Source organism: Phyllobates terribilis, unplaced genomic scaffold, assembly GCF_046119375.1.
Source record: "Phyllobates terribilis strain yellow unplaced genomic scaffold, ASM4611937v1 Scaffold_3__8_contigs__length_932513732, whole genome shotgun sequence".
In the NCBI taxonomy this organism is placed as follows: domain Eukaryota; kingdom Metazoa; phylum Chordata; class Amphibia; order Anura; family Dendrobatidae; genus Phyllobates; species Phyllobates terribilis.
In genome coordinates this window covers 692,769,230-693,345,945 of record NW_027362763.1, presented here as the reverse complement: position 1 = coordinate 693,345,945, position 576,716 = coordinate 692,769,230, and the positions used below count along the sequence as shown (strand labels likewise).

General features: G+C 46.9%; 1 long non-coding RNA gene across 1 annotated transcript; it reads left to right on the top strand.

The window, feature by feature from the left end:
• The first annotated feature begins 191,827 nt into the window (after positions 1-191,827).
• Positions 191,828-449,765, top strand: LOC141258296 (uncharacterized). Its single transcript, XR_012318273.1, has 3 exons — positions 191,828-192,014; positions 349,808-349,921; positions 449,210-449,765. It is a non-coding gene; the product is annotated as an uncharacterized lncRNA (long non-coding RNA).
• Positions 449,766-576,716: the final 126,951 nt, after the last annotated feature.

Below are 576,716 nucleotides of genomic sequence, written 5' to 3'. Positions count from 1 at the left end.
ACTGTCCCTATATTGGCTCTTCACCAATCGCCGCATGCGTGCCTCGCCCTGTCTTTCCCTGGTGTACTGGTGTATGGCTAAGGCTAGGGATGGGAGGAGATGAGCACTAGTTGATCTCCACTAAACACTATAGACAACAGGGGTGGACGAACAGAGGGAAATTGCTTGGCTTTAGACGAACTCCAGACAAATGCACATACATCCTCAAGCTCCAGAGAGGACGAAATACTGCTCTTGCTAAAGCTTTCACAGGTAGTAATGAATATCGCCAGCACCTCCCTCTGAAACACAGCAGATATTTATACACCCAGGCAGGGTGTCAATTAGCCAGAGGGAGGTAGCCGCTGGGTCCTAGAGACAGCCTCTAAGAAGATGTCTGTAATGGCAAACATAGAGATCTCCTGCAACCAACTGCAGGGCGACTTTCCGTAACCTCTGACAAACCCGTGACAACAAGGCTCAGCATTCAGAGAGGTAGATCGGCAGCAGATAAAACCACAGCAAGTAGCCCAGTAAGATACACATCGCTGGAATCAGGATCTCTGTCCCTACATCATTCCCTTTTAGGCTACCATAAATAATTGTTCAGTCACTATTTCTCCTGACTCCCCCATACACATTAGATGGTTGGCCTATCCTGCCGGAATCAAGGGGTTTAGCCCACTTTTATCTAACTTGTATGGGGGCTTTAATGCTTAATAGCTGATGACCAAGTGCTCAATTAACGAAATATCTATTCTGAATACCCCCCATACAATGCATGCTCAGTTTGTTTGAGCATTCAAATGTTTTCAATAGGGAAAGGGAATAAGCCGCTGACAAAGATATTTGACAATAGCTTATTGCCACTATATTTATGCACTTAATTTAGGGTGCAGACCAAGACCACCTGTTGGAAAGTCACCATATAGTACAGGTTGAGCTCATGATGGGAGGCTCCTATTTCTCCCGAAGAAGCTCAACCATCACCAGATCTAATGATCATTTTCTGCTCTCAGTATAAGAAACATTTTGCTGCCGATCCTGTTAATAAAAAGTTGTCATGTGCAGAGATGACAAGGTAGTCCACATTTTTTTTCCATTGGGTTTATTTCCGAAAATATGTATTTCACTCAGATTAAATATGCAAACGCACAATTAGATGCATTTGGAAAATGTCTCATCTTAAGAGGATTAAACTGAAAAGATCATGTTAAGAAATCATTCTCATCACTGGTTGAGTTTCTTCTGTGGAGACTCTTGGGGTTGGTCATGTCTTCATATTACCGAGAGTTCAATAAACGTTATATCTTGCCGTCTTAGGCTAATAACCTCTACAGATCACAATGACTTCAAATTTTCCGACCTAAAAAGGCATTTCTTCTCCAAGGAATACTTATGTGTATGATGCACGGTTTGAAATGCCTCTATGAATACATAATTTCCAGAATATGAACATGAACTATGTCATGTCATGTATCTTAACCTTTTTATTAGTTATCCTTAGAATGTTGCTTCTTTCCAAGGCCAGTCTAGTGTTGGTGAGAAGATCAAGAGCAATTTTACAAATACACAATTATATACTATTTCTTTACCCAACTGGTTATACCCAAATACTGCCATACAATGATAAATAATATACCCACACAACACTGTAATTTATTACCTAATTAATAATGCCATACCATGCCTATACTAGCTCCTACAGTATCCAAATAATTGTTGAAAACACTACGGCCCGCATTATAAGACTCACGGATAGGGGTTGTGGAAAATATACAACTCACACCCCATATTCGTGTAATAGTGCCAACTCGGGAACAGATAAGTGCACACAGGAGGAACACGAGTATAATGGCATAAAGTAGCTTCATTATTTTATAAAATATCCATACATAAATCCAAAATACATTATAAAATGTGCAAACATGCAGAACAAGCGGTCCCATTGTATACTTTATGCCATTATGCCAGTATCCAAATAATGTAACCGTATAGTGCCCACATTACACAGCCACTTTCATCTCATTCTCCAAATAAAGTTGTCATTCAGTGTTCAAATAATATCGCCTTTTGTCACATCGGTGACTCACACGGTTAGTGGGCGCAATCCTACTCAATGCAATTTGCTGCTCTGCTCCTCCCAGTGTCAGGTAGTCTTGCTGAGCTGCCTCTATTCCCAGCTCTGCTGCATCCTCCTGTTGCTGAAGAGTCTCCACCTGGCTACAGGGAGGCACGGCGTGACATTGCAGAGGCATTTAACCCACTGTGTCCAAAGTTTTTCTTCCATTGCCTATCCCTTGCCAGCAGGGGATATATTAGATAGCTCCTCCTCTACATCTTGCCTGAACTTAGGTACTAGTTGCAGTCTGTCTCTAGTTTTCCTGCTAAGGTTCATTATTGTTTAACTCTCTTGTTACTGAATCGGCTTGTTTACTCATTCTGTCTGATCTCTCCACTCTTGACCTTAACTTCCTATGTTGAACTTGTGCTGCCCGCTCCAACCTTGGATTTTCTGACCACATCTCTGTATTCACCCTCCATTCTTCGTCTTGTGCCTTTGACTGGTTAGGTCAGCAGCTTCAGATCCAGGCACTGCCCTGGAGTGGTACCTGGTGACTACCCTAACGGACCAAGCTTAGCCAACCAGCTTCTCCATCCTTCATTGACTGAGCCTGAAATCCCATTCATATGGTGACAAGTTAATTATTAGCTCATTCACAAACTAGGCTTGCTCCTGGAGTTTGTCAACTCCCTACTTTGCGCATGTGCCAATACCGATCCTGTTGGCGCAGACACAGAATTTCAGGACGATGAAGGATAGATGAAGGATGGATGAATTGGGTTGGCAAAAAAAACTAAGTGAAGGTGCAACATGGGCAGGCCAACTCAGCTACTCCATCCTTTAATGATTCGTAGCACTCCCACTTATGCACAAACAGACCCATTTTTGGCTCATTCACAAACCAGACTTAATCCTAAATATTCTTTGCATGTGCCGATGCCAAGCTTGTTGTGTATTTTCTTAATTTATAACCCAACTAACGCAAGTGCTATCAATTAGTGATGAGCGAGCATGCTCGCTACTGCTCGGTGCTCGCCCGAGCATCTCACTGCTTGAGATGCTCGGCGCTCGCCAAGTATTTCCGGGGTTGCTCGGCAGGAGCTCGGGTCCTCTCCCTGCATGTTTGGCGCTCTTTAGAGAGCCAATGAACATGCAGGGATTGCCTGCCACTCACTGTAATGCCGTAGCCATGTTGCTTGTGGCATTACGGTAATTGGCTGGCCGCACAGACCTGGCGCCGCCAGGTTCGTCATAGTCACTCCGGAATCAGACAGTGTAGGGAGAGGTGCATCTGCTTCAGGGAGAGATTTGCTTGTGTATTAGGTAGTGTAGGGAGAAAAAACGTATGTGGCACCCCAGGGGTCTGGTTGCTACAGTGGTAGAAATACCATGTCTGAGAGCAAGCATGGGTTTTCCTGGTCAGGAGCACATTTGCATGCAACGCCTCCTGCCCCAGTCCACGGAGGGGAGTAACCTGCCCTTTATAAACTGGATCTGGGGCTGGATTGTCTAGTCTAGTTCCAGAGGAAGGGACAGAGCAGCAGCAAGGAGCTCTGTAGGAGCCAGGAGCTGAAGACCAGGGACTGGAGCAGCAGAGCTCGTCCTGGCAGACGCAGAGAACCGGACACTGGAGTCCGAGGCTGTGAGGATATCTATATCGAGCAGCAGAAACCACCTGGCAGGGGATTTCAGGTCCTCTGGCCATAGAAAGCCCGGAGGCTCAATCACACGCAAGGGACCGGCACCGCCATCGAGGAGCGGAAGGAACCAAAGGCCCCAAGTCACCAGCCATACGGGTGAGCACCACACGGTACACTCAGGGACGTGGGCTACTACACGACCACAGCAGGGTAGCCAGGAAGAGTGCAGTCAGACGGGAAGGCCTATACCTCCACCTGGCTAGGGGGACTCTTGTTCGCTCACAGACTGACCAGGCCTCTAATGTTAGCCAGTACTCCCGGCAGGGCCTGCTTCATTACCAACAGTAAAGACCCTGAACTGCACTGCACGGACTAATTTCTGCTGCGCCCACGCACCACAACCCTCACCATCTATAGACGCTGCCCTGAGGCTATACTCCTCCCAAGGGGAGTTATACTTCCCTCTGCTGCGCACACAACATCAGCCTCAGCGGTCTGCCCCGCAGCGGCGGTTCTCAGTGACCGCAATCCACGGGTGGCGTAGTCAGACATTTAAACATTGCAAAACCAAATAAACAGGTCCGCCACTGGTTTGACCACCCTGAGCCACGGGACCGGGTCACCGCCACGGAGACTACAACCCCCAGCATTACACAGAGACCCGGCTCCGGGTATTTCCCCACACACGGCCCAGGGGGCGCGTCACGTACATTAAACATATCCATCTTAACAAACAGTCCAGAGATATCAGGCAGGCAGTGTATATAGGCAGACAGGCAGGCAGGGTATATAGCAGACTGCAGTGCATATAGCACAAGAGGCTCCATTCCAATTCTGCCATCTGCTGCTGTTAGATATTTCTATACAAAGGCCCAGGTCTCAGGGGCCAGGAATACTTTTCTTTGGATCTTAATCCTCATTATTTTCTTAAAAAGCACTCCAGAAAACTCAGTTTTTCTGCGCCATTTGCTTGTTGGCACTGCAGAATACAGCCAGGTCCTTTCCATATTAGAGCGCTAGAAATCCAGCTATTTAAAACTGTGTTTTCTCCGTCAAACGGATCACAAATACAGTACAGACCAAAAGTTTGGACACACCTTCTCATTTAGAGATTTTTCTGTATTTTCATGACTTTGAAAATTGTACATTCACACTGAAGGCATCAAAACTATGAATTAACACATGTGGAATTATATACTTAACAAAAAAGTGTGAAACAACTGAAAATATGTCTTATATTCTAGGTTCTTCAAAGTAGCCACCTTTTGCTTTGATGACTGCTTTGCACACTCTTGGCATTCTCTTGATGAGCTTCAAGAGGTAGTCACCGGAAATGGTTTTCACTTCACAGGTGTGCCCTGTCAGGTTTAATAAGTGGGATTTCTTGCCTTATAAATGGGGTTGGGACCATCAGTTGTGTTGTGCAGAAGTCAGGTGGATACACAGCTGATAGTCCTACTGAATAGACTGTTAGAATTTGTATTATGGCAGGAAAAAAGCAGCTAAGTAAAGAAAAACTAGTGGTCATCATTACTTTAAGAAATGAAGGTCAGTCAGTCCAAAAAATTGGGCAAACTTTGAATGTGTCCCCAAGTGCAGTTGCAAAAACCATCAAGCGCTACAAAGAAACTGGCTCACATGAGGACCGCCCCAGGAAAGGAAGACCAAGAGTCACCTCTGCTTCTGAGGATAAGTTTATTCGAGTCACCAGCCTCAGAAATAGCAGGTTAACAGCAGCTCAGATTAGAGTCCAGGTCAATGCCACACAGAGTTCTAGCAGCAGACACATCTCTACAACAACTGTTAAGAGGAGACTTTGTGCAGCAGGCCTTCATGGTAAAATAGCTGCTAGGAAACCACTGCTAAGGACAGGCAACAGGCAGAAGAGACTTGTTTGGGCTAAAGAACACAAGGAATGGACATTAGACCAGTGGAAATCTGTGCTTTGGTCTGATGAGTCCAAATTTGAGATCTTTGGTTCCAACCAACGTGTCTTTGTGCGACGCAGAAAAGGTGAACGGATGGACTCTACATGCCTGGTTCCCACCGTGAAGCATGGAGGAGGAGGTGTGATGGTGTGGGGGTGCTTTGCTGGTGACACTGTTGGGGATTTATTCAAAATTGAAGGCATACTGAACCAGCATGGCTACCACAGCATCTTGCAGCGGCATGCTATTCCATCCGGTTTGCGTTTAGTTGGACCATCATTTATTTTTCAACAGGACAATGACCCCAAACACACCTCCAGGCTGTGTAAGGGCTATTTGACCAAGAAGGAGAGTGATGGGGTGCTACGCCAGACGACCTGGCCTCCATTAACCAGACCTGAACCCAATCGAGATGGTTTGGGGTGAGCTGGACCGCAGAGTGAAGGCAAAAGGGCCAACAAGTGCTAAGCATCTCTGGGAACTCCTTCAAGATTGTTGGAAGACCATTTCCGGTGACTACCACTTGAAGTTCATCAAGAGAATGCCAAGAGTGTGCAAAGCAGTCATCAAAGCAAAAGGTGGCTACTTTGAAGAACCTATAATATAAGATATATTTTCAGTTGTTTGACACTTTTTTGCTAAGTATATAATTCCACATGTGTTAATCCATAGTTTTGATGCCTTCAGTGTGAATGTATAATTTTCAAAGTCATGAAAATACAGAAAAGTCTTTAAATGAGAAGGTGTGTCCAAACTTTTGGTCTGTACTGTACGTTGTCAGAAAATACTGCCATTTCCGGCCTCCATTAAAAATTTCCTTTAGTATGCCAGTGAAGCAATTCACACCAGTTTGCTGTTCAAACTACTTACCTACAGGCCAGGTATTTAAAACTCTGTTTTCTCCGTCACACGGATCACATATAAGTTTGCTCCAAACTCAGTCATTTGTAGTGAGCGTGGAAGATACTGTCCTCCACTTAAAATGGGCAAGGCATGTGGCAAGGGACGGGGAACTGGATGGGATGGTAATGGTGCATGCAGAGGCCGAGGACAAGGCAGTGGGCAAGCTGAAATTGTGCCAGAACAAACACCCACATCTTATCGCCTGACCTTCCTGTCAAAATTTATAGGGGACCGCAGCACACCATTATTGAACCCAGAGCAGTGTCAAAAGGTTGTTGGTTGGATAGCGGATAATGCTTCCAGTCACTTAGCCACCACCACCACCACCACCCTGTCTTTCACACGGTCAAGTCTCAGTAGCCGTGAGTCTGGACCGCATATTCCTTACCCTAATCCTCCTTCCTCCCACCATGCGAGTGCCCAGAGACAACTGATCCCACACTTGGACACTCTGAAGAGCTGTTCACTTTTCCATTTATAGCCTCTTGCCTAGTCCACTTGAAGTGGGGCAAGAGGAGATCACGTGTAGCGATGCCCAAATATTTGAGCAGCCACGGTCACACGAAGGCGACGGTGGGAAAGTGTCACAAGAGGTGGACGATGATAAGACACAATTGCCAGAAAGTCAGGAGAAGGACCAGGGTGCGGAAGTGGAAGACGAGGTGGTGGATGATATAGTAACTGACCCAACCTGGCAGGAGGACATGCAGAGTGAGGACAGAAGCACACAGGGGTAGGGAGGCAGAGCACCGGAAGGAAGAAGCAGTGTGGTGGCCGCAGACAGAAGGCAGGCAACCATTCCCCGTAACACTAACACGAAGGAAGTTGCCAGTACAACTGTTAGGTCTTCCCGAGTCTGGTTGTTTTTTAAAGACTCTGCCGATAACCCCAAAAAGGCCATTTGCACCACCTGCCAGGCCAGCATAAGCAGGGGTGGCAAAACGACCAGCCTGGCCACCACCAGCATGATCAGGCACATGGCAGCAAAGTACCCAACTTTGTGGGCCGAACTCCAGGGTCCAGGAACAGTGTCTGCGGGTGACACCACTGCTTCTTCCGCTGTTATGCATGCAAGCCAATCCCCTGTCCATGGTGCATGCGAAGATGCCTCCTGCCATGCACCTGTCGTTGCGTACTCTCAAGTAGTAGCATCAGGAAGCACGTCCATGTCCTTGTCCCAGTGCAGCGTTCAGTTGTCCATACCCCAGTCCTTGGAAGGCAAGCGCAAATATGCAGCCAGTGCTCCACAGGCGACACTAGTAAATTCTCACATTTCACGACTGCTTGCGCTCGAAATGTTGGCTTTTAGGCTCGTGGAGACGGAAGCATTCCGCAACCTGATGGCGGCGGCCGTCCCTCGGTACTCAGTCCCCAGCCGCCACTATTTCCCCCGGTGTGCCGTCCCCGTGACTCGCCCCCTGGGCCGTGGGGCACGCGGATCCGGGCGATAGGGGAACGATGGGGGTAGTAGTGGCGGCCCGGTCCCGCGGCTCAGAGTGGTCAGACCAATGGTAGTCTGCTACTGTACTTTAGATAATGTCCGACTACGCCACCTGTGGATTGCGGTTATTAGGAACCGCCGCTGCAAGGCAGTCCGCTGGGGCCGATGATGAATGCAGCTGGGATGGTGTGACTCCCCACGGGAAGAGTGCGGCCCCAGGGCAGTGTAGTGGATGGTGGGAGTGATGGTGGTGAGAGTCCCAGTACCGGTAGTTCCGGAGGAGCGAAAAAGCACACAGACAACGTACCAACGTACTGCAGTCCAGGGTCTTTACTCACGGTTAATATCCAAGTCACTTCTGCAGGGAATGACTGCCCGAGCCGTGCTGCGTCCACCAGGTGAGGGGCTCGGTCAACTCCCAGGCAGTTCAGGAGCATGGCACAGGACCCCCTTTAATCCTTTCTCTGGCCTGCCTCACCAGTGACCCACTTTTGTCCAGCTGCCGCGGACTTGTGCGGGTAAACGTGGGCCCCGTCCTCCGCTGTCCTATATGGTGCCTTCCTAGCAGGTTTGATGAGGTGTCGCACCAATAAATGATCACGACGACCGGTCTTTGGCTGAGGGTAGTTTCTCCTCCACCAACTTGGAATCCGGTACCCTTAATCTGCCTGACCCTTCACCCTGGATTCTCGTGGGTTCTTAGGGTCCCTTCCACCTTCTTGTTCCTGAGCCCTTCTGTTTCTCTCTCTCTTCTCCTTCTTTCCTGTTCTGTCTTCTCCTCCTTCCCTTGGCCTCTTCTCCAGGCCCACTTCTCCTTCTCCTCTCAGACTCCGGCCTCTTCTCTAGGCCTGCCTCTGGAGCAGCACTCAGCCTGAGCTGCTGCTCCCTGTCAGCTCTCCTCTCCTCACAGACTGAACACTGTTCTAAGATGGTGCCCACCTTTTATACCTCCCTCTGACCATGAGCCCAGGTGACCAGCAACCAATGAGCTCCTATCTACGCTCAGGAACCAACCCCTATCTGCCCCTACAGCACTGGGTGTTCCACCCCCCCTCCCCACTCCAGGCAGGGACATAGTCGGTCGTGCCTGCACTTCTGTCTAGTGGGAGCACCGTTGAGCTGTCCCTCGGAAATGGGGTGTGTGTGCTGTATGCAGCTAACTGAGCCCTGGTCCATACTCCATCCTTACCCGGGAGTGGAATATCACACCTCTGGTCTGAGGTGCAATACCCCTGTAGCGGCCGAACCCTCGGGGCGCTACACCCGCATTACACAAGTCCCAAAACATTAGCCGCGCCCTCAACAATGCAGTTACCAGGAAAGTCCACCTAACCACGGACACGTGGACAAGTGCTTGTGGCAGGGACGGTACATCTCACTGACGGCACACTGGGTTAACATAGTGGAAGTCGTGACCCAGTCGGAACTTGGGACGGAACACATCCTTCCGACGCCAAGAATTGCGGGCCCTAGGTCAATCAGGGTTGCCCCCATGGTCTGCAGCTCCTGCACCTCATCCTCCTCAGCCTCCTCCTCCTCTTCAGCCTCCATCTCCGAAATGACCTCATCAGTCACAAGCTGGAAGCACTGCAGCACTGCCTCGGCCAAGCGGCAACAGGCTGTGCTGAAGCTAATAAGCTTAGGTGACAAACCACACAATGCTGAAGAGTTGTGGACAGCTCTGAAAGAGCAGGCAGATCTGTGGCTCACACCGCTGAACCGACAGCCAGGCATGGTCGTGTGTGACAATGGCCAGAACCTGGTGGCGGCTCGTAGGCGAGGTGAGCTCACACACGTACCATGCCTGGCCCATGTGCTTAACCTCGTGGTTCAGAGGTTTCTCAAATCCTACCCTGAGCTGCCGGATCTGCTTGTTAAAGTACGTCGCCTGTGTGCCCATTTTAGAAAGTCAGCTACAGCTTCCGCCGCCCTTGCCGTGTTTCAGCAGACTTTGCAGCTTCCCGCTCATAGACTGGTGTGTGATGTCCCCACGCGTTGGATATCTATACTGCAGATGTTGGGAAGGATTTGTGAGCAGAAGAGGGCAGTTCTTGAGTACCAGCATCAACAAGGCCGTCGGTATTCAGTTCAGACTCCAAACATAAGACCTCAGGAGTGGACATGGATGTCAGACATATGTACCATCCTCCAAAACTTTGAGGACTCCACTAAGATGGTGAACGGCGATGACACCATAATTAGCGTCACTATCCCGCTGCCTTTCCCATGACCCTCACATTCTCCAAATTTTGGGTGACAGTCATTACTGGTTGGTGACACTTCTAGACCCATGCTACAAGGAGAGCTTCATATCTCTTATTCCTGAGGTGGACAAGTCTCCAAAAATGGGGCTGTACCAGAAGGCCCTTGTTGTGGAACTATTAAAATAATTGCCATCTGAAAACGCTGGCGGCAGAGGGCACACTTCGTTGGACAACCAAGGAGTACAGGAGAAAGAGCCACAGCTTCAATCCAGCGGACGCAGGGTAACACTGTCAAAGTTCTCGGAGAGTTTTCTCAGACCCTCCCATCGCACAGGCCCTGAGGCGTGGGGTACTCTCACAAGGAGTGCAAAGTTTGGGAAGATGCTGAGGGAGTACCTTGCTGACTGTACCATCATCCTTCGTGATTCCTCTGTGCCTTATAATTATTGGGTATCCAAGCTGGATACGTGGAATAAACTGGCTCTCTATGTCTTGGAGGTCCTGGCCTGCCCTGCCGCCAGCGTTTTATCAGAGCGGGTTTTTAGTGCCGCTGGTGGAATTATAACTGATAAGCGCATCCACCTGTTAACTGAAAATGCTGACAGGCTGACTCTTATAAAAATGAACAAGGGCTGGATTGGGCCAGACTTCTCAACACCACCGAATGATAGCAGCGTCACATAAACTCAAATCCAGTGTCTTTTCTTGGGAGGTGTATTCCCATGCACCTTTTCACACCCACACATGGGTATACGCTTCCTGATTTTGGCTATTTGCTCTTGTCCTCCTCCTTCTCCTCATCCTCCACCACCATATCACCAGCGTGACCGTGGTTCGTGATGCAACACACACATAATTTTTTTTTAGGGTGTTTATGATGCCCGTAAAAATTTTTTTTTATACAGTATGTTCATGTATACCCCCCAGGGGTAAATGTTTGTCAGCCCATACACTTAGTGCATGGGTATTACAAGTATAGGAGGCCCGCTCCTTTCTAATGGGAACATTTTTTTATGAGGCCCTCCTCCACGTCTCTTCCAAGGGGCATTAAAGTGCCTCCAAATTTTTGGCAGCCCTTGCATTCACTGCATAGGCCAACACTATGGGAGACTCTCTCCTTTCTAATGGGAATTTGTGGTTACTGTGGCCCTGCTCAATGTGTCTTTAAATTCTTAGTGGGGATTTTCCTAAAATTGGTCTGCCATTGGACTCACTGTATACCCTATAACTGTATAGCAGACCCTCTCCTTTCTAATAGGAACATGTCGTACTTGTTACTGTGGCCCTGCTGTGTGTGTCTTTAAATTCTTAGTGGGGTTTTTCCTAAAATTGGTCAGCCGTTGAACTCACTGCATACCCTATAACTGTATAGCAGACTCTCTCCTTTCTAAATGGAATTTGTCATTACTCTGGCCCTGCTCAATGTGTCTTTAAATTCTTAGTGCGGTTTTTCCTAAAATTGGTCAGCCGTTGGACTCACTGCATACCGTATAACTGTATAGCAGACTCTCTCCTTTCTAAATGGAATTTGTCATTACTGTGGCCCTGCTCTATGTGTCTTTAAATTCTTAGTGGGGTTTTTCCTAAAATTGGTCAGCCGTTGGACTCACTGTATACTCTATAACTGTATAGCAGACCCTCTCCTTTCTAATGGGAACATGCCGTACTTGTTACTGTGGCCCTGCTCTGTGTGTCTTTAAATTCTTAGTGGGGTTTTTCCTAAAATTGGTCAGCCGTTGAACTCACTGCATACCCTATAACTGTATAGCAGACTCTCTCCTTTCTAAATGGAATTTGTCATTACTGTGGCCCTGCTCTATGTGTCTTTAAATTCATAGTGGGGTTTTTCCTAAAATTGGTCAGCCGTTGGACTCACTGCATACCCTATAACTGTATAGCAGACTCTCTCCTTTCTAATGGGAACATGTCGTACCTTGTTACTGTGGCCCTGCTCTGTGTGTCTTTAAATTCTTAGTGGGGTTTTTCCTAAAATTGGTCAGCCGTTGGACTCACTGCATACCCTATAACTGTATAGCAGACCCTCTCCTTTCTAATGGGAACATGTCGTACTTGTTACTGTGGCCCTGCTCTGTGTGCCTTTAAATTCTTAGTGGGGTTTTTCCTAAAATTGGTCAGCCGTTGAACTCACTGCATACCCTATAACTGTATAGCAGACCCTCTAGTTTCTAATGGAAATTTGCCATTATTGTGGCCCTGCTCTATGTGTCTTTAAATTCTTAGTGGGGTTTTTCCCAAATTTTGGCAGCCCTTGCAGTCACAGCATGGGCATTACCACTATAGGAGACCCGCTCCTTTATAATGGGAACATTTTTTTTACTGAGACCCTCCTCTATGTCTCTTCAAAGGGGTATTAGGTTGCGTCCAAATTTTTGGCAGCCCTTGCAGTCACTGCATACGCAATAACAGTATAGGAGACCCACTCGTTAATAATGGGAACAACAAAGCATAACCGGCTGATGGCTCTCTAACAATAGCGAGGGCCGACTGCTGGCCTTTTAAGAATAGTAAGGGCCGTCTGATGTCCTTATAAAAATAAGCTTTATGACTTTCAGAGTCCTTCCATCATAAATAAAACAGGATGTGTCTGATGATGTGTCACACACCACATTGCCAGATAAGGTTGTAAAATTTTAAAATGACATTTCCCTGTGAATGCATTTGTCTTAAAAAATAACGTAAAAAACCCCCCCAAAAATAGGATCTTTCTTTAGTATAAAAAACAGCATCACCAATTTAACCTCAATGTAATCACATTGTTCAGCTCCTGCACCGTCTCCTCCATCTCCAAAATGACCACATCATTCACAAGCTGACAGCACTGCAGTAACAGGCTGTGCTGAAGATAACATGCTTAATGCTTAATTAACAAACCGCCCAGTGCTGCAGAGTTGTTGAAAGCTGTAACACAGCAGCCTGATCTGTGGCTCTCACCGCTGAACATACAGCCAGGCATGGTCGTGTGTGACAATGGGCGGAACCTGGTGACGGAGAAATGACAGCCAGAGTAGATACGATTTCCCTCTATGCCAGTCCTTTCACCGAGCTAAATACAACCCTCAGCAAAAAAAGCTGTGAACTGGCTCCGTACCATCCCTGGCCACATTCACCTGTCCATGTGTTTGTGGGTAGGCGGTCCTTCCCAGTAAGTGCACTTGGGAGGGCACGGGTAATGTTGTGGGACCCGTGCTTGTGGAAGGCGGAGACGATACCGGGAAAAATAATGGCGGCTGGGGACCGAGTATGGATACCCGGTCTCCGCCATAAGATTGTGGACAGCTTCCGCCTCCACGAGCCTAAAAGGCCATATTTCAATTGCAAGCAGCTGCCCAGAAATCTGGCAGTTTAGTGTTGCGGCCTGTGGGTGGGTGGCTGCATACTTGCGCTTGCATTCCAAGGAATTGGGTAGGGACAACTGAACGCTGCACTCGGACAAGAAAGTGGACGGTGATTGTTGCAAGTCTGCAACGACAGCTGCATGGCGGGAGGCATCTTCGCATGCGCCAAGGATCACTTATGATGGGCACACTTTAAGGCAGTGACCTGGGAGTCAGAGTTGCTTCCAGGGGTTTTTCCCATGCTGTTCCCATGTCTTTTCAGCACTGTATGCATGTGTCTGATGATGTGTCACGCACCGCATGGCCAGATAAGGTTCTAAAATGTTAAAATGACATTTCCCAGTGAATGCATTTGTCTTTGTTGAAAGCAATACAAAAGTGCAAAAACGCATCAAAAACGCTACGTGTGAACATAGCCCAAGGTGTGGAGGAGTATTTTTGGTTTTGGTTATTTATTTTGCCTTATATACAAGTCATTACCCTGGAAAGGATGTTCCTTAATATATTTCCCAGGAAAATCCATTTTGGTTTTGTTTTTGTATGTTTTATTGTGAATTCGTAAAAGTGGCGTAATATTCTGACAATGTTGTTGACAGAAGTGACCTGGGAGTCATAAATGCTTCCAGAGGTCTTCCCCATGCTGTTCCCATGTCATTTGGGCACTGTTCCCATCGATTTGGGCAATTTTTAGGCCCTCTGCAGACCGCCGGGGGGGAGCCGCCTGAAAAATGTTCGAGTTTCCCATAGACTTACATTGGGCTCGTTGCTCGGGTCGAGTACCCCAGTATTCCAATGTGCTCGACCCGAGCAACGAGTACCCAAGCATTTTAGTGCTCGCTCATCACTACTATTAATCAATGAAGGAGGTAGGTGGGCAGAATAACTGAGAGAATGAGCACCGGCCCACACCAAGCATATCAGATAAAAGATCGAATTCTGAGAAAGTGGACCACATATTTTCCCAATACACAAAGGTTCTTCTTATGGCAAGCTGCACAAAATGCTGATGAGCTTGGCTCAGGATGGATTTTAGCCTGATTAATGCCTGTGACATCTAAAGACCCTACTAGATCCAAACTCATAAGTGACACCTAACTAGATCCATAGTCTAGGAAATGTCTTAATGACCATAAATGTTACAGAAATGTTAGAAAAAAAATTGAAAACCTTCAAAAAAACCTTGTACTTCAGTGTTTAATAATTGTCCAAAATGCTGATAATTTCCTTTATTTTATGCAGTGTGTCTCTCATGAGATGTCAACTTTTATTAGCGTTGCTCTCTTTCAAGACTGTCAAATTTGGCAGCCATTTTCCCTTGTAGGAAATAATGAATTGCCTGCCAAATGACTGCTCGAATGTTAAAAGATTTCTAGGGAGAAACTGAAAAAATAAAATAGATGGCGAGGAGAACATTTTAAGAGCCGTGTGATTTCCTAGGAGTTTTGAACATAAATATATCACTTTAGGTCTGATGCACGTTACAGCGTTGCGGGTGCATCAGCTGCGGCTCATGTGTGCCGGCCTCATACAAGGTCACATATAATCATGACACCATATTACTGAACGCTGTTATTATTGGACCGGTCACTTGTGATTATATTGGAAAGTTTCCTTAAGTAAAGTTTAGAAAAAACTTCCATTACATTAGGCAACAGGAAATGTGAACCTTATTTATCCCCTAAGCAGATGATGGAATCCTTGTCCAAATCTTATTTTTTTTATTTGTGACTATCCCACTGATTTTATATGGAATTGGCCTAAAATTTTCATATCTGTGGTTCTAAGTCATAGTCCGGCTAAAGATTGGTGAAGATGGAATATTACGTGGCCATGCCCATTGGATATCAACAGAATCCCGCCATTAGCTAATGGGCATGGGGACAGTGCCATAGTGTCTACCATACGTACCAGCCAGGGAGTGTCCAGAAATGCCAAGAAAGCAACCAGGAATGCTTACTTTTGGACAGGGTTGGCATAAAATGCCACGTGCGCCAGTTTTGGTCTGCATCATTTTTAACAGTATTTGCATTCTCAGGGTGTGGATACTGTTAAAAACTAAGGAAACATAAATCAAACTGGAGAAACTGGAGAGACAAAAAGCGCAAATATGGTCTTATCTGATAACAAAGCGGTATAAAATGTTATAGGGTTGTGACAGTCACAACTCCTATAGGAGCATGTAAAGGCCACCAAGGAAATATGTTGCAATAAATGAGGAATACGTTGGTTCAGAGTCCGCGCTGCCCAAGGTACACAGATACGATCACACATGAAGGTGAAGCATGAATGCGGTTTATTTTGTCAACGCATTTCAAGGTTTTCAAACTTCTTCATCAGGACCAAACCACAATGAAAAAGAAACACATTCATGCTTCACCTTTGTGTGTGATAGTGTCTGAAAACCTTGGGCAGCGCAGACTCTGAACCACCGTATTCCTCATTTATTGCAAAAACTGGAAAAACACAGTACTAGGGTCCTGCAGGGGACGTCTGTTGGCACAATGACATCACTTCTTCTCCCCGCCTGCGCTGGGCTGCAAAATGCAGAGGATAAGAAAGACGACATCATTGCTCATTGTAGGGGGCTTTATTTGTATTTTTTAGTGCCAGGACACAGGAGCATTTAAAAGGGGATTATTATTGTATGGGAGCACATAACGGATGCTTACTCTACCGGCGCTGCTTATGATATATAGAATCTCAGGGAAGGGCACTATTACTATATGGAGGCACAGAGGGGCAATAATACTATATGGATGCACAGAGGGGCAATAATACTATATGTAGGCATAGAGGGGCAATAATACTATATGATGGGACAGTGAGGGCACTATTGCTATATTGAGGAACAATGGGGATTCCCTTTTCTATATGGAGGCACTATTTGTATGTCAAGGAACAAAGGGGACACTTGCACTTGAATGTGGCGGCACTATAGGAGCACTATTACTATATTTAGGCACATTGGGGGCATTAATAGTGTGTGGGGCACTATTACCATGTGGAGGCTCAATATAAGTGATATTACTAAATGGCATATAGGGTGGCACTATTACTATATGGGGCACTATTAATACATGAGGAACAGCAGGGACTGTCATTACTACGTGGAGGCACAGAGGGGCCACTATTACTAGATGGAGGCACAGAGGGGCCACTATTACTATATGGAGGCACAGAGGGGCCACTATTATTATATGAAGGCACAGAGGGGCCACTATTACTGCATAGAAGCACAGAGGGGCCACTATTACTGCATATAGGTATAGAAGGGGCACTATTACTATTTAGAAGCAGAAAAGGGGGCAAAATTATTACATTTTGGTGGTAGTGAAAGAGTCCAGGCTCAAATGTTGCCCTAGAGTGAATATGTCACTAGTTATTCCCCGGTGTACCTTCTAATCTGCACAGCTACTAATCTTATCCCATTCAGTCTTGATCCAATCCTGTGCTCGGCACTTATTATGTCATGCATCATTTTGCTTTTGGAGCAGGTCACCCTGGCATAGCCTTGACCTATAAATCAAGAAAAAAGAGGTCTGGCGTAGATATTGGAATTTCCCCTCTACCAGGTCCTCAGAAGGCCGGGGCAAGGGCAATTTAATTTCTTTTTTTTTAAACCTTATGTTTATTATGCTTTGGGGTCTGAATGCACCTTAATCCGAATAGAATAAATCTGATGCAAATCGAATTTACCATCCGAATTCAAAGAAATTTGGCGAATTTGAATTTTGGCAGATTCACTCAGGTCTAATCTACTAATGGTAGATTTTTAACAGGCCCTGTACTTTGTTCCACTGGAGATACAGCATGAACTACTTTCAAAGAACTTTAGTAAAGTGGAAGACGGAGGCCATCAGTGGTCGCAGCCCCTATGCAATTGCCTTTTTAACTCTTCCTATAATTTGGCTTTGTGTCACACTGGCTGTCTTTCATCCTCTGTTGCTGAGGGAGTCTAGGATGGAAGCTGTCAAGTGAAGAATAGTTCTGCTAACTGTAATTAAAGTCAAGAAGCAAGCTGATTTTGACTCGAACGGATAAAAACCCCAAAAAACTCACCTCTCCTCTGTATCTGTCCATTTTGTTGGATTCAAGTAAATCTCAAATCAACACCAAATTCCAAAAATATTGAATTTGGGCAACTCTAAGTTTTATGAAAAATCAAAATTATTTCAATTCACCTGTCATCCATTTACCCATCTCTAGTGGCCACACAATAGGTCATGTGCGAATGGTCGGGATTAGTGTTCCCTACTTTATAAGACCATGTTCCCACACAGTGTAAATGCAGCATTTTTTCCGTGATTTTCTTTTTTGCTGAAACTCTGCTGCATTTAATAGTTCAAGATAATTGGATGTGATTTCATGAAATCTCCTGTCTACCGTACATTTAAAGACTTTGTTGAACTGTGCGTTTTTTGTTGCATTTTTTTTTCTTAAAAAAATGCACGTAAAAAAATGCAGCTGCATTTCTAATTGCAGAATCAAAGCTTTTTTTGTACTAAAAAAAGCATTAAAAACGCTGCTTCAAATCTGCCCCCAAAAACTGCATCAAAAAAAGGTACAAATGCTTAAAAAAAACTGCAAAAAAAGCAAATCAGAGCAAATTGTGGTGCGGACAACAGCAGAAATCATGCAACTAAAATGCAGCAGAAAAAAAAATACAACATTTATGCTATGTGAACACAGCTTAAAGAAGTTAAAAAAATGTAAAAAAATAAAATGACTATACAGTTAAGCTCCCATACACATTAGAAAAAATCATCTTAAACCCAAAATTTTAGCAAAATAGTCTGACTGCCATATGTTTATTAAAAACTTCCAGATTCTCCAGTGGTGGCAGATGACTAGGTAAAGAAGGATTATGCCTTTAGGATTTCAACATACCCAAGTTTTTTTTTGCCAGGACCCGAAAAGTCACCAGGAGTTTGGCATCACATTTTTCCCATTGAAAAAAAAAAACATGCACGCTTGTTTAAGTCGAGCATGCATGTTTATCTTGGAGTAAAGAGAAAAAGTTATTTCATGCATATAGCCAGCCAAAAACCCAGGAAAAGTTTATAGGGAAAATAATGGGTGTTTGGGGACTTTAAAGAAGTTAACTCATAAAAAAACGAAGAAATGACATCAAAACCGATCTAAAAATTGGCTATTATAAAGAATTACAGAACTAAAAATAGGAATAATTAACAACAGTGTTTCGGGTAAAGGGGGTCTGCAGATGAACACATCTTTCCTCAGTCGTACTTTCATCGTTCTATTCTTTTTCCTCTTTTATACGAGGGTGATGTCATCTTTGTTTTGAGGAAAAGCAGATTTTAGATTTTGGCCCCAGTAACTTTGTGATGCCTAATTACTGTCATGTTATGAGAAGTATAAAAAAGATCCAAATACAACATAAAATAGCTTTGATATAATAAATAATACTATCACTGTTTAAAAATGTTACAACTTTCCCCTTATAGTTTCCGAGAAAGATATTGTCCAGCACCACTGAACGCGCTTTGGTATTCCAATATTCGAGATAAGGAGGAACTGAAATTCTTCAGACTTAACTTGATGTAAATCATTTTAGCACAATGATAGCTTTGTGTTTTACATTTCGCCTGGTGATTACAATCATTATCCTCCTTGCGGGTCTTTAATTTTCTAGTGTAAAATGTCATCGATTATTAAGGGGATAGTAAGGGAAGTCAATGTTTCATAACCTACTGTGATCATTCACGTGGACTGCTTTACATAGATTTTTTTATAAAATATTACCATTCGGCTTCTTTCAGCTTCCTCTAAATTAAAGGAGTTGTTTTTCTTGATCAGTCTCTTTTTTGTTAGAATCTTTGACCAAAAATAAGATGATGACTATCTCGCTCAAGAAACTTGTAGCCATCAACTTGAATCTGTTGGGAAGAGTACTGTACCAGGATGTTCATGCACTTCACCAGGACTGGGCACCGGCGGCCATCCACAGCATGAGCTGGCTGTAATATATGGAAGACCTCCCCGGATATTGCGTGGACCAAAACTGGGTTCCAATTCTCCAGTTGTAGAGAGGTGACAATTTACCTTTGATAGACAATACTTTCTGGATGAGAAGCGCCTGAGTTGTTGGGAGGGTCAATAGCAAAAAATAGATGTCCGAAGCCTCAGATGTTTTCCAAACATTTTCTTTCTTCATATTGCAACATCTTATAATAGGACATACATTGGTAACGTTTAACCATGACACGTCCAGTTACCATGTCCTACTGCCTAAGTTGAAGAATAGCTGTGAGTCAGAAATAATGGATATGGTCCAACCAAGAGATGTAGAAAACAATTTGACTCATGAATGGTTATCAATAGAGATGGTTTAGTCGAGTCATCACAATTGACATTTACATCTGAGTGAACTTCTTTCTTTTGCCAATTCCTCCACTGGTCACCGACTACCAAACTCCAAATTCAGTTTCAAAAACTAAAATGATTTACAAGACTTTCCTTATTTTGTCTTCTCTATACAAATCTAAACTAGCTTCCAGATATCTCCCAAAAAGTAATAACCAGTCCATACCTTACATTCATTCCTAATCCACCGACACCTCCCAACACGTATTCTCACTAGCCCATCCCATCCCTTCCATCCATACATCTCCTAATGTCTAGTTCATAATTTATCTCCTCCTACATTTCTGAGCTAATCTCCCATTACTATCCAACACATAATCTCCAGTCTATAATCTGTTCTCTCCATACATCTCTAAACTAATCTCCCACTACTACCTATCACATAATCTCCAGTCCGTAAGGTGTCTCTTCCATATCTCTGACATATTCATTGCTAATTTCCCACAGGTAGTCTTCAGTCTATCTCCTGTCCCATTCTTACTGTATATCTCTGACATATCTCTTGCTACCTCCTCACACATGATATCTGGTCCAGAACTTGTCCCCTTCATACAACTCTGCCATATTCCCCTGATACTTCATCCTACATGAACTCCAGTCCATAACATGCCCCCTCCATACATCTCTGCCCTAATCTCCCAATATATCCCCACATATAATCTAAAGTCCACAACTTGATCACTCTCTACATCTCTGTCCTAATCTCTCTCTCCCTTCCCACAAATAATCTCTGGCCCGGAATTTACATCTCTGCCATAATCCTCTGATACTTCACGAAACACAAACTCCATTCCATAACTTGTCATCGCCATACATCTCTTTCCTAATCTTCCGATATGTCCCCACATACAATCCTGACAAGACCTCTTTCTTTACCCTTCTCTTATCGGTACCGCACAATACCATTTTCTCCCATGCTTCCCCTGTTCTCTAGAACTCACACCCCCAACTGATCAGACACTTCTCCACCTTCAAAAACTTCAAAAGTAACCAGCAAGCCCATCTATTAGAAAAAGCGGGCAACCTCAAATAACTCCGCTGCCATCACACTTCATCTATGAGCAGGTTCTAGCATCACCTACTGTCTGATCCCCCTTCTTTGTCGATTTTGACCCCTCGTGGGCAGGGTCCTTTGTCCTTTTGAACAAGTCTGTCACTCATTTAGTCATGGATATTATCCTCGCTTTCTAGCTTATGTTATTATTAGAGATGAGCGGATCATTTGGCGCAACATCGGTCCACGGTCCAGGTCATTGTTCTCTGGCCATGGTCAGGACGTGAGTAATTTCCTTACCCTTTGGAATATCAGATTGGTTTATGATTAGCCAGATTGATGTCACACCAGGCCGGCAAATCAAACGCCGTACCGGAAAATCCAGAAGCTCAAGAAATTTGCACATCTGCAGTCCATTGCCAGAGAACACTGACCTGGACAATGGACCAGGGTTGCGATGCGTTCATCTTTTGTTATTATCATGGTATACCTATTATGTTATTTACTATAAACCCTTCTTTTTCATTTTCTTGGATTACAAACACCGGAATTACGATATGGGCACTTTAAAACGAATAACAGTAATAAATAATAATAAAAACATTAACAAGTGGAAATCGTGACATCTTAACAAGCACTGAAACTTTTTTTCTAATGCCTGCAAAGTACATAAAAATACCAGTGAATCAGAAAAAAAATATGCTCTGGTAAATGAGCCCGAGAGGATTTCACATATGACAAACACATTAAACATGAATATGGTCATTTTACTTTCCAGAATTAAGCTCCCATTGTTAGAGATATAATTGAAAATACACAAAAGAAATGCGTAAGTAATAATCACGATGACGTTATTTACTACCGGCAGGAAGGTTACACGGTAATACAAGAGGTAATGCAATTGTATTATATGATGTAAACTCTAAAATATGTAATAGAAATTCCTATTCAATGATATAATGCATTCATACACCAGGAATAGGAATGTAATAGACACATGTAAGGGTTGGAAGCTGAAGAGCATAGACCATGTTGGCAGCTTAGATGGTCCAGTAAAGACCAACTGGACTCGTGTGCCTCCAATTCCCCTAGTGATTTTCCTCTCCGAAGAGGCCATCTGCATGTTACTCTTTCATGGCCACTGTTAAATTATTGTTAATCTTACTATCTACAGGATGTTCGATGTACAAAGGACCCTAGGGTAATGGATGGAAGGGCCGAGATTATAGGAGCTGTTTTTTTTTTATAGTTAGGTGGAGACAAGAGTGAACTTCACTTTTAATATTATTGTGCTATATGACAACCGTAACAATGTCCTTAGAGACTGTATAATGATTTCACTAACGCTGGACCCTTGAACACACATAAATACTGAGATTTCAAAATATGATTATTATAATACTGCATTCAACTACTATAAAACTGCTTGAATAAAAAAAAGCAACTGCTATAATAGTACCCCCTATGTACAAGAATAAAACAGCGATAATATATAAAATATTTATAAAATTGCCCCTACTTACAAGAATATAACTACTATAATACTGCTCCTATGAACAAGAATATAACTACTATAATACTGTCCCCTATGTACAAGAATATAACTACCATAATACTGCCCCCTATGTACAAGAATATATCTACTATAATACTGCCCCTATGTACAAGAATATACCTACTATAATACTGCCCCTATGTACAAGAATATATGTACTATAATACTGCTCCTATGTATGAGAGTATAACTACTATAATAGTGCCCCCTATGTACAAGAATATAACTACTATAATATTGCCTTCGATGTACAAGAATATAACTACTATAATACTGTCTCCTATGTACAAGAATATAACTACTATAATACTGCCCCCCTATGTACAAGAATATAACTACTATAATACTGCCCCTATGTACAAGAATATAACTACTATAAAACTGCCCCGTATGTACAAGAATATAACTACTATAATACTGCTCCTAGGTACAAGAATATAACTACTATAATACTGCCCCTATTTACAAGAATATAACTACTATAATACTGCCCCCTATGTACAAGAATATAACTACTATAATACTTCTCCCTATGTACAAGAATATAACTACTATAATACTGCCCTTATGTACAAGAATATAACTACTATAATACTGCCCCTATGTACAAGAATATAACTACTATAATACTGCCCCCTATGTACAAGAATATAACTACTATAATACTGCCCCGTATGTACAAGAATATAACTACTATAATACTGCTCCTAGGTACAAGAATAGTTTGGAAATTTCAAGACTGCTGCATCCCTCTGCAAGACATCTTACAATTTTGGACTTTTCAGAGCCCGTCAAATCTCTCTTCTGACCAATTTTGCCAAAGGAAAGGAAGTTGCCTAATAATTAAGCACACCTTATATTGAGTGTTGATGTCATTAGTCAACACCCCTCCTCGTTACAGAGATGCACATCACCAAATTTACTTAATTGGTAGTTGGCTCTCAAGCCTATGCAGCTTGGAGTAGGACAATATGTATAAAAAGTATCATGTGATCAAAATACTAATTTACCTAATAATTCTGCACACAGTGTAAAGGTTATTTAGTTAACATAATTTTGATCAAAATAATGTAAAATCCATCCTACCATGTCATAGTAACCCTTATGGGACAGTCCTAACTCTAATATTAAAACCTTACCATTTGTCAAGTGACATACATATGGATAAGGGCAGAGAGACTGAACTCGTAGTAGAAGCATAGACTTTCTTTGCAGTTTAGTGTGCTTTAGTGCATTTAAGGGTGTGGCTGCCCTTTGTCTGAGCTGAAAGGTTCATTTTGCCTCTCAGGTCTTTGCTTCTACTACGGGTTCAGTCTCTCTGCCCTTATCCATATGTATGTCACTTGACAAATGGTAAGGTTTTAATATTAGAGTTAGGACTTCCCATAAGGGTTACCGTGACGTGTTGGGGTGGCTTTTACATTATTTTGATCAAAATTATGTTAACTAAATACCCTTTATTATTTATCATTATTTTTGCACTGTGCGATTTATCCATTTACTTCCAGTTATTTGGGTATTTTGCTTGTTTTTGGTTTTTCTCTGTCTAGTGGCCTTATGTGAACATGCATTTACATTTTGCATGCACATTAATTTACGTTTCATTTCAGACTCCCAGATTTTTTCCTTGCAGTTTAGTGTGCTTTAGTGCATTTAAGGGTGTGGCCACCCTTTGTCTGAGCTAAAAGGTTCATTCTGCCTCTCAGGTCTATGCTTCAACTACGGGTTCAGTCTCTCTGCCCTTATCCATATGTATGTCACTTGACAAATGGTAAGGTTTTAATATTAGAGTTAGGACTGTCCCATAAGGGTTACCGTGACGTGGTGGGATGGCTTTTACATTATTTTGATCAAAATTATGTTAACTAAATACCCTTTATTATTTATTATTATTTTTGAACTGTGCGATTTATCCATTTACTTTCAGTTATTTGGATATTTTGCTTGTTTTTGGTTTTTCTCTGTCTAGTGGCCTTATGTGAACATGCATTTATATTTTGCATGCACATTAATTTATGTTTCAGTTCAGACTCCCAGGTTTTTTCCCCTATGTAGAAGAATATAACTGCTATAATACTGTCCGCTATGTACAAGAATATAACTACTATAATACTGCCCCCTATGTACAAGAATATAACTGCTATAATACTGCCTCTATATATAAGAATATTAGTACTATAATATTGCCCCTATGTACAAGAATATAACTACTATAATACTGCCTCTATGTACAAGAATATAACTGCTATAATACTGCCTCTATATATAAGAATATAACTACTATAATACTGCCTCTATGTACAAGAATATAACTGCTATAATACTGCCTCTATATATAAGAATATAACTACTATAATACTGCTCCTATGTACAAGAATATAACTACTATAATACTGCCCCTATGTATAAGAATATAACTACTATAATACTGCTCCTATGTACAAGAATATAACTACTATAATACTGCTCCTATGTACAAGAATATAACTACTATAATACTGCCCCCATGTACAAGAATATAACTACTATAATACTGACCCTATGTACAAGAATATATGTACTATAATACTGTTCCTATGTACAAGAATATAACTACTATAATACTGTTCCTATGTACAAGAATATAACTACTATAATACTGCCCCTTATGTACAAGAATATACCTACTATAATACTGCCCCCTATGTACAAGAATATATGTACTATAATACTGTTCCTATGTACAGGAATATAACTACTATAATACTGCTCCTATGTACAGGAATATAACTACTATAATACTGCTCCCTATATTAGAACACAGGCTTGTGATATATTATATACTCCCAATACCTAGATGTCCCTGTATCTTATCAATGACCTCACTGACAACCTGCTGCTCTGCTGTGTAACCAGTGAGGCTACCACCCATTGTTTGACTCCATGCCATTGTTTTTATGATACAGAAAACACATGTCTAATGAATCTTTCTCTGAGATAGCTGTAAAAGTCCATACAATAAATAAGTCAGTGAAGCATGTGTTAATTAAGTCCAGGATAACGTCTTATAGACTGTAGATCTTGTAATAACGGCTTGGTGTCCCAACTCTGCCATAAATATTTGGTCAGTTGCCTCTGTTGGTGCTGAAGATTAGCAGCTGTCTGATGGAATGTGGGGACGAAACGAGTGCAATTTCCTATGAGACGTTTAATCTCCCATTTTATGAGCTCTGCTGTGCACACTGCGGCCATATTCAGGGGAAGAAATTCTCTCCTTAGTTGATAATATGCTAAAACTCTACATGATAAAGGTCAATAAATATTCAAAATTCAACATATTTCTATATTTATAAAGAATAGACTCATCTCATTTGATGGAAATCTACATTTTTTTTCCAAACCATCAATAGTTCAGATAGAAGACCAGATTTACACTTTTGTACTCTGGTCTACATTTCAGAACACCCCTTTGTTTCTTGAGAGTTTTCCAGGTTAAAGGGATTGTCTGATTTATAAAACTAATTTTTCAACCCAATTAGGGAATTGTAAATTATTAGAATGATCCCCCTTATTTGGCAGAACAAAGGCTGTAAAATAGCCTCTCAATCTGGAGGACCCGGCAAGTTAGGACATTACACAGACAGCCCATAGATTTCAGTGAATGCATTGCAATACTTTATTTCCCCTGCGGGGGCACTGCAGGGAGTCTGGACTCTTCTTTCAAAGTTTTGTGCACATCTAAATAAGATAGACATTGCCGGGACGGAGGTCAGATGGAGTCCAAAATTACTTCATTGATTAATGGCTCCGTCAGGGCTCTGTCTGGGTTTCTTTCGGAATCCTGTTCTTTGGGGAAACCCCGATGCTCCTTTGCGGCTCGGCTGGGATTTCCAATGAACTCCTGTTTTTTGGGAAATTGCGATTGAAACCACAACGCAGTACTGAATGTGGAGCACTCTATGAGCGTGAACATAGCCTTATCCATCCCAGCTTAGCCACGGAGGCTGTAGACTTTCATAGACAAATGGGAGGCCATTCTCAACAGGGGATAAAGTCATCTTTTAATGGAACACCATGAATATATATAAAATCCCTCTATATATACTGTACAACCCTTTTGAGGTTTTTTTCTGACCCCTTTCTCCCTATTTTCACAGATCTCAGTTCAGATCTGTCTGTCTGTAAGGCAACTATTGGTAGCAGTAGCTCTATCCCACTTATGATTAACTGGTTCTGTAGCATCCAGACTGGACCTTATGTTTCTGCTAGAGAACCTCCTTTTCCTGTGAGTTTATTGAGTCTCAGTATTTTGTTGGCTCCAGAACTTCAACACGTGTTTGTTGGCAAGTAGTTAGTTCGCTGCAGGGGATGTACATAGAAATCAAGAATTTCTAATTGGGCTCCCCCACAAAAAGAAATCTTTCATTGCCTCATAAAGTATGATGCTACTAAAAGTGCCACTAAAAACAGTGAATTCCCCCACAGTACCCTCCACAAGAACAGTAGGATGACCCTACAGTAACCACAACTCCCTCCTCAGCAAAGTATGGTGACCCCAACACAGTATGATGCCCCAATTGTAACCTCAACACAGCCCTCTATTCAGTATAATGGCCCCAACACAATCTTTATACATTATAATGTCCCTCCATACGGTGTAATGGTCCCCACAACCCTCCACACAGTATGCTGGCCCTAACACAACTTTCCGCACAGTATGATGACCCCAACACCCTCCACACTGTATAATGGCCCCCACTAGCCCTCCAAACAGTATAATGCTCCCTCACATAGCCCTCCATATAGTATAATGGCCCCCATATAACTCTCCAAATTGTATAATGGGCCCCACATAGCCCTTCAAACAGTATAATGCCCACCATATAGCCCTCTAAACAGTATAATGACCCCCACATAGCCCTCTAAGCAGTATAATGACCCCCACATAGCCCTTCATATAGTATAATGGGCCCTACAAAGCCCGGCAAACTGTATAATGGGCCACACATTGCCTTCCACATAGTATAATGGGCTCCACATAGAATTACACCACTGTCCTCTCTGCAAAAAACAGACTAGACATTTCTAAGCCCCATCCCATAATGAAGTCCAGCCCCCGCTTAGCCATCTGCTAAACAAAATTAAAGATTTTGAGTGGGAAAATTCAATAACATGAACAAAAATCTAAAACTTTACAGAAATATTGACTTCTTGTTATTTTCACATTCCTGCAGTCAATCCTATACAAAATAGGCTTAAAGCATATCATGGGAAATAATTTCTTTAAGACGCAGGGAAGTGACACATGGTATCTATGTTCTCTTCTGGTACGTGAAGTCCTATTCTCTCACACATAATTGTTCATCAGTCTCGGGGTGAATCTCCGGTTAATATGCACTTTGGAAGCTGGCATGTAACTGAGCCCAGTGCTGAGAATCTGGAGAAATACATAAATATATGCAAAGTAGATAAAGGCGCACATTTTCTGATATTGCAGCCTTCAATAAGAGATCTCTCCATCCATAAAACAAACTTGTCATGGCACGTCAGGACAACGCATGGCCGAACGGTGAAAGCCAAAAAGTATTAAGTTAATGTTATTTTTCTCATAAAAAAGCAAGATAATGAAAATTTCAGAATGCAAAAATGTAATGGCAAAGAAAACATTCAGTAGACTGGCGGGAGTATTAGTTGTTAATAGTTTTATTTATAAGGGACAGTATTATAGAAGTTGTATTTTTGCAAATACAGGGCAGTATTAAACTAGTTTTTGTGGTCAACAATGGGCAGTATTAAAGCAGAACTGTCCCTGATTTTACAAATCGCTTAGATGAGATACATGTACTTATTTCCTAAAGGGAACTTGCTATGTCAGAAAAGCTATTTACCTGCAGATGTAGAGGTAATCTGCAGGGAAATAGCACTGACATACAGGGAGAAAATGAAGTTATATTCTCCCTTCAGCTGCTTACTTCAAGTCGTAGCATTCACTTCTCACTACACAGTCTTCACTCCCCTGCACATTGATGGACAGCCTGCCCTGTACACACACGATGCAGAGCAGGCTGTCAAACATTGTGCCATTGATTGGAAGAGAGTGGCTGCAGGGAGAATATAACTTCATTTTCTCCCTATAGCTGTGACTCCAGTAAACCAGCCAAATATTGTTTACACATTATTTACACACAGATTACCACTATATCTGCAAATAAATAGTGTTTCTGGAGGTTATAGGATCCCTTTAAATCCATAAAAAGGCTGAATAATCCTTTTTGAAGGTTTAAACACAATCGTTACCCACTTAGCCAAAATGATAGCTCCTCAGAGTCCCTCCTCCCTGCTGCTGAACCTCTGTCCACCTAGCCAAATGATAGCTCCTCAGAGCAGTGGCGCAACTAGAGTCCAATGGGACCCGGGGCAAGATTTGAACCTGGCCCCCCTCCCCCACATGATGGTCAGATGTATGGGCCCTTGTAGCGTTTTAAATCCTAAGGACATATGAGTTGCCCTCCCTCCTCCATTATGTAGTAATGTCCCTCCTCCTAGTATATACAGTATGTCCCCCATCCTGGTATATATGTCCCTCATCTTGGCCCCATCCTGGTATATATATGTCCTCCATCCTGGTATATATCTCCTATTCTCGGCCCCATCCTGGTATATATGCCCTTATCCTGGGCCCCATCCTGATATATATATCCCCCATCTGTCATGTTAGGTGTCATAGAAAGATTGAAAATCTCTCTTCTCTCTCCAAAATCCCTCTTCCCTCCTCCCCTATACCATTTGTCAGAGGAGAAAAGCTGACAATCTAAGGCCAATTTCACACGTCCGGATATTTCCGGTACCGGAAAAAATGTTACCGGAGATATCCGTGCTCCGTGTGCCCATGTGTCTCTGTGTGTTTTACGTGTGGCATCTGTGTGCGACATGTGTGCCACATCTGGATCACACGGATGGGCGCCTGGGAATCAGCGCTACAAGTAGCACTGTTCCCAGGCACCAGTGCTGAACGCTGCCCTCATCATGGTTCCCTGCCAGTGCTGTGATCAGCACCAGTAGGGACCATGTTGAGGGCAGTTGTAGTGTACTCGCCATGTCCCCACCTGTAAAAATAAGAATAAAATAATAAAATCCTTATACTCACCTCTCCTAGGTGTCCCCTGCTGTCATCCATGCAACCACTGCTGCAGAGGAGTGTCACATCATCCGTGTGGTACGTTTTTTGGACCGTGTGTCCGCAAAAAAACAGACTTGTTTCTGTGTGGAGCACACGGACACACACGGTCCACAAAAACACACTAAGGTGTCCACAGACCCATTCATTTGAATGGGACTGCGTGTGTCAGTGTCTCCGGTATGTGTGGAAACTGTCACCACTCGTGCGGGAGATACTGACATGTGAAAGAGGCCTAAAGAGCTGTCTGTATGCAAATTAGCACACACAGGAGAAGTGACTTGTAGGCAAATGCTAGCACAAATGGTGCGACTAACACAATCAACATGCGAGTGTGTTTTCCAGTGGCACAGGCTTGTGATAAATTTACACCTTGGTGAGAAAGATTTAGTCCCTGGCTTCAAAAGAATTCAACAGAAATCTGCAGTCTGTCCGGCACTGACACAAAATATGGAATATCTAAAGTTCTATACCTCCGATAATAATGGGGCCCATATTTTTAGTGGCAGGGTCTGCCAAGGAACAATATGCATCATTTTCCGTAGCGGTATGCCCCCCCGTTGAGCGGTAATGCAAAAGTACAAAATAACAGACCGCAGCTATGTCATGTGTGGTCTCTAAAGAAAGCTAAATTCATAATGGAAAATATGGCGTCACTTGCAAGCTTCTGCGATCAATTAGCGATAAGTTATCCCAGACGTTGGGGATTCTAATAAAAATATGAAGGCTGGGGCCCAGCCCAGGTGAGGTCATTACAGGTGGTGTGTGGGCAGGTCTTCCCCTTCAACATAAAAGACCCAGCCGAAGGTGGGTCAGGACTCATGTTGGAAGAACTTATTTATGTGTAACATGGGTCACGTTCGCTGAATGGGCATAGGAGCGCTTCCCTCCAGCTATGCTGAATTGTCTCTGCGGTCTTTATAGTAAGGTTCTTTGGTTAACCCCTTTTTATTTTGTGTAACTGTATATTCTGTACTGTATTGTCTCCATTTGTAAAATCTTTGTATATTTTTCATAAACACTGCCTCCCTTTTGGATTAAATATAAAATTTAATAGTACCGTTTCTTTTGCTCTGTAATCGTTCCCTCCTCCGAAGCCATATGCTACCAGAAAGCAGGCGTCCAATCAGGCCTGTATTGTATTTTAAAAGCTGGTCAGTGGTGGCAGCGAATAATAATAAGTGGGTTATCGTGAAGCTGGCAGTGACCGTACTGGGGCGTATACACATATTCCATGCGTTGGAATCCGGAGGTGTGTACGCCATATGCTCTCTGCTCGCTTGCCGATAGCTACATAGCGAGTAATGGGCATCGTGTGCTCGTGAATCCCTGCTCAATCCTGACAGAGTGACGGCAGCGATGGGATATTGTGTGATCTCCACGGTGTCATCCCTGTGAATCCCTGATACTAGGTATGGAGCGAACCCAGAGTATAATGACACTAAAAGAGGAGGGAGCCCTACAACTAGGGAAAGGGAGAGTGGAGACCCCTAAACAGATCTAATGACAAACCCTGACTCCCCTATAGATCCTAATTAGGTTCTGCACGTATCACCAAGCAGGAAATCTGGCCCTAGCTGCCCCTAAGGCTTGACCCTAGGTAGGGAGCAGGAGAGGTGAGCACAAAGTCAGCCCCACTACAAACTAAAGTACACACAGGGGAAACAAATAGGAATGCACTTAGCTCCAAGATGACACCAGAGAAAGCATGGCAACAATCCACAAAGGGACACCAAGGTAATTCCAGTCGACTACTAGAATCTCAGGCCTGAATAGGTATAACATGCTATCACTAGCAACTCTCTGAGGATCTGAGTGTATTTAAGGACACAGCAAGGAAGTGCTGATTAACAGCAGAAAGGTGAGGATACCTCAGGGTCCTAAAGGGAAAGGTATAATCCGTAAGCAAGGTGAGGATCACAGCTGGGTCCTTGTCAGAAAATATTAAAAATCTCTAAAATCCCTCTCTCTCGCCAAACCCCTCATCCCCCCCTCCCCTATCCCATTTGCAGTAAAGATGGCAAATAGCCATGTAAAAAGCTGTTTCTATGTAAAATGGCAGTGTACACAAGAAGTGACATACTTAATTATCCAGGTTAATTACCATGCAAAAGAGAGCTCCTGGTAGCACAAAGACTAGAAAGATGTACATTGTGCCTATTAATAGAGACATGTGTGATGAATAGACACTGTTTAACATATGGGCCAGGGACTGAATGAGTTGTGTATTTGATTAGAGATAAAGAGTACAAAACCTGAAAGAGATCAGAAACATCTCGTTAAGCAGCAAAGGGAATCTATCACACTCATTGACATTCACACTTCCACATTCCTTTCATCCCTAGACGTCTACCAGACACTGAGGCACCGAAGGAAAATATAGAATAGGGGAATTTCTATAATTCCGATTATGATGAGACATATATTTTTAGCGGCAGGGCTAATTGGGGAACAGTTCGCATATTTTTTCATATCTGTGAGCCCTCCTGGTGAGCTGTAACTCAACAGTGAAAAGGTAACTGACAGCAGCTGGGTCATGTTTAATATCTAAGGAAAGATAAAATCCAAATAAAAAACATGGCATCACTTGCTAACTTCTGCGATCATTCAGAGAGGAGTTATCGCAGAAATTGTGGATTTAATAAAACCGTGAAGTGCAGAGACCAGCCCACAACTCGGCCCACGTGAGTTCATTACAGGGGGAGTGTGTGGACAGGGCCCAATTCGGCATAAAAGATCAAGCCGACTGATGATCAGTGTTTGTGCTGAGAGATACGTATTTTTGTGTAAGCAGGGACCATGTTCCCGTAATGGTCAATCGGAGTGCTCTCCTCTGGCTAAACTGAATCATGTCTGCGATCGGTGTAGTAAGTAGAGATGAGCGGTGTTCGACTTGAACTGTTCGCCTATCTCAAATTCGAACTGTTTTGGGCGGTGTTTGAGCCGTTCGGCGAACCCGAATGATTTGAAAAAAATTCGGCTGTTCGAGGTTATGTTCGATAACTGTTCGTGCACCAAAATCATAACTGGATTTTTTCTCAGTAATATTGAAAATTAATGTTAATACGCAGTTTGAGTGTACAGCGGGGCGGGGGGACGGGCAGGGGATGGATCTCTGCAGAAATAATGAAGATCTCCATTTTTTTTTCTCTTTCCCGCATTTACAGTGGGGAGGTGCAATCTGTCAGCCTATCAGCAGCGCACACACGGAGCGAAGTGCTTTTTTTCACACAAGCAAGGGCATGTGTCATTGGCAGTGTATGTCACATGTCCTTGCCCTATAAGACCCAGCCATTTTCCCCGTCGCCACCATTTTCTCACTGCTGCAGCTGCATGTTAGACGGCACCGCTGTTGCTGTGTGCGCCATACTTTGTTAATTTCAAGCCAATTTTCGCACAAATCTACAGATAGCTTGGGAGTAGGGAATAGTTGTGATTGCAGTCCTTTTAAGGACTAGGTTACATTATTTCCTATGACTTTTATCAGGCAGGTCTGTGCTCTTAAATAGATAGGTTGGGAGTAAAGACTAATTGTAATTGCAGTCCTTTTCAGGGCTAGGTTACATCAGTTCCTATCACTTTTTGCCAGGCAGGTCTGTGGCAGTGCTGTGCAAGTTTTTTTCACAGCATTTGGCTAAATCTAGCAAAGCAAATCCTTTTTGTCCTCTTGCAGTGTGTGTTAGTCAGTGGAGAAGGCTATCTGTGTTGCAAGCTACACCACCTGTGTATAGAATACAATTTTTTTACTGTACCTAGTGAAGTAAAACCTTTTGGGCATAGCATCATTCTATTAGTCCATCTATACTAACCTCCACCAGGTTGCAAATTCACAATAATTTTTATCTGCATATAGCTCTGAAAAAATATTTAGGCTTCGGCTTGTAGCAGTGTGTGGGACTTGTTCTATTAGTCCATCTATGCTAACCTCCAGCAGGTTGCAAATTCAATATCATTTTTTTCTGCATCTAGCTCTGAAAAAATATTTGGGCTTCGGCTTGTAGCAGTGTGAGGGACTTGTTCTATTAGTCCATCTATACTAACCTCCATCAGGTTGCAAATTCAATATAATTTTTTTCTGCATCTAGCTCTGAAAAAATATATCGGCTTGTAGCAGTGTGTGGGACTTGTTCTATTAGTCCATCTATACTAACCTCCAGCAGGTTGCAAATTCAATATAATTTTTATCTGCATCTAGCTCTGAAAAAATATTTCAGCTTGTAGCAGTGTGTGGGACTTGTTCTATTAGTCCATCTATACTAACCTCCATCAGGTTGCAAATTCAATATAATTTTTTTCTGCATCTAACTCTGAAAAAATATTTCGGCTTGTAGCAGTGTATGGGACTTGTTCTATTAGTCCATCTATACTAACCTCCATCAGGTTGCAAATTCAATATAATTTTTTTCTGCATCTAGCTCTGAAAAAATGTTTCGGCAAGTAGCAGTGTGTGGGACTTGTTCTATTAGTCCATCTATACTAACCTCCAGCAGGTTGCAAATTCAATATAATTTTTATCTGCATCTAGTTCTTGAAAAATATTTGGGCTTCGGCTTGTAGCAGTGTGTAGGACTTGTTCTATTAGTCCATCTATACTAACCTCCAGCAGGTTGCAAATTCAATATAATTTTTTTCTGCATCTAGCTCTGAAAAAATATTTCGGCTTGTAGCAGTGTGTGGGACTTGTTCTATTAGTCCATCTATACTAACCTCCAGCAGGTTGCAAATTCAATATAATTTTTATCTGCATCTAACCCAGCCAATACTTTTGGGCTAATACCACAGTTTGGCCACTCAGCTCTGCTCGGTTCCCATCCATTGTTTTTTGTGCAAACAACTCCAGAGTTGTGAATTAGTTAACCACCAAAATGAGTGGAAAAAGGCCTGCTGCTGGTGGAAAGGGGAATAGGCATGTTGGGAAGGGAAAAAATGGTTGTGTCCGTGGGGTAGGTGTTAAAGCAACAGTAACATCTTCAGAAGAAAGACCATCTTCCAGCCAAACTAAGATGTCTACTTCTTTTAGCGGACAATGTGATAAGATCCCTTTCTTACGGCCACGCCAATCGCTACAAATTCCAGATGAGGCACAAAAACAGCAGGTGCTTCAACGGATATCAAGTGCTCCATTAAGTGGGCTTTCCTCCACCTCAACTTCAACATCACAAATACTCCAGTCCTCAGAGGTATCACCCCAATCACACTTGCTTCCTCACAGCTCCCAAGTGTCCAGCTGCCCGTCTGAGTATGGGGTAGAACAGATGGTTGAGTCTGCAGAGCTGTTTACTCATACTATAGCCTGGGAATCAGAGGTCGGCTCCAGAGCTTCTGTGAATCCAGACGAGGAAATGATCTGCACTGATGCCCAGAATCTTTATGAGTCGGATCCAGGACCAGACGCAGAAGGTTCTGACCATAATGTAGACCCTCGTTCCCAAACTGTAACTCCTGTTGGTGGAGACAATGAGGAAGATGATGATGAGACTCAAATACCTGATTGGAGCGACAACTTTAGTTTTTTGTCAGGGCAGGAAGAGGTTGGCTCTGAGGACGACGGGTGTGATAACTCACAGGGTGATGATGACGAGGTTGGAGATCCCACTTACTGTCAACCCACAGTCAGCCAAGAGATGAGGTCAGCAGAGGAGGTGGAGGAGGATGCTAGTGATGACGAGGTCAGGTTGTGCCTTCCTGGACAGAGACGTAGTACTAGAAGCACGTCAACAACAGCATCCTCAAACACAACTCTGCCTCTGACCACAAGTCGTGGTGGCTCTTCAGGTCAAATGGATGCTAAGCCTTGCATAGCCTGGGCATTTTTTCAGATCGATAAAGATGACCCAACTCGTGTTATCTGTAACATTTGTCAGCAAAAGCTAAGTAGAGGCCAAAAAATACATTGTTTGAGTACTTCATGCATGAACCGGCACATGGATATGAAGCATAAGTTGCAGTGGGAAGCTCACTGTGCTACAATGCGGCCTAGCCGGCCGGGCCAACCACCGTCTGCCACATCTTGTGCATCCGCGGCCTCTTCATCCTCTGTGACGGGGGGGACAGCAGTCACACCTGTTTTGGGACGCAGACCTGCCACCTCTTTACCCGCAACAGCCAGCGTGATTGGTAGGTCATCATTTTCTTTGGAGGTGGAAACACCAGCTGGTGTTCAGCGCTGTCCGACATCGATAGCACCACCTTTGGATCAAGGCAGCCTAACATGTCTGCCTGCATCTTCCTCACAGACCGGCAGTTTGCCAGGGACACCCTTCTCAACCCCGTCTAAGCACAACAGCCAGCCCTCGGTCCCTCAGATGTGGGCAAGTAAAAGACCATTTCCTCCTAGCCATGAGAAAGCTAAGAGGTTGAATTTCACCATCTGCAAGCTCTTGGCTACAGAAATGCTTCCTTTCCGCCTGGTGGACACAGAGGATTTTCGAGACCTTATGTCCGTCGCAGTGCCCCAGTACCAGATGCCCAGTCAGCACTACTTCTCAAAGAAAGGTGTGCCTGCGCTCCACCAGCATGTCGCACACATCATCACCGCTTCTTTGAGAAACTCTGTGTGTGACAGGGTGCATTTCACCACAGACACTTGGACGAGTAGGCATGGACAGGGGCGTTACATGTTGCTGACTGGGCACTGGGTAACTATGGTGACAGCAGGACAAGGGGCTGCTGTCCAAGTCTTGCCATCCCCACGAGTTGTGCGGCAATCCTCTATATCTGCAAGTTCCTCCACTGCTTCTGCCTCCTCAACCTCCTCTCGGTCCTCCACCTGCACCCAAAGCCTGTCTGGTCATGCCACAAGCTTTCTAACTGTGCAGAAGGGATCCTGCACACCTCCTTACTATGCTGTCAGCAGGGCTGAACGTCATCAGGCGGTTTTTACTTTGAAATGTCTGGGAAATGTGAGTCACACAGCTGAGGAGTTGTGGTCAGCTCTGGAGAACAAGTTTCATGAATGGTTGTCTCCACTGGACCTGAAACCAGGGAAGGCCGTGTGCGCCAATGCTGCAAACCTGGGTGCGGCCCTTCGCCGGGGCAATGTCACACACGTGCCTTGTATGGCTTACGTGTTGAACCTGGTTGTCCAGCAATTTTTAGCCCACTATCCCGGACTAGATGGCCTTCTGCAGAGGGCAAGGTTGCTGTGTGCTCATTTCCGCCGTTTGCATCCCGCAGCTCAGCGACTTACATCTCTACAGAAGTCGTTGGGCCTGCCACTTCATCGGCTAAAATGCGATGTGCCTCCCCGATGGAATTCAACTCTGCACATGTTGCAGCGACTGTGGCTGCACCGACAAGCCCTGGTGCAATACGTTGTGACGTATAGCCTGGGCCAACGAGATCCAGAGGTGGGGCAAATCACACTGGAGGAGTGGTCTCAGATTAGGGACCTATGCACCCTTCTGCACAGTTTTGAAATGGCGACGAAGATGTTTAGTGCTGACGATGCCATTATCAGCATGACTATTCCGGTGATTTACATGCTGGAGCACATGTTAAACAGAATTCGGAGTCAGGTGGTGGCACAAGAGGAGGTGGAGGAAGTAGAGGAGGAGGAGTTGTATGCGGAAGGGCTAACATCTGCAAGGTCCAGACGGTCGGCAGCACCAAGGCAGCAGGCATGTGAGGGTGGGGGAGATGGTTTTACCAGGGCGCATGGTAGCAGCCAAACTAGTGAGGAAGGTGCAGGAGCCCAGGAAGAAGTGGAGGACGAACTGATGGAAGACTCATCAGATGAGGGAGACCTTGATCACATTTCTGTTGTGCGAGGTTGGGGGGAGTGTGCAGAGGAAGGAAGCATGATTGTTACCTCGCCACCAACACAACAGGGACTTGGTGCTCCTGGATGAGCAAGACACATCAGTGCCTTCTTGCTGCACTACCTGCAACATGACCCTCGAATTGTGAGAATTAGAAATAATCCTGACTACTGGGTTGCCACACTGTTAGATCCCCGGTACAAAAGTAAATTTGCAGAAATTATTCCTGCCATAGAAAGAGATGCACGCATGCAGGAGTATCAGCAGAGACTGTTGCAGAATCTTACATGTGCTTTTCCCCAAAACACTAGTGGTGCACTTAGTGAATCTAACAGTTCCAGCTTGCAAACCGTGGGACCGGTGAGTGTTCAGCACTCAAAACGTAACAGAAACACAGTATCTGCTGGTAACATCAATTTTGCGCAATCATTTCACCACTTTTTTAGCCCATCCTTTGCAAGGCCACAGGAGACAAGAAGTCTGACACATAGTCAACGCCTAGAGACGATGGTACAGGAGTATCTCCAAGTAAACATTGAAGCCATGACTGTGTCACTGGACCCTTGCTCTTTTTGGGTTTCCAATCTGGATAAATGGCCGGAGATCGCCACTTACGCCTTGGAGATCTTGTCGTGCCCCGCAGCCAGTGTTCTCTCTGAACGCGGCTCTCCACTGATAATGTTCATAAAGATGAACAAATCATGGATCCGAAACGACTTTTCTACCCCTGTGTCATCCTGGGGAGAGTAAAAACTTGATGATTTGTTAAAATCACCTCACCAACCGTTTTAAGCTTTCAAATTACTAATCATGTTTATCTGTATCTTGGCTGGAAAATAATTTGGGTCTTGTAGCAGTGTGCAGTACTGATTCTATTAGGCCATCTATACTAAACTCCACCAGATTTAAAATGACTAATCATATTTATCTGCATCTTGCCTGGAAAATAATTTGGGCCTTGTAGCAGTGTGCAGTACTGATTCTATTAGGCCATCTATACTAAACTCCACCAGATTTAAAATTACTAATCATTAGTGTTGAGCCACCCCCGTAGTGTTCGAGTTCGGTTCGGTTCGTCGAACACCCGTGTGTTCGCCGAACTGTTCGTCGAACTGTTCGTCGAACACCTTCGAACACCGTTAAAACCAATGGCAGGCAAACAAAAACACATAGAAACACATAGAAAACACCTTCAAAGGTGTCCAAAAGCTGACAAACTGCTCAGAAGACACAACTAACACATGGAAAAGTGACAAGTACATATAGTCATGCGAAAAGAAAAGAGGTGGAGGAGTAAAAGGAGGGGGAGACACAGATATAGGCATGTCATGCCCTTCTAAAATCCAAAAAGTGAGAAGCCGAGACGGCCAGTCCGCTCCTGCCCGTGCCACCTCCGTGTCGCCGGGTTTGTGCCAGAGCCGCGGTGAACCCTGACGGCCAGCCCCCCTCTCCCAATACTGGTGCCTGTCCGCTGGTGGGTCGAGAGAGCCCCCCTGTGGTGGAGGCAGCTCTAAGCTTTTTAATTTAAATTGTCCCTCTAATTTGAATGAATACACTTTAAATCCATTTACAAGGATCTATTGGAGGGCAAGTCTCATGCCAGCAGCCGCGTAATTCCAGCTCCAGTAGCGTCCACTAAAGCTGCTGCAGTTAAAAAGCTTTTATAAGGATCGAGCTCGGCTGTCCACCGCAAGGCATCCTACTGCCAGTCCCAGCCCCTATGCCTTGGGGTGCCTCCTGATGCTCTTCACTAAGTATCCCGTGGTCCCGAAGCATTTCCTTTGAAAAAATTAAGTGTCCAAACTACAGGTGGTGTAGCTTGCTTAACAGCCGGGATAATCCGCTGACTAGCAGACACTGCTACTAGGCACAAAGTATTTCCTGGGCTAGATGCAGTTAAAAATTTGTAAGTAGATACTCTCGTTGGATGCTGAGAAAGCATTCCATAGAGTCTCCTGGCACGCCATATATGATTCTCTTAAAAAGCTTGGGGTAGGGGTCTAGGGGACCCTTTTATAGCCAAAATCACGGCCCTGTATCACAATACGTCACCTAGGCTGAAGATAAATGGAACTGTAGCACCGAGGGCTCGGTTGCTACAGACGTATTGCACCTCACCCAGAGGTGTGATATCTCACTCTCAGATAAGGATGGAGTGTGGATCAGGACCCGACACCTGCATGCATTACACCACATTGCCGTGGGGCAGGGCGACCAATATGCCCCTGAGATGGGCACGACAGTCCCTGTCCCTGGCTGGAGTGGGGGAAGGGAACACTGAGGAAGGGGAACCCTGCAGTGCAGGAGCAGGGAGGAAGCAGTTCCTGGGTGCATTGAGAAGGGAGTATAAAAGGTGGGCACCATCTTAGTTCAGTGCAGAGAAGTCTGAGCAGAAGTGGCAGGGAGCAGGGGCTCTGCATGAGCTCTGCTCCGGAGGCGGGCCTAGTAACAGAGGCCCAGGCCTGCAAGAGGGAGAAGGAAGGAAGAGGAGCGGAGAAGGCTCCAGGAACGAGGAATGAAGGGATCCCAGGGGTGCGGACGGGCGAGTCGCCACCGCACGCCCGAATCCACCTGCGTGGAGGGGTCAGGCCAAAGGGGGAGACCGGTCCCCGAACTAGTGGAGGCAGGAAACGACCCTCAGCTAGAAACCGGAGGCTCTGACATTTTATGTGGCGCAGCCCCTTGCTCCACCCGCTAGGAAGGCACCACATAGGGTCAGGGAAACTGGCGCCAAGTTTACCAAGAGGAGGCCCGAGGCAGCCGGACAGAAGTGTTGGTAAGAAAGGCCAGACAAAGGACACACAAAGGGGGTCCTGTGAAGCGCTCCAAAGTTATCTGGGAGTTGTCTGAGCCCCTCACCTGGTGAGCACAGTACGACGTGGGCAGCCGTTACCTGCAGACGTGGTCTGGATAATAAGAACTGTGAGTAAAGGCCCTGAACTGCATCACTGACTCCGTGTCGTTACTGCTGCTGCCCTGCACCATCACCCCCATCCTCCGCATACACTGCCCTGAGGCTATACTCCTCCCGTGGGGAGTTATGCTACGCTCTGCTGCACCCACAACACCAGCCTTAGCGGTCTGCCCTGTAGCGGCGGTTCACTCTGACCGCAATCCACGGGTGGCGTAGTCGGACATTTAAACATCAAAACCACATAAATAGTTCCGCCACTGGTTTGACCGCCCTGAGCCACGGAACCGGATCGCCGCCACGAAGACTACAACCACCAGCATCCACCAAAAAGGGTCCGGCTCCGGGTGTCCCAAGGCCCAGGGGGTGCGTCAGAACATTTTCATCACCTTTCACAATCACCAATGGGACAAGGCAGGGATGTCCTCTGTCCCCTCTCTTATACATCCTAGTGACGGAGCACCTGCTCTCATCAATTCGCCATAACCCCAATATTAGGTGGATTGAGGTGGGAGGCACCGAGTACAAGTGCTCTCTATTTGCTGATGATGTCCTAGTATATATCACTCAATCACATATATCCATCCCTGCTGTTATGGCTGAAATAGATCACTTTGTTACATGGTAAAATTTTAAAATCAATGCAGCGAAGTCTGAGGCCCTCGATGTCTCCCTCCCTAAATCCATATAGGATTCCATCCAGTCCAACTTTCCCTTTGCCTGGCCCTCACAGGGTATCAAATACTTAGGAATTCCTATTCATAGAGACCTCTCCCATCTATGTTATCTTAATTTTGGGCCCTTTATTGAACAATTCCATACAGACCACGGTTGGCAAGTTAGAACTGTAAGATTCACTACGTGAACCACTGGTGTTTTGTGGAAAAGCACATGTACACCGCGTTCCAAATTATTATGCAAAAAGTGTTTAGGAGTGATAAGGGAAGAATTTGTTTGTCAGTTAAACTCATTGATGGTGATGTGTGTCAGGGCTCTTTATATCACTGTAAGCAATTGCAGACACCTGTGCTAATTAGTTTGGCAGGTGTGTCCAATGAAAGGCAAGACTACTTAAGAAGGCTCTCTCACATTATTAAGCAGCCTACATTTTCTGCCAAAATGGGAAAGAAAAAGGATGTGTCTGCTGCTGAGAAGAAACAAATTGTGGAGTGTTTAGGTCAAGGCATGACTACAATCAACATTGTGCGATGATCAGGATGAAGTGTCTTGGCAATCAAGAAGTATGTAGCTGATTCACAGTACACACGTGTGCGTGCTGATAAGGGCAAATTGAGGACTCTTTCCTACAGGCAATTACGTCAGGTTGAAAGAGCAGCGGCAAAAAAGCCTTGTCATAGCAGCAGACAAGTTTTTGAAGCTGCTGGTGCCTCCAACGTCCCCCGAACAACAAGATGCAGGGTCCTTCAGAGGTTTGCAGCTGTGCATACGCCATCCTGTCGACCTCCTCTATCCACTTCACACAAGCAGAAACGGCTCCAGTGGGCCAAACATTACATGAAGACTGATTTCAAAACTGTTTTGTTCACGGATGAGTGCCGTGCAGCGCTCGATGGTCCAGATGAATGGAGTGGAGGATGGCTGGTTGATGGACACCCCACGCAAACACGGCTACAGCGCCAACAAGGAGGAGGTGGAGTAATGTTTTGGGCTGGAATCATGGGGAGAGAGATTGTCGGCCCCTTTAGGATCCCTGAAGGCGCTAAAGATGAACTCCATAATGTATGTGGATTTTCTCAAACAGCACTTCCTGCCATGGTTCAAGAAGAAGAACCGTGTATTTCACAGCAAGATCATTTTTCTGCATGATAATGCACCATCTCATGCTGCACATAAAACATCTGCATCTCTGGCTGATATGGGCATAAAAGGGGACAAACTTATGGTGTGACCCCCATGCTCCCCTGACCTCTACCCCATTCAGAACCTTTGGAGCATCATTAAAAGGAGTGTCTATGATGGCGGGAGGCAGTTCACATCTAAGCAACAGCTCTGGGAGGGTATTCTGTCCTCATGCAAAACAATTGAAGCAGAAACCATCCAAAACCTGACAAATTCAATGGACGAGAGAGTTCAGAAGCTCCTTTCGAACAAGGGGTCCTATGTGAAAATGTAACATCACCTAGAATAAAGTTTTGAGTTGAAAACTGTTTGATTTCAGTTTCTAACAACCTGCTAATGCTTATAATTTCAAAAATGACCATTTTTTTGGTCTTTATTAAAATGAAAAGGTTGATCGAAAAGTTTGGGGGATCTAAGAGTGTGGCAACCCAGTAGTCATGATTACTTCGAATTCTGACAATATGAGGGTCATGCTGCAGGTAGTGCAGCAAGAAGGCACTTATGTGTCTTGCGCATCTCGGAGCCCCAAAATTATTTTCCGGGCTAGATGCAGCTAAAAATTATTTTTAATTTTAAATCTGGTGAAGCTTATTATAGATGGCCTAATAGGATCAGTGCTGCACACTGCTACAAAGCCCAAATTATTTTCCAGTCAAGATACAGATAAACATGATTAGTAATTTGAAAGCTTAAAACGGTTGGTAGGGTGATTTTAACCAATCATCAAGCTTTTACTCTCCCCAGGATGACACAGGGGTAGAAAAGTCGTTTCGGATCCATGATTTGTTCATCTTTATGAACGTGAGTCTGTCTACATTATCAGTGGAGAGCCGCGTGCGCTTATCTGTCAGCACACCACCAGCAGCGCTGAACACACGTTCAGACAGAACGCTGGCTGCGGGGCATGACAAGATCTCCAAGGCGTAAGTGGCTAGCTCCGGCCATTTATCCAGATTGGAAGCCCAAAAAGAGCAAGGGTCCAGTGACACAGTCGTGGCTTCAATGTTTACTTGGAGATACTCCTGTACCATCGTCTCTAGGCGTTGACTATGTGTCAGACTTCTTGTCTCCTGTGGCCTTGCAAAGGATGGGCTAAAAAAGTGGTGAAATGATTCCGCAAAATTGATGTTACCAGCAGATACTGTGGTTCTGTTACGGTTTGAGTGCTGAACACTTGACGGTCCCACGGTTGGCAAGTTGGAACTGTGAGATTCACTACGTGCACCACTGGTATTTTGTGGAAAAGCACATGTAAGATTCTGCAACAGTCTCTGCTGATACTCCTGCATGCGTGCATCCCTTTCTATGGCAGGAATAATTTCTGCAAATTTACTTTTGTACCGGGGATCTAACAGTGTGGCAACCCAGTAGTCAGGATTATTTCTAATTCTCACAATTCGAGGGTCATGTTGCAGGTAGTGCAGCAAGAAGGCACTCATGTGTGTTGCGCATCCAGGAGCACCAAGTCCCTGTTGTGTTGGTGGCTAGGTAACAATCATGCTTCCTTCCTCTGTCCTCTCCCCCCAACCTCGCACAACAGAAATGTGATCAAGGTCTCCCTCATCTGATGAGTCTTCCATCAGTTCGTCCTCCACTTCTTCCTGGGCTCCTGCACCTTCCTCACTAGTTTGGCTGCTACCATGCGCCCTGGTAAAATCATCTCCCCCACCCTCACATGCCTGCCGCCCTGGTGCTGCCGACCGTCTGGACCTTGCAGATGTTAGCCCTTCCGCATACAACTCCTCCTCCTCTACTTCCTCCACCTCCTCTTGTGCCACCACCTGACTCCGAATTCTGTTTAACATGTGCTCCAGCATGTAAATCACCGGAATAGTCATGCTGATAATGGCATCGTCAGCACTAAACATCTTCGTCGCCATTTCAAAACTGTGCAGAAGGGTGCATAGGTCCCTGATCTGAGACCACTCCTCCAGCGTGATTTGCCCCACCTCTGAATCTCGTTGGCCCAGGCTATACGTCAGAACGTATTGCACCAGGGCTTGTCGGTGCTGCCACAGTCGCTGCAACATGTGCAGAGTTGAATTCCACCGGGTAGGCACATCGCATTTTAGCCGGTGAAGTGGCAGGCCCAACGACTTCTGTAGAGATGTAAGTCGCTGAGCTGCGGGATGCGAACGGCGGAAGTGAGCACACAGCGACCGTGCCCTCTGCAGAAGGCCATCTAGTCTGGGATAGTGGGCTAAAAATTGCTGGACAACCAGGTTCAACACGTGAGCCATACAAGGCACGTGTGTGACATTGCCCCGGCGAAGGGCCGCACCCAGGTTTGCAGCATTGTCGCACACGGCCTTCCCTGGTTTCAGGTCCAGTGGAGACAACCATTCATGAAATTGGTTCTCCAGAGCTGACCACAACTCCTCAGCTGTGTGACTCACATTTCCCAGACATTTCAATGTAAAAACCGCCTGATGACGTTGAACCCTACTGCCAGCATAGTAAGGAGGTGTGCAGGATCCCTTCTGCGCAGTTAGAAAGCTTGTGGCATGACCAGACAGGCTTTGGGTGCAGGTGGAAGACCGAGAGGAGGTTGAGGAGGCAGAAGCAGTGGAGGAAAAATGACATAAAGAGGATTGACGCACAACTCGTGGGGACGGCAAGACTTGGACAGCAGCCCCTTGTCCTGCTGTCACCATAGTTACCCAGTGCCCAGTCAGCGACATGTAACGCCCCTGTCCATGCCTACTCGTCCAAGTGTCTGTGGTGAAATGCACCCTGTCACACACAGAGTTTCTCAAAGAAGCGGTGATGTTGTGTGCGACATGCTGGTGGAGCGCAGGCACACCTTTCTTTGAGAAGTAGTGCCGACTGGGCATCTGGTACTGGGGCACTGCGACGGACATAAGGTCTCAAAAATCCTCTGTGTCCACCAGGCGGAAAGGCAGCATTTCTGTAGCCAAGAGCTTGCAGATGGTGAAATTCAACCTCTTAGCTTTCTCATGGCTAGGAGGAAATGGTCTTTTACTTGTCCACATCTGAGGGACCGAGGGCTGGCTATTGTGCTTAGACGGGGTTGATAAGGGTGTCCCCGGCAAACTGCCGGTCTGTGAGGAAGATGCAGGCGGACATGTTAGGTTGCCTTGATCCAAAGGTGGTGCTATCGATGTCGGACAGCGCTCAAGACCAGCTGGTGTTACCACCTCCAAAGAAAATGATGACCTGCCAATCACGCTGGCTGTTGCGGGTAAAGAGGTGGCAGGTCTGCGCCCCAAAACAGGTGTGACTGCTGTCCCCCCAGTCACAGAGGATGAAGAGGCCGCGGATGCACAAGATATGGCAGACGGTGGTTGGCCCGGCCGGCTAGACCGCATTGTAGCACACTGAGCTTCCCACTGCAACTTATGCTTCATGTCCATGTGCCGGTTCATGCATGAAGTGCTCAAACTATGTATTTTTTGGCCTCTACTTAGCTTTTGCTGACAAATGTTACAGATAACACGAGTTGGGTCATCTTTATCGATCTGAAAAAATGCCCAGGCTATGCAAGGCTTAGCACCCATGCGACCTGAAGAGCCACCACGACTTGTGGTGAGAGGCAGAGTTGTGTTTGAGGATGCAGTTGTTGACGTGCTTCCAGTACTACGTCTCTGTCCAGGAAGGCGCAACCTGACCTCGTCGTCACTAGCATCTTCCTCCACCTCCTCTGCTGACCTCATCTCTTGGCTGACTGTGGGTTGACAGTAAGTGGGATCTCCGACCTCATCATCATCACCCTGTGCGTTATCACACCCGTCGTCCTCAGAGCCAACCTGTTCCTGCCCTGACAAAAAACTAAAGTTGTCGCTCCAATCAGGTATTTGAGTCTTATCATCGTCTTCCTCATTGTCTCCACCAACAGGAGTTACAGTTTGGGAATGAGGGTCTACATTATGGTCAGAACCTTCTGCGTCTGGTCCTGGATCCGACTCATAAAGATTCTGGGCATCAGTGCAGATCATTTCCTCGTCTGGATGCACAGAAGCGCTAGAGTCGACCTCTGATTCCCAGGCTATAGTATGAGTAAACAGCTCTGCAGACTCAACCATCTGTTCTACCTCATACTCAGACGGGCAGCTGGAGATTTGGGAGCTGTGAGGAAGCAAGTGCGATTTGGGTGACACCTTTGAGGACTGGAGTATTTGTGATGTTGAAGTTGATGTGGAGGAGAGCCCACTTAAAGGAGCACTTGATATCCGTTGAAGCACCTGCTGTTTTTGTGCCTCATCTGGAATTTGTAGCGATTGGCGTGGCCGTAAGAAAGGGATCTTATCACATTGTCCGCTAAAAGAAGTAGACATTTTAGTTTGGCTGGAAGATGGTCTTTCTTCTGCACCTACCCCACGGACACAACCTTTTTTCCCCTTTCCAACACGCCTATTCCCCTTTCCACCAGCAGCAGGCCTTTTTCCACTCATTTTGGTGGTTAACTAATTCACAACTCTGGAGTTGTTTGCACAAAAAAACAATGGATGGTAACCGAGCAGAGCTGAGTGGCCAAACTGTGGTATTAGGCCAAAACTATTGGCTGGGTTAGATGCAGAAAAAAATTATTTTTAATTTGCAACCTGATGGAGGTCAGTATAGATGGACTAATAGACCAAGTCCCACACACCGCTAGAAGCCCAAATATTTTTTCAGAGCTAGATGCAGAAAAAAATTATTTTTAATTTGCAACCTGATGGAGGTCAGTATAGATGGACTAATAGACCAAGTCCCACACACCGCTAGAAGCCCAAATATTTTTTCAGAGCTAGATGCAGAAAAAAATTATATTCAATTTGCAACCTGCTGGACGTCAGTATAGAAGGACTAATAGAACAAGTCCCACACACTGCTAGAAGCCCAAATATTTTTTCAGAGCTAAATGAAGAAAAAAATTATTTTTAATTTGCAACCTGATGGAGGTCAGTATAGATGGACTAATAGACCAAGTTCCACACACTGCTAGAAGCCCAAATATTTTTTCAGAGCTAGATGCAGAAAAAAATTATATTCAGTTTGCAACCTGATGGAGGTCAGTATAGATGGACTAATAGACCAAGTCCCACACACCGCTAGAAGCCCAAATATTTTTTCAGAGCTAGATGCAGAAAATTTTTTTATTCAATTTGCAACCTGATGGAGGTCAGTATAGATGGACTAATAGACCAAGTCCCACACACTGCTAGAAGCCCAAATATTTTTTCAGAGCTAGATGCAGAAAAAAATTATTTTTAATTTGCAACCTGATGGAGGTCAGTATAGATGGACTAATAGACCAAGTCCCACACACTGCTAGAAGCCCAAATATTTTTTCAGAGCTAGATGCAGAAAAAAATTATTTTTAATTTGCAACCTGATGGAGGTCAGTATAGATGGACTAATAGAACAAGTCCCACACGCTGCTAGAAGCCCAAATATTTTTTCAGAGATAAATGAAGAAAAAAATTATTTTTAATTTGCAACCTGATGGAGGTCAGTATAGATGGACTAATAGACCAAGTCCCACACACTGCTAGAAGCCCAAATATTTTTTCAGAGCTAGATGCAGAAAAAAAATATTTTTAATTTGCAACCTGATGGAGGTCAGTATAGATGGACTAATAGACCAAGTCCCACACACTGCTAGAAGCCCAAATATTTTTTCAGAGCTAGATGCAGAAAAAAATTATTTTTAATTTGCAACCTGATGGAGGTCAGTATAGATGGACTAATAGACCAAGTCCCACACACCGCTAGAAGCCCAAATATTTTTTCAGAGCTAGATGCAGAAAATTTTTTTATTCAATTTGCAACCTGATGGAGGTCAGTATAGATGGACTAATAGACCAAGTCCCACACACTGCTAGAAGCCCAAATATTTTTTCAGAGCTAGATGCAGAAAAAAATTATATTCAGTTTGCAACCTGATGGAGGTCAGTATAGATGGACTAATAGAATGATGCTATGCCCAAAAGATTTTACTTCACTAGGTGCAGTAAAAAAATTGGTATTCTATACACAGGTGGTATATCTTGCAACACAGATAGGCTACTCCACTGACTAACACACTCTGCAATAGGCCAAAAAGGATTAGCTTTGCTAGATTCAGCCAAATGCTGTGAAAAAAACTTGCACAGCACTGGCACAGACCTGCCTGGCAAAAACTGATAGGAACTGATGTAACCTAGTCCTGAAAAGGACTCCAATTACAATTAGTCTTTACTCCCACAATCTATCTATTTAAGAGCACAGACCTGCCTGATAAAAGTCGTAGGAAATGCTGTAACCTAGTCCTTAAAAGGACTGCAATCACAACTATTCCCTACTCCCAAGCTATCTGTATATTTGTGCGAAAATTGGCTTGAAATTAACAAGGTATAGCGCACACAGCAACAGCGGTGCCGTCTAACACGCAGCTGCAGCAGTGAGAAAATGGTGGCGACGGGGAAAATGGCTTGGTCTTATAGGGCAAGGACATGTGACATACACTGCCAATCACACATGCCCTTGCTTGTGTGAAAAAAAGCACTCCGCTCCGTGTGTGCGCTGCTGATAGGCTGACAGATTGCACCTCCCCACTGCAAATGCGGGAAAGAGAAAAAAAAATGGAGATCTTCATTGTTCCTGCAGAGATCCATCCCCTGCCCCTCCCCCCGCCCCGCTGTACACTCAAACTGCGTATTAACATTAATTTTCATCATTACTGAGAAAAAATCCAGTTATGATTTTGGTGCACGAACAGTTATCGAACATAACCTCGAACAGCCGAATTTTTCTCAAATTGTTCGTGTTCGCCGACCGGCTCGAACACCGCCCAAAACAGCTCGAATTTGAGATTGGCGAACAGTTCGAGTAGAACAATGCTCATCTCTACTAATCATGTTTATCTGTATCTTGGCTGGAAAATAATTTGGGCTTTTGTAGCAGTTTGCAGTACTGATTCTATTAGGCCATCTATACTAAGCTCCACCAGCTTTCAAATTAATAATAATTTTTAGCTGCATCTAGCCCGGAAAATAATTTTGGGGCTCCTAGATGCGCAAGACACATGAGTGCCTTCTTGCTGCACTACTTGCAACATGACCCTCAGATTGTCAGAATTCGAAGTAATCCTGACTACTGGGTTGCCACACTCTTAGATCCCCCACACTCTTCGATCAACCTTTTCATTTTAATAAAGAACAAAAAAATGGTCATTTTTGAAATTATAAGCATTAGCAGGTTATTAGAAACTGAAATCAAACAGTATTCAACTCAAAACTTTATTCTAGGTGATGTTACATTTGCACATAGGACCCCTTGTTCGAAATGAGCTTCTGAACTGTCTCGTCCATTGAATTTGTCAGGTTTTGGATGGTTTCTGCTTCAATTGTTTTGCATGAGGACAGAATACCCTCCCAGAGCTGTTGCTTAGATGTGAACTGCCTCCCGCCATCATAGACACTCCTTTTGATGATGCTCCAGAGGTTCTCAATGGGGTTGAGGTCAGGGGAGCATGGGGGTCACACCATAAGTATGTCCCCTTTTATGCCCATATCAGCCAGAGATGCAGATGTGTTATGTGCAGCATGAGACTGTGCATTATCATGCATGAAAATGATCTTTCTGCGGAATACACGGTTCTTCTTCTTGAACCATGGCAGGAAGTGCTGTTTGAGAAACTCCACATACATTATGGAGTTCATCTTTACCCCTTCAGGGATCCTAAAGGGGCTGACAATCTCTCTCCCCATGATTCCAGCCCAAAATATTTCTCCACCTCCTCCTTGTTGGCGCCGTAGCCGTTTTTGCATGGGATGTCCATCAACCAGCCATCCTCCACTCCATCCATCTGGACCATCGAGCGTTGCACGGCACTCCTCGGTGAACAAAACAGTTTTTAAGTCAGTCTTCATGTATTGTTTGGCCCACTGGAGCAGTTTCTGCTTGTGTGCAGTGGATAGAGGAGGTCGACAGGATGGCTTACGCACAGCTGCAAACCTCTGAAGGACTCTGCATCTTGTTGTTCGGGGGACATTGGAGGCACCAGCAGCTTCAAAAACTTGTCTGCTGCTATGACAAGGCTTTTTTGCCGCTGCTCTTTTAACCTGACGTAATTGCCTGTAGGAAAGAGTCCTCAATTTTCCCTTATCAGCACGCACACGTGTGTACTGTGAATCAGCTACATACTTCTTGATTGTGCGATGATCAGGATGAAGTGTCTTGGCAATGTTGATTGTAGTCATGCCTTGACCTAAACACTCCACAATTTGTTGCTTCTCAGCAGCCGACACATCCTTTTTCTTTCCCATTTTGGCAGAAAATGTAGGCTGCTTAATAATTTGGGGCAGCCTTCTTAAGTAGTCTTGCCTTTCATTGGACACACCTGCCAAACTAATTAGCACAGGTGTCTGCAATTGCTTACAGTGATATAAAGAGCCCTGACACACATCACCATCAATGAGTTTAACTGACAAACAAAAAAATTCTTCCCTTATCACTCCTAAACACTTTTTGCATAATAATTTGGAACACAGTGTACATGTGCTTTTCCACAAAACACCAGTGGTTCACGTAGTGAATCTTACAGTTCTAACGTGCCAACCGTGGTCTGTATGGAGTTGTTCAATAAAGGGCCCAAAATTAAGATAACATAGACGGGAGAGGTCTCTATGAATACGAATTCCTAAGTATTTGATACCCTGTGAGGGCCAGGCAAAGGGAAAGTTGGACTGGATGGAATCCTGTATGGATTTGGGGAGGGAGACATCGAGGGCCTCAGACTTCGCTGCATTGATTTTAAAATTTGACCATGTAACAAAGTGATCTATTTCAGCCATAACAGCAGGGATGCATATATGTGATTGAGTGATATATACTAGGACATCATAAGCAAATGCAGAGCACTTGTACTCGGTGCCTCCCACCTCAATCCACCTAATATTGGGGTTATGGCGAATTGATGAGAGCAGGTGCTCCGTCACTAGGATGTATAAGAGAGGGGACAGAGGACATCCCTGCCTTGTCCCATTGGTGATTATGAAAGGTGATGAAAATGTTCCATTTATCTTCAGCCTAGGTGACGTATTGCGATACAGGGCCGTGATTTTGGCTATAAAAGGGTCCCCTAGACCCCTACCCCAAGCTTTTTAAGAGAATAATATATGGCATGCCAGGAGACTCTATGGAATGCTTTCTCAGCATCCAACAAGAGTATCTAATTACAAATTTTTAACTGCATCTAGCCCAGGAAATACTTTGTGCCTAGTAGCAGTGTCTGCTAGTCAGCGGATTATCCCAGCTGTTAAGCAAGCTACACTACCTGTAGTTTGGACACTTAATTTTTTCAAAGGAAATGGTTCGGGCCCCCGGGACACTCAGTGAAGAGCATCGGGGAGGCACCCCAAGGCATAGGGGCTGGGACTGGCGGTAGGACGCCTTGCGGTGGACCGCCGAGCTCGATCCTTATAAAAGCTTTTTAACTGCAGCTGCTTTAGTGGACGCTACTGGAGCTGGAATTACGCGGCTGCTGGCATGAGACTTGCCCTCCAATAGATCCTTGTAAAAGGATTTAAAGTGTATTCATTCAAATTAGAGAGACAATTTAAATTAAAAAGCTTAGACCTGCCTCCACCGCAGGGGGGCTCGCTCGACCCACCAGCGGACAGGCACCAGTATTGGGAGAGGGGGGCTGGCCGTCAGGGTCCACCGCGGCTCTGGCACAAACCCGGCGACACGGAGGTGGCACGGGCAGGAGCGGACTGAACGTGTCGGCTTCTCACTTTTTGGATTTTAGAAGGGCATGACATGCCTATATCTGTGTCTCCCCCTCCTTTTACTCCTCCACCTCTTTTCTTTTCGCATGACTATATGTACTTGTCACTTTTCCATGTGTTAGTTGTGTCTTCTGAGCAGTTTGTCAGCTTTTGGACACCTTTGGAGGTGTTTTCTATGTGTTTCTATGTGTTTTTGTTTGCCTGCCATTGGTTTTAATGGTGTTCGAAGGTGTTCGACGAACAGTTCGATGAACAGTTCGGCGAACATACAGGTGTTCGACGAACCGAACCGAACTCGAACACTACGGGGGTGGCTCAACACTAGTAGTAAGTTCTTCTGTTTATCAATTTTATTTTCTGTAACTGTATATGCTGTATTGTTTTGTCCCCTTTGTAAAATCTTTTGTATATTTTTTTATACAAAAGAACAGACTGCAGCCCCCTCAGCAGTTGATCATTGGTCAATCGTGCAATTGTCCGGACGATAGGGGGCAGCAGAGAGCTGTTTGCTCCAGAGATCACAGTGGGCGGTCTCTGTGATTAATCGGGATCGTGTGAATCCCTGACAGTCCTAAAGAGAGAGGAATCATAAAAGGATCAAGGAGATGTTTGTAAGGCCAAACATAGCGACCTTCTACAGCCAGACACCATATGACTGTCTGTCAACCCTGACACACCTGTGACACCATCCTGGTATGTATGTTCCTCACCCTGTTATATACATCCCACATCCTGGTATATATGTCCCCCATCCTGGTATATATGTTTCCCATCGTGGTATATATATCCCCCATCCTGGTATATATGTCCCAAATTCTGTCGCTGTTCTTTAATGCATAGAAAAAAAGGAAATGATTCTACTCATCTTCCTACTGCTCCCCTGCCACATCACGTCCTTTTCTGAAGCCGGCAGCTGACTTTAGCGCGCAAGCGACAAAAGCGCATGACGTCACTGCCATGCGCCCCCAGTCACGTGCACGTCGACGGCAGCTACTGGCCTCTAATTGGCCGGCAGTTCTCTGTGCCACAATACACTTGAGCTGAATGTTCGTCCAAGGATGCACATCCAATTGAAGTTTGCGCTGGTGTCGGCAGGCTCCTCACTCGCACAGGCTCAGTCGTGGTCGCGGTTGCGACTTCTGCAACCAAGATTGTTACACCCCTGCCTTAGAGTCCCTCCTCCCTGCTGCTGAATCTCTGTTCACCAACCCTGACTAACAGCTTTCTAGTTCCATCTTCCCTGCTGTTACTGAATCTCCACCCACCTGGCCTGATTCTATTAAGGAGTCTTTGTGCATTTTATAAAATTATATCAAATATCTTTTAAAAACATTTAAAAAAAAGTGAATGTGGTTCAGATTTTAGATCACTGGTAATATGGTAATATGAAAATACTACACAAAAAAAACATGTAAAAGCCAACATCCATATATGTTATATTTGAATTTTTATTTACATATCATATCCATCAATTATGTTACACATACTGGCTGTGTATGGGGTAATCTTTAACAGGTAGAATGATAATACATACATGCAGGCATGAAAGTAAGTATATACAGTACAGACCAAAAGTTTGGACACACCTTCTCATTTAAAGATTTTTCTGTATTTTCATGACTTTGAAAATTGTACATTCACACTGAAGGCATCAAAACTATGAATTAACACATGTGGAATTATATACTTAACAAAAAAGTGTGAAACAACTGAAAATATGTCTTATATTCTAGGTTCTTCATAGTAGCCACCTTTTGCTTTGATGACCGCTATGCACACTCTTGGCATTCTCTTGATGAGCTTCAAGAGGTAGTCACCGGAAATGGTTTTCACTTCACAGGTGTGCCCTGTCAGGTTTAATAAGTGGGATTTCTTGCCTTATAAATGGGGTTGGGACCATCACTTGTGTTGTGCAGAAGTCTGGTGGATACACAGCTGATAGTCCTACTGAATAGACTGTTAGAATTTGTATTATGGCAAGAAAAAAGCAGCTATGTAAAGAAAAAGGAGTGGCCATCATTACTTTAAGAAATGAAGGTCAGTCAGTCTGAAAAATTGGGCAAACTTTGAAAGTGTCCCCAAGTGCAGTTGCAAAACCATCAAGCGCTACAAAGAAACTGTCTCACATGAGGACCGCCCCAGGAAAGGAAGACCAAGAGTCACCTCTGCTTCTGAGGATAAGTTTATCTGAGTCACCAGCCTCAGAAATCACAGGTTAACAGCAGCTCAGATTAGAGACCAGGTCAATGCCACACAGAGTTCTAGCAGCAGACACATCTCTACAACCACTGTTAAGAGGAGACTTTGCGCAGCAGGCCTTCATGGTAAAATAGCTGCTAGGAAACCACTGCTAAGGACAGGCAACAAGCAGAAGAGACTTGTTTGGGCTAAAGAACACAAGGAATGGATATTAGACCAGTGGAAATCTGTGCTTTGGTCTGATGAGTCCAAATTTGAGATCTTTGGTTCCAACCACCGTGTTTTTGTGCGACGCAGAAAAGGTGAACGGATGGATTCTACATGCCTGGTTCCCACCGTGAAGCATGGAGGAGGAGGTGTGATGGTGTGGGGGTGCTTTACTGGTGACACTGTTGGGGATTTATTCAAAATTGAAGGCATACTGAACCAGCATGGCTACCACAGCATCTTGCAGCGGCATGCTATTCCATCCGGTTTGCGTTTAGTTGGACCATCATTTATTTTTCAACAGGACAATGACCCCAAACACACCTCCAGGCTGTGTAAGGGCTATTTGACCAAGAATGAGAGTGATGGGGTGCTACACCAGATGACCTGGCCTCCACAGTCACCAGACCTGAACCCAATCGAGATGGTTTGGGGTGAGCTGGACCGCAGAGTGAAGGCAAAAGGGCCAACAAGTGCTAAGCATCTCTGGGAGCTCCTTCAAGATTGTTGGAAGACCATTTCCGGTGACTACCTCTTGAAGCTCATCAAGAGAATGCCAAGAGTGTGCAAAGCAGTCATCAAAGCAAAAGGTGGCTACTTTGAAGAACCTTGAATATAAGACATATTTTCAGTTGTTTCACACTTTTTTGTTAAGTATATAATTCCACATGTGTTAATTCATAGTTTTGATGCCTTCAGTGTTAATGTACAATTTTCATAGTCATGAAAATACAGAAAAATCTTTAAATGAGAAGGTGTGTCCAAACTTTTGGTCTGTACTGTATGATCCAATATATCTATAAAAGGTACACTTAAAAAAAATACACTGCTCAAAAAAATAAAAGGAACACTTAAACAACAGAATATAACTCCAAGTAAATCAAACTTCTGTGAAATCAAACTGTCCACTTAGGAAGCAACACTAATTGACAATCAATTTCACATGCTGTTGTGCAAATGGAATAGAAAATAGATGGAAATTATTGGCAATTATCAAGACACCCTCAATAAAGGAGTGGTTCTGCAGGTGGGGACCACAAACCACATCTCAGTACCAATGATTTCTGGCTGATGTTTTGGTCACTTTTGAATGTTGGTTGTGCTTTCACACTCGTGGTAGCATGAGACGGACTCTACAACCCACAGAAGTTGCTCAGGTAGTGCAGCTCATCCAGGATGGAACATCAATGCGAGCTGTGGCAAGAAGGTTTGCTGTGTCTGTCAGCGTAGTGTCCAGAGGCTGGAGGCACTACCAGGAGACAGGCCAATACACCAGGAGACGTGGAGGGGGCCGTAGGAGGGCAACAACCCAGCAGCAGGACCGCGCTACCTCCGCCTTTGTGCAAGGAGGAACAGGAGGAGCACTGACAGAGCCCTGCAAAATGACCTCCAGCGGGCATGTGTCTGCACAAATGGTTAGAAACCGACTCCATGGGGGTGGTATGATAAGTTATATTCTTGTACATACGGCGCAGTATTATAGTAGTTATATTCTTGCACATAGGAGCAGTATTATAGTAGTTATGTTTTTGAACATAGGAGCAGTATTATAGGAGTTATATTCTTGTACATAGGAGCAGTATTATAGTAGTTATATTCTTGTACATAAGGGGCAGTATTATAGTAGTTATATTCTTGTACATATGGAGCAGTATTATAGTAGTTATATTCTTGTACATAGGGGGCAGTATTATAGTAGTTATATTCTTGTACATAGGAGCAGTATTATAGGAGTTATATTCTTGTACATATGGAGCAGTATTATAGTAGTTATATTTCCATACATAGGAGCAGTATTATAGGAGTTATATTCTTGTACATAGGGGCAGTATTATAGTAGTTATATTCTTGTACATAGGAGCAGTATTATAGTAGTTATATTCTTGTACATAGGGAGCAGTATTATAGTAGTTATATTCTTGTACATATGGAGCAGTATTATAGTAGTTATATTCTTGTACATAGGGGGCAGTATTATAGTAGTTATATTCTCGTACATAGGAGCAGTATTATAGTAGTTATATTCTTATACATAGGGAGCAGTATTATAGTAGTTATATACTTATACATAGGGGGCAGTATTATAGTAGTAATATTCTTGTACATAGGAGCAGCATTATAGTAGTTATATTCTTGTACATAGGAGGCAGTATTATAGTAGTTATATTCTTGTACATAGGGGCAGTATTATAGTAGTTATATTCTTGTACATAGGGGCAATATTATAGTTGTTATATTCTTGTACATAGGGGCAATATTATTGTAGTTATATTCTTGTACATAGGGGGCAGTATTATATTAGTTATATTCTTGTACATAGGGGGCAGTATTATAGTAGTTATATTCTTGTACATAGGAGCAGTATTATAGTAGTAATATTCTTGTACATTGGGGTCAGTATTATAGTAGTTATATTCTTGCACATGTGGGACGTATTATAGTAGTTATATTCTTCTACATAGGAGCAGTATTATAGTGGTTGTTTTCTTTTACATTTACATAGGAGCAGTATTATAGTAGTTATATTCTTGTACATAGGGGTCAGTATTATAGTAGTAATATTCTTGTACATAGGGGCAGTATTATAGTAGTTATATTCTTGTACATAGGGAGCAGTATTATAGCAGTTATATTTTTGTACATAGGAGCAGTATTATAGTAGTTATATTATTAACAATAGTGGCAGTATTATAGTAGTTATATTCTTGTACATAGGAGCAGTATTATAGTAGTTATATTCTTATAGCGGGCAGTATTATAGCAGTTTTTTTTTCATTTTCATTGATGGTGCCTCCTATAATCATTTCATGGTATATTACAGTTTAATAAGGGACATACTAAATAAGCCACATTTCTAGTTGTCACCTCCCTCAGCATAAACATAGTGATGAATTCAGACTACAATGACATTTTCCAATAAACTTGGGATTTTTTACGAGCGGGTAGAAGGATTTGTTCATTAGCAGAATTCCAGAAACAGCAGAATTTCTGTCCAGTGACTGTTTTTGTTTTTACATTTCAATCATATTCAAGTAATTGTGAATGATTTTCTGAATCAGTTATAACCAATGGACGAGCATGGAACTGCTTCAATAAAAGATCCTATTACTTGAAGAAAATATCCATGTTATTCCTGGACAACCCCTTTAAAGTGAACTTGAGTAAATGCAAGAAAACACCAAGAAATCAATGATTTACAGAAGGATTTATTTTATCTAAGAACCATCATAAATTTTATAGACCTGAATACAAGATGTTATGTGAACTTTCATGAAAGGAAATTTGTACAGATCCTAAATAAACTGTATAGACATAAAAGTGAAATGAACTTGAAATGTTTGACTTTGGGTTTCCAGTGTCCAGGCTGCAGAAATACAAACTATTTCTTTCATTTTCTTATAAAGGTCAAATAAGAATATAATTTTAACTGTAGGAAAGTAATCTGCCCTTTGGTGGCTATTTTCATATCGATAGTATATTTAAATATATTTTATTTTATGTTTTTTCCTGTTTTCTATGATTTGGAAAAGAAAATGATGAAATATGCAAATTGGCATGCCTATTATTCTGGAAGACTCACTGTGTACATACATTACATTACTGATCCTGTACTGTTCCTGGTTACCTCCTGTATTATACTCCAGAGCTGCACTCACTATTCTGCTGGTGCAGTCACTGTGTACATACATTACATTACTGATCCTGTACTGTTCCTGGTTACCTCCTGTATTATACTCCAGAGCTGCACTCACTATTCTGCTGGTGCAGTCACTGTGTACATACATTACATTACTGATCCTGTACTGTTCCTGGTTACCTCCTGTATTATACTCCAGAGCTGCACTCACTATTCTGCTGGTACAGTCACTGTGTACATACATTACATTACTGATCCTGAGTTACCTCCTGAATTATACTCCAGAGCTGCACTCACTATTCTGCTGGTACAGTCACTGTGTACATACATTACATTACTGATCCTGAGTTACATCCTGTATTATACTCCAGAGCTGCACTCACTATTCTGCTGGTGCAGTCACTGTGTACATACATTACATTACTGATCCTGTACTGATCCTGAGTTACATCCTGTATTATACTCCAGAGCTGCACTCACTATTCTGCTGGTGCAGTCACTGTGTACATACAGTTAGGTCCATATATATTTGGACAGAGACAACATTTTTCTAATTTTGGTTCTAGACATTACCACAATGAATTTTAAACAAAACAATTCAGATGCAGATGAAGTTCAGACTTTCAGCTTTCATTTGAGGGTAGCCACATTAAAATTGGATGAAGGGTTTAGGAGTTTCAGCTCCTTAACATGAGCCACCCTGGTTTTAAAGGGACCAAAAGTAATTGGGCAGATTAAACAATTGTAAATAAAATGTTCATTTCTAGTACTTGGTTGAAAACCCTTTGTAGGCAATGACTGCCTGAAGTCTTGAACTCATGGACATCACCAGACGCTGGGTTTCCTCCTTTTTGATGCTCTGCCAGGCCTTCACTGTGGTGGTTTTCAGTTGCTGTTTGTTGGTGGGCCTTTCTGTCTGAAGTTTAGTCTTTAACAAGTGAAATGCATGCTCAATTGGGTTGAGATCAGGTGACTGACTTGGCCATTCAAGAATATTCCACTTCTTTGCTTTAATAAACTCCTGGGTTGCTTTGGCTTTATGTTTTGGGTCATTGTCCATCTGTAGTATGAAACGACGACCAATCAGTTTGGCTGCATTTGGCTGGATCTGAGCACACAGTATGGCTCTGAATACATCAGAATTCATTCGGCTGCTTCTGTCCTGTGTCACATCATCAATAAACACTAGTGACCCAGTGCCACTGGCAGCCATGCATGCCAAAGCCATCACACTGCCTCCGCCATGTTTTACAGATGATGTGGTATGCTTTGGATCATGAGCTGTACCACGCCTTGGCCATACTTTTCTCTTTCCATCATTCTGGTAGAGGTTGATCTTGGTTTCATCTGTCCAAAGAATGTTCTTCCAGAACTGTGCTGGCTTTTTTAGATGTTTTTTAGCAAAGTCCAGTCTAGCCTTTTTATTCTTGATGCTTATGAGTGGCTTGCACCGTGCAGTGAACCCTCTGTATTTACTTTCATGCAGTCTTCTCTTTATGGTAGATTTGGATATTGATACACCTACCTCCTGGAGAGTGCTGTTCACTTGGTTGGCTGTTGTGAAGGGGTTTCTCTTCACCATGGAGATTATTCTGCGATCATCCACCACTGTTGTCTTCCGAGGGCGCGCAGGTCTTTTTGCATTGATGAGTTCACCATTGCTTTCTTTCTTTCTCAGGATATACCAACCTGTAGATTTTTCCACTCTTAATATTATAGGAATTTCTCGGATGGGTTTTTTCTGTTTTTGCAGCTTAAGGATGGCTTGTTTCACCTGCATGGAGAGCTCCTTTGACCGCATGTTTACTTCACAGCAAAACCTTCCAAATGCAAGCACCACACCTCAAATCAACTCCAGGCCTTTTATCTGCTTAATTGACAATGACATAATGAAGGGATTGCCCACACCTGTCCATGAAATAGCCTTGGAGTCAATTGTCCAATTACTTTTGGTCCCTTTAAAAACAGGGTGGCACATGTTAAGGAGCTGAAACTCCTTAACCCTTCATCCAATTTTAATGTGGATACCCTCAAATGAAAGCTGAAAGTCGGAACTTCAACTGCATCTGAATTGTTTTCTTTAAAATTCATTGTTGTAATGTCTAGAACCAAAATTAGAAAAATGTTGTCTCTGTCCAAATATATATGGACCTAACTGTACATTACATTACTGATCCTGAGTTACATCCTGTATTATACTCCAGAGCTGCACTCACTATTCTGCTGGTGCAGTCACTGTGTACATACATTACTGATCCTGTACTGATCCTGAGTTACATCCTGTATTATACTCCAGAGCTGCACTCACTATTCTGCTGGTGCAGTCACTGTGTACATATATTACATTACTGGTCCTGAGTTACATCCTGTATTATACTCCAGAGCTGCACTCACTATTCTGCTGGTGCAGTCACTGTGTACATACATTACATTACTCATCCTGTACTGATCTGTGGCACCCCAGGGGTCTGGTTACCACAGTAATAGAAATATTATGTCTGAGAGCAAGTGGGAGGTTTCTCTGGTCAGGAGCCCTCAAGCATGCAACACCGCCCGCCCAGACCTGGGAGGGGAGGAATCTGCCCTTATAAACTGGGTCTGGGGCGGGATTAAGGGAGTCAGAGCCTGGAGACAGTTCCAGACACAGGGAAAGTGTCAGCAAGGAGCTCTGTAGGAGCAGGAGCGAGTGCCAGGGGCTGGAAGCTAGATAGCTCGCCCTGGCTGAAGACATTAAGGCCGGACACGGAGTCCGAGGCTGTGGGGACATCCAGGTCCAGCAGCAGAATCCAACCGGCAGGGGATTCCATGTCGTCTGGCCAGAGAAGCCCGGAGGCACGGTCACAAGCAAGGGACCAGCACCGCCATCGTGAAGAGGAGGCTAACAGAAGGCCCCAAGTCGCCGCCCGTACGGGTAAGCACCACACGGTATACTCAGGGACGTGGGCTACTTCTACCCGCACACAGCAAGGTAGCCAGGAAAGAGTACAGATAGACGGGGAGGCCTACAACTCCACCTGGCCAGGGGAGATCCTGCTAGCTCTCAGACTGACCAGACCTCTACTGCTAGCCAGTACTCCCGGGAGGGTCTGCTTTATAACATCAGTAAAGACCCTGAACTGCACTGCACGGACTCTGAGTTACTCCTGCTGCGCTCGTGCACTATCACTCCCATCATCCACACTAACTGCCCTGAGGCTATACTCCTCCCGTGGGGAGTCATCCCGTTCTTAGCTGCACACACAACACCGGCCTCAGCGGTCTGCCTTGCAGCGGCAGTCCCCACTGACCGCAATCCACGGGTGGCGTAGTCGGACTATTATCTCACTAATAAGACTGCCACTGAATTGACCACCCTGGGCACGGACCAGGTCGGCGCCACGGAGACTACAACCCCCAGCGATCCGGCTCCGGGTATTCCCTGCACAGCACAGGCCCAGGGGGCGCGTCAGATCCTGAGTTACATCCTGTATTATACTCCAGAGCTGCACTCACTATTCTGTTTGCCCATGTATGCAGTGCAGTGTGTGAGTCACCCATGTGATAGAACCCTACCTTCACTTGCAGGTTGTTTCCAGGAGAAGATATTAAACATTGTTTCTTTCTCACAAGTCTCTGTCCTGACTGTCCCGTCTCTGAATGAAATCGCAGCTCCATTTTTGCAGGAGACCCATCTGGGTAATCGCGCACCTTCTGCCAGTCAATGTTATGACACTTGGGTGAATTTATGTCGCTATTGCAGAGTTTTCCCTGGGATTATGTCTGTTGCATAAACATAAATTTCTCGTTTGATCTTTGCATCATGTCTAAATGTAACGTGATATTCTGTTTACATAGGACTGAAGCTGAAGCCTAGAGAAGTCTTCAATGTAGTAGGGTGGGGAATGCTGAACATCACTTACCATGCACGGCTTAGAGTTAGGCTGCATTCACCTACCCAAGTCCATATTCACATCCGTCAAAAACGCATCATTTTTCTCTCATGTGACATCTGTTTTGCCTTAAAAACAATACCACACTGTGCCCTAATAACAATACCATAAAGTGCCCAAATAACAGTGCCATACAGTGCCCTAATAACAGTGCCATACCGTGCTCTAATAATTATTAGAGCACTGTATGGCACTGTTATCAGGGCACTGTATGGCATTGTTACAGTACCATACAGTGCCCTAATAACAGTACCATATAGTGCCCTAATAACAGTGCCATACAGTGCCCTAATAACAATACCATACAGTGCCCTAATAAAAGTATCATACAGTGCCCTAATAACAGTACCATATAGTGTCCCAATAACAATCCCATACACTGCCCTAATAACAGTACTATACAATGCCCTAATAGCAGTGCCATTCAGTGCCCCAATAACAGTACCATACACTGCCCTAATAACAGTGCCATACAGTGTCCTAATAACAGTGCCATACAGTGCCCTAATAACAGTACCATATAGTGCCCCAATAACAGTACCATACACTGCCCTAATAACAGTGTCATACAGTGCCCTAATAACAGTACCATACAGTTCCCTAATAAAAGTACCATGGAGTGCCCTAATAATAGTGCCATACAGTGTCCTAATAACAGTACCATGGAGTTCCCTAATAACAGTACCATATAGTGCCCCAATAACAGTACCATACACTGCCCTAATAACAGTGCCATACAGTGCCCTAATAACAGTACCATACAGTTCCCTAAAAACAGTACCATATAGTGCCCTAATAACAGTGCCATACAGTGCCCTAATAACAGTACAATATGGTGCCCTAATAACATGGCCATACAGTGCCCTAATAACAGTGCCATACAGTGCTCTAATAACAGTACAATACAGTGCCCTTATAACAGTACAATACAGTACCCTAATAACAAGGCCATACAATGCCATAATAACAGCGGCATATGACACGCCCACGGGGATGGGGACGACTCGGTACCCGAGCCTTTGCCTGGCCTTTGGGGATGTCGCGGTGGTCGGCTCCCGGGCCCGTACCCTGGGGTCAGCTTTTAAAAGGGGATTGTTTGCTAATTTCATGAAAGTTCGTGACGCCACCTGTGGTTTCTGGTGAGAATCACCAGCGCTGCGGCAGTCCACTGAGGCCGGTGATAAGCCAGCTCGATGGTATAGCTCCCCTCAGGTGGAGCTAGGCATCCCGGCAGCGTACGGAGAGGGGGATGCAGGACAGGCGAGACCCAGCCGGGTCAGAGCAAGAACAGGGGCACACACGAAAGTCACTTCAGTACCTTTTACTGATGGAAATTCAGGCACATCCTGGAGCTCTCTAGGGTGAAGGGTGCATATCAGGATCCTCCCCAATGAGCGAGTGTAGGGCCTCCTGTTTCTTGCCTCTGCGTAGTAAGTTTCTGACCTGCTTGAAGCTAGGCCTAACTTTATCTCTGTCCTGCACTGGCTGACGTTGTGGTAGGGCCTACTCTTGGAGTGCACGCTCCCAGCTTACGGGGCCTAAGTGTCTCCTGGCTCTGTTACGTATCAGCTCTCAAGTGAACCTGGGACCTGTAGTTCTCCAGGGATTCCGGTTATGCCTTACTGGGTCGTAGAGATCCCGGTAAGCTCGGACCCGGTGTCCGGTATATGTTTTGGGGTGAGCTGGGTAAGCTCCTCTGCCCCCACTGCTACTCACTTTCCACTCGCCTTTGGCCACGCTCGGGCCCTCACTAGGCTACTCACACTAACGGCAGCTTGCCGCTCTTCACCGATCTTATGGCGCCGGCACACCTTAAGCTCACTATTCTGAGCTACAACTGAGTCTAGACTGGGCTTACTTCTGCAGACAGACTTCTGCAAGAACCGAACTGAGAACTCTGTCCCTCTCTGACTGTGAGCAGGAACTCTGTTCTGGCTAGACTGAACTAGACTAAACTGCCTGGCTCCACCTTCCCTATTTATATCCCTAACGGGCTCCCTCTGCTGGTCTGAGGTGGAAGGTGGAGATGTGTGAATGTTTATGGGGGCCTCTTGTGGAGGATTCCATCAATGCACTCTTCTAGGATCTGTGGTACCAAGCGCAGCTGGGCGCCACACATACAGTGCCCTTATGACAGTGGCATGCATTGCACATACGATTTTGTACAGAGTGAAAATAATACTATCAGATAGTGTGTAACCAACATAAATAATACTGCTAAATACTTGCTCTGCTTCTATTTGTACTATATATTGTGTATATAAAGTGGGAAAATAACAGTACCACGGAGTGCACTAATCACTGTGTCGTATAGGACACAAACGGTTGTGTAGAGAGTGAAAATAACATTTTCAGAATGTTCAACCAATACGTCCATATAGTGCAGATAACAGTATCATACAGGGTGCACACATTATGCTTATGTAGTGCCCATATAGTGATTGCAGTATGTCTGATCCCAGCCTTCTGTGCAATGTGCATCACAGTAATATAGATTTCTAATAAGCCCATTATAATTTGGGTTTGTTCTCCGGGTCAGTTGTCCTGCTGACATGCACCCTTTACATTCAAATTTGTTTGCCTTTATTGTCAGGACTTTTTTGTATTTGCTGTGTGACTTTTGTTGTGTTTCTAGCGTGTTCCAGATTGTAGTGATAACACCACAATATAAGTCAATAATACTATGACCACTCCTGGCTGAACTCGTCCAAAACCCTCCGATCTGGGGTAAGATGGCGCCCTCTAGGGAGTATTGTCTCGCGGATCTTTCAACCGCTCCCCCACCCAAAATAGATATTTCACTTTGAAACTATGAGAAACTCTTTAAAAATGTAAAAAGATTTTGCGAGAGCGACCTTATCCAAACACAATATTTCACCCTGAGTAGATACATTTACTCAATACAGTATATCACAGAGATAAGTAAAGACCGGAGTCTATTCATCACGACTAATGTTCCTTCTCCGTGTGAGGATTCGGCCCGGCACTAAGCTGTAAAGTAGCCTGATACCAGGGCTGTACTGCTGATATATGGAGGCAGTGTGACATACTGGGCGGAGAGTGCGGCACAGTATATAATAATGAGGCGTGGAGTAAATCACTGCCGCTCTTATCTTTGGGTTTTATATGTCTGGCTAAAGATTGGAAACGATATTATTTAAGACCTTCCTTCGTTCTCATGTCAGGGAGGTGGACTGTATGTTAGTCTAGGGAAGTGTTTCCTAACTCCAGTTCTCAAGAGCCACCAAGAGATCATGTCTTCAGAATTTCCTTAGTATTGCACAGATAATGGGATTATCACCTGGGCAATATACTAAGGAAATCCTGAAAACATGATGTGTTGGTGTCTCTTGAGGACCGGAGTTGGGGAACACTGGTCTAGGACTTCACCGAGAGTCTTGATCATATGACTGTCTTGGAAAAATTAAAAATTTTACCTGTTGACCATTTATTGGGCAACCAAAAATCTCCTTGGAGCTTTACCTAAATTGTTTGAAAGAGCGCTAATTCACACGTGCCAATCCTCTCAACTTGTCCTGGATTCTCGATAAAAATGGGGGGGAGCTTCTGACCCCTCTGCAGGGAAGACGAGTCTCGGCAAAGTCCAATTTTTGGCTTCTACAAACGAAAAACTTTTATAGATATGATCCCTTCAAGAGTCAGCAAAGGGACTTCTTGAAGTATGTTTGGGGTCATTTTTCTGCTGGAAGATCCACGACCTAGGACTAGTGATGGGCGAGCACTAAAATGCTCGGGTGCTCGTTGCTCGGCTCGAGCAAATTGGAATGCTCGAGTGCTAAACCCGAGCAACGAGCCCAGTGTAAGTCTATGGGAAACTCGAGCATTTTTCAGGTGGCTCCCCCCGGCGGTCTGCAGAGGGCCTACAAATTGACCAAATCAATGGGAACAGTGCTCAAACGACATGGGAACAGCATGGGGAAGACCCCTGGAAGCATTTCTGACTCCCAGATCACTGCTGTCAACAACGTTGTCAGAGGTATTACACCACTTTTACGGACTCACAAGAAAACATGCAAAAACGAAACCAAAATGGATTTTCCTGGGAAATATGTTAAGGAACATCCTTTCCAGGGTAATGACTTGTATATAAGGCAAAATAAATAACCAAAAACAAAAATACTCCTCCACACCTTGGGCTATGTTCACATGTAGCGTTTTTGATGTGTTTTTGCACGTTTGCATTGCTTTCAACCAAAACAAATGCATTCACCTGAAAATGTAATTTTAACATTTTACAACCTTATCTGGCCATGTGGTGTGTGACACATCATCAGACACATCCTGTTTCATTTATGATGGAGGGACTCTGAAAGTCACAAAGCCTATTTTTATAGGGCCATCAGGCAGCCCTTACTATTCTTAAAGGGCCAGCAGTCGGCCCTTGCCATTGCTAGAGAGCCATCAGCCGGCTATGCTTTGTTGTTCCCATTTTAAACGAGTGGGTCTCCTATACTGTTATTGCGTATGCAGTGACTACAAGGGCTGCCAAAAATTTGGAGGAGCTCCAATGCGCCTTGGAAGAGACGTAGAGGTCAGAGAGCCTCCTAAAAACAATGTTCCCATTATTAAGAAGTGGGTCTCCTATAGTGTTTACCTATGCAGTGAATTCAAAAGCTGCCAAAAATTTGGAGGCACTCCAATACTCCTTAGGAGAGATGCAGAGGCTGGAAAGCCTCCTAAAAACAATGTTCCCATTATTAGGAAGTGGGTCTCCCATAGTGTTTGCCTATGCAGTGAATGCAAAAGCTGCCAAAAATTTGGAGGCACTCCAATGCCCCTTGGAAGAGACGTAGAGGTTGGAGAGCATCCTAAAAACAATGTTCCCATTATTAGGAAGTGAGTCTCCCATAGTGTTTGCCTATACAGTGAATGCAAAAGCTGGCAAAAATTTGGAGGCACTCCAATGCCCATTGAAAGAGACGTAGAGGTCGGAAAGCCTCCTAAAACAATGTTCCCATTAATAGGAAGTGAGTCTCCCATATTGTTTGCCTCTGCAGTGAGTGCAAAAGCTGCCAAAAATTTGGAGGCACTCCAATGCCCCTTGCAAGACACGTAGAGGAGGTGATATAGTAGATATGGTGGTGAATGATATGGTGATGGAGGATGAGGAGAAGGAGGCGGACAAGAGTAAATAGACAAAATCAGGAAGCGTATACCCATGTCTGGGTGTGAAGACAGAGGTGCATGGGAATAGAATTAGACCTCCCAAAAAAAGACACTCTTTTTGAGCTTAGGTTATGCTGCTATCATTCAGTGGTGTTGAGAAGTCTGGCCCAATCCTGCCCTTGTACAATTTTATAATAGTCAGCCTGTCAGCATTTTCAGTTGACAGGCGGATGCGCCTATCGGTTATAATTCCACCGGCGGCACTAAAAACTCGCTCTGATAAAATGCTAGCGGCAGGGCAGGCCAGGACCTCCAAGGCGTCGAGAGCTAGTTCATTCCACGTGTATAGCTTAGATACCCAATAATTATAAGTCACAGAGGAATCATGAAGGACGTTGGTATGGTCGGCAAGGTACTCCCTCACCATCTTCCCAAACTTTGCACTCCTTGTGAGAGTACCCCGCGCCTCAGGGCCTGTAAGATGGGAGGGTCTGAGCAAACTGTCCCTGAACTTTGACAGTGTTCCCCTGCCTCTGCTGGATTGGAGATGTGTCTCTCTTGCCTTTACCCCTTGGTTGTCCAACGAACTGTGACCTCTGCCGCCAGCGTTTTCAGATGGGAATTTATTTAATAATTTCACAAAAAGGGTCTTCTGGTACTGCCCCATTTTAGTAGACCTGTCTGCTTCGTGAATAAGAGATAGAAAGCTCTCCTTGTAGCGTGGGTCTAGAAGTGTAACCAACTAGTAATGACTGTCACCCAAAATTTGGAGAACGCGAGGGTCACGGGAGAGGCAGTGTAACATAAACTCAGCCATATGTGACAGACTGCTAAAAGGCAAGACTACCGTGTCCTCACCAAGAGGATGACTGACCATGCTCTCCTCCTCCTCCTCCTCCCTCTCCTCAGGCCATCCACACTGAACAGACGGTATGACAGTTGTGCAGGTAGTATAGTCTATAGCGCAAGAAACTAGCTCCTCCTCCTCTTCCTCATTGTCACTCAATCCACGTTGGGATGAGATGAGGCTGGGCTGTGTGTAATCACCCTGTATGGTTCCTTGCTCCATCTCATCATGCTCCCCCTGCAATACATCCTCTTTGATTGTGAGCAGAGAGCATTTAAGAAGACAGAGAAGCGGGATGGTGACGCTAATTATGGCGTCATCGCCGCTCACCGTCTTGGTGGAGTCCTCAAAGTTTTGGAGGATGGTACATATGTCTGACATCTATGTCCACTCCTGAGGTCTTATGTGTGGAGTCTCACCTGAATATCAACGACCATGTTTATGCTGGTAGTCAAAAACTGCCCTCTTCTGCTTACAAATCCTTCCCAACATCTGCAATGTAGAGTTCCAAAGCGTGGGGACATCACACATCAGTCAGTGAGCCAGAAGCTGGAAACTCAGCTGAAACACGGCAAGGGCGGTGGAAGCTGTAGGTGACTTTCTAAAATGGGCACACAGATGGCGTACTTTGACAAGCAGATCCGGCAGCTCTGGGTAGGTTTTGAGAAACCGCTGAACCACGAGGTTAAGCACATGGGCCAGGCATGGTACATTTGTGAGCTCGCCTCGCCTCAGAGCCGCCACCAGGTTCCGGCCATTGTCACACATGACCATGCCTGGCTGTAGGTTCTGCCTTCTCTTTGCTGGTGACACTGTTGGGGATTTTTTCAAAATTGAAAGCATACTGAACCAGCATGGCTACCACAGCATCTTGCTGCAGCATGCTATTCCATCCGGTTTGCGTTTAGTTGGACCATCATTTATTTTTCTACAGGACAATATCCCCAAACACACCTCCACGCTGTGTAAGGGCTATTTGACCAAGAGGGACAGTGATGGGGTGCTACGCCAGATGACCTGGCCTCCACAGTCACCAGACCTGAACCCAATCGAGATGGTTTGGGGTGAGCTGGACCGCAGAGTGAAGGCAAAAGGGCCAACAAGTGCTAAGCATCTCTGGGAACTCCTTCAAGATTGTTGGAAGACCATTTCCGGTGACTACCTCTTGAAGCTCATCAAGAGAATGGCAAGAGTGTGCAAAGCAGTCATCAAAGCAAAAGGTGGCTACTTTGAAGAACCTAGAATATAAGACATATTTTCAGTTGTTTCACACTTTTATGTTAAGTATATAATTCCACATGTGTTAATTCATAGTTTTGATGCCTTCAGTGTGAATGTACAATTTTCATAGTCATGAAAATACAGAAAAATCTTTTAATGAGAAGGTGTGTCCAAACTTTTGGTCTGTACTGTATATGTGATCCATGTGACGGACAAACCACAGTTTTAAATAGATGGATTTTTAGCGCTGTAATATGGAAAATATGGAAAGGATCTGGCTGTATTCTGCAGTGCCAACAAGCAAATGGAGCAGAAAAACGGTGTTCTCTGGATTGCTTTTTAAGCAAATAATCAGGATTAAAATCCCCAAAAAAATTATTCTTGGCCCCTGATACCTGGGGCTATTTCTAGAAATATCTGTAAAAGCACCAGCAGCAGAGAGCAGACAGAACTGGAATGGACCCTCTTGCTATGTTCACTGCAGTTTGCCACAAACACTGCCTGCCTGCTTAGAACTGATATCTATGCAGCTGAATTAGTCCTCAGAAGGACTGTTAGTTGAGATGGATATGTGAATAATATATGCTGGTATACCTACAAGAAAAAAACAAATCTCTCCCTAGTTCAGCAGCATTTCTCCCTACGCTGCCTGATTCCAGAGTAGACTGTGAGGAGCATGGCGGCACCAGGTCGGATATAGACCTGATGATGCTGTGCGGCCAGCCAATCACTCTAATGCCACAACCAACATGGCTACAGCATTACAGTGTGTGGCAGACAATCCCTGTATGTTCATTTGCACTCTAAAGAGCGCTAAACATGCAGGGAGGGGAATCGAGCTCCCGCCGAGCAACCCCGGAAATATTCGGCGAGAGCCGAGCATCTCGAGCAGTGTGATGCTTGGGCGAGCACCGAGCAGTAGCGAGCATACTCGCTCATCACTACCTAGGACGCAAACCCAGCTTTCTGACACTGGGCACTACATTGCGACCTAAAAACCTTTAGTAATCTTCAGATTTCATGATGGCTTGCACACAGTCAAGTCACCCAGTGCCAGAGGCAGCAAAGCAACCGCAAAATATCTTTCTACTGCCACCATATTTGACTGTAGGTACTGTGTTCTTTTTGTTGCAGGCCTCATTCTGTTTTTGGTAAACAGTAGAATGATGTGCTTTACCAAAGAGCTCTATCTTGGACTCATCTGTCCACAAGACTCTTTCCCAGAAGGATTTTGACTTGCGTACATTTTGGCAAACTGCAATTTAGCTATTTTAAGTGTCAGCAGTGGGGTCCTCGTGGGTCTCCTGGCATAACATTTCATTTCATTCAAATGTGGACTGATAGTTTGTGCTGACATTGATGCACCCTGAGCCTGCAGGGAAGCTTGAATTTCTTTGGAACTTGATTGGGGCTGCTTATCCACCATCCAAACTATCCTGCATTGCAACCTTTCATCAATTTTTCTAGGCATCAAGGGAGATTAGCTACAGTGCCATGGGTTGTAAACTTCTTGATTATGTTACGCGCCGTGGACAAAGGAAGATCACGATCTCTGGAGATGGACTTGTAACCTTGAGATTGTTGATATTGTTCAACAATTTTGGTTCTCAAGTCCTCAGGCAGTTCTCTTCTCCTCTTTCTGTTATCCATGCTTAGTGTGGCACACACAGATACACAGTGCAACTTCTCCCCTTTTTATCTGGTTTCAGGTGTGATTTTCATATTGCCCACACCTGTTACTTGCCACAGATGAGTTTGAACGAGCATCACATGCTTGAAACAAAGTTGTTTGCCCACAGTTTTGAAAAGGTGGCAACAATTTTGTCCACTCCATTTTTGGAGTTTTGCATGAAATGATGTCCAATTTGGCTTTTTTTTCTCTATTTTTTTGTGTTGTTCCAATACACACAACGAAAATAAATATGTGTATAAAAAAACATGTGTAATTGCAATAATTCTCTGGGAAAAGAGAAATACTTCATTTTCTGTAAAAAATTTCAAGGGGTGCCAACACTTTTGGCCATGACTGTATGTATCTGTCATGCTTGGATAGGGAGATCTGCTGCCAGTCCGTACACTGTGGGCCATGCTTGGACCGATTTGCACAGACGTCTGCATGAGCCCTTACTGTTGTTATCATGGCGTGATCAGAACTTGAAAAAATTAGCATGTAAATTGCAGTTTCCTAAGGCTACGTGCGCACAATAAGTAACTGCTGGAGACATTTATTCATCAAAAATGTGCATTTTCACATACATTTTTTATAAAAAATTTTCCCAGGTGTTAGGTTTGGTGAAAAATGCTGTAAAATGCTGAAAGAATAGATTTACTGCAGATTAGAAACTGCTTCAATTCTGCAAGGAAAAGAATTTAAATGAAAGAACAGCGGCAATACAGTGAATTATGGCAAGTTAAGAATAATAATAATCTTTTTATTTATATAGCGCTAACATATTCCACAGCACTTCACAATTCAGACAATTTACAGACATTATCAACACTGTGCCCATCGGGGTTCACAATCTACATAGCCCTATCATGGGCTATGGGAATGAATGTTATACATCAGGGGCAGTGGGAGTGAATGTTATACATTGGGGGACAATGGGGCTGGATGTTATTTTATTTATTTATTTTACTCACTTATATAGCGCCATTAATTCCACAGCGCTTTACATACATTATCATCACCATCCCCATTGGGGCTCACAATCTACATTCCCTATTAGTCTTTGGAGTGTGGGAGGAAACCTGAGAACCAGGAGGAAACCCATGCAAACACGGGGAGAACATAAAAACTCCTTGCAGATGTTGTCCTTGGTGGGATTTGAACCCAGGACCCCAGCACTGCAAGGCTGCAGGGCTAACCACTGAGTCACTGTGCTGCCCAGAAAGAAAATGGTAATACGCTAAAACAGGGTATTTGCACATTGTTATTTACACACTGCTGCTCTATTCACAGCCAAGCAATTGTTGTCATCAGCAACATCTCGGTCCTTCTTCTCCAATCTAGGGTGCTTCACCATCACGGATCAGTCGCCGTCGGCAATGCCCAAGCAATATGAAATGCCATACAGGCCCCAACGGGAGTCTACGTTACTCCCTGTTAGGCCTCCATGTCTTGTATAGATGGGTCGCTTGGCACACCCGACACACTGGTCGCCTCCATTACCTGAAGCATGGCCTCAATCCTTCCCTTCCCCCTCTGTACTGTACGTTTGCACCTCAGGTCTTTGCTCAGCTCCGGTCTCTTGGGTCTTCACTTGGGTCTGGTCTCTTGGGTCTTCACTCGAGTCTGGTTTCTCAGCTCTTCACTCGGGTCTGGTTTTTCAGTTCTACATTCAGGTCTGGTCTCTCGGGTGATCACTCGGTCTGGTCTCTCCTAATGGCAGCTATAAGCCAACTCCACTGCTCAGATGGCCGTCCTTCTACAGGTCCAAGCACCTAGTCCTCTCCTTCTCTGCCTTCCCAGGCCATTTATAGTTATTAACTGTGCCACAGCTTTCACCTGACCTGGCATCTCCCCCAATCTCTTCATTCATGGGACATGTACTTTGCTCTTCAGTTCCTTCCTACTAATGTAATTCTAGCTGCCTTCTCCTTTCTTATCATCTTTGTACATGGCGATATTCACTTGCAGACACTCGGTTTAGGCATTACTGTGTGTGCCTTCTCACTCATTCATCCCCTTACATATCAAATTTAATATGAGCTTCTTAGTTAACATTTTGATCAGAATGTATAAGCCCACTGCCACATCATGGTAAATCTCTCAGTGGTAGCGCTCTGCGGCAACCACTGCCACAGTGACATCACACCAGCAGGGTGAGTGACACAGGCTCCCCACCCATGTTGTCCGGTAAAGCCCCAACGGTTCTGGACCACACCACCCCACAGACACAACACTACAGCAACAATGGCAGCCACATAACACCAACATCAAGTGAACTTATCTGAAAAAAAATCACATTGTTGGAAAAAAGTGAAGGATTAAATAAATATAATCACTCTTGCAGTTTCCTGCTAATTGAAAAATACCTCAGCCAAATGGGTAGATAGCTAGTGGCAAGGAAAACAAGAAATGAGGTGACAGACAATGCAATAAACCATAGCAGTAGAAAACCCATTTGAACACTGTTTCACCGTACACTACTGCGCCTAACAGGCTTGGAACCCACTCAGAGGTAAACCAGTGGGCTTATACATTCTGATCAAAATGTTAAGAGTTTTTGAAAATTTTGCTTAGCATCAGTAGATCAGTATGTAATATTTGGATGTGCGGTCCATGGACTTTTTTCTACAGATATGGTGTAATACTGTATACTTGATGGCCAAATTAACTCTATATAGCCAGGGTCCACCCACTTAATTTAAAGGGTCATCCGATTCACTGGTATATTCACTGGCTCTAACCCTTGATAGTCCATCGATAGGTAGTGATGATGTCCTGCTTTTTAAAGGAAATCTGTGCCGATAATGATGCAGCCATAGTGGTAATCTGCAGGTAAATACCATTCCATACATGTGCGTGTGACTAATTGGAATTGAGGTTACATGTACTTGCTTCTAGTCATCGGGACGGTACTGGTGGACTCCATTCATTCTCAATGTGAGTGCCGAAAATAGCTGAGCAAGACAGTGGTCGGACCCTTAGCGGTCAAGAAATGATCTCCTATCCAAAGGAAAGATGAATAACCATATGTTCTTTTAGCTCGACCTGCGCTCCAGCTCCTCTTTGGGATCAGTGGGGTACCCAGAGATGGGATAACAATGATCAGGAAGTTATCACCTACTTGGGACAAACCTTTTAATGATATGTCCAATGTGTCCAATGATAACATTAATTGTGAGCATGCACATGATATGTGTATACATTAAGGATTGACCTCAGAGGGTGGACCATCATCTTCTCTGGTTGGGCCAAGGAATCCCAGTCCAATGTTGTCTGTGTCCTAAGTTCTGAGTAATTAAACAGATTGATCCCATTTGACAGAGCAACATCATCTTTTATTCCAAATCACCTTTTGTCGATCACAACTCAAACTTGGCAAATCAATTAGCCGTAAAGGTATGTCCAAGCCCAGAAGCACAAGACAGTCTGTGTATCTTGACTCATCCTATTTATTTTTCTTAATAGTAGATAAATATGTCAGTCATAACTTTGTTTTAATTATCACTTCATCATTTTTTATGTTTGTTTTTGCTCAACCAAATTGTTTTGAAATTTTTCCAATAGTAGCAAAGAATTTACAAATGATTATAAAAAAAATATTCCTCTCTTATTTCTAGTTATCATATCAGAGCTGTTCCGCAGGGAAAGAAAATAGCTTCAGCTTTTCTAAAAATAAAAAAAAAACAAAATCAGCAAATGCAAATCAGGCTGACAAGAAGACAAAAAAAGAAGTGACATCGTTATAAGTGTTGAGTCGGGTGAAGCATAAATTAAGACTTGAGGGCTAACTCTATAAATGTTTATATTCCACTGTGGAAAGGACTCCAGTCAAACTTCTTCTTTTACTTTCTCACCAAAATGAGATTTTAATAGGTCATGTGTTACACGCACGCTGCTAGGTTCAGATAGGGGCGAGACAGGTTACATGAATTCTTTGGAATCCTGGGGAACCGTTACTCAGGGCGACCATCGACAATGTGCTGCAGCTTCTCTCAGGCACACAGGGGAATTAACCCTCAGGCACAGACACGTAGGTTGTTTCACTTGGTGACCAGACACACTTGACAAGAGTCCTCCTAAGCGGTAGAACAGTAGCATTTAATAAGGAGCCGCACGACCAGTGCAAGTTAAGTCTTATGAGCAACAGGCTCCAGTGACAAACAGTACAGTTTCCTTAGCAGCACAGAAGTTCACAGTCTTCCCAGTAGTACAGGACAGCACAGTTTTAATGCAAATGGCACATTAATAAACACAGCATTCTTTACAGCACAGTGAGATGGAGGAGGGGGGTTTGCTGAGGGAGATGATCCCTGTGACACCATTTCTTCCAGTCCTTATCTTTCTGCCTGACAATACTCTGCACTGCTAGTTCAGGAACTCTACCTGACCTGTGCTTAGCTTCACTCCTGACTTGAATCTTTTTCACTTGCAGGGGCCCTTCTGTCAGATGGAGAACACACACACCACCTTTCTCTTAGGCTCCCCACAATCCCACTGGGGCTCTTCTAAAACACTCCCCTTATCCTGTGACTGCAATAACCCCTCTAGTTGCTGGATGCTTTTAAAGCACCAGCACTACTTCTGAATGTCACACTCTGCAAAAGCACTACTCCTGCATGTCACACATGGTTACCTGTGAAGATCTGAGTTTGTGTGTTGTAATAATCACCTAGGAAGATTAACAATGCAACTATTTGCTATTCCTTACGTCCATGGTTTTACAACAACTCTGGGTAGATGGCCAAAATATATTGCCCCCAGTCCACAAGATCCCCTTCCCGGGGCAGTTGGTTAAATTGTCCCTCAACTTTTTGGTTGGCCCACAGATTTCGTATCTCCTGCCAGTATAGTCAGTAGTCACAATTCACACTCCTCCAGCCGGCAACCGTTCTCCAAAACTCCATAGGCCATCCATCCATGTGCTCCAGGATCTCAGCCTAGATCCTCACCCCTCGATGTCTCTTCACCAACTCTTTTACAAAAAATGTGGCTTCTTGTCCTCCTTCCCTGGGATCAGCCCTCTGAATGTGCAGAAGTGTTCAAATCCTCCCCCTTAAACATTTGCTTTGAGCTCTAAGAGTGAAGAATATTCCAGAGGCCCATCACCTTGGACTACATGTGAGACCCCACATGGTGAGGGCTACGCTGCATCTACAGTCCCCATCCACACAATGGGACTAGTGCCTGGGAGAACAATGGAATGATTGCGTTCTTTGATTACTAATCTTGGGTCTGGCCTTATGTATGCATAAGATCCAGCCTGCACATCTTCCTCTGCTTACTGACACAGAATGGAAACATTGATTCCTGAGGCTAGACTGATGATCAAGAAAATTTGTAATAGAACACAACAAGAAGATTGACGTAACCAGTGCTCCGTGCTGGAAAAAGTCTGCATCCCTTAGAGCCGCGAACTCTACTCTACGTTCATTGGTCCATTAATATTTAGAATAAGGCTAGCTCCTCACCTTTACCTATTTTCTCCAAAATGTTGGAGTTAAAGGTTCTTCACTTTGGATTATACTATTTTGTTAGCATGGCCTCCAACAATAAACTGATCATAATGTGTCTTATATCTGGGACTCCCAGTGATCATCTGCAATCTATGGTGAAATCCAGCAACAAGTATTCAATTTCCCTTCAGCACAGGTTAAATGAAGAACTACACGTTTCTATTTAATATCATGGGCTGTCCTAGTAATGCATGGACACTAAGAGTTCTCCAGGCTGAAGATACTCTTTGCAGCTGCTCTCTGTGGAGTAGAAAGTAGTATGTTCCACTCAAAACTTCATATTGGGATCCATTATTGAGAGTTATCACCTGCTGATGATCAACTTAATTTCTTAATGATACCAAAAATATATGACTTACCCGGCCATAATAGTTGACCTTAAAAAGTTAGTTTGTCATAGAAAAAATAATATTATGGCTGAAAGAAAGAAAGAAAATGAAAACTGTTCAAAATGTTCTTGGTCTTCGAAGTGAACCTCCAGTTAGGAGGTCAATAACTATACGGAATGATTAGCCACTGTTTCCTTCCTCAGATCTCGTTCTTTGGCTGTTTTTTTTAAGCTCAGTTTTAGTAGGCTAGAGCTGAGATTTGTGACTCTAGCTTAGCTACAAGACCTATAGGGAGTCTAAGGTAGTCTGAGACACACCCCTTGTACTAGTATTGGTGCAGGCTACTCGCAAAATTGACTCGGTACTTATGTGGATAAAGATATATTAAGAAAACAATCGGCAGTCGGCACACAATTTTCAACATCTTTGAAATGATGTATTTCACGAATGTAAAACTTTATGGAAAATTAGCACTCTATAGAACTGGCCAAAATCTAAATTGTATTTTTTATGCCTGAGGTTTCTTTTTACAAAAACGTAAATTTATTAACAGAAAATTATCTTCTATGCTCGAATGATCCCAGTTCTTACTGTTATAGCATTAAATTACTATTTATTTTCCGCTCCTTCTCCAATAATCAAAAACTTTCTTTCACCAGACACTTTCCACTGCCAAAAATAAAACAAAAAAAAAAGAACATAAAAAAAAGAACAATAAAATAATAAAACCTGCAAGGCTTATTTTTATGTATTCTGACTCTTAAAATACGTTGTAGGTTTGGCCTCTAGGTCGATGTTTGTGCTTCAGTTCATAAATGTTGGAAAATAATAATATCTGACGGAGGCGCAACGGATTTAATCGCTTTTTCAGTAGCGCTCTGCAGAGCCCACAACCACCAGTATGACCCGTAACCTTGAAGATGATGGAAAATATAAGTGAGATTAATGCCGATTGTTGTCACAAAGGATATCTCAACAAGCCACACAATTTCGCTGTGTTGTACATACCGGGTGTACGGTTACAGATGGATTTTCCAGGATGTCTCTAGTTCCTCTATTATTTTTCTAATAGTGATAAATAAAGTAAGAATTGGGGAAGAACAAATGTGATTTCCTCTTTGAAAATGCTATTTGTCATCTATGCTGCATTGTAGCAATTTTCGGCAGAGACTTTGGCCCGATTTGTCTCGAATTGGTCTAAACAGGATGAGATGGATGCTTAGGACTAAATTAATTGCCGTCATGTGTATCATAGGAAGTTTGGCTTGGTTAATCGCTACAGCCAGTAAAGTAATTAGAAAAAAAGTCAAGCTATTAAAGACGTCTGTATTATTAGTATAAATCAAATTGATGAATTAGAAATTTAAAGGACTTCTCAACTTTTGGATGACCTCCATGGCAATGCTACATTACATGACCCAAATTCTGGGAACAACACTACCTGACTCTTGCTCTACTGGGTGGCATGACCCTCAGGTCTGTTCTCACCTCCCCAACTTAATTTTCTAATGTTTCAGGGCTTTTATGGAGGAGGTCCACTCAGGTCCATAGCACCATGGGGAGATAGGATGGGCCAAAGTAGTCAATAAAAAGAGAGCGTGTAAGAAGCTGCTCGGATGAGAACTGTCTGAGCAAAGATCCTCCTCCACCTCACTAGTGAAGTGTCTGGTGGCCACTGCCATATTATGTCACGCCATAAAGACACAGAATAACAGTCATAATCTTATTATGTACTGGACTTTTAAGAAAATGACCAGTGATTTAGCGAGCCTGTATATTTAAAATAATGAGCCGGCTACCAATGTTATTAATGCTGATGTTGTGTTCTAGGAATCTTTGAAGTGTTTTAATTTTTATTTTTGTACTATGCCTTTATGGCTGTTGTATATGGTTAGTCCTGGGCATGCAAACTGGCACAAGAGGTTAGAGATCAGATTCAGAGGTCATGTCTGGACACTGAGAATTGTGCCGCACAGGATCTGTTCCAGGTGGGAACAGAATATAAGTAGAGGAGCTTGTAGCATCTGGTGGACACACCAGAGATGGCTCATCAGTGAGCCAGTGAGACAGTGAGTATGTATTGGGCAGACAGCAGCTATTCTGCACCTGTCTTGAGTTAGCGCAACAGGAGAATCCAGAATTGCAGATGGGCCAACTATGAGGTAATATCCCTAAGATCATACAGGTTGATTGTGGACCACAGCCTATGCTATCGATCTGCTCTGGACTACTGTATATTTAGAACTGTTGCATTGTACACTCCTGGTTTATAAGTGACCTTGAACTTTGCAAGTGTCATACACTGTGTAGCATAACAATAGACTGTTTCTATTAATGATAGCTACCTCCTGCTCTTATTGCCATAAGTAACCAACGAGCTCTGTAACTCAAGTCTTATGTGTAACCTTGAAGCTCTGTACTTCATCTGTGTTGTGTAACAGCCAAGCTCTGTGCCTTATCTCTGATGTGCAACCTCCAAGCTCTGTGCCTCAACTCTGGTGTATAACCACCAAGCTTTGTGTCTCAACTCTGATGTGTAACCACCAAGCTTTGTGTCTCAACTCTGATTTTTAATTGCCAAACTCCATGCCTCAACTCTGCTGTTTAATTGCAAATCTCTGTGCCTCATCTCTGATGTGCAACTGACAAGCTCTGTGTCTCAACTCTGATGTGTAACTGCCAAGCTCTATGCCTCAACTCTGATGTGTAACTGCCAAACTCTGTGCCTCAACTCTGATGTGTAACTGCCAAGCTCTATGCCTCAACTCTGATGTGTAACGGCCAAGCTATGTGCTTCAACTCTGATGTGTAACGGCCAAGCTCTGTGCCTCAACTCTGATGTGTAACTGATAAGCTCTGTGCCTCAACTCTGATGTGTAACTTCCAAGCTCTATGCCTCAACTCTGATGTGTAACTGCCAAACTCTATGCCTCAACTCTGATGTGTAACTGCCAAGCTCTGTACCTCAACTCTGATGTGCAACTGCCAAGCTCTGTACCTCAACTCAAATGTGTAACTGCCAAGCTCTGTACCTCAAATCTGATGTGTAACTGCCAAGCTCTGTGCCTCAACTCTGATGTGTAACTGCCAAGCTCTGTGCCTCAACCCTGATGTGTTTAAATAAGTAAAACTACCGCACTCCTGGAGTAGTGGGGGTGCCCAGGTAGGGTTACAAGCCCGTGATCATAGGAAAAAGTAACCTGGCACTCAGAAGACTCTTGGGTTCTTTTTATAATTTTTAATAAAGTAGTGCAGAAAATAAATAACAGACGTTTCGGTCACATAGGACCTTCATCGGTGTACTACAAAAAGTAAAAAAATTCAGTAAGTGACATATAGAACTGTATAGATAATACAATCAAAATAGACATGATAATTTGTCATGTATAGATACATATAAGGAGTACAACAGGGGGAAGTGGGATGGGAAAGGAAAGAGGATCAGGGGTAGGTAGGGGATGGTGGCAAATCCCAAAGTATTTTAAAATGACCTACCAGTATTGGGTTAGGGTATATTTAAGCAGAAGCTTATGAGGTTCTGTTAACTGTGGGAATAAAATATAAAATATATAGACATGAGTGCCATAACCATGGCCTATTACCATACATGGAGTAAAGGGACCCTCATTGAAAAATTACCTTGAGAAGTGTGGTAGCCGGACACGGTGTCCACCGTTTGTCAGAAGGTGAGGTGGAGAACTGAGGACCTATGGGTCCTTAAATGTGTAGTGGAGGGGGTTAAAGGTCGCTCACAGAGCTGATCATTGGTGGCAGTGGGGTTTGGGCGCGCATATGGTGTGTGGGGCAGGACCTGAAAAGCGGAAGTAGCGTCATATGACGCTCTTCAGGTCCTGAAATGAGAAAAACCGGTCACGTGACCAGAAATGACGCGCTAGTGCGTTCCACAGTGCATTGTATGCGTTCCACTGCGTGTGGAAAGCGCTGTGGTCAAAATGACAGGATGAAGAATGATTAGGGGAGCAGGATAGGAGTCCAGGAAGGTCGGGGATCAGGAGGGAGGAACACCACTTAGGATGGGATCTAGGAGAAATCAGAAAAACAGTGTAAATAACGTGACCTTAAGAATACATCTTTAGAACAATAAAGAGCAATATGAAAGTAATTATATCAACAAAGCATCGCACATCTTTAGGACATCAGGGGATTAAGGTAGTAGTTACATTAACAGGGTATTCCATAAAGGCAAATATGATCATGTCATCAGTAATAATAGTCCCAATATTAAACGTTGTTTCATATAGAGAGTAATGGTCCCTGATGAGCATCATAATTATTGAATTCATATATCCGTTGGCATAAGGTTCTATAGGCTTAGGAAAAAAATTTCACAAACAGAGATAGTTAAGTGAAAGAGCTAAGATCATATTCTCTATTGAGTCCTTCGGGGGATAAGGATTGTAGCTCATGGATCCAAAAAGACTCCCTGTGTTTCAATAAACGGATGCGGTCTCCTCCCCGTCTAGGAGGGGGGACATGTTCAATCACCTGGAATTTCAATTGTGACACTAGATGACTGAATGCCACAAAATGTGAGGGAACTGGTAAGAGTAAGTTTTTGCAGCGTATTGTGGACTTGTGCTTCGAGATTCTATCCTTGATGCACTGGGTTGTTTCACCCACATAAATCAGACCGCAAGGGCATTTCAAGATATAAACTACGTAGGAGGAGTTGCATGTGAAATAATCTTTAACCTTGTACTGTTTGCCTGATTGTGGGTGATAGATAGTGTCTCCCCGGATGATGTTATTGCATTGATGACATTGTAAACATGGAAATGTCCCATGTTTAGGGGTGGATAGGAATCTCTGTCTAGGTTGAATCTTGGTGGTACCGACGTCCGAGTGGACAAGGCGGTCAAGAAAATTGGTGGGTCTTTTGTAGCATGGTAAGAATGGGACTTTGAATTCTGGGACTGTAGGATAAGCTGTTTGAAGTATGTTCCAGTGCTGTCTGATCTTCTTATACCTTCTTATGTAAAATTGAAACCATAGGATGGTAAGTATGGACAAATGGCATACGTTGATTGGGAGTAAGTCGAGTGCTGGTAGTGGGCTCTAGGGCTCGGGACAATGTGGCTGATGGGTAGCCCCTGTCAAGAAATTTCTCCTTCATCTCAGTGATCCTGATGTCTCGTATGGTGGGGTTACTAACAATGCGTTGAACCCGATGGAGTTGGGACCTGGGTACTGAGGTAAAGGTGGATTTCGGGTGGAGGCTAGTGTGGTGTAGAAGACTATTCCTGTCTGTGGGTTTGACATATAAGTCAGTGGAGAGGAAACCCAGTTTGTCCTTGATGATGGTGGTATCAAGGAAGTGAATAGATTGTTTGCTTGAAGAGATGGTAAAGCCAAGACCATCCCAGGATGAGTTCAAGGTCTCAAAAAATTGTGTCAAGGTTTCCATGGGCCCTGTCCAAATGCAGAAAATGTCGTCTATATAGCGTTTCCATACCCTAGAGTAGGTCTTAAACAAAAGATTTGTGTATACTATCTCTTCCTCAAATGCTGACATGTAGCAATTAGCGTACGGGGGAGCTACATTGGACCCCATTGCGGTACCCTGTTTCTGTAAATAGAAAGTGTCTTGGAAGAGGAAAAAATTCCTAGATAGGACCAAGGTTAACAGGTCTAAGCAGAGATGGCTAATGTCCAGTGGTGTGTGGGAAATTTCCAAAAGATTTTTTACACAGATGATCCCTTTCTCATGTGGGATGGAGGTGTATAAATTATTGACATCAAGTGTGACAAGTAAGGAGTCCGGGTGGATCTGTGTGATCTCTTTGATGGTAGTTAGGAAATCTCCTGTGTCGAGAATGAAAGATGTGGTCTGTTTAACCAAAGGTGTCAGTATTTTCTCCAAGAAAATCGCTAGAAGAGATAAAATGGAATTAGTGGCAGCGACTATCGGGCGGCCCGGAGCGTTCTCGAGATTCTTGTGAATTTTTGGTAGGGTATAAAACACTGGAATAATTGGAAAGGTGTTGGTTAAGAATTCACAGGTTTTATTGTCAATTGCTCCTTTAAGGGAATGATGTATCAGGGTTTCTGAGATATCATTTCTAATTGTAGAGGTGGGGTCATGTGTGAGTCTCTCGTAAATTGAGTTGTCATCTAACTGTCTATGAATCTCACTCAAATAGGCAGTTTTATCCATCACCACTATCACCCCGCCCTTATCTGCTGATTTGATAATTATGGATGAATCAGATTGGAGTGTCTTGAGTGCTTGTCTGTCCAGAGGGGACAGATTCTGTTGATAATGTAATCGGCCCAAGTCAATATCTGAACGTAATTTTTGAAAAGATTGTTTAATGAAGTCTATAAAAGTTTCTGCAGCGTGATAGCTCTGGGGGGGTTGATACGTACTTTTATTCTTTAATCCTAAACTAGCCGCTGTGATGCTAGCTGGATTGATGACAGGTGTAGTGATATTGGTAATGACCTCCTGGGAGAAGTGGGCCTTTAGTCTAATAGATCTAAAAAACCTTTGTAAATCCATCTCTAAACCAAAGCCAAGCTCTGTGCCTCAACTCTGATGTGTAACTGATAAGCTCTGTGCCTCAACTCTGATGTGTAACTGCCAAGCTCTATGCCTCAACTCTGATGTGTAACTGCCAAGCTCTATGCCTCAACACTGATGTATAACTGCCAAGCTCTGTGCCTCAACTCTGATGTGTAACTGCCAAGCTCTGTGCCTCAAATGTTTGTGCGTAACCCCCAAACACAGTCCCTCAAGACTGTGTTTGTACTCTCATTAAAAGGGTAACCGCTATGCTAGTACCATCAGTTTGAACAAACATCTGCTTGCTGTGATGAGCGAGCATGCTCGCTACTGCTCGGTGCTCGCCCGAGCATCTCACTGCTTGAGATGCTTGGCGCTCACCGAGTATTTCCAGGGTTGCTCGGCGGGAGCTCGGGTCTCCTCCCTGCATGTTTGGCGCTCTTTACAGAGCCAATGAACATGCAGGGATTGCCTGCCACTCACTGTAATGCCGTAGTCATGTTGGTTGTGGCATTACAGTGATTCGCTGGCTGCACAGCGTCATCAGGTCTATATCAGACCTGGCTCCGCCATCTTCATCACAGTCACTCCGGAATCAGACAGTGTAGGGAGAGCTGCTGCTTAGCTAGGGAGAGATTTGCTTATTTCTAGTTATAGTTTGTTACACCTAAACTATTAGAGACACATATCCATCTCAACAAACAGTCCTTCTGAGGACCAATCCATCTGCAGAGATACCAGGCAGGCAGTGTATATAGGCAGGCGGGCAGGGTATATAGCAGACTGCAGTGCTTATAGCACAAGAGGCTCCATTCCAGTTTTGTCTGCTGCTAGATATTTCTAGAAATAGGCCCAGGTCTCAGGGGCCAGGAATAATTTTTTTTTGGATCTTAATCCTCATTATTTGCTTAAAAAGCAATCCAGAGAGCACCGTTATTCTGCACCATTTGCTTGTTGGCACTGCAGAATACAGCCAGGTCCTTTCCATATTACAGCGCTAAAAATCCAGCTATTTAAAACTCAGATCACATATAATTGCGTTAAAAATACTGCTATTTCTTGCCTCCATTAAAAATTAGTTTCAGTGTGTCAGTGAAGCAATTGACACCAGTTTGCTGTTCAAAATAGTTACCTACAGGCCAGGTATTTAAAACTGTGGTTCCTCCGTCACACGGATCACATATACGTTTTCAGAAAATACTGCCATTTCTGGCCTCCATTAAAAATTTCTTTCAGTGTGTCAGTGAAGGAATTGACACCAGATTGCTGTTCAAAATAGTTACCTACAGGACAGGTATTTAAAATTGCGTTTTCTCTGTCATACAGATCACATATATGTTTTCAGAAAATACTGCCATTTCTGGCCTCCATTAATTTTTTTTTTCAGTATGTCAGCAAAGTTTTTGACACCGGTTTGCTGTTCAAAATAGTTACCTACAGGCCAGGTATTTAAAACTGTGGTTCCTTCGTCACACGGATCACATATACGTTTTCAGAAAATACTGCCATTTCTGGCCTCCATTAAAAATTTCTTTCAGTGTGTCAGTGAAGGAATTGACACCAGATTGCTGTTCAAAATAGTTACCTACAGGACAGGTATTTAAAATTGCGTTTTCTCTGTCATACAGATCACATATATGTTTTCAGAAAATACTGCCATTTCTGGCCTCCATTAATTTTTTTTTTCAGTATGTCAGCAAAGTTTTTGACACCGGTTTGCTGTTCAAAATAGTTACCTACAGGCCAGATATTTAAAACTGTGGTTTCTCAGTCACATGGATCACATATAACTTCTCTCCAAATTCAACCATTTGTAGTGAGCGTGGAAGATATTGTCCTCCATTTAAAATGGGCAAGGCACGTGGCAAGGGACGGGGAACTGGACGTGATGGTGATGGTGCATGCAGAGGCTGAGGCCGTGGGCAAGCTGAAATTGTGCCACAACAAACACCCACATCTTCGCGCCCGACCTTCCTGTCCCAATTCCTAGAGGACCGCAGCACACCACTATTGAACCCAGAGCAATGTCAAAAGGTTGTTGGTTGGATAGCGGATAATGCTTCCAGTCACTTAGCCACCACCACCACCACCCTGTCTTCTACATAGTCAAGCCTCAGTAGCCGTGAGTCTGGACTGCATATTCCTCACCCTGATCCTCCTTCCTCCCACCATGCCAAGTGCCCGGATACAACTGATTCCACACTTGGACACTCTGAAGAGCTGTTCACTTTTACATTTATAGATTCGGGCCTCTCGCCAGGTCCACTTGAAGCGGGGCAAGAGGAGATCGCATGTAGTGAATATTTGAGCAGCCACGGTCACACGAAGGCGACGGTGGCAAAGTGTCACAAGAGGTGGACGATGATGAGACACAATTGCCAAAAAGTCAGGAGGAGGACCAGGGTGCGGAAGTGGAAGACGAGGTGGTGGATGATATAGTAACTGACCCAACCTGGCAGGAGGACATGCAGAGCGAGGAGAGCAGCACACAGGGGGAGGGAGGCAGAGCACCCCAACAGGTAGGAAGAAGTAGTGTGGTGGCCGAAGACAGAAGGCAGGCAACCGTTCCCCATAACACCAACACGAAGGAAGTTGCCAGTACAACTGTTAGGTCTTCCCAAGTCTGGTTGTTTTTTAAAGACTCTACTGATAACCCCAAAAAGGCCATTTGCACCACCTGCCAGGCCAGCATCAGCAGTGGTGGCAAAACTAGCAGCCTGACCACCATCAGCATGATCAGGCACATGGCAGCAAAGCACCCGACTTTGTGGGCCGAACCCCAGGGTCCAGGAACAGTGTCTGCGGGTGGCACCACCGCTTCTTCTGCTGTTGTGTATGCAAGCCAATCCTCTGTCCATGGTGCATGCAAAGATGCCACCTGCCCTGCACCTGTCGTTTCACACTCTCAAGTAGCAGCATCAGGAAGCACGTCCACGTCCTTGTCCCAGCGCAGCGTTCAGTTGTCCATAATATTGACTAATAGGCCTGATAGAATAACTGAGGTACAGATAGGGGGGCACCTAGGTAATAGCGACCATAATATTATCGACTTCAAAATGCCCTTCAGTAGGGTTATCAATAAGGGAACAACAAAAACATTAAACTTTAGGAGGGCGAAGTTTGATCAGCTGAAAGAAAACCTTCAACTTATTGACTGGGACAAAGTTCTTAATCAAAGGAATATGAATAGTAAATGGGAAACCTTCAAAAGAATTCTGAATACTCAGTGCGAGAGATATATACCGTATGGGAATAAAAGGGCCAGAAATAAGAGGAAACCAATATGGTTGAACAAGAACGTAAAAGGGGCGTTAAATAGCAAAAAAGAGGCATTCAAGAGATTAAAACAGGAAAACAGTAAGGGGGCACTAATGTGTTACAAGGAAAAAACGAGAACCAGCAAAAAACAAATAAAAATAGCGAAGGAGGAAACAGAGAGACGTATTGCTAGGGAAAGTAGATCAAATCCCAAACTGTTCTTTACGTATATAAATAGTAAAAGGATTAAATCGGATAATATTGGACCGATAAAAAGTGAGGAAGGCAAAATCATAGAGAAAGATGAGGATAAAGCTAATCTATTAAATAATTTTTTTTCGACAACTTTCACAAAGGAAATAGAACTAACAGGAGAAATGAGTAGTGACAAGCTTAATCCTCCACTAAGTATGACTAATCTAACCCAAGCTGGGGTACAGAAACGCCTCAGTAACATTAAAATAAACAAATCACCAGGACCTGATGGCATACACCCACGGGTACTAAGGGAACTAAGTAATGTGATAGACAGACCGTTATTTCTTATATTTAAGGACTCTGTTGAGACTGGGTCTGTACCACTCGATTGGCGACAGGCGAATGTAGTGCCAATATTCAAAAAGGGAGCGAAAAGTGACGCCGGAAACTATCGGCCGGTGAGTCTGACGTCCGTTGTGGGAAAAATTTTTGAAAGCTTCATTAAAGAGGCAATTACGGAGCATCTTGATGCTAATAATCTTTTAATCCCGAACCAACATGGATTCATGAGGAATCGCTCCTGCCAAACAAACCTGATTGACTTCTACGAGGAGGTTAGCTCTCAAGTAGATCAGGGGGAACCAGTGGATGTCGTGTATCTCGACTTCTCATAAGCGTTCGATAGCGTGCCACATAATAGGTTGGTATACAAAATGAGAATGATGGGGCTGGGGGAAAATGTCTGCAAGTGGGTAGCAAACTGGCTAAAGGATAGAAGGCAGAGGGTGGTTATAAATGGAATATACTCAGATTGGGTAAGCGTCACTAGTGGGGTACCACAGGGGTCTGTACTAGGCCCAATGTTATTTAATATCTTTATTAATGACATAGTCAACGGGATAAATAGTAAAATATCAATATTTGCAGATGACACAAAGTTATGTAAAACAATTAATACAAAAGAGGACAGTGCAGACCTACAGAGGGATTTGGATAAGCTGGGTAGGTGGAGCATTAAATGGCAAATGAGGTTTAACGAGGAGAAATGTAAGGTCATACATATGGGAAGGAAAAATGGAAGTCACCAGTACTCACTGAATGGGAAATCATTGGGGAATTCAGAGATGGAGAAGGATTTGGGCATCTTGATTGATAGCAAACTAAATTGGAGTGCCCAAAGTCAGGCCGCTGCTGTAAGGGCAAACAGGGTAATGGGATGTATCAGAAGAGGAATAGCTGCAAAGGATGAGAACATTGTTCTTCCACTGTACAAAGCACTGGTCAGACCACACTTGGAATACTGTGCTCAGTTATGGGCCCCAATATATAGAAAGGATATAAACGAGCTTGAAAAGGTACAAAGGAGGGCAACAAAATTAATAAAGGGAATGGAGGGACTGCAATACCCAGAGAGGTTGTCAAAACTAGGACTATTCAGCCTGGAAAAGAGAAGGTTGAGGGGGGACATAATAAATGTGTACAAATATGTTAGGGGACAGTATAGAGATCTTGCCCGGGATTTGTTCAAAAGGAGGGATATTACGGTAACAAGAGGGCATTCACTAAGACTGGAAGAGAAAAGGTTTCAGCACCAGCATAGGAAGGGGTTCTTTACGGTAAGAGCAGTGAGAATATGGAATTCACTGAGTGAGGAGACGGTAATGTCGGATTCACTACACCAGTTCAAGCGGGGACTGGATGCATTTCTAGATACCAGGCAGATTTCAGCATATACTTAAAAATAAAATAAAATAGTAGGTTGATACAGGGATTCATTCTGACTGCTGGTTTCAGAGTCGGGAGGGAATTTTTCCTCAGGTGAAGATTGGCCAAATCATTTGGGGTTTTTGCCCTCCTCTGGATCAACTTTAGCAATTACAGAACTAACAGGTCGAACTTGATGGACGCAAGTCTTTATTCGGCTTTACAAACTATGACGACCATTATACCCCAGTCCTTGGTACGCAAGCACAAATACGCAGCCAACGCCCCACAGGCCACACTACTAAATTCCCATATTTCACGACTGCTTGCGCTCGAAATGTTGCCTTTTAGGCTCGTGGAGACGGAAGCATTCCGCAACTTGAAGCTGGCGGAGACATGGCGATACGCGTGGGACATGGGATTCTGGTCCTTCATCCTTTACACATGACTGGTATAGTTTAGCACTAGCTACACTGACGGGGTACACCTGTCTACATCTCTTTCTGCCGGGTATTACATCCTGTATATGCGGATGTGTTATATCTAGATCAGGGCCGGCTCCAGGTTTTTCTGGGCCCCGGGCGAAAGAGTCTCAGTGGGCCCCTTTAACACATACCACGATTCATGATGCAGAGATACGGCGGAGAAATATATATATATATATAGTACAATGCAAAGATTTCACTTCTTACATTACATGAGTCATATCTATTGTAAATTCCACAATAGCTCAGAAACCGGTGAATCGCTCCACACAGAATATTGGCCCCCATATAAGGCTCCATACGGAATACTGGCCCCCATATAAGGCTCCATGCGGAATACTGACCCCCAAATAAGGCTCCATGCGGAATACTGGCCCCCATATAAGGCTCCATACAGAATACTGGCCCCCATATAAGGCTCCATACGGAATACTGGCCCCCATATAACGCTCCATACAGGATACTGGTCCCCTTATAAAACTCCATACAGGATACTGGCCCCCATATAACGCTCCATACAGGATACCGGTCCCCTTGTAACGCTCCATACAGGATACCGGTCCCCTTATAACGCTCCATACAGGATACTGGCCCCCATATAATGCTGCATGCAGGCTGTTACCCCCCACATAATGCCCCATACAGGCTGTCCCCCCCTTATAATGCTCCATGCAGGCTGTCCCCCCCCACATAATGCCCCATGCAGGCTGCCCCCCCCCCTTATAATGCCCCATGCAGGCTGATCCCCACCTTATAATGCCCCATGCAGGATGTCACCCCCCCTCTTTATAATGCCCCATGCAGGATGCCCACCCTCTTCTCTTTATACTGCCCCATGCCTCCATACATTAAAAAAAAAAAATCAAATACTCACCTCCCTTCTGCTACCCACTGCCCGCTGCCCACTGCTCGGGTCCGAACTCCAGCGTTGTCGGTGTCTTCCCGCTCAGCGCTCCCTGTGACGGCTCAGGGGAGGGCGCGGTGTAAAGACGTCACCGCGCCCTCTGACCTGAGACGTCACAGGGAGCGCAGAGCAGGAAGACAGCTGATCTGCGGAGGCACGGGGAGAGGTAAGTATCCAGCTGCCGGGGCCCTGAGCAAGCGGCGGAGAAGGGCGGGCGCTGACACCGCTCTCCTCCGCCCATAGCCCAGCGGGGTGCGCGACCGCCAGTGGGCCCCTCTGCCTCCTCAGGGCCCCGGCATTTGCCCGGGTGCGCCGGGTGCTGACGCCGGCCCTGATCTAGATATATGCAGATAGTCGGATCAAGTGATATACTTACCTTACGCTGAATATAGGCTATAGATAATATTTATTTCGGACATTTATCCCTATATATTGATAATAAGACCTTTTGCATTATTGGGATTTTAATATAAGAATACCTTGTAAGACTATTGTGCTATTTTGCAGGAGCATTAAGGATTTGATATTACCCGTTTATTTATATTAGACATTGGGCTCCTATATTGCACAAACCTTGATGATTAGGTGGCAAATAAATCACATTGTGGCTATTGCTTTTTCTGGTTTATCCTTTACAGTGTTCATGGTCTCTCTTCTGTAAATTCTATCTGTGTATTTTGATATGTTATATACGCATGTATTTATTGCATGATATACAAAGTATTGTCTATTTATTGCACTATCTGTATTGGTGGCCATCTATTAACTTGAGCAGTCATGAGGGCCAGACCCCTTTGTGTCTATATACTTTTTAAATGTTTTTAAATGGATTAGCACCTTCTTTAATATTATTGGACTCCATATTTGCTGTGCACTCCTGTATCCATATATATATGTGCATACAGGGTGATTACACACAGCCCAGCCTCATCTCATCCCAACGTGGATTGGGTGACAATGAGGAAGAGGAGGAGGAGGAGGAAGAACAGGAGTTAGTTTCATGCGCTATAGATGGTACTACTGACACAACTGTCATACCGTCTGTTCAGCGTGGATGGCCAGAGGACAGAGAGGAGGAGGAGAGCATGGTCTGTCATCCTCTTAGTGAGGACATGGAAGTCTTGCCTGTTAGAAGTCTGGCACGCATGGCTGAGTTTATGTTACGCTGCCTTTCCCATGACCCTCGCGTTCTCAAAATTTTGGGTGACAGTCATTACTGGTTGGTGACACTTCTAGACCCACGCTTCAAGGAGAACTATCTCTTTCTTATTCCTGAGGCGGACAGGTCTACAAAAATAGGGCAGTACCAGAAGGTCCTTGTTGTGGAAGTATTAAAAAAATTCCCATCTGAAAACACTGGCGGCAGAGGTCATACTTTGTTGGACAACCAAGGAGTACAGGCGAGAGAGACACAACTTCAATCCAGCAGAGGCAGGGGAGCACTGTCAAAGTTCTGGGTGAATTTTCTCAGCCACTACCATCGCACAGGCCCTGAGGCACGGGGTACTCTCACAAGGAGTGCAAAGTTTGGGAAGATGCTGAGGGAATACCTTGCTGACCGTACCAATGTCCTCCTTGATTCTTCTGTGCCTTAAAATTATTGGTATCCAAGCTGGATACGTGCAATGAACTGGCTCTCTATGCCTTGGAGGTCCTGGCCTGCCCTGCCGCCAGCATTTTGTCAGAGCGGTTTTTAAGTGCCGCTGGTGGAATTATAACTGATAAGCTCATCCGCCTGTCAACTGAAAATGCTGACAAGGGCTGGATTGGGCCAGACTTCTCAACACCACCGAATGATAGTAGCGTAACATAAACTCAAATCCAGTGTCTTTTTTTGGGAGGTGCATTCCCATACAGCTCTTCACACCCACATTGGGGTATATGCTTCCTGATTTTGGCTATTTGCTCTTGTTCACCTCCTTCTCCTCATCTTCATCCTCCACCACCATATCACTAGGGTGACTGTGGTTCGTGATCCAACACCCACCTAATTTTTTTAAAGGGTGTTTATGATGCCCGTAAAAACATTTTTTTATACAGTATGTTCATGTATACCCCTCAAGGGTAAATGTTTGTCAGCCCATACACTTAGTGCATGGGCATTACAATTATGGGAGACCTGCTCCTTTCTAATGGGAACATTTTTTATGAGGCTCTCCTTCACGTCTCTTCCAAGGGGCATTGGAATGCCTCCCAATTTTTGGCAACCCTTGTATTCACTGCATAGGCAAACACAATGGGAGACCCTCTTCCTAGTAATGGGAACATTATTTTCAGGAGGCCCTCTGACCTCCACGTCTCTTCCAAGGGACATTGGAGTGCCTCCAAATTTTTGGCAACCCTTGCATTCACTACATAGGCAAACACAATGGGAGACCTACTTCCTAATAATTGAAACATTGCTTTCAGGAGGCCCTCCTCTATGTCTCTTCAAAGGGGTATTGGGGTGCGTCCAAATTTTCAAAGTGGTATTGGGTTGCGTCCAAATTTTGGGCAGCCCTGTCACTCACTGCATACGCAATAACAGTATATCAGATCCACTCTTTAGTAATGGGAACAATAAAACAGCCGGCTGATGGCTCTCTAAGAATAGTGAGGGCCGACTGCTGGCCCTTTAAGAAAAGTAAAGGCCGCCTGATGGCCCTATAAAAAATAGGCTTTGTCACTTTAAGAGTCCCTCCTTCATAAATGAAACACAATGTGTCTGATGATGTCTCACACACCACATGGCCAGATAAGGTTGTAAAATGTTAAAATGACATTTCCTGGTGAATGCATTTGTCACGGTTGAAAGCAATGCAAAAGTGCAAAAACACATCAAAAATGCTAAGTGTGAACATAGCTCAAGTGGTGGAGGAGTATTTTTGTTTTTGGCTATTTATTTTGCCTTATATAATAGTCATTACCCTGGAAAGGATGTTCCTTAACATATTTCCCAGGAAAATCCATTTTGGTTTCGTTTTTGCATGTTTTATTGTGAGTTTGTAAAAGTGGCGTAATACCTCTGACAACGTTGTTGACAGAAGTGACCTGGGAGTCAGAAATGCTTCCATGGGTCTTCCCCATGCTGTTCCCATGTCATTTGAGCACTGTTCCCATCTATTTGGGCAATTTTTAGGCCCTCTGCAGACCACCAGGGAGAGCCACCTGAAAAATGCTCGAGTTTCCCATAGACTTACATTGGGCTCGTTGCTCGGGTCGAGCACCCATGTATTACAATGTGCTAGACCCGAGCATCGAGTACCCGAGCATTTTAGGGCTCGCTCATCACTAGTCGTAACCCATACCACCCTAATTGACTCTCTTCTCTTACAAGTAGCAACAAAGTAATTATCTGTCACATATATCCTAAATAGTTACCAATCCAACATGGAATAGGTTAGAGAAGAAAAATAATGTATAGTGTCCTAATCCAATTAATATTATAACATACATTATCTGTATTATCTGTGCCTAAAAATTATTGTTCTTAGGTTTTACAGACTGTAAAGGTGTGTTGGTTCCTTTTATGTTTGGTATTGACCTGATTTATAATTTTGACTATATCTTCATGTCCGCTACTTTTGTTGAGCGAGCATGCTCAACACTGCTCGGTACTCGCCCGAGCATCTCACTACTCAGGATGTTCGGCGAGCACCGAGCATTTTCGGGTTACTCAGCGGGAGCTCGGGTCTCCGCCCTGCATGTTTGGCGCTCTTTACAGAGCCAATGAACATGCAGGGATTGCCAGCCAGTCACTGTAATGCCGCAGCCGTGTTGGTTGTGGGCATCACAGTGATTGGCTGGCCGCACAGCATCACCTCGAGCATTTAAAACCGGGCGCCGCCATCTTGGACACAGTCGCTCCGGATCAGACAGTGTAGGGAGAGTGCTGCTGAGCTAGGGAGAGATTTATACTGCGAAATAGGTAGTGTAGGGTCTCTAAAGCCTGCAAAATCAAACAAACTGTCCTTCTGAGGACTAATATCCATCCCAGATATCAGGCAGGCAGGCAGGCAGGTTGTATAGGAGACGCACAAACACTGCATTACAGTCCTGTGTGCTGCTGCTGCTCAAATTGCTAGACTTAGCCCCAGGTCTCAGGGGCCAGGAAAAACCCTTTTTTTTTTCATCTAAATCCTCTTTTTTTTTTTCCTCAGTCAAACTGTACAAAAACCCGTCTTATTAACCTTTTGGTATTCCCCCCCCAAAAAAAATTGAGTGTGTGTGTGAGTGTTCAGACACAAATATATCTGTTCAAAAGAGTCTGGTTTAAAAGAGTCCGGCCAGATAACTAGAACTGTGGTTTTGCAATTCCACGGATCAAATAACTGTATTATCCACTTTTTTGCCTTTTTTCAATTAAAAAAAACAGTTTGAGTGTCTAGCTAACTGTTCAGACACAAATATATCTATTTAAAAAAGTCTGGTATACGCCAGGAAATTAGAACTGTGGTTTTCCTCTTCCATGGTCCAAATCTGGGTGTAATCCACCTTTTTGCCTTTTTTGCATAAAAAAAACAGTTTGAGTGTCTCGCTGACTGTTCAGACACAAATATATCTGTTTAAAAGATTCTGGTGCAGGCCAGAGAACTAGAACCGTGGTTTTCCTCTTCCACGGTTCAAATCAGGGTGTAATCCACCTTTTTGCCTTTTTTACATGAAAAAAACAGTTTGAGTGACTCGCTGACTGTTCAGACACAAATATATCTGTTTAAAAGATTCTGGTGTAGGCCAGAGAAAAAGAACTGTGGTTTTCCTCTTCCACGGTTCAAATCTGGGTGTAATCCACCTTTTTGCCTTTTTCACATAAAAAAAAAAACAGTTTGAGTGTCTCGCTGACTGTTCAGACACAAATATATCTGTTTAAAAGATTCTGGTATAGGCCAGAGAACTAGAACTGTGGTTTTCCTCTTCCACGGTTCAAATCTGGGTGTAATCCACCTTTTTGTCTTTTTACATAAAAAAAACAGTTTGAACCGAAACAGACACAAATATATCTGTTTAAAAGATTCTGGTGTAGGCCAGAGAAATAGAACTGTGGTTTTCCTCTTCCACGGTTCAAATCTGGGTGTTGTCCACATTTTTGCCTTTTTTCCTTAAAAAAAAACAGTTTGAGTGTCTCGCTGACTGTTCAGACAGAAATATATCTGTTTAAATGATTCTGGTGTAGGCCAGGGAAATAGAACTGTGGTTTTCCTCTTCCACGGTTGAAATCTGGGTGTAATCCACCTTTTTGCCTTTTTTACATAAAAAAAACAGTTTGAGTGTCTCGCTGACTGTTCAGATACAAATATATCTGTTTAAAAGATTCTGGTGTAGGCCAGAGAACTAGAACTGTGGTTTTCCTCTTCCACGGTTCAAATCTGGGTGTAATCCACCTTTTTGCCATTTTTACAGGAGTATCGTGGTGCGGAAGTGGAAGAGGAGGAGGTGGTGGATGATCTAGTAACTGACCCAACGTGGCAGGAGGACACGCAGAGCGAGGCCAGCACACAGGGGGGGGAGGCAGAGTACCCCAACAGGCCGGAAGAAGCAGTGTGGTGGCCACACACAGAAGGCGGGCAACCATTCCCCGTAACACCAACATGAGGGACGTTGCCAGTACAACCGGTAGGTCTTCCAGTGTCTGGAATTTTTTTAAAGACTCTGCTGATAACCCCATAAAGGCCATTTGTACAACCTGCCAGGCCAGCATCAGCAGGGGTGACAAAACTACCAGCCTGACCACCACCAGCATGATCAGGCACATGGCAGCAAAGCACCTGACTTTGTGGGCGGAACCCCAGGGTCCACGACCAGTGTCAGCGGGTATCACCACTGCTTCTTCCGCTGTTGTGCGTGCAATAGAACCCCCTATTGTGCGTGCAAGGCAATCCCCTGTCCATACTGCATGCTAAGATGCCCCCTCCTCTCAGTCTTCACTTTTTATGGCAGTTTCTCAAGAAACAGCATCAACATCCACGTCCATGTCCCACCGCAGCATTCAATTGTCCATATCCCAGACCTTTGAACGAAAGCGCAAATTCGCAGCCAAAGCCCGACAGGCCACAGTCCTAAATTCGCACATTTCACGACTGCTTGCGTTGGAAATGCTGCCTTTTAGGCTGTTGGAGACGGAATCCTTCCGCAACCTTATGGCGGTGGCCGTCCCTCGGTACTCGATCCCCAGTCGACACTATTTTGCCCGGTGTGCCATCGCCGCACTACACAAGCACGTGTCCCAAAACATCTGCCATGCCCTCAACAACGCAGTTACTGGGAGAGTCCACCTGACAACGGACACGTGGACAAGTGCTTGTGGCCAGGGACGATACATCTCCCTGACGGCACACTGGGTAAACATAGTGGAAGCCGGGATCCAGTCGGACCTTGGGACGGAACACATCCTCCCCACACCGAGGATTGCGGGCCCTATGTCAGTCAGAGTGACCCCCACAGTGTACAGCTCCTGCGCATCATCCTCCTCCTCCTCCTCATGTTCAGCCTCCATCTCAGATATCACCACATCAGTTACAAGCTGGAAGCACTGCAGTACTGCCTCAGCCAAGCGCCAACAGACTGTGCTGAAACTCATAAGATTAGGTGATAAACCTCACACTGCTTGTGAGTTGTGGACAGCTGTGAAAGAGCAGGCAGATCTGTGGCTGAGACCGCTGAACCTACATCCAGGCATGGTCGTGTGTGACAATGGCAGTAACCTGGTGGCAGCTCTGAGGCAAGATCACACACGTACCATGCCTGGCTCATGTGCTTAACCTCGTGGTTCAGCGGTTTCTTAAATCGTACCCCGAGTTGCCAGATCTGCTCGTCAAAGTATGCCGCCTGTCAGCTCATTTTCGCAAGTCGGCTACAGCTTTCACCGCCCTTGCTGTGTTACAGCATCGTTTGCAGCTTCCGGCACACCGACTGGTGTGTGATGTCCCCACACATTGGAACTCTACCCTCCACATGTTGCAAAGGATTTGTGAGCAGAAGAGAGCAGTTGTGGAGTACCAGCATCAACAAGGCCATCGGTATTCAGTTCAGACTCCACACATAAGACCTCAGGATTGGACCTGATTGTCTGACATATGTACCATCCTGACAAACTTTGAGAAGTCCACCAAGATGGTGAGTGGCGATGACGCCATCATTAGCGTCAGCATCCCACTTGTCTGTCTTTTGCAACGCTCTCTGCAGAGAATTAAAGAGGAGGCCTTGCAGCCAGAGTATGATGAGATGGATCAAGAAGCCGTAGCGGGTGATTACACACATCCCAGCCTCATCTCATCCCAACGTGCAGTTGGTACAACGGGGTAGAGGAGATGAAGGAGGAGGAAGAACAGGAGCTGGTATCATGTGCTGTAGACGGTAGTACTTGTACAACTGTCATACCGTCGGTTCAGCGTGGGTGGCCTGAGGACAAGGGGGAGGAGGAAGAGGAGGAGGAGAGCATGGTCAGTCGTCATCTTGGTGAGGACACGGAAGTCTTGCCCGTTACCAGTCTGGCACGCATGGCTGACCTTATGTTACGCTGCCTTAACCGTGACCCTCGCGTTGTCAAAATGTTGGGTGACAGTCATTACTGGGGTGCCACTTTTAGACCCCCGCTACAAGGAGAACTTTCACTCTCTTATTCCTGAGATGGAGAGGTCTACAAAAATGGGGAAGTACCAGAAGGCCCTTGCTGCAGAACTGTTAAAAAAATTCCCATCTGAACACGCAAGCGGCAGAGGTCACAGTTCGTTGCCCAACCAAGGCGTACAGGCGAGAGAGACACAACTCCAATCCAGCAGAGGCAGGGGAACGCTGTCAATGTTCTGGGACAGTTTTCTGAGACCCGCCCAGCTTACAGGCCCTGAGGTGCGGGGTACTCTCACAAGGAGTGGAAAGTTTCAAAAGATGGTGAGGGAGTACCTTGCCGACCATACCAGCGTCCTCCGTGATTCCTCTGTGCCTTTTAATTATTGGGTATCCAAGCTGGACACTTGGAATGAACTCGCTCTGTATGCCTTGGAGGTCCTGGCTTGCCCTGCCACTAGCGTGTTATCGGAGCATGTTTTTAGTGCTGCTAGGGGAATTATAACTGATAAGCGCACTCACCTGTCAACTGACAATGCTGACAAGCTGACCCTTATCAAAATGAACAAGGGCTGGATTCGGCCAGACTTCTCATCACCACCAAATGACACCAGAGTAACATAAAGTCAAATCCACTGTGTTATTTCTGGAGGTGTATTCCCATGCACCTTTTCACACCCACACATGGGTATATGCTTCCTCATTTCGGCTGTTTTTTGCTCTTCTCCTTATCCTCAGTCTCCACCACCACTATACCACCAGGGTGACCATGGTCCGTGTTGCCAGCATTGCAAGTTCCTCCGTCCTAATTTTTGGCAGCTTTTACTTGGAAGGCATATGCAAAGACTATGGGACACCCACTCTCCAATAATGGGAATAATGTTTTTAATATGCTGTACTGCATGGCTCTTGTAAGGGGCATTGCAAGTTCCTCCATCCTAATTTTTGGCAGCTTTTGCTTGGAAGGCATAGGCAAAGACTATGGGAGACCCATTCCCCAATAATGGGAATAATGTTTTTAATATGCTGTACTGCATGGCTCTTGTAAGGGGCATTGCAAGTTCCTCCGTCCTAATTTTTGGCAGCTTTTGCTTGGAAGGCATAAGTAAAGACTATGGGAGACCCACTCCCCAATAATGGGAATAATGTTTTTAATAAGCTGTACTGCATGGCTCTTGTAAGGGGCATTAAAATCATCTTGTTAAGCTACTGTGACCTCCACGTCTCTTCCAAGGGTCATTGATATTGTCTTTTTATTCCACTGGGACCTCCACGTCTCTTCCAAGGGTCATTGATATTGTCTTTTTATTCTACTGTGACCTCCACGTCTCTTCCGAGGGGCATTAAAAACGTCTTGTTAAGCTACTGTGACCTACACGTCTCTTCCAAGGGGCATTAAAACCGTCTTGTTAGACCACTCTGACCTCCACGTCTCTTCCAAGGGTCATTGATATTGTCTTTTTATTCCACTGGGACCTCCACCACTCTTCCAAGGGCCATTGATATTGTCTTTTTATTCCACTGCGATCTCCACCACTCTTCCAAGGGGCATTGATATTGTCTTTTTATTCAACTGGAACCTCCACCACTCTTCCAAGGGGCATTGATATTGTCTTTTTATTCCACTGGGACCTCCACCACTCTTCCAAGGGGCATTGATATTGTCTTTTTATTCCACTGGGACCTCCACGTCTCTTCCAAAGGGCATTAAAACCATCTTGTTAAGCTACTGTGACCTCCACGTCTCTTCCAAGGGGTATTAAAACCGTCTTGTTAAACCACTCTGAACTCCACAGCTCTTAAAAGGGGCATTGAAATGTTGTTTTTAATTACCTCTAACCTCCATGACTCTTCCAACGGGCATTGCATTTCCTCCTCATTTTAGTCAGCTTTTGTTTTTCAATGCATAGGTGAACACTAAGGGAGACTCACTCCCCAATAATGGGTAGAAGGTTTTTAGTACGCTGTAATCCACGTCTGTTTCAAGGGGCATTGCAGTTCCTCATAATTTTTGGAAAGCCTTCCATTCACTGCTTAGGCTAACAGTGTACAGGAGACCCAGTTGCTATAAATGGAAATAAAGGTTTCGTTAAGGCCCTCTGACCTCCATGTCACTTCCAAGAGGCATTGGAGTGGCTCAAAATCTTTGTTAGGCATTGCACTCACTGTATGCCCTATAACTGTGTAGCCGAACCGCTCCTTTTGGTACAGAAACATATCCTACAAGACATGTGTGGTTGACTGGCCTGATAATGATGTGAATGGTCCCTGTTCCTCCTGCTCTTTCTCCTTTGCCACCACCTCATCCATCATTCATCACCTGAAGCTTTGTTTTAACGGGAGTCATAGAACTGGGATAGTAGCAGGAAAACATCCAGCAATCCTCGGAGGAGGTAGGATATGCGCCAAAACGCAGACCACCTCAGGCCTAGCCGCTACTACATACATGCGCTTGCATTCCAAGGAACAGAAAGCTAAGGAGATGGATGGCCTCATGATCATGAATAATTTACTCGTTGTGTAGGAGGCCGACCACTGCTGCTGTCTACCTTCTGAACTTTGTGTTGAAGCCTGATTGACCCAGGACCTGCAATGTCTGGAGGATGTGTTGCATCCCAGTGGCCAACTGTGTCCCGGCTTCCATAATATTAACCAAGTGTGAAGGCGTCAGTGAGATGGACCATCCCTGGCCACTTTCACTTGTCCACATGGTTGTGGTTAGGCTGTCCATCCCACTAAATTCAATGGGGAGGGCACAGGTAATGTTTTGGTATGCGCGCTTGTGTATAAGGCGCACCGGGACAAATAGGGGCGGCTGGGGACCGTTTATGGACACCCGGCCACCCCCTGGTGGCTGGGCACCAAGCGTGGACACCCGGCCGCCGGGCAGCTGGGGACTGAGTATGGATACCAGGCCACCGACGCAGCCATGACGTGGTGGCCAGATTTCGCCTCCACATGCCTAAAAGACCCAATTTCAAGTGCAAGCAAGCAAGCAGTATGGTATTGCAGCCTGGGGGTGGGTGGGTGGCAGGCTGCATACTTGCGCTTGCATTGCAAGGAATGGGGGAGGTACAATTGAACACTGCCCTGGGACAAGGACTTTAACAGGGATAGTTGCAAGTCTGCAATGACAGGTGCAGGGCGGGAGGCATCTTTGCATGTGCCATGAACAGGGGGTTGGCGTGCACACACTACAGCGGAAGAGGCTGTCCTCCCCACTAAATGCACTGGGGAGGGCACAGGTAATGTTTTCGTATGCGCGCTTGTGTATAAGGCGCAACGGGACAATTAGGGGCGGCTGGGGACCAAGTATGGACACCCGACCACCCCCTGGCGGCTGGGGACCGAGTGTGGACACCCGGCCGCCGGGCGGCTGGGGACTGAGTATGGATACCGGGCCGCCAACGCAGCCATAACATGGTGGCCGGCATCTGCCTCCACAAGCCTAAAAGGCCTCATTTCAAGTGCAAGCAAGCTAGCAGTATGGTATTGCAGTCTGGGGGTGGGTGGGTGGCGGGCTGCACACTTACGCTTGCATTCCAAGAAAACAAAGCAGATGCTAAATTTTATCATCATCATCATGCTCCTCACCTTGGCACTCTCAACTCCCCTGATGGAGAAGCCAGGGCCCACCGGTAGAGTCTGGTTCTCTGGTGGGCTCGTCCAATGCTGCCCTAAAGCAGGCCAGGCTAAGAAAAGTGTGGGGAAGGTTACCAGGGCAAATAGTGACGCCTGGGGACTGAGTATGGAGACCTCGGCGCCGACGCAGCCATGAGGTAGTGGCCAGCTTAGGCCTCCTCCAAACTAACAGGCCCCATTTCAAGTGCAAGCTAGCAGTATAGTATTGCAGCCTGCGGGTGGGTGGGTGGTTGGGTGCATATTTGCGCTTGCATTGCAAGGAATGAGGGAGGTACAATTGAACACTGCCCTGGGACAAGGACTTGCACGGGGATAGTTGCAAGTCTGCATCTTCTGATGCGGCAAGGATCACTTCTGATGGGCACACTTTTAGGCAGTGACCTGGGTGTCAGAGATGCTTCCAGGGTCTTCCCCATGCTGTTCCCATGTCTTTTCAGCACTGTATGCATGTGTCACGCAGTACATGGCCAGATAAGGTTGTAAAATGTTAAAATTACATTTCCCGGTGAATGCATTTGTCACAGTTGAAAGCAATACAAAAGTGCAAAAACGCATAAAAAATGCTACTTGTGAACATAGCCCAAGATGTGGAGGAGTATTTTTGTTTTCAGTTATTTATTTTACCTTATACACAAGTCTTTACCCTGGAAAGGAAGTTCCTTAACATACAGTATTTCACAGGAAAACCGTTTCAGTTTCGTTTTTGAACGTTTTATTGTGAGCCCTTAAAAGTGGCTTAATACCTCTGACCATGTTGTTGACAGCAGTGACCTGGGTGTCAGAAATGCTTCCTGTTGTGATCCCCATGCTGTCCCCATGTCATTTGAGCGCTGTCACTATCGTTTTGGGCACTTTTTAGGCTTTCTACAGACTGCCGGGGGTGCCGCCCCAAAAATGCTCGCGTCTCTCATAGACTAACATTGGGCTCGTTGCTCGGGTCGAGCACCCGAGTATCACGTTGAGCCCGGCCCGAGCTTTGAGCACCCGAGCATTTTAGTGCTTGCTCAACACTATCCGCTACCCATCTTGACCTTGACTTGTCTATCATTTATGGATCAACTTTGCCTTTCTTGACCCATACACTCTCTGACTATGATTTCTGCCTTGATACTATGACTCGGTGTCTGTATAATAATCATATTATCATTTCGGCTACAGCTGCTCATTTTAATATAAGGTAGGTAAACTTTCTAAAAGCATACAGTCATTCTGGCATAGATTTTTACAGTAAGTATACCAGCCTCATCAGATCTAAGAAATTCATTAACTAATGTGTGCAACTTATATTGTAAAACTGGTGTGATAAAACCTTTTCATGTGACAAGGCTCTTTAAAGGGTCAATATTGACTTTTAGGATTGCTACTTCCAATAGGTGGCGCTAGAGTTCTACTTTTCTTCCTCTCTGAAGAGACAATTTGCATATTTCCCAAAGGAGCATTGCGGCTCGAAAAGTCTCCTCACCTTGACATACTTTGCATGTCGCTCTCCGCAAGGAGAAATGTTACTTCTTAGATACCGGTCTGACGCCTCTCACCCAGCCAAACCGGAACTCACACTTTGCACTGATAATCGGCAGTACCCCGAAATGCATTGCCTGCAAATTGAGTTTCTTGTCTTGGCTTTTATCCTAACTCATGTGATAAGGCTTGTTAAAGGGTCAATATTGACTTTTAAGATTGCTAGTTCCAAAAGGTGGCACTAGAGTTCTAGTTCTCTTCCTCTCTGAAGAGACAATTTGCATATTTTCCAGAGGAGCATTGCGTCTGGAAAAGTCTCTTCACCTTGACGTGCTTAGCATGTCGCTGTCCGCAAGAAGAAACGTTACTTCTTAGATATTGTAAAACCGGGAAACAGATTCCCTTTAAACCCATGCCATTAGTACAGTAATCTCATTATCTTAATTACTGAGCCAGTTATAAACGACAGGTTCATTTTAAATCATTCTAAATTGCAGAAAATGAGATTCTGGTACTGAGAATGAGATTTTTTTTTTAATTCCACATATTCCAACAAATAAATGCCCCTGACAGTTTTTCTTAGGTCCAGCAACTCTGCACAAATTCACAGGTTTTTACAGAAACATTTCTTTTCGTGCCAAACAGGCTATTTTAATGTCGATTGTAGGAAGCCAAACATCTGCAGGTTTATTGGAAGTCAAAGATGCATTTGTGAGGGGTTTGTAACCCGCAGACACAGGTTATATAAAGTGCTCTGCTGTGTACACTCAGCTGGAGAACGTCACTAAGTGCTTAGAAGCTGCGAAGTAAGAGAAAGGGTTTTTTTCTCCTAAAATATTCCAAAATTTATATGCAGGCAAGTTGCTAAAAAGTAATTTCAAACAACCTGTAGTACAAGAAAAAGAGTCCAAACTAACAAGTTGAGCCATGTCCTCCCTGCCTCAAAAATATCTACCACAATGTGCAAGAGGATGTGCACAATAATGTTTATTCGGTAGTCTTACAGTCAAAAATTCCAGAACCCCAACACAATCGATAATGGTTGCCATTAAAAGTCTTGGAGATCCATTAAGATTTGTTGAAACCCTTCAAAACCAGATCCATCATAGCTGCCATGAGACTTTTGTACACAAAAGCCATCACGCTGGTGTTTTACGGACCTAACGATGGTGTTTCAGATGGCCATGCCAATGTGTGGACCCAAAATGTTCACCTGTTTTTCCTCTACATTATCCATATAAATCGCACAGTGCAAAACAACTTATATGATGCATAGATTTATATAAGGTAGATCAAATGTGTTGAGTTACTGTGTATGTCTCATGGCTTGACCCACTAGGGCAGAGGTCCCCAACCTTTTTTGCACCAGGGACCGGCTTTAAGCAAGACCAGTTTTCCATGGCCCGGTGGGGGTGGGGGCGGGGCTTTGGTCATATGGGGGTGGGGTTATGGAGGGGTGGAGCTGTATGGGGAGGATGCTGGTGGGACCGCGGTGTACAGCGCTGCTAAGTAGCAGCATTGTACATTGAGCGTCAGTGTATACAGCGCTGCTGCTTAGCAGCGCTACACACTGAACACCGGTACCGGGAGCCGCGTCACTGAAGCCAGTCTGCTGCCCCAGCACGCCCCACATAACATGTTCTGCCGGGGGCGTGTCAGTGAGGAGAGCCTGCCGCCCCACCCCGTCAGGAACACACCATGCTGTGCAGGAGGGCCGCGTCACTAAGACCCGCCCCGTGACGTACAACAGGTACCATGCTGTGCTGTGGAGGGCTGCGTCACTAAGACCCGCCCGACGCCCCACCCCGTCCTGCATAATGTTCTCTGCCGGGAGCTGCGAGCTGTCACGGCTATGGCAGAAAACATTATAAATCCACACAGAGCGAGCTCTGACCAGGCGCAGGGCCGCGGAGCTAGCTGTCAGCGGCGCCGCGGACCGGCTGAAAAACCCCAACGGCCCGGTCCTGGTCCGCGGACCGGCGGTTAGGGACCTCTGCACTAGGGTAATAATAGGTTTGGCTTATGGGTAAATGAAAGGGTGAAGTCTAAGGTCTAAGTCTGAGTTATCTACACTTCTCAAATAGCTGTTGACTTCCCTCAAGAAAAATCCAGATTTCTTGGACCAGAGTACTCTCATATAGCAATGACTGACATATAGTTGGGCTAAAGACATCAATACCCAGTATCTAGGCAGGTTAGCCAGAAATCAAGGGCATAAAGTCACAGGCTAGGGCAAGAAGTGCCCCTTTAAGCAGTTGGTTGTCAGTGTATGCTTGAGATATTGTGGACCTGAACAGGAGAGTGGAAATGTCGGAAAGTGAGAACCTGATCTTGGCAGGAATAGAACAGGTGGGACACAACCCATGTGAGAAGAAGGACAATGGCAGAGAAGAACAAATCAAGAGCCATGAAGCAAAGTGTGCTGATGGAAGGTGATTCCATGCAAACTCCATGTATAATAATGGAGCTCATGCAATATAGTAAGAAGGCTCAATAATGTAGCGGAAATTGTGTGTTAGATTGATAAGAAAGAACCAAGGGAATATTAATCACTTGTGAAGTAAACCTCTGTAAAGGTGGAGACTTTCTTGAACATTCTGAAAATCTTGTGAATTCTACTTTTTCATTTGTATAATCCAAAATTGTTCAGATTTCATAACCTAATAAACCTTTCTCTCGACACTAAAACTCAACATTTGGTAAATTGATTGTTCTGTTTTGATGTTTTTTGTCTTAGGGATCTATCAAAAAATAAACTCCAGCCGTAAACAGAACGTTGAATTCCAGACAAGTATACTAGCCTAACTCATAAATGAATTCCTCCACGCCGGCTCGTGCCAAAAACATTCAACCTCTCAAAACCACTTGGCAGCGATGATGAGATGAAAATTCGTACAGATTGTTTTATTTAGTTTGCATTTAAAACATTACTGAAAGTCAAAGTCTTTACACATAAGTTTTCTTTGAAATTTTAGGACTCGGGATAGAAGCATCTATGGGCAAATTGTGGGATGATTGGTAAAAGAAACCAAAGGAAACATTCTGGCTTCATGGTTGAATCATTAGTTTCTCCACAGTAGACATTTTCATTTCCAGGTATTTTACAATTTTATCCTGTAGGTCTCAAGATGAGAATTGTATTATTTAAGTTTGTTCAATTTCAATTCTTGGACATAAAATCTACTTACATAGGTTGGAGGAAGAATGTTGAACTTTATGGACCATTGAAAGATTTACAAACTAGCAAGTAGACTTATATCACTATTTTTGTTCCTGGATTAGTGCAAATTCCTCCATAAGACAAATATCAAATTGACAAGTTTGATGAGCCACTTTTAGCTACATGCAAATGTGACATTATCCTCATTCACAAATTTATCTAGCAATGAATTGGGTAGATTGTTAAATAAGGGTGGTGGCCCACTCTTGCACAGTGGCCCACCGGCAAATTCACCTGTTCTCCTGTGGGCCAGTCCGACCCTATCCATGCACATCGCATTGACTACTTAAGATCTAAAATTACTTCCAGTGTCATAAATGATGCAGCTATAACTAAAATGGCCTAGTAGGAGCATATTATCATGATGTACAATATGTGGGTACCTATTGTGCCTACCATAGTTGTTGACTTGGTGGGACGATGCACATGATTGGAATACAAGGCTAGAAGGATACAACTTAATTGCAAGAAACAGACTTAATAAAGGGGGAGGAGGTGTCGCATTGTATGTTAGAGAAGCGTATATCTCCACAGAGATTGAAGCTTCAGAGACTGGGAGTTCTGGTGAAACTTTAGGTAAGAATACAAGGAGAGAACAATGGAAAGGACACCATTGTAGGCGTTTACTATAGGCCACCTGGGCAAGCTGAAGATATGGATGAACTCTTTATGCATCAGATGGCCAAGTGGCCAAGTTATCAAAAAAATATGACGTAGTGATCATGGGAGATTTCAACTAACCAGACATTTGTTGGGAATCTCTCTCAGGCAAAAGTGAGAGGTCCAGCAAATTCTGATCCTCTCTTGCTTATAAGTTTATCTTCCAAAAGGTAGAAGAGAGAACAAGGGGATCTGCAACCTTGGCTCTAATCCTCACAAACAGGGAGGAAATGGTTGAGGAAGTAAAGGTGGCTGGGACCAAAGGAGGCAGCGATCATGCTATCATAGAATTTTGGATAACTAGAGGAGGAAGACCTGTGAAGAGTCAGACTTCAAGGTTGGACTTCAGAAAAGCAGATTTTAAGGGGCTCAGAAAGAGGATAGGAGGGATACAATGGTTCGGTGTCCTTAAGGACAGAAATATCCAGGAAGGATGGGAAATTTTGAAAAATGAGATTCTGAAAGCACAATCGTTAACAATCCCTAAAAGAGGGAAGAATAGGAAGCATTTAAGGAAACCAGGATGGATGAACACAGAACTTCAACACATGCTAAAAAGGAAGAAAGAAATGTTTATCAAATTGAAAGAGGGAGGCATATCTAAAGAAGAATAAAATGCTGTCTGCAGAACCTGTAGGGCACGCATCAGATTACCTAAAGCTGATAATGAATTAAGACTTGCAAGAGATGTTAAAAGCAATAAGAAAGGATTTTGGGGGTATGTCAACAGTAAAAGAAAAGCCAAAGATGCTATAGGATTTTTACAGGATGAAAATGGTAAAGTGGTAAAAAGTAATGCTAAGAAGACCGAATTTTTAAATTCCTATTTTGCTTCTGTGTTTTCTAAGAAAGTAAATGTAACAACTGATCTTCACTGTACTATTGAGGAATAGAAGAATCTACACTATCTACAAACAAAGACATAGTGAGGGAATACTTAGTTAACATAAATGAATTCAAGTCTCCATGTCCAGATGAATTACATACTGAAGGCGACAGCAGAGGAAATTTTTAAACCACTCTCCATAATCTTTGAAAATTCTTGGAGAACAGGAGAAGTCCCAGAAGACTGGAGCCTTAGTGGTACCTAACCCTGTTGCTGTGGTCAGCAGTTGGCTAACCTGGGACTTGTAGTTCTCCAGGGATTCCAGTTGTTCCTACTGGTCATAAAGATCCCTGTAGGCGTGGATCCGGTGTCCGGTATATGGTTCGGGGTGAGCCTGTTATGCTCCTCTGCCCCCTACGCGTTTCTCTTTCTTCTCCTCAGTCTGCAGGCTCTCTCATGCAGACTCCCTGAGCAGACTCTCTGAATTCTGTCCCTGTCTGTGCCTGACAGGAACTCTCACTTGCCTTCTAGCCCGCTCCAGGCTCTCACTGGCCAGACTAGCCCGCAGCTTGGGCCTAGCCTGGCCTTCAGCCACACAGACTTCAGCTTGACTGGAGCTGCAGCATGGTGTCACACTGTCTGCTTCCCACTGACTGCCTTCCTGAACTCCAGCCCCCAGTATTTATATACCTGACAGGGCTCCGTCTAGTGGACTTGGGTGGAGGTGTCTGTATGTATTGAGGCCACTGGGGAGAATTCCATCCATGCACCCCTCTGGGATCTGTGGCACCAGTGCGCAGCAGCGGCGCCACATATCTCATAGCATTCTTGTTGAAAAAATGACCAATTATGGAATGGACAAGGCAACTGTTAGGTGGATTCATAACTGGCTTAGTGATCGGACCCAAAGAGTGGTCATACATGGTTGCATATCCAGTTGGCAGAATTTCTCAAGTGGGGTATCACAAGGTTCTGTCCTGGGCCCTGTGTTGTTGAACATCTTTATCAATCATATAGATGAAGGAATTGAGGGTAAACTGATTCAATTTGCTGATGGCACAAAGCTAACAGGGATAGCTAATACTAGAGAAGAGAGAGAGAGGATACAAACTGGAACTGTGGGCAGCAACTAACAGAATGTGACATGCAAAGTACTACATCTGGGCAAGAAAAATTAAAAAAACATATACAGAATGGGAGGAATAGGGCTAAGCAACAGCACATGAGAAACAGACTTGGTTATACTAATAGAACACAGACTGAACATGAGTCAACAGTGTGATGCAGCAGCAAAAAAGGCAAACACAATTCTGGGATGCATTAACAGAAGCAGCCAGTCTAGATCATGTGAAGTAATTATCCCCTTCTACTCCTCTTTGGTCAGACCTCATCTGGAATACTGTGTCCAGTTCTGGGCACAATATCTTAAAAACGACATGAAGAAACTGGAGCAAGTTCTGAAAAGAGTGACCAGAATAGTGACTGGTCTGCAAACAATGTCCTACGGTTGCAGGATTTGGGAATGTTTAGCTTGCAAAAGAGAAGACTGACAGGAGACTTAATAGCTGTCTACAAATATCTCAAGGGCTGTCACACTATAGAGGGATCAGCTTTATTCTCATTTGCACAAAGAAAGACTAGAAGCAATGGGATGAAACTGTATAGGAGAAGATACAGATTAGATATTAGAAAAAACTTTTTGATGGTGAGGGAGATCAATGAGGGGAACAGGCGGCCACGAGAGGTGGTGAGTTCTCCTTCAATGGACGTCTTCAAACAGAGGCTGGACAGACATCTGTCTGAGATGGTTTAGTGAATCCTGCATGGAGCAGGTGGTTGGACCAGGTGACTCTGGAGGTCCCTTCCAACTCTAATATTCTATGATTCTATGAATTAAAGGTTTCAACTTGCACCTCCAATGAAGTAACTAAAAAGTGCAATTGAGCCATGTGCCTTGGGGCTGGATGCCAAAAAGTAATTATGCCTCTCCAGGATGACTGAACCTTTGCCCTCAGTGAATTATCACCTAGCTAAACCTTTAAATACCTCTTTTACATGAAAAAAGGGGTAAGCACGAAATATAGGAAGGAACTTGTCCACTATGATAAGACTTAGGCTGGGGCTACATGGTAGCTTTGGCTGCCACACAGGTCGCGCGATCAAAGATTGCTATGTGTAGCTGCAATATAACACAAGTGAATGGGGTCGCATTGTGACACTTAGGGAAGTCACAAAAAATCCGACCTGAGTGGATTTTTTGTGACCTGCTTACTGAAGTCACAGAACCCAGGTGTCGCAAAACAATGCAAGTCACTTGTATAGAGCTGCAATGTCCCAACTACACAAAGCAATCCTTGGCTGCACTACCTGTGTCATGGCCAAAGTCATAATGTAGCCCTGGCCTTACTCCAGTACCACCTCCTCTTCAATAATGGACTTTTGGTAATGTAGGCCATGAAGGAGGTCATGATAAGTCAGATGTACTCCTTCCTCCATTTGGAGGTAGTACTTTGTAATGGACCTCCTTTTTAACATTGTTCAAAATTCTCATTCTGTCGCTTGTATAGAGCTGCAATGTCCCAACTACACAAAGCAATCCTTGGCTGCACTACCTGTGTCACGGCCAAAGTCATAATGTAGCCCTGGCCTTACTCCTGTACCACCTCCTCTTCAATAATGGACTTTTGGATCTTTAGGCCATGAAGGAGGTCATGGTAAGGCAGATGTGCTCCTTCCTCCATTTAGAGGTATTACTTTGTAATGGACCTCCTTTTTAACATTGTGCAAAATTCTCATTTTGTAGTTTGTGGAGTCATAATCGGGCACAGATGGCATCCACCAACTGAACTGTGTTTACACATTTGTTCCTCTTGTCCTTGACCTTCTTATTTATAATTTTGCATCGTGATTAAATATTACATTGCTCTTTTAGATTTGTAAAAACATTTTCTTTAACTAAAATTAAAAAAAGGGTTCTCTGTGTGTAAATATTACTTACTTTGCATGACATCCCCCTGTTTTTCTTTTAAGCCCCAGTAAGGACAGGGCATATTGTCACACATGCTCAGACGCACAGTCCCATCAGCAGTGACTAATGGATTTCTTCCTTGTAACCTTGATCTTTCCAATGAGTTTTCTCATCAAGTAGTGATTTCTCATTCTCCAAGCACATCCACTGTGGTTGACGTTCATATAACACTCTTGGGACTGGCACCTACTGTATCTCCAGAACACAAATCCTCCTTTGGATATGCCACACATTTCTGTGATAATGTTTTTTAACTTAAAACCAGAAAATCCCTCTAAGGGCTTTTTTTTCCTCTCCTTTTTTTATTATATGTTCCTCACATACATAAGTGATCACGCCTGGTCATTTTAACATCAAGATATATGAAGATCTTTTAGACATTTTCGACATCTTTATGTTGGTATCACAACACCTAGGAAATGAGCCCGTCCATACGTCCTTGCTAGTGGCTGAATATTGACTTTATTTTTGCATTACTTAAGGGTTTTCTAAAAATTTGATCTTGATGACCTATCGGCAGGATAGCTCATCAATATGAGATCCATGTGGGTTGGACTTCTGGCACATCCACCAATCAGCTATTAGCTTGACCCAAATGTAAACAGTGTCCAGAGTGGACCATCGCAGCTCCGTACACTATCTAGTGGCCATTATCAGGTACTGTGGTTAAGCCCCTTACTGAGCTGCAGTATCGAGAATGGCCACTACACTGTGTTAGGAGCTGCGATATTCCTGGTTTGAACGTTGAGTATATCTAGCTGGTGAAGGACCTGCAAGAAGGTAATCGTGGGGTTGTAAGACCCAAACTGATCTGATATTGATTACCTATCGAAAGGTCATCAATACTTAAGACCTGGAAAACCAATTTAAGATATAATTTTATTAGTCATTCCATAATTATCACCATTGGGTTGGGTTATACATCTTGGAACACAATTCAAAGTATCCAGTTATAATACATTTGACCTCTTGGTATTTCTTGGGATATGAGTAACTCAAAAACCCCAAATGAGACAACGTCTGAGAAGTCTCATAGAGTGAAGAAAAACACAAGAGAGGAACAGATAGCCGTATCCAGTTTCTGTGTTATTACACCAGAGTGACAAGTTCACAAATTAGATTGGGAGAATTTAGCACATGTTGAGAAGTTCCTCTCCATAGAGCTGATACATATCCCGGGGAAGGAATGCAAAATGTTCGCAGCAATTGCACTGAGTGGAGAACAAGTAAATTGTGAAGTCATCTCAGATTAGGAAAGGTCCAACCTGACATAGACATGCACCATAAAATCGATGTATGTCAGGAAATTGGACTGTCAAATGTTAACATTTCTACATTTCCCTACGGTGACGTGAGAAGACAAACATTTATCCAGCGGTTAAAGGGTGATTGTTAGCGAAAACCGATCAGACGTTGTTATATTATGTTCATATGTGTAAGAAGTGGCCGATAATGTGACATTAATGTGACTATGAAGATTCACTTAGCATTAGGTGATGACGGGCAAACCTGGTTCCCATCATGGTGCCCATTATTACACATAAGCAAATATATGTGCCCCAAATAATAATCAGTTCTTGTCCTACTTCTCTTGGATCTACCAAATTATATTGTATTGCATGGGAGACATTATTCTTTTTTTTATTTCAACATTAGTAAGTATTTTGCATGGAAAAACTATACAAATCTTTTAGAGATGAACAAGGAAAACTGAATTTGATCCCAAAAAAAATTCACCCAAATCTCAATATTTTTGTGATTTTCTTGGCAAATGCAGCTAAATTAGCATTTTGCTGGTTATGAAGGACCCCTGAAAGGTTAAAAAATAAGAAAAATTATACGCACCTTCACCTGCCCTGCCGCACTTTTTTAGTCTTCTTCTGTCCTTTCATCAGAGTGGACTCTTCAATGACATCTTCGGCAACTAGCATTTTCTGCTTTTCCAGAGCGGACTAAATCCTGTGATATCATGTTGTCACAGGTTGACACATGTTATGACGCTGCATAACGTCTGGTTACATGGTGAAATCTGATATGAGCCATACCAAAATTGTTCAATTATATAGGTAGGGATTATCTAATATTTTAAATACAATAGCCAAAGGCCAAAAATCCCATCCAAAATAAAATATTACTTTTAAATGTTAAATTACTGTCCATTGGTGACAGCTCCAATATACTCACATTGTATTACTAGTGTAAAGCAAAAGACAGTCATCCATTATCTAACCATCAGGGATTGTATCCTGTTTTGTAATGTCTAATGACCAAAGGAACAAGACACTATTAAAATAGAAAAAGAGCCTCCACAACATGTTTCGCCCTTACGTGCTTCATCAGGCTTCATCAGAATACTGAGAAACATGTGATTGAGCCACCCTCACTCATGGTCTTCGTGCAGCTGAATAGGCTGTGGCATGTCTGCCCCTGGGCTGTGTTAGTCCCTCTTGATTGGCTGTGCTTTACTATGTGATGTCATCGTTGCAAGCAATATGTGAGAAACCCATCTGTCCTCACATGAGATCATGTAAACCTTTTCGGGCTGATGCATTCATCTCCAGTTTGTAAAAAGTCAGCTGGCATTTTAGTCCATTTGCAAGAAGCAAATTGCAAATGGTTCAAATTAGCGAGTTTGGCAAATTCGTAAAAAAATCATCAGGAATCGATTCGCTCATCTCTTGATACTCATCACTTTTTATAAGTTATTGATGAGAGACTCCACCTATAGCTATTGACAAGTATGGTTAAGATGGAAGATAGCATAACTACTGCCATTAGAGTTTGTGCGAATCACTTCGCAAGACAGTCCATCAGCCACATCAGTGATCTGAGAAAAGCCTCAAGAACCACCTCCTACCAACCGGGATCAACAGCTTTTCTTTTGATTAAGTTGCTTGGGGCGACATCACATGACATTGCGCAAGACCATCTAATCAAAAGTGGTGGATGCCAGGTGGTTGCTCCTGTCCAACGGCCACAGATTACTGACGTTGCCAGTCTCGGATGTCAGCGTGATGCCAATCAGGTTTCCTTTGGATATAACCTTTCTGTCCCATTCGTCAGGATGACAAGAGCGCCCATGATTTTTTTTATCTGTAGATCTTTAATTGCCTTGTGATTGGTGAACACAAATGTGAATAAGAAACAGTAAAAAAAGAAAGTAGTCAAAACTGAAAAAATACAAAAATAGCCCACGCTCTACATCTCAACTATTTCAATTTCAATGTGTTTCCTGTTCCATGAAGTTGACTTCCTTTTTCCCCTGTTGCGATGTCCTAGTGTTGTATCTCATTTCTATGAGGTTTTTATTGTGCAAATAGGCAAAAAACACAGAAAGAATTGGGCAGAAAATGTAACTTTGGGGTTACAACAGTCTTATAACATTTCCAAAACCTTCTACCAAAAATTTTTGAGACTCTGGGTCATTGATTGTAATGAAACCAGTAAGACCAGTCCTGGATCTGCGCAACTGGTCACCTCCACCTCCACCACCTCGATCGTTACCTCTACAGCCTGTATGGGGGTGATTGTCTTACGGCCAATAGTATCAGGCAGGTCGAAATGTTTTAATCCCACAAAATTGTAGAATATACCACCATTACTTCTCCAAGCATCTGTGCTTTACAAATCAGTTTAAGTGCTGAGAACCTCCGGAAACAAAATCCTTTCAATAGTTTATTTTGAGTGGGAAATATATATATATATATATATATATATATATATATATATATATTTTAAAGATAAGCAAATTTTTACTAAAACATTTTCATATATTGTTGCTCAACACCAAATGTATAACAAAAAGAAATAGAGAAAAAGGAGAGAAGGCGTGCAATTAAAAATATTTAATCAAGTGATAGTATGTAATTTCACAGCTTATTTCTGAAACAAGACAGATGGGCACAAAAGGGGTCAATGCATAGCTCACACAAATGTACAATCAATTGTATACAGCCATAAGTCCATAAATTATATGTTCAATATAGTAGTTAATTTACAGGACAAATAGCATATTGTAATGAAACATACATGATAGTAAAGAGGATAGTATCAGTCCATATCGATTGTATATAACTATAGTCACAAATAACCATATTTCTCTACAAACCACAAAGATTGTGAATCATCATAACACAAAAGGACCAATAGTAAGTAACCCCAAAATTGAAGCATTATGTTACAGATAGAGGATATGGTTAAAAGATACCATGCCCAACTTAGGCAAAGTGTAGCACAGTGGGGGAATCCCCGGTTTACAAACCCCAATGTACGTTTCCTCATTTAGTTATAGCTTCATCAGGGGGGAATATGATGAGCCCCCAAGCCGCAGCCTCTTTATATACCATGTGGCGTTGTAAAACACCTTATGCCGAACACTCTGCAGCGCTACGTCGCTTCCTGTCCCTCACCTCCGAACCGGAAGTACAATGGCGTCACCGCGGCAGGAAGTGCGCGCACGTCCAGGAGTAGGGACGCGTCACCATGACTCCTGGGCATGCACACTCGCGGTCTAAAAAGCTATGCCTCCCAGAGGAGGGAGGGGGAATAGAGGGAGCGCAAGTGACGGCAGATCAATAGGACAAAGGTGGGTATTAACCCCTTATGGACCAGAGTGGGCATGTAAAATGGCCACAAAAAGAGAACATGCAAAACTCAATAATACAAAAATTCCATATACATCAGCCCTTAGAAATTCAAGAACAATTAGATGAATATGTTAAGGTCCGGTCACAGTTCCAATGATCCAACTATGGTAAAGACCAGCGTTTTCGGCCCATGCCTATTTCATCGGGGAGATAGTGTCCATTCACATGCAGATCAAACCAAGGACAAGGAGAAGGGCATCATCAAAAGAACAATAAAAAACTGTTTGAAAAATGTGAGAAAGAAGTTTTTTTTTAAAAAATGCTTTAAATTAAATAATTAAAAAGTAATGTAGGTAAACAACACAGAAGACACGGGGGGCGACGATCACAAGAAAGGGGCAAAACTAAGGGATTCGTTCAAACCCCCGGGGCTCATTGTCCCCAGGGTTACGATCCAGCGTGTTTCGCGTTGGGCAAGGACCCTTCTAATATTACCCCCGCGGATCCCACCATAAATGACCTCGATCCCCCTGACTTTAAGGGAAGCAGGGTCGCAATCATGGTGGGTCCTGAAGTGGCGGGGCAATGTTTTCAATACAGAAGGATCCTCCACCGTCCGGGCCACAGCATTGTCCCTCACATGCTCCGTCACACGTCTGCGTAACTCTCTTGATGTCAAACCAATGTATATGAGTTGGCAGCCGAAAGTGGCATAATACATCACATTGCAGGTGCCACAATTCACATATTCCTTAATATCATATATTTTAGTGCCATTCGCCGACATGAAGGAGGCAGTGCGAAGGACATTGCTGCAGGCCAGAAAATGTCCACACTGGAAACATCCCCTCAAAGATCTAGTAGATCCGAACAAGGATGGTGTTTGGGACACATAATGACTCCGAACAAGTATGTCACGCAAGTTTCTAGACCTACGAGCTGTCAATAGTGGATAATCTGACAGAGAGTCCCTCAAATGAGGGTCGGTCTGGAGGACAGGCCAATGACGCTTTAAAACGGACCTCATGCTCTCCCACTCATGGTTATAGGTGGTAATAAATCTAACCTTAGACTGGTTAGTAGTCATGCCCCTGGTCACCTTGGTACAAAGCAATTCAGTGTGGGGGTATGCTTCCCCCTAAGGTACCCCTTCTTGATACTCTGGTTGCTGTAGCCTCTCTCTCTGAAAAGAAATGCCAAATCAGCCGCCTGCTCCTTGAATTGTGAGTCCGAGGAGCAGATGCGCCTCATACGTAAGAACTGACCGGTGGGGATGGCGCAAATCGTAGACCTATCATGGGCAAATGATGCATGTAGAAGGGTATTAACAGAGGTGGGTTTACGAAACACGTCAGTTGTGATCAAGCGATCTGGACCCATCTCTATTAAAATGTCCAAAAACTCCACTTTCCTAGTATCAGATTTATATGTTAACTTAATATTAAATGGATTAATGCCCAGTCTGCCCATGAATATACCGAGCTCCTCCGTCGTGCCCTGCCACAAGAAAAGTAAATCATCAATATAACGGAACCAGCACTGCACATGTTCACAGCCCGCCACACCCCCGTCGCCAAAAAGCCACCGTTCCCAGTACCCCAGGAAGAGGTTGGCGTACGAGAATGCACAGGCCGCGCCCATTGCAGTGCCGCATCCCTGTAGATAAAAAAAATCTTTAAATACAAAAAAATTATGAGTCAGAGCAAAACGGAGAAGCTCAAGTATAAGGTCATTCATCGCGCCATCCCGACCGGTAGACGTCAGAAAAAATCTTACGGCCTCCAGGCCATTATCATGGCTGATACACTTGTACAGGGACTCTATGTCAGCAGTGATAATTAACACATCATGCTCCACAAAGATGCCGTCGATCCTCGTCAGGACGTCCGTCGTGTCACGCACATAGGATGGAAGAGTCTCTACGAGTGGTTTTAAATAAAAGTCAATAAATTGACATATTGGTTCACATAACCCCCCAATGCTGGACACGATCGGGCGCCCCGGCAGGACCGCAGCATCCTTGTGGACTTTTGGTAACAAATAAAAGGTCGGGACCTTAGGAAACCTTACCGTTAGTCCGTTGACCACCTGTTTATTAATGATTCCCCGCTCACATGCACCCCCAAGGATGGACTGGAGTTGTTTAGAGAAAGAGGCAACAGGATTAGAATGGAGTCTAACATAGGTGTCACGATTACGTAATTGGCGAAGTGCCTCCCACTCATACATATCAACAGGCCAGATCACGATGTTTCCCCCCTTGTCTGCCTGCTTAATGACGACATCAGCAAGGTGTTCCACTTCAAAGAGTGCCTTCCTCTGCTGATGTGTAAGATTGTCATATCTGCATTTGGTCGATACCTTCAAAAAGTCCTCTATCACCAGTTTGGTGAAAATATCAACCACAGGACAGACAGACAGGGGGGGAAACTTCATTGATCTGGTCCTGGTACAAGGAGGAAACTCACCCTGTGGGTCTGGTGTCACCTCATTCGCCAGATCCTCAAGGTTCTCAAGAGCCTCCATCTTATTTGCTTCGGGGAAGAGAGTTTCTTAGTATATAATTTTTTAAAAACCAATTTGCGGGAGAACAGATAAAGGTCCTTCATGGCTGTAAAAAAAAATGTGCATCATGGGTATGTTCACATGTTGAAGAGTTGATACAAGAGTTTGTCACAGTTTCTACACTGAAAGTAGTGTCAATATGACGACAATCTGCATCAAAGTCAGTTGTCTGGGGTTTTCTGCAATCCCTATCCAATTAGCAGAAAATTTCAGTGAAGATTTTTGGTGTTCTGAGAAAATACATGTTAATGTATTTAATTTGGGTAAATGTGGCAGAAAAGCAAATCCTGGTGGGAATTCGTAGCAAACCATGTGGTTATTTATTAATGATATAGGAGATGGGATTAGTAGTGTTGTGGAGAAATGTAAAGTTATACACATGGACACTAATAATCTCCCTGAATCATATGATCTAGGAGGAGTAAAACTAGGAGAGTCACTTGTATAGAAGGATCTGGGTGCACTTGTAGATCACAGACTAAATAACAGCATGCAGTGTCAATCAGCAGCTTCTAAAGCCAGCAGGATATTGTCAGGTATTTAAAGAGGCATGGATTCATGGGACAGGGACATAATACTACCACTGTAAAAAGTGTTAGTGCGACTTCATCTGGAATACGCAATTCAGTTCTAGGCACCAGTCCACAGAAAGGAGGAGGCTGTGGAGCTAGAAGAGGTTCAAAGATGAACCACAAAGCTGATAAGGGGCATGAAAAGTGTTAGATTGTTAGGGTCAATTTATACTGCAAGTTTATAATTTCTAGGAACGCTGATTTCACGATAATCTTAGGCAAAACGCTCATTCGTTGGGTAAAATGATCTTTTGTGCTGCACAAAAGATCATTGTTCTCAGCAGCGCATCGTCCTGTGTAAACAGAAATTGTGCTGCCGAGGACAATGACAGGCTATGCGAGGTGCACAATCTACTACAAGTCTTTCAGTGTGCATTGTTACCTAGCAATGTAAAGAGGTTATTAAACGACTACCTTCCGGCAAATATTTACCGATCAGCGGTCATTTAATGCCGTGGGTTGGGTGGTGTAAACCTACCTTTAGATATGAGGAAAGATTAAAAGAATTCCTTTTAATTAGTCTTGAGAAGAGACCGCAGCATCTTTAAAAAATACCTCTGTGGCCAAACTTTAAAATTCTCAGCCACTTTGCTGCTACAGTAAAACGTTGCAAATTTTACACCCAAAAATCCAGATTGAAGAATCCACAGCAATTCTAGCATGTATGAACACAGCCCAAGGGCTCATTCATAGCATCAGTCAGTTCTTTAAATGATATTATACTGACTGCGCCCAATCAGGTTTTGTTTTGCCTTTGAAAAAAAATGAAACGTTTTATATCTGTGCTAGATCAGATTTAGCATTCATTTTTCCCGTATGCAAAAATAAAATGTAAACTTTCTTTTACCCATTCAACAGTAAAAAACGGACAACAGTCGGGTGACCCACAGATGGCATCCGTGTGCTCACCGTTTTTTTTTATGGACCTATTGATTTGAATTGACGAGTTTGAGCCGTGACTTAAATCAAAAACGGAAACGTCTTTACTTATTCCCTGCAAAAAGCAAACAAAAAAGCACAAAAAACGAACAAAAAAGCACAAAAAACGAACAAAAAAGCAATCAAAACAAAACTAAAACCAGACAAAAAAAAACAAAAAAACATCAACAAAACAAAAAAGTTGATAACTGATTGGCTTTTAGATAATGTGACACAACAAATCCCAGAAAGTTCTGGCCTCCAAAGTTGAGCCTTACAGTTCATACTTTCTTCAGGTCTTGATGGGGTTAACCAGTTGAAGACCCCCGGTCTGCGAGGGTTTTGAAAAATATGATGTAATTTACGATAGGGCGCAGTCGATTTAATAGCGTTTTAGGAACCGATTGTGAGTTTGTGTTCGCGGTTGATTTATAGGACGACAGTTTGATCCCATAAAATGTATTTAAGACGCAGAAATGAAAATGTAATTTATTAGACGTAGGCTAGAAAGTAAGACGAGAGCGCTCCCTAAATGAATAGACAGATGCTCGCTAAAAATACTCTGTTTGTGAGGCCTTGTTTTCCTAAGGCTCGGAGCTGAGCTAATGCGCTCGCAATGTTTTTAAAAAAACATTTTGCAACAAAAAACCCTTTTGCAAGAACACACACTTAAAACTTCCTTTCGGCCTAACCATATTTATAAATCAAAATTATGTGCCCGTGGGGAAAGGGAAGTTAAAACTATTTTCAAATGTAAAAAAAAAAAAATGTTTAAGTGATTCATTCCAGTTCAAATCATAATTGAAAATGCAGAAACGAGAGAATTATTCACTTCCATCCGAAAGCTGATTTTATTTTTCGTATTTACTTCTGTTACACAGAATATGAGATCGGTTAGGACGATGAAAGCTATAAATTTACTGCTTCAAATCTGTAAAATAAGTGGAAAATAATAAGCTTAAACCAGATTTAAGATCTACACTTCCTCCTCGGCCAGAAACCCCAAGGTTCTGTTTTACTTTAGATGTCACAGATTCACCATGTGCGAAGAAAATGCGGCTTTAAAGGGTCTTAAGGAGCACTTATCAAAACGCCATACATGTCTCACATCGCTGCTCTCGATTGAATGGATACTCGATTTGCATTTTTAGTTTACAAGGTGTTTGTGGGTTGTCATGTGGACATCACTGACACGTCATTACCTATATTCTGATACCAAATTGACGGACATTAAATGGAGTTATCTGAGCTTTATAAAAGTAATGCTTTCACATATTATTGGTATCATTTACCGAAAAAAACCTTCATACTGACCTTCTAATTGTCCTGCACAATATGGAGAAAAGTATTAGGACTCACGTCTTAATCAGTGAAATTTGATTCCTCATTCAATCCCATAGCCCCCGATGTATAAAATTCACCCCTATAGCCCCCAGTGTAAAACATCCACGCGCACTGCCCCAGTGTATAACATCCAACTCCTCGCCCCAGGTGTAAAACATCCACGCCCACTGTCACCGGTGTATAAGGCAGCACGGTGGCTCAGTGGTTAGCACTGCAGCGCTGGGGTCCTGGGTTCAAATCCCACCGAGGATGACATCTGCAAGGAGTTTGTATGTTCTCCCTGTGTTTGTGTGGGTTTCCTCCAGGTTCTCCGGTTTCCCCCCACACTCCAAAGACATACTGATAGGGAACGTAGATTGTGAGCCCCAATGGGGACAGCGCCCATAATGTCTGTAAAGTGCTGTGGAATTAATGGCGCCATATAAGTGAGTAAAATAAATAAATAAAATAACATCCAGCCCCATTGTCCCCCAATGTATAACATTCACTCCCACTGCCCCCGGTGTATAACATCCGTCCCCTCATCCCTGATGTATAACATCCACTCTCACTGCCCCCAGTGTATAACATCCACCCCCCCCCCCCATGGCCTCCGGTGTATAACATCCAGCCACATTCCCCCTGGTGTATAACATCCAGTCCCATTACCCCCAGAGTATAACATCCACCCCCCCCATGGCCCCCAGTGTACAACATCCAGCCTCATTGCCCCCGGTGTATAACATCCACCCCCATGGCCTCCGGTGTATATGACACACCCCCTGGGCCGTGGGGTACTCAGTAGCTGGGCTGGTTGGTGATGGGGATGTCACGGTGGCAGTGACCCGGTCCGTGACCCAGGGCAGTCAATTAAAGGAAAAGGTAAATAAAGTTTTTAGAGATAATGTTCGTGACACCACCTGTGGTATGCGGCTATATGGAGCCGCCGCTGCGGTGCAGATCCTCTGGAGCTGATGGTGATGCAGCAGAGTTGGTTCAGCTCTCCACAGTAGATGTGGAGGTAGATGTTGCTGGTGCGGTGTAGTGCAGGTGATGGTGCAGATAATGACCAGTCCACAACTTAATGGCGGTTTCCTCTTATCTTTACTTGCGGTTGTTAAGCAGACCGGGGCACGGGTACTAGCTGGTAGTAGAGGTCCGGGCGGCCTGGGAGCAAGTTGGGGATCTACCTCTCTAGGTGAAGTTGTAGGCCTTCCCTCTGCGCTAATCTCTTTGGCCCTGCTGCTTATAGCTATGCTGCGGCCCTCGTCCCTGAGTAAAACGTCTTTCCCTCACCCGTATGGCAGGCAGCTCGGGCCTTATGTGTCGCTCCCACCTGGCGGTGCTGGGCCCTATGGTGCTGCTGTGTCGCCGGGCGTCTGATGGGGCCAGGAGACCTGCAGTTTCCTGCCCTCTGGTTTCTGCTGCTGGGCCTTCAGAGTCCCACAAACTCGGACTCCGGTGTCCGGTTCTTCTACGCTCCTCTCCTCTGGGGTGAGCTTGTACACAGCTCCTTTCCCCAGGTCCTTCCTCGTCGCTGTCCTGTCTCCAACTCCACTCAACTCACTCTTACTAACCCCGCCTCCAGATTCCAGTATCAAGGGGAGGAGCTCCCCTTTCTGGTCTGGAGCCAGGAAAGTGTTGTATGCTGGTAAGCCTGATTAGGGGCCCCCTACTTGCTTCCAGGTATGGCATCACCCCCTGTGAGAGAGGCAATGCCACTGTGGCAACCCGACCCCTGAGGTGCCACATATAACATCCACTTCCACTTCCCATGGTGTATAACATCCACCCCCATGGCCCCTGGTGTATAGCATTCAGCCCCATTGCTCCTGGTGTATAACATCCACTCCCGTGGCCCCCGGTGTATAACATCCACTCCCACTGCCTCTGGTGTATAACATCCACCCCCATGGCCCCCAGTATATAACATCCACCCCCATGGCCTCCGGTGTATAACATCCAGCCTCATTGCCCCCCGGTGTATAACATCTACCCCCATGGCCCCCGGTGTATAACATCCAGCCCCATTGCCCCTGGTGTATAACATCCACTCCCATGGCCCCCGGTGTATAACATCCAGCCCCATTGCTCCCAATATATAACATCCACTAACATTGCCCCCAGTGTATAACATCCAGCCCCATTACCCTCGGTGTATAACATCCATCCTTATGGCCCACAGTGTATAATGTACAGCCTCCTTGACCCCAGTGTATAAAATCCACTCCCATTGCCCCCAGTGTATAACATCCTCCCCCTTTTCTCCTGGTGCAGAACATCCGACCCCTCACCCCCAGTGTATAATGTATACTATTATGATGATTATGATATTATTGAGAAGTGGAAGGAATTGCAGCAACTCAGCCACAAAATGGAGACCCCGTAATGTTACAGAGCAGTGGGCTGAGTGCTGAGGAGTAGAGGGCAGAAAAGTCACCATTGCTCTGCTGACCCCATAACTGCAGAGTCCAGACCTCCTCTGGTATTAATATCAGCACAAACACTGCGCCCTGCCGGGAGCTTCATGGCCCAGCAGCTGCATGCAGCCGTACATCACCAAGCACAATGTAGAGCATCAGATGGAATGGTGTAAAGCTGAGCACTGTGAAGCAGTGGAAATGTTTTCTGTGGAGTGACAAATCACACTTCTCTATCTGGCGTTTGATGGACTAGTCTTGTTTCCAAAAAATGCAGGACTGGTAGTAATAGAGACACATGTAGCAGTAAAAACTCATTTTCATGAAGGTAAATGTAGTCATGGATTTTGGTTACTACACTGTAGCTTTCTTTTGCATTTAAAAGAGATTGTTATTCACCTGTCCTGGCTTGGCCGCCGTCTCTTGGTCCCTTTCCCAGGGGAAAGTTCTCTTTGTACAAGTCCATACCGGGTGACTGCTGTGACCAACAAATACCTTTGACATCACGATAAGAGCCTTTTAACGCTATGTGCTGTCTGTGTATTCAGTAAGCTTCGGATTCAGTTCCATGTGTAATTCTGGAGTTTGCCTCACCATCCATCTTTCTCAACTAACTAATCATCTCTTCAGCAAACTTTTTTATCATCTATCTGCATTTACTTCCTGGTTCAGACCTGCAGTTAACCATTTGTGTGCTGTAAGCATAACAAGCGCTTCTAAGAGATACTGGTGCTGTTCACACCAAAAGACAGCAGCAGTACTGTGTTATCTTTTTGTGCAAGCAATTATTCAGTTTGCATGTTCACCACTGCTGGCTGCTGTTAACTATTTGTTTTCTGATTGCCTATGTCTCTTCCATTGACCATCTGTCTGCTAACATTAAACATTTGTTTGCTGGATTTATGGTGCATCTATAGCTCTTGTGTATATCCACACTCCTGACTCTGAGTCTTCTCGTGTTTCCTGCTCCACTTTGCTACCTGCCATCCTGCACACTCTGCTATCCTGATCCTCGCTGATCCATGTGCCGTCCTGCAAGTCCTGCCCACTATGACCTACCCACTGGATGAGCAGCTCTTAAGCAACAAGTTGGTAAAGTCAGGGTGACATACTGTAGAAAATGTAAGTTGTAGAGATGTAGAGAATAATAAGTATAAAATTTAACAAAGAAAAATACTTATACTCTCCTCATTGCTAACCTCTCCAGCCTCTCCGCTCCTCACCGTCCCCTGTCTGGTCCTGGTAACATCTTCTTATCACCGTTCCATGGGCGTGGAGAGGGGTGAATATTCATGCTCTTTAATAGCAGGCACATGCGATCGCCCGGCAGCAGCAGGAGCCGCGCTGCAGCTACACTATGTGGCTGCTATTAGAAAGAATGAATATTCAGTGCTCATCACGCCCATGGGCATGGGGAGCAGTGAATATTCATTTTCTTTAGCAGCGGGCACACTAAGAAGCTGCAGCAGCGCTCCTGTCTCCTGTGCCTCGCTCCTCCGCCGCTGCCGCTCCCCCCACACCAGCCACAGTGTGTGTGTATATATATATATATATATATATATATATATATATACAGTGCCTACAAGTAGTATTCAACCCCCTGCAGATTTAGCTGGTTTGATAAGATGCAAATAAGTTAGAGCCTTCAAACTGCAAACGAGAGTAGATTTTATGAACAGAAGCATAAATCTTACAAACCAAAAAGTTATGTTGCTCAGTTGAATTTTATTAAATTTTAAACATAAAAGTGTGGGTCAATTATTATACAACCCCTATGTTTAATATTTTGTGGAATAACCCTTGTTTGCAATTACAGCTAATAATCGTCTTTTATAAGACCTGATCATATCGGCACAGGTCTGTGGAGTTATCTTGGCCCACTCCTCCATGCAGATCTTCTCCAAGTTATCTAGGTTCTTTGGGTGTCTCATATGGACTTTATTCTTGAGCTCCTTCCACAAGTTTTCAATTGGGTTAAGGTCAGGAGACTGACTAGGCCACTCCAACACCTTGACTTTTTCCCTCTTGAACCAGGCCTTGGTTTTCTTGGCTGTGTGCTTTGGGTCGTTGTCTTGTTGGAAGATGAAATTACGACCCATCTTAAGATCCTTCATGGAGGAGCGGAGGTTCTTGGCCAAAATCTCCAGGTAGGCCGTGCTATCCATCTTCCCATGGATGCGGACCAGATGGCCAGGCCCCTTGGCTGAGAAACAGCCCCACAGCATGATGCTGCCACCACCATGCTTGACTGTAGGGATGGTATTCTTGGGGTCGTATGCAGTGCCATCCAGTCTCCAAACGTCACGTGTGTGGTTGGCACCAAAGATCTCGATCTTGGTCTCATCAGACCATAGAACCTTGAACCAGTCTGTCTCAGAGTCCTCCAAGTGATCATGAGCAAACTGTAGACGAGCCTTGACATGACGCTTTGAAAGTAAAGGTACCTTACGAGCTCGTCTGGAACGGAGACCATTGCGGTGGAGTACGTTACTTATGGTATTGACTGAAACCAATGTCCCCACTGCCATGAGATCTTCCCGGAGCTCCTTCCTTGTTGTCCTTGGGTTAGCCTTGACTCTTCGGACAAGCCTGGCCTCGGCACGGGAGGACACTTTCAAAGGCTGTCCAGGTCGTGGAAGGCTAACAGTAGTTCCATAAGCCTTCCACTTACGGATGATGCTCCCAACAGTGGAGACAGGTAGGCCCAACTCCTTGGAAAGGGTTTTGTACCCCTTGCCAGCCTTGTGACCCTCCACGATCTTGTCTCTGATGGCCTTGGAATGCTCCTTTGTCTTTCCCATGTTGACCATGTCTGAATGCTGTTCACAAGTTTGGGGAGGGTCTTAAATAGTCAGAAAAGGCTGGCAAAAGAGATCTTTAATCCACATATGTGAAGCTCATTATTCTTGGTGCCTGAACTACTTCTTAATACTTTAGGGGGACCAAACAGAATTCTTGTGGTTTGAGGGGTTGAATAATAAATGACACTCTGAATTAACTTTTAACGTTTAAAAAAAAAAAAAAAAAAAATTTGCTGCAGTGCATTTCCCACTTCCAGGCTGATCTACAGTACAAATGTCACAATGCCAAGTTAATTCCGCATGTGTCAACCAGCTAAATCTGCAGGGGGTTGAATACTACTTGTAGGCACTGTATATATATATACACACACACACACACCACATTCGGACTATAAGACACACACCCCACTTTCCTCCAAATGTTTGGAGGAAAAAAGTATGTCTTATAGTCCGAAAAATATGGTATATTCTTCTTTATTTTTCTTTAAGGGAATGTGTCACATACATTTTTTAAAATGACCAATAATATCACATACAAGGGACAAATACCACCACACCATGGCCAAACCACATATTACAACGACATAGTGACCAAATAATACCACATACAGGGGACAAATACCGGCACACCATGACCAGACCACATATTACCACCATATAGTGACTTAATAATACCACATACAAGGAACAAAGATGGCCACACTATGACTAGACCACATATTACCACCTCATAGTGACCGAATAATAACATATCTAGGGAACAAATGCAGAGACACCATGACCAGACCACATATTACTACCACATAGTTACTGAATAATACCACATACAAGGAACAAATATTATCACACTGTGACCAGACCACATATTACTATCACATAGTGACCTAATACTACAATACTGATCATTAATGAAAAAACACGATACTAATATTACCATAAGTGCCATTATACACAGGAGCTCTGTACATAGTATACAGTGTAAGTGTACAGGTAATACAGTGATCATCAGTGACATTATACACAGGAGCTCTGTATATGGTGTCAGTGTACAGGTAATACAGTGATCACCATTGACATTAGGCACATTAATTCTGTATATAGTGTATAGTGTACAAGTAATACAGTGATCACCAGTGACATTATACACGGGAGCTCTGTATATAGTGTGTAGTGTACAGGTAATACAGTGATCAGCAGTGACATTATATACAGGAGTTCTGTATATAGTGTCAGTGTATAGGTAATACAGGGATCACCAGTGACATTACACACAGGAACTCTGTATATAGTGTATAGTGTACAGGCAATACAGGGATCAACAGTGACATTATACACAGGAGCTCTGTGTATAGTGTACAGTTAGTACAGGGATCACCAGTGACATTATACACAGGAGCTCTGTACATAGTATATTGTGTATAGTGTCAGTGTACAGATAACACACTGACTCACTGGTGATGTCTCTAGTTGAAGTCCTTCATCTTCACTTTTCTCCTTCATCCAGCGCAGACCGCCATCACTTCTTCCAGCCAGGACTCGTCTCTGCATAAAATAACAGACAGTTATCTAGAGCACTGCTTCCAGAGCACATTCCCCAACTTCTACACTACCCAGCTGAATACAGATGTGCACCCACCATTAATATATAATTAGTTATGAAGCAACCCACCATTCCAAATATAAATTGTAATCCACCACTGTGCCCCCACTAACTATAAATAGCCACTTTCCCCACCCAATAAATATATAAATGAATTAGTACCTGTACTCTTTCTCCCAATTCATTATCAGTCACACTCTTTCATCCTCAGCACCCCCCACTCTGTACCTCCCGCTCCCCTGATTCATTATATTTACATGTACCCCTCCACCCCAATTCATTATGTCATGTCCTCTCTCTCTCTCACCCTTACCCTCTATCAGACTCGGACTGGCCTGGCGGGGTGCCGGGAAATTTCCCGGTGGGCCCCGGGCCCCCTGCAGAGAAGACAGAGGAGAATTTAAAAAAAAAAAAGGAAAAAAAAAGTGGTCGCGGGCCGTTTAAGGGTGTGCGCACGCACTCTCACCGCCGCGATGCCCAGGACAGTAGCGGGAGGGGCCTGGGAGCAGGAGAGCTGAAGAGCAGAGCAGGGGCTGCACTGCAGCGTCACACTCAGCAGACAGGGCCGCACGTCTGCTAAAAGTGACGTCACAGCGCGCCCTGCACTGCAGTCTCCTGCCTTAGGAGTGCGTCTGTACTGTACAGGTAGTGTAATATTTGTGTGTGTTTGTATGAATTTTTATGTGTATGCTGCCTGCATGTGTGTGTATATGCCTGTGTGTGTGTATATGCCTGTGTGTGTGTATATATGCCTGTGTGTATATGCCTGTGTGTGTGTATATGCCTGTGTATGTTTATGCCTGTGTGTGTATATGCCTGTGTGTGTGTGTGTATATGCCTGTGTGTGTATATGCCTGTATGTGTACAGTGTGTGTGTATATGCCTGTGTGTGTATATATGCCTGTGTGTGTATATGCCTGTGTGTGTGTATGCCTGTGTGTGTATATGCCAGTGGGTGTGTGTATATGCCTGTGTGTGTGTATATGCCTGTGTGTATATGCCTGTGTGTGTATATGCCTGTGTGTGTGTATATGCCTGTGTGTGTGTATGCCTGTGTGTATATGCCTGTGTGTGTGTATATGCCTGTGTGTGTGTATATGCCTGTGTGTGTGTATATGCCTGTGTGTGTATATGCCTGTGTGTGTATATGCCTGTGTGTGTATATATGCCTGTGTGTGTATATGCCTGTGTGTGTATATATGCTTGTGTGTGTATATGCCTGTGTGTGTGTATATGCCTGTGTATGTTTATGCCTGTGTGTGTATATGCCTGTGTGTGTGTGTGTATATGCCTGTGTGTGTATATGCCTGTATGTGTACAGTGTGTGTGTATATGCCTGTGTGTGTATATATGCCTGTGTGTGTATATGCCTGTGTGTGTGTATGCCTGTGTGTGTATATGCCAGTGGGTGTGTGTATATGCCTGTGTGTGTGTATATGCCTGTGTGTATATGCCTGTGTGTGTATATGCCTGTGTGTGTGTATATGCCTGTGTGTGTGTATGCCTGTGTGTATATGCCTGTGTGTGTGTATATGCCTGTGTGTGTGTATATGCCTGTGTGTGTATATGCCTGTGTGTGTATATGCCTGTGTGTGTATATATGCCTGTGTGTGTATATGCCTGTGTGTGTATATATGCTTGTGTGTGTATATGCCTGTGTGTGTATATGCCTGTGTGTGTATATGCTTGTGTGTGTATATGCCTGTGTGTGTATATATGCTTGTGTGTGTATATGCCTGTGTGTGTATATATGCTTGTGTGTGTATATGCCTGTGTGTGTATATATGCCTGTGTGTGTATATGCCTGTGTGTGTATATGCCTGTGTGTGTATATGCCAGTGGGTGTGTGTATATGCCTGTGTGTGTGTATATGCCTGTGTGTGTGTATATATGCCTGTGTGTATATGCCTGTGTGTGTGTATATGCCTGTGTGTGTATATGCCTGTGTGTGTGTATATGCTTGTGTGTGTATATGCCTGTGTGTGTATATATGCCTGTGTGTGTATATGCCTGTGTGTGTATATGCCTGTGTGTGTATATGCCAGTGGGTGTGTGTATATGCCTGTGTGTGTGTATATGCCTGTGTGTGTGTATATGCCTGTGTGTGTGTATATATGCCTGTGTGTATATATATGCCTGTGTGTGTATATGCCTGCTTGCGTGTGTCTGTGTAAATGCCTGCATGTGTGTACAGTGTGTGTGTGTGTACAGTGTGTGTGTATATGCCTGTGTGTGTATATGCCTGTATGTGTGTATATGCCTGTGTGTGTATATGCCTTCATGTGTGTACAGTGTGTGTGTATGCCTGTATGTGTACTGTGTGTGTGTGTATATGCCTGTGTGTGTGTATATGCCTGTGTGTGTATATGCCTTCATGTGTGTACAGTGTGTGCATGTGTCTTCACACGTGTGTGTGTGCTTCCCTGCGTGTCTGCATTTTTCTGTGTGATTGTCTGAGTGTGTCTGTGCATGACTGTGTGTGCTTGCTGTGTGTGTACGTGTCCCCATTTCTGTGAGTATCTGTATCTGCGTGTGTATATTAGGGCTCTTTCACATGTCCTGATATTTACGGGACTGGAGATATCATTGTCCACCTGTGTGTCATCCTTGTGACACATACTGGCACTTGGGAATCAGTTTACCATTGGCTCTGTTCCCAAGAGCCGGGTGCTGAGCTCTACCCTCATCATAGATCCCTGCCGTTGCTGCGATCAGCAGCAGCAGGGTCAATGATGAGAGTAGTAGTCTACTCCCGCTGTGTCCAACTGTAAAAATAGGAATAAAATTAAAAAATCCTTATACTCACCTCTCCGAAGTGTCACCCGCTGTAATCCGTGCGAGCGCTCACGCCGAGGGGAATGACTCCTGCAGCGAGCAGGCCCCGAAGCAGCGCTCAGTGATTGACAGGGTGTAACGCAGGTGCCGGAATGCAACGCACAGAGACACAAGGCGAGAACAGTCAGAAATGTTTGTAAACAGTTTTATACAACAGGTATACTGAAACAAGGGATTAGCAACAAGGGTAATGAACAGTGGTTTGAAATATCAGAAAAATACGAAATTTCTCAAAATAAGGCGCAGTCTCTTAAAATAAGGCACAGTCTCTTAAAGTAAGGCGCAGTCTCTTAAAGTAAGGCGCAGTCTCTTAAAATAAGGTGATGCCCTCAAGCATGAGAAGCACCACACAAGTTCTTTAACCGTGAATTTGGCCCTAGCGGGGGTCACCGGTTATTCCCGCTAGGCCGTGAGTCTCTTTCCGGATGAATTCAATTAAATCATGTTGTGCTACTTTAGCCCCAACCGTCCCCCTCCCAACCTGAGTACTTAAACCCAATTGTCCCCGGTACCGTGGGTGAGCAGTGGAAGTGACGGCCCTGCTCACGTATGCAGCTCCTCTCTGCTTGGCTGTTGGGGGCAGTCTCTCGAGCCTTGGATAGGGGGGTCCAGGCCTCGTCTGTCGGCGGCCGACGTCGGGTTCCGCGAACTCACTCAGCACAGCGATCAGGTTCCTAGTATCCTCAGCAGGCACAGCACTCGAGTCACAACTGTGAGGGATCCGGAGCTCTTTTACCGGTGCCCGGCTGGAGCACCTCTCAGGCCTCTGGATTCGGCCTGTCACACGGGGTTTCTCAGGACGCAGGGAGCACGTCTGCTCCTCTCTGCTGCTTGGCGCCAAAGACCCCTCAGGTTTGGCGCGCTGGCCTCTTATCTCTCTGAACTCCTTCCTGGAAGTCACCTGATCGGGTCCAGCCTCTGAATCTCCCCTGCCTGCAACTTCCTTTGTGTATTTTGGTTCCGCTTGACTGTCTCTGGCCAGTAGATGGCAGTCTCGCTCCATCCTTGAAACGTCATGTTGAAGTTCTGTTACAAGCTTTTTAGCTCGTTCTACAAGGGCACCACTTGTTGAGCGCAGCTCTGGGGTCTGACTACTACTCTCATCATTGACCCTGCTTCTGCTGCTGATCGCAGCACCGGCAGGGATCTATGATGAGAGCAGCGCTCAGCACCCGGTGCTTGGGAAGAGCGCTAACTGTCATCAGTGTGCGGGACGTTTTGCGGGAGGTGCAGCAGGTAAAAACAGACATGTCAGAGTGTTTTGCCCACGGACATCACATGGTCTGTGGAAAGTGGAAATGTGGCACCCCAGGGGTCTGGTTTCCACAGTAATAGCAGTATTACGTCTGTGAGCAGGTGGGAGGTCTCCTGGGCAGGAATCCTAAGCATGCCACACCTCCTGCTCAGTCCTGGGAGGGGAAGAACTTCCCCTACATAAACTGGGGCTGAGGCAGGGTTAGAGAGAGGAGTTCCAGACAGAGACAGAGTCTGGTCTGGACACGCAGAAACAGGGACAGACAGAGATCAGGAGCTCTGTAGGAGCCAAGGAGAAGCGCCAGGGGCTGGAGCTGTGCAGAGCTCGCCCTGGGAGAAAGTACTAAAACCGGACACAGGAGTCCGAGGCTGTGGGGACTAAGATATACCCAGCAGCAGAATCCATCCGGCAGGGGATTCCAGGTCCTCTGGCCATAAAAGCCCGGAGGCTCAGTCACAACGAAGGGACCAGCACCGCCATCCCGGAGCAGAGGCTAACAGGAGGCCCCAGGTCACCAGCCATATGGGTGAGCACCACACGGTATACCCAGGGACGTGGGCTACTTGTAACCGCTGAAAGCAGGGTAGCCAGGAGGGGTACAGACTAACGGGAAGGCCTACAACTCCACCTGGCCAGGGGAACTCCGGCTTACTCGCAGACTAACCAGGCCCCAACTACTAGCCAGTACTCCCGGGGGAATTTGCCTTGTACCATCAGTAAAGGCCCTGAACTGTACCCTCGCGTCTCCGTGCTTCCTTGTCGCACCGTTAGTGCTGGGACATCCACACCATCACTCCCAACATCACCCACATCCGCTGCCCTGAGGCCATACCTCTCCCGTTGGGGGTTATATCAACATTGCTGCACACCTATACCACCGGCCTCAGCGGTCTGCCCTGCAGCGGCGGTTTCATAACCGCATTCAACGGGTGGCGTAGTCGGACACTAATACCATCATACCAATAACTGCCACTTAGTTTGACCACCCTGGGCGCGGACCGGGTCACCGCCACACGAAGACTACTACCCCCATCGGATCCGGCTCCGGGTATCCCCCGCGCGCACGCGCGCCGCACCACAGCACTGGCCCAGGGGGTGAGTCAGAAACACACTGACATGTGCACATTCATTTGAATGGGTCTGAGTGTACCAATGTCTCTGGTACATGTGGAAACAGTCACCGCACGTACTGACGTGTGAAAGAGCCCTTAGTATGTGTCTTTGTGCGCTTGTCTTCGCGCTTCTGCATGTCTGTGTGCTCTTACGAAGATTTATTATATTTGGGAGAGATGGGAGAGAAATTTTAGGAGACAGAAAGCGGAGATGTGTGAAGAAACAGTATGGTGAACTAGAGGAGCGGTGGGAATGAGTGCAGGAACAGAATGGGGAAGGGGGATGTATGAGGAAACAGTATGGAGAGTGGGGGAATAGTGTGAGGAGACAGTATGGAGGGAGAAAAGTGTGAGGTGACACAGCACAGAGACTAGGTAGTGTGGGGGAAGGTATAGAGTTGCGGCAGTATGGGGGAAACAGTGTGAGGGCACAGAATGGAGGGAACAGTATGCTGAGGAGGGGGGAGTGTGATGAAGGGCAGTATAGGGGGGACACAGTGTGAGAGGACAGTGTGAAGAGGGGGCCCAGTATGGTAAGGAGAGGACAGTGTGGAGAGCAGGTACCATAAGAGGGGTAGAGTGTATGTCATATTTTGTGCAGGGAGCATTGTAAGAGTTAGGTTTATTCAGGGGCTCAGTGTAGATATTTTTATTCAGGAGCATTATAATGACACTGCTATCTTTAAGGGCATCGTGTGGGGATGTGCTGCAGAAGACCGGAGAAGAAGGAAGTCTGCAGAGACGGCTGTGGATGAGAAAAGTCATCATGGAGACTGGACAAGAGGAAGAAAAGAAAGAGAACGACTCTAATTAGAGAAGACGTCTCAGGTAAGATACCTGGATGTAAATGTTTATTTGTGATACTGCCTGCGTCTCATCAGTACTGTGGTTCCTGTATGGTCCGCAGTCTGATGATGACTGATAACAACTCCCAGTTAGTGTTGAGCCACCCCCGTAGTGTTCGAGTTCGGTTCGGTTCGTCGAACACCCGTGTGTTCTCCGAACTGTTCGTCGAACTGTTCGTCGAACACCTTCGAACACCGTTAAAACCAATGGCAGGCAAACAAAAACACATAGAAACACATAGAAAACACCTTCAAAGGTGTCCAAAAGCTGACAAACTGCTCAGAAGACACAACTAACACATGGAAAAGTGACAAGTCATGCGAAAAGAAAAGAGGTGGAGGAGTAAAAGGAGGGGGAGACACAGATATAGGCATGTCATGCCCTTCTAAAATCCAAAAAGTGAGAAGCCGAGACGGCCAGTCCGCTCCTGCCCGTGCCACCTCCGTGTCGCCGGGTTTGTGCCAGAGCCGCGGTGAACCCTGACGGCCAGCCCCCCTCTCCCAATACTGGTGCCTGTCCGCTGGTGGGTCGAGAGAGCCCCCCTGTGGTGGAGGCAGCTCTAAGCTTTTTAATTTAAATTGTCCCTCTAATTTGAATGAATACACTTTAAATCCATTTACAAGGATCTATTGGAGGGCAAGTCTCATGCCAGCAGCCGCGTAATTCCAGCTCCAGTAGCGTCCACTAAAGCTGCTGCAGTTAAAAAGCTTTTATAAGGATCGAGCTCGGCTGTCCACCGCAAGGCATCCTAGTGCCAGTCCCAGCCCCTATGCCTTGGGGTGCCTCCTGATGCTCTTCACTAAGTATCCCGTGGTCCCGAAGCATTTCCTTTGAAAAAATTAAGTGTCCAAACTACAGGTGGTGTAGCTTGCTTAACAGCCGGGATAATCCGCTGACTAGCAGACACTGCTACTAGGCACAAAGTATTTCCTGGGCTAGATGCAGTTAAAAATTTGTAAGTAGATACTCTCGTTGGATGCTGAGAAAGCATTCCATAGAGTCTCCTGGCACGCCATATATGATTCTCTTAAAAAGCTTGGGGTAGGGGTCTAGGGGACCCTTTTATAGCCAAAATCACGGCCCTGTATCACAATACGTCACCTAGGCTGAAGGTAAATGGAACTGTAGCACCGAGGGCTCGGTTGCTACAGACGTATTGCACCTCACCCAGAGGTGTGATATCTCACTCTCAGATAAGGATGGAGTGTGGATCAGGACCCGACACCTGCATGCATTACACCACATTGCCGTGGGGCAGGGCGACCAATATGCCCCTGAGATGGGCACGACAGTCCCTGTCCCTGGCTGGAGTGGGGGGAGGGAACACTGAGGAAGGGGAACCCTGCAGTGCAGGAGCAGGGAGGAAGCAGTTCCTGGGTGCATTGAGAAGGGAGTATAAAAGGTGGGCACCATCTTAGTTCAGTGCAGAGAAGTCTGAGCAGAAGTGGCAGGGAGCAGGGGCTCTGCATGAGCTCTGCTCTGGAGGCGGGCCTAGTAACAGAGGCCCAGGCCTGCAAGAGGGAGAAGGAAGGAAGAGGAGCGGAGAAGGCTCCAGGAACGAGGAATGAAGGGATCCCAGGGGTGCGGACGGGCGAGTCGCCACCGCACGCCCGAATCCACCTGCGTGGAGGGGTCAGGCCAAAGGGGGAGACCGGTCCCCGAACTAGTGGAGGCAGGAAACGACCCTCAGCTAGAAACCGGAGGCTCTGACATTTTATGTGGCGCAGCCCCTTGCTCCACCCGCTAGGAAGGCACCACATAGGGTCAGGGAAACTGGCGCCAAGTTTACCAAGAGGAGGCCCGAGGCAGCCGGACAGAAGTGTTGGTAAGAAAGGCAGACAAAGGACACACAAAGGGGGTCCTGTGAAGCGCTCCAAAGTTATCTGGGAGTTGTCTGAGCCCCTCACCTGGTGAGCACAGTACGACGTGGGCAGCCGTTACCTGCAGACGTGGTCTGGATAATAAGAACTGTGAGTAAAGGCCCTGAACTGCATCACTGACTCCGTGTCGTTACTGCTGCTGCCCTGCACCATCACCACCATCCTCCGCATACACTGCCCTGAGGCTATACTCCTCCCGTGGGGAGTTATGCTACGCTCTGCTGCACCCACAACACCAGCCTTAGCGGTCTGCCCTGTAGCGGCGGTTCACTCTGACCGCAATCCACGGGTGGCGTAGTCGGACATTTAAACATCAAAACCACATAAATAGTTCCGCCACTGGTTTGACCGCCCTGAGCCACGGAACCGGATCGCCGCCACGAAGACTACAACCACCAGCATCCACCAAAAAGGGTCCGGCTCCGGGTGTCCCAAGGCCCAGGGGGTGCGTCAGAACATTTTCATCACCTTTCACAATCACCAATGGGACAAGGCAGGGATGTCCTCTGTCCCCTCTCTTATACATCCTAGTGACGGAGCACCTGCTCTCATCAATTCGCCATAACCCCAATATTAGGTGGATTGAGGTGGGAGGCACCGAGTACAAGTGCTCTCTATTTGCTGATGATGTCCTAGTATATATCACTCAATCACATATATCCATCCCTGCTGTTATGGCTGAAATAGATCACTTTGTTACATGGTAAAATTTTAAAATCAATGCAGCGAAGTCTGAGGCCCTCGATGTCTCCCTCCCTAAATCCATATAGGATTCCATCCAGTCCAACTTTCCCTTTGCCTGGCCCTCACAGGGTATCAAATACTTAGGAATTCCTATTCATAGAGACCTCTCCCATCTATGTTATCTTAATTTTGGGCCCTTTATTGAACAATTCCATACAGACCACGGTTGGCAAGTTGGAACTGTGAGATTCACTACGTGCACCACTGGTATTTTGTGGAAAAGCACATGTAAGATTCTGCAACAGTCTCTGCTGATACTCCTGCATGCGTGCATCCCTTTCTATGGCAGGAATAATTTCTGCAAATTTACTTTTGTACCGGGGATCTAACAGTGTGGCAACCCAGTAGTCAGGATTATTTCTAATTCTCACAATTCGAGGGTCATGTTGCAGGTAGTGCAGCAAGAAGGCACTCATGTGTGTTGCGCATCCAGGAGCACCAAGTCCCTGTTGTTTTGGTGGCGAGGTAACAATCATGCTTCCTTCCTCTGTCCTCTCCCCCCAACCTCGCACAACAGAAATGTGATCAAGGTCTCCCTCATCTGATGAGTCTTCCATCAGTTCGTCCTCCACTTCTTCCTGGGCTCCTGCACCTTCCTCACTAGTTTGGCTGCTACCATGCGCCCTGGTAAAATCATCTCCCCCACCCTCACATGCCTGCCGCCCTGGTGCTGCCGACAGTCTGGACCTTGCAGATGTTAGCCCTTCCGCATACAACTCTGAGACCACTCCTCCAGCGTGATTTGCCCCACCTCTGAATCTCGTTGGCCCAGGCTATACGTCAGAACGTATTGCACCAGGGCTTGTCGGTGCTGCCACAGTCGCTGCAACATGTGCAGAGTTGAATTCCACCGGGTAGGCACATCGCATTTTAGCCGGTGAAGTGGCAGGCCCAACGACTTCTGTAGAGATGTAAGTCGCTGAGCTGCGGGATGCGAACGGCGGAAGTGAGCACACAGCGACCGTGCCCTCTGCAGAAGGCCATCTAGTCTGGGATAGTGGGCTAAAAATTGCTGGACAACCAGGTTCAACACGTGAGCCATACAAGGCACGTGTGTGACATTGCCCCGGCGAAGGGCCGCACCCAGGTTTGCAGCATTGTCGCACACGGCCTTCCCTGGTTTCAGGTCCAGTGGAGACAACCATTCATGAAATTGGTTCTCCAGAGCTGACCACAACTCCTCAGCTGTGTGACTCACATTTCCCAGACATTTCAATGTAAAAACCGCCTGATGACGTTGAGCCCTACTGCCAGCATAGTAAGGAGGTGTGCAGGATCCCTTCTGCGCAGTTAGAAAGCTTGTGGCATGACCAGACAGGCTTTGGGTGCAGGTGGAAGACCGAGAGGAGGTTGAGGAGGCAGAAGCAGTGGAGGAAAAATGGCATAAAGAGGATTGACGCACAACTCGTGGGGACGGCAAGACTTGGACAGCAGCCCCTTGTCCTGCTGTCACCATAGTTACCCAGTGCCCAGTCAGCGACATGTAACGCCCCTGTCCATGCCTACTCGTCCAAGTGTCTGTGGTGAAATGCACCCTGTCACACACAGAGTTTCTCAAAGAAGCGGTGATGTTGTGTGCGACATGCTGGTGGAGCGCAGGCACACCTTTCTTTGAGAAGTAGTGCCGACTGGGCATCTGGTACTGGGGCACTGCGACGGACATAAGGTCTCGAAAATCCTCTGTGTCCACCAGGCGGAAAGGCAGCATTTCTGTAGCCAAGAGCTTGCAGATGGTGAAATTCAACCTCTTAGCTTTCTCATGGCTAGGAGGAAATGGTCTTTTACTTGTCCACATCTGAGGGACCGAGGGCTGGCTATTGTGCTTAGACGGGGTTGATAAGGGTGTCCCCGGCCAACTGCCGGTCTGTGAGGAAGATGCAGGCGGACATGTTAGGTTGCCTTGATCCAAAGGTGGTGCTATCGATGTCGGACAGCGCTCAAGACCAGCTGGTGTTACCACCTCCAAAGAAAATGATGACCTGCCAATCACGCTGGCTGTTGCGGGTAAAGAGGTGGCAGGTCTGCGCCCCAAAACAGGTGTGACTGCTGTCCCCCCAGTCACAGAGGATGAAGAGGCCGCGGATGCACAAGATATGGCAGACGGTGGTTGGCCCGGCCGGCTAGACCGCATTGTAGCACACTGAGCTTCCCACTGCAACTTATGCTTCATGTCCATGTGCCGGTTCATGCATGAAGTACTCAAACTATGTATTTTTTGGCCTCTACTTAGCTTTTGCTGACAAATGTTACAGATAACACGAGTTGGGTCATCTTTATCGATCTGAAAAAATGCCCAGGCTATGCAAGGCTTAGCACCCATGCGACCTGAAGAGCCACCACGACTTGTGGTGAGAGGCAGAGTTGTGTTTGAGGATGCAGTTGTTGACGTGCTTCCAGTACTACGTCTCTGTCCAGGAAGGCGCAACCTGACCTCGTCGTCACTAGCATCTTCCTCCACCTCCTCTGCTGACCTCATCTCTTGGCTGACTGTGGGTTGACAGTAAGTGGGATCTCCGACCTCATCATCATCACCCTGTGCGTTATCACACCCGTCGTCCTCAGAGCCAACCTGTTCCTGCCCTGACAAAAAACTAAAGTTGTCGCTCCAATCAGGTATTTGAGTCTCATCATCGTCTTCCTCATTGTCTCCACCAACAGGAGTTACAGTTTGGGAATGAGGGTCTACATTATGGTCAGAACCTTCTGCGTCTGGTCCTGGATCCGACTCATAAAGATTCTGGGCATCAGTGCAGATCATTTCCTCGTCTGGATTCACAGAAGCGCTGGAGTCGACCTCTGATTCCCAGGCTATAGTATGAGTAAACAGCTCTGCAGACTCAACCATCTGTTCTACCTCATACTCAGACGGGCAGCTGGAGATTTGGGAGCTGTGAGGAAGCAAGTGCGATTTGGGTGACACCTTTGAGGACTGGAGTATTTGTGATGTTGAAGTTGATGTGGAGGAGAGCCCACTTAAAGGAGCACTTGATATCCGTTGAAGCACCTGCTGTTTTTGTGCCTCATCTGGAATTTGTAGCGATTGGCGTGGCCGTAAGAAAGGGATCTTATCACATTGTCCGCTAAAAGAAGTAGACATTTTAGTTTGGCTGGAAGATGGTCTTTCTTCTGCACCTACCCCACGGACACAACCTTTTTTCCCCTTCCCAACACGCCTATTCCCCTTTCCACCAGCAGCAGGCCTTTTTCCACTCATTTTGGTGGTTAACTAATTCACAACTCTGGAGTTGTTTGCACAGAAAAACAATGATGGTAACCGAGCAGAGCTGAGTGGCCAAACTGTGGTATTAGGCCAAAACTATTGGCTGGGTTAGATGCAGAAAAAAATTATTTTTAATTTGCAACCTGATGGAGGTCAGTATAGATGGACTAATAGACCAAGTCCCACACACCGCTAGAAGCCCAAATATTTTTTCAGAGCTAGATGCAGAAAATTTTTTTATTCAATTTGCAACCTGATGGAGGTCAGTATAGATGGACTAATAGACCAAGTCCCACACACTGCTAGAAGCCCAAATATTTTTTCAGAGCTAGATGCAGAAAAAAATTATTTTTAATTTGCAACCTGATGGAGGTCAGTATAGATGGACTAATAGACCAAGTCTCACACACCGCTAGAAGCCCAAATGTTTTTTCAGAGCTAGATGCAGAAAAAAATTATTTTTAATTTGCAACCTGATGGAGGTCAGTATAGATGGACTAATAGACCAAGTCCCACACACCGCTAGAAGCCCAAATATTTTTTCAGAGCTAGATGCAGAAAAAAATTATATTCAATTTGCAACCTGCTGGAGGTCAGTATAGAAGGACTAATAGAACAAGTCCCACACACTGCTAGAAGCCCAAATATTTTTTCAGAGCTAAATGAAGAAAAAAATTATTTTTAATTTGCAACCTGATGGAGGTCAGTATAGATGGACTAATAGACCAAGTCCACACACTGCTAGAAGCCCAAATATTTTTTCAGAGCTAGATGCAGAAAAAAATTATTTTAATTTGCAACCTGATGGAGGTCAGTATAGATGGACTAATAGACCAAGTCCCACACACTGCTAGAAGCCCAAATATTTTTTCAGAGCTAGATGCAGAAAAAAATTATTTTTAATTTGCAACCTGATGGAGGTCAGTATAGATGGACTAATAGACCAAGTCCCACACACCGCTAGAAGCCCAAATATTTTTTCAGAGCTAGATGCAGAAAAAAATTATATTCAATTTGCAACCTGCTGGACGTCAGTATAGAAGGACTAATAGAACAAGTCCCACACACTGCTAGAAGCCCAAATATTTTTTCAGAGCTAAATGAAGAAAAAAATTATTTTTAATTTGCAACCTGATGGAGGTCAGTATAGATGGACTAATAGACCAAGTCCCACACACTGCTAGAAGCCCAAATATTTTTTCAGAGCTAGATGCAGAAAAAAATTATTTTTAATTTGCAACCTGATGGAGGTCAGTATAGATGGACTAATAGACCAAGTCCCACACACTGCTAGAAGCCCAAATATTTTTTCAGAGCTAGATGCAGAAAAAAATTATTTTTAATTTGCAACCTGATGGAGGTCAGTATAGATGGACTAATAGACCAAGTCCCACACACCGCTAGAAGCCCAAATATTTTTTCAGAGCTAGATGCAGAAAAAAATTATATTCAATTTGCAACCTGCTGGACGTCAGTATAGAAGGACTAATAGAACAAGTCCCACACACTGCTAGAAGCCCAAATATTTTTTCAGAGCTAAATGAAGAAAAAAATTATTTTTAATTTGCAACCTGATGGAGGTCTGTATAGATGGACTAATAGACCAAGTCCCACACACTGCTAGAAGCCCAAATATTTTTTCAGAGCTAGATGCAGAAAAAAATTATTTTTAATTTGCAACCTGATGGAGGTCAGTATAGATGGACTAATAGACCAAGTCCCACACACTGCTAGAAGCCCAAATATTTTTTCAGAGCTAGATGCAGAAAAAAATTATTTTTAATTTGCAACCTGATGGAGGTCAGTATAGATGGACTAATAGACCAAGTCCCACACACTGCTAGAAGCCCAAATATTTTTTCAGAGCTAGATGCAGAAAAAAATTATTTTTAATTTGCAACCTGATGGAGGTCAGTATAGATGGACTAATAGAACAAGTCCCACACGCTGCTAGAAGCCCAAATATTTTTTCAGAGCTAGATGCAGAAAAAAATTATTTTTAATTTGCAACCTGATGGAGGTCAGTATAGATGGACTAATAGACCAAGTCCCACACACCGCTAGAAGCCCAAATATTTTTTCAGAGCTAGATGCAGAAAAAAATTATATTCAATTTGCAACCTGCTGGACGTCAGTATAGAAGGACTAATAGAACAAGTCCCACACACTGCTAGAAGCCCAAATATTTTTTCAGAGCTAAATGAAGAAAAAAATTATTTTTAATTTGCAACCTGATGGAGGTCAGTATAGATGGACTAATAGACCAAGTCCCACACACTGCTAGAAGCCCAAATATTTTTTCAGAGCTAGATGCAGAAAAAAATTATTTTTAATTTGCAACCTGATGGAGGTCAGTATAGATGGACTAATAGAACAAGTCCCACACGCTGCTAGAAGCCCAAATATTTTTTCAGAGATAAATGAAGAAAAAAATTATTTTTAATTTGCAACCTGATGGAGGTCAGTATAGATGGACTAATAGACCAAGTCCCACACACTGCTAGAAGCCCAAATATTTTTTCAGATCTAGATGCAGAAAAAAATTATTTTTAATTTGCAACCTGATGGAGGTCAGTATAGATGGACTAATAGACCAAGTCCCACACACCGCTAGAAGCCCAAATATTTTTTCAGAGCTAGATGCAGAAAAAAATTATATTCAATTTGCAACCTGCTGGAGGTCAGTATAGAAGGACTAATAGAACAAGTCCCACACACTGCTAGAAGCCCAAATATTTTTTCAGAGCTAAATGAAGAAAAAAATTATTTTTAATTTGCAACCTGATGGAGGTCAGTATAGATGGACTAATAGACCAAGTCCTACACACTGCTAGAAGCCCAAATATTTTTTCAGAGCTAGATGCAGAAAAAAATTATATTCAGTTTGCAACCTGATGGAGGTCAGTATAGATGGACTAATAGAATGATGCTATGCCCAAAAGATTTTACTTCACTAGGTGCAGTAAAAAAATTGGTATTCTATACACAGGTGGTATATCTTGCAACACAGATAGGCTACTCCACTGACTAACACACTCTGCAATAGGCCAAAAAGGATTAGCTTTGCTAGATTCAGCCAAATGCTGTGAAAAAAACTTGCACAGCACTGGCACAGACCTGCCTGGCAAAAACTGATAGGAACTGATGTAACCTAGTCCTGAAAAGGACTCCAATTACAATTAGTCTTTACTCCCACAATCTATCTATTTAAGAGCACAGACCTGCCTGATAAAAGTCGTAGGAAATGCTGTAACCTAGTCCTTAAAAGGACTGCAATCACAACTATTCCCTACTCCCAAGCTATCTGTATATTTGTGCGAAAATTGGCTTGAAATTAACAAGGTATAGCGCACACAGCAACAGCGGTGCCGTCTAACACGCAGCTGCAGCAGTGAGAAAATGGTGGCGACGGGGAAAATGGCTTGGTCTTATAGGGCAAGGACATGTGACATACACTGCCAATCACACATGCCCTTGCTTGTGTGAAAAAAAGCACTTCGCTCCGTGTGTGCGCTGCTGATAGGCTGACAGATTGCACCTCCCCACTGTAAATGCGGGAAAGAGAAAAAAAATGGAGATCTTCATTGTTCCTGCAGAGATCCATCCCCTGCCCCTCCCCCCGCCCCGCTGTACACTCAAACTGCGTATTAACATTAATTTTCATCATTACTGAGAAAAAATCCAGTTATGATTTTGGTGCACGAACAGTTATCGAACATAACCTCGAACAGCCGAATTTTTCTCAAATTGTTCGTGTTCGCCGACCGGCTCGAACACCGCCCAAAACAGCTCGAATTTGAGATTGGCGAACAGTTCGAGTAGAACAACGCTCATCTCTACTCCCAGTATCTCTATTGTTAATTACATCCTGGGAGTTGTAGGTTTATGCGATACAAAGATATATGGGTCTGACCTGACATTACAATTGATGGTGGTTCAGATGATGTATTCATGTACTGATGTGTTTGCGCGCGTCTGCGTGTTTGTGCGCGTCTGTGTGTTTGCTCGCGTCTGCGTGTTTGTGCGCGTCTGTGTCTTTGCGCACGTCTGCGTGTTTGTGCGCGTCTACGTATCTGGAATAATATGTATTTTTGTAAGATGCGTGTATGTAACTGTGCATTGTGGTGTGTAATAACATTCATACGCTTGGGGCACCTTTACTAAATCTTTTAGGTCTCTTTCACATGTGTTAGGGAATTCCATTTGTCTTTCCACATTTAGTGAAATTTGCTAACCTTGTCATAACTGTCACCATTGGGATGTGCTTGTGACTCGCCCCCTGGGCCGTGGGGCACCCGGAACCGGGCTTCAGTGCGATGATGGGGGTAGTAGTGGCAACCCGATCCCGTGGCTCAGGGTGGTCAGACCAAATGGTGGCAGTCTATTTATCAGTGTTTTGAATGTCCGACTACGCCACCCGTGGATTGCGGTCAGGGATGACCGTCGCTGCAAGGCAGACGGCTGAGGCTGGTGTTGGTGTGCAGCACAGGGCTCTCGCTGGGCTCCTTCCAGGACCTTGTGCGGCATCAGTGCGTGGGGCGGGGCTTCGGACTTCGCGCGTTTTTGACGTCCACGCCCCTCTTCTTCCCGCGCGGCGTCCCGAAGATAGCGTCCGATGGCGGGAAAATGGCTGAAGATGGCGGGAAACGGCTCCGAATGGCGGGAAACTTCACTCAGGTAAGTATAAAGTCTTTTTCAGGCACGCAATCCCCGTTTGTGGCGGGTTGGTCATAATCCTGCCGACTACGCCAAAGCTGACTCGCCACCTGGGCCGTGGGGCACCCGGAACCGGGCTTCAGTGCGATGATGGGGGTAGTAGTGGCAACCCAATCCCGTGGCTCAGGGTGGTCAGACCAAATGGCGGCAGTCTATTTATCAGTGTTTTGAATGTCCGACTACGCCACCCGTGGATTGCGGTCAGGGATGACCGCCGCTGCAAGGCAGACCGCTGAGGCTGGTGTTGGTGTGCAGCACAGGGATAGGATAACTTCCCACGGGAAGAGTGTAGCCTCAGGGCAATGTAGGTGGATGCTGGGGGTGATGGTGCAGGCGCAGCATAAATCACAATAAATCACAATGTCCAATGGTGCAGTTCAGGCCTTTTACTCACAGTTGTTATCCAAGTCACTTCCGTCGGCACCAGGTGAGGGGCTCGGTCAACCCCTAGGCAATTCAGGAGTATGGCACAGAACCCCCTTCTATCTTTTCTCTGGCCTCTCGTGCCACACCAGTGACCACGCTTCTGTCCAGCTGCCTCGGGCCTTATCTGGCAAAACTTGGCGCCAGTTTCCCTGACCCTATGTGGTGCCTTCCTAGGGGGTGTAGCAAGGGGTCGCACCAATAAATGATCACGACCTCCGGTCTTTGGCTGAGGGATGATTTACCTCCACCAACTTGGGAATCCGGTACCCTTCCATGACCTGACCCTTCACCCGATATAACGCGGGTTTGCAACGGTTGCTGTCTGTTCTGCTCTCTTAGGGTCCCTTCTGCCTTCTTGTTTCTGGAGCCTTTCTACTCCTCTGTCTCTCCTCTTTTCCTTCCTTCTCTTTCTCCTCTTCTCCTCTCTAGCCCCGGCCTTTTCTCTAGGCCTGCCTTCTGAGCAGAACTCCTACAGAGCCCCTGCTCCCTGTCACTTCTCCACTGTACTGACCACTGAACTAAGATGGCTCCCACCTTTTATCTGCTTCTCTGTGTCTGAGCTCAGGTGACCTGCACCCAATAAGCTCCTTCCTATGCTCCAGAAACCATCCCCTCTGCTCCTACATCACTGGGTTCTCTCCCCCCTCCCCACTCCAGCCAGGGACATGGTCAGTTGTGCTTGCATAAATGGGAGCACCGTCGAGCTGTCCCCCGGAAATGGGGAGTGTGTATGTGTGTGTGCAGCTAACTGAGCCCTGGTCCAGACTCCATCCTTACCTGGGAGTGGAATATCACACCTCTGGTTGAGGTGCAATACCCCTGTGGCAACCGAACCCTCGGGGTGCCACACTTGTATGGAGCGGGTTCAGAAGCTGAGCCTGCTCCATACCGGGCAGATGTCGGCTGTGTTACATAGCCGGCGTCTGCCTGTGTGGCGCCACTGAGGGTTCAGTCGCCACAGAGGTACTGCACCTCACCCAGAGGTGTGGTGTCTCCCTTCTCTCAGGTAAGGAGGGAGTGCTGCACAGAACCCCAAAACACCTGCATCCAACACTACACTGCTCCAGGCCGGCTGGAGGGGCAACATGCAGAGCGCAGCTGCTGACCCTGGCTGGAGTGGGGGGGAACCCAAAGGTAGGGGGAACCAGTAGTGGGTGTGAGTGGAGGAAGTAGTTAGAGGGAGCACTTTGGTAGGAGTATAAATAGGGAAGCCATCTTAGGGTGGCAGGACAGTTGTCAGTTCAGTTCTAAGGAGCAGTTCAGAAGAACAGCTCGGGACAGTTCAGAAGAACAGTCCCGGAGCAGAGTCTCTTTAGGAGATCTGCTCCACAAGTAGGGACAAGTCTGGAGGCCCAGGAGGGGAGCAGGGAGTAGGCTCCGTTCTAAGAAAGGATCCTAGGGGGTACCACGCGTGCAGGACGGCACCCATACGCCCCGCATCTGTCAGAAGACAGAGGGATCGCAGCCGCATTCTAGTCCCCTGAGGGTCAAGCAAGTCTGTGTAACTCCGACGGACAGGAGGGACTTCAGAGTACCCGAACAGGACTGAGAGTGGGCAGCGCAGAGCAGGAAGGAGAAAGACCAGTGTGAAGACGGTCAAAATAGGAACACGAGAAGGTGGGGTTCTGCCAGGTATTCCCAAGCTGTCTGAGGAAGGATTGAACCCCTGCCCGGTGAACGCAGCGCGACGTGGGAGGCCTGCACCTGTACAGTGCACCTGTGGACTGTGAAGAATTGTGAGTAAAATCTCGGATGACTGCACTGTACTGCCTCCGTCCCTTCTTTCATCGGCGCCATTGTTCCCCCTGCACTACAACGCCCAGCGCAACCCACTCTCTACAACTACACTGCCCTGAGGCCTACTCCACCTGTGGGGTGCCGTCCCATCACAAGCTGCCCTAACATCTGCCTCAGAGGACTGTTGCAGCGCTGGTGATCCTCACCAGACACCACAGGTGGCATCACGACAAATCCCCTAATAATTCCCCTTTTCGGTGACCGCCCTGGGCCACTCACTGTGATATCCTCCCCCGGCAACCGGGGTCCCGGTTGCCGAGTACCCCACGGCCCTGGGGGCGCGTCATCTTCTGGCGTCACAAACAGGATACGTGACCAGCCGGTACCGGCGGGTGAAGTGTGCCTAAAGAATTGTATGTTGTTACTGAATGTGGCGCCCGCCCCAGAAGAACAGGCGCCATTATGTGCGTGATCAAAGACAACAGTATGAAACCTCCCATCGTGGGCCGGGTCCCAGAATGGCGCCAAAAGCATACCCTGCCCCTTGCAACATTGACTGTCCGCATAGATGTGTCCGTCAAGGCAGGGAGGCCTGTCACAGCGAGTGACCGACAGCAGATGGCCATGGGACCGCCCCCAAAAGAAGAGAGGAGGCGGAGAAATGGAATGGAGACAGGGTGTGGTCTCGACCCGTCTAGCCAGACCGCACCCGGCAGCCAGAATGGAAGGAAGCTAGAGTCAAGCCTCCGCCTCTGGCCTGCCGCAGCATCAAGTCACCCCCCTCACCATAGAGGGAGAAGTGGAGAAATTGTCCCCGGAGGACGTGGAGTTCCTCCAGAGTGAGGTCCTCGAGCTGGGCCAACAGGTGGAGCAAGCCCAGCAAGTAGCGGTTGCAAGGTGGAGAAGCGAGCTGCTGGAAAAGTTGGCGGCACGGCGGAAAGTGACACCGGATGCCAGCAGCCGCACCCCAGCCCCGGCGGAGCCCGCGGAGAACCAGGAGGCCGTATGGAGTACAGGAGCAGGTAGGAGAGAATCCCCAGTCCAGGGCGCTGCCAGCGCCGACCTGCTCCTGGGCCTCTTCCCCCAGCCCTTGCCGTATGCTGCCGTAGCCTGGCTGGAACAGCTGTGCAGCCCGGAACCCCCACCCCCGGGCGCTGAGCCAGAGGATCCCCCATCTAGCGCCCTCCCGGAACCTCCATTCCCAGGCGCTGAAGTCACTGGCCTGCTACTCGAAGCCCTCCCGCCACCTCCACCTTCGGCACCTGAGTGGGTGTGCGGCGCGCCAGCCTTCGACTGGTGCGCCCGGATGGAGGACCAGCAGCCGTACCTGCTACTCCCGACACCAGCAACCCCGGTCGCCCATGCCAGCGGAGTCGAGTTTTGCTGGGACAACCGGGGGGGGGGGACCTGATGGGGTTCCCGCGGGAGACTGAGGGCGAAGCACTGCAAAGGCAGGAGTTTTGCAGGCGGGAGTTCCGGCAACTAGAGAGGGAGCGACGCGTGCGGGCGGCTCGCAGTGAGCGCCTGGAGGCCCGAGACAAGGCCGCCAAGGCACAAGTCCGCCAGGTGGAGTCAGCCCACCCCAGCCCCCGTGAGGAAGGCCTCATCGTTAAATTCAACCTAAAGGCTGGGTGGGGCTTTATCCGCAGTCCCGATTTTGAGAGGGACATATTTGTCAACCGACGGGATGTGGAGCCCGAGTAGGAGGAAGGCCATCCCGACCGGAACATGCATCCGGGAGACCGTGTTACGTTCACCCGGCACCATGGTGAACGTGGCTGGTACGCCCTGCATGTGTATCGTGTCAGTGAGGACACGCCCCTGCAGGAAGTCCCTCGTGACCCGGCTGGGTCAGGGAAGAATGAAGAGTACCCCAGGCGGGGTCCCCACTATTGAGCCAACAAGTGGGACTGAACGTTGTTTAAATAGTCACCCGGAAGGGTGTAATAGTTAAAGTTGAGAATAATGTTTGGAGTGTAAGTTTCTATCATTACCCGTCAGGGTATACAGGCTGGGGACTGTGAACAGCCGGACATTGACTTTGTAAATAGTTCAGCACTTCTTAAAGTGCACCCTATTGGTTTTATATCAACAACCATGATCACAGAACAAAAACCCGTTTGGCGTGGCGGAAGCCGTGGTCCAACTCCAGGATCACCCATGCCCTGCAGCCATGCCCAGGGCCTACGTTGAGGGTTTGCGGACGGGTCCCTCATGCTGCTACCTGTTGCACTTATTGAAAAAGAAAGATGTTATTTAAGAAAGTTTTATAATATTCTGAAAGATGTGATTTGTAACGTTTAAGGTGATGTGCTTCCCATAAAGGGAAGAAATGGTTTTATAATCTTATATGCGGATGCATCTTCAAAAAATTTGCATGTCATTATATCCCTGTATTGCTTTGTTCCAGCCCACGGACGTGCTGTGTTTTACCGGGGAGGAATGTGGCGCCCCTGAGGTTTCAGTCGCCACAGAGGTACTGCACCTCACCCAGAGGTGTGGTGTCTACCTTCTCTCAGGTAAGGAGGGAGTGCTGCACGGAACCCCAAAACACCTGCATCCAACACTACACTGCTCCAGGCCGGCTGGAGGGGCAACATGCAGAGCGCAGCTGCTGACCCTGGCTGGAGTGAAGGGGGAACCCAAAGGTAGGGGGAACCAGTAGTGGGTGTGAGTGGAGGAAGTAGTTAGAGGGAGCACTTTGGTAGGAGTATAAATAGGGAAGCCATCTTAGGGTGGCAGGACAGTTGTCAGTTCAGTTCTAAGGAGCAGTTCAGAAGAACAGCTCGGGACAGTTCAGAAGAACAGTCCCGGAGCAGAGTCTCTTTAGGAGATCTGCTCCACAAGTAGGGCCAAGTCTGGAGGCCCAGGAGGGGAGCAGGGAGTAGGCTCCGTTCTAAGAAAGGATCCTAGGGGGTACCACGCGTGCAGGACGGCACCCGTACGCCCCGCATCTGTCAGAAGACAGAGGGATCGCAGCCGCATTCTAGTCCCCTGAGGGTCAAGCAAGTCTGTGTAACTCCGACGGACAGGAGGGACTTCAGAGTACCCGAACAGGACTGAGAGTGGGCAGCGCAGAGCAGGAAGGAGAAAGACCAGTGTGAAGACGGTCAAAATAGGAACACGAGAAGGTGGGGTTCTGCCAGGTATTCCCAAGCTGTCTGAGGAAGGATTGAACCCCTGCCCGGTGAACGCAGCGCGACGTGGGAGGCCTGCACCTGTACAGTGCACCTGTGGACTGTCTGAAGAATTGTGAGTAAAATCTCGGATGACTGCACTGTACTGCCTCCGTCCCTTCTTTCATCGGCGCCATTGTTCCCCCTGCACTACAACGCCCAGCGCAACCCACTCTCTACAACTACACTGCCCTGAGGCCTACTCCACCTGTGGGGTGCCGTCCCATCACAAGCTGCCCTAACATCTGCCTCAGAGGACTGTTGCAGCGCTGGTGATCCTCACCAGACACCACAGGTGGTGTCACGACAAATCCCCTAATAATCCCCCTTTTCGGTGACCGCCCTGGGCCACGGACCGGGCCAGCCACCGTGATATCCCCCCCCCCGGCAACCGGGGGCCCGGCTGCCGAGTACCCCACGGCCCTGGGGGCGCGTCAACTGTAACAGCAGTGATCAGAGCTCGCCTTGATTGCTGCTGTTTTCAGTATTTAAGTGCCCTTGTCAATCACTGACAGCAGTATTTAGATAGCACAATGGCCGGTGCATGCAATCACCTGTTCCCTTCAGCCCCCTGAGACGCAGTTGCAGGTTGCTGATGGGTTGCCAATAGTGCTGAGTGAGCGTGGTCGGATAAGAGACATTACAGTCACCGCGAACTACAAAGTGAGCGTGCTGCAATAACGTCCGGCACCTTGATTGTGACACTTCCATGGAGCCCAACCTCAGGCTGAGCTTCATTGAATGACTAACATGGCAGCAGCACCTGGCAACTAGTGCTGAGCGAGCGTGGTCGGATAAGGTGTGATCCCAGCATGCTCGGGTGTTATCTGAGTATCTTGTAGTGCTCTGCTAATATGCTCGAGTCCCCGGGGTAGCATGTTTTGCGGCGGTAGACAGACGCAACACATGCAGGAATTGCCTGTTTGTTAGGTAATCCCTGCATGTGTTGCTTCTGTCTATCGCCGCAAAACATGCTACCCCGGGTACTCGAGCATATTAGCAGAGTACTACAAGATACTCAGATAACACCCGAGCATGCTGGGATCACACCTTATCCGACCACGTTCACTCATCACTAGTTGCCAGGTGCTGTTGCCATGTTAGTCATTCATTGAAGCTCAGCCTGAGGTTGGGCTCCATGGAAGTGTCACAATCAAGGTGCCGGACGTTATTGCAGCACGCTCACTTTGTAGTTCACGGTGACTGTAATGTCTCCCTCCTTGCACCGACCCAATAGCAGGAAGCGAGTGGCAGCAGGGAGAATAAAATTAAATTTTCTCCGTGTAGCCAATGCTTTTCCATTAAGCCATCTAACCAGGCTTTAAACCCTTTTTACCTGCAGATTACCCCTATATCTGCAGATAAATAGCGTTTTTCAAGGTGACAAGTTACCATTAAAGGGACTCTGGCAGTACGGAATGACTGTTCGACCAAAGTCCTGCCGCTTGGTGCTCCACAGCGCGGCCAATCATGTAATTATAGTACATTATAGAAAAGCATAACAAGTAATAAAGCCGTTTATGGTGGGCTGTAGTGTGGGCCCCTAGAGTCAGTTCCCCTGGTGGGCCCTAGGCACCCCAGTCCGACCCTGCCCTCTATTCATCATCATTTACTCTCTCCCACCACCAATTCATCATCATTTGTTATCCCCCACCCTCAATTCATCATCATTTGCTCTCCCCATCACCACATTCAATTCATCATTTGCTTTCCCCATCCCCACTCCCAATTCTTCATTTGCTCCCCCCACTCCCAATTCATCACTTGCTGTCCCCTCAAGCCCTTTTTTTTAAATAGAATTAATTAAAAGTTATATAGTTACCCTTCATACAATCCCCTGCAGCTCCTCTTCTGTACTGGCATCCTGGCAATTATACATGCTGGCATGTATGTGTGTCACCCTACCTGGATGCCACAAGTGTAATTAAAGCTGTGTCTGAGAGCAAGGGGGAGGTTCTCTGGTTAGGGGAACATTAGCATGCAATGCCTCCTGTCTCAGGCCAGTAGGGGGAGCAGGCTGCCCCTATAAAAGCTGGTACTGGGGACAGGGTTAGGGAGAACTGGATTGCCTGTCTCAGCTCTGAGACGTGTCCCAGAGTGGAGCAGGGACAGAAAGTTAATTGCACCTAAGAGGAAGTGTGGCAGTAGGAGAGAGCCACCAGCCAGAGACAAGAGGCGAAGAGAGCCTGTCTTGGCAGAGAAAAGACTTCATTTTACCAGACTTTGGTGTCTGAGGCTGGAAGGATTCCACATCCCCCAGCAGAGAACCAGTCCGCAAGGGACTGTACATTCCTTGGCCTAAGAAGCCTGGAGGCCCTGCCACAACTGAAGGGACCAGTAAAGCCGTACAAGGCTGGGAGCAGAAAGGAACCCACGTCGCAGGCCATACAGGCGAGAATACACGGAAAGCTCGGAAACGTGGGCTGTTACCCTATAACAAGGAGATAGCCAGAAGGAGCGCAGAAAGCACGGTAGGCCTACACCCTCACCCTGACCAGGGCCAATTTCCCCGTTGCTCTCAGACATCCAGGTCCCCTCCTAGCTGGGACTGTTTGTGGGTCAGTTTGCCTGTTTAGTAAAGACCCTGGACTGCAACCTGTTGTCTGTGTGCTCCTTGCTCCTCCAGCACTATCAGCACCGGGACTCTCACTACCATCACTCCCACCATCCACTATACTGCCCTGGGGCCGCACTCTTCCCGTGGGGAGTCACACTACCATAGCTGCACATATCATCAGCCCCAGTGGTCTGCATGCAGCGGCGGTTCCTAATAACCGCAATCCACGGGTGGCGTAGTCGGACATAATCAACAACACATAACGGACTACCACTGGCCTGACCACCCTGAGCCACGGAACCGGGTTGCCACTACTACTCCCATCGTTCCCCCTATTGCCCGGATCCGAGTGCCCCACGGCCCAGGGGGCGAGTCAGCTTTGGCGTAGTCGGCAGGATTTCGTGCCCGCAACCACCGGGTACTGCGTGCCTGAAAAAGACTTTTGTAACTTACCTGTGGCGAAGTTTCCCGCCGTCCGGAGCCGATTCCCGCCATCAGACGCCATCTTGGACCGTTTCCCGCCGTCTTCTGCCGTCTTCCCGCCATCTGCAGCTGTTTCCCGCCATCGGACGCCATCTCCAGGACGCCGCGCGGGAAGAAGAGGGGCGTGGACGTCAAAACTGCGCGAGATCCGAAGCTCCGCCCCACGCACCGACGCTGCGCAAGGTCCTGGAAGGGAGAGAGAGCGACGCTGACGTCATCAGGACGCGACGCCAGGTCCTCGTCCATAGCAGCAGCAGCGGAGCCGCGGCCTACAGAAGAGGATCGTCGGAAGGTAGGCCACGCTTAACTAGGGGGGAGGAAGATGTCGGACACAGAGGCCCCCACTACCACCAACGCAGCTGCAGCAGCGGTGATGCCCTTTTCCCTGCCCTACATCACTGGAGCGGCCTGGCTGCCCAAATACTCAGGGGAGCCCCATGCCCTAACTGACTTCAAGGAAAGGCTATACAGTTTGTTCCACATTTACACCCTGACAGAGGAACAGAAGGTCAGCATATTAACAGGGCAGTTAACTAGCGCAGCCCAGCGGGAGGTAAAATCATGGCCCACTGAGGAGAAAAGGACTGTGAAGGGTATTCTGGCCCGGCTGCGGGGTACCTTTGACACACGAACCTCCGCTGAGATTAAAATGAGGTTCTATGGATGTAAGCAGCGGGCACAGGACAGCATCAGAGACTATGCCCTAAATCTGCAGGAAGCCTTGAGGGCTATTCAACAAACTGACCCTGGCAGTGTGCAGGAAACGGATAAGCTGCTAACAGAACAATTCATAGAAGGTCTGCTGTCTAGCGCCCACAGGGCCCAACTGCGCCTCATGTTCTTTCAGAACCCCGACCTGACCTTTGCCCAATTTAAGGACAGGGCCATAAGGGTGCTCCGTGAATCTGCAACCAGTGGCGCTATAAACCCCCGGCGCCCTGCTATCACCTACCACCAGGAGGCGGCGCCCTCCTCTATGGACTCCGTGGAGGCTGATGCACAGGCCCTGAACCAAGCCCCGTCGAAAGGCCTGCACCACCAAGTCCAGGAGCTGACCAGGAGCGTCGCGGCGTTGACCAGGACCGTCCAGGCGTTGCAAGTGGACCCGTCAAGACCCATCGAGCTGGCTTCAAGTCCGGAGGATGTCCCGTGGCATCGACAGAGGAGGAAACCGTCGTTCCGAGGGAGGCCCACAGACCGCTACGCAGGGGATGGACAGCCCATTTGCCGTCGATGCAACCAGCCCGGACACATTTCCAGGTACTCTAATTTAAACGGGTCCAACCTGGGGCAGAGGGCCGACCCCCAGGCATAAGATCACCAGGCCCTTATAATTGGCGTGATAAGTACGTTGGGGGGCGCCCAGTTTTACCCGTGGTGCTGGACGGTATCCCCATGAGCGCCTTGCTGGATACTGGGTCACAAGTAACCACTATCCCTTATGTACTTTTTAAGCAGTATTGGACTGATGCTGATATCACACGGTATCCAGACAGTAACTTGAGCATCATCGCCAGTAATGGCTTACCCGTGCCGCAGATGGGGTTCAAGGAGATGACCATTAAAATTGGTAAAGTTGAACTGCCGGCACAGGGAGTGATTATTGTGGACATTGACCGTCATGAAAGTCACCCTAAAATAACTGTGGGTACTAACATAATTAAAAATTGTCTTTCAGAGGTAATTGTAATTCTACAACAGGTGGCGGTGAATGCTAGTTCCAGCCAACAGAGAGTCCTCAACAAGGAGATAAAAGCCCTGATGAGACGGCAGCAGGTAGAACTGTCTGGTGGTGAGATCGGTAGCGTAAGACTGAGTGACCCATTCCCAATTTCCCTGCCTCCCAAAAGTGAAATGATGATCTGGTGTCGGACTGCAATCGGGTTGAGAGGTAGAGACTACCAAGCCATGGTAGAACCCGTGTACTCAGACAGCAGGCCCACCATTTTGACAGCCCGGGGGGTGGTTGATGTCCGTCATGGGAGGATGCCCGTCCGCATCCTCAACATTGGGGAGAGGGAAGTACACTTACCCAGGTACGCTACGCTCGCCAAACTGTTTGTCGTCGAACACAAAGCTATCAGGGCCGTGGAACCCTTGCCTCCATCTCCTCAGGCGGAGGGTAATGGCTCCCAGAAACAAAAGGAGGACTGGTGCCAGAAACTCCATGTGGGTGCTGACTCCACTCCCCTGCACCAAAAACAAGGAGTCTACCGGGTGGTGCAGGAGTACGAGAGAGTCTTTAGTAAGCACCCGCTAGACTTCGGCAGAGTAAAAGGGATAGAACACCACATCCCCACAGGGAGCCACCCACCAATAAAAGAGAGGCACAGACCTGTACCCCCTGCACATTATCAGAACGCAAAGGGCATGCTAAGAGAGATGAAAGAAGCTGGGGTCATTAGAGACAGCTGTAGCCCCTGGGCAGCCCCCTTGGTTCTGGTCAAAAAGAAAGACGGCACCATGAGAATGTGCGTAGACTATAGACAAATCAACCGTATCACCCACAAAGACGCATATCCGCTGCCTAGAATAGAGGAGTCTTTAGCCGCACTAAAATCTGCTAACTTCTTTTCTACTTTAGACCTTACTAGCGGGTACTGGCAGGTTCCTGTGGCAGAGGCTGACAAGGAGAAGACCGCCTTCACCACCCCGATGGGACTGAGCGAATTCAACTGTATGCCTTTCGGGCTCTGCAACGCACCAGGGACCTTCCAGCGGCTGATGGAATGCTGTCTAGGGCACCGAAACTTCGAGACGGTCCTCCTTTACCTGGACGACATGATCGTCTATTCGAAGACCTACGAGGACCATCTCAAGCACCTGGCTGAGGTGTTCGAAGCCCTGGCAGGCTATGGCCTGAAGGTGAAACCATCGAAGTGCCACCTGCTGAAACCAAAGGTCCAGTACCTAGGGCACGTGGTAAGCGCGGAAGGAGTGGCCCCCGACCCTGACAAGGTCACGGCAATCAAGAGCTGGCCAAGCCCCTCGAACATCAAAGAGGTGAGACAGTTTCTCGGGTTGGTAGGCTACTACCGAAGGTTCATCCCCGGGTTCACTAAGATGGCAGCTCCTATGCAGGACCTCCTGATCGGACAGTCCAAGTCCAGAAGTCAAAAGCCACCCTTCAAGTGGGATAAACCGGAAGAGGAGTCCTTCCGCCAGCTAAAGATGGCCCTCACGGGGGATGAGATCCTGGCCTACCCTGATTACGGCCAGCCTTTCATTCTCCACACAGATGCCAGTAATGTGGGACTGGGAGCCGTACTGTCCCAAAACCAACAGGGCAGAGAACGGGTGATCGCATACGCCAGTCGGAAGCTGAGGCCCACCGAGAGGAACCCGGAGAATTACAGCTCCTTCAAGATAGAATTCTTGGCGGTGGTGTGGGCCGTGACGGAACGCTTCAAGCATTACCTGGCCTCCGCAAAGTTCACCGTGTACACGGACAACAACCCGTTGACACACCTGGACAATGCAAGACTGGGTGCCCTGGAACAGCGGTGGATGGCCCGTCTCTCCAACTATGACTTCGTGATCAAGTACCGGGCAGGCAAAACCAACGCCAACGCTGACGCCCTATCAAGAATGCCTCACTTACCTGAAGGTGACGAAGACCCAGAAGAGCTGGAAGAGGTAGAACTCCCCGCGTTTCACCGGTATGGAGCCGCTCAACACTCTCACCGCGTGAAGGAGGAGGATCTAACAACTGTGATGATGAATCCCCTACCTCACCACAGCTGGGCCGAGACTCAAGATAGTGACCCTGCAGTCCGCCTGGTGAAAGATCTGCTGACCCGGGAAGATGCCCGCCTAGATCCAGATGCCCCAGAGGAAGCCAAGCAGCTATGGAAGGAGAAGAGCAAGCTGTTCCTCTACGAAGGCAAGTTGTGCAGAAGGATTGTCAACCACCGGACGCACGAGCTGACCTGGCAAGTCGTGGTCCCAAGGCGGGATGCAGCTATGGTCCTGGGGGCTTACCATGACAGAGCGGGACACTTCGGTTGGAAGAAACTGGAGTTCCTACTTAGAGGAAGGTTCTTTTGGGTCGGCATGAGAGGAGCAGTAGAAAAGTGGTGCAGAGACTGTGGCCCTTGTCACCTGAGGAGGAAGGACCGCACCAGCCAGAAGACACCCTTGAGGCCCATCGTCACCACGCAGCCTCTTGAGCTGGTAGCTCTGGACCACGTCAAATTGGCTCCAAGCCGGTCCGGATACATCTATGCCCTGACAATCGTGGACCACTATTCCCGTTTTCTAGTGGTGGTCCCGGTAAAGGACTTGACAGCCCAAACAGCGGCCAGAGCCTTCCAGCAATACTTCTGCCGTCCACACGGGTATCCGGAACAGGTCCTGACAGACCAGGGTCCAGCGTTCGAGGCTGAAATCTTCCAGGAGTTCTGCAACCTCTATGGCTGTAAGAAAATACGGACAATGCCTTACCACCCCCAAACCAACGGGATGTGTGAGAAGATGAACAATATAGTCATTGATCTCCTGAAGACGTTGCCCCTGGAGGAACGCAGCCTGTGGCCAGAAAAATTGCCGGACCTGGTAGACATGTACAACAACATCCCAGTGAAAGCTACAAACTGCACCCCGGCTTACCTGATGCGAGCTAGACCAGGTAAGCTGCCCGTAGACCTGGAGATGGGAGTCCTTATACCTGAGGACACCTCCCCGGATGCGGACTGGGATACGGAAAGGCAACTGCAGTACAAGAAGGTACAGGAGAGTGTGGAGAAGAGCCTGGCCCAGGTGAGAGAGAAGCAAGAAAGACTCTTCAATCAACACGCCCCTGCTGGTCCCCTAGAACCTGGTGAGCAAGTCCTAAAGCGAAAAAGAAGGCTACATAAGTTGGACGACCAGTGGGAAAGGGAACCCTACACCGTACTGCAGTCTGACCACGACAACCCAAAGGTGTGCGTAATCACCAAGGACGGAGGAGAAACCACTAGTGTCGTCTCCAGAGACCACCTCAAAAGGTGCCCCGAGCAACTCCGTAGTGCAGAAGAGGATCAGAGTGACCTTGAACCCGCAGAGGACAAGGAAGAAATGATCAGCACCGTTCTCGGAGAGTTCCCCCAGTCCTGGACTCGGATAAATGATGCCATAGTGGTACCCGTCCTGCATTTCCTGCAACTGGCACAGCAACAACCAACACCAGAGCCGGAAGGTGAAGAGGAGCAAGCGGTTCCAGAGGCAGAAGAACCTGTACCAGCAGCCCAGGAGAGTCAACCCTCTGCTGACAGTGAGCCTGCCATGCCTGTGGTAAGCCAAAGAACCCGCAGACAGCTGCCCGCCTTACCTGTACACCCAGCTGGTAGCTGTACCCCTAACGCTAGTGGGGAAAGCCAGGTCAGTCCACCACCAGACAGTGGGTTAAGGAGGTCAACCAGGAGCACAAAGGGACAGATACCCGCTCGCTGGAGAATATAGAGTGTACTAAAATTGTAAATAACCCTGTTACCAAATGTTAAAATGTTTGCCAAAGTTACCTGCATGTTTATTAATAGTGTGTTTCAGTTTCTTGCAGCTACCATGAGGACTCACAGGTTATGGACTTTTTATAACCGGGACCTTGTATGGACTGCATTCAGAGCCTAACCAAGGAACGGACTAAGACTGTGAAGGACTTGGGGTAGGACAGACCCCCACCTGGTTAAGGCTCCCGTTGTGCTGGTGATATGGACACCCGGTCACAGACCACACTGTGACCTTAAGAACTCAATTTGTGCGTCATCTGTCTATTAATGTTTTATTGTTATGCATATTGTCTTTGTTTACTGTTTAGTCCCGGAGTACTAAATTTCACTAGGGGGGAATGTGTCACCCTACCTGGATGCCACAAGTGTAATTAAAGCTGTGTCTGAGAGCAAGGGGGAGGTTCTCTGGTTAGGGGAACATTAGCATGCAATGCCTCCTGTCTCAGGCCAGTAGGGGGAGCAGGCTGCCCCTATAAAAGCTGGTACTGGGGACAGGGTTAGAGAGAACTGGATTGCCTGTCTCAGCTCTGAGACGTGTCCCAGAGTGGAGCAGGGACAGAAAGTTGATTGCACCTAAGAGGAAGTGTGGCAGTAGGAGAGAGCCACCAGCCAGAGACAAGAGGCGAAGAGAGCCTGTCTTGGCAGAGAAAAGACTTCATTTTACCAGACTTTGGTGTCTGAGGCTGGAAGGATTCCACATCCCCCAGCAGAGAACCAGTCCGCAAGGGACTGTACATTCCTTGGCCTAAGAAGCCTGGAGGCCCTGCCACAACCGAAGGGACCAGTAAAGCCGTACAAGGCTGGGAGCAGAAAGGAACCCACGTCGCAGGCCATACAGGCGAGAATACACGGAAAGCTCGGAAACGTGGGCTGTTACCCTATAACAAGGAGATAGCCAGAAGGAGCGCAGAAAGCACGGTAGGCCTACACCCTCACCCTGACCAGGGCCAATTTCCCCGTTGCTCTCAGACATCCAGGTCCCCTCCTAGCTGGGACTGTTTGTGGGTCAGTTTGCCTGTTTAGTAAAGACCCTGGACTGCAACCTGTTGTCTGTGTGCTCCTTGCTCCTCCAGCACTATCAGCACCGGGACTCTCACTACCATCACTCCCACCATCCACTATACTGCCCTGGGGCCGCACTCTTCCCGTGGGGAGTCACACTACCATAGCTGCACATATCATCAGCCCCAGTGGTCTGCATGCAGCGGCGGTTCCTAATAACCGCAATCCACGGGTGGCGTAGTCGGACATAATCAACAACACATAACGGACTACCACTGGCCTGACCACCCTGAGCCACGGAACCGGGTTGCCACTACTACTCCCATCGTTCCCCCTGTTGCCCGGATCCGAGTGCCCCACGGCCCAGGGGGCGAGTCATATGCGATGATGTCATCGTGTACAAGCCATCACCAGCGCATCACAGAAGAGGCGGAGGGCCTCCCTTGGAGCTGCACAACCTTTCAGTTTTGACGGTCGTGAGAGCTCCAAGGCTCCCTGCGCCGAGGAGATGTACGCCGCTGGTGGCTGCTCGCCGCCACACCATAACCTGGGACCCGGTGAGCAGAAACACAAGAGGGGGGGCTCGGACTGAGTCTGGGCCCCCACTCTTTACATCTGTTCAACGGGCCCCATACAGCAGTAAGGGCAGTAATGCCCTGATGGCGGCCCTCAGAAGGTGAATATTGGATATTTTCCTATTTCATTAGAGAAAAAAAGGAATTTAGAAATTGATGGCAAGAACACATCTCAAAAAAGTTATGGCCAGGCTATGTCCACTATTGTGTAGCATTCCCTCTTCTTCTTACAATAGTCTGTAAACATCTGGGAAGTGAGAAGACAATTTCTGGAGTTTTGGGAGAGGAACATTGTCCCGTTCTTGTCTGATGTAGGATTCTCGCTGCTCCTCAGTTTGGGGTCTTTGCTGGATTTATAATTTTTTAATGCTCTAAATGTTTTCTAATGGTAAAAGGTCTGGACTGCAGGCAGCCAGTTCATCAACAAAACTCTTCTTCTGTGAAGCCGCTGTTGTGATAAACTTAGTATATGGTTTAGCATTGTCTTGCTGAAATATGCAAGGTATTCCCTTAAATAGACATTGTCTGGATAGAGCAGATGTTGCTCTAGCTCCTCCATATACAGCTTCGCATTCATAGTGCCTTTAATGAGTAAACACCGAGGACCAGTTTTAGATAAAGTGGGGCCCAGGGCAAAAGTTTAAAGTGGGGCCCCAAATGCTAACTTATTGCACCACACAGAAACATTAACATTGCACTTACATGAGCTGAGTTCAGACCGTTAAACGAGTGTGATCGACAATATTGTCCTTCGATGCTTGTTTGCGGCCTCTTTACACAGGCTGAGGAAGAATGATGGAGACAGAATGATCACTAATAGATCAATCTTTCCTCATACAGTATTATGTTATCAGCAACACTTCTGCAGTTTACAAAGGGCGACGTGCTCCTGAAAACAATGATTTTGCTGATAAACAATCCAATCACCCGATAAGCAACATTTTGCTTGTGTGCTAGCCGATTGCTGATGTTTACACTTATGGACTCCCATCTGTTCTACCGGTATTTATGAATTTCGATGCTAAACACACACAGTTTGTGACACACACGTATACACAAACTGCATGTTACACACAAATGTATATACACATAGCACACACACATATACATAGAGCACATACATACAGATATATTTACACACAGAGTACATACATACAGGCACGTATGTATATAGAGATACATGTATACAAAGATCCTACCTACAGATGCATGCATACACAGAGCACATATGACGCGCCCCCTGGGCCAGTGTTGTTGGGGATACCCGGAGCCGGATCAGATGGGGGTTGTAGTCTCCGAGTGGCTGTGACCCGGTCCGTGCCCAGGGTGTCAAGCTCAGTGTGTGGCAGTCCTTATGATGTTACTAGATGTTCTTTTGTGTCGACTACGCCACCCGTTGATTTGCGGTCAATACGGCCGCCGCTGCAGCAGGGTCCACTGAGGCTGATGATGTGAGTGCAGCTTAGGTAGTATAACCCCCAACGGGAGGGGTATAGCCTCAGGGGGTCAGCCGTGGAGGATGGTGGTTGTGAAGGTGCAGCAAGGAGACTCAGAGACATAAAATGCAGTTCCAGGGTTTTACTTACTGGTGTTGCTCGGGTCACTGTGTACAGCAGTGACCACCCAAGCCTTGCTGCGTCCACCAGGTCCTGGACTCGGTCAACTCCCAGGCAACTCCGGAGTGTGGTCCTGAGCTCCTTTCTGTCTCTCCCTTCTTCTGGCCGTTCCCACCAGGGATCCACCTAAGTCCGGCTCCCTCGGGCCTCTTGTTGGTCAAGCCTCCTCTGGGCTCCCTGACCCTATTCTTGGTCTGCCTTCCGGGTGGATTTAGTGGGTGATCGTGGCAGATCCTGCCCACGACCTCCGGTTCCTGGCTAAGGTGTGCTGTAGCCTCTGCCAGCTTGGGATCCGGTACCCTGTTGCCGACCCTTCACCCTATTAGCTCTCTTATGGGCTCTTGGGGTCCCCTCTGCGCCTCTGGGTCTCTCTCTCTTCTCCTCTGCTCTGCTTCTCAGGCTCTCAGACAGACTGTCTGACTGACTCACAGGCTGACTGACTGACGTCTCACAGACTGACCCTGATCTAAGATGGTTCCCACCTTATATACTCCCTCTATGTGTGAGCTCAGGTGACCAGCACCCAATGAGCTCCTAACTTTGCCCAGGCTGCTCCCCCTATCTGCCCCTACACTACTGGGATGTTCCACCCCCCTCCCACTCCAGCCAGGAACAGACACTGTCGTACCTGCACATTTCTTTAGTGGGAGTACCATCGGTCTGTTCCCCGGAAATGGGATGTGTGTAGTGCATGCAGCCTACTAGCTCAGTTCCACACTCCATCCTTACCCGGGAGTGGAATATCACACCTCTGGGTTGAGGTGCAATACCCCTGTAGCAGCCGAATCCTCAGGGTGCTACACATACATATCGTCACGTGCATGGACAGAGCACATACATATCGGTACTTGCATGGATGGAGCACATACATATCGGCACATGCATGGACGGAGCACATGCACACCGACACATGCATGGACGGTACACATACATACCGACACATGTATGGACAGAGAACATACATACAGAGACATAGTATAATGAGCCCCACACAGCCATTCAAACAGTATAGTTGACCTTATCATGGCTAACAGCCGAGCGGATCACACAGATCCCACTGTTGCCACCAATATGTCATGAATACACAGCCGGTATGTCATGGGACAGCAGCCTCCAATCATCAAGACAATCATGCAATTGGCTGATGAGCGATGGACGAGATTGCGACTGCTTCCACTATTAGGCTGGTTATTGGGGCCCCATAGTGGCCACGTGGTCTGCCGCTATTAGCAGCATGCCACTAGCTGGGGACCCTTGGAGGAGTGGGGGCCCTGGTCAATTGCCCAATTCACCCTAATGCGGACCCTGACTGCACCTGTCATAGGCACTAATGCAGCCCCAACCATCAGAGATGCAGGAACTGTGCTCTGATAACAAGCTGGATGGTCCCTCTCCTTCTGAGTCTGCAAGACACGGTGTCCGTGATCTCCATAAAGAATTTCACACTTTGATTCACCCGACCACAGAACAGTTTGACATTTTGTCTTAGTCCACTATAAATGAGGTTTGGCCCAGAGAAGACGGCAGCGTTTCTGGATTGTGTTTATATTTGCCTTCTTCTTTGCATTATAGAGATTTCAATTGCATTTGTCGATTGCATAGAAACTGTGTTCACAATGATTTCTGGAAGTATTCCTGAGCCCATGCAGTGATTTGCGCCACTGAATCATGCCTGTTTTTAATGTTGCGCTGCCTGAGGGTCCTTAGATCACGATCATCCAATATTGACCATTGGCAGGCCAAAGCAGATGTGTGCGACATAGGGTAAAAAAAATAAGAGGACAGCAGTACCTGACTGTGTGGTGCAGCAGCGGCAAACAGGTGGGGAATGAGGTGAGTATTAATTTTTCCTATGTTTAATATGCTCTGGAGTTTGGAGAGAGACTTTCAATTTGCATCGAACAACTTGGCAAAAGCGATCATCTCTACAAGTGATTGTTCTCAATTTTTACACTTCTTGTTTAATCAGATTTGGGAAGAGGGGAATAATGGGAATTATTAGTCTCCCCACCTGTCCATCATGTTACAGCTATATTGTGTAGGGACTGCCAGTGCTCACCCTACATAACCGGATAACTCCTTGCCTGTATCATCATATTTTATATTGTATAGTTTCTGCCGCCACCATATCCACAGTCACTGCCAATAAACAACCCCACATCTCCTGCTTGTTCAAACTGTTTTGTAGCTATACTGTGCTTATGCTGGGAACTCTACTCTGTACTGAGTAAATCAACCTGAAAATGCTCAAAAAAAGGGATAATTTTTAGAAAGTTCTTCACTTTCCAAACAGGAAACCAGTTCCTACTCACCAAACAGGGATAATTTTTGGACCACCTCTTGCCAAAAAGCCGAAGTTTTATGCCCCCCCAAAAGGAATAATTTTTGGAAAAGTAAATAAGTTCTAACAGTGCAAAATGTTATTAAACAAGCTGTTGGTTAAGACCAGTTACCATGTGGTGTTTTTCCATAGACATTTACTATATTTTCAGATCACTTGTATTTTGCTAAGGCTACATTTGTGTTAAAAAGCTTGCAAGGAATTGCATACAGTCCTAGGAGACTTCTTCTATTTCAGGCAATTGGAGGCTTTTCAGTATTTACCATTTGGGGCAAATAAAAATATTTGATGACCCTGGGAAATTAACATTTTAAAAGATTCGCTAATTTCTAATTAGAAAGTTTCCAAAGCCCTGACCTTTTTTATCCAGATCACTTCTATAAAAGCCAACGCTGCCTCTAAATTATCACCAAGACTTTCCTACAAGTGACACAGGCACTGAGAAAACCGTTAGCAATGTTTATGTTAGAACTGTCTCTGTGTTGTTAATGGGCTGAGAATATTCGTCGCTGACATCGCTGCGAACCTTTCATCTGTTGCTGTGATGTCACCGACAAAACATTTTAATAGTATCAGAGCATGTAGGAATCGCTGGATGTCTTTACATAAAAGGAAGAACACAGAGCAAAAAATAAACATGTCCTCTTTATGGAATGTCCCTTTATCTGCTCACAGCACTGTAATTACTAGGAAAAATGACTTTCCATGACCTTCACTTTCTAACATACAAGATACAGATGACTGTAAAATAAAGTCCCATATTATTAAGAAAATGGATTAAAGAAGACAAACTCCGCTCATATATATATATATATATATATATATATATATATATATATATCATGGTTATCTATGGGTGGCTGTGTCCTAGACATTATTGGAGGAATGTATCAAGGGTTTTGCAACAGTAATTTTTTAGTAAACAATTTGCAAGTTGTGTTGTGCACGATTTTTACAACATTTTGCAATTTTTGACACTTTTACAAAGTGCTGCAATCGGTGCTGCATTAACTATGCAAGCAAAAAGACATTGCGGCTTTCCAAAAAGTCTTACTCTAAGGATGGGGTGGTAGTAGAGTGGAAAAAGTGGAAAAATAGCTGTAGGCTATGTGCACATAGAGAAACCGAGCAGAAACTCCACAAAGCCTCCAAATCTAAAGACTAATCAAAAACTTAGAAGCCTTAGAAAGAAATGTTTATCAAACATTTTCACATTATTAGTATATAATGCAAAACAGTCACAAGCAAAAGGCATTTAGAAAATGTGTTAATTATAGTTATATTCTTGTACATAGGTGCAGCATTATAGTAGTTATATTCTTGTACATAGGGGCAGTATTATAGTAGTTATATTCTTGTACATAGGGGCAGTATTATAGTAGTTATATTCTTATACATAGGAGCAGTATTATAGTAGTTATATTCTTGTATATAGGGAGCAGTATTATAGTAGTTATATTCTTGTACATAGGGGGCAGTATTATAGCAGTTATATTCTTGTACATAGGTGCAGCATTATAGTAGTTATATTCTTGTACATAGGGGCAGTATTATAGTAGTTATATTCTTGTACATAGGGGCAGTATTATAGTAGTTATATTCTTATACATAGGAGCAGTATTATAGTAGTTATATTCTTGTATATAGGGAGCAGTATTATAGTAGTTATATTCTTGTATATAGGGAGCAGTATTATAGTAGTTATATTCTTGTACATAGGGGGCAGTGTTATAGTAGTTATAGTCTTGTACATAGGGATCAGTATTATAGTAGTTATATTCTTATACATAGGAGCAGTATTATAGTAGTTATATTCTTGTACATAGGGGGCAGTATTATAGTAGTTATATTCTTGTACATAGGGAGCAGTATTATAGTAGTTATATTCTTGTACATAGGGGATAGTATTATAGTAGTAACATTCTTGTACATAAGAGCAGTATTATAGTAGTTATATTCTTGTACATAGGGGATAGTATTATAGTAGTTATATTCTTATATACAGGGCAGTATTATAGTAGTTATATTCTTATACATAGGGGCAGTATTATAGTAGTCATATTCTTCTACATAGGGGGCAGTATTATAGTAGTTATATTCCTGTACATAGGGGGCAGTATTATAGTAGTTATATTCTTGTACATAGGGGCAGTATTATAGTAGTTATATTCTTGTACATAGGGAGCAGTATTATAGTAGTAACATTCTTGTACATAAGAGCAGTATTATAGTAGTTATATTCTTGTACATAGGGGACAGTATTATAGTAGTTATATTCTTATATACAGGGCAGTATTATAGTAGTTATATTCTTATACATAGGGGCAGTATTATAGTAGTTATATTCCTGTACATAGGGGGCAGTATTATAGTAGTTATATTCTTGTACATAGGGGCAGTATTATAGTAGTTATATTCTTGTACATAGGGACAGTATTATAGTATGTTATATTCTTGTACATAGGGGGCAGTATTATAGTAGTTATATACTTGTACATAGGGGGCAGTATTATAGTAGTTATATTCTTGTACATAGGAGCAGTATTAGGCTGTGTGCACACAATGCGCTTTTAATGCGTTTCCGCAGCGTTTTTGCATCTGCGGAAATGCATTAAAAACGCATTAAAAACGCTTGGTAGAAGGGCAGCAATGTTCCCCAATGATAATCCGCATGTGCTGTGCACATGCTGCGGAAATTTCCGCTGCAGATTATCATTGTGGAAAAAAACGCAGCACTACCAATTATTTTGCGGAAGTGGTGCGTCTTCGCCGCCATTGACTTGCATTAGACCGCATGGATTACGCATCACTGTATATGTAGATGCGCAATCCAAGCGTTCTAATGTGCGGATGGTACCCGGGTGTAGATGAGAGGAGACTCTCCTCTGGACCCGAGTACCATTAAAAAATCTGTAAAAAAAGAATAAAATAAAAAATAAATGTATACTTACCTTCTGTCGGCCCGCGGTGCGCTTCTGCTTGGTTCCCGACACTTTGCAGTGAGTTGAAGGACGTGCGCTGACGTCAGAGTCATGTGACGGGTCACGTGACGCTGACGTCGGCAGGTCTTTCAATTCACTGTTGCCGGCAAGGGAGAACGGAGTGATCGGGACACCGGGGGCCATCGGAGGGTAAGTATACAGTACATTTATTTTTTTATTTTTACCACTCTCTCGGGTCACACTATATAAATCCATGCTGTTTGCATGGATTTATATAGTGTGACCTAGTTGTCACAAGCACTTTCCAAGTGATGCTAATCGCTTGGAAAGCGCTTGTCAATCCACATGCAGAAATGTCAGTGGGTAACCGCTTAATTTCCGCATGTCCCTGGCAGGAAAACGCATGTACAATCCGCATGTACAATCCGCATGTACAATCCGCATGTACAATCCGCATGCGTTTTTTTCTGCCAGGGAGATGCAGAAATGCTCAGGAAAAAATCCTGAGCATTTCTGCATCGTGTGCACATAGCCTTATACTAGTTATATTCGTGTACATAGGAGCAGTATTATAGTAATTATATTCTTGTACATAGGAACAGTATTATACTAGTTATATTTTTGTACATGGGAGCAGTAATATAGTAGTTATATTCTTGTACATAGGGGACAGTATTATAGCAGTTATATTCTTGTACAGGAGCAGTATTATAGTTGTTATATTCTTGCACATAGGAACAGTATTATAGTAGTTATATTCTTGTATATAGGGGGCAGTATTATAGTAGTTATATTCTTGTACATAGGAGCAGTATTATAGTAGTTATATTCTTGTACATAGGGGCAGTATTATAGCAGTTATAGTCTTGTACATAGGGGCAGTATTATAGCAGTTATATTCTTGTACATAGGGGGCAGTATTATAGTAGTTATATTCTTGTATATAGGGAGCAGTATTATAGTAGCTATATTCTTGTACATAGGAGCAGTATTATAGTAGTTATATTCTTGTATCTATGGAGCAGTATTATAGTAGTTATATTCTTGTATCTATGGAGCAGTATTATAGTAGTTATATTCTTGTATATAGGGAGCAGTATTATAGTAGCTATATTCTTGTACATAGGAGCAGTATTATAGTAGTTATATTCTTGTATATAGGGAGCAGTATTATAGTAGCTATATTCTTGTACACAGGGGGCAGTATTATATTTGTTAAATTCTTGTACATAGAGAAAAGTATTAAATAGTTATTCTCATATATAGGCGCAGTATTTTTCTAATTATTCTCTTATATACAAAGGAGAGTATTATAGCATGTATGGATTTGTATTATTGGAGCAGTGTTGCAGTAGTCATATTTTTGAACATGGGGGCAGTATTATAGTAGGTAAATACTTATACATATGAGCAGTATTATACGTACCAGTTTTATAGATGTATATGGGACAGTGTATAGTAGTCATATATAATTACTTATAGCTGTAGAGATATAATTAATAAAAACTACAGTAGTTTGTTAAGAAGAAAAGACGCCACAAGTCTTTATATTTCTGGGTATATTTTTAACTTTGGGTATATATGAATGTTTTTACAGTTAATGGTAACATTTTTCTCTTTTAGCTGTTTGCTTTTGTATTCTCCATGGAGAGCGTAACCTGAGCAAACTGCGGCCATACTGCTTTAACCATGTACACGAGAGGTTGATTGATCCACACTGAGGTCTAATTTCTGCCACAAAAGTCGACAAACGGAGCCTTTTACCGTCATTTTCTGTTATACTGATGAATGTTACTGGCAGATGAGACAGAGATTCTGACTTTGCAAACATTTACCTTCCTGTATTCAGAAAAAGAATACTACACGGAGGAGTCTATGTCTATTAAGACGGACAGATCTAGGAACGAGCCCGTCAGCGCTGCTTATTCTGGAGGTATCATTAAAGAACGAATCACACTTTATAAGTCTCATTTTTTCTTTGTGGGAGTGAGGCAGGGAGGAAGCACAGGCTCTCGACATTCGCAGTCACGTGTTCGCCCTCCACACTGGATTTCCAGTCTTTACTTTTAAATATAGCATCCAAAAGTGAATATTGGGTGGGTGACATAAGGAAAAGTTGATTTTTTATATTGGCAGAGGGGAGAAGCTCCTGCTGCAGCCAATGCTATTGTGCTATAAGGCACAATTCTTTGCAGAACTGTTGTGCCTTGTGTCATGAGGAAAAGTTGATTATTTATGCATAGTAAAAAAAAACAACAAAAATGAGCACATACCCTACAGCAAGTAATAAGTAAATAGTAATAGTACATGTAAATAACATGCAGTACTTAGTTAATGCTATTTTGATCAAAAAAGCACAAAAGCCATCCCACCACGTCAAGGTGACCCATTGGTACAGTCCTCACCTGTCTCTAGTATTAAAACCTTACCATGTTTCAAACAACCCATCCATGGGAAGCTATACAGATGGAATACTTAGCTCAAAAAGTGAACAAGCTCTTACAGTTTTCATGTATACCATCTTATACTCCTGCTCAGTTTTTTTTATTTTGTTTTTATGCATAGAAGTTAGTAACTGTCCACTTCATAGTTCCATTATAGGGCAGGATTGTATTTATTAATCCTGCAAAGCACAAAGGGGTTAATCCGCTATTGAACTTTTTCTAGGGGGCATGGCTTAGTTAACTTCTGTCCTACTTGAAATGTGAGACTTGGCAGAGGGGAGAGGCTCCTGCTGCAGCCAGTTGGCTGAACTTGATGCTATTTTTTACATTTAGTGTTTCAGTAAGGCACAATTTAATGGCAGAAGCTTGTATGTAGGCACCTGGAGAACCTTATTTAAAGCCTTTTATGTGACCCATAGACTTCTATAGGTGCAATTTTATAGCTCCATACAGCTGAGAGGTTGAATTGAGCCATAACATGTTCCTTAGTGAACCTTTTCTCACTTTGATAATTCATGATGAGACGGGGTTATGTCCACACTTCTTAAGAACAATACAATTTATATCTTGAAGGAATGGCTCGATTATTTTCACAATATTATTTCATTTTCTAGAAATCGTGAGGGAATCTAAAAAAGAACCTAAGAAATAAAAAAAACAACAACTTTGATTCATCATTTCGATCCTTTATTTATTCCACCGATGTTTTGCCAATCAGCCCATTAGTTCACGGCTGGTGAAGCCATGAGTGATATTTCTGTCTGACCTGCTGTGTTGAAGCATGTATGGATTGTTAACTGCAAAAGAACACATATGACTTTCCGGTTTTCCCAGAACACGTTCCTTTTCTGTTTCACCTCTCAATGGAGTTGTACCAAATGTTTAAGAACTCTCTAGTTTGATTTATGGTTTTCTTCCAAGGTCCTGTCATTTATGGCCACCTCTCTGTATTTGGAGAAGTATAAGGTAACTTATGGATATCTATTTGGTTTATGAGTTCCTTGGTAAAAAGGAAGAAAAATGCACTACGATTATGCACCTGCCGGAACATCCGAGATGATGATGACTGTCTGGGGGTTGCACAGAAGGAAGGGTTTTCATTCATGGTGTTATCAGATGGTTTTAGCATCACATCGATATATCAATGAATAGGACAATTCTAAAAAAAAATTTTGCTTGTAACAATATAAATTCAAAAATATAAAGTGAAGCCCCTTGACATGATTTTAGCTGCCTACCAGCAAAAAGAGAAGTGGAAGGCACTTACCAATAAATAAAATCTGTCGGCATGTGCCTCCCTTAGCCTGTTGACTATTACGTATTTTCTACTGAATAAGCAAGATGGATCCTATTATTGGTGTTTTTATTTTTTTATGGTTTGTATTGACCACTTTGGTAAATCTCAAATATATAATTCAATAGTGTCATATTGGTGACATTAATCCATCTTAGGCTGGTCCATCTAAAGCAACTATTTGGATACTGACAAGTTTAATGATTTATAATAGTTTGACATGGTTTTAGGTGATTTCAAACCCCTCATCCTGGGATAGGAGTAGCTGATGTTTATTTCCGACCTATCCTACCATGGTCCTTGTCAAAGAAGACAGTGTCATGTCTCCTATACTGTTTCCTGTCCTAACATCTCTGGGCTTATGGACGTCATCATATTGGATCTTACTTATGAGGAAAGATTACAATAATTACACTTATTTAGTCTTGAGAAGAGACGTCTAAGGGGAGACATGATTAGCTTGTACAAGTACATAGTTGGCACAGACCAAAAATATGGTCAAAATCTGTTTGATATAAAACCCCCTTAAAAGATAAAGGGGCACTCCCTCCACCTGGAGAAAGAAAGATTAAATCTCCAGAGGAGACAAGGCTTCTGTACCATGAGAATTATTAATACGTCAACCTCAAAAATGGGAACCATTGATAATTTCGAAGAAGGTCTAGATCATTAGAGGAAGATAACAAATACTTGCGTAATTGAATGTGAATGTTGATCCTGCTGACCGACACTCAGGATGAGGATGAAAAAACTTGTTCTTTAGGGCCGACTGGATCAAACATGATTGATGAACCCATACCTTGTTATATTTATTCTTTCCCATTCCTCGGTTGAACCTGATGGACTTTTCTTCACTCATAACACTAACTACGTAACTGAGTATCAATAAATCATCATGGAATGAAGTCAACATGGGTAGAGCATGATGGGGCTTGTAATGTAGATAATCTATCTCTCTGGCATGATTGGGCTTCATGAACGTCTAATGTAAAAAAAAGTGTATCTGCCTTAAAAAAAAGGAAAAAGTAGTCACTGGCTAGAAAATGTTCACCAAGTGAGTAATCCTGATGTGTCAGGGTAAAGCCATTACTAGGCTTTCGCTGCAAAAGTTCAGTTTGCTTCCACTATCTGTTTAGCTAAATATGTTTGTCAAGGCAAAGTGTTGGCACTCAGGTACACTTTATAGGCGAAATGTAGCGTCGGCGTCCCTGCCTCCTGCTAGACAGGGACACTGTTCCCCTCACCTCTCCTCTCCGTGCCCGGCGTCTTCCTCCCGCTCTGCTGGCAGCGCGCGCTGCTTCCCGGCCACTGTGCTTAGGGCGCGCGCGCGCGTGCTCCCCCTCTCTTAAAGGGGCCGCGCGCGTCGTCCTAAGGAGTCCCCGGCCAATGGCCGGAGGACCTCACCATATTTAAGGCACCTCCTCCAAAATGGAGGTGCCCGAGCATGTTGTTGCAAAGCCTATCACTCTGCTTCAGCCCTCAGGTCCCGTTACCAGATACTTGCCAGTTACCTGCCAGTTACCTGCCAGAATCCTGCTTGATACCTGCCTGTTACTTGTCTATCTACTTGCATTCCTGCGGTCCGACAGTCTGCCTACCAGCCCTGCCAGTCTGTCTATGGATCTGATTGCCCGCTCACCTGGGAGCGCTCATCTGCTACCTGCCCGCTAGCCTACCTGGAGGCTCTGCCGTCTCGTGCTGTGACCACCTGCCTGTCCAGAGACTCTTACCCGCTCACCTGGGAGCGCTCGCCTGCTACCTGCCTGCTAGCCTACCTGGAGGCTCTGCCGTCACGTGCTGTGACCACCTGCCTGTCCAGAGACTCTTACCCGCTCACCTGGGAGCGTCCGCCTGCTACCTGCCTGCTAGCCTACCTGGAGGCTCTGCCGTCACCTGCTGTGACCACCTGCCTGTCCAGAGACTCTTGCCTGCTCACCTGGGAGCGTCCACCTGCTACCTGCCTGCTAGTCTACCTGGGGGCTTAGCCATCACTTGCTGTGACCACCTGCCTGTCCAGAGACTCTTGCCCGCTCACCTGGGAGCGTCCACCTGCTACCTGCCTGCTAGTCTACCTGGAGGCTTAGCCATCACTTGCTGTGACCACCTGCCTGTCCAGAGACTCTTGACCGCTCACCTGGGAGCGTCCACCTGCTAGCCTATCTGGAGGCTTAGCCGTCACTTGCCGTGACCACCCGCCTGTCAAGAGACTGTTCCCGTCACTTGCCGTGACCTCCTGCCCTTCTACCCAGAGACTGTCCCCGTCACTTGCCATGACCTCCTGCCCTTCTACCCAGAGACTGTCCCTGTCACTTGCCGTGACCTCCTGCCCTTCTACCCAGAGACTGTCCCCGTCACTTGCCGTGACCTCCTGCCCTTCTACCCAGAGACTGTCCCCGTCACTTGCCGTGACCTCCTGCCCTTCTACCCAGAGACTGTCCCCGTCACTTGCCGTGACTACCTGCCCGCCTACCCTGGGAGCCACCCGCTTCCTTACAAGGACTGCCCCTTTGTATCGTTGCTCAGAGGTTCCACCTCCCAGACCCGTTACACGAAAGAGAGAGAATCTTGCTTACCATAGGAGCTTACACTCTATAGAAGAGAGAGGACCCTGCCAACCATAAGACGTTACACTCTACAGGAGAGAGAAGACCTCGCTGACCATATGAGCTTGCCTCTGCAGGAGAGAGAGGACCCCACTGACTGTAAGAGCTTACACTCTACAGGAGAGCGAGGACCCCACTGACCATAAGAGCTTACACTCTACAGGAGAGCGAGGATCCCACTGACCATAAGAGCTTACAACCTTCAGAAGAGAGAGGACCCCGCCGACCATAAGAGCTTACACTCTACAGGAGAGAGAGGACCTCGCTGACTATAAGAGCTTACACTCTACAGGAGAGAGAGAGGACCCCACTGACCATAAGAACTTACACTCTACAGGAGAGAGAGGACTCTGCTGACCATAAGAGCTTACACTCTACAGGAGAGAGAGGACCCCGCTGATCATAATAGCTTACACTCTATAGGAGAGAGAAGACCTCGCTGACCATATGAGCTTACACTTTGCAGGAGAGAGAGGACCCCACTGACCATAAGAGCTTACAATCTTCAGAAGAGAGAGGACCCAGCCGAACATAAAAGCTTACACTCTACAGGAGAGAAAAAAACCGTGATGACCTGTGATGGCTCCGGTACTGACCACCACTGTACAAGGTATCTCTGCTAGATGTCATAGCTACAGGGCATTATGGGGAGGCCCTCACAGCCACGCTAAATAACATTAGCCCACTCTCTGATGCTTCAGCATTGTGGGAAATGGTGGCGGATACGTTTTTTTTCCTGTGAACTGAAAATTGAATCTCAAAGTGTTTGAATTTGCGTGAAACTACACATTTCAGGAAATTCGACTCAAACTCAATCCTCTATGGACGGATCTGCTCATCTCTAATCCTAAATCACGATACTGTGATTTTAAAAGTACCAGAAGAGAAAAGTCATATAAATTTGTGTAATAAGTAGAAGCAGAAGTTCTCCCGTACTGTTGTGTATGGCTTCTTCGCTGCTCTCCTGTGTTCCACTGGTGCGTACGTCAAGTAACCATCGCATCAAGATAATGTTTATGGCGGGACTTCCAGTTTCCTCCTGGTCCTTGGCTAAGTATTAATTCCTCTTCCTGGACACTGTCCCTTTGTATATTCTTCATTAGAGCATGTGCACATGTTCAATATTTGTAGCAGATTTTCTGCAAATAAAAACTGTGTAAAAAAGCGTGTTTTTGATGCTTTTTCCCCCCATTCATTTGAATGGGTGAAAAATGCTGCAAAAACACTGAAAGAATTAACATGCTTCAGATTTTAAACAGCTTCAAATTTGCAAGGAAAAAATAAGCAGGGTGTGCATCAGTTTTCCAAAATCTGATTTTTTACAAGGGAAAAATGGTGCAAAAACATGTTAACATACCCTTAGTCTGCCTTCAGGGGCATAATGACGCGACCGGAATCGTGGAGTCAGGGGGCCATTCAGCAGAAATGAGTTGCTGGGTCCCAGCACCGCAATAGCTATACCCACCCAGGGTCGGACTGGGGCACCGGGACACCGGAGAATTCTCCGGTGGGCCCGGGACCTCAACAGGCCCCCGAGCAGGACGCACGGGTGCCCCTGGTTAACATGGCCGCTGGTGCGCCGCACTGCAAGGGCCCGGAGGGTCAGGAGGGCCCTTGCAGTGCGGCTGATGAGGGCAATCTGGCCTGCTTCTCAGAGCCCCAGGCTCCCGGGGCCCAGCACGAGCCTGTGTCAGGGAGAAAAATGCCGGGCAGGAAGCAGAGGACGGTGCTGCGGGGGAGCATGCTGAGAGGTACGTTTTTTTTTTTTTGAGGGAGAGCAATGGTGATTGAGGAGGTAGGGGGATATATGGCATGGCAATGGGAGAGGTGGGGGAGATATGAAATGGTGGGGAAAGATATGACATGGCAATGGGGGAAGTGGGGGAGATATGACATGGTGAGGGATATATGGCATGGCAATGGGGGAGGTGGGGGGAGATATGCATGGCATGGCAATGGAGGAGGTGGGGGGAGATATGCATGGCATGGTAATGGAGGAGGTGGGGGGAGATATGCATGGGATGGTGATGGAGGAGGTAGGGGGAGATATGACATGGTGGGGGAAGATATGGCAATGGAGGAGGTGGGGGGAGATGTGACATGGTGGGGGAAGATATGGCAATGGATAAGGTGGGGGGAGATATGACATGGTGGGGGGAGATATGGCATGGCAATGGGGGAGGTGGGGGAAGATATGACATGGTGGGGGATATATAGCATGGCAATGGTGGAGGTGGGGCGAGATATGCATGGCATGGTGATGGAGGAGGTGGGGGAGATATGCATGGTATGGTGATGGAGGAGGTAGGGGGAGATATGCATGGCATGCTGATGGAGGAGGTAGAGGGAGATATGCATGGCATGGTGATGGAGGAGGTAGGGGGAGATATGCATGGCATGGTGATGGAGGAGGTAGGGGGAGATATGCATGGCATGGTGATGGAGGAGGTTAGGGGGAGATATGACTCGCCCCCTGGGCCGTGGGGCACGCGGATCCAGGCGATAGGGGACCGATGGGGGTAGTAGTGGCGGCCCGGTCCCGCAGCTCAGGGTGGTCAGACCAATGGTAGTCTGCTACTGTACTTTAGATAATGTCCGACTACGCCACCCGTGGATTGCGGTTATTAGGAACCGCCGCTGCAAGGCAGTCCGCTGGGGCTGATGACGTGTGCAGCTGGGATGGTGTGACTCCCCACGGGAAGAGTGCGGCCCCAGGGCAGTGTAGTGGATGTTGGGAGTGATGGTAGTGAGAGTCCCGGTGCTGATAGTGCTGGAGGCGGGAAGGAGCACACAGACAAGTCACAGTCCAGGGTCTTTACTCACAGTTCATTTGTTCCGGGTCACTTCTGTACAGGTAGTGACCGCCCGAGCCGTGCTGCGTCCACCAGGTGTGGGGCTCGGTCAACTCCCAAGCAGTCAAGAGCATGGCACAGGACCCCCTTTAATCCTTTCTCTGGCCTGCCTCACCAGTGACCCACTTTTGTCCAGCTGCCGCGGACTTGTGCGGTTAAACGTGGGCCCCGTCCTCCGCTGTCCTATATGGTGCCTTCCTAGCAGGTTTGATGAGGTGTCGCACCAATAGATGATCACGACGACCGGTCTTTGGCTGAGGGTTGTTTCTCCTCCACCAACTTGGGATCCGGTACCCTTAATCTGCCTGACCCTGCACCCTGGATTCTCGTGGGTTCTTAGGGTCCCTTCCACCTTCTTGTTCCTGAGCCCTTCGGTTTCTCTGTCTCTCCTTCTCTTTCTCTGTTCCTTTCTGTTCCTTTCTGTTCCGTTCTCTTGGAGCTGAGAAGAGCCAAAATCCCAGCTCCCCTTCTCCTCCTCCTCGGCCTCTCACTAGGCCCTCCTGGAGTAGAGCTCCTACAGAGCCTCTACTCCCTGTCTTCTCCTCTGGCTGAACTGACTGAACGAACCAACCTAGATCTAAGATGGTGCCCACCTTTTGTACCTCCCTCGGACCATGAGCCCAGGTGACCAGCAACCAATGGGCTCCTACCTACGCTCAGGAGCCAACCCCTATCTGCCCCTACAGCACTGGGTGTTCCACCCCCCTCCCCACTCCAGACAGGGACATAGTCGGTCGTGCCTGCACTTCTGTCTAGTGGGAGCACCGTTGAACTGTCCCTCGGAAACGGGGTGTGTGTGCTGTATGCAGCTAACTGAGCCCTGTTCTATACTCCATCCTTACCCGGGAGTGGAATATCACACCTCTGGTCTGAGGTGCAATACCCCTGTAGCGGCCGAACCCTCGGGGCGCTACATTTCCCCCTGGTAAAGCACAGCACGTCCTCGGGCTGGAAAAGAGCAAAAACAGTTAATTACAGGACATGCAAACTTTTTAAAACTTTTCACATCAGAAAACAGGCAACATGGTTCAATTCCCTTTATGGGAAACGCTTTTCTTTTCTTGTCACACTATTATAAAATGTTTACTAATACTTCTGGAACTCTTTTGACATATAAACACTATAGAAGACATTCACATTACTATCTAGCAGCATATAAAAACTTTTCGTATAAAACATTTGCAGGAAAACATTTTTACAACACATTCTTGGATCCTGGCGGCGGTGCAACTTGCGACCAGGTGTGCACTCTTCTTGCAAGTGCAGGAACTTTGACAAACTTGTAAACACGAGGGACTTGCTGTCCCGAGGTAGACGTAGTAGTCTTTTTATAAAACCAGTAGGGGGCGCTTTAGGAAGCGCAACTATATACAAGGGATTGACCGCTCTCAGTCCTCGGCCAGTATTGGGAAGGGAATGGCTGCTCACAGTCCTCAGCCTGGTAGGGGATGAGGGGCACACAGGTAACAGTTCAATACTTGTCCCAACGGGGACCACACTTTCAAGACGGGAACAGTCCCAAAAACAGTTCTGATACCCTGACGGGTAACTATGTACACAGGTACTTTGCAACTTACTAGTAGCGGTGTCCTCCATATGCTCCTTCTTCCTCCTCATATGGTTCTTCAGACCCGTCCGGGTCCTCTTGGCTCTCCTCATAGCCACGGTATTGTAGTTCCTCCTTAGTGAGCCGATGAACATGTAGGGCATACGGTCCTTTTGCACCTACGTGGCGGGTAAAGGCGACCACATCGCCAGGGTACAAGTCACGGCCACGGTGTCCCTCAGGTAGATGACTCTCAAAGTCCCTGCGGGTCACAAAGACGTCGCCTGCGGTTTCTGGGCCCCTGATGAAGCCCCAGCCATTCTCCATGTGAAATTTGACTATGGTCCCGGTGATTCGGGGACCACGGGCTGCTTGGGGGTCTTGGCGGGCCTTACGCTTTTGTTCAGCACTCTGGGGTTGGAGCCGTTCCTCTCTGACACGCCTCTCTCGTCGCTCCCGCTCAAAGGTCGCCAGTTGCTGATGACAGGCCTCCAGACGACGGACCGCGTCTGCCCGGGTCTCTTGAGAGAACCCCATCAAGTTCTCGCTGGTGGGGTCCCACGCAAATTGGACGTCCTCCAGTGGGGGTAGGGTGACCTCTACGGGTTCAGGAGCCGGTATCAGAGGCTCGCGCGGGGGCTGGGCCTTCCATGGCTGATTGCCGGTCACTTCAGCCGGCCACTCCAGCGGCAGTCCATCCGGACCGGTATGATGTGCCAATAGGTCCACGCCCAGCGATGGTATAGTGGGGGGACCTGATCTGGGAGCAGCGCCCGGGGGCACTCGGGCTTGCGACCAGGCCGGGGGTCTTTTGGCTGCGCTAGGTGGCAGTCCCATCCGGGACAGAGGCGCAGGCTTAGCGATGGCGCCCGGGTCATCCAGGCCTTGCGACCGGGCCGATGATGCTTCTTGCTTTACGGCGCCCAGGGTCAAGGGGCGTGGCGTGGCCGCGGCGCTCGCCGCTTGAGGCCCAGCTGGGAGCAGTGGCGGCGCGGCAACAGGTGCGGTGAGTGGGGCTTCTGGTGCTGCGACGGGAGGCTGGGGCAGGTTTGCGGGTGCTGGGCTTGGGGTGGTGACATCCCCTTCACTTGCCTCAGTCCTCGTGGCTCCCTCCGCGGCGTCGCCTCCGGTCCTCTCTCCTCCTGCGACGTCCTCAGAGGCAGGCAAACTCCGGGGTGCGGTTGAGGCCTGTCGCTGGTGGGTCTCGGCCTGCCGGGCCAGTTCCTCTCTCTACTCAGTGAGTGCACCCCGCTGCGCCCGGACCATCCTCCGCTCCAGGTCCTCCAGTGCAGCTTGCGCACGCTCCGGGTCTCTGGGGAGCTGCGCTAGGACTTCTGCTAGGCTGCAGAGCGGTTCGGCCTGCAGCAGGCTTCGGGCCAGTAGGCTGGTGCTGCTGAGGGCGTCCATCCCCGGGTGCGGTCTGTCTGGACTGATCCAGACCACCCCCTGCCCCGCAGTTTTCTTCTCTTTCCGCCCCCATGGGGGGTGGTCCTGGGGCATTCTGCTGACAATCACTCTCAGGGGCAGCCCCCCCACGTTGACGGACATTTCCACAGCAGTGCTCATGGTTGTTGGGGGCGGGCTTCCTTTTTGGCGCCATTCTGGGACCCGGCCCACGATGGGAGGCGGCCTCCTGTGGTCTTTTGGCGTGCACATTATGGCGCTCGTTCTTCTAGGGCGGGCGCCATCTTTAGTACAACGAAACAGTCTCTTTTCAGGCGCGCAGTACCCGTGGTTAGCGGGCACGAAATCCTGCCGACTACGCCAAAGCTGACTCGCCCCCTGGGCCGTAGGGCACGCGGATCCGGGCGATAGGGGAACGATGGGGGTAGTAGTGGCGGCCCGGTCCCCCGGCTCAGTGTGGTCAGACCAATGGTAGTCTGCTACTGTACTTTAGATACCCTTGTCTACCCTTTTATATGCATTACTTCAACTTTGATATACAGTAAGGTTTTTAATATAGGCAGTATAGGTACCGTCCCAATTTAGGGTCACCTTGCCGCTGGTGGGACGGCTTGTATACCTTTTTTTGATCAAAAATAGTTCACTAAGTACCCTATATTTATTATGCAACTTTGCTTTACATTTATATATAATTATGGTAGGGTATGAGATATATTTTTGTCTTGCTTCTTTTTTGCTAGTGTGAACATGCCTCTGTTTCTTGTATGTCTGCCATCTTAGACCTCAGTTCACATTGTCTGGTTTTTTGACTTGTTTGCATTCTGTGCAATTTAAGGGTGTGGCATGCCCTTTGTTGAGCTGATTGGTATATATGTAGCTTACCACGGGCCTAGGTGGTCTGGAGTTGGGACCTGGTCCTATTTGTCTACCCTTTTATATGCATTACTTCAACTTTGATATACAGTAAGGTTTTTAATATAGGCAGTATAGGTACCGTCCCAATTTAGGGTCACCTTGCCGCTGGTGGGACGGCTTGTATACTTTTTTTGATCAAAAATAGTTCACTAAGTACCCTATATTTATTATGCAACTTTGCTTTACATTTATATATAATTATGGTAGGGTATGAGATATATTTTTGTCTTGCTTCTTTTTTGCTAGTGTGAACATGCCTCTGTTTCTTGTATGTCTGCCATCTTAGACCTCAGTTCACATTGTCTGTTTTTTTGACTTGTTTGCATTCTGTGCAATTTAAGGGTGTGGCATGCCCTTTGTTGAGCTGATTGGTATATATGTAGCTTACCACGGGCCTAGGTGGTCTGGAGTTGGGACCCGGTCCTATTTGTCTACCCTTTTATATGCATTACTTCAACTTTGATATACAGTAAGGTTTTTAATATAGGCAGTATAGGTACCGTCCCAATTTAGGGTCACCTTGCCGCTGGTGGGACGGCTTGTATACTTTTTTTGATCAAAAATAGTTCACTAAGTACCCTATATTTATTATGCAACTTTGCTTTACATTTATATATAATTATGGTAGGGTATGAGATATATTTTTGTCTTGCTTCTTTTTTGCTAGTGTGAACATGCCTCTGTTTCTTGTATGTCTGCCATCTTAGACCTCAGTTCACATTGTCTGGTTTTTTGACTTGTTTGCATTCTGTGCAATTTAAGGGTGTGGCATGCCCTTTGTTGAGCTGATTGGTATATATGTAGCTTACCACGGGCCTAGGTGGTCTGGAGTTGGGACCCGGTCCTATTTGTCTACCCTTTTATATGCATTACTTCAACTTTGATATACAGTAAGGTTTTTAATATAGGCAGTATAGGTACCGTCCCAATTTAGGGTCACCTTGCCGCTGGTGGGACGGCTTGTATACTTTTTTTGATCAAAAATAGTTCACTAAGTACCCTATATTTATTATGCAACTTTGCTTTACATTTATATATAATTATGGTAGGGTATGAGATATATTTTTGTCTTGCTTCTTTTTTGCTAGTGTGAACATGCCTCTGTTTCTTGTATGTCTGCCATCTTAGACCTCAGTTCACATTGTCTGGTTTTTTGACTTGTTTGCATTCTGTGCAATTTAAGGGTGTGGCATGCCCTTTGTTGAGCTGATTGGTATATATGTAGCTTACCACGGGCCTAGGTGGTCTGGAGTTGGGACCCGGTCCTATTTGTCTACCCTTTTATATGCATTACTTCAACTTTGATATACAGTAAGGTTTTTAATATAGGCAGTATAGGTACCGTCCCAATTTAGGGTCACCTTGCCGCTGGTGGGACGGCTTGTATACTTTTTTTGATCAAAAATAGTTCACTAAGTACCCTATATTTATTATGCAACTTTGCTTTACATTTATATATAATTATGGTAGGGTATGAGATATATTTTTGTCTTGCTTCTTTTTTGCTAGTGTGAACATGCCTCTGTTTCTTGTATGTCTGCCATCTTAGACCTCAGTTCACATTGTCTGGTTTTTTGACTTGTTTGCATTCTGTGCAATTTAAGGGTGTGGCATGCCCTTTGTTGAGCTGATTGGTATATATGTAGCTTACCACGGGCCTAGGTGGTCTGGAGTTGGGACCCGGTCCTATTTGTCTACCCTTTTATATGCATTACTTCAACTTTGATATACAGTAAGGTTTTTAATATAGGCAGTATAGGTACCGTCCCAATTTAGGGTCACCTTGCCGCTGGTGGGACGGCTTGTATACTTTTTTTGATCAAAAATAGTTCACTAAGTACCCTATATTTATTATGCAACTTTGCTTTACATTTATATATAATTATGGTAGGGTATGAGATATATTTTTGTCTTGCTTCTTTTTTGCTAGTGTGAACATGCCTCTGTTTCTTGTATGTCTGCCATCTTAGACCTCAGTTCACATTGTCTGGTTTTTTGACTTGTTTGCATTCTGTGCAATTTAAGGGTGTGGCATGCCCTTTGTTGAGCTGATTGGTATATATGTAGCTTACCACGGGCCTAGGTGGTCTGGAGTTGGGACCCGGTCCTATTTGTCTACCCTTTTATATGCATTACTTCAACTTTGATATACAGTAAGGTTTTTAATATAGGCAGTATAGGTACCGTCCCAATTTAGGGTCACCTTGCCGCTGGTGGGACGGCTTGTATACTTTTTTTGATCAAAAATAGTTCACTAAGTACCCTATATTTATTATGCAACTTTGCTTTACATTTATATATAATTATGGTAGGGTATGAGATATATTTTTGTCTTGCTTCTTTTTTGCTAGTGTGAACATGCCTCTGTTTCTTGTATGTCTGCCATCTTAGACCTCAGTTCACATTGTCTGGTTTTTTGACTTGTTTGCATTCTGTGCAATTTAAGGGTGTGGCATGCCCTTTGTTGAGCTGATTGGTATATATGTAGCTTACCACGGGCCTAGGTGGTCTGGAGTTGGGACCCGGTCCTATTTGTCTACCCTTTTATATGCATTACTTCAACTTTGATATACAGTAAGGTTTTTAATATAGGCAGTATAGGTACCGTCCCAATTTAGGGTCACCTTGCCGCTGGTGGGACGGCTTGTATACTTTTTTTGATCAAAAATAGTTCACTAAGTACCCTATATTTATTATGCAACTTTGCTTTACATTTATATATAATTATGGTAGGGTATGAGATATATTTTTGTCTTGCTTCTTTTTTGCTAGTGTGAACATGCCTCTGTTTCTTGTATGTCTGCCATCTTAGACCTCAGTTCACATTGTCTGGTTTTTTGACTTGTTTGCATTCTGTGCAATTTAAGGGTGTGGCATGCCCTTTGTTGAGCTGATTGGTATATATGTAGCTTACCACGGGCCTAGGTGGTCTGGAGTTGGGACCCGGTCCTATTTGTCTACCCTTTTATATGCATTACTTCAACTTTGATATACAGTAAGGTTTTTAATATAGGCAGTATAGGTACCGTCCCAATTTAGGGTCACCTTGCCGCTGGTGGGACGGCTTGTATACTTTTTTTAATCAAAAATAGTTCACTAAGTACCCTATATTTATTATGCAACTTTGCTTTACATTTATATATAATTATGGTAGGGTATGAGATATATTTTTGTCTTGCTTCTTTTTTGCTAGTGTGAACATGCCTCTGTTTCTTGTATGTCTGCCATCTTAGACCTCAGTTCACATTGTCTGTTTTTTTGACTTGTTTGCATTCTGTGCAATTTAAGGGTGTGGCATGCCCTTTGTTGAGCTGATTGGTATATATGTAGCTTACCACGGGCCTAGGTGGTCTGGAGTTGGGACCCGGTCCTATTTGTCTACCGTTTTATATGCATTACTTCAACTTTGATATACAGTAAGGTTTTTAATATAGGCAGTATAGGTACCGTCCCAATTTAGGGTCACCTTGCCGCTGGTGGGACGGCTTGTATACTTTTTTTGATCAAAAATAGTTCACTAAGTACCCTATATTTATTATGCAACTTTGCTTTACATTTATATATAATTATGGTAGGGTATGAGATATATTTTTGTCTTGCTTCCTTTTTGCTAGTGTGAACATGCCTCTGTTTCTTGTATGTCTGCCATCTTAGACCTCAGTTCACATTGTCTGGTTTTTTGACTTGTTTGCATTCTGTGCAATTTAAGGGTGTGGCATGCCCTTTGTTGAGCTGATTGGTATATATGTAGCTTACCACGGGCCTAGGTGGTCTGGAGTTGGGACCCGGTCCTATTTGTCTACCCTTTTATATGCATTACTTCAACTTTGATATACAGTAAGGTTTTTAATATAGGCAGTATAGGTACCGTCCCAATTTAGGGTCACCTTGCCGCTGGTGGGACGGCTTGTATACTTTTTTTGATCAAAAATAGTTCACTAAGTACCCTATATTTATTATGCAACTTTGCTTTACATTTATATATAATTATGGTAGGGTATGAGATATATTTTTGTCTTGCTTCTTTTTTGCTAGTGTGCACATGCCTCTGTTTCTTGTATGTCTGCCATCTTAGACCTCAGTTCACATTGTCTGTTTTTTTGACTTGTTTGCATTCTGTGCAATTTAAGGGTGTGGCATGCCCTTTGTTGAGCTGATTGGTATATATGTAGCTTACCACGGGCCTAGGTGGTCTGGAGTTGGGACCCGGTCCTATTTGTCTACCCTTTTATATGCATTACTTCAACTTTGATATACAGTAAGGTTTTTAATATAGGCAGTATAGGTACCGTCCCAATTTAGGGTCACCTTGCCGCTGGTGGGACGGCTTGTATACTTTTTTTGATCAAAAATAGTTCACTAAGTACCCTATATTTATTATGCAACTTTGCTTTACATTTATATATAATTATGGTAGGGTATGAGATATATTTTTGTCTTGCTTCTTTTTTGCTAGTGTGAACATGCCTCTGTTTCTTGTATGTCTGCCATCTTAGACATCAGTTCACATTGTCTGGTTTTTTGTACTTTAGATAATGTCCGACTACGCCACCCATGGATTGCGGTTATTAGGAACCGCCGCTGCAAGGCAGTCCGCTGGGGCTGATGACGTGTGCAGCTGGGATGGTGTGACTCCCCACGGGAAGAGTGCGGCCCCAGGGCAGTGTAGTGGATGTTGGGAGTGATGGTAGTGAGAGTCCCGGTGCTGATAGTGCTGGAGGCGCGAAGGAGCACACAGACAACAAGTCACAGTCCAGGGCCTTTACTCACAGTTCATTTGTTCCGGGTCACTTCTGTACAGGTAGTGACCGCCCGAGCCGTGCTGCGTCCACCAGGTGTGGGGCTCGGTCAACTCCCAAGCAGTCAAGAGCATGGCACAGGACCCCCTTTAATCCTTTCTCTGGCCTGCCTCACCAGTGACCCACTTTTGTCCAGCTGCCGTGGACTTGTGCGGTTAAACGTGCGCCCCGTCCTCCGCTGTCCTATATGGTGCCTTCCTAGCAGGTTTGATGAGGTGTCGCACCAATAGATGATCACGACGACCGGTCTTTGGCTGAGGGTTGTTTCTCCTCCACCAACTTGGGATCCGGTACCCTTAATCTGCCTGACCCTGCACCCTGGATTCTCGTGGGTTCTTAGGGTCCCTTCCACCTTCTTGTTCCTGAGCCCTTCGGTTTCTCTGTCTCTCCTTCTCTTTCTCTGTTCCTTTCTGTTCCGTTCTCTTGGAGCTGAGAAGAGCCAAAATCCCAGCTCCCCTTCTCCTCCTCCTCGGCCTCTCACTAGGCCCTCCTGGAGTAGAGCTCCTACAGAGCCTCTACTCCCTGTCTTCTCCTCTGGCTGAACTGACTGAACGAACCAACCTAGATCTAAGATGGTGCCCACCTTTTGTACCTCCCTCGGACCATGAGCCCAGGTGACCAGCAACCAATGGGCTCCTACCTACGCTCAGGAGCCAACCCCTATCTGCCCCTACAGCACTGGGTGTTCCACCCCCCTCCCCACTCCAGACAGGGACATAGTCGGTCGTGCCTGCACTTCTGTCTAGTGGGAGCACCGTTGAACTGTCCCTCGGAAACGGGGTGTGTGTGCTGTATGCAGCTAACTGAGCCCTGTTCTATACTCCATCCTTACCCGGGAGTGGAATATCACACCTCTGGTCTGAGGTGCAATACCCCTGTAGCGGCCGAACCCTCGGGGCGCTACATTTCCCCCTGGTAAAGCACAGCACGTCCTCGGGCTGGAATAGAGCAAAAACAGTTAATTACAGGACATGCAAACTTTTTAAAACTTTTCACATCAGAAAACAGGCAACATGGTTCAATTCCCTTTATGGGAAACGCTTTTCTTTTCTTGTCACACTATTATAAAATGTTTACTAATACTTCTGGAACTCTTTTGACATATAAACACTATAGAAGACATTCACATTACTATCTAGCAGCATATAAAAACTTTTCGTATAAAACATTTGCAGGAAAACATTTTTACAACACATTCTTGGATCCTGGCGGCGGTGCAACTTGCGACCAGGTGTGCACTCTTCTTGCAAGTGCAGGAACTTTGACAAACTTGTAAACACGAGGGACTTGCTGTCCCGAGGTAGACGTAGTAGTCTTTTTATAAAACCAGTAGGGGGCGCTTTAGGAAGCGCAACTATATACAAGGGATTGACCGCTCTCAGTCCTCGGCCAGTATTGGGAAGGGAATGGCTGCTCACAGTCCTCAGCCTGGTAGGGGATGAGGGGCACACAGGTAACAGTTCAATACTTGTCCCAACGGGGACCACACTTTCAAGACGGGAACAGTCCCAAAAACAGTTCTGATACCCTGACGGGTAACTATGTACACAGGTACTTTGCAACTTACTAGTAGCGGTGTCCTCCATATGCTCCTTCTTCCTCCTCATATGGTTCTTCAGACCCGTCCGGGTCCTCTTGGCTCTCCTCATAGCCACGGTATTGTAGTTCCTCCTTAGTGAGCCGATGAACATGTAGGGCATACGGTCCTTTTGCACCTACGTGGCGGGTAAAGGCGACCACATCGCCAGGGTACAAGTCACGGCCACGGTGTCCCTCAGGTAGATGACTCTCAAAGTCCCTGCGGGTCACAAAGACGTCGCCTGCGGTTTCTGGGCCCCTGATGAAGCCCCAGCCATTCTCCATGTGAAATTTGACTATGGTCCCGGTGATTCGGGGACCACGGGCTGCTTGGGGGTCTTGGCGGGCCTTACGCTTTTGTTCAGCACTCTGGGCCTGGAGCCGTTCCTCTCTGACACGCCTCTCTCGTCGCTCCCGCTCAAAGGTCGCCAGTTGCTGATGACAGGCCTCCAGACGACGGACCGCGTCTGCCCGGGTCTCTTGAGAGAACCCCATCAAGTTCTCGCTGGTGGGGTCCCACGCAAATTGGACGTCCTCCAGTGGGGGTAGGGTGACCTCTACGGGTTCAGGAGCCGGTATCAGAGGCTCGCGCGGGGGCTGGGCCTTCCATGGCTGATTGCCGGTCACTTCAGCCGGCCACTCCAGCGGCAGTCCATCCGGACCGGTATGATGTGCCAATAGGTCCACGCCCAGCGATGGTATAGTGGGGGGACCTGATCTGGGAGCAGCGCCCGGGGGCACTCGGGCTTGCGACCAGGCCGGGGGTCTTTTGGCTGCGCTAGGTGGCAGTCCCATCCGGGACAGAGGCGCAGGCTTAGCGATGGCGCCCGGGTCATCCAGGCCTTGCGACCGGGCCGATGATGCTTCTTGCTTTACGGCGCCCAGGGTCAAGGGGCGTGGCGTGGCCGCGGCGCTCGCCGCTTGAGGCCCAGCTGGGAGCAGTGGCGGCGCGGCAACAGGTGCGGTGAGTGGGGCTTCTGGTGCTGCGACGGGAGGCTGGGGCAGGTTTGCGGGTGCTGGGCTTGGGGTGGTGACATCCCCTTCACTTGCCTCAGTCCTCGTGGCTCCCTCCGCGGCGTCGCCTCCGGTCCTCTCTCCTCCTGCGACGTCCTCAGAGGCAGGCAAACTCCGGGGTGCGGTTGAGGCCTGTCGCTGGTGGGTCTCGGCCTGCCGGGCCAGTTCCTCTCTCCACTCAGTGAGTGCACCCCGCTGCGCCCGGACCATCCTCCGCTCCAGGTCCTCCAGTGCAGCTTGCGCACGCTCCGGGTCTCTGGGGAGCTGCGCTAGGACTTCTGCTAGGCTGCAGAGCGGTTCGGCCTGCAGCAGGCTTCGGGCCAGTAGGCTGGTGCTGCTGAGGGCGTCCATCCCCGGGTGCGGTCTGTCTGGACTGATCCAGACCACCCCCTGCCCCGCAGTTTTCTTCTCTTTCCGCCCCCATGGGGGGTGGTCCTGGGGCAATCTGCTGACAATCACTCTCAGGGGCAGCCCCCCCACGTTGACGGACATTTCCACAGCAGTGCTCATGGTTGTTGGGGGCGGGCTTCCTTTTTGGCGCCATTCTGGGACCCGGCCCACGATGGGAGGCGGCCTCCTGTGGTCTTTTGGCGTGCACATTATGGCGCTCGTTCTTCTAGGGCGGGCGCCATCTTTAGTACAACGAAACAGTCTCTTTTCAGGCGCGCAGTACCCGTGGTTAGCGGGCACGAAATCCTGCCGACTACGCCAAAGCTGACTCGCCCCCTGGGCCGTAGGGCACGCGGATCCGGGCGATAGGGGAACGATGGGGGTAGTAGTGGCGGCCCGGTCCCCCGGCTCAGTGTGGTCAGACCAATGGTAGTCTGCTACTGTACTTTAGATAATGTCCGACTACGCCACCCATGGATTGCGGTTATTAGGAACCGCCGCTGCAAGGCAGTCCGCTGGGGCTGATGACGTGTGCAGCTGGGATGGTGTGACTCCCCACGGGAAGAGTGCGGCCCCAGGGCAGTGTAGTGGATGTTGGGAGTGATGGTAGTGAGAGTCCCGGTGCTGATAGTGCTGGAGGCGCGAAGGAGCACACAGACAACAAGTCACAGTCCAGGGCCTTTACTCACAGTTCATTTGTTCCGGGTCACTTCTGTATAGGTAGTGACCGCCCGAGCCGTGCTGCGTCCACCAGGTGTGGGGCTCGGTCAACTCCCAAGCAGTCAAGAGCATGGCACAGGACCCCCTTTAATCCTTTCTCTGGCCTGCCTCACCAGTGACCCACTTTTGTCCAGCTGCTGTGGACTTGTGCGGTTAAACGTGGGCCCCGTCCTCCGCTGTCCTATATGGTGCCTTCCTAGCAGGTTTGATGAGGTGTCGCACCAATAGATGATCACGACGACCGGTCTTTGGCTGAGGGTTGTTTCTCCTCCACCAACTTGGGATCCGGTACCCTTAATCTGCCTGACCCTGCACCCTGGATTCTCGTGGGTTCTTAGGGTCCCTTCCACCTTCTTGTTCCTGAGCCCTTCGGTTTCTCTGTCTCTCCTTCTCTTTCTCTGTTCCTTTCTGTTCCTTTCTGTTCCGTTCTCTTGGAGCTGAGAAGAGCCAAAATCCCAGCTCCCCTTCTCCTCCTCCTCGGCCTCTCACTAGGCCCTCCTGGAGTAGAGCTCCTACAGAGCCTCTACTCCCTGTCTTCTCCTCTGGCTGAACTGACTGAACGAACCAACCTAGAGCTAAGATGGTGCCCACCTTTTATACCTCCCTCGGACCATGAGCCCAGGTGACCAGCAACCAATGGGCTCCTACCTACGCTCAGGAGCCAACCCCTATCTGCCCCTACAGCACTGGGTGTTCCACCCCCCTCCCCACTCCAGACAGGGACATAGTCGGTCGTGCCTGCACTTCTGTCTAGTGGGAGCACTGTTAAGCTGTCCCTCGGAAACGGGGTGTGTGTGCTGTATGCAGCTAACTGAGCCCTGGTCCATACTCCATCCTTACCCGGGAGTGGAATATCACACCTCTGGTCTGAGGTGCAATACCCCTGTAGCGGCCGAACCCTGGGGGCGCTACAGATATATATGGCAATGATGACCGAGCAGGTGGGGGGAGATATGGCAATGAAGACGGAGCAGGTGGGGGGAGATATGGCAATGATGGAGGTGGTGGGGGGAGATATGGCAATGATGATGAAGGTGGTGGAAGGAGATATGGCAATGATGGAGGAGATATGACAATGATAGAGGAGGTAGGGGAGATATGACAATGATGGAGAAGGTGGAGGAGATATGACAATGTTGGAGAAGGTCGGGGAGAACAATGATGGGGATGGGAGGGAGCAATGATTGAGGAGGTGGGGGGAGAGCAATGATGGAAATGGGGGAGAGCAATCATGGAGGTGGGAGAGAGAAATGATGGGGAATTATTTGGACGCTATATGCTGTTAATATCTGGTCTGATCATGGTGTGGTGGTATTTCTCCCTTGTATGTGGTATTATACAGTCACTATGTGGTGGTAATATGTGGTCTGGTCAAGGTGTGGTGGTATTTCTCCCTTGTATGTAGTATTATTCGGTCACTATGTGGTGGTAATATGTAGTCCAGTCAGTCATGGTGTGGCAGTATTTCTCCCTTGTATGTGGTACTGTTTGTGTTGGTACAGTGGATTGTGTTGTGTATGGCGGTCATTTGTTCTCTCTGATATTAATTAGGAGAAGATTCTTTATTTCCATTAGTGAATAAATACTTGGAACAAGATGCACTTACAGGGGTTCTCAGGGAAAACAAGTAATCGCCTCTCCACAGGATAAGTGATACATTATTGATCAGTGTGGGTCTGACTGCTGGGACCCGCACCGATTGGTAGAATGTGGAGCTTTTATCCCCATTAGACAGGAGCTCATGTGCGACTTGACCACTGATCCATTCATTCCCTCAGTGGCTGTTCTTGTTTTTTTTCTGGAAACCCCAAAGAGAATGATTGGAGCTGCGGTCAGACGTCCCACCTGCCGCTGCATTTAAAATGGGATAAGTGTCCTGACAGGGATAAAACTTCCCCATTTTTCCGATCGGTGTGGTTTCCAATGTTCGGACCCAAACGATCAGTAAGTTATCACCTATCATGTGGATCCCTTGGATCGGTGATAACTTGTTTTAACCAAAGAACCCCTTTACTGCAAACTACTGTAATTGTACATCCTAGTGTGTGCACAGTAGATGTGCCGGAGCCGCCTGTGATTTACAGCAGACGTTCCACTATAACAGGATATCGGCTATCAGGTATTTGCATATAGCTGTAGGGTGGGCCTCGATGATCAATTCCTCCTGTGGGCCCCAGACACCCCAGTCCGACACTGTACACACCGCACACTAATCAGGTTTCCGACAGCTGATGTCAGCATCCCTGTCGTGGGTGGCACATGACGTCACTGCCATGCACCATCTGCCCCCCTGCACCAGCTGTCGAGGAGGAAGAGGACGCTGCTTGTCATGGAAGTGTGGACAGGTAAGAAAAATAATTTTGTTTTTTTTAAATGTGTCGGAGAAAGGTGCCAGGGGACATTATTACAGGATGGGGTCATTATTACAAGATGGGGGCATTATTACAGGATAGGGGCCAGGATGAGGCACTTTATTACAGGATGGGGGAATTATTACAAGATAGAGGCCAGGATGAAGGACATTATTACAGGATGGGGACACTATTACAGGATAAGGGTCAGGGTGGAGGACATTATTACAGGATGGGGACATTATTACAGGATGGGGGCCAGGATGGAGGACATTATTACAGGATAGGGACATTATTACAGGATGCGGGCACTATTACAGGATAGGGGCCAGGATGGAGGAAATTATTACAGGATAGGGGCCAGGGTGAGGGTCATTATTACAGGATAGGGGCCAGGATTGGGAACATTATTACAGGATGTGGTACATTATTACAGGATGGGGACCTTATTACAGGATGGGGGCATTATTATAGGATAGGGGCCAGGATGGAAGACATTATTACATTATAGGGGCTAGGATGGAGGATATTATTACTGGATAGGGGCATATTATTACAGTATTATTGCAGGATCGGGGCCAGGATGGAGGACATTATTAAAGGATGGGGCATTGTTACAGGATAGGGACCAGGATGAGGAACATTATTACAGGATGGGGGCCAGGATGGAGGACATTATTACAGAATAGGGGCAACGATGGGGCACATTATTACAAGATGGGGGCCAGAATGGGGTAAATTATTACAGAATGGAGACAATATTTCAGGATAGGGGCCAGGATTGGGGACATTATTACAGGATAAGGGCCAGGATGGGGACATTATTACAGGATGGGGGCACATTATTACAGGATGGGGTCATTATTACAGGATTGGGTACATTATTACGGGATGGGGACATTATTACAGGATAGGGGTCAGGATGGGGGACATTATTACAGGATGGGGTCATTATTACAGGATGGGGGCCAGGATGGGGTACATTATTACAGGATGGAGACATTATTACAGGATAGGGGCCAGAATGGGGAACATTATTACAGGATGGGGGCCAGAGGGTGGGGGACATTATTACAGGATGGGAGCCAGGATGGAGGACATAATTACAAGATGGGGGCCAGGATCGAGGACATTATTACAAGATGAGGGCCAGGATGGAGGACATTATTACAGGATGGGGACAAGGATGGGGCACAATATTACACGACGGGGGCAATGATGGGGCACATTATTACAGGGTGGGGACATTATTACAGGATAGGGGCCATGGTGGGGGATGTCAGGTTTTCCACAGCGACGACACCAGGGAGATCACGCAATATCTCACAGTGCCGTCACTGTGTCACGGATTTCGTCCGGAATCGCGAGCACACAATCCAGACTACTCACTTCTTAGGTATCAGCAAGTGACCAGTGAGCGTATGGCATCACACCTCTGGATTCCAATGAATGGAATACGTGTTTACGCCCTCCGTACGGTCACTGTCAGCTTCACGATAGCCTAATTAATATTATTATTCGCTGCCACCACCGTCCAGATATGAAATATAATACAGGCCTGGGCAGATGCGTGTCTCGTCTGTTTATAATTTCTCCGGTTTGTGCCTTACATATCTGACCCTGGCTGGAACTTTTATGTTTTTAATTAATTTTTTGTCTTCTTTATCATTATTCTAATTATTTTTTTCTTTGTTTCCTTAATTTTTTTCTTCCCCCTTTTTTACTTAGTTTGGAAGTGGGACTACATCTTATCCTTTGTGGCAACTTACATCATTGAATACATGGAACAGATCATGTGCACTTTATAACTGTTTTATATGTATCTATCATGCTATAGCTCTGTTGCTACACATTAGTGCTCAATATAAGTTTATCATGCTGCAATGTAAAATGCCTCACTTCCTTTTTCCCTTTTTCCTCTCCCTCCTCTATGCGTTCATTTTTCTATTTTTAGTATATAATTTTTGCTAATTTGCTGTTTTGTGACCTATGATGCGGCGCGCATGCGTACCGGGTGCGTGGCCCTTGGTCCGGGCACGGCTGTCTTTATCCTGGCCGCGCACTTCCGGTTCACGGTCACGTGTTTCCGGGAGTGCGCTGCGAGGTGACGGCCGCTGCCCGCACTGACAGGCCTCAGGACCCGGCGCATGCGCCATAGAACATCGGTCACATATGAGCTTCCGGTCACGTGACCGATAGTGCGATCACGTGATCACGAGGGGAGGCATTTAAAAGGGTCCTTTACTTACCCGACATCATGCCTCTTGAGAAAGCCTATATCAACAGTGGCGAAACGCGCGTCGAGGTCTCTTCTTGGCTAGATGGCGACTTGATCTTGCTTTATTTTCAGTCTACCTGTCCTTCCCTCCTGGCTTCCCTGTGCAACTGGCCGGTAAGCGGAACCCTGAAGTGAATACTATTTCACTTCATCTGCACACAGGTGCGGATAGTAGTGTGTGGTGGCTTGCCGCAAGTGCAATATGTCTATCAGGGCTCACACTCTGTGTTAGTCAGCCGGGATTATGTCACTTATATATAGATTGTACTTCACCATGTTCTGTTTTTAATAATTTATATTGTGACACCACTTTTGTGGATTACATTTTAATTATATTGAATAAAGAAATCTGTTTTATGCCATTTAAGACTCTGTTTCTCCTGTTATACAGATGCCTGCGCTCTGGTAGCATATATGGCTCCAAGGGAAGGAATGATTACAGGACAAAGGAAACAGAGCTATTAAATTTTATATTTAATCCATAAGCGAGGCAGTATTTAGGAAAAATATAAACAAGGATTTTACAAAGGAGGCATTACAATACATAATATGGAGTTACACAAAATAATAAGGATTAAAGAAGAAACTTACTCTATACCATCGCAGGGACAACTTAGCATAGGTGGAGGGGAGATGCTCCAGATTTGATTAGACTGTTATCGAACAGGATCCGTTGCATATATTAAATATGTACTCCCGCAATGAATGAATCTCCAACCTTAGCAAACTATTTTATGCTGAAGGGAGAGACTTGCCCACACCCCGAGGTGCTGACATCGCAGAGGCTGGGCTCCGCCCTTCATGTCTTTATTCAAAAACTCTAACTTCTGGGATAACTTATCGCGCGTTGATCCCAGAAGCCCAAAACTGATACCAAATTTTCTATTATGATTTTACCTTCATTTAGAGATCACACATTGTGCTGTTGCTTTCTGCTATTCTGGTGCTTTTGCGCTACAGCTCCACAGAGGGCTTTATGGTTGCGAAAAAAATTAGCACATCGCTCCTTAGCTGACCCTGCCACTAAAAATATAGGTCCCATTATTATAAGAATTATGGAACTTCAGTTATTCCATATTTTGTATCGGTGCTGGCGAGACTATAGATTTCCTTTTGAAGCTCAGGAAGCAGCTTCAACAGTTACACATAAATTATTGCAAGCCTCCCTCTAATCACCCCTCCATCTGCCAGGGAGAAAGATGCTCGCATTTTAATTAGGTTGTGGCTTTACAAGTCACTTCTACTGTAGGTGATAATTAGCAGAGAGACAGATGCTGGACTGTCAGCTCTCCTGTGACAAATGGGGGATGAGGGAGGGATGAGAGGGCTTCAGGTGAAGAAAGAAAGAATATATTCAATATTTTTCAATATTTCCCTGACAGGGGACATTATTACAGAATAGGGGCCAGAATTAGGAACATTATTACAGGACGGGGACATTATTACAGGATAGGGGCCAGGATGGGGGACATTATTACAGGATGGGGCACATTATTACAGGATGGGAGACATTATTACAGGATAGGGGCCATGGTAGGGGACATTATTACAGGATGGGGGCCAGGATGGGAGACATTATTAAAGAGGCCATGAATGGGGGACAATATTACAGGACAATATTACAGGTTGGGGCCAGGATAGAGAACCTTATTTCAGGGACAGTACTGAAATTTTACATTGAGGACCATAAGACTCTAGTTACTCCAATGTCCATGTTTGTTTCGGATTTTTCTATTTGGGCTTAATCTCTTGTTTTGCTTCTTGGATTTGCCTCCCTTTGTTTGTCAGAAATTTTTGAATGCTAGCTCATATGGTACCAAAAAACACCCATAAAAATTGCATAAAATACGACATTTATAGTTATACAGTGCCTACAAGTAGTATTCAACCCCCTGCAGATTTAGCTGGTTGACACATGCGGAATTAACTTGGCATTGTGACATTTGTACTGTAGATCAGCCTGGAAGTGGGAAATGCACTGCAGCAAATTTTTTTTTTTTTTTAAACGTAAAAAGTTAATTCAAAGTGTCATTTATTATTCAACCCCTCAAACCACAAGAATTCTGTTTGGTCCCCCTAAAGTATTAAGAAGTAGTTCAGGCACCAAGAATAATGAGCTTCACATGTGTGGATTAAAGATCTCTTTTGCCAGCCTTTTCTGACTATTTAAGACCCTCCCCAAACTTGTGAACAGCACTCAGACATGGTCAACATGGGAAAGACAAAGGAGCATTCCAAGGCCATCAGAGACAAGATCGTGGAGGGTCACAAGGCTGGCAAGGGGTACAAAACCCTTTCCAAGGAGCCCTTACGGGCTCGTCTGGAACGGAGACCATTGCGGTGGAGCACGTTACTTGGTCTCCGTTCCAGTCGAGCCCGTAAGGTACCTTTACTTTCAAAGCGTCATGTCAAGGCTCGTCTACAGTTTGCTCATGATCACTTGGAGGACTCTGAGACAGACTGGTTCAAGGTTCTATGGTCTGATGAGACCAAGATCGAGATCTTTGGTGCCAACCACACACGTGACGTTTGGAGACTGGATGGCACTGCATACGACCCCAAGAATACCATCCCTACAGTCAAGCATGGTGGTGGCAGCATCATGCTGTGGGGCTGTTTCTCTGCCAAGGGGCCTGGCCATCTGGTCCGCATCCATGGGAAGATGGATAGCACGGCCTACCTGGAGATTTTGGCCAAGAACCTCCGCTCCTCCATCAAGGATCTTAAGATGGGTCGTAATTTCATCTTCCAACAAGACAACGACCCAAAGCACACAGCCAAGAAAACCAAGGCCTGGTTCAAGAGGGAAAAAGTCAAGGTGTTGGAGTGGCCTAGTCAGTCTCCTGACCTTAACCCAATTGAAAACTTGTGGAAGGAGCTCAAGAATAAAGTCCACATGAGACACCCAAAGAACCTAGATAACTTGGAGAAGATCTGCATGGAGGAGTGGGCCAAGATAACTCCACAGACCTGTGCCGATATGATCAGGTCTTATAAAAGACGATTATTAGCTGTAATTGCAAACAAGGGTTATTCCACAAAATATTAAACATAGGGGTTGTATAATAATTGACCCACACTTTTATGTTTAAAATTTAATAAAATTCAACTGAGCAACATAACTTTTTGGTTTGTAAGATTTATGCTTCTGTTCATAAAACCTACTCTCGTTTGCAGTTTGAAGGCTCTAACTTATTTGCATCTTATCAAACCAGCTAAATCTGCAGGGGGTTGAATACTACTTGTAGGCACTGTATGTGATGTTGAAGTAGTTTCTTCTGCCATAATAAAACTGAGCCAAAAGTTTGATAACTTGATTGTCTTTTCTCAAAATACTAAAGAAACAATAATAGTAACAATAATTCTCCCAAACAAAAACAAAAAGTTGAATTAAGTTTTAGGAAAAATAAACAAAGAACTCTATTCTTGGTTTAATAAGACTTCGACTCTTGTTTTCGAGAAGTTCTGCCTTTGTATTTCACATTCAATATTCTGGGTCAAGCTCTTACGGTGTCAAAAAAAATAAAAAACCATGGACGAAAAGTATTGTTGTACTGTTCTTTTTGGGTGTCAAACCACTTTCTTTTGCCATAATAATTGGCCACTAGTTTATGATTGGATTGTGCTGCCTTAACATACCAGAGAAATAATAATAATAATAATTGAAAAAAAAAAATCCAAAAAGTTGAAAGTTGTTTCATATTGGATGAGGTACCAGTATCCAGCGCACAACTGTAATCTTGGCTGAATGAGAAGGTGTTGGGTTCTGTTCTCATTTCCAGCCCAAATTCCATTCCCTCTCAGGACAGCGCTTGCTGGAACGTGGTCTCGCACATGATCGTCCATGCCCCGCTCCCTGGCTGAGTTCATGCTGTGATCATATTATTGTTTTCATTAAGGAGCTGATGTCATCATGTCGTAGGGGAGTCGTTGGCTTTGATTTAGAACTGGCCGTATAGCGAACATTTATGGACTCTGATTTATACATCCTCCTAATTAACTTGTAGTAATGCTCATTGGGGATTTCAATAGAAATTGTCTCTTTTTTTAACTTTTCCCATTATTTACGTACTGAAAAGATTCAATGTTACCGTTATGTAATGAGGCCGCCATGATAAACAAAGCGAGCCGAGCAATTACTATAAGTGTAAGATGACAGTAGATGACATTGATCTTATTAAAGGGATTTTCTACCGAAGCCTTTTTATTATCTGTTAGTCGGACATGTCGTAAAGCTTTGATAGGTTGTGGTCCTAAGGTACTTGCCATTTAAACTGACTGCACTGATGGAAACCTACCAGTGATCGCAGACTTGAATTATTATTATTTATTATTACTTTAGTGCCATTTATTTCATGGCGCTTTACATGTGAGAAAGGGGTATACACAGCGAAAACAATTACAATAATCTTGAACAAAACATGACGGCGACTGGTACAGAAGGAGCGAGAACCCTGCCAGCGAGGGCTCACAGTCTACAAGGTATGGGTGAGGATACAGTAGGTGAGGGTAGAGCTGGTCGTGCAGTGGTGGCTACTGCAGGTTGTAGGCTTGTCGGAAGAGGTGGGTCTTCAGGTTCGTTTTGAAGGTTTTCACAGTAGGAGAGAGTCTGGTATGTTGGGGTAGAGGGTTCCAGAGTAGGGGGGATGCACGGGAGAAATCTTGTATGCGATTGTGAGAAGAGGAGATAAGAGGGGAGTAGAGAAGGAGATCTTGTGAGGATCGGAGGTTGCGTGTGGGTATGTACCGGGAGACTAGGTCACAGATGTATGAGGGAGACAGGTTGTGAATGGCTTTGTATGCCATGGTTAGGGTTTTGAACTGGAGTCTCTAGGTAATGGGGAGCCAGTAAAGAGATTGACAGAGAGGAGAGGCCGGGGAATAGCGGGGGGACAGGTGGATTAGTTGGGCAGCGGAGTTTAGGATAGATTAGAGGGGTGCAAGAGTGTTAGAAGAGTGGACACAGAGCAGGAGGTTGCAGTAGTCGAGATGGGAGATGATGGGGGCATGCACTAGTAGTTTTGCAGATTCATGGTTGAGGAATGTGCGGATCAGGGAGATTTTTAAGTTGGAGATGGCAGGAAGTGGAAAGGGCTTGGATATGTGGTTTGAAGGAGAGGTCAGAGTCCAGGGTTACCCCAAGGCAGTGAGCTTGTGGTACTGGGGAGAGTGGACAGCCATTGACGTTGATAGATAGGTCAGTTGGGGGGCTTGAGTGAGATGGCGGAAAGATGATGAATTCTGTTTTGTCCATGTTAAGTTTTAGAAATCTAGCAGAGAAGAAGGATGAGATACCGGACAGACATTGTGGGATTTTGGTTAGCAGGGAGGAGATATCGGGTCCAGAGAGGTAGATCTGTGTGTCATCGGCATAGAGGTGATACTGAAAGCCATGAGACTCTATGAGCTGTCCCAGGCCTAAGGTGTAGGTGGAGAAGAGCAGGGGTCCTAGAACTGAACCTTGGGTAACACCAACAGACAGGGGGCGAGATGAGGAGGTGGTGTGTGAGTGGGAGACACTGAATGTCCGGTCTGTTAGGTATGAGGAGATCCAGAATAGGGCCAAGTCTGTGATGCCGAGAGATGAGAGAGTCTGTAGTAAGAGGGAATGGTCCACTGTGTCAAAAGCAGATGACAGGTCGAGGAGGAGGAGGACAGAGTAGTGTCGCTTGGATTTCGCAGTTAGTAGATCGTTGGTGACTTTAGTCAATGCAGTTTCAGTAGAATGGTGCATTGTAGGCGGTCGAAGAGGGAGCAGGAGGATAGGGGGGAGGACAGTTCAGAATGGACGTGTTGTTCCAGTAGTTTTGAGGCATAGGGGAGAAGTGATATGGGGCGATAGCTAGTCAGAGAGGATGGGTCAAGGGAGGGCTTTTTGAGGATGGGTGTGATTGAGGCATGTTTGAAGCATGAGGTTAAGACGTATGGTTCCTATTGACTTTAAATTCCTGCTACAAAGATTCTATCTTAACATAGAGAACATGTGACTAGCAGCAGCCTATCATGGTCACCACTACAGCCAATGATTGGTTGAGTCATTTCCTGTGTGTCAAGAGGGTCAGGAAGAATAGACCACCAGTGGATCCCAGAAGGAGGAATATGAGTAGCAGCAATGAAATTGTGAATTATTACTATTTTTTATGCCCTTCCGACCATTAGTAAAAAAAAAATTTCCAAAGTGGACAACCCCTTTAACAGCACCCCTTTAACCCTCTTCTCCAAAAGGATGCAACTGCATCACTGTATATGTGATCAAAGGATAGGAAAGTGAAATCCTCTAGCTATTAAGCTAAAAAAAGTAAAAAAAAAACAAACAAAAAGCAAATAAATTAAATGTGTTTAAAGAGTATTAAAAATAAAAGACAAATTAAATCACAAAAAATTCATTTCAACCAATAAAGCTGCTTTAATATGAAAAAATAAATAAAAAAGACACAGAAATGGTATTTAAGCATTCGAATTAAACTAAACAAAAAAGTGTGATCATAATATTTAATCTATAACGTGAATACTAAAGAAAAAAAACACCTAAATTGCTTTTTTTTAAATTCATACCTTCTGTGTAATAAAAAACTGAATAAAAAATAATTCTGTACCCCATAATGGTATTAATAAAATCATTAACTCAACAAACAAAACATTGATGAAAAAAAAGCCAGCTCTCAGAATAGGACGACACAAATTAGGATAATTTAAAAAGAACAATGTTTTTATAGCATAAACATATTAAAAAAAATTAAAGCATTTGGCATCGTCTTAATCATACTCACACACAGTATAACATAAAATATACAATGAATGTCGTCAAAACAAAACCCAAATAATCAAATGCAAAATATTGCAAAATTGATTTATTTATTGATATAAATGTGTCAATACCTGGAAAAAAAAACCTGTCAAGCAAAAAAAAAAAATGATATAAAGTTACATCAGCCGAAGGGGAAAAAAAATGTTATGGGTCACAGAAGGTGGGGATCAACAAGCAAATTTAAGTGTCCATCATGAAAGCAAAAAAAAGAAAATGTCTGCGGCAGCACAGTGTTGAGGTTATTACAAAGTTTTCTTAACTTCTCTCATGGATGATCAGCTTATCGTTGACGGAGGTCGGGCTCAGCATGCAGGAGAAACCAAGCATTGAAAGCCAGTCATACAAATGGACAGACAGTAGTGTTGCACGAACATGCTCAGATAAGGTGTTATCCGAGCATGCTCGGGTGCTAACAGAGTATCTTGCGCGTGTTCGAAAAATATGTTCCCGTCGCTGCCACGGCATGTCTCGCGGCTGTCTGACAGCCGAGAGACATTCAGGGATTGCCTAACAACCAGGCAATCCCTGCATGTGGTGTGACTGTCTAACAGCCGCGAGACATGCAGCCACTGTGATGCAAACATATTTTTCGTGCACGCCAAAGACACTCTGTTAGCACCCTAGCATGCTCGGATAACGTCTTATCTGAACACATTCGCAAAAATATAACTGACAACCATGTGAGGCTTGGATGGATGGGCTAGTTCAGCCAGAGTAGGGGCTACTCTCTATCCTGGCATATAGAGGAGGTCCTATGAGGAGGACGTGCATAAGATGGTCTTGGTAAGAAAACCTCTGTAATGGTTCTGTGGTTGGGATAATAAGATTCTCACTTTTAGTCATCAGTTATAAGGGAAGGGTTAGGAGGGGAGTTAAAACCCCCCCAAAAAAATCAAACTCACCTCACCCTTCACCTGTCTTTGCTGCCTCAGTTCCCCGCTGGTCCTCCGCTACCTTCCTAGGTGCCCTATCCATTCTTGCACCGATCTACATTCTTTACTGGCGCTTCCGGAACTGGCTAGGACTTAAAGGGAACCTGTCACCAGAGAAAATGCTATTAACCTGCAGATATGGGGTTAATCTGAAAGTTAATAGGGGTACTATTCTGCCCGGTGCCTGCACTTTGTCGAATGCTGCGGGGAGATAGTTAACTTTATTCTCCCCAGCATCATTCGGTTTTAGTCATGGAGGCAGGGCCAGCACTAGTTTAGTCACCGCTTTGAATATACAGATCGGCTGCTGTAACCGACCCTGACTGACAGTTAGCCCCAATGCAGAGCCAGTATCAGTCAGGGCCGAGGGCACCGTTACAGCTCTGTATTCTCAGACAGATGATTGAACCAACGCCTGCACTGCCCCCATGACTGAAACGGAATACTACTGGGAAGAATAAAGTTCATTTCTCCCTGCAGCGTTCGGCTAAGTGCAGGCACCGGGCAGGTTAGTAATGCTATTAACATGCAGATTAACCCCCATATTTGCAGGTTAATAGCATTTTTTCTGGTGACAGGTTTCCTTTAATACACATTCTGCATAATGTGCACCCCACACGAGACCGTGTAAAGAGGAGACCGGCATTGTAGGTGGCAACTGCCTCCATCTTTGACTGAACTCCTCCTATCAGCTTAAGGTGGTTTTTAATTAATTCTGATTCCTACCTGCCCTTTATATTTGTAGCTTTTAGCCTGGGAGAGGCATGTCTGATAAATATTAGGTTTAGAGCCCCACTAGAGAATGGTACACTTTGTCGTGGCTGGTGAGCTCTCATGAATTGGCCAACTTGTGTGCTAAGAACCTTCATGTTATAAGTATATTCTATATAGCAGTAATGCAGTCCAAATTCCATATATTCAATGTTTGCAGATATGTTGGTGCTCAGCGGTTGTTGCACTCTTTGTTTTTTATCTGTCTATCTATGAATTTATCTATCTACATTGGTAAGTGAAAATTTGTGAATCCTTCAGAATTTTCCATATTTCTGCATTTATTTGACCTATAACAACATCAGACTTTCTGTCCTAAAAGTAGATAAAGAGAACCAAATCAAATAAATTATTTAAAACTATTAGGCTGCCTGTTTATGTAAAGAACAGTGATTTATCAAAGTCTTATCTTCACAACACGTTTGTGGAAGTTTATCATGACATGAACAAAGGAGATTTGTGAGAATCTTAGAAGAAGAGTTGTTTATGCTCGTCATGCTGGAAAAGGGTGCAAAACCAAGTATAAAGACGTTGAATTGTGTATAAATGTAGGAAATAAGAGACCATTATTACCCTCCCCCGGGGATGATCGATCAACAAAGATGACACCAACAACAAGACATATATTAGTCTGCAAGGTCACAAAGAAACTCAAGGTTTCCTTTAAGCAACTAAAGGCCTTTCTCACATTAGCTAGTGTTAATGTTCATGAGTCCACCATCAGCATACACTGAACAACAATGGTGTACATGGAGAAAGACACTGCTCTCCAAAAAAAAAATTCCTGCTCGTCTGCAGTTTGCTAAACATCATCTAGACAAGTCAGAAAGTTATTGGAACGACGTTTTGTGAATTGATGAGACCAAAATAGCGATAAGCGTTATGCTTGGAGAAAGAAAAAACACTGCAGTACAGTATAAAAATCTCATACCACCTGTGAAACCCAATGGTGCTAGTATCATGGTTTGTGTCTGTTTTACTACATCTGGGCAGGACTTCTGGTCATTGATCGAACAATGAATTCTACATTTTATCAGCAAAAGAAAATATCAGGACATCTGTTCGTGGGCTCAATCTCAAGAGAACGCGGGTCATGCAGCAAAACAACGACCCAAAGCCACAAGTCGTTCTACAAAAAAATGGTTAAAGAAGAATAAAGTTAAAGTTTTGGAATGGTCAAGTCATAATCCTGATCTTAATCCTATAGAAATGTTGTGGAAAAACCTGACGCGAGCCGTTCATGGAAGAAAACCACCAGCATAATAGAGATGAAGCGGTTTTGTAGGGAGGAATGAGCTAGAAATCCTCCAAATCGATGTGAAGGACTAATCAAAAATGACCGGAAATGTGTAGATGATAATATCACTGCTCAAAAGCAAAGGTTCACATACTTTTGCCACTCGCAGACTTAATATTGGATCATCTTCCTTATTAAGAAGATGACAAAGTCTAATATTTTTGACTCATTTGCTTGATATGGTTCTTTATCTACTTTTACGACATGTAAAAGTCAATTGTAGTTTTAAGTAAAATTTTTGCAGAAATAAGGAAAATTCAGAAGAGTTTATAAACTTTCAAGTATCTATCTATATATCTATCTATCTATCTATCTATCTATCTATCTATCTATCTATCTATCTATCATCTATCTATTATCTATCTATCTATCTATTATCTATCTAGGTATCTATTATCTATCTATCTATCCATATCTATGTATCTATCTATCTATCTATTATCTATCTATCTATCTGACGCGCCTCCTGGGCCGCGTGGGGAACCCGGAACCGGGCCTCTGGTGGGATGCTGGGGGTGGTAGTCTCAGTGTGGCGGCGACCCGGTCCGTGGCTCAGGGTGGTCAAACCAGTGGCAGTCTTAGTGTAATAACAAATGTCCGACTACGCCACCCGTGGATTGCGGTCAGTGGGGACCGCCGCTGCGCTGCAGACCGCTGAGGCTGATGTTGTAAGCGCAGCCAAGTATGGGATAACTCCCCACGGGAGAAGTATTGCCTCAGGGCAGCTAGTGTGGATGATGGGAGTGATGGTGTGAGCGTCGCAGTACTAATGGTGCTGGTGCAGCGATGAAACACAGAGACGTGTGGTGCAGTTCAGGGTCTTTACTGATGGTATAAAGCAGACCCTCCCGGGAGTAATGGTTAGCAGTAGAGGCCTGGTTAGTCTGTGAGCAAGCAGGATCTCCCCTGGCCAGGCGGAGTTGTAGGCCTCTCCGTCTATCTGCACTCTTTCCTGGCTACCTTGCTGTAAGCGGTTACAAATAGCCCACGTCCCTGAGTATACCGTGTGGTGCTCACCCGTATGGCTGGTGACTTGGGGCCTTCTGTTAGCCTCCGCTCCTGGATGGCGGCGCTGGTCCCTTCCTTGTGACTGAGCCTCCGGGCTTCTATGGCCAGAGGACCTGGAATTCCCTGCCGGCTGGTTTCTGCTGCTGGGTGTATATCAGCCCCCACAGCTTCGGACTCCGGTGTCCGGTTGTAGTATCTTCAGCCAGGGCGTGCTCTGCTCAGCTCCAGCCCCTGGTCTTCAGCTACTGTTCCTACAGAGCTCCTGCTGTATCTTTCCCTCTCCAAGCTCTAACTCTCTAATCCCGCCCCAGACCCAGTTTATAAGGGCAGATTCCTCCCCTCCCAGGTCTGGGCGGGCAGTGTTGCATGCTTAGGGCTCCTGACCAGAGAAACCTCCCACTTGCTCTCAGACATAATATTTCTATTACTGTGGCAACCAGACCCCTGGGGTGCCACATATCTATCTATCTATCTATTATCTATCTATCTATCTTTCTATCTATCTATCTATCTATCTATCTATCTATTATCTATCATCTATCTATAGCTATCTGTCTATCATCTATCTATCATCTATCTATCATATATCTATTATCTATCATACTGTATATCTTTATATTATCTATCTATCAATCAACTATCTATCTAGCTATCATCTATCTATCATCTATCTATCATCTATCTATTATCTATCTATCTATCTGTCTATCTATTATCTAACTATTTATCTGTCTATCAATCTATCTATTTATCATCTATCTATCTGTCTATCTATCTATTATCTATCTATCTATCTATCTATCTACGTATTTTTCAGACCATAAGACACATTTTTTTCCTCCAAAATTTTGGAGGAAAATGGAGGGTGCGTCTTATAGTCCGTTGGGGGGGGGTGTATATTTATGTGTGGTGTGGGGGAAGCGGTAGCGGTGGAGGAGCGGGGCACAGGAGGCAGCAGCCGCCCACTGCAGCCTACACTGTCCCCGCTGCTAAAGAAAATGAATATTCATGAGCGTGGGGAGCACTGAATATTCATGCTCCTTAATAGCGGTACACAGTGTAGACGTGCTGCGGCTGCTGCTGCTGCCGGCTATCTCCTGTGCCCGCTGTTAAAGGGCATGAATATTCAATCTCTCTCCACACCCATGGGCGTGGCCGGCTATAAAGGAGAGTGAAGTCACTGCTCCCCGCGCACACAGTCCCGGCGTGGGGGGCAGTGACTTCCGGCAGCTGATCTCTCCATGTCAGCCGCACATGGCAGTGACGTCATGCGCGGCTCACATGGAGAGATCAGTGCAGGCAGACCGGACGCAGCGCTGGAGAGAAGAGAGGTGAGTATGAGTGTTTATTTTTTTTTAATGTGCAGCATGATGGGGATTAGGGGGACCATGCATACTAGGATAAGGATGAGGGGGCTATACATACCAGGGTAAGGATGAGGGGTGCCATGCATATCAGGATAGGTATGAGGGGTGCCATGCATACTAGGACAGGGATTAGGGGTGCCATGCATACCAGGACAGGGATGATGGGTGCCATGCATACCAGAATAGGGATGAAGGGTGCCATGCATACCAGGATAGGGATGATGGGTGCCATGCATACCAGGATAGGGATTAGGGGTGCCTGCATACCAGGATAGGGATGAGGGGTGCCATGCATACTAGGACAGGGATTAGGGGTGCCAAGCATACCAGGGCAGGGATGAGGGGTGCCATGCATACCAGGACAGGGATGAGGGGTGCCATGCTTACCAGGACAGGGATTAGGGGTGCCATGCATACCAGGACAGGGATGAGGGGTGCCATGCATACCAGGATAGGGATTAGGGGTGCCATGCATACCAGGACAGGGATGAGGGGTGCCATGCATACCAGGATAGGGATTAGGGGTGCCTGCATACCAGGATAGGGATGAGGGGTGCCATGCATACTAGGACAGGGATTAGGGGTGTCAAGCATACCAGGACAGGGATGAGGGGTGCCATGCATACCAGGACAGGGATGAGGGGTGCCATGCATACCAGGGCAGGGATTAGGGGTGCCATGCATACTAGGACAGGGATTAGGGGTGCCATGCATACCAGGATAGGGATGATGGGTGCCATGCTTTCCAGAACAGGGATGAGGGGTGCCATGCATACTAGGACAGGGATGAGGGGTGCCATGCATACTAGGACAGGGATGAGGGGTGCCATGCATACTAGGACAGGGATGAGGAGTGCCATGCATACCAGGACAGGGATGAGGGGTGCCATGCATACCAGGACAGGGATGATGGGTGCCATGCATACCAGGATAGGGGTTAGGGGTGCCATGCATACCAGGACAGGGATGAGGGGTACCATGCATTCTAGGACAGGGAGGAGGGGTGCCATGCATACCAGGATAAGGATGAGGGGTGCCATGCATACCAAGATGGAAGGATGCCAGGCATACCAGGATGGTGATGGGGACCACGTATAAAAGGAAGGGGGGCTGAATATATACCAGGATGGGGGATATTGTCAGAATTGTGGGACATTACCCCTATACCAGTGTCAGCAGAAGAGTCCCTCCCCCTTAAAAGTGCATCATGACCACATTTTTTGCTTACATTTTTATTTTTTTATTTTCCTCCTCGAAAACCTAGGTGCGTCTTATAGTCCGGTGCGTCTTATAGTCCGAAAAATACGGTATCTATCTATCTATCTATCTATCTATCTATCTATCTATCTATCTATCTATCTATCTATCTATCTATCTATCATTGCAGTCATAGACATATGCTTTAAAATATTCCCTCTCACCTCCAGTCCAATTTCCTCATCCAGAGCAAATTATCGTTTGGTAATTTTATCACACTTGTCCAACATCAGGAATTATTAAGATTTAAGATCCCTCAAGAGCTGCGCTCACCCGAAGATGAGGTTATAGTAGTAGACATAGTCAAGTTATGCAGAACATTATATTAAAAGTTAGGAAAAAAAACCTTGAGTGCGACGTGGTAAAGTATGAAATGTCTATGTTTTTATGACTGTACATATGCCCTTTATTATGTATCTTATTAATTCTGCGCTCTGTAGTCATGTCCCATCATAAAACCCTAAACTAGAACTGATTTCCCTCAATTCTGGAGCCGTTAAAAGTAATTACATAAAATCAAATATTGAACGCGCCATTTCATAGTTTACTTTGTTTCCAAATCCCGCCGTAAAATTTCGCAGATTTATGCTGCCCATTTCATATAATATTATTAGGAGAATTTGTTTTAATTGCGTTTCGTCAGGCAGAAACATTGTAACTATTGTGGTTGTGTCTTCACACTTGTTCGCACTGCTCTTAATGGTCGGGTAATTTACGATGGATTTAAAAATCCCACTTATTGTTTTATTGTGATGTCAGAATTTATGTTCAGGACGGTTGGCTGAGAAAATACAGAATTTAATGCAAGTTACAAAGTGGCAGTCAAAGAATCCCAAGGAACTTTTTGTAATTTGCATCAAATCTATTTTGCTGCTAACATTATTTTGCTACAGTTTCCTATGGTGTGTTATTATGTTTAGTTTCTCATTGATTGTATAGCACCAACGTATTCCGCAGTGCAGTATAGACATCTCTCTTAGGTCCTCCTCATACCTGTCCCACAGCCAACGCTCCTACCTGGCCCTTTGATCGGTTCTTCTTTGATCTTCTCCTTCCTTAGAGTCTCTCGGCAGATACCACCTTATGCTGTCACTTTCCAGGACTTCTATAATCAGAAACATCTATTGTTCAAGCTTTTCTTTAGTTGTCCATGATTATTTGAAAGCGTACATACTGTTATATCTTAATGCCCCCGAGCGGCAGCCGGACCTGGCTTACCATCACCACGTCTGTTGACCACACACCAAACTTCATTGTTGTGCATGCTTGTTGCACAACTATCCAAGATGAACAATTCAGCGGGTGATTTTGGACCATTTTGGGGACCTACTTTATCACTTAAAATCCAGAAGGTGCCATGTTCTGATTTGTTTTTCTTTTCTCTATAGCATTTTGTGTCTCGTTGACTGGTTGTCTGGCCATTCTGGAGATGTTCTGATACAGTCGTCTTGCTGTCATTGTTTGGCTATTGTCACAGTTGTTCAGCCCTTGCGTTTGTCCATTTTTTTTTAGCTTTCATCTCAATAAATGGGTTGTCTCAAGATGTAGCCTCAGGAACAGAACACTCCTGGCTTCCTGCTTTGCCGGAGGGGGTGGTACAATCCTAAAGATTGACAGTTCAGGCTAGTAGCAGGGTTGCACCGCTAGTCCGAACATTGCTCTATCCAGCAGGGGGACTGGGATCTGGCCAACTTCAGAGTGCTGAAAGCAGACTGTAAAGCATGGAGCCTGCTTGTGCCACGCTCTCCTTGCCAAGGTAACCGGCCAGAATAGAACTTGCAGGGTGGCCACTAACCTTGCCGACGAGCTGTACAATATAAAAATAAGAACGGAAAGGATTTTTAATAAGGGACAAATTACAAAGTTTCTTGTTTTTACAAGCACTTTGCAATATTACCAATTTTTGAACTTGAGACAACCCCAGGAACTCATTGTTCACTTGCTGCCTAATATATTCCTACCCCTGTCAGGTACCAATTTAATGCCTGATCCATGTACAAACTCCTTACAGATGATGTCCTTGGTCAGATTTGAACCCCGGGACCCCAGAGCTGCCATAAATATTTATTGCTGAAGAAAATCCCTTTAAACGTTCGAGTAATACAAAAACAATAAAAGCAAAATGTATTCTGTAGAATAAAAAAAAAAAAATACCAACCAATATTGTACATCTCAGACCACACAAATGCCCCAAGTCTTACAAACAGAATATCAGGATGTTTTATGACATAATAATGCTAAGACCTCGCAGCTTGTAAATTCTACACCGGTTTAGAAAAACAGACGAGTTTTACAATTCATTTACCAAAGCTTTGATTTTCTAAACAAAAGAAAAGAAAAACTAAGCAAAATATCTTACAAAAACATTTTTGTAAATATTTATCAAAGTTTAAATTTGAAAATCTCCTTCCAATCAGAATTTTCTTTTACTTTTTAGGAACGTTCTCTTGAATATTATCCCCGGACCAGACCTGACATATTTATGAAGTGGCAAACGCAGTTCATAGACTGTCATGAGAATCTTTGTTTATGAGGTCAGGGTTCTCACGCTTAGGTGACACCTGACTTACAGTCTTTGTTTAAGTGAACGAGCCCCGAAAATTCAATTGAGATGCAATTTTTAGTCATTATGAAAAATAGGCTTACCAAATCCTAAATTCAAGATAAGCTCTTTTTATTGTTTTGTATGGCTTCAGAACACTCCAAGGATTCGAACAGGTGTTCCATATACTTTATGAACTCATCGATATTAAATCTTCCCCCAAAATAAATCAGACATGTTATTTAAGAGAAGTTAAAATATCCCCGGCCTCGATGTCCCAGGCTTTTAATGATGTCTCTATTATGTAGGGATCATTAAATTGGACTTAACTGAATCAGGATGATTGTAGGGTTTGCTATGATTTTATATGGAAGGTTGCATTTTAATAAAAGGCCAGCAAATGATACTTTTCTTTTTGTGTCATCCAAACATTTAAAAAAAAAAAATCTAGAAAAAAATCAATATTATCCAAGGAGGCCTAGCATTTTTTTTTTGGTCCCGAGATAAACACAAGTAACAAATCACTAAAGTAAAAAAAAAAAAGTTGAAGGACAGGAAAAATAAAAGCCATGAATTTTTCGCTTTCCTTAAAATTGTATTATCATTGGACAATGTAATGCAGCACTGATGTATTGTCTGTTTTATGAGAAGCTTTTGCATTAGGGACGGGGGAAAATTTCAGCAATGCTCAATGCTATGGATAAAAAGTTGGCTGTGGCTCATAACCACATTGACCCTTAGGGATAGAAGAGAGCACTTTGAATATATTTACACGTTATTCTGCAGGATCAGGGAAAATCCATTTAGAATTTGAGACCCATAATTTGCTATTACTATGAGGAAAACAGCAGAAGTGGATGGAAAGGGGAAGATGGGATGGAAGGAGTTTTTTTGGGTGTGTGTGCTTTATGGCAGCTGCAATGAATGGGAATCAAGTGATCAAGAAGTGTCATAAAATATTACAGTCACTCCCAGAGATTCCAAAAAGTGATGAGGGAGTAGCACACAATGCTTATCTATGACTTGACTGCCTTATTTCATCCTCTAGCAGCAAAAATAAGCTGTAATTTACTCTATTTATAATGAGATGACTCTGCTCATCTTGTCCTAGTCTATACAGCAAAGCGGATGAACTACAGAAAACAAGACATTTCAGTCAATCGTGTCTGCTCTAATGGCCAGTGTGACAACTGCACTATCTCTAGATTTTTTTTAAGAGGATACATTCCTTTTAACATTTTGATCACCTTTCAAAGTCTTGTTGGTTGCAATATTTGACAAAAGGGGACCACTTTTTACTGAGTTAATTTACTAAAGAATGCTCCTATTCATTGTGATATTTCCCTTGTTTCCAGATATTTTCAGAAGATTATGTTACATTAACTAAATTTAATGCAGCCTTTACTAATGTAATGCCATATTTAAAGAGGTCTCTGCCTCCAACAAAAAATTCACTCAACTCCCCTGCTGCATCACTGACCCAAGAACATTTTTCCACTTGATAACAATTCTAATGATACATGGGGTCACTGTACTTTCCACAAATGTTGCATAAATAAATATATAAAGCAAATAACATATATTACAAATGTTCTTTTATCAGAATACTTCTTTCCTCACTTATGAGCCACTTCTTTCTCTCTCCGTCTGCCTCCTGAACTCACAATAAACTCAGAAAAATCATTTTTTTAGTTTGTAAGGTAGCGCTATTCATCATGCTGGGGGATACTCGCTTCACGGGGTTAATTAAAGCACACCAGCCACGTTTTCTGATAACACGACATCCAGCAGTTTATTACACTTCATAACTGCACATAACATAGTCCATCTCAGTGGCTCACCGGCATGGTTATACGCATAACATCAAGGACACCTTTCCAATGGCAGACATGCCCGCTTGGCTTTAGATACAGACTTCAGCAAGGTACAACATTAATGTCCATATAAAGAACCATTTTTACCTTTGCTGGGTCTTAGCTGCTTCTCTCAGCTCTGTTCTGCCACAGCTGTGGCTTTAAGGCTTCCCAGCCGTGGTCTCCAAGCCACGTGCCTTCCAGGGCTACTGCGTCCCAAACACAGGGATTTAGCCTCTTGCCTCACCAGGCCTCTCCAGGCCTCTCTCTTCCAGCCTCTCCAGGCACTCTGATGTCCCACACACAGGGATCAGGCCTCATGCCTTTCACACCTGTTTCAAAACTACCGGGGTTTATATATCAGTCTGTGCACATAGGACCTGTGATGATGTCACAGTCATGTGATCAGTCACCTGACGGGAGGTACATGGTCAGCTAGAACACACCCCCTGGACATTTTAGCAATGCAGCAAGGCGCTACATTACAAGTTAAATCATGTTATTATTCATGCCTCAAAATGCTCTGACCCTGTCACCTAGAATTCTGTTAATTCATATTATAAAATAGCACTCTGGGCAGCCACTGGGACCCAGAGATTTTTTGCAGCTATACAGAGATTTTGTCAAAAATTACTGAAAAAATCACAACACAACTGCGCATTGACAGCTTGATGGCTGGGGATGTTTGGTCGGCATGCACGGTGATTAGAGCATGCGCTGACGGTCAGATCTCATTGGCTGACTACCAGTCTTGTGACCCGAGTCATTAGGTTTATAAGGTCCTGAAGGGCATCTTTCCTATTCACTTTCTCCTTGAAGACGCAAACATACAATGAGCGAAACGCGCGTTGGGGACTTTTTATAGGTGTACTTGTGACTATTTTATCTGTACTATGGGTAAGAATTTGCAATTTGTGCTCTGATTTTCTGACTGTTTGTTGGATACTACAGTGAGGGGTTAAGAACCATAGTGTCTATTACCCCCTCTATGTATATCCGCCACATTGATGCAGTGTTTTCTCTCTTGTTCTCCTATTTCCTATCTGTCTGTCTTTATATTTTATAACAGTGTTTTTTAACCTCTGATGATATATTAATAATTTTTTTTACCTTTATAAGCTCCAGTGTTTTCTCCTTGTTTTTCTTACAACTGTCAGTGATGTCTGACTTTATTTTCATTATCCCTAATCCCATTCAGCCCTGTCCTCAATAAGAGAACCATATCAATGGACTGGTCACTGCCCTCCACAAGAACAACACACTACTCTCCTGCTGCAATTATTCGTCAGGTTTCTGTCTCTGCCACATCTAAGCAGGGTTCACAACGACTGATGGGAAATTAACTCAGAAGTGGTTTAATCAAACTCATCAAATGCATTTTTATTTAAATACCACGTGTGTTTTTTTGCATATATTATTATAGGGTGTTATTTTATATTATTATTACTATATTTGCAACTATGCTTTTGCTCAAATCTAATGAACGCTTCCAAGTTTTATTTATGGATATATCCATAATGAAAAGGAAAAAAAAAAGTTGGCCGCAGCTCCTCTAATAAGTAATATAACTCCTTCCACCCTCGCTCCTTTCTCCGTCTTCTCCACCCAAACACTTTTTGCATTACCCTCATGTTTTCATATAATCCCAGTGTTGGCTATATTCTTCTATTACTTGAAGTAAGGGGCGACACTTACTTCTACAGTGTTTCTATGAGCTAAGCGTGTTGTCTTCCCTAAGCTGGAAGGTTGAAAATAAAAACTCTCGAGAAGCTGAGCTGTTTCTCCTGCTGTGAGGTTACATATTACATAGTTCTGGATATTTTGGTTCTTTCCCTTGGATACGGCTGAGTTATTATGACCGCTTTTGCTTGTAACTGGTAAATTATAGTAAAGGGCAGCATGGTGGCTCCGGGAATCCAGGGTTCATTCCCCTAGGAGACCATCAGCATTGAGTTTGTATATTCTGTCCATGATTGTTCTAGGCTCCTACTTACAGCCCAAGTCACTTGGATGGTGCCAAGCTGCAAATTTGATGAAATGTCCAAGAGGATCCTGTAAAATGAGGAGATCTTCTGGACTCTCAGGCACTCAACAATGCGATAATAATAGAGGTGAGCAAATCGATTTGCAGGACCATAGACTTTGATTGTCAGATGCAAGACATGAGAACATCTTCTATCTGCGGAATCCCCGGCGCCTGTTTTGATTAGCAAGAACAACATTCGTGCATCATGCCGCAATGTTGACATCATGCCAGTCCTACAAATTAAAAATGCCAGTGATTCTGGCACTTAGGAGGTGGTTCATGTACAGTGGAGAAAATAAGCATTTGATACACTGTCGATTTTGCAAGTTTTCCCTCCTCCAGAGAATGGAGAGGACTGTAATTTTTCTCGTAGGTACACTTCACCTGAGAGAGACAGAATCTTAAAAAAAAATCCAGAAAATCACATTGTATGATTTTTACATAATTTTTTTTTACATTTTATTGCATGAAATAAGTTTTTGATACAATAGAAAACATAACTTAATATTTGGTACAGAAACCTTTGTTTGCAATTACAGAGGTCAGACGTTTCCTGTAGTTTTTGACCAGGTTTGCACACACTGCAGCAGGGATTTTGGCCCACTCCTCCATACAGATCTTCTCCAGATTGTTCAGGTTTCGGGGCAGTCGCTGGGCAACATTGAGTTTCAGCTCCCTCCAAAGATTTTCTATTGGGTTCAGGTCATTCTCATGTTGGAAGACCCAGTCCCAACCCATCTTCAATGCTCTTACTGAGGGAAGAAGTTTGTTGGCCAAAATCTCATGATACATGACCCCATGCATCCTCCCTTCAATACGGTGCATTTGTCCTGTCCCCTTTGCAGAAAAGCACCTCCAAAGTATGTCTTAGGTGTTGGGCGTTTGCTGGATTCAAAATGGGTCCAGAACCTTCTGTTGTCTCCCATTCCAGTCCAGCCAGGGCTGATGCTGCTCAGCATCATCATCAATCCCAACACCTAGCTGGTCCACGAGACGTACAGGTTGCCTATTGGGTCTTTGTGCCTAGCAACATTAAGCATAGGTTGTGGAGGGAGACAGGGCTGCTAAAGCCTAAGTCCAGGTTTCTCTGTACTGAGCATGCCCGTGACATGGCGGACCGTGATTGGTGGTTTGGGAGTCAGCTGATCCGGTGACCTGGCACAGCCTGATTGGTCGCGGGTGACGTCACCAATGGTGTGACGGTGGGCAGGGCTTAATCTTTAAAAAGCCCGCCTGTGCTGTCTAGCTCTTTGTTTGAAAAGACTTTCAGACATTTTGGGCATTACCTAATGTTATATGATTTTTGTATTGTTGTACTTTGCTGCCCTCTACTGGCCGTTGTTTTAATACTGTATGTTATAACATGTATTATTCCTGTGTTTACCCACAACACCCCTTCGGTCTGTAACTCCTCCTATCTCCTTTTCCTCATCTCCTTCTTCTTCATCACATCCATCTTGACTACTCATGCTGCAGGACTGGAGAAAGGATTCTCTTGTTACCACTTTACCTGGCGCTTCTAATACCTACAATTCCTACCCTTTCCTCATCCTTCACTTTCCCTCATCTCACCTCATCAAGAACTGTAAATAAATCTATTGAATTCATCACTGCATCATCATTCCGGATTACCACGTGCAGTTCATGAGGAACAGGAGCGCAGGTCAGTGAGTTGACGCTATATGCCACTGCTTATACAGAGATCCGTGTCACATCCCTCAGACACATCTCGCCCCACGTACATCTGTGGCAGAATACTGCCCACAAACATGGTGGCGCTCTCTGATTATTGAGCAGTGATGGTGTTGTGTGGATGCTTGGTCTTTTGAGCTCCACGTGTACTTTAGTGGAAATAGGCAGGTTTAGAGGAAATAGGCAGGTTTAGTGGAAATAGGCAGGTAGCTTCGTCTGACAGACTGGCTCCGACTAGGAGGTCGCCATACACCCCAAGCAGTCTGCAGACGCCGTATTCCCGGTACCTCCTGTAAGCCACGTGGAGTGATTCTCCTCAGTCCAGTAGCACGCCAGCTGAGAGCACTTACACGCCGGCGTGAGTCACACACGCATCCTAGCGCCAACTGTGTAGTCCCTGTGCTGCAACAGGACTACAGATACAGTACTTTATTTATCACACATCTCTCGTGCAGTTAACGGAGATAGTGCAAATTCCTATTCCCGCTCCAGTGTGCTGTAACACGGAGGGGATTGTTATTTAAGTTGGTTGTTTTACCTTCTCACCCGGAAGGTGTTCGGCAGCAGTCCACCAGGCTGCATCGCGGACCCCGGGGTCGGTTGCGTTCCATTATGATAAAGTTGTTTGCAACCGTCCCCTTAACAGTATGATGTTTCCCCCAACATGCTTCACAGTTGAGACGGTCTTCTTGGGGTTGTACTCATCCTTCCGCTTCCTCCAAACATGGCGAGTGGAGTTGATACCAAAAAGTTCTATTTTTGTCTCATCTGACCACATGACCTTCTCCCATGCCTCCTCTGGATCATCCAGGTGGTCAATGGCAAACTTCAAACGGACCTGGACATGTGCTGGTGTGAGCAAAGGGACCTTGCGTGCACTGCAGGATTTTTTAATCCATGACGGCATAGTGTATTACTAATGGTAATGTTTGAGACTGTGGTGTCAGCTCGCTTCAGGTCATTGACGAGGTCCTCCTGTGTAGTTCTGGGCTGATTCCTGACCTTTCTCAGAATCATCCTTACCCCATGATGTGAGATCTTGCATGGAGCCCCAGACAGAGGAAGACTGACAGTCATCTTGTGTTTCTTCCATTTTCCAATAGTTGTGCCAACAATTGTTGCCTTCTCACCAAGCTGATTGCCTATTGTCCTATAGCCTATCCTAGCCTTGTGCAGGTCTACAATTTTGTCCCTGGTGTACTTAGACAGCTCTGTGGTCTTGACCATGGTGGAGAGGTTGGAGTGTGATTGATTGAATGTGTGGACAGGTGTCTTTTATACAGGTAACGAGTTCAAACAGGTGCAATTAATACAGGTAATGAGTGCAGAGTAGGAGGGCTTAAAGAAAAACTTACTTTTTCTATAGGCTGTATCTGGTATTGGAGCTCATCTCCCATAAGTGACACATACACTGTATATACCAAAACTATGAGAGCTAGAATTCTTGCTGGTTGGTAGGTGATCAAATACTTATTTCATGTAATAAAATGCAATTTAATTATGTAAAAATCATAAAATATTATTTTCGTTTTTTTATTTTTAGATTCTGTCTCTCACAGGTGAAGTGTACCTACGATAAAAATTGCAGACCTCTCCATTCTTTGTAGGTGGGAAAACTTGCAAAATTGTCAGCGTATCAAATACATATTTTCCCACTGTAGTTCCTGTGACTAAGGACTATGACGTGGCCACTGGACCAGGGATCCGCTTATCTCTCTATTTGGTGTTTTTTACTTACATGCTTCATACTCCATTCAATTTAGTATATTGCAGGAAAGAGTTGAGTTGCAACAGCCCTTTACTTTCTCCCTGCTAAGAGATGACTAAAGAGGTGAAACATGATAAAAGCCATCTAGGCGGTTTGTATGGATGAAGAGGATCATAAAAAACATCACCTGTTAGTCACTTAATGTTATTACTGTATTTTAGAGTGCTAGTAAGCTTTCAGTGTATTTTCTGTGTAGGAAAGGGCTGTTGTAACTCAGTGTCAAGTTACAACAGCCCTTTACTTTCTCAAGGCTGAGATCTGACTCAATAGGTGAAATATTAAAGCGGTACATGTAAAATAGTCTAAATGTCCTAATGATACAAGGAGTTGAAAGCTGTCAGTGTATCTGCTGAGCAAATTTGCTCCCTAATGAAGTCCTGTGATTACTGCAGCCTCAGCACTAATTGTTTGTGAGAGAATGAGTATAATATGAGCTAGCAGGCTTTGAGACACCGTGATTGCTAACCAGCAGCAGCATCTTTATGTCTGTAACATTAAAGACAATGATATCTTCATGAAATTGAATTAGGAAAAAGGAAGGGCCAGGAGTAGAGATGAGAAGATCGGGCAAAATTCAAATTCTCCAGTTCACACGGATTTTCCCAGGAAATTATTGTCCAGAAATGTAATGAAGATGTAGAAAATAAAAAGACACTTAGACAATGCTCACAACCACCTGTTCGTTTGTCATCGCATCCTCACACTGAGTCACACTAGGCCAGCACATCCGTTTCTGATGAGGACCAGGAAGGCTTTGCCTAGTGTGATGAGGTCCTGGATTTCAGCGCGAGTGGTGTTGATAAGAGGATGCAACAACGGTGATGGTGAGGAGCTGACGGGCCTGAGAGGTGAACGATAAGGTGATTATAAGTGTTATTCATGTCTTTTAACCTCTTAATGGCCCTTTATGCTTTAGCAAAATGGCGACCAGCGGCGCAGAAGCGCATTACAAATAATCAGCAGTTGGACAAAGATGGATTTTTTGTAATATTCGAGTAAAATTCAATTCCATTTTAATATATTTGCTCATCTCTAGTCAGCAGTTCAAACTGTTGAGCATTAAAGGGAAAGAAAAGATATTGCACGTAAGGATCTAAGAGGATTGTGAAGTTTTTATTTTCTACTTATGGTATGCTTTAAAAGAGGAAGTCTGGGATTAGAAAAGTTTCCCCCCCAAAAAATAGCTCCCCTCTTTTCTATAGGCTGTATCTGGTATTGCAGCTAATCTCCCATAAGTGACACATACACTGTATAAACCAAAACTGTCAGGAGGAAGCTTTTTAATATAACACCTGTGTGTAAGGTGCCCCAGCGAGGTAGTCATGGGCGAGCTGTGGCTCCTGCTCACCATGACACCCTACAGACAAAGTGTATCCTCCCTCTGATGTGCAGCTGTGTATGTGGTACTCTCCACTTACTTCTGACCATCCGGTCGCGGCTGTCTCCAGGCATTTCTCTTCTGGGACCAGGGCAGCAATAAATTCAGAGGACATGAGGTTCTTAACCATAACTGGGACTTCACTTGGGGAAGATAAATATGTACAATATTTACAGACAGATATAATGGATAAGGCCCAACGGGTTGTCATCTCTCTCACACGTACTGGAAACAACTTGAGCCCTGGTTCCCTCTTTAAGTGAAGCATCTCTGTGGCTCTGTTCTCTAGCCCTAGAGAATCTTCCTCACCAGTGACAGTATATCCGGATCCTATTTCTCCCCACGTCCTAGCCTTGAGTCCTAGCTTCTTCTGCAGCCTGCAGACAGAATGTGTCCCCGGGTCCTCAATACCTCTGTTGAGTTTCTCCGGCTGGCTAAGGGGACTCTTACATAGAGAATCTTCACTCTTATGATCCTACTGTCTGGGGTACGGGGCTCCCGTCTGCCCTAGCAGCCACTATACTTAGGTATGGTTCTCTGTCCAAACTCTAACTGACTCATCACTTCCTGCTTCTGGAAACTAAGCAGAAGTTTTCCTAATGTGCCCACCCTCTGTGGGCTGTCATCGCACACCATTAACCCCTTCATTGTCTGCAATACTGCTGGTAGACTCAACCTGGCATTTGCACCCGGGACAGTGGCATCTTGGGGCTAGTTACCAATACTACAGCCCACAAGGAAATAAATCAGAAACAAAGCTTTATACACATTCTATGCTCGATCATGGCACTAGGTTTCCCTCTACTCTACTGGCGGGATTATCACAGCTAACCCCTTAACTGGACCTAATGGCAGCTCAGAGAGATCTAACTACTGGGAACATTCTATTTTAACTCTTTCAGTGCCACAGGGAAGCTACATCCTTCCCCACTACTACATGTGCATGCAACATTTTGTACTCGAAATTATCCCCAAAACCCCGGCCGAAATGCTCTTATGTTTATGAGCCGTTACTGCAGATTATTCTTAATTGTGCAGCTTTAGTTTGGTTGTATACAAAGGAACAATAACAATTTTTGGAAAATGTGATATCAGATTTTGCACCGATGAATGTCCGGCTGAAGAGAAGTGACTCAGAGGTCTTGTAGGTAACAATAGTGCATGATCCGCTCTTACTGGAAGTTATGAAGGGGGCATCCCAGTAATGGCTCATTTCCACGTTCCACGTAGATCATCAGTGTGCGTCACTGTCAGATAATACATGACTGGGGAGTGACTAGGAATGGATAGCAAATATCTATGGTCTATAATAACCATACGACTTCCTGAATATCCACTGATCCACAAAAACGGGGCCCCACCTTCCCTGTGTGTATGCCGCAGTGTGTGACCATTCAATCAGAGCAGGACAGTGCACAGTATACGACTGCAGCAGATGAAGAGCCTCTTCACTAAACATCGATGAAGCAGAAGACAATCCGAGGTTACATTACATTACATAAAGGATGTAATTCAGGCTCAGTTTATGATAAGTAATGTAATGTATGTACACAGTGACTGCACCAGCAGAATAGTGAGTGCAGCTCTGGAGTATAATACAGGAAGTAACTCAGGATCAGTACAGGATCAGTAATGTAGTGTGTGTACACAGTGACTGCACCAGGAGAATAGTGAGTGCAGCTCTGGAGTATAATACAGGAGGTAACTCAGGATCAGTAATGTAATGTATGTACACAGTGACTGGACCAGGAGAATAGTGAGTGCAGCTCTGGAGTATAATACAGGAGGTAACTCAGGATCAGTAATGTAATGTATGTACATAGTGACTGCACCAGCAGATTAGTGAGTGCAGCTCTGGAGTATAATACAGGATGTAACTCAGGATCAGTACAGGATAAGTAATGTAATGTATGTACACACTGACTGCACCAGCAGAATAGTGAGTGCAGCTCTGGAGTATAATACAGGAGGTAGCTCAGGATAAGTAATGTAATGTATGTACACAGTGACTCCACCAGCACAATAGTGAGTGAAGCTCTGGGGTATAATACAGGATGTAACTCAGGATCAGTAATGTAATGTACGTACACAGTGACTGCACCAGCAGAATAGTGAGTGCAGCTCTGGGGTATAATACAGGATGTAACTCAGGATCAGTACAGGATCAGTAATGTAAGGTATGTATACAGTGACCGCACCAGCAGAATAGTGAGTGCAGCTCTGGGGTATAATACAGGATGTAACTCAGGATCAGTACAGGATCAGTAATGTAATGTATGTACACAGTGACTGCACCAGCAGAATAGTGAGTGCAGCTCTGGAGCATAATACAGGATGTAACTCAGGATCAGTAATGTAATGTATGTACACAGTGACTGCACCAGCAGAATAGTGAGTGCAGCTCTGGAGTATAATACAGGATGTAACTCAGGATCAGTAATGTAATGTATTTACATAGTGACTGCACCAGCAGAATAGTGAGTGCAGCTCTGGAGTATAATACAGGATGTAACTCAGGATCAGTACAGGATAAGTAATGTAATGTATGTACACAGTGACTGCACCAGCAGAATAGTGAGTGCAGCTCTGGAGTATAATACAGGATGTAACTCAGGATCAGTACAGGATAAGTAATGTAATGTATGTACACAGTGACTGCACCAGCAGAATATTGAGTGCAGCTCTAGAGTATAATACTGGATGTAACTCAGGATCAGTACAGGATAAGTAATGTAATGTATGTACACATTGACTGCACCAGCAGAATAGTGAGTGCAGCTCTGGGGTATAATACAGGATGTAACTCAGGATCAGTACAGGATAAGTAATGTAATGTATGTACACAGTGGCTGCACCAGCAGAATATTGAGTGCAGCTCTGGAGTATAATACAGGATGTAACTCAGGATCAGTACAGGATAAGAAATGTAATGTATGCACACAGTGACTCCACCAGCAGCATACTGGGTGCAGCTCTGATCAGCTGCTAGTCAGTGTGCTGATTACGGGTGTGGTGGCTGCAGATCCTGCTGTGAGCTCCTGATCTCTGAGAAACCAACACCTCTCCACCTGGGGACCTGCTCTCTCTCTTTCCCAGAGAGAGAGCGGGTTTCTGGGATGAGTGAAGGAGCCAAGTCCCAGGCTTCTGCTTCCCGAACCAGGTCGGCGGGGGGCAGAAGAAACCAGCAACCGGCCTGCACATCAGAGGACTCGGGGGTGAGACGCTGAACCAGGAGTCGCAGCAATGTGGCTCCTACTCCCCCCGGGATTGTGGAGACCCCTAGAAGCTGCAAGGCTTCCAGCATGGAGGAAAAGCCTGACAGCGGCGTGCATGATGGCGCTCCTTCCGGAGGAAAGCTGAGTGCTCATGGAGGTGAGGCCGACCTCCCTGAGGGGGGTTGGACGCTGCTGGGACCCCGGGATTCTGTGTCCACCTATGCCTCCTGGGTCATGATCCACCTCCGTGAGTATGAAGATGCCAGTAAGCTCATCAGGAGGCTCAGGGAGGAGCTGCGCTGAACAAGCGCAAAAGCTGCAGGGGCCTCCAAACCAAGGAAGGCCAAGCTCCAGGCTGAAGTAAAGAGGCTGACCAGTGAGATTCACCTGCTGGAAATAAGGAAAGCCACCATCAGAGAGCAGAGTGGTCCATTCAAAGAAAAACTAATAAATGATGACCGCTACAGAGAAATGGCTGATACCAGAGAGCAAAGGCAGATGGGGCTGCAGCCTGAAAGCCAGGTGGATGATGAGAGTGATGATGACCAGCAGGAAGCCCCACCTGCCAGCCTGCAAAGTCACCCGCAGGCCACGTGCAGCGAGCTCCCTGCAGCACAGGCGACAGTGACATCCGGTCGCAGTTCTGCTGGCTCTGGGGAGGACAGTGACAGCAGCGGCCAGGGAGGGGCGCTAATGGCGGAGATTAAGCTCCTGGAGTCCCCAGTGTGCCTCCAAAACTTCCATCTTGGTGACGATCTACCAGAAGAGGCACCTGGGGGCCTCAAAAGGGCAAAGAAGACCAAGCCAAAGCTGCAGGAAGCGGTAAGATACGTATATGCCCCCCTCCCTGTACCCCCTGAGTCGGCGGCAGGCTCAGCTCGCTGTATAAGCCCCGTTGCCCAGCCCAGCCCGGGTTCTGCTGTGGATCCGGTGCAAAGGCGCGGGGAGATTACAGAGCACGGTAGTGAGGCGCAGAGCTCCGTCTCTGCTTGTAGTAGTGGGGACGCAGCAGGAGGTGCATCAGCCGAGAGGCTGGACAGTGAGGGCGGCCCGGCGGCAGGCGTTCCATCAGGCCACGATGCTGTGGTGCGCTCCTCAGTGGGAGGGGGAGCAGCCCGGTGTCGGGGGGCAGCTCCGGTAGCCTCGGCACCTCTGAATGCTGTTGCCGCTGATCACTTAGTTGAGAAGCGGCGGCAGTGTGAGGGGGCTGTCGGGGCTGAGCGTTCCGGTCCTCCCACCAAAGTGCTATTTTGTGTTGGAGTCGCTGGTCCGGAAGATCCTGATGCTAAAGATCAGCGGCGCCTAACAGCAGCTAAAGATCAGCGGCACATTATACCGAATGCCAAACAGCGGAAATTACTGACCAATGATGTGGAGGGCACACATAAGACCGGAGGTGAGGTCGTCTCCTGTTCTATGGAGGTGACTGAGCCCCTTGTGCCTGATGCGGAGGTCAAAATGTCATCCGCCATTGTTACTGGTCCAGCAGGAATGAATGTGGTGGTGGGGGTGAATGAGGCTAATTCATTGTCTAGTGGTGTGGTTGCTGGTTTGGTGGAGGGTGAGATGAAGGTGGGTAATGGTGATGCTGTTGGGGCTGATGTGGTCACTGGTCCGGTTGCCCCCCCGGGGGTGGCAACACCTGTCCAGAGTTATGCCAGTGTCACCTCCGGGGCAAATAGGGCATCCTCCTCGTCTCCGGGCTTTGGGGATGGCATGTTGCAATGGCGCCTTCTGGAGGCTCTAAAGAAGGGGGAGAGATCACTAATGGTAGAGGGTCGAGAGGTTGATCTATCCTTCTGGATAGAGAGGCATGGCCTCAGGGCCTTCCGAGAGCAAAAAGGGGGGGATACAGTGTGGTCCCTCCCAACAGCCGGGCCAGGCAGTGTGCATAGGAATGTGGTCCGTCTTCGGTGGAGGGGCAGTGATGCATGTCCGCCAAGGTCTAAAGTTGTGGAGCTCCTGCTGAGGATGGGCTTCAAGGCGATTGACATCTACGCCTTGATACATCCCTATTCCACGCCTGAGTTTGATGTCAGCTTTGTTCGGCCGGAGGGGCTTGAGCTCTTCTGGGCGAATTATGAGTTGGCAAAAAATGAGCCCGGCTGGCGAGACTTTGCCGTTCAGGCAGTGTCTCGCCAAAACCAGATCAAGAAAGTGACTGTGATGACTCGTAACGAGTCGCTTTCTTGCTATGACATCATGACGTGGCTTGGTCGGTATGGAGAGGTGGTGGAGATGCCAAAGAAAAACCACGACGAGTTTGGTATCTGGTCAGGGGCCTGGACGTTTATGGTAAAACTTAGGCGTTCAGGTGGTACGGTTGCCCTCATTCCATCGTCTGCCTTCCTGGGTAGGGATCGTATCCTGGTCTTCTACCAGGGGCAACCGAAGCTCTGTCACAGGTGCGGCGACCTCACACACTTCAGTGCAAACTGCACTGTGCAGAAATGCGCGTTGTGTGGGGGTGTCGGCCATCTTGCTGCCTCTTGTGTGGAGATTAGGTGCAACCTGTGTGGTGAGTTAGGTCACCCATTCAGCCTTTGTCCTCGCTCCTTCGCTAATGCAGTCGAGACCCCGGTGGGAGAAAGCCGTGAGGCCGATTCTGCTGGGGAGGGGACTAGCAGGGGTGGGGGAGCTGAGGGGCCAGGGAAGAAAAGCAATAAAAAGACGCCTGCCCAGCTGAGGCGTCTAGACAAGCGCAGACAGGAGAGGGAGCGGGGCGAGCCCCAGACTACCGGGGCAGCCCCTGTCCTGGATGCCAGTCTTGCTGCTGAGGCCCCGAGGGATGATAAGTTGGATGAGGAGGTCAGGAGGATCCACAGGGAGGAAACTGCCTCTGCCTCAGAATCCTCCCATTATGAAAGTATGGATGAGGATAATAAGCGGTGGCTAGAGAACAAGCGTAAGCTCGGCACCAAAAAGAAGAAAAAGAAGGGAGATAAAACATCTTCTCCCGCTCTGACCAAGGTACCTAAGGAAGGTAAAACCGACTCCCCTTTGGTTGGTCTTTCTAACCGGTTCCAAGCCCTTGATAACATCTCTTCCTCTGAGGAGGAGGCTGAGGGTGAGGTTCCGGCTTCAGCGAGGCTTACAGGGGGCGCCGAGTCTCCTTCTCCTGGGGATGCAAGGTCCTTGGGGGGAGGGACTGGCCCAGAGTCCGGAGACGAGGACGAGAAAAGAAGGAAAAATGCTGAAATGGACACCTCTATGTCATTAAAGAGGGGGAAGGATTCCTCGTCTGAGGCAGAGGATAAGGGGAGTGGGAAGAGGAAAGCCGTCTAACTTAATCACCAATGATGGCGGTACCCACTCCGTTGACGCTGGCGTCCATTAATGTCGCCAGCATTAAGTCAAATATGGCTAGATTTGCCGCCTTTGATTTTCTCAGCCGGGTTGAAGCTGACATTTTCTTTTTGCAAGAGACCAGGCTGCCAAATATGGCAGAGGTGTTTATAGCTAAGAGGGAGTGGAGACTCGGGCCCTCCTATTGGTCTCTTGCGGCCGAGCCGTATAGCGGAGTGGCGGTCCTTTTTACCGCACCGGTAGAATGCCGACGGGTTATTGAGTTAGAAATGGGGAGGTGCCTGATATTAGATGTCCTCATGAAGGGACAAGAGCTCCGGCTCATTAACATCTATGGTCCCCAATCTAAGTGGGACCGGAAGTGTCTCTTTACGAGGATCAAGCCCTACCTTTTTACGAGTCGGCAGGTCGTCTTTGGAGGGGACTTTAACACTGTCACGAGGCCCCGGGATAGAGGAGGTTCCAGAGACAAGCTGACTTATGATAGCGTCGCCCTTAATAGTATAGCTAGTGAGGCTCGCCTGGTGGATGTCCACATCCGGCACACCGCAGGCCACGAGGGGTTCACCTATCATAGAGGTAACTGTAGGTCCAGGATAGACAGGTTTTATTTAAAGGAGGAAGCCGTCTCTTCAGCAGTATCTGTTGTTGAGGTGGAGTTCTCCGATCACTGTATGATTTTGTTTTCCCTGAATGTTACAGAGACCCCCCGGATGGGAAGAGGCTTTTGGAGGCTCAATTCGTCTCTCTTGGAAGAAGCGGAGATAAGACAGTCCTTTGAGGATTTTCTTCAGAGCCAGGTACCCTTACTGGATCTTTGTAGTAGTAAGTCAGAGTGGTGGGAGATGTTCAAGAAAAGGGTGGCGAGATTCTTCCGCCAGCTCTCGAGCCTCAGGTGCCTGGACAGGTACCGCCTGTATCAGGGCCTGAGGAGGAAACTCGAGCATCTTGTCTCAACTGGAGGTAGCCGCGAGGAGATCTCCAGAGTGAAATCTTTTCTAATGAGGTGTCAGTATGATAGACACGCATCTTTGGTTTTTGAGAGGGATTACGGGAAGTACCGCTCGCCCGACCCTTACAGAAACTGCAAGATGTCAGTGAATAGTAAAGTTGTTACAGGACTGGTTGACACTGCGGGGTCCCTGAAAAGATCCAGATCAGGGATCCTGGAGGTCGTCAGATCCTTCTACTCGCACCTCTTGGGGAAGAGGGATCTGGATTGGGATGAGATGTCGGCTTTTCTGGCTGAAGCCGTCCCCGAAACAGGGGTAGATCCCTCTCTTGGCGTTTTGACAGAGATGATCAGGGAAGAGCAAGTTAAGTTGGTGATTGAAGGGCTTGCCCTAAAGAAATCTCCCAGTCCAGATGGCTTAACATCTGAATTCTATAAGACCTTTAAGGACGCCTTGGTTCCCCTCTTGACTGAGGTATTCAATGAGTGTCTTTCCTCGGGCACTCAGCCAAAGTCAATGAGGAGGTCTGCCCTGATCATCTTGTCAAAGGGTAAGGACCCATCTTGCATTGAGAACTGGCGTCCCATAGCGCTTCTCAATGCAGACAGGAAGGTTTTGGCAAGGTGCTGTTTAATCGGCTGGTGAAACTTGCACCCCAACTCCTTTCGGGGGCCCAGCATTGCTGTGTTGCGGGCCGCAGTACAATTAGTGCTGTACTCTGTGTCCGAGAGGCGGTGGAGCAGGGTAGGGCTGGTCACTGGAAGGGGTACATGCTGTCATTGGACCAGGCAAAAGCGTTTGATCGGGTTAATCATGAGTACCTCTGGTCTGTCCTTGTGAGGTATGGCCTGCCAGGGGGGGTTCGTTGATTGGCTTAAGACCTTGTACGCTGGGACAGAGAGTTTCCCGCTTGTGAACGGTTGGATTGGCAGCTCTTTTGAGGTTGGGTGTGGTGTTCGCCAGGGTTGTCCCTTGAGCCCGCTACTGTACGTGTTTGCGATTGACCCACTTCTTATGAGGGTGGAGCGTGGACCGTTGGCTGGGATCGGGATGGACCGGGCAGCACCGGAAGCGACTCTGAGAGTGGTGGCGTATGCCGATGACGTCACCGTTTTTGTTTCCTCTGATGGGGAGGCAGAATGGCTGATGTCAGAGGTAAATCGCTACTCGGAGGCATCCGGGTCTAAGATCAACCGGGATAAGTGTGAGAGTCTCTGGCTGGGAGGAGGAGATCCTGGTTTTGATCTCCCGGACACCCTTCCAGAACCCAAAGTCTCTGCAAAAGTTCTTGGCATCGAATTTGGCCAGGGGGATTACCCCAAACAAAATTGGGACTGCAGGCTAGAGATCGCCACTCAGAAGGTGAACCAATGGAAGGGTTGGTCTTTGACCCTAAGGGAAAGGGTAAACCTGATCAAAACTTACCTGCTACCTTTGCTGATCTATCTGGGCAGTGTGTGCATCTTGCCGGAGCCTCTCTGGACTCGGGTCTACAGTTTGTTCTTCCAACTGTTATGGGGGAATAGACTGAACCTGGTCAAGAGGGAGGTTACTTACCGTACGAGGAGACTAGGAGGGTTGGGTATGGTCAACCCTGTGGTATTCCTTGTGAATACCTTCATTAAGATCAATATTGCAGACCTCTGGAAAGAGAGGGCTCCTCCGTGGGTATTCTCCTGTAAGGGATGGTTTCAGCCTTTCTTCCAGGAATGGGAGACAGGAGGGCAAGTGAAGGATCTCCGCACACCGCATGGACATCTCCCGGCTTACGCTACCGTGGTTCTGAAGGTAATTCGCCGGCGGGGTCTGGGAAGGTGGGAGGTCAGGACTCTGCCAAGGAAGCTCCTTGACAAAAGGGTTCTGTTGACCCATTTTCAGAGGCCTCTGGCGCTCAGAGATTGCCCAAGTCGGGATCTTGGGGTGGGTCTGCATCTTTTGAATTCTATCAGGATCCCCTCGAAGATTTGGGACTTGGCTTGGCGCTGCTTCCATGGGAAACTGTGTGTGAGGGACAATCTGAAGTGTAGGAGCTCTGAGGACAGGAACTGTCCTCGGGAGCATTGTGGTACCATGCTTGAAAGCATGGACCACTTCCTGCTTCGTTGTCCCTTTAACACAGAGGTGTACAACAGGGTGGGCACCTCCATTGGCTGGCCCCGGCTGGTCGGTCTCTCTTATGCTGAATGGGCCTATGGAGCATTCGGGGACCTGGGTGGTCGGGACCGCTGCACCTTATTTCTAGTTAGCGCAGTGGTTAGGTATCACAAGTGGAACGCACGGTGCTTAGTATCGACGCAGCGGAAAATCCTCCCAGTGGACGATGTGTTTAGGACCATACTCGGTGACCTGGTGAAGGTGCGTTCTCTGGAGTATGAGAGACTGGGTACACGGAGGGCCGCTCTCCTCTGGAGGGACTTTTCTTTTAGTGTGCCCTAGTCTGGTCATCTCCTCTTCTGGTGGTGGGCTGCTGCTGACACCATAGATTTTTGTTTTGATCAGTAGACAGTGATGTAGGGCTGCAGGCACCGAGCTTGGGCGTTTTCAGTTGTGGTTATTGTATTGTTTGTTATTGTATTGTTTGTTTCTGTATATATTGTATATATGGGTTTGGGTGTAGGTGTTAGGTTGGGTGGAGGGAAAAGGGGGGAGGTGGGTTCATCTTGTGGGACACTGGTTATTTGGGTGAATAACTGGCACTGCCTGATCTGTCCTATGGACGTTGGACATGGACTGAGGCATGAGGCGCAGGACCAGCTCTCAGGTCAGTGCCGGGGAGGGACTGGTGGGCTCCAGTGTGGGGGGTTTTGTTTTGTCTTGTATATATTTGTATAGTTAGTATTTATTTTATTTAAAAAAAAAAAAAAAAAAGAATGTATATATTAGTTTGTATATAATTTGTCGGTTATTATTTATTATATTATTATTTGTTTGGTAACCGGAGCAGATGTCATGGTGTAGGTAGTTATTATTGTGTATATATGTATAATATGTGTGTGAGGAGAGAGAGAGCGGCTGGACCAATTTCATTACATTGTTTATTTTCTGGTTATTAATTTTGTTATGTTTCTGTTATTATTATTGTTATGTTTTTCATTTTTATAATAAAAGATCTACAGGATGTAACTCAGGATCAGTACACGATAAGTAATGTAATGTATGTACACAGTGACTGCACCAGCAGAATAGTGAGTGCAGCTCTGGAGTATAATACAGGATGTAACTCAGGATCAGTACAGGATAAGTAATATAATGTATGTACACAGTGACTGCACCAGCAGAATAGTGAGTGGAGCTCCAGAGTATAATACAGGATGTAACTCAGGATCAGTACAGGATCAGTAATGTAATGTATGTACACAGTGACTCCACCAGGAGAATAGTGAGTGCAGCTCTGGAGTATAATACAGGATGTAACTCAGGATCAGTACAGGATCAGTAATGTAATGTATGCACACAGTGACTCCACCAGCAGAATAGTGAGTGCAGCTCTGGAGTATAATACAGGATGTAACTCAGGATCAGTAATGTAATGTATGTACACAGTGACTGTACCTGCAGAATAGTGAGTGCAGCTCTGGAGTATAATACAGGATGTAACTCAGGATCAGTACAGGATCAGTAATGTAATGTATGTACACAGTGACTGCACCAGCAGAATAGTGAGTGCAGCTCTGGAGTATAATACAGGATGTAACTCAGGATCAGTACAGGATCAGTAATGTAATGTATGTACACAGTGACTGCACCAGCAGAATAGTGAGTGCAGCTCTGGAGTATAATACAGGATGTAACTCAGGATCAGTACAGGGTCAGTAATGTAATGTATGTACACAGTGACTGCACCAGCAGAATAGTGAGTGCAGCTCTGGAGTATAATACAGGGTGTAACTCAGGATCAGTACTGGATCAGTAATGTAATGTATGTACACAGTCACTGCACAAGCAGAATAGTGAGTGCAGCTCTGGAGTATAATACAGGATGTAACTCAGGATCAGTACAGGATCAGTAATGTAATGTATGTACACAGTGACTGCACCAGCAGAATAGTGAGAGCAGCTCTTGAGTATAATATAGGATGTAACTCAGGATTAGTGTTGAGCCACCCCCGTAGTGTTCGAGTTCGGTTCGGTTCGTCGAACTGTTCGTCGAACACCTTCGAACACCATTAAAACCAATGGCAGGCAAACAAAAACACATAGAAACACATAGAAAACACCTTCAAAGGTGTCCAAAAGCTGACAAACTGCTCAGAAGACATAACTAACACATGGAAAAGTGACAAGTACATATAGTCATGCGAAAAGAAAAGAGGTGGAGGAGTAAAAGGAGGGGGAGACACAGATATAGGCATGTCATGCCCTTCTAAAATCCAAAAAGTGAGAAGCCGACACGTTCAGTCCGCTCCTGCCCGTGCCACCTCTGCGTCGCCGGGTTTGTGCCAGAGCCGCGGTGAACCCTGACGGCCAGCCCCCCTCTCCCAATACTGGTGCCTGTCCGCTGGTGGGTCGAGCGAGCCCCCCTGTGGTGGAGGCAGCTCTAAGCTTTTTAATTTAAATTGTCTCTCTAATTTGAATGAATACACTTTAAATCCATTTACAAGGATCTATTGGAGGGCAAGTCTCATGCCAGCAGCCGCGTATTTCCAGCTCCAGTAGCGTCCACTAAAGCTGCTGCAGTTAAAAAGCTTTTATAAGGATCGAGCTCGGCTGTCCACCGCAAGGCATCCTACTGCCAGTCCCAGCCCCTATGCCTTGGGGTGCCTCCTGATGCTCTTCACTGAGTATCCCGTGGTCCCGAAGCATTTCCTTTGAAAAAATTAAGTGTCCAAACTACAGGTGGTGTAGCTTGCTTAACAGCCGGGATAATCCGCTGACTAGCAGACATTGCTACTAGGCACAAAGTATTTCCTGGGCTAGATGCAGTTAAAAATTTGTAATTAGATACTCTCGTTGGATGCTGAGAAAGCATTCCATAGAGTCTCCTGGCACGCCATATATGATTCTCTTAAAAAGCTTGGGGTAGGGGTCTAGGGGACCCTTTTATAGCCAAAATCACGGCCCTGTATCGCAATACGTCACCTAGGCTGAAGATAAATGGAACTGTGGCACCCTGAGGGCTCGGTTGCTACAGAGGTATTGCACCTCACCCAGAGGTGTGATATCTCACTCTCAGGTAAGGATGTAGTGTGGATCAGGACCCGACACCTGCATGCATTACACCACATTGCCGTGGGGCAGGGCGACCAATATGCCCCTGAGATGGGCACGACAGTCCCTGTCCCTGGCTGGAGTGGGGGGAGGGAACACTGAGGAAGGGGAACCCTGTAGTGCAGGAGCAGGGAGGAAGCAGTTCCTGGATGCATTGAGAAGGGAGTATAAAAGGTGGGCACCATCTTAGTTCAGTGCACAGAAGTCTGAGCAGAAGTGGCAGGGAGCAGGGGCTCTGCATGAGCTCTGCTCCGGAGGCGGGCCTAGTAACAGAGGCCCAGGCCTGGAAGAGGGAGAAGGAAGGAAGAGGAGCGGAGAAGGCTCCAGGAACGAGGAACGAAGGGATCCCAGGGGTGCGGACGGGCGAGTCGCCACCGCACGCCCGAATCCACCTGCGTGGAGGGGTCAGGCCAAAGGGGGAGACCGGTCCCCGAAACTAGTGGAGGCAGGAAACGACCCTCAGCTAGAAACAGGAGGCTGTGACATTTTATGTGGCGCTGCCCCTCGCTACACCCGCTAGGAAGGCACCACATAGGGTCAGGGAAACTGGCGCCAAGTTTACCAAGAGGAGGCCCGAGGCAGCCGGACAGAAGGGTTGGTAAGAAAGGCCAGACAAAGGACACACAAAGGGGGTCCTGTGAAGCGCTCCAAAGTTATCTGGGAGTTGTCTGAGTCCCTCACCTGGTGAGCACAGTACGACGTGGGCAGCCGTTACCTGCAGACGTGGTCTGGATAATAAGAACTGTGAGTAAAGGCCCTGGACTGCATCACTGACTCCGTGTCGTTACTGCTGCTGCCCTGCACCATCACCCCCATCCTCCGCATACACTGCCCTGAGGCTATACTCCTCCCGTGGGGAGTTATGCTACGCTCTGCTGCACCCACAACACCAGCCTCAGCGGTCTGCCCTGCAGCGGCGGTTCACTCTGACCGCAATCCACGGGTGGCGTAGTCGGACATTTAAACATCAAAACCACATAAATAGTTCCGCCACTGGTTTGACTGCCCTGAGCCACGGAACCGGGTCGCCGCCACGGAGACTACAACCACCAGCATCCACCAAAAAGGGTCCGGCTCCGGGTGTCCCAAGGCCCAGGGGGCGCGTCAGAACATTTTCATCACCTTTCACAATCACCAATGGGACAAGGCAGGGATGTTCTCTGTCCCCTCTCTTATACATCCTAGTGACGGAGCACCTGCTCTCATCAATTCGCCATAACCCCAATATTAGGTGGATTGAGGTGGGAGGCATCGAGTACAAGTGCTCTCTATTTGCTGATGATGTCCTAGTATATATCACTCAATCACATATATCCATCCATGCTGTTATGGCTGAAATAGATCACTTTGTTACATGGTCAAATTTTAAAATCAATGCAGCGAAGTCTGAGGCCCTCGATGTCTCCCTCCCCAAATCCATATAGGATTCCATCCAGTCCAACTTTCCCTTTGCCTGGCCCTCACAGGGTATCAAATACTTAGGAATTCCTATTCATAGAGACCTCTCCCGTCTATGTTATCTTAATTTTGGGCCCTTTATTGAACAACTCCATACAGACCACGGTTGGCAAGTTAGAACTGTAAGATTCACTACGTGAACCACTGGTGTTTTGTGGAAAAGCACATGTACACTGTGTTCCAAATTATTATGCAAAAAGTGTTTAGGAGTGATAAGGGAAGAATTTGTTTGTTTGTCAGTTAAACTCATTGATGGTGATGTGTGTCAGGGCTCTTTATATCACTGTAAGCAATTGCAGACACCTGTGCTAATTAGTTTGGCAGGTGTGTCCAATGAAAGGCAAGACTACTTAAGAAGGCTGTCTCACATTATTAAGCAGCCTACATTTTCTGCCAAAATGGGAAAGAAAAAGGATGTGTCGGCTGCTGAGAAGCAACAAATTGTGGAGTGTTTAGGTCAAGGCATGACTACAATCAACATTGTGCGATGATCAGGATGAAGTGTCTTGGCAATCAAGAAGTATGTAGCTGATTCACAGTACACACGTGTGCGTGCTGATAAGGGCAAATTGACGACTCTTTCCTACAGGCAATTACGTCAGGTTGAAAGAGCAGCGGCAAAAAAGCCTTGTCATAGCAGCAGACAAGTTTTTGAAGTTGCTGGTGCCTCCAACGTCCCCCGAACAACAAGATGCAGGGTCCTTCAGAGGTTTGCAGCTGTGCATATGCCATCCTGACGACCTCCTCTATCCACTTCACACAAGCAGAAACGGCTCCAGTGGGCCAAACATTACATGAAGACTGATTTCAAAACTGTTTTGTTCACAGATGAGTGCCGTGCAGCGCTCGATGGTCCAGATGGATGGAGTGGAGGATGGCTGGTTGATGGACACCCCACGCAAACACGGCTACAGTGCCAACAAGGAGGAGGTGGAGTAATGTTTTGGGCTGGAATCATGGGGAGAGAGATTGTCGGCCCCTTTAGGATCCCTGAAGGCGCTAAAGATGAACTCCATAATGTATGTGGATTTTCTCAAACAGCACTTCCTGCCATGGTTCAAGAAGAAGAACCGTGTATTTCACAGCAAGATCATTTTTTTGCATGATAATGCACCATCTCATGCTGCACATAAAACATCTGCATCTCTGGCTGATATGGGCATAAAAGGGGACAAACTTATGGTGTGACCCCCATGCTCCCCTGACCTCTACCCCATTCAGAACCTTTGGAGCATCATTAAAAGGAGTGTCTATGATGGCGAGAGGCAGTTCACATCTAAGCAAAAGCTCTGGGAGGGTATTCTGTCCTCATGCAAAACAATTGAAGCAGAAACCATCCAAAACCTGACAAATTCAATGGACGAGAGAGTTCAGAAGCTAGTTTCGAACAAGGGGTCCTATGTGAAAATGTAACATCACCTAGAATAAAGTTTTGAGTTGAAAACTGTTTGATTTCAGTTTCTAACAACCTGCTAATGCTTATAATTTCAAAAATGACCATTTTTTTGGTCTTTATTAAAATGAAAAGGTTGATCGAAAAGTTTGGGGGATCTAAGAGTGTGGCAACCCAGTAGTCATGATTACTTCGAATTCTGACAATATGAGGGTCATGCTGCAGGTAGTGCAGCAAGAAGGCACTTATGTGTCTTGCGCATCTCGGAGCCCCAAAATTATTTTCCGGGCTAGATGCAGCTAAAAATTATTATTAATTTTAAATCTGGTGAAGCTTTAGTATAGATGGCCTAATAGGATCAGTGCTGCACACTGCTACAAAGCCCAAATTATTTTCCAGTCAAGATACAGATAAACATGATTAGTAATTTTAAATCTGGTGGAGCTTATTATAGATGGCCTAATAGAATCAGTGCTGCACACTGCTACAAAGCCCAAATTATTTTCGAGCCAAGATACAGATAAACATGATTAGTAATTTGAAAGCTTAAAACGGTTGGTAGGGTGATTTTAACCAATCATCAAGCTTTTACTCTCCCCAGGATGACACAGGGGTAGAAAAGTCGTTTCGGATCCATGATTTGTTCATCTTTATGAACGTGAGTCTGTCTACATTATCAGTGGAGAGCCGCGTGCGCTTATCTGTCAGCACACCACCAGCAGCGCTGAACACACGTTCAGACAGAACGCTGGCTGCGGGGCATGACAAGATCTCCAAGGCGTAAGTGGCTAGCTCCGGCCATTTATCCAGATTGGAAGCCCAAAAAGAGCAAGGGTCCAGTGACACAGTCATGGCTTCAATGTTTACTTGGAGATACTCCTGTACCATCGTCTCTAGGCGTTGACTATGTGTCAGACTTCTTGTCTCCTGTGGCCTTGCAAAGGATGGGCTAAAAAAGTGGTGAAATGATTCCTCAAAATTGATGTTACCAGCAGATACTGTGGTTCTGTTATGGTTTGAGTGCTGAACACTTGAAGGTCCCACGGTTGGCAAGTTGGAACTGTGAGATTCACTACGTGCACCACTGGTATTTTGTGGAAAAGCACATGTAAGATTCTGCAACAGTCTCTGCTGATACTCCTGCATGCGTGCATCCCTTTCTATGGCAGGAATAATTTCTGCAAATTTACTTTTGTACTGGGGATCTAACAGTGTGGCAACCCAGTAGTCAGGATTATTTCTAATTCTCACAATTCGAGGGTTATGTTGCAGGTAGTGCAGCAAGAAGGCACTCATGTGTGTTGCGCATCCAGGAGCACCAAGTCCCTGTTGTGTTGGTGGCGAGGTAACAATCATGCTTCCTTCCTCTGTCCTCTCCCCCCAACCTCGCACAACAGAAATGTGATCAAGGTCTCCGTCATCTGATGAGTCTTCCATCAGTTCGTCCTCCACTTCTTCCTGGGCTCCTGCACCTTCCTCACTAGTTTGGCTGCTACCATGCGCCCTGGTAAAACCATCTCCCCCACCCTCACATGCCTGCCGCCTTGGTGCTGCTGACCGTCTGGACCTTGCAGATGTTAGCCCTTCCGCATACAACTCCTCCTCCTCTACTTCCTCCACCTCCTCTTGTGCCACCACCTGACTCCGAATTCTGTTTAACATGTGCTCCAGCATGTAAATCACCGGAATAGTCATGCTGATAATGGCATCGTCAGCACTAAACATCTTCGTCGCCATTTCAAAACTGTGCAGAAGGGTGCATAGGTCCCTGATCTGAGACCACTCCTCCAGCGTGATTTGCCCCACCTCTGGATCTCGTTGTCCCAGGCTATACGTCAGAACGTATTGCACCAGGGCTTGTCGGTGCTGCCACAGTCGCTGCAACATGTGCAGAGTTGAATTCCACCGGGTAGGCACATCGCATTTTAGCCGGTGAAGTGGCAGGCCCAACGACTTCTGTAGAGATGTAAGTCGCTGAGCTGCGGGATGCGAACGGCGGAAGTGAGCACACAGCGACCGTGCCCTCTGCAGAAGGCCATCTAGTCTGGGATAGTGGGCTAAAAATTGCTGGACAACCAGGTTCAACACGTGAGCCATACAAGGCACGTGTGTGACATTGCCCCGGCGAAGGGCCGCACCCAGGTTTGCAGCATTGTCGCACACGGCCTTCCCTGGTTTCAGGTCCAGTGGAGACAACCATTCATGAAATTGGTTCTCCAGAGCTGACCACAACTCCTCAGCTGTGTGACTCACATTTCCCAGACATTTCAATGTAAAAACCGCCTGATGACGTTGAGCCCTACTGCCTGCATAGTAAGGAGGTGTGCAGGATCCCTTCTGCGCAGTTAGAAAGCTTGTGGCATGACCAGACAGGCTTTGGGTGCAGGTGGAAGACCGAGAGGAGGTTGAGGAGGCAGAAGCAGTGGAGGAACTTTGACATAAAGAGGATTGGCGCACAACTCGTGGGGACGGCAAGACTTGGACAGCAGCCCCTTGTCCTGCTGTCACCATAGTTACCCAGTGCCGAATCAGCGACATGTAACTCCCCTGTCCATGCCTACTCGTCCAAGTGTCTGTGGTGAAATGCACCCTGTCACACACAGAGTTTCTCAAAGAAGCGGTGATGTTGTGTGCGACATGCTGGTGGAGCGCAGGCACACCTTTCTTTGAGAAGTAGTGCCGACTGGGCATCTGGTACTGGGGCACTGCGACGGACATAAGGTCTCGAAAATCCTCTGTGTCCACCAGGCGGAAAGGCAGCATTTCTGTAGCCAAGAGCTTGCAGATGGTGAAATTCAACCTCTTAGCTTTCTCATGGCTAGGAGGAAATGGTCTTTTACTTGGCCACATCTGAGGGACCGAGGGCTGGCTATTGTGCTTAGACGGGGTTGATAAGGGTGTCCCCGGCAAACTGCCGGTCTGTGAGGAAGATGCAGGCGGACATGTTAGGTTGCATTGATCCAAAGGTGGTGCTATCGATGTCGGACAGCGCTCAACACCAGCTGGTGTTACCACCTCCAAAGAAAATGATGACCTGCCAATCACGCTGGCTGTTGCGGGTAAAGAGGTGGGAGGTCTGCGCCCCAAAACAGGTGTGACTGCTGTCCCCCCAGTCACAGAGGATGAAGAGGCCGCGGATGCACAAGATATGGCAGACGGTGGTTGGCCCGGCCGGCTAGGCCGCATTGTAGCACACTGAGCTTCCCACTGCAACTTATGCTTCATGTCCATGTGCCGGTTCATGCATGAAGTACTCAAACTATGTATTTTTTGGCCTCTACTTAGCTTTTGCTGACAAATGTTACAGATAACACGAGTTGGGTCATCTTTATCGATCTGAAAAAATGCCCAGGCTATGCAAGGTTTAGCACCCATGCGACCTGAAGAGCCACCACGACTTGTGGTGAGAGGCAGAGTTGTGTTTGAGGATGCAGTTGTTGACGTGCTTCCAGTACTACGTCTCTGTCCAGGAAGGCGCAACCTGACCTCGTCGTCACTAGCATCTTCCTCCACCTCCTCTGCTGACCTCATCTCTTGGCTGACTGTGGGTTGACAGTAAGTGGGATCTCCAACCTCATCATCATCACCCTGTGCGTTATCATACCCGTCGTCCTCAGAGCCAACCTGTTCCTGCCCTGACAAAAAACTAAAGTTGTCGCTCCAATCAGGTATTTGAGTCTCATCATCGTCTTCCTCATTGTCTCCACCAACAGGAGTTACAGTTTGGGAATGAGGGTCTACATTATGGTCAGAACCTTCTGCGTCTGGTCCTGGATCCGACTCATAAAGATTCTGGGCATCAGTGCAGATCATTTCCTCGTCTGGATTCACAGAAGCGCTGGAGTCGACCTCTGATTCCCAGGCTATAGTATGAGTAAACAGCTCTGCAGACTCAACCATCTGTTCTACCTCATACTCAGACGGGCAGCTGGAGATTTGCGAGCTGTGAGGAAGCAAGTGCGATTGGGGTGACACCTTTGAGGACTGGAGTATTTGTGATGTTGAAGTTGATGTGGAGGAGAGCCCACTTAAAGGAGCACTTGATATCCGTTGAAGCACCTGCTGTTTTTGTGCCTCATCTGGAATTTGTAGCGATTGGCGTGGCCGTAAGAAAGGGATCTTATCACATTGTCCGCTAAAAGAAGTAGACATTTTAGTTTGGCTGGAAGATGGTCTTTCTTCTGCAGATGTTACTGTTGCTTTAACACCTACCCCACGGACACAACTTTTTTCCCCCTTCCCAACACGCCTATTCCCCTTTCCACCAGCAGCAGGCCTTTTTCCACTCATTTTGGTGGTTAACTAATTCACAACTCTGGAGTTGTTTGCACAAAAAAACAATGGATGGGAACCGAGCAGAGCTGAGTGGCCAAACTGTGGTATTAGGCAAAAACTATTGGCTGGGTTAGATGCAGAAAAAAATTATATTCAATTTGCAACCTGATGGAGGTCAGTATAGATGGACTAATAGAACAAGTCCCACACACAGCTAGAAGCCCAAATATTTTTTCAGAGGTAGATGCAGAAATTTTTTTTATTCAGTTTGCAACCTGATGGAGGTCTGTATAGATGGATTAATAGAACAAGTCCCACACACAGCTACAAGCCCAATATTTTTTCAGAGGTAGATGCAGAAAAAAAATATATTCAGTTTGCAACCTGATGGAGGTCAGTATAGATGGACTAATAGAGAAAGTCCCACACACTACTAGAAGGCCAAATATTTTTTCAGAGCTAGATGCAGACAAAAATTATTTTGAATTTGCATCCTGATGGAGGTCAGTATAGGTGGACTAATAGAACAAGTCCCACACACTGCTAGAAGGCCAAATATTTTTTCAGAGCTAGATGCAGAAAAAAATTATATTCAGTTTGCAACCTGATGGAGGTCTGTATAGATGGATTAATAGAACATGTCCCACACACAGCTAGAAGCCCAAATATTTTTTCAGAGGTAGATGCAGATAAAAATTATTTTTAATTTGCAACCTGATGGAGGTCAGTATAGATGGACTAATAGAGAAAGTCCCACACACTGCTAGAAGGCCAAATATTTTTTCAGAGCTAGATGCAGATAAAAATTATTTTTAATTTGCAACCTGATGGAGGTCAGTATAGATGGACTAATAGAGAAAGTCCCACACACTGCTAGAAGGCCAAATATTTTTTCAGAGCTAGATGCAGATAAAAATTATATTCAATTTGCAACCTGATGGAGGTCAGTATAGATGGACTAATAGAACAAGTCCCACACACAGCTAGAAGCCCAAATATTTTTTCAGAGGTACTGTAGATGCAGATAAAAATTATTTTTAATTTGCAACCTGATGGAGGTCAGTATAGATGGACTAATACAACAAGTCCCACACACAGCTAGAAGCCCAATATTTTTTCAGAGGTAGATGCAGAAAAAAATATATTCAGTTTGCAACCTGATGGAGGTCAGTATAGATGGAGTAATAGAACAAGTCCCACACACAGCTAGAAGCCCAAATATTTTTTCAGAGGTAGATGCAGATAAAAATTATTTTTAATTTGCAACCTGATGGAGGTCAGTATAGATGGACTAATAGAGAAAGTCCCACACACTGCTAGAAGGCCAAATATTTTTTCAGAGCTAGATGCAGATAAAAATTATATTCAATTTGCAACCTGATGGAGGTCAGTATAGATGGACTAATAGAGAAAGTCCCACACACTGCTAGAAGGCCAAATATTTTTTCAGAGCTAGATGCAGATAAAAATTATATTCAATTTGCAACCTGATGGAGGTCAGTATAGATGGACTAATAGAACAAGTCCCACACACACAGCTAGAAGCCCAAATATTTTTTCAGAGGTACTGTAGATGCAGATAAAATTTATTTTTAATTTGCAACCTGATGGAGGTCAGTATAGATGGACTAATAGAGAAAGTCCCACACACTGCTAGAAGGCCAAATATTTTTTCAGAGCTAGATGCAGATAAAAATTATTTTTAATTTGCAACCTGATGGAGGTCAGTATATATGGACTAATAGAGAAAGTCCCACACACTGCTAGAAGGCCAAATATTTTTTCAGAGCTAGATGCAGATAAAAATTATATTCAATTTGCAACCTGATGGAGGTCAGTATAGATGGACTAATAGAACAAGTCCCACACACAGCTAGAAGCCCAAATATTTTTTCAGAGGTACTGTAGATGCAGATAAAAATTATTTTTAATTTGCAACCTGATGGAGGTCAGTATAGATGGACTAATACAACAAGTCCCACACACAGCTAGAAGCCCAATATTTTTTCAGAGGTAGATGCAGAAAAAAATATATTCAGTTTGCAACCTGATGGAGGTCAGTATAGATGGAGTAATAGAACAAGTCCCACACACAGCTAGAAGCCCAAATATTTTTTCAGAGGTAGATGCAGATAAAAATTATTTTTAATTTGCAACCTGATGGAGGTCAGTATAGATGGACTAATAGAGAAAGTCCCACACACTGCTAGAAGGCCAAATATTTTTTCAGGGCTAGATGCAGATAAAAATTATATTCAATTTGCAACCTGATGGAGGTCAGTATAGATGGACTAATAGAGAAAGTCCCACACACTGCTAGAAGGCCAAATATTTTTTCAGAGCTAGATGCAGATAAAAATTATATTCAATTTGCAACCTGATGGAGGTCAGTATAGATGGACTAATAGAACAAGTCCCACACACAGCTAGAAGCCCAAATATTTTTTCAGAGGTACTGTAGATGCAGATAAAAATTATTTTTAATTTGCAACCTGATGGAGGTCAGTATAGATCGACTAATAGAGAAAGTCCCACACACTGCTAGAAGGCCAAATATTTTTTCAGAGCTAGATGCAGAAAAAAATTATATTCAGTTTGCAACCTGATGGAGGTCTGTATAGATGGATTAATAGAACAAGTCCCACACACAGCTAGAAGCCCAATATTTTTTCAGAGGTAGATGCAGAAAAAAATATATTCAGTTTGCAACCTGATAGAGGTCTGTATAGATGGATTAATAGAACAAGTCCCACACACAGCTAGAAGCCCAATATTTTTTCAGAGGTAGATGCAGAAAAATATATATTCAGTTTGCAACCTGATGGAGGTCAGTATAGATGGACTAATACAACAAGTCCCACACACAGCTAGAAGCCCAATATTTTTTTCAGAGGTAGATGCAGAAAAAAATATATTCAGTTTGCAACCTGATGGAGGTCTGTATAGATGGATTAATAGAACAAGTCCCACACACAGCTAGAAGCCCAATATTTTTTCAGAGGTAGATGCAGAAAAAAATATATTCAGTTTGCAACCTGATGGAGGTCTGTATAGATGGATTAATAGAACAAGTCCCACACACAGCTAGAAGCCCAATATTTTTTCAGAGGTAGATGCAGAAAAAAATATATTCAGTTTGCAACCTGATGGAGGTCAGTATAGATGGATAAATAGAACAAGTCCCACACACAGCTAGAAGCCCAATATTTTTTCAGAGGTAGATGCAGAAAAAAATATATTCAGTTTGCAACCTGATGGAGGTCAGTATAGATGGACTAATACAACAAGTCCCACACACAGCTAGAAGCCCAATATTTTTTTCAGAGTTAGATGCAGAAAAAAATTATATTCAATTTGCAACCTGATGGATTTCAGTATAGATGGACTAATAGAATGATGCTATGCCCAAAAGATTTTACTTCACTAGGTGCAGTAAAAAAATTGGTATTCTATACACAGGTGGTATATCTTGCAACACAGATAGGCTACTCCACTGACTAACACACTCTGCAATAGGCCAAAAAGGATTAGCTTTGCTAGATTCAGCCAAATGCTGTGAAAAAAACTTGCACAGCACTGGCACAGACCTGCCTGGCAAAAACTGATAGGAACTGATGTAACCTAGTCCTGAAAAGGACTCCAATTACAATTAGTCTTTACTCCCACAATCTATCTATTTAAGAGCACAGACCTGCCTGATAAAAGTCGTAGGAAATGCTGTAACCTAGTCCTTAAAAGGACTGCAATCACAACTATTCCCTACTCCCAAGCTATCTGTAGATTTGTGCGAAAATTGGCTTGAAATTAACAAGGTATAGCGCACACAGCAACAGCGGTGCCGTCTAACACGCAGCTGCAGCAGTGAGAAAATGGTGGCGACGGGGAAAATGGCTTGGTCTTATAGGGCAAGGACATGTGACATACACTGCCAATCACACATGCCCTTGCTTGTGTGAAAAAAAGCACTTCGCTCCGTGTGTGCGCTGCTGATAGGCTGACAGATTGCACCTCCCCACTGTAAATGCGGGAAAGAGAAAAAAAAATGGAGATCTTCATTGTTCCTGCAGAGATCCATCCCCTGCCCCTCCCCCCGCCCCGCTGTACACTCAAACTGCGTATTAACATTAATTTTCATCATTACTGAGAAAAAATCCAGTTATGATTTTGGTGCACGAACAGTTATCGAACATAACCTCGAACAGCCGAATTTTTATCAAATTGTTCGTGTTCGCCGAACGGCTCAAACACCGCCCAAAACAGCTCGAATTTGAGATTGGCGAACAGTTCGAGTAGAACAACGCTCATCTCTACTCAGGATCAGTAATGTATGTACACAGTGACTGCACCAGCAGAATAGTGAGTGCAGCTCTGGAGTATAATACAGGATGTAACTCAGGATCAGTAATGTAATGTATGTACACAGTGACTGCACCAGCAGAATAGTGAGTGCAGCTCTGGAGTATAATACAGGATGTAACTCAGGATCAGTACAGGATAATTAATGTAATTTATTTAACTAAAGTGACTGCACCAGCAGAATAGTGAGTGCAGCTCTGGAGTATAATACAGGATGTAAGTCAGGATCAGTACAGGATCAGTAATGTAATGTATGTACACAGTGACTGCACCAGCAGAATAGTGAGTGCAGCTCTGGAGTATAATACAGGATGTAACTCAGGATCAGCACAGGATAAGTAATGTAATTTATTTAACTAAAGTGACTGTTCTTTTACATAAGTATAAACCATTCATAGCTTTTCACTCCATGAGCTTCGCATTAGCGCACTTGCTGTCTGTTACCAGCTGCCATGTGTAGTAAGGAGCTCGGCCTGCAAAATGTCTGGTTGTAAACATCAGATCATAGAAAGGTCAGTGCTTCAGATGGATAAATCACTATTGTTAGCAGCTTCCTGTTTTTTTGTGAAACGATTCTGCTCATTTGTATCTGAGACAACAAAACATAAGGATTGTTTTATCTTCGTCACAATGTGCAATCGGAGATTGGTTGCTGATCTCGCTTTATCGCTTGTTTTCCTTGTAATGCACATATTTTTTGTTTGCGGGGTGCGGACCGTACATTACAGGACGTACTTGAGATAAACTGATACAATAAATGTTATTTTTAGCACAAACACATTTGTACTTTCATTGTTGCCATTCATCATTAAAAATATATTTATTTCTATGTTAAACTAACGGTACAGATTTTTAAAGTACCTCAAATGTCTCTCAGAGCTACATAATTTACTACACATAGTCAAAAACAATGTATTTATTAGTCTACAATATTCTTTTTTTCCAGACGGATTTATTTAAATGACTGAATAATTATAAAAAAAGGTTACACTTTCATATTCACCATTCCAGGTTTAGTTTGCTTTATTTGTTTATATTTAACAAAGAAACCACCTTTTTTGTTTTCACCAGATAATGTACTCTCTCTGCCCCCATAGAGTGGCTGGATTTCCACAGCGCTTGTGACATGCATGCTGCTGCACAGGGCCATCTGTAGCCTCTCCTGTGCCTTGGAGCTGTGTCTGTATCTCTCCAGTGTTCTGCTTCTAATTTGGAAGGATTTATATTAGAGTTGAGCAGATCAGTCAAAGTTCAAATTCGACTTTTCTCGTGGATTTTCCTGGGAAATTTAATTCGCAGGGAAGTTATTCTCCGCAAATTGAATGTCAAGTATTTTATGCTCTGGGATCTTTCCAGACCCCAGAGCAAAATAAACGAAACGTATAAAAAAAAACAAAAAAAACCTTATACTTACCTTACAGTTCTCCTCTCCCGACCCTCACGCTTACCTGTCTAGTCCTCGCTCCAGCTTTTTATTACCACCTCTCGCGAATAGCCGAGCCTCTTCACGTTGGGCTTTGACTTACGGCTCTGTTGAGGTCTGGGACATTTCTGTGAAAGAGCACGTAAGGTCACGACATCATGGCGTCACAACAGGCGCCATGAGATTGCACACGCATGCGCAGAACCTTGGATCAGAAGAAGAGATGAGTTCCGGACAGGTGACGGTGAGGAGTGGAGGAGCCGGAGAGGGGGGTGGTAAGGAGAGGATAAGTGTAACGTCAATGCCGGGGTCCCTGCGTAGTCACCATCCTTCCTCCCGGCAGGGACGCAGACATACGCACTGCCCCGGCCGCGCGGCGGTGTCCCCGTTACCGGCTGTGGCTTCCTGCTTTGCTGGGCCAGAACACACCACGCAGGTCTCCCGGACACTATCACAGATTCTTAAACGGGGAGTGCGCACTTGTGAAATACCTCCAGCCAATAGCTCGGAGGCGTCTGGCATATAAGGCACCTTCCCCAGTAGGGAGGTGCCCGAGCAACCCCTGATGTTTCCCTACTTAGTATGTGTGAAATTAGTATGTTGCCAGGCCCTGTCCTTGAGTCCCGTGTTGTCGGAACTAGAACCTGTTCCTGAGCCCTGTATTGTCTGAACCAGAACCTGTTCCTAAAACCTGTGTTGTCTGAACCAGAACCTGTTCCTGAACCCTGTGTTGTCTGAGCCAGAACATGTTCCTGAAACCCGTGTTGTCTGAACTAGGACCAGTGTCTGTCCTGTCTGGTGATCCAGAATCTGTACTGTCTGTACCGACTCCGATATCTGTTATACCAGAATCCGAATCCTGTCCTACCAGTGACTCCAAATCTGTGTCCTTGACTTCAATCCTGACCTTTAGGGTCAGCTGCTGCAGTATTGGTGACTGCTCAGAAGCGTTACCTGGGGGCTACCTGCAGCAGAAACCTAACTCCACCATCAGGAGCTCTAGCGAATACCAGGTAGCCGCTTAGCTAAGGCCCTCCTAGGTAAGCCCAGCTATTGTCACAGTGGGTCCATGATCCATGTGTGTGACAATAAGTATATATTTTTTAGTTTTAGTTATTTTAGTTTTAATGCACGGGGGTCTCATGGCCCTTCTACGATAGTTGATGTTGGAGGAGAGAAGAACTGAGCAGTTCGAATTAAAAAATCCTTTTGAAATTTCAGGAGATATGACAAGCTAACATAAGTTTTTGGCAATGGTTACTCCACTCTCCCTATAGCTTGGCCAAGCTAAGTGTTTATGTGTATGGGGGAGTTGGCCTACAGTTAACCAAAGTGCATGGACATCTTTAGAATGGCACTGATGGGCTAGGTTAGTGAATAATGAGTTTGACTTCATGTGTCTGATGGAATTCTGTAACGGGTCTGGGAGGTGGAACCTCTGAGCTACTATACAAAGGGGCAGTCCTTGTAAGGAAGCGGGTGGCTCCCAGGGAAAGCAGGCAGGCAGTCACGGCAAGTGACGGGGACAGTCTCTTGACAGGCGGGGGGTCACGGCAAGTGACAGCAGGATAAGAGTCTCTAGACAGGCGGGTGGTCACGGCAAGTGACAGCAGGGTAAGAGTCTCTCGACAGGCAGGTGGTCACGGCAAGTGACAGCAGGATAAGAGTCTCTGGACAGGCAGGTGGTCACAGCAAGTGACGGATAAGCCTCCAGGTAGGCTAGCAGGCGGGTAGCAGGTGAGCGCTCCCAGGTGAGCGGGTAAGAGTCTCTGGACAGGCTGGCAGGCAGGCAGGTATCAGGCAGGTATCAGGCAGGTATCTGGCAGGTGCTTCCTGGTCCGCGGGCGGACTGATCCATAGACAGACTGGCAGATGCTGGTAGGCAGACTGTCGGACCGCAGGATTGCAAGCAGGTAGACAGCACTGGAAAACAAGCTGGCAACGGGACCTGAGGGCTGAAGCAGAGTTGAAAGGCTTTGCAACAACATTGCTCGGGCACCTCCATTTTGGAGGAGGTGCCTTATATATGGTGAGATCCTCTGGCCATTGGCCGGGGACTCCTTAGGACGGCGCGCGCGGCCCCTTTAAGAGAGAGGGAGCGCGCGCGCCCTAAGCACAGTGACCGGGAAGCAGCGCGCTGCCAGCAGAGCGGGAGGATGACGCCGGGCATGGAGCGGAGAGGTGAGGGGAACGGCGTCCCTACCTAGCAGGAGGCAGGGACACCGACGCTACAGTACCCCCCCCTTTAGGCCCCCCCTTTTTTAGGCCAGAGAGAAATTTATCAAGGATGAGAGGGGCATGGATGTTCTCCCGGGGCTCCCACGTTCTCTCCTCAGAACCAAACCCCTTCCAATCCACTCGAAAAAAGGTCTTTCCTCTTACCCTTTTGGTGGCCAGAATGTTCTCTACCTCAAACTCATTTTCAGCGGAAACCGGAGCAGGAGGCGTACCTGTAGACTTGGAAAAAGAGTTAAGTACAACGGGTTTGAGTAGAGATACATGGAAGGAGTTAGGGATCCGCAAATTGGCCGGGAGTTTCAATTTATAGGCCACCGGGTTGATTTGTTTGATAACTTCCAGTGGGCCGATGAACCGAGGCCCTAACTTGTAGGAAGGAATCTTGAGCCGGACATATTTGGACGAGAGCTAGACTTTATCTCCAGGATGGAATTGTGGCGGATCCAGACGTCTTTTGTCAGCCTGTTTTTTCATCCGCTCGGATGACTGAAGAAGTGCGGATCTGGTACTTTCCCAAATGGAGGAAAATTCGCTAACAAGAGATTCCGCAGCCGGATTGTCCACCGAGGTGGAGACGGGAAACGGGATCCGAGGATGCTGACCGGGGATTTGGAGGAAGATTCGCTCTCGTGATTATTGTAGGAAAATTCGGCCCACGGTAAAAGATCCACCCAGTCGGAATGGTGAGCATTAACAAAGTGCCGGAGGTAACTGGTTAAAATTTGGTTGATCCGCTCTACTTGACCATTGGACTGTGGGTGATAAGCAGAAGAGAAGTCCAAGGTGACCCCCAGCAATTTACACATGGCTCGCCAGAAGCGAGAGGTGAACTGAACTCCTCGATCGGATACAATGTGAAGAGGAAGACCATGAAGACGGAAAATATGATGGATAAAGTCTTTAGCCAACTCAGATGCAGACGGGAGGCCCGGCAGGGGAATGAAGTGAGCCATCTTATAAAAGCGGTCAGCGACCACCCAAATGACCATACAACCGGCAGAGACAGGGAGGTCCGTTATAAAGTCCATGGCCATATGCTGCCACGGGGCAGCAGGTACAGGAAGAGGCAGGAGGCGGCCGGCTGGCAGGTGTCTAAGAACCTTGTTGCGGGCGCAGGACGCACAGGCTGAAACAAAGTCTATTACGTCCTTGTGCAGGGTAGGCCACCAGTAATGCCGGGTAATAAGCAGGAGGGTCTTTTTCTGACCAGCATGGCCAGCTAGCTTAGACGAATGTCCCCAGTTTAGGACCTTCTCACGATCAGGTACTGTCACGAACGTCTTACCGGGTGGAAGACGATTTAGATTCACGGGGGCCACCTGCATTACTTTGGTGGGGTCGATGATGTGCTTAGGCTCCTCCTCTAGATCGGAGACCAAAAAGGATCAGGACAAGGCATCAGCTTTGATGTTTTTGTCTGCCGGGCGAAAATGAAGAATGAAATCAAAGCGGGCGAAGAACAAGGACCACCGGGCTTGGCGCTGGTTAAGTCTCTGGGCACTCTGGAGGTAATCCAAGTTCTTGTGGTCTGTGTAAATTATTACCGGGTGAAGAGACCCTCGAGTTGGTAACGCCACTCCTCCAGTGCCAGCTTAATGGCTAATAATTCTCGGTCTCCTATAGAATAATTGCGCTCAGAACAGGAGAAGAGTTTGGAGAAGAAGCCGCAGGTTACCATTCTTCCGGATGACGACTTTTGGGTGAGTACCGCTCCGGCTCCGGAGGAGGAAGCGTCTACTTCTAGGAAGAATTGTTTGTTGCCGTCCGGACGATGCAGCACAGGGGCGGAGGAGAAAGCTTGTTTCAAGGAAAGGAAGGCCTCCTCTGCTTCGGGCGGCCATTCTTTGGGATTAGCACCCTTACAGGTGAGCGCAGAGATAAGGGCAGTCCAGGAAAAGAAGTGCGGAATGAAGAGGTGGTAGTAGTTGGCGAAGCCCAGGAACCGCTGAATAGCCTTCAACCACTCCAGTCGGGGCCACTTCTGGATGGCAGACAGTTTCTCAGGATCCATTCGCAGGCCGGTCTGAGAGATTATGTAGCCCAGAAATGGAAGCGAGGTCTGCTCAAAGAGGCACTTCTCATATTTTGCGTAGAGGTGGTTCTGCCTGAGCCTGAGCAGGACCTGACGAACGTCCCTCCGGTGTGTGGGAAGATCCGGAGAGAAGACCAAGATGTCGTCCAGGTACACCACCACGCAGGAGTAGAGAAGGTCACGGAAGATGTCATTGACCAACTCTTGAAAGACGGCGGGAGCATTACAGAGACCGAAGGGCATTACGAGGTATTCATAGTGGCCGTCCCGGGTGTTGAATGCCGTCTTCCATTCATCCCCCTGACGGATACGGACCAGGTTATACGCCCCACGGAGATCCAGCTTGGTGAAGATCCTAGCACCCCTCAGACGGTCAAATAATTCAGAAATGAGCGGAAGGGGGTATTTATTTTTCACCGTGATCTGGTTAAGGCCTCTATAGTCTATACAGGGACGGAGTGAGCCGTCTTTCTTTTTGACGAAGAAGAAGCCTGCTCCCGCCGGGGAGGTAGATTTCCGGATAAATCCCCGGGCCAGATTCTCCTCGATATATTCAGACATGGACCGGGTTTCAGCAGTGGACAAAGCGTAAATACGCCCACGGGGAGGAGTAACGCCGGGTATCAGGTCGATTGGGCAATCGTATGGTCTATGAGGGGGTAATGTCTCTGCTTCTCTTTTGTTAAATACGTCCGCATAAGACCAATAGGGAACCGGTAGGCCGGGTAGATTGGCTGGGGTAGGAGAAGGACGGGCAGGACGAACGGGAACTAAACAAGTCTTATGGCAGTCCTGCCCCCAGCGAAGGACTTCTCTGGTCTGCCAATCAAGCACGGGTGCATGTCTCTGGAGCCAAGGTAGGCCTAGCAAGAGGGCGTGAGAGAGTCCAGGCAGAACATGGAAGAAGATCCTCTCAGATTGCAGCATTCCCACCTGCAGAGTTATGGATTCGGTGATGAGTTGGATGGGATGCGGTAAGAGACCCCCATCCACGGAGGCGACAGATAAGGGTACAGCCAGAGGTTTGGTGGGAATGCGGTATTTCTCTACCAGGGACTGAGAAATGAGATTTCCGGCAGCTCCAGAATCAAGTTGAGCAAGTTCAAAGTAACAGTTCTCCCCGCAGATGATAGAGACCGACAGCATCAGAGAAGGAGAGGATTTATTTTTGAATGCCGTCTTCCATTCATCACCCTGACGGATACGGACCAGGTTATACGCCCCACGGAGATCCAGCTTGGTGAAGATTCTAGCACCCCTCAGACGGTCAAATAATTCAGGAATGAGCGGAAGGGGGTATTTATTTTTCACCGTGATCTGGTTAAGGCCTCTATAGTCTATACAGGGATGGAGTGAGCCGTCTTTCTTTTTGACGAAGAAGAAGCCTGCTCCCGCTGGGGAGGTAGATTTCCGGATAAATCCCCGGGCCAGATTCTCCTCGATATATTCAGACATGGACCGGGTTTCAGCAGCGGACAAAGGGTAAATACGCTCACGGGGAGGAGTAACGCCAGGTATCCGGTCGATTGGGCAATCGTATGGTCTATGAGGGGGTAATGTCTCTGGTTCTCTTTTGTTAAAGTCGTCCGCATAAGACCAATAGGGAATCGGTAGGCCGGGTAGATTGGCTGGGGTAGGAGAAGGACGGGCAGGACGAACGGGAACTAAACAAGTCTTATGGCAGTCCTGCCCCCAGCGAAGGACTTCTCCGGTCTGCCAATCAAGCACGGGTGCATGTCTCTGGAGCCAAGGTAGGCCTAGCAAGAGGGCGTGAGAGAGTCCAGGCAGAACATGGAAGAAGATGCTCTCAGATTGCAGCATTCCCACCTTCAGAGTTATGGATTCGGTGATGAGTTGGATGGGATGCGGTAAGAGACCCCCATCCACGGAGGCGACAGATAAGGGTACAGCCAGAGGTTTGGTGGGAATGCGGTATTTCTCTACCAGGGACTAGTGTTGAGCCACCCCCGTAGTGTTCGAGTTCGGTTCGGTTTGTCGAACACCCGTGTGTCGCCGAACTGTTCGTCGAACTGTTCGTCGAACACCTTCGAACACCGTTAAAACCAATGGCAGGCAAACAAAAACACATAGAAACACATAGAAAACACCTTCAAAGGTGTCCAAAAGCTGACAAACTGCTCAGAAGACATAACTAACACATGGAAAAGTGACAAGTACATATAGTCATGCGAAAATAAAAGAGGTGGAGGAGTAAAAGGAGGGGGAGACACAGATATAGGCATGTCATACCCTTCTAAAATCCAAAAAGTGAGAAGCCGACACGGCCAGTCCGTTCCTGCCCGTGCCACCTCCGTGTCGCCGGGTTTGTGCCAGAGCCGCGGTGAACCCTGACGGCCAGCCCCCCTCTCCCAATACTGGTGCCTGTCCGCTGGTGGGTCGAGCGAGCCCCCCTGTGGTGGAGGCAGCTCTAAGCTTTTTAATTTAAATTGTCTCTCTAATTTGAATGAATACACTTTAAATCCATTTACAAGGATCTATTGGAGGGCAAGTCTCATGCCAGCAGCCGCGGTAATTCCAGCTCCAGTAGCGTCCACTAAAGCTGCTGCAGTTAAAAAGCTTTTATAAGGATCGAGCTCGGCTGTCCACCGCAAGGCATCCTACTGCCAGTCCCAGCCCCTATGCCTTGGGGTGCCTCCTGATGCTCTTCACTAAGTATCCCATGGTCCCGAAGCATTTCCTTTGAAAAAATTAAGTGTCTAAACTACAGGTGGTGCAGCTTGCTTAACAGCCGGGATAATCCGCTCACTAGCAGACACTGCTACTAGGCACAAAGTATTTCCTGGGCTAGATGCAGTTAAAAATTTGTAATTAGATACTCTCGTTGGATGCTGAGAAAGCATTCCATAGAGTCTCCTGGCACGCCATATATGATTCTCTTAAAAAGCTTGGGGTAGGGGTCTAGGGGACCCTTTTATAGCCAAAATCACGGCCCTGTATCGCAATACGTCACCTAGGCTGAAGATAAATGGAACTGTAGCACCCTGAGGGCTCGGTTGCTACAGACGTATTGCACCTCACCCAGAGGTGTGATATCTCACTCTCAGGTAAGGATGGAGTGTGGATCAGGACCCGACACCTGCATGCATTACACCACATTGCCGTGGGGCAGGGCGACCAATATGCCCCTGAGATGGGCACGACAGTCCCTGTCCCTGGCTGGAGTGGGGGGAGGGAACACTGAGGAAGGGGAACCCTGTAGTGCAGGAGCAGGGAGGAAGCAGTTCCTGGGTGCATTGAGAAGGGAGTATAAAAGGTGGGCACCATCTTAGTTCAGTGCAGAGAAGTCTGAGCAGAAGTGGCAGGGAGCAGGGGCTCTGCATGAGCTCTGCTCTGGAGGCGGGCCTAGTAACAGAGGCCCAGGCCTGCAAGAGGGAGAAGGAAGGAAGAGGAGCGGAGAAGGCTCCAGGAACGAGGAATGAAGGGATCCCAGGGGTGCGGACGGGCGAGTCGCCACCGCACGCCCGAATCCACCTGCGTGGAGGGGTCAGGCCAAAGGGGGAGACCGGTCCCCGAACTAGTGGAGGCAGGAAACGACCCTCAGCTAGAAACCGGAGGCTCTGACATTTTATGTGGCGCAGCCCCTCGCTACACCCGCTAGGAAGGCACCACATAGGGTCAGGGAAACTGGCGCCAAGTTTACCAAGAGGAGGCCCGAGGCAGCCGGACAGAAGTGTTGGTAAGAAAGGCCAGACAAAGGACACACAAAGGGGGTCCTGTGAAGTGCTCCAAAGTTATCTGGGAGTTGTTTGAGCCCCTCACCTGGTGAGCACAGTACGACGTGGGCAGCCGTTACCTGCAGACGTGGTCTGGATAATAAGAACTGTGAGTAAAGGCCCTGAACTGCATCACTGACTCCGTGTCGTTACTGCTGCTGCCCTGTACCATCACCCCCATCCTCCGCATACACTGCCCTGAGGCTATACTCCTCCCGTGGGGAGTTATGCTACGCTCTGCTGCACCCACAACACCAGCCTCAGTGGTCTGCCCTGTAGCGGCGGTTCACTCTGACCGCAATCCACGGGTGGCGTAGTCGGACATTTAAACATGAAAACCACATAAATAGTTCCGCCACTGGTTTGACCGCCCTGAGCCACGGAACTGGGTCGCTGCCACGAAGACTACAACCACCAGCATCCACCAAAAAGGGTCCGGCTCCGGGTGTCCCAAGGCCCAGGGGGTGCGTCAGAACATTTTCATCACCTTTCACAATCACCAATGGGACAAGGCAGTGATGTCCTCTGTCCCCTCTCTTATACATCCTAGTGACGGAGCACCTGCTCTCATCAATTCGCCATAACCCCAATATTAGGTTGATTGAGGTGGGAGGCACCGAGTACAAGTGCTCTCTATTTGCTGATGATGTCCTAGTATATATCACTCAATCACATATATCCATCCATGCTGTTATGGCTGAAATAGATCACTTTGTTACATGGTAAAATTTTAAAATCAATGCATCGAAGTCTGAGGCCCTCGATGTCTCCCTCCCCAAATCCATATAGGATTCCATCCAGCCCAACTTTCCCTTTGCCTGGCCCTCACAGGGTATCAAATACTTAGGAATTCCTATTCATAGAGACCTCTCCCATCTATGTTATCTTAATTTTGGGCCCTTTATTGAACAACTCCATACAGACCACGGTTGGCAAGTTAGAACTGTAAGATTCACTACGTGAACCACTGGTGTTTTGTGGAAAAGCACATGTACACTGCGTTCCAAATTATTATACAAAAAGTGTTTAGGAGTGATAAGGGAAGAATTTGTTTGTTTGTCAGTTAAACTCATTGATGGTGATGTGTGTCAGGGCTCTTTATATCACTGTAAGCAATTGCAGACACCTGTGCTAATTAGTTTGGCAGGTGTGTCCAATGAAAGGCAAGACTACTTAAGAAGGCTCTCTCACATTATTAAGCAGCCTACATTTTCTGCCAAAATGGGAAAGAAAAAGGATGTGTCGGCTGCTGAGAAGCAACAAATTGTGGAGTGTTTAGGTCAAGGCATGACTACAATCAACATTGTGCGATGATCAGGATGAAGTGTCTTGGCAATCAAGAAGTATGTAGCTGATTCACAGTACACACGTGTGCGTGCTGATAAGGGCAAATTGAGGACTCTTTCCTACAGGCAATTACGTCAGGTTGAAAGAGCAGCGGCAAAAAAGCCTTGTCATAGCAGCAGACAAGTTTTTGAAGCTGCTGTTGCCTCCAACGTCCCCCGAACAACAAGATGCAGGGTCCTTCAGAGGTTTGCAGCTGTGCATGCGCCATCCTGTCGACCTCCTCTATCCACTTCACACAAGCAGAAACGGCTCCAGTGGGCCAAACATTACATGAAGACTGATTTCAAAACTGTTTTGTTCACGGATGAGTGCCGTGCAGCGCTCGATGGTCCAGATGGATGGAGTGGAGGATGGCTGGTTGATGGACACCCCACGCAAACACGGCTACAGCGCCAACAAGGAGGAGGTGGAGTAATGTTTTGGGCTGGAATCATGGGGAGAGAGATTGTCGGCCCCTTTAGGATCCCTGAAGGCGCTAAAGATGAACTCCATAATGTATGTGGATTTTCTCAAACAGCACTTCCTGCCATGGTTCAAGAAGAAGAACCGTGTATTTCACAGCAAGATCATTTTTCTGCATGATAATGCACCATCTCATGCTGCACATAAAACATCTGCATCTCTGGCTGATATGGGCATAAAAGGGGACAAACTTATGGTGTGACCCCCATGCTCCCCTGACCTCTACCCCATTCAGAACCTTTGGAGCATCATTAAAAGGAGTGTCTATGATGGCGGGAGGCAGTTCACATCTAAGCAACAGCTCTGGGAGGGTATTCTGTCCTCATGCAAAACAATTGAAGCAGAAACCATCCAAAACCTGACAAATTCAATGGACGAGAGAGTTCAGAAGCTCCTTTCGAACAAGGGGTCCTATGTGAAAATGTAACATCACCTAGAATAAAGTTTTGAGTTGAAAACTGTTTGATTTCAGTTTCTAACAACCTGCTAATGCTTATAATTTCAAAAATGACCATTTTTTTGGTCTTTATTAAAATGAAAAGGTTGATCGAAAAGTTTGGGGGATCTAAGAGTGTGGCAACCCAGTAGTCATGATTACTTCGAATTCTGACAATATGAGGGTCATGCTGCAGGTAGTGCAGCAAGAAGGCACTTATGTGCCTTGCGCATCTCGGAGCCCCAAAATTATTTTCCGGGCTAGATGCAGGTAAAAATTATTTTTAATTTTAAATCTGGTGAAGCTTTAGTATAGATGGCCTAATAGGATCAGTGCTGCACACTGCTACAAAGCCCAAATTATTTTCCAGTCAAGATACAGATAAACATGATTAGTAATTTGAAAGCTTAAAACGGTTGGTAGGGTGATTTTAACCAATCATCAAGCTTTTACTCTCCCCAGGATGACACAGGGGTAGAAAAGTCGTTTCGGATCCATGATTTGTTCATCTTTATGAACGTGAGTCTGTCTACATTATCAGTGGAGAGCCGCGTGCGCTTATCTGTCAGCACACCACCAGCAGCGCTGAACACACGTTCAGACAGAACGCTGGCTGCGGGGCATGACAAGATCTCCAAGGTGTAAGTGGCTAGCTCCGGCCATTTATCCAGATTGGAAGCCCAAAAAGAGCAAGGGTCCAGTGACACAGTCGTGGCTTCAATGTTTACTTGGAGATACTCCTGTACCATCGTCTCTAGGCGTTGACTATGTGTCAGACTTCTTGTCTCCTGTGGCCTTGCAAAGGATGGGCTAAAAAAGTGGTGAAATGATTCCGCAAAATTGATGTTACCAGCAGATACTGTGGTTCTGTTACGGTTTGAGTGCTGAACACTTGACGGTCCCACGGTTGGCAAGTTGGAACTGTGAGATTCACTACGTGCACCACTGGTATTTTGTGGAAAAGCACATGTAAGATTCTGCAACAGTCTCTGCTGATACTCCTGCATGCGTGCATCCCTTTCTATGGCAGGAATAATTTCTGCAAATTTACTTTTGTACCGGGGATCTAACAGTGTGGCAACCCAGTAGTCAGGATTATTTCTAATTCTCACAATTCGAGGGTCATGTTGCAGGTAGTGCAGCAAGAAGGCACTCATGTGTGTTGCGCATCCAGGAGCACCAAGTCCCTGTTGTGTTGGTGGCGAGGTAACAATCATGCTTCCTTCCTCTGTCCTCTCCCCCCAACCTCGCACAACAGAAATGTGATCAAGGTCTCCCTCATCTGATGAGTCTTCCATCAGTTCGTCCTCCACTTCTTCCTGGGCTCCTGCACCTTCCTCACTAGTTTGGCTGCTACCATGCGCCCTGGTAAAACCATCTCCCCCACCCTCACATGCCTGCCACCTTGGTGCTGCCGACCGTCTGGACCTTGCAGATGTTAGCCCTTCCGCATACAACTCCTCCTCCTCTACTTCCTCCACCTCCTCTTGTGCCACCACCTGACTCCGAATTCTGTTAAACATGTGCTCCAGCATGTAAATCACCGGAATAGTCATGCTGATAATGGCATCGTCAGCACTAAACATCTTCGTCGCCATTTCAAAACTGTGCAGAAGGGTGCATAGGTCCCTGATCTGAGACCACTCCTCCAGCGTGATTTGCCCCACCTCTGAATCTCGTTGGCCCAGGCTATAAGTCAGAACGTATTGCACCAGGGCTTGTCGGTGCTGCCACAGTCGCTGCAACATGTGCAGAGTTGAATTCCACCGGGTAGGCACATCGCATTTTAGCCGGTGAAGTGGCAGGCCCAACGACTTCTGTAGAGATGTAAGTCGCTGAGCTGCGGGATGCGAACGGCGGAAGTGAGCACACAGCGACCGTGCCCTCTGCAGAAGGCCATCTAGTCTGGGATAGTGGGCTAAAAATTGCTGGACAACCAGGTTCAACACGTGAGCCATACAAGGCACGTGTGTGACATTGCCCCGGCGAAGGGCCGCACCCAGGTTTGCAGCATTGTCGCACACGGCCTTCCCTGGTTTCAGGTCCAGTGGAGACAACCATTCATGAAATTGGTTCTCCAGAGCTGACCACAACTCCTCAGCTGTGTGACTCACATTTCCCAGACATTTCAATGTAAAAACCGCCTGATGACGTTGAGCCCTACTGCCAGCATAGTAAGGAGGTGTGCAGGATCCCTTCTGCGCAGTTAGAAAGCTTGTGGCATGACCAGACAGGCTTTGGGTGCAGGTGGAAGACCGAGAGGAGGTTGAGGAGGCAGAAGCAGTGGAGGAACTTTGACATAAAGAGGATTGACGCACAACTCGTGGGGACGGCAAGACTTGGACAGCAGCCCCTTGTCCTGCTGTCACCATAGTTACCCAGTGCCCAGTCAGCGACATGTAACGCCCCTGTCCATGCCTACTCGTCCAAGTGTCTGTGGTGAAATGCACCCTGTCACACACAGAGTTTCTCAAAGAAGCGGTGATGTTGTGTGCGACATGCTGGTGGAGCGCAGGCACACCTTTCTTTGAGAAGTAGTGCCGACTGGGCATCTGGTACTGGGGCACTGCGACGGACATAAGGTCTCGAAAATCCTCTGTGTCCACCAGGCGGAAAGGCAGCATTTCTGTAGCCAAGAGCTTGCAGATGGTGAAATTCAACCTCTTAGCTTTCTCATGGCTAGGAGGAAATGGTCTTTTACTTGTCCACATCTGAGGGACCGAGGGCTGGCTATTGTGCTTAGACGGGGTTGATAAGGGTGTCCCCGGCAAACTGCCGGTCTGTGAGGAAGATGCAGGCGGACATGTTAGGTTGCCTTGATCCAAAGGTGGTGCTATCGATGTCGGACAGCGCTCAACACCAGCTGGTGTTACCACCTCCAAAGAAAATGATGACCTGCCAATCACGCTGGCTGTTGCGGGTAAAGAGGTGGCAGGTCTGCGCCCCAAAACAGGTGTGACTGCTGTCCCCCCAGTCACAGAGGATGAAGAGGCCGCGGATGCACAAGATATGGCAGACGGTGATTGGCCCGGCCGGCTAGGCCGCATTGTAGCACACTGAGCTTCCCACTGCAACTTATGCTTCATGTCCATGTGCCGGTTCATGCATGAAGTACTCAAACTATGTATTTTTTGGCCTCTACTTAGCTTTTGCTGACAAATGTTACAGATAACACGAGTTGGGTCATCTTTATCGATCTGAAAAAATGCCCAGGCTATGCAAGGCTTAGCACCCATGCGACCTGAAGAGCCACCACGACTTGTGGTGAGAGGCAGAGTTGTGTTTGAGGATGCAGTTGTTGACGTGCTTCCAGTACTACGTCTCTGTCCAGGAAGGCGCAACCTGACCTCGTCGTCACTAGCATCTTCCTCCACCTCCTCTGCTGACCTCATCTCTTGGCTGACTGTGGGTTGACAGTAAGTGGGATCTCCGACCTCATCATCATCACCCTGTGCGTTATCACACCCGTCGTCCTCAGAGCCAACCTGTACCTGCCCTGACAAAAAACTAAAGTTGTCGCTCCAATCAGGTATTTGAGTCTTATCATCGTCTTCCTCATTGTCTCCACCAACAGGAGTTACAGTTTGGGAATGGGGGTCTACATTATGGTCAGAACCTTCTGCGTCTGATCCTGGATCCGACTCATAAAGATTCTGGGCATCAGTGCAGATCATTTCCTCGTCTGGATTCACAGAAGCGCTGGAGTCGACCTCTGATTCCCAGGCTATAGTATGAGTAAACAGCTCTGCAGACTCAACCATCTGTTCTACCTCATACTCAGACGGGCAGCTGGAGATTTGGGAGCTGTGAGGAAGCAAGTGCGATTTGGGTGACACCTTTGAGGACTGGAGTATTTGTGATGTTGAAGTTGATGTGGAGGAGAGCCCACTTAAAGGAGCACTTGATATCCGTTGAAGCACCTGCTGTTTTTGTGCCTCATCTGGAATTTGTAGCGATTGGCGTGGCCGTAAGAAAGGGATCTTATCACATTGTCCGCTAAAAGAAGTAGACATTTTAGTTTGGCTGGAAGATGGTCTTTCTTCTGCAGATGTTACTGTTGCTTTAACACCTACCCCACGGACACAACCTTTTTTCCCCTTCACAACACGCCTATTCCCCTTTCCACCAGCAGCAGGCCTTTTTCCACTCATTTTGGTGGTTAACTAATTCACAACTCTGGAGTTGTTTGCACAAAAAAACAATGGATGGTAACCGAGCAGAGCTGAGTGGCCAAACTGTGGTATTAGGCCAAAAGTATTGGCTGGGTTAGATGCAGAAAAAAATTATTTTTAATTTGCAACCTGATGGAGGTCAGTATAGATGGACTAATAGACCAAGTCCCACACACCGCTAGAAGCCCAACTATTTTTTCAGAGCTAGATGCAGAAAAAAATTATATTCAATTTGCAACCTGCTGGAGGTCAGTATAGAAGGACTAATAGAACAAGTCCCACACACTGCTAGAAGCCCAAATATTTTTTCAGAGCTAGATGTGTAGCACCCTGAGGATTCGGCTGCTACAGGGGTATTACACCTCAAGCCAGAGGTGTGGTATTCCACTCCCGGGTAAGGATGGAGTGTGGAACTGAGCTCAGTAGGCTGCATGCACTACATACATCCCATTTCCGGGGGACAGACCAATGGTACTCCCACTAGAGAAATGTGCAGGTACGACAGTGTCTGTCCCTGGCTGGAGTGGGAGGGGGGTGGAACATCCCAGTAGTGTAGGGGCAGATAGGGGGAGCAGTCTGGGTAAAGCTAGGAGCTCATTGGGTGCTGGTCTCCTGAGCTCACACATAGAGGGAGTATATAAGGTGGGAACCATCTTAGAACAGGGTCTTTGTAGAGGTTTGGTCAGTCAGTCAGAGGAAGAGAGCAGAGGAGAAGAGCAGCTCCAAGGCCCAGAGAGAGAGAGGAGAAAGAAAGACCCAGAGGGGGAGAAGAGAGAACTCCAAGATCCCAAGATTAGATCAGAGGGTGAAGAGTTGGCACAAGGGTACCGGATCCCAAGCTGGTGGAGGGCATTAATCCTTAGCCAGAGACCGGAGGTCGTGGGCAGGATCTGCCACGACCACCCACTAAATCCACCCGGAAGGCAAACCAAGAATAGGGTCAGGGAACCCAGAGACAAGGGTTTACCAACAAGAGGCCCGAGGGAGCCGGACTTAGGTGGATCCCTGGTGGGGAAGGCCAGAGAGAAGGACAAGTCAGAAAGGGAGCTCAGGATCACGCTCCAGAATTACTTGGGAGTTGGCCGAGTCCAGGACCTGGTGGACGCAGCACGGCTCGGGCGGTCACTCAAGGCCGGAGTGACCAGAACAACAGCAGTAAGTAAAGACCCTGAACTGCACAGCCCGACTCTGAGTCTCATTACCATCCTCACTGCACCTCCACAACCACCATCCTCTACACCTGACCCCCTGAGGCTATACCCCTCCCGTTGGGGGTTATACTACCTAAGCTGCACACACATCACCAGCCTCAGTGGACCCTGCTGCAGCGGCGGCCGTATTGACCGCAATTCAACGGGTGGCGTAGTCGACATAAAAGAACATCTAGTAACATCTATAAGGACTGCCACACACTGAGCTTGACACCCTGGGCACGGACCGGGTCACCGCCACTCGGAGACTACAACCCCCATCTGATCCGGCTCCGGGTATCCCCCAAACAACACTGGCCCAGGGGGCGCGTCAACTTTGGCGTAGTCGGCAGGATAACGTGCCCGCAACAACCGGGTACTGCGTGCCTGAAGAAAAGTTCACCGTTACCTTAAAAAGAAGTCTCCCGCCGGTTCCGGAGGGTCCCCGCCAACGGACCCCATCACAGGTCGTTTCCCGCCGGTTGTCCGCCATTTGCAGCTTTTTCCCGCCATCCATGGAGTTTCCCGCCACTGGGAGACGATTCCCGCCATTTCCAAAGATTTCCCGCCTTGGAAGAGCGGACGCCATTATGGGCGTGCCAGAGGGTGGCAAGAGGCCACCTCCCATCGTGGGCCAGGTCGAAGAATGGCGCCAAAAGCGGAAACCGCGCCCACCAACAGAGACTGTGATGCTGGAAGTGTCCATCAGCGTAAGAGAACTGCCCCTGGAACTGACAATCACAAAGTTGCCCCGGGACCACCCTAAATGTGGGCGGAGACAGAACAAGAGAGCAAAGATGGGTGTCGCCTGGAGCAGTCTGGAGAGAGCGCACCCGGAGACAAGAAGTCTGGAGAGGAGTCCAGAAAAAGCCTACCCGGAGATGGAGGGAGAGTCAGGCAGCACCGACCCAGTGGTCAGGAGCCTGCTGCAAGCAACGACCCCACTAGGCTTAGTGGAGGTCCTAGCACAGCTCCCCCGAGACCGGGAGTGTGCACAGACTGCGCTGGAGGGCCTCGCACGGAGGATGGCCCGGGTGCAGCGAGAGACGTTGGCGGAGTGGAGCCGAGAGATGGCCCAGCATACCGAAACCCGTCAGCGGAGCACGCCACCCGAGACGAGGAGACAGACCGCCTCTGAGGATGGTGCAGGAGGACTCAAGGCCGGAGACGGCGCCGAGAAGGGAGCTGAACGGATGGAGGCAGGTAAAGGGGACGTCTCTACCCCGAGCCGGGAAACCGCGTGCCTGCCCCAGCTCCCCGTCGCAGAGCCCGAAGTTCCCCCTGCCGTGCCCGTCGCTGCATCGTCACCGCCGCCGACTAGGCCTCAACCGGAAACCGTGGCCGCGACCCCTGTGACGTCACACGCCTCGACCTCGAGCGTGGCCAAGCAGGAAATACCACCGGCCTGGTCGCAAGGCCTAGTACACCCGGGCGCCGCAATTCCAACAGCGCCCCCTACCTCCGCGGAGCCACCGGCCTGGTCGCAGGGCCGAATAACCCAGGGCGCCGCCGTTCTTACGGTGCCCTTTGCCTTTAAGGTGCCCCAGGCCTGGTCGCAAGGCCTGGTTAACCCGGGCGCCGCTACCATCAACGCGCCCTCAACATCTAGAGTGCCGCACCTGGGTGAAAATCTATTTGCCCAGCATACGTGCCCGGATGGGCAGCCCTTCATATGGCCCCAGGAGTACATTCAGCTGGAACTCCAAAGAGCAAGGCCCATGTGCGAGCCCCTGATTCCGGCTCCGAAGCCCGTAAAGAGGACCTCGCCCCCGCTGGAGGAGGCACAGTTTGAGTGGGACCCCACCGGAGGAGACCTCATGGGGTTCACTCAGGAGACTCGGGCGGCCGCAGCGGAGCGTGCAGAGTGCTGCCGCCAGCAGCTCAAGGTCTTCGAGAAGGAGCGGAGAGAGAGGCGGGTCCGGGAACAGCAGATGCAGATAAGAAGCGCGGAGCAGAAGAGCCGGACCAGGAGGAATCCCCGTGCAGCTCATGGTCCCCCTTCCACCGGGACTGTGATAAAATTCAACATGCAGCATGGGTGGGGCTTCATTAGAGACCATCATACCCCCGGCGACGTCTTTGTGACCCGCAGAGACGTAGAAAGCCATCTGCCGGAGGGACACAGAGGTCGTGACCTGTATGTAGGGGACGAGGTCACCTTCACCCGGCACAAGTGTGCCAAAGGACCCTACGCCCTCCATGTGCATCGCCTGACGGAGGAGGAGCTGCGGTGTGAGGAGGAGCAAGAGGACCCGGACGGGTCTGAAACTGAAACCAACCAACAAGAAAGAGCAGGAGGACGCCGTCGTTGAAGTACGGTAGAGAGAGACTGTATAAAGTTGCCCGTCGGGGTACCAAGAACTGTTACTTATTTAAAATATGTTCCCCGTTGGGACAAAGTGTGAACTGATGCCCGTGTGTCCCTAGTTTCTAATACCTGGCCGAGGACTGAGAGCGGCCATACCTCCCCTTGTACATAGTTGCGCTTCTTAAAGCGCCCCCTACTGGTTTTATAGGAAACCATTTTTTTTAAGAGACTGTCGCACTTTACCCGGTCACAAGTTGCACCGTGACCGGAGGAACCAGAGACAGGAATGTTTACAGGAATGTTATTTATGAAAACGTTTTATTGCTGATATATCTATGATGTTTTATATGTTTATGTTTATGAAAAAAAATTGTATGTTTTGGATGTTTTTATATCTTACAGCCCGAGGACGTGCTGTGGTTTACCAGGGGGGAATGTAGCACCCTGAGGATTCGGCTGCTACAGGGGTATTACACCTCAAGCCAGAGGTGTGGTATTCCACTCCCGGGTAAGGATGGAGTGTGGAACTGAGCTCAGTAGGCTGCATGCACTACATACATCCCATTTCCGGGGGACAGACCAATGGTACTCCCACTAGAGAAATGTGCAGGTACGACAGTGTCTGTCCCTGGCTGGAGTGGGAGGGGGGTGGAACATCCCAGTAGTGTAGGGGCAGATAGGTGGAGCAGTCTGGGTAAAGCTAGGAGCTCATTGGGTGCTGGTCACCTGAGCTCACACATAGAGGGAGTATATAAGGTGGGAACCATCTTAGAACAGGGTCTTTGTAGAGGTTTGGTCAGTCAGTCAGAGGAAGAGAGCAGAGGAGAAGAGCAGCTCCAAGGCCCAGAGAGAGAGAGGAGAAAGAAAGACCCAGAGGGGGAGAAGAGAGAACTCCAAGATCCCAAGATTAGATCAGAGGGTGAAGAGTTGGCACAAGGGTACCGGATCCCAAGCTGGTGGAGGGCATTAATCCTTAGCCAGAGACCGGAGGTCGTGGGCAGGATCTGCCACGACCACCCACTAAATCCACCCGGAAGGCAAACCAAGAATAGGGTCAGGGAACCCAGAGACAAGGGTTTACCAACAAGAGGCCCGAGGGAGCCGGACTTAGGTGGATCCCTGGTGGGGAAGGCCAGAGAGAAGGACAAGTCAGAAAGGGAGCTCAGGATCACGCTCCAGAATTACTTGGGAGTTGGCCGAGTCCAGGACCTGGTGGACGCAGCACGGCTCGGGCGGTCACTCAAGGCCGGAGTGACCAGAACAACAGCAGTAAGTAAAGACCCTGAACTGCACAGCCCGACTCTGAGTCTCATTACCATCCTCACTGCACCTCCACAACCACCATCCTCTACACCTGACCCCCTGAGGCTATACCCCTCCCGTTGGGGGTTATACTACCTAAGCTGCACACACATCACCAGCCTCAGTGGACCCTGCTGCAGCGGCGGCCGTATTGACCGCAATTCAACGGGTGGCGTAGTCGACATAAAAGAACATCTAGTAACATCTATAAGGACTGCCACACACTGAGCTTGACACCCTGGGCACGGACCGGGTCACCGCCACTCGGAGACTACAACCCCCATCTGATCCGGCTCCGGGTATCCCCCAAACAACACTGGCCCAGGGGGCGCGTCAGATGCAGAAAAAAATTATTTTTAATTTGCGACCTGATGGAGGTCAGTATAGATGGACTAATAGACCAAGTCCCACACACCGCTAGAAGCCCAACTATTTTTTCAGAGCTAGATGCAGAAAAAAATTATATTCAATTTGCAACCTGCTGGAGGTCAGTATAGAAGGACTAATAGAACAAGTCCCACACACTGCTAGAAGCCCAAATATTTTTTCAGAGCTAAATGAAGAAAAAAATTATTTTTAATTTGCAACCTGATGGAGGTCAGTATAGATGGACTAATAGACCAAGTCCCACACACTGCTAGAAGCCCAAATATTTTTTCAGAGCTAGATGCAGAAAAAAATTATTTTTAATTTGCAACCTGATGGAGGTCAGTATAGATGGACTAATAGACCAAGTCCCACACACTGCTAGAAGCCCAAATATTTTTTCAGAGCTAGATGCAGAAAAAAATTATTTTTAATTTGCAACCTGATGGAGGTCAGTATAGATGGACTAATAGACCAAGTCCCACACACTGCTAGAAGCCCAAATATTTTTTCAGAGCTAGATGCAGAAAAAAATTATTTTTAATTTGCAACCTGATGGAGGTCAGTATAGATGGACTAATAGACCAAGTCCCACACACCGCTAGAAGCCCAACTATTTTTTCAGAGCTAGATGCAGAAAAAAATTATATTCAATTTGCAACCTGCTGGAGGTCAGTATAGAAGGACTAATAGAACAAGTCCCACACACTGCTAGAAGCCCAAATATTTTTTCAGAGCTAAATGAAGAAAAAAATTATTTTTAATTTGCAACCTGATGGAGGTCGGTATAGATGGACTAATAGACCAAGTCCCACACACTGCTAGAAGCCCAAATATTTTTTCAGAGCTAGATGCAGAAAAAAATTATATTCAGTTTGCAACCTGATGGAGGTCAGTATAGATGGACTAATAGAATGATGCTATGCCCAAAAGATTTTACTTCACTAGGTGCAGTAAAAAAATTGGTATTCTATACACAGGTGTTATATCTTGCAACACAGATAGGCTACTCCACTGACTAACACACTCTGCAATAGGCCAAAAAGGATTAGCTTTGCTAGATTCAGCCAAATGCTGTGAAAAAAACTTGCACAGCACTGGCACAGACCTGCCTGGCAAAAACTGATAGGAACTCATGTAACCTAGTCCTGAAAAGGAATCCAATTACAATTAGTCTTTACTCCCACAACCTATCTATTTAAGAGCACAGACCTCCCTGATAAAAGTCGTAGGAAATGCTGTAACCTAGTCCTTAAAAGGACTGCAATCACAACTATTCCCTACTCCCAAGCTATCTGTATATTTGTGCGAAAATTGGCTTGAAATTAACAAGGTATAGCGCACACAGCAACAGCGGTGCCGTCTAACACGCAGCTGCAGCAGTGAGAAAATGGTGGCGACGGGGAAAATGGCTTGGTCTTATAGGGCAAGGACATGTGACATACACTGCCAATGACACATGCCCTTGCTTGTGTGAAAAAAAGCACTTCGCTCCGTGTGTGCGCTGCTGATAGGCTGACAGATTGCACCTCCCCACTGCAAATGCGGGAAAGAGAAAAAAAAATGGAGATCTTCATTGTTCCTGCAGAGATCCATCCCCTGCCCCTCCCCCCACCCCGCTGTACACTCAAAGTGCGTATTAACATTAATTTTCATCATTACTGAGAAAAAATCCAGTTATGATTTTGGTGCACGAACAGTTATCGAACATAACCTCGAACAGCCGAATTTTTCTCAAATTGTTCGTGTTCGCCGAACGTCTCGAACACCGCCCAAAACAGCTCGAATTTGAGATTGGCGAACAGTTCGAGTAGAACAACGCTCATCTCTACCAGGGACTGAGAAATGAGATTTCCGGCAGCTCCAGAATCAAGTTGAGCAAGTTCAAAGTAACGGTTCTTCCCGCAGATGATAGAGACCGACAGCATCAGAGAAGGAGAGGATTTATTTTTGTCTAGGACGACCTCTCTAAGCGATCCTAGACACAGGCGTTTCCCAACCTCTCCGGGCAGGAACGGATCCGGTGCTCCTTACTACCGCAGTAGAAACAGCTCCCCTCGGCACGGCGAGACTCTTGACGGGTTTTGACCATCTTGGTTTGGTCGACCTGCATGGGCTCTGGCGAGTGCGCCCGGGGAGTTACAGAGGAAGAGACGGGATTCAGAAAAGTAGGAGCAAGGCGTGGAAACCTCCTCTCACGGGTGACCTCTTTGGTGCGCTCCTGGAACCGGATGTCAATCCGGGTGGCAAGTGTCACTAAGTCATCGAGAGTGGTAGGAATGTCCCGACTGGCAAGTTCATCTTTTATCAGGCCGGACAGGCCCTCCCAGAAGACGGAAACCAGTGACTCATTATCCCAGGCAAGCTCGGAAGCAAGGGTACGGAACCGTATGACATATTGGACCACGGTGAGACTCCCTTGACGGAGGCGTAGCAGAGATGAGGCGGATGAGGTCTTTCGTCCTGGGTCGTCGAAGACTTTCCGGAAAGCCGTGAGAAAGGCTCGCAGGTTGGATACCAAGGGGTCTCCTCTCTCCCATAGAGGATTTAGCCAAGCCAGTGCCTCCCCAGTGAGATGGGACATGATGAAGGCCACCTTGGCTCGGTCAGTGGTGAACTGGTATGCCAAAAGTTTGAAGTGCAGGGTGCACTGGTTAATAAAGCCCCGTGCCTGACCGGGATCTCCACTAAAACGAGGCGGGGCGGAAAGGCGGGGATCGGGAAGGGATGCCATGGTATTGATGGACAGCGACGCTGCCGGGATAGGAGTCGTGCGACTGGAAGCAGGTCCCGAAGAGGTAGTCAGTGTGTCGAGGTGGGAGTTAACACTACGCAGGTGGCTCAGGATGGACTCCTGTTGGGACCTCTGACGGGACAGTTCATGGCATAGGTCCGAGAGCGAGGGAGTTTGGGTGCCACCGGGTTCCATGGCCCGAGCAAACTGTAACGGGTCTGGGAGGTGGAACCTCTGAGCTACTATACAAAGGGGCAGTCCTTGTAAGGAAGCGGGTGGCTCCCAGGGAAAGCAGGCAGGCAGTCACGGCAAGTGACGGGGACAGTCTCTTGACAGGCGGGGGGTCACGGCAAGTGACAGCAGGATAAGAGTCTCTGGACAGGCAGGTGATCACAGCAAGTGACAGCAGAGTAAAAGTCTCTGGACAGGCAGGTGGTCACAGCAAGTGACGGCTAAGCCTCCAGGTAGGCTAGCAGGCGGGTAGCAGGTGAGCGCTCCCAGGTGAGCGTGTAAGAGTCTCTGGACAGGCTGGCAGGCAGGCAGGTATCAGGCAGGTATCAGGCAGGTATCTGGCAGGTGCTTCCTGGTCCGCGGGCGGACTGATCCATAGACAGACTGGCAGATGCTGGTAGGCAGACTGTCGGACCGCAGGATTGCAAGCAGGTAGACAGGTATCAGGCAGGTATCAGGCAGGTATCTGGCAGGTACTTCCTGGTCCGCAGGTGGACTGATCCATAGACAGACTGGCAGATGCTGGTAGGCAGACTATCGGACCGCAGGATTGCAAGCAGGTAGACAGCACTGGAAAACAAGCTGGCAACGGGACCTGAGGGCTGAAGCAGAGTTGAAAGGCTTTGCAACAACATTGCTCGGGGACCTCCATTTTGGAGGAGGTGCCTTATATATGGTGAGATCCTCCGGCCATTGGCCCGGGACTCCTTAGGACGGCGCGCGCGGCCCCTCTAAGAGAGAGGGAGCGCGCGCGCCCTAAGCACAGTGACCGGGAAGTAGCGCGCTGCCATCAGAGCAGGAGGAGGACGCCGGGCACGGAGCGGAGAGGTGCGGGGAACGGCGTCCCTACCTAGCAGGAGGCAGGGATGCCGACGCTACAGTACCCCCCCCCCTTTAGGCCCCCCCTTTTTTAGGCCAGAGAGAAATTTATCAAGGATGAGAGGGGCATGGATGTTCTCCCGGGGCTCCCACGTTCTCTCCTCAGGACCAAACCCCTTCCAATCCACTCGAAAAAAGGTCTTTCCTCTTACCCTTTTGGTGGCCAGAATGTTCTCTACCTCAAACTTGTTTTCAGCGGAAACCGGAGCAGGAGGCATACCTGTAGACTTGGAAAAAGAGTTAAGTACAACGGGTTTGAGTAGAGATACATGGAAGGAGTTAGGGATCCGCAAATTGGCCGGGAGTTTCAATTTATAGGCCACCGGGTTGATTTGTTTGATAACTTCCAGTGGGCCGATGAACCGAGGCCCTAACTTGTAGGAAGGAATCTTGAGCCGGACATATTTGGACGAGAGCTAGACTTTATCTCCAGGATGGAATTGTGGCGGATCCAGACGTCTTTTGTCAGCCTGTTTTTTCATCCGCTCGGATGACTGAAGAAGTGCGGATCTGGTACTTTCCCAAATGGAGGAAAATTCGCTAACAAGAGATTCCGCAGCCAGATTGTCCACCGAGGTGGAGACAGGAAATGGGATCCGAGGATGCTGACCGTAGACTTTAAAAAACGGGGATTTGGAGGAAAATTCGCTCTCGTGATTATTGTAGGAAAATTCGGCCCACGGTAAAAGATCCACCCAGTCGGAATGGTGAGCATTAACAAAGTGCCGGAGGTAACTGGTTAAAATTTGGTTGATCCGCTCTACTTGACCATTGGACTGTGGGTGATAAGCAGAAGAGAAGTCCAAGGTGACCCCCAGCAATTTACACATGGCTCGCCAGAAGCGAGAGATGAACTGATCTCCTCGATCGAATACAATGTGGAGAGGAAGACCATGAAGACGGAAAATATGATGAATAAAGTCTTTAGCCAACTCAGATGCAGACGGGAGGCCCGGCAGGGGAATGAAGTGAGCCATCTTAGAAAAGCGGTCAGCGACCACCCAAATGACCGTACAACCGGCAGAGACAGGGAGGTCCGTTATAAAGTCCATGGCCATATGCTGCCACGGGGCAGCAGGTACAGGAAGAGGCAGGAGGCGGCCTGCTGGCAGGTGTCTAGGAACCTTGTTGCGGGCGCAGGACGCACAGGCTGAAACAAAGTCAATTACGTCCTTGTGCAGGGTAGGCCACCAGTAATGCCGGGTAATAAGCAGGAGGGTCTTTTTCTGACCAGCATGGCCAGCTAGCTTAGACGAATGTCCCCAGTGTAGGACCTTCTCACGATCAGGTACTGTCACGAACGTCTTACCGGGTGGAAGACGATTTAGATTCACGGGGGCCACCTGCATTACTTTGGCGGGGTCGATGATGTGCTTAGGCTCCTCGTCTAGATCGGAGACCAAAAATGATCGGGACAAGGCATCAGCTTTGATGTTTTTGTCTGCCGGGCGAAAATGAAGAATGAAATCAAAGCGGGCGAAGAACAAGGACCACCGGGCTTGGCGCGGGTTAAGTCTCTGGGCACTCTGGAGGTAAGCCAAGTTCTTGTGGTCTGTGTAAATTATTACCGGGTGAAGAGCCCCCTCGAGCAGGTAACGCCACTCCTCCAGTACCAGCTTAATGGCTAATAATTCTCGGTCTCCTATAGAATAATTGCGCTCAGAACAGGAGAAGAGTTTGGAGAAGAAGCCGCAGGTTACCATTCTTCCGGAAGACGACTTTTGGGTGAGTACCGCTCCGGCTCCGGAGGAGGAAGCGTCTACTTTTAGGAAGAATTGTTTGTTGCCGTCCGGACGATGCAGCACAGGGGCGGAGGAGAAAGCTTGTTTCAAGGAAAGGAAGGCCTCCTCTGCTTCGGGCGGCCATTCTTTGGGATTAGCGCCCTTACAGGTGAGCGCAGAGATAGGGGCAGTCCAGGAAAAGAAGTGCGGAATGAAGAGGTGGTAGTAGTTGGCGAAGCCCAGGAACCGCTGAATAGCCTTCAACCACTCCGGTCGGGGCCACTTCTGGATGGCAGACAGTTTCTCAGGATCCATTCGTAGGCCGGTCTGAGAGATTATGTAGCCCAGAAATGGAAGCGAGGTCTGCTCAAAGAGGCACTTCTCATATTTTGCGTAGAGGTGGTTCTGCCTGAGCCTGAGCAGGACCTGACGAACGTCCCTCCGGTGTGTGGGAAGATCCGGAGAGAAGACCAAGATGTCGTCCAGGTACACCACCACGCAGGAGTAGAGAAAGTCACGGAAGATGTCATTGACCAACTCTTGAAAGACGGCGGGAGCATTACAGAGACCGAAGGGCATTGCGAGGTATTCATAGTGGCCGACCCGGGTGTTGAATGCCGTCTTCCATTCATCCCCCTGACGGATACAGACCAGGTTATACGCACCACGGAGATCCAGCTTGGTGAGGATTCTAGCACCCCTCAGACGGTCAAATAATTCAGGAATGAGCGGAAGGGGGTATTTATTTTTCACCGTGATCTGTTTAAGGCCTCTATAGTCTATATAGGGACGGAGTGAGCCGTCTTTCTTTTTGACGAAGAAGAAGCCTGCTCCCGCCGGGGAGGTAGATTTCCGGATAAATCCCCGGGCCAGATTCTCCTCGATATATTCAGACATGGACCGGGTTTCAGCAGCAGACAAAGGGTAAATACGCCCACGGGGAGGAGTAACGCCGGGTATCAGGTCGATTGGGCAATCATATGGTCTATGACGGGGTAATGTCTCTGCTTCTTTTTTGTTAAAGACATCCTCATAAGACCAATAGGGAACCGGTAGGCCGGGTAGATTGGCTGGGGTTGGAGAAGGACGGGCAGGACGAACGGGAACTAAACAAGTCTTATGGCAGTCCTGCCCCCAGCGAAGGACTTCTCCGGTCTGCCAATCAAGCACGGGTGCATGTCTCTGGAGCCAAGGTAGGCCTAGCAAGAGGGCGTGAGAGAGTCCAGGCAGAACATGGAAGAAGATGCTCTCAGATTGCAGCATTCCCACCTGCAGAGTTATGGATTCGGTGATGAGTTGGATGGGATGCGGTAAGAGACCCCCATCCACGGAGGCGACAGATAAGGGTACAGCCAGAGGTTTGGTGGGAATGCGGTATTTCTCTACCAGGGACTGAGAAATGAGATTTCCGGCAGCTCCAGAATCAAGTTGAGCAAGTTCAAAGTAACGGTTCTCCCCGCAGATGATAGAGACCGACAGCATCAGAGAAGGAGAGGATTTATTTTTGTCTAGGACGACCTCTCTGAGTGAACCTAGACACAGGCGTTTCCCGACCTCTCCGGGCAGGAACGGATCCGGTGCTCCTTACTACCGCAGTAGAAACAGCTCCCCTCGGCACGGCGAGACTCTTGACGGGTTTTGACCATCTTGGTTTGGTCGACCTGCATGGGCTCTGGCGAGTGCGCCCGGAGAGTTACAGAGGAAGAGACGGGATTCAGAAAAGTAGGAGCAAGGCGTGGAAACCTCCTCTCACGGGTAACCTCTTTGGTGTGCTCCTGGAACCGGATGTCAATCCGGGTGGCAAGTGTCACTAAGTCATCGAGAGTCGTAGGAATGTCCCGACCGGCAAGTTCATCTTTAATCCGGCCAGACAGGCCCTCCCAGAAGACGGAAACCAGTGCCTCATTATCCCAGGCAAGCTCGGAAGCAAGGGTATGGAACCGTATGACATATTGGCCCACGGTGAGACTCCCTTGACGGAGGCGTAGCAGAGATGAGGCGGATGAGGTCTTTCATCCTGGGTCGTCGAAGACTTTCCGGAAAGCCGTGAGAAAGGCTGGCAGGTTGGATACCAGGGGGTCTCCTCTCTCCCATAGAGGATTTAGCCAAGCCAGTGCCTCCCCAGTGAGATGGGACATGATGAAGGCCACCTTGGCTCGGTCAATGGTGAACTGGTATGCCAAAAGTTTGAAGTGCAGGGTGCACTGGTTAATGAAGCCCCGTGCCTGACCGGGATCTCCACTAAAACGAGGCGGGGCGGAAAGGCGGGGACCGGGAAGGGATGCCATGGTATTGATGGACAGCGACGCTGCCGGGGTTGGAGTCGTGCGACTGGAAGCAGGTCCCGAAGAGGTAGTCAGTGTGTCCAGGTGGGAGTTAACACTACGCAGGTGGCTCAGGATGGACTCCTGTTGGGACCTCTGACGGGACAGTTCATGGCATAGGTCCGAGAGCGAGGGAGTTTGGGTGCCACCGGGTTCCATGGCCCGAGCAAACTGTAACGGGTCTGGGAGGTGGAACCTCTGAGCTACTATACAAAGGGGCAGTCCTTGTAAGGAAGCCGGTGGCTCCCAGGGAAAGCAGGCAGGCAGTCACGGCAAGAGACGGGGACAGTCTCTTGACAGGCGGGGGGTCACGGCAAGTGACAGCTGGATAAGAGTCTCTAGACAGGCGGGTGGTCACGGCAAGTGACAGCAGGGTAAGAGTCTCTCGACAGGCAGGTGGTCACAGCAAGTGACAGCAGGATAAGAGTCTCTGGACAGGCAGGTGGTCACAGCAAGTGACAGCAGAGTAAGAGTCTCTGGACAGGCAGGTGGTCACAGCAAGTGACGGCTAAGCCTCCAGGTAGGCTAGCAGGCGGGTAGCAGGTGAGCGCTCCCAGGTGAACGGGTAAGAGTCTCTGGACAGGCTGGCAGGCAGGCAGGTATCAGGCAGGTATCTGGCAGGTGCTTCCTGGTCCGCGGGCGGACTGATCCATAGACAGACTGGCAGATGCTGGTAGGCAGACTGTCGGACCGCAGGATTGCAAGCAGGTAGACAGGTATCAGGCAGGTATCAGGCAGGTATCTGGCAGGTACTTCCTGGTCCGCAGGCGGACTGATCCATAGACAGACTGGCAGATGCTGGTAGGCAGACTGTCGGACCGCAGGATTGCAAGCAGGTAGACAGCACTGGAAAACAAGCTGGCAACGGGACCTGAGGGCTGAAGCAGAGTTGAAAGGCTTTGCAACAACATTGCTCGGGCACCTCCATTTTGGAGGAGGTGCCTTATATATGGTGAGATCCTCCGGCCATTGGCCCAGGACTCCTTAGGACGGCACGCGTGGCCCCTTTAAGAGAGAGGGAGCGCGCGCGCCCTAAGCACAGTGACCGGGAAGCAGCGCGCGCTGCCAGCAGAGCGGGTGGAGGACGCCGGGCACGGAGCAGAGAGGTGAGGGGAACGGCGTCCCTGCCTAGCAGGAGGCAGGGACGCCGACGCTACAAATTCCTAAGTGGAACTTTGAACTTTTGAATTTTGATTTAGGCTGAGTTCACACGATGCGTATTTAATGCATTTCCGCGGCGTTTTTGCAGTTGCGTAAACGCCGCGGAAATGCATTAAAAACGCATGGTAGAAGGTCAGCAATGATCCCCAATTGAAATCCGCATGTGCTGTGCCCATGATGCGGATTTTTCCGCAGCGTAAACGCTGCGCTCAAAAATCCGCAGCATGTCAATTAATTTTGCGTAAACGTGGCGTTTTCGCCGCCATTGACTTGCATTAGAACGCGCCAATTCCGCAAGACTGCATTTGTACTTGCGTTATTCTAATGTGTGGATGGTACCCGGGTGTGGAGGAGAGGAGAGTCTCATCCACACCCAGGTACCATTAAAAAAGCTGTAAAACAAGAATAAAATAAAAAATATATATATACTTACCATCTGTCGGCCCGCGCACCGCTCCTGCTTGGTTCCCGGCACTTGCAGTGAGTTGTAAGACCTGCGTTGACGTCAGAGTCATGTGACGGGTTACGTGACGCTGACGTCGGCAGGTCTTTCAATTCAAAGTTGCCGGCGAGGGAGAATGGATTGAGCAGGACAGCGCGGTCCATCGGAGGTAAGTATATACACTCTCTCGGGTCACACTATATAAATCCATGCTGTTTGCATGGATTTATATAGTGTGACCTAGTTGTCAAGCACTTTCGAAGTGATGCTAAAATCGCCTGGAAAGCGCTTGTCAATCCACATGCGGAAACGCATGTGGAAACGCATGTGAATCCGCATGTATTCCGCAGGAAAAACGCATGCACAATCTGCATGCGTTTTTTCTGCCAGGGAGATGCAGAAATGATGCAGAAATTTTCTGCTTCATTTCTGCATCGTGTGCACATGCCCTTACTGTACTCGACCAATTTTGCCAAAATTATTTTTTTTGTTTGGTTGAAAAAAAATCCCTAGTATTTATTTTGTTTTTAAAGGGGTCTTCAGAAATATTCATTTATGGTCTATCCTTATATGATCAATGTGATTGATCGGGATGCAACCCATGGGACCCCGTCTGATTAGAAAAACAAAAAGGCACCATTACTCCTTTGCTGCTGTACCACATAAAGTAGTGCATATACCATAATGGCATTAGGGCTGTATGACCTAAGCATCATTTTTCACTGTTGGAGAAACAGTGGTCCTGATGGCTTGGATACCATAAGCATGCATCACTGACCCCACATCTCGGATAACTTGAGCTTGCACCACTGACCACACAAAACTTTGGGAAAGCAGCTGCACAGGATTTAGTTACTGTACCTAATCAATTGGTTTGAAGGCCATCTCAGACTGCTGTGTGCAGTCTGAGTATTCATTAACCATTACATTCAGCTTCAACTTGTACTTCTGGAATTTTCCATACCATCTACTTCACTTGGTTGGCTAATAATTTCATTTGCTCATTTGTATTTACTTCCTGGTTCAGACCAACAGTTAGCCATTTGTCTGCTGTAAGCAATACAAACATTATGAATGTTGCTGTTCACACTATCATTCTGCTGAAACAGTTATTTTCTCTGCAATTAATTATCCAGTTTGCCTGTTTATCACTGCTACTGCTGCTTGACCATGTTTCTGCCATTGACCATCTACTTGCTGATCGCATACAACTGTGCCATTAACCATTTGATGCTGATAGCCTTGTACTGACTATACATCTTCAGTTCCTGTGTATTTCCACACTCCTGTCTCTGTGTATTTTGGTGTTTCCTTCTCCACTTGTCTGCCTGCTGTTCTGCATTCCCCACTGCTATGATTCTCATTGACCCATGTGCCGTCCGCTACACTGTGCTATCGTCTTTAGTCCATATTGCTCATCCTGTCCTATGGCTTAGAGAATCCACCTTACCAGGTGAGCCCATAACATATTCTTTATTAATGACAATGGGGGAAAAAACAGTCATGTAGATAATGAATGGTGTGAAGAAGCACATGCTTGACCTCTACTCAATTCAGAGCTCCATTCTTGTGATTGGTTGGGGTCACAGGGTTTGAACTCCTAGCAATTAATAAGATATCTCCTTACTACCAATGTAAAAGTCCTTTAAAGTTGGCCCTGTACATATGTACATGTGACTGTACCTGGTAATACAGCCTCACATGAGGATAGGCATGGGTGTATATTCCTCTAAAAAAACGTAAAATAAGGGAAATTCATAAATCTTTTTAGCAATTTAATTTCTCAACTCTTCATAAAATATTTCAGACATTTTTTTTCAATATTCTAGAACTAATTTAGCGATTTTTCACATTTTCCGTTTAGCAACCTGAATAAATGACATTCATCTTTTCATATGTGAGTTTTTTGGAAAAATCCTCTCAAAGTGCGGATGTGCTGAGACTTTAGTACAGATTTAGCATTTATGTCTTACATCTCACTTCATCTACTCGGAGGTGTAAAAAAGTTTCAACAAAGTCAATGGCTTTGGAAAAACAAGGCACACGGCCTTCATCTAATCCCGCACATGTGTTCATCAAAGTACAAAGGGGTAATAATTCATTACTTAAACAGGTCCGCTATACAAGACAATCACTGCCGCTTCCTCTGCACTTCCACCTTCAAGGCGGCCGTTTGCGTAAAAACAATAAGTTAAATGGAAGCCTCCACTTTACTAGAGAGCCCTTAATGACATGGGACTTCCTTCATCGGCTGCCATGAAACATGGTTCCTTATAATGGCCTGTGATAATAATATCAGGTTTGGGAAAGTCAAGTATTAGATCCACAGGGAAGGAAGTGGCCTGATCAAGTTCTGAGGAATGTTGAGTATTCGACAAGGACACGTAGGCCGGGGATGTTTTTGTTCCTTCTAACACTTCTCTTATTATACTGTGGTGTCACTAGAAATTTTGTAAAAGGGCAACCAAACCCCAAAAAAAAATTTAGAGACGGTCGGTATCACATTTTTATTTTAATCCTTGGAATTATTGATAACCTCTGGAAAAAAATATAAAAAGGTTCTGAAACACTAAAAAAAATCAATACAGTTTACATATGATGATTTTTTTTTTCATTGATCCAATCAGTCAACGAGCCAGCACTTTTCTCACCTGTCTTATGATCAGTGGCATGTTTACTCATGTGGATAATTGGAAAAGTGATCATGAGCCCATGTAAAAGGGCCTTAAGGGTATATGGATGCCACAGCATGGTAGCGCCTTGTTCAAGACACCCTTCTATGAGCCAAAATGGAAAGCCACCATGGCGGAATTGCCATTTCTATAATACATGACGTTTGCAGTGGATTTGACCAGTTCCTTGGGGGTGTGTCTCCCAGATTAAAGGGTTGTCTATGCAGAGAAAATTAATTTAACAGTGTCTTCAGTGTGCCCACTTTATCAGTGACATCCACCTTAATATCAATGAGAATAATTAGTTATGGGACCTCAATTTTTAATGATGGCGATATGACTCCCTAATACCAGTATCAGCAACAGAGCTCTCATAGGGCCTCCCAAAATAGTGATAAAAAATATCAAAAATAGCCCCTGGCCACGGACTAAAGACTATTGGACCAATGGACGTAGAGCAGAGCCCACGGCTCTAAGAGATGCAGACTTTTTCCAGCACGAAGCACTGGTTATGTCGATCTTATTGTTGTGTTTTATTGGAGATTTGCTTGCTCGTCAGATTGGGGTGGGGTCTCTCCTGGAGAGTGTTCAGCTGCGGGAATCAATGTTTCCATTCAGTGATAGTAAGCAGAGGAAGACTTGCAGGCTGGATCTTATGTATGATATCCTGTTAGTAGATAGAAGGCGGCACTCCAGCAAGCGATTAAATATGAAGATCCTTTATTCTTTACACAGAATTTTAAAACATGGAGCCGGGGAAGCGGGGGTCCTTCAGGACGACGGCTGTTTCGCACCAAGCTGGTGCTTCAACGGGTCCTAAATGGTATATACTAACAGGATATCAAAGGAAAAATCTTTCTTCGGGCAGAGCACCTGTTGATTAGCAATCCCTGGCTATTTGTGACTGACGCTCATTGGACTGCAAAAAGGTTTGCGATTGGAATAAGTGCCGATTTTTCATTTTCTATTTATTTGCATTGGATCTTATGTACAGTGGGTACGGAAAGTATTCAGACCCCTTTAAATTTTGCACTCTTTGTTTCATTGCAGCCATTTGGTAAATTCTAAAAAGTTCATTTTTTTCCTCATTAAAGTACACTCTGCACCCCATCTTGACTGAAAAAAAACAGAAATGTAGAAATTATTAAAAAAGAAAAACTGAAATATCACATGGTCATAAGTATTCAGACCCTTTGCTCAGACACTCATATTTAAGTCACATGCTGTCCATTTCCTTGTGATCCTCCTTGAGATGGTTGTACTCCTTCATTGGAGTCCAGCTGTGTTTAATTAAACTGATAGGACTTGATTTGGAAAGACACACACCTGTCTATATAAGACTTCACAGCTCACAGTGCATGTCAGACCAAATGAGAATCATGAGCTCAAAGGAACTGCCAAGGAGCTCAGAGCAGAATTGTGGCAAGGCACAGATCTGGCCAAGGTTACAAAAGAATTTCAGCATTACTCAAGGTTCCTAAGAGCACAGTTGCCTCCATAATCCTTAAATGGAAGAAGTCTGGGACCACCAGAAGTCTTCCTAGTCCTGGCTGTCCAGCCAAACTGAGCAATCGTGGGAGAAGAGCCTTGGGTGAGAGGTAAAGAAGAACCCCAAAATAACTGTGGCTGAGCTCCAGAGATGCAGTAGGGAGATGGGAGAATGTTCCACAAAGTCAACTATCACTGCAGCCCTCCACCTGTCGGGTCTTTATGGCAGAGTGGCCCAATGGAAGCCTCTCCTCAGTGCAAGACATATGAAAGCCCACATAGAGTTTGCTCAAAAACACATGAAAGACTCTGAAAGACTATGAGAAATAAGATTCTCTGGTCTGATGAGGTGAAGATAGAACTTTTTGGGGATAATTCTAAGCGGTATGTGTGGAGAAAACCAGGCACTGCTCATCACCTGCCCAATGCAATCCCAACAATGAAACATGGTGGTGGCAGCATCATGCTATGGGGGTGTTTTTCAGCTGCAGGGACAGGACGACTGGTTGCAACTGAAGGAAACATGAACGTGGCCAAGTACAGAGATATCCTGGATGAAAACCTCTTCCAGAGTGCTCTGGACCTCAGACTTGGCCGAAGGTTCACCTTCCAACAAGACAATGACCCCAAGCACACAGTTAAAATAACAAAGAAGTGGCTTCAGAACAACTCTGTGACCATTCTTGACTGGCCCAGCCAAAGACCTGACCTGAACCCAATTGAACATCTCTGGAGAAACCTGAAAATGGCTTTCCACCAACGTTCACCATCCAACCTGACGGAACTGGAGAGGATCTGCAAGGAAGAATGGCAGAGGATCCCCAAATCCAGGTGTGAAAAACTTGTTGCATCATTCCCAAGAAGACTCATGGCAGTTCCAGCTCAAAAGGATGTTCTACTCAATACTGAGCAATGGATGTGAATACTTATGACCATGTGATATTTCAGTTTTTCTTTTTTAATAAATTTGCAAAAATTTCTACATTTCTGTTTTTTTTTCAGTCAAGATGGGGTGCAGTGTACTTTAATGAGAAAAAAAGAATGAACTTTTTAGAATTTATCAAATGGCTGCAATGAAAAATTTAAAGGGGTCTGAATACTTTCCATACCCACTGTATACCTAAGGCCAGAGTGACTCTACATGAACAGTCCAATGAATGATGGCTCCATCTGGTGGAATACAGATCTGCTCCACTGCCCATCACTGAACCCAGAAAGACGTTTGGAGAACCCAGGTTGGGACTGTACTATATGTTGTTGTTGGCTGGAGCTGGATACATGCGCAACGGTAGTGGTATCCATCGTCTGGATGTGAGGAACTATTTTAAGAACTGTTGTTGTCATCTGGATACATGTGCTACGGTCGTGGTACCAATCATCTGGAGGAATGTGGACTGTGAGTACAGATTATACTGGTGGGAGATACAAAAACTGTTGGCCAACAAAAAGTTGAGAGACAGTGGGTATCATCTGGTACGGGGGCAGTGAAACTACCGGCCTCTGGCTGGGATCTTGTAAACTGGGGATGACTCGCCCAGGGGGATATATGGGGGAGGCTCGGTACCCGGGCCTTTACCTTCTCTTTAGGATGTCACGGCAGTCAGCTCCCCGTCCCGTCCTCTGGGTCACTCTTTAAAAGGAGTTTTAGTGATTTTGTTAACAGTTTGTCTCGTGACGCCACCTGTGGTTTCTGGTAATGGTTACTAGTGCTGCTGCAGACCTCCGAGGGGTGATGGGATGGCAGCTGGGATGTTTCTGCTCCCCACAGGTGGAGCGGGCCCCCCGGGGCAGGGTTGATGGAAGGGATGCAGGTGAGAGATTGCCCGGTCGGGTCAGGGGGAATGACGGACACACACAGAGGAATCGCTTCAGTACCTTTTCTGGTGTAACGGCAGGTAGGGTCCAGGGTACTTAATAGGAAGGGTGCAGTTCGGGACTCTCCCCAGTCAGCAGGTTGTAGGCCTCCTGGTCCATGTCTTCCTCTCTCTAAGCTTCTGGCCAGCCTGGAACTTGGCCTAGCTTCTATGTTGTGTTGTTCTCTCACCTGACTGCTTGGTAGTAGGACTTTTCTTTGGCAACCACTATCCCTGGATGCCGGGGCCTTCGTGGTTCCTAGTCCTGTATTTGATGGTAGCTTCAGGATGACCAAGGGTCTGGAAGCCTCCTGGTATGCCGGTTGTCCCTACTGGGCGTAGAGAACCCTGTAGGTGTGGACCCGGTGTCCGGCTTGTGTCTTGGGGTGAGCCTGAGATGCTCCTCTGCCCCCACAACTCCTCTCTCTTCTCTCCTTGCCTCGGCCACACTCGGGGCCCTCAGTACAGCAGCAGACGTACTGCTCCCAGACTGCTCTCTGACTGAACAACTCACTAACTACTCACTGACTGACTAACTCTGCCTGACTCCACCCTCCATATATATATCCCTAACAGGGCTCCCTCTGGTGGTATGAGGTGGAAGGGTGGAGGGGTCTGTTTGTAGTGAGGGGCTCTTGTGGAGAAGTCCGTCCATGCACCCTTTTGGGTCCTGTGGTACCTGTAGTAGCAGGGTGCCACATTCCCCCCGAGTACAATTCAGTACTCCTGGACTGAAGCATTTTAAACAGGTAACAAAAAGTAACAATAGTAATAACAATAACAATGTTACAGTAAGTCCCGTCACCAGGTGTCCATTTCACTGATGAAGGTGTAACAAGAGGAGCATGAGGGACCCATCTGAAAACCCTCAACGTAGGCCCTGGGCGTGGCTACAGGGCATAAGCGATCCAGGTGTTGGACCACGTCTTCGACCACGCCAAACGGGTTTTTGTTCTGTGGTCTTTTTTTTTTATATGAAACAGATAAGGAGGCACTTTGATAAGTGCAACTATTTACAAAGGAAAGTTTTTGGCTGCTCACAGTCCTCAGCCTACAAGTCTTTATACCCTTACGGGTAACAAAATGAACACATTATTTTCAGTTCACACAATAAATAACAGTAGGCAATACCCAACTGGGTAACTATTTACAATGTAGGCACTTTGTACTTATTCCCTATACCTGTCAGGGATTTGGCCTTGTGTGCTGCGTGTGGACCTTCGTAGCACTGGGGTGATACTGGTGTCTGTGCATGCACTCTCTGTTAATCTATCAGATCTACGTGCGGGTAGATTATAAAACTGCCTCAATCTCTCTATGGGACTGGCAAGTGCACTGATTACTGGGCCTTCATGCTCTGCCTCAACGGGTGATCCTCCTCTTACTGGGGACTCTTCCTGTTCCTGAGCAGGTTCTTCTAGGGCACTCACAGGTTCTTCTTGTGGTGGAGGCTCTTTTGGTGGTTGACAGAAGTGTATTACTGTTATAATAACTGCTCCATCAAGTTGAGGCCAGTCCGCAGGGAAGTCTCCTAGAACTGTATGAAGTACATCTTCCTTGGGTTTCTCCGGTATTACAAGAGGTGCTTCTTCCTCCGGTGTCTTCAGTAGCCTGGGCACAATTTCAAGTGGTCTCTTGAGACTGTTGCGGTTGTCCTACCTCCATCCTTGCTGATCAGGCATGTTTTGGAGTTGTCAAATCTGGAATTTAACACTGTGCAGGGCTCTCTTTCCCACTGATCATCGAGCTTGTGACCTCTTCTTTTCCGCTTGAGTACTATTTCTCCTGGTGCCAAGGGTTCTGCTGGTGCATGTTTGTTATACTTCTCTTCTTGTCTTTCCCTCACCTTGTTTAGACTGTCTTCGACACAGGCCTGTACTTTCCTGTACTGCTCTTGCCGACTTGTGTCCCAGTCTTCAGTGGACGTATCTGCAGCAGGTTCTACCACTCCGAGCTCCAAATCCATGGGCAGTTTTCCAGGTCTTGCTCTCATGAGGTACGCTGGGGTACAATTAGTAGAACTCACGGGTATGTGGTTATACAGGTCCACTAGGTCAGGTAGCTTTTCTGGCCACTGGTTCCTCTCTTCCAAAGGTAGGGTTTTTAACAGGTCTATAACGATGTTATTCATTTTCTTGCACATACCGTTGGTTTGCTTATGATATGGCGTAGTCCGGATCTTCTTGCATCCATACAGGTGACAGAATTCCTTGAATAGCTCAGCATCTAAAGCAGGGCCTTAATCTGTTAGCACCTTGTCCGGATATCCATGGGTTCTGCAGAAGTAGGCTTGGAACGTTCTTGCTGCAGTTTCTGCTGTCAGATCCTTGACAGGGGCTACCACCAGGAACCGGGAATAGTGATCCACCATGGTCAGGGCATAGGAATAGCCTGATCTGCTCAGTGACAGTTTGACGTGATCCAGAGTGACAATCTCCAGGAGTTGTGTAGTTTTGATGGATTGCAAAGGTGCTTTCTGGCTGCCGTAGTCTTTCCTTCTGAGGCTACAGGGCCCACAATTCCGGCACCACCTTCCAACCCAATAGAATCGGTCCTTCAGCAGGGTTTCCAGATTCTTCCAGTCAAAGTGACCTGCTTGGTCGTGGTAGGCCTCTATCACCATCTGGATATCTGTCCTGGGTACAACAATCTGCCACACCATTTCATGGATTCTGGGGTTGACATACCTTCTGCACAGCTTTTCTCTGTAGATGAACAGCCGGCTTCTCTCATTCCACAGGTATTTGGCTTATGGAGGAGCATCCTTCTCCAGGTGAGAACCTTCTTGGGTTATCAGTCCTTTGATGAGGCTGATAACCGGGTCACTGTCCTGGGTCTCCTTCCAACTCTGATGAGGTAAAGGATTCAGCGTCCTACCCTGACGTCTTCTGGAGGAATGTTGCTCGTGGACAATTCCGCTTCTGTGGAAAGCAGGTAATTCAATTTCATCTAGGTCATTCACTTCATCCTCAGTGTCCGACTGGTGGGGCATTCGTGACAGGGCATCAGCATTGGTGTTCTTGTGACCTGCCCGGTACTTGATTGTGAAGTGATAATTCGACAACCTGGCCACCCGACGCTGTTCCATGGCTCGCAACCTGGCTGTCTCTAGGTGTGTCAAGGGATTATTGTCGGTAAAGGCTGTGAACTTAGTTGAGGCTAGGTAATGCTTGAATCTTTCAGTGATAGCCCAGACCAAGGCCAGGAACTCCAGCTTGAAGGAACTGTAATTCTCTGGGTTCCTCTCAGTAGGGCGAAGCTTCCTACTGGCATAGGCAATTACCTTTTCTCTGCCGTTTTGCTTCTGGGACAACACAGCTCCCAGTCCCTCGTTGCTGGCGTCGGTGTACAACAGGAAAGGTTGGCTGTAGTCAGGGTAAGCCAGGATTTCCTCACCGGTTAGGGCTTCCTTCATTAATGCAAAGGACTCGGTCTGCTCTTTGCCCCACTGGCATGGGGGACTTTTTCCTCTTTTGGACTGTCCTACCAGGAGATCTTGTAGAGGTGCTGCCTTTTTGGTATAGTCCTTAATGAACCTCCTGTAGTACCCGACCAGTCCCAGAAATTGACGTACCTCTTTGATGTTCCTTGGTTCAGGCCATTTCTGGGTGGCAGTGACATTTTCCGGGTCTGGTGCTACTCCCTCTGAGCTGACTACGTGTCCCAGGTACTGAACCTTCTGTTTGATCAGGTGGCACTTAGAAGGTTTTAGTTTCATCCCATACCGGGACAACGCCTCAAATACCTCCGCCAGGTGCTTTAGATGGTTTTCATACGTCCTCGAGTACACGATAACGTCATCCAGGTATAGCAGCACTGTCTCAAAGTTCCGGTGTCCCAAGCACCACTCCATCAACCTCTGGAACGTTCCGGGTGCGTTGCAGAGTCCAAACGGCATGCTGTTGAACTCGCATAATCCCATCGGGGTGGTGAAGGCTGTCTTCTCCCGGTCTTCCTCAGCAACATAGACTTGACAGTACTCACTAGTGAGATCCAATGTGGAGAAGTAATTGGCAGACTTTAGGGCAGCCAGAGATTCCTCTATACGGGGCAAAGGGTATGCATCTTTATGTGTTATTCGATTAATTTGTCTGTAATCTACACACATCCTCATGCTACCGTCCTTCTTTCTGACCAGGACCAGGGGAGCTGCCCAGGTGCTACAGCTTTCCCTTACTACCCCTGCCTTTTTCATGTCATGCAACATTTCTTTGGCTTTTTGGTAATGTGCTGGTGGTATGGGTCTGTAACGCTCCTTAATGGGTGGATGGTTACCGGTGGGTATGTGGTGTTGTACCCCTTTAACTCTTCCAAAATCAAGTGGGTGTTTACTAAACACCTGTTCATATTCCTGAACCACTCTGTAAACACCATGTTTCTGATGGACAGGAGTGGCGCCAGTCCCAACATGGAGCTGTTGACATCATTCCTCCAGCTGAGCTTCGGAGTCATTGTCCTCCACTGTATCCGGTGGGGTCAAGGATTCCACTGTGTGTATGGCATCATTATTCACAGTATACAGTCTGGCAACAGTGGTGTATCGTAGCAATTTAACTTCCTCCTCTCCACAATTTAGGAGACGTACGGGTACCCTCCCATTGCACACATCAACTACCCCTCTAGCAGTTAGGAGTGTAGGTCTGTGTTCTGAATTGATGGGCTCTACTACCGCCTGGTAGTTCTGTCCCTTGAGACCGATTGCTGCCCTACACCAAATCAGAATTTCACTCATTGGGGGAATCACAATGGGTATCGGGTCTGTCACCCGTACATTACCAATCTCACCACCTGTTAGTTTTATCTGTTGCTGGTACAGGAGGGCGCGAATTTCCTTCTGGAGCACCTTCCTCTGCCCTGGTTTGGCAGTGTCAGCAATCTGTTGGAGTAAGAACAACACCTCTCCCAAACAGTTACCAACAACATTTGTACCAAGTATCATATGGATTTGTATCACCAGGGTTAGACTCTATAACAATCAGTCCTTGATCCTGTAGTTCCACTCTCCCCACCTTCACTGTCACGTCCTTAACCCCTACTAGGTTAAGAGGAAGGCCATTAGAGGCATACACAGGGAGATTTGGGGCTGATGGGTGGAGTTCATCTATGGACCAGTACCTTTTGTAGAGGACATCAGGTATGATGGTTACCTGTGAGCCTGTGTCCAGTAGTGCAGGTGTTGCTATGCCGTCCAGCACGATGGACAGGAAAGGCCTTCCTCCTACAAACCGGTCGTACCAGCTTGATGGGCCTGGTTGATCTACTCCTGGGTGTCGGCCCTCGGCCCCAGGGTTTTCTCGTTTAAAGGACAGATACGTGCGGTGTGGCCTGCCTTGTAGAAACGGTAGCAGATGAGTTCTCCTGGAGGGCGACATTGGTCATTGGTCACCCACGGGGTGGCGTTGTCCTCCTTCTTCTCCTCATCCAGGGGACATCCTCCGGACTGTCGGCGAGTAGGATCCTTCCATCCAGCTCGGGCTCCGCCTGTAGCTGCAGGGCACTCAGGACAGTGGTCAGGGTTTTACTTAGCTGACTTCAGAGCGCAGGCTGTCCAGCTCGCTAGGGGGCGCTGTTTGCACTTTTTTCTCAGCCGCTAATGAAGGGGCAGTGAGTGCTGTGGCCATTGGGGTGGCCCCACCCTGGTAACGCTGAATAGCAGTGCCTGATGTTTCCAGGGGCTGAAGGTCCTTAATAGCCATGTCCTTCAGAGTGTCAAAGGTGGCATTTGGATGATCTAAGGATCACCACCGTACAGTTCTGCTCTCCTCCTGGGACCTTAACCCCCTTATGAATTGTTCTGTCAGCATTTTGTTCTCATCATGTATCCTGGCTGGACTAACCTGTTTCAGGGCCCGCAGTGCCTCTTGTAGACGCCAGGCATAGTCCCGGATACTGTCCTCAGGTTTCTGGGTACAGTGGTAGAACCTCATCCGAAGATCTGTCTCAGTGCGGTTTTCAAAGACAGTTTTCAGTCTCTTAAATATGATAGATACTGATTCCTGGTCTGCGGCTGGCCAGGTCTCAACTTCCCTCTCTGCTGCACCAGTCAATTATCCCAACACAACAGCGGATCTCTGTTTACCAGTCATTAAGTACATGTCCAGTACACCGCATATTTTCCTTTTGAATCCAGACAGGGTGTATGGTTTGCCGTCATACTGGGGAAGCCATTTCGCTCCGGGGATATACGGCAGGGCCATGGGTATCAATGGAGTCATGACCCCTGCTGGTGGGGCAGCCGCTCCGGCCTGAACAGCGCCGGGCGCAAGTTGAGCATCGAGAGCGTTATCCGGTGCTCCGGCGTCTTGCTGGTCGTCGGCCATGATTGCGCCCCCCTAGTAAACCGCATCCTACCTTCTCTTTCTTTTTCGGGTAGGCCGCAGCTCCGCAGATGACTGTCTCCTTCCAGGACCTGACGCTTTCTGGTGCTGCGTCAGAGCGCAAGGTGGGGCTTGAGCTTCGAGCGCTACTAACCGTCACGCCTCTCTGGTTCCCGCAGTTACGCCCCTCTTCTTCCCACGTGGCGACGCGGTAATGGCGGCGATGTTCAGCACAGTACAAACACAGTTCAATTACGGCACACAGTACCCGGTGGCAACGGGCACGAAATCCTGTGACAGAGTGTGACACGCCCAGGGGAATATATGGGGGAGACTTGGTACCCGGGCCTTTACCTTCTCTGTAGGATGTCACGGCAGTTGGCTCCCGGGCCCGTCCTCTGGGTCATTCTTTAAAAGGGGTTTTAGTGTTTTTTGTTAACAGTTTGTCTCGTGACGCCACCTGTGGTTTCTGGTAATGGTTACCAGCGCTGCTGCAGACCTCCGGGGGGTGATGGGATGGCAGCTGGGATGTTTCTACTCCCCACAGGCGGAGCGGGCCCCCCGGGGCAGGGTTGATGGAAGGGATGCAGGTGAGAGATGGCCCAGTTGGGTCAGGGGGAATGACGGACACACACAGAGGAATCGTTTCAGTACCTTTACTGGTGTAACGGCAGGTAGGGTCCAGGGTACTTAATAGGAAGGGTGTAGTTCGGGACTCTCCCCAGTCAGCAGGTTGTAGGCCTCCTGGTCCGTATCTTCCTCTCTCTAAGCTTCTGGCCAGCCTGGAACTTGGCCTAGCTTCTATGTTGTGTTGTTCTCTCATCTGACTGCTTGGTAGTAGGACTTTTCTTTGGCAACCACTATCCCTGGATGCCGGGGCCTTCGTGGTTCCTAGTCCTGTATTTGATGGTAGCTTCAGGATGACCAAGGGTCTGGAAGCCTCCTGGTATGCCGGTTGTCCCTACTGGGTGTAGAGAACCCTGTAGGTGTGGACCCGGTGTCCGGCTTGTGTCTTGGGGTGAGCCTGAGATGCTCCTCTACCCCCTCAACTCCTCTCTCTTCTCTCCTTGCCTCGGCCACACTGGGGGCCCTCAGTACAGCAGCAGACATGCTGCTCTCAGACTGCTCTCTGACTGAACAACTCACTAACTACTCACTGACTGACTAACTCTGCCTGACTCCACCCTCCATATATATATCCCTAACAGGGCTCCCTCTGGTGGTATGAGGTGGAAGGGTGGAGGTGTCTGTTTGTAGTGAGGGCCTCTTGTGGAGAAGTCCGTCCATGCACCCTTTTGGGTCCTGTGGTACCTGTAGTAGCAGGGTGCCACAGGGACATTGTATTTTGGCCACCTACCCAGTGTTGCTGTAAGACCATGAACATAAGGAATAAAAAATAGTTGCATCGTTAACCTACCTAGCTTATTACAACCCACAACCTCAGATCTTCACAGCTCCCATCACAATGGTAGCCAAATTGCCCCTAGGAGAGATAACATGTTAAGGGGTGAAAATCTCTGATAATTCAAGATGGCTGCAATAGTCTTGTACTATGGTATATGTGCGATGTAACATTAGTGTGTACTGTGGGAAATCTCTGGATGCAGATGCTAAATGTGTCCACAACAGCGTACAAAAACCTCCGTCTGGTGTACATCAGTAAATCCACCCTTAAAATGTTTCCATCCAGAATTTATTATTTACATTTGTGAGTGCCTCTTTACTGCCATCATTGAATACAGGACATCAGCGGTATTACAGAGATATTTTTTCTTCCAGAAATTTTAGCTTTCCCAATGTAATGCTTTGTCATATTGGCAAAGATGGGTCCTATAAAATATACATTTGGTAAAATTAAAGTAAGTGAAGTCTCATACAGACCTATATATATGGAAATTGCATGACAATTTCAAATTTTTCCTTTCTCTTGTATTAAAAAATAATTTAATAAGTGGGTTCTAGTTCTCTGAATTCACCTCTTTGAGTGATACATATACGGCCCATACTTAAACCTTTCCAGGTGCTCTAGTAGGACAATAACACCAGATACACTGTAGTAAAGCTATGTAAACCCTTTTCAGCTGGTTCAGCTGGGAGACATTGTTTGATATTTTTAATAGTATAAAATTTTGAATGGGCCGGTAATCTGCTGTGAAATATACAGGATTCAGGAAATCTGGCTGCTCGCTTTTTTTTTTTCTTGTTCATTAGTATGAAGAACGGCTGCAAAAAAAAACAAAAAAAACGAATGTATTCCTTTCCTAAATATTTTATTTTTGTAATTAATAGGTAAAACAGTGTAAAGAACGGCATTCTCCGATATTATTATTATAATTATTATTCTTCGCTAGAAAAAAAAAAAAACTTTTAAAAATTTTTCAAATTTTGAAAAATTTGCATTGAATAGGATGATGTACAATACAAAGTTATATTGTGGTACCGTGTTAGCCAGAAAAATCGATGTAAATACTTTTATGTCCAAATATGACAAAAGTATTCTCGGAGTGTTACCTTTATTGGCTAACCCAAAAAAAAATATATATATGCAAGCTTTCAGAGCGCAGAGGCTCCTTCTTCAGGCATTTGTAATAATAGCCTGAAGAAGGCGCCTCTGTGTTCCGAAAGCTTGCATATATATATTTTTTTTCTGGTTAACTAGTAAAGGTATCACTCCGAGAATACTTTTGTCATTTTTGGACATAAAAGTATTTACATCATTGAATAGGATGGAATCCAAGTTTAATCTGCAACTAAATCTACATCTAATTTTTCCATCTATACTGAGCGATTATAGCTTTACGTCAATCTCAATCCCAATGGTTCCCTTTGAGAAAAAAATTACAGAGACACTTACAATGATCTCAAAAATTCCAGCAGAGAATTTTTGGGAAATTTTGGAAAACAAAGAGGTTCTGTGCGAATTGCAGTCATTTCTCATTTTCTCTGGTACTCAAGGGGTGGCAAAAGGGTCTAGAGCTGTCGCCTGATCAAGAAAAATAAAAGTCTCAAAAGACTTTTATAACAAAACACCCCGTTTTCAAAATACGAGTTTCCGTCAAGCTAGAAGTCTAATTTTGGAAGGGAACATTTCCAATACAATGCTGTGTGATTAAACAGAACGGTAGCACATTCATCATAGAATGTCAACGCAACTTTTCGTAATTTTTTTGACCATTAGAACAAAATTGCATCCCAGAGAAAAAAAGGGATCTAACCCTAGATTTAAAGTTATTCTGAATAGGCTCAGGGTGGGGTAATAAAAAGAAAAATCCAATACTCACCTAGCATACTGGCACCACTACTGTGGACTCACTACTGTATCCCCAGTAATATCAAGACCAAGTGTAACAACCCAGCTGCAGTCAATCAGTTGATTGGCTGCAGCCTTCACATTTCATCTGAGCAGAAAAACCAGTGTGTTTTTTTGATCAGATGACATGTGAAGGCTGCAGTGGTCAAGTGATGCCCCTTCCAGATGTTGATGCCCTGAGACCTTCGGGGGACCAAGTAGCAAATTCGGAGGAACTGACCCAGCCTTTTAGGGAAGTATAATTTTGCATTTTATCATCCCACCAAGTATGTAAAAAACATCAAGGTCGTATTTTGCAAAAATGTCCAAACTAAGCCCAAAGGTCCCCCTGCCACGTTAGATTTCCAATGACACATGGCAGGCTAGACGCACTGATTTGCAATTACTTCTTATGGCCAAAAATTGGCCAAAACTTCCATCGACACCTTGTTTTACTGGTTATAGTAAATAGTAATGGAGATACACAGATTTGCATAAGAACTGTATACACTAAACGGTAGGAAATCTTTTACTTAAGATTATTTTTGGATGCATTGCAGCTAGATCACCCAGGTTGGTTCCATCCCATCACCAGTGAAGGATCGTTGTAAACCCATTGTTAACAAATAAGGGGTCATTCAATTGACCCAATGATCATGGAAAGTGTGGTGGGGATAAAAAGAAAATCAAAATTAGTCTGCTTGGGTTACACAATCTGGGGACCATATTTGGGGGCCCAATTTTATCTTTGCTATGGGGCAAACATTTAGGTGCCCTCTAAACTGCTTCTACATCCCACTAGATATGATTCTACGGGGGTTATGATGGGGCCGCAACACCAACTGTCTTCCAATCAATGAGACAGAATAGTGCTCAAAGAAAGCAGTATGTCACGGGTGTGTCAGATGTGACAGACAGTTGCCATGCAGTTGGTTGCAGGAGATCTCTTTGCTTGGTATTGCAGACACCTTCTTAGATTTGTCTCACTCTAGGACTCAGCTGCTACCTCTCTCTTGATGATTAACACCCTGGCCGGGGTGTTTAAATACTTTCCGTCTGCAATAGGGAGGTTCCGGTGATATTCCCATGTGACCTTGTGAAAGCATGGAGTGAGTGCAGTCTGTTTACTCCCTCTCTGGTGCTAAGAAGATGTGTGTGTTATCTCTCTGAAGTCGGCTCAAGCTAAGTTATAATTCCCCCGTGTCTGTCTACCTAGTTGTCTTTAGTTATTTTGTGGGGACTGACTAGTGCTCATCTCCTTCTTCCCTAGCCAGGACCAAGTGCTAGGGAAATACAAGGGTAGGTTCCTGTGCAGCGATTGGTGAAGAACCAATATAGGGACGATAGGGGAGACAGGGTGATATCAGATCAGCCTAGGCGGTCTCCGCTCCCCCCTTTCCCTAGAGTCTGGGCTCACTTCCCCTCTTCCGTTTGAGTTGCGTGAAACAGTACCTCCAGTATACTTATAATTCTCAACTGGTACATATTAAATGTTAAATGAGACAAGATAACTCACACCTGAGGATGCTAGTAAGGGTAAATCGCCACCTATAAAGACTCATAGAAGAAAAAAGCGATCAAGATCACCCAAAAGAATGTTTCTTAATATAAAAGACAAATTTTATTGTATGAATATAGAATGCAAAATGCAATACACATGCTTGACAAAAATTGTGCAAATACATACACTATAAAACATCCATCGTAATGTAGGATCGACGGGGTCCATTCTGTGAGAATCACAACAGCTCAGTGGCCATGTGCACTGTCATTAAGTGACCCACCTAGCCATACTAGAGTCCAAGTAAATGTACAAGTATTTAAAGATGTCCAGGAAAATAATACTGGTCTATAGTAAACAGTTCATTGAATAGTCACCAAATAGTTAAGCATCAAACTATCCACAAGAGATAGATGTATGGACAATTAATTCATACCTGGACATAGGACCATATGGTGTGGGGGCTCACAGAGCGGCCACGCGTCCACCCCAACACGAGTTTCGGCGCTGCCTTCTTCAGGAGGCATAAACCATCTCAGAAGGTGTGTCTCTTTAAATGATAGCCCAGCCAATGGGTGAAGAAGGGAGGACCATGAGTGACGCATGTAGCGTCGCGGTTGCCGGGTCGACCCGTGATTTCGGTGTCATGTGGCGGATCACGCGGAAGTCACGTGGGCCCATGTGACTCCGCAGGTCCTTGCAGGTAGATGCCGAAGACCACAGGGCGCTGTGCCAGCCTGCGAAGCGCATGCGTGCAGGTCCTAACGGCCCCAAAACTATCCCAGTGCTCAAAGAATGCAGTACATAAACGGCATACCCCCCAATGTTACATGTCACCTTTATCATAACTCATACAATGCGATCAGAAGGTCAGTTTAGCGATACATTTAAATCTGGATAATAATACATTATCATATAAAACGCAATATATCAGATATGTTATAATTAATAGAAAAGTTTCATACATTAACCAACCCAAAGACAACATGTACATACTTTATAATGTCTTCATTCACATGAATATAGATAGTTAACATATCAGTGTACGGACAATAGCTCACATATAATAAAAATGACATACTTCACAACCACTACAGTCCTCACACCTAAACTATCCACACATGTGAACCAGTCATTATAGGGTCCAAAACGTATATATAGACATGCACTGCATCCCCCAAGAATGTAAGTGTCCCTGTAGGGGAATGTGTGCGCACCCACAAATATAGACAAAATATCATGGACAGGAGGTGTCCACGCCGGGCACGACAAAAACCCAAAAGGAGTCCGTACATGACCCGACGTGGACGCCCCCTGCACTGCATGAGACACATGGCCAAACTGCAATGGATAAGCTCTCATACAATGGGTACAAAAAGATCACAGTATCAACGGGTCAGGAAACCAATCGATGCTCAGTAAGGCACTTGTCATTCCCAGACCAAGTGAATTTTCCTCTCCACCCATGGTCGAAAATAAACGGCATCAGAAGAGATGTAACTAGGCCACATCCATCCCAAGAAGATTTAGCAACAAATATAGATGGATACAGAGTGTGAAATATAAAATCAAAATGAAAAACAATTTAAAAACAATATAGATGTCTATTGCAGGCAGAGAGCGATCAGAGAAAAGGGACAAAACTGAGGTTCTCGTTCAATCCATTTGGATGTACCGTACCTAAATTCCAAATCCATCGTGACTCTAGTTGAGCTAGACGCTGACTATGTTTTCCTCCACGAATTCCATACTTAAGCGAATCAATCCCTCTAATCTTTAATAGGGACTATCACAGCCATGACATAGCTTGAAGTGTCTTGGTATTGTCCTGAGTGTAGAAGTGTCCACGCAGTCGGTGGCTGCCAAAATACCCAACACATGTTCCCTTACTCTCACTTTCAATTGGCGCGTAGTTAGGCCAATATAGATTAGTCCACAAGGACAAGTGGCATAATAGATGACATAGCGTGAGGTACAGGTGATGCGGCTCCTGATTTCATATAGCTTAGTGCCAGCTGCATTAGTGAAGGTATTCACTCTTTCCACATTAGGGCAGGCGACACATCGACCGCAAGGAAAACTTCCACACACAGGACTTGAGGCACCCAAAATTGTAGTCACGGATTCAGTCTGGTAATGACTGTGTATGAATTGGTCCCGTAGATTTTTGGAGCGATGTACAGTGATAGATGGACGATCAGGAAGAATTTTTGACAGCGTGGGATCTGTAAATAAAATTGGCCACGCCTTAGTCAAGTGACGCGCCCCCTGGGCCATATTCTTTAGGGGGAATATCCGGAGCCGGATCAGATGGGAGTTGTAGTCTTCCGAGTGGCGGTGACCCGGTCCGTGCCCAGGGTGTCAAACTCAGTTGTATGTGGCAGTCCTACAGATGTTATAAGTTCTTTATTGTCGACTACGCCACCCGTTGTATTGCGGTCACTATGGCCGCCGCTGCAGCAGGGTCCGCTGAGGCTGATGGTGTAGGTGCAGCTTTTGGTGGTATAACCCCCAATGGGTGGGGTATAGCCTCAGGGGGTCAGGTGCAGAGGATGGGGGTTGTGGTGGTGCAGCATAGATGTTAAAGGAAGACAGAGTCGGGTTGTGCAGTTTAGGGTATTTACTCACTGCTGATGTTCCGGTCACTCCAGCTTCAAGTGACCTCCCGAGCCGTGCTGCATCCACCAGGTCCTGGATCCAGCCAACCCCCAAACAAGTCCGGAGCGTGACCCTGAGCTCTCCTTCTGTCCTTTTCTCTGGCCGTCCCCACTAGTGATCCACCTAGGTCCAGCTCCCTCGGGCCTTCTGTTGGGAGACCCTTGGCCTTGGGTTCCCTGACCCTCCACGTGGTATGCCTTCGGGGTGGATGTGGTGGGTGGCCGTGGCAGACACTGCCCACGGCCTCCGGTCTCTGGCTGGGGTGTGTTTTTGCCCCCACCAGCTTGGGTTCCGGTACCCTAATGCCGACTCTTCACCCGGGGATTGAATTTGGGTTCTTAGAGTCCTCTCTTTGTCCCCTCTCTGGGTCTTTCCTCTCTGCTCCACTCTCTCTCTTTGGATCTGCTCTGCTCCTCTTCCTCCTCTGACTTCTCTCTGCAAAAGGCTGACAGACTGACCCTGATCTAAGATGGTGCCCACCTTATATACTCCCTCTATGTGTGAGCTCAGGTGACCAGCACCCAATGAGCTCCAATCTTTACCCAGGCTGCTCCCCTTATCTGCCCCTACACTACTTGGGATGTACCACCCCCCTCCCACTCCAGCCAGGAACAGACTCGGTCGTACCTGCACATTTCTAAGTGGGAGTACCGTCGGCCTGTTCCTCGGAAATGGGATGTATGTAGTGCATGCAGCCTACCGAGCTCAGTTCCACACTCCATCCTTACCCGGGAGTGGAATATCACACCTCTGGGTTGAGGTGCAATACCCCTGTAGCAGCCGAATCCTCAGGGTGCTACATTCCCCCCTGGTAAATCACAGCACGTCCTCGGGCTGTAAGATAAAAACAACACCAAACATACATTTTTTTTTCATAAACATATAAAACATATTAAACAACATATCTTAGCAGATAAAACATTCTCGTCGCCTCAGGCTCCTCCTCCGGTCACTGTGCAACGTGTGACCGGGTAAAGTGCGACAGTCTCTCTGGAAAACTGGTTTTCCCTATAAAACCGGTAGGGGGCGCTTTAGGACGCGCAACTATATACAGGGGAAGTGGCCGCTCTCAGTCCTCGGCCAGGTATTGGGGAGGAATGACCGCTCTCAGTCCTCGGTCAGTGGGATTTAGGGAAATACGGGTAACAGTTCACACTTGCTGGTCCCAACGGGGACTATATTTAGCAACAGTTACTGTTTCAGTTTCAGTTTACTGTGCCCCGACGGGCAACTATATACAGCTCCTGCTTCGCTGTACTTAACGACGGCGTCCTCCTGCTCTTTCTTTATTGTTACCTTTGGCTCTAGTTTCAGACCCGTCCGGGTCCTCTTGTTCTTCCTCCTCACACCGCAGCTCTTCCTCCGTCAGACGATGCACATGGAGGGCGTAGGGTCCTTTGGCACACTTGTGCCGGGTGAAGGTGACCTCGTCCCCGATGTAAAGGTCACGACCTCTGTGTCCCTCCGGTAGGTGGGACTCAACGTCTCTCCTCGTCACGAAGACGTCGCCTAGGGTGCGGTGGTCTCGGATGAAGCCCCACCCATGCTGCATATTAAACTTTATCACAGTCCCGGTGGTGCGGGGACTATGCGCTGCACGGGGGTCTCTCCTGGCCCGGCTCTTCTGCTCCGCGCTCCTTACTTGAGCTTGCTGTTCCCGGACCCGCCTCTCTCTCCGCTCCCTCTCAAAGTCCTCGAGCTGTTGGCGGCAGCACTCAGCACGCTCCGCTGCAGCTGCCCGAGTCTCTTGAGTGAACCCCATGAGATCTTCTCCGGTGGGATCCCACTCGAACTGCGCTTCTGCTAGCGGGGGCGAGATCCTCTTTACGGGCTTTGGAGCCGGGATCAGGGGTTCATCCAGGGGTCTCTCTCTCCGGAGTCGGGGATGGTGGAACTCCGGTGGCCATATAAATGGCTGCCCATCCGGGCACGTATGCTGGGCGTACAGGTCCTCTCCCAGATGCGGCACTCTTGGTCTTATGGGCGCGGTGGTGTTAGCGCCCGGGTTGCCCGGGCCTTGCGGCCAGGCCTGGGGTATCTGGAAAGTGAAGGGCACCGTAAGGACGGCGGCGCCCTGGGCTACTTGGCCCTGCGACCAGGCCGGGGGCTCCGCGGAGGTAGGGGGCGCTGTTGGTATTGCGGCGCCCGGGGGTACTAGGCCTTGCGACCAGGCTGGTGGTACTTCCTGCTTGGTCACGCCCGGGGTCGAGGCGTGTGACGTCACAGGGGTCGCGGCTCCCGTTTGAGGCCTAGTCTGCGGCGGTGACGTTGCAGCGACGGGCACGACAGGATAGACTTCGGGCTCTGCGACGGGGAGCTGGGGCAGGTACGCGGTTTCCCGGTTTGGGGTATAGACGTCCCCTTTACCTGCCTCCACTCGTTCGGCTCCCTTCTCGGCGCCGTCTCCGGCCTTCAGTCCTCCCGCGCCATCCTCAGAGGCGGTCGGTCTCCTCGTCTTGGGTGGCGTGCTCCGCTGACGGGTCTCGGTCTGCTGGGCCATCTCTCGGCTCCACTCCGCCAACGTCTCTCGCTGCACCCGGGCCATCCTCCTTGCGAGGCCCTCCAGAGCGGTCTGCGCACACTCCCGGTCTCGGGGGAGCTGTGCTAGGACCTCCACTAGGCCTAGTGGGGTCGTTGTTTCCAGCAGGCTCCTGACCAACGGGTCGGTGCTGCTCTGCTCTCCTTCTGTTGTTTCCAGCAGGCTCCTGGCCAACGGGCCGGTGCTGCTCTGCTTTCTCGCCATCTCCGGGTAAGCTCCTCCGATATTCTTCTCCCGGCTTCTTGCCTCCGGGTGCGCTCGCTCTAGACTGCTCCAGGCGGCACCCATCTTTGTTCTCTCCTTTCGTCTCCTCCCCCTTCGAGGGCGGTCCCGGGGCCACTTGGTGATTGTCAGCTCCAGGGGCTGTTCTTTCACGCTGACAGACACCTCTAGCATCACAGTCTCTGTTGGTGGGGGCGGTTTCCACTTTTGGCGCCATTTTCGGTCCTGGCCCACGATGGGAGGTGGCTTCCTGCCACCCTCTGGCACGCCCATAATGGCGTCCGCTCTTCCAAGGCGGGAAACCTTTGGAAATGGCGGGAATCGCTTCCCAGTGGCGGGAAACTCTGCAGATGGCGGGAAAACGCTGTTAATGGCGGACAACCGGCGGGAATCGACTGGTGATGGGGTCCGATGGCGGGGACCCTCCGGAACCGGCAGGAGACTTTTTTTTGAGGTAACTTGTTCTTTTCTTCAGGCACGCAGTACCCGGTTGTTGCGGGCACGTAATCCTGCCGACTACGCCAAAGTTGACGCGCCCCCTGGGCCATATTCTTTAGGGGGAATATCCGGAGCCGGATCAGATGGGAGTTGTAGTCTTCCGAGTGGCGGTGACCCGGTCCGTGCCCAGGGTGTCAAACTCAGTTGTATGTGGCAGTCCTACAGATGTTATAAGTTCTTTATTGTCGACTACGCCACCCGTTGTATTGCGGTCACTATGGCCGCCGCTGCAGCAGGGTCCGCTGAGGCTGATGGTGTAGGTGCAGCTTTTGGTGGTATAACCCCCAACGGGTGGGGTATAGCCTCAGGGGGTCAGGTGCAGAGGATGGGGGTTGTGGTGGTGCAGCATAGATGTTAAAGGAAGACAGAGTCGGGTTGTGCAGTTTAGGGTATTTACTCACTGCTGATGTTCCGGTCACTCCAGCTTCAAGTGACCTCCCGAGCCGTGCTGCATCCACCAGGTCCTGGATCCAGCCAACCCCCAAACAAGTCCGGAGCGTGACCCTGAGCTCTCCTTCTGTCCTTTTCTCTGGCCGTCCCCACTAGTGATCCACCTAGGTCCAGCTCCCTCGGGCCTTCTGTTGGGAGACCCTTGGCCTTGGGTTCCCTGACCCTCCATGTGGTATGCCTTCGGGGTGGATGTGGTGGGTGGCCGTGGCAGACACTGCCCACGGCCTCCGGTCTCTGGCTGGGGTGTGTTTTTGCCCCCACCAGCTTGGGTTCCGGTACCCTAATGCCGACTCTTCACCCGGGGATTGAATTTGGGTTCTTAGAGTCCTCTCTTTGTCCCCTCTCTGGGTCTTTCCTCTCTGCTCCACTCTCTCTCTTTGGATCTGCTCTGCTCCTCTTCCTCCTCTGACTTCTCTCTGCAAAAGGCTGACAGACTGACCCTGATCTAAGATGGTGCCCACCTTATATACTCCCTCTATGTGTGAGCTCAGGTGACCAGCACCCAATGAGCTCCTATCTTTACCCAGGCTGCTCCCCCTATCTGCCCCTACACTACTTGGGATGTACCACCCCCCTCCCACTCCAGCCAGGAACAGACTCGGTCGTACCTGCACATTTCTAAGTGGGAGTACCGTCGGCCTGTTCCTCGGAAATGGGATGTATGTAGTGCATGCAGCCTACCGAGCTCAGTTCCACACTCCATCCTTACCCGGGAGTGGAATATCACACCTCTGGGTTGAGGTGCAATACCCCTGTAGCAGCCGAATCCTCAGGGTGCTACACAAGCATTCCCTCATACGTCCAAACTGCCCATGGTAATTTGTTATGAATCTCACTTTGTCCTCCATCTTGGGGCTCTTTTTTGCATATAATAATTCATGTCGACAAGAGTATTTGGCACGATGATATGCTCTTTTTACCATGCGCCTGCTGTAGCCCCTTTCGTAGAATCTATTGAATTAATTGTCCATACATCTCTCTCTTGTGGATAGTTTGATGCTTAACTATTTGGTGACTATTCAATGAACTGTTTACTATAGACCAGTATTATTTTCCTGGACATCTTTAAATTCTTGTACATTTACTTGGACTCTAGTATGGCTAGGTGGATCACTTAATGACAGTGCACATGACCACTGAGCTGTTGTGATTCTCACAGAACGGACCCCGTCGGTCCTACATTGCGATGGATTTTTTATAGTGTATGTATTTGCACCATTTTTGTCAAGCATGTGTATTACATTTTGCATTTTATATTCATACAATAAAATTTGTCTTTTATATTAAGAAACATTCTTTTGGGTGATCTTGATCGCTTTTTTCTTCTATGAGACAGTACCTCCAGTGTAGAAATTTTTAATATGGGGGTGTACAATTTTACCAATTAAGATTTACTCGATATAAACTGGTTTCACGCTAATACATATTGTGTAGAACTCAACATTTACATTATGTCCAGATTTATTAAGGTAAAAGTCATTTTCCGCTTCTGAATTCTGCAAATCATATCATGTTAATAGATTTTTCTGTATTGCAGTTTTTTTTTTTAGTTCTATACTCCGATTGCGTATAAAATTTCCACCATAAATTGTACAGCGAGGGTGAAATAAATGTTTTTCTCCATATGAAACCCAAATCCTAAATCGACCATATAGATTTCACATTCATACTAACTAAACACCGTCTCTCTTTCTAAGACGTTCTCTATGGGGATCCATTACTACCAAGAGTCTATCTGAAGTTTCCAAATTTTTGTGCTCTTCTACAAAAGCCTCAGGATGAGGGTTTAAATGGATGAAGTGGAGAAATTTACACTTCCTTAGGAAAACATATAGCATTTCCTTCCATGTGTCAAATGCAACAACACAAAATAAAATAAATTAAAGCGCAGTGTCATTATATTTCCTATTAGAAGTCTCGGGAGCCTAATTTCCCAGCTAATGAGTACCATGTTGTAACTTTAAGCTCCTCGTGCATTACTTTCAACAGCTTTAACAGCCATGACTGGTCATTTTTATTTTTACATGTTTTATGCATTTGTTACATGGTATTTTATATGCTTGCAGTCATTTTTTTTTTTTATTATTATCGCTCACTGGTGTGAAACTACTTAACTCCCTCAAATGACATTTTTCCTTCCGTTACTGTGTTAAATTTAATGATTCTATATTTTTTTCTTTTATTGACTTTTTTTTATTTACAATATGTTTTTACATTCATTTTTTTCTATTCTTTTTTTTTTATGTGTTTCTTCTCTTTTGTAAATGCTACATTTTAATTTTCAGTTACAATAAGGTTATATTCACACATCATGGTTTTTTTTGGCGTCAAGTTTTCTGCAGAATAACCTGATCTCCAAGGGCATTTTGTCCAGGATTTTTCTTGCAGTTTTGATGCTTTTTTATGTGTTTTTGGTGCATTTTTTAGTGTTGTTTTCACTGTCCTTCTGTCTCTTTTTATGCATGTACATAAAGGTCTATGAAAAAAAAGAACCCCATTCTATTACGCTGTAAGATGTGACATGCTCTATTTTCCAAAAAAACATGCAAGACACAAAATCATGAACAAAAAAAAAAAAGATGATGTGTGAACAGAAAATTCTGTTTTCTCATAGACTTTGCTGGTTTTGCAAAACGCAGTTGAAAATTTGCATAAAAACTGCATCAAAAAACGCTGAAAAAAACATGATGTGTGAATGACGCGCCCCCTGGGCCGAGTGTGCGCGTGTGTGGGATACCCGGAGCCGGGTCTCTGGGGGTTGTAGTCTCTGTGGCGGCGACCCGGTCCCGTGGCTCAGGGTGGTCAAACCAGTGGCAGTCTATATAGGGTTTTTGTAGCTTAATGCTCGACTACGCCACCCGTGGATTGCAGTCAAGGTGTACCGCCGCTGCGAGGCAGACCGCTGAGGCTGGTGTGGTGTGCGCAGCAAAGGATGGGATAACTCCCCACGGGAAGAGTATAGCCTCAGGGCAGGGAACGTGGATGATGGGAGTGATGGTGCACGGGCATCCCAGTACTAGTAGTGCTGTATGTGGTGAGAAAGCAGGAACGACTCAGAGTCTTTGCAGTGCAGTTCAGGGCCTTTACTGGTGATATTAAGGCAGACCCTCCTGGGAGTACTGGCTAGCATAAGGGGCCTGGTCAGTCTGCGAGCAAGCAGGAGTTCCCCTGGCCAGGTGGAGTTGTAGGCCTCCCCGTCTATCTGCACTCTTCCTGGCTACCTTGCTGTAAGCGAGTGGAAGTAGCCCACGTCCCTGAGTATACCGTGTGGTGCTCACCCGTATGGCTGGTGACTTGGGGCCTTCTGATAGCCTCCGTCCTCAATGGCGGTGCTGGTCCCTTCCTTGTGACTGAGCCTCCAGGCTTCTATGGCCAGAGGACCTGGAATCCCCTGCCGGCTGGGTTCTGCTACTGGACTTAGAGGTTCCCATAGCCGCGGACTCCGTTGTCCGGTAGTAGTCTCTTCAGCCAGGACGAGCAATATATCTGCTTCCAGTCCCTGGCACTCAGCTCCTGCTCCTACAGAGCTCCTAGCTGTCTCTTGCCCTGTGTCTGGAACTTCACTCCAGGCTCTGACTGTCTAACCCCGCCCCAGACCCAGTTTTTATAGGGCAGATTCCTCCCCTCCCAGGTCTGGGCAGGAGGTGTTGCATGCTTAAGGGCTCCTGACCAGGAAACCTCCCACTTGCTCTCAGACGTAATATTTCTATTACTGTGGTAACCAGACCCCTGGGGTGCCACATTCCCCCCTAGTAAATTTTAGTACTCCGGGACAAAACACATTTTTAAGAAAACACAAATACAGGGTATAAACAATAATACAGCAACATATGTACAAGAAGCTTTAGTCTTTAGAGGTCACGGCGTGTCCGTAACCGGGTGTCCATGTCACCCAACAAGGTTGAGTCTTGGAACCGAGTAGTGGACCTGTCCAAAGCAAACCCCAAACGTTGGCCCTGGGCGTGGCTGCAAGGCTGAGGCAAGCTACTTTGGGCCACAAGGAGGCCACGCCAGACAGGTTTTTCTCTTCCGCGGCCATCTTCGCAAGAGGCACCAAGGTGCAACTATCTACAATGTAGTTCCTGTTACTCAGCGTCCATAACCTGTCAGTCCAAATAAACCTGCAGGGTAACTAGAGAAACATAATCAATGAACAGGCAACAAAAACATAAACCTTTTTCAGCATTTACAGTACGTATGTACAGGTAAATATATACTTGGCATTAGACTCTCCAGCGAGCGGGCATCTGTCCTCTAGTGCTCCTGGTGGAACTACGTAACCCACTATCTGGTTCTGCACTACAGGGTGTAGAAGGTGTTGCGGGTAGGCCTGGCAGTTTTCTGCATACTCTTTGGCTTACTAGGGGCACGGCAGGCTCACTACTAGCAGAGGGTTGATTCTCCTGGGCTGCTGGTATGGATTCTTCTGCCTCCTGGGCCGGCTGCTCTTATGACACTACCTGTTCTTCTGTAGGCCCTTGAGGGGCTGGCTGGAGAAAGGTGAGGACGGGTACCACGACTGCGTTGTTGATTTGAGTCCAGGACCGGGGAAAGTCTCAGAGTACGGAACTGATCATTTCTTCCCTTTCCTCTGCGGGTTGAGGTTTCTCTTGATCTTCGTCAAGACTTTGCAGCTGCTCGGGACACTTTTTCAGGTGGTCTCTGGAGACAATGGCTGTGGTTTCTCCTCCATCCTTACTGATTATACAGACTTTTGGATTATCATGGCTTGAGGGCAGTACTGTGTACGGGTCCTTCTCCCACTGGTCGTCCAACTTGTGGAGCCGCCTCTTTCTCTTCAAGACCTGCTCTCCAGGTACCAGGGGAACAGCGGGAGCATGCTGGTTATAAGTCTTCTGTTGCCTTTCTTGAGACAGACTCCGCTCGACGCTCTCCTGTACTTTCTGATACTGCTGCTGCCATTCTGTATCCCAGTCTGCCTTTGGCGAGGTGTCCTCAGGTGTCAGGACTCCCATATCCAGATCAATAGGCAGCTTACCAGGTCTTGCTCTCATTAGGTAAGCCAGGGTACAGTTGGTGGAACCTACAGGGATGTGATTATATAAGTCCACCAGATCAGGCAGTTTTTCAGGCCAGAGACTGCGTTCTTCCAGGGGCAACGTTTTTAGCAAGTCTATCACCACCTGGTTCATTTTCTCACATAGTCCGTTGGTCTAAGGGTGATAGGGCGTTGTTCTTATCTTCCTGCAGCCATACAGATTGCAGAACTCTTGGAAGACCTCAACTTCGAAGGCTGGTCCTTGGCCCGTCAGCACTTGCTCCGGATACCCGTGTGGATGGCAGAAGTGCTGCTAGAAGGCTCTAGCTGCTGTTTTAGCCGTTAAGTCCTTGACAGGGACCACCACCAGGAACCGGGAGTAGTGATCTACGATGGTGAGGGCGTAGACGTACCCAGATTTGCTTGGAGCCAGCTTCACATGGTCCAGGGCTACCAGTTCCAGTGGCTGTCTGGTGATGATGGGCTGCAGGGGAGTCTTCTGGCTGGCGCGGTCCTTCCTTCTTAGGTTGCACGGGCCACAGTATCTACACCACCTCTCGATGGCTCCTCTCATGCCTACCCAGTAGAACCGTCCACGCAACAGGAACTCCAGCTTCTTCCATCCAAAGTGTCCTGCTCCGTCATAGTATGCCCCCAGAACCATAGCCGCGTCTCGTCTTGGGACCACTACCTGCCAGGTCAGCTCATGTGTTCTAGAGTTGACCATTCTCCAGCACAGCTTCTCCTGTGTCAGCATTTCCTTCACCAGACGGACTGCGGGATCACTGTCTTGTGTCTCCGCCCAGCTGTAGTGGGGTAAGGGATTGAACGTGGCAGAGCGTCTGTCCCTTACACGGTGGGAATACAGGGCAATCCCATGATGGTGGAACGCAGGGAGTTCGACTTCTTCCAGTTCTTCTGGATCTTCCCCTACGTCCGGTAAGTTTGGCATTCTGGATAGGGCATCCGCGTTGGCATTTGAGCGTCCCGCCCGGTATTTGATGGTGAATTCATAGTTGGACAGGCGGGCCATCCATCTCTGCTCCAGGGCACCAAGTCTTGCAGTGTCCAGGTGTGTCAACGGGTTGTTATCTGTGTACACGGTGAACTTGGAAGAGGCAAGGTAATGCTTGAAACGTTCGGTCACTGCCCACACCACTGCCAGAAACTCTTAAATGAGCTATAATTCTCAGGGTTCCTCTCCGTGGGCCGTAGTTTTCGGCTGGCGTAAGCGATTACCCGTTCTTTCCCCTGCTGGATCTGGGACAGTACGGCTCCTAGCCCGATGTTGCTCGCGTCCGTGTGGAGGATAAAGGGCTGGCTGTAGTCAGGGTACGCCAGGATTTCATCCTCCGTGAGGGCCATCTTCAGCTGGCGGAAGGACTCCTCTTCCAGCTTTTCCTACCTGAAGGGCGGCTTCTGGTTTTTGGCCTTCCTGGATTGACCTATCAGGAGGTCCTGCATAGGAGCTGCCATTTTGGTGAAACCGGGAATGAATCTTTGGTAGTAGCCTACCAACCCGAGAAACTGACGCACTTCCTTTATGCTGGAGGGTGTTGGCCAGTCTTTAATCACGGTGATCTTATCGGGGTCGGGAGCCACTCCGTCAGCACTCACCCCGTGTCCCAGGTACTGCACCTTTGGTTTCAGCAGGTGACACTTGGAGGGTTTCACCTTTAGGCCGTAGCTTGCCAGGGCGTCAAACACTTCTGCCAGGTGTTTCAAATGGTCCTCGTAGGTTTTGGAATAAATGATGACATCGTCCAGGTATAACAGGACCGTCTCGAAATTCTGGTGTCCCAGACAGCATTCCATCAACTGCTGGAAGGTTCCTGGTGCATTGCAGAGCCCGAACGGCATACAGTTGAATTCGCTGAGACCCATCGGGGTGGTGAATGCAGTCTTCTCCTTGTCTGCCTCCGCTACAGGAACCTGCCAGTACCCGCTAGTAAGATCCAAAGTGGAGAAGAAGTTAGCAGATTTTAATGCAGGTAAAGATTCTTCTATTCTAGGTAAAGGGTACGCATCTTTGTGTGTGATACGGTTGAACTTTCTGTAGTCTACACACATTCTCATTGTGTTGTCCTTCTTTTTCACTAGAACTAGTGGAGCTGCCCAGGGGCTACAGCTGTCCCTGATTACCCCAGCCTCCTTCATGTCCCGCAACATCCCCTTTGCATGCTGATAGTGTGCAGGGGGTACAGGTCGGTATCTTTCCTTTATGGGTGGATGGTCTCCTGTGGGGATGTGATGCTCTACCCCCTTTACTCGCCCCAAGTCTAGCGGGTGTTTACTAAAGACTCTTTCATACTCCTGAACCACCTGGTAGACTCCCTGTTTTTGGTGTGAGGGAGTGGAGTGAGTACCCAAATGCAGTTGCTGACACCAGTCCTCCATTTGTTTCTTAGAGCCGTTACCTTCCTCTGGTTGAGATGGAGGCAAGGGTTCTACGGCCTTTACAGAATTTTGGTTTATGGTGAACAATTTGGCTAGCGTGGCATACCGGGGCAGGTGTACTTCTCTCTCCCCGATATTTACGATGCGGACAGGTACCCTCCCATGGCGTACATCGACCACTCCCCGTGCTGTCAAAATGGTGGGCCTACTGTCTGAGTAGATGGGCTCTACCATTGCTTGGTAGTCTCTACCTCTTAGACCAATGGCTGCCCGGCAACATATCATCATCTCACTTTTCGGGGGCATGGCAATAGGGAACGGGTCACACATTCTCACGCTACCAATCTCACCACCAGATAATTCCACCTGTTGCCGTTTCATCAGTGCCCGGATCTCTTTTTGGAGGACACGCTGCTGGCTGGAACTGGCGTTCTTGGCAACCTGCTGTAAAATGAGAATCACCTCTGCAAGACAATTTTCAATCACGTTAGTTCCCAAGGTTATTCTAGGGTGACTCTCATGACGGTCAATGTCCACAATAATCAGTCCTTGTGCCACCAGTTCGACTTTACCGATTTTAATGGTCACCTCTTTGAATCCCACCTGCGGCACGGGCTGACCATTGCTGGCGATGATACTCAGGTCGTCATCTGGGTAGCAGGTTATGTCCGAGTCATTCCAGTACCGCTTAAAGAGCACGTACGGGATGGTAGTCACCTGTGACCCAGTGTCTAGTAGGGCACTCATTGGAATGCCATCCAGTACCACAGGCAAGACTGGACGTCCCCCTACATATTTATCACGCCAGTTCGAGGGGTCTGATGATCTTATGCCTGGGGGTTGGCCCTCTGCCCCAGGTTGTGCCCGTTTAAATGACAGTACCTTGCCATATGTCCGGGTTGATTGCAGCGGCGGCAGATGGGTTGTCCGTCCTCGTTGTATCTGTCGCTGGGTCTTCCTCTGGACGATGGGATCCTCCTCTGTCGGTGCCACGGGACGTCCTCCGGTCCGGATGCCAGCTGGATCTTTCCTGGAGGAGAGACCTGTAAAGACTGCACAGTTCGGGTTAGCGCGGCTACGCTTTTAGTTAGCTCTTGGACCTGATGGTGTAGGTCTGTAGCCGGGTTGTTGTCCAAAGCCTGCGCACCAGCTCCTATAGGCTCTGCAGACAAGGACGCCGCCTTTGATGATAGGTAATAGCAGGGCGCCGGTGGGTTACAGCGCTACCCGGTGCCGGTTCTCAGAGCACCCGGATGGCCCTGTCCTTGAACTTTGCAAAGTCTAAACCAGGGTTCTGCAAGGCCATTGCACGCTACTGGATTCGGTGGGCGTTGGACAGCAGACCCTCAATGAATTGCTCAGTTAACAGTTCATCTGCGTTCCGCACACTGTCAGGGTCTGCCTGTTTAATGGCTCCCAGGGCCTCTTGCAAACTCAAAGCATAGTCTCTTATACTGTCTTGGGCCCGCTGCTTGCAGCCAAAAAAATCTTATTTTGATCTCGGCTGATTTGCGGGTATCAAAAGTGTCCTTCAGACGGGCTAAGATCTCCTTTACGGTCTCCTTGTCCCGGACTGACCAGGACTTTACTTCACGCTGGGCTGCGCCGGTTAGCTGGCCTATCAATATGCTCACTCTCTGGCTCTCCGTCAGGGGGTATACCTTAAATAGGCTGTACAGTCTCTCTTTAAAGTCGCTTAGGGTATGCGACTCCCCTGAGTATTGGGGCAGCCAGGCCGCTCCGGGGATGTAAGGCATTGTAAATGGCATTACTGCGGCAGTGGCCGCGCTGGTGGTAGAGGGTCCCTCCGTGTCCGTCATCTTCCTCCCCCCTAGTTAAGTGTGGCCTACCTTCCGATGATCCTCTTCTGTAGGCCGCCGGCTCCGCTGGTGCTGCTCCGGACGAGGACCTTGCGTCGCGTCCTGGTGACGTCAGCGTCGCTCTCTCTCCCTTCAAGGACCTTGCGCAGCGTCGGTGCATGGGGCGGAGCTTCAGGTCTCGCGCGCTTTCGGCGTCCACGCCCCTCTTCTTCCCGCGAGGCGTCCCGAAGATGGTGTCCGATGGCGGGAAAACGACTGCGGATGGCGGGAAAACAGCTGCGGATGGCGTGAAACTTCTGAAGATGGCGGGAAACGGCTCCGGATAGCGGGAACCTTCACCACGGCAGGTATGACAGTCTTTTGAAGGCACGCAGTACCCGGTTGTTGCGGGCCTGAAATCCTGCCGACTACGCCAAAGTTTATGCGTCCCCTGGGCCGAGTGTGCGCGTGTGTAGGATACCCGGAGCCGGGTCTCTGGGGGTTGTAGTCTCCGTGGCGGCGACCCGGTCCCGTGGCTCAGGGTGGTCAAACCAGTGGCAGTCTTTATAGGGTTTTTGTGGTTTAATGTCCGACTACGCCACCCGTGGATTGCGGTCAGGGTGTACCGCCGCTGCGAGGCAGACCGCTGAGGCTGGTGTGGTGTGCGCAGCAAAGGATGGGATAACTCCCCACGGGAAGAGTATAGCCTCAGGGCAGGGAACGTGGATGATGGGAGTGATGGTGCGTGGGCATCCCAGTACTAGTAGTGCTGTATGCGGTGAGAAAGCAGGAACGACTCAGAGTCTTTGCACTGTTGTTCAGGGCCTTTACTGGTGATATTAAGGCAGACCCTCCCGGGAGTACTGGCTAGCATAAGGGGCCTGGTCAGTCTGCGAGCAAGCAGGAGTTCCCCTGGCCAGGTGGAGTTGTAGGCCTCCCCATCTATCTGCACTCTTCCTGGCTACCTTGCTGTAAGCGAGTGGAAGTAGCCCATGTCCCTGAGTATACTGTGGGGTGCTCACCCGTATGGCTGGTGACTTGGGGCCTTCTGATAGCCTTTTCTCCTCGATGGCGGTGCTGGTCCCTTCCTTGTGACTGAGCCTCCAGGCTTCTATGGCCAGAGGACCTGGAATCCCGTGCCGGCTGGGTTCTGCTGCTGGACTTAGAGATTCCCACAGCCTCGGACTCCGTTGTCCGGTAGTAGTCTCTTCAGCCAGGACGAGCAATATATCTGCTTCCAGTCCCTGGCACTCAGCTCCTGCTCCTACAGAGCTCCTAGCTGTCTCTTGCCCTGTGTCTGGAACTTCACTCCAGGCTCTGACTGTCTAACCCCGCCCCAGACCCAGTTTTTATAGGGCAGATTCCTCCCCTCCCAGGTCTGGGCAGGAAGTGTTGCATGGTTAAGGGCTCCTGACCAGGAAACCTCCCACCTGCTCTCAGACGCAATATTTCTATTACTGTGGTAACCAGACCCCTGGGGTGCCACATGAACATATCCTAAAGCTTTTTACAATTCTTTTCATCTATTTTCTTAACTATGCATTATTTTTATGTCTCATTTTTTTTTTTTTTACTTTTTTTTTCCCATTTATGTCTTCTTTGTTTAATTACAATGTATGCATCATGTGCAATAGAAATAGCATGTCTAAGTTTCATAAACTTTTTTAGTCTATTATAATTTTAACTACCAAAAAATACTACTGGTGGCTTTGTTTTGAGAATTAGCTTACAATCTTTTTTTTTTTTTTTAATTGTACAATATGTAATTTTTTTAAATTGAAAAGTTAGCAAAATTGGTTGCTATAACACCAACAATTTTTCTTCTTTTTCATTGCATAATAATAAATTAATATTTTCTGAAATTCTTTCCGATGAATTACGTACGTGGAGTAAAATATCATCTTCTCTAATTCTGATCTAAAGTAAAGAAAAAAAAAGAAAAAGTATTTGTTCTAATTTAATATAAATATATTTATTTTTTATTTCTACATTTACATTTTATCATACTGGGGACAATTTGAGATGAAAAAGTTACAGTTCAAAGACATACAGAACTTGCAAAAACAGTTATTTTTAGGTGAATAACAGATATTTTAAGCATAAAAAAATATTTTTTAGATATATTTTATAGGACAATTGTGTGGATTATTCAGAAACTGAGAACATAGAGGAATAGATACTGTAGAAAGATATAAGATAAATACCAAAAAGTTCAGCAACATATATGCAAACACTGAAGATTTGAATTGTTAACTACATTACTGCCATATACTGTAGACTATAGTTATAAAATTGAGGAACTTAGTGCACAAATGAACTGTTAAATTAAATTTTGTGTGTGCCCACCAGCCATGACAAGGCGACCTTTCTTTGTTTGTTGACTTATATCAGTCTAAGGTTGTTAAAAATTAGAGATGGATCCTACCTGTCTTTTCAATTTGTAGGTTTTTGGCTTGAAAGAAACAACATTTTTCAACTCCTCCTACATACTGCCCCCTATGTACAAGAATATAACTACTATAAACTACTATAATATTGCCCCTATGAACAAGAATATGACTACTATAATACTGCCCCCTATGTACAAGAATATAACTACTATAATACTGCTCCCTATGTAAAAGAATATAACTACTATAATACTGTGTCACAGGTGTGTCAGATGTGACAGACAGTCGCCCTGCAGTTGGTTACAGCAGATCTCTTCGTTTGGCATCACAGACACCTTCTTAGATCTGTCTCACTCTAGGACCCTGCGGCTACCTTCCTCTTGCTAATTAACACTCTGGCCTGGGTGTATAAATATCATCACTTTGCAATAGGGAGGCGCCGGTGATATTCACATGACCTCTTGTCAAGGTTTGGAGCAAGTGCAGTTCTTACTTCCTCTCTGGTGCTAAGAGGATGTGTGTGGAATCTCTCTGAAGTCGACTCAAGCTAAGCTACTCCCCCCGTGTCTGTTTCCCCTTGCTGTCTTTAGCGTTAGTGGGGATTGACTAGCTCTCATCCCCCCCGTTCCCTAGCCAGACCCTAGCTCTAGGGAGAGACAGGGTTTTAGGTTCCTGCTCGGCGATTGGTGAGCAACTAATATAGGGACGGTAGGGAGGGACAGGGTGTTATCAGATCAGCCTGGGAGGTCTCCATCCCCTCTGTCTTAGTGTCTGGGCTCCCTTCCAATCATCCCTTCGTGTTGCACTTTGTCTTTCCTACACTGTGGGTGACATTATCACCGGCCGTAAACACTTACAGAAAAAAACCCCAAAAACTGACACTTGGGTTTAATTGTGTGTTGTTGTTTTTTGGGCGTGTTTTTTTTTCCTTTCTCCCTTTGTATGGGTTCAGTTGCAAAGCAGCTGCGCAGTCTGTCTCTGGAGGTGAATGACCTCCGCTGTGAGGTTCAGCAACAGCATCAGCAGCTAGAGGTTGCTAATGTGGGGGTCTTTGCAGTTAGGCCTGTCCAGCCTGAACCCAAGATTGCCCTATCGGACAGGTTTTCAGGAGGTAGGGACAAGTTTTTTGTATTTAAGGAGTAGAGATGAGCAGTGTTCGACTCGAACTGTTCGCCAATCTTAAATTCGAGCTGTTTTGGGCGGTGTTCGAGCCGTTGAAAAAAATTCGGCTGTTCGAGGTTATGTTCGATAACTCTTCGTGCACCAAAATCATAACTGGATTTTTTCTCAGTAATTCTGAAAATTAATGTTAATACGCAGTTTGAGTGTACAGCGGGGCGGGAGGAGGGGCAGGGGATGGATCTCTGCAGAAATAATGAAGATCTCCATTTTTTTTTTCGCTTTCCCGCATTTACAGTGGGGAGGTGCAATCTGTCAGCATATCAGCAGCGCACACACGGAGCGAACTGCTTTTTTTCACGAAAGCAAGGGCATGTGTCATTGGCAGTGTATGTCACATGTCCTTGCCCTATAAGACCCAGCCATTTTCCCCGTTGCCACCATTTTCTCACTGCTGCAGCTGCGTGTTAGACAGCACCGCTGTTGCTGAGTGCGCTATACTTTGTTAATTTCAAGCCAATTTTCGCACAAATCTACAGATAGCTTGGGAGTAGGGAATATTTGTGATTGCAGTCCTTTTAAGGACTAGGTTACATCATTTCCTACGACTTTTATCAGGTAGGTCTGTGCTCTTAAATAGATAGTTTGGGAGTAAAGACTAATTGTAATTGCAGTCCTTTTCAGGGCTAGGTTACATCAGTTCCTATCACTTTTATCAGGCAGGTCTGTGCTCTTAAATAGATAGGTTGGGAGTAAAGACTAATTGTAATTGCAGTCCTTTTGAGGGCTAGGTTACATCAGTTCCTACCACTTTTTGCCAGGCAGGTCTGTGCCAGTGCTGTGCAAGTTTTTTTCATTTCATTTGGCTAAATCTAGCAAAGCAAATCCTTTTTGGCCTATTGCAGTGTGTGTTAGTCAGTGGAGAAGCCTATCTGTGTTGCAAGCTACACCACCTGTATATAGAATACAATTTTTTTTACTGCACCTAGTGAAGGAAAACCTTTTGGGCATAGCATCATTCTATTAGTCCATCTATACTAACCTCCACCAGGTTGCAAATTCAATATAATTTTTTTCTGCATCTAGCTCTGAAAAAATATTTTGGCTTGAAGCAGTGTGTGGGACTTTTTCTATTAGTCCATCTATACTAACCTCCACCAGGTTGCAAATTTAATATAATTTTTATCTGCATCTAGCTCTGAAAAAATATTTCGGCTTGTAGCAGTGTGTGGAACTTGTTCTATTAGTCCATCTATACTAACCTCCACCAGGTTGCAAATTCAATATAATTTTTTTCTGCATCTAGCTCTGAAAAAATATTTCGGCTTGTAGCAGTGTGTGGGACTTGTTCTATTAGTCCATCTATACTAACCTCCACCAGGTTGCAAATTCAATATAATTTTTTTCAGCATCTAGCTCTGAAAAAATATTTTGGCTTGTAGCAATGTGTGGGACTTGTTCTATTAGTCCATCTATACTAACCTCCACCAGGTTGCAAATTCAATATAATTTTTATCTGCATCTAGCTCTGAAAAAATATTTCAGCTTGTAGCAGTGTGTGGGACTTGTTCTATTAGTCCATCTATACTAACCTCCACCAGGATGCAAATTCAATATAATTTTTATCTGCATCTTACCCAGCCAATACTTTTGGGCTAATACCACAGTTTGGCCATTCAGCTCTGCTCGGGTCCCATCCATTGTTTTTCGTGCAAACAACTCCAGAGTTGTGAATTAGTTAACCACCAAAATGAGTGGAAAAAGGCCTGCTGCTGGTGGAAAGGGGAATAGGCGTGTTAGGAAGGGAAAAAAAGGTTGTGTCCGTGGGGTAGGTGTTAAATCAACAGTAACATCTGCAGAAGAAAGACCATCTTCCAACCAAACTAAGATGTCTACTTATTTTAGCGGACAATGTGATAAGATCCTTTTCTTACGGCCACGCCAATCGCTGCAAATTCTAGATGAGGCACAAAAACAGCAGGTGCTTCAACGGATATCAAGTGCTCCTTTAAGTGGGCTCTCCTCCACCTCAACTTCAACATCACAAATACTCCAGTCCTCAGAGGTGTCACCCCAATCGCACTTGCTTCCTCACAGCTCCTAAGTCTCCAGCTGCCCGTCTGAGTATGGGGTAGAACAGATGGTTGAGTCTGCAGAGCTGTTTACTCATACTATAGCCTGGGAATCAGAGGTCGGCTCCAGAGCTTCTGTGAATCCAGACGAGGAAATGATCTGCACTGATGCCCAGAATCTTTATGAGTCGGATCCAGGACCAGAAGCAGAAGGTTCTGACCATAATGTAGACCCTCATTCCCAAACTGTAACTCCTGTTGGTGGAGACAATGAGGAAGACGATGATGAGACTCAAATACCTGATTGGAGCGACAACTTTAGTTTTTTGTCAGGGCAGGAAGAGGTTGGCTCTGAGGACGACGGGTGTGATAACACACAGGGTGATGATGACGAGGTTGGAGATCCCACTTACTGTCAACCCACAGTTAGCCAGTCGATGAGGTCAGCAGAGGAGGTGGAGGAGGATGCTAGTGACGACGAGGTCAGGTTGCGCCTTCCTGGACAGAGACGTAGTACTGGAAGAACGTCAACAACTGCATCCTCAAACACAACTCTGCCTCTGACCACAAGTCGTGGTGGCTATTCAGGTCGCATGGGTGCTAAGCCTTGCATAGCCTGGGCATTTTTTCAGATCGATAAAGATGACCCAACTCGTGTTATCTGTAACATTTGTCAGCAAAAGCTAAGTAGAGGCCAAAAAATACATAGTTTGAGTACTTCATGCATGAACCATCACATGGATATGAAGCATAAGTTGCAGTGGGAAGCTCACTGTGCTACAATGCGGACTAGCCGGCCGGGCCAACCACCGTCTGCCACATCTTGTGCATCCGCAGCCTCTTCATCCTCTGTGACTGGGGGGATAGCAGTCACACCTGTTTTGGGACGCAGACCTGCCACCTCTTTACCCGCAACAGCCAGCGTGATTGGCAGGTCATCATTTTCTTTGGAGGTGGAAACACCAGCTGGTGTTCAGCGCTGTCCGACATCAATAGCACCACCTTTGGATCAAGGCAACCTAGCATCTTCCTCACAGACCGGCAGTTTGCCGGGGACACCCTTCTCAACCCCGTCTAAGCACAACAGCCAGCCCTCGGTCCCTCAGATGTGGACAAGTAAAAGAACATTTCCTCCTAGCCATGAGAAAGCTAAGAGGTTGAATTTCACCATCTGCAAGCTCTTGGCTACAGAAATGCTGCCTTTCCGCCTGGTGGACACAGAGGATTTTCGAGACCTTATGTCCGTCGCAGTGCCCCAGTACCAGATGCCCAGTCGGCACTACTTCTCAAAGAAAGGTGTGCCTGCGCTCCACCAGCATGTCGCACACAACATCTCCGCTTCTTTGAGAAACTCTGTGTGTGACAGGGTGCATTTCACCACAGACACTTGGACGAGTAGGCATGGACAGGGGCGTTACATATCGCTGACTGGGCACTGGGTAACTATGGTGACAGCAGGACAAGAGGCTGCTGTCCAAGTCTTGCCGTCCCCACGAGTTGTGCGTCAATCCTCTTTATCTCAAAGTTCGTCCACTGCTTCTGCCTCCTCAACCTCCTCTCGGTCCTCCACCTGCACCCAAAGCCTGTCTGGTCATGCCACAAGCTTTCTAACTGCGCAGAAGGGATCCTGCACACCTCCTTACTATGCTGGCAGCAGGGCTCAACGGCATCAGGCGGTTTTTACTTTGAAATGTCTGGGAAATGTGAGTCACACAGCTGAGGAGTTGTGGTCAGCTCTGGAGAACCAGTTTCATGAATGGTTGTCTCCACTGGACCTGAAACCAGGGAAGGCCGTGTGCGACAATGCTGCAAACCTGGGTGCGGCCCTTCGCCGGGGCAATGTCACACACATGCCTTGTATGGCTCATGTGTTGAACCTGGTTGTCCAGCAATTTTTAGCCCACTATCCCGGACTAGATGGCCTTCTGCAGAGGGCACGGTCGCTGTGTGCTCACTTCCGCCGTTCGCATCCCGCAGCTCAGCGACTTACATCTCTACAGAAGTCGTTGGGCCTGCCACTTCACCGGCTAAAATGCGATGTGCCTACCCGGTGGAATTCAACTCTGCACATGTTGCAGCGACTGTGGCTGCACCGACAAGCCCTGGTGCAATACGCTCTGACGTATAGCCTGGGCCAATGAGATCCAGAGGTGGGGCAAATCACGCTGGAGGAGTGGTCTCAGATCAGAGACCTATGCACCCTTCTGCACAGTTTTGAAATGGCGACGAAGATGTTTAGTGCTGACGATGCCATTATCAGCATGACTATTCCGGTGATTGACATGCTGGAGCACATGTTAAACAGAATTCGGAGTCAGGTGGTGGCACAAGAGGAGGTGGAGGAAGTAGAGGAGGAGGAGTTGTATGCGGAAGGGCTAACATCTGCAAGGTCCAGACGGTCGGCAGCACCAAGGCGGCAGGCATGTGAGGGTGGGGGAGATGGTTTTACCAGGGCGCTTGGTAGCAGCCAAACTAGTGAGGAAGGTGCTGGAGCCCAGGAAGAAGTGGAGGACAAACTGATGGAAGACTCATCAGATGAGGGAGACCTTGATCACATTTCTGTTGTGCGAGGTTGGGGGGAGAGGGCAGAGGAAGGAAGCATGATTGTTACCTCGCCACCAACACAACAGGGACTTGGTGCTCCTGGATGCGCAAGACACATGAGTGCCTTCTTGCTGCACTACCTGCAACATGACCCTCGAATTGTGAGAATTAGAAATAATCCTGACTACTGGGTTGCCACACTGTTAGATCCCCGGTACAAAAGTAAATTTGCAGAAATTATTCCTGCCATAGAAAGAGATGCACGCATGCAGGAGTATCAGCAGAGACTGTTGCAGAATCTTACATGTGCTTTTCCCCAAAACACTAGTGGTGCACGTAGTGAATCTCACAGTTCCAACTTACCAACCGTGGGACCGTCGAGTGTTCAGCACTCAAAACGTAACAGAAACACAGTATCTGCTGGTAACATCAATTTTGCGGAATCATTTCACCACTTTTTTAACCCATCCTTTGCAAGGCCACAGGAGACAAGAAGTCTGACACATAGTCAACGCCTAGAGACGATGGTACAGGAGTATCTCCAAGTAAACATTGAAGCCATGACTGTGTCACTGGACCCTTGCTCTTTTTAGGCTTCCAATCTGGATAAATGGCCGGAGCTCGCCACTTACACCTTGGAGATTTTGTCATGCCCCGCAGCCAGCGTTCTGTCTGAACGTGTGTTCAGCGCTGCTGGTGGTGTGCTGACAGATAAGCGCACGCGGCTCTCCACTGATAATGTAGACAGACTCACGTTCATAAAGATGAACAAATCATGGATCCGAAACGACTTTTCTACCCGTGTCATCCTGGGGAGAGTAAAAGCTTGATGATTTGTTAAAATCATCTCACCAACCGTTTTAAGCTGTCAAATTACTAATCATGTTTATCTGTATCTTGGCTGGAAAATAATTTGGGCCTTGTAGCAGTGTGCAGTACTGATTCTATTAGGCCATCTATACTAAGCTCCACCAGCTTTCAAATTAATAATAGTTTTTAGCTGCATCTAGCTCGGAAAATAATTTTGGGGCTACTAGATGCGCAAGACACATGAGTGCCTTCTTGCTGCACTACCTGCAACATGACCCTCAGATTGTCAGAATTTGAAATAATCCTGACTACTGGGTTGCCACACTCTTAGAACCCCCACACTCTTCAATCAACCTTTTCATTTTAATAAAGAACAAAAAATAGTCATTTTTGGAATTATAAGCATTAGCAGGTTATTAGAAACTGAAATCAAACAGTTTTCAACTCAAAACTTTATTCTAGGTGATGTTACATTTGCACATAGGACCCCTTGTTCGAAAGGAGCTTCTGAATTCTCTCGTCCATTGAATTTTTCAGATTTTGGATGGTTTCTGCTTCAATTGTTTTGCATGAGGACAGAATACCCTCCCAGAGCTGTTGCTTAGATGTGAACTGCCTCCCGCCATCATAGACACTCCTTTTGATGATGCTCCAGAGGTTCTCAATGGGGTTGAGGTCAGGGGAGCATGGGGGTCACACCATAAGTTTGTCCCCTTTTATGCCCATATCAGCCAGAGATGCAGATGTGTTATGTGCAGCATGAGAAGGTGCATTATCATGCATGAAAATGATCTTTCTGCGGAATACACGGTTCTTCTTCTTGAACCATGGCAGGAAGTGCTGTTTGAGAAACTCCACATACATTATGGAGTTCATCTTTACCCCTTCAGGGATCCTAAAGGGACCGACAATCTCTCTCCCCATGATTCCAGCCCAAACCATTACTCCACCTCCTCCTTGTTGGCGCCATAGCCATGTTTGCATGGGGTGTCCATCAACCAGCCATCCTCCACTCCATCCATCTGGACCATCGAGCGTTGCATGGCACGCATCGGTGAACAAAACAGTTTTGAAGTCAGTCTTCATGTATTGTTTGGCCTACTCGAGCCGTTTCTGCTTGTGTACAGTGGATAGAGGAGGTCGACAGGATGGCTTACGCACAGCTGCAAACCTCTGAAGGACCCTGCATCTTGTTGTTCGGGGGACGTTGGAGGCACCAGCAGCTTCAATAACTTGTCTGCTGCTATGACAAGGCTTTTTTGCCGCTGCTCTTTTAACCTGACGTAATTGCCTGTAGGAAAGAGTCCTCAATTTTCCCTTATCAGCACGCACACATGTGTACTGTGAATCAGCTACATATTTCTTGATTGTGCGATGATCAGGATGAAGTGTCTTGGCAATGTTGATTGTAGTCATGCCTTGACCTAAACACTCCACAATTTGTTGCTTCTCAGCAGCCGACACATCCTTTTTCTTTCCCATTTTGGCAGAAAATGTAGGCTGCTTAATAATGTGGGACAGACTTCTTAAGTAGTCTTGCCTTTCATTGGACACACCTGCCAAACTAATTAGCACAGGTGTCTGCAATTGCTTACAGTGATATAAAGAGCCCTGACACACATCACCATCAATGAGTTTAACTGACAAACAAAAAAATTCTTACCTTATCACTCATAAACACTTTTTGCATAATAATTTGGAACACAGTGTACATGTGCTTTTCCACAAAACACCAGTGGTTCACGTAGTGAATCTTACAATTCTAACTTGCCAACCGTGGTCTGTAGGGAGTTGTTCAATAAAGGGCCCAAAATTAAGATAACATAGACAGGAGAGGTCTCTATGAATACGAATTCCTAAGTATTTGATACCCTGTGAGGGCCAGGCAAAGGGAAAGTTGGACTGGATGGAATCCTTTATGGATTTGGGGAGGGAGACATCGAGGGCCTCAGACTTCGCTGCATTGATTTTAAAATTTGACCATGTAGCAAAGTGATCTATTTCAGCCATAACAGATGGGATGGATATATGTGATTGAGTGATATATACAAGGACATCATCAGCAAATAGAGAGCACTTGTACTCAGTGCCTCCCATCTCAATCCACCTAATATTGGGGTTATGGCGAATTGATGAGAGCAGGTGCTCTGTCACTAGGATGTATACGAGAGGGGACAGAGGACATCCCTGCCTTGTCCCATTGGTGATTATGAAAGGTGATGAAAATGTTCCATTTATCTTCAGCCTAGGTGACGTATTGCGATACAGGGCCGTGATTTTGGCTATAAAAGGGTCCCCTAGACCCCCTACCCCAAGCTTTTTAAGAGAATAATATATGGCGTGCCAGGAGACTCTATGGAATGCTTTCTCAGCATCCAACGAGAGTATCTAATTACAAATTTTTAACTGCATATAGCCCAGGAAATACTTTGTGCCTAGTAGCAGTGTCTGCTAGTCAGCGGATTATCCCAGCTGTTAAGAAAGCTACACCACCTGTAGTTTGGACACTTAATTTTTTCAAAGGAAATGGTTCGGGCCCCCGGGACACTCAGTGAAGAGCATCGGGGAGGCACCCCAAGGCATAGGGGCTGGGACTGGCGGTAGGACGCCTTGCGGTGGACCGCCAAACTCGATCCTTATAAAAGCTTTTTAACTGCAGCTGCTTTAGTGGACGCTACTGGAGCTGGAATTACCGCGGCTGCTGGCATGAGACTTGCCCTTCAATAGATCCTTGTAAAAGGATTTAAAGTGTACTCATTCAAATTAGAGAGACAATTTAAATTAAAAAGATTAGACCTGCCTCCACCGCAGGGGGGCTCGCTCGACCCACCAGCGGACAGGCATCAGTATTGAGAGAGGGTGGCTAGCCGTCAGGGTCCACCGCAGCTCTGGCACAAACCCGGCGACACGGAGGTCGCACGGGCAGAAACGGACTGGCCGTGTCGGCTTCACACTTTTTTGGTTTTAGAAGGGCATGACATGCCTATATCTGTGTCTCCCCCTCCTTTTACTCCTCCACCTCTTTTCTTTTCGCATGAATATATGTACTTGTCACTTTTCCATGTGTTAGTTGTGTCTTCTGAGCAGTTTGTCAGCTTTTGGACACCTTTGAAGGTGTTTTCTATGTGTTTCTATGTGTTTTTGTTTGCCTGCCATTGGTTTTAACGGTGTTCGAAGGTGTTCGACGAACAGTTCGGCGAACATACGGGTGTTCGATGAACTGAACCGAACTCGAACACTACGGGGGTGGCTCAACACTATTAAGGAGGCTTGCAAATTGCATTTAAAACTTCGTCCTTATGACGCGCCCCCTGGGCCAGTGCTGTTAGGGATACCCGGAGCCGGATCAGATGGGGGTTGTAGTCTCCGAGTGGCAAGCTCAGTGTGTGGCAGTCCTTACTGATGTTACTAAAGTTCTTTATGTCGACTACGCCACCCGTTGAATTGCGGTCACTACGGCCGCCGCTGCAGCAGGGTCCGCTGAGGCTGATGGTGTTTGTGCAGCCCAGGTAGAATAACCCCCAACGGGAGGGGTATAGCCTCAGGGGGTCAGGTGCAGAGGATGGTGGTTGTGGAGGTGCAGTGAGGATGGTAATGAGAGTCAGAGTCGGGTTGTGCAGTTCAGGGTTCTTTACTTACTGCTGTTCTTGTACCGGTCACTCCGGCCTTGAGTGACCACCCGAGCCGTGCTGCGTCCACCAGGTCCTGGACTCGGCCAACCCCCAAGTAGTTCTGGAGCGTGGTTCTGAGCTCCCTTTCTGTCCTGTCCTCGTCTCTGGCCTTCCCCACCAGGGATCCACCTAAGTCCGGCTCCCTCGGGCCTCTTGTTGGTGAACCCTTGTCTCTGGGTTCCCTGACCCTATTCGTGGTCTGCCTTCCGGGTGGATTTAGTGGGTGATCGTGGCAGATCAGTCCTGCCCACGACCTCCGGTTCCTGGCTAAGGTGTGCTGTAGCCTCTGCCAGCTTGGGATCCGGTACCCTGTTGCCAACTCTTCACCCTTAGATTTAGTTTGGGCTCTCAGAGTTCCTTCTTTCTCCCCCTCTGGGTCTTTCTTTCTCCTCTCTCTCTCTGGGCCTTGGGGTTGCTCTGCTCCTCTTCTTTCCTCCACTGCTCTGCAAAAGACTGATGTCTCACTGACTGACCAGCCTTCTGCAAAAGACTCCTCTGCAAAGACCCTGTCCTAAGATGGTGCCCACCTTATATACTCCCTCTATGTGTGAGCTCAGGTGACCAGCACCCAATGAGCTCCTAGCTTTACCCAGGCTGCTCCCCCTATCTGCCCCTACACTACTGGGATGTACCACCCCCCTCCCACTCCAGCCAAGGACAGACTCGATCGTACCTGCACATTTCTAAGTGGGAGTACCGTTGGTCTGCCCTCCGGAAATGGGATGTGTGTAGTGCATGCAGCCTTCTGAGCTCAGTCCCACACTCCATCCTTACCCGGGAGTGGAATATCACACCTCTGGGTTGAGGTGCAATACCCCTGTAGCAGCCGAATCCTCAGGGTGCTACATTCCCCCCTGGTAAATCACAGCACGTCCTCGGGCTGTAAGATATAAACAACATCCAAAACATACAATTTTTGCATAAACAACATAATAAAACATCATATATATCAGCATAAACTTTTCATATAAACTTTTCATAAAAACATTCTTGTCTTCTGGTACCTCCGGTCACGGTGCAACTTGTGACCGGGTAAAGTGCGACAGTCTCTCTTGAAGAACTCGGCTTTCCTATAAAACCAGTAAGGGGCGCTTTAGGAAGCGCAACTATTTACAAGGGAATTATGGCCGCTCTCAGTCCTCGGCCAGGTATTAGGGAGGATTGACCGTTCTCAGTCCTCGGTCAGTGGGAATAGGGACACACGGGTTAACAGTTCAGTTCTCTGGTCCCAACGGGGACTATATTAGCAGCAACGGTTCACTGTGCCCCGACGGGCAACTATATACAGTCTCTATACTACCGTACTCAACGACGGCGTCCTCCTGCTCTTTCTTTGTGATCGGTTCCAGGTTCTGGTTCAGACCCGTCCGGGTCCTCTTGCTCCTCCTCACACCGCAGCTCCTCCTCCGTCAGGCGATGCACATGGAGAGCGTAGGGTCCTTTGGCACACTTGTGCCGGGTGAAGGTGACCTCGTCCCCTAAATACAGGTCACGACCTCTGTGTCCCTCCGGTAGGTGGGACTCAACGTCTCTTCTTGTCACGAAGACGTCGCCTGGGGTGCGGTGATCCCTGATGAAACCCCACCCATGCTGCAGATTAAACTTTATCACAGTCCCGATGGTACGGGGACCATGCGCTGCACGGGGGTTTCTCCTGGTCCGGCTCTTCTGCTCCGCGCTCCTTATTTGGGCTTGTTGTTCCCGGACCCGCCTCTCTCTCCGCTCCCTCTCAAAGACCTCGAGCTGCTGGCGGCAGCACTCTGCACGCTCCGCTGCGGCTGCCCGAGTCTCCTGAGTGAACCCCATGAGGTCTTCTCCGGTGGGATCCCACTCAAACTGGGTCTCTTCTAGCGGGGGCGAGATCCTCTTCATGGGCTTTGGAGCCGGGATCAGGGGTTCGCACATGGCCCTTGCTTTTTGCAGCTCCAGCTGGATGTATTCCTGGGGCCATACGAAGGGCTGCCCATCCGGGCACGTATGCTGGGCGAACAGGTCCTCACCCAGGTGCGGTACTCTTGATGTTATGGGCGCCGTGGTGGTAGCGGCGCCCGGGTTGCCCAAGCCTTGCGACCAGGCTTGGGGCACTTTGAAAGTAAAGGGCACCGTAAGGACGGCGGCGCCCTGTGTTACTTGGCCCTGCGACCAGGCCGGTGGCTCCGCGGAGGTAGGGGGCGCTGTTGGTATTGCGTCGCCCGGGGGTACTAGGCCTTGCGACCAGGCCGATGGTACTTCCTGCTTGGCCACGCTCGGGGTCGAGGCGTGTGACGTCACAGGGGTCGCGGCTTCCGTTTGAGGCCTAGTCTGCGGCGGTGACGTTGCAGCGACAGGCACGGCAGGGGGTACTTCGGGCTCTGCGACGGGGAGCTGGGGCAGGCGCGCGGTTTCCCGGCTCGGGGTAGAGACGTCCCCTTTACCTGCCTCCTTTCGTTCGGCTCCCTTCTCGGCGCCGTCTCCGGCCTTCAGTCCTCCTGCGCCATCCTCAGAGGCGGTCGGTCTCCTCGTCTCGGGTGGCGTGCTCCGCTGACGGGTTCTTGTCTGCTGGGCCATCTCACGGCTCCATTCTGCTAACGTCTCTCGCTGCACCCGGGCCATCCTCCGTGCGAGGCCCTCCAGCGCGGTCTGTGCACACTCCCGATCTCGGGGGAGCTGTGCCAAGACCTCCACTAAGCCTAGTGGGGTCGTTGCTTCTAGCAGGCTCCTGACCAACGGGTCGGTGCTGCTCTGCTCTCCTCCCGTTGTCTCCAGCCGGCCTTCTGGAATGGCGACCGGCAACAGGCTCCTGACCACTGGGTCGGTGCTGCCTGGAGTGGCGGCCCGCATCAGGCTCCTGACCACTGGGTCGGTGCTGCCTGGCTCTCCCTCCATCTCCGGGTATGCTCTTTCTGGACTCTTCTCCAGGCTTCTCGTCTCCGGGTGCGCTCTCTCCAGACTCCTTCAGGCGACACCCATCTTTGTTCTCTTCTTCTGTCTCCGCCCACATCGAGGGTGGTCCCGGGGCAACTTCAGTTCCAGGGGCAGTTCTCTTACGCTGATGGACACTTCCAGCATCACAGTCTCTGTTGGTGGGCGCGGTTTCCGCTTTTGGCGCCATTCTTCGACCTGGCCCACGATGGGAGGTGGCCTCTTGCCACCCTCTGGCACGCCCATAATGGCGTCCGCTCTTCCAAGGCGGGAAATCTTTGGAAATGGCGGGAATCGTCTCCCAGTGGCGGGAAACTCCATGGATGGCGGGAAAAAGCTGTTAATGGCGGACAACCGGCGGGAATCGATCTGTGATGGAGTCCGATGGCGGGGACCCTCCGGAACCGGCAGGAGACTTCTTTTTAAGGTAACGGTGTACTTTTCTTCAGGCACGCAGTACCCGGTTGTTGCGGGCACGTTATCCTGCCGACTACGCCAAAGTTGACGCGCCCCCTGGGCCAGTGCTGTTAGGGATACCCGGAGCCGGATCAGATGGGGGTTGTAGTCTCCGAGTGGCTGTGACCCGGTCCGTGCCCAGGGTGTCAAGCTCAGTGTGTGGCAGTCCTTACTGATGTTACTAAAGTTCTTTATGTCGACTACGCCACCCGTTGAATTGCGGTCACTACGGCCGCCGCTGCAGCAGGGTCCTCTGAGGCTGATGGTGTTTGTGCAGCCCAGGTAGAATAACCCCCAACGGGAGGGGTATAGCCTCAGGGGGTCAGGTGCAGAGGATGGTGGTTGTGGAGGTGCAGTGAGGATGGTAATGAGAGTCAGAGTCGGGTTGTGCAGTTCAGGGTTCTTTACTTACTGCTGTTCTTGTACCGGTCACTCCGGCCTTGAGTGACCACCCGAGCCGTGCTGCGTCCACCAGGTCCTGGACTCGGCCAACCCCCAAGTAGTTCTGGAGCGTGGTTCTGAGCTCCCTTTCTGTCCTGTCCTCGTCTCTGGCCTTCCCCACCAGGGATCCACCTAAGTCCGGCTCCCTCGGGCCTCTTGTTGGTGAACCCTTGTCTCTGGGTTCCCTGACCCTATTCGTGGTCTGCCTTCCGGGTGGATTTAGTGGGTGATCGTGGCAGATCAGTCCTGCCCACGACCTCCGGTTCCTGGCTAAGGTGTGCTGTAGCCTCTGCCAGCTTGGGATCCGGTACCCTGTTGCCAACTCTTCACCCTTAGATTTAGTTTGGGCTCTCAGAGTTCCTTCTTTCTCCCCCTCTGGGTCTTTCTTTCTCCTCTCTCTCTCTGGGCCTTGGGGTTGCTCTGCTCCTCTGCTTTCCTCCACTGCTCTGCAAAAGACTGATGTCTCACTGACTGACCAGCCTTCTGCAAAAGACTCCTCTGCAAAGACCCTGTCCTAAGATGGTGCCCACCTTATATACTCCCTCTATGTGTGAGCTCAGGTGACCAGCACCCAATGAGCTCCTAGCTTTACCCAGGCTGCTCCCCCTATCTGCCCCTACACTACTGGGATGTACCACCCCCCTCCCACTCCAGCCAAGGACAGACTCGATCGTACCTGCACATTTCTAAGTGGGAGTACCGTTGGTCTGCCCTCCGGAAATGGGATGTGTGTAGTGCATGCAGCCTTCTGAGCTCAGTCCCACACTCCATCCTTACCCGGGAGTGGAATATCACACCTCTGGGTTGAGGTGCAATACCCCTGTAGCAGCCGAATCCTCAGGGTGCTACACTTACTCCTCCAGAAATGAGGAGCAACGGGTTGGAATTGTCATCATTCTACTGCAGGGCGATCCTCAATCGTGGGCACTTTCTTTACCGCAGGATTCGGTTTGTCTCCAGTCTGTGAAGGGGTTTTTCGGGGCTCTGGTCCTCATCTATGATGACCCTGACCGAGTCTCCTTGGCTGAGTCTATGCTACGTCGCCTTCAGCAGGGAAATCGGTCAGTGGAAACGTACAGTTCGGAATTCCGTAGATGCGCAATGGATTCCAAATGGAATGACTCAGCCCTTAGAAGTCAATTTTGTGAGGGTCTTACTGAAAGCTTGAAAGATGCCTTAGCAGTATATGAAACCCCTCAGTCCTTGGAGGCTTCCATGTCCTTGGCCATACGTTTTGATAGACGCCTTCGGGATAGACGGGTGAGACCACCTATTCCGGGGCCTTCTTGTCAGGATTATGTACCTCTGTCTCTGCGGGGGAGCGGTCTGGCGGTGAACCAGTAATGGGGTAGGTGGAGGAACCCATGTAGTTAGGGGTGCCTTGACATCATACATTTCTCCGGAGGTTCGCAAGAAAAAAGGTGTGTTTTTTTTGTGGGAAAAAGGGACATTTTATTGGGACCTGTCGTTCAATTCCTAAACAAAAGGAGACTCGATTAACTCTTGGTTGTCTGGAGTTGGATAAACAAGGGGTGCATTTGCTGCCAACCTGCAGTTCCCAGTTTGTCCTGACAGCAGAGGTGGTGCTAAAGAGCAAAACAGAGAAAATGCCTGTGTTTGTCAGCATGGTGGATGCTGAGTTTGTGAAAACTCATGGTCTTGTTTGCTGTACTTTAGATAAACCTATTTCCATCTTTGCCATTGACTCGGCGCCACTTGCACGGAAAGCATTTACTCAGATTGTTCAAAATGTAAAACTGAGGGTGGGGTCGGTTCATTGTGAAATAATCCCTTGCTATGTTCTGGACAGTCTTCCCACAACTATTGATTTGGGTCTTCCCTGGGTGGTGAAACATAATCCGTTGGTAGATTGGCAAACCGGAGAGATTATTGAATAGGGAGATTACTGCCATGAGAACTGTTTACATATTTCCCTTGCTACTGTCTCTACGGAAATGTTACCTGCTTTTCTGTTTGGTTTTGAGGACGTTTTTTCTGAGAGGGGGTGTCGGGATTTGCCTCCTCATCGTGCTTATGACTGTCCTATTAACCTGACCCCCGCAGCTAAATTACCGAAGTCCAGACTGTATAATCTTAATGGCCCTGAGAGACAAGCCATGAAGGATTTCATTGTGGAAACTCTGGAGAAGGGACTTATTAGACCTTAATCTTCGCCCGTGGCAGCAGGGTTCTTCTTTGTGAACAAAAGAGATGGCGGTCTACGTCCTTGTTTAGATTTCTAGGAATTAAATCAAATTACCATCCATGATCCATACCCTCTTCCTCTGATTCCTGATTTGTTCAGCCAGGTTGTAGGAGCTAAGGTATTCTCCAAGTTGGATTTCAGGGGAGCCTAAAATCTGGTTAGAATCAGAGAGGGGGACGAACGGAAAACAGCGTTCAATACCCCGGAAGGTCATTTCGAGGGTCTGGTTATGCATTTCGGTTTGACCAATGCACCTGCAGTATTCCAGCGTTTCATAAATGATATTTTCCATCATTTGGTGGGGAGGTTTATGGTAGTCTACCTGGACGATATTTTGGTTTACTCACCTGATTTTGAGACACATCGGGGGCATGTTAAAAAGGTGCTCCATATATTAAGGGATAACAAACTTTATGCCAAACTGGAGAAATGTGTTTTCGCTGTTCAGGAGGTGCAGTTTTTGGGGTACTTGTTGTCATCTTCAGGCTTTCGGATGGATCCGGAGAAGATCCGTTCAGTCCTTGATTAGGACCATCCCGAGAACTTGAAGGCTCTACAACGTTTTCTGGGCTTTACTAATTTTTACCGGGAATTCATCCAAAATTACTCAGTAATTGTAAAACCCCTTACTGACATGACTAAGAAGGGGTCTGATTTTTCCAAATGGTCGGATGCTTCCCTCCAGGCTTTTTCTTCCTTTAAAGAATCATTTTGACACTGAACCTATACCCAGTCAACCCGATGTTTCCCAATCTTTTATTGTGGAAGTTGATGCGTTGGATGTCAGGGTTGGGGTGGTGTTGTCTCAGGGTCCGTCCCCTGGTAAATGGCGTCCATGCACCTTCTTTTCTAAAAAATTGTCTTCGGCTGAGAGAAATTATGACGTGGGTAATAGGGAACTTTTGGCAATCAAATTGGCATTCGAAGAATGGTGACATTAGGCTATCCATCCTATTACTCTTATTACTGACCATGAGAACCTGCCATATCGCCAGTCAGCTAAACGTCTCAACCCTCGGCAAGCCAGATGGTCCCTGTTTTTACTAGCTCCAATTTTGTTGTAACTTTTCGTCCAGGGGTCAAAAATGTCAAGTCTGACGCTTTGTCCTGAAGCTTCCCTGGTGGTGGTGACCATGAGAACCCTGCCTCGATATTACAGAAAGGGGTAGTCATTTCGGCATTGCATCCTGAACTAGAGGGTGAGGTGTTGGAGGCTCAGGAGGACGCCACTGCCTCCTGCCCTTCAGGAAGGTTATTTGTACCATCTAATCTGCACCGCAATTTAATTAAGGAACATCATAACTCTGTGCTTGCTGGGCATCCAGGTGGCAAGGCAACCCCGGACCTTCTATCTCGTCGTTTTTGGTAGCCGGGATTGCATCGGGATGTGATTGAACACGTATCTGCTTGTAGTATTTGTGCGCATTCTAAGGTTTTGCATACCCGTCTGTCTGGTACTCTTCTTCCACTACCTATCCCTAGTAGACCATGGGCACACTTCTCCATGGATTTTATTACTGACCCACCGGTTTTTGCAGGCAAAACTGTGCTTTTGGTGGTTGTAGATAGGTTCAGTAAAATGGTTCACTTGGTCGCATTACCTGCCCTTCCCAATGCTAAGACACTTGCTCAGGTGTTCATAAATGAGATTGTGATGCTTCATGGGTTCCCTCCGATGTGGTGCCAGATCGAGGGACCCAGTTTGTTTCCAAGTTCTGGAAGGCATTCTGTTCTTGACTGGGGGTGCAGCTGTCCTTTTCCTCTGCCTTCCACCCTCTGTCGAATGGACAGACCGAGCGTGTCAATCCAAATTTGGAGACCTACCTTAGGTGTTTTGTCCCTGAAAATCAGAAGGATTGGGCATCCTACTTACCGCTGGCAGAATCTGTCATTAATAATCATCGTCAAGAATCCACTTGCGGGTCACCGTTCTTTGGTGCATACGGTTACCATCCACAATTTGGTACCTTTAGTGGGGTAGGAGTGTGGCGTATGAATTGACACATTTGCATGGTGCAATATCTGGCGCCATTTTAGTGAAGACACATTTGCAGTGTGTCTTCAACAAAATGGCTCAGGACATTGCGGTATGCGCATGCGCGCACTCAGGCGCCATTTTGTTGAATACACTCTGCACATTTGTCTTCAATAAAATGGCGCTGGATATCATATGTAGGCGCCGATTCCAGAGCCATTTTAGTAAAATAACCCAGGCGATGCGGTGTAGGGGAGCGATGGAAAGGTGAGTAGGTGTGTTTTTTTATATAATTTATGGATGGATGTGGGAGCATATACCAGGATGAGGGAGCATATACCAGGATGGGGGAGCACATACCAGGATGGGGGCACAAATACCAGGGTGAGGGAGCATATACCAGGATGGGGGAGCATTTACCAGGATGGGGAGCATATACCAAGATGGGGACACAAATACCAGAATGGCGGAGCATATACCAGGATGGTGGACCAGGATGGGGGAGCATATACCACGAAGGGAGAGAATATACCAGGATGGGAGAGAATATACCAGGGTGGGGCACAAATACCAGGATGGGGGAGCATATACCAGGATGGGGGCACAAATATTAGGATGGGGGACCATGATGGGGGAGCATATACCAGGATGGGGGACCATGATGGGGGAGCATATACCAGGATTGGGGAGCATATACCAGGATGGGGGAGCATATACCAAGATCGGGGACCATGATGGGGGAGCATATACCAGGATGGGGGACCAGGATTGGGGAGCATATACCAGGATAGGGGGAGCATATACCAGGATGGGGGACCAGGATGTTGGAGTATATACCAGGATGGTGGCCCAGGATTAGGGAGCATATACCAGGATGGGGGAGCATATTCCAGGATGGGTTACCAGGATTGGGGAGCATATACCAGAATGGGGGAGCATATATCAGGATGGGGGATCATGGACCCGGATGGGGGAGCATGGACTAGGATTGGTGACCAGGATTGTGGAGCATATACCAGGATAGAGGACCAGACACCAATAAAAATGCTTGCGACCCGGGCGTAGAACGGGTTCAGTAGCTAGTAACTGCCCCTATGTATAAGAATATAACTACTATAATACTGCCCTGTATATAAGAATATAACTACTATAATACTGTCCCCTATGTACAAGAATATAACTACTATAATACTGCCCCCTATGTACAAGAATATAACTACTATAATACTGCCCCCTATGTACAAGAATATAACATACTATAATACTGCTCCTATGTACAAGAATATAACTGCTATAATACTGCCCCCTATGTACAAGAATATAACTACTATAATACTGCTCCTATGTACAAGAATATAACTACTATAATACTGCCCCTATGTACAAGAATATAACTACTATAATACTGCCCCTATGTACAAGAATATAACTACTATAATACTGCTCCTATGTACAAGAATATAACTACTATAATACTGTCTCCTATGTACAAGAATATAACTACTATAATACTGTCTCCTATGTACAAGAATATAAATACTATAATACTGTCTCCTATGTACAAGAATATAACTACTATAATACTGCTCCTATGTACAAGAATATAACTACTATAATACTGCCCCTATGTACAAGAATATAACTACTATAATACTGCTCCTATGTACAAGAATATAACTACTATAATACTGCCCCTATGTACAAGAATATAACTACTATAATACTGTCTCCTATGTACAAGAATATAAATACTATAATACTGCCCCATATGTACAAGAATATAACTACTATAATACTGTCTCCTATGTACAAGAATATAACTACTATAATACTGCCCCTATGTACAGGAATATAACTACTATAATACTGTCTCCTATGTACAAGAATATAAATACTATAATACTGCCTCTATGTACAAGAATATAACTACTATAATACTGGTCCTATGTACAAGAATATAACTACTATAATACTGCCCCCTATGTACAAGAATATAACTACTATAATACTGCTCCTATGTACAAGAATATAACTACTATAATACTGCCCCTATGTACAAGAATATAACTACTTTAATACTGTCTCCTATGTACAAGAATATAACTACTATAATACTGACCCTATGTACATGAATATAACTACTATAATACTGCCCCCTATGTACAAGAATACAACTACTATAATACTGCCCCTATGTACAAGAATATAACTACTATAATACTATCCCCTATGTACAAGAATATAACTACTATAATACTGCCCCTATGTACAAGAATATAACTGCTATAATACTGCTGCCTATATACAAGAATATAACTACTATAATACTGCTCCTATGTACAAGAATATAACTACTATAATACTCCCCCCTATATACAGGAATATAACTACTATAATACTGCCCCCTATATACAAGAATATAACTACTATAATACTGTCCCTATGTACAAGAATATAACTACTATAATACTGCTCCTATGTACAAGAATATAACTACTATAATACTCCCCCCTATATACAGGAATATAACTACTATAATACTGCCCCCTATATACAAGAATATAACTACTGTAATACTGCCCCTATGTACAAGAATATAACTACTATAATACTGCTCCTATGTACAAGAATATAACTACTATAATACTGTCTCCTATGTACAAGAATATAACTACTATAATACTGTCTCCTATGTACAAGAATATAAATACTATAATACTGTCTCCTATGTACAAGAATATAACTACTATAATACTGCTCCTATGTACAAGAATAAAACTACTATAATACTGCCCCTATGTACAAGAATATAACTACTATAATACTGCTCCTATGTACAAGAATATAACTACTATAATACTGCCCCTATGTACAAGAATATAACTACTATAATACTGTCTCCTATGTACAAGAATATAAATACTATAATACTGCCCCATATGTACAAGAATATAACTACTATAATACTGTCTCCTATGTACAAGAATATAACTACTATAATACTGCCCCTATGTACAAGAATATAACTACTATAATACTGGCTCCTATGTACAAGAATATAACTACTATAATACTGCCCCTATGTACAAGAATATAACTACTATAATACTGGTCCTATGTACAAGAATATAACTACTATAATACTGCTCCTATGTACAAGAATATAACTACTATAATACTGTCCCTATGTACAAGAATATAACTACTATAATACTGCTCCTATGTACAAGAATATAACTACTATAATACTGCCCCTATGTACAAGAATATAGCTACTATAATACTGTCTCCTATGTACAAGAATATAAATACTATAATACTGCCCCATATGTACAAGAATATAACTACTATAATACTGTCTCCTATGTACAAGAATATAACTACTATAATACTGCCCCTATGTACAAGAATATAACTACTATAATACTGGCTCCTATGTACAAGAATATAAATACTATAATACTGCCCCTATGTACAAGAATATAACTACTATAATACTGGTCCTATGTACAAGAATATAACTACTATAATACTGCCCCCTATGTACAAGAATATAACTACTATAATACTGCTCCTATGTACAAGAATATAACTACTATAATACTGCCCCTATGTACAAGAATATAACTACTTTAATACTGTCTCCTATGTACAAGAATATAACTACTATAATACTGACCCCTATTTACATGAATATAACTACTATAATACTGCCCCCTATGTACAAGAATACAACTACTATAATACTGCCCCTATGTACAAGAATATAACTACTATAATACTATCCGCTATGTACAAGAATATAACTACTATAATACTGCCCCTATGTACAAGAATATAACTGCTATAATACTGCTGCCTATATACAAGAATATAACTACTATAATACTGCTCCTATGTACAAGAATATAACTACTATAATACTCCCCCCTATATACAGGAATATAACTACTATAATACTGCCCCCTATATACAAGAATATAACTACTATAATACTGCCCCTATGAACAAGAATATAACTACTATAATACTGCTCCTATGTACAAGAATATAACTACTATAATACTCTCCCCTATATACAGGAATATAACTACTATAATACTGCCCCCTATATACAAGAATATAACTACTATAATACTGCCCCTATGTACAAGAATATAACTACTATAATACTGCTCCCTATATACAAGAACATAACTACTATAATACTGTTCCTATGCACAAGAATATAACTACTATAATACTGCCCCCTATATACAAGAATATAACTACTATAATACTGCCCCCTATATACAAGTATATAACTGCTATAATACTGTTCCTATATAAAAGAATATAACTGCTAAAATACTGCCTCCATGTACTAAAATGCAACTACTATATTACTGATTTCTTTCTTTATTTTCTTGTTCTCTCTGCTCAGTTACTGAATAATTTGAACAAATAACTTGCCAAGGTTTTTTTTTGCCTCTTACCCTCTGATTACATAACAGGTCTGCGGCAAAAGGTAAATTAACTTTATAAGTAAGTGCTCTCCTTATTATGCAAATGCTCCTCAGTAATATGAAATCCCCTGCAGTCAGGTATAACATAAACTGACTGTATTTTCCATCCACACTATAAGCTCGTTTCACATTGTTAGAGAGTCATTATTATATAATGGGTCCTGATAAATCCATCTACATGAAAATCCCCCCAGAGGTCGACATTTCAATCACTAGCAGTGGTCAGATTATGGGAAACACAAATCTTGTGTACAGAAGGGAGCAGCGGTAGTCCAGATGCTAAGCCTCGTCTTCTTGGAGGGATAAAGCCTCACATGTGCAGGCCCTATTATTTTTAATGGACACAAGCATAAAGTACATGATTCTTGTAGTGCACGATGGTCGGCGTACAGATGGCTTACATATGTAAGTGTTATATTAGGAGTACAAGCACCGGCTGTAACTGTAGCGCCATGCGGGTATTTATTGCACTAAAGTCAGTGTTATATCTGTCGTTTGTGCTTTACGACTGTAATACAATCTCCACATAATGAATACCGACAGTGAACAGGAGAAAATAAGCCGTCAGGGCACGTTCACATGTTCACGACCATTTTACAAGGGAACAAGGGAGATGCATCACTACCGAATCACTCCTGCATCACTAATGTATGTACAACTGTATCACTACTATTGAATCACTTCTGCATCATTAATGTACCACTGCTTCACCACTACTGAATCACTTCTGCATCACTAATGTGCAACTGCTTCACCACTACCAAATTACTTCTGCATCACTAATGTACAACTGCTTCACCACTACTGATTCACTCCTGCATCAATAAAGTACCACTGCTTCACCACTGCCAAATCACTCCTGCATCAATAATGTACTACTGCTTCACCACTACCGAATCACTCCTACATCAATAATGTACCACTGCTTCACCACTACTGAATCACTTCTGCATCACTAATGTGCAACTGCTTCACCACTACCGAATTACTTCTGCATCACTAATGTACAACTGCTTCACCACTACCGAATCACTCCTGCATCAATAAAGTACCACTGCTTCACCACTGCCAAATCACTCCTGCATCAATAATGTACTACTGCTTCATCACTACCGAATCACTCCTACATCAATAATGTACCACTGCTTCACCACTACCAAATCACTCCTGCATCAATAATGTACCACTGCTTCACCACTGCCAAATCACTCCTGCATCAATAATGTACTACTGCTTCATCACTACCGAATCACTCCTACATCAATAATGTACCACTGCTTCACCACTGCCAAATCACTCCTGCATCAATAATGTACTACTGCTTCATCACTACCGAATCACTCCTACATCAATAATGTACCACTGCTTCACCACTACCAAATCACTCCTGCATCAATATTGTACCACTGCTTCACCACTACCAAATCACTCCTACATCAATAATGTACCACTGCTTCACCACTACCAAATCACTCCTGCATCAATAATGTACTACTGCTTCACCACTACCGAATCACTCCTACATCAATAATGTACCACTGCTTCACCACTACCAAATCACTCCTGCATCAATAATGTACCACTGCTTCACCACTACCAAATCACTCCTGCATCAATAATGTACCACTGCTTCACCACTACCAAATCACTCCTGCATCAATAATGTACCACTGCTTCACCACTACCAAATCACTCCTGCATCACTAAAGCACAACTGCTTCACAACCAAATCACTCCTGCATCAATATTGTACCACTGCTTCACCACTACCAAATCACTCCTGCATCAATAATGTACCACTGCTTCACCACTATCGAATCACTCCTGCATCACTAATGTACAACTGCTTCACCACTACCGAATCACTCCTACATTAATAATGTATGTGCAACTGTTTCACCACTACCCAATCACTTCTGCATCATTAATGTTCAACTGCTTCACCACTATTGAATCACTTCTGCATCACTAATGTACAACTACTTCACCACTACCGAATCACCCCTGCATCAATAATGTACCACTGCTTCACCACTACCGAATCACTCCTGCATCAATAATGTACCACTGCTTCATCACTACCAAATCACTCTTGCATCAATAATGTACCACTGCTTCACCACTACCAAATCACTCTTGTATCAATAATGTACCACTGCTTCACCACTACCGAATCACTCCTGCATCAATAATGTACCACTGCTTCACCACTACCAAATCACTCCTGCATCAATAATGTACCACTGCTTCACCACTATCGAATCACTCCTGCATCAATAATGTACCACTGCTTCACCACTACCAAATCACTCTTGTATCAATAATGTACCACTGCTTCACCACTACCGAATCACTCCTGCATCAATAATGTACAACTGCTTCAACACTACTGAATCACTCCTGCATCACTAAAGCACAACTGCTTCACAACCAAATCACTTCTGCATCACTAATTTAACACTGCTTCACCACTATCAAATAACTCCAGCATCATTAATGTACAACTGCTTCACCACTACAAAACCACTCTTGCATAAATAATGTACCACTGATTCACCACTATTGAATCACTACTGCAGCAGTAATGTACCACTACGAAATCACTCCTGTATCACTAATGTACCACTGCTTCACCACTACTGAATCACTCTTGCATCACTAATGTACAAATGCTTCACCACTACTGAATCACTCCTGCATCACTAATGTACAACTGCTTCACCATTTATAGAATCACTCCTGCATCACTAATCTACCACTGCTTAACCACTACAGAATCACTCCTGGATCATTAATGTACTACTTCTTAACCCCTATCAAATCACTACTGCGTCACTAATGTACCACTGCTTCACCACTATTGAATCACTCCTGCATCAATAATGCACCACTGCTTCACCACTACCTAATCACTTCTGCATTACTAAAATACCACTGCTTCACCACTACCAACTCACCCAGCAACAATAGTGCACCATTGCTTCAACACTATCGAATCAATATATATATTCTTGTATATAGGGACAGTATTACAGTAGTATTAGTATTATTAGTATTATATTATTGTACATAGGGGGCAGTATTATAGTAGTTATATTCTTGTACATAGGAACAGTATTATAGTAGTTATATTCTTGTACATAGGAACAGTATTATAGTAGTTATATTCTTGTACATAGGGGGCAGTATTACAGTAGTTATATTCTTGTACATAGGGGCATTATTATAGTAGTTCTATTCTTGTACATAGGGGCAGTATTATAGTAGTTATATTCTTGCACATAGGGGGCAGTCTTATAGCAGTTATATTCTTGTACATAGAGGGCAGTATTATAGTAGTTATATTCTTGTACATAGGGGGCAGTATTATAGTAGTTATATTCTTGTACATAGGAGCAGTATTATAGTAGTTATATTCCTGTACATAGGGGGCAGTATTATAGTAGTTATATTCTTGTACATAGGGGGCAGTATTATAGTAGTTATATTCTTGTACATAGGAGCAGTATTATAGTAGTTATATTCCTGTACATAGGGGGCAGTATTATAGTAGTTATATTCTTGTACATAGGGGGAAGTATTATAGTAGTTATATTCTTGCACATAGGGGGCAGTATTATAGTAGTTATATTCTTGTACATAGGGGGAAGTATTATAGTAGTTATATTCTTGTACATAGGGGGAAGTATTATAGTAGTTATATTCTTGTACATAGGGGCAGTATTATAGTAGTTATATTCTTGTACATAGGGGTCAGTATTATAGTAGTTATATTCTTGTACATAGGGGGCAGTATTATAGTAGTTATATTCTTGTACATAAGAGCAGTATTATAGCAGTTATATTCTTGTACATAGGGGGCAGTATTATAGTAGTTATATTCTTGTACATAGGAGCAGTATTATAGTAGTTATATTCCTGTACATAGGGGGCAGTATTATAGTAGTTATATTCTTGTACTTAGGGGGCAGTATTATAGTAGTTATATTCTTGTACATAGGGGGCAGTATTATAGTAGTTATATTTTTGTACATAGGGGGAAGTATTATAGTAGTTATATTCTTGTACATAGGGGGAAGTATTATAGTAGTTATATTCTTGTACATAGGGGCAGTATTATAGTAGTTATATTCTTGTACATAGGGGGCAGTATTATAGTAGTTATATTCTTGTACATAGGGGGAAGTATTATAGTAGTTATATTCTTGTACATAGGGGGCAGTATTATAGTAGTTATATTCTTGTACATAGGGGGAAGTATTATAGTAGTTATATTCTTGTACATAGGGGGAAGTATTATAGTAGTTATATTCTTGTACATAAGAGCAGTATTATAGTAGTTATATTCTTGTACATAGGGGGAAGTATTATAGTAGTTATATTCTTGTACATAAGAGCAGTATTATAGCAGTTATATTCTTGTACATAGGGGGCAGTAGTATTATAGTAGTCATGTTCTTGTACATAGGAGCAGTATTATAGTAGTTATATTCCTGTACATAGGGGGCAGTATTATAGCAGTTATATTCTTGTTCATAGGGGGTGGTATAATAGTTGTTATATACTTGTTCGTTGCCATTTGAAAATTAATAGTGAACTGTATGCATTGCAGATGGAATACATGACTGCACTCCATCTCACTTCTGTGTGACTTTACATATCCTGGAGCTATTGCTGCAATGACTGCATGTAATTTAGGGAAGTTGCATAACTTTTACGAGAGTAATAATGTTCTTATTAACTTTGCACGTATTGTGCAGCTATTTAAAAGCTTAGTAACCGTCTGCGGCCTGAAATCACACTTATGAAAGGAGAATTTCTTAAACCACATTAGGCAAATTTTTCTTTTTATTCTTTTTTTTTTCTTTTGCTGTGTCGACAGATTTATCGTATCTACATGTATCTTTTATGAGACTATTCCTGGACTAGATGGCAAGGTATCTGATGTTTGGCTGGTCCATAAGATCAAGGTGACATGAGGATTATAAAGGAAAGGTGCCACAGTCCTGGATGATCCCATCCAATTTGTAGTTGTGTGGTGGGAACCTGTACCAGGATCCACATTAGGATAAACTGCATTTATAGCAGCAAAAGCTTGGGAAATGTGTGAAAAATGAAGAATAAAGGGCCTGAAGCAGGACTCACAGGCTTTCTTGATTAGTTGACGGTGAAAGCAGTACCAACTTTTTTAACTTTCCTACCTGTCAAGGAAATTAAGACTTATCGACTTACTTTTTTAATAGTCAGGTAAGCAGGACTCTCAGGCTTTCTCTATGAGCGGGCGGAGGAAGCAGGACTCACAGGCTTTATGAGTGGGTGAGTGAACAAGACTCATAGGCTGTTTCTATGAGGGGGGGTGTTTTCTATCAAAGGGTAGAGAAAGTAAGACTGGGCAAGGGAAGCAGGACTCTGTTTTTTTCTATCAATGATTTGAGAATCAGAATTCACAGGACTTCTCTATGAGTAAGAGGAGGAAGTTGAACTCCCAGACTTTGAGTGGGTCTTGAACAGTACTCGTGTGTTCTCTATGAATGGGTGAGGAAGGCTGGACTCAGGTTTTCTCTATGTGTAGCCGAAAGAAGCAAAACTTACGGGCTTTCTTTATGAGTGGGTGGAGTAAGCAAGCTGGCGCTATACATAACAAGAGAGGATTCTATGTCATAAGGGATGATGCTATACATAACAAGAGAGGATATTTTATAATAAGGGATGACATTATAGATAACAAGAGAGGACGCTATGTAATAAGGGATAGCACTATATAAAACAAGAGAAAACACTATGTAATAATGGATGACACTATATATAATGAGAGGACGCTGTGTAATACTGTAATACGGGATGGCATTATATATAACAAGAGAGGATGCTATGTAATAAGGCATGGCACTAAATATAACAAGAGAAGACGCTATGTAATAAGGGATGGCACTATATATAACAAGAGAGCATGCTATGTAATAGGGGATGGCACTATATAAAACAAGAAAGGACACTGTAATAAGGGATGTTGCTATATAAAACAAGAGAAGACACTATGTAATAAGGGATAGCACTATATATAACAAGAGAGGACGGTGTGTAATAAGGGATGGCATTATATACAGTATAACAAGAGAGGACTCTGTAATACGGGATGATACTATATATAACAAGAGAGGACACTATGTAATATGGAATGGTGCTCTGTATAACAAGAGAAGATGTTATGTGATAAGGGATAGCGTTATATATAACAAGAGAGGATGCTGTGTAATACAGGATGGCACTTTATATAACAAAGAGAGGACGATGTGTAATAAGGGATGGCATTATATATAACAAGAGTGGATGTTGTTTATTAAGGGATGGAACTACATATAACAAGAGTGGATGCTTTGTAATAAGGGATGGCACTATGTATAACAAAAGAGGATGCTATTTTGGCGCCCCTGTGGGTCCAGTTGCCACAGAGGTACTGCATCTCATCCAGAGGTGTGGTACCCCACTCTCAGGTAAGGAGGGAGCACTACCCGGGTCCCAAACACTCACATCCAACACTACACCATTCCTTAGGGAGGGTCTAGATAGCTCCTGAGGGAGAGCACAGACCCGGTCCCTGTTTGGAAGGTCATAGAATCATAGAATCATAGAATGGTAGAGTTGGAAGGGACCTCCTGGGTCATCTGGTCCAACCCCCTGCTCAAAGCAGGATTCACTAGATCATCTCAGACAGATGTCTGTCCAGCCTCTGTTTGAAGACGTCCATTGAAGGGGAACTCACCACCTCTCGTGGCAGCCTGTTCCACTCATTAATCACCCTAACTGTCAAAAAGTTTTTTCTAATATCTAATCTGTGTCTCCTCCCATTTAGTTTCATCCCATTGCTTCTAGTCTTTCCTTGTGCAAATGAGAATAAAGATGATCCTTCTACAATGTGACAGCCCTTGACATATTTGTAGACAGCTATTAAGTCTCCTCTCAGTCTTCTTTTTTGCAAGCTAAACATTCCCAAATCCTGCAACCGTTCCTCATAGGACATGGTTTGCAGACCAGTCACCATTCTGGTCGCTCTTCTCTGAACTTGCTCCAGTTTGTCGATGTCTTTTTTAAAATGTGGTGCCCAAAACTGTACACAGTATTCCAGATGAGGTCTGACCAAAGAGGAGTAAAGACCGATAATGACTTCACGTGATCTAGACTGTATGCTTCTGTTAATACATCCCAGAATTGTATTTGCCTTTTTTGCTGCTGCATCACACTGTTGACTCATGTTCAGTCTATGATCTATTAGTATACCTAAGTCTTTTTCACATGTACTGTTGCTCAGCTCTATTCCTCCCATTCTGTATATGCTTTTTTCATTTTTATTGCCCAGATGTAGTACTTTGCATTTTTCCCTGTTAAAAACCATTCTGTTGGTTGCTGCCCACTGCTCCAGTTTATTTAGGTCTTTTTGAATCCTCTCTCTCTCTTCTCTAGTATTAGCTATCCCTCCTAGCTTTGTGTCATCAGCAAATTTAATCAGTTTACCCTCAATTCCTTCATCTAAATCATTGATAAAGATGTTGAACAATACAGGTCCCAGGACGGAGCCCTGTGGTACCCCACTTGAGACATTCATCCAGCTGGATGTGAAGCCATTTACAACCACTCTTTGAGTCCGATCACTAAGCCAGTTATGAATCCACCTAACAGTTGCCTGGTCCATTGCATACTTGGTCATTTTTTCAATAAGGATGATGTGAGATACTTTGTCAAATGCTTTGCTGAAGTCAAGATATACTATATCTACAGCATTTCCCTGATCCACCCAGTCAGTGATTCTGTCATAGAAGGAAATTAAGTTAGTCTGACATGACTTGTTAGTTACAAACCCATGCTGACTCTGGTTAATCACTTCATTCTTATCCATGTACTTACATACATGTTGTTTAATAATTTGTTCAAAGATCTTTCCTGGTATAGAAGTCAGACTCACCGGCCTATAGTTCCCTGGGTCCACCTTCTTCCCCTTTTTGAAGATAGGAACAACATTTGCTCTTCTCCAGTCTTCTGGGACTTCTCCTGTTCTCCAAGAATTTTCAAAGATTATGGAGAGTGGTTCTAAAATTTCTTCTACAATCTCCTTCAGTACTCTGGGGTGTAATTCATCTGGACCTGGAGACTTGAACTCATTTAAGTTAGCTAAATATTCCCTCACAATCTTTCTGTTTACTGATAACTTGGATTCCTCTATTCCTTTAAAAGGACAGTGAAGATCAGTTGATGTTACATTTTCTTTCTGAGAGAAAACAGATGCAAAATAGGAATTAAAAAGTTCGGCCTTCTCAACATCCTCTCTTACCATTTCTCCATTTTCATCCTGTAAAAATCCTATAGCATCTTTGACTTTTCTTTTACTTTTGACATACCCCCAAAATCCTTTTTTATTGCTTTTGACATCTCTTGCAAGCCTTAATTCATTGTCAGCTTTAGCTAACCTGATACGTGCCCTGCAGGATCTGCAGACTGCATTATAATCTTCTTTAGATATGCCTCCCTCTTTCCATTTAATAAACATTTCTTTCTTTCTTTTTAGCATGTGTTTAAGTTCTGTGTTCATCCATCCTGGTTTCCTTAAATGCTTCCCATTCTTCCTACTTTTCGGGATTGTTAACGATTGTGCTTTGAGAATCTCATTTTTAAAAATTTCCCATCCTTCCTGGACATTTTTGTCCTTAAGGACATCCAGCCATTGGATCCCTCCTATTCTCTTTCTGAGTCTCTTAAAATCTGCCTTTCTAAAATCTAACCTTGAAGTTTGAGTCTTCACATGTCTTCCTCCTCTAGTTATCCAAAATTCTATAATAGCATGATCGCTGCCTCCTAGGGTCCCAGCCACCTTTACCTCCTCAACCATTTCCTCCCTGTTTATAAGGATTAGATCCAAAGTAGCAGATCCCCTTGTTTTCTCCCCTACCTTTTGGAAGATAAAGTTGTCAGCAAGAGAGGTTAAGAATTTGCTTGACCTGTTAGTTTTACTTGAGAGAGATTCCCAACAAATGTCTGTATAGTTGAAATCTCCCATGACCACTACGTCATATTTTTTGGAGAACTTGGTCATTTGATACATAAAGAGTTCATCCATATCTTCAGCTTGCCCAGGTGGCCTGTAGTAAATGCCTACAATGGTGTCCTTTCCGTTGTTCTCTCCTTGTATTCTTACCCAAACAGTTTCCACAGAACTCCCAGTCTCTGAAGCTTCAATCTCTGTGCAGATATACGCTTTTCTAACATACAATGCAACACCTCCTCCTCGTTTATCAAGTCTGTTTCTTGCAAATAAGTTGTATCCTTTTAGCCTTTTATTCCAATCATGTGTATCGTCCCACCAAGTTTCAGTGATTCCAATGACATCATATTCCTTTTCCTGCATTAGTAGTTCCAATTCTCCTTGTTTGTTGCCCATGCTTTGTGCATTTGTATAAAAACATTTTAGTTTGTGATTGGTTTCTCTTCCTCCCATATTTTTATTATTTAGATTTTTTTGTCTTTGTTCTTCTTTTCCACTTCCAGTAGCAGAGATCTCAATAGTATTTGTCAGCTGTATGGCTTTTTCTGGCCTTTTGCTTCCCTTCCCACATTGTTCTAGTTTAAAGCTCTTCTGATGAGTGTAGCAAGGCGACTTCCAAATACACGTTTTCCAGTCTTCGTAAGGTGCACCCCATCTCTAGCAAGTAGTCCATCGTATAGGTAATTCATTCCGTGATCCAGAAATCCAAATCCTTGTTGACGGCACCATCGACGTAGCCAGTTGTTCACCTGTAGAATCTTATTCCACCTCATTGTTCCATGGCCATCCACTGGGAAGATGGATGAGAAGACCACCTGCACTCCCAATTCTTTCACTTTCTTGCCTAAGTCTTCAAAGTCACTGCAGATGGTTTCCAGGTCCTTTCTTGCGGTGTCATTTGTCCCCACATGTATTAGCAGGAATGGGTAGTGATCTGTAGGTCTGAAGAGTCTTGATATCCTGTCAGACACATCTTTAATTTTTGCTCCTGGAAGACAGCACATTTCTCTTGAGGTTATGTCTGGTCTGCAGATAGCGGCCTCTGTTCCTCTTAACAGGGAATCCCCCATGACCACCACTCTCCGTTTTTTCTTCACAACATTCTTCTTTCTCCATCCAGGAGGATTCTGAGGGCTTACAAGGTTATTCATTGCTGGCAAAGTCTTATCTTGCTGTATTTCTTCATGGTTCTCCTGTGTGAGAGCCTGGTACTGGTTCCTGAGCAGTATGGGTGCTGACTGCCTCTCGATCCTCCTGCTTCTGTGGGTCACATGCTTCCATTCCTCTGTTTCGTCAGGTGCAGTTCGAATTTCTTCTCTTTCTGAATCATGAAGAGATAATTCTGCTCTGTCTAAGAACTCTTCACCTTCCTTAATGATTTTCAAGGTAGTTAACCTCTCTTCTAGATTTCGCAACTTTTCCTCCAACAGGGACACAAGCTTGCATTTCTGGCATGTGAAGTCTGGCTTTTCCACTGGCAAGTCTGTGAACATATAGCAGGATATGCAGCTCACCAAATGGCTCCTGGACTCTTCCATGTTCTTATTGTTAATGTTCTGAAAACAGTGAAAAAAGCTTAAAAAAAAGCTTCAAAATGCGGCGCGCGGTTTACCGATGTCCTCTTTTCAGCTCCAACAGCCAAAATCCAGTGTTCTTTGAGCTTGCGGAGACTCTTCACTTACCCCAAAATGCAGTGGGAATATGCAAATTATCTCCTCAGGACTCCTCCCCTGGTTTACCGATGTCCTCTTTTCAGCTCCAACAGCCAAAATCCAGTGTTCTTTGAGCTCGCGGAGACTCTTCACTTACCCCAAAATGCAGTGGGAATATGCAAATTATCTCCTCAGTACTCCTCCCCTGGTTTACCGATGTCCTCTTTTCAGCTCCAACAGCCAAAATCCAGTGTTCTTTGAGCTCGCGGAGACTCTTCACTTACCCCAAAATGCAGTGGGAATATGCAAATTATCTCCTCAGGACTCCTCCCCTGGTTAGGTGGAGCTAAGTAGAGGAGGTGGGTGGAGGAAGAGTATAAAAGAAGGGTAGAAACATCTAGAAGGGGCCATTCCTGGTTCCAGTCCTTAGAGCAGGAGTTCAGTAAGTGAGGACCGTGGAGGAGTAGGGCCCAGTCAGGGAGGCCCAGTAGGAGAGTGAGGAGAGCAGACCTGAGCAGTGAGAAGGGCTCCAGAGAGAGAGAGGATCCTAGGGGCATGGGAAGTGCGGAGTCCATCCGTGCGCCCGAGTTCACACTGACCGTGAAGGGATCAGGCCACGGTAGGGGACCGGCCCCAGACTAGTGGAGGACTGCAAGACTCAGCTAGCAAACTGGAGGTTGCGGTATCTTCACGTGCCATAGCCAAACACCACACACATTCGCTGAAAAGGTGGCCATATAGGACAAAGGGGGCAGAAAGGACGTCGCCCAACAAGGCCCGTGGCCACTGGCTCGGGGCACTGTGTGTGAGGCGCAGGGCAGGAGGGCGAGAGCCAGCGCAGAGAGACGACCTGGGAAGGTACACAAGAAGGGGGTCCCGATCAAGTGCACCCAAGTTATCTGAGAGGTGGCTGGATCACTTCCCCAGAGGACACAGGACTCATCGGGTGGTTATAATCTGGCAGTTGTAACCTGGAGCATCTTAATAACTGTGAGTAAATACTTGAAGACTGCACCCCGCTGTGTCCTTGACTTAATTGCTGCGTCACCTGCCTTGCACAACACCAACATCCTAAGCCACCCATATTTAACTGCCCTGGGGCCTAGCTCTACCCGTGGAGAGCGGAACCTTCTCTGCTGCATCACCAACAGCCCCAGTGGATCTGAACAGCAGTGGCGGCCACCTATAGCCGCATACCACGGGTGTCTTCACGAACTTTATCCCCAAAACTTTATTCCCCTTTTCTTTAATTATTGACCGCCCTGGCCCACGGACCGGGTCACTGCAGCTGTGACTACCCCAAAATAACCGACCGGCCCGGCTTCTGATTACCCCACGGCGCCAGGTGGCGCTTCAATATGTAATAACGAATGGCACTATATATACTATATTTAAAAGAGAAGATGCTGTGCAATATGAGATAGCACTATATATAGCAAGAGAGGGCGCTATGTATAAAAGGATAGCACTATATATAACAAGAGAGAACATTATGTAATAAGGGATGACACTATATATAATGAGAGGATGCTGTGTAATACTGTAATATGAGATGGCACTATATATAACAAGAGAGGATGCTGTTTAATAAGGGATGACACTATAATGAGAGGATGCTATGTAATAAGGGATGGCACTATATATAACAAGAGAGGACACTATGTAATATGGCATGGCACTATATATAACGACAGGACGCTATGTAATAACACTCATACATTGGGTGAAATGATCCTTTGCACAGCGGTGCATCATTCTGCGTAAACAGGACTTGCACTGTCAAGAACTATAGCAGTCTATTATAGATCACTCAGTGAGCATCATTTACCTTGGTCTGCCTTTGTAAACAGGCTATTAAAGGACTGCCATCAGTAAAGGTTTACCAATAGTTGGTTGTATTGTGCTGCCGGTTAGTCCGTAATCCCCCACACTGCGCCGCTGAAGACAGACATGCACCACACTGTTAATATAATTAATAATAATAATAATCATAATATATTATTTAGCCATTGTGCAACCCATAATTCAAAATATAAATTGATAAGCCAGCATTGTGCCCCCCCATTAACTATAATTAAATAATTATCCCCTGCCAAATATAAATATAAATTAATTAGCCATTGTAATCTTTCTCCCATTACCAGTCACTCTCCTGTGTCCTCAACCCCCCAAACCTGTGCTCCTTCTACTCCCCCCAATTCATTATAATTACATGTCGCCCCCCATTCATTGTACTTCCTGCCTTTTATTTTCCCACTCATTCCTCTCAAAAAGTAAATGTAAATCTATATTCAGAGTAATTATAATCTCCTCTCTCTTCTCCTACCGAATTGCCCGTACATCAGTCTTCACTGGTGGTCTCGGAGATGACATTATAATAAAGAAACATCCAAACCTGGACATCCGTTGACTTTTTATACTTCCAGATACAAAGCAAAGTTTTCCACTCTGGTTCTCACTAACCTAAGTTGGCAGAAGACACAAAAATTATGTCTAGAAGATTTAATTCATTGGTCCACCTAACCACACGCCATTGATCATGTGGAAATGAGACCGGGAAGTTCTGTGGAGTCGGCCAACAAGGATTTTCTGTAATAGGCAGTTCTGCTGATGGTTGGTGGTCCGCAGTTCTTGGGAGACATTTCCGCAGTTTTCAATTAGAATGTGTATGCAAAATAAAATTAAAAAAAAAAAATTTGATCTTCATAAATCACTTAGAAATTTCTCGGAGGAATGAGATGTATGGATGGAGGAATTATTTTCTTTTCTTAATGTTTCCAAATGTGAAGTTCCATCTTTGATTAACATCATAAAATCCACTATCTTTGTGATATATTTTCTTTATGAATTTTGCCATTTACACTTCTTTTTGAGACATTTTTTCCGTGCAATGTAGAAAAAAATGTGTGTTATTTGGAAACAGTCAGTAAGCAGGCTAGTGGCTGAATGTTATTATAGTTTTATTTTAAACTATGGCTTCTATAAATACCAAGTGGAGCTCAATAGCTTAACATATGAACACCCACATTTTCCAGTTGTTCCAAATTTGCTGCAGCTGTCCCAAATTTTCATATACAGTCTCAGCAAACCAATGTGCAATCCCAGGTCAAAAGGTAACAGTGAGTTGTGTGCAAACCCTGGGCAGTGCGACGTCATCTGTGCGTCCATACAGTACGGGCCTCATATATTGCTCCATTCAGTACAGGCCCCATATATTGCTCCATACAGTACGGGCCCCATATATAACTCATACAGTATAATGGGCCCCATATATAGCTCATACAGTATAATGGGTCCCATATATAGCTCATACAGTATAATGGGCCCCATATATAGCTCATACAGTATAATGGGCCCCATATATAGCTCATACAGTATAATGAGTCCCATATATTGCTCCATACAGTACGGGCCCCATATATAGCTCATACAGTATAATGGGCCCCATATATAGCTCATACATTATAATGGGTCCCATATATTGCTCCATGCAGTACGGGCCCCATATATTGCTCCATACAGTACGGGCTCCATATAGAGCTCATGCAGTATAATGGGCCCCATTTATAGCTCATACAGTATAATGGGTCCCATATATTGCTCCATGCAGTACGGGTCCCATATATTGCTCCATACAGTACGGGCCCCATATATAGCTCATACAGTATAATGGGTCCCATATATTGCTCCATACAGTACGGGCCCCATATATTGCTCCATACAGTACGGGCCTCATATATTGCTCCATACAGTACGGTCCCCATATATTGCTCCATTCAGTACAGGCCCCATATATAGCTCCATTCAGTATGGAGCAGGGTACAGTGCTTCTGAGCGTAAAGCAGGGTGCAGTGCCTAGTGTGGAGCAGGGTGCAGTGCTTCTGAGTGTGGACCAGGGTGCAGTGCTTCTGAGTGTGGAGCAGGGTGCAGTGCTTCTGAATGTGGAGCCGGGTGTAGTGCCTAGTGTGGAGCAGGGTGTAGTGCTTCTGAGTGTGGAGCAGGGTGCAGTGCTTCTGAGTGTAGAGCAGGGTGCAGTGCTTCTGAGCGTGAAGCAGGGTGCAGTGCTTCTGAGTGTGGAGCAGGGTGCAGTGCTTCTGAGTGTGGAGCAGGGTGCAGTGCCTGGTGTGGAGCAGGGTGCAGTGCTTCTGAGTGTGGAGCAGGGTGCAGTGCTTCTGAGTGTGGAGCAGGGTGCAGTGCTTCTGAGTGTGGAGCAGGGTGCAGTGCTTCTGAGCGTGAAGCAGGGTGCAGTGCTTCTGAGTGTGGAGCAGGGTGCAGTGCTTCTGAGTGTGGAGCAGGGTGCAGTGCCTGGTGTGGAGCAGGGTGCAGTGCTTCTGAGTGTGGAGCAGGGTGCAGTGCTTCTGAGTGTGGAGCAGGGTGCAGTGCTTCTGAGCGTGAAGCAGGGTGCAGTGCTTCTGAGTGTGGAGCAGGGTGCAGTGCTTCTGAGTGTGGAGCAGGGTGCAGTGCCTGGTGTGGAGCAGGGTGCAGTGCTTCTGAGTGTGGAGCAGGGTGCAGTGCTTCTGAGTGTGGAGCAGGGTGCAGTGCTTCTGAGTGTGGAGCAGGGTGCAGTGCTTCTGAGTGTGGAGCAGGGTGCAGTGCTTCTGAGCGTGAAGCAGGGTGCAGTGCTTCTGAGTGTGGAGCAGGGTGCAGTGCTTCTGAGTGTGGAGCAGGGTGCAGTGCCTGGTGTGGAGCAGGGTGCAGTGCTTCTGAGTGTGGAGCAGGGTGCAGTGCTTCTGAGTGTGGAGCAGGGTGCAGTGCTTCTGAGTGTGGAGCAGGGTGCAGTGCTTCTGAGTGTGGAGCAGGGCGTATTGCTTCTGGGCGTGGAGCAGGGTGCAGTGCTTCTGAGTGTGGAGCAGGGTGCATTGCTTCTGAGCGTGGAGCAGGGTTCAGTGCTTCTGAGTGTGGAGCAGGGTGCAGTGCTTCTGAGCGTGGAGCAGGGTGCAGTGCTGAGCATGGAGCAGGGTGCAGTGCTTCTGAGCGTGGAGCAGGGTGCATTGCTTCTGAGTGTGGAGCAGGGTGCGGTGCTTCTGAGTGTGGAGCAGGGTGCAGTGCTTCTGAGTGTGGAGCAGGGTGCAGTGCTTCTGAATGTGGAGCCGGGTGTAGTGCCTAGTGTGGAGCAGGGTGTAGTGCTTCTGAGTGTGGAGCAGGGTGCAGTGCTTCTGAGTGTAGAGCAGGGTGCAGTGCTTCTGAGCGTGAAGCAGGGTGCAGTGCTTCTGAGTGTGGAGCAGGGTGCAGTGCTTCTGAGTGTGGAGCAGGGTGCAGTGCCTGGTGTGGAGCAGGGTGCAGTGCTTCTGAGTGTGGAGCAGGGTGCAGTGCTTCTGAGTGTGGAGCAGGGTGCAGTGCTTCTGAGTGTGGAGCAGGGTGCAGTGCTTCTGAGCGTGAAGCAGGGTGCAGTGCTTCTGAGTGTGGAGCAGGGTGCAGTGCTTCTGAGTGTGGAGCAGGGTGCAGTGCCTGGTGTGGAGCAGGGTGCAGTGCTTCTGAGTGTGGAGCAGGGTGCAGTGCTTCTGAGTGTGGAGCAGGGTGCAGTGCTTCTGAGCGTGAAGCAGGGTGCAGTGCTTCTGAGTGTGGAGCAGGGTGCAGTGCTTCTGAGTGTGGAGCAGGGTGCAGTGCCTGGTGTGGAGCAGGGTGCAGTGCTTCTGAGTGTGGAGCAGGGTGCAGTGCTTCTGAGTGTGGAGCAGGGTGCAGTGCTTCTGAGTGTGGAGCAGGGTGCAGTGCTTCTGAGTGTGGAGCAGGGTGCAGTGCTTCTGAGTGTGGAGCAGGGTGCAGTGCTTCTGAGCGTGAAGCAGGGTGCAGTGCTTCTGAGTGTGGAGCAGGGTGCAGTGCTTCTGAGTGTGGAGCAGGGTGCAGTGCCTGGTGTGGAGCAGGGTGCAGTGCTTCTGAGTGTGGAGCAGGGTGCAGTGCTTCTGAGTGTGGAGCAGGGTGCAGTGCTTCTGAGTGTGGAGCAGGGTGCAGTGCTTCTGAGTGTGGAGCAGGGCGTATTGCTTCTGGGCGTGGAGCAGGGTGCAGTGCTTCTGAGTGTGGAGCAGGGTGCATTGCTTCTGAGCGTGGAGCAGGGTTCAGTGCTTCTGAGTGTGGAGCAGGGTGCAGTGCTTCTGAGCGTGGAGCAGGGTGCAGTGCTGAGCATGGAGCAGGGTGCAGTGCTTCTGAGCGTGGAGCAGGGTGCATTGCTTCTGAGTGTGGAGCAGGGTGCGGTGCTTCTGAGTGTGGAGCAGGGTGCAGTGCTTCTGAGTGTGGAGCAGGGCGCATTGTTTCTGCGCGTGGAGCAGGGTGCAGTGCTTCTGAGTGTGGAGCAGGGTGGATTGCTTCTGAGCGTGGAGCGGGGTACAGTGCTTCTGAGCATGGAGCAGGGTGCAGTGCTTATGGGTGTGGAGCAGGGTGCAGTGCTTCTGAGTGTGGAGCAGGGTGCAGTGCTTCTGAGTGTGGAGCAGGGTGCAGTGCTTCTGAGTGTGGAGCAGGGTGCAGTGCTTCTGAGTGTGGAGCAGGGTGCAGTGCTTCTGAGTGTGGAGCAGGGTGCAGTGCTCCTGAGTGTGGAGCAGGGTGCAGTGCTCCTGAGTGTGGAGCAGGGTGCAGTGCTTCTGAGTGTGGAGCAGGGTGCAGTGCTTCTGTGGCACCCCAGGAGTCCGGTTGCCACAGTGGCATTGCTTCCCTCACAAGGGGTGATGCCATGCCTGGAAGCAAGCAGGGGTCCCCTAGTCAGGTATACTAGCATGCAAGACTTTCCTGGCTCCAGACCAGCAAGGGGAGCTCCTCCCCTTAGCAACTGGGATCTGGAGGTGGGGTTAGTTAGAGTTAGTGAGGAGTTGAATACAGGACAGCGATGAGGAAAGACCTGGGGAGTGGAGCTGCACAGCAGCTCACCACAGAGAGGAGTGTGGCACCCCTGAGGGTTCATTCGCCACAGAGGTACTGCACCTCATCCAGAGGTGTGGTGTCTCCTTCTCTCAGGTAAGGAGGGAGTGCTGCCCGGAACCCCAACACCCGCATTCAACACTACACTGTTCCAGGCCGTCTGGAAGGGCTAGATGCACTGTGTTTCTGCTGAGCCCTGTCCCTGGCTGGAATGGGGGTAACCAAAGAGAGGGGGAACCAGTAGTGGGTGAGGGTGGAGGATGTAGAGTAGGGGAGCACCATAATAGGTCTATATAAAGGGAAGCCATCTTAGGGTGGCAGGAGAGAAGCTCAGAGAGTGAGTAGCAAGGAGAGGAGGGGAGCAGAGTCTCTTTAGGAGCTCTGCTCCAGAAAGGGGCCTAGTAATAGAGGCCCAGGAGGGGAGCAGAGGAGAAAGGCTCCGTCAACAGAAGGGATACCAAGGGGTACGGTGAGTGCAGGACGGCACCCGTACGCCCGAGTCTGCCAAGTGTCAGAGGGATCAGGCCGCAAGAAGGGAACCGGTCCCTGGACCAGCCGTGTTACTCCAGGTCTCGGCTGGAAAACCGGAGGCTTCTGCACTTCCATGGTTCAGTTGCCACAGTCTCACCCTAGTCTCCGTGAAGGGCATCAAGCAGGTCCGGGAACTCCAGGTTGCCCAGAGGGACTTCAGAGCACCCGAACGGGACTGTGTGTGGGAAAGCACAGGGCAGGAGGGAGAAGACCAGGTGCGAGAAGTCGGTCTAGTAAGCGCTCCTGATCTACTTGAGAAAGTGCTGGACCCCTTATCTGGTAGACGCAGTGCGACGCGGGAGGCTGACACCCGTACAGTGTACCTGAGGAACTTGAACAGAACTGTGAGTAAACTCGGGTGACTGCACTCCACTGCCTCCGTCAGTTATTTCCGCTGCGCCATCTCTCCTGCAGCACAAGCCCCAGCATCACCATCATCAACACTACACTGCCCTGGGGCCCGCTCCACCTGTGGGGAGCCGTTCCAACTCAGCTGCCCTACCAACCGCCCCAGAGGTCTGAAGCAGCGCTAGTATCTATTACCAGAAACCACAGGTGGCGTCACGAAACAAACTATACTCTAAAAACCCCTTTTTCAAGAGAGACCCCAGAGTACGGGCCCGGGAGCCGACTGCCGTGACATCCTAAGCAAGGTAAAAGGCCTGGTACCGAGTCCCCTATATCCCCCTGGGTGACACACATCTCTCTTCCTGGCGTCACGAACAGGATTTCGTGCCCGTTACCACCGGGTACTGTGTGCCTTATTTTAACTGTATATTTTCACTGGATGTGGTGCCCGCCCCAGAAGAACGGGCGCCATTATGTGCGTGATCAAAGACAACAATATGGAACCTCCCATCGTGGGCCGGGTCCCAGAATGGCGCCAAAAGCACAACCCGCCCCTTGCAACTGTGACGGTCCGCATAGATGTGTCCGTCAAGGCGGGGAGGACGTCCCAGGGAGTGACCGACAGCAGGCTGCCATGGAACCGCCCCCGAAAAGGGAGGGGAGGAGGAGAGAAGGAATGGAGACAGGGTGTGGTCTTGACCAGTCTAGAAAGACCGCACCCGGCAGCCAGAATGGAAGGAGGTCAGGAACAAACCTCTGCCTCTGGCCTGCAGGAGCTGGCGACCCCTCTCACTCTGGAGGAGGCAATAGTGAAGCTGTCCCCGGAGGAGACCGAATTCCTCCAGGGCGAAGTAATGGAGCTGAGCCAGCAGCTGGAAAAAGCCCAGCAAGCAACGATCGCCAGCTGGAAGATGGAGCTGCTGGCGAAAATCACTGCCCGCCGGTAGTCAGTGCTGCATGCCACCTGCAGCACTCCAGCCCCAGCGGAGCATGACGAGCGCCAGGAGGCCGCGTCCAGCACAGGAGCAGGTAGGAGAAGTTCCCCTGTCCCAGGCGCTGCAAGTGCCGACCTGCTCCTGGGCCTCCTACAGCACCCTCTGTCCCCAGCCACGTACACCCTGGAGCAGCTGCTAAGCCCGGAACCTCCACGGGCACTGACTCCGTGGACCTCCTGCTCGGCTCCCTCCCGGAACCGCCAGCCCCGGCACCCGAGTGGGTGTACGGAGCGCCCTCGTTCGACTGGTCCGCCAAGTTCGAGGACCAGCAGCAGCCCTCTACTCCCAGTACCAGCGCCCCCGGCTACCCGCCATGAAGGAGAGGAGTATAGGTGGGACAACCGGGGGGGCGACCTGATGGGGTTTCCGCAAGAGACCCAGGCCCAAGCCCTGCAGAGGGAGGAGTTCTGCAGGCGGGAGCTCCAACAACTGTCAAAAAAGCGGCGCACCAGACGGGTGCGCTCGGAGCAATTGGAGGCCAGAAACAAGGCCGCCAAGGCACAGGTACGTCAAAACGAGACCCTTCGGCCTAGTCCCCGGCAGGAGGGACTAATAGTCAAATTCAACCAGGAAGCTGGATGGGGCTTCATACGTGTTCAAGAATTTGACCGGGACATCTTTGTGAACAGGCGGGATGTCGAGTCCCACCTAGAGCAAGGACACCCTGACCGGAACTTATATCCTGGTGACTATGTCTCCTACACCAGGCACCATGGGGAACGCGGGTGGTACGCCCTCCAAGTCCATCGCGTGTTTAAAGAGGACGAGGACATGCCCCTGCAGCCTGAGGCTGATGACCCGGCCGGGTCAGTCGGCGACCACCAGGAACATCCCCAGTGGGGATACCACTACTAGTGTAAAAGTAGATGGGACTAAGAACTGTAAATAGTCACCCATAAGGGTACAAACAGAAAAGTTGTTTTTGTGTGCATTTGGTTACCCATGAGGGTATACAGACTTCAGGCTGAGGACTGTGAGCAGCCAAGACCTGATCTTGTATATAGTTTGCACTTATTAAAGTGCCCTCTTTTGGTTTTATATTTACAACCACAGACCTCAGAACAAAAACTCGTTTGGCGTGGCCGAAGACGAGGTCCAGGACCTGGATCGACTATGTCCTGCAGCCACTCCCAGGGCCTACGTGGAGGGTTTTCGGACGAGTCCCTCATGCTGCTAAAAATGTTGAAAATGTTGTACATGAGAAAATATGTATATGCAAGTGAAAAGTTTTATATTGTTCTTGATAATGTTAACCTGTAACGTTCAAGTAATGTGCCTCCCATAAAGGGAAGAAAAAGTTTTATAATCTTCTAAGTGATGCACCTAAAAATTTTGTATGTCTAAAATACCGTGTTTTTGCTCAGTTCCAGCCCGTGGACGTGCTGTGTTTTTCCAGGGAGGAGTGTGTCGCCCCTGAGGGTTCAGTCGCCACAGAGGTACTGCACCTCATCCAGAGGTGTGGTGTCTCCTTCTCTCAGGTAAGGAGGGAGTGCTGCCCGGAACCCCAACACCCGCATTCAACACTACACTGCTCCAGGCCGTCTGGAAGGGCTAGATGCACTGTGTTTCTGCTGAGCCCTGTCCCTGGCTGGAGTGGGGGGAACCAAAGAGAGGGGGAACCAGTAGTGGGTGAGGGTGGAGGATGTAGAGTAGGGGAGCACCATAATAGGTCTATATAAAGGGAAGCCATCTTAGGGTGGCAGGAGAGAAGCTCAGAGAGTGAGTAGCAAGGAGAGGAGGGGAGCAGAGTCTCTTCATAGAATCATAGAATCATAGAATCATAGAATGGTAGAGTTGGAAGGGACCTCCTGGGTCATCTGGTCCAGCCCCCTGCTCAAAGCAGGATTCACTAAATCATCTCAGACAGATGTCTGTCCAGCCTCTGTTTGAAGACGTCCATTGAAGGGGAACTCACCACCTCTCGTGGCAGCCTGTTCCACTCATTAATCACCCTAACTGTCAAAAAGTTTTTTCTAATATCTAATCTGTGTCTCCTCCCATTTAGTTTCATCCCATTGCTTCTAGTCTTTCCTTGTGAAAATGAGAATAAAGATGATCCTTCTACAATGTGACAGCCCTTGACATATTTGTAGACAGCTATTAAGTCTCCTCTCAGTCTTCTTTTTTGCAAGCTAAACATTCCCAAATCCTGCAACCGTTCCTCATAGGACATGGTTTGCAGACCAGTCACCATTCTGGTCGCTCTTCTCTGAACTTGCTCCAGTTTGTCGATGTCTTTTTTAAAATGTGGTGCCCAAAACTGTACACAGTATTCCAGATGAGGTCTGACCAAAGAGGAGTAAAGACCGATAATGACTTCACGTGATCTAGACTGTATGCTTCTGTTAATACATCCCAGAATTGTATTTGCCTTTTTTGCTGCTGCATCACACTGTTGACTCATGTTCAGTCTATGATCTATTAGTATACCTAAGTCTTTTTCACATGTACTGTTGCTTAGCTCTATTCCTCCCATTCTGTATATGCTTTTTTCATTTTTATTGCCCAGATGTAGTACTTTGCATTTTTCCCTGTTAAAAAACATTCTGTTGGTTGCTGCCCACTGCTCCAGTTTATTTAGGTCTTTTTGAATCCTCTCTCTCTCTTCTCTAGTATTAGCTATCCCTCCTAGCTTTGTGTCATCAGCAAATTTAATCAGTTTACCCTCAATTCCTTCATCTAAATCATTGATGAAGATGTTGAACAATACAGGTCCCAGGACAGAGCCCTGTGGTACCCCACTTGAGACATTCATCCAGCTGGATGTGAAGCCATTTACAACCACCCTTTGAGTCCGATCACTAAGCCAGTTATGAATCCACCTAACAGTTGCCTGGTCCATTGCATACTTGGTCATTTTTTCAATAAGGATGGTGTGAGATACTTTGTCAAATGCTTTGCTGAAGTCAAGATATACTATATCTACAGCATTTCCCTGATCCACCCAGTCAGTGATTCTGTCATAGAAGGAAATTAAGTTAGTCTGACATGACTTGTTAGTTACAAACCCATGCTGACTCTGGTTAATCACTTCATTCTTATCCAGGTACTTACATACATGTTGTTTAATAATTTGTTCAAAGATCTTTCCTGGTATAGAAGTCAAACTCACCGGCCTATAGTTCCCTGGGTCCACCTTCTTCCCCTTTTTGAAGATAGGAACAACATTTGCTCTTCTCCAGTCTTCTGGGACTTCTCCTGTTCTCCAAGAATTTTCAAAGATTATGGAGAGTGGTTCTAAAATTTCTTCTACGATCTCCTTCAGTACTCTGGGGTGTAATTCATCTGGACCTGGAGACTTGAACTCATTTATGTTAGCTAAATATTCCTTCACAATCTTTCTGTTTACAGATAACTTGGATTCTTCTATTCCTTTAAAAGGACAGTGAAGATCAGTTGATGTTACATTTTCTTTCTGAGAGAAAACAGATGCAAAATAGGAATTAAAAAGTTCGGCCTTCTCAACATCCTCTCTTACCATTTCTCCATTTTCATCCTGTAAAAATCCTATAGCATCTTTGACTTTTCTTTTACTTTTGACATACCCCCAAAATCCTTTTTTATTGCTTTTGACATCTCTTGCAAGCCTTAATTCATTGTCAGCTTTAGCTAACCTGATACGTGCCCTGCAGGATCTGCAGACTGCATTATAATCCTCTTTAGATATGCCTCCCTCTTTCCATTTAATAAACATTTCTTTCTTTCTTTTTAGCATGTGTTTAAGTTCTGTGTTCATCCATCCTGGTTTCCTTAAATGCTTCCCATTCTTCCTACTTTTCGGGATTGTTAACGATTGTGCTTTGAGAATCTCATTTTTAAAAATTTCCCATCCTTCCTGGACATTTTTGTCCTTAAGGACATCCAGCCATTGGATCCCTACTATTCTCTTTCTGAGTCTCTTAAAATCTGCCTTTCTAAAATCTAACCTTGAAGTTTGAGTCTTCACATGTCTTCCTCCTCTAGTTATCCAAAATTCTATAATAACATGATCGCTGCCTCCTAGGGTCCCAGCCACCTTTACCTCCTCAACCATTTCCTCCCTGTTTATAAGGATTAGATCCAAAGTAGCAGATCCCCTTGTTTTCTCCCCTACCTTTTGGAAGATAAAGTTGTCAGCAATAGAGGATAAGAATTTGCTTGACCTGTTAGTTTTACTTGAGAGAGATTCCCAACAAATGTCTGGATAGTTGAAATCTCCCATGACCACTACGTCATATTTTTTGGAGAACTTGGTCATTTGATACATAAAGAGTTCATCCATATCTTCAGCTTGCCCAGGTGGCCTTTAGTAAATGCCTACAATGGTGTCCTTTCCGTTGTTCTCTCCTTGTATTCTTACCCAAACAGTTTCCACAGAACTCCCAGTCTCTGAAGCTTCAATCTCTGTGCAGATATACGCTTTTCTAACATACAATGCGACACCTCCTGCTCCAGAAAGGGGCCTAGTAATAGAGGCCCTGGAGGGGAGCAGAGGAGAAAGGCTCCGTCAACAGAAGGGATACCAAGGGGTACGGTGAGTGCAGGACGGCACCCGTACGCCCGAGTCTGCCAAGTGTCAGAGGGATCAGGCCGCAAGAAGGGAACCGGTCCCTGGACCAGCCGTGTTACTCCAGGTCTCGGCTGGAAAACCGGAGGCTTCTGCACTTCCATGGTTCAGTTGCCACAGTCTCACCCTAGTCACCGTGAAGGGCATCAAGCAGGTCCGGGAACTCCAGGTTGACCAGAGGGACTTCAGAGCACCCGAACGGGACTGTGTGTGGGAAAGCACAGGGCAGGAGGGAGAAGACCAGGTGCGAGAAGTCGGTCTAGTAAGGAACATACAAAAGCGGGGTTCCGTCAAGCGCTCCTGATCTACTTGAGAAAGTGCTGGACCCCTTATCTGGTAGATGCAGTGCGACGCGGGAGGCTGACACCCGTACAGTGTACCTGAGGAACTTGAACAGAACTGTGAGTAAACTCGGGTGACTGCACTCCACTGCCTCCGTCAGTTATTTCCGCTGCGCCATCTCTCCTGCAGCACAAGCCCCAGCATCACCATCATCAACACTACACTGCCCTGGGGCCCGCTCCACCTGTGGGGAGCCGTTCCAACTCAGCTGCCCTACCAACCGCCCCAGAGGTCTGAAGCAGCGCTGGTATCTATTACCAGAAACAAACTATACACTAAAAACCCCTTTTTCAAGAGAGACCCCAGAGTACGGGCTCAGGAGCCGACTGCCGTGACATCCTAAGCAAGGTAAAAGGCCCGGGTACCGAGTCCCCTATATCCCCCTGGGTGACACAGGAGCGTAGAAGAACCGGACACCGGAGTCTGAGGTTGTGGGGCACTGAAGGCCCAGCAGCAGAAACCGGAGGGTAGAAGACTGCAGGTCTCCTGGCCCCATCAGATGCCTGGAGGCTCAGCAGCGCATAGGGCCCAGCACCGCCACGTGGGAGTGACACTTCAGGAAGGCCCGAGCTGCCTGCCATACGGGTGAGCACAAAGACGTTTTACTCAGGGACGAGGGCCACAGCACAGCTATAAGCAGCAGGGCCAAAGAGATTAGCGCAAAGGGAAGGCCTCCAACTTCACCTGGTGAGGTGGATTCCCAACTTGCTTCCAGGCCGCCCGGACCTCTACTACCAGCTAGTACCCGTGCCCCGGTCCGCCTAACCACCGCAAGTAAAGATAAGGAGGAAACCGCCATTAAATTGTGGACTGATTATTAACTGCGCCATCCCCTGCACTACACTGCACAGCAACATCTATAACGTCACCATTTCCTGCCCTGGAGCTAAGCTCTGCCTGTGGAGAGCTGAACCAACTCTGCTGCGTCATCATCAGCTCCAGAGGATCTACACCGCAGCAGCGGCTCCATATAGCCGCATACCACAGGTGGCGTCACGAACATTATATAAAAATTATATTCCCTTTTCTTTAAAACCCCTTTTATTGACCACCCTGGGTCACAAACCGGGTCACCGCCACTGTGACATCCCTCAGCATGGACCGACCTGGCTACAGAGTACCCCACGGCCCAGGGGGCGCGTCAACTTGGCGTCACGAACAGGATTCATGAAGCCCAGTATAACCGGGTACTGTGTGCCATAGACTTTACTGAACGGTGTGATCACGTCATTTGCCGTCCGCTGATGGGAAACAAGAGGCCCCAATCCAGAACCACCGGGTAAGAGATCCCTCCCGCCTGCAGAGCAGCATACTGGTACGTCATCAGAAACCCAGGACTTGGCTGAGGTTCACTAGGGGGGAGGAAGATGCCCAACCTGGGAGAGGATTCAGCCGCAGGCACGGCCACCGCCACTGTAATGCCGTTATCAATGCCATATATACCAGGGGTGGCGTGGTTGCCCCAGTACTCAGGGGAGTCGCACACCCTGACCGACTTTGAGGAGAGTCTGCGCAGTTTGTTCCAGGTGTACCCCCTGTCTGAGGAGCAAAAAGTCAGCATCCTCATAGGCCAGCTAATTGGTGCAGCCCAGAGAGAGGTGAAGTCCTGGCCGGGCAGAGACAAAGGCACTGTTAAGGAAATACTGGTCCGGTTGAAAGATACCTTTGACACCCGCACTGCAGCAGAGATTAAAATGAAGTTCTACGGTTGTTAACAAAGGGTGCAGGACAGTGTGCGGGACTATGCTCTAAACCTGCAGGAGGCGCTGTGGGCCATTAAACAGGTAGATCCCGACAGTGTGCAAGACAAGGACAGATTGCTAACTGAGCAGTTTATTGAGGGGCTCCTGTCTAACGCTCACCGGACACAGCTGCGCATTATGGCTCTGCAAAACCCTGATCTGGACTTTGCGCAATTTAAAGACCGAGCCATCCGGGTGCTACGAGAACCAACCCCAGGTGGCACTGCATCCCTCCGTCACCCAGCTATCACCTACCACCAGGAGGTGGCGTCCTTTTCCCCAGCACCTGTAGAGGCTGACGCGCAGACCCTAGATAATGACCCCTCTGCAGACCTACGCCTTCAGGTCCAGGAGCTGACCAAAAGTGTGGCTACACTAACCAAAACTGTGCAGGCCATGCAAGTGTCTCCAAAGGAAAGGATACAGCTGGCTTCCAGTCCATATGACGTCCAGTGGCGACGGCAGAAAAGGATTCCACCGACCAGAGGGAGGAACAGCGATCGCTACGACCAGGACTGACAACCCATCTGCCGCCACTGTCAAAGGGCGGGGCACTGCGCAAGATTCTGTAATTTAAACGAGCAACCCCTGGGGCAGAGGGCCAAACCACCAGGAGTAAGACGACCAGGCCCACAAAGCTGGCGAGACAAGTACGTGGGACAAGGACCGCTCCTACCTGTCGTGCTTGATGGCATCCCGATGAACGCACTGCTGGACACTGGGTCCCAGGTGACAATGATGCCATATATCCTTTATAAACAATATTGGACTGATTCAGACATTACCCGCCATCCAGATGAACATCTTAGCAGCATCTATGCCAGCAATGGTCAGCCCTTGCCTCAGGTGGGGTATAAAGAGGTGACCATAAAAGTTGGCCGAGTAGAATTGCCATCACAAGGAATGATTATTGCTGATATTGATCGTCGAGAAAGTCATCCTATGATAACTATAGGCACCAATGTGATAGAGAATTGTCTTGGAGAAATTATTGTTTTGTTGCAACAGGTCGCAGAGACTGCCAGTTCCAGTCAGCAGCGAGTTCTGCAGAAGGAAATCAGAGCCCTGATGAAAATACAACAGGAGGAGAAGTTGGCAGTGTCAGAATGAGTGATCCATTCCCCATTGCAATGCCCCCTAGGATTGAAATGTTAATATGGTATCGGGCAGCAATCGATCTCAGGGGTCAAGATTATCAGGCCCTGGTAGAACTCGTGTACTCTGATAGTAGGCCCACCATCTTGACAGCCATGGGGGTAGTCGATGTCCGCAAGAGGAGAGTACCGATACGCATCCTGAATTGTGGGGAGAAAGAGGTCCATTTACCCTGGTATGCTACCCTTGCTAAGCTATTCACTGTCAGTAACAACGCAATAAAGACAGAGGAACCCTTGCCTCCATCCAAACCGGCGGAGGATAATGGCTCCAAGGGGCAGATGGAGGATTAGTGTCAGAAGCTACAAGTGGGCACTGACTCCACTAGACTTTGGGCAGGTAAAAGGGGTCCAACATCATAGTCCCACGGGAGATCATCCACCCATTAAAGAGAGTTATCGGCCTGTACCCCCAGCTCACTATCAATGTGCCAAAGGAATGTTACGGGAGATGAAGGAGGCTGGGGTGATCAGAGATCGTTGTAGCCCCTGGGCAGCTCCATTAGTTCTCGTGAGAAAGAAGGATGGTACAATGAGGATATGTGTTGACTACAAGCAGATTAACCGCATTACACATAAGGATGCCTACCCATTACCCTGAATTGAGGAGTCACTAGCTGCATTAAGATCTGCTAATTATTTCTCCACTTTGGATCTCACCAGTGGGTATTGGCAGGTTCCTGTGGCAGAGGCGGACAGAGAAAAGACCGCGTTTACAACACCAATGGGCCTCAGCGAGCTCAACTGCATGCTATTCGGGCTCTGCAACGCCCCAGGAACCTTCGAGCAGTTAATGGAGTGTTGCCGAGGACACAAAAACTTTGAAACCGTCCTGCTGTACCTAGACGACGTAATCGTCTACTCAAAGACATATGAAGACCACCTGGAGCACCTGGCCGAGGTGTTCGAAGCCCTATCTGGTTATGGCCTGAAGGTAAAGCCGTCCAAGTGCCACCTGTTGAAGCCCGAGGTGCAGTACCTAGGTCATGTGGTAAGCGCCGAAGGTGTAGCACCAGATCCTGAAAAAGTCACTGTGATCAAGGACTGGCCAAGACCCTCCACTATCAAGGAAGTGCGGCTGTTCCTCGGGCTGGTAGGCTACTACAGGAGATTCATCAAGGGTTTCACCAAGATAGCGGCACCCATGCAGGACCTCTTAGTGGGCCAGTCCAAGAATGCCAAGAACCCGAAACCTCCGTTCAAATGGGGTGAACCAGAAGACAAATCTTTCACTCGACTTACTGGAGAAGAAGTCCTGGCCTACCCCGACTATGGCCAACCCTTTGTACTCCATACAGATGCCAGCAACGTGGGATTGGGAGCGGTGCTGTCCCAGGTACAGCAGGGCAGAGAGAGAGTGATTGCCTACGCCAGCAGGAAACTCCGTCCTACGGAAAGGAACCCTGACAACTATAGTTCCTTTAAGTTGGAGTTTTTAGCCATAGTCTGGGCTGTAACGGAGCGCTTCAAACACTACCTCGCCTCCTGCAGATTTACAGTCTTCACAGACAACAACCTGCTGACGCACCTGGAGACTGCGAAGCTTGGTTCCCTAGAGCAGGGTTCCCCAACTCCAGTCCTCAAGGCCCACCAACAGGTCATGTTTTCAGGATTTCCTTAGTATTGCACAGGTGATGGAATTATTGCCTGTGCAGGTGATGCAATTATCACCTGTGTAATACTAAGGAAATCCTGAAAACATGACCTGTTGGTGGGCCTTGAGGACTGGAGTTGGGGAACCCTGCCCTAGAGCAACGATGGATGGCCCGACAGTCTAACTACTTGTTTACCATCAAGTATCGGGCGGGGCATAAAAACACCAATGCAGGTCACCCCAGAGAGGAGCGTAGAAGAACCAGACACCGGAGTCCGAGGTTGTGGGGCACCGAAGGCCCAGCAGCAGAAACCGGAGGGCAGAAGACTGCAGGTCTCCTGGCCCCATCAGACGCCCGGAGGCTCAGCAGCACATAGAGCCCAGCACCGCCACGTGGGAGCAACACTAAAGGAAGGCCCAAGCTGCCTGCCGTACGGGTGAGCACAAAGACGTTTTACTCAGGGACGAGGGCCACAGCACAGCTATTATCAGCAGGGCCAAAGAGATTAGCGCAAAGGGAAGGCCTGCAACTTTACCTGGCGAGGTGGATTCCCAACTTGCTTCCAGGCCGCCCTGACCTCTACTACCAGCTAGTACCCGTGCCCCGGTCCGCCTAACCACCGCAAGTAAAGATAAGAGGAAACCGCCATTAAGTTGTGGACTGATTATTAACTGCGCCATCCCCTGCACTACACTGCACAGCAACATCTATAACGTCACCATTTCCTGCCCTGGGGCTTAGCTCTGCCTGTGGAGAGCTGAACCAACTCTGCTGCGTCATCATCAGCTCCAGGGGATCTGCACCGCAGCGGCGGCTCCATATAGCCGCATACCACAGGTGGCGTCACGAACATTATATAAAAACTATATTCCCTTTTCTTTAAAACCCCTTTTATTGACCGCCCTGGTCACGGACCGGGTAACTGCCACTGTGACATCCCTCAGCATCGACCAACCCGGCTACCGAGTACCCTACGGCCCAGGGGGCGCATCACTTCTGAGCGTTGAGCAGGGTGCAGTGCTTCTGAGTGTGGAGCAGGGTGCAGTGCTTCTGAGTGTGGAGCAGGGTGCAGTGCTTCTGAGTGTGGAGCAGGGTGCAGTGCTTCTGAATGTGCAGCAGGGTGCAGTGCTTCTGAGTGTAGAGCAGGGTGCAGTGCTTTTGAGTGTAGAGCAGGGTGCAGTGCTTCTGAGTGGAGCAGGGTGCAGTGCTTCTGAGTGTGGAGCAGGGTACAGTGTTTATGGGTGTGGAGTAGGGTGCAGTGCTTCTGAGTGTGGAGCAGGGTGCAGAGCTTCTGAGTGTGGAGCAGGGTGCAGTGCTTCTGAGTGTGGAGCAGGGTGCAGTTCTTCTGAGTGTGGAGCAGGGTGCAGTGCTTCTGAGTGTGGAGCAGGGTGCAGAGCTTCTGAGTGTGGAGCAGGGTGCAGTGCTTCTGAGTGTGGAGCAGGGTGCAGTGTTTATGGGTGTGGAGTAGGGTGCAGTGCTTCTGAGTGTGGAGCAGGGTGCAGTGCGTCTGAGTGTGGAGCAAGGTGCGGTGTTTCTGAGCGTGGAGCAGGGTGCAGTGTTTCTGAGTGTGGAGCAGGGTGCAGTGCTTCTGAGTGTGGAGCAGGGTGCAGTGCTTCTGAGTGTGGAGCAGGGTGCAGAGCTTCTGAGTGTGTAGCTGGGTGCAGTGCTTCTGAGTGTGGAGCAGGGTGCAGTGCTTCTGAGTGTGGAGCAGGGTGCAGAGCTTCTGAGTGTGGAGCAGGGTGCAGTGCTTCTGAGTGTGGAGCAGGGTGCGGTGTTTCTGAGTGTGGAGCAGGGTGCAGTGCTTCTGAGTGTGGAGCAGGGTGCAGTGCTTCTGAGTGTGGAGCAGGGTGCAGTGCTTCTGAGTGTGGAGCAGGGTGCAGCGCTTCTGAGTGTGGAGCAGGGTGCAGTGCTTCTGAGTGTGGAGCAGGGTGCAGCGCTTCTGAGTGTGGAGCAGGGTGCAGTGCTTCTGAGTGTGGAGCAGGGTGTGGTGTTTCTGAGTGTGGAGCAGGGTGCAGTGCTTCTGAGTGTGGAGCAGGGTGCAGTGCTTCTGAGTGTGGAGCAGGGTGCAGTGCTTCTGAGTGTGGAGCAGGGTGCGGTGTTTCTGAGTGTGGAGCAGGGTGCGGTGTTTCTGAGTGTGGAGCAGGGTGCGGTGTTTCTGAGTGTGGAGCAGGGTGCGGTGTTTCTGAGTGTGGAGCAGGGTGCAGAGCTTCTGAGTGTGGAGCAGGGTGCAGAGCTTCTGAGTATGGAGCAGGGTGCGGTGTTTCTGAGTGTGGAGCAGGGTGCAGTGCTTCTGAGTGTGGAGCAGGGTGCAGTGCTTCTGAGTGTGGAGCAGGGTGCGGTGTTTCTGAGTGTGGAGCAGGGTGCAGTGCTTCTGAGTGTGGAGCAGGGTGCAGTGCTTCTGAGTGTGGAGCAGGGTGCGGTGTTTCTGAGTGTGGAGCAGGGTGCGGTGTTTCTGAGTGTGGAGCAGGGTGCGGTGTTTCTGAGTGTGGAGCAGGGTGCAGAGCTTCTGAGTGTGGAGCAGGGTGCAGAGCTTCTGAGTGTGGAGCAGGGTGCGGTGTTTCTGAGTGTGGAGCAGGGTGCAGTGCTTCTGAGTGTGGAGCAGGGTGCAGTGCTTCTGAGTGTGGAGCAGGGTGCGGTGTTTCTGAGTGTGGAGCAGGGTGCGGTGTTTCTGAGTGTGGAGCAGGGTGCAGTGCTTCTGAGTGTGGAGCAGGGTGCGGTGTTTCTGAGTGTGGAGCAGGGTGCGGTGTTTCTGAGTGTGGAGCAGGGTGCGGTGCTTCTGAGTGTGGAGCAGGGTGCGGTGTTTCTGAGTGTGGAGCAGGGTGCAGTGCTTCTGAGTGTGGAGCAGGGTGCAGAGCTTCTGAGTGTGGAGCAGGGTGCAGAGCTTCTGAGTGTGGAGCAGGGTGCAGTGCTTCTGAGTGTGGAGCAGGGTGCAGAGCTTCTGAGTGTGGAGCAGGGTGCAGTGCTTCTGAGTGTGGAGCAGGGTGCAGAGCTTCTGAGTGTGGAGCAGGGTGCGGTGCTTCTGAGTGTGGAGCAGGGTGCGGTGTTTCTGAGTGTGGAGCAGGGTGCGGTGTTTCTGAGTGTGGAGCAGGGTGCAGTGCTTCTGAGTGTGGAGCAGGGTGCAGTGTTTCTGTGGCACCCCAGGGATCTGGTTTCCACAGTAACAGCAATGTTATGTCTGAGAGCAGGTGGGAGGTCTCTTGGTCAGGGATCCTGTGCATGCCACACCTCCTGCCCAGTCCTGGGAGGGGAAGAACTTCCCCTATATAAACCTAGGGCTGAGGCAGGGTGAGTGAGTAGAGAAGAAGCAGAGAAAAGAAGCAAATATAGGAAGAAACAACAGGAGCTCTGTGGGAGCAGTGTTACAAGGAGTCAGGGGCTGGCAGCTACAGAGCTCGCCCTGACTGAGAAGTTATCACCAGACCCGGAGTCCGAGGCTGTGAGGACTAACTCCTATCCAGCAGCAGAAACCGACCGGCAGGGGATTGCAGGTCCTCTGGCCCAGAAACCCGAAGGCCCCGAGTCACCGGCCATACGGGTGAGCACCACACGGTACACTCAGGGACGTGGGCTACTTATACCCGCCTCTAGCAAGGTAGCCAGAAGAGTATCGTTAGTTTGGGAGGCCTACAACTCCGCCTGGCCAGGGGAGATCCCATCTGCTCAAGGACTGACCAGGCCCCAATCGCTAGCCAGTACTCCGGGAGGGTCTATCTTTGTCACCAGTAAAGACCCTGAACTACACAGTACCGTCTCCGAGTGGTTCCTGCTACCCCCATCATCCACGTCGGCTGCCCTGAGGCCATACCCCTCCCGTTGGGGGTTATACTTTCACGCTGCACAATCCTACCACCGGCCTCAGCGGTCTGCCCTGCAGCAGCAGCTCCCTGGCTGCACTCAACGGGTGGCGTAGTCGTCCAACATCTACCGCTAAAACAGCGCCACTTAGTCTGACTCCCTGGGCACGGACCGGATCACCGCCACGAGACTACAACCCTCAACAGATCCGGCTCCGGGTAAGCTCCCGCGTGCGCAACGCAGCGCGACACAGGCCCAGGGGCGCGTCATTTCTGAGTGTGGAGCAGGGTGCAGTGCTTCTGAGTGTGGAGCAGGGTGCGGTGTTTCTGAGTGTGGAGCAGGGTGCGGTGTTTCTGAGTGTGGAGCAGGGTGCGGTGTTTCTGAGTGTGGAGCAGGGTGCGGTGTTTCTGAGTGTGGAGCAGGGTGCGGTGTTTCTGAGTGTGGAGCAGGGTGCAGAGCTTCTGAGTGTGGAGCAGGGTGCGGTGTTTCTGAGTGTGGAGCAGGGTGCAGGGCTTCTGAGTGTGGAGCAGGGTGCGGTGTTTCTGAGTGTGGAGCAGGGTGCAGGGCTTCTGAGTGTAGGAGAAATACGGGAAGCTAGTGACCTCCCCTTCTGAAGCAGATGACATCAAACCTAAAAAAAACAGATTCCCAAAAAGAAGATTGTTGATGGTTTCCAGGTAGAAAGATACTACTGAAACTCATGCTTTTTCTTTGTATACGATGGTGCATGCACTGCATTACTAGTCAATCCATGGAATCCGTCCCTGCTCCAGCACTGCGCTCCATCTCTGTTGGTCTTGAAGTGATGACATCATCACCACCAGTGACCCAACCATCTGATGTCACTGATTGGTTGCAAGGTAGGTGATCGATGATTGGGATTTCACTGCTTCAGTCCAGCAACCACCATCAGATATGCAGTGCTGGAGTGGTGGGCCAATTCTGGTGGTAAGTATGGCTTCTCTTTGTCCTGGATTGTTTGCAAACTCTGATTTTACTTTACTATACTTTTAGTACATTTCATATATATACTGTATAAATATGACAGTCCATTGGCTCCGGTGCCAAAAAATTCCTCATTAAACCCCCTTTAAAAGATCTTCTCTCCCCTCACACCTGTTGAAGGATTTGCTATACACATAAGTTACAGCAATCCATTTTTTTTTTCTTCCAAGCCCAGAGGAACTCGCAATTAAACCGCGGAGAGGAGAGAAAGCCTCCCCTCCTCTGCGCCGCGCTTATGTCAAATCCATCTCCATCTTCCTGCCGTCGTCCCCCCCTCCAGCCACCGCTCCCCGGGGGCCGCAGAACATTCTAATCCATTCACTTTATATGAATGGGCACATACAGATTTTTTCACTATTTCAATATGTCTACATTTACAGGCATATCCTGTAGGCCGACTGACACAGCCTTATTTTCAATTTAGCGTATCCCAGAGGAACGTGCCATTCTTCTGAATGTGGAAAATTCTACAAGCCTTCGTTTTCCAACTTAACATCTCAACTGGAAGCAGAAGAAAAAAAGAAGAACGGAAGATGAATGAACCGAGGTTCTGATGTTTATAGCAGGTCATCGGCTTTAGAAGCGGTCCATCGGGGACCCGGTGGGATGGGACATCTACTGTGATGGCGGCTCGGAGACATCAGAGTGTATCCTATTCTCAAATGCCTAATCCGCTGAATTTAGGATGGATTTTCCAGGGTGGTCATTGGTTTTTGTCACTAATATTTGAAGAGTCGTGCTAAAAATATTCGATAAAATTAAATATGTAGCTGGAAGAATAAAAATACTATCTGCATTTATAGGTTGTATTTTTTTTTTATCTACATTAGATCCAATTCTACCATTTTTGTCCAAATTGGAGGCCGATACAAAACACGGCGGTTACTAACCATTTACAATTTTTGTGTTCTCATTTATTTCTTCTCTTTTTAAAAGAAAATAACTTTTATAGTTATCCTTGTTTTGTTTTTTGTTTTTTTCCGGGATGAATTGTAGGTTTGAAAGAAACAATTAATGTATGGAAAAATAATGAAAGAAATTGTCAAAAATTACAAGTGCGATTTAATGGTGAAAAAAAAAAACTTCTGGGTTGCGGCGCATAAATGCCGCTGTCAGTGGTTAACAGCGGTATTTAAGGAAAGACAGTAGTGATTACCACCATCATCGTTCTCTGCTGTTAGAGGTACATGCCGGCTATATAATGCAGATGGCATCTGCCCTTTGGGGAGCGGGCTCAGGTCTTGATCCCGCTTCAAATACACTGCATGACATGACAACCAACGAGAGGTTGGACACCCACTAATCACAAAGTAAAGGCAAACCCGAACAATCTGCCATCAATTGGGAACACCCCTTTAAAATATTTAAAGGGTTGTCTTCTTTATATTTATTTTAAACTGCAAATTGCCTCTTCAGAGAGAAAGGGGACTTGAAGTCTAGCGCCACCTATTGGAAGCAGCGATCCTACAAGTCACTATTGACCCTTTAACAAGCCTTGCCACATGACTTAGCATAAAAGCCAAACCAGAATCTTAATTTGCAGACACGGTGTTTCGGGGTGTTGCCCCTCATCAGTGCAAAGTATGAGAACTGATATGGCTAGGTGAGAGACTCTGGACTATGGTCCAAGGGGTGTCGTTTCTCCATGTGGAGAGGTACATACCAGCTCTGGCATGCCAAGGTAAGGAGGCTTTTTCGCCGTGCAATGCTCCTCTGGGAAATTAAATATGCAAATTGCCTCTTCAGAGAGGAAGAGGACTAGAATTCTATAGCGCCACCTGTTGGAAGCAGCGATCCTAACAAGGGGCAATACCCAGAAACACCGTGTCTGCAAATTGAGATTCTGATTTGGCTTTTATCCTAAGTCATATTGCACGACTCGTTTAAGGGGCAATAGTGACTTGTAGGATTGCAGCTTCCAATAGGTGGTGCTATAGAGTTCAAGTCCTCTTCCTCTCTGAAGAGGCAATTTGCATATTTAATTTCCCAGAGGAGCATTGAACGGTGACTAAGCCTCCGTACATTGGCATGCCAGGGCAGGTCTGTCACTCTCCACATGGAGAAACGATACCCCTATTTATTTTAACAAAAGTGTTGGTAAGATGATTTTGTAACACAAATATATAATTATTACAAGTTATTCTCCCCTTCCTCACAGACGGCTCCGCTCTCCTTTTCTCACCACAATGTCTGCTGATGGAGGAGCATGTGACCAGATCTGTCCATCAGCCTCCTCCAATAGGAAAACAGCTTTCCCATGTGCAGGGTTTTTCATTGGAGGAGCCTGATGAGAGGCCTGGTCACATGACATTTTGAGATCAGTTGCGCTGTGCAGTTTGTGAGGAAAGCTGCCCAAACCAGGAGGAAAACCTGTGATCAGTGAGTGTCACAAAATCAGGTGTCCAACAAACTTGTTAAAAAGAAGATAAAGTAACCAACCCCTTTTAAGGCTTTGTTGACTTTTGAAAAAAGTTTATTGTTTTTATTTGCATCCTCAAAGATTACAGTAAAATATTGCACGGTATATAACGTTTCTGTGGTTTCTAGTATCCTCCCTTATTTTTATGTTAAAATTATTTTTTAAAATGTTGACATCACCTATTGTGAATGGTGGATCCTGTGTTATCTGCTGTATATAGAGGTTTTATCAGTCATTGTACAGGAGGAGGAGGTGAGCTGTGACATCAGCTATTGTGAATGGTGGATCCTGTGTTATCAGTCATTGTACAGGAGGAGGAGGTGAGCTGTGACATCGCCTATTGTGAATGATGGATCCTGTGTTATCTACTGTATATAGAGGTGTGCTCAGTCATTGTACAGGAGGAGGAGGGGGTGAGCTGTGACATCACCTATTGTTAATGGTGGATCCTGTGTTATCTGCTGTATATAGAGGTGTTATCAGTCATTGTACAGGAGGAGGAGGAGGTGAGCTGTGATATCACCTATTGTGAATGGTGGATCCTGTGTTATCTGCTGTATATAGAGGTGTTATCAGTCATTGTACAGGAGGAGGAGGTGAGCTGTGACATCAGCTATTGTGAATGGTGGATCCTGTGTTATCAGTCATTGTACAGGAGGAGGAGGAGGTGAGCTGTGACATCGCCTATTGTGAATGATGGATCCTGTGTTATCTACTGTATATAGAGGTGTGCTCAGTCATTGTACAAGAGGAGGAGGGGGTGAGCTGTGACATCACCTATTGTTAATGGTGGATCCTGTTTAATCTGCTATATATAGAGGTGTTATCAGCAATTGTACAGGAGGAGGAGGAGGGGAGCTGTGACATCGCCTATTGTGAATGATGGATCCTGTGTTATCTACTGTATATAGAGGTGTGCTCAGTCATTGTACAGGAGGGGGAGGGGGTGAGCTGTGACATCACCTATTGTGAATGATGGATCCTGTGTTATCTGCTGTATATAGAGGTGTTATCAGTCATTGAACAGGAGGAGGAGATGAGCTGTGACATCACCTATTGTGAATGGTGGATCCTGTGTTATCTACTGTATATAGAGGTGTTATCAGTCATTGTACAGGAGGAGGAGATGAGCTGTGACATCACCTATTGTGAATGGTGGATCCTGTGTTATCTACTGTATATAGAGGTGTTATCAGTCATTGTACAGGAGGAGGAGGTGAGCTGTGACATCACCTATTGTGAATGGTGGATCCTGTGTTATCTACTGTATATAGAGGTGTTATCAGTCATTGAACAGGAGGAGGAGGTGAGCTGTGATATCACCTATTGTGAATGATGGATCATGTGTTATCTACTGTATATAGAGGTGTTATCAGTCATTGTACAGGAGGAGGAGGTGAGCTGTGACATCACCTATTGTGAATGGTGGATCCTGTGTTACCTGCTGTATATAGAGGTGTTATCAGTCATTGAACAGGAGGAGGAGGTGAGCTGTGATATCACCTATTGTGAATGATGGATCATGTGTTATCTACTGTATATAGAGGTGTTATCAGTCATTGTACAGGAGGAGGAGGTGAGCTGTGACATGACCTTTTGTGAATGGTGGATCTTGTGTTACCTGCTGTATATAGAGGTGTTATCAGTCATTGTACAGGAGGAGGTGAGCTGTGACATCACCTATTGTGAATGATGGATCCTGTGTTATCTACTGTATATAGAGGTGTTATCAGTCATTGTACAGGAGGAGGAGGAGGTGAGCTGTGACATCACCTATTGGGAATGATGGATCCTGTGTTATCTACTGAATATAGAGGTGTTATCAGTCATTGTACAGGAGGAAGAGGAGGTGAGCTGTGACATCACCTATTGTGAATGGTGGATCCTGTGTTATCCACTGTATATAGAGGTGTTATCAGTCATTGTACAAGAGGAGGAGGTGAGCTGTGACATCAGCAATTGTGAATGGTGGATCCTGTGTTATCAGTCATTGTACAGGAGGAGGAGGAGGTGAGCTGTGACATCGCCTATTGTGAATGATGGATCCTGTGTTATCTACTGTATATAGAGGTGTGCTCAGTCATTGTACAGGAGGAGGAGGGGGTGAGCTGTGACATCACCTATTGTTAATGGTGGATCCTGTGTTATCTGCTGTATATAGAGGTGTTATCAATCATTGTACAGGAGGAGGAGGAGGTGAGCTGTGATATCACCTATTGTGAATGGTGGATCCTGTGTTATCTGCTGTATATAGAGGTGTTATGAGTCATTGTACAGGAGGAGGAGGTGAGCTGTGACATCAGCTATTGTGAATGGTGGATCCTGTGTTATCAGTCATTGTACAGGAGGAGGAGGAGGTGAGCTGTGACATCGCCTATTGTGAATGATGGATCCTGTGTTATCTACTGTATATAGAGGTGTGCTCAGTCATTGTACAGGAGGAGGAGGGGGTGAGCTGTGACATCACCTATTGTTAATGGTGGATCCTGTGTTATCTGCTGTATATAGAGGTGTTATCAATCATTGTACAGGAGGAGGAGGAGGTGAGCTGTGATATCACCTATTGTGAATGGTGGATCCTGTGTTATCTGCTGTATATAGAGGTGTTATGAGTCATTGTACAGGAGGAGGAGGTGAGCTGTGACATCAGCTATTGTGAATGGTGGATCCTGTGTTATCAGTCATTGTACAGGAGGAGGAGGAGGTGAGCTGTGACATCGCCTATTGTGAATGATGGATCCTGTGTTATCTACTGTATATAGAGGTGTGCTCAGTCATTGTACAGGAGGAGGGGGTGAGCTGTGACATCACCTATTGTTAATGGTTAATCCTGTGTTATCTGCTGTATATAGAGGTGTTATCAGTCATTGTACAGGAGGAGGAGGAGGTGAGCTGTGATATCACCTATTGTGAATGGTGGATCCTGTGTTATCTGCTGTATATAGAGGTTTTATCAGTCATTGTACAGGAGGAGGAGGTGAGCTGTGACATCAGCTATTGTGAATGGTGGATCCTGTGTTATCAGTCATTGTACAGGAGGAGGAGGAGGTGAGCTGTGACATCGCCTATTGTGAATGATGGATCCTGTGTTATCTACTGTATATAGAGGTGTGCTCAGTCATTGTACAGGAGGAGGAGGGGGTGAGCTGTGACATCACCTATTGTTAATGGTGGATCCTGTGTTATCTGCTGTATATAGAGGTGTTATCAGCACTTGTACAGGAGGAGGAGGAGGGGAGCTGTGACATCGTCTATTGTGAATGATGGATCCTGTGTTATCTACTGTATATAGAGGTGTGCTCAGTCATTGTACAGGAGGGGGAGGGGGTGAGCTGTGACATCACCTATTGTGAATGATGGATCCTGTGTTATCTGCTGTATATAGAGGTGTTATCAGTAATTGTACAGGAGGAGGAGATGAGCTGTGACATCACCTATTGTGAATGGTGGATCCTGTGTTATCTACTGTATATAGAGGTGTTATCAGTCATTGTACAGGAGGAGGAGGTGAGCTGTGACATTAGCTATTGTGAATGGTGGATCCTGTGTTATCTACTGTATATAGAGGTGTTATCAGTCTTTGAACGGGAGGAGGAGGTGAGCTGTGATATCACCTATTGTGAATGATGGATCATGTGTTATCTACTGTATATAGAGGTGTTATCAGTCATTGTACAGGAGGAGGAGGTGAGCTGTGACATCACCTATTGTGAATGGTGGATCCTGTGTTACCTGCTGTATATAGAGGTGTTATCAGTCATTGAACAGGAGGAGGAGGTGAGCTGTGATATCACCTATTGTGAATGATGGATCATGTGTTATCTACTGTATATAGAGGTGTTATCAGTCATTGTACAGGAGGAGGAGGTGAGCTGTGACATGACCTTTTGTGAATGATGGATCTTGTGTTACCTGCTGTATATAGAGGTGTTATCAGTCATTGTACAGGAGGAGGTGAGCTGTGACATCACCTATTGTGAATGATGGATCCTGTGTTATCTACTCTATATAGAGGTGTTATCAGTCATTGTACAGGAGGAGGAGGAGGTGAGCTGTGACATCACCTATTGGGAATGTTGGATCCTGTGTTATCTACTGAATATAGAGGTGTTATCAGTCATTGTACAGGAGGAAGAGGAGGTGAGCTGTGACATCACCTATTGTGAATGGTGGATCCTGTGTTATCCACTGTATATAGAGGTGTTATCAGTCATTGTACAAGAGGAGGAGGTGAGCTGTGACATCAGCAATTGTGAATGGTGGATCCTGTGTTATCAGTCATTGTACAGGAGGAGGAGGAGGTGAGCTGTGACATCGCCTATTGTGAATGATGGATCCTGTGTTATCTACTGTATATAGAGATGTGCTCAGTCATTGTACAGGAGGAGGAGGGGGTGAGCTGTGACATCACCTATTGTTAATGGTGGATCCTGTGTTATCTGCTGTATATAGAGGTGTTATCAATCATTGTACAGGAGGAGGAGGAGGTGAGCTGTGATATCACCTATTGTGAATGGTGGATCCTGTGTTATCTGCTGTATATAGAGGTGTTATGAGTCATTGTACAGGAGGAGGAGGTGAGCTGTGACATCAGCTATTGTGAATGGTGGATCCTGTGTTATCAGTCATTGTACAGGAGGAGGAGGAGGTGAGCTGTGACATCGCCTATTGTGAATGATGGATCCTGTGTTATCTACTGTATATAGAGGTGTGCTCAGTCATTGTACAGGAGGAGGAGGGGGTGAGCTGTGACATCACCAATTGTTAATGGTGGATCCTGTGTTATCTGCTGTATATAGAGGTGTTATCAATCATTGTACAGGAGGAGGAGGAGGTGAGCTGTGATATCACCTATTGTGAATGGTGGATCCTGTGTTATCTGCTGTATATAGAGGTGTTATGAGTCATTGTACAGGAGGAGGAGGTGAGCTGTGACATCAGCTATTGTGAATGGTGGATCCTGTGTTATCAGTCATTGTACAGGAGGAGGAGGAGGTGAGCTGTGACATGGCCTATTGTGAATGATGGATCCTGTGTTATCTACTGTATATAGAGGGGTGCTCAGTCATTGTACAGGAGGAGGAGGGGGTGAGCTGTGACATCACCTATTGTTAATGGTGGATCCTGTGTTATCTGCTGTATATAGAGGTGTTATCAGTCATTGTACAGGAGGAGGAGGAGGTGAGCTGTGATATCACCTATTGTGAATGGTGGATCCTGTGTTATCTGCTGTATATAGAAGTTTTATCAGTCATTGTACAGGAGGAGGAGGTGAGCTGTGACATCAGCTATTGTGAATGGTGGATCCTGTGTTATCAGTCATTGTACAGGAGGAGGAGGAGGTGAGCTGTGACATCGCCTATTGTGAATGATGGATCCTGTGTTATCTACTGTATATAGAGGTGTGCTCAGTCATTGTACAGGAGGAGGAGGGGGTGAGCTGTGACATCACCTATTGTTAATGGTGGATCCTGTGTTATCTGCTGTATATAGAGGTGTTATCAGCACTTGTACAAGAGGAGGAGGAGGGGAGCTGTGACATCGTCTATTGTGAATGATGGATCCTGTGTTATCTACTGTATATAGAGGTGTGCTCAGTCATTGTACAGGAGGGGGAGGGGGTGAGCTGTGACATCACCTATTGTGAATGATGGATCCTGTGTTATCTGCTGTATATAGAGGTGTTATCAGTAATTGTACAGGAGGAGGAGATGAGCTGTGACATCACCTATTGTGAATGGTGGATCCTGTGTTATCTACTGTATATAGAGGTGTTATCAGTCATTGTACAGGAGGAGGAGGTGAGCTGTGACATCACCTATTGTGAATGGTGGATCCTGTGTTATCTACTGTATATAGAGGTGTTATCAGTCTTTGAACGGGAGGAGGAGGCGAGCTGTGATATCACCTATTGTGAATGATGGATCATGTGTTATCTACTGTATATAGAGGTGTTATCAGTCATTGTACAGGAGGAGGAGGTGAGCTGTGACATCACCTATTGTGAATGGTGGATCCTGTGTTACCTGCTGTATATAGAGGTTTTATCAGTCATTGAACAGGAGGAGGAGGTGAGCTGTGATATCACCTATTGTGAATGATGGATCATGTGTTATCTACTGTATATAGAGGTGTTATCAGTCATTGTACAGGAGGAGGAGGTGAGCTGTGACATGACCTTTTGTGAATGGTGGATCTTGTGTTACCTGCTGTATATAGAGGTGTTATCAGTCATTGTACAGGAGGAGGTGAGCTGTGACATCACCTATTGTGAATGATGGATCCTGTGTTATCTACTCTATATAGAGGTGTTATCAGTCATTGTACAGGAGGAGGAGGAGGTGAGCTGTGACATCACCTATTGGGAATGATGGATCCTGTGTTATCTACTGAATATAGAGGTGTTATCAGTCATTGTACAGGAGGAAGAGGAGGTGAGCTGTGACATCACCTATTGTGAATGGTGGATCCTGTGTTATCCACTGTATATAGAGGTGTTATCAGTCATTGTACAAGAGGAGGAGGTGAGCTGTGACATCAGCAATTGTGAATGGTGGATCCTGTGTTATCAGTCATTGTACAGGAGGAGGAGGAGGTGAGCTGTGACATCGCCTATTGTGAATGATGGATCCTGTGTTATCTACTGTATATAGAGGTGTGCTCAGTCATTGTACAGGAGGAGGAGGGGGTGAGCTGTGACATCACCTATTGTTAATGGTGGATCCTGTGTTATCTGCTGTATATAGAGGTGTTATCAATCATTGTACAGGAGGAGGAGGAGGTGAGCTGTGATATCACCTATTGTGAATGGTGGATCCTGTGTTATCTGCTGTATATAGAGGTGTTATGAGTCATTGTACAGGAGGAGGAGGTGAGCTGTGACATCAGCTATTGTGAATGGTGGATCCTGTGTTATCAGTCATTGTACAGGAGGAGGAGGAGGTGAGCTGTGACATCGCCTATTGTGAATGATGGATCCTGTGTTATCTACTGTATATAGAGGTGTGCTCAGTCATTGTACAGGAGGAGGAGGGGGTGAGCTGTGACATCACCTATTGTTAATGGTGGATCCTGTGTTATCTGCTGTATATAGAGGTGTTATCAATCATTGTACAGGAGGAGGAGGAGGTGAGCTGTGATATCACCTATTGTGAATGGTGGATCCTGTGTTATCTGCTGTATATAGAGGTGTTATGAGTCATTGTACAGGAGGAGGAGGTGAGCTGTGACATCAGCTATTGTGAATGGTGGATCCTGTGTTATCAGTCATTGTACAGGAGGAGGAGGAGGTGAGCTGTGACATCGCCTATTGTGAATGATGGATCCTGTGTTATCTACTGTATATAGAGGTGTGCTCAGTCATTGTACAGGAGGAGGAGGGGGTGAGCTGTGACATCACCTATTGTTAATGGTGGATCCTGTGTTATCTGCTGTATATAGAGGTGTTATCAGTCATTGTACAGGAGGAGGAGGAGGTGAGCTGTGATATCACCTATTGTGAATGGTGGATCCTGTGTTATCTCCTGTATATAGAGGTTTTATCAGTCATTGTACAGGAGGAGGAGGTGAGCTGTGACATCAGCTATTGTGAATGGTGGATCCTGTGTTATCAGTCATTGTACAGGAGGAGGAGGAGGTGAGCTGCGACATCGCCTATTGTGAATGATGGATCCTGTGTTATCTACTGTATATAGAGGTGTGCTCAGTCATTGTACAGGAGGAGGAGGGGGTGAGCTGTGACATCACCTATTGTTAATGGTGGATCCTGTGTTATCTGCTGTATATAGAGGTGTTATCAGCACTTGTACAGGAGGAGGAGGAGGGGAGCTGTGACATCGTCTATTGTGAATGATGGATCCTGTGTTATCTACTGTATATAGAGGTGTGCTCAGTCATTGTACAGGAGGGGGAGGGGGTGAGCTGTGACATCACCTATTGTGAATGATGGATCCTGTGTTATCTGCTGTATATAGAGGTGTTATCAGTAATTGTACAGGAGGAGGAGATGAGCTGTGACATCACCTATTGTGAATGATGGATCCTGTGTTATCTACTGTATATAGAGGTGTTATCAGTCATTGTACAGGAGGAGGAGGTGAGCTGTGACATCACCTATTGTGAATGGTGGATCCTGTGTTATCTACTGTATATAGAGGTGTTATCAGTCTTTGAACGGGAGGAGGAGGTGAGCTGTGATATCACCTATTGTGAATGATGGATCATGTGTTATCTACTGTATATAGAGGTGTTATCAGTCATTGTACAGGAGGAGGAGGTGAGCTGTGACATCACCTATTGTGAATGGTGGATCCTGTGTTACCTGCTGTATATAGAGGTGTTATCAGTCATTGAACAGGAGGAGGAGGTGAGCTGTGATATCACCTATTGTGAATGATGGATCATGTGTTATCTACTGTATATAGAGGTGTTATCAGTCATTGTACAGGAGGAGGAGGTGAGCTGTGACATGACCTTTTGTGAATGGTGGATCTTGTGTTACCTGCTGTATATAGAGGTGTTATCAGTCATTGTACAGGAGGAGGAGGAGGTGAGCTGTGATATCACCTATTGTGAATGGTGGATCCTGTATTACCTGCTGTATATAGAGGTGTTATCAGTCATTGTACAGGAGGAGGTGAGCTGTGACATCACCTATTGTGAATGATGGATCCTGTGTTATCTACTGTATATAGAGGTGTTATCAGTCATTGTACAGGAGGAGGAGGAGGTGAGCTGTGACATCACCTATTGGGAATGATGGATCCTGTGTTATCTACTGAATATAGAGGTGTTATCAGTCATTGTACAGGAGGAGGAGGTGAGCTGTGACATCACCTATTGTGAATGGTGGATCCTGTGTTATCCACTGTATATAGAGGTGTTATCAGTCATTGTACAGGAGGAGGAGGTGAGCTGTGACATCGCCTATTGTGAATGATGGATCCTGTGTTATCTACTGTATATAGAGGTGTGCTCAGTCATTGTACAGGAGGAGGAGGGGGTGAGCTGTGACATCACCGATTGTTAATGGTGGATCCTGTGTTATCTGCTGTATATAGAGGTGTTATCAGTCATTGTACAGGAGGAGGAGGAGGTGAGCTGTGATATCACCTATTGTGAATGGTGGATCCTGTGTTATCTGCTGTATATAGAGGTTTTATCAGTCATTGTACAGGAGGAGGAGGTGAGCTGTGACATCAGCTATTGTGAATGGTGGATCCTGTGTTATCAGTCATTGTACAGGAGGAGGAGGAGGTGAGCTGCGACATCGCCTATTGTGAATGATGGATCCTGTGTTATCTACTGTATATAGAGGTGTGCTCAGTCATTGTACAGGAGGAGGAGGGGGTGAGCTGTGACATCACCTATTGTTAATGGTGGATCCTGTGTTATCTGCTGTATATAGAGGTGTTATCAGCACTTGTACAGGAGGAGGAGGAGGGGAGCTGTGACATCGTCTATTGTGAATGATGGATCCTGTGTTATCTACTGTATATAGAGGTGTGCTCAGTCATTGTACAGGAGGGGGAGGGGGTGAGCTGTGACATCACCTATTGTGAATGATGGATCCTGTGTTATCTGCTGTATATAGAGGTGTTATCAGTAATTGTACAGGAGGAGGAGATGAGCTGTGACATCACCTATTGTGAATGGTGGATCCTGTGTTATCTACTGTATATAGAGGTGTTATCAGTCATTGTACAGGAGGAGGAGGTGAGCTGTGACATCACCTATTGTGAATGGTGGATCCTGTGTTATCTACTGTATATAGAGGTGTTATCAGTCTTTGAACGGGAGGAGGAGGTGAGCTGTGATATCACCTATTGTGAATGATGGATCATGTGTTATCTACTGTATATAGAGGTGTTATCAGTCATTGTACAGGAGGAGGAGGTGAGCTGTGACATCACCTATTGTGAATGGTGGATCCTGTGTTACCTGCTGTATATAGAGGTGTTATCAGTCATTGAACAGGAGGAGGAGGTGAGCTGTGATATCACCTATTGTGAATGATGGATCATGTGTTATCTACTGTATATAGAGGTGTTATCAGTCATTGTACAGGAGGAGGAGGTGAGCTGTGACATGACCTTTTGTGAATGGTGGATCTTGTGTTACCTGCTGTATATAGAGGTGTTATCAGTCATTGTACAGGAGGAGGAGGAGGTGAGCTGTGATATCACCTATTGTGAATGGTGGATCCTGTATTACCTGCTGTACATAGAGGTGTTATCAGTCATTGTACAGGAGGAGGTGAGCTGTGACATCACCTATTGTGAATGATGGATCCTGTGTTATCTACTGTATATAGAGGTGTTATCAGTCATTGTACAGGAGGAGGAGGAGGTGAGCTGTGACATCACCTATTGGGAATGATGGATCCTGTGTTATCTACTGAATATAGAGGTGTTATCAGTCATTGTACAGGAGGAGGAGGAGGTGAGCTGTGACATCACCTATTGTGAATGGTGGATCCTGTGTTATCCACTGTATATAGAGGTGTTATCAGTCATTGTACAGGAGGAGGAGGTGAGCTGTGACATCAGCAATTGTGAATGGTAGATCCTGTGTTATCAGTCATTGTACAGGAGGAGGAGGAGGTGAGCTGTGACATCGCCTATTGTGAATGATGGATCCTGTGTTATCTACTGTATATAGAGGTGTGCTCAGTCATTGTACAGGAGGAGGAGGGGGTGAGCTGTGACATCACCTATTGTTAATGGTGGATCCTGTGTTATCTGCTGTATATAGAGGTGTTATCAATCATTGTACAGGAGGAGGAGGAGGTGAGCTGTGATATCACCTATTGTGAATGGTGGATCCTGTGTTATCTGCTGTATATAGAGGTGTTATCAGTCATTGTACAGGAGGAGGAGGTGAGCTGTGACATCAGCTATTGTGAATGGTGGATCCTGTATTATCAGTCATTGTACAGGAGGAGGAGGAGGTGAGCTGTGACATCGCCTATTGTGAATGATGGATCCTGTGTTATCTACTGTATATAGAGGTGTGCTCAGTCATTGTACAGGAGGAGGAGGGGGTGAGCTGTGACATCACCTATTGTTAATGGTGGATCCTGTTTAATCTGCTATATATAGAGGTGTTATCAGCAATTGTACAGGAGGAGGAGGAGGGGAGCTGTGACATCGCCTATTGTGAATGATGGATCCTGTGTTATCTACTGTATATAGAGGTGTGCTCAGTCATTGTACAGGAGGGGGAGGGGGTGAGCTGTGACATCACCTATTGTGAATGATGGATCCTGTGTTATCTGCTGTATATAGAGGTGTTATCAGTCATTGAACAGGAGGAGGAGATGAGCTGTGACATCACCTATTGTGAATGGTGGATCCTGTGTTATCTACTGTATATAGAGGTGTTATCAGTCATTGTACAGGAGGAGGAGATGAGCTGTGACATCACCTATTGTGAGTGGTGGATCCTGTGTTATCTACTGTATATAGAGGTGTTATCAGTCATTGTACAGGAGGAGGAGGTGAGCTGTGACATCACCTATTGTGAATGGTGGATCCTGTGTTATCTACTGTATATAGAGGTGTTATCAGTCATTGAACAGGAGGAGGAGGTGAGCTGTGATATCACCTATTGTGAATGATGGATCATGTGTTATCTACTGTATATAGAGGTGTTATCAGTCATTGTACAGGAGGAGGAGGTGAGCTGTGACATCACCTATTGTGAATGGTGGATCCTGTGTTACCTGCTGTATATAGAGGTGTTATCAGTCATTGAACAGGAGGAGGAGGTGAGCTGTGATATCACCTATTGTGAATGATGGATCATGTGTTATCTACTGTATATAGAGGTGTTATCAGTCATTGTACAGGAGGAGGAGGTGAGCTGTGACATGACCTTTTGTGAATGGTGGATCTTGTGTTACCTGCTGTATATAGAGGTGTTATCAGTCATTGTACAGGAGGAGGAGGAGGTGAGCTGTGATATCACCTATTGTGAATGGTGGATCCTGTATTACCTGCTGTATATAGAGGTGTTATCAGTCATTGTACAGGAGGAGGTGAGCTGTGACATCGCCTATTGTGAATGATGGATCCTGTGTTATCTACTGTATATAGAGGTGTTATCAGTCATTGTACAGGAGGAGGAGGAGGTGAGCTGTGACATCACCTATTGAGAATGATGGATCCTGTGTTATCTACTGAATATAGAGGTGTTATCAGTCATTGTACAGGAGGAGGAGGAGGTGAGCTGTGACATCACCTATTGTGAATGGTGGATCCTGTGTTATCCACTGTATATAGAGGTGTTATCAGTCATTGTACAGGAGGAGGAGGTGAGCTGTGACATCAGCAATTGTGAATGGTGGATCCTGTGTTATCAGTCATTGTACAGGAGGAGGAGGAGGTGAGCTGTGACATCGCCTATTGTGAATGATGGATCCTGTGTTATCTACTGTATATAGAGGTGTGCTCAGTCATTGTACAGGAGGAGGAGGGGGTGAGCTGTGACATCACCTATTGTTAATGGTGGATCCTGTGTTATCTGCTGTATATAGAGGTGTTATCAATCATTGTACAGGAGGAGGAGGAGGTGAGCTGTGATATCACCTATTGTGAATGGTGGATCCTGTGTTATCTGCTGTATATAGAGGTGTTATCAGTCATTGTACAGGAGGAGGAGGTGAGCTGTGACATCAGCTATTGTGAATGGTGGATCCTGTATTATCAGTCATTGTACAGGAGGAGGAGGAGGTGAGCTGTGACATCGCCTATTGTGAATGATGGATCCTGTGTTATCTACTGTATATAGAGGTGTGCTCAGTCATTGTACAGGAGGAGGAGGGGGTGAGCTGTGACATCACCTATTGTTAATGGTCGATCCTGTGTTATCTGCTGTATATAGAGGTGTTATCAGTCATTGTACAGGAGGAGGAGGAGGTGAGCTGTGATATCACCTATTGTGAATGGTGGATCCTGTGTTATCTGCTGTATATAGAGGTGTTATCAGTCATTGTACAGGAGGAGGAGGTGAGCTGTGACATCGCCTATTGTGAATGATGGATCCTGTGTTATCTACTGTATATAGAGGTGTGCTCAGTCATTGTACAGGAGGAGGAGGGGGTGAGCTGTGACATCACCTATTGTTAATGGTGGATCCTGTGTTATCTGCTGTATATAGAGGTGTTATCAGCAATTGTACAGGAGGAGGAGGAGGGGAGCTGTGACATCGCCTATTGTGAATGATGGATCCTATGTTATCTACTGTATATAGAGGTGTGCTCAGTCATTGTACAGGAGGGGGAGGGGGTGAGCTGTGACATCACCTATTGTGAATGATGGATCCTTTGTTATCTGCTGTATATAGAGGTGTTATCAGTAATTGTACAGGAGAAGGAGATGAGCTGTGTCATCACCTATTGTGAATGGTGGATCCTGTGTTATCTACTGTATATAGAGGTGTTATCAGTCATTGCACAGGAGGAGGAGGTGAGCTGTGACATCACCTATTGTGAATGGTGGATCCTGTGTTATCTACTGTATATAGAGGTGTTATCAGTCATTGAACAGGAGGAGGAGGTGAGCTGTGATATCACCTATTGTGAATGATGGATCATGTGTTATCTACTGTATATAGAGGTGTTATCAGTCATTGTACAGGAGGAGGAGGTGAGCTGTGACATCACCTATTGTGAATGGTGGATCCTGTGTTACCTGCTGTATATAGAGGTGTTATCAGTCATTGAACAGGAGGAGGAGGTGAGCTGTGATATCACCTATTGTGAATGATGGATCATGTGTTATCTACTGTATATAGAGGTGTTATCAGTCATTGTACAGGAGGAGGAGGTGAGCTGTGACATGACCATTTGTGAATGGTGGATCTTGTGTTACCTGCTGTATATAGAGGTGTTATCAGTCATTGTACAGGAGGAGGAGGAGGTGAGCTGTGATATCACCTATTGTGAATGGTGGATCCTGTGTTACCTGCTGTATATAGAGGTGTTATCAGTCATTGTACAGGAGGAGGAGAAGGTGAGCTGTGACATCACCTATTGGGAATGATGGATCCTGTGTTATCTACTGAATATAGAGGTGTTATCAGTCATTGTACAGGAGGAGGAGGAGGTGAGCTGTGACATCAGCTATTGTGAATGATGGATCCTGTGTTATCCACTGTATATAGAGGTGTTATCAGTCATTGTACAGGAGGAGGAGGTGAGCTGTGACATCAGCAATTGTGAATGGTGGATTCTGTGTTATCAGTCATTGTACAGGAGGAGGAGGAGGTGAGCTGTGACATCGCCTATTGTGAATGATGGATCCTGTGTTATCTACTGTATATAGAGGTGTGCTCAGTCATTGTACAGGAGGAGGAGGTGGTGAGCTGTGACATCACCTATTGTTAATGGTGGATCCTGTGTTATCTGCTGTATATAGAGGTGTTATCAATCATTGTACAGGAGGAGGAGGAGGTGAGCTGTGATATCACCTATTGTGAATGGTGGATCCTGTGTTATCTGCAGTATATAGAGGTGTTTTCAGTCATTGTACAGGAGGAGGAGGTGAGCTGTGACATCAGCTATTGTGAATCGTGGATCCTGTGTTGTCAGTCATTGTACAGGAGGAGGAGGAGGTGAGCTGTGACATCGCCTTTTGTGAATGATGGATCCTGTGTTATCTACTGTATATAGAGGTGTGCTCAGTCATTGTACAGGAGGAGGAGGGGGTGAGCTGTGACATCACCTATTGTTAATGGTCGATCCTGTGTTATCTGCTGTATATAGAGGTGTTATCAGTCATTGTACAGGAGGAGGAGGAGGTGAGCTGTGATATCACCTATTGTGAATGGTGGATCCTGTGTTATCTGCTGTATATAGAGGTGTTATCAGTCATTGTACAGGAGGAGGATGTGAGCTGTGACATCAGCTATTGTGAATGGTGGATCCTGTGTTATCAGTCATTGTACAGGAGGAGGAGGAGGGGAGCTGTTACATCGCCTATTGTGAATGATGGATCCTGTGTTATCTACTGTATATAGAGGTGTGCTCAGTCATTGTACAGGAGGAGGAGGGGGTGAGCTGTGACATCACCTATTGTTAATGGTGGATCCTGTGTTACCTGCTGTATATAGAGGTGTTATCAGTCATTGAACAGGAGGAGGAGGTGAGCTGTGATATCACCTATTGTGAATGATGGATCATGTGTTATCTACTGTATATAGAGGTGTTATCAGTCATTGTACAGGAGGAGGAGGTGAGCTGTGACATGACCTTTTGTGAATGGTGGATCTTGTGTTACCTGCTGTATATAGAGGTGTTATCAGTCATTGTACAGGAGGAGGAGGAGGTGAGCTGTGATATCACCTATTGTGAATGGTGGATCCTGTGTTACCTGCTGTATATAGAGGTGTTATCAGTCATTGTACAGGAGGAGGTGAGCTGTGACATCACCTATTGTGAATGATGGATCCTGTGTTATCTACTGTATATAGAGGTGTTATCAGTCATTGTACAGGAGGAGGAGGAGGTGAGCTGTGACATCACCTATTGGGAAGGATGGATCCTGTGTTATCTACTGAATATAGAGGTGTTATCAGTCATTGTACAGGAGGAGGAGGAGGTGAGCTGTGACATCACCTATTGTGAATGGTGGATCCTGTGTTATCCACTGTATATAGAGGTGTTATCAGTCATTGTACAGGAGGAGGTGAGCTGTGACATCAGCAATTGTGAATGGTGGATCCTGTGTTATCAGTCATTGTACAGGAGGAGGAGGAGGTGAGCTGTGACATCGCCTATTGTGAATGATGGATTCTGTGTTATCTACTGTATATAGAGGTGTGCTCAGTCATTGTACAGGAGGAGGAGGGGGTGAGCTGTGACATCACCTATTGTTAATGGTGGATCCTGTGTTATCTGCTGTATATAGAGGTGTTATCAATCATTGTACAGGAGGAGGAGGAGGTGAGCTGTGATATCACCTATTGTGAATGGTGGATCCTGTGTTATCTGCTGTATATAGAGGTGTTATCAGTCATTGTACAGGAGGAGGAGGTGAGCTGTGACATCGCCTATTGTGAATGATGGATCCTGTGTTATCTACTGTATATAGAGGTGTGCTCAGTCATTGTACAGGAGGAGGAGGGGGTGAGCTGTGACATCACCTATTGTTAATGGTCGATCCTGTGTTATCTGCTGTATATAGAGGTGTTATCAGTCATTGTACAGGAGGAGGAGGAGGTGAGCTGTGATATCACCTATTGTGAATGGTGGATCCTGTGTTATCTGCTGTATATAGAGGTGTTATCAGTCATTGTACAGGAGGAGGAGGTGAGCTGTGACATCGCCTATTGTGAATGATGGATCCTGTGTTATCTACTGTATATAGAGGTGTGCTCAGTCATTGTACAGGAGGAGGAGGGGGTGAGCTGTGACATCACCTATTGTTAATGGTGGATCCTGTGTTATCTGCTGTATATAGAGGTGTTATCAGCAATTGTACAGGAGGAGGAGGAGGGGAGCTGTGACATCGCCTATTGTGAATGATGGATCCTATGTTATCTACTGTATATAGAGGTGTGCTCAGTCATTGTACAGGAGGGGGAGGGGGTGAGCTGTGACATCACCTATTGTGAATGATGGATCCTTTGTTATCTGCTGTATATAGAGGTGTTATCAGTAATTGTACAGGAGAAGGAGATGAGCTGTGTCATCACCTATTGTGAATGGTGGATCCTGTGTTATCTACTGTATATAGAGGTGTTATCAGTCATTGCACAGGAGGAGGAGGTGAGCTGTGACATCACCTATTGTGAATGGTGGATCCTGTGTTATCTACTGTATATAGAGGTGTTATCAGTCATTGAACAGGAGGAGGAGGTGAGCTGTGATATCACCTATTGTGAATGATGGATCATGTGTTATCTACTGTATATAGAGGTGTTATCAGTCATTGTACAGGAGGAGGAGGTGAGCTGTGACATCACCTATTGTGAATGGTGGATCCTGTGTTACCTGCTGTATATAGAGGTGTTATCAGTCATTGAACAGGAGGAGGAGGTGAGCTGTGATATCACCTATTGTGAATGATGGATCATGTGTTATCTACTGTATATAGAGGTGTTATCAGTCATTGTACAGGAGGAGGAGGTGAGCTGTGACATGACCATTTGTGAATGGTGGATCTTGTGTTACCTGCTGTATATAGAGGTGTTATCAGTCATTGTACAGGAGGAGGAGGAGGTGAGCTGTGATATCACCTATTGTGAATGGTGGATCCTGTGTTACCTGCTGTATATAGAGGTGTTATCAGTCATTGTACAGGAGGAGGAGAAGGTGAGCTGTGACATCACCTATTGGGAATGATGGATCCTGTGTTATCTACTGAATATAGAGGTGTTATCAGTCATTGTACAGGAGGAGGAGGAGGTGAGCTGTGACATCAGCTATTGTGAATGATGGATCCTGTGTTATCCACTGTATATAGAGGTGTTATCAGTCATTGTACAGGAGGAGGAGGTGAGCTGTGACATCAGCAATTGTGAATGGTGGATTCTGTGTTATCAGTCATTGTACAGGAGGAGGAGGAGGTGAGCTGTGACATCGCCTATTGTGAATGATGGATCCTGTGTTATCTACTGTATATAGAGGTGTGCTCAGTCATTGTACAGGAGGAGGAGGTGGTGAGCTGTGACATCACCTATTGTTAATGGTGGATCCTGTGTTATCTGCTGTATATAGAGGTGTTATCAATCATTGTACAGGAGGAGGAGGAGGTGAGCTGTGATATCACCTATTGTGAATGGTGGATCCTGTGTTATCTGCAGTATATAGAGGTGTTTTCAGTCATTGTACAGGAGGAGGAGGTGAGCTGTGACATCAGCTATTGTGAATCGTGGATCCTGTGTTGTCAGTCATTGTACAGGAGGAGGAGGAGGTGAGCTGTGACATCGCCTTTTGTGAATGATGGATCCTGTGTTATCTACTGTATATAGAGGTGTGCTCAGTCATTGTACAGGAGGAGGAGGGGGTGAGCTGTGACATCACCTATTGTTAATGGTCGATCCTGTGTTATCTGCTGTATATAGAGGTGTTATCAGTCATTGTACAGGAGGAGGAGGAGGTGAGCTGTGATATCACCTATTGTGAATGGTGGATCCTGTGTTATCTGCTGTATATAGAGGTGTTATCAGTCATTGTACAGGAGGAGGAGGTGAGCTGTGACATCAGCTATTGTGAATGGTGGATCCTGTGTTATCAGTCATTGTACAGGAGGAGGAGGAGGGGAGCTGTTACATCGCCTATTGTGAATGATGGATCCTGTGTTATCTACTGTATATAGAGGTGTGCTCAGTCATTGTACAGGAGGAGGAGGGGGTGAGCTGTGACATCACCTATTGTTAATGGTGGATCCTGTGTTACCTGCTGTATATAGAGGTGTTATCAGTCATTGAACAGGAGGAGGAGGTGAGCTGTGATATCACCTATTGTGAATGATGGATCATGTGTTATCTACTGTATATAGAGGTGTTATCAGTCATTGTACAGGAGGAGGAGGTGAGCTGTGACATGACCTTTTGTGAATGGTGGATCTTGTGTTACCTGCTGTATATAGAGGTGTTATCAGTCATTGTACAGGAGGAGGAGGAGGTGAGCTGTGATATCACCTATTGTGAATGGTGGATCCTGTGTTACCTGCTGTATATAGAGGTGTTATCAGTCATTGTACAGGAGGAGGTGAGCTGTGACATCACCTATTGTGAATGATGGATCCTGTGTTATCTACTGTATATAGAGGTGTTATCAGTCATTGTACAGGAGGAGGAGGAGGTGAGCTGTGACATCACCTATTGGGAAGGATGGATCCTGTGTTATCTACTGAATATAGAGGTGTTATCAGTCATTGTACAGGAGGAGGAGGAGGTGAGCTGTGACATCACCTATTGTGAATGGTGGATCCTGTGTTATCCACTGTATATAGAGGTGTTATCAGTCATTGTACAGGAGGAGGTGAGCTGTGACATCAGCAATTGTGAATGGTGGATCCTGTGTTATCAGTCATTGTACAGGAGGAGGAGGAGGTGAGCTGTGACATCGCCTATTGTGAATGATGGATCCTGTGTTATCTACTGTATATAGAGGTGTGCTCAGTCATTGTACAGGAGGAGGAGGGGGTGAGCTGTGACATCACCTATTGTTAATGGTGGATCCTGTGTTATCTGCTGTATATAGAGGTGTTATCAATCATTGTACAGGAGGAGGAGGAGGTGAGCTGTGATATCACCTATTGTGAATGGTGGATCCTGTGTTATTTGCTGTATATAGAGGTGTTATCAGTCATTGTACAGGAGGAGGAGGTGAGCTGTGACATCAGCTATTGTGAATGGTGGATCCTGTATTATCAGTCATTGTACAGGAGGAGGAGGAGGTGAGCTGTGACATCGCCTATTGTGAATGATGGATCCTGTGTTATCTACTGTATATAGAGGTGTGCTCAGTCATTGTACAGGAGGAGGAGGGGGTGAGCTGTGACATCACCTATTGTTAATGGTCGATCCTGTGTTATCTGCTGTATATAGAGGTGTTATCAGTCATTGTACAGGAGGAGGAGGAGGTGAGCTGTGATATCACCTATTGTGAATGGTGGATCCTGTGTTATCTGCTGTATATAGAGGTGTTATCAGTCATTGTACAGGAGGAGGAGGTGAGCTGTGACATCAGCTATTGTGAATGGTGGATCCTGTGTTATCAGTCATTGTACAGGAGGAGGAGGAGGTGAGCTGTGACATCGCCTATTGTGAATGATGGATCCTGTGTTATCTACTGTATATAGAGGTGTGCTCAGTCATTGTACAGGAGGAGGAGGGGGTGAGCTGTGACATCACCTATTGTTAATGGTGGATCCTGTGTTATCTGCTGTATATAGAGGTGTTATCAGCAATTGTACAGGAGGAGGAGGAGGGGAGCTGTGACATCGCCTATTGTGAATGATGGATCCTGTGTTATCTACTGTATATAGAGGTGTGCTCAGTCATTGTACAGGAGGGGGAGGGGGTGAGCTGTGACATCACCTATTGTGAATGATGGATCCTGTGTTATCTGCTGTATATAGAGGTGTTATCAGTAATTGTACAGGAGAAGGAGATGAGCTGTGACATCACCTATTGTGAATGGTGGATCCTGTGTTATCTACTGTATATAGAGGTGTTATCATTCATTGTACAGGAGGAGGAGGTGAGCTGTGACATCACCTATTGTGAATGGTGGATCCTGTGTTATCTACTGTATATAGAGGTGTTATCAGTCATTGAACAGGAGGAGGAGGTGAGCTGTGATATCACCTATTGTGAATGATGGATCATGTGTTATCTACTGTATATAGAGGTGTTATCAGTCATTGTACAGGAGGAGGAGGTGAGCTGTGACATCACCTATTGTGAATGGTGGATCCTGTGTTACCTGCTGTATATAGAGGTGTTATCAGTCATTGAACAGGAGGAGGAGGTGAGCTGTGATATCACCTATTGTGAATGATGGATCATGTGTTATCTACTGTATATAGAGGTGTTATCAGTCATTGTACAGGAGGAGGAGGTGAGCTGTGACATGACCATTTGTGAATGGTGGATCTTGTGTTACCTGCTGTATATAGAGGTGTTATCAGTCATTGTACAGGAGGAGGAGGAGGTGAGCTGTGATATCACCTATTGTGAATGGTGGATCCTGTGTTACCTGCTGTATATAGAGGTGTTATCAGTCATTGTACAGGAGGAGGAGAAGGTGAGCTGTGACATCACCTATTGGGAATGATGGATCCTGTGTTATCTACTGAATATAGAGGTGTTATCAGTCATTGTACAGGAGGAGGAGGAGGTGAGCTGTGACATCACCTATTGTGAATGATGGATCCTGTGTTATCCACTGTATATAGAGGTGTTATCAGTCATTGTACAGGAGGAGGAGGTGAGCTGTGACATCAGCAATTGTGAATGGTGGATCCTGTGTTATCAGTCATTGTACAGGAGGAGGAGGAGGTGAGCTGTGACATCGCCTATTGTGAATGATGGATCCTGTTTTATCTACTGTATATAGAGGTGTGCTCAGTCATTGTACAGGAGGAGGAGGTGGTGAGCTGTGACATCACCTATTGTTAATGGTGGACCTGTGTTATCTGCTGTATATAGAGGTGTTATCAATCATTGTACAGGAGGAGGAGGAGGTGAGCTGTGATATCACCTATTGTGATTGGTGGATCCTGTGTTATCTGCAGTATATAGAGGTGTTTTCAGTCATTGTACAGGAGGAGGAGGTGAGCTGTGACATCACCTATTGTGAATGGTGGATCCTGTGTTATCAGTCATTGTACAGGAGGAGGAGGAGGTGAGCTGTGACATCCCCTATTGTGAATGATGGATCATGTGTTATCTACTGTATATAGAGGTGTGCTCAGTCATTGTACAGGAGGAGGAGGGGGTGAGCTGTGACATCACCTATTGTTAATGGTCGATCCTGTGTTATCTGCTGTATATAGAGGTGTTATCAGTCATTGTACAGGAGGAGGAGGAGGTGAGCTGTGATATCACCTATTGTGAATGGTGGATCCTGTGTTATCTGCTGTATATAGAGGTGTTATCAGTCATTGTACAGGAGGAGGAGGTGAGCTGTGACATCAGCTATTGTGAATGGTGGATCCTGTGTTATCAGTCATTGTACAGGAGGAGGAGGAGGTGAGCTGTGACATCGCCTATTGTGAATGATGGATCCTGTGTTATCTACTGTATATAGAGGTGTGCTCAGTCATTGTACAGGAGGAGGAGGGGGTGAGCTGTGACATCACCTATTGTTAATGGTGGATCCTGTGTTATCTGCTGTATATAGAGGTGTTATCAGCAATTGTACAGGAGGAGGAGGAGGGGAGCTGTGACATCGCCTATTGTGAATGATGGATCCTGTGTTATCTACTGTATATAGAGGTGTGCTCAGTCATTGTACAGGAGGGGGAGGGGGTGAGCTGTGACATCACCTATTGTGAATGATGGATCCTGTGTTATCTGCTGTATATAGAGGTGTTATCAGTAATTGTACAGGAGGAGGAGATGAGCTGTGACATCACCTATTGTGAATGGTGGATCCTGTGTTATCTACTGTATATAGAGGTGTTATCAGTCATTGTACAGGAGGAGGAGGTGAGCTGTGACATCACCTATTGTGAATGGTGGATCCTGTGTTATCTACTGAATATAGAGGTGTTATCAGTCATTGAACAGGAGGAGGAGGTGAGCTGTGATATCACCTATTGTGAATGATGGATCATGTGTTATGTACTGTATATAGAGGTGTTATCAGTCATTGTACAGGAGGAGGAGGTGAGCTGTGACATCACCTATTGTGAATGGTGGATCCTGTGTTACCTGCTGTATATAGAGGTGTTATCAGTCATTGAACAGGAGGAGGAGGTGAGCTGTGATATCACCTTTTGTGAATGATGGATCATGTGTTATCTACTGTATATAGAGGTGTTATCAGTCATTGTACAGGAGGAGGAGGTGAGCTGTGACATGACCATTTGTGAATGGTGGATCTTGTGTTACCTGCTGTATATAGAGGTGTTATCAGTCATTGTACAGGAGGAGGAGGAGGTGAGCTGTGATATCACCTATTGTGAATGGTGGATCCTGTGTTATCTGCAGTATATAGAGGTGTTTTCAGTCATTGTACAGGAGGAGGAGAAGGTGAGCTGTGACATCACCTATTGGGAATGATGGATCCTGTGTTATCTACTGAATATAGAGGTGTTATCAGTCATTGTACAGGAGGAGGAGGAGGTGAGCTGTGACATCACCTATTGTGAATGATGGATCCTGTGTTATCCACTGTATATAGAGGTGTTATCAGTCATTGTACAGGAGGAGGAGGTGAGCTGTGACATCAGCAATTGTGAATGGTGGATCCTGTGTTATCAGTCATTGTACAGGAGGAGGAGGAGGTGAGCTGTGACATCGCCTATTGTGAATGATGGATCCTGTGTTATCTACTGTATATAGAGGTGTGCTCAGTCATTGTACAGGAGGAGGAGGTGGTGAGCTGTGACATCACCTATTGTTAATGGTGGATCCTGTGTTATCTCCTGTATATAGAGGTGTTATCAATCATTGTACAGGAGGAGGAGGAGGTGAGCTGTGATATCACCTATTGTGAATGGTGGATCCTGTGTTATCTGCAGTATATAGAGGTGTTTTCAGTCATTGTACAGGAGGAGGAGGTGAGCTGTGACATCAGCTATTGTGAATGGTGGATCCTGTGTTATCAGTCATTGTACAGGAGGAGGAGGAGGTGAGCTGTGACATCGCCTATTGTGAATGATGGATCCTGTGTTATCTACTGTATATAGAGGTGTGCTCAGTCATTGTACAGGAGGAGGAGGGGGTGAGCTGTGACATCACCTATTGTTAATGGTCGATCCTGTGTTATCTGCTGTATATAGAGGTGTTATCAGTCATTGTACAGGAGGAGGAGGTGAGCTGTGACATCACCTATTGTGAATGGTGGATCCTGTGTTATCTACTGTATATAGAGGTGTTATCAGTCATTGAACAGGAGGAGGAGGTGAGCTGTGATATCACCAATTGTGAATGATGGATCATGTGTTATCTACTGTATATAGAGGTGTTATCAGTCATTGTACAGGAGGAGGAGGTGAGCTGTGACATCACCTATTGTGAATGGTGGATCCTGTGTTACCTGCTGTATATAGAGGTGTTATCAGTCATTGAACAGGAGGAGGAGGTGAGCTGTGATATCACCTATTGTGAATGATGGATCATGTGTTATCTACTGTATATAGAGGTGTTATCAGTCATTGTACAGGAGGAGGAGGTGAGCTGTGACATGACCATTTGTGAATGGTGGATCTTGTGTTACCTGCTGTATATAGAGGTGTTATCAGTCATTGTACAGGAGGAGGAGGAGGTGAGCTGTGATATCACCTATTGTGAATGGTGGATCCTGTGTTACCTGCTTTATATAGAGGTGTTATCAGTCATTGTACAGGAGGAGGAGAAGGTGAGCTGTGACATCACCTATTGGGAATGATGGATCCTGTGTTATCTACTGAATATAGAGGTGTTATCAGTCATTGTACAGGAGGAGGAGGAGGTGAGCTGTGACATCACCTATTGTGAATGATGGATCCTGTGTTATCCACTGTATATAGAGGTGTTATCAGTCATTGTACAGGAGGAGGAGGTGAGCTGTGACATCAGAAATTTTGAATGGTGGATCCTGTGTTATCAGTCATGGTACAGGAGGAGGAGGAGGTGAGCTGTGACATCGCCTATTGTGAATGATGGATCCTGTGTTATCTACTGTATATAGAGGTGTGCTCAGTCATTGTACAGGAGGAGGAGGTGGTGAGCTGTGACATCACCTATTGTTAATGGTGGATCCTGTGTTATCTGCTGTATATAGAGGTGTTATCAATCATTGTACAGGAGGAGGAGGAGGTGAGCTGTGATATCACCTATTGTGAATGGTGGATCCTGTGTTATCTGCAGTATATAGAGGTGTTTTCAGTCATTGTACAGGAGGAGGAGGTGAGCTGTGACATCAGCTATTGTGAATGGTGGATCCTGTGTTATCAGTCATTGTACAGGAGGAGGAGGAGGTGAGCTGTGACATCGCCTATTGTGAATGATGGATCCTGTGTTATCTACTGTATATAGAGGTGTGCTCAGTCATTGTACAGGAGGAGGAGGGGGTGAGCTGTGACATCAACTATTGTTAATGGTCGATCCTGTGTTATCTGCTGTATATAGAGGTGTTATCAGTCATTGTACAGGAGGAGGAGGAGGTGAGCTGTGATATCACCTATTGTGAATGGTGGATCCTGTGTTATCTGCTGTATATTGAGGTGTTATCAGTCATTGTACAGGAGGAGGAGGTGAGCTGTGACATCAGCTATTGTGAATGGTGGATCCTGTGTTATCAGTCATTGTACAGGAGGAGGAGGAGGTGAGCTGTGACATCGCCTATTGTGAATGATGGATCCTGTGTTATCTACTGTATATAGAGGTGTGCTCAGTCATTGTACAGGAGGAGGAGGGGATGAGCTGTGACATCACCTATTGTTAATGGTGGATCCTGTGTTATCTACTGTATATAGAGGTGTTATCAGCAATTGTACAGGAGGAGGAGGAGGGGAGCTGTGACATCGCCTATTGTGAGTGATGGATCCTGTGTTATCTACTGTATATAGAGGTGTGCTCAGTCATTGTACAGGAGGGGGAGGGGGTGAGCTGTGACATCACCTATTGTGAATGATGGATCCTGTGTTATCTGCTGTATATAGAGGTTTTATCAGTAATTGTACAGGAGGAGGAGATGAGCTGTGACATCACCTATTGTGAATGGTGGATCCTGTGTTATCTACTGTATATAGAGGTGTTATCAGTCATTGTACAGGAGGAGGAGGTGAGCTGTGACATCACCTATTCTGAATGGTGGATCCTGTGTTATCTACTGTATATAGAGGTGTTATCAGTCATTGAACAGGAGGAGGAGGTGAGCTGTGATATCACCTATTGTGAATGATGGATCATGTGTTATCTACTGTATATAGAGGTGTTATCAGTCATTGTACAGGAGGAGGAGGTGAGCTGTGACATCACCTATTGTGAATGGTGGATCCTGTGTTATCTGCTGTATATAGAGGTGTTATCAGTCATTGTACAGGAGGAGGAGGTGAGCTGTGACATCAGCTATTGTGAATGGTGAATCCTGTGTTATCTGCTGTATATAGAGGTGTTATCAATCATTGTACAGGAGGAGGTGGAGGTGAGCTGTGATATCACCTATTGTGAATGGTGGATCCTGTGTTATCTGCAGTATATAGAGGTGTTTTCAGTCATTGTACAGGAGGAGGAGGTGAGCTGTGACATCAGCTATTGTGAATGGTGGATCCTGTGTTATCAGTCATTGTACAGGAGGAGGAGGAGGTGAGCTGTGACATCGCCTATTGTGAATGATGGATCCTGTGTTATCTACTGTATATAGAGGTGTGCTCAGTCATTGTACAGGAGGAGGAGGGGGTGAGCTGTGACATCACCTATTGTTAATGGTCGATCCTGTGTTATCTGCTGTATATAGAGGTGTTATCAGTCATTGTACAGGAGGAGGAGGAGGTGAGCTGTGATATCACCTATTGTGAATGGTGGATCCTGTGTTATCTGCTGTATATAGAGGTGTGATCAGTCATTGTACAGGAGGAGGAGGTGAGCTGTGACATCAGCTATTGTGAATGGTGGATCCTGTGTTATCAGTCATTGTACAGGAGGAGGAGGAGGTGAGCTGTGACATCGCCTATTGTGAATGATGGATCCTGTGTTATCTACTGTATATAGAGGTGTGCTCAGTCATTGTACAGGAGGAGGAGGGGGTGAGCTGTGACATCACCTATTGTTAATGGTGGATCCTGTGTTATCTGCTGTATATAGAGGTGTTATCAGCAATTGTACAGGAGGAGGAGGAGGGGAGCTGTGACATTGCCTATTGTGAATGATGGATCCTGTGTTATCTACTGTATATAGAGGTGTGCTCAGTCATTGTACAGGAGGGGGAGGGGGTGAGCTGTGACATCACCTATTGTGAATGATGGATCCTGTGTTATCTGCTGTATATAGAGGTGTTATCAGTAATTGTACAGGAGGAGGAGATGAGCTGTGACATCACCTATTGTGAATGGTGGATCCTGTGTTATCTACTGTATATAGAGGTGTTATCAGTCATTGTACAGGAGGAGGAGGTGAGCTGTGACATCACCTATTGTGAATGGTGGATCCTGTGTTATCTACTGTTTATAGAGGTGTTATCAGTCATTGAACAGGAGGAGGAGGTGAGCTGTGATATCACCTATTGTGAATGATGGATCATGTGTTATCTACTGTATATAGAGGTGTTATCAGTCATTGTACAGGAGGAGGAGGTGAGCTGTGACATCACCTATTGTGAATGGTGGATCCTGTGTTACCTGCTGTATATAGAGGTGTTATCAGTCATTGAACAGGAGGAGGAGGTGAGCTGTGATATCACCTATTGTGAATGATGGATCAGGTGTTATCTACTGTATATAGAGGTGTTATCAGTCATTGTACAGGAGGAGGAGGTGAGCTGTGACATGACCATTTGTGAATGGTGGATCTTGTGTTACCTGCTGTATATAGAGGTGTTATCAGTCATTTTACAGGAGGAGGAGGTGAGCTGTGATATCACCTATTGTGAATGGTGGATCCTGTGTTACCTGCTGTATATAGAGGTGTTATCAGTCATTGTACAGGAGGAGGAGAAGGTGAGCTGTGACATCACCTATTGGGAATGATGGATCCTGTGTTATCTACTGAATATAGAGGTGTTATCAGTCATTGTACAGGAGGAGGAGGAGGTGAGCTGTGACATCACCTATTGTGAATGATGGATCCTGTGTTATCCACTGTATATAGAGGTGTTATCAGTCATTGTACAGGAGGAGGAGGTGAGCTGTGACATCAGCAATTGTGAATGGTGGATCCTGTGTTATCAGTCATTGTACAGGAGGAGGAGGAGGTGAGCTGTGACATCGCCTATTGTGAATGATGGATCCTGTGTTATCTACTGTATATAGAGGTGTGCTCAGTCATTGTACAGGAGGAGGAGGTGGTGAGCTGTGACATCACCTATTGTTAATGGTGGATCCTGTGTTATCTGCTGTATATAGAGGTGTTATCAATCATTGTACAGGAGGAGGAGGAGGTGAGCTGTGATATCACCTATTGTGAATGGTGGATCCTGTGTTATCTGCAGTATATAGAGGTGTTTTCAGTCATTGTACAGGAGGAGGAGGTGAGCTGTGACATCAGCTATTGTGAATGGTGGATCCTGTGTTATCAGTCATTGTACAGGAGGAGGAGGAGGTGAGCTGTGACATCGCCTATTGTGAATGATGGATCCTGTGTTATCTACTGTATATAGAGGTGTGCTCAGTCATTGTACAGGAGGAGGAGGGGGTGAGCTGTGACATCACCTATTGTTAATGGTCGATCCTGTGTTATCTGCTGTATATAGAGGTGTTATCAGTCATTGTACAGGAGGAGGAGGAGGTGAGCTGTGATATCAACTATTGTGAATGGTGGATCCTGTGTTATCTGCTGTATATAGAGGTGTTATCAGTCATTGTACAGGAGGAGGAGGTGAGCTGTGACATCAGCTATTGTGAATGGTGGATCCTGTGTTATCAGTCATTGTACAGGAGGAGGAGGAGGTGAGCTGTGACATCGCCTATTGTGAATGATGGATCCTGTGTTATCTACTGTATATAGAGGTGTGCTCAGTCATTGTACAGGAGGAGGAGGGGGTGAGCTGTGACATCACCTATTGTTAATGGTGGATCCTGTGTTATCTGCTGTATATAGAGGTGTTATCAGCAATTGTACAGGAGGAGGAGGAGGGGAGCTGTGACATCGCCTATTGTGAATGATGGATCCTGTGTTATCTACTGTATATAGAGGTGTGCTCAATCATTGTACAGGAGGGGGAGGGGGTGAGCTGTGACATCACCTATTGTGAATGATGGATCCTGTGTTATCTGCTGTATATAGAGGTTTTATCAGTAATTGTACAGGAGGAGGAGATGAGCTGTGACATCACCTATTGTGAATGGTGGATCCTGTGTTATCTACTGTATATAGAGGTGTTATCAGTCATTGTACAGGAGGAGGAGGTGAGCTGTGACATCACCTATTGTGAATGGTGGATCCTGTGTTATCTACTGTATATAGAGGTGTTATCAGTCATTGAACAGGAGGAGGAGGTGAGCTGTGATATCACCTTTTGTGAATGATGGATCATGTGTTATCTACTGTATATAGAGGTGTTATCAGTCATTGTACAGGAGGAGGAGGTGAGCTGTGACATCACCTATTGTGAATGGTGGATCCTGTGTTACCTGCTGTATATAGAGGTGTTATCAGTCATTGAACAGGAGGAGGAGGTGAGCTGTGATATCACCTATTGTGAATGGTGGATCCTGTGTTACCTGCTGTATATAGAGGTGTTATCAGTCATTGTACAGGAGGAGGTGAGCTGTGACATCACCTATTGTGAATGATGGATCCTGTGTTATCTACTGTATATAGAGGTGTTATCAGTCATTGTACAGGAGGAGGAGGAGGTGAGCTGTGACATCATCTATTGGGAATGATGGATCCTGTGTTATCTACTGAATATAGAGGTGTTATCAGTCATTGTACAGGAGGAGGAGGAGGTGAGCTGTGACATCACCTATTGTGAATGGTGGATCCTGTGTTATCCACTGTATATAGAGGTGTTATCAGTCATTGTACAGGAGGAGGAGGTGAGCTGTGACATCAGCAATTGTGAATGGTGGATCCTGTGTTATCAGTCATTGTACAGGAGGAGGAGGAGGTGAGCTGTGACATCGCCTATTGTGAATGATGGATCCTGTGTTATCTACTATATATAGAGGTGTGCTCAGTCATTGTACAGGAGGAGGAGGGGGTGAGCTGTGACATCACCTATTGTTAATGGTGGATCCTGTGTTATCTGCTGTATATAGAGGTGTTATCAATCATTGTACAGGAGGAGGAGGAGGTGAGCTGTGATATCACCTATTGTGAATGGTGGATCCTGTGTTATCTGCAGTATATAGAGGTGTTTTCAGTCATTGTACAGGAGGAGGAGGTGAGCTGTGACATCACCTATTGTGAATGGTGGATCCTGTGTTATCAGTCATTGTACAGGAGGAGGAGGAGGTGAGCTGTGACATCGCCTATTGTGAATGATGGATCCTGTGTTATCTACTGTATATAGAGGTGTGCTCAGTCATTGTACAGGAGGAGGAGGGGGTGAGCTGTGACATCACCTATTGTTAATGGTGGATCCTGTGTTATCTGCTGTATATAGAGGTGTTATCAGTCATTGTACAGGAGGAGGAGGAGGTGAGCTGTGATATCACCTATTGTGAATGATGGATCCTGTGTTATCTGCTGTATATAGAGGTGTTATCAGTCATTGTACAGGAGGAGGAGGTGAGCTGTGACATCAGCTATTGTGAATGGTGGATCCTGTGTTATCAGTCATTGTACAGGAGGCGGAGGGGGTGAGCTGTGACATCACCTATTGTTAATGGTGGATCCTGTGTTATCTGCTGTATATAGAGGTGTTATCAGCAATTGTAGAGGAGGAGGAGGAGGGGAGCTGTGACATCGCCTATTGTGAATGATGGATCCTGTGTTATCTACTGTATATAGAGGTGTGCTCAGTCATTGTACAGGAGGGGGAGGGGGTGAGCTGTGACATCACCTATTGTGAATGATGGATCCTGTGTTATCTGCTGTATATAGAGGTGTTACCAGTAATTGTACAGGAGGAGGAGGTGAGCTGTGACATCACCTATTGTGAATGGTGGATCCTGTGTTATCTACTGTATATAGAGGTGTTATCAGTCATTGTACAGGAGGAGGAGGTGAGCTGTGACATCACCTATTGTTAATGATGGATCCTGTGTTATCTACTGTATATAGAGGTGTTATCAGTCATTGAACAGGAGGAGGAGGTGAGCTGTGATATCACCTATTGTGAATGATGGATCATGTGTTATCTACTGTATATAGAGGTGTTATCATTCATTGTACAGGAGGAGGAGGTGAGCTGTGACATCACCTATTGTGAATGGTGGATCCTGTGTTACCTGCTGTATATAGAGGTGTTATCAGTCATTGAACAGGAGGAGGAGGTGAGCTGTGATATCACCTATTGTGAATGATGGATCATGTGTTATCTACTGTATATAGAGGTGTTATCAGTCATTGTACAGGAGGAGGAGGTGAGCTGTGACATCACCTTTTGTGAATGGTGGATCCTGTGTTACCTGCTGTATATAGAGGTGTTATCAGTCATTGTACAGGAGGAGGAGGAGGTGAGCTGTGATATCACCTATTGTGAATGGTGGATCCTGTGTTCCCTGCTGTATATAGAGGTGTTATCAGTCATTGTACAGGAGGAGGTGAGCTGTGACATCACCTATTGTGAATGATGGATCCTGTGTTATCTACTGTATATAGAGGTGTTATCAGTCATTGTACAGGAGGAGGAGGAGGTGAGCTGTGACATCACCTATTGTGAATGATGGATCCTGTGTTATCTACTGAATATAGAGGTGTTATCAGTCATTGTACAGGAGGAGGAGGAGGTGAGCTGTGACATCACCTATTGTGAATGGTGGATCCTGTGTTATCCACTGTATATAGAAGTGTTATCAGTCATTATACAGGAGGAGGAGGTGAGCTGTGACATCACCTATTGTGAATGGTGGATACTGTGTTATCTACTGTATATAGAGGTGTTTTCAGTCATTGTACAGGAGGAGGAGGTGAGCTGTGACATCACCTATTGTGAATGGTGGATCCTGTGTTATCTGCTGTATATAGAGGTATTATCAGTTATTGTACAGGAGGAGGAGGAGGTGAGCTGTGACATCACCTATTGTGAATGGTGGATCCTGTGTTATCTACTGTAAATAGAGGTGTTATCAGTCATTATACAGGAGGAGGAGGTGAGCTGTGACATCAACTATTGTGAATGGTGGATCCTGAGTTATCTACTGTATATAGAGGTCTTATCAGTCATTGTATAGGAGGAGGAGGTGAGCTGTGACATCACCTATTGTGAATGGTGGATCCTGTGTTATCTGCTGTATATAGGGGTGTTATCAGTCATTGTACAGGAGGAGGTGAGCTTTGACATCACCTATTGTGAATGGTGGATCCTGTGTTATCTACAGTATATAGAGGTGTTATCAGTCATTGTACAAGAGGAGGACGAGGTGAACTGTGATATCACAGATTGTGAATGGTGGATCATGTGTTATCTACTGTATATAGAGGGGTTATCAGTCATTGTACAGTAGTAGGAGGAGGTGAGCTGTGACATCACCTATTGTGAATGGTGGATCCTGTGTTACCTGCTGTATATAGAGGTGTCATCAGTCATTGTACAGGAGGAGGAGGAGGTGAGCTGTGCCATCACCTATTGTGAATGGTGGATCCTGTGTTATCTGCTGTATATAGAGGTGTTATCAGTCATTGTACAGGAGGAGGTGAGCTGTGATATCACCTATTGTGAAAGATGGATCATGTGTTATCTACTGTATATAGAGGTGCTATCAGTCATTGTACAGGAGGAGGAGGTGAGCTGTGACATCACCTTTTGTGAATGGTGGATCCTGTGTTACCTGCTGTATATACAGGTGTTATCAGTCATTGTACAGGAGGAGGAGGAGGTGAGCTGTGATATCACCTATTGTGAATGGTGGATCCTGTGTTACCTGCTGTATATAGAGGTGTTATCAGTCATTGTACAGGAGGAGGTGACCTGTGACATCACCTATTGTGAATGATGGATCCTGTGTTATCTACTGTATATATAGGTGTTATCAGTCATTGTACAGGAGGAGGAGGAGGTGAGCTGTGACATCACCTATTGGGAATGATGGATCCTGTGTTATCTACTGAATATAGAGGTGTTATCAGTCATTGTACAGGAGGAGGAGGAGGTGAGCTGTTACATCACCTATTGTGAATGGTGGATCCTGTGTTATCCACTGTATATAGAGGTGTTATCAGTCATTGTACAGGAGGAAGAGGTGAGCTGTGACATCAGCAATTGTGAATGGTGGATCCTGTGTTATCAGTCAATGTACAGGAGGAGGAGGAGGTGAGCTGTGACATCGCCTATTGTGAATGATGGATCCTGTGTTATCTACTGTATATAGAGGTGTGCTCAGTCATTGTACAGGAGGAGGAGGGGGTGAGCTGTGACATCACCTATTGTTAATGGTGGATCCTGTGTTATCTGCTGTATATAGAGGTGTTATCATTCATTGTACAGGAGGAGGAGGAGGTGAGCTGTGATATCACCTATTGTGAATGGTGGATCCTGTGTTATCTGCTGTATATAGAGGTGTTATCAGTCATTGTACAGGAGGAGGAGGTGAGCTGTGACATCAGCTATTGTGAATGGTGGATCCTGTGTTATCAGTCATTGTACAGGAGGCGGAGGGGGTGAGCTGTGACATCACCTATTGTTAATGGTGGATCCTGTGTTATCTGCTGTATATAGAGGTGTTATCAGCAATTGTAGAGGAGGAGGAGGAGGGGAGCTGTGACATCGCCTATTGTGAATGATGGATCCTGTGTTATCTACTGTATATAGAGGTGTGCTCAGTCATTGTACAGGAGGGGGAGGGTGTGAGCTGTGACATCACCTATTGTGAATGATGGATCCTGTGTTATCTGCTGTATATAGAGGTGTTACCAGTAATTGTACAGGAGGAGGAGGTGAGCTGTGACATCACCTATTGTGAATGGTGGATCCTGTGTTATCTACTGTATATAGAGGTGTTATCAGTCATTGTACAGGAGGAGGAGGTGAGCTGTGACATCACCTATTGTGAATGATGGATCCTGTGTTATCTACTGTATATAGAGGTGTTATCAGTCATTGAACAGGAGGAGGAGGTGAGCTGTGATATCACCTATTGTGAATGATGGATCATGTGTTATCTACTGTATATAGAGGTGTTATCATTCATTGTACAGGAGGAGGAGGTGAGCTGTGACATCACCTATTGTGAATGGTGGATCCTGTGTTACCTGCTGTATATAGAGGTGTTATCAGTCATTGAACAGGAGGAGGAGGTGAGCTGTGATATCACCTATTGTGAATGATGGATCATGTGTTATCTACTGTATATAGAGGTGTTATCAGTCATTGTACAGGAGGAGGAGGTGAGCTGTGACATCACCTTTTGTGAATGGTGGATCCTGTGTTACCTGCTGTATATAGAGGTGTTATCAGTCATTGTACAGGAGGAGGAGGAGGTGAGCTGTGATATCACCTATTGTGAATGGTGGATCCTGTGTTCCCTGCTGTATATAGAGGTGTTATCAGTCATTGTACAGGAGGAGGTGAGCTGTGACATCACCTATTGTGAATGATGGATCCTGTGTTATCTACTGTATATAGAGGTGTTATCAGTCATTGTACAGGAGGAGGAGGAGGTGAGCTGTGACATCACCTATTGTGAATGGTGGATCCTGTGTTATCTGCTGTATATAGAGGTATTATCAGTTATTGTACAGGAGGAGGAGGAGGTGAGCTGTGACATCACCTATTGTGAATGGTGGATCCTGTGTTATCTACTGTAAATAGAGGTGTTATCAGTCATTATACAGGAGGAGGAGGTGAGCTGTGACATCAACTATTGTGAATGGTGGATCCTGAGTTATCTACTGTATATAGAGGTCTTATCAGTCATTGTATAGGAGGAGGAGGTGAGCTGTGACATCACCTATTGTGAATGGTGGATCCTGTGTTATCTGCTGTATATAGGGGTGTTATCAGTCATTGTACAGGAGGAGGTGAGCTTTGACATCACCTATTGTGAATGGTGGATCCTGTGTTATCTACAGTATATAGAGGTGTTATCAGTCATTGTACAAGAGGAGGACGAGGTGAACTGTGATATCACAGATTGTGAATGGTGGATCATGTGTTATCTACTGTATATAGAGGGGTTATCAGTCATTGTACAGTAGTAGGAGGAGGTGAGCTGTGACATCACCTATTGTGAATGGTGGATCCTGTGTTACCTGCTGTATATAGAGGTGTCATCAGTCATTGTACAGGAGGAGGAGGAGGTGAGCTGTGCCATCACCTATTGTGAATGGTGGATCCTGTGTTATCTGCTGTATATAGAGGTGTTATCAGTCATTGTACAGGAGGAGGTGAGCTGTGATATCACCTATTGTGAAAGATGGATCATGTGTTATCTACTGTATATAGAGGTGCTATCTGTCATTGTACAGGAGGAGGAGGTGAGCTGTGACATCACCTTTTGTGAATGGTGGATCCTGTGTTACCTGCTGTATATACAGGTGTTATCAGTCATTGTACAGGAGGAGGAGGAGGTGAGCTGTGATATCACCTATTGTGAATGGTGGATCCTGTGTTACCTGCTGTATATAGAGGTGTTATCAGTCATTGTACAGGAGGAGGTGACCTGTGACATCACCTATTGTGAATGATGGATCCTGTGTTATCTACTGTATATATAGGTGTTATCAGTCATTGTACAGGAGGAGGAGGAGGTGAGCTGTGACATCACCTATTGGGAATGATGGATCCTGTGTTATCTACTGAATATAGAGGTGTTATCAGTCATTGTACAGGAGGAGGAGGAGGTGAGCTGTTACATCACCTATTGTGAATGGTGGATCCTGTGTTATCTACTGTATATAGAGGTGTTATCAGTCATTGTACAGGAGGAAGAGGTGAGCTGTGACATCAGCAATTGTGAATGGTGGATCCTGTGTTATCAGTCAATGTACAGGAGGAGGAGGAGGTGAGCTGTGACATCGCCTATTGTGAATGATGGATCCTGTGTTATCTACTGTATATAGAGGTGTGCTCAGTCATTGTACAGGAGGAGGAGGGGGTGAGCTGTGACATCACCTATTGTTAATGGTGGATCCTGTGTTATCTGCTGTATATAGAGGTGTTATCATTCATTGTACAGGAGGAGGAGGAGGTGAGCTGTGATATCACCTATTGTGAATGGTGGATCCTGTGTTATCTGCTGTATATAGAGGTGTTATCAGTCATTGTACAGGAGGAGGAGGTGAGCTGTGACATCAGCTATTGTGAATGGTGGATCCTGTGTTATCAGTCATTGTACAGGAGGCGGAGGGGGTGAGCTGTGACATCACCTATTGTTAATGGTGGATCCTGTGTTATCTGCTGTATATAGAGGTGTTATCAGCAATTGTAGAGGAGGAGGAGGAGGGGAGCTGTGACATCGCCTATTGTGAATGATGGATCCTGTGTTATCTACTGTATATAGAGGTGTGCTCAGTCATTGTACAGGAGGGGGAGGGGGTGAGCTGTGACATCACCTATTGTGAATGATGGATCCTGTGTTATCTGCTGTATATAGAGGTGTTACCAGTAATTGTACAGGAGGAGGAGGTGAGCTGTGACATCACCTATTGTGAATGGTGGATCCTGTGTTATCTAATGTATATAGAGGTGTTATCAGTCATTGTACAGGAGGAGGAGGTGAGCTGTGACATCACCTATTGTGAATGATGGATCCTGTGTTATCTACTGTATATAGAGGTGTTATCAGTCATTGAACAGGAGGAGGAGGTGAGCTGTGATATCACCTATTGTGAATGATGGATCATGTGTTATCTACTGTATATAGAGGTGTTATCATTCATTGTACAGGAGGAGGAGGTGAGCTGTGACATCACCTATTGTGAATGGTGGATCCTGTGTTACCTGCTGTATATAGAGGTGTTATCAGTCATTGAACAGGAGGAGGAGGTGAGCTGTGATATCACCTATTGTGAATGATGGATCATGTGTTATCTACTGTATATAGAGGTGTTATCAGTCATTGTACAGGAGGAGGAGGTGAGCTGTGACATCACCTTTTGTGAATGGTGGATCCTGTGTTACCTGCTGTATATAGAGGTGTTATCAGTCATTGTACAGGAGGAGGAGGAGGTGAGCTGTGATATCACCTATTGTGAATGGTGGATCCTGTGTTCCCTGCTGTATATAGAGGTGTTATCAGTCATTGTACAGGAGGAGGTGAGCTGTGACATCACCTATTGTGAATGATGGATCCTGTGTTATCTACTGTATATAGAGGTGTTATCAGTCATTGTACAGGAGGAGGAGGAGGTGAGCTGTGACATCACCTATTGTGAATGATGGATCCTGTGTTATCTACTGAATATAGAGGTGTTATCAGTCATTGTACAGGAGGAGGAGGAGGTGAGCTGTGACATCACCTATTGTGAATGGTGGATCCTGTGTTATCCACTGTATATAGAAGTGTTATCAGTCATTATACAGGAGGAGGAGGTGAGCTGTGACATCACCTATTGTGAATGGTGGATACTGTGTTATCTACTGTATATAGAGGTGTTTTCAGTCATTGTACAGGAGGAGGAGGTGAGCTGTGACATCACCTATTGTGAATGGTGGATCCTGTGTTATCTGCTGTATATAGAGGTATTATCAGTTATTGTACAGGAGGAGGAGGAGGTGAGCTGTGACATCACCTATTGTGAATGGTGGATCCTGTGTTATCTACTGTAAATAGAGGTGTTATCAGTCATTATACAGGAGGAGGAGGTGAGCTGTGACATTAACTATTGTGAATGGTGGATCCTGAGTTATCTACTGTATATAGAGGTCTTATCAGTCATTGTATAGGAGGAGGAGGTGAGCTGTGACATCACCTATTGTGAATGGTGGATCCTGTGTTATCTGCTGTATATAGGGGTGTTATCAGTCATTGTACAGGAGGAGGTGAGCTTTGACATCACCTATTGTGAATGGTGGATCCTGTGTTATCTACAGTATATAGAGGTGTTATCAGTCATTGTACAAGAGGAGGACGAGGTGAACTGTGATATCACAGATTGTGAATGGTGGATCATGTGTTATCTACTGTATATAGAGGGGTTATCAGTCATTGTACAGTAGTAGGAGGAGGTGAGCTGTGACATCACCTATTGTGAATGGTGGATCCTGTGTTACCTGCTGTATATAGAGGTGTCATCAGTCATTGTACAGGAGGAGGAGGAGGTGAGCTGTGCCATCACCTATTGTGAATGGTGGATCCTGTGTTATCTGCTGTATATAGAGGTGTTATCAGTCATTGTACAGGAGGAGGTGAGCTGTGATATCACCTATTGTGAAAGATGGATCATGTGTTATCTACTGTATATAGAGGTGCTATCAGTCATTGTACAGGAGGAGGAGGTGAGCTGTGACATCACCTTTTGTGAATGGTGGATCCTGTGTTACCTGCTGTATATACAGGTGTTATCAGTCATTGTACAGGAGGAGGAGGAGGTGAGCTGTGATATCACCTATTGTGAATGGTGGATCCTGTGTTACTTGCTGTATATAGAGGTGTTATCAGTCATTGTACAGGAGGAGGTGACCTGTGACATCACCTATTGTGAATGATGGATCCTGTGTTATCTACTGTATATAGAGGTGTTATCAGTCATTGTACAGGAGGAGGAGGAGGTGAGCTGTGACATCACCTATTGGGAATGATGGATCCTGTGTTATCTACTGAATATAGAGGTGTTATCAGTCATTGTACAGGAGGAGGAGGAGGTGAGCTGTTACATCACCTATTGTGAATGGTGGATCCTGTGTTATCCACTGTATATAGAGGTGTTATCAGTCATTGTACAGGAGGAAGAGGTGAGCTGTGACATCAGCAATTGTGAATGGTGGATCCTGTGTTATCAGTCAATGTACAGGAGGAGGAGGAGGTGAGCTGTGACATCGCCTATTGTGAATGATGGATCCTGTGTTATCTACTGTATATAGAGGTGTGCTCAGTCATTGTACAGGAGGAGGAGGGGGTGAGCTGTGACATCACCTATTGTTAATGGTGGATCCTGTGTTATCTGCTGTATATAGAGGTGTTATCATTCATTGTACAGGAGGAGGAGGAGGTGAGCTGTGATATCACCTATTGTGAATGGTGGATCCTGTGTTATCTGCTGTATATAGAGGTGTTATCAGTCATTGTACAGGAGGAGGAGGTGAGCTGTGACATCAGCTATTGTGAATGGTGGATCCTGTGTTATCAGTCATTGTACAGGAGGAGGAGGAGGTGAGCTGTGACATCGCCTATTGTGAATGATGGATCCTGTGTTATCTACTGTATATAGAGGTGTGCTCAGTCATTGTACAGGAGGAGGAGGGGGTGAGCTGTGACATCACCTATTGTTAATGGTGGATCCTGTGTTATCTGCTGTATATAGAGGTGTTATCAGCAATTGTACAGGAGGAGGAGGAGGTGAGCTGTGACATCGCCTATTGTGAATGATGGATCCTGTGTTATCTACTGTATATAGAGGTGTGCTCAGTCATTGTACAGGAGGGGGAGGGGGTGAGCTGTGACATCACCTATTGTGAATGATGGATCCTGTGTTATCTGCTGTATATAGAGGTGTTATCAGTAATTGTACAGGAGGAGGAGGTGAGCTGTGACATCACCTATTGTGAATGGTGGATCCTGTGTTATCTACTGTATATAGAGGTGTTATCAGTCATTGTACAGGAGGAGGAGGTGAGCTGTGACATCACCTATTGTGAATGGTGGATCCTGTGTTATCTACTGTATATAGAGGTGTTATCAGTCATTGAACAGGAGGAGGAGGTGAGCTGTGATATCACCTATTGTGAATGATGGATCATGTGTTATCTACTGTATATAGCGGTGTTATCAGTCATTGTACAGGAGGAGGAGGTGAGCTGTGACATCACCTATTGTGAATGGTGGATCCTGTGTTACCTGCTGTATATAGAGGTGTTATCAGTCATTGAACAGGAGGAGGAGGTGAGCTGTGATATCACCTATTGTGAATGATGGATCATGTGTTATCTACTGTATATAGAGGTGTTATCAGTCATTGTACAGGAGGAGGAGGAGGTGAGCTGTGATATCACCTATTGTGAATGGTGGATCCTGTGTTACCTGCTGTATATAGAGGTGTTATCAGTCATTGTACAGGAGGAGGTGAGCTGTGACATCACCTATTGTGAATGATGGATCCTGTGTTATCTACTGTATATAGAGGTGTTATCAGTCATTGTACAGGAGGAGGAGGAGGTGAGCTGTGACATCACCTATTGTGAATGATGGATCCTGTGTTATCTACTGAATATAGAGGTGTTATCAGTCATTGTACAGGAGGAGGAGGAGGTGAGCTGTGACATCACCTATTGTGAATGGTGGATCCTGTGTTATCTGCTGTATATAGGGGTGTTATCAGTCATTGTACAGGAGGAGGTGAGCTGTGACATCACCTATTGGGAATGATGGATCCTGTGTTATCTACTGAATATAGAGGTGTTATCAGTCATTGTACAGGAGGAGGAGGAGGTGAGCTGTTACATCACCTATTGTGAATGGTGGATCCTGTGTTATCCACTGTATATAGAGGTGTTATCAGTCATTGTACAGGAGGAAGAGGTGAGCTGTGACATCAGCAATTGTGAATGGTGGATCCTGTGTTATCAGTCATTGTACAGGAGGAGGAGGAGGTGAGCTGTGACATCGCCTATTGTGAATGATGGATCATGTGTTATTTACTGTATATAGAGGTGTTATCAGTCATTGTACAGGAGGAGGAGGAGGTGAGCTGTGATATCACCTATTGTGAATGGTGGATCCTGTGTTACCTGCTGTATATAGAGGTGTTATCAGTCATTGTACAGGAGGAGGTGAGCTGTGACATCACCTATTGTGAATGATGGATCCTGTGTTATCTACTGTATATAGAGGTGTTATCAGTCATTGTACAGGAGGAGGAGGAGGTGAGCTGTGACATCACCTATTGTGAATGATGGATCCTGTGTTATCTACTGAATATAGAGGTGTTATCAGTCATTGTACAGGAGGAGGAGGAGGTGAGCTGTGACATCACCTATTGTGAATGGTGGATCCTGTGTTATCTGCTGTATATAGGGGTGTTATCAGTCATTGTACAGGAGGAGGTGAGCTGTGACATCACCTATTGGGAATGATGGATCCTGTGTTATCTACTGAATATAGAGGTGTTATCAGTCATTGTACAGGAGGAGGAGGAGGTGAGCTGTTACATCACCTATTGTGAATGGTGGATCCTGTGTTATCCACTGTATATAGAGGTGTTATCAGTCATTGTACAGGAGGAAGAGGTGAGCTGTGACATCAGCAATTGTGAATGGTGGATCCTGTGTTATCAGTCATTGTACAGGAGGAGGAGGAGGTGAGCTGTGACATCGCCTATTGTGAATGATGGATCCTGTGTTATCTACTGTATATAGAGGTGTGCTCAGTCATTGTACAGGAGGAGGAGGGGGTGAGCTGTGACATCACCTATTGTTAATGGTGGATCCTGTGTTATCTGCTGTATATAGAGGTGTTATCATTCATTGTACAGGAGGAGGAGGAGGTGAGCTGTGATATCACCTATTGTGAATGGTGGATCCTGTGTTATCTGCTGTATATAGAGGTGTTATCAGTCATTGTACAGGAGGAGGAGGTGAGCTGTGACATCAGCTATTGTGAATGGTGGATCCTGTGTTATCAGTCATTGTACAGGAGGAGGAGGAGGTGAGCTGTGACATCGCCTATTGTGAATGATGGATCCTGTGTTATCTACTGTATATAGAGGTGTGCTCAGTCATTGTACAGGAGGAGGAGGGGGTGAGCTGTGACATCACCTATTGTTAATGGTGGATCCTGTGTTATCTGCTGTATATAGAGGTGTTATCAGCAATTGTACAGGAGGAGGAGGAGGTGAGCTGTGACATCGCCTATTGTGAATGATGGATCCTGTGTTATCTACTGTATATAGAGGTGTGCTCAGTCATTGTACAGGAGGGGGAGGGGGTGAGCTGTGACATCACCTATTGTGAATGATGGATCCTGTGTTATCTGCTGTATATAGAGGTGTTATCAGTAATTGTACAGGAGGAGGAGGTGAGCTGTGACATCACCTATTGTGAATGGTGGATCCTGTGTTATCTACTGTATATAGAGGTGTTATCAGTCATTGTACAGGAGGAGGAGGTGAGCTGTGACATCACCTATTGTGAATGGTGGATCCTGTGTTATCTACTGTATATAGAGGTGTTATCAGTCATTGAACAGGAGGAGGAGGTGAGCTGTGATATCACCTATTGTGAATGATGGATCATGTGTTATCTACTGTATATAGCGGTGTTATCAGTCATTGTACAGGAGGAGGAGGTGAGCTGTGACATCACCTATTGTGAATGGTGGATCCTGTGTTACCTGCTGTATATAGAGGTGTTATCAGTCATTGAACAGGAGGAGGAGGTGAGCTGTGATATCACCTATTGTGAATGATGGATCATGTGTTATCTACTGTATATAGAGGTGTTATCAGTCATTGTACAGGAGGAGGAGGAGGTGAGCTGTGATATCACCTATTGTGAATGGTGGATCCTGTGTTACCTGCTGTATATAGAGGTGTTATCAGTCATTGTACAGGAGGAGGTGAGCTGTGACATCACCTATTGTGAATGATGGATCCTGTGTTATCTACTGTATATAGAGGTGTTATCAGTCATTGTACAGGAGGAGGAGGAGGTGAGCTGTGACATCACCTATTGTGAATGATGGATCCTGTGTTATCTACTGAATATAGAGGTTTTATCAGTCATTGTACAGGAGGAGGAGGAGGTGAGCTGTGACATCACCTATTGTGAATGGTGGATCCTGTGTTATCTGCTGTATATAGGGGTGTTATCAGTCATTGTACAGGAGGAGGTGAGCTGTGACATCACCTATTGTGAATGGTGAATCCTGTGTTATCTACTGTATATAGAGGTGTTATCAGTCATTGTACAGGAGGAGGAGGAGGTGAACTGTGATATCACCAATTGTGAATGGTGGATCATGTGTTATCTACTGTATATAGAGGGGTTATCAGTCATTGTACAGGAGTAGGAGGAGGTGAGCTGTGACATCACCTATTGTGAATGGTGGATCCTGTGTTACCTGCTGTATATAGAGGTGTCATCAGTCATTGTACAGGAGGAGGAGGAGGTGAGCTGTGCCATCACCTATTGTGAATGGTGGATCCTGTGTTATCTGCTGTATATAGAGGTGTTATCAGTCATTGTACAGGAGGAGGTGAGCTGTGACATCACCTATTGTGAATGGTGGATCATGTGTAATCTACTGTATATAGAGGTGTCATTAGTCATTGTAGAGGAGGAGGAGGAGGTGAGCTGTGACATCACCTATTGTGAATGGTGGATCCTGTGTTATCTACTGTATACAGTGGTGTTATCAGTCATTGTACAGGAGAGGGAGGAGGTGAGCTGTGACATCACCTATTGTGAATGGTGGATCCTGAGTTGTCTACTGTATATAGAGGTGTTATCAGTCATTGTACAGGAGGAGGTGAGCTGTAACATCACCTATTGTGAATGGTGGATCCTGTGTTATCTACTGTATATAGAGGTGTTATCAGTCATTGTACAGGAGGAGGAGGAGGTGAGCTGTGATATCACCTATTGTGAATGGTGGATCCTGTGTTACCTGCTGTATATAGAGGTGTCATCAGTCATTGTACAGGAGGAGGAGGAGGTGAGCTGTGACATCACCTATTGTGAATGGTGGATCATGTGTAATCTACTGTATATAGAGGTGTCATCAGTTATTGTACAGGAGGAGGAGGAGGTGAGCTGTGATATCACCTATTGTGAATCGTGGATCCTGTGTTATCTGCTGTATATAGAGGTGTTATTAGTCATTGTACAGGAGGGGGTGGAGGTGAGCTGTGACATCACCTATTGTGAATGGTGGATCCTGTGTTTTCTACTGTATATAGAGGTGTTATCAGTCATTGTACAGGAGGGAGAGAAGGTGAGCTGTGACATCACCTATTGTGAATGGTGGATCTTGTGTTATCCACTGTATATAGAGGTGTTATCAGTCATTGTACAGGAAGAGGAGGTCAGCTGTGACATCACCTATTGTGAATGGTGGATCCTGTGTTATCTACTGTATATAGAGGTGTTATCAGTCATTGTACAGGAGGAGGAGGTGAGCTGTGATATCACCTATTGTGAATGGTGGATCCTGTGTTTTCTACTGTATATAGAGGTGTTATCTTCAGTCACTGTAATTCTGCCTCTGATGATGAGATATCTGAAAAGTCTTCTGTACAGAACGGGCAGTGTTTAGTAAATGCAATGGGGCAACTGCCCAAGGGCCTCCACCATCCTGGGGCTTCATAGGGGTTGATGTGTAATAAATCTCTTTGTTCCCTTGTTGCAGCGATCACCTGCTGTACGTTACGTTCATGTGTCCTTTGCAGATAATCACTGCTCTCAGATGTGATGCTTGAACGCTTGGCACGACGCCATTGATGCCAGTAAATAACTGCAGAGGACATGTGGATATACAGTATGTGATAGGGAATTAAAGAAAGACCGGCAATGACAACCGGAACTTTAGCCTTGGAATTAATTTTTTTTCTCTTAAGTTTTGAAATATGTCTTGGAAATGCATTTTTTTGTCCCACAAATCTACCGAAAAATTCTCAAAAATCAGCAATGGGCAAAAGTGACCTTCTGAGAAAGTGCGGTGACCATCCCATGTGATCTGATGTCCGTCCTTCCACCACTCGCTCATATAACCTCACACCGGTGAGTGTCTGCTATAGTACTTGAGTGCAGGCAAATACCAGGAGGTCTGGAGGCTTTAGTGGTCTGATAACTGCTCCCTATATAATCGTTCTTGTCCGGCTCAGCAATAGCAGATTACAATACATTCCAGAAATCACTGGGGGCGAATCTGCAGGAGTATGTGAGATCAGCCACGGAGGTCTCGCTCTCAGTTTTTGGCTTCCAGATTATGGCACATTGTATATCTGCATCAGGAGCCGAGCAGGAATTATACAAAGTGTCATTTTTATATATGTTGCATCAAAATATTTGCAGAAAATTAACCATTTATCTCAGATATTATTAGATACATGAGTATTTTACACGGTAGAAACATTTCTATTACTGGAAAAATTCTGTCATTGCTGTAAATGCTCAGGATATAGTCAGTGACCAGACTTAGCTCAGCTTCTATATTACAGAATATTATCCCTGACTACAAGTTTGTAAAAGTTTTGTCAGTTTGGTGCCGCCACCAGGGGGCCGATCTGTATACAACTACTATGGAGATTAACAGGGGCAAACTGTGCCCCTAGAGGTGGCAGCATGCAATTATGATTTCAGCCTGTTGGGGTATGTGCACACGGAGGTCAGCTTAAAAAATAACGCCTGAAGAATCTCTTAAAGAAATAGCTGAAAGACTCCTCCTATACAATTCTATTGTAAACCCACTTTGTTGTTCATATGTTCATTGTTTTCATAGTTTTTTTCCACTTCAGATTTATCGACTGGTGAACGAATTGAACGTGAAGCTAGGCACTGTCCAATCAAAAGGCTACAAAACTTTGTTGAGGAATAAAATTCTTTAAAAACTCTTCAAAAAACTCTATCAAAACTCTTTAAAAACTCTTCCAAAACTCGCATACCCCTCTACTCTATCCGGCGCCATTTTTTAAGACACTTTGTCTGCGAATTCGCATATAAAGTATCTTCAATAAAATGTCTCCGGCTAGCGCAATATGCGCACATGCTGACTCCAGCACCATTTTATTGAAGTAATGTACAACAACATCAACATAGCAGTGCGCATGCACCGCCAATCACCATTATCCGTATAGCCGGAGTGTGCGCACTGCTGTGTTGACTTGTAATACATTACGTCAATAAAATGGCGCCGGAGTCAGCACGTGCGCATACCTCGATCTCCGGCGCCATTTTATTGCAGATACTGTATATGCAAATTTGCACACACAGTGTCTTAAAAAATGGTGCCGAATATGGCAAAATAAAAATGCTCGCCACCCAGGCACAGAACGGGTTCAATAGTTAGTATAATACAGTACAGACCAAAAGTTTGGACACACCTTCTCATTTAAAGATGTAACTATATTTTCTTGTCTTTGAAAATTGTACATTCACACTGAAGGCATCAAAACTATGAATTAACACATGTGGAATTATATACTTAACAAAAAAGTGTGAAACAACTGAAAATATGTCTTATATTCTAGGTTCTTCAAAGTAGCCACCTTTTGCTTTGATGACTGCTTTGCACACTCTTGGCATTCTCTTGATGAGCTTCAAGAGGTAGTCACCGGAAATGGTTTTCACTTCACAGGTGTGCCCTGTCAGGTTTAATAAGTGGGATTTCTTGCCTTATAAATGGGGTTGGGACCATCAGTTGTGTTGTGCAGAAGTCTGGTGGATACACAGCTGATAGTCCTACTGAATAGACTGTTAGAATTTGTATTATGGCAAGAAAAAAGCAGCTAAGTAAAGAAAAACAAGTGGCCATCATTACTTTAAGAAATGAAGGTCAGTCAGTCCGAAAAATTGGAAAAACTTTGAAAGTGTCCCCAAGTGCAGTTGCAAAAACCATCAAGAGCTACAAAGAAACTGGCTCACATGAGGAAAGGAAGACCAAGAGTCACCTCTGCTTCTGAGGATAAGTTTTTCCGAGTCACCAGCCTCAGAAATCGCAGCTTAACAGCAGCTCAGATTAGAGACCAGGTCAATGCCACACAGAGTTCTAGCAGCAGACACATCTCTTCAACAACTGTTAAGAGGAGACTTTGTACAGCAGGCCTTCATGGTAAAATAGCTGCTAGGAAACCACTGCTAAGGACAGGCAACAAGCAGAAGAGACTTGTTTGGGCTAAAGAACACAAGGAATGGACATTAGACCAGTGGAAATCTGTGCTTTGGTCTGATGAGTCCAAATTTGAGATCTTTGGTTCCAACCACCGTGTCTTTGTGCGACGCAGAAAAGGTGAACGGATGGACTCTACATGCCTGGTTCCCACCTTGAAGCATGGAGGAGGAGGTGTGATGGTGTGGGGGTGCTTTGCTGGTGACACTGTTGGGGATTTATTTAAAATTGAAGGCATACTGAACCAGCATGGCTACCACAGCATCTTGCAGCGACATGCTATTCCATCCGGTTTGCGTTTAGTTGGACCATAATTTATTTTTCAACAGGACAATGACACCAAACACACCTCCAGGCTGTGTAAGGGCTATTTGACCAAGAACGAGAGTGATGGGGTGCTACGCCAGATGACCTGGCCTCCACAGTCACCAGACCTGAACCCAATCCAGATGGTTTGGGGTGAGCTGGACCACAGAGTGAAGGCAAAAGGGCCAAAAAGTGCTAAGCATCTCTGGGAACTCCTTCAAGATTGCTGGAAGACCATTTCCGGTGACTACCTCTTGAAGCTCATCAAGAGAATGCCAAGAGTGTGCAAAGCAGTCATCAAAGCAAAAGGTGGCTACTTTGAAGAACCTAGAATATAAGACATATTTTCAGTTGTTTCACACTTTTTTTTGTTAAGTATATAATTCCACATGTGTTAATTCATAGTTTTGATGCCTTCAGTGTGAATGTACAATTTCCATAGTCATGAAAATACAGAAAAATCTTTAAATGAGAAGGTGTGTCCAAACTTTTGGTCTATACTGTATGTATATACCAGCAGTGAATAAACCACACATATAAATATATACCGGCAGTGAATAAACCGCACATATAAATATATACCGGCAGTGAATAAACCGCACACATAAATATATACCAGCAGTGTAAAAACCGCACACATAAATATATACCAGCAGAGAATAAACTGCACCTATGTATATACCAGCAGTGAATAAACCGCACACATAAATATATACCAGCAGTGAATAAACCGCACACATAAATATATACCGGCGTGAATAAACCACACATATAAATATATATCGGCAGTGAATAAACCGCACACATAAATATACAGTATACTGGCAGTGATGCTTTATGACTGCCCCTTTATTTAGTGAAATAGACGAGCCCCATAGTGCAGTTCTTTCTGCGCTGACCTGATTGTGGTCTTTGATTAGAGAGAGAATATAGAGAGTATAATATTATAATATAATACAAAACAAAATAGTTGTCTTGTGATATACATGTTACAATCATTATACTCTATGAAGAGTCACATAAATAGTTGTTTCTACATCTCAGAAAACATGGAATATTACTAATTTTTTAATCACATACAGAGCAAAACTGCAGCTTTAATAATGAAGTCATACACTAATTCTCCAGCTGGTCCAGACCCTGTAACGTGCCCCCCTGACCCCGGGGCAATCACTTCATACAGACTGCACTGAATAAAGGTTAATCGTAATTTTGCACTTTGGTACCAAGTGGCCAACAGGCTAGAGAAGGACAAGCGCAGACAGTTGGCAATCACTGGTACCTTGTAATTGAGCATTTCTCCAGCTAGACAACTGTCATTAGATCTTAATCAGCAAGAAGCTTTTACTCATCTCATATCATGAAATCTGATAGAGCGAGTTATTATACTGGAGAATATGTCACATACCCAATAAATGCCAGGACGAGCTGGACTAGAAGAGGCTCGCTTGGCTACGACGGGTGGCATTTACAGGGTCTCGAAGAGATGACATCTGAGCCATATCTAAGTCCAAGACACTTTACACTCTTTTATTGACATATGTATACTGTATACTCACACTTTATATATTCATGCACACATTACCCAGGATCCTATTCTTTGACATTCTGACTAGGGATTATTGAATCTCTTTATTGCAAAAAATTAGAATTCATCTGAATTTTTTGTGATTTGCTTCCGGCAGAACCAGCAAAATGACAACCAGCTGAGAGAACTGGAAAATGGTATATATACAGTGGAGAAAATAAGTATTTGATACACTGCCGATTTTGCACGTTTACCCAGCTACAAAGAATGGAGAGGTCTGTAATTTTTGCTAGTACAATTCAACTGTGAGAGACAAAATCTAAAAAAAAATCCAGAAAATCACATTGTATGATTTTTACATAATTAAATTGCATTTTATTACATGAAATAAGTATTTGATCACCTACCAATAAGCAAGAATTTTGGCTCTCGCAGACTTGTTAGTTTTTCTTAAGAAGCACTCCTACTTTGCACTCATTACCTGTATTAATAGCACCTGTTTGAACTCATTACCTGTATAAAAGAAACCTGTCCACACACTCAATCTATCACACTACAACCTCTCCACCATGGCCATGATGAAAGAGCTGTGTAAGGACACCAGGGACAAAATTGTAGACCTGCACAAGACTGGGATGGGCTACAGGACAATAAACAAGCAGCTTGTTGAGAAGGCAACAACTGTTGGTGCAATTATTAGAAAAATTAAATAAACACAAGATGACTGTCAATCTTCCTCGGTCTGGGGCTCCATGCAAGATCTCATCTAGCGGGGTAAGGATTCTGAGAAAGGTCAGGAATCAGCCCAGAACTACACAGCAGTACCTGGTCAATGACCTGAAGTAAGCTACGACCACATTACTGTTATACACTACACCGTTATAGATTAAAATCCTGCAGGGCACACAAGGTCCCCCTGCTCGTGCCAGCACATATCCAGGCTCATTTAAAGTTCACGAAAGACCATCTGGATGATCCAGAGGTGAAGGTCATGTAGTCAGATGAAAGCAAAATAGAACTTTTTGATATCAATTCCACTCACCATGTTTGAAGGAAGATGAAGGATGAGTACAGCACCAAGAACACCATCCCAACCGTGACACATGGTGGGGGAAATATCATATTTTAGGGGTGCTTTTCTACAAAGGGGACAGGACAACTGCACCATATTAAAAGGTGGTGGATGAGGTCATGTATTGTGAGATTTTGGCCAACAACCAAAGAACATTGAAGCTGGGTCTTGACAAGTACCCAAAATACACAGCCAGGGCAACTAAGAAGTGGCTCCGTAAGATGCATTTCAAGGTCTTGGAGTGGCCTAGCCAGTCTCCAGACCTGAACCCAACAGAAAATCTTTGGAGGGAACTGAAACTCAATGTTGCCCAGCGACAGCCCCGGAACCTGAAAGATCTGGAGAAGATCTGTATGGAGGAGTGGGCCAAAATCCCTGCTGCAGAGTGTGCAAACTTAGGAACTACAGGAAACTTCTGACCTCTGTAATTGCAAACAAAGGTTCTGTACCAAATATTAAGTTCTGTTTTTCTATTGTATCAAATACTTATTTCATGCAATAAAGTGCAAATTAATTATGTAAAAACCATACAATGTGATTTTATGGATTTTTTTAGATTCTGTCTCTCACAGGTGAAGTGTACCTACAATAAAACTACAGATCTTTCCATTCTTTGTAGGTGGGAAAACCTGCAAAATTGTCAGTGTATCAAATACTTATTTTCCCTACTGTATGCAGTAGGTGAAATAAGTATTGAATTCGTCACCACTTTTCTAAGTAAATATATTTCTAAAGGTGCTATCATTTAATACTTTATTAAGCCTTTGTTGGTGATGACAGCTTCAATATGCCTCTTGTATGGAGAACCTAGTCACAGGCATTGCTCAGTTGTGATTTTGGCCCATTCATCTACACAAACACTTTTCATATCCTGAAGGTCTCGTGTTCTCCTTCTATGAACTCTGAGATTTAGTTCCCTCCATAAATTTTCTATTAGATTCAGGTCAGGTAATCGGCTCTGCCATTCTAGCAGCTTTATTTTCTTTTTCTGAAACCAATTGAGAGTTTCCTTGGCTGTGTGTTTGAGATCATTGACTTGCTGAAGTGTCCACCCTCGCTTCATCTTCATCATTCTGGTAGATGGCAACAGATTTTTATCAAGAATGTCTCAGTAACTTTGTCCATTCATCCTTCTTTCAACGATATAACGTTTGCCAGTGCCGTATGCTGAAAAACAGCCCAACACCATGATATTCCCACCTCCAAACTTCACTGTTCTTATGGTGTTTGGGGTGATATGCAGTGCCTTTTGGCCTTTAAACTTGGTGTGTAATATGGCATCCAAAGAGTTCAATAATGGTCTCTTTTGACCAAACTATATTCTCCCAGTATTTCACAGGTTTGTCTAAATGTTGTTGAGCAAACTTTAAATGTGCTTGATCACGCTTTTTGTTCTGCAATGGAGTCATGCGTGGTGAGTGAGCATACAGGCCATGAAGTTTGAGGGCATTACTTATAGTTTTCTTTGAAACAATTGTACCTACTGATTCCAGGTCTTTCTGTAGCTCTCTACAGGTGTTCCTTGGTTCTTGGATAACTGATAATTCACTTCTCGGTCTGAAATCTTGCGGAGAGCACCTGGTCATGGCCGGTTTATAGTGAAATTATGTTCTTTCCACTTTCGGATTATGGCACCAACAGTGCTCACTGGAATGGTCTGTAGTTTAGAAATTCTTCTGTAACCAATGCCATCAGTATGTTTTGCAACAATAAGGTTGCAAAGGTTTTGAGACAGCTCACTGGTTTTACCCATCATGAGATGTTTCTTGTGTGGCACCTTGGTAATGAGACACCTTTTTATAGGCCATCAGTTGAACCAGCTGATATTATTTTTCACTATGTGGCAGGATTGCTTTCTAATTACTGATAGATCTCAGCTGGTGTCGTGACTTTCCATGGCTTTTTGCACCTCTCCTCCTCCATGTTTTCAATACTTTTTCCCTGTGTCATTTCTCATTATTACACATAACTTGATTTATGGACATCTATGGTTTAATTTCTTTGCCTGTGTGGATTGGATGGGTTGTTACTGGAATCTGGTGAGAATTTCATGTCAATAGCACCTGTAGAAATATATTTACTTAGACAATGGTTATCTCATCTGCTGTATATGGTATATACTTACCTGGCCCTGACCTGGCCACTTTGGTCCAGTGTTATTATTCGGTCAGGTGCAGCCTCTTTTTCGCTCCTGTGTGATCTTTTTCTGTGTCTCCTGACATCTTTGGCATTGCTGTTGCAGTATAGGACTTGCAACTTTGTGATGTGTGTCATCTAGTTTACCAGGAGGTGCCAAAAATTCCTAGCACCAGAGAAAGAGACCGCACTGGACACAAGAAGAGGCTTCAGTGGATCAAGGTAAAACATTTGGTTTTATTTATGTTTAATATTCTCTCTGATCTAGAGAGAACTCAGATCATTGCAGTTCCCATTCAATTCGCATCTTATAAATTCCATGCATGCAAATTTCACTTCTTGGCCTAATTCAAGAGAATCGGATGAACTCAAATTTCTGCAAATTAGCTCATCCTTTAAGAGGACCTGTTACTTGCTCAAAAAATTTTAGTGAAATATCTTGTAAAATTCCCTGAGTTCCCCTGATTCTGGCTCTTTTTTCAGTTTTGCGCTGCGTCACTCCATTGTAGAGATATTCACATTTGTTTCTTCTGGAGTGCAGTATCTGAAATCTCTGCTTTGTAGCCCAATGAGGAGTTTCTTCAGAGTCTTCTCTAGGGGCGTGCAGTTTCATCCCTCTCTCCCAGATGCTGCTAATCACATCTCAGCAGCTGATCTTTCAGTCTCAGACAATGTCAAGCAATGATTGGCAGTGACTCTGAAGAAACTCATAGTAGAACTACGAGCAGAGATTTCTCATACTGCGCTCCAAAAACAACAGATGTGAATATCTCTGCAATGGAGCTACACAGCGCAAAATGGAAAAGAGCGGCAGAATCAGGGGAACTCAGGCATCTTTACAAAGTATTTAACTATGAGCACTGTTGGGCCTCTCATTGCCTATGGTAATGAAGAAGATAGCTGAGCACTACACTTGGTTATCTTCGACAGTGACTTAAATTTCTTCTTGTCTTAAAGGGTTATTCCCAAAATTGAAAGTCATACCTTATCCACAACATAGATACTAACAACAGCACTAAGGCCCCACTATCAGTATTTGGTCAGTATTCGGTCAGTATTTTTTCTCAGGAGTGGGAGCCAAAACCAGGTGAGGAACAATCAGAGAAAAGGTATAATAGAAACATTTATCACCCACTCCTGGTTTTGGCTCCCACTCAAAAAAAATGCTGACCGAATACTGACCAAATACTGATAGTGGGGCCGTGGCCTAAGAAATGCTATGTGATGATGGAGCAAAGGCCACGCATGTGCATCACCATTTCGTACATGCTCTATGGTACTGCTGGAGACAGCCGAATATAGCGAAAGCTATTTTCCAGTAGTCCCATAAAACATGAGTAGTGTGTTTGGTGCACATGCGTGGCCACTGCTCCATTCCTAAGAGGCATTTCAGAGCCAAGTTTATAGGATTGGTGCAGTCAAATTGCCACCAATCAGAAAGTTATCCCATCATGGATTAGTGATAACTTTAATGTCTTCTGAAGTAATCCAGCGCTGTTGCCCTTTCATTTTTAGAATCAGTTGAAGAAGTTGGACTCTCATCAATTATAAAATTGTGGCATATCATACTCCAGTACCATGCAAAAAAAAAAAAAAGTTATACAGCCCTCCTCTGGCTTCTGCTGGTAGTGCAAGGCTCACCTTTTGAAGTGGACCCGCTAAGCCCCAGGTCTGGGTGGGTACAAGAACCTGGGGTGTTAAATCAGCTGTCAGGATGGCACGTGGGGGGCAAGAACGTGGCACACAAGGGAGCTTTGGGAGCAGCAGGACGGAGTCAGTAGGAATTGAAGCAGGTTAAGCACGGTGTGCACAGGAGATGGGGTACACGAAACTAGAGTCTTGAATAACAATCCGAAGACACAGGTGTGTGTCCTAATGGGCCTTAAAGCCTAGGGAGATGATGTCAATGAGCCATGCCGGGCAACCTGCAAAGCCTGATATGGACCACAATAGACTGCAGCAAACTGAGGTGAAGGGATAGGTATGTAGCTGGTAGAACTAGCTATATCTCATTGATATTACTAGTTTTACTGTTTTTGGTTCTAGCTTTTATCTGTATCTTGTTACTGATCTGGTTACGGATTCTGGTTCTGGCTTTTTATCCTAAGTTATGTGACAAGGCTCGTTAGAGGGTCGATATTGACTTTTAGGATTGTTACTTCCTCTAGGTGGCACTAGAGTTCTAGTTCACTTCCTCTCTGAAGAGACAATTTGCATAGTTTTACTGTATCACCATAGTGTAAGGAATACAAATCTTTACAATGGTGCTATTATTTGTAACAAGTGGATAGTCCCAGAGTCAAGGGGCGTAAATATAGGAGGGGCGGGGGTTGCAGATGCACCCAGTCCCTGAAGCCTAGGGGGCCCCAAAAAGTCCCTTTAACCCATATGAGAAGACCAAGACTATTATAGACCACTGATATTTGGGGGTCTGTAGGAGATTTTTTATTGGGGGACCATAAGCTTCAAGTTACTCCTCATCCTAGAGAATGTAAGCACAGACTGACAGATCCTCCTGAAAACCTCAGAGGACATTTTCCTATGTCTTCTTTAATTTCTTACTTTTTGCCGAGGATTTTTTTTTTTAACTTTGAAAAGTAAAAAAAAAATCAAAGTTCAGAGAAAAGTTGAATATCGGAGAGCTGAATGTGAGTCATGCAATTACGAGGCCAGGGTCTGACAAGCAGGTTCCTGTATTTAGTAAGGGCAGGTGACTCCGAAATCTGATCCGTAACAGCTGTGTGATCAGGTCGCCCAATTTGCAGCACGAAGCCGAAGCCGGTGACCTTTCATAACTGACATCTTTCTGCACTTCCTTCAAGGAGAGCGTCATTTAACCACAAAATTTTTTATTATTTTTTTTTTACATTTTCTTTTAACTTTATTGGGCCAATATTTCCTTGGAAAGAAGTAAATCACTTTTATATGACCTTTCCAATAAAACAGGAGTTGGAGGCATTAAAGTAAATTAGCAGAATTTCGGAGCACGTAACGCGCTTTTGGGCTGGATCTCGTTGGCGGAGGACTTTTTTTTTTCGTGAAGTTCATAAACCTAATTATTTTTGAGTGTTTAAGGCTTTGTTTAGATCATCGTTTGTTCAGGATCCCAGTTCGGAAACCTGATCTGACCATGTGTGATATTACCGCGTGACCTCTGTCCTCCGGGCTGGGGAGGGCGGTGGAGTTATTGCAGTTGATTAACACCAGTTAAGGAGGAATGAACTGCCAGTTTTCTGCGCAGCTCTCTGATCACGTAACATGTGGTCGTCTTTCCTTCATAAGTCGTTTAAGATAATTTGTTTTGTTTCCTTGACTTTAGAACTTTTCTTTTTAGCTGTTCCCCTCACTCGGGGCTGCCAAAAAGTCAGTTCATGGGAATAGATCTATACTGTATATAAAAGTTTTATGCTCCGTTCACATCCAGAGCTGCAGATAAAAACTTGCAGGGTTTAATCTCTGCTCCACTATAAAACCGGTAATTCATTCATTTAGCTTCACTTTACCGAAGCTCCCAAAATGCGCTGGACCAAAATGTTCAAAATTTTAGTTTTTGGTGTGAAAAGAGAAGAGGAAATACTTGCAAGAAAAATAACATATTTGCTCAGTTTCTGAAAAAATATTTAGATTGCAAGTTACTTTTTGACCCTGTCTACATTTAGACTAAAAATGTTTTAGATGGGTCAATTTCTGCCCATAAATAGGGGTCAGATCCATGCTTTGTTTATTTAGGTTGTAAATTGCAGACGGGAGGTATTTTCCATAACACAGCATAAATGTGTATTAAAGTACTGTATGTGCCCCCTTCACAACTTCCAACGGGAGTTTTTCTTCATCCATATACAATTAGTATGAAGTCGGCTTCCCTACAAATATAATGGCTCCAACTCTTCTGGGAAGACTTTCTACAAGATTTTGGTTCACAATCTCTGGTATAGTTGTTGGATGGGGCTGAGGTCAGGGCTCTGTGCGGCCGGTCATGTTCTTCAACCAAACTCCCCCAACTGCGTCTGTATGGACCTTGTACACTGGGCACAGTCATGGGGAACAGAAAACGCCCCAAACTGTTCCCACAATGCTGGAGGCTACAATGTCCTCCTCCACCATCTGTACAGTGCACAATGCAGTCAGTGGGTAATGTTCTCCTGGAACCACGAAACCCAGACTCCTCCATCAGAAGCAGATAGAGAAGTGTGATACGTCACTGCACAGAACACGTCTCCTCCAGAGTCCAGTGATGACGGCTTTACACCACTCCATCCGACGCTCGGCATTGTGCTTGGTGATGTTCGGCTGCATGCAGCTTCTCGGCCATGAAGCTCCCCGCGGGGCGCAGTGTTTGTGCTGATGTTATACCAGAGGAGGTCGGGACTCTGCAGTTATGGGATCAGCAGAGCGGTGGTGACTTTTCTACCCCCTGCTCCTCAGTACTCGCCCCCCTGTTCTGTAACATTACGGGGTCTCCACTTCGTGGCTGAGTTGCTGCGGTTCCTTCCACTTCTCAATAATATCACTCACAGGTGATGAAGAAATGTCATGGACGGACCGTTACCCCGGGGGCTACTATTACACTTCTATTGTGTAGTTATCAGTGAGCTCTTTACAGATGTTGTCCTTGGTGGGTTTTGAACCCAGGACCCCAGCGCTGTAAAGCCACAGTGCTGACCACTAAGCCAACTAGCCGATGAATTGTATACATATATAACAATGGTGAAACCTGAATTTAGAATCATAAATCTTGCATCCTAATACTTATTTTCTCCATACAGTATATGCCTTGGGCAGATCACCTGGCAAAAGGAAGCTGTGATTTGACAGTCAAATAATAATAGCCAGAAATGAGGATAAGGCTAGGTGCGCACGTTCAGGATTTGAAGCAGAAATTTCCTGAGCGTTTCTGCATCTCCTTGACAGGAAAAACTCTGTGGAAAAAAAGAGCATTTTTGCCGCAAATTGCAGCATTTTTTATGCGGTTTTTGAAGCGTTTTTTTAAGCGTTTTTCTACATCAATGAATGCTTTTAGGAGCTAAATAAAGTTATTTGGTGGGACATTGCTTAAACCATTGGATTACCATCAGAACTGGGGTGAGCATATTGGTTAACTTAAATGATTAAAGAATGTGTCTGTTGTATTTTAAATAAAGTGTTTACTCTGTGTCTGTGTGTTTATTTAACTCTTTACTTTACTTTAATAAGGTTAGTGAGGGTCTGATTGACACCTTGTCATAACCAAACCAAAGATCTGGGTGTCAGCTAATCCCATTCACCCAATCTGATTAGCATTTCCATTAATGTAATTTCTGGGACAGCTGTGAGCTACTATTTTTCGCCTAGGAAGGTGCCATTAGGCAAACATGGTCCCTGGCCATTATTAACAGCTCACAGCTGTTTCATTATCTGCTACGTCCCCCCCGATCAGCACTCAGCAGCACTTTGAACACAGCATATTTTTGCTGCATCCAAAACGCGGTGTTCTAATGCCGCCCTTTTTTTGTTGCTACATTTGAATCCACCGCACATAATGACACTTCAATTGTGCATGTTTATACAGCGTCAAACCCGCAGAGTCCAGATGTTACAGTATAGTGGATGGGATCTCTAGAAATCCCATGTCCACTATGTGTGCATCAGAGGCTGTGAATCACCCGCGGACACTGACATGTGGCTCATCTTTCAGGACCGCAACATGTCAAATTCTCTTGAGGAGTCGCTAGTCTCCGCAACAGAAATTTGACCACTAGAATGTATTGAATGCGGTAAATACGCATGGTTCAGTGAACACATGTGGATTTACCTGGGTTCAATAGAATGCAATGTTTTGGACGCAGCAAAAAATATGCATCAAAAGCGCTGCTATGTCCGGATCGTGGGCACAGAGCCTAAAATTTAAAAAAAAAATGTTTTGGGCTCCCGCGTCATTTTTATAAGCAGCTGAGGGGAAGCCGACTGCTGGGGGCTGATATTAGTAGCCGGGGAAGAGGCCATTAGCCAACAATGTTCCTTGGCTATTAATATCGGTCCACAGCTGTTTGTTTAGCCTTTACTGCATAGATTACAGTGGGACCCCAGAAAAAAATTTACATGGGGTCTCCTATAAAATCTAACCAGAAAAGGCTGCTGTCAACAACGTTGTCAGAGGTATTACACCATTTTACGGACTCACAATAAAACATACAAAAACAAAACCAAAATGGATTTTCCTAGGAAATATGTTAAGGAACATCCTTTCAAGGGTAATGACTTGTATATAAGGCAATATAAATAACAAAAAACAAAAATACTCCTCCACACCTTGGGCTATGTTCACATGTAGCGTTTTTGATGCGTTTTTGCACTTTTGCATTGCTTTCAACCAAGACAAATGCATTCCCCGGGAAATGTAATTTTAACATTTTACAACCTTATCTGGCCATGTGGTGTGTTAGACATGATCAGACACATCCTGTTTCATTTATGAAGGAGGGACTCTGAAGGAAGAGATGTGGAGGAGGGCCTCATTAAAAAAATGTTCCCATTAGAAAGTAGCGGGTCTCCTATAATTGTAATGCCCATGCACTAAGTGTATGGGCTGACAAACATTTACCCCTGGGGGGGTATACATGAACATACTGTATAAAATTTTTTTTTACGGGCACCACAAATACCCTTTAAAAAAATTAAGTGGGTGTTGCATCACGGACCACGGTCACCCTGATGATATGGTGGTGGAGGATGAGGAGAAAGAGGAGGACAAGAGCAAATAGCCAAAATCAGGAAGAGTATACCCATGTGTGGGCATGAAAAGGTGCATGGGAATACACCTCCCAAGAAAAGACACTGGATTTGAGTTTATGTTACGCTGCTATCATTCGGTGGTGTTGAGAAGTCTGGCCCAATCCAGCCCTTGCTCATTTTTATAAGAGTCAGCCTGTCAGCATTTTCAGTTGACAGGCGGATGCGCTTATCAGTTATAATTCCACCAGCGGCACTAAAAACCAGCTCTGATAAAACGCTAGCGGCAGAACAGGCCACGCATCCAGCTTGGATACCCAATAATTATAAGGCACAGAGGAATCACGGAGGACGTTGGTACGGTCGGCAAGGTACTCCCTCACCATCTTCACAGACCTTGCACTCCTTGTGAGAGTACCGCGTCTCATGGCCTGTGCGATGGGAGGGGCTGAGAAAACTCTCCCAGAACTTTGACAGTGTTCCCCTGCCTCTGCTGGATTGTAGTTGTGTCTCTTTCACCTGTACTCCTTGGTTGTCCAACGAACTGTGACCTCTGCCGTCAGAGTTTTCAGATGGGATTTTTTTTTAATAATTCCGCATCAAGGGCCTTCTGGTACTGCCCCATTTTAGTAGACCTGTCCACCTCGGGAATAAGAGATAGAAAGTTCTCCTTGTGCTGCTGTCCTTGCTCTGTATGTCCCCCTGCCAGGTTGGGTCAGTTACTATATCATCCACGACCTTGTCTTCCACTTCCGCACCCTGGTCCTCCTCCTGACTTTCTGGCAATTGTGTCTCATCATCGTCCACCTCTTGTGACAGTTTCCCACCATCGCTTTCGTATGACCGTAGCTGCTCAAATATTTCCTCTTGCCCCGCTTCAAGTGGATCAGGCGAGAGGCCCAAATCTATAAATGGAAAAGTGAACAGCTCTTCGGAGTGTCCAAGTATGGGACCAGTTGTCACTGGGCACTCAGCATGGTGGGAGGAAGGAGGATCAGGGTGAGGAATATGCGGTCCAGACTCACGGCTAGTGAGACTTGACCGTGTGGAAGACAGGGTGGTGGTGGTGGTGACTAAGTGACTGGAAGCATTATCCGCTATCCAACCAATAACCTTTTCACACTGCTCTGTGTTCAATAGTGGTGTTCTGCGGTCCCCTATCAATTGGGACAGGAAGGTCGAGCGAGAAGATGTGGGTATTTGTTGTGGCACAATTTCAGCTTGCCCACGGCCTCGGCCTCTGCATGCACCATCATCATCACGTCTAGTTCCTCGTCCCTTGCCACGTGCCTTGCCCATTTTAAATGGAGGACAAACCACAGTTTTAAATAGCTGGCCTGTAGGTAACTATTTTTAACAGCAAACTGGTGTCAATAACTTAACTGACACACCGCAACAAAATTTCAATGGAGTCCAGAAATGGCAGAATTTTCAGCGCAATTATATGTGATCCATGTGACGGACAAACCACAGTTTTAAATAGCTGGCCTGTAGGTAACTATTTTTAACAGCACCGACCTCGTGTTAATAAGTTTGCTGACACACTGCAACAAAATTTCAATGGAGGCCAGAAATGGCAATATTTTCAGCGCAATTATATGTGATCCGTGTGACGGACAAACCACAGTTTTAAATAGCTGGATTTTTAGCGCTGTAATATGGAAAGAACCTGGCTGTATTCTGCAGTGCCAACAAGCAAATGGCACAGAAAAACTGTGTTCTCTGGATTGCTTTTTAAGCAAATAATCAGGATTAAGATCAACAAAAAATTATTCCTGGCCCCTGACACCTGGGCCTATTTCTACAAATATCTGTAAAAGCACCAGCAGACAGAACTGGAACTCTTTATTATAAAAATACAAAAACACAGATACACAACACAAATGCAAACATTATACGATAAGAAACAAAAATCCCAGCAAAACATAGCCCAAAATCCCAAAATTATGCAAGAGTCCAATAAATTAACGTACGACACAGAAATGTCCACACAGAAATGTCCTGTAGGAGACCCCCCAGCAAGGGAAGACCCTAACATACCCTCTTCCTGGCCTGAAGTACACTAGACCACCAACACTCATCTCACTCATACCTGCACATTTACACCTAACCCCCTAAAAAGGAAAACTAAAAAACTGGCCATGGCCCAAAATCAAAAGATATGCTACCTGGCCAAAACTTAACCCACTCTATAACACACATTTTTTTTTTTTCCCCACCACCATTTTTTTAACACCCAAGGTCCCACGAAAGTCTGTGGCCTTAACACACCAAGGTCCCACGAAAGTTTGTGGCCTTTAATACACACAAGAAAGGTCTTTTTCTTTCCGCATGCCGCAGGATGTCCATTTTACCAAAAATAAAACCCTCCCCCCTCCCCCCTGAAATCCCCCACCCAACCTAAACTAACCCCACCCACACGCGCAATACACATACATAATTTATATACAATACACAACATGACAGTAACAACAATACACAACATAACAATAACAATATAACAACGACTAACCATACACCTACATGACATAACAACTTAACCATAAGACTACTAACCATTAACCAAAAGATCAGACCCAAGTTCAGTGCTTGCAAGCCCCATATTCCGGTTTCCAATATCTCAAAGCAAAAAAGTACACGTGAGGGTAACAGCCCACCACCGGGAACTGGAGACTACAGAGGCTCTCACCCTAATCTACCACACAGCACCCTATCCCTCTCTAATAAAGAAAAAGAAAAAACTGTCCCTACCACCCTACCAATCTTTCCCTACCTGTCCCTACCTGTCCCTCACTGACCCTCACTACCAACCTAATACTAACTACCTGTCCCTAAAGACTGTCCCTATCTGTCCCTCCCTGTCCCTACACATCTATCTGACCCTACAAAATAAAGATAAAAAGACTAAACTCACCCTATCACAAGCACACAGAACCTAACTCTCCCTAGGGCACATTAAATGAGAACCTCCTCCATAGAAGGGAGCCCCTCCCTGCACCCAGCCTCTCATAATCCAAGCAGACAGAACTGGAATGGACCCTCTTGCTATGTGTACTGCAGTCTGCTATATACACTGCCTAGCACTGATATCTCTGCAGCTGGATTAGTCCTTAGAAGGACTGTTAGTTGAGATGGATATGTAGAGAATCCTGTAGAATACCTACGCAAACTAAGAAACAAGCAAATCTCTCCCTAGCTCAGCAGCACCTCTCCCTACACTGCCTCATTCCGGAGTAGACTGTGACGAGCATGGCGGCGCCAGGTCTGATATAGACCTGATGACGCTGTGCGGCCAGCCAATCACTTTAATGCCACAATCAACATGACTGCGGCATTACAGTGTGTGGCAGGCAATCCCTGCATGTTGATTGGCTTTCTAAAGAGCGCCAAACATGCAGGGAGGGTACCCGAGCTCCAGCCGAGCTGCTGTGGACAAGAAATCCATCAGATGATCATACAAAGCCCAGTCAAGAGAATCAGTGGTCAGTGTATAGCAGTTCACTTTCCAGTCTGTATCTCTAGTCGGCTGGAAGCTAACTTCTCGAATAGTGAAAATGTCACTTTCTTCCTCTTCCTCACCATATCCAACCTCATCTTCAGGATAGTGATAGCAGTGAGATGCTTGGGCGAGCACCTAGCAGCAGCGATCATGCTAGAGACTCACCCCCTGGGCCAGTGCTGTAGTGCGGCGCACGTGTGCGCGGGGGAATACCCGGAGCCGGATCCGATGGGGGTTGTAGTCTCCGAGTGGCGGGGACCCAGTCCGTGCCCAGGGTGGTCAAACCGACGGCAGTTTATTTGTAATGTTGTTATGACTACGCCACCCGTTGATTGCGGTACGAGACCGCCGCTGCCAAACAGTCCGCTGAGGCTGATGTTATGTGTATGCAGCGAAGATGAAATAACCCCCAACGGGAGAGGTGTAGCCTCAGGGCAGCAGGTGCGGGGATGATGATGGGAGTGATGGTGTGGTTGTCCCAGTACGGATGATGCGACAAGAAAGCACGGAGACGTGAAGGTACAGTTCAGGGTCTTTACTGATGGTACAAGGCAGACCCTCCCGGGAGTACTGGCTAGTAGTTGGGGCCTGGTTAGTCTGCGAGTAAGCCGGAGTTCCCCTGGCCAGGTGGAGTTGTAGGCCTTCCCGTTAGTCTGTACCCTTCCTGGCTACCCTGCTTTCGGCGGTTACAAGTAACCCACGTCCCTGGGTATACCGTGTGGTGCTCACCCGTATGGCTGGTGACCTAGGGCCTCCTGTTAGCCTCCGCTCCGGGATGGCGGTGCTGGTCCCTTCGTTGTGACTGAGCCTCCGGGCTTTTATGGCCAGAGGACCTGGAATCCCCTGCCGGATGGATTCTGCTGCTGGGTAAATCTTAGTCCCCACAGCCTCGGACTCCTGTGTCCGGTTTTAGTTCCTTCTCCCAGGGCGAGCTTTGCACAGCTCCAGCCCCTGGCGCCTCTCCTTGGCTCCTACAGAGCTCCTGATGTCTCTCTTTCCCTATAGCTGCTCCACTCCAGACCAGACTCCGTCTCTGTCTGGAACTCCTCTCTCTAACCCTGCCTCAGCCCCAGTTTATGTAGGGGAAGTTCTTCCCCTCCCAGGACTGGGCAGGAGGTGTGGCATGCTTAGGATTCCTGCCCAGGAGACCTCCCACCTGCTCACAGACGTAATACTGCTATTACTGTGGAAACCAGACCCCTGGGGTGCCACATTCCCCCCTAGTGAAATTTAGTACTCCCGGACTAAACATAACAGGGTATAAACAATAACAATTAAATACATGAGATGGTCACGGCGTGTCCGTAACCGGGAAGCAATAAGGGTGTCCATTTCACCAAAGAACAGGGAGCCGTAACCAGGTAGGGGTCTGTCCTGCCCCGAGTCTTTAACAGTCTGTAGTCCATTCCTGGGTTACGCTCCAAACATATTTACAACAGAGTTCCGGTTGCTCACTGTCCATAACCTGTCAGTCCATATAAAGAAATCTGTAACTGAAAAACATAATTAGCAACGGCTACAACAAAACAGGTAAACATAAAATAGTTAAAGCAACTAGCCAACTTAGATTCTCCAACGTACGGGCATCTGGCCTCTGGTAACCCTAGTGGACCTACGGAGCTCACTCACTGGTCCTGCACTACAGGGTGTAGGAGGTGTTATGGGCAAGCTGGGCAGCTTTCTGCGCACTCTTTGGCTCACTAGGGGCACGGCAGGCTCACTACTAGCAGAGGGTTGATCCTCCTGTACTGCTGGTGTGGACTCTTCTGCCTCTTGGGCCGGCTGCTCTTCCAGCTCTACTGGTTCTTCTGTAGGCACTTGCGGGGCTGGCTGGAGAAAGGTGAGGACGGGTACCACGACAGCACCGTTTACTTGTGTCCAAGACCGGGGGAAGTCTCCGAGTACAGTCCTGATCATTTCTTCCCTTTCCTCTGCGGGTTGAGGGTTTTCTTGATCTTCTTCAGGGCTTTGCAGCTGCTCGGGACACTTCTTCAGGTGGTCTCTGGAGACAACGGCTGTGGTTTCTCCTCCATCCTTACTGATCACGCAAATCTTTGGGTTCTCATGGCTTGATGGCAGTACGGTGTACGGGTCCTTCTCCCACTGGTCGTCCAACTTGTGGAGCCGTCTTTTCCTCTTCAAGACCTGCTCTCCAGGTACCAGGGGAACAGCGGGAGCATACTGATTATAAGCCCTCTCTTGCCTTTCTCTAGCTTGAGACAGACTTCGCTCCACGCTCTCCTGCACTTTCCGATACTGCTGCTGCCGCCCTGTATCCCAGTCTGCCTCTGGCGAGGTGTCCTCGGGCGTCAGGACTCCCATATCCAGGTCGATAGGCAGCTTACCAGGTCTCGCTCTCATTAGGTAAGCCGGGGTACAGTTGGTAGAACCTACAGGGATGTGGTTGTATAGGTCCACCAGATCAGGCAGCTTCTCAGGCCACATACTGCGTTCTTCCAGGGGCAATGTTTTCAGGAGGTCTATCACCACCTGGTTCATCTTCTCGCAGAGTCCATTAGTTTGTGGGTGATAGGGCGTTGTTCTTATCTTCGTGCAGCCATACAGGTTGCAGAACTCCTGGAAGACTTCCGCTTCGAAGGCTGGCCCTTGGTCTGTCAGCACTTGGTCCGGGTACCCGTGTGGACGGCAGAAGTGCTGCTGGAAGGCTCTAGCTGCTGTTTGAGCCGTTAAGTCCTTGACCGGGACCACCACCAGGAACCGGGAGTAATGATCTACGATTGTGAGGGCGTAGACATACCCAGATCTGCTTGGAGCCAGTTTCACATGGTCCAGGGCTACCAGTTCCAGTGGCTGTTGGGTGATGATGGGCTGCAAGGGAGTCTTCTGGCTGGCACGGTCCTTCCTTCTTAGGTGGCACGGTCCACAGTCTCTGCACCACCTCTCGATGGCTCCTCTCATGCCTACCCAGTAGAACCGTTCACGCAATAAGAACTCCAGCTTCTTCCACCCGAAATGTCCTGCTCCGTTGTGGTACGCCTCCAGAATCATAGCCGCGTCTCGTCTGGGGACCACTACCTGCCAGGTCAACTCATGCGTTCGAGAGTTAACCATTCTCCGGCACAACTTCTCCCTGTAGAGGAACAGCCTACTTTTCTCCTTCCACAGTTGCTTAGTCTCCTCTGGGGCGTCTGGGTCCAGACTGGCATCGGCTTGGGTCAGCATTTCCTTCACCAGACGGACTGCGGGATCACTGTCTTGCGTCTCCGCCCAGTTGTAGTGGGGCAAGGGATTGAACGTCGCGGAGCGCCTGTCCTTCACACGGTGGGAATACAGGGTAATCCCATGACGGTGGAACGCAGGGAGCTCAACTTCTTCCAGATCTTCTGGATCTTCCCCTACATCCGGTAAGTTCGGCATTCTAGACAGGGCATCCGCGTTGGCATTTGAGCGTCCTGCCCGGTATTTGATGGTGAATTCAAAGTTGGACAGGCGGGCCATCCATCTCTGTTCCAGGGCACCGAGCCTTGCAGTGTCCAGGTGTGTCAACGGGTTGTTGTCCGTGTACACGGTGAATTTGGAGGAGGCAAGGTAATGCTTAAAACGTTCGGTCACTGCCCACACTACTGCCAGGAACTCCAGCTTGAATGAGCTATAATTCTCAGGGTTCCTCTCGGTGGGTCGTAGCTTTCGGCTAGCGTAAGCGATTACCCGTTCTTTTCCTTGCTGGATCTGGGACAGCACGGCTCCTAGCCCGATGTTACTTGCGTCCGTGTGGAGGATAAAGGGCTGGCTGTAGTCTGGATATGCCAGGATTTCATCCCCCGTGAGGGCCATCTTCAGCTGGCAGAAGGACTCCTCTTCCAGCTTTTCCCACCTGAAGGGCGGCTTCTGGTTCTTGGCTTTCCGAGATTGACCTATCAGGAGGTCCTGCATAGGGGCTGCCATTTTGGTGAAACCGGGAATGAATCTTCGGTAGTAGCCTACCAACCCGAGGAACTGCCGCACTTCCTTTATGCTGGAGGGTCTTGGCCAGTCCTTAATTACGGTGATCTTATCAGGGTCAGGAGCCACTCCGTCAGCACTCACCACGTGTCCCAGGTATTGCACCTTTGGTTTCAGGAGGTGACACTTAGAGGGTTTCACCTTTAGGCCGTAGTTTGCCAGAGCTTCGAACACTTCTGCCAGGTGTTTCAGGTGGTCCTCGTAGGTCTTGGAATAGACGATGGCATCGTCCAGGTATAACAGGACCGTCTCGAAGTTCCGGTGTCCCAGACAGCATTCCATCAACCGTTGGAAGGTTCCTGGTGCGTTGCAGAGCCCGAACGGCATACAGTTAAATTCGCTGAGACCCATCGGGGTGGTGAATGCGGTCTTCTCCCGGTCTGCCTCTGCTACAGGAACCTGCCAGTACCCGCTAGTGAGATCCAAAGTAGAGAAGAAGTTAGCAGATTTTAATGCAGCTAAGGACTCTTCTATCCTTGGTAACGGGTACGCATCTTTGTGTGTGATACGGTTGACCTTCCTGTAGTCTACACACATTCTCATAGTGTTGTCCTTCTTTTTCACTAAGACTAGTGGAGCTGCCCAGGGGCTACAGCTGTCCCTGATTACCCCAGCCTCCTTCATGTCTCTAAGCATCCCCTTGGCGTGTTGGTAGTGTGCAGGGGGTACGGGTCGGTATCTCTCCTTTATGGGAGGATGGTCTCCCGTGGGGATGTGGTGTTCTACCCCCTTTACTCGCCCGAAGTCTAACGGGTGTTTACTAAACACTCTCTCGTACTCTTGAACCACCCGATAGACTCCTTGTTTCTGGTGTGAGGGAGTGGAGTCAGTACCCAGATGTAGTTGCTGACACCAGTCCTCCATTGGTTTCTTAGAGCCGTTACCTTCCTCTGGTTGAGATGGAGGCAAGGGTTCCACGGCCTGTACAGAATTCTGGTTTATGGTGAACAATTTAGCTAGCGTGGCATACCGGGGCAGGTGTACTTCTCTCTCACCGATATTTATGATGCGAACGGGCACCCTCCCATGGCGTACATCGACCACCCCCCGTGCTGTCAAAATGGTGGGCCTACTGTCTGAGTAGACGGGTTCTACCATTGCTTGGTAGTCTCTACCTCTTAGACCAATAGCTGCCCGGCACCAAATCATCATCTCACTTTTTGGGGGCATGGCAATAGGGAACGGGTCACACATTCTCACGCTACCTATCTCACCACCAGATAGTTCCACCTGTTGCCGCTTCATCAGTGCCCGGATCTCTTTTTGGAGCACACGCTGCTGGCCGGAACTGGCGTTCTTGGCCACCTGCTGTAAAATGAGAATCACCTCTGCAACACAATTTTCAATTACATTGGTTCCCAGGGTGATTCTAGGGTGACTCTCATGACGGTCTGTGTCCACTATTATCAGTCCTTGTGCCGCCAGTTCGACTTTACCGATCTTAATGGTCAACTTTTTGAATCCCACCTGCGGCACGGGCTGACCATTGCTGGCGATGATACTCAGGTCGTCATCTGGGTAGCGGGTTATGTCCGAATCATTCCAGTACTGCTTGAAGAGCACGTACGGGATGGTGGTGACCTGTGACCCAGTGTCTAGTAGGGCACTCATAGGAATGCCATCCAGTACCACAGGCAAGATTGGACGTCCCCCTACGTATTTATCACGCCAGTTTGATGGGCCTGATGGTCTTATGCCTGGGGGTTGGCCCTCTACCCCAGGTTGTGCCCGTTTAAATGACAGTACCTTGCCACATGTCCGGGTTGATTGCAGCGGCGGCAAATAGGTCGTCCGTCCTCGTTGTATCGATCGCTGGGTCTTCCTCTGGCCGGTGGGGTCCTCCTTGGTCGGCGCCACGGGATGTCCTCCGGTCCGGATGCCAGCTCGATCTTCCCTGCAGTAGAAACCTGTAAAGACTGCACAGTTCGGGTTAGCGCGGCAACGCTTTTAGTTAGCTCTTGGACCTGATGGTGCAGGTCTGTAGCTGGGTCATTGTTTAAAGCCTGCGCATCAGCTCCCACAGGCCCTGCAGACAAGGGCGCCGTCTCCTGGTGATAAGTGATAGCAGGGCACCTGTGGGTCACAGCGCCACCTGGTGCCGGTTCTCGGAGCACCCGGATGGCTCTGTCCTTGAACTGTGCAAAGTCCAGGTCAGGGTCCTGTAAGGCCATTGCCCGCAACTGGGCTCGGTAGGCATTGCACAGTAGACCCTCAATGAATTGTTCAGTTAACAGCTTATCTTCATTTCCCACGCTGTCAGGGTCTGCCTGCTTAATGGCTCTCAGGGCCTCTTGTAGGTTTAGAGCATAGTCTCTTATACTCTCATGTGCCCGTTGTTTGCACCCATAAAATCTTAGTTTTATTTCGGCTGAGGTGCGGGTGTCAAATGTGTCTTTCAGCCGGGTTAGTATGTCTCTGACAGTCCTCTTCCTCCCAGGGGGCCAGGACTTTACCTCCCTTTGGGCTGCCCCGATTAATTGGGCCACCAGGATGCTCACTTTTTGCGCCTCCGTGAGGGGATACACCTGGAAGAGGCTATCCAGCCTTTCTCTGAAGTCATTTAGGGTATGTGACTCCCCTGAGTACTGGGGTAGCCAGGCTGCCCCCGGGATATAGGGCATGGTGAAAGGCATGACCGCAGCAGCGGTGGCGCTGGCGGTGGCTGTGGCAGTGAAGCTCTCCTCCGTATCCGACATCCTCCTCCCCCCTAGTGGACCGTGGCCTACCTTGCGATGATCCTCTTCCGTAGGCCGCGGCTCCGCAGTGGATCGTCAGGGTTGAGGACCTTCCGTCGCGCTCCTGTGACGTCGGCGTCTGCTGGGCTCCTTCCAGGACCATACGCAACGTCCGGACGTGAGGCGGGGCTTCAGTTCTCGCAGGCTTTCGGAGTCCACGCCCCTCTTCTTCCCGCGCGGCGCCCTCAAGATGGCGTCCAATGGCGGGAAAACTCCACGGATGGCGGGAAGAAGGCAGAAGATGGCGTCGGATGGCGGGAATCGGCTCCAGATGGCGGGAAACGACTCCGGACGGCGGGAAACTTCACCACAGGTAAGTATAAAAGTCTCTTTTTTCAGGCACGCAGTACCCGGTGGTTGCGGGCACATAATCCTGCCGACTACGCCAAAGTAGACTCACCCCCTGGGCCAGTGCTGTAGTGCGGCGCACGTGTGCGCGGGGGAATACCCGGAGCCGGATCCGATGGGGGTTGTAGTCTCCGAGTGGCGGGGGTGGTCAAACCGACGGCAGTTTATTTGTAATGTTGTTATGACTACGCCACCCGTTGATTGCGGTACGAGACCGCCGCTGCCAAACAGTCCGCTGAGGCTGATGTTATGTGTATGCAGCGAAGATGAAATAACCCCCAACGGGAGAGGTGTAGCCTCAGGGCAGCAGGTGCGGGGATGATGGGAGTGATGGTGTGGTTGTCCCAGTACGGATGATGCGACAAGAAAGCACGGAGACGTGAAGGTACAGTTCAGGGTCTTTACTGATGGTACAAGGCAGACCCTCCCGGGAGTACTGGCTAGTAGTTGGGGCCTGGTTAGTCTGCGAGTAAGCCGGAGTTCCCCTGGCCAGGTGGAGTTGTAGGCCTTCCCGTTAGTCTGTACCCTTCCTGGCTACCCTGCTTTCGGCGGTTACAAGTAGCCCACGTCCCTGGGTATACCGTGTGGTGCTCACCCGTATGGCTGGTGACCTAGGGCCTCCTGTTAGCCTCCGCTCCGGGATGGCGGTGCTGGTCCCTTCGTTGTGACTGAGCCTCCGGGCTTTTATGGCCAGAGGACCTGGAATCCCCTGCCGGATGGATTCTGCTGCTGGGTAAATCTTAGTCCCCACAGCCTCGGACTCCTGTGTCCGGTTTTAGTTCCTTCTCCCAGGGCGAGCTCTGCACAGCTCCAGCCCCTGGCGCCTCTCCTTGGTCCTACAGAGCTCCTGATGTCTCTCTTTCCCTATAGCTGCTCCACTCCAGACCAGACTCCGTCTCTGTCTGGAACTCCTCTCTCTAACCCTGCCTCAGCCCCAGTTTATGTAGGGGAAGTTCTTCCCCTCCCAGGACTGGGCAGGAGGTGTGGCATGCTTAGGATTCCTGCCCAGGAGACCTCCCACCTGCTCACAGACGTAATACTGCTATTACTGTGGAAACCAGACCCCTGGGGTGCCACACTAGCTCATCACTATTCAGTGTCTCTCACTGGAGTGTTTGCCTCAGTTCGTTCGTGAACAACCCATCACTACAGAGGAGGAGTCATCGCTTGGACCTGTGTCAGGTAAGACAGGCACTGCTAGCTGAACTGGCTTACAGCCACATCCAAGAGAGTTGAGAACAACAGGACGAGATCTCTGGCCCAGACTAAGAAGAAGCCCGGTAAAAGGCAGAAAGCCTACTTAAAGGAACGGACAATCTTGTGACCGGTTAAAGGCAGGAGGCCTTCTTAAAGGATATGGACAATCGAGTGAGCGGTTGAAGATTCGGACGACCCAGTGAACTGAAACCCGGAGACCTTAGCGATGATACAGAGAGGACCCAGGCTGTGTTCTAGGAGATGGAGGCAGCCGGAACGACACGTGGGTGATGTGACTCATCATTGTACTCCGTGTAGCTGTAAGGTGCCCCAGCGAGGTAGTCGTGGGCGAGCTGTAGTCCCCACTCGCTATGGCACCCTACAGACAATAAGTGTCCTCCCTCTGCAGTGTGGCTGTGTATGTGGTGCTCTTCACTTACTTCAAGCCATCCTATCGCGGCTGTCTCCAGGCGTTTCTCTTCTGGGACCAGGGCAGCAATAAATTCAGAGGACACGAGGTTCTTAACCAGAACTTGAACTTTACTTGGGGAAGAGGAATATTTACAGTATTTACAGGCAGATATAATGGATAAGGCCCGACAGGCTATCATCTCTCTCACAGGCACTGGCAACATCTTCAGCCCTGGTTCCCTCTTTAAGTGAAGCATCTCTGTGACTCTATCTCTAGTCCACGAGACTCTTCTGTAACATTAACAGTGACCTGGATCAAATATCTCCCCCACGTCCTAGCCTGGAGTCCTATTTATCTTCTTCTGCTTCCTGCAGACTAGAAGTGCCTCGGGTCCTCACTACCTCTGATGAGTTTCTCCGACCAGCTAACAGGACTCTTGCTCTTGCGTGAGGAGACTTGCACAGTAGTGATCCCACTGTCTGAGGGTGTAGAGCTCCCGTCTACCCTAACAGCCACTATAGTCAGGATGCCCGCACGATTCCCCGTACTGTCTCTTAATGGCCTCTGGACACTAAAACCGAGGCTTTTTGCCAATGTGCCCACCCCCTGTGAGCTGTCATCACACAGCATTAACTCATCACTGCCTGTAACCCTGCTAGCAGACTCAACCTGACATCGGCACCCAGGACAGTGGCATCTTGTGGCTGTTTACAGGTACTGCAGCCCACAATGAATTATGCCAGGAACAAGCTCTATATCACTCAAGGCTTGATCCGGGCACTAAGTTCCCCCTCTACTCTACTGACTGGACCACTAAAGCTAACCCCTTAGCTTGGTCTACCAACAGTTCAGAGAGGTCTGACTTTAGGAACACTTCCTTTAACTATCTCAGTACCAAGGGAAGGCTACGCCCTTCCCCACTATTACATAGCATCGGCGTCTCTGCCCCCTAACAGGCAGAGATGCCGTCCCCCTTACTGCCGCGCTCCGGGCCCAGCTTCCTCCGGCCCTCCTGCTGCTGCTGCCAGCGCGCGCAGCTTCCCGAGGACTGAGCTTAGGGCGCACGCGCTCCCTCCCTCTTAAGGGGGCCGCGCGCGCTGTCCTAAGGAGTCCCCGACCAATGGCCGGAGGACCTCTCATATAAAAGGCACCTCCTCCAAAATGGAGGTGCCTGTGCATGGTCGTAGCTCTGTGTTCTAAACTCTGCTTCAGCCCTCAGGTCCCGCTGCTAGCCTAACTACCAGTCCAGTCCGCCAGCCTGACTACCAGTCTGCCAGCCTGACTACCAGTCCAGTCCGCCAGCCTGACTACCAGTCCAGTCCGCCAGCCTGACTACCAGTCCAGTCCGCCAGCCTGACTACCAGTCCAGTCCGCCAGCCTGACTACCAGTCCAGTCCGTCAGCCTGACTACGTGTGTTCGCCTGCCTAGTACACTCTCCAGCCCGACGGTCTGCCTATGGTCCTAACCTGCCAGTCTGTCTATGGGCCAGGCTTGTCTGCCTACCCGGAGAACGTACCAGTTACCTGCCGTGCCTACCAGCCAGCCTACCTGGAGGCTCCTGCCAGTTACCTGTGGTGTCTGCTAGTCCATCTTCCCGGATCACCTGTCAGCCTGCCTGCCGTGCTCATCTGCTATACCGGTCAGTCCCTTCCTTCTGACCCATGGGAGTCACCTGCTCTCATACAAGGACTGGTCCAGAGTAGCACCTGGTCCCTCTGCTCGGTCCTTCCCTGGTTCATGGAGTCGATTGAGCCACCGTGCGACCTTGGTCAGTCCGAGTTGATACCTAGTTACGCCCCTCTGGTCCCTCCTTGCACCGCAGCACAGAGGTTCCACCACCCGGATCCGTAACACTCCGGCAATAGACTTGCGGCCTAATGGAGAAATAGAGCCGACTCCCGTTGAGGCCTGTTACAGTAACTGCCACAACAGACTTAGTGTTTAGGCGACGACGGTGATGACTACCACACGGACTTTGACATACCAAGGGCTAAGGTACCAGTAGAAATATCGTTTGTTATATTAGTTAACAAAATATGTTGTCAAACAAAAATACTGTTTATATACCTAGAATAAAAAAAAACAGTATTGTGAACTAGTTTAACATTTCTGGTAAATCACTAAACCTTTAGACATTTCATTTCTGTTCATCTAAATCAGAGATGCCAAACTCAAACACACAGAGGGCCAAAATGAAAAATTTGGACAAAGTCGCGGGCCAACCAGTATACAGTATAAGGGGCCCCACATAGTCCTCCATACAGAATTATGGACCGCACATAGTCCTCTATACAGTATTATAGGCCCCACACAGTCCTCCATACAGTATAATGGGCCCCACACAGTCCTCCATACAGAATAATGGGCCTCACATAGTCCTCGATACAGAATAATGGCCCCACATAGTCCTCCATACAGAATAATGGGCCTCACATAGTGACCCATACATAACAATGGGCCCCTCATAGTACATGTGGGTTACCTTGACGTTGGTACAGCGGCTTAGTATACATTTTTTGCAAAAAACGTGTCAATTAAATACCCTGTTTTTTATCATCTTTTTACTAGCACTTGATGTTTACTGTTATATTATTACAACACAGTATTTTATACGTTTGTTTTACTGTGTTCTTGTGTTTGTGTGTATAGTCCTCCATACAGTATAATGGGCCCCACATAGTGCTCCATACAGTATAATGGGCCCCACATAGTGCTCCATACAGTATAATGGGCCCCACATAGTCCTCCATACAGAATGATGGGCCTCACATAGTGCCCCATACATAACAATGGACCCCACATAGTCCTCCATACAGTATAATGGGCCCCACAAAGTCCTCCATACAGAATAATGGGCCCCACATAGTCCTCCATACAGTATAATGGGCCCCACATAGTCCTCCATACAGTATAATGGGCCCCACATAGTCCTCCATACAGTATAATGGGCCCCACATAGTCCTCCATACAGAATGATGGGCCTCACATAGTGCCCCATACATAACAATGGGCCCCACATAGTCCTCCATACAGTATAATGGGCCCCACATAGTCCTCCATACAGAATAATGGGCCCCACATAGTCCTCCATACAGAATAATGGGCCCCACATAGTCCTCCATACAGTTTAATGGGCCCCACATAGTCCTCCATACAGTATAATGGGCCCCACATAGTCCTCCATACAGAATAATGGGCCCCACATATTCCTCTATACAGTATAATGGCCCCACATCGTCCTCCATACAGAATAATGGGCCTCACATAGTGCCCCACACATAACAATGGGCCCCACATAGTCCTCCATACAGTATGATGGGCCCCACTGTAGCATCGGCGTCTCTGCCTCCTGCCTGACAGAGACGCCATCCCCTTTACCGCCGCGGTCCTGCTCCGGCGTTTTCTGGCCTCCCTGCAGCTGCTGCTGGTGCACGCAGCTTCCCCGGCTCTGTGCTTAGGGCGTGCGTGCTCCCTCCCTCTTAAAGGGGCTGCGCGCGCCATCCTAAAAAGTCCCCGGCCAATGGCCGGAGGACTTCCCCTATAAAATGCACCTCCTCCAATATGGAGGTGCCCTTGCAAGGTTGTAGCTTTGTGTGTGATACTCTGCTTCAGCCCTCAGGTCCCGCTGCTAGCCTGACAACAAGTCCAGCCCGAAAGCCTGACTACAAGTCCAGCCCGCCAGCCTGACTACAAGTCCAGCCCGCCAGCCTGACTACAAGTCCAGCCCGCCAGCCTGACTACAAGTCCAGCCCCCCAGCCTGACTACAAGTCCAGCCCGCCAGCCTGACTACAAGACCAGTCCGCCAGCCTGACTACAAGTCCAGTCCGCCTGCTTGTCTACTCTCCAGCCTGACAGTCTGTCTAAAGTCCAGTCCGCCAGTCTGTCTATGGGCTCTGTCCACCTGCTTACCTGGAAGCACCTGCCTGTTACCTGCCGTGCCTACCAGCCAGCCTACCTGGAGGCTCCTGCCTGTTACCTGCCGTGCCTGCCTGTCCGTCTGCCTGGATCATCCGTCAGCCTGCCTGCCTTGCTCATCTGCTGTACTGGTCAGTCCCTGCCTTCTGACCCGTGGGAGTCACCTGCTGTCATACAAGGTCGGTCCCCAGAGTAGCACCTGATCCCTCTGCTCGGTCCTTCCCTGGTCACGGAGTTGATTGAGCCGCCGTACGACCTAGGTCGGTCCGAGTTGATACCTAGTCACGCCCCTCTGGTCCCTCCTTGCACCGCAGCACAGAGGTTCCACCACCCGGATCCGTAACAGTTTACACGGGCCATGGAACCCGGTGGCCCCCAGGCCCCTTCGCTTGCTGACCTGTACCAGGAGGTTTCTCGTCAGAGATCCCAACAGGAAACCATCCTGACTTACCTGCGGTCTGTCAACTCTCGCCTGGACACGCTGTCTGTTCCACCTGTGTCCGCCTCAAGTCGGGCGACACCCGCTCCGGCAGTGCCGCTGCCTACCAATACCACGGCATCCAGCCTTGGAACCCGGCTTTCCGCGCGTCCTCGTTTTGGAGGTGACCCCGTCCTATGTCGGGGCTTTCTGAATCAGTGCACGTTGCACTTTGAACTTCCGGCACATCAGTTTCCCTCCGACCGGGCCAAGGTGGCGTTCATCAAGTCTCACCTCACCGGGGAAGCATTGGCATGGCTAAACCCCCTATGGGAGAGAGGGGATCCCCTGGTGTCCGATCTTCCGGCTTTCCTTACTACTTTCCGGAGGGTCTTTGACAAGCCCGGACGAAGGATTTCCACTGCCTCCTCATTGCTCCGTCTCCGCCAAGGGAGTCTCACCGTGGGCCAGTATGCCATACAGTTCCGTACCCTCGCTTCTGAGCTTGCCTGGGGCAATGAGGCCCTGGTGTCCACCTTCTGGGAGGGTCTTTCCAGTCGGATTAAGGACGAGTTAGCCGGCCGGGACATTCCTACCACCCTGGATGACCTGGTGTCACTAGCTACCCGGATTGACATCCGTTTCCTAGAACGTGCTAAGGAGTCTACCCGGGACAGAAGATTTCCTCGTCTCGCTCCTGTTTTCCAGAAACCGGCTTCCCAACCTGCAACTCCCCGTGCACGCTCGCCCGAACCTATGCAGATTGACCAGACCAAGATGGTCAGATCTCGCCAAGAGATATGCCGAGCCGAGGGGAGCTGTTTCTACTGTGGTAGTAAGGAGCACCTGATTCGTTCCTGCCCAGTGAAGCCGGGAAACTCCAGTGTCTAGGACCGCTCGGAGAGGTCATCCTAGGCAAAAGTAAATCCTCTCCGTTGAGAACCGCATCGTTGAAACCGCACATCTGGATTCCGGAGCCGCTGGGAATCTCATATCCCAGTTCCTTGTAGAGAAGTATCAGATTCCTACCAAACCTCCGGCTGAACCATTGGCAGTCGCTTCCGTGGATGGAAGACTCCTTCCGGTGACCATCTTGCTCGTCACAGAGCCCGTAACCCTGCAGGTGGGAATGCTGCACTCAGAGAGGATTTCCTTCCATGGGCTTTCCGGACTCTCTCACCCCCTTTTGCTAGCCCTACCCTGGCTACAGAAACATGAACCCGTTCTGAATTGGCAATCCGGTGAGGTGCTCCGTTGGGGGCAGGATTGCCATGAGACCTGCCTGGTTCCGGTTCGCCTGGCTCGACCTCCATCTACTCCGACTAATTTACCCGGTCTACCGGCACCCTACTGGTCCTATGCTGATGTCTTTGACAAGAAGGAGGCAGAGACTCTGCCACCTCATAGGCCATATGATTGCCCTATCGACCTGATACCCGGTGCCACTCCACCCCGTGGGCGTATTTACCCGTTGTCGTTGGCCGAAACCCGGGCCATGTTGGAGTACATCGAAGAAAATCTGGCTAGGGGATTCATCCGGAAATCTTCCTCCCCGGCTGGAGCAGGATTCTTTTTCATTAAAAAGAAAGACGGTTCACTATGTCCTTGTATCGATTATAGAGGACTCAACCAAAAACGGTCAAAAACAAATACCCCCTGCCGCTCATCTGTGAGCTGTTCGACCGCCTTAAAGGCGCGAAGATCTTCACCAAGCTCAATCTTCGGGGGGCGTATAACTTGGTCCGGATCCGCCAAGGAGACGAGTGAAAGAAGGCATTCAATACCCGGGACTGTCACTATAAATACCGTGTGATGCCCTTCGGTCTCTGTAATGCTCCCGTCGTCTTCCAAGAATTAGTTAATGACATCTTCCGTGACCTCTTATATTCTTGCGTGGTGGTGTACCTGGACGACATCTTGGTCTTCTCTCCGGATCTTCCCTCAGACCGGAGGGATGTTCGTCAGGTCCTGCTTAGGCTCAGGCAGAATCACCTGTATGCAAAATTTGAGAAGTGCCTCTTCGAGCAGTCCTCTCTTCCGTTCCTGGGCTATATTATCTCTAAGACAGGTCTACGGATAGACCCTGAGAAGGTCTCTGCCGTCTTAAAGTGGCCTCGTCCGGAGGGGTTGAAGGCGATTCAGCGATTCCTGGGCTTCGCCAACTATTACCGTCTCTTCGTCCCACATTTCTCTTCCCGGACTGCTCCCATCTCTGCGCTCACCCGAAAGGGAGCTAATCCTAAGGAATGGTCGTCCGAAGCGAAGGAGGCCTTCCTCTCCTTAAAACAAGCCTTCTCTTCTGCCCCTGTGCTGCACCACCAGGATAACAACAAACAGTTCTTTCTGGAGGTTGATGCTTCCTCTTCCGGAGCCGGAGCGGTGCTCACCCAGAAATCTCCATCCGGGAGAATGGTAACCTGCGGCTTCTTCTCCAAGCTCTTCTCCTCGTCTGAGCGCAACTACTCCATAGGAGACCAAAAACTGCTAGCCATTAAATTGGCGCTGGAGGAGTGGCGTTACCTGCTCGAGGGGACTCTGCACCCGGTGGTCATCTATACTGACCACAAAAACTTAGCTTATCTTCAGAACGCCCAAAGACTCAATCCGCGTCAGGCCCGGTGGTCTTTGTTCTTCGCTCGCATCAACTTTACCCTACATCACCCCCCGGCGGACAGGAATGTTAAAGCAGATGCCTTGTCCCGATCCTTCCTGTCTTCCGATCAAGAGGAGGAGCCTATGCATATCATCGATCCCTCCAAAGTGATGAATGTGGCCCCCATGGATCTGTCTCGTCTCCCACCCGGTAAGACGTTTGTAGCGGTTCCGGATCGTAAGAAGGTTCTTCACTGGGGTCATTCATCCAAACTAGCCGGCCATGCTGGCCAGAAGAAGACCTTCCTGCTCATTTCCCGGCATTACTGGTGGCCTACTCTGCGCCAGGATGCGGTAGACTTAGTCACGGCCTGTTCGTCCTGTGCCCGCAATAAGGTTCCCAGACATCTTCCTGCCGGCCGTCTCCTGCCTCTTCCTGTACCTGCTGCCCCGTGGCAACACATTGGTATGGATTTTATTACGGATCTCCCTGTTTCTGCCGGTTGTACGATCATTTGGGTGGTCGCTGACCGCTTTTCTAAAATGGCCCACTTCATCCCTCTGCCTGGTCTCCCGTGTGCATCTGTGCTGGCTAAGGACTTCATCCATCACATCTTTCGTCTCCACGGCCTACCCCTCCACATTGTGTCTGATCGAGGGGTCCTGTTCACTTCGCGCTTCTGGAGAGCTACATGTAAGCTGCTGGATGTCACCCTGGATTTCTCCTCTGCTTTCCATCCGCAGTCCAATGGTCAAGTGGAACGTATCAACCAGATCCTTACCAGCTACCTCCGGCACCATACCGATTTGGTGGAGCTCCTACCATGGGCCGAGTTCTCCTACAACAACCATGAGAGCGAATCTTCTTCCAAGTCCCCGTTCTTTGTGGTCTACGGTCAACATCCCCGGATTCCGTTTCCCATTTCCGCTTCTGTGGACAACCCGGCCATGGAGTCTCTGGTTAGCGAATTTTCCACTATTTGGGAGGACACTAGATCCGCACTTCTTCAGCCCTCCGAGCGGATGAAGAAGCATGCTGATAAGAGACGTCTGGATCCACCTCAATTCCGTCCGGGAGACAAGGTTTGGCTCTCCTCCAAACATGTTCGTCTCATTCTTTTTCCGACAATCCAGGTACCTCCCCAGCTCCGGTCTCCGCTGAGGTTGTCTATGAGGTAGAGAACATTCTGGCCACCAAGAGGGTAAGAGGAAAAGCCTTTTTTCTGGTGGATTGGAAGGGGTTTGGCCCAGAGGAGAGAACTTGGGAACCCAGGGAGAACATCCATGCCCCTCTTCTACTTAAAAAATTTCTTCCTGGCCTGAAAAAGAGGGGGCGTAAAGGGGGGGTACTGTAGCATCGGCGTCTCTGCCTCCTGCCTGGCAGAGATGCCATCCCCCTTACCGGCCGCAGTCCTGCTCCGGCATCTTCTGGCCTCCCTGCAGCTGCTGCTGGTGCACGCAGCTTTCCTGGCTCTGTGCTTAGGGCGCGCGTGCGCTCCCTCCCTCTTAAAGGGGCCACGTGCGCCGTCCTAAAAAGTCCTCGGCCAATGGCCGGAGGACTTCCCCTATAAAAGGCACCTCCTCCAATATGGAGGTGCCCGTGCAAGGTTGTAGCTTTGTGTGTGATACTCTGCTTCAGCCCTCAGGTCTTGCTGCTAGCCTGACTACCAGTCCAGCCCGCCAGCCAGACTACAAGTCCAGCCCGCCAGCCAGACTTCAAGTCCAGCCTGCCAGCCAGACTACAAGTCCAGTCCGCCAGCCTGACTACAAGTCCAGCCCGCCAGCCTGACTACAAGTCCAGTCCACCAGCCTGACTACAAGTCCAGTCCGCCTGCTTGTCTACTCTCCAGCCCGACAGTCTGTCTACAGTCCAGTCCGCCAGTCTGTCTATGGGCTCTGTCCACCTGCTTACCTGGAAGCACCTGCCTGTTTCCTGCCGTGCCTACCAGCCAGCCTACCTGGAGGCTCCTGCTTTTTACCTGCCGTGCCTGCCTGTCCTTCTGCCCGGATCACCCGTCAGCCTGCCTGCCATGCTCATCTGCTGTACTGGTCAGTCCCTGCCTTCTGACCCATGGGAGTCACCTGCTCTCATACAAGGTCGGTCACCAGAGTAGCACCTGGTCCCTCTGCACAGTCCTTCCCTGGTCACGGAGTCGATTGAGCCGCCGTACGACCTTGGTCGGTCCGAGTTGATACATAGTCACGTCACATAGTATAATGGGCCCCACAAAGTCCTCCATACAGAATAATGGGCCCCACATAGTCCTCCATACAGAATAATTGGCCCCACATATTCTTTCATACAGAATGAGCCCCACATAGTCCTCCATACAGAATAATGGACCCCACATAGTCCTCCATACAGAATAATGAGCCCCACATAGTCCGCCATACAGAATAATGGGCCCCACATAGTCCTCCATACAAAATAATGGGCCCCACATAGTCTTCCATACAGAATAATGGGCCCCACATAGTCCTCCATACAGAATAATGAGCCCCACATAGTCCTCCATACAGTATAATGGGCCCCACTTAGTCCTCCATACAGAATAATGGGCCCCACATAGGGGTGGTAGTTCTGGTTTCGGGGGCCAAATAAAACCACCCTGCGGCCAGATATGACATGTATGATCTAAATTGTTTGTTGTAAATAAATAATCCCTTGGTTCTGGTTACCACTGCGTGTTCTACGCCTTTGTACCTGCATACCTGTTTACAACTGCAATCAATGTATATGGCCATAACTACAATAGAAGGGGGACTGTAAGGCCCATAGAGCCGTCTTCTCGGATGTCCGTTATAGCATACTGATTCATGCAGCATATATCACAGCCTGGCTGCCATGATTGCAGACAGATATGTTTTTCATTAAAATGTCCCCGCATGTGTGTACATAGGAAGAGAGCTGTCAATCAACCAGAGCGGTGCGGGGGAGGCACCAGACCAGTCTCATCTATCTCTATAGACGGACTGTTTTAGATAAAAAACATAACTGGCTGCAATCGTGCAGTCAGGTTAAGATACATGCTGAATGGATGAATGGACTGACAGGTGCCCTTTAAAGGGTTGACTCATCATAATGACCTTTTTAAACTAAAACCTGCGTGGCAATCAGATGTCTGGTGTCACTTTGCCTATATGCACCCCTGGTAATTTGCAGGTAGAGTCGCTCTGTCTTTAATATTCTCTATGGTGGGGCCGGTGTCAGTTGGTGGAAGTTGCCAGCGCCCATTGGGCTTACACTACCTTTAGTAATCTGGGTAAATGTTCTCTCCACTTTTAAAGCCAAAGGAAAGGTGGACAGTGAACCCTCTGCCACCCAGGAGCTCACGTACACCTGATTTCAATCCGGCTCTTTGTTATGGCTTCCAATCCATAGTCAGAGTCATTCCACGTAAGAAACCGGCAGGATAATGCAATGAGTTGCACTTCACCGGAAAAATACAATTCTAGGGAAAGCCAGAGGTCACGGCGAAGGTTATAAATACTTCTACATCTGTATTTCCAGCTTTAGACACCACATTTCTACAGGAAACCCTTTCTAAATGGCTCTAGACAAAACATGTAAGTCAGCGTCCTACAGATCCGCAGTTGCGCTGCCTATAGAAGATGGAAAATAGAACATTTGTCTATTCAATTGCTGAAGATTTATCAATAATGGTGGAAAGTGCAGAACCTTAAAAGTTGGTGAAAATGGTGGAAAATTAATCTGGTGCAACTGGGCAGACTTGGAAGTCACTTTTGATGGCTGATGCACATTTGTTTCTTTACACCACCTCAAGGCTGGGGATCATTCACCAATAACTTGTGCCAAAAACTATGCCAAAAGTGCAAAACATGAATAATATGGAGTATACAAGTGATTTATCTCGTGAGGTGATCAGACACAATGGCGCAGGTTTACTAATTCTGGCTAATGTTAAGGAAGTAAATTTAGACCAAACAGTCTGAATGTATGCCAGTTTACCCCATCTGTTGGCGGGCTAACTTTGTACCAATATTTTATGCCAACATTTTGGTGCATTCTATAACATTTAAGCCATTGCTTTTTGTGATAAACCAAACCCCTTCTTCACAAAAGCCATGCCCTTTCATTATTCATTCAGGTAGCATCCATTTTCGAGTTCGCTAAAAAAAAGGGTTTGAATTAAAAGGGTTGTCTCATGTCATCATAAATGGTTAAAATTGCAAAATGTTAATAAAAAGTTCTCAATTCTAAAGAACAGAAAGATTTATGTTTCTATTGCTTAATGCAAAAGAAACAAAAAACGCAGCAGCACCCCATAAGAGGTCAAAATACATGAGTACATTGAAAGTATTGAATCTAGACTGTTTAGTCATTTAATGAAATGTACTTACAAAATAAAGGTTTTTAGCGCATAATTTGGCCAATTCATGTGTGCCCATCAACCACAACAAGGTAACCTCCTTCTGATGGGTACTACACTACCACTTGATATGCCACTGCTGGGATATAAGCCTACATATATGGATAATATGTCTCTACTTGGGCTATGAACCTACAATTTCTATTGCTTACGGCTCATTGCTTAGCAGCGCTAACAAGCTCCTGTTAAGGGCAGGTGCAGACGAGCATATTTTCGGTCCGAGTGCAATTCAACAAAACATCGGATCACACTCAGATCAATGTTATTCTGTGGGGTCTTGCACATGTGGAAATTTTTCTTCGGATAAAGCCATTCCAAGAAAAAAAAACGCTGCATGCACGCCTTGCATCTAATATTCGGTTCCCTCTTTGCAAATCAATGAGTAAGGAAAACCGTCGGACTGCACTCGGATGACATCTCAGTGAGGTCCGATTTCTAAGGACTGACAGGATGGAGAAGATGGGCCATTGTGCTCCTCTGATGCTGCAGATGGAAAACTGCTCCTGATTGTAGCATTGGAGAGTATCAGGCTCAATCAGGAGGGAACCGCTTCTAGGCGAGAAAAAAGCTAGTAGGCAGGGGAGCAGTGCGCCCCTGAAGATTGATAGTAACAACTCTTTAATAAATCTGGTGCACACCATGTGCAGTATGCAAGTTTTGGGTTCAAATTTCAGCAGAATTTTGGCACATTTAGTACAGTAAATCTTCCTCAATGTCTCATCTGCAATGTATAACTGGTACATTTCCTATGGTGGAATGCCGTACATGAATTTAGCACATGTTGCCGTACTAAAAACTATCAGATATGCCCAAAACGTGTGCGGAAATGCTTGATAAATACAAGTGATTTTTTTTGTAGGTCCCAAACTTTATTGTTTAATGCATAAAAATATCAAACCAAGAAATTCATTTTGAAAAATTTGGAAAAGAAGGATATATACACTCAATGTCAGGCAGCTGCTAGCAAAGGCAATACAAGTTTAAGCATGGTGCAAATATGATGTCAAATTAATTGTCAGTTGTAATAAGGAGGACTGGTAAAGACCGAAATTGCTGCCCAACAGGATCTATAGAATCCACTGACTTTAGAGAAATACTGGGATCATCTCATTACTCAATATCTAAATAAGTGCTCGGTACCTGAGCAAATGTGATAAAGTGAGAGTCGCACTGGGATACACAGTATGTTGAGAAAAAACCAACGTGGTCTATTTACAGCACTTGAAGGTCTATATTTGTCGCTTTCCGAAAGGGATCATATGAGAAAATTCTCTCAGTGTTTACTTAGCTGTAATGGTTTTTATGTGTGCTCCTGTTTATTTGCTGACGGGTACATGGATTTTAGTTCTATCACTACATGTAGTTTTGTGAATGTGTCCCGCGAGAGCAAAACACAACACGCATGGTCAATTATAAATCTAGATAGTGCCCAAGCTAATAAAGTCATGGATTAGAGTGCACAGATCAGGGAGGTCGGTCACTACATCTACAGGGGTATTGCGATCTTCGTAAGAGACGGTATGTCACATCTATATGTCATCACTTAAAAGGGTATTCTCAAGTTTGGGCGTTATCCATGGGATAGGGGAAAAGTTCCTGATAACTGGGGGTCAGGCCGCCAAGACCCCCACCAATTCTGAGCATCGGAATATCTGAAGAGTCACGTGTGAAGGGAGAGGTCTGCTGCACCATTCTTTCTTATGGGAGTGCCGAAGACCAGCCGAAAGCAGCACCCTGCTATCTCTGGCATTCCCATCATTAATAAATAGAGTGGCAGTGCACATGATTGGCCAGAGGTCCATTCACAGACCCAGTTTTTGGGATCAGTGGGGGTCCCAACAGTTGGATCCCAAGCATTCGGAAAGTTATCCTCAATCCCTAGAATAGGGAATAACTTCCAAACTCAAGAATACCCCTTTAATGATAGCTGAGTCTCCTATTTTAAGAATCCTCAGTGATCCTGAGCATGAAGGGGCCACACTTTTGGTGTAGTACTGTGTCCATTTCCCATTTTTTCCCTGCGCAGCAGAACTCCCGGTTGCCTGCAACATGACCCCATTTACTTACTGAACATTATTCGAGTGGGTGGCCAGGAACAGTCGGATGCTTAATTAAGTGATAGTCCTAGCAATATACCATCACTTACTGAGATATAACAGTCTTAGGCTCGATCTCGATCCATGGCGACTTCATGGATGAACAATCTATAGGAAGATCAATCTTGTGCAAGCCTAGATAGGTCCACCAGGGTCTTCTCCGCCGTTACTGTATCTTGATAGTATCAAGTTACTTCCTCTTCGCCTGGTTCTTTCTATTCTTCTGACCATGATGTCCTTCTCCAGTGATTGCTCTCTTCGTATGATGTGTACAAAGTAGACAAGTCATAGCTTGGTGATCATTGCTTTGAGTGACATGTCTGGCTTGATTTGTTACAAAGTTGATTTGTTTGTTCTTCTTGCTGTCCATAGAATTGATAACATCATTCTCAGCACCACATTTCGAAGGCGTCAATTCTTCTATCTTGTTTCTTTATCATCCAGGTTTTGCATCCGTATGACCAGAAAAGACCAAATTATGTATGAAACATGTCTTCATTGAAGGTGAAATGTTCCTCAATTTGAAAACCTTGTCTGGAGACTTCATTGTTGATTTGCTCACAGCTATTCTCCTATTGACTTCCAGTGTCGTCGCTGCATCTTGTATGATCATTGATCCGAGTAGCCTTAAGTCCTTTGCTGTCTACACACATAAAAATGTTTTTTACACTACAATATTTCCAAAAGATTATCTCGCTGGGAAGACCCCCATCATCTAGACCTTATTCCTTTGTTCACCCATTTCAACTTTCAATTATTCTATGATTTAATAGAATAAGGGGTCCTATTGAGGACCCATAACTATTGCCCAGAGAAGAGAGTGGCCACAAAAGAGATTCTCTTATTCTGGAACACCTTGTATATCCATGCATTACATTTACAGTCCATTACAAGAGTTTGTATGTTCTCCAAGTGTTTGCGGGGGTTTCCTCCGGGTTCTCAGTTTTTTTCCCACACTTCAAAGACATACTGATAGGGAATCTACATTGTGAGCCCCAATGGGGACAGTGCCGATCATGTCTGATAATGTCTGTAAAGTACTGTGGAATTAATGGTGCTATGTAAGTGAGTAAAATAAATAAAAAATTACATGTCAATGAAAATTGTGTAATTATTGCTTTCTCCTGCAGAGGCACTGCTGAAGAACTGAACACTCGCTTCCCAGTTTTTCCACCACTAAGAATAGGGATATCCAAAGTAGACAAGCCATTGAAATTACTACTTTGCCAAGATCTGCTCAGGTCCATGGTCAAGAAAAAAAAAAGCCAAAGGTCCTGAACTTCACAGCTCTGGACAGGTGACACCAAAGAGCAGCCATTTGCCCTTAAAAATTCATTATCTCTGGTGTTTAAGTGAAACCTTAGATCAATAGATCTCTCAACAAACCTACAAAGAGATCCTGTCTGCGAGCTCCCAGTAGACACCATATGAGCTCTCCTCATTAAACCACGTCCATTCTTGTAGATATCATTCATCTCAATGTCTTAACGATGACTATTGTTATCAGTCTGGCTCTTGTTTTTCCCAGTATGTCAACAATATATCAATTAAGAAGTGTTTTGAAATATACGGTGAAAGAAATGTAGAAATTACTAGAAAAGTTTGCACAGTTTAGAACTAAGCAATGTCCATCCAGTTAATCCTGCAGAACTCCAGTTCCCTAATGTGACTTGTAAACATGTAGTTACGTTACTATTTCACTATTTCTATGGAATTATTTGCACTAAAGTTGCAGCACGGGGCAACCATCCAATAAAGCAAAGTTGCAGACATATGCAGATTATAATGAGGGCAATCTGGACTACCACCCGGGGTCTGAGACTCAGGGGGGCCCCATGAATTGCCCCAATTTTAATTCGCAATCCCATGGTTTTTTTTGTCAATGGCCGCATGTTCAAATTGTAACTGTTGCTGACCCGTCGACGCTGGCATTTTAAATGATGCTGGGCCCACCCTGCCGCATGACCTGACGTACAGGACCGCCCCCATGTACCGGAGCATAACGTCGGGGATACGGGACCTAGGTGAGTATGTGTTGCGCTTTTTTTTTTTATTAATATATACATGGGCTATGTGAGAGCTTGTACTGTTTATAGGCATCTATGTGGGGCCCATACTGTATATAGGCAGCTATGTGGGGCTCATACTATAAATAGGAGGCTATGTGGGGGCTCATACTGTATATAGAAGGCTATGTGGGAGCTTATACTGTATATAGGAGGCTATGTGCAGGCTCAGACTGTATATAGGAGGCTGTGTGTGTGGCTCATACTGTATATAGGGAGCTATGTGGGGCCCATACTGTATATAGGCATGTATGTGGGGCTCTGTGGCAAGACGACTCGCTCGGCTCTCCCGGAGGCAGACTCAGGACACACGTTCTCAGGTTACCTTTCTGCTGGTTTATTATCTGGCATAAACTCATGCAGAGTTCCGCAGGAAAAATAAACAAGACCCCTCTGGGTTAAACGGGAAAACAAAACAAAGTATAGCTCAGTCCATAGTTGAGTGGGTTCCGCCCGCTCTCGATAGCATAAACTGCACAGGTAACAAGCTCTGCAGCTTCCACAATACTGTCTGGAGACTTCCCTCTCCTGACCACACTCCAGAGGAAAAAAAAAGGACTGAGCTTTTACACATTGCTCAGCCACACCCTGAGGGGAGGTAGGGGGAATGACGTCCCGCCCTCTTTGCCATTCCCATAAAACCGCACACCCTTTAACAGCGTAAACCTACCAGCATATAACACGCTGGCAGAAAAATAAAGTAGGTCCTAGTTCACACAGGAGAGCATCCTGAGTGACACATACCTCCCCTCACATATAAAACCAGTGACACTGTCACAGGCTCATACTGTATATAGGAGGCTATGTGGGGGAGCTCATACTGTACATAGGAGGCTGAGTGTGGCTCATACTGTATATAGGCAGCTATGTGGGCTCATACTGTATATAGGAGGCTATGTGGGGCCCATACTCTATATTGGAGGCTATGTGTGGGGGCTCATACTGTATATAGGAGGCTGTGTGCGGGCTCATACTGTATATAGGAGGCTATGTGTGGGGGCTCATACTGTATATAGGAGGCTATGTGTGGGGGCTCATACTGTATTTAGGGAACTATGTGGAGCCCATACTGTATATAAGCAGCTATGTGGGGCCCATACTGTATATAGGAGGTGTAGCGTCGGCGTCCCTGCCTCCTGCTAGGCAGGGACGCTGTTCCCCTCACCTCTCCACTTCGTGCCCGGCGTCCTCCTCCCGCTCTGCTGGCAGCGCGCGCTGCTTCCCGGCCACTGTGCTTAGGGCGCGCACGCCCGCGCTCCCCCTCTCTTAAAGGGGCCGCGCGCACCGTCCTAAGGAGTCCCCGGCCAATGGCCGGAGGACCTCACCATATATAAGGCACCTCCTCCAAAATGGAGGTGCCTGAGCAATGTTGTTGCAAAGCCTTCACTCTGCTTCAGCCCTCAGGTCCCGTTGCCAGTTACCTGCCAGTCACCTGCCAGATTCCTGCCTGTTACCTGCCAGTCACCTGCCAGATTCCTGCCTGTTACCTGCCAGTCACCTGCCAGATTCCTGCTTGATACCTGCCTGATATCCGTTTACCTGCTTGCAAGCCTGCGGTCCGACGGTCTGCCTTCCGACACCTGTCAGTCTGTCTATGGACCAGCCTGCCCGCTCACCTGGGAGCGCTCATCTGCTACCTGCCTGCTAGCCTACCTGGAGGCTCCGCCGTCACTTGCCGTGACCACCTGCCTGTCCAGAGACTCTTGCCTGCTCACCTGGGAGCGCTCACCTGCTACCTGTCTGCCTAGCCTACCTGGAGGCTCTGCCGTCACTTGCCGTGACCACCTGCCTGTCCAGAGACTCTTGCCTGCTCACCTGGGAGCGCTCACCTGCTACCTGTCTGCTAGCCTACCTGGAGGCTCTGCCGTCACTTGCCATGACCACCTGCCCGTCCAGAGACTCTTGCCCGCTCACCTGGGAGCGCTCACCTGCTACCTGCCTGCTAGCCTACCTGGAGGCTTTGCCGTCACTTGCCGTGACCACCTGCCTGTCCAAAGACTCTCGCCCGCTCACCTGGGAGCGCTCACCAGCCACCTGCCTGCTGTCCTTCTACCCAGAGACTGTCCCTGTCACTTGCCGTGAGTACCCGTCCTTCTACTCAGAGACTGTCCCTGTCACTTGCCGTGACTACCTGCCCTTCTACCCAGAGACTGTCCCTGTCACTTGCCGTGACTACCTGCCCTTCTACCCAGAGACTGTCCCTGTCACTTGCCGTGACTACTTGCCCGTCTTCCCTGGGAGCCACCCGCTTCCTTACAAGGACCGCCCCCTTGTATAGTTGCTCAGAGGTTCCGCCTCCCAGACCCGTTACAGGAGGCTATGTGTGGGGGCTCATACTGTATATAGGAGGCTGTGGGGGGGCTCATACTGTATATGAGGCTATGTGTGGGAGCTCATACTGTATATAGGAGGCTATGTGTGGTGGCTCATACTGTATATAGGAGGCTGTGGGGGGGCTCATACTGTATATGAGGCTATGTGTGGGAGCTCATACTGTATACAGGAGGCCATGTGTGGGGGCTCACACTGTATATAGGAGTTCGTGTGTGGGGGCTCATACTGTGTATAGGAAGCTATGTGTGGTGGCTCATACTGTATATAGGGAGCTATGTGGGGCCCATACCGTATATAAGCAGCTATGTGGGGGTTCATACTGTATATATGAGGCTATGTGTGGGGGCTCATACTGTATATAGGAGGCTATGTGTGGGGGCTCATACTGTATATAGGGAGCTATGTGGGGCCCATACTGTATATAGGAGGCTATGTGTGGGGGCTCATACTGTATATAGGAGGCTATGTGTGGGGGCTCATACTGTATATAGGGAGCTATGTGGGGCCCATACTGTATATTGGAGGCTATGTGTGGGGGCTCATACTGTATATATGAGGCTATGTGTGGGGGCTCATACTGTATATAGGAGGCTATGTGTGGGGGCTCATACTGTATATAGGGAGCTATGTGGGGCCCATACTGTATATAGGAGGCTATGTGTGGGGGCTCATACTGTATATAGGAGGCTATGTGTGGGGGCTCATACTGTATATAGGAGGCTATGTGTGGGGGCTCATACTGTATATAGGGAGCTATGTGGGGCCCATACTGTATATAAGCAGCTATGTGGGGCTCATACTGCATATAGGAGACTATACAGGGGCTCATACTATATGTAGGCAACTATGTGGGGCTCTTTTGTTATGGTTTACATGTATAAGGGCCCCATAGGTTGATTGCTTTGATTGATTGATTGAAGGGGCTATGTGGGGGCTCATATTGTATGCAGGGGGCTATGTGGGGCTCATACTGTATATAGGGGGATGTCAGCATACTTAATTATGCTCAATATTAAGTCATACAATTAATATAAAATATATTAAAATTAATATATTAATATTAATTTTGAGGAGAATTAATTTCACCCTATTGGTGCGGCCTCTAGATCAGTCACCGCCATCTCTATCATTTTCCATTTACAGATGTGCACCAGAGCACCTGTGTGTTACTCACATGACCTATCACATGATCTATCAAAATGGGATCATGTGACATGTCACGTGATACATCGGGTACCTGGGGGGGCCCACACCTTCTAAACTGCCTGGGGCCTTGGCCTTTCTTAATCCACCCCTGGTTGCAGATTTTTTTTTTAGTCGCATCCAGGTCAATGTATCTCCATGACATCATTTTAAAAAAAAGGAACTGAGCCATGACCCAAAATGTAGCTAAAGTCTTTATAGCCTTGGACACAGTAATATTTTTCAACAAGGCACAGATACAGCTGGTGTCATACTGAGAGGCACTTATAGAGTAACCTGGCTGCAGATAGGTAAGGGTTGTCCAAATCAGCCAACCTCATTGTATTAAAAGCGTACTAGTCAAAATAAGCTGTGGGGGTACATACCTGAGCAGCAATAATATTTCTGGCCATTACATGACTTTTATCCCGCATTTTTTACCAGTTTCCCCCCTGCAGGCTTCATCTCTAATATTTAGTTGTCTCTGAGCTAGTGGGTACACACTACCTGCTATGATGTTTCTATACACAGCACACACAGACATTAGGGATTCCTGCTCTCTCTTCTCTATGTAGCACATGTTAACAAGCATAAGCAGCATGGAATTCAGTTCACAGCAGTACTGAGCAGTGTAGCTGTGAATCCATTTTTGAGGTGAGATAAAACACCTACTAGGAAGCTGCAGCAGGATATGCATGGCTATCTGCCTCACTCTGCTCCTGCCACCTCTATAGATTAAAATATGCAACAGTAACCTGTTAACTTACAGGGGGTATCTGGAATTGTTTCTTCTTCTATTTGACTAAGCACTTATCGGTAAGTAGTTGCAAAGCACCTGTCTGTTCTGCCTTGTGCCGATCTCTCCCGGCTCAGAGCAGTAACAGAACTGCTCCTAGCCAAGATTCTCCCATTTGTTGTGATGTTGACAGAGCAGAGCAGAAGGGAAGGAGCTGCTCTGTTGAGATAACAGTAATTTGGAGACTCACCGCCAGGATTGGTTCTGTGACCGCTCTGAGCCAGGAGAGAGATACATACAGTATGGCAAAACAGGAAAGCAGTTAGCTACTACCAATAAGTGCTTAGCTCCATAGAAGAAAAAAAGTCCCGGATAACCTCTTCTAAGTGAGCTGAGAGTCTGTCTTGTCGTGAGCAGGAGAGATTTTATCATTTTTTCAGAGTGAAGGATGAGTGCAGAAGGCAGAGAAGTGGCTCATAAGTGGAGAAAGGAAACCATTTCTCTAATAAGATATATTACAAGGTTTCTTACATTTTCTTTTATATTTTCATTTATTGTTGATTTATGCCAAGCTTGTTGAATTGACGATTTAGAAATGACAAAGTGCCTCATGATTACTTGAGCAAAGGTTCAATGAAGGAATTCTCCATTCTCGTTCGTAAGCCGATCACATTGTCCGGCTCCTGGACTTCCAGCGATCAGCTGTGATCTGCAAACATGGCAATAAGTGTTCAATTTCCCTGCAGCGCCACCACTGGAGAAGTGAAGCATTACACAGTGAAATCACTAAGCTATGTAAATATGGCAGGGCTGGATTTTCCAGTGTGAATGACGCTCTTTGTAGCCGGTTTTGCCAGACAACCCTTGTAAGGCCCCAAGTCCTCTAAGTGAAGGTGCCAGGAACACCTTACAGTATGTAACTGATCCTAGTGGCCATAGAACTACTGTATTTATTGCTAAATTAAGATCTCCTAGCCTCTCTCCAAGCCAAGTTAAGTGCTGCCATAAGCTTAGTTTCACATGGAAGTAAATATCATGCCTGATGGTTTTCTCTTGTCTATAAGTGGCCCCTTGGGAGCAGGAGAAGTCCTTGCAAAAAAGCTTAAAGCAAAGTTAAGAAAACAGGAACAAAGGAAGCAGCTGTTACAACTGCAAAGAGCTGGACCTGCACACTGAGACAGTACCTGCAAGAGTCATTATAGCCTGGGCCCGGCGCAATGTCAAATGTTTATCCTGAAACACATGTTCCTATGAGGAGACGAGACCTCCTGGCTCTCCGCTTCCCCGTCTACCCAAACATCTGTAAGACACTGAAAACATTGTAAAACATGAACGGCTACTTCTACAAATTACATTCAGGTTGAAGCCAACGCCAGCTCCCGGCGTGGGGGCGGAGGACAGAAATTAGATGTTTCAACACTAGTAAAGAATTTACTTTTCTTCCGTTTGAAGGATTTTTTTTAATGTTTTCTTTTGTGTAAAAGTTATGCAAATTAGATCTCATCTAAGAGGAAGAAAGATGTTTCTCCAGTGCCACCTACTGATCTGCAGAGGATCGAGTTGGAGTTGGATTTCCTGAAATCCGTGGTCTCACGTGAATTCGAATAATCTGAGATAAGATTTGCAGTTTACAAAAAAAATAAATAAACTTGCCCGGTACCATTTCCCATACTGCTGAAGCATCAGAAAACCGTGTACAGTGGTGGTCTGTGCCTGGGACATCACAGGTCAGCGGTTCCCAGCGGAGAACAGCTTGTATGATAGAGTCATCTCCAGAGTCACTGGGTAAGTGTCTCTCTCCTGTAGAGTGTAAGCTCTTATAGTCAGTGGGGTCCTCTTTCTCTCCTGTAGAATGTAAGCTCTTATAGTCAGTGGGGTCCTCTCTCTCTCTCCTGTAGAGTGTAAGCTCTTAAGGTCAGCAGGGTCCTCTCTCTCTCTCCTGTAGAGTGTAAGCTCTTATGGTCAGTAGGGTTCTCTCTCTCTCTCCTTTAGAGTGTAAGCTCTTATGGTCAGCGGGGTCCTCTCTCCCTCTCCACTAGAGTGAAGGCTCTTATGGTCAGAGAGGTCCTCTCTCTCCAGTAGAGTGTAAGCTCTTATGGTCAGTGGGTCCTCCTTCACCTCTAGAGTGTAAATTCTTATGGTCAGTGGGGTTCTCTCTCTCCTGTAGAGTGTAAGCTCTTATGGTCAGTGGGGTCCTTTCATTCCTGTAGAGTGTAAGCTCTTATAGTCAGCAGGGTCCTCTCTCTCTCCTGTAGAGTGTAAGCTCTTAAGGTCAGCAGGGTCCTCTCTCTCTCCTGTAGAGTGTAATCTCTTATGCTCAGTGTGGTCCTCTCTCTCTCCTGTAGAGTGTAAGCTCTTATGGTCAGCGGGGTACTCTCTCTCTCTTGTAGAGTGTAAGCTCTTAAGGTCCGTGGGGTTCTCTTTTTCTCTCCTGTAGAGTATAAGCTCTTATGGTCAGTGGGGTCCTCTCTCTCTCCTGTAGAGTGTAAGCTCTTAAGGTCAGCAGGGTCCTCTCTCTCTCTCCTGTAGAGTGTAAGCTCTTATGGTCAGTAGGGTTCTCTCTCTCTCTCCTTTAGAGTGTAAGCTCTTATGGTCAGCGGGGTCCTCTCTCCCTCTCCACTAGAGTGAAGGCTCTTATGGTCAGAGAGGTCCTCTCTCTCCAGTAGAGTGTAAGCTCTTATGGTCAGTGGGTCCTCCTTCACCTCTAGAGTGTAAATTCTTATGGTCAGTGGGGTTCTCTCTCTCCTGTAGAGTGTAAGCTCTTATGGTCAGTGGGGTCCTTTCATTCCTGTAGAGTGTAAGCTCTTATAGTCAGCAGGGTCCTCTCTCTCTCCTGTAGAGTGTAAGCTCTTAAGGTCAGCAGGGTCCTCTCTCTCTCCTGTAGAGTGTAATCTCTTATGCTCAGTGTGGTCCTCTCTCTCTCCTGTAGAGTGTAAGCTCTTATGGTCAGCGGGGTACTCTCTCTCTCTTGTAGAGTGTAAGCTCTTAAGGTCCGTGGGGTTCTCTTTTTCTCTCCTGTAGAGTATAAGCTCTTATGGTCAGTGGGGTCCTTTCTCTCTCTTGTAGAGTGTAAGCTCTTATGGTCAGCGGGGTCCTCTCTCTCTATTGTAGAGTGTAATCTCTTATGGTCAGTGGGTTCCTCTCAATCCTGTAGAGTGTAAGCTCTTAAGGTCAGCAGGATCCTCTCTTTCTATCTCCTGTAGAGTGTAAGCTTTTATGGTCAGCAGGATCCTCTCTCTTTCCTGTAGAGTGTAAGCTCTTATGGTCAGCCAGCAGGGTCCTCTCTCTCCTGTAGAGTGTAAGCTCTTAAGGTCAGCAGGATCCTCTCTTTCTCTCTCCTGTAGAGTATAAGCTTTTATGGTCAGCAGGGTCCTCTCTGTCTCCTGTAGAGTGTAAGCTCTTATGGTCAGTGGAGTCCTCCCTCTCCTCTAGAGTGTAAGCTCTTATGGTCAGTGGGGTCCTCTCTTTCTCTCTCCAGTAGAGTGTACGCTCTTATGGTCAGTGGGTCCTGCGTCACCTCTAGAGTGTAAATTCTTATGGTCAGCCAGCAGGGTCCTCTCTCTCCTGTAGAGTGTAAGCTCTTAAGGTCAGCAGGATCCTCTCTTTCTCTCTCCTGTAGAGTATAAGCTCTTATGGTCAGCAGGGTCCTCTCTGTCTCCTGTAGAGTGTAAGCTCTTATGGTCAGTGGAGTCCTCCCTCTCCTCTAGAGTGTAAGCTCTTATGGTCAGTGGGGTCCTCTCTTTCTCTCTCCAGTAGAGTGTAAGCTCTTATGGTCAGTGGGTCCTGCGTCACCTCTAGAGTGTAAATTCTTATGGTCAGCGGGGTCCTCTGTCTCCTGTAGAGTGTAAGCTCTTATGGTCAGCAGGGTCCTCTCTCTCTCCTGTAGAGTGTAAGCTCTTATGGTCAGCCAGCAGGGTCCTCTCTCTCCTGTAGAGTGTAAGCTCTTAAGGTCAGCAGGATCCTCTCTTTCTCTCTCCTGTAGAGTATAAGCTCTTATGGTCAGCAGGGTCCTCTCTGTCTCCTGTAGAGTGTAAGCTCTTATGGTCAGTGGGGTCCTCTCTCTCTCCTTTAGAGTGTGAGCTCTTATTGTCAGTGGGGTCCTCTCTCTCTCCTGTAGAGTGTAAGCTCTTATGGTCAGTGTGGTCCTCTCTCTCTCCTGTAGTCGTATCTCTCCTGAAGAGTGTAAGCTCTTATGATTAGCGTGGTCCTCTCTCTCTCCTTTAGAGTGTTAGCTCTTATAGTCAGTGGGGTCCTCTCTCTCTCCTGTAGAGTGTAAGCTCTTATGGTCAGTGTGGTCCTCTCTCTCTCCTGTAGAGTGTAAGCTCTTATTGTCAGTGGGGTCCTCTCTCTCTCCTTTAGAGTGTAAGCTCTTATAGTCAGCGGGGTCCTCTCTCTCCTGTAGAGTGTATGCTCTTAAGGTCAGCAGGGTCCTGACTCTCTCTGTAGAGTTTAATCTCTTATGGTCAGTGTGGTCCGCTCTCTCTCCTGTAGAGTATAAGCTCTTATGGTTAGTGGGGTCCTCACTCTCTCATGTAGAGTGTAATCTCTTATGCTCATTGGGGTCCTTTCTCTCTCCTGTAGAGTGTAAGCTCTTAAGGTCAGCAGGATCCTCTCTTTCTCTCTCCTGTAGAGTATAAGCTCTTATGGTCAGCAGGGTCCTCTCTGTCTCCTGTAGAGTGTAAGCACTTATGGTCAGTGGAGTCCTGCCTCTCCTCTAGAGTGTAAGCTCTTATGGTCAGTGGGGTCCTCTCTTTCTCTCTCCAGTAGAGTGTGCGCTCTTATGGTCAGTGGGTCCTGCGTCACCTCTAGAGTGTAAATTCTTATGGTCAGCGGGGTCCTCTGTCTCCTGTAGAGTGTAAGCTCTTTTGGTCAGCAGGGTCCTCTCTCTCTCCTGTAGAGTGTAAGCTCTTATGATCAGTGGGGTCCTTTCTCTCTCCTGTAGAGTGTAAGCTCTTATGGTCAGTGAAGTCCTATCTCTCCTGAAGAGTGTAAGCTCTTATGATTAGCGTGGTCTTCTCTCTCTCTTTTAGAGTGTAAGCTCTTATAGTCTGCAGGGTCCTCTCTCTCTCTCGTAGAGTGCAAGCTCTTATGGTCAGTAGGGTTCTCTCTCTCTCTCCTTTAGAGTGTAAGCTCTTATGGTCAGCGGGGTCCTCTCTCCCTCTCCACTAGAGTGAAAGCTCTTGTGGTCAGCGGGGTCCTCTCTCTCCAGTAGAGTGTAAGCTCTTATGGTCAGTGGGGTACTCCCTCACCTCTAGAGTGTAAATTCTTATGGTCAGTGGGGTCCTCTCTCTCCTCTAGAGTGTAAGCTCTTATGGTCAGTGGGGTCCTCTCTCTCCTTTAGAGTGTAAGCTCTTATAGTCAGTGGGGTCCTCTCTCTCTCCTGTAGAGTGTATGCTCTTAAGGTCTGCAGGGTCCTCACTCTCTCTCTGTAGAGTGTAATCTCTTATAGTCAGTGTGGTCTGCTCTCTCTCCTGTAGAGTATAAGATCTTATAGTCAGCGGTGTCCTCTCTCTCCTGTAGAGTGTAAGATCTTATGGTCAGCGGGGTCCTCTCTCTCCTGTAGAGTGTAAGCCCTTATGGTCAGTGGGGTCCTCACTCTCTCATGTAGAGTGTAATCTCTTATGCTCATTGGGGTCCTTTCTCTCTCCTGTAGAGTGTAAGCTCTTATGGTCAGCGGGGTCCTTTCTCTCTCTTGTAGAGTGTAATCTCTTATGGTCAGTGGGGGTCCACTCTCTCCTGTAGAGTGTAAGCTCTGAAGGTCAGCAGGATCCTCTCTCTCTCCTGTAGAATGTAAGCTCTTATGGTCAGCAGGATCCTCTCTCTCTCCTGTAGAGTGTAAGCTCTTATGTCAGCAGGGTCCTCTCTGTCTCCTATAGAGTGTAAGCTCTTATGGTCAGCAGGGTCCTCTCTGTCTCCTGTAGAGTGTAAGCTCTTATGGTCAGTGGAGTCCTCCCTCTCCTCTAGAGTGAAAGCTCTTATGGTCAGTGGGGTCCGCTCTCTCCTGTAGAGTGTAAGCTCTTATGGTCAGCGGCGTCCTTTCTCTCCTGTAGAGTGTAAACCCTTATGGTCAGTGGTGTCCTCTATCTCTCATGTATTGTGTAATCTCTTATGCTCAGTGGGATCCTCTCTCTCTCCTGTAGAGTGTAAGCTCTTATGGTCAGCGGGGTCCTCTCTCTCTCTTGTAGAGTGTAAGCTCTTATGGTCAGTAGGGTTCTCTTTCTCTCTCCTGTAGAGTATAAGCTCTTATGGTCAGTGGGGTCCTTTCTCTCTCCTGTAGAGTGTAAGCTTTTATAGTCAGCGGGGTCCTTTCTCTCCTGTAGAGTGTAAGATCTTATGATCACTTGGACACTCTCTATCCTGTAGAGTGTAAGCTCTTATTGTCAGTGGGGTCCTCTCTCTCCTGTAGAGCGTAATCTCTTATGGTTATTGGGGTCCTCTCTTTCTCTCTCCTGTAGAGTGTAAGCTCTTATGGTCAGCAGGGCCCTCTCTCTCTCCTGTAGAGTGTAAGTGTAGCACCCCGAGGGCTCGGCTGCTACAGGGGTATTGCACCTCAGACCAGAGGTGTGATATTCCACTCCCGGGTAAGGATGGAGTGTGGACCAGGACTCGGTAGGCTGCATGCACCACACACACCCCATTTCCGAGGGACAGCTCAACGGTGCTCCCACGAGACAAGAGTGCAGGCACGACAGCATCTGTTCGTGACTGGAGTGGGGAGGGGAAAGTACACCCAGTGGTGTAGGAGCAGATAGGGGTGGGTCTCTGGGCATAGGCAGGAGCCCATTGGTTGCTAGTCACCTGGGCTCGGGTGTCAGAAGGAGGTATAAAAGGTGGGCACCATCTTAGTTCAGTCCAGTTCAGTTCAGTGGAGACAGTCTGCGGAGAAGACAGGAAGCAGAGCCCCTGCATAGGCTCTGCTCTGCAGGCAGGCCTTGTCAGGAGGCTGGAGCCTGAGAGAGAGAGAGAAGAAGGAACAGAAAGGAAAGTAGGAAAGGAACTGGAACAGAGGAGAAAGGAAGCAAGGAACACAGAGAAAGGCCCAGAGACACGAGGACAGAAGGAACCCCATATGCCCAGAGGAGATACAGGGTGAAGGGTTGGCAGAACAGGGTACCGGAACCCAAATTGGTGGAGGCAACAGATTCCTCAGCCAAAGACCGGAGGTTGTTACCACATCTTGGTGCGACCCCTCACTACATCCACCAGAAAGGCATACCGTATAGGGTCAGGGAAACCGGAGAGAGGTTTCGCCAACAGAAGGCCCGAGGAAGCTGGACAAAGGTGGGTCACTGGTGGGGACGGCCAGAGAAAGGAAAGAGAAGGGAGCTCTGAACCACACTCCGGAATTGCCTGGGAGTTGACCGAGTCCCTCACCTGGTGGACGCAGCATGACTCGGGCGGTCCTAACTGCGCACAAGTGACCTGATAAAGAACTGTGAGTAAAGCATTGAAAACTGCAACTGCACGTCTCTGTGGTTCCTCGCCGCACCAGCACCATCAGTACTGGGACACTCACACCATCACCACCATCATCCACATTAGCTGCCCTGAGGCAATACTTCTCCCGTGGGGAGTCATCCCATACTCAGCTGCGCAAACAACATCAGCCTCAGCGGTCTGCAGCGCAGCGGCGGTCCCCACTGACCGCAATCCACGGGTGGCGTAGTCGGACATTTGCTATACATTAAGACTGCCACTGGTTTGACCGCCCTGGGCACGGACCGGGTCACCGCCACGGAGAACTACAACCCCCAGCGATCCGGCTCCGGGTATCCCCTTGCACAGCACAGGCCCAGGGGGCGCGTCATAAGCTCTTATGGTCAGCAGGGTCCTCTCTCTCTCCTGTAGAGTGTAAGCTCTTATGGTCAGCAGGGTCCTCTCTGTCTCCTGTAGAGTGTAAGCTCTTATAGTCAGCAGGGTCCTCTCTCTCTCATGTAGTGTGTAAGCTCCTATGGTCAGCAGGGTCCTCTCTCTCCTGTAAAGTGTATGGTCAGTGGGGTCCTCCCTCGGCTGTAAAGTGAAAGCTCTTATAGTCAGCTGGGTCCTCTCTCTCCTGGAGAGTGTAAGCTCTTATGGTCAGTGGGGTCCTCTCTCTCCTGTAGAGTGTAAGCTCTTATGCTCAAGGGAACTCTCTCTGTCTCCTGTAGAGTGTAAGCTCTTATGGTCAGCGGGGTCCTCTCTCTCCAGTAGAGTTTAAGCTCTTATAGTCAGTGGGGTCCTCTCTCTGTCATGTAGTGTGTAAGCTCCTATGGTCAGCGGGTACTCGCTCTCCTGGAGAGTGTAAGCTCTTATGGTCAGTGCGGTCCTCTTTCTCTCCCCTACAGTGTAAGCTCTTATGGTCAGCGAGGTCCTCTCTCTCTCCTGTAGAGTGTAAGCTCTTATGGTCAGCGGGGTCCTCTCTCTTTCCCATAGAGTGTAAGCTCTTATGGTCATCAGGGTCTTCTCTCTCTCCTGTAGAGTGTAAGTATGGCGCCCCTGAGGGTTCGGTCACCACAGAGGTACTGCATCTCACCCAGAGGTGTGGTATCTCACTCTCAGGCAAGGAAGGAGTACAGCCCGGGACCCTAACACCTGCATCCAACACATTCCACTTCAGTGAGGGCAGGGCGAGATTGCTCCTAAGGGAGTCCCTGGTCCCTAGCTGAAGGGTGGAACCATGCAGTGGGTGTGGGTGGAGGAAGTAGTTTAGGTGAGCACTTCAGTAAGTGTATAAATAGAGAAGCCATCTTGGAAAGACAGGTCAGTCAGAGGAGGAGAGTGTGTGGAGCAGGAGCTCAGCAGGAGCTCTGCTCAGGAGGAGGGCCTAGTGAGAGGTACAAGACTTAGAAAGATAGGAGCAGGGGAGAAGGCTCTACGAGGAACGAGGAAGGGACCCCAGGGGTACAGGCCATGCTGGAAGCCACCCGTAAGCCCGAATCTACCAAGAGGTGGAGGGGTCAGGCCACACAAAGGGGACCGGTCCCTCAACTAGCAGAGTACTTCATGTCTCAACTAGAAACCGGAGGCTGCAGTATTTCAAGTCCTGCAGCAAACAGTCCACATCAGCCTCACCAAGAAGGTAGCCATAGAGGACCCAGGGGACGGAACAGACGTCGCGCGACAAGGCCCGCGGGTACTGGATTGGGACACTAGGTGTGAGGTGTAGGAAGATGGCCAGAGAGAGAGAACACACAGAAGGGGGTCCCGCTAAGTACTCCGGAGATATCTGAGGGTTGGCTGAACCCCTCCCTGAGTAAGCGCAGCACGATAAGGGAAGTTACACTGGTACCTGCAACTTGGATTGCAACAACCGTGAGTAAAGACCTTGAAGACTGCACCTCACTGTCTCTGTGATTATTATCTGCGCCATCACCCCTGCACTACAACGCCCAGCATCACCTATAACATCTACAACATCTCTACGCTGCCCTGGAGCTAAGCTCTGCCTGTGGATAGCTGAACCAACTCTGCTGCACTAAACATTAGCTCCAGAGGTTCTGCACAGCAACGGCGGCTCCATATAGCCGCATACCACAGGTGGCGTCACGAACTCTATACAAACATTATAAATCCCCTGTAAATAAACCCCTTTTTGATTGACCGCCCTGGGTCACGGACCGGGTCACCGCCACTGTGACATCTCCCCTATCAACGACCGGCCCGACACCAAGTACCCCACGGTCCAGGGGGCGTGTCAACTTTGATGTCACGAACAGGATATGAACCCACCCATTATCACCGGGTATTGTGCGCCTAGAGACGATATTGTATACTGAATGTGGCGCCCACCCCAGAAGAACGGGCGCCATTATGTGCGAGCCAAAAGACAACAAGAAACCGCCACCCATCGTGGGCCAGGTTCCAGAATGGCGCCAAAAGCGAAGTCCGCCCCGAGCACAAGTGACCATGTATGTGGATGTGTCCATCAAGCTGGTGGGGCCGCCCCTAGGTGTGGCCGACAGCAAGTAGCCATGGAACCGTCCCCGAAAGGGGAGAGGAGAGAAGAAACCTGGGAGACAGGGCGGATCTCCAGCAGTCTAGACAGACCGCACCCGGCAGGCGACCTGGAGGAGAGTCAGGAGCAAGCTTCCGTCCATGGTCTGCAGCGATCGACAACGCCTCTCACCCTGGAGGAGGCAATGGCAGAGCTATCCCTGGAGGATACCGAGTTCCTCCAAGCTGAAATCCAGGAGCTATGCTGGAGGATGGAGAGGGCCCAGCAGGATGCCATCGCCGGCTGGAAGAAGGAGCTGCTGGAGAAGCTTGTGATCCGGCAGCAGCCAGCGCTGCACTCCACCAGCAGCGTCCCAGCCCCGGAGGAGCCTGAATGGAGCCAGGAGGCAGAGGACGGCGCAAGCGCAGCCGCGGTAGCAGGTAAGAAGAGATTCCCTGTCCCAGGCGCTGAGAGTGCTGACCTGCTCCTTGGCTCCCTGGCAGAACCTCCAATCCCGGGCGTCTGCTCCACTGGACTACTCCTGGGCCCCCTGGCAGAACCTCCGATCCCGGGCGCCTGCTCTGCCAATCTGCTCCCCGTTCTCCAGGCGGAATCTCCCGTCCCGGGTGCCTGCTCCGCTGACCGGCTTCTAGACCCCTTACGGAATCCCCCGATCCTGGGCGCCTGCTACGCCGACCTGCTCCTCACCCCTTAACGGAGCCATCTGCCACCGCACTCGAGTGGGTATATGGAGGCCCCACCTACGACTGGTCCACTAAATATGAAGACCAGCAGGGACCCCCTCTGACACCTGCACCCCCGGTTACCTGCCAAAGAGGCGAGGAGTTCTGGTGGGACAACCGGGAGGGAGACCTCATGGGGTTCCCATGGGAGACGCAGACCCTGGTCCTCCGGAGAGAGGAGTACTGTAGACGGATGCTCCTGCAGTTGGAGAAGGAGCGTCACAACTGTCAGGTGCGGAGGGAACAAATGGAGGCCCTAAACATGGCGGCCAAAAGCCGGGCCCGCAAGGCAAGAGCTGCCACCCCTAGTCCCGGTCTGGAGGGGATAGTCGTCAAATTTGATCTGGACGCCGGGTGAGGCTTTGTGAGAGAGCCGCACACTGAACGGGATGTGTTCGTCAACCGGCGGGATGTAGAACCCCACCTCCAACAGGGGCATCCCGGCCGAGACCTTTATCCCGGTGACTATGTCACCTTTAGCCACCACAAGGGTGAGCACGGGTGGTATGCCCTCCAGGTATACCGAGTGGCGAGGAGGAGAGACATGCCCCTGCAGTACGAGGCTGAAGACCCGGCTGGGTCAGCCTGCAGGAACCAGGAGTTCCCCCGGAGGGAGCCCAACTGTTGAACTGTCTAATCTACAGAAACTGTAAATAGTTACCTGGAAGGGTACAGCAGAGACACTGCAAGTTTAAAAAGTTGAAAAGTTTGAGTTTGTATACTTACCCGGTAAGGGTACCAGAACTGTCAGGTTATGGACGGTGAATAACCAAAGAACTTTCATCTGTACATAGTTGCACTTATTAAAGTGCCCCTTATTGGTTTTATACATACAAAACTGACCGCAGAACAAAAACCCGTTTGGCGTGGCCGAAGACGTTGTCCAGCACCTGGATCACCTATGCCCTGTAGCCACGCCCAGGGCCTACTTTGAGGGTTTTCGGACAGGTCCCTCATGTTACTCTTTGCACCTTTGTCAGTGAGAAGGACACCCGGTTACAGATCGCGCTGTAGCCTACTAAAAATGTTTTATGAGAAAAATGTTTTACATGTGTGAAGAAGAAAAATGTGTTCTCTAAAAAGTTTTATAATGTTTTGATAAGGAAAATGAAACGTTCAAGGAAATGTGCCTCCCATAAAAGGAAGAAATGTTATGTTTATGATCGTATATGCGAATGCATTCTAAAAATTGCATGTCTTTAAAATACCCTGTTTTTGCTCTGTTCCAGCCCGCGGATGTGCTGTGTTTTACCAGGGGGGTATGTGGCGCCCCTGAGGGTTCGGTCACCACAGAGATACTGCATCTCACCCAGAGGTGTGGTATCTCACTCTCAGGTAAGGAAGGAGTACAGCCCGGGACCCTAACACCTGCATCCAACACATTCCACTTCAGTGAGGGCAGGGCGAGATTGCTCCTAAGGGAGAGCACAGTCCCTGGTCCCTAGCTGAAGGGTGGAACCATGTAATGGGTGTGGGTGGAGGAAGTAGTTTAGGGGAGCACTTCAGTAAGTGTATGAATAGAGAAGCCATCTTGTAAAGACAGGTCAGGCAGAGGAGGAGAGTATGTGGAGCAGGAGCTTAGCAGGAGCTCTGCTCAGGAAGAGGGCCTAGTGAGAGGCCCAAGACTGACAAAGAGAGGAACAGGGGAGAAGGCTCTAGGAGGAACAAGGAAGGGACCCCAGGGGTACGGGCCATGCTGGAAGCCACCCGTACACCCGAATCTACCAAGAGGTGGAGGGGTCAGGCCACACAAAGGGGACCGGTCCCTCAACTAGCAGAGTACTTCATGTCTCAACTAGAAACCGGAGGCTGCAGTATTTCAAGTCCTGCAGCCAACAGTCCACATCAGCCTCACCAAGAAGGTGTTACGGGTCCGGGTGGTGGAACCTCTGTGCCGAGGTGCAAGGAGGGACCCAGAGGGGCGTGACTAAGTATCCACCCGAACTGACCCTGGTCGTACGGCAGCTAACGACACCGTGACCAGGGAGGGCTGAGGGACCAGGTGCTACTCTGGGGACGACCTTGTAAGAGAGCAGGTGGCTCCCACGGGTCAGATGGCTGGGACTGACCGGTATGGTGGATGGACACGGCAAGCAGGCGGAAGTCTCTGGTAGCTGACAGGTGGTCACAGTTCGAGAAAGCAGAGCAAGTAGCAGTCTTTAGGTTTACCAGGAAGGTGGCCACAGCAAGTGACGGCAGGGTCTCCAGGCAGGCTGGCAGGAAACAGGCGGGTGCCTGACGTGGATTAAGTCTCTGGGCATTTTGGAGATATGCCAGATTTTTGTGATCCGTGTAGATGATCACCGGGTATAGAGCCCCTTCAAGCAGATAGCGCCATTCCTCCAGCGCCAATTTGACGGGCAGCAGTTCTCGGTCTCCTATGGAATAATTGCGCTCAGAGGAGGAGAAGATTTTGGAGAAAAAGCCGCAGGTTACCATTCTCCCGGATGAAGACTTTTGGGTGAGCACCGCTCCGGCTCCAGAGGAGGAAGCATCAACCTCCAGGTAGAACTTTTTGTTGCAGTCCGGATGGTGCAGCACAGGGGCAGAGGAAAAGGCTTGCTTCAGGGAAAGGAAGGCCTCCTCAGCTTCGGGTGGCCATACCTTGGGATTTGCTCCCTTACGGGTGAGCGCAGATATGGGAGCAGTCCGAGACTAGAAGTGTGGAATGAAGAGACGATAGTAATTAGCGAAGCCAAGGAATCGCTGTATCGCCTTCAACCCCTCTGGACGGGGCCACTTTAGGACAGCAGAGAGCTTCTCGGGATCCATTTGCAAGCCTGTCTGGGAGATAACATAGCCCAGGAATGGAAGAGAGGTCTGCTCAAATAGGCACTTTTCGTATTTAGCATAGAGGTGGTTCTGCCTGAACCTAAGCAGGACCTGACGAACATCCCTCCGGTGTGTGGGAAGATCCGGAGAGAAGACCAAGATGTCGCCCAGGTATACCACCACGCAGGAGTAAAGAAGGTCACGGAAGATGTCGTTGACCAGTTCTTGGAAGACGGCAGGAGCATTGCAGAGGCCGAAGGGCATCACACGGTACTCATTGTGTCCGTCCCGGGTATTAAATGCCGTTTTCCACTTATCTCCTTGACGGATACGGACCAGGTTATACGCTCCACGTAGATCCAGCTTGGAGAAGATCCTGGCGCCGTTAAGGCGATCAAATAACTCGGAGATGAGCGGAAGGGGGTATTTATTTTTAACCGTGATCTGATTGAGTCCTCTATAGTCAATACAGTGGCGTAACGAGCCATCCTTTTTTTTGACAAAGAAGGGGGAAGTAGACTTCCGGATGAATCCCCTAGCCAGATTCTCCTCTATGTACTCGGACATGGCCCGGGTTTCAGCCGCAGACAACGGATAAATACTCCCATGGGGGGGAGTGGCGCCAGGTACCAGGTCGATCGGGCAATCATATGGCCTGTGAGGTGGCAATGTCTCTGCTTCCTTTTTACCGAAGACGTCAGCATAGGGCCAGTAAGGAGCCGGAAGACCGGGTAAATTAGCTGGGGTAGGTGGTGGACGAACCGGACAAAACGGAACCAGGCAGGTCTTATGGCAGGCCGGCCCCCACCGGAGTACTTCACCGGAATGCCAGTTCAACACTGGTTCATGTGTCTGGAACCAAGCTAGGCCTAGCAATAGGGAGTGGGAGAGTCCGGGTAGCACATGGAAGGAGATTACCTCAGAGTGCAGCATTCCCACCTGCAGGGTTATGGGTTCCGTGACGAGCAGGATGGTCACCGGAATGAGTCTTCCATCCACGGAGGTGACTGACAATGGTTCAGCCAGAGACTTGGTGGGAATACGGTGTTTCTCAACCAGGGACTGGGAGATGAGGTTTCCAGCGGATCCAGAATCCAGGTGGGCGAGTTCAAAGTGACGGTTCTCTCCCCAGGAGATATAGACAGACAAAGCCAGGGTTGGAGAGGACTTACTTTTGTCTAGGGCGACCTCTCCGAGCGGTCCTAGACACTGGAGTTTCCCGGCCTCTCCGGACAGGAACGGATCAGGTGCTCCTTACTGCCACAATAGAAACAGCTCCCCTCGGCTCGGCGTGACTCTTGGCGAGATTTGACCATCTTGGTCTGGTCGATCTGCATGGGCTCGGGTGAGTGCGCCCGGGGAATGACAGAAGAGGAGACAGGTCTCTGGAAAGTAGGAGCAAGGCGGGGAAACTTTCTCTCACGGGTGGTCTCTGTGGTGCGCTCTTGAAACCGGATGTCAATCCGGGTAGCCAGCGACACCAGGTCATCCAGGGTGGTAAGAATGTCCCGACCGGCGAGCTCATCTTTAATCCGACCGGAAAGACCCTCCCAGAAGACGGACACCAGGGCCTCGTTATCCCAGGCAAGATCAGAAGCGAGGGTGCGGAACCGTATGGCATACTGGCCCACGGTGAGACTCCCTTGGCGGAGACGTAGCAGAGAGGAGGCAGATGAGGTCTTACGTCCCGGTTCATCGAAGACTCTCCGGAAAGCAGTGAGGAAAGACAACAGGTCGGACACCAGGGGGTCCCCTCTCTCCCACAGGGGGTTAAGCCATGCCAGTGCCTCCCCAGTGAGATGGGACATGATGAATGCCACTTTGGCCCGGTCGGAGATAAACTGATGAGCCAAGAGTTCGAAGTGCAGGCTGCACTGGTTTATGAAGCCCCAAGCTTGAGCGGGGTCGCCTCCGAAACGAGGAGGTCCAGAAAGCCGGGGTCCGGAGCAGGATGCCATGGTATTGGTGGGCAGCGGCGCTTCCGGGGTGCGAGTCGTGCAACTAGCGGTGGTTGCTGGTGGAGCAGTCAGTGTGTCCAGGCAGAAGTTGACATTCCGCAGGTGGTTCAGGATGGACTCCTGCTGGGATCTCTGACGGGAGACTTCATGGTATAGGTCAGAGAGCGAGGGAGCTTGGGTGCCACCGGGTTCCATGGCCCGAGCAAACTGTTACGGGTCCGGGTGGTGGAACCTCTGAGCCGAGGTGCAAGGAGGGACCCAGAGGGGCGTGACTAAGTATCCACCCGAACCGACCCTGGTCGTACGGCAGCTAACAACACTGTGACCAGGGAGGATCCGTGCTGAGGGACCAGGTGCTACTCTGGGGACGACCTTGTAAGAGAGCAGGTGGCTCCCACGGGTCAGATGGCTGGGACTGACCGGTATGGCGGATGGACACGGCAAGCAGGCAGAAGTCTCTGGTAGCTGACAGATGGTCACAGTTCGAGAAAGCAGGGCAAGTAGCAGTCTTTAGGTTTACCAGGAAGGTGGTCACAGCAAGTGACGGCAGGGTCTCCACGCAGGCTGGCAGGAAACAGGCGGGTGCTCCCAGGTGAGCGTGAAGACAGCCGAGGCAGGTAACTGGCAGGTAACTGGTGGGCTCTCCCAGGTGAGCGGGCTGATGGACACAGCAGGTAACAGGCGGATGCTCCCAGGTGTGCGGTCTGACGGATACAGCAGATAACAGGCGGATGCTCCCAGGTGAGCGGACTGGCAGACAGGGCAGGTAACAGGCAGGTAACAGGTGAGCGCTCCAGGTGAGCCGGCTGGCAGGCTCGGCAGGTAACGGGCAGATAACAGGCTGGCAGGCAGGACGAGGAGTCAGGCTAGCAGCGGGACCTGAGGGCTGAAGCAAAGATCAGACACAGTGCAAACAACTTTGCTCGGGCACCTCCATTTTGGAGGAGGTGCCTTATATATGGGAGGTCCTCCGGCAATTGGCCAGGGACTCCTTAGGACGGCGCGCGCGGTCCCTTTAAGAGAAGGGGAGCGCGCGCGCCCTAAGCACACTGCCGGGGAAAGAGCGCGCGCCGGCATCAAGGGGAGAGAAGCGCTGGAGGACGCTGCGCCAGGAGCGGGGAGGTGAGAGGGACGGCGTCTCTGCCTAACAAGGGGCAGAGACGCCGATGCTACAGAAGGTAGCCATAGAGGACCCAGGGGACGGAACAGACGTCGCCCGCCAAGGCCCGCGAGTACTGGATTGGGACACTGGGTGTGAGGTGTAGGAAGACGGCCAGAGAGAGAGAACACACAGAAGGGGGTCCCGCTAAGTACTCCGGAGATATCTGAGGGTTGGCTGAAACCCTCCCTGAGTAAGCGCAGCACAACGAGGGAAGTTACACCGGTACCTGTAACTTGGATTGCAACAACCGTGAGTAAAGACCCTGAAAACTGCACCTCACTGTCTCTGAGATTATTATCTGCGCCATCACCCCTGCACTACAACGCCCAGCATCACCTACAACATCTAAAACATCTCTACGCTGTCCTGGAGCTAAGCTCTGCCTGTGGAGAGCTGAACCAACTCTGCTGCACTAAACATCAGCTCCAAAGGTTCTGCACAGCAGCGGCGGCTCCATATAGCCGCATATCACAGGTGGCATCACGAACTCTATACAAACATTATAAATCCCCTGTAAATAAACCCCTTTTTGATTGACCGCCCTGGGTCACGGACAGGGTCACCGACACTGTGACATCTCCTCTAGCAACGACCGGCCTGGCACCGAGTACCCCACAGCCCAGAGGGCGCGTCATAAGCTACTATGGTCAGCGGGGTCCTCTCTTTCCAATAAAGTATAAGATCTTAAGTTCAGCAGGGTCCTTTCTCTCTAATGTAGAGTGTAAGCTCTTATGGTCAGTGTGGTCCTCTCTCTCTCCTGTAGAATGTAAGTTCTTGTGGTCACTGGGGTCCTCCATCTCCTGTACAGTGTAAGCTCTTATGGTCAGTGGGGTCCTCTCTCTCTCCTGTAGAGTGTAAGCTCTTATGCTCAGCAGGGTCCTCTCTCTCTCTCCTGTAGAGTGTAAGCTCTTATGGTCATCGGGGTCCTCTCTCTCTCCTGTAGAGTGTACGCTCTTATGGTCAGTGGGGTCCTCTCTCTCTCCCATAGAGTGTAAGCTCTTATGGTCATCGGGGTCTTCTCTCTCTCCTGTAGAGTGTAAGCTCATATGGTCAGCGGGTTCCTTTCTTTCTCTCTCTTGTAGAGTGTAAGCTCTTATAGTCAGCGGCATCCTCTCTCTCTCCCGTAGGTTGTAAGCTCTTATGATCTGTGGGGTCCTTTCTCTCTCCTGTAGAGTGTAAGCTCTTATGGTCAGTGGGGTCCTCTCTTTCTCCTGTGGAGTGTAAGTTCTTATTCTCAACGCGGTCCTCTCCCTCTCTCCTGTAGAGTGTAAGCTCCTATGGTCAGCGGGGTCCTCTCTCTGTCTCCTGTAGAGTGTAAGCTCTTATGGTCAGCGGGGTCCTCTCTCTCTCCTGTAGAGTGTAAGCTCTTATGGTCATTGGGGTCCTCTCTCTCCTGTAGAGTGTAAGCTCTTATGGTCATCGGGGTCCTCTCTCTCTAATGTAGAGTGTAAGCTCTTATGGTCATCGGGGTCTTCTCTCTCTCCTGTAGAGTGTAAGCTCTTATGGTCATCGGGGTCTTCTCTCTCTCCTGTAGAGTGTAAGCTCTTATGGTCATAAGGGTCTTCTCTCTCTCCTGTAGAGTGTAAGCTCTTATAGTCATCGGGGTCTTCTTTCTCTCCTGTAGAGTGTAAGCTCTTATGGTCATCGGGGTCTTCTCTCTCTCCTGTAGAGTGTAAGCTCTTATAGTCAGCGGCATCCTCTCTCTCTCCTGTAGGTTGTAAGCTCTTATGGTCAGTGGGGTCCTTTCTCTCTCCAGTAGAGTGTAAGCTCTTATGGTCAGTGGGGTCCTCTCTTTCTCCTGTGGAGTGTAAGCTCTTGTTGTCAGCGGGGTCCTCTCTCTGTCTCCTGTAGAGTGTAAGCTCCTATGGTCAGCGGGTTCCTTCTCTGTCTCCTGTAGAGTGTAAGCTCTTATAGTCAGTGGGGTCCTCTCTGTCTCCTGTGGAGTGTAAGCTTTTATGGTCAACGAGGTCCTCTCTCTCCTGTAGAGTGTAAGCTCCTATGGTCAGCGGGGTCCTCTCTCTCCTGTAGAGTGTAAGCTCTTATAGTCAGCAGGGTCCTCTCTCTCTCTCCTGTAGAGTGTAAGATCTTATGGTTAGTGGGTTCCTCTCTCTCTTGTAGAGTGTAATCGCTTATGTTCAGTGGAGTCGTCTCTCTCCTCTAGATTGTAAGCTGCTATGGTCAGCGGGGTCCTCTCTCTCTCCTGTAGAGTGTAAGCTCTTATGGTCAGTGGGGTCCTCTCTCTCTTCTGTAGAGTGTAAGCTCTTACGGTCAGCGGGCTCCTCTCTCTCCTGTCTCCTGTAGAGTGTAAGCTCTTATAGTCAGTGGGGTCCTCTCTCTCCCCTGTAGAGTGTAAGCTCTTATGGTCAGCGGGGTCCTCTCTCTCCTGTAGAGTGTAAGCTCTTATGGTCAGCAGGGTCCTCTCTCTCTCCTGTAGAGTATAAGCTCTTATGGTCAGCGGGGTCCTCTTTCTCTTCTGTAGAGTGTAAGCTCTTATGGTCAGCGAGGTCATCTTTTTCTGCTGTAGAGTGTAAGCTCTTATGGTTAGTGGGGTCCTCTCTCTCTCTCTTGTAGACTTTAAGCTCTCATAGTCAATGGGGTTTTCGCTCTCCATCTCTCTCCCCTTCCCCACATGTATTTTCCAAGTAATTAGAAGCTTTACAGTATTTTTGGGGTAAATTTTGTAAAATTTCAGAAGGTCCGCTCATCTCTAATAGGTAGCAACCCTATAAGTGATATATACAGTATGTTTGATGCTTAACATGAGTCTGTCACTCCCAAAGTGAGATTTAACCTACTTATAAAGTTCTTCCGGGGACATAGCACCTATAAAATTCCTACCTGCAATGTATATTTTAGGTCTTTAGTTAGACAGAAAACCCTTTTTATTTCATATGTAAATGAGGCTCCTGGGTGCAAGCTTGGCGGAACCTAACGATTCCACGATGTGCTGCTCCTGGTTACCAGCCTGCTGAAGCAGGAGCAGGCTGATCACCATGATAAACAGCGGGTTACTAGGGGCACACGCGCGCTTAGTAACCCGCTGTTTATCATGGTTACCACTCTGCTACGGTGAGCAGGAGGTTACCGCTCACCGTAGCAGAGTGGTAACCATGATAAACAGCGGGTTACTAGGGGCACACGCGCACCTAGTAACCCGCTGTTTATCATGGTTACTAGCCTGATCGCTGGTCTCGCTGGTCACACACAGCGATATGTGCTGACCAGCGGGAGGGCAAAGACCAAATAATGATCCAGGACATTTTGCAGCGATCAGCGACCTCACAGCAGGTGCCTGATCGCTGCAAAGTGTCACACATAGTGACATCGCTGGTGAGGTCGCTGTTGCGTCACCAAAACCGTGACTCAGCAGCGATCTCGCTAGCGATCTCGCTATGTGAGACGGGGGCTTTAGTCTCAGTGCACCATTCCTCCTCCTGAATCAACATCCCAGACTCATCCCATTAGCTTGATTGACATCGCTCACTTCTGCTGTCTGAATTGAATCTCTGACCCTGCAAGTCCTTACTGACAGTGCAGCAGCTGAGTGCACACACGCAGTGTCAGTGATGGTGTGCTCTCATCCCTCTCTCCTGTCTGCTGCCCCCGCTCACTGCACCCTGGATTAAATAGTAGAGAGAGGCCACTGCAGACAGGAGAGAGGGATGAGAGCACACCATCACTGACACTGTGTCACGGGGTTACCGCTACAGTTTAGAGCCAGAAGACCTCAGCATCGGATGGGTCCTACTCCATCCATTTCAGAAATGCTCGAGTTCCCCATGGACTTCCATTATACTCGGTACTCAAGTCGAGCCCGTCAGAGTGTTCAACCTGCTCGATTCGAGTAATGAGCACTCGAGCATTTTAGCGCTTGATCATCACTATTCCTTACCCAAACTCCTCAAATGTGCGGAGAGAATAGCAGATTGAGGACTTGGGCATAGATACAGGAGTACATGCCTGACTGTCGTCTTAGCTTACGAATGGAAAAATGTACATTTCATACCAAATTTCACAATTTTATTATGAGATTCCATCCAAGAATAAAAATAGACAAATAGTAATGATCATTATTAGATAATTCCCTTTTGTGGTCTGCACCATTCAGTCTGTACAGAAGAATTCCCGGCTATTTCCTTCCATATGTGTGAGCCGCGTCCACTGGAGATAGCAGCAACTGTCTCTTCAATGTAAAGACAGACAAAAGATTAGAGAAAATGGGTTTTGGCCAAGAAGAATGAAAAATATAAAAGAGAAATAATAATGGTGTGAAAGTGAGGTAGGAAACCGCGGCTCTGCCAAAGGTCACATCAGATGAAGGATCCAGATGAGTCTCAGCAGGATCACATCTGGTCCAGCAGTGAATGAAGTCCTAACAAGGTAAAATGTCCAGATCTATCTCTCCGCTGAGTAATTATCTGCGAAAATCCTTTGCTTGTTACTTTATTGCAGAGGAAACAGCAACACGTGCCTGCGTTCCAGCTCTGCATAGCGATGGTTGCTCTTCTCCTTGACCAGGGGAGTACAAATGGATCTATTATCAGCCCAATATGGCAACATTGGGGCCCCAGGCTCAATACGGCTCCTCATGAATCCGCTGTGATGTATCATTTAAAGCTGCTACTTTTTAAATCTTTCCCATCAGTAATTACAATGTAGCAACCAGGGATGAGAGAATCAACTGAAATTTGAATTCTGGAAATTTGCTGGAAAATATAATTTATTTAATGCAAATTAAATGTTTCTCATTATGCAATGAGGTCTCTACATAAATGTAGGATAAAATATAAATTATACTAGCCTCGCCCCGGCCCTCCCTTGTCCTGACACACAGCCTAATCGGCACCAGAAGCAGCAAAGATGCTGGCAGGCAGAGTCATACGGAAGACCAGACTGGATCGAGGTTACGTGGTGGGACAGCTGAGGGCTGGGTTGAGGTGAGTATATTTTTTTTAAAAAAAATGTCAACCCCTTCCCAGCCCATGAATTGCAAAAAATTGCATTCTGCCTTAAAGCTATTAGCTCATCTCTAGTAGAAACCATACTGTATTACTGAATTCTAGCAGGACAAAGCTTTTACAATGTCTAGATATTGAATCTATATTGCACCAATACCATACAATAGATGATTGCTAGAGATGAGTGAATAAATTCACATTACCATTGTCCAGTGACCACATCAGTATTACGTGGTTGTTGAACTGGAGCCCTGTGAACCTCCTACTACCTACCGGAATCCCTGACTCTTCTTTTGATTAGCCAATCTGGTGCAACGTCATCGTTGCAGTGTAAGGCACATACAATTTCTCACCAAGTCAGTTAATCAAAAGAGGAGGTGGTGATGCCGACAGGTAGGAGGTGCCTTGCAGGGCTACAATCATTGGACCAGGGTCCGGAGAATCAATTTACTCATCTCTAATGATTGCATCTTTCTTAAACTGGATTTTTGCTCTTAGAGGGTTGTTTGGTGTACTTTGCGAATATAGTAGGGGTGTCACTTCTATTCAGAGCTGAAAGTGTCCTCAAAGAGCTTCTTTTACTCTGAAGGACCTGACGTGTGCAAACATTACAGTGTCAACAGATTTTAATGCAAACTGTTACCACGTCTGTCAGAAGCCACAGGCTCAAAAAGGCTACCTCGGACAGGCTTGGCACAAGCCACTCCATCTGGCAGATTCCAGAGAACCCCCAACGTTTACCCTTTAACCTCTGTACAGGAATCTGGTCTTACAAAGGGGTCCAGTGGATTGCTTCCACGCAAGGACGGCTTCCCAGAAGAGTGAACCTGAGGCAGGAAGGGACTCCAAGCAGGATCAGAGCCAAAAGGTCACATCAGGAACAGAATTGTAAAACAAGAGGATGGTCAAAATTCAAACCAAGATCAGGAAGAAGGAGGAATCAGGAAAACAAGGACAGGAGCACAAGCCAGGCAGCCAAACTAATTGACTGGCAGTGGAAGTCAAAGACCCAGGGGCTTAAATAGTAGACAGCCCCACTCAAGGCTCTCAGAAAGGAGCAATCCAAATCAGACAACCCTATAGTTAACTGATCTCATGGCACCAAAAGTTCCAGGAAAAAACAGGACTGATGCTGTCAAGCATCACGCGCAACAAAGATGCGGTGGCACCTAACGGCCAAAGCGTAAATCGTCACAGCTACAACCGTGTAACTCTTAATTTTTCCTGTAGAGGTACTACTGATTGCTGAGGGTTTCAGCAGCAGGGACATCTGTGATCAATTAATCACTAGATAAAATGGATTATTCAGAGTTAACAAACCCTATAAGTCTTTATGAATATCTTAGTAGTATAGCCTCACTAATGTACTCTGTTTCTCCCTAAGAACCACCGGTTTGGGTCCACCTCTTCCCGATTCTCTTCAGAAGCATCTGAAGTCAAAAAATTTCAAAGCCGCTTCTGATACAGAAACCTAGCTCCCAAACAGAGACAAAGGAGGGCAGCGCTTGGGTAAGACCATGTCCACGAGGATCTCATGGTTGTGTCCCTTATATTAGGGTTTTTCTTTCTCCAAGAATGTGATGCTACAAATGCAAAAATTTACAACATTGGATATGGACTCGTATGTTCCAGGTTTAAAGTGTAGAAAAAGTCTTCATATCACAGAGAATATTTTATGATAATATATAAAAGTCACTTCTCATTCCAGGAAAACATTCTTCATAAAATGTATTAAGACTCCACTCTAGAATCACCAAAACCCCCACATACCGTCCTTCTTCGTTACCCTATTATATATCTTTATCTCCCAGTTATCATATAAAAGTATTTTCCAAGTCTTACTTTCATGAAAAAAAAATACATAAGTTGTTGGGCTGGAATGTTCTCAAGTGGAAACTCATTTCTTGCAGATTTTATTTTGGACTCTATTTTGTTTCCTATTTTACGTGAATGTAATAATTTTTTTGATATTTTATTTTATTAAAATTGTAAAAAATAATAAATTCCAAGTTAAATGCAAACATTACAAGATTCAGTAGAAATGCAATATGATGTTTCATTTACTATTGTACTCAATGGCAGGAATGTCTGTATGACAGTCGTTGGTAGGTTTCACACATCTGACATTCATGGTTCGATTTTGGATCACGATGTCCAGACTGGCTATGGGTCGCCCGGGCTGACTGCGAACATTACTCAGACCATGAATGTCTGATGTGTAAAACCAGCCTTACGTGCAATTAAATAGCCAAGCTCCTGGTGTGTGGCTCTCTATATTTAGGGGGTACATAGTTATACTGCTTGACAAAAGACACAGGTACATCAAGTTCACCCTTTCTCCACTAGTTATACATTCTCTATCGCTAGATTATTTATAACCCACAATGCCATTTGTTGTCAAAAAAGCCTCCAGCCCTTCTATAAATTCTGTTATAGTGTCGGCCATCACTACCTCTTGTGGTCGGCATTTCACAGTCCGACTGCTCTGACTGTAAAGAACCCTTTCCTATTTAGCTGCTGGAAGCGCCTTTCTTCCGCCCGTAATGAGTGCCCCCTGGTCCTTTGTATTAACCACACACGTATTTATACATGTAAATGAGATCTTCTCTGAGACCTCTTTTTTTTCTAATCCAAACTTTTCTAACTTTTCATCATAGGAGAGGCCTTTCATCTTTTGTAATAATCTAGTTGCCACCTCTGAACTAACTTCTGAATATACTTTTTAAAATGCCCAAAACTGGATCCCATATTCTAGATGAGGTATTACAAGTGATTTATATATAGGTAACAATTATTGTTGAGCAACATGCTCGACACTGCTCGGTACTCGCCCGAGCATCACGCTACTCGGGATGTTCGGCGAGCACCGAGCATTTCTGGGTTACTCGGGCGGGAGCTCGGGTCTCCGCCCTGCATGTTTGGCGCTCTTTACAGAGCCAATGAACATGCAGGGATTGCCAGCCAGTCACTGTAATGCTGCAGCCATGTTGGTTGTGGGCATTACAGTGATTGGCTGGCCGCACAGCGTCACCTCGAGTATTTAAAACGGGGCGCCGCCATCTTGGACACAGTCGCTCCGGATTAGACAGTGTAGGGACAGCGCTGCTGATTTAGGGAGAGATATAAACTGCGAAATAGTTAGTGTAGGGTCTGTAAAGGCTGCCAGAACAAACAAACAGTCCTTTTCAAGACTAATATCCATCCCAGATACCAGGCAGGCAGGCTGTATAGGAGACACAGTGGTTATACCAGCAAACACTGCTTTACAGTCCTGTGTGCTCCTGTTGCTGAAATTGCTGGACTTAGCACCAGGTGTCGGGGGCCAGGAAAAATCCTATTTTTTCATCTAAATCCTCCTTTTTTTCTCCTCCTTCACACTGTACAAATACCCGTCTTATTAACCTTTTGGTGTGTCCCCCCCCCCCAAAAAAAAGCGTGTCTCTGATTTTTCAGACACAAATATAACTGTTGAAAATAGTCTGGTGTAGGCTAGAGAAACAGAAGTGTTGTTTTGCACTTCCACGGTTCAAACCTCTGTATTATCCATTTTGGGCCATTTGTATCTAAAAAAAAAACAGTTTGAGTGTGTCGCTCACTGTTCAGCCACAAATATCTCTATTTAAAAAAGTGTGGTATACCCCAGTAAACAATAACTGTAGTTTTGCCATCCCACGGTAAAAAATCTCTATTATTCAGCTTTTGGTAGTTTTTTCCGTAAAGAAAAACAGTAGTGTCTCCTGACTGTTGTGACACAAAAATATATCTGTTGAAAATAGTCTTGTGTAGGCCCGACATCCCAGTGTGGTTTCGCAGTTCCACGGGTCAAATCGCTGTACTATCCAGTTTTGGGCCTTTGGTATCTAAAAAAAAAGCAGTTTGAGTGTGTCGCTCACTGTTCAGCCGCAAATATCTCTATTTAAAAAAGTGTGGTATACCCCAGTAAACAATAACTGTGGTTTTGCCATCCCACGGTAAAAAATCTCTATTATTCAGCTTTTGGTAGTTTTTTCCGTAAAGAAAAACAGTAGTGTCTCCTGACTGTTGTGACACAAAAATATATCTGTTGAAAATAGTCTTGTGTAGGCCCGACATCCCAGTGTGGTTTCGCAGTTCCACGGGTCAAATCGCTGTACTATCCAGTTTTGGTATACCCCAGTAAACAATAACTGTGGTTTTCCTCTTCCACGGTTCTAATCTACTCTTTATTACCCTTTTTCCATTGATAGTGCAAGTGTAAGCTATTTTACTTCATTTACAATGGGCAAGGCGCGTGGCAAGGGACATGGAAGTGGACGTTCTGATGATGGTTCGTGCAGAGGACGGGGCCGTGGCCAAGGTGAAAATGTGCCACAGCCAACAGCCATATCTTCTCGCTCCCACTTCTTGACCGAATTATTAGGGAAGCACAGAACAACACCAGTATTGAGAACTGATCAGTGTGAACAGGTTATTAATTGGATAGCAGATAATACTTCCAGTTACCTGGGCACCACCACCTCCGGTCTGTCTTCCACTCGTTCAACTCTTAGTAGCCGTGAGTCTCGACCGCATACTCCTCCTCATCCTGATGCTCCTTCCTCCCACCATGCCGAGTGTCGTCAGACAGCAAGTGATCCCACACTTGGACTCTCTGAAGAGCTGTTCACTGGTCCATTTCAATATTTGGGCCCCTCGCCTGATACGCTTGAAGTGGTGGAAGAGGAGATCCCATGTTGCGATGCCCAAATATTAGAACAGCCACGGCCACAGGAAGTCGACGTTGGCAATCTGTCACAAGAGGTGGACGATGACGAGACACAATTGCCAGGAAGTGAGGAGGAGGATCGTGGTGCGCAAGTGGAAGAGGAGGAGGTGGTGGATGATCTAGTAACTGACCCAACGTGGAAGGAGGACATGCAGAGTGAGGCCAGCAGCACACAGGGGGAGGGAGGCAGAGTACCCCAACAGGCAGGAAGAAGCAGTGTGGTGGCCGCAGACAGAAGGCAGGCAACCATTCCCCGTAACACCAACACGAAAGATGTTGCCAGTACAAGCGGTAGGTCTTCCAGAGTCTGGAATTTTTTTAAAAACTCTGCTGATAACCCCAAAAAGGCCATATGTTCCACCTGCCATGCCAGCATCAGCAGGGGTGACAAAACTACCAGCCTGACCACCACCAGTATGATCAGGCACATGGCAGCAAAGCACCCGACTTTGTGGGGCGAAACCCAGGGTCCACGACCAGTGTCAGCGGGTGTCACCACTGCTTCTTCCACTGTTGTGCGTGCAATAGAACCCCCTGTTGTGTGTGCAAGGCAATCCCCTGTCCATACTGCATGTAAAGATGCCCCCTCCTCTCAGTCTTCACTTGTTATGGCAGTTTCTCAAGAAACAGCATCAACGTCCACGTCCACGTCCCACCGCAGCGTTCAATTGTCCATATCACAGACCTTTGAACGAAAGCAGAAATTCGCAGCTAACGCCCCACAGGCCACAGTCCTAAATTCGCACATTTCACGACTGCTTGCATTGGAAATGCTGCCTTTTAGGCTGGTGGAGACGGAATCCTTCCGCAATCTTATGGCGGTGGCCGTCCCTCGGTACTCGGTCCCCAGCCGACACTATTTTGCCCGGTGTGCCATCCCCGCACTACACAAGCACGTGTCCCAAAGCATCTGCCGTGCCCTCAACAACGCAGTTACTGGGAGAGTCCACCTGACAACGGACACGTGGACAAGTGCTTGTGGCCAGGGACGGTACATCTCTCTGAAAGCACACTGGGTAAACATAGTGGAAGCCGGGACCCAGTCGGACCTTGGGACGGAACACATCCTCCCCACACCGAAGATTGCGGGCCCTATGTCAGTCAGAGTTGCCCCCACAGTGTACAGCTCCTGCGCATCCTCCTCCTCCTCCTCCTCCTCATGTTCAGCCTCCATCTCAGATATCACCACATCAGTTACAAGCTGGAAGCATTGCAGTACTGCCTCCGCCAAGCGGCAACAGGCTGTGCTGAAACTCATAAGCTTAGGTGATAAACCTCACACTGCTTGTGAGTTGTGGACAGCTGTGAAAGAGCAGGCAGATCTGTGGCTGAGACCGCTGAACCTACATCCCGGCATGGTCGTGTGTGACAATGGCCGTAACCTGGTGGCGGCTCTGAGGCGAGGTGAGATCACACACGTACCATGCCTGGCTCATGTGCTTAACCTCGTGGTTCAGCGGTTTCTTAAATCGTACCCCGAGTTGCCAGATCTGCTCGTGAAAGTACGCCGCCTGTCAGCTCATTTTCGCAAGTCGGCTACAGCTTACGCCGCCCTTGCTGTGTTGCAGCAGCGTTTGCAGCTTCCGGCACACCGACTGGTGTGTGATGTCCCCACACGTTGGATCTCTACCCTCCACATGTTGCAAAGGATTTGTGAGCAGAAGAGAGCAGTTGTGGAGTACCAGCTGCAACAAGGCCGTCGATATTCAGGTCAGACTCCACACATAAGACCTCAGGAGTGGACCTGGATGTCTGACATATGTACCATCCTGACAAACTTTGAGGAGGCCACGAAGATGGTGAGTGGCGATGACGCCATCATTAGTGTCAGCATCCCACTTGTCTGTCTTTTGCAACGCTCTCTGCAGAGAATTAAAGAGGAGACATTGCAGCCAGAGTATGATGAGATGGATCAAGAAGCCGTAGCGGGCGATTACACACAGCCCAGCCTCATCTCATCCCAACGTGCATTGGGGGACAATGAGGGCGAGGAGGAGGAGGAGGAGGAAGAACAGGAGCTGCTATCATGCATTGTAGACGGTAGTACCTGTACAAGTGTCATACCGTCGGTTCAGCGTGGGTGGCCTGAGGACAGGGGGGAGGAGGAAGAGGAGGAGGAGGAGGAGGAGAGCATGGTCAGTCGTCATCTTGGTGAGGACACGGAAATCTTGCCCGTTACCAGTCTGGCACGCATGGCTGACTTTATGTTACGCTGCCTTAACCGTGACCCTCGCGTTGTCAAAATGTTGGGTGACAGTCATTACTGGTTGGTGACACTTGTAGACCCCCGCTACAAGGATAACTTTCACTCTCTTATTCCTGAGGTGGAGAGGTCTACAAAAATGGGGCAATACCAGAAGGCCCTTGCTGCAGAACTCTTAAAAAAATTCCCATCTGAACACACTAGCGGCAGAGGTCACAGTTCGTTGCCCAACCAAGGCGTACAGGCTAGAGAGATGCAACTCCAATCCAGCAGAGGCAATGGAACACTGTCAACGTTCTGGGACAGTTTTCTGACACCCGCCCAGCTTACAGGCCCTGAGGCGCGGGGTACTCTCACAAGGAGTGGAAAGTTTCAAAAGATGGTGAGGGAGTACCTTGCCGATCGTACCAGCGTCCTCCGTGATTCCTCTGTGCCTTTTAATTATTGGGTATCCAAGCTGGACACTTGGAATGAACTCGCTCTGTACGCCTTGGAGGTCCTGGCATGCCCTGCCGCTAGCGTGTTATCGGAGCGTGTTTTTAGTGCCGCTGGGGGAATTATAACTGATAAGCGCACTCGCCTGTCAACTGACAATGCTGACAAGCTGACACTTATCAAAATGAACAAGGGCTGGATTGGGCCAGACTTCTCATCACCACCAAATGACAGCAGAGTAACATAAAGTCAAATCCACTGTGTTATTTCGGGAGGTGTATTCACATGCACCGCTTCACACCCACACATGGGTATACGCTTCCTCGTTTCGGCTGTTTAATCTTCTTCTCCTTATCCTCAGCCTCCACCAACACTATACCACCAGGGTGCCAGCATTGCAAGTTCCTCTGTCCTTATTTTTGGCAGCTTTTGCTTGCAAGGCATAAGCAAATACTATGGGACACCCACTCCCAAATAATGGGACTTATGTTTGTAATATGCTGTACTGCATGGCTCTTGTAAGGGGCATTGCAAGTTGCTCCGTCCTAATTTTTGTCAGCTTTTGCTTGGAAAGTATAAGCAAATACTATGGGACACCCACTCCCCAATAATGGGACTTATGTTTGTAATATGCTGTGCTGCATGGCTCTTGTAAGGGGCATTGCAAGTTGCTCCATCCTAATTTTTGGCAGCTTTTGCTGGGAAAGCATAAGCAAATACTATGGGACACCCACTCCCCAATAATGGGACTTATGTTTGTAATATGCTGTACTGCATGGCTCTTGTAAGGGGCATTGCAAGTTGCTCCGTCCTAATTTTTGGCAGCTTTTGCTGGGAAAGCATAAGCAAATACTATGGGACACCCACTCCCCAATAATGGGACTTATGTTTGTAATATGCTGTACTGCATGGCTCTTGTAAGGGGCATTGCAAGTTGCTCCGTCCTAATTTTTGGCAGCTTTTGCTTGGAAAGCATAAGCAAATACTATGGGAGACCCACTCCCCAATAATGGGACTTATGTTTGTAATATGCTGTACTGCATGGCTCTTGTAAGGGGCATTGCAAGTTGCTCCATCCTAATTTTTGGCAGCTTTTGCTGGGAAAGCATAAGCAAATACTATGGGACACCCACTCCCAATAATGGGACTTATGTTTGTAATATGCTGTACTGCATGGCTCTTGTAAGGGGCATTGCAAGTTGCTCCGTCCTAATTTTTGGCAGCTTTTGCTGGGAAAGCATAAGCAAATACTATGGGACACCCACTCCCCAATAATGGGACTTATGTTTGTAATATGCTGTACTGCATGGCTCTTGTAAGGGGCATTGCAAGTTGCTCCATCCTAATTTTTGGCAGCTTTTGCTGGGAAAGCATAAGCAAATACTATGGGACACCCACTCCCCAATAATGGGACTTATGTTTGTAATATGCTGTACTGCATGGCTCTTGTAAGGGGCATTGCAAGTTGCTCCGTCCTAATTTTTGGCAGCTTTTGCTTGGAAAGCATAAGCAAATACCATGGGACACCCACTCCCCAATAATGGGACTTATGTTTGTAATATGCTGTACTGCATGGCTCTTGTAAGGGGCATTGCAAGTTGCTCTGTCCTAATTTTTGGCAGCTCTTGCTGGGAAAGCATAAGCAAATACTATGGGACACCCACTCCCCAATAATGGGACTTATGTTTGTAATATGCTGTACTGCATGGCTCTTGTAAGGGGCATTGCAAGTTGCTCCGTCCTCATTTTTGGCAGCTTTTGCTGGGAAAGCATAAGCAAATACTATGGGACACCCACTCCCCAATAATGGGACTTATGTTTGTAATATGATGTACTGCATGGCTCTTGTAAGGGGCATTTGTCACGCTGTCTCTGTATACTGGAGGTAGGGGGCCTAAGCTGACCCTAAGCTGGGGCCCTGACTAATCCCTCAACCTGGAGGTACTGTTAAAGGTACAGAGGTCCAGGCCGCCAGCGTAACCCCTACCTCCTGAGGATCCCTGCACCTAAGTAATCTAGTCCTGAGAAGGACCCCGATCACAACAAAAGGGGACAAGTAATAATATGCCCACACACAGTACTTAGACGAACGAGACAGTACAAGGGAAAAACCAAAACCACCTTGCATACAAAAACTACACAACTACAACAGAGGGAACACCAACGGGAAAGGAGATAAATGATAAAGCGAGGAAGGGAAAAAACACTCCAAATACACTTATCTCTGAAACTCCAAATACCACGATCCGCTCTGTTAGTCTGCATGAAATGCTTTCACCGACACTTCCCTAACAGACCAGCAGGCATTTGAAGGAGTCTCACTACAGCAGCATTGATTGCAGCTGGGCGAGGCTGGACCTCGTCTAGCACAGAGAGAGAGAGAATTAACTCCCTCACTGCCGAAAAACACAAAGCACCAAAAAGTCAGCTGCGAGAAGTCAGGCTGTGTAATCGTGATGATCTTCGTGGCGACACACCCGTGACAGTACCCCCCCTTCTACGAGGGGCCTCCGGACCCTCAGGGCCAGGTTTATCCGGGTGAGTCGTGTGGAAGGCCCGAACTAATCAGTCTGCGTTAATATGCGACGCAGGAACCCACATCCTCTCCTCAGGACCATACCCTTTCCAATGAACCAGGTACTGAAGGGACCGGCGATTAAAGCGTGAATCGATGACCCTCGATACCTGGAACTCCAAGTTACCCTTGACCACCACTGGAGGGGGAGGTAAAGGTGACGGTACCACCGGCGCCACATACCTCTTAAGCAACGATCTGTGGAACACGTTGTGAATTTTAAACGTAGGGGGGAGGTCAAGACGGAATGCCACCGGATTAATAATAGAACTGATTCTGTACGGCCCGATGAACCTGGGACCCAGTTTCCAGGAGGGAACCTTAAGTTTTATATTCCTGGTAGACAACCATACCCGATCGTTCACACTAAGGTCCGGACCAGACACTCTCCTCCTATCAGCCATACGTTTGTATCGGTTCCCCATAGTATTCAGATTCTTCAGCACCCCTCTCCATACTGAAGCGAGTGATGAGGAAAATCGTTCCTCCTCAGGAACCCCCGAAGAGCCCCCCCCTACTGAAAGTACAAAACTGGGGGTGAAAACCATATGCCCCAAAAAACGGGGACTTACCAGTGGACTCGCTCCGCCTATTATTAAGAGCAAACTCTGCCAGAGGTAAGAAAGAAGCCCAGTCCTCCTGGTTCTCTGACACAAAACACCGGAGATATGTCTCCAAGCTCTGGTTCATACGTTCCGTCTGACCATTGGTCTGAGGATGAAAAGCCGATGAGAACGACAAATGCATCCCCCGCCGTGCACAAAACGCCTTCCAGAACTTGGACACAAACTGAGACCCCCGATCAGACACCACCTCGGAGGGTACCCCGTGAAGCCTCACAATCTCCCCAATGAACACCTGCGCAAGAGTTTTAGCATTAGGGAGAGCCGGAAGAGCGATAAAATGTGCCATCTTGCTGAACCTGTCCACTACAACGAGTATGACAGTTTTACCCGAAGACGGAGGGAGGTCCGTAATAAAGTCCATAGACAGATGAGTCCAAGGACGCTCCGGGATCTTCAAAGGTAAGAGGGCCCCAGACGGACGGGTATGTGAGGTCTTAGAGCGCGCACAAACCCCACAGGACGCGACAAAAGTTACCACCTCCTTATGTAAGTTAGGCCACCAAAACCGACGCGAGAGGAGATCCACAGTTGCTCTACTCCCTGGGTGTCCTGCAAAAACTGAGTTATGGTGTGCCTCGATCACCTTTTGTCGCAACTGATCTGGAACAAACAGTCTTCCCGGAGGTCCAACAGGGGCGTCCCCCTGAGCCTCCAATACCTCCTCCTCCAGCTCAGAGCATACTGCCGAAACCACCACCCCCTCCTGAAGGATAGGAATCGGGTCGTCCGTATTCCCGGCCCCAGGGAAACTACGAGATAAGGCATCCGCCTTTACATTTTTTGACCCAGGACGATATGTAACGACAAAATTAAACCTGGTAAAAAACAATGACCACCTAGCTTGTCTGGGATTCAGACGTTTCGCGGACTCCAGATATAGCAGGTTCTTGTGATCGGTGATGACGGTGACCGGATGGACTGCCCCCTCCAAAAAATGGCGCCACTCCTCAAAAGCTAACTTAATGGCCAAGAGTTCCCTATTGCCGACATCGTAATTCCTCTCAGCGGACGACAATTTTTTAGAGAAAAAGGCGCACGGATGCCACTTACCAGGGGACGAACCTTGTGACAATACTGCTCCCACCCCTACCTCGGAAGCGTCTACCTCTACAATGAATGGCTGTGACGCATCAGGTTGAATGAGTATGGGTGCCGAGGCAAAACATTTTTTCAAGGAGGAGAATGCTTGACAAGCCTTGTCAGACCACCTAGAAAAATCCGTCCCCTTTTTAGTCATGTCTGTGAGAGGCTTAACCATGGACGAGAAATTACGAATGAACTTCCGGTAATAATTAGCAAACCTCAGGAAACGTTGTAGTGCCTTAAGATTCTCTGGCCGATCCCACTCAAGAACTGCCCGCACTTTCCCAGGGTCCATACGAAAACCGGACGCTGAAACCAGGAAGCCTAAAAACTGGAGTTCCTGTACGACGAACACACACTTTTCCCATTTGGCATACAGTTTATTATCCCGCAAGATCTGTAACACCTGCCTAACGTGCTCCTGATGAGACACCAGATCCGGCGAGTAAATTAAGATATCATCCAGATATATGACAACAAACTGTCCCACCAGGCGGCGAAAAATGTCATTAACAAAGTGTTGGAACACCGCCGGGGCATTAGTCAGACCGAATGGCATGACAAGGTTCTCATAATGCCCCTCCGGAGTGTTAAACGCCGTCTTCCACTCATCCCCCTCCTTCATCCTAATCAGATTGTACGCCCCCCTGAGATCCAACTTAGAGAACCATTTGGCGCCCACGATCTGATTAAAGAGATCGGGAATAAGTGGGAGCGGATACGGATCTCGGACCGTAATCCGATTAAGTTCACGGAAATCCAGGCAAGGGCGTAGGCCTCCATCTTTCTTCTTAACAAAGAAGAACCCCGCAGCCACCGGTGAAGATGAAGGTCTAATATACCCCTTAGCCAGACTTTCTGAAATATAATCCTTCATGGCCTGCCTCTCAGGACCAGAAAGGTTATACAACCTAGCTTTAGGTAACTTGGCCTCAGGGAGCAGTTTTACAGAACAGTCATACTCGCGATGAGGAGGTAGTTCCTGACACCCTTTCTCCGAGAATACATCCTCAAAGTCCGCCAGAAATGGAGGTAAGACCCAAGGAGTAACCGCACCGATGACCGTGTTCATGCAGTTTTTATTACAGAATTTACTCCATTGGCTTATCTCTCTGGTTTGCCAATTAATAACCGGGTTATGCTTAGTTAACCAAGGAAGGCCCAACACTATAGGAGTGGGAAGACCCTCCAACACGTAGCAAGACAACAGTTCTTTATGTATCGCCCCCACTTGAAGTTTTACGTCATGCACAGCTTGCAAAAAACTTCCCTGACCGAGGGGCCTGGCATCGATCGAGAATATGGGGATGGGTTTAGCCAACTCACTCAATCGCATACCTTGAACCCGGGCAAACCGAGCATCCGAAAAACACAAAGCACCAAAAAGTCAGCTGCGAGAAGTCAGGCTGTGTAATCGTGACGATCTTCGTGGCGACACACCCGTGACAGCATTGCAAGTTGCTCCATCCTAATTTTTGGCAGCTTTTGCTGGGAAAGCATAAGCATATACTATGGGACACCCACTCCCCAATAATGGGACTTATGTTTGTAATATGCTGTACTGCATGGCTCTTGTAAGGGGCATTGCAAGTTGCTCCGTCCTAATTTTTGGCAGCTTTTGACGCGCCCCCTGGGCCATATTCTTTAGGGGGAATATCCGGAGCCGGATCAGATGGGAGTTGTAGTCTTCCGAGTGGCTGTGACCCAGTCCGTGCCCAGGGTGTCAAACTCAGTTGTATGTGGCAGTCCTACAGATGTTATAAGTTCTTTATTGTCGACTACGCCACCCGTTGTATTGCGGTCACTATGGCCGCCGCTGCAGCAGGGTCCGCTGAGGCTGATGGTGTAGGTGCAGCTTTTGGTGGTATAACCCCCAACGGGTGGGGTATAGCCTCAGGGGGTCAGGTGCAGAGGATGGGGGTTGTGGTGGTGCAGCATAGATGTTAAAGGAAGACAGAGTCGGGTTGTGCAGTTTAGGGTATTTACTCACTGCTGATGTTCCGGTCACTCCAGCTTCAAGTGACCTCCCGAGCCGTGCTGCATCCACCAGGTCCTGGATCCAGCCAACCCCCAAGCGAGTCCGGAGCGTGACCCTGAGCTCTCCTTCTGTCCTTTCTCTGGCCGTCCCCACTATTGATCCACCCAGGTCCAGCTCCCTCGGGCCTTCTGTTGGGTGACCCTTGGCCTTGGGTTCCCTGACCCTCCACGTGGTATGCCTTCGTGGTGGATGTGGTGGGTGGCCGTGGCAGACGCTGCCCACGGCCTCCGGTCTCTGGCTGGGGTGTGTTTTTGCCCCCACCAGCTTGGGTTCCGGTACCCTGATGCCGACTCTTCACCCGTGGATTGGATTTGGGGTCTTAGAGTCCTCTCTTCTGCTTCCCCCTCTGGGTCTCTCTTGCTTTCTCCTCTCTCTCTCTCTGGGGCTGCTCTGCTCCTCTTCCTCTGACTTCTCTCTGCAAAAGGCTGACAGACTGACCCTGATCTCTGATGGTGCCCACCTTATATACACCCTCTATGTGTGAGCTCAGGTGACCAGCACCCAATGAGCTCCTATCTTTACCCAGGCTGCTCCCCCTATCTGCCCCTACACTACTTGGGATGTACCACCCCCCCTCCCACTCCAGCCAGGAACAGACTCGGTCGTACCTGCACATTTCTAAGTGGGAGTACCGTCGGCCTGTTCCTCGGAAATGGGATGTATGTAGTGCATGCAGCCTACCGAGCTCAGATCCACACTCCATCCTTACCCGGGAGTGGAATATCACACCTCTGGGTTGAGGTGCAATACCCCTGTAGCAGCCGAATCCTCAGGGTGCTACATTCCCCCCTGGTAAATCACAGCACGTCCTCGGGCTGTAAGACAAAACATCCACAAACATACATTTTTTTTTTTTTTCATAAAACAACATAATAAAACATCATATAAAAACTTTTCATATAAACATTCTCGTCGCCTCTGGCTCCTCCTCCGGTCACTGTGCAACGTGTGACCGGGTAAAGTGCGACAGTCTTTGGAACTCATGGCTTTCCTATAAAACCGGTAGGGGGCGCTTTAGGACGCGCAACTATATACAAGGGAAGGTGGCCGCTCTCAGTCCTCGGCCAGGTATTGGGGAGGAATGACCGTTCTCAGTCCTCGGTCAGTGGGATTAAAGGGATAAACGGGTAAACAGTTCACACTTGCTGGTCCCAACGGGGACTATATTATCAACAGCAACAGTTTCAGTTTCAGTTTCAGTTTATGATGCCCCGACGGGCAACTATATACAGCTTCTGCTTCGCTGTACTTAGCGACGGCGTCCTCCTGCTCTTTCTTTATGGTTACCTCTAACTCTAGTTTCAGACCCGTCCAGGTCCTCTTGTTCTTCCTCCTCACACCGCAGCTCTTCCTCCGTCAGACGATGCACATGGAGGGCGTAGGGTCCTTTGGCACACTTGTGCCGGGTGAAGGTGACCTCGTCCCCGATGTAAAGGTCACGACCTCTGTGTCCCTCCGGTAGGTGGGACTCAACGTCTCTCCTGGTCACGAAGACGTCGCCTAGGGTGCGGTGGTCTCGGATGAAGCCCCACCCATGCTGCATATTAAACTTTATCACAGTCCCGGTGGTGCGGGGACTATGCGCTGCACGGGGGTCTCTCCTGGCCCGGCTCTTCTGCTCCGCGCTCCTTACTTGAGCTTGCTGTTCCCGGACCCGCGTCTCTCTCCGCTCCCTCTCAAAGTCCTCGAGCTGTTGGCGGCAGCACTCAGCACACTCCGCTGCAGCTGCCCGAGTCTCTTGAGTGAACCCCATGAGATCTTCTCCGGTGGGGTCCCACTCAAACTGCGCTTCTGCTAGCGGGGGCGAGATCCTCTTTACGGCCTTTGGAGCCGGGATCAGGGGTTCATCCAGGGGTCTCTCTTTCCGGAGTCGGGGATGGTGGAACTCCGGTGGCCATATAAATGGCTGCCCATCCGGGCACGTATGCTGGGCGTACAGGTCCTCTCCCAGATGCGGCACTCTTGGTCTTATGGGCGCGGTGGTGTTAGCGCCCGGGTTGCCCGGGCCTTGCGGCCAGGCCTGGGGTATCTGGAAGGTAAAGGGCACCGTAAGAACGGCGGCGCCCTGGGCTACTTGGCCCTGCGACCAGGCCGGGGGCTCCGCGGAGGTAGGGGGCGCTGTTGGTATTGCGGCGCCCGGGGGTACTAGGCCTTGCGACCAGGCTGGTGGTACTTCCTGCTTGGTCACGCCCGGGGTCGAGGCGTGTGACGTCACAGGGGTCGCGGCTCCCGTTTGAGGCCTAGTCTGCGGCGGTGACGTTGCAGCGACGGGCACGGCAGGATAGACTTCGGGCTCTGCGACGGGGAGCTGGGGCAGGTACGCGGTTTCCCGGTTTGGGGTATAGACGTCCCCTTTACCTGCCTCCACTCGTTCGGCTCCCTTCTCGGCGCCGTCTCCGGCCTTCAGTCCTCCCGCGCCATCCTCAGAGGCGGTCGGTCTCCTCGTCTTGGGTGGCGTGCTCCGCTGACAGGTCTCGGTCTGCTGGGCCATCTCTCGGCTCCACTCCGCCAACGTCTCTCGCTGCACCCGGGCCATCCTCCTTGCGAGGCCCTCCAGAGCGGTCTGCGCACACTCCCGGTCTCGGGGGAGCTGTGCTAGGACCTCCACTAGGCCTAGTGGGGTCGTTGTTTCCAGCAGGCTCCTGACCAACGGGTCGGTGCTGCTCTGCTCTTCTACAGTTGTTTCCAGCAGGCTCCTGGCCAGCGGGCCGGTGCTGCTCTGCTCTCCCTCTTCTGTTTCTAGCAGGCTCCTGGCCAACGGGCCGGTGCTGCTCTGCTTTCTCGCCATCTCCGGGTAAGCTCCTCCGATCTTCTTCTCCAGGCTTCTTGCCTCCGGGTGCGCTCGCTCTAGACTGCTCCAAGCGACACCCATCTTTGTTCTCTCCTTTCGTCTCCTCCCCCTTCGAGGGCGGTCCCGGGGCCACTTGGTGACTGTCAGCTCCAGGGGCTGTTCTTTCACGCTGACAGACACCTCTAGCATCACAGTCTCTGTTGGTGGGGGCGGTTTCCACTTTTGGCGCCATTTTCGGTCCTGGCCCACGATGGGAGGTGGCCTCTTGCCATCCCCTGGCACGCCCATAATGGCGTCCGCTCTTCCAAGGCGGGAAACCTTTGGAAATGGCGGGAATCGCTTCCCAGTGGCGGGAAACTCTGCAGATGGCGGGAAAAAGCTGTTAATGGCGGACAAACGGCGGGAATCGACCTGTGATGGAGTCCGATGGCGGGGACCCTCCGGAACCGGCAGGAGACTTCTTTTTGAGGTAAACTTGCACTTTTCTTCAGGCACGCAGTACCCGGGTGTTGCGGGCACGTAATCCTGCCGACTACGCCAAAGTTGACGCGCCCCCTGGGCCATATTCTTTAGGGGGAATATCCGGAGCCGGATCAGATGGGAGTTGTAGTCTTCCGAGTGGCTGTGACCCGGTCCGTGCCCAGGGTGTCAAACTCAGTTGTATGTGGCAGTCCTACAGATGTTATAAGTTCTTTATTGTCGACTACGCCACCCGTTGTATTGCGGTCACTATGGCCGCCGCTGCAGCAGGGTCCGCTGAGGCTGATGGTGTAGGTGCAGCTTTTGGTGGTATAACCCCCAACGGGTGGGGTATAGCCTCAGGGGGTCAGGTGCAGAGGATGGGGGTTGTGGTGGTGCAGCATAGATGTTAAAGGAAGACAGAGTCGGGTTGTGCAGTTTAGGGTATTTACTCACTGCTGATGTTCCGGTCACTCCAGCTTCAAGTGACCTCCCGAGCCGTGCTGCATCCACCAGGTCCTGGATCCAGCCAACCCCCAAGCGAGTCCGGAGCGTGACCCTGAGCTCTCCTTCTGTCCTTTCTCTGGCCGTCCCCACTATTGATCCACCCAGGTCCAGCTCCCTCGGGCCTTCTGTTGGGTGACCCTTGGCCTTGGGTTCCCTGACCCTCCACGTGGTATGCCTTCGTGGTGGATGTGGTGGGTGGCCGTGGCAGACGCTGCCCACGGCCTCCGGTCTCTGGCTGGGGTGTGTTTTTGCCCCCACCAGCTTGGGTTCCGGTACCCTGATGCCGACTCTTCACCCGTGGATTGGATTTGGGGTCTTAGAGTCCTCTCTTCTGCTTCCCCCTCTGGGTCTCTCTTGCTTTCTCCTCTCTCTCTCTCTGGGGCTGCTCTGCTCCTCTTCCTCTGACTTCTCTCTGCAAAAGGCTGACAGACTGACCCTGATCTCTGATGGTGCCCACCTTATATACACCCTCTATGTGTGAGCTCAGGTGACCAGCACCCAATGAGCTCCTATCTTTACCCAGGCTGCTCCCCCTATCTGCCCCTACACTACTTGGGATGTACCACCCCCCCTCCCACTCCAGCCAGGAACAGACTCGGTCGTACCTGCACATTTCTAAGTGGGAGTACCGTCGGCCTGTTCCTCGGAAATGGGATGTATGTAGTGCATGCAGCCTACCGAGCTCAGATCCACACTCCATCCTTACCCGGGAGTGGAATATCACACCTCTGGGTTGAGGTGCAATACCCCTGTAGCAGCCGAATCCTCAGGGTGCTACACTTTTGCTTGGAAAGCATAAGAAAATACTATGGGACACCCACTCCCTAATAATGGGACTTATGTTTGTAATATGCTGTACTGCATGGCTCTTGTAAGGGGCATTGCAAGTTGCTCCGTCCAAATTTTTGGCAGCTTTTGCTGGGAAAGCATAAGCAAATACTATGGGACACCCACTCCCCAATAATGGGACTTATGTTTGTAATATGCTGTACTGCATGGCTCTTGTAAGGGGCATTGCAAGTTGCTCCGTCCTAATTTTTGGCAGCTTTTGCTGGGAAAGCATAAGCAAATACTATGGGACACCCACTCCCCAATAATGGGACTTATGTTTGTAATATGCTGTACTGCATGGCTCTTGTAAGGGGCATTGCAAGTTGCTCCGTCCTAATTTTTGGCAGCTTTTGCTTGGAAAGCATAAGAAAATACTATGGGACACCCACTCCCTAATAATGGGACTTATGTTTGTAATATGCTGTACTGCATGGCTCTTGTAAGGGGCATTGCAAGTTGCTCCGTCCAAATTTTTGGCAGCTTTTGCTGGGAAAGCATAAGCAAATACTATGGGACACCCACTCCCCAATAATGGGACTTATGTTTGTAATATGCTGTACTGCATGGCTCTTGTAAGGGGCATTGCAAGTTGCTCCGTCCTAATTTTTGGCAGCTTTTGCTGGGAAAGCATAAGCAAATACTATGGGACACCCACTCCCCAATAATGGGACTTATGTTTGTAATATGCTGTACTGCATGGCTCTTGTAAGGGGCATTGCAAGTTGCTCCGTCCTAATTTTTGGCAGCTTTTGCTGGGAAAGCATAAGCAAATACTATGGGAGACCCACTCCCCAATAATGGGACTTATGTTTGTAATATGCTGTACTGCATGGCTCTTGTAAGGTGCATTGCAAGTTGCTCCGTCCTAATTTTTGGCAGCTTTTGCTTGGAAAGCATAAGCAAATACCATGGGACACCCACTCCCCAATAATGGGACTTATGTTTGTAATATGCTGTACTGCATGTGACGCGCCCCCTGGGCCGTGTGTACACGTGTGTGGGATACCCGGTGCCGGGTCTCTGAGGTCTGTAGTCTCCGTGGCGGTGACCCGGTCCCGTGGCTCAGGCTGGTCAAACCAGTGGCAGTCTTTCTTAGGTTTTGAGGTTAATTGTCCGACTGCGCCACCCGTGTATTGCGGTCAGGGAGTACCACCGCTGCGAGGCAGACCGCTGAGGCTGGTGTTGCGTGCGCAGCATAGAATGGGATAACTCCCCTCGGGAGGAGTATAGCCTCAGGGCAGTGAGTGTGGATGATGGGGGTGATGGTGCGCAGCAGGAATGACTCAGAGTCTTTGCAGTGCAGTTCAGGGTCTTTACTGATGATTATAAGGTAGACTCTCCCGGGAGTACTGGCTAGCATAAGAGGCCTGGTCAGTCTGTGAGCAAGCAGGAGTTCCCCTGGCCAGGTGGAGTTGTAGGCCTCCCCGTCTGTCTGCACTCTTCCTGGCTACCTTGCTGTAAGCGGGTAGAAGTAGCCCACGTCCCTGAGTGTACCGTGTAGTGCTCACCCGTATGGCTGGTGACTTGGGGCCTTCTGTTAGCCTCCGCTCCATGACGGCGGTGCTGGTCCCTTGCTTGTGACTGAGCCTCCGGGCTTCTATGGCCAGAGGACCTGAAATCCCCTGCCGGCTGGTTTCTGCTGCTGGATATATAAGTCCTCACAGCTTCGGACTCCTGTGTCCCGGTTCCTATTGTCTTCTGCCAGGGCGAGCTCAGCTCAGCTTCCAGCCCCTGGTCTTTAGCTCCTAGCTTCTACAGAGCTCCTTGCTGTTACTTTCCCTTGCTCTCACTCTGACTCTGACTGTTCTCTGACACACTCAACCCCGCCCCAGATCCAGTTTATAAGGGCAGAATTCTCCCCTCCCAGGATTGGGGCAGGAGGATGTTGCATGTTTAAGGGATCCTGACCAGGAAACCTCCCACTTGCTCTCCGACGTAATATCTCTATTACTGTGGTGACCAGACCCCTGGGGTGCCACACATGGCTCTTGTAAGGGGCATTGCAGTTCCTCATAATTTTTGGAAAGCCTTCCATTCACTGCTTAGCCCAACAGTGCACGGGAGACCCAGTTGCTATAAATGGAAAAAAAGGTTTAGTTAACGCCCTCTGACCTCCATGTCATTTCCAAGGGGCATTGGAGTGGCTCGGAATTTTTGGTAGGCATTGCACTCACTGTATGCCCTATAACTGTGTAGCCGAACCGCTCCTTTTGATACAGAAACATATCCTACAAGACATATCTGGTTGACTGGCCTGATATTGATGTGAATGGTCCCTGTTCCTCCTGCTCTTCCTCCTTTGCCACTACCTCATCCATCATTTATCACCTGAAGCTTTGTTTTAACGGGAGTCATAGAACTTGGATAGTAGCAGGAAAACATCCAGCAATCCTCGGAGGAGGTAGGATATGCGCCAAAACGCTGACCACCTCTGGCCTAGCCGCTACTACATACATGAGCTTGCATTACAACAAAACAAAGCAGATGCTAACTTCTATCATCCTCATCATGCTCCTCACCTTGGCACTCTCAACTCCCCTGATGGAGAAGCCAGGGCCCACCGGAGGAGTCTGATAGTCCGGTGGGCTCGGCCAATGCTGCCCTAAAGCAGGCCAGGCTAAGAAAAGTGTGGGAAAGGTTACCGGGACAAATAGGGGTGGCTGGGGACCGAGTATGGACACCCGGCCACCCCCTGGAGGCTGGGGAGCTAGCGGGGACACCCGGCCACCAGGCGGCTGGGGACTGAGTATGGATACCAGGCCGCCGACACAGCCATGGCATGGTGGCCAGATTCCGCCTCCACATGCCTAAAAGGCCCAATTTAAAGTGCAAGCAAGCAAGCAGTAAGGTATTGCAGCCTGGGGGTGGGTGGGTGGCAGGCTGCATACTTGCGCTTGCATTGCAAGGAATGGGAGAGGTACAATTGAACACTGCCCTGGGACAAGGACTTGAATGGGGATAGTTGCAAGTCTGCAACGACAGGTGCAAGGTGGGAGGCATCTTCGCATGTACCATGAACAGGGGTTTGGCATGCACACACTACAGCGAAATAGGCTCTCCTTCCCACTAAATGCACTGGGGAGGGCACAGGTAATGTTTTGGTATACGCGCTTAATCTTATGTATAAGGCACACCAGGACAAATATGGGCGGCTGGGGACTAAGTATGGATACCTCGCTGCCGAAGCAGCCATGAGGTAGTGGCCAGCTTCAGCCTCCTCCAATCTAAAAGGCCCCATTTCAAGTGCAAGCTAGCAGTATGGAATTGCAGTCTGGGGATGGGTGGGTGGCAGGCTGCACACTTACACTTGCATTAAAAGAAAACATAGCAGATGCTAACTTCTGTCATCATCATCATGCTCCTCACCTTGGCACTCTCAACTCCACCGATGGAGAAGTCAGGGCCCACCGGAGGAGTCTGGTTCTCTGGTGGGCTCGTCCAATGCTGCCTAAAGCAGGCCGGGCTAAGAAAAGTGTGTGGGGGGATGTTCCAAGGAGAAATAGGGGCGGCTGGGGACCATTTATGGACACCCGGCTGCCCCCAGGCGGCTGGGGACCGTGTGTGGACACCCGGCCGCGGGGCGGCTGGGGACCGTGTGTGGACACCCGGCCGCGGGGCGGCTGGGGACCGAGTATGGACACCCGGCTGCCGGGCAGCTGGGGACTGAGTATGGATTCCAGGCCGCCAACACAGCCATGACGTAGTGGCCAGATTCCGCCTCCACATGCCTAAAAGGCCCAATTTCAAGTTCAAGCAAGCAAGGGTGGGTGGCAGGCTGCATACTTGAGCTTGTATTGCAAGGAATCGGGGAGGTACAATTGAACACTGCCCTGGGACTAGAACTTGCATGGGGATAGTTGCAAGTCTGCATCTTCTGATGCGGTAAGGATCACTTATGATGGGCACACTTTTAGACAGTGACCTGGGAGTCAGAGATGCTTCCAGGGGTCTTCCCCATGCTGTTCCCTTGTCTTTTCAGCACTTTATGCATGTGTCACACAGCACATGGCCAGATAAGGTTGTAAAATGTTAAAATGACATTTCACGGTGAATGCATTTGTCATAGTTGAAAGAAATACAAAAGTGCAAAAACGCATAAAAAATGCTACTTGTGAACATAGCCGAAGGTGTGGAGGAGTATTTTTGTTTTTGGTCATTTATTTTAACTTATACACAAGTCTTTACCCTGGAAAGGATGTTCCTTAACATATTTCACAGGAAAAAAGTTTCACTTTCATTTTTGAACGTTTTATTGTGAGCCTGTAAAAGTGGCTTAATACCTCTGACCACGTTGTTGACAGCAGTGACCTGGGGGTCAGAAATGCTTCCTGGGGCGATCCCCATGCTGTCCCCATGTCATTTGAGCACTGTCACTATCGTTTTGGGCACTTGTTAGGCTTTTAAAAGACTGCCGGGGGTGCCACCGCAAAAATGCTCGAGTCTCCCATAGACTAACATTGGGCTCGTTGCTCGGGTCGAGCACCCGAGTATCACGGCGAGCTCGGCCCGAGCTTCGAGCACCCGAGCATTTTAGTGCTCGCTCAACACTAGTAACAATACGTTGGGTTCTCGGGCCTTTATTTCTCTTTTTATACACCCTAAAATCTTGTTTATACACCCTAAAATCTTGTTTGACTTTGAGTACCGCTACTCAGCTTAATTGTAACCAGAATACCCAAGTCCTTCCCCTGTTCTAGTATATTTCCAGTTAATGTATATGTGGCAATACAATTACTCCCCATTTATCAACATTAAACCTCATTTGCTAAGTGTTCCCGCATCTTATCCAGATCGTTTTGCAATATTGTAATGTCAGTTTTTATTATCCTACGTAGTTTGGTGTCATCAGTGACGATTGACACTTTACTCACAATCCTATCCCCAAAGTCATTAATAAAGAGGTTAAAAAGAATCGGTCCTAGCACAGATCCCTGTGGCCCCCACTGCTCCCAATACAGATCCCTGCAGTCCCTACTGCTCCCAGTACAGATCCCCGTGGTCCCCACTGCTCTCAATACTGATCTTTGTGTTCCCCACTGCTCCCAGTACCAATCCTTGTGTTCCCCACTGATCCCAGTACCGATCCTTGTGTTCCCCACTAGTCCCAGTACAGATACTTGGTCCTAACACAGATCCTTGTAGTCCCCACTGCTCTCAGTACAGATGATTGTGTTCCTCACTGCTCCCAGTACAGATTATTTTGGTCCCCACCGCTCTTAGTACAGATCCTTGGTCCTAACACAAATCCATATGGTCCCCACTGCTCACAGTACAGATCCTTGTGCTCCCCACTGCTTCCAGTACCAATCCTTGTGTTCCCACTGATCCCAGTACAGATCCTTGTGTTCCCCACTGCTCCCAGTACCAATCCTTGTGTTCCCACTGCTCCCAGTACAGATCCTTGTGTTCCCCATTGCTCCCAGTATCAATCCTTGTGTTCCCACTGCTCCCAGTACAGATCCTTGTGTTCCCCACTGCTCCCAGTATCAATCCTTGTGTTCCCACTGCTCCCAGTACAGATCCTTGGTCCTAACACATATCCGTGTGTTCCCCACTGCTCCCAGTACAGATCCTTGTGTTCCCCACTTGTCCCAGTACAGATACTTGGTCCTAACACAGATCCTTGTGGTCCCCACTGCTCTCAGTACAGATGATTGTGTTCCTCACAGCTCCCAGTACAGATTATTTTGGTCCCCACCGCTCTTAGTACAGATCCTTGGTCCTAACACAAATCCATATGGTCCCCACTGCTCACAGTACAGATCCTTGTGTTCCCCACTGCTTCCAGTACCACTCCTTGTGTTTCTACTGCTCCCAGTACAGATCCTTATGTTCCCCACTGCTCTCAGTATCAATCCTTGTGTTCCCACTGCTCCCAATACAGATCCTTGTGTTCCCCACTGTCCCCAGTATCAATCATTGTGTTTCCACTGCTCCCAGTACAGATCCTTGGTCCTAACACAGATCCGTGTGGTCCCCACTGCTCCCAGTACAGATCCTTGGGGTCCCCACTGCTCCCAGTACCAATCCTTGTGTTTCCCACTGATCCTAGTACCAATCCTTGTGCTCCCACTGCTCCCAGTACAGATCCTTGTGGTCCCCACTGCTCCCAGTACCAATCCTTGTGTTTCCACTGCTCCTAGTACCAATCCTTGTGCTCCCACTGCTCCCAGTACAGATCATTGTGGTCCCCACTGCTCCCAGTACCAATCCTTGTGTTTCCCACTGCTCCTAGTACCAATCCTTGTGCTCCCACTGCTCCTAGTACAGATCCTTGTGTTCCCCACTGCTCCCAGTACCAATCCTTGTGTTCCCCACTGCTCCTAGTACCAATCCTTGTGCTCCCACTGCTCCCAGTACAGATCCTTGTGGTCCCCACTACTCCCAGTACCAATCCTTGTGCTCCCACTGCTCCTAGTACAGATCCTTGTGTTCCCCACTGCTCCCAGTACCAATCCTTGTGTTCCCCACTGCTCCTAGTACCAATCCTTGTGCTCCCACTGCTCCCAGTACAGATCCTTGTGGTCCCCACTACTCCCAGTACCAATCCTTGTGTTTCCCACTGCTCCCAGTACCAATCCTTGTGTTTCCCACTGCTCCTAGTACCAATCCTTGTGCTCCCACTGCTCCCAGTACAGATCCTTGTGAAGATCCAGTTATAGGGAGTCTGAGAAAGGAGTGGTCCCTGTGGAATAATGTGTATTAACTCTTTTCCAGAAAAACAAGAACTTCTTCTGTAACGTCACCTATAGAAAACTGTCATATATCTTGACTTACAGGGCAGCTTTCCATAAATGATAAATTTTTCTCTGTTGCCTGCTCATATTCTCAACATGTGGTATTCTCCCTAATCCCATTTCCTAAATCATGGTAGGTCCTATTCCTATTTTCTCCCTTACATTGGAAGGAGCCCGTTTCTCATGCTTGGCAGCAGTATCAGTAAGTGCCAAAGTAGCAAAGCAGCCTCTTAGTAGCTTAGCGTTTGTTGTCTTTGAAGACAATGGGGCATATTTATCAATAATACTGTCATTTTTAGACATTTTTAGTGCAAATTTGGACAAGACAGTGTTAGGTTCCCTTCACACGTCTGTGTCTCCGGTACACACGTACTGATGACACTGACACACGTTCAAGTGAATGGGTCTGCACACGTCAGTGTTTTTCCGCGGACCATGTGTCAGTGGGCAAAACACGCTGGTGTGTCCATTTTTGCACACAGCACAGGCTGCAAAACGTCCCACACACTTGCACACTGATGACATACGGATAACATCCATGTGTCATCAGTGTGACTCGTACTGGCGCCTGGGAAACAGCATACAGTTCGCGCTGTTCCCAGGCACCGGGTGCTGGAGGCAAGTCTCATCATTGTCCCTTGCTGGCGCTGAGATTGGCGCAAGCAGGGGACAATGCTGAGCATTGTATTCAGCTCCCGCTAACTACATCAAGTGTAAAATTAAGAATAAATAAAAAAATGATCAATATCCCTTACCTGTCCGAAGTTGAAAGAATCCATAGTGTACCACAGCATATTCCATCTGTGCGACATTTGCTCATCACCATGAGCAGAGGCTTGAGGCGTGAGACACTATGGATTCTTTCAACTTCAAACAGGTGAGAGATATTGTTTTTTTTTAATTTTATTCTTAATTTTACACTTGATGTATTCAGTGGGAGCTGAATACAACTCTCAACATTGTCCCCTGTTCGCGCTGATCTCAGCTCGAGCAGGGGACAATGATGAGACTTGCCTCCAGCACCCGGCACCCGGGAACAGCGCAAACTGCACCGCTGTTTCCCAGGCACCGGTATGTTTGCTCCTGATGTGGCACACACAGTTGCCAGATGTATGTCACACACAGTTGCCACATGTATGTCACACATGGACACATGGACACTGGTATCTCCGGTACTGTTTTTTCCAGTACCGTAAGAATCATGACGTGTTAAAAAAGCCTTAGAATGCACCAATTTATCAAAGTGGTTCATGCTGTTTGATAAATTTTGTGAACTTTTGATGGCCTTGTATATATTGGCACCACGCCCCAACGTCAGACAAGGCACCAAAAGTAACTAAAACACATCACAAATTTGGTGCAAGTCATAAAAGGCATTTTTTGGGCACAAATTTAGCATAATAAGTTTACCCAGTGAGTAATCACAGCATTATCTTGCACTTTGTAATAGAGGGGCATAGAAGCAGCTGTAAACAAATGCAATATTTTTAAGAATGGAGAAGGAAACATGGGAACTGTACTACTATACATTGAAAATCCTAACTCTGCTCGTCCAGACAGCATGAAAACAACTGTGCTGCACAGAACGCTGGAGAAGATAATCTCAAGTACTTCTGAAATAGTAAGCATTCAGACACATTTAGATATTATTTTGTAAATGTTAGAAAAACTTGGAATTTTTTTGTTTAAATCAACCATTAGAAAGCAATTCTTCTGTTATTATTGAGAAATTAAAGGGGTTGTTCAGTACCCAAACAACCCCTTTTTAAATGAAATAGTCCCCCTTGTCAAATTAAAATAACAGAAACTCACCTCCAGCTTCGTTCCAGCAATGCCGGCGCTGGGTTTCCCAGGGCTCATGTGACATTTTTATTCCCTGTGAGCCTTGCAGCCAATCAGCAGCTGTTTTTGGGCTATTGTGCTCTCAGTCTATGTGCACACTGAGTCTTTTTGCTGAGTTTTCGGAGCAGCAGAAACTGACTGTAAACTCATTTTTTAGAAGTGTTGAAATTTGGAGGAGTTTCTGCTTCTTTCCTTCCAAAATTGAAAAACTCTTCTGTGCACATAGCTTCATTTCCTTCCAATAAGCCTTGGACAAGTGACAGCACAGCAGCCCAATATCGGACGCTGATTGGCTGCAGGGCTCACATGGCATAACAATGTCACTCAAGCACTGGGCGCCGGTGGAGGAGGAGAACATCTGTTATTTTTATTCTACACGGGGAATTACAGTATTTTAAAAGAAGCTGCCCAGGTAATGGACAGCCCCTTTAAATTCTCAATAAAGGATATGTCCAAACTGGCAACTACTTTTTTATTATTAATATTATCATTATTATAATCTATCTAAAGAAAACAAATAAAGTGACTAGAGTAAAGTAGAACTACAGAATCAGACTACACAGGGTTTGTTTGTAGTCTTTAGCCATGGAGACACATAAGTCTGCATTGGATCTGCATATCTAAAACGGCAGGAATTGTATCTTTAATAAAGACTTTACTCAAAGTTGATTTTTTATTTTAGATGCATTCAGAAATAGAAACTCTGGTTTCAGACATGCATCTTAACTTCCTTTTTACATTCCCTAATTTTTGTACATTTTTAAACTAACAAGAATAATATGTAGTTGTGTCCTGGAGATAGAAGAATAATCCACCCTTGTGCTTTGTCAGCACTTGTGCGCATAGACTAAGCCGGTGGTAGAGAGACAACTGACTTAACCTTGAGGTATCTTCAGATTTACGTTCCATTTTACAGCAGAATGTCCTTCCATAATCCCTACACAGAGGATCCCTAATTATCTGTTTATGGACGCAGACCAGAGCAGCAGCGATTCCTAAGCAATGTCACGTCCCTATGTAACATCGCGGCTTCAATTCTTACAATCAAATTCAAATATTTTATCCTCGAATTCTACACCTTCATACACTTTTTATACTGAATATTCCAGTTTATCAATTAAACAAATTAAGTCTTATTCTACAAAATTGGATGATATATTGCAAAAATAGTACAAACATATGGTCTATTTCTAAAGCCTTTTCAAACACATTTGAAATGTGAAAAACATTTATGAATCTCTTATTTTTATACTGAGAATCACTTGAAATGATAAACTCAAAGCCTGAGGCTGGACTAACAAGAAATGACAACATGGCATTTGCGGATTTCTTTCCCGTCATAGATTTGTCACCTTTAAAATCAACATACTGTGATAAATATGAGGACATTGATGTAAATGGCGATTTGTTAGCTTCCACTAGCTCAGAGTCGATTGCAAATTAATTGCAGTATTGAAAATGGAACAATATCCATAAATCAATAGTCCTGGTGAATATAAGAAACTTTTTAATATGTCTTATCAGAGAACTCAGCTTCCTTCCAAAATTATCAGACACTTCTTACTATCCTCCTTTGCCTCCTGAACTTGTCACCCGCTGTGAAAACCCCCCAGCTTAAACCCATCTTGTCATGTCATACAGTCCATTATACTCTATGGACAGGGTAAGGGACAGGCAGAGGGAGAAATAGAGCGATTGTAGTGAGCCTTCTAACAAGTATTTTACCTCACCCCAGTAATGGGTTCACATCCACACTGCTCAATATTTCTGTATAATAGCCTCCATACTGCTATTGCTTATGTGTGTGAGATGAAAATGAAGGAAGAGCAGGAATCTATCTCTGTGTGTTGTGCAGTGTATGAGAGACATCACAGCAGCTAGTTTCCTCCCACCAGCTAAGAGTCAATTGCAAATTAAGAGCTAGAGCTCAAATCAGTCTTGCTCACTGAGGTACTAGACTACACATCTTATTATACTTTTTGAAATTTGAAGAAGACAGGAGCAGATAGAAACACAAAAAGATCATGCTGAGCTTCCTAACAAGTCTTTTATTTCACCCCAGAGCTGGATTTACCACTACACTGCTCAGTATCGCTGCATATTGTTGCTGTTTCTGTCTGTGTGCTACCTTAGGAATGAAGAACAGGATTCCCTCTCTGTGTACTGTGATGTGGATGAGAGACATCATAGCAGCTAGTCTCTATCCAGTAGCTCATAGGCCACTGAAAATTAGGGATAGAGCCTGCAAAGAGGAAAACTGATGAAATTCAGGATACAAGTCATTTAATGGCTAGAAATAGTGTTATTCTTCAAGTACACACACAGGACAGCTTATTATTAAAAGTTACTTGACAGTACGGTTACTCTTAAGCTTGGTACAATACAACCTATATAGGTGTGGAAAAGGTGACGATACTGGTTGTCGCAGAGACAAGGCGAGACTTCGGGATGTGCGGCATGTGTGATTGCACTGTATATATCAGCCAACTGTGCCAAAGGAGGAACCACAGAAGCCACCTGAGGCTTGTGACCACTATGCATCTTAATATTCAACCCACAGCAGTTTTATATTTATAGAGCTGTTGACTGGTTATTGTATGGTGGTATGGTAGTACATGAGCACTGTAAGGTAATTCTGTATCTACTGTACTTAGGCCATTGTGTGGTACTGCTATTTAGGCACAGTACAGTATTTTGTTAGCACTTTATAGCATCTTTATTAGGCAACTATATGGCAACTATATGGAAGCGATATTTTGCCAAAGTATTTGGGTATCGTACTTTATGAGGCACTGTATGGTTGCACAATATAAAGAGAAGTGGCAACAAAAGCAATCCAGCAGGGCTCCATTCTGCGCCCAGTTTTTACCTGGCTAAAAGCCTCTTTACACATTGGATTTAATGGTGGCCGAGCCATGTAATGTTTATGGGAATCTTTCAACTTCCCTCTGACAGATGGTGGGGAAAAAATGACAGGACATTGAATTGCAACGTCTGATCTTCTTGTTTCCCTGCTAGTTTACTCAGTTTTCACTATTAAAAAACACATGCATACTCGGCCAAACAGAGCGTGCAGGTGTATGGGGAAGTCAGTAGAGATAGCTGTCTAATGCTCTGTTCACATAACGTTTGGGCCACACATACGTGACTCCATTCATTCCACTTAAACCCCCAAATAACAGAATTCGGGCATTATATTGACTTTGTACTCAACTGGCCTCCTTTCCAGTGGTGATCAACTTTTCACACAGATACAAAAGCGTAGTATACCACACTACCACAGTATTGTAACGGGAATACCATGAAATAGTGGGGACAGAAGGTCCTGCGTCTGGTTACACAAACTCCTGCACTTATTAGAACTGCTTCTCCATCCTATTAAACAGTGCTGATTTCCTTACTGTGATGGCAAGGGTTAATCAGTTGAGTTGATCTCCTGGAGCTCTCCATCCTGAATTGTCTCAGCTGTTCAATGTTGGCCACTCCCCTCTGGTATATATGCCTGCTTCTGGCACTTGGGAGTAGCCAGTGATAGTTCTTACTTCCTGGTTTGGTGGTGAAGGAGAGAGTTCAGTGTTTGGAGTTGGCGGTTGGATAGTTTTTCTGGAGATTGCTGCATGGAGACAGTTTTCGTGTTTTTCGTTATCCTCTCACATTTGGTTTCCCATTCCTATACCTCCTCTGTTTCCCACTCTGTTAATTTGCGAGTGTAGTTTTCTTTTATCCCTATCCGTTAACCCTGTCTGTCTGGTTAGTGTTTTCCTATACACTTCAGACACTCACCTCCCTGGGTGGGGGAGGGATCAGATCAGGGTTAAGTTAGGAGCATAGTTAGGACCGAGAACCAGGCGTTTTCACCTTCAGGAGTAATCCGGGGTACCGGTGTAAGAGTGTGACAGGGTCTGTCATATGCCTCTCCCTTTCTAAACACTGTTTGTACCAAGTGTATGGTTCTATTATATTTTGGTGATTATATTAATAAATAAATCTGCATTGTTTTATAGGCATTAATGTACATGGTTAATGTAATGTATTGTGATTATTCTATAATGTTATTTATACATGGTATATAGGGAACGCATAGATGCTGCCTAGGGTTTACTTACTGATAGATATAAACATTGTGGCAGATAGGCAGTGGTGGCTATATATTACTATATAGAAGATAAGGCAGAGTTTAGAGTATAGGAAGTTTAGTGCACGTTATTAGTGGGTGAATACGGCAGTTCATTGGTGAAGGGAGAAGTTTGCCCAGCCACCAGCGGAGATGGTTGCTGATTGGTCCAGTTAAAAAAGGGGGAGGAGTTTGGGCCAGAGTAGAGCAACAGTTATTCTTGTCAGGAATCAGTTCAGTCAGAGTTGTAGTTGCTGTTGGTAACATTTAAGTCTGTGCTGGAGGAAGACTGAGGAGAAGTTCAGGGCCCTGGGGGCTGAAGGTCAATAGAGATACAGACGGATGATGGAAAGAGAGTTAGGCAGCTTGGGGAATGATAAAGCGGACAACTCTGAGGAAAATTCCCTCAATGTCCGAGGCCTGTAGAAGGACTGATGGAGCAGCCTTCACTACTCCCAAGGAGGGGAGAACGGACGGGGACATACCTGAGGAGAGTGGGACCGTGTTCTGGAAAGCTGTAATACCGGGGAAACTAACTCTGAAAATAAGACAGGAAGGGACAGTAGAGGAAGCTGAAACTGTAACAGAGATGTCCAAAAAGTCTGTATCTGTGACTAAAACTGAACGGCGACAAGAGTTAAGTAAATTTGGTTTTTATATAAAAGAGACTGAGTGTGACAGTGATTGCTCGCCTTCAACTACTGGACTCCTAAAGAAGATGGAGGGACAACCAGGAATTGTGAGTGTTGTGCACTATATGCAAATCACAATACAACACGGACATCATCTTTTATTTGTGGGCGGTCAGGGTCAGCATATACCACAACAGCAGTCCCTCGCCACTACTACTACCCTGCACCCCTTACACCAGGATAGACTAGGGTGCTAGTTTGAGGGATCGTGTAGGTGCCACTAAGTGACAAGTATGAAGTGAGTTCATCTGCCTTTCTATTTATTGTGAAGGGGGAAAGCCTGAATCCCATTTTTCAGGTGCTCAAAAAGGAACCCCTGATGGAGTAATGAATGTGTAGCTGGAACGTGATGTGAACATGGCATTACATGTATGTGCTCCATTAAGAAACAAATGAATAGAATTCTTAAAGTAACACGACTGTAAAAGCTGATATATTGTGTCAGCATTGCCTAGGGCGGGGCCTAAAGGGTGGTACATTACCCCTGGATTCACAGATAGAGGCAATGCACCTCCCCTCCATGCCCTGAACACTGAGTACACTGAGTCAGGGTCAGCATATACCACAACAGCAGTCCCTCGCCACTACTACTACCCTGCACCCCTTACACCAGGATAGACTAGGGTGCTAGTTTGAGGGATCGTGTAGGTGCCACTAAGTGACAAGTATGAAGTGAGTTCATCTGCCTTTCTATTTATTGTGAAGGGGGAAAGCCTGAATCCCATTTTTCAGGTGCTCAAAAAGGAACCCCTGATGGAGTAATGAATGTGTAGCTGGAACGTGATGTGAACATGGCATTACATGTATGTGCTCCATTAAGAAACAAATGAATAGAATTCTTAAAGTAACACGCCTGTAAAAGCTGATATATTGTGTCAGCATTGCCTAGGGCGGGGCCTAAAGGGTGGTACATTACCCCCGGATTCACAGATAGAGGCAATGCACCTCCCCTCCATGCCCTGAACACTGAGTATAACACAATGTTTCAGTCTGTTTAATAATCTAAGGTATAAAATACAATTTCAGAACTGAACACGGGGAGGAATCGTAGACAGCTCTAATGATCCCATCTTTCTAGACCTACTTCCTGAGCCCGTCTTAAGCACTTATGGTCTTCTTTCTCCATGTGCTTATTAAGAGTGTCTTAGCATGCCCCCAGGGATTGGGGCTCTATCCGGCAGGTCACTCTGAAACTATTTTCACCGAGACTAATAGCTAAACTTTACTAAATCCCTGGGAGGGAATCAAGTGAACCTGTTAATGAGCAGCGAGAAAGTGAAGGATGTAAAATGTGTAGGAAAACACATGTCATGTCTGGAGCAGGCATCGTCCAGGAGGGAGCGCACAGGACCGAGCATTCACCGTATCTCACGGCCGGATCAGATGTTTTACTTCTTCAGCTTTGTTTTGTCTGGATACAGAATCGTAAAAAACCAAACCAGAATGGTGGAATATGTTAGGGACGCGCGATAATGGGCCAAATGCAAAATGGTTGGGGAAACGCCATAAAAACCAAGAGGCTTCTGTGGGGAATCCTGGGTAGAACTTAACAGTTGACGTCCGATGGTAACAATTTGTGCAGAACGCCATTTTTTTCCAAAATTAGAAAACAAGGATTGTGGGCAAAGGAGAACCAAACTTTCCCATCAAAGTTGATGTGTGTTGGGGTCTATTCCATCAACACAATAACGAGGGTCTTATTTATTTCATAAATAGGTCCCATTTATTTTTATTACTTACTCTGAAAGATCTAAGAAAACTGAGGGAACCCCATTTTCCAGTTTGGGGTTTACTGCTTTCTCTACAGCTTTGAATAAGAGTTGCTATGCCGAAGCCCATAAGCTTATGAATATTTAATCTTTTGTATTTCTTTTTTTCTCAGCATGTTTTTTATTATATAGTAAAAGTTATGTTTTAACATTTTCTCATTGGTGCTGGAGTCCCAAGTCCTCATGGATCCTTCTTCCATACTGCTTTCTCGCAAGCATTTAGACATGTATACACATACAGATGTGTCCTTACCTCTCCACGAATTTCTTTGGAAACTCTAGTTTCTTAAAATACTATTTCAATACATTATTGCAACGTGTTTGCAAAACAACTGGAAGAACCACAGCACATCCACTGGGTAGCCACACATAGACACATGGAGTGTAAACATCTCCCGAGAGAGTATAATGAAATTTGGTTTCTTTTCTAAGCCGGATGATCTCACACGATACATATTGAGCCAAGAGGAATGATAATGAAGAACACATCCGTATCTGCAGTGAACAAGATCAATAGGCTCCTTATATAGAGGTCTCTCTCTATTTCCCTAGGCAGGGGTGGGGAAAGTGCTCTTGGTGCTCAAAGTTGGTGTTTCAGAATGTGCTCAATCATTAAAGGTCAGCTGTCAAATGCACAATTAATTATGCTTATTGGACAGTGGTTTTCCTGCATGGGCAGCACGGTGACTCAGTAGTTAGCACTGTTGCTTTGCAGCGCTGGGGTCATGGGTTCAAATCCCACCAAGGACAATATCTGCAAGGAGTTTTTATGTTCTTCCCGTGTTTGTGTGGGTTTCCTTCGGGTTCTCCGGTTTCCTCCCACACTCCAAAAGACATATTGATAGGGAATCTAGATTGTGAGCCCCATTGGGGACAGTGATGATAATGTCTGTAAAGCTGTGGAATTAATGGCGCTATATAAGTGAGTAAAATAAATAAATATTGAAGACCTATCCTTGGGATATGCCATTAATTTCAGATCTGTAGGTGTCTAACTCTCCGTGCCTCCACTGATCTGCTATTATCAGTTACCGGATATACCCTGTGAACACAGCTGAGCCCCACGGCTCTGTACACTGTGTAGTTCTCATTCTCAGATTCTGCAGCTTAGTTTTTATGGAAGTGGATAGGACCTGAGTTTCAGTACCCAAGAACAGACTCTACAAAGTGTATAGAGCTGTTGTATCCTTGCTCTGTACAGCTAACCTCTGGTCACTGCTGAAACTTTAAAAAGGACCAGTGACCAGGTCAAAAGTGACCAGTTTTGATCTTATTTTATTCCTGTTGGTCCTCTGAGTATTTAGTTGTTTGTTTTTTTTTTAAATCCACCATACAGTTCCAGAAATATGGGTCTTTTTATTTAGTGCTAACTTTTGTGGTCTTTACTAAGGAGGCGTGGCTCATAGAATCCTCTGGGGTGTGGTTCATAGAATCCTCTGGGGTGTGGCTCATAGGATCCTCTGGGGTGTGGCTCATAGGATCCTCTGGGGTGTGGCTCATAGAATCCTCTGGGGTGTGGCTCATAGGATCCTCTGGGGCTTTTGTTTCAGCTCCTTTGCACAATTACCCTGTGAGCCACGCCCCTTTTGTAAAGTCCACAAAAATTAGCTCTAAATAAAAGATCCATCTCTCTGCAACCATATGGCGTATTAGAAAAAAAACAACGGAATATTCAGAAGAGCATAGGCAATAAAATAAGAGTAAAAAACTGGCTAATTTTGACCTGGTGATAGGTCCTCTTTAAAAATTGCCAATCAGATGTGGTGCTGGTTTTTGAAAAATCCTTTTAAAACCTGGAACCAGTAATATAATTTCACTTCCACTGGGGTATAAACTAGATCAAATGTTATTGGAAGATAATTAATCGTGCTATCTTGTAGCATAGAGCAAAAACCAGAAAAAGGTGGGGAAAATAAAATCAATATGAAGATGTTGGCCTGATTGTTTTGAACCCAAGACACCAGTGATGACATAATTTCCACCTTAGTTTATTGAGTTTTATTCAACAAGTTGTTCTGTATAAGTGACATTTTAATTCGATTTTGAGGGTCAGTATGATTACAGCATTACCAAATATTTATAGTTTGTATTTCACACTTTTGCATAATAAAAACAGTTAAAAAAAATTAGTGTTGCCTCATTCATAAACGCACTTTCCAGAGACTTTTAAGGTTTTTTTTGTTTTGTTTTACAGTACATCCTGTTGTTTTAATTGGTACCATTGTGAGGGGCTCAGGGTGGTAGTTGTGGCGAGGGACTGCTGTGTTCCTACACCCTGGCTCCCTACAAAAGAATAATGTCCCATTTCTCCTGTGCTGTGCGTGTGTTGCGTAACATTCACATTATGGTCACAGGTCTCTGCTTTGTTCGGTTCTTCCACTTCAGGAACCGCTGCACACATATTAGGGGACTTCCACTCCGTTTTATAAGAAAAAACCTTTACTTAAGTGTCCAAACTCAACATAGTGGAACATGCAGTATTGGGTACATACTTGTATTTTATTAATTCTTTACATTTCGTTTTACTAAACATTTCCGTCTAGTGCAATCCCCATTAGGAAATGAGCTCCATTATTGACAATGCTAACTAGTGTACATCTTGCCACATGTATGCAATCCTTGAACAGTCGGTCGTGGGTGCATACTGCTGTGAGAGATGTGTGCATGTTGTGCGTTTGGAAGCCCAGGTACTGGATCTAAATGAGCAGCTGGCAACACTGAGATCCATTGACAATATGGAAAGGAGTCTACTGCTCGCTGAGCAGCTGCTCACTGGGGTAGATGTGGGGGAGGGTGGTAATAGGGAGCTTCAGGACAGTGAGGCAGCTAGCTGGGTGACAGTTAGAAGGGGGGTAGAGGGAAGAGTGCCAGAGAGGCTAGTCCTGATCTGGCACACACCAATAAGTTTGCAAAGTTGTTTGATTGAGTGGGGTGTCGGTACAGGGGTAGCACTGCTGCAGCAAGGCATGTCTTCTGAAAGCTGGAGGAGTGTCAGATCCAGTAAGGGGGGAAATAGGAGAGCAGGGCAGGCCAGGCAGGTGCTGGTAGTTGGGGACTCAATTATTAGGGGAACAGATAGGGCAATCTGTCACAAAGACAGGGATAGTCGAACAGTGTGCTCCCTACCTGGCGCTTGAGCCCGGCACATCACTGATCGGGTTGACAGATTACTGGGAGGGGCTGGTGAGGACCCAGCAGTCATGGTGCACATTGGTACAAATGATAAAAATTAAAGGTAGGTGGAAGGTCTTTAAAGATGATTTCAGGGAATTAGGCTGCAAGCTTAAAGCAAGGACCTCCAAGGTGGTATTCTCTGAAATACTGTCTGTACCACGTGCCACGCCAGAGAGGCAACGGGAGATTAGGGAGATAAATAAGTGGCTCAGGAATTGGTGTAGGAAGGAGCGGTTTGGGTTCCTGGAGAACTGGGCCGACTTCTCAGTTGGCTACAGGTTCTATGCTAGGGAAGAGCTGCACCTCAATGGGGAGGGTGCAGCTGTGTTGGGGGAGAAAATGGCTAGAAGGTTGGAGGAGTGTTTAAACTAGGGATTGGGGGGGAGGGTATTTATTTTATAGGTGGGGAAGATAGTGCAGATAGTGACCTTGGCACAAATAAAGAAATTGGGAGTGGGGTTAGAACAGTCAATATGGTAAGAAGGAATAGAGGTACAGAGAGATACATAAAATGCATGTACACTAATGCCAGAAGCCTCACCAACAAAATGGAGGAATTAGAATTAATTTTGTTGGAAAATAATTATGACATGGTGGGGATATCTGAGACATGGCTGGATGAGAGCCATGACTGGGCAGTTAATTTACAGGGCTATAGTCGGTTCAGAAATGACCGTACAAACAAGCGAGGAGGGGGTGTGTTTATATGTAAAATCATCCTTAAAAAACCCATCTTGCTTGAGAATATATGTGAATCTAATAAAAATGTAGAGTCCCTGTGGGTGGAGATAAGGGGAGGGGGAAAAAATAATAAATTACTGATAGGGGTTTGTTATAAGTCACCAAAAATAATGGAAGCAGCGGAGAATATCCTCATAAAGCAAATAGATGAAGCAACGACTTAAGGAGAAGTCATTATTATGGGGGACTTCAACTACCCTGAAATATATTGGGGAACAGAAACCTATAGTTCAAGCAAAGGTAATAGGTTTTTGACAACTATGAGAGACAATTACCTTTCACAACTGGTTCAGGACCCAACAAGAAGGGGGGCACTGCTAGAGCTAATAATAACCAACAGGCCAGACTGCATATCAAATATACGAGCTGGGGGTCACTTGGGTAATAGTGATCACAAAATAATACGTTTTCATGTAACCTTTAATAAGATGTGTAGTAGAGGGGTTACAAGGACTTCAGGAAGGCAAATTTCCAACGGTTGAGAGATTATCTTAGTGCAATAAATTGGGACAATATCCTGAGACACAAAACTACACAAAGCAAATGGGAGACATTTATTAGCATCCTGAATAGGACCTGTGCACAATATATACCCTATGGGAATAAACATGCTAGAAATAGGAGGAAACCACTATGGCTAAATAGAGCTGTAAGGGGCGCAATAAGTGACAAAAAGAAAGCATTTAGAGAACTAAAGCAAGTAGGTAGTGATGAGGCATTAAATAAATACAGATAATTAAATAAATTCTGTAAAAACGAAACAAGGCAGCAAAGATTGAGACAGAGAGAATCATTGCCAGAGAAAGTAAAAATATCCCCAAAATATTATTTAACTACATAAATAGTAAAAAACTAAAAAATGATAGTGTTGGCCCCCTTAAAAATAGTCTGGGTGAAATGGTGGATGAGGATGAGGAAAAAGCCAATATGCTAAATGATTTTTTTTCAACAGTATATACACAAGAAAATCGCATGACAGAAAACATGATCAGCGATGACAAAAATTCTCCATTAAATGTCACTTGCTTAACCCAGCAGGAAGTACGGCAGGGTCTAAAAATCACTAAAGTTGACAAATCCCCGGGCCCGGATGGGATACACCCGCGAGTACTGCAGGAATTAAATAACGTCATATATAGACCATTATTTTTAATCTTTAAAGATTCCTTAATAACAGGGTCTGTACCACAGGACTGGCGTATAGAAAATGTGGTGCCAATATTCAAAAAGGGAACAAAAGCTGAACTTGGACATTATAGGCCAGTAAGCTTAACCTCTACTGTGGGTAAAATCCTGGAGGGTTTCCAAAGAGATGCTATACTAGAGTATCTGAAGATGAATAACCTCATGACCCAATATCAACATAGGTTTACGAGGGACCGTTCCTGCCAAACTAATCTGATCAGTTTTTATGAGGAGGCAAGTTCTGGACTGGACCAAGGAAATGCAGTGGATGTTGTGTATATGGACTTTTCAAAAGCTTTTGATACGGTTCCACACAAAAGGTTGACACATAAAATGAGAACAATGGGGATAGGGGAAAATATATGTATGTGGGTTAAGAACTGGCTCAGTGATAGGAAACAAAGGGTGATTATTAATGGAAAACACTCAGACTGGGTCTCAGTTAACGGTGGGGTACCACAGGGGTCAGTATTGGGCCCACTTCTTTTTAATATATTTATTAATGACCTTGTAGGGGGCATACAGAGTAATATTTCAATATCTGCAGATGACACTAAACTCTGCAGGGTAATCAATACAGAGGAGGACAATTTTATATTACAGGAGGATCTATGTAAACTAGAAGCTTGGGCTGATAAATGGCAAATGAGCATTAATGGGGATAAATGTAAGGTAATGCACTTGGGCAGAGGAAATAAAATGTATAATTATATGCTTAAATGTAAAACACTGGGCAAAATTGTAACTGAAAAAGACCTGGGTGTATTGGTGGATGACAAGCTCACGTTTGGTGGCCAGTGTCAGGCAGCTGCTGCAAAGGCAAATAAAATAATGGGATGCATTAAAAGAGGCATAGATGCTCATGAGGAGAACATAATTTTACCTCTATACAAGTCACTAGTGTGACCACGCTTAGAATACTGTGTACTGCATGATGTTGTAATGAGTGATTCACTACTAAAATTTAAGAAGGGCATGGATGCCTTTCTTGAAAAGTATAATATTACAGGTTATATATACTAGATTCCTTGATAGGGCGTTGATCCAGGGAACTAGTCTGATTGTCGTATGGAGTCAGGAAGGAATTTTTTCCCCAATGTGGAGCTTAGTGTTTGCCACATGTTTTTTTTTGCCTTCCTCTGGATCAACATGTTAGGCTATGGGTTGAACTAGATGGATTTAGTCTTCCTTCAACCTTAAAAACTGTTACTATGTTACTATGTTACTTTTCCAGGTTCAAAGTCCATTGCACAGCACGTATTGATGTTCACTGTCCATTTGTCCTGAGCTGTCCCTTCCATAGCTGACCCTTTGGCCTATGAGACGCTCGCAGTTTTAGAGTCCCGTACCGTCCTCTCTGTGCTATTCCCCGTCCGACTTCCCCTTTTGGGAAGATTTTGAGACATGCTTCTCTGTGGTTCCTATGGAACATACGCCCCGAACGTTAAGAAATATCGGCTTCAGTGTTTCTGACTGATGTTTCTCTGCTGCTGGACAGACCATGCTGCTGGTGCCCCCATGAACCTCCAAATACTGCTCTATAACATCTCTCTCTTGCTGCCTCTAACTCTAAGGCTGGGTGCCCACGTAGCGTTTTTCAAGCGTTTATGCTGCGGAATTTCCGCAGCGGAAACGCTTGTGAAACGCTAGGTAATCCGCACCCCATGGTCCCCAAGGGGATTCCGCATGTTCTATGCACATGCTGCGGATTTTTCCGCAGCGTTTATGCTGCGTACAAAAATCCGCAGCATGTCATTTAATTTTGCGGAAGCGCAGCGGAACTCCCGCCATTGACTTGCATTGAGACGCATAGAAACCGCGACTGTACATTTGTACAAGCGGCTTCTATGCGTCTCTATGTGCGGATGGTACCCAGTTCTGGAGGAGAGAAGACTCTATTCCAGACCTGGGTACCATTCTACCTGTAAAAAAAGAATAAAATAACAAATAAAGTTTATGCTCACCTTTCCGAAGGCTTCTCTCTAAATGCCGGCATCGCTTAAGGACCTGCGGTGACGTCACAGTCATGTGACCGCGGGCCCTTCACCGCTCTGTCTCGCGATATGCCGGCATCCAGGAAGCAGAGAGGAACGAGCGCTGCAGCACACGCCGGGGCCTCGGGGGTGAGTATAGCTTTATTTGTTTTAATTTTTACGGTTCACACTGTATAAATCCATGCCGTTTGCATGGATTTATACAGTGTGACCTAGTTGTCAAGCACTTTCCAAGTGATGCTAAAATCGCCTGGAAAGCGCTTGTCAATCTGTATGCGGAAACGCATGTGAATCCGCATGTGGATCCGCATGTATTCTGCAGGAAAAACGCATGCACAATCTCCATGCGTTTTTTCTGCCAGGGAGATGCAGAAATGCTGCAGAAATTTTCTGCTTCATTTCTGCATGGTGGGCACATAGCCTAAATGTGAACAGGAAGTGTCACAGTTCTTCACTGTCCTGCTCCTCCCACACTGGATCGGCTCCTGAACCCCTTAACTGTTTCCTGACTGATAACTAAATACTTCCTAGGCTATAGTGCCCACCTTTGCACTATCCCATTCCTAATCTAATACCCTATCTATACCTATCCTATACTGACCCTGTAACTAACACATCAGACATTAGGTCACATACATATGTTACACGCGCGCCGCTAGGTTCAAATAGAGCAAGACGGGTTTCATAAATTTTTTGGAATCCTGGGGGAACCATTACTCAGGGCGACCATAAGCTGCAGCTTTTGTCAGGCACACGATAGATTCAATTGCTGACCAGACACATCTGACAGAGTCTTTTTCAACAGTTTAACAGTGGAATTTAATCTGAAGCACCGCCAGTGCAATTCAGGGATATTACAGCAACAATCTTCATTACAGTACAGTCTGAGTTTCTTGAGCAACCGGTTCCAGTAACAATACAGTAGTTTCTTCACAAGGCACAGTTTTACAGTCTCTTCAGTAGCATAATTCAACATAGATTACATCCCTTAGCAGCACACTTCTATGCATACACAACCACAGACAACAATCACAACAAAACATTTTGCACGATAGCCGCTTCATTTAGGGATTTCCCTGCGGCCGGCAAAATGAGCCACTTCCTGGCCTTGAATGTAGATGAGAATGGTCCCAGAGGATGAACCACTGGAGGCAGACTCTCCGCTTTCGCTCCTGCTCCTCGCCTCCGATGACAACAGGCTCGGGGATTCAGACCTCACATTCCCTTGAGAGCCCGCCATAGTCCCTAGTGACTCCGGAATAGGGGACGCCACTCTGAGACTCACCCCCTGGTCTTGGGCCACCGCTACCTGTGCCGCGGCTGTCACAGTAGGCCACACAGGGCTGTGCATTTCTTGTTCCTGCCGCTCCATCTCTGACAGGACGAGGGTGATAGCCACGGCATATGGACCCCTGGGCCCGTCTTCTTTTATAAAGGTCACCCGGCTCCCCTCTTGCAGGGGACCCTGGCAGGAGATGGACCTGACATTAATGTAAATCGGTCCCGGCCTCCTGGATGAATCCATACCCACGCGAGGGATTAAAATGTTTAATCAGGCCGCATGTCATCTGGCCTTACATGGCTTCTCCCCCGGGGTGCTGCAGCTCTTCCCTGATACGGCGCTCCCGCCTTCTTTTTTCTTCGATCACCCCAGCAATTCGCCGAGCCTTCTCCGCGGCGGGAACCCGCACCATTTCTTAGTACGTGGGGGGTAGTGGACATGGGACAGGGTCTGGTGTTGCACCCACTGCAGCCGCCACTGCCGCCGGGATTTGCCCTCCGCTGAGTGCACAGGCCACCACTGCGATCGCTCCCCAGCAGGTCCAGCCCGGTACCTCCTTCGCACCGGCCTCCCAGTAAGATTCCACCGGTCCTTTGACTGCGAGTGCCAGCGGCACAAGATCCTCCTCTGGACGGTCGACTGGATACCATCCGGGTAAGAAAGGAAAGCAGCTTTCCATGGGGTATTCCTCCAAGTCAAATACTCCCCAGCGGCCCCTGGGTCGTCTCTCCATCTCTTGGCGCATCTTGCGCCGGTTCCACTCCATTCTCCCGAGCCCTCCTCGGAAAGACATAGTGTCGAGTTGCTGCACCTTCAGCGTCACCTCCAGCAATGGCGTCACACTGCCTGACACGAGGGATCCTCCCTCTGGTCTCCACCCAACCTTGGGTGGAGCCACTTCTGGCCACTCTGCCTGTTCGGCCTTTGTTTCTTCCTTCATCTCAGGGATCTGTATTAACCTTTCCCACACACCCCCCGCCTCAGTGGCAAACAGGGTGGAGGCGTAGTGTTCTCCTGTCAGACACCTGATCCTTCACCCAAATCCCACTACCGCCATCCGTTACTCTCCCTTCTTTTGAGGTGCACTCTGTGCGCATCTACTCCCCCTCCAACCTGTCATTTACCGCCCCCCAGGGCCAGCCACCACTTTCTTCGACCACTTCACCACCTGGCTGCTTCACTTCCTTTCCACGGACATCCCCACTATCATCATGGGCGACTTCAACATCCCCATTGACACTTCCCATTCATCTGTCTCTAAGCTCCTATCCCTCACTTTCTCCTTCAGCCTTGCTCAATGGTCTGCTGCAGCCACTCACAAAGATGGCCACACATTGGACCTCATCTTCACCCGCCATTGTTACCTATCTAACCTCTCTATAACTCACCTCTCCCTCTTTCTGACCACAACCTACTTACATTCTCTGCCCTCTCCTCTCCAGGTCCACAATCCCCACTTCACAAACTTCCTTTAAACACCCTCGCAGAAATCTCAAACACCTTGACCTACCCTCACTCTCTGAATCCCTTCTCCTTCTTACAGGAATAAATTCCTTACATGACGCAGGTGTTGCTCCTGCTTTATATAACACCACAACAGCTTCAGCTCTCGATTCAGTCGCCCCTCTCACACATACCAAAGATCGCACACTCAACAAACAACCCTGGCGCACCAACCTGACTAAAGAATTGCAAAGGGCCTCCAGGTTTGCTGAGCGGAGATGGAAAATATCCCACTCCAAAGAGCACTTCATCGCAGTCAAATAGTCCCTCACTATTTTCAAATCCACACTCACAGCAACAAAACAAACATACTTCTCTTATCTCATATCCTCTCTGTGTCACAACCCCAAACAGCTATTCAACACTTTCAATTCTCTCCTCCATCCCCCAGCACCTCCTCCCCTCCTCTCATCTCAGTCGAAGAGTTTGCCTCATTCTTTAAGCAGAAGATTGACACCATCAGACAAGGCTTTTGCCTAAAGTCTCCACAGCCACTCCAGTCCTCACATCCACTCAACCTTCCTCCTCCAAAAACAACTTCTCCACCATTACAGAAGATCAAGTTTCCTCTTTACTCTCCAAATCACACCTCACCACCTGCGAACTTGACCCAATCCCATCCCACCTCATCCCTAACCTTACCACAGTCTTCATCCCAACCCTAACCCACCTCTTCAACCTGTCACTAACAAACGGCGTCTTTCCCTCATGTTTCAAACATGCTTCAATCACATCCATCCTCAAAAAGCCCTCCCTTGACCCATCCTCTCTGAAAAGCTATCGCCCCATGTAACATACCTGGCGGCGTCCTTGCATAGTGATCCATCTCCCACTGTGCAAGATCGCGCACTTGATTTCCAGTCCAGACTATCACTTTGGCTTCTTTCCATATTGTCTGCTCTGCTCTGTCTGCTTAGGGCGACGCCGGCTGAACTTCCTGTTTCTTGAAGCTGCTGCAGACACACCCCTGATGCGTCTTCAGCCTATTGCTGTCTGTCACCTGGTATTTAACCCAGCTCCTCCCTGGAATCTTTGCCTGAGCATCTTGTTCTGTCAGTTGGCTTCTAGTCACTGATGTGCCAGGTCCTGTCTATGTTTCCTGCATTGCGGTATCAGTTCCCGTGTCTGAACTGAGTACTGTCTGTGTACTCTAGCCAGCTGCCTTTCCTGGAGGCTGTATTTCCAGGCCCGTGTGAACACGCTCTTAGCCTGTTCCTTCTGCCCTCTAGGGGCCGTATACCTAGATCTGTTGTCTGTGTCTTTTCCCAGTGTCTGTTCCTGCCCTAACCATCTTCCAGCCTGTTTCCCGTTTCTCTCTACGCCCATATCTTCCTTTTTTCTGCAGAGTCTGAACTCGTATCTAACTCCTGCTCGTTGTCACTGTACTTCCGTTTGTGAGTTTGTGGTCCTCTCGCTACTTCACTGCAAGTACCCTGTGGGTATCTGGTTCTGCCTTTCCCTTCCTGTCTGTTCCGTGTGAACAGAGCCCTGTCCCCTCTGCCCTTCCTTGCTCGCCGCTCGGGCGGTTTCTGCCTGCTCTGCCTTGTTCGCTGCTCTGGCAGTCTCGCTCTGCTCTGACCCTTTGCTCGCTGCTCCGGCAGTCTCGCTCTGCTCTGACCCTTTGCTCGCTACTCTGGCAGTCTCGCTCTGCTCTGACCCTTTGCTCGCTGCTCCGGCAGTCTCGCTCTGCTCTGACTCTTTGCTCGCTGCTCCGGCAGTCTCGCTCTGCTCTGACCCTTTGCTCGCTGCTCCGGCAGTCTCGCTCTGCTCTGACCCTTTGCTCGCTGCTCCGGCAGTCTCGCTCTGCTCTGACCCTTTGCTCGCTGCTCCGGCAGTCTCGCTCTGCTCTGACCCTTTGCTCGCTACTCCGGCAGTCTCGCTCTGCTCTGACCCTTTGCTCGCTGCTCTGGCAGTCTCGCTCTGCTCTGACTCTTTGCTCGCTGCTCCGGCAGTCTCGCTCTGCTCTGACCCTTTGCTCGCTGCTCCAGCAGTCTCGCTCTGCTCTGACCTTTTGCTCGCTGCTCCGGCAGTCTCGCTCTGCTCTGACCCTTTGCTCGCTGCTCCGGCAGTCTCGCTCTGCTCTGACCCTTTGCTCGCTGCTCCGGCAGTCTTGTCCTGCTCCACTCTTGCTCACCGCTCCAGGCGGCCTCGTCCTGCTCTACTCTCGCTCACCGCTCCGGGAGACCTAATACTAGAGAAGAGAGAGAGAGGATTCAAAAAGACCTAAATAAACTGGAGCAGTGGGCAGCAACCAACAGAATGGTTTTTAACAGGGAAAAATGCAAAGTACTACATCTGGGCAATAAAAATGAAAAAAGCATATACAGAATGGGAGGAATAGAGCTAAGCAACAGTACATGTGAAAAAGACTTAGGTATACTAATAGATCATAGACTGAACATGAGTCAACAGTGTGATGCAGCAGCAAAAAAGGCAAATACAATTCTGGGATGTATTAACAGAAGCATACAGTCTAGATCACGTGAAGTCATTATCGGTCTTTACTCCTCTTTGGTCAGACCTCATCTGGAATACTGTGTACAGTTTTGGGCACCACATTTTAAAAAAGACATAGACAAACTGGAGCAAGTTCAGAGAAGAGCGACCAGAATGGTGACTGGTCTGCAAACCATGTCCTATGAGGAACGGTTGCAGGATTTGGGAATGTTTAGCTTGCAAAAAAGAAGACTGAGAGGAGACTTAATAGCTGTCTACAAATATGTCAAGGGCTGTCACATTGTAGAAGGATCATCTTTATTCTCATTTGCACAAGGAAAGACTAGAAGCAATGGGATGAAACTAAATGGGAGGAGACACAGATTAGATATTAGAAAAAACTTTTTGACAGTTAGGGTGATTAATGAGTGGAACAGGCTGCCACGAGAGGTGGTGAGTTCCCCTTCAATGGACGTCTTCAAACAGAGGCTGGACAGACATCTGTCTGAGATGATCTAGTGAATCCTGCTTTGAGCAGGGGGTTGGACCAGATGACCCAGGAGGTCCCTTCCAACTCTACCATTCTATGATTCTATGATTCTATGATTCTACCTCACTCTGCTGTGTTTGTCCACCGCATCTGCGGTTCTGTTCCTGAGTCCCAGTCTGTACTGGGTCCTATCCACTCTGTGCTCCAACCTGTTGTACCTGCCAGTACCTCCCTGCCTGCATACCAGTCGTGCTTACCAACATCCACCTGCCTGCATACCGGCCGTACCTGCCAGTACCTCCCTGTCTGCATACCAGCCGTGTCGGCCTGTACCCACCAGTCTGTGTGCCAGCCTAACCTGCCTGTTCCTGTATTCCCCGGTGTGGGTCAACAGCCGTATCCGGGGTCTGACCTGGAGTAGCACCTGGTCCCTCTGCTCGGTTCCTCCTTGGTGCACTGGCGTCGTATGCCGTCGTGCGACCTTGGTCGGATCGGGTGGATACTTAGTTACGCCCCTCCAGGCATTCACTCTCCGGTACGGTCCAGTGGAATCACTACATATACACGCACACGCCAGTCAGTCTGGACGTGTGCATTACACCCCATATCTCTTCTCCCCTATGCCTCAAAACTACTGGAACAACATGTCCACCTTGAACTGTCCTCCCACCTCTCCTCATGCTCCCTCTTCGACCGCTTACAATCTGGCTTCTGACCGCATTACTCCACTGAAACTGCCCTGATTAAAGTCACCAAAGACCTACTAACCACCAAATCCAAGCAACATTACTCCGTCCTCCTACTCCTGGACCTTGACACAGTACACCATTCCCTCTTACTACAGACTCTTTCATCTCTAGGAATCATGGATTTGGCCCTATCTTGGATCTCTTCGTACCTAACAATTCGGACATTCAGCGTCTCCCACTCACATACCACCGCCTCATTTAGCCCCCTATCTGTCGGTGTCCCCCGAGACTCAAGTTTAAGACCCTAACCCTGGCATACAAAACCATCTGTGGCACCCTGCTACACACAGGTACCACAGGACCCAAAATGGTGCATGGATGGACTTCTCCACAAGAGGCCCTTACTACGCACAGACACCTCCACCCTTCCACCTCATACCACCAGAGGGAGCCCTGTTAGGGATATATATACTGGAGGGTGGAGTTAGGTAGGGAGAGTGTGCTGGCTCTTGAGATCAGGGAAGAAGCAGTACCTGTTGAGCTGCTGTGCTGAGGGCAAGCTAAGGCCTAAGCACGTGCTGAAGCCTGAGTGCCTAGAGCGTGGCCGGAGGCAAGGAGAGGAGAGAGGAGTTAAGGGGGCAGAGGAGCATCTTATGCTCACCCCAGAACACAAGCCGGACACCGGGTCCTCGCCTACAGGGTCCTCGACGCCCAGTAGGATTAACAGGTATACCAGGAGGATTCCAGACCCCTGGTCAACCTGTCGCTACCATCATCTACAGAACTAGGAACCACGAAGGCCCCAGCGTCCAGGGATAGTGGTAGCCAGAGAAAAGTTCTTACTACCAAGCAGACAAGTGAGAGAATGAAACAATGCAGAAGCTAGGCCTAGTTCCAGGCTGGTCAGGAGCTTCAGAGAGAGAGAGAGGAAGAAACGAATCAGGAGGCCTACTACCCGCTCACTGGGGAGAGTCCAGAAGTGCACCCTTCCTACTAAGTACCCTGGACCATACCTGCCATTTACACCAGTAAAGGTACTGAAGCGAATCCCCTGTGTGCGTGTCTGTTATTCTCCCCTGACCCGCCGGGCCACCTCTCACTTGCATCCCTTCCATCAACCCTGCCCCGGGGGCCCGCTCCACCTGTGGGGAGCAGAAACATCTCAGCTGCCATCCCATCACCCCTGGAGGTCTGCAGCAGCACTGGTACCCATTACGAAGAACCACAGGTGGAGTCACGAGACACAACAGTTTATCACTCCTTCAAGCAACAACCCCCTTTTAAGAGTGACCCCAGGGTACGGGCCCGGGAGCCGAGCGCCGTGACATCCCAAGAAGGTATATGCCCAGGTACCGAGTCCCCCATATCCCCCTGGGCGAGTCATCTCCACAACCTGTCTCCCTCATACATCTGTGACCTAGTCTCCCGGTACCTACCTACACGCAATCTCCGATCTTCACAAGATCTCTTTCTCTACTCCCCTCTTATCTCCTCTTTGCACAATCGCGTATAAGATTTCTCCCGTGCATCCCCCCTACTCTGGAACTCTCTACCTCAACATATCAGACTCTCGCCTACCGTAGAAACCTTCAAAAGGAACCTGAAGACCCACCTCTTCCAACAAGCCTACAACCTGCAGTAACCACTGCTCCACCATACCGCTGCACGACCAGCTCTACCCTCACCTACTGTATCCTCGCCCATTCCTTCTAGATTGTAAGCCTGCAAGGGCAGGGTCCTCTTCCCCCTGTACCAGTCTATCATTGTTAGTTTGTTTACTGTAAGTGATATCTGTATTTGGTATGTAACCCTTTCCTATGTACAGCACCATGGAATCAATGGTGCTATATAAATAAATAATAATAATACTAATAATAATATGCGAGGTGATCTTTGTGATCTTTTTTTTCACAAGAGATGTTGAAAAACACCTGGTGAGAAAAAAAAAAGTGCAAATCACTTCTTTGAAGCAGATCCAGAAGGAAACTTCTCCAAACTATGTACTATCTAATCAATAGGCTGTAAAGAATACTTTAGCAAAAAAAATGTTTCCAAAACTTTTCAAAAATGAAAAACGAGGAGCATTTCCTAAAAACAATTTCTGCTTGAATAATTCTTTGACTCGATTAATCATGTGTGATTTTTTAAGGTACTTTTCTTTTTTTGTCTTATGGTATTCGGTTGGGTTTTTTGGGTTAAATTCTTCAAAATGGCGCAGGTGGTTCATGAATTTGGTGCAAAATCAGAAATACTCTTTATTTTTGTCTCGGTTTTTGGAACTTTTTAATACAAAAAAATTGCAAATTCTTTCAAAAGTTGCATATTTGTCTAAAAATGGACCAAATTGAAAATGCTGCCAAATAACTGACTCCAAGCATGGACTGGAGTGATAGGTGCCAAAAAATGCATCAAAAATCTGTCTAAAACATCTGGATAAGCAAATTTGTTGACGAAAAAATAAAAAAAGAATTAAAGAGGTTGTCCACTACTTTTTTTTATTGATGGCCTATTGTTAGAATAGGTCATCAATATCTGATCGGTAGTGGTGCGACACCCTTCACACCCACTGACCAACTCTTACCAGCGGTGGACGGATGTTCTCAGATGCTACCGGAACACAACAGCTCTGTCAAAACTATAGTGGCCTTGGCTGGGTACTACAGATCCACCCACTATTCTTTTCAATAGGGGCTGGATTTGCAGTACTCGTCCGTGGCCACTATAGAAATGATGTTCCAAAAGCATCCAAGAACTTCTGGCCACCGCCAGTGCCGGTAACAGCTGATCGGCGGGGGTGCCGGGTGTCTCACCCCTACCTTTCTCTGTTGTCTTTGGATGTAGAACATGACCAGCTGTGAAGCAGAGACCGTCCACCAAGTCGTAATAAATGGCCATATTTTATATATTTACTATATTATTTCTCCTTAATAAACAACCGTCCCAACCTGCCAAGAACAATCACATGTGACATTACTTGGAGCGAGTACAGGAACGTAAGCTTTTTCATGATCTCAACACTCTTTGCTTCAAACGCTCAGAAATTCCATGTTCGGCATCGAGAATGGAAACTGAGATTTAATGACCTGTTAATTCACATTGTTACCCAGAGAAAGAAAAGAGGAAAAAAAAAAAAGTAAAAGCTCCGAGATCCGTAACTTCATCACACGAGTGTGTATATAAACTAATCGTCCATACGGGAAGCGTCTGGAAACCTGCGCTCTGTAATGATGTGGCGCTGACCTTTTATTTCCTCAGTTAGAGTAGATATTTCCACTTAATCCAAGTACTACCGGGTCAGCGAAGACGTGGGACTTATTGGAGCAAATCCCTACGTGACACCAAATATTTATAGCTTTAATATCTACAAACTGATCTGTATACAAATTGTACAAAATTACAAAAGCTTCAACCGCGGGATAATGAATGCGAAACACATCTGCCATGTTTTTGTCACAAGTGTTTTATGGATGGCTGTATATTTCAGTTTATTTCCAGATATTCCCTCAAGATTTCATATAGAGTTATACCTTAGGTTGCTCTTCTGCCGCCAAAATATTGTTAATTGTTCCTATTTTATAGCCACACCTCGTTCCCTATTGGAAGTTCGGCTGGATACCGGGGGAGCTTTGTTCCTCTCTCTTGCAAAAAGGCTCAACTTTGTGCATGACTAGCATAAGTGAGCGGGCGTAACTAGAGTGCTACTGGCCCTGATGCAAAATTTGGACCTGGGCCCCCACCAACATGTTGGTCAGATGGAAGGGCCCCTGTAATAATGTCTTCAGTTCTGGCGTCTATCCTATAATAATGTCCAACATCCTGGCAACCAACCGGTAATTATGCCCCCCGACATGACTCCTTCCTTTAATATTGTCTACCATCCTAGACCTTTTCCTGTTATAATTGCCCCCATCTTGGTCCCTTTCCTGTAATACTGTACCCCATCCTGACTCGTTTCTTTAATATTGTCCATCATCCTACCCCCTTTCCTGTAATAATGCCCCCCATCTTGGCCCTTTTCCTGTAATACTGTCCCCCATCCTAACTCCTTTCTTTAATATTGTCCACCATCCTAGCCCCTTTCCTGTATGATGTCCCCCAGGTTTGCATCTTTCCTGTAATAATTTCCCCCATCCTGACCCCTTCCTGTGATAATGTCCTCCATCCTGGACCCAAATTTTGTGATATCATCTACTGCCTGGGCCCCCATTCTGTAATAATGTCCCCGGTCCTGGACCCTCGTTCTGTAATATCATCCACTACCTGGGCCCTTATTCTGTAATAATGTATCCCGTCCTTGTGCTCTTCACACAATAAAGAAAATAAAAATAAACAATTCTTCTTACTTGTCTCCACCCCCACAAAGAGGAGCATTCTCTTCCTGCTCCATAGGAAGAGGGGCAGGAGGCGCATGCCACTGGGTACGCCGACGCCAGCTGCCGGACACTGATTGGCTGGTGGTCTGCATAGCTATTGCGGTGCAGGAAGCCGGCATCTCTCTGCAATGAAATTCATTTCAGTTGAATGTGCACCGATGGACACACATTCAGCTGAAAATGGCGCTTGCGTCGGCGGTTGCATCATCTGTGATCACGATCATTAAACCCCCTGGCTGCTCCTTATCCTCTTCCAAGTGACGCGCCCCCAGGGCAGTGGGGTACTCGGTGTCCGGGCCTATGGATGCTGGCGGGAATATGTCACAGTGGCTGGCCCGGTCCGTGGCCCAGGGCGGTCAACAAAAAGGGGATAGTTTATATGGGATTTGTAGTTTGATCGTGACGCCACCTGTGGTTTCTGGTCATTTGTACCAGCGCTGCTGCAGACCTCTGAGGCAGTTGACAGGGCAGCTAGGATGGAACAGCTCCCCACAGGTGGAGCGGGCCTCAGGGCAGTGTAGAGTTTGACGGTGGGTGGTGATGCTGGGGCTTGTAGTGCAGTCTGGATGGCGCAGCAGGAGTAACTGACAGAGACAGGGGATTCGCTTCAATACCTTTACTGGTGCGGATGTCAGGTATGGTCCAGGGTACTCGGTAGGAAGGGTGCACTTCAGGACTTCTCCCCAGTAAGCGGGTATAAGGCCTCCTGGTCCGTGTCTCCCTCTCTCTAAGCTCCTGGCCTTCGTGGTTCCTGGTCCTGTAATGCAGTGGTCCCCAACCTTTTTTGCACCAGGGACCGGCTTGAAGCAAGATCATTTTTCCATGGCCCAGCAAGGAGGAGGTGGGGTGGGCGGGGCTTTGGTCATATGGGGGCGGGGTAATGGAGGGATTTGGAGTTTAGTGCATACTTATCATATAGTGTAGACCAGGTCCCCGCCAGGAGCTATGCCAGGAGCCCCACATAATGTGCTGTGCCAGGAGCCGCATCACTGAGGCCCCATCACGCCCTGCAGCAGGGCGTGATGCTGTTCAGCTGCATTTACTTCATCCCAGGGGCGGACACAGACTGTAGTGGGCCCCTGTGCAAGAAATTTTTGGGGGCCCCCGCCGCCCTTCATAAGGCAACAAAGTTATGTAAACATAACCCCCCCATGTGCATCTCTCACCCCCCTATGTGCAGCTCACCCCCGTGCATCTCTCATCCCCCTCCGTGCATCTCTCATCCCCCTCCGTGCATCTCTCATCCCCCTCCGTGCATCTCTCATCCACCCCCCGTGCATCTCTCATCCCCTCCGTGCATCTCTCATCCCCTCCGTGCATCTGACGCACCCCTGGGCCTTCGTCGCGCGGCATCGCGCGCACGGGAGCTTACCCGGAGCCGGATCTGTTGAGGAGTTGTAGTCTCGTGGCGGTGATCCGGTCCGTGCCCAGGGAGTCAGACTAAGTGGCGGTCTATGGCAGTAGATGTTAACTTGATCGACTACGCCACCCGTTGAGTGCGGCTTTGAAGCCGCCGCTGCAGAACAGTCCACTGAGGCCAGGTGTATGAGGATGTGCAGCGTGGTGGTATAACCCCCAACGGGAGGGGTATGGTCTCAGGGCAGCAGGGATAGATGATGGGGGTGATGGTGGTACACGAGCGCAACAAAGACAACTCGGAGTCTTGGTGGTGCAGTTCAGGGTCTTTACTCACGGTTACTCGGTTACTGCTCCAGGCCACCGCTGCAGAGGTGGCCGCCTGTGTCGCGCTGTGCTCACCAGGTGAGGGGCTCGGTTAACTCCCAGGTCTTTCTGGAGTGCTTTGCAGGACCCCCTTTATGTCCCCTGTCTCTGGTCTTCAACCCCACTAGTGACCACGCTTATGTCCAGCTGCCTCGGACCTTCTTGGTGGGCAAACGTTGGCCTGCGTTTCCCAGGTCCTATGTGGTGCCTTTCTAGCGGGTGTGGTGAGGGGCTGCTCCACATGTAATGTCGCAGCCTCCGGTTCTTAGTTGAGGGTAGTTTCTCTCCTCCACTAATTTGGGATCCGGTTCCCATCTTCTTGACCTGACCCCCCTACTCAGGTAGCGGCGGGCGTGTGGTGGCTACCAGCCAGTCCACACCCCTGGGGTCCCCTCTGTCCTTCCTGGAGCCCAGTCTGCTCCTCTTCCTCCTTCTTCCCTCCTCCAGGCTCAGGCCTCCTGACAGGGCCTGCCTGTGGAGCAGAGCCCATAAAGCAGCTCTGCTCCCTGTCTTCTCCTCTCTCAACTCACTCCCTTTCCAAGATGGTGCCTCCCTTTATACTCCTGTACAGAGTGCACCCAGGATCTACTTCCCCCACGCACACACTACCGGGTTCCCTTCTCTAGGTGTTCCCTCCCCCCACTCCAGCCAGGGACATGCTCACTCGTGCCTGCATAACTAATGGGAGCACCGTCGAGCTGTCCCCCGGAAATGTGGTGTAGTGCATGTGGGTGTTAGGGTCCTGAGCCACACTCCATCCTTACCTGGAAGTGAGATATCGCACATCTGGGTGAGATGCAATACCTCTGTAGCAACCGAACCCTCGGGGTGCTACATTCCCCCCTGGCAAAACCCAGCACGTCCACGGGCTGGAACTGAGCAAAAGACAGGGTATACATTAGAACATGCAAATTTTTCATAAACAACAAGTATAACAGGTATCAACATTCAGTTTCCCTTTATGGGAACGGCTCTCTCTTAAACGGTATAAGTGCATATGTACTGTTCTGGAACTCTTTTTTATAGTAACACATTCTAGCATATAAATTTTTCATATAAAACATTTCTAGCAGCAGATCCACGAAGAAGTCTCTTTATAACAGGTCACAGTTTATTCTGCAACCAGGTATCCATTTTCCTAAAACAGGGAGACGTAACCAGGTAGGGGTCTGTCCTGCCCCGAGTCCTTAACAGTCTTTTAGTCCATCCTGGGTTACGCTCCACTAACTGTACAAAGGATTCCCGGTAAATCCACCAAGGACTCCTATACATTACTAGAAACACATAATTATTTACAGGATATGGCCGCTCTCAGTCCTCGGCCAGGTAGGGGTGGCTGTTCTCAGTCCCCAGCCAGGTAGGGGGTAAGGGAAACAGTTCTCTTTCTGTCCCAACGGGGACCACACTCTTAGTGGAAACAGTCCCACAACAGTCCTTATACCCGGTCGGGTAACTATTTACATCTCCTCTTTTACTGTTTACGATTAACGGTGTGCTCCTCACGCTCCTTTCTCTTTCTCAGGTTCAGACCCGTCCGGGCCCTCTTGGTACTCGGGGTCTGAGTGGTACTGTTAATGACGCCCGGGGTCAGGGGGTGCGACTTTGGGCCTGGGCGCGGGCTAGTGGTGGCAGTGCCCAGGTCTGGAGGGCTCGGCTGCAGGGCTTGTTGCGGGGTCTGGAGCAGGTCTGCGTCTGCAGCGCCCGGGATCGGCGGCTCCACCGGGTGGCCCAGGAGCAGGCTGACGCTGGCAGCGTCCGGGACAAGGAGACTCCTCTTACCTGCTCCCGCGACCGCTCCTGCGTCACGCATCTTCTCCTGGTGCTGGTCGGGGCCCGCGACGGCTGGGGCGCTGCCGATGCTGGGCAGCTTAGTCTGCTGCCGGTCCGCCATCTTGCTGTCCGTTCCTGGTGTCCTCCTCCCCCCTGGTGGACCGTGGCCTACCTGGCGATGATCCTCTTCCGTAGGCCGCGGCTCCGCAGTTGATCATCAGGGTCGAGGACCTTCCGTCGCGCTCCAGTGACGTCGGCGTCTGCTGGGCTCCTTCCAGGACCTTACGCAACGTCCGGACGTGAGGCGGGGCTTCAGTTCTCGCGCGCTTTCGGAGTCCACGCCCCTCTTCTTCCCGCGCGGCGTCCTCAAGATGGCGCCCAATGGCGGGAAAACTCCACAGATGGCGGGAAGAAGGCTGAAGATGGCGCCGGATGGCGGGAATCTTCACGGATGGCGGGAAGAAGGCTGAAGATGGCGCCGGATGGCGGGAAAACTTCACGGATGGTAAGTTTTAAAAGTCTCTTTTTCAGGCACGCAGTACCCGGCGGTTGCGGGCACGAAATCCTGCCGACTACGCCAAAAGTTGACGCACCCCTGGGCCTTCGTCGCGCGGCATCGCGCGCACGGGAGCTTACCCGGAGCCGGATCTGTTGAGGAGTTGTAGTCTCGTGGCGGTGATCCGGTCCGTGCCCAGGGAGTCAGACTAAGTGGCGGTCTATGGCAGTAGATGTTAACTTGATCGACTACGCCACCCGTTGAGTGCGGCTTTGAAGCCGCCGCTGCAGAACAGTCCACTGAGGCCAGGTGTATGAGGATGTGCAGCGTGGTGGTATAACCCCCAACGGGAGGGGTATGGCCTCAGGGCAGCAGGGATAGATGATGGGGGTGATGGTGGTACACGAGCGCAACAAAGACAACTCGGAGTCTTGGTGGTGCAGTTCAGGGTCTTTACTCACGGTTACTCGGTTACTGCTCCAGGCCACCGCTGCAGAGGTGGCCGCCTGTGTCGCGCTGTGCTCACCAGGTGAGGGGCTCGGTTAACTCCCAGGTCTTTCTGGAGTGCTTTGCAGGACCCCCTTTATGTCCCCTGTCTCTGGTCTTAAACCCCACTAGTGACCACGCTTATGTCCAGCTGCCTCGGACCTTCTTGGTGGGCAAACGTTGGCCTGCGTTTCCCAGGTCCTATGTGGTGCCTTTCTAGCGGGTGTGGTGAGGGGCTGCTCCACATGTAATGTCGCAGCCTCCGGTTCTTAGTTGAGGGTAGTTTCTCTCCTCCACTAATTTGGGATCCGGTTCCCATCTTCTTGACCTGACCCCCCTACTCAGGTAGCGGCGGGCGTGTGGTGGCTACCAGCCAGTCCACACCCCTGGGGTCCCCTCTGTCCTTCCTGGAGCCCAGTCTGCTCCTCTTCCTCCTTCTTCCCTCCTCCAGGCTCAGGCCTCCTGACAGGGCCTGCCTATGGAGCAGAGCCCATAAAGCAGCTCTGCTCCCTGTCTTCTCCTCTCTCAACTCACTCCCTTTCCAAGATGGTGCCTCCCTTTATACTCCTGTACAGAGTGCACCCAGGATCTACTTCCCCCACGCACACACTACCGGGTTCCCTTCTCTAGGTGTTCCCTCCCCCCACTCCAGCCAGGGACATGCTCACTCGTGCCTGCATAACTAATGGGAGCACCGTCGAGCTGTCCCCCGGAAATGTGGTGTAGTGCATGTGGGTGTTAGGGTCCTGAGCCACACTCCATCCTTACCTGGAAGTGAGATATCGCACATCTGGGTGAGATGCAATACCTCTGTAGCAACCGAACCCTCGGGGTGCTACACATCTCTCATCCCCTCCATGCATCTCTCATCCCCCCCGTGCATCTCTCACCCCCCCGTGCATCTCTCATCCACCCCCCGTGCATCTCTCATCCCCCCCGTGCATCTCTCACCCCCCCGTGCATCTCTCATCTCTCCCCTCCCTCCCATGTGCATCTCTCATCTCTCCCCTCCCCCCATGTGCATCTCTCATCTCTCCCCTCCCCCCATGTGCATCTCTCATCTCTCCCCTTCCTCCCATGTGCATCTCTCATCTCTCCCCTCCCCCCATGTGGATCTCTCATCTCTCCCCTCCCCCATGTGCATCTCTCATCTCTCCCCTCCCCCCCATGTGGATCTCTCATCTCTCCCCTCCCCCATGTGCATCTCTCATCTCTCCCCTCCCCCCCATGTGGATCTCTCATCTCTCCCCTCCCCCATGTACATCTCTCATCTCTCCCCTCCCCCCATGTGCATCTCCCATTCCCCCCACTCCTAGTTAATTGTATTTAAAAAAAAATAAAACTTGTTATACTTACCCCCATGCAATCCCTGCAGAATCCTGGCGCTCGTCCAAATCGCTGACACCAGGTTCTCCTGACTTCCGGCCATGTGACGGCGCCGTCACATGACCGGAAGTCAGGGGAATCATTAAGGTGCTGCCGCAGCAGCGCAGCGCTAAGATGTCCCGGACCCGGCGCTTTGCATGGGGCCGGGGGCCCCATGAGGAGAGAGACGCACAAGAGGGGGGCTCCGAGGGGGCTCCTACCGGCCGGGCCCCATACTGGAGTCAGGGCAGTCATGCCCTGATGGCGGCCCTGCTGGAGGCTGGAGGGGCCCCCTCTCCCCGCGGACCGGCTGAAAAACCCCAACGGCCCGGTCCTGGTCCGCGGACCGGCGGTTGGGGACCTCTGCTGTAATGGGTTTAGCTTCAGGTCGGCCAGGGACTTGTAGTCCTCCTGGTATGCCGGTGATCCCTACTGGGTATAAAGGGACCCTGTAGGCGCGGACCTGGTGTCCGGTTTTTATACTCGGGGGTGAGCCTATGATGCTCCTCTGCCCCCTCAACTCCTCTCTCCTCTCCTCTTTTCCTTCGGCCACACTCGGGGCCCTCAATACAGCAGCAGCCGTGCTGCATCTTCACTGCTCTCAGTGGCAGCACACTCTCAACAACTAACTGACTGCCAGGCTCCACCCTCCATATATATATATATATCCCTAACAGGCTCCCTCTGGTGGTATGAGGTGGAAAGGTGGAGGTGTTTGTATGTAATGAGGGCCTCTTGTGGAGAAGTCCGTCCATGCACCCTTTTGAGTCCTGTGGTACCTGTGAACAGCAGGGTGCCACATTCCCCCCTAGTACAATTCAGTACTCCTGGACTGAAGCATTTTGTAACAGGTTACAACAATAGCAATAATAATTATAACAATAATAATAATAAAGTTACAGTAAGTCCCGTAACCCGGTGTCCATTTCACCAAAGAAAGTGTAACAAGGGTAACATGAGGGACCCGCCTGAAAACCCTCAACGTAGGCCCTGGGCGTGGCTACAGGGCATAAGTGATCCAGGTGCTGGACCAAGTCTTCGGCCACGCCAAACGGGTTTTTGTTCTGTGGTCTTATAAGGGGGCACTTTTGATGAGTGCAACTATTTACAAGGACAGTTTTTGGCTGCTCACAGTCCTCAGCCTACAAGTCTCTGTACCCTGACGGGTTAGTAAATGCAAATATTATTTCAGTTCATACAATAAACAATAGGCAATACCCAACTGGGTAACTATTTATAATGTAGGCACTTCGTGCTATTCCCTAAACCTGGCAGGGATTTGTCCTTGTGTGCTGTGTGTGGAAGTTCGTAGCACTGGGGTCTTACTAGTGTCTGTGCATGCACTTTCTGTTAATCTAGCAGGTGTACGTGCTGGTAGATTATAAAACTGCCTTAATCTCTCTATGGGACTGGCAAGTGCACTGTCCACTGGGCCTTCAGGCTCTGCTTCAACAGGTGATCCTCCTCTGACTGGGGACTCTTCCTGTTCCTGAGCAGGTTCTTCCAGAGCGCTCACAGGTTCTTCTTGTGGCTGATAGAAGTGTATTACAGGTATAATAACTGCTCCATCAAGTTGAGGCCAGTCCGCAGGGAAATCTCCTAGAACTGTGTGAAGCACTTCTTCCTTGGATTTTTCCGGTGCTATAGGAGGTACTTCTTCCTCCGTTGTCTTCAATAGACCTGGGCACACTTTCAAATGGTCTCTTGAGACTGTTGCGGTCGTTTTACCTTCATCTTTACTGATCAGGCAGGTTTTACTGTTGTCAGATCTGGAGTTTAGCACAGTGTAGGGCTCTCTTTCCCACTGGTCATCGAGCTTGTGACCTCTTCTTTTCCGCTTTAGCACTATCTCTCCAGGTGCCAAGGGTTCTGCTGGTGCATGTTTATTGTACTGTTCTTCTTGTTTTTCCCTTACTCTGTTTAGACTGTCTTCGACACAGGCCTGTACTCTCCTGTACTGCTCTTGCCAATTTGTATCCCAGTCTTCAGTGGACATATCTGCTGCAGGTTCTACCACTCCGAGTTCCAGGTCCATGGGCAACTTTCCGGGTCTTGCTCTCATGAGGTACGCTGGGGTACAATTAGTAGAACTCACAGGTATGTGATTGTACAGATCTACCAGGTCAAGTAGTTTGTCTGGCCACTGGTTCCTTTCTTCCAAGGGTAAGGTTTTCAGCAGGTCTATGACAATGTTGTTCATTTTCTCACACAAACCATTGGTCTGAGGGTGATACGGCGTAGTCCGGATCTTCTTGCACCCATACAGATGACAGAATCCTTTAAACAGCTCGGCTTCAAAGTCAGGGCCTTGATCCGTCAGCACTTTGTCCGGATATCCATGGGGCCTGCAGAAGTAGGCTTGGAACATTCTTGCTGCAGTTTCTGCTGTCAGATCCTTGACAGGGGTTACCACCAAGAACCGGGAATAATGATCTACCATGGTCAGTGCATAGGAATAGCCTGACCTGCTGGGTGACAGCTTGACGTGATCCAGAGCGACAATCTCCAGGGGCTAGGTTGTTTTGATGGACTGCAAGGGTGCTTTCTGGCTGCCGTAGTCTTTCCTTCTGAGGCTACAGGGCCCACAATTCCGGCACCACCTCTCTATGGAGCTCCGCATTCCAACCCAATAGAACCGGTCCTTCAGCAGGGTTTCCAGCTTCTTCCAGCCAAAGTGACCTGCTTGGTCGTGGTAGGCCTCCAACACTATCTGGATATCCGTCCTGGGTACAACAATCTGCCACACCATTTCATGAGTCTTGGGGTTGACATACCTTCTGCACAGCTTCTCTCTGTAGATGAACAGCTGGCTTCTCTCATTCCACAGGTGTTTAGCTTGTGGGGGAGCATCCTTCTCCAGGTGAGAATCTTCTTGGGTTATCAGTCTTTTGATGAGGCTGACAACTGGGTCACTGTCCTGGGTCTCCTTCCAGCTGTGATGAGGTAGAGGGTTCAGCGTCCTTCCATGACGTCTTCTGGTGGCGTGTTGCTCGTGGACCACTCCGCTTTTGTGGAAAGCAGGTAATTCAACTTCCTCTAAATCATCCACTTCATCCTCGGTGTCTGACTGGTGGGGCAACCTTGACAGGGCATCGGCATTGGTGTTCTTGTGACCTGCCCGATACTTGATGGTGAACTGATAATTCGACAGTCTGGCCACCCAACGCTGTTCCATGGCTCCCAACCTGGCTGTCTCCAGGTGTATCAAGGGATTATTGTCAGTAAAGGCTGTGAATTTCTTTGAGGCTAGGTAATGCTTGAACCTTTCAGTGATATCCCAGACCAAGGCCAGGAACTCCAGCTTGAAGGAACTGTAATTCTCCAGGTTCCTCTCAGTAGGGCGAAGCTTCCTACTGGCATACGCAATTACCTTTTCTCTGCCATTTTGCTTCTGGGACAACACAGCTCCCAGTCCCTCGTTGCTGGCGTTGGTGTACAGCAGAAAAGGCTGGCTGTAGTCAGGGATTTCTTCACCGGTTAGGACCTCCTTCATTGATGCAAAGGACTCAGTCTGCTCTTTGCCCCACTGGAATGGGGGACTCTTTCCTCTTTTGGACTGTCCTACCAGGAGGTCTTGTAGAGGTGCTACCTTTTTGGTATAGTCCTTTATGAACCTCCTGTAGTACCCGACCAGTCCCAGGAATACCTCTTTGATGCTTCTCGGTTCTGGCCACTTCTGGATGGCAGTGACCTTCTCCGGGTCTGGCGCTACTCCCTCTGAGCTGACTACATGTCCCAGGTACTGAACCTTCTGCTTGAGCAAGTGGCATTTAGAAGGTTTTAGTTTCATCCCATACCGGGACAATGCTTCAAATACCTCTGCCAGGTGCTTCAGATGGTCTTCATACGTCCTCGAGTACACGATAACGTCATCCAGGTACAGCAGTACTGTCTCAAAGTTCCGGTGTCCCAAGCAACACTCCATCAGCCTCTGGGACATTCCGGGTGCGTTGCAGAGCCCAAAAGGCATACTGTTGAACTCGCATAGTCCCATCGGGGTGCTGAAGGCTGTCTTCTCTCGGTCTTCCTCAGCAACAGAGACTTGCCAGTACCCGCTAGTGAGATCCAATGTAGAGAAGTAATTGGCAGATTTTAGTGCAGCCAGGTATTCCTCTATACGGGCAAAGGGTATGCATCTTTATGTGTTATTCGATTAATTTGTCTATAATCTACACACATCCTCATGCTACCGTCCTTTTTCCTGACCAGGACCAGGGGAGCTGCCCAGGGGCTACAGCTATCCCTTATTACCCCTGCCTTTTTCATGTCATGCAACATTTCCTTGGCTTTTTGGTAATGTGTTGGTAGTACGGGTCTGTAACAGTCTTTAATGGGTGGATGGTTCCCGGTGGGTATGTGATGTTGTACCCCTTTAACCCTTCCAAAATCAAGTGGGTGTTTACTAAACACTTGTTCATATTCCTGAACCACTCTGTAGACACCGTGTTTTTGATGGACAGGAGTGGAGTCAGTTCCAACATGGAGCTGTTGACACCAATCCTCCAGCTGAGCTTCGGAGTCATTGTCCTCCACTGTATCTGGTGGGGTCAAGGATTCCACTGTGTGTATGGCATCATTATCCTCAGTATACAATCTGGCAACAGTGGCGTATCTTGGCAATTTAACTTCCTCCTCCCCACAATTTAGGAGACGTATGGGTACCCTCCCATTGCGTACATCAACTACCCCTCTAGCAGTTAAGAGTGTAGGTCTGTGCTCTGAGCTAATGGGCTCCACTCTCGCCTGGTAGTTCTGTCCCTTGAGACCTATTGCTGCCCTACACCAAATCAGCATCTCACTCATCGGGGGAATCACAATGGGTATCGGGTCTGTCACCCGTACATTACCAATCTCACCACCTGTTAGCTTTACCTGTTGCTGGTACAGGAGGGCTCAAATCTCTCTCTGGAGCACCTTCATCTGCCCTGGTTTGGCAGTGTCAGCAATCTGTTGGAGTAAAAACAACACTTCTCCCAAACACTTACCAACAATATTTGTACCAAGTATCATATACGGATTGGTATCACCAGGGTTAGATTCTATAACAATTAGTCCTTGGTCCTTTAGTTCCACTCTCCCCACCTTCACTGTCACGTCCTTAACCCCTACTAGGTTAAGAGGAAGGCCGTTAGAGGCATACACAGAGAGGTTCGGGGCTGGCGGGTGGAGTTCATCTATGGACCAGTACCTTTTGTAGAGGACATCAGGTATGATGGTTACCTGTGAGCCAGTGTCCAGTAACGCAGGTGTTGCTATGCCATCCAGCACGATGGACAGGAAAGGCCTTCCTCCTACGAACCGGTCATACCAGCTTGATGGGCCTGGTTGAGTTACTCTTGGATGTCGACCCTCGGCCCCAGGATTTGCCCATTTAAAGGACAGTTCCGTGCGGTGTGGCCTGCCTTTTGGCAATGGTAGCAGATGAATTCTCCTGGAGGGCGACATTGGTCGATGGTCCTCCCACGGGGTGGTGTTGTCCTCCTACGGGGTGGCGTTGTCCTCCTTCTTCTCCTCATCCAGGGGACATCCTCAGGACTGTCGGCGAGTAGGATCCTTCCTTCCGGCTCAGGCTCCGTCTCTAGCTGCAGGGTGCTCAGGATGGTGGCCAGGGTTTTACTTAGCTGTCCAGCTCGCTAGGGGGCACTGTTTGCATCTTTGCTTCAGCCGTTAATGAAGGAGCAGTGGGTGCTGCGGGCACTGGGGTGGCCCCACCCTGGTAACGCTGGATAGCAGTCCCTGATGTTTCCAGGGGCTGAAGGCCCTTAATAGCCATGTCCTTCAGGGTGTCAAAGGTGGCATTTTGATGATCTAAGGCCCACTACCGTACGGTTCTGCTCTCCTCCTGGGACCTCAACCCCCGGATGAATTGTTCTGTCAGCATTTTATTCTCATCTTGCCCGCAGGGCTTCCTGTAAGCACCAGGCATAGTCCCGAATACTGTCCTCAGGTTTATGGGTACAGTGGTAGAACCTCATCTGTAGATCTGTCTCAGTGCGGTTTTCAAAGACAGTTTGCAGTCTCTTAAAGATAATGGATACTGATTCCTGGTCTGCGACTGGCCAGGTTTCAACTTCACGCTCTGCGGCACCAGTCAATTGTCCCAGCACAACGGCGGCTCTCTGCTTACCAGTCATTGAGTACATGTCCAATACATCGCATATCTTTCTCTTGAATCCAGACAGGGTGCCTGGTTTGCCATCATACTGGGGAAGCCATTTTGCTCCAGGGATATACGGCAGGGCCATGGGTATTAACGGAGTCATGACCCCTGCTGGTGGGGCGGCGGGTCCGGCCTGAGCAGCGCCGGGCGCAAGTTGAGCATCAGAAGCGTTATCCGGTGTCGGCCATGGTTGCACCCCCCTAGTGAACCGTAGCCTACCTCCTGTTTGTTTAATCGGGTAGGCCGCAGCTCCGCAGATGACGGTCTCCTTCCAGGACCTGATGCTTCCAGGTGCTGCGTCAGAGCGCGAGGCGGGGCTTGAGCTTCGCACGCTTTTAGCAGTCACGCCTCTCCGATTCCCGCGGTTACGCCCCTCTTCTTCCCGCGTGGCGACACGGTAATGGTGGCGATGTTCACCACAGTTTAAACACAGTTCAATTACCGCACACATTACCCGGTGGCAACGGGCACAAAATCCTGTTTGTGACGCCAGAGATGACGCACCCCCAGGGCAGTGGGGTACTCGTTGTCCGGGCCTATGTATGCTGGGGGGAATATGTCACAGTGGCTGGCCCGGTCCGTGGCCCAGGGCGGTCAACAAAAAGGGGATAGTTTATATGGGATTTGTAGTTTGATCGTGACGCCACCTGTGGTTTCTGGTCATTTGTACCAGCGCTGCTGCAGACCTCTAAGGCAGTTGATAGGGCAGCTAGGAAGGAACAGGTGGAGCGGGCCTCAGGGCAGTGTAGAGTTTGACGGTGGGTGGTGATGCTGGGGCTTGTAGTGCAGTCGAGATGGCGCAGCAGGAGTAACTGACAGAGACAGGGGATTCGCTTCAATACCTTTACTGGTGCGGATGTCAGGTACGGTCCAGGGTACTCGGTAGGAAGGGTGCACTTCAGGACTTCTCCCCAGTGAGCGGGTATAAGGCCTCCTGGTCCGTGTCTCCCTCTCTCTAAGCTCCTGGCCAGCCTGCAACTGGGCCTAGCTTCTGTGTCATGTTGCGCTCTTCACCTGTCACTTGGTAGTAGGACCTTCCGCTGGCAACCACTATCCCTGGGCGCCGGGGCCTTCGTGGTTCCTAGTCCTGTAATGGGTTTAGCTTCAGGTCGGCCAGGGACTTGTAGTCCTCCTGGTATGCCGGTGATCCCTACTGGGTATAAAGGGACCCTGTAGGCGCGGACTCGGTGTCCGGTTTGTATACTCGGAGATGAGCCTATGATGCTCCTCTGTCCCGTCAACTCCTCTCTCCTCTCCTCTTTTCCTTCGGCCACACTCGGGGCCCTCAATACAATACAACAACTAACTGACTGCCTGGCTCCACCCTCCATATATATATCCCTAACAGGCTCCCTCTGGTGGTATGAGGTGGAAGGGTGGAGGTGTTTGTATGTAATGAGGGCCTCTTGTGGAGAAGTCCGTCCATGCACCCTTTTGGGTCCTGTGGTACCTGTGAACAGCAGGGTGCCACACAAGTAGTTGCTGACCCTTCTCAGTGTAAAACATAAAAAATGGATAAACTAAAAACAGTAAGGTGATCAGCAGACGTCACATTGTACCATTGTGGCATCTGCTTAACATTTCCACTCGGTTTTTCCATATTGGCTTTGTACAATGAGAAGAATCAGCCATCAATGGAAAGCGGAAATGCATAAGAGTTAAGTGTTAGAAAATTAATAACGGGTATTTCTCTATTGCAGTGAATCTTTTTGGGCTGCGCCTCCTTCTGTTAAATGCCGACCTCTTTTCAATAAGTTGGAAGAATGAACTGGTGTAAAAACTCAAAGATCACAAAACCTTTGTGCAGATGCATGACAACTCTTTCTGCACCAGGTTACTGGCAAAAAATGGTTTGATGAATCAGCCTCAGATATATCAAGTCTTCATCCAGGGTCCACTGGAGTAACAGGAGCCAAGTGAAGCTTGCCTATTAATGAATTTGGTGCAATTTTCAATCCAGAAATGTGCCACAGTCATTGTCTGGATTCCATTTCTGTCTTAATTTATTCCACTCTTGTGTAAATTACGATTAATTTGTTGGGTCATGTTCAGTAGAGCCACATCCTGATAAGTTCTGTCGTTTTTTCATAAAGTTGGTGAAACTGGCATAAAAACACCAAAGGACACAACATTTTTGCACAAATATGAGTGGAGAAGAACATCATGGTTGGAAGAATAGAAGGAACAAGGTGAAGAGGAAGACCAGCAGCCTGGTGGATTGATAAAATCAAAATAATGGCGGAGAAGACCCTGGTAGACCTATCTAGGCTTGCACAAGATCGATCTTCCTACAGATCATTCATTCATCAAGTCCGCATGGCTCAAGATCAAGATAGAAGCTGATAAAATAAAATGAGGAGTGGTAGAAATGTTTTTGAGTCTTTTCAAACTATATGTAAAAAGGTGCAACATGTCATATCACCACCACACATGTATAAACGGCACCAATGGAGTGCACAGTTTTTATTACTCATGTATTGAAGTCATGATTCTGCTGAACAGAAGACTTTTTTTTTCCTAGAAGAAAGGCATAATGCACAGTTAAAGTCCTGGCCCCTAAATGTTTATAAACAGTCATGGCAAAACTGTCTGAAGGCATCAAGACCTGGAATTTCACTTAGTATATGCCATCACTTTACGATCTGTTGGGTTTGAATTATGTGACCCCATTGATTTGAGTAGTAAAAGGGGCAGAAAAAAAGCTGGTTATGTACTGTCCTAAGTTGAACAATGGTAAAAAAAATTTGGGGGGTACTGCACATCCAGGCAGTTAGGTCATCTCTATCCAAGAAGAATATAGTAAATGGGATGAAAGGCCAAACCTTCCATTCCCAGGATTGTTGGAGACCCCTGAGGTCGGACCCCCAATGATTATACTTAGCTAGTTAATTTAGACTTCGGCACTATTTCTTAACCAAAATAAGCCCAATCCCAAACAAGCCATTTAATCTGGTGTCTTTTTCAGATGATTGGAAGAATAGAAGGAACAAGGCGAAGAGGAAGAGCAGAAACCCGATGGCCTAATATAATCAAAATAATGACAGAGAAGACCCTGGTGGACCAATCTAGGTTTGTGCAAGAACGATCTTCCTACAGATCGTTCATCCATCAAGTCGCCATGGCTCGAGATTGAGCTGAAGATTGTTATTTAAAACAAAGTTACCACCAGCAAGGATGTTGGATGGCTTAGACAACAAGGTCACATCTATGGAACCCAGTATTGCAAAAAGGTTTTCTTAAATGTCGAAGACACAGAGTTGACTTGAGATGCAATCCAAAGCTACAAGACAAGCTGATGCCAACTACATCTGTAGGTATTGGTTTATCCAGATACCCCAAGGCTAGGTATCAGCTACATTTCATTCTCTGCTGAACAGAACAGCCATGTGAACCCCATCTGAAGATTCCTCTGCTCCTGGAATACGTACTTGTGGTAGACGCGACGTGCGCCAGCTTGACTTTGTTGGCTAACTGCCAGGCGAGGGAGAATGAAGCCGGGCTTTGAGCTGACACGAGTTCAATGGGATAATTAGACAGCATTTTGCTCCAGTTTGTTGACATAAAAGTCTTGTAGATTAGCCTTTTAGGCCGAGCGGAGAATAATGATCCGGATTAACAGGTGGTGGAGCTAATGGAGAAACATGAAATGAATACTTTGCTTCCTGCGCCCTACTTTGTTTCTTTTTTCTGCAGAGGATTTCGAGAGCTCGTAGCACATTTCTAACACCTTAGTGCTTTATTTGACGTTTCATTAAGCTCCTTTTTACCCTAATAGGTGAAAACTACAAGATTTCTACAGAAATTCCCCTGTCGGAGGAGATGTAACAGCAGTTTATGGGAAATGAGTAAAAAGTGAGGATGGGCAGATGAGACGTCCTTCTTGATGGGTGCGCAGAGAACCATTAATCAAGGAGTATTTTACCTGGCCGTGATGCCGTCACCCTGCTGATTCCTCAGTGTCCAACTAATAACTCAGTAGAAACTGTGGCATTCGACAGGAGAAAATATGGCTCAGCTGCAAGTCTGAACAGCTGCAAAGACAAAGTCAACACATTATGGAAGCGCAGCTGGAGCGTAATAAGAATCTCTTGTTTTCCCACATTTACAATATTTGTATGAGGTTAATGAGCTTTTGCATTTTCCAGGGTGGCAATGATATAATTAATGTTTTTCTGTAATTGGTGCTTTTTGATATTTCTTGGGAAATCGGATTCTTCCCATTCTGAATTTATTTAAAAGGGAACGCCACTTGAAAATGTTTTGGGGTTTATTTTTACTATTTGCATTTGACATTGGAAAATGTAGCTACCGATATTCCATAAATGGCTTCATCTGTCGCCAATGGTCTTTAAAAGGCTCGCCCCATGCATTAGCTTATCCTCAGATCTCACTGAAAGGTCATCAAGGACTTGATGCACGATGTGCCTTACATTTAGGCTATGTGCCCACGATGCAGAAATGAAGCAGAAAATTTCTGCAGCATTTCTGCATCTCCCTGGCAGAAAAAACGCATGCGGATTGTACATGCGTTTTTCCTGCGTAATACATGCGGATTCACATGCGTTTCCGCATGAGGATTGACAAGCGCTTTCAAAGCAATTTTAGCATCACTTTGAAAGTGCTTGACAACTAGGTCACACTACAGTATATAAATCCATGCAAACAGCATGGATTTATATAGTGTGACCTTTAGAAAGGTTAAAAATAAAAAAATAAACCTTGATACTTACCTTCCGATGGCCCGGGGTGTGCTGCTGTGCTCGTTCCTGGCTGCCGGGATATCGCGATGTCCTGTACAGAAGGACCTACCGTCACATGACTGTGACGTCACCGCAGGTCCTACAGTCCAACGCGATGTGCCGGCAAAGGAGATGGAGCGCAGCGCGGGCCGCCTGAAGGTGAATATAATCTTTATTTTTTATTTTATTCTTGTTTTTGCAGTTTTTATGGTACCTGGGTGTGGAGGAGAGTCTCATCTTCTCCACACTCGGGTACCATCCGCACATTAGAACGTGCCAATTATGCAAGTACAGATGTAGAGTTGCGGAATTGGCGCGTTCTAATGCAAGTCAATGGCGGCGAAAACGCAGCGCTTCTGCAAAATTAATGGACATGCTGCAGATTTTTGAGCGCAGCATAAACGCTGCGGAAAAATCCGCAGCATGGGCATTGAAAGTGCAGAATTGCATAGGGGACCATGGCAGAAGGCTTACCATGCGTTTTACATGCGTTTACGCTGCGGAAATTTCCGCACCAAAAACGCATGAAATACGCCTCGTGGGCACACAGCCTTAAAGAGGAAGTGTAATTTATTTACCTGCTGTAAATGCCGCTGCTCTCCTGAATCCAGAATTGTTTTTTTTTTCACTTTCTGCTCGTCTCCATTCCTGAGATATTGCCACTTCTTCCCTGTATATAAATTTACTCCATTTAGATAAGGAGGGTTCGGTCGCCACAGAGTTACTGCATCTCACCCAGAGTTGTGGTATCTCACTTTCAGGTAAGGAAAGAGTACAGCCCGGGACCCTAACACCTGCATCTAACACTACACTACTCCAGACCAGCAGGAGTGCAGGGAACCAAAGTAGGGGGAACTGAGGTTGGAGTGGGGGGAACCAAAGTAGGGGGAACCATGTAGTGGGTGTGGGTGGAGGAAGTAAATCAGGGGAGCATTGAAAGAAGTGATATAAAAAGAGGGTGGAACAATCTAGAAGGGTTCTTCAGTGAGAGGAAGATTTGGGAGCAGGAGCTCTGTAGGAGCTCTGCTCAGGAGAAGGGCCTACCAGAGAGGCCAAGGCTGGAGAGAGAGAGAGAGAGAGAAGCAGGAGAAAGGCTCCAGGAACGTGGAAGGGACCCCAGGGGTACGGGAAGTGCTGGAGGCCACCCGTATGCCCCAATCTGCCAGGCGATGGAGGGGTCAGGTCGCACAGAGGGAACTGGTCCCTAAACCAGCAGAGTTCTTCAAGGAAACCGGAGGCTGCAGTATTTCAGGTACTGCAGCCACAAATCCACATCAGTCTCACCAAGAAGGTAGCCATAGAGGACCCAGGGGACAGAGAAGACGTCGCCCGACAAGGTCCGCGGTCACTGGATTGGGACACTAGGTGTCAGGTGCAGGGAGACGGCCAGAAGGAACACACAGAAGGGGGTCCCGCTATGTACTCCGGAGGTACCTGAGGGTTGGCTGAACCCCTCCCTGAGTAAGCACAGGATGACGTGGGAAGTTACCCTGGCCCTGGTTACTGGGAGTCTGCAAATCGTAAAAAAAAGTCCTGAAGACTGCACCCCACCGTCTCTGTCAGTTATTGCTGCTGCGCCATCACCTCCTGCACTACACTGCACCACGAGTGCTACTTTATAACAACAACATCTACACTGCCCAGGAGCTAAGCTCTACCTGTGGAGAGCTAAACCAACTCTGCTGCATTCACACCAGCTCCAGAGGACCTGCTCCGCAGCGGCGGCTCCCTTTAGCCGCATACCACAGGTGGCGTCACGAACTGTATATATAAAAACTATAAATCCCCTGTAAATATTCCCCTTAGGATTGACCTCCGTGGGTCACGGACCGGGTCATCGCCACTGTGACATCCTCCCCTAGCAACGACCGGCCCGGCACCAAGTACCCCATGGCCCAGGTGGCGCGTCAATGGCATGGTCCTCTGTTCTGTGGGCATTTTCTTGAGGACTCATTGGCTAAAAAGTGATACAGGGAAGATGAGGCCGTATCTCAGGCACGGAGAGGCGAAGGAACAAAAGAAATACATTGCCAGATTCCGGAGAACAGCAGCATTTACACCAGGAAAAAAAATGTACATTTATGGTGAATGATAAGTCATCCTTAAAGGGGTTGTCCATCTTAAATAAAATAATTACAATGGTATAATATAAGAAATAAACAAATGCTCTTTGGTCTAATTCCAGTCTTTTCAGCAATGACCACTCCTTTGGTCTATGCCAGGACCAGTAGCATCGAGGATGATATCTTTGAAACCCCTGATGGAGCACAGAGGTCTGAGAAAGCGGGACATCAAGTGAAATGTCTGTTGCATTTTTGGCACTAGTACGGGCAATTTATTTATATCTACTGCTATTTAGTGTCTACAATTCTTGAGCCATACAGTAGGAATCCTATATAAGGCTATGTTCACACGTTTTGTTTTTGCAGTGTTTTATTTTTTTTATGCAAATGTTAAGCTGCGTTTTACAGTACCAGCAAAAGCTATGAAATTTCAGAAATCTCCTGCACACACATTGATTTTTTTACTGACTGATTTGGAAAACTGTTGCGTGTTTGCAAACTGCGGCATTTCACTTCTTTCAGCATTTTTGCAGCGCTTTTTCACCCATAAAAAGCAATGAGTAAGTGCAAAAATGCAGAAAAAGCACAGGAATTAGGTGTTGCTGCGTTTTTGGTGCAGAAAATTCCGAAATTTGCATAATTTTTTGAGGGGGCACTAAACTTTATCAGCAAGCATAAGAAACAAATGTACACCTGACAAAAAGGCAGCAGAAAACACAGCAAAACCTGCTTGTTGTAAGCAGCTTCTTTACTGCCAAGCGAGCAGGTTTTGCCTGCAGAAAAAACGCAAAGTGTGAACATAGCCTGACAGTGCAATATGAGAGCCTAACATCTCCTCGTGGGCTGGTCTACTGAGGAGCAGCGTGCATGTTATCATCATGGGCAGACCAGTGCAACAGAACAATTTTCCCTATGATTAAAGTGTCCGATAGCACCTATACCTCCATAGTATAGGATATAGGATAGTTGTGTGCTCCTGTAAAGACTCTGTACATGTATGTGAATCTTGCATCAGGTCTAAGGTTCTGTTCGTTCTGACATTTTTTTTAACGTAAATTTTTATGGCTCAAAAATTAACGTCTAAAATCGCTTTAAAAAAAAAACATGTTTTTTTTGTTGTAATTAGTATTTTGTTGCACTTAGTATTTGATGCTTTTTTGATAAAGGGTTTTTGATGCATTTTTTCTATTAGTTGTTGACCCATTTTTAAAAGTAAGGCTACATTTACACAGAGTTTATTTTGCGAAGGGTTTTTGAAGCAGATGTCCTCCAAAATCCACATAAAAAAAGACTACAAATACTCTTTGATATGGATTTTGGAGCAGATGTGTGTCAAAATCCACATAAAAAATAATACATGTGAACCTACCCTAGTATTGCATGTAGCAATATGATGATTTTTCTTGTGTGTGTTTTTGCTGCGAAAACCACAATAAAAACTGTGGCAAAAAAACACCTGTTTTGTCATGATTTAACAGCAGAAAAACGTTAACGCAATGCATAAAACTAAACATGCAATAAAAAAGCAACGTGTACAATGGGCGCATCTTCTCAATGAATTTTTTTGAGAGCAGATTTAAAGAAATTTTTTAATGTGACTTTTGGTGAGGAATCTGCTCCAAAAGCCATATAAAACAAAATTCAGTGTGATCATACAATAAAAGAAAAGCAACATACAGTATCAATTCCTGGGGCATTTCGGATTTGCATAAAAAAAAAAACACTTCAAATTTGACTGTTGAATGTATTGATACAGAAAAAAATACTCAAAGCACAAAAAAAGCATTTAAAAAAATAGCAAAAAAAACGCACTAAAATACTTAGCATTTTGGAACTTTTTTCTTCCACGTAGAATTTTCAGCCAGAAAAATCCGCATAAAAAAAATTCTATATGGACATAGCCTAAAGAGACTCAGTGCCCTTACATTGTAGACAACTGTCCCGATTCCCCCATACACATGAAGATTTGCATTCACGTGTTTTCTATGGGGAGAGTGGAGTATCCGCCTGCAGAATAAAAGGATTGAATGAAAAAAAAAAAATTATCCTGACTGTCCTGTATGTCCTCTAACATCATCTATCAGGATAGAGCTGGGAGACGCCCATAGGTTTTGTCCTACTTTTATCTAATCTGAATGGGGGTTTATGTCTGTATTCATAAATAATGACCATTTTTGTCATTAATTCTTATAAGTATCATCTCCAAGATTAGTAATCGAGAAAACCGGATATAACAATTGCAGAGCAATGGACACTGCACCTCCCTGCAAATCTGAATGCTAGAGGAGTGGAGTGTCCCTTTAATATTCAGGAATTTATCATCTCAGCCATGATGATCGGGGCGTTGTAGAGGGGTCATAAAGCAGAGCCGGGTTCCGCCTGTGAGACGTTTGTCAGCGAGTTTTGCTATTAGTCATTCTCATAAAAGATTAAATGGATTTCATCTGATTGAAGGAGTTCAGTTCCACTTCTGAATTGTGTTTCACAGCCATACGAGCAATGAGGGCCTGGGAATAAGAAGCACGCAGCAATCGCCTCCGCTCTCTGCTATTTCAGCCTTTTTTTCCTGCATTGGATATGCCAAGCCATTGTATAAGCCTTGTCAAATGTGCAGGTGCAGGCGGATCACGTGCTCCCCGCACTCCGGCTCCTATAAGTCATGACGGCTTTCTGCTCCCAGAAGAATCATGTTTTTTTCGTCTTTATGTTCCCCATTATAACATAATAAGACACTGCGCATAATTCTTGACACAAGCGACTGCATTAGGCAATAGTGTTGATTTATGGCTTTATTGCCGACCCTCGGGGAGTGCACCAGCAGTCCATTCTCAACGTGGAAAAAAGAAGAGACAGCACAAAATGGCATCTTACAAATCTCAGCTATGATCGGCTGAAAAATGGCCGCTAGTCATTTTATTTATTAAATCCAGGCCCAGGGGGTGTTAAAAATAAGACCCCCATCCTGGAATATATATCACTCATCCCGGTATATATGTTCCCCATCCTGGTATATATATCCCCCATCTGGTATATATGTCCCTTATCCTGGTATATATGTCCCCCATCCTGGTATATATGTCCCTCATCCTGGTATATATGTCCCCCATCCTGGTTTATATGTCCCCCATCATGGTATATATGTCCCACATCCTGGTATATATGTCCCCCATCCTGGTATATATGTCCCACATCCTGGTATATATGTCCCCCATCCTGGTATATATGTCCCTCATCCTGGTGTATATATCCCCCATCCTGGTATATATGTCCCCTTTCATGGTATATATGTCCCACATCCTGATATATATGTCACCCATTCTGGTATATATGTTCCCCATCCTGGTATATATATCCCTCATCCTAGCATATACAGTATGTTCCCCATCCTGGTATATATATCTCCCAACCTGGTATACATGTTCCCATTCCTGGTATACAGTGGGGGAAATAAGTATTTGATCCCTTGCTGTTTTTGTAAGTTTGCCAACTGACAAGCACATGAACAGTCAATAATTTTAAGGGTAGGTTAATTTTAACATTGAGAGATAGAATAGTCCAAAAAAATCAAGAAAATCACATTGTATCAATTAGATAATTTTTTTGCATTTTGCAGTGAGAAATAAGTATTTGATCCCCTACAAACCATTATGAGTTCTGGCTCCTACAGACCAGTTAGACGCTCCTAATCAACTCGTTACCTGAATTAAAGACAGCTGTCTTACATAGTCACCTGTATAAAAGAAGCAAGACAAAAATATATCTCATACCCTACCATAATTATATATGTCAAAAAACCAGACAATGTGAACTGAGGTCTAAGATGGCAGACATACAAGAAACAGAGGCATGTTCACACTAGCAAAAAAGAAGCAAGACAAAAATATATCTCATACCCTACCATAATTATATATAAATGTAAAGCAAAATTGCATAATAAATATAGGGTACTTAGTGAACTATTTTTGATCAAAAAAAGTATACAAGCCGTCCCACCAGCGGCAAGGTGACCCTAAATTGGGACGGTACCTATACTGCCTATATTAAAAACCTTACTGTATATCAAAGTTGAAGTAATGCATATAAAAGGGTAGACAAATAGGACCGGGTCCCAACTCCAGACCACCTAGGCCCGTGGTAAGCTACATATATACCAATCAGCTCAACAAAGGGCATGCCACACCCTTAAATTGCACAGAATGCAAACAAGTCAAAAAACCAGACAATGTGAACTGAGGTCTAAGATGGCAGACATACAAGAAACAGAGGCATGTTCACACTAGCAAAAAAGAAGCAAGACAAAAATATATCTCATACCCTACCATAATTATATATAAATGTAAAGCAAAATTGCATAATAAATATAGGGTACTTAGTGAACTATTTTTGATCAAAAAAAGTATACAAGCCGTCCCACCAGCGGCAAGGTGACCCTAAATTGGGACGGTACCTATACTGCCTATATTAAAAACCTTACTGTATATCAAAGTTGAAGTAATGCATATAAAAGGGTAGACAAATAGGACCGGGTCCCAACTCCAGACCACCTAGGCCCGTGGTAAGCTACATATATACCAATCAGCTCAACAAAGGGCATGCCACACCCTTAAATTGCACAGAATGCAAACAAGTCAAAAATCCAGACAATGTGAACTGAGGTCTAAGATGGCAGACATACAAGAAACAGAGGCATGTTCACACTAGCAAAAAAGAAGCAAGACAAAAATATATCTCATACCCTACCATAATTATATATAAATGTAAAGCAAAATTGCATAATAAATATAGGGTACTTAGTGAACTATTTTTGATCAAAAAAAGTATACAAGCCGTCCCACCAGCGGCTTTTATGCATATAAAAGGGTAGACAAATAGGACCGGGTCCCCACTTTGTTGAGCTGATTGGTATATATGTAGCTTACCACGGGCCTAGGTGGTCTGGAGTTGGGACCCGGTCCTATTTGTCTACCCTTTTATATGCATTACTTCAACTTTGATATACAGTAAGGTTTTTAATATAGGCAGTATAGGTACCGTCCCAATTTAGGGTCACCTTGCCGCTGGTGGGACGGCTTGTATACTTTTTTTGATCAAAAATAGTTCACTAAGTACCCTATATTTATTATGCAATTTTGCTTTACATTTATATATAATTATGGTAGGGTATGAGATATATTTTTGTCTTGCTTCTTTTTTGCTAGTGTGAACATGCCTCTGTTTCTTGTATGTCTGCCATCTTAGACCTCAGTTCACATTGTCTGGTTTTTTGACTTGTTTGCATTCTGTGCAATTTAAGGGTGTGGCATGCCCTTTGTTGAGCTGATTGGTATATATGTAACTTACCACGGGCCTAGGTGGTCTGGAGTTGGGACCCGGTCCTATTTGTCTACCCTTTTATATGCATTACTTCAACTTTGATATGCAGTAAGGTTTTTAATATAGGCAGTATAGGTACCGTCCCAATTTAGGGTCACCTTGCCGCTGGTGGAACGGCTTGTATACTTTTTTTGATCAAAAATAGTTCACTAAGTACCCTATATTTATTATGCAATTTTGCTTTACATTTATATATAATTATGGTAGGGTATGAGATATATTTTTGTCTTGCTTCTTTTTTGCTAGTGTGAACATGCCTCTGTTTCTTGTATGTCTGCCATCTTAGACCTCAGTTCACATTGTCTGGTTTTTTGACTTGTTTGCATTCTGTGCAATTTAAGGGTGTGGCATGCCCTTTGTTGAGCTGATTGGTATATATGTAGCTTACCACGGGCCTAGGTGGTCTGGAGTTGGGACCCGGTCCTATTTGTCTACCCTTTTATATGCATTACTTCAACTTTGATATACAGTAAGGTTTTTAATATAGGCAGTATAGGTACCGTCCCAATTTAGGGTCACCTTGCCGCTGGTGGGACGGCTTGTATACTTTTTTTGATCAAAAATAGTTCACTAAGTACCCTATATTTATTATGCAATTTTGCTTTACATTTATATATAATTATGGTAGGGTATGAGATATATTTTTGTCTTGCTTCTTTTTTGCTAGTGTGAACATGCCTCTGTTTCTTGTATGTCTGCCATCTTAGACCTCAGTTCACATTGTCTGGTTTATAGTCACCTGTATAAAAGACTCCTGTCCACAGACTCAATAAATCAGTCAGTCTCTTACCTCTACAACATGGGCAAGACCAAAGAGCTTTCTAAGGATGTCAGGGACAAGATCATAGACCTGCACAAAGCTGGAATGGGCTACAAAACCATAAGTGAGATGCTGGGTGAGGAGACAACTGTTGGTGCAATAGTAAGAAAATGGAAGAAATACAAAATGACTGTCAATCGACATCGATCTGGGGCACCATGCAAAATCTCACCTCGTGGGGTATCCTTAATCATGGAGGAAGGCGAGAGAGCAGCATAAAACTACAGGGGGGGAACTTGTTAATGATCTCAAGGCAGCTGGGACCACAGTCACCAAGAAAACCATTGGTAACACATTATGCCTTAAAGGTTTAAAATCCTGCAGTGCCCGCAAGGTCCCCCTGCTCAAGAAGGCACATGTGCAGGCCCATCTGAAGTTTGCCAATGAACACCTGGATGATTCTGTGAGTTATTGGGAGAAGGTGCTGTGGTCAGATGAGACAAAAATTGAGCTCTTTGGCATTAACTCAACTCGCCGTGTTTGGAGGAAGAAGAAGGATGAGTACAACAACCCTAAGAACATCGTCCCAACCGTGAAGCATGGTGGGAGAAACATTATACCTTGGGGGTGCTTTTCTGCAAAGGGGACATGACAACTGCACCGTACTGAAGGGAAGATGGATGAGGTCATGTATCGCGAGATTTTGGCCAACAACCTCCTTCCCTCAGTAAGAGTATTGAAGATGGGTCGTGGCTGGGTCTTCTAGCAAGACAATGACCTAAAACATACAGCCAAGGCAACAAAAGAGTGGCTCAAAAAGAAGCACAGTAAGGTCATGGAGTGGCCTAGCCAGTCTCCAGACCTTAATACTATAGAAAACTTATGGAGGGAGGTGAAGCTCCAAGTTGCCAAGCGACAGCCTCAAAATCTGAATGATTTAGAGATGATCTGCAAAGAGGAGTGGACCAAAATTCCTCCTGACATGTGCGCAACCCTCATCATCAACTACAAAAAAAGTCTGACTGCTGTGCTTGCCAACAAGGGTTTTGCCACCAATTGTTGTTTGCCATAGGGATTAAATACTTATTTCTCACTGAAAAATGCAAAAAAATGTATCTAATTAATACAATGTGACTTTCTTGATTTTTTTTTGGATATACTGCCTCTCAATATTAAAATAAACCTACCCTTAAAACAGCAAGGGCTCAAACACTTATTTCCCCCACTGTATATATCCCCCATCTGTGTATATATATCCCCTATCCTGGTATATATATGTATTCCATGCTGGTATAAATGTGGCACCCCAGGGGTCTGGTTTCCACAGTAACAGCAATGTTATGTCTGAGAGCAGGTGGGAGGTCTCTTGGTCAGGGATCCTGTGCATGCCACACCTCCTGCCCAGTCCTGGGAGGGGAAGAACTTCCCCTATATAAACCTAGGGCTGAGGCAGGGTTAGTGAGTAGAGAAGAAGTAGAGACAGAGAAGAGAAGCAGCATAGGAAGAAACAACAGGAGCTCTGTGGGAGCAGTACTACAAGGAGTCAGGGGCTGGCAGCTGCAGAGCTCGCCCTGACTGAGAAGCTATCACCGGACCCGGAGTCCGAGGCTGTGGGGACTAATCTTTACCCAGCAGCAGAAACCGCCCGGCAGGGGATTTCAGGTCCTCTGGCCAAGAAACCCGAAGGCACGGTCACACGCGTGGGACCAGCACCGCCGTCGTGGAGCGGACGCCACTAGAAGGCCCCGAGTCACCGGCCATACGGGTGAGCACCACACGGTACATTCAGGGACGTGGGCTACTTATACCCGCCTCTAGCAAGGTAGCCAGAAGAGTACAGTCAGTTTGGGAGGCCTACAACTCCGCCTGGCCAGGGGAGATCCCATCTGCTCAAGGACTGACCAGGCCCCAATCGCTAGCCAGTACTCCGGGAGGGTCTATCGTTGTCACCAGTAAAGACCCTGAACTACACCGTACCGTCTCTGAGTGGTTCCTGCTACCCCCATCATCCACGTCGGCTGCCCTGAGGCCATACCCCTCCCGTTGGGGGTTATACTATCACGCTGCACAATCCTACCACCGGCCTCAGCGGTCTGCCCTGCAGCAGCAGCTCCTTAGCTGTACTCAACGGGTGGCGTAGTCGTCCAACATCTACCGCTGATACAGCGCCACTTAGTCTGACTCCCTGGGCACGGACCGGATCACCGCCACGAGACTACAACCCTCAACAGATCCGGCTCCGGGTAAGCTCCCGCGTGCGCAACGCTGCGCGACACAGGCCCAGGGGCGCGTCAACTTTTGGCGTAGTCGGCAGGATCTCGTGCCCGCAACCACCGGGTACTGCGTGCCTGAAAAAGACTGTTCAAACTTACCAGTGGTGAAGATTCCCGCCATCCGTGGAGGTTTCCCGCCACCCGGCGCCATCTTCTGCCTTCTTCCCGCCATCCGTGGAGTTTTCCCGCCGTTGGACGCCATCTTGAAGACGCCGCGCGGGAAGAAGAGGGGCGTGGACTCCGAAAGCGCGCGAGAACTGAAGCCCCGCCTCACGTCCGGACGTTGCGTAAGGTCCTGGAAGGAGCCCAGCAGACGCCGACGTCACAGGAGCGCGACGGAAGGTCCTCAACCCTGACGATCCACTGCGGAGCCGCGGCCTATGGAAGAGGATCATCGCAAGGTAGGCCACGGTCCACTAGGGGGGAGAATGATGTCGGATACGGAGGAGAGCTTCACCGCTTCAACCCCCGCCAGCGCTACCGCTGTTGCGGTCATGCCTTTCACCATGCCCTATATCCCGGGGGCAGCCTGGCTACCCCAGTACTCAGGGGAGTCACATACCCTGCATGACTTTAGAGAAAAGCTGGATAGCCTCTTCCAGGTGTATCCCCTCACAGAGGAGCAAAAAGTGAGCATCCTGGTGGCCCAATTAACCGGGGCAGCCCAAAGGGAGGTAAAGTCCTGGCCACCTGGGAGGAGGACTGTCGCAGAGATACTAACCCGGCTGAGGGACACCTTTGATACCCGCACCTCAGCCGAGATCAAGCTTAGATTCTACGGGTGCAAACAGCGGGCACATGAGAGTATAAGGGACTATGCCCTGAACCTACAAGAGGCCCTGAGAGCCATTAAGCAGACCGACCCTGACGGCGTGGGAGACGAGGACAGGCTGTTGACTGAACAATTTATAGAGGGTTTATATTACAATGCCCACCGAACCCAGTTGCGGGCAATGGCCTTACAGGACCCTCATCTGGGATTTGCACAGTTCAAGGACAGAGCCATCCGGGTGCTCCGAGAACCAGCACCAGGTGGCGTTGTGACCCACAGACGCCCCACTACCACTTACCACCAGGAGGCGGCGCCCTTGTCGGCAGGGCCTGTGGGAGCTGATGCGCAGGCTTTAAACAGTGACCCGGCTACAGACCTGCACCATCAGGTCCAAGAGCTAGCTAAAAGCGTTGCTGCGCTAACCCGAACTGTGCAGTCTTTACAGGTTTCCACTCCAGGGAAGATCCAGCTGGCATCCGGACCGGAGGACATCCCGTGGCGTCGACCAAGGAGGACCCCATCGGCCAGAGGAAGACCCAGCGACCGATACAACGAGGACGGACAACCCATCTGCCGCCGCTGCAATCAACCCGGACATATGGCAAGGTACTGTCCTTTAAACTGGCACAACCTGGGGTAGAGGGCCAACCCCCAGGAAAAAGATCATCAGGCCCATCGAACTGGCGCGACAGATATGTGGGAGGACGTCCAGTCTTGCCTGTGGTACTGGATGGCATCCCTATGAGTGCCCTATTGGACACCGGGTCACAGGTCACCACTATCCCGTACGTGCTCTTCAAGCAGTACTGGAATGACTCGGATATCACCCGCTACCCTGACGATGACTTGAGTATCATCGCCAGCAATGGTCAGCCCGTGCCACAGATTGGATTTAAAGATGTGACCATTAAAATCGGTAGAGTCGAACTGGCAGCACAGGGACTGATCATTGTAGACATTGACAAACACGAGAGTCACCCAAAGATAACTCTAGGAACTAATGTAATTGAAAATTGTCTTGCAGAGGTGATTTTCCTTTTACAACAGGTTGCCAAGAATGCCAGCTCCGGCCAGCAGCGAGTGCTCCAGAAAGAGATCCGGGCACTGATGCGACGGCAACAGATAGAACTCTCCGGTGGTGAGATTGGTAGCGTAAGAATGTGTGACCCTTTCCCTATTGCCATGCCCCCAAAAAGTGAAATGATGATTTGGTGCCGGGCAGCTATTGGTCTGAGAGGTAGAGATTACCAGGCAATGGTAGAACCAGTTTACTGAGACAGTAGGCCCACCATTTTGACAGCACGGGGGGTGGTCAATGTACGCCATGGGAGGGTGCCCGTTCGCATAATAAATATCGGGAAGAGGGAAGATATGGTTAGTACTGTGCTCGGAGGCTTCCCTCGGTCCTGGACTCAAGTCAATGGTGCAGTTGTGGTACCCATCCTCACGTTCCTCCAACCAGCATCCCAAGTGCCTACGGAGCAACAGGTAGAGCTGGAAGAGCAGCCGGTCCAGGAGGCAGAAGACTCCACACAAGCAGAACAGGAGGATCAACCCTCTGCTTATAGTGAGCCTGCCGTACCCCTAGTGAGCCAAAGAGCCGGTAGACAGCTGCCCAGTTTACCCTTGACAGCTCCTACACCCTGTAGTTCAGGGCTAGACAGTCAGCTCCGTAGGTCCACTAGGGCCACTAGAGGCCAGTTACCCGCACGTTGGAGGATTTGAAGTGTATAAATTGTTTTATTTGTGGTTACCTGTTTTTCTTGTTGCTTGTGTATAATTATGTGTTTCTAGTTATTTATAGGAGTCCTTGGTGGATTTACCGGGAATCCTTGTATATGGTTGGAGCGTAACCTAGGAATGGACTAAAGACTGTTAAGGACTCGGGGCAGGACAGACCCCTACCTGGTTACGTCTCCCTGTTTTGGTGAAATGGACACCTTGCTTTTCTTCAAAAACTGCACCCGGTTGCGGACATGCCGTGACCATGTTTATATGTTTTTCTTATTGTACTATTATTGTTTATACCTTGTTATGTTTAAAAATATGTTTAGTCCCGGAGTACTAAATTTCACTAGGGGGGAATGTGGCACCCCAGGGGTCTGGTTTCCACAGTAACAGCAATGTTATGTCTGAGAGCAGGTGGGAGGTCTCTTGGTCAGGGATCCTGTGCATGCCACACCTCCTGCCCAGTCCTGGGAGGGGAAGAATTTCCCCTATATAAACCTAGGGCTGAGGCAGGGTTAGTGAGTAGAGAAGAAGTAGAGACAGAGAAGAGAAGCAGCATAGGAAGAAACAACAGGAGCTCTGTGGGAGCAGTACTACAAGGAGTCAGGGGCTGGCAGCTGCAGAGCTCGCCCTGACTGAGAAGCTATCACCGGACCCGGAGTCCGAGGCTGTGGGGACTAATCTTTACCCAGCAGCAGAAACCGCCCGGCAGGGGTTTTCAGGTCCTCTGGCCAAGAAACCCGAAGGCACGGTCACACGCGTGGGACCAGCACCGCCGTCGTGGAGCGGACGCCACTAGAAGGCCCCGAGTCACCGGCCATATGGGTGAGCACCACACGGTACACTCAGGGACGTGGGCTACTTATACCCGCCTCTAGCAAGGTAGCCAGAAGAGTACAGTCAGTTTGGGAGGCCTACAACTCCGCCTGGCCAGGGGAGATCCCATCTGCTCAAGGACTGACCAGGCCCCAATCGCTAGCCAGTACTCCTGGAGGGTCTATCGTTGTCACCAGTAAAGTCCCTGAACTACACCGTACCGTCTCTGAGTGGTTCCTGCTACCCCCATCATCCACGTCGGCTGCCCTGAGGCCATACCCCTCCCGTTGGGGGTTATACTATCACGCTGCACAATCCTACCACCGGCCTCAGCGGTCTGCCCTGCAGCAGCAGCTCCTTAGCTGTACTCAACGGGTGGCGTAGTCGTCCAACATCTACCGCTGATACAGCGCCACTTAGTCTGACTCCCTGGGCACGGACCGGATCACCGCCACGAGACTACAACCCTCAACAGATCCGGCTCCGGGTAAGCTCCCGCGTGTGCAACGCTGCGCGACACAGGCCCAGGGGCGCGTCATATATATCCCCTATCCTGGTATATATATCCCCTATCCTGGTATATATGTCCCCCATCCTGGTATATGTCTCCCATTCTGTCACTGTTCTTTAATGCATAGAAAATAAATAAATGGTTATACTCACCTTCCCTCCTCTCCTCCGCAGCGTGGCATCTTTTTCTGAAGCCAGCAGCTGACTTCAGCGTACAAGCGCTGGGCGCACATGACGTCACTGCCATGCGCCCCCAGTCACATGTACGTTGACTTCAGCTGCTGGCCTCTGATTGGCCGCCAGCATATATTGCAGCGCACAGACCCCTGTGCCGCAATATACTTCAGCTGAAAGTGCGTCAAAGGATGCACATCCAGTAGAAGTTTGCATTGCCGTTGGCGGGCCACTCACCTGCTTGGGCCCAGTCTCAATCATGACCTCGATCGTTTCGCCCCTGGCAGCTGATTGGCTGCACCATTTGTGGCGCCCCTGAGAGTTCAGTCGCCACAGAGGTACTGCATCTCACCCAGAGGTGTGGCATCTCCTTCTCTCAGGTAAGGATGGAGTACTGCCCGGGACCCCAACACCTGCACTCAACACTACACTACTCCAGGCCGGCTGGAAGGGCATTATGCACTTTTTCTGCTGCCCTATCCCTGGCTGGAGTGGGGGGAACCAAAAGCGAGGGGGAACCATGTAGTGGGTGTGGGTGGAGGACGCAGGACAGGGGAGCACTGTCAGGAATAGTATAAGAGGGGAAGCCATCATGTGTAGGGGTGGATTCAGTGAGAGAGAAGAGGAGAGGAGCAGTCTGAGGAGCAGAGTCTCTTTAGGAGCTCTGCCCCAGAGTGGGGCCTAGTAATAGAGGCCCAAGAGTGAGAGGGGAGTGGAGGAGAAAGGCTCCAGTAACAGAAGGGATCCCAGGGGGTACGGTGAGTGCAGGACGGCACCCGTACGCCCGAATCTGCCAGGCGTCAGAGGGATCAGGCCGCAAGAAGGGAACCGGTCCCTGCACTAGCCGAGTTACTTTACGTCTCAGCTAGAAAACCGGAGGCTTCTGCACTTTCATGGTGCAGTTGCCACATCCGCACCTAAGCCGCCAAAAAGGGCACCAAGCCAGGTCCGGGAACTTCAAGTTGCCCAGAGGGACATCAAGGTACCCGATCGGGACTTTGTGTGGTGGGGCGCAGGGCAGGAGGGAGAGACCCAGCGCGGGAAGTCAGCTAAGAAAGGAACATACAGAGAGGGGTCCCGTTAAGTGCTCTTGAGATACTTGAGGGAGTGCTGAACCCCTGCCTGGTGAACTCAGCTCGACGTGCGAGACTGTCAGCTATCTGGTGCTACCTGAGGAACCTAAATAACTGTGAGTAAACTCGGATGACTGCACCCCACTGCTTCTGTCAGTTATTTCTACCACGCTATAGCTCCTGCACTACAACGCCCAGCATCACCATCTGCACCTACACTGCCCTGGAGCTGTGCTCTGCCTGTGGAGAGCCGCACCAACCCCAGCTGCCCTAACACCTGCTCCAGAGGTCTGCAGCAGCGCCGGTACCCATTACCGGGAACCACAGGTGGCATCACGAGACAAAACTGTTATTTATCTCCCCAAGCAACAACCCCCTTTTAAGAGTGACCCCAGGGTATGGGCCGACCGCCGTGACATCCCAAGAAGGTAAAGGCCCGGGTACCGAGTTTCCCCCATATCCCCCTGGGCGAGTCACATTCACGTGATGTTCTCCATCTGAAGAGAAATTGGAGACGCCGACGGGGAATAGGGGCAGCACTATAGAGGTAAGGCCAGGATCAGGTGGGCGAGGAGCTGTTTTTTCTTTCTCTTTTACACTCATGGACATAATTTTAATATAAAAGTTACCAGTAGACAACTCCTTTCCCAGTTTCCCCATTGCTTTTATTTTTACATCTGTGACATGTGTTCTGGAATTCCCAATAAATATTTACCCTGTTCAAAGTGTTTTTTTTATCCATGTCGGTTTCCTTACATTCTCTTCTGGCAGAGTATTTCACGTGAGCGCTGCAGCCAATCAATTACTACTGATTGGCTGCAGCGGGGTGATGCCCAATCCAAGCTAAATGAGGCAGTCTCCTAGCTTTCTTTTCCAAATTAAGTGGAACTCGAATGCTGCAGCCAATCTGTGGCCGCTGAATGGCTGCAGCACTTACGTGATATTTATTCCCCAATAGGGAAGTGGCCGATGGAGGATATGGTGAAGATCTTTTTGACTTTTATTTTTTTTTTTATGCCCCATGGGCATAATTTTTTTTTAAATGACTGGTGGACAATCTTTTTAATAGTTTACCAGGTGTTTTTTTTTCATCTGTGACATCTGCTCTAGAATTGCCAATACATAGTTTCTTTTCTATTTTCTTTGTTCACAATATTCCATGTTTTTTTTTTTATCCATGACATGATCTGAGCACCCCAGGAATATTGGAATAGGTCACAGCTCTCATCGCCTTGTCAGTCGGGCGGGGAGGTGAAGACTTCATCTTTCGAGTGCCCTTCTGCTTCATATTGGTTGCTGCAAGGTATGTATACAGCTAGGGAGATAAGCAGAGGTCTCAATGTGCTGAACTGTCCATATCTCCACAATAAAGAAAGCAGAGAATGGCAGATTTATGGTGATGTCACTGAGGAAGAAGGTCCCAGCAGGGCAGTACCGAGATGTTCGCTATTATAATGTCTTCAAAAATCAATCCAGCTCCCAGAGTAGAACGTAAGCACTAATTTATGTAATTTATTACATAACTTCCAGCTATTTCTGATTTTAGGTTAGGACTAAATAAAATTAGGAGAATAAACTTTCTGCTAATAAAATTCCATTTTTGATGTTTTGAAGCTTTTTTAATGGTGGAAACCTCAGCGGGGGTCTGAGATTGTTTCATGTAGACCTGCCAGGAGCTGCAAAGTCTTGAAATTTCCATTCTTCTGGAGGATTTTGGATTTTGGCTCGGTAATAGGCACGTGGAGTGAAAACAGGTTTGACGTGCTCATTAAGTGATGGAGTCACCTTCTCAGTAAAGCGGGGTCAGTCTGGTTCCCTTTAACCTCCTGGAAGATTTCACGAGGCCGTTTAGTTGTGGCACCTCCACGACTCATTGAAACTGTAAAGAAAATACACGCATTTCGACAAGGACTCTTTAAAGTTTCCCATTAGTTGTGCTGCCTATAAAAGCAGCTGGTAGTCTGGACCCGCTCAGTGATAACGCGCAGGTGCCACATGGCAAGCAGCTGCTGCCCTAATGGGGAATCTTAAAGGAGCTGGTAGGAAGGGGATTTACTGGGAAATCGCAGCAGGTACAATGTGGGATTTGAGGCGTTTTCTGTTTGTTCTCAATCCCTACTTGGCAGCGTAAAGGCCTCATACTATATAGTGCATCGATAGAGAAATTCCATGGGCATGCTGTATATGTAAAGGAAAGTAGCTCAGCTGCTGCAGAACCTCATGATAGACACCTCAGCTGCTGCAGAACATCATAATACACACCTCAGCTGCTGCACAACCTCACAATACACACCTCCGCTGCTGCAGAACCTCATAATACACCTCAGCTGCTGCAGGACTTCATAATGCACCTCACCTGCTGCAGAACCTCATAATACACCTCAGCTGCTGCAGAACCTCATAATACACCTCACCTGCTGCAGAACCTCATAATACACACCTCACCTGCTGCAGAACCTCATAATACACCTCAGCTGCTGCAGAACCTCATAATACACCTCAGCTGCTGCAGGACTTCATAATACACCTTAGCTGCTGCAGAACATCATAATACACCTCACCTGCTGCAGAACCTCATAATACACCTCACCTGCCGCAGAACCTCATAATACACAGCTCAGCTGCTGCAGAACCTCATAATACACCTCAGCTGCTGCAGAACATCATAATACACACCTCAGCTGCTGCCGAACCTCATAATACACAGCTCAGCTGCTGCACAACCTCATGATACACCTCAGCTGCTGCAGAACCTCATAATACACCTCAGCTGCTGCGGAACATCATAATACACAGCTCAGCTGCTGCACAACCTCATCATACATACTGCAGCTGCTGCAGAACCTCATAATACCACCTCAATTGCTGCAGAACCTCATAATGAGGCGCCCTCCCTGAGCGGTGTGGTTACTCGGAGCCGGGTCAGTGTAAGTGTTGCGGGGGATGCAGTCGTGGCCTTGACCCGTTCCGTGCTCAGGGCTGTCTCATTAAAATAATGGGCTTTTTGGATGAGTGGTTGTTCGACTACGCCACCTGTGGTTTCTGGTGAAGGCCACCAGCGCTTCAACAGTCCTCTGAGGCTGGTGTTCGGGCAGCACAGTTGGTACTACTCCCCACAGGCGGAGTAGGCCTCAGGGCAGTGGTTGATGAAACTGTGTGGAAGTATGGTGGGTGCAGTGCCGCGCGGGAATAAACAAGCGGAGGCGGTGAACGAAGTCATCCAGGTCTTTACTCACTTTAGATGAACTTTCAGCCGCAAAGCTTCTCTCTGCTACACACGGCGTACTGCGGCCACCAGGAAGTGGGTTCAGCACTTTCCAGATAGATCAGGAGCACCTGTCGAGACCCCTCTGGTGTGTGTTCCTCTCCTTGGTAAGTTCTCCCACTGAGTCTTCTCCTGACTGTGTGTGGTATGAACATGGTGTAAGGCCGGGTCCCACTGGGTAAACGCAGTTTAAGAAATACAGGTGGCGACTCCGCTCCGTCCGTATTCTCCCTGGGATCCACTAAGCTTCCGGGCTTTTCTGACTGAGACGTGAAGTGACAAAGTCAGATATCGGGGGCCAGTTACCCCTTTTGCAGCAGGAATCCCTCTGGGATCCTTTTGCCTGTGGAGCCTATCTCCTCTGCTCCCCTCCAAGGCCTTCTTAGAACAGGACCCTGACCGGGTAGAGTCAGTGGTTAACTCTGACCCGCTCCTCGTCTGAAGGCCAGAGAGCGAGGACCGCGAATCTTCAGCCAGCTACAGACTCTTGCTGGACCCTGACAGAAGACCCTCAATGGAAGACCTTGAACTAAAGATGGCTGTAGATTATATATGAATCAATAAGTGCTTCCTGTAAGTGTTTCCTCCACCCTCACCCACTACATGGTTCCCTCTATCTTTGGTTCCCCCCATCTCTTCTATCCCGGACCGGGGCAGCACCCTGGTGCATTTAGACCCCCTACAGGACAGGAATGGTGTGTTGAGTGTGAAGTGGGGTCCTGGGTAATGCTCCATCCTTACCTGGAAGAGGAGATACAACACCACTATCTGAGGTGCAGTACCCCTGTGGCGACTGAACCCTCAGGGGCGCCACAATAATACACCTCAGCTGCTGCAGAACATCATAATACACCTCAACTGCTGAAGAACCTCATGATACACAGCTCAGCTGCTGCAGAACCTCATAATACACCTCAGCTGCTGCAGAACATCATAATATACCTCAGCTGCTGCAGAACCTCATCATACATACCGCAGCTGCTGCAGAACATCTTAATACACACTTCAGCCGCTACAGAACCTTATAATACACCTCAGATGCTGCATAACCTCATAATACACCTCAGCTTCTGCAGAACATCATAATAAACCTCAGCCACTGCATAACATCACATTGCACACCTCAGCTGCTGCAGAACATCATAATACACCTCAGCTGCTGCAGAACAGAACATCATAAAACGCTCTTCAGCTGCTGTAGAACATCCTAATTCAGCCCTCAGCTGCTGCAGAACATCATCATGCACCTCAGCTACTGCAGAACCTCATAATACACACCTCAGCTGATGCAGAACTTCATCATAGAAACGTCAGCTGCTGCAGAACCTCACAATACACATCTCAGCTGCTGCAGAACCTCACAGTACTCACCTGGTTTCTCCCATTTACACCTGTATACAGAATGACTTCCAGTATAAAAGCACCACTTACTGTATATGCAGAGCGTCTGCAGAATTAAAGGGCCGGCGCTGATGTAATTGCACGCGGTGCGGGGTCAGTCCGGTGTGTGCAGACGGCCTCACTTCTACTTCTATTGAGAAGCCATAAAATATCAGAATGATTATGCACCAATAGAAAAGCGTAATCGCCGGCCGCTGCTCGCTCTGGACGCCGCTGAGAGGTTTTGCAGATGGAAAACATCTGATTGAAAAGTATCAGGTCGTTATTCACACACGGAATAAATAGCTTCCATCTCAGCGAGCAATTTCCAGCACGGAATATATTAGAAGCATTAAATATTACCATGCCATACAGAAATGTCACTGCCCGGGATTTACTGTATTCTCCCATCATCGCTGACACAATGCTTCGCGGTGCGTCAGTCATTACCGGCGGGGGATATTACATCTTAATCATTGGGGCCAGGACTATTGTGTACGGTCAGGGATATTTACAGAGGAGCACACTTTATTGAAGTGCATAATTCAAGTCATGTCGAGTTATTCAAACCTCCACTGGGGAAAGCTGGGTGACCATACGCCGCCATTCAGGTGGCCGCCCGATGACATGTACCAACCGTCTAAAAGGAGTATTTCCATATCCAAGATCTTATCCCAATATGTAGTAAGTGTAATTATAATAAAATTAGCAAATACTTCCAATTAGAAAAGTAGTATAGTTCTTCTGATTAGCTATGTCACTTACCCCATGTGCAGGGCATTGCAGTAGCTTAGTTACCCATGGTTGTGACCACAAACATCTAACTATCGTTCACTATATGAGTGGTTGTACCCATGGATACCTAAGCTTCTGGGGTAAGTGACATAGCTAATCAAAAGAACTATACTACATTTCTAATTGGAAGTATTTGCTAATATTATTATTATTACACCTACTACATATACGGGTCTGGGAGATGGGAATATCCCTTTAAGGGGATCTTGATGGTTTACTTACAGAAACAATGAGACCCACTGGGGGCTGGGACGTGTTGTACCTCGTTTCCATGTTCAGATGTTGGAGGGTAAGAGGCATTCCTCGCACTGGTCATTTTTTCCTTTCTGATAGAGAAGTCGAGTCGTAAAACACCCAATTAACAAGCCACATCTGGAGGGCCGTTTTGCGAGCGCTCCGAGGCCGGTAAACGATTTTTATTGTTATTACTTACACAATATAGAACCGATAATTTACAGGCGCAGAGAAGCCAAACGGCCCCATAAAATTAACAAACGCCGATTTCCTTAATTCCCCACGATTAATAATCCGGCGGAGTTATTGGCTCAGTTCTGGAGGCCACAATAGGAAGAGGATTACGTTACATTTACATAGCGATGCGTAGTATGCTGCCGATATATTATTATTGCACATCTGTCCATAGTATCATGAGAAAGACACTTTTACTGCAGAAATGGCGCATAATAAATGTGACGCAGGCTGGCCCACTTTAATTCTTTGCGCCACCTCTTGGCGGATTGTACATGATGGAAGAAATTGGTACACATTCAGGATATAACGGGACAACTTTTAGTAAAACACAATTTTTATGGTAGCCACATTTCTGCTACCATTGAGAAAAAAAATATATTTTGTCATTCTGTAGTCACCATTAGGGGGAGCTCAATGCATACTGCTTATATATTGAACTTAGTAATAACTCAGTATGCAGTGAGCTCCCTCTAGTGGTGGCTGCAAGCAGACACTTAGTAAAGAGATGACGTTTAGGTTTGCATTGGTGAACCTCAGGAGCAAAGTCCTGGTCTTCTCCCTTAATTCCAGCAGGGGGGGTATAATCTTCCTGCAAGAGGACCCCCAGCTTGCGTTCTTCAGTATAGTCATGAATTAGCAGCTGCAGTGCTAGTCATGCAGTACTAGCATTGTCAGGAACTAAGTTGGGGGTCTTCACCAAGAAAGGACATGGTAGACCAAAGGATAAAAGCAGAGCATAATCAGGGACAGAGTTAGGGTCACCAGGAACAATGGCACAAGGAATGAGTGGCAGGAAAGGGGATGAACCTCAATCAGCAGACAGGGCATGGCAGGATGATTGCCTCCCACCTTCCCTTTAAATAAGCAGAGGCCTGGTCCAGCAGCGTTATGGCAGAAGACAGGGGCAGGAGCAGCACAGGCAGAAGTGTCTGGTTGCCAAACAAGTTGTTGTGGCCATTGGCAGGGGGCTGTTCATGTGGCTCGTTGCTGAGGCACAGTATTGGAAGAGGGTGAGCTGAGTAATACTAAGTAAGAGATTTAAAAGTGACCTTTCATTATATATTTTTTGTATTTAAAATGAAGTACATCCTCCAATTGCCACTGCCCCACCGATTCTGGAACAGTTTTTCTTTTTCTTCTGTGCCCCTCCATTCCGAAGTTATCCCCCCGGAAATATAGGTGTGAATTTTCCTTTCAACCAACTGGGCATGTACCACAGAACGTCTCTGTGAGCGTTTGCTTATTCTCTTCTAACACTGGCCAATCAAAACACGGCCACGCCTACAGAGAGGTTCTGTGGTGTACGCCCAGTTAGTTGAAAGAAAAATGAGCTTCTTTATTACCGGGGGCATAACTTTGGAATGGAGGGGCCCAGAAGAAAAAGAAAAACTGTTCCAGAATCAGTGGGGCAGCGGCAATTGGAGGATGTAATCAGTTTAAATAAAAAATATATAGTGAAAGGTCCCTTTTAAACCTCTTACTTAGTATTACTTAACTCACCATCTTCCAATACCATGCCTCAGCAAGGAGCCACATTGTTTTGGTGACCAGACACTCCTTTCTGTACTCAACTCACCCTTTTTCGGGGGTCAGAAGAAAAAGAAAAACGTTTGAGAATCAGTGGAGCAGCGGTAATTGGAGGAGGTAATTGGTTTAAAAAAAAACAGATTGGTCCAGTTTGGAAAAAGTAGATATATTAAGAAATTAATCAGCATGGAATGATTAGTTGCAGTGGTCACACGTTCATCCAGATGGAGCGGGAAATACAATTGTAGAACACCAGGTAGAGTGTGAAGTTTAAATCTACGGAGTCTCGTTCACACTTACGCTGTTGTAAGAGACTTCCAGACCCCTGTATGAGCCAACCAGTCTGATTTAATATCACATTGGCCAGAAGAGGCTGTGGAAAGCAGGGAAGATGGCGGTCGGTAAGTGTTCTAATACACTTGCTCACCATTACATAAATAATTAGCTCAGATCCCAGAATGAAAGTTTTGCTTCTGGGCACAGAAGTGAAGACCAGCTGCCACGGAGGATAGGACTGGACCACTGGTGGACACAGACACAAGAGGGCCTCTGTGCAAGAACAATATATGGACCAATAGCTGATCAATAGCTGATCATAATGCGCAATTCCACCAGATTTGGAGGTGATAGAAGCCCTCTTCTTTCTTGGGCCCCTGTGTGGCTGCCCAGGTTGCACCAATGGTATGTCCACCTTGGACTGGACGTCGGATCAGAGTTGGGTAATATTACTTATGCAGCACCCATAGTTCATTAGGACCAGATTTAGACACTAAACAATATGAATTGACAGGTTTGGGTATTGCGTCCCTAAAAACGGCACACAAAAAATCACCTGCGTTCATCTGATGGTGGCAAGTGACTATTCTGTAGCTTACCCCATTCCATAAAATATCATGGATGTGACCCGTATTCCCATCGGTCTGTAATATTCCTTCCACTATAAATAACCCTAACGAGTTTATGTAAAATTCAAAGCGTCGTCGGCGTCCGCATCATATTCGTTTGCCGTTAAAATAGAAGAAAGGAACATCAGTCATCACAATTTATAACTTAAAAGGTAAAATAACAAGGGCGTGCGCCTGATAAAGACGATTAGCGGCCAGCGCCGTACACAAACTTTCCTCGGTAAACACACTGGAACAATATCATTAGCCGGGATGGACTTCCTCCAAGTCCCGTGGGTAGGAAGCCTCATGAAATGTCAAGGCCTCGTGTAGCAGATGCTTAGGCTGTTATTATTTTTCTTGGTCGACCTGTTTACGTCAAATAAAGGATAAAAAAAGGGTCCTTGAAGGAAAATGAGTCACGACATAAAGGCCGTGATGTCAATCTCCAGGGGAAGCCGACAGGAAACAGCGGGGAAAGGTATCAGCTCATGAGATTTTATTATGCTCCTCATTAGGCCTCATTAATTAATCCTCGCGATGCCCGACTGACGTTTCTGACTTTCTGACCGGAAAAAATTATTTTCGATGGCCAAGTTAAATAGACAATTACAGGAAAAGCAAATTATGCATACGGAGCATACCCCCAGGGCCCGGGGCCAAGTTCATGTCAAATCAATATAAGGCCGAATATCCTCACTAAAAACAGCTTCTGAAGACCGACGTCACAAGCATTCTCCAAGCAGGGCAGAGGATGTGCTCAGACGTCTGCAGCTTCCTTTCTCATATGCTCTCAGGAACAAAGCATGTAGACAATGCGGAGCAGCGAGAATCCCGCGGCTCATAAAAGGAACTTCGGATGGATTCATTACTGTATTATTATTGTTCGGTTACATGGGATTTAATGGGTTTATTTGGATGCGAGTCATAGGATGATGGGTGTGTAACGTAGCGTGGGGCGGTAGCTGTGGAAGAGGTGCTCATCTCTTAGGCCCTGGCATGTTACATGAAGGTGTGGGTCCTGGCTGGGTATGTGGACTTGTGCTATGAGGGTGCTACATGCGTGCAGGCCGCATGTAACCGATGTTGCTGGTTAGCCAGGACCAGATGTTTGACAGTTCAAGGAGGGAGACCACCAGTTCAAAATGAACTTTCTACTAAACATTAACTTGGGGAGTGTTATATACAGCAGATAGCAGGTACATATCTTCTCAAACATTTCCTTCATTATCCTCACACAAATTCAATGACTTTCTCTTCTCTCACACTATATGTTCTCTGTCTTCACTATTCCTCACTACTTCGCCACAGCCCAGTTCAACACTACAGCTCAACTAGCAAGAGTCCTTTACTCAACCCATGGTTCTGCATCTTCTTTCCCCTCTGGGGAACTATGGTGCCAGTATGGCTGGTACCTATCTTCTCTCTTACTGATGCTCTAGAACTCCCGCCTGGGAGATTCTCTTTGTCTCGAGTACGACCTCCTATCTAGGACCGTTACCTTTAAGAGTTATAAACTTTGGGCCTTACTGCTAGGCATCTCTGGTAAATTACTTAGTGTCTCAGTCACTTTTTCTCGTTTCTGCTCTAGATCACGCTTTCTCTTTCTCCCGGTCTCCTCTCGCTACTAGTGACACCCATGAAATGCTGCACTGCTCATACCAGACCTTAGGTCCTTTCTCTATGCCGAATGGGCACCATCTGACATCTCAACAGGAAACTGTCTCCTTCCCTTCAGCTTAGCCCCTCCCACTTTGGGCTAGTCCCAACCATTAATTCTTGCTGTTCCTACTGTCAAACAACGCACATTATTAGCAGCATTAATGCAAATCACAATTCACATTACTTTTTCTTCAAAGGGGAAATGTGGGCAGCATGTCCATCTCCCTACAGGTGGGCCATCATGTAGGTGGTGACACCAGACAGTAGTTTCTCCATAGTGGGTCAGAGGTTGTGTAGGTGCAGCGGTGTTCGTAGAGGGACTATGGTTTTATCAATTGTTATTACAGGTGAATATTTACAAATGCATTAAATATTGGCATCTTCCTGCCCATATAGCAGCTGGACAACTCCATGTTCCTGCCTAAAGGTCTTATGAAGATCTCTAGCTACAAAAATGTTTGCCCTAATTGTTCTACTTCAAAGCTACAGTGCCTGCAGAACTGTGAGAGCTACAGTGCCCCCCATAACTGTAATAGGTAGAGGACCCCCAGAACTGTTATAGCCACAGTGCCCCAAGAAATGTGATAGCTACAGTGACCCCACAACTGTGATAGCTGTACTACCCCAGAACATGATAGTTACAGTGTACCAGACCTGTAATTTATTGAAAGACATGCTGCCTCTATTTTTGCTACTTGCTTTGTTTTCTTTTTCATAGATAGATAGATAGGAGGATAGATAGATAGATAGATTAACTTGTAGACTGTGAGCCCTCACGGGCGGGGTCCTCGCTCATCCTGTACAAGTCGGTGACTTGTTTTTGTTCAAATTATTGTACTTGTTGTTTCCTATGTATACCCCTTTTAAACATGTAAAGCGCCATGGAATTAATGGCGCTATAATAATAAATAAAAATAACAATAGATATATAGATAGATAGATAGATAGATAGATAGATAGATAGATAGATAGATAGATAGATAGATAGATAGATAGATTGATACGTGGTCAAAATTGTTGGTACCCCTCATTTAATGAAAGAAAAACCCACAATGGTCACAGAAATAACTTGAATCTGACAAAAGTAATAATAAATTAAAAATCTATGAAAATGAACAAATGAAAGTCAGACATTGCTTTTCCAACCCTCCTTCCACAGAATTTAAAAAAAAATTAAACTCATGAAATAGGCCTGGACAGAAATGATGGTACCCCTGAAAATAATGTGACAAAAGGGACATGGTAAATCAAGTTGTGTCCACTAATTAGTAGAGATGAGCGTTGTTCTACTCGAACTGTTCGCCAATCTCAAATTCGAGCTGTTTTGGGCGGTGTTCGAGCCGTTCAGCAAACACGAACGTTTTGAAAAAAATTCAGCTGTTCGAGGCTATGTTCGATAACTGTTCGTGCACCAAAATCATAACTGGATTTTTTCTCAGTAATGCTGAAAATTAATGTTAATACGCAGTTTGAGTGTACAGCGGGGCGGGGGGAGGGGCAGGGGATGGATCTCTGCAGGAACAATGAAGATCTCCATTTTTTTTTCTCTTTCCCGCATTTACAGTGGGGAGGTGCAATCTGTCAGCCTATCAGCAGCGCACACACGGAGCGAAGTGCTTTTTTTCACACAAGCAAGGGCATGTGTCATTGGCAGTGTATGTCACATGTCCTTGCCCTATAAGACCAAGCCATTTTCCCCGTCGCCACCATTTTCTCACTGCTGCAGCTGCGTGTTAGACGGCACCGCTGTTGCTGTGTGCGCTATACCTTGTTAATTTCAAGCCAATTTTCGCACAAATCTACAGATAGCTTGGGAGTAGGGAAGAGTTGTGATTGCAGTCCTTTTAAGGACTAGGTTACAGCATTTCCTACGACTTTTATCAGGCAGGTCTGTGCTCTTAAATAGATAGGTTGGGAGTAAAGACTAATTGTAATTGCAGTCCTTTTCAGGACTAAGTTACATCAGTTCCTATCACTTTTTGCCAGGCAGATCTGTGCCAGTGCTGTGCAAGTTTTTTTCACAGCATTTGGCTGAATCTAGCAAAGCAAATCCTTTTTGTCCTCTTGCAGTGTGTGTTAGTCAGTGGAGTAGCCTATCTGTGTTGCAAGATATACCACCTGTGTATAGAATACAATTTTTTTTACTGCACCTAGTGAAGTAAAACCTTTTGGGCATAGCATCATTCTATTAGTCCATGTATACTGACCTCCACCAGGTTGCAAATTCAATAAAATATTTTTCTGCATCTAGCTCTGAAAAAATATTTCGGCTTCTAGCAGTGTGTGGGACTTGTTCTATTAGTCCATCTATACTGACCTCCATCAGGTTGCAAATTCAATATAATTTTTTTCTGCATCTAACTCTGAAAAAATATTTAGGCTTTTAGCAGTGTGTGGGACTTGGTCTATTAGTCCATCTATACTAACCTCCACCAGGTTGCAAATTAAAAATAATTTTTATCTGCATCTAGCTCTGAAAAAATATTTAGGCTTCTAGCAGTGTGTGGGACTTGGTCTATTAGTCCATCTATACCAACCTCCACCAGGTTGCAAATTAAAAATAATTTTTATCTGCATCTAGCTCTGAAAAAATATTTAGGCTTCTAGCAGTGTGTGGGACTTGGTCTATTAGTCCATCTATACTAACCTCCACCAGGTTGCAAATTAAAAATAATTTTTATCTGCATCTAGCTCTGAAAAAATATTTGGGCTTGTAGCAGTGTGTGGGACTCATTGTATTAGGCCATCTATACCAAGCTCCACCAGCTTTGAAATTAATAATAATTTTTAGCTGCATCTAGGCCTGAAAATAATTTTTCTTCCCAATAGTGGTAGCAATAGAAATATGGGGCGCGCGCCTGGCTAACAAAAATATACGCTTCATAACAAAAAACACCAGCCTAGCGCACTGCATTAATAAGATGGTATTATCGTCTCTCCTAGTGCTAGGCCTACTCCGCCGACTAGCATTCCTGTGCCTAAAACACAATGTATGGGTCCGCGCTAGCCACTATGCTGAGGGGTCTAAAGCTGCTGCTAATGCTTTATAACAATTCAATTGGCAGATTTTCACAGAGCTCTTCCCCAGCGCCCACCCCTCGGGCAACAGTTGCCCACCCTCCCTATGGGATCTAGTGGCGAATAGTTGATGCCATTAATCAGAGCGTCAGTTGCCCCGTCGACGTGGCAAGCATACGGTAAGGCATGGGAAGAGTGGACACGACTAGTAGCAGGCAGACGGGTTGACCAATGTGAACAAGCCAGATCACAAGTCACCATAGAATTTCTCCACCAGCTAATGATGAGGGGCATATCAGGGGCGTCAGCGCAGCGGTGTCTGACCGGAGTAGCATTTCACTTCCAACTACTGAATTGGGGAGATGTGACAAAGATTCATCATCAGACAATCCATAAAAGGGTGGAAAAGGGGTCAGCCAAGTCAGGAGTGTAGACGTCCCGTCCCGTGTCACTAAAACTGATTTCTCACATCATATCCCTAACACCATTAACATGACACTCACAATTTGAAGCAACACTACTGTCTACTGCATTTGTGATCGCCTTCTTCAGGGCGCTATGCATAAGCGAATTAGTCCCTCAATCCAAAATTACCACCAGTGGAGGCTTATTAGACCAGGACGTAGTCATAGCCAATAATGCAATACGTCTACGCATACGTCAATCGAAAACGGTTCCAGCGGGCAGGGGCACTTGAGTACTTCTACAACCCACAAACGGTACACTGAGTCGGGTAACAATAGTAAAAACATATCTAACCATCAGATCACAAAGTAATTTCTTCCTATCACACATTGATGGAACGCCATTATCAAGATACCGGTTCCAAGCTATATTTAATAAATGCATAACATCGGCAGGGAACCACCCCAAAGATTACAGGACACACTCATTCCGCATAGGCGCGGCCACGGAAACAGCAAGAGCTGGACTGTCAGAAACGGAATTTCAGAGGATAGGGAGATGGCGATCCACGTGTTTGGTGAGATACATAAGACCGGACTTGTTATCCTAACGTGGTTTGTTTCTTTTACAGGTGACGCTAAGCCAACAGTGTGGGTGATAGGCCACTCGTATATATATTGGGCAGAAAAAAGGGCGAAAGTCCGCCCAGGCGGGAGGAAATTAGAGTTTCATAACACATATTTCAACTGGATAGGTATTAGAGGCCTGCTATGGCCACAGGTACTAATGGAGGTAATCAAGGTAGGGAGAGAGGCAAGACGTCTGGTCATCTTAGTTATACAGGCCAGGGGAAACAACCTAGGTCATCACAAGAGCGCATAACTAATGGCAATAATGAAACTAGACACTGAGCGCTTCAGAGAATTATTCACAAAACAAGCTATAGTATGGTCAGAGATTGTGCCGAAAGCGGTATGGCAAGGTGCGCGAGACATCACGGCCATTGAACGGACAAGGCGGGTAATAAATATTCGGATGGCAAAATTTAGAAGAGACAGAGGCGGTGTAGTGATGTGACACCGACAACTGGAAGGAGATAAAGCAGGCCTCATACGGCCCGACGGTGTTCACTTAATGGATATTGGACTGGACATATTCCTGTCAGGACTCCAGGACGGAGTGGAACAAGCGTTAAGAGTGATGGGTGGGGGTCAGAGTCCTGCATACCTTACGAGTACGCAGGATCCTCCGTGGCCTGGAAATAGAAAGGACATGTTGGAGAGTTACACTTGTTGGCCAACTTGCCGGAGTGGAGACCCAGGGCATGCTGCAACAAGCTGAATTATTTTAGAAATAAAATGCTTTTCTAATGGAATGAGTATAAAGAGTTAATAAAGCTGTGACCGATCCTCACCCATCCAGCTGTAAGAGTTACATTATTGTATTGTCAAGGAAAGGGGGGCGGTAGGGGGGCTGAGCGTCTGGGTTTGGTTGGGGATGCCCACAGGCTGCCTAGGCTAGATGCATTTAAAAATTCTTATTAGATACACAGGCGGTGCAGCTTGCTTCGCAGCTGGGCTACTACGCCCAAAGTATTGCCTAGGCTAGATGCAGTTAAAAATTCTACGCTGACTAGCAGACACTGAAGCTTTGGAGCAGACCTCTGAGTAAACAGCTCTTCAGACTCAACCATCTGTGTTACCCCAAGCCATAGTGTATGTAGTTTCTTAAAAGGGGGGGGGAGCGACCCAACCTACCTCGAATTGACGATGCCAACGTCACGTAAGACACAGCAAGGGGACTCCAAAAAGAGTCTCCATTTTTTCCCAAAATTGTGGCACAGACACCACTTAACCCTAGAACGCATACCTGGGGCCTCGCAGGCCCACCCTGTTAATTGTTTTCTATTTTCTGCAAGATTACTTTAGTTAGAATTTTGAAACTCTAGGTATTCTTCATGTATATAATTGTTTGTCATTTGAGTTTGAGTTATTCCATGTTATTTGCACACGGGCCTAAAAGGCCCCAAGTATGTAAAAGTGTAGATTTTTATGGTCATGCGTTCTAGGGTTAAGTGGCATCAATTGCCCCACAGTTGCTTAAAACGGTTGGTGAGGTGATTTTACCAAATCCTCAAGCTTTTAGTCTCCCCAGGATGACACAGGGGTAGAAAAGTCCTTGCGAATCCATGATTTGTTCATCTTTATGAACGTGAGTCTGTCTACCTTCTCAGTGGACAGCCGCGTGCGCTTATCTGTCAGCACACCACCAGCAGCGCTAAACACACGTTCAGAGAGAACACTGGCTGCAGGGCATGACAAGATCTCCAAGGCGTGAGTGGCGAGCTCCGGCCATTTTTCCAGATTGGAATCCCAAAATGAGCAAGGGTCCAGTGACACAGTCATGGCTTCGATGTTCACTTGGAGATACTCCTGTACCATCCTCTCTAGGCTTTGACTATGTGTCAGACTTCTTGTCTCCTGTGGCCTTGCAAAGGATGGTCTAAAAAAGTGGTGAAACGATTCCACAAAATTGCTGTTACCAGCAGATACTGTGTTACTGTTACGGTTTGAGTGATGAAGACTCGACAGTCCCACGGTTGGCAAGTTAGAACTGTGAGATTCACTACGTGCACCACTGGTGTTTTGTGGAAAAGCACATGTAAGATTCTGCAATAGCATCTGCAGATACTCCTGCATGCGTAAATCCCTTTTTATGGCAGGAATTATTTCGGCAAATTTACTTTTGTACCGGGGATCTAAGAGTGTGGCAACCCAGTAGTCGGGATTACTTCGAATTCTGACAATCCGAGGGTCATGTTGCAGGTAGCGCAGCAAGAAGGCACTCATGTGTCTTGCGCATCCAGGAGGACCAAGTCCTTGTTGTGTTTGTAGCGAGGTAAGAATCATCCTTCCTTCCTCTGCCCTCTCCTCCCAACCTCGCACAACAGAAATGTGATCAAGGTCTCCCTCATCTGATGAGTCTTCCATGCCCATCGCCAGTTCGTCCTCCACTTCTTCCTCGGCTCCTGCACCTTCCTCAACAGTTTGGCTGCTACCATGCGCCCTGGTTAATCCCTCTCCCCCACCCTCCCATGCCTGCCGCCTTGGTGCTGCCGACCGTCTGG